Here is a 576716-nt window from a genome sequence, read left to right as displayed (position 1 = left end):
TTGAGATTGTGGATTTCACGTCGATTGACGTTATATTTCTACGTACTCATAAAAATTCCTCTATTACCGCAACTCTCGAATTCTTTTTTTAATTGCTTTATGATCCTTTTACAACCTCACACCTTTGCTAGCTTTTATTTTCAATAAATTTTACTGAAAAATTTTGGTCGCCAGGATAAATTTTTTTTTTTTATCAATTTTGATTGATTCGTAAATGTTTTAACTTCTTGTTAAAACAAAATTACTATGATTACGATGTAGCAAGTTGATACGAGAAATAAAATGTAACAAGAAGTAGGAGGAGCAACGATATTGGTTTTATTTCATAAAAAATTGCTCTGCTATATGTATGCAAAATTGCGGTATTACTGATAGCGGTTTGAAACGATACTCGCCATGTCGAGAGATCAATAAGCAAACCCACGAGCGCGACAATTCTTCCGGAAGCCGATGAAATTACCAAAGAGGATAGATGAAAATGTTCAGGAATTGGCAGAATTTTTGAATTCCACCGCGGAGCCGGACGAGATATCAGGCATCAACGACAAGGGATAATGAAATTCCGGAACGAAGGCTATTTCCGGCGGCCAACTGCAGCGGCCGGCTGCAGGATATTCATCGAAGACGGCGCTAAACTGCGAGTCGTGCGAGTATCCAATATGCAAAGTGGTTGGTGGCCATTCAGTTCAGCCACTATCGACGTAAATTACCAGGATATCGTTGTTCCTTCCTCTACCCTTCCTTTTCCTCCCTTAACGACATGTGATGAGAGATCGGGTGCCATCGAAAAGATAAGGAACGACACGGATATGAGGGAGAAGAGAAAAATATTTATCCACACTAAAAAGTGGAATAGACTTCAAAGAAAACTTATTAAAGATGTAAGAAAAATTAATAGATTAATGTAAGAATAGGAAAAGAAAATTAATACACGTTAAGTGTTAAGTTAAACATAAATTAATCTGTTGTTTATAGATATTTTGCTTAAGATCGCATTTTTTATCATTAAATATGCAAATGCAATATTTCATTTCCATTTCTATTTAATACTGTTGTTCCAAAATATTTATTCAAAGTACGAAATTAAAATATTGTTCTTTAGTTCAATTTTTTTTGTCTTGCATCTTATTATGTTACAGCACTCCTAAATTTTATATTTGAATATCAAATAAAAACATTTTTGCGTGCAATTCAAAATTCGAGTAATATTTTTATATACCTACATTTCATTGTTCACGAATATAATTACGAATATACATCTCGTTTCTCCAATTCCTATAATCTGTGTTCATATTTGATGATAATACATGTATCTTTTCCCAGCTACAAACATAATATTACATGAATAAATTTAAATAATCCCATTTGAAATTACAACAGAAAAAGTAAATACGTATTACATTAACTCGATTAAAGATACAGCGAAAATAAAGGATATATCGCGAGTTACGTTCACGATGTTCTAAGTATAAATGAAGAGATATCTCGAGGATAATGAGAGATTCAAATTCAACGATACGACAAGCAAAGGGAGGCAGAGGAAAGGGGATCAGAGAAACATCGCCGAGAGGGAGCCGGCGAGCGGGACAGAGTGTATAGGGCTGATAGGAGTCGCCATTACCCATCCCCGTGTTAAACCAGCCCCCGCGACACGTAACCCCTGTGTACAATCTCTGTGTGTCCAACGGACCCGTTGAGGAGCCCCGGGCGTTGTCTACCGCAGAATCGCCATTCGATCGGTCCACTCGGAAGCATGCCGCAATCGTGGGTGTACATACGCACCGGATGTACTGTTCGGTTTAATACCAGTTCGGGGTGGTAGCCGGCTGACCGGCGAGCTAACAGAGGCCGACAAGCTCGTAATTTAGTCCTCTCCCGGGTGCAGGTAACGCGCGCGAACGAGCCCTTCCTTTCCATTTCGTAAACTACGCGCTTGCCATGATACGTAGGTAGGAACGGCAAATCATCAGATTTATCCGCGAGCGTGTACTAGTCGTAGCTGCTATCGGGCAACAATGCGGCAACAATACGAAATCCACGCACGCGAGTAGCATCCCGGGTTGAAAGGGATTCGCGTATCTATGCACGTGTACAGCAGGTATGCTTTTGATGTATCGATACTTTATCGCAATCACGGCTAATTAGTAACACGCGTCGAGGGAATGGGAAGATAAATAAATGATCCAGCCGACGCTTGGAACACATCCCTCTCGGACATCGCCTCTTCGGAATTATCACAGCGAAATGCATTTATCGTGCACGATGTATCTTCTTGTGCATACGAAGAAACGTCCTATACGATTCATGAATTGGAAAATTATTCAAACTTAATCCAGGTAGCACAGTTCGTTTTGACGTCAAGTGACCAAAAAATGACTGTAGGTTTTTATTCGACGATTGACGTCATTTTCGTAACGTTATTCCATGACGTCATAAGTCGCCAGTTGGATAGTATAATGATCAGTAAAGGGCCAAGATGTAACGTCAAAATGACGGCTCACTGATGATGTCCATCGTCTGTAACATTCGAACGTCAATTTGACTTCATTAAGAACCGGTTAGTTATTCCATCTTTAGATAAACTATGTGATAATTTACTTATTGAATAAACAAAAGAGTAAAAGAGTAAAACATAAGAGAGTAAGAGAGTAAGACAGTGAGCTGAAGTTTACTGAAAGGTGGAACAACCCACCCTAAGACGTCAATAGGTGCTTTCCATTTGATGACACAAGTCGACAAGTATCGTTCTATCTTTGTCACTTTCTGAATGTCAACAAGGATAGAACGACGCTTGTGTCATCAAATGGAAAGCACCCAATAATGGTCTGTAGAGGAGATATCAAAATGATAAACTTTGCAACACCTGGGAAATCTATAATTGCATAAGCGTTGTTGTAAGTGGTATAGTTGTAAGAGTTGATCTATCACAGCCGAATACGAGGAAAATATTTGAATATTGATAAATTCTTACAATTACAACTACTTACAACTACATTTGTAGAATGGCATTATATTTAATAAGACGCAATAATTATCATTTTTATATGAACCAAATATAGAAGAATTAAATAACAAGCAGTCTTCTCAGACAAAAGAAAACCTTTGTCATATCATTTGATATAGCATTTATTCACGTTGATACAAATGTATCATTTCTAATAATACAATCGTGTATTCGAATTTCAAATCGCTATTATGATCATTAAATTCTCAATAGTCTGGTATTCTGAGTCTGGTTTCTTCTGAAACGCACTGTGACTGTGCACGCGTGAATAGATGCGTGCATAATGCACATGCATGTATTCAAACAATCCAATGAAATGCATATTCAAGCGAAATTTAAATCTCATCTTGATTTTTCATGGTACGTTTCGAAACGGTGTTCCATTCTCCCCCTGCGCTTCCTCTTTCTCTCTTTCTCTCTCAGTCTCTCCTATATCGTTTTACTTCGGCGCAATCTCCCTCTCTATCTCTCCTTTTTCCTTCGATCGTCCACGCCCGCCACCTCTTGATCACTCTCTGTCTCTCTCTCTCTCTCTCTCTCTCTCTCTCTCTCTCTCTCTCTCTCTCTCTCTCTCTCTCTCTTTCTTTCATCTCTCTTTCACTCTTGAGGTGGCTTTCCTTCTGGGACGTGCCACCTCTTCTTCACTTCTCCCAGCCGCGTCGCGGAATCATTCTCGATGGAACCGTGGATAATGTTTATGGGACGTAATGATAAGGAATACTACCTGCAGCCGATAGTCACGATTGTACTAGCGCAGAAGGCGAAGTTGTGTTCCTCGGAACTATTATTTAGTCACGGAAAGGGAGCGCAATTTTGCATCGCTGTAGTACCGCCGCATCTCCACTTTAACAGACCCGCCGCAGTCATCGATTCTCGTTTGCCAGTCGTATTCATTAATAGTTTATCGGACCATTTATTATGGTTTTGTCATATTCCATAAACGATTTATCGCTGAACTTGTGAATTTATCTTCAACGCCTACTGCATTCTAATAAACTGCAACAATTGTATTGTATACTAATTTCATCAAATGACTACAAATATAGTATATAAGTATGTACATATATAGTACATACAAATTCACATGGAATTATTTAAGCGTTAAAGATCTAGCTTTGACTTTTATAGACCTTCATTTCAATTAGTTGTGTTTTCATAAGTATGATCTAATAGAATTCTTATTCTAATTTCACCAGCGATAACACAATCGATAAATTTTATTTTGTCGAATTTTATTATTGAGATTACAATATCGCTTCATATCTTACATTATCTTAAATTAATAATAGATAAATATCACACATATCTTATCACATCGTTTATCAATTTTCATCTATTTTAGTCGCTACAAGACTGACAAAGAAATATGTACTCGCGCGTGATGCACCGGAGTGCGATTCTTGCTGCCAGAGGCAGACAAGGGCGACCTTGGCGAAGTAGCGAATCCACGTTTCTATTCATTCGTTCCCTTGGGGAGGCACCGTTCCACATCACGGAGAGATGAGGATGATAACCTTGACTGCAATGCAGCCTGTTAAAGGGCCGTTCAAGGACTACCAGACGGTTCCCGGGTCTATCGTCTGGTCGCCGCTATGCTTCGCCAAATGGAGAGACTCCGACAGGACGAAGCCCTTTTCCAATTTCACGCGAACGCGGATCTACGCGCCGAGCGTTCTACACTCGGAAAATTACATGACCTGGCACTGAAATACCAGACTACGCGGCGTGTCTCAAATGCGCCGCGTGCAGCACTTCATCCGCAATGGTCTGTAAAACGGGGAGAAGAGGCGCGGCGCGACGCATTAATAGAGATTCCTGAACGATGCTGCGCACGGCAATTGAAATGGTATTTAAAGAGAGTCGAGTTTAAATAAGCGGATCCGTACTACTCATTACGTATCCATACTACTTACTTACCCGCGGTTACTTCGAAGAGGTAATCTTGACGGAAGATGAAATTCACGAGATTCTAAAGCAGTAAGATGTTCCGGTCACAAAGTAAACCGACCGTATTTTTTTATGAAACTGATGTATTAACCTTTGGATGCATAAAAAAAACTTTTCAAGATCTCTCTTACAATATTTGCTTTCTTATACCTCTGTGATAGAGTGTTTCTTTTTTGAAAGTAGAATTTCTAAAGAGATTTTAAGGCTATCTTTCTACAGTAAGTCAATTTAAAATTATCGAGATTATTCTCGTATTTACATTTTTGCAAAATTTATTAGGAAATCATAAGAATTAAGAGCGTTTATAAAAAAAAGATATTATTTAATTAATAGAGCAAAAATCTAAGAAGATATCTTCGATAATCGCTTTGCTTTTTAGTCATCACAATTTAAGGAAAAAAGATTTGTAATTAAAAAATTTTTCGAAAATCTTTCTAATCATAAAATAAATAAAAAGTAACGAAAACTATGAATTATTATGATATATAACAAAGATTTTGCTGAATTTTCGCATCGCATATATTTCACATTGATTATTGATATCGCTTGCTCTCAGGCAGTTCTTTCTAAATTTCGTACCTAATAATATATATCGCTGACTGTGCAAACTAAGACGAATACGCGTCACGTATAAGAAATGTCGACTCCAACGGCGTCTTACTCCGAAGTTAACTCTCTCGTATAATATTCGCGCGTCTCATTCGACCTTAACCCTCGGTGTGGTGAATTTTTTATGCGATTTGCCATTTCCATCTGCGCGCGAGACGGCCGTGCTTTCGTTGCTATCTCGGCATTTTCAAATGCCTCCTCGAAGCTTTTCTTAGCTGACACGAGTGCGAGTGACGTCTACTCGAGCTGATGGCAGAGCATTTTTTTTTCCTTTTCCTTCTTCCTTTCCAAAATTGGGTTGCGCACCTTCTCTTAGGTTTCTTTCTTGCCAAAGTGGCCCACGTATGTCGCCTTGAAAGAAATTATGTCAAACCGTCATTGTCGGTGCCATTACTGATCAACACTTCGTCGCGACAGCTCTCTCTCTCTCTCCTCCTCTTTTTCTTCTTTCTTAAGTTTAAGAAGTCCTCTTAAGAAGACTGGCATTTCGCTGTTCAACCAAACTGCATATCGCATCACGGTGAATCATCATCCTTCAAAAATGTACAAGCAAAAATAACGCTTATGTATCCCACGAAATCGACGGCCGCAAAAAGAAAATGACGTTCTGTCGGCGATGCCGAAGATAACGTTCCAATTAGAATATCTCAGATATCTTCGTCGTGGAATTCTCATTACCTCGAACGCCCCGCTGACACGTGTAATTTCAGAATAGCAGGAGAACGCGATCTCGTTGACGCAGCGTCCAGATGCAACATCTCTCTATAGCTTAGCGCAATTAGAGGATACAGAGTCATATATGAGGGCTGTATCATGAAGATATTTCGTAGTATTAAGCAATTTAAATGACATAATTATTACGATTATAATTACTATAGTAAAATTATTTTCATACAGTTGTAGCATTTAAATGTAGCTCGTTCTTTTTAAAGTTCTTTTTAACTTAATTAGTTTTTACGACAATTCGAAATCCATGGCAATGAAATTATGGGAGTTTCATGAGATTGTGCACAGAAATTATTATCCGTAAAATGTTAATAGTATGGATTTTATACGGTTCACTATCATGTAGCGTTTTACGATTTGCGCAGATAAAAATGTAATCGTTAGAAGAGTTTCCTAGATACTTTCGTGGCAGACTTTGAAAGCATTGCCATGAAATAACGTTTGGTCCGCGTCCCGTTAATGGCATGCGTTTCTTGCGACTTGACACCTTTAACCCTTTCGCCAGTAAATTATTCATGATATTTATGCTTAGGATTTCTCACATTTGTGTTTTTTTTTTTACAGACGTATCTTAAAATCACATATTTAATTTCGCATGTTACGCAGTTAATTACACGGTTAGGCATGCATTCTATCGTATCTCAAGAACGGAATAAATCCCGGCGGAAGAGATGCACGAGCCTCAAAGTCACGGTTATTCTATCCGAATAGACATAACGCAACGTAATAGCTTGCCCATCCTGCTGTATATTATGCATCGCACTATTAGATCGCAATCTCTTTCTCTATATATTCAGTGATATTCTCTTGCAATTCGTCAGTAGAAAATATGTACTTCGTGGACCTACATAAATCTCACGAAACGTTCATAATGTGATTAAAGTGGAATACGCAATCGGAAAGGAACCGAGAGTAAGAAATGTGCGATAATTACTTACGAAAATTAATTTATCATCAAAACATGAGCAGCGATGCTTCGGCGCCTTCATGCGAGCCAATATTTTTCGCCATTTACAGCTGAGCAAACCGAGACACGCGATGCGGTTCATGGGACCGAGGCCAGTTCTCGTGGCATCGCCGCATTCGCCATGGCAACCACAGTCGTGCTCTTCGTGTTACATAACCGGGAGCCTGTGCAGCCGTGACCTCGATCCGAGTCGGTGACTTCGTCTTCGACCACGACCGGTCTTGTGTCGGGGCACGTAAGTGCCCCCTTACCAGCACGTTTCTCCCCTCCCATCCATCGCTGCCGCTGCCGCAGACACCACCACTGCCACCATCATCGCGAGGACCAGAACCAGACGCCTCTTGGCTCGAACCACCTACAGACAAAACAACCACCTTCCACAATGGCCACGACCTTTTCGCCGGCTCCTGCACAGCCCGTCGTTCGACTCGGTACGGTGTTCTTGGCTTTACGTAAGAGGCCCGAGGAGCGAAATTCATCTGAGAATTTTCATTTTGCGATGTTTACGTCATCATTTCTTGCTTATGACTTCGAATGCAAACCAGTGTTTGCACACCGATGAGATTCCAAGATATAATATTATTCGTCTGAAGAAAGTACGCTTAAAGAGAAGGTGAAGTCTTGTACGCGAAATGGACGGTGTAATCTTTACATTTGCAAGGTAAATGTCGCGTCGCGATCTCACTCCCACGATATCTACAATCATTCGGACAATGTAGCTTTCGTTGAATCCAGAAAGGATTATACACGGTCAATCGGTCTCGCCAATTTTTATGAAGATCCTTCCGCGAGAGAAGAATAACGACTCATCCGAATACAACTGTTTTTATAATAGAATCCTCGAGATGCATGACGTGCTTTGTGATCGTAAGTGTCCATATAGCAATCTTTTCTTCTTTGTTGGCCAGAGTAATATTCGACGTGGGTGCGTGTACGGGCAATCCCCTTGATGATGCGTGTCTAAGACGGAAATATCACGATCGCAATATCAATAATAGCATAGGCGCCAGCATCTGTAGAATTTCCTAATGATAAATTGAAATTCATAACTATAATACGTTTCACTAATGCTGCTATTTTTTACGTTATGTCTTTTGAGAAGAAAAAATTACATGAAAAATATTTGAATATATGAAACTATGTTTAGAATTCATCTCCTACAGCACGAAATATTGCAGCAATATTATCTTGAAGATATTAATAACAGATTATTTCATAAAATATTGCTGCAATATTTAGAAAAATATTGCGTTCTTCTTTTTATAAGACTCCTAGACATTTCCTCCCCTTATGAGAAGCATATCTCTCTTATGGCGCTGTATATTTATTTATTGAATTGTAATATTGCAATATTTTTTTAGAAAATATTGAAATTAGAATGTTTTGCAGTATTGTTGTAATATTTCCAAAATATTAAAATTTTAATATTGCAGCAATATTATAGGAGATATTATATTTTGCATTATTTTTTGTTGCGTATAATAAATGGTACAAGAGTGTTATATATTATATAGTATATACTTAAAATATAACTTGAACGTTTAATATAGTGTTTCTTTCAAAGAATTGTTGACGACGCTTTTGTGCCACTGACATCAAGTTAACATTTTAGCGTCAAATGTGCATTTCAATATAAATATAGATATCTTTTATCACGTTGTGACGTTAATAATATTAAGGAAACAGATTTTCTCTATATTTATGGACAAATCGATATTAATAATGCAAGTGTTCTTCTTCTGTTATTGTTTGGACGGCGGTTCTTATCTACCTTTTTATAGGTGGGACGGGTAATGGTTCTTCTACGAATCATCTCAATTCCCGTCTTTTCCAACGTTAATTGAACGTTTCAATCTTCTCGAAACATAAGCGACATTGTTCTTCAGGTTTTTACATTAAGCCGAATGCTTTGCTTTGTCGCGCAACGGAAACGTCGCTTGTCTTCTCTTCGACATTTCCCAAGTTTCTTCGACAACTGGAAAAACCAACCCTTGTCCGTAGACGTCTGGCGCGTATTGTAGATAATTCATCAATATAGGATGAACGACGTATACGATTTCCCAATATATATATTATTGAAATTTTATATATAATATATATTCCAATAGAGAGAGCTGCCAATTCTCAAATCTGTGATGCATTGATCCACAAAACTAACAACGCAGAGTAACCGTGCAAAATATATATAAAATTGTTTCGCATTGATGAATGTTAAATCAGAAATATGTTGTCATTCTTTGATACTATCATTTTGATAAAATTGGTTTTTGTAAATTTCATATTCGATAGAATTTAATGAACGTAAAGATATAAATGAAAGCAAAAAAAGGACTATTGCATTAAAAACGGGTGTATTAATACTAAAAATTGCAAAAAATAATATTCGATGTATAATTAAATACAATTAAATTTGTAATTTTGTGCAATTGAGATATCATGATTCAAAGGAATTAGCTGCGATTTGTTGAAGCTTTTCTCATAAAGCAGACAATCATTTTGAGAAATTGCTGATAATAAGAAGAACTTGAGTATAAACGAAAATGTATGATGGTCATATAAGCTACTCCCTATTTCGGAATCGTTTACCAGACTCGCGCAAATACTCATTCAGGCGCAGCCTCCTTTATGCGAGATACTCCGAGAATATTCGATGTATAGCGATACTGCTTATTGTCCCTGCATTATGCCATAATAGAATCACTTTGTTATAGCAGGGCGATTACGTTCTCCATGTGTCGGTTAACATACGTATACGCGTTGAATCGTTGTGTATTCTCGGACGCAATGGCTTCGCAACTTTGGCTACAGATATAATCAGTCCAAATAACGCTCTCCCATGATTTCACGACTAATCTGTAATCTACAATATTCTCGGCCACCAAGAAATGACACATATAATACAATATTCTTGCTACGATTAAGATTGGTTATATCGCGATTTTGTTTCGATCCTGTCTCTTTTTCTCTCTTAAAAAGTTTCAATAATTACAACAAATTTTTAAATATCTCTTTGCAATTTATGTTATTCCTGATAAAAGTCAAAATTATTGTCGTGTATAGCTGTGGCGTACGGAAAGTTCCACGAGATCATGAAATAAGAAATGCAAATTAATCCCTTAAATTGGCGCTTATTAAATTCATATTTAAACGTTATCTTGTCGCGTTTCACGGTACAAGAATTTAATTGCACACTCTTCACCGCGACAGTGCCGCAAATGAAATGATAAATAAGATATACGATAGTGGGACGAAAGTACCGAAGCGCGAATTGCACACCGGTTGCAGGTGCATCCGTACCAAAATGGCACCGAAGATCTTATCTCTATAGATCTCATCGCACAACGACAGGCAGCGACAGGCAGTAACAAAGAGGAGAAAGTCCGTCCACCAGGGGTGAACGAACGGAATACGAGCCGGTCGAATTCGAAACTGCATCACGGTATTTTTGAAAGCTCTTGGCCCTGTAATTAGTCACGCAACGAGCATAGTGTTTTTCATAACGCAAGTGCACATCAAGCAACGCCTACATAGCAATCATAAAAAATGATAACGTTATAATAAACGATCTCGCACTGTGATGACGCATCTTTCTCAAGCCTCCTCCTCATAAAGCATCCTTTATGAGTTCTTAAGCGATTTACCGATCGATATCTCCCGAGCCTTCTTAATTTTTAACGAGGTACATTCATTAAAAACGTTTCATATTCATTTTCAAGAGAAGACATTAAGAGAATGTTCGGAATATGCATCGTGAAATCTGCACGTATCGTGCAACTCATTGAATATTATTTCACACATTTCTTCTATTAGGCTCGTGATATTTGCTCACATAAAAGTGCATAATAATAATTTTGGCAGTCCGTTCCGTGCCTGCGGTTTCCCGCAACCGAAACTCGCCACATTGGTGGAATCTTTTTTCATTTTCGCCGGACAGCGGCGTCCACGCGAGTTTTATTCGAGGAATCAGACTGTGACGAGCGCAGGGAATTTCATCCGGTGGTACGTAGTAACGAGGATCGAACCGGTGCAGTGTATGGGAATAATACGTTGTGCCATTAGCGTAATTTAATATAGCGACGTCCCTCGTCCAGGAAATATGCGATACCGTTGCACGTCACCACAGGACACGATTATTGGACATTTTTTGGTGGGTGCGATCGTTATCTTTCCTGGCACAATAATCAGCGCGAAACCTTCCATCAATGGAAACAATTATAATTATATAAATTAATACGCCGTTTCTCACTGGAGAGGGTGCATAATGATTGCCTCATATTCGTGCGCGTTTGATAAAATCGCATTAAAATAAAATTGCAAATCTGACTAATTTATAAAGGAATTGTGGCTCAACGGCCGATTAATTGAAGAAATTGTGCGCGCGACACATAATTGATTTGCTTTCTACAGCAAGTTGCGAACGATCCGATGTTGCCAATGATGACCTGACATGTAGATATATGGGATTCATACAAATGCATGTATAAATCTACAACTGTCGATGTCACGAATGTCGACGGCTGTTGGATTTGTAAAGCAATCAGACGGACCTCGAGAGGGTGTAATTTGTTCCAATTTATTTGTTCCTCCTTAAAAATTATTATATCCTTCTGCGCAACGTTTTCTCGACAACGCTCAATTATGCAACGTTATATGCGAATTGCCTTGTATCTCAATGAATCGCATGCAAATCTATCGATTTTTATGCCACGAATTATTTCCGAAAGAAATATGTTTATGGAAAAATTATCAGATTCCAAAATTTATAGAATTTGTGATATAATTGATTAAACTTTTATAACTGTTCTGTTATGATAACGAATCATGTTGTATTCAAGTGCACAAAAAAATTTGGCAATAATCAAGCTTAGATGATTACTAAAGCTTTAGTGAAACAATTTTTATTAAATATTTTATAAATATAAATTAATTTTATTAATAAAATAAACTAAACACTGACTTTATTTTTTCAAATATTATCTCACTTTTCTAATGTTATCAAACGATTAGAAAAAATTGGTTATTGTTATTATGTAGAGAGAGTATATATATATATATATATATATATATATATATATAAAATTTACATTGAATTATTTAAATATAATTAATTATTATCTATATTAATGAATTATTTATATAGATCCAGCTTCGATCATTATAAGCTTTAATATTCTTATTATGTTTAGTAATTTGTTATATATTATTATATTTAGTATTTTTTGTTTAGTATAACATATCAGTATAACACTTTCTAAACATTGTACTAATATGTTAAACAAAATACATTTGATAGTTACCAAAGTTTTCTTTCAATATGTGAGTTACATCTCGGTTATCAAGGTGGCGGAAATAGCTCGCGCGGCCAATTGTACAAACCTACTGTCGTTAGAAGTTGATCGGAACAATAGAAACGTCGTTGCGCCTAGTTACACGTAGTACGTAAATCGCCGTAATATCATAAGTACCGGTGCTGATGATGCCTCGCATACATAATAAACTGGTGCAACATGCGCGCATGGCAGTATACTCTGCAGTGTACAACGAGCCGGCATTGTGACGATACGTGACGGTCGCGTTTATGCTATGGGGATGAGCCATTAATGTCGACCACATCCAGGGTCATCCCTTTTCCCCTCGACGACAGGGCGAGCTCGTAGCTCGCCCCGTCGCCGCTGCCCTTGCACAATATCACGGAATGCCGGACGCCCGACTCCTATAATGTAACATGGTCGGCCGTTTATTACGAGGCACGCCATACAGTCAAGAGCAGAGCGTATAATTGGCAGAGAAGCTATGAGACGCTGAAGAGCACGTATTACGCGAAACACGACCGTGTGGGTACGGATGTGTATGTGTGCACTTGTGTATGATTCGCGTAAAATACTTGCTCTGAGTTTGATGAAAAAATATTACGAGAGATGGGAATGCTTTTCATTTCGACTCGCATTTGTAAAAAAAAAAATAAAAAAAATTAAACAATAGAATAAATTAACAACAGATTAAAATTTTAAATTGAATTGACTACCGAGGAAACCTTATATAAGTCCGCCCGGGATTTTGTACAATTAATTCGTGATTAAATTTGGGTTGCAGACATAGATAGTTTTATGGTTATTTTTAACTAAACTGGAAAAAAATAATTCATTAGACTATTATTCTGATAAATAAACGTATTATGGAATGTCCGGACAGATTTGCTCGAGATTGTGAGCAATTGGATGATTTGCCGGAAAGTTTCTTTCTTGGTACCGCGGATATAAACTGAATCCGACTTGCGGCTTTAATCTCGAAATCGTTCTCACCGGATGTTCACGTATCGAAGAACGCGATGGAGGTGACCGATGAAGGCAGATTCGTCTTAATTCACGTGAAGAGCCCAGCGCTCTCGTGAAGTTTTCTCTGAGCTTAACCCCGGCGAGGGGATTACTCGAGGAAAAGCTCTGGTGAAATTTATCGTTGGGGACTTCGTTAACGTTTGCTGACCCGCAAATGAAAACTTATGCCTCGCATCGTTAATCCGACCACGAATATTACGGGGGAAAGGAGGGGACACAATAATCTTCCTATATCGAAATAGATTGATCCTTTCCCTCCTTCGCACACATTTTATTTGCAATTTACCACCTAACTCAATTAGATGTCGAACGTAAACAGCTACGTGTCCGATAGAATTAATTTGTAGACCAACCGCGGTAGATCAGATTACTATTCTCATTTCTCCATGTGCGGTATATGGAAGTTCGCAATGACGACGAGTAAACGAGGAGCTACAAATTAAAAACTGGTTCACACACTTCCAGTTTCGTATCTCGACTCGCGCATCTGAGCCGTAGAATTTATAATTTTGATATCGTTTATTTTCCAATCGCGTACGACTCCTTATAAATTCTTTGCGATCGATTGGGATACGATAAGTTGTTCTTTAAACGCGAACGAAACTTGTTTAATAAAAGCTATATCGGCAATCTGCCGTTTCTGGGGCGTGCTCGATGCATAATCGATGACTTCAATAGAGCGGCAAATGAAGCGAGAAATCGCGGTTAGTGAGACGCGGGCCAGTTATCTTGGCAACCATTCAATATTTTAGCGGTACTCGATGAATTTCCGATGGTTCTTTTGTCTGCAAGAAGAGAAATACGGGCTCGTTGCCATCATTGCGAGATCGTCTGTACCAATTAGCACCGGCCGCATTTACGCGCCCGTCTAACGGGACATCGCACATCGCCAATAAGCCCATCCCCATATAAAATACAAAACCGATGTCATTAATCTCAATGCGAAGTAGTGGGTTGTAATTAATGCGGCTACCAAGACCGAGGGCGGTACACTAGAGCCCAAAAGTACATTTCCAATGCGATAGATTGCGAACGCAGGTGCATATGACAGCGAACGAATCAAATATAAATTTATGCTAGTCCGCATGTCATACGTATTGTAATATGTTGAATTTGTTATTTATTACTGCGACCGCCGTCTCGTTTGTTGCGCGGGTATACCCGCGTACGTGCAAATAGTGCGTTATTTACGACAGCGACGTTAATTACTTAATGCTGTGTGTGCCGCAAAACACGCCCCGTCAAATTTTCTCATCCCTCACTCTCAGTCGTTATATGTAATTTTCGCATGATGCCATTTCCTTCCTTTTCTCTAGTTTACCATTAACTATCTTTCCTCTTCCTCCCTCGCAATCTACTTGAATATCCCGATCACTGTGGGTCCAATGTTAATTAACGTTTGTGTCATTACACCTATGCCAATCGGTCGGACAACACGTATGCAGAATCGTGAAAGCTCGATGAGGATCGTCTTTCCCATCTCCATAGGCGAATCACTCTAATTGCTCTGAATCGATTTGCCGCCGGCAAATAGACGAGCGCCGTAGCGTTAATTCGATACTATCGCGTCGGCAGAGCAAATGTAATGAAATTTGGCTCTCTGTTGGGATCGAAGGGCCGTACCCGCAGAATGAAACCGCAAAAAAGGAGACCGTATCGCAAAAGCGTCTCGCGGTCAAAGAAAAAAGAAAACTCATTCAAAGTGTTCATGGAACCATAGGTAGTGGTAATGGTGTCGCGTTACAAGCACTCTGCCAATCAGGATTATGTTGCGCGTCGTTATTGGGTCTTATCGAGGTACCAAGTATGTTTCCTGCGTGCACCTGTTTGCATTACCACGCACGATCGATTGAAATCTTATCTCGTCTTAGCTTTCCGCTGCCTTCACCATGAATTAATCTAGGTATCTTAAGGCTCGTTCGTCTCGATCAGGTAAACCCGATCAGACGATCCCCTGATTCCCTGAACGACGATTCCCTGAACAGGGAAAGAAAATGTTCTTAATTAAACTCTAACGAATAACGTTGGCCTAAATAAAACGACACATTGACATGAACTACGTTTAAAAAAATTCCTGCTTTTATCATTTGTAACAATTTATAAAATAAAATTGTGTTGTTCACGGTCCTTGATCGTGATCAAATAATTTTCTTCATTAATTTCAACTACAGCTATGAAAAAAACTAAATCTAAATTTTAAAGTATTCCGTTTGAAGTACAGAATACAAGTGAATTTCTGCTTCATGACAATTAATAGACGAAGGTTCAAAGTTTTTTTGTTTATATTTAGAATCTCATTACATCAATCGTATAGGTAAATTATACAATTATTCAAAAATTTTCACTTTGAGTTCAAATATTCCATTGTTTCATAGTCCAAAGTTAAATGTACAATGCTTGTCTGACTTAGTATCTGAATAGTACATCTTATATTCAATGTAAAACAAAATTTTACTTTTTGTATATTTTAGTTTTTGTAATATGATGTGTTATGTTTGGAATAGTTGATAATGATTTATGGAGGCGAAGGTTAGTCAAAACTTGACTAAACAACGAAAAGACAATTTTGACAATTCTCAATCAGAAAATAGGGAAATGCTCATCCTCAGTCTAATATAGAATCTATTAGGTGTTGGAATTAATTCGTAGCGTTTTACAAGTGATGGGAAGTACTTTCATTAATGTATTTTTTAATGCTCATGTGAAATAAATAACATTCTTTCATTAAAAAACGCTACGAATTAATTCCAACACCTAATATTTCCAACATTTGCGAACCATAAATATTGTAAAAAAGTGATAAATTATCCACACATTGCTGATAATGGAAACCGAAACGTTCAAGAAGTTTGTATACACATTATAGATTTATTGATAATATATTATATTAATTGTGCACCAATTATCGCACTATTAATGCTCTCACATCAATATTTTATTATTATTTTGAATTTTGAGAGCTCTATTATTTAAATTTTGTTTTTAAATATACAAACTGAAACATGAAAGAATCTAAATTCGGCATCTCTAAGAACTCTCAATTTTACAATCTAATTTAGATAACGTAATATCTCCTTTAGTCTTGGCAATCGTTCTAACTTGATCTAACCCTTCGTGATGGACGGTTCTCCAGTACGAGTGTCGGATTAGATTTAGCCATCGTTGGAGGTGAGCTCACTTCATAATGACCAAGAGGAAGGGAATCCATTGTCCATCTATGGAGGACCGAGGGTCGTGCAGCTAACTTTGCCCTGGAGGTGTCCGGAGATATTGGGAACTATGTAGGGACCGTGCGCACGTCCCGCACCATCCTGGACGAGTTAGAAAGTCATTGTTTGTGACATCGAGTGACGTTCCCGGGAGGTACAAAGATGTTATTCCGACGGTGGTTTCCCAAGGTTCCCTAAGGTGTAGCCGTGGGTTACAAGATCGATATCGAGGTCGCGGGAAGTACACACGAAACCATGAACAAACTTTGTTGGCGACGGTCATTTGCAAGTGGAATTAGATGACGCGTGGTAGCGTGGCACCAACTTTGCAGAAAGGCAGTAAAAAATAGCAGATATCAAAGAAAAAAAAAACAATTGTGCTTAATTTAAAAAAAAAACAATGATATACGAAATCACAAAGAATATTCTCTTGAGAGGAGTCTATTATCATTGCGTCATGTAGATTAAGCTAACGGTACAGAGAGCAGGATATGTTTGATTGCAGAGTGATTTTTTTCGATGTTATCAATTGAACAGTTCGTATTTCGAAAACAATGCAATACGTACCGTCTGCAACGCGGTACAGTATTTGTAGTTCGTCGACGTCGACAGGAGGGGAAATATCAAACGAAGCGCACATTCACGTAGGCAGTCAATAACGATCACAGATTGCTCTTTGTTGCTAAAAGCCCTTCATCCGTGTGTGCGATGCGAGTGTAATACGCGCACGCGAGGATACGGTTACTCCGTGAAGTTACGACCGTGCCCTTTGTGAGGCAAGATAATAACGCGGTTTTCGACGTAGCCGAAACCGACGGGTCGCTTCGAAAGGGAAACTAAGCGAATTACGCTTCGCGTCAGTGCTTAATTCGACGGCATGTACCTTACAGCAAGTGCGTGTCTCACACATCAAGATACGTACACGCATCTCACTTCGCATAGTTAAATTAACGTGCTTGGTGAAATTGTCTTTTGATACGACGCACCTGCATCTTAAGGTGCGTTCCATTTGGTGCTTCCAACACTCGCAAGCATTATTTGTCTTGTTTAACATTTGACAAGTAACAAGGATGAAATGGCGTTCCATTCCAGCATGGCGAGTGGAACGTACCTTTAAATAATAATGACAAGTATAATAGTTGTTCGTAAGTTACAATGAAATGTTAGATATTCTATTTCGAGATAGATGGAAAGAGAGAGAGAGAGAGAGAGAGAGAGAGAGAGAGAGAGAGAGAGAAAGGAGAGAAAATTTCATAATTTACAAAATATTATTAAAAACGTTATAATTATTAAAAAGTAAAAAAACATTTATTATATTATACACATTAATTATATTATCTAACAATAAATTAGATATTATATAAATTTCTAAAATATTAGTTAATTCTTTTTATATTACATTCATTTCTTCAAGATTTTAATAAAAAATGCTTGAGCTTATGACAAAATTAATTATTCTATTAGGTAATATGCCCAAAGAAATCTATTTGGTTTTATAAATAAAAAATAGATATGAAAGAAATAGACTGAAAAAATTCGGTTATCTTATTTCTGCGACAGCTCCGACACGTGTACTTTTGCGTTTAACGCGGTTTAATGTCCTCGTATCGCCATTTCGCCGAACGTGACAACATTGGGGTGACGAGTTGAAGTTTCGATTTCACCTATACAGTTCGGCCTTTTTTTCGCTGTGCTTCCCGCCATTGCTGGTAAAAACCCAGTCTGCCGAGTACGGTGAGTTTCGACAGTCGTAAAACTTTCGTATTGTCCCACCGGTCGTTTTACCAATACCAACGAACCGGCGCCCTTTGTTTCGCGAACCGCACCCCTGTAGAAGCGATTCGACCCGCTAGTTGTACTTTGGCTGGCTCGTACTCAAATTACCCGAAGGTACTGCATCGCAGCGGAGTGCGCATATACAGACACACACACACACACGCACGCACGCACACACACACACACACACACACACACACACACACACACACACACACACACGCACGCATTTTTTTTTTCATTGCCTGGCCGCCACAAATGCGTACTGGTGTATTCTCTTACTTTCAGTCGCTCGTTCATGCAAAATTTTACTGGCTACCCAAACCACCAAACTGGAAAATGAATAGCTGCGCTGTTTGTATTCAGTTACACTAATATTTATCATTCGTCCAATTTTTTTTCATCAAACAAAAATGACGAATAATTGAATATTATTTTATTTTTACTTTTATAACGTAATTTTTTTATGTCAAAAAATGTAATTTTCCATGGTGTCCTAATATCAAATTTTAATTTATATTAAAACAATTTATCCTTGTCATTTTTTTCTTTTCCCTTATTGTTTTCTCTTTCTCTCTTCTCTCTCTTTCTCTCCTTCTTGTGTTATTCAACAATGCTGCCGCACAAACTGCGTAATCCGAACCGAGTTATTCTCGAGCGTTGCGTAAATGTCAATTAAAATCAAATTATTACGCCGGGTAACCGAATCGTTTCGTGAAGCAAACAAGAGACAAAGAAGAATCTCAGATCGATTCAGAAACTCACAGTATACCTAGTCTTCCCTTCCCATTCCGAACTCTTCAGCGTCGACCCTCCGTACATCTCCATAAGTCGACGTGGGAATATTACCAGCTATACTAGCTCGTTACTAAAGTTTGATGATAGATATAACGATGGATTCTCTATGAAGACTTTACGTCGGTTAATCGAACCGAGTTTCCGTCTCTTATAAGGAAGTTCGTCTTATATGACATTCCATAGCGCGTAATACTTAATTGCAAGACGCAATAAACTCAATTTATTCCATCTTCTGCCTTTATCAATTAAGCTATTTCTATTTCTCCGGAAAATTTAGATATATTATAGATTCTCTCTCTCTCTCTCTCTCTCTCTCTCTCTCTCTCTCTCTCTCTCTCTCTCTCTCTCTCTCTCTCAGCTCTTTGAAATATTTTGAATTATCTTCGGCGAATTCGATTGGAAGCGCTAATGCGCACTGGTGCATATTAAAATTATTATACACTGATTTAATTTGAGAAGATAAAAATGAAATGCAAATATTTTGAATTATAAAATACATATTTTACCTAATGGTACAATAAAATATATTGAATATGTCACAATTTAATTGATTTCTATATTTATTAATAAACATATCTTTACGTTATTTTATATATTTATGGCTTTAATGTGCACTAGTGCGCATTAAATGCGTCCAATCGAATTCGCCGAAGATAATTAGTTAATTATTGATTATAATATTATAATATTATAATATTATAATATTAATTATTAATTATATTTTATATTAGAACCTAATTGATAAATGAAGATTCCTCCTTTTTCTAGAACAATTATGGTATGTCTCTATCAGAAAGACAGATTGATTGTGATTGATTACAAATTATGAAAATGATGAAATTGATGTATGAATGTACTGTAAGAAAAACTCAGATGTAACGTATATTCGCCAATTTGTCGTGACAGGAATGGGACGAGATCAGGGCAGTACAGGCAACAAAGGCTCGTCTGCTGCAGTCGCCTGATTAATTTCGCAAGACAGTGAGCTCTGCCCGCTGGGGTACTAGAAGATAAATGAGATCATTTCAAGACGATCGCGTGTCAGACTCACTGTCAGATATACCACTGTCTTACTACAATTGTAGTTAAATTTACGTAATTGCGATCAATTAAACAAATATTAAGGGCGACGCTGTTGAATTTAACGTCTCTATCATTTAATTATACACATGCACGCACACACAATACACATATGAATATACTGTATCAATTTAGACAATCGAAACTATTAATCTGAATTTATATTATTTTCCAGAAGAAATTCGTATACACAGTATATGTATATTATGAGTAGAGTCCCACTGAAACTTTTGCCGAAACTGAACCGAAATACTCGGCTACATGTCAATTTCAACCGAAATCGAAACTAAAATTTAAAAAAATAGGGATTCTATAAAGGCCATATGTATAGACATGCCTATATATCATATACCTTTTTTCATAAATATCATAATTTATTGAAATAATAATTATATTTCGACCGAAATCGAAATTTCGGTTGTGTCAAATTTTGGCGAAAGAGAATATAAGTACTTCTTCATAAACATCACAATTTAATTATTGAACAATAATTACACATATTAAAATTAATATTTATGAAAAAGAATTATATGATGGTTTTAATCAAAACTGACACGTAATGAGTGTTCGTTTTCAGTTTCGACAGAAGTTTCGGTCGAACTCTAATTGTGAGTCATAAGATAACCGGATTCTATATGGTTTAGGTACTCATTATGATCTAAATGTTTTTTCTTAAAATTTTTACACTCTTATGTAAATATTTGAAAATATTTCATATTCTTTTAATGTTCAAAAATGTTTCTTCTTTTGAATCTAACTATCAATTTTCAATTTTGGACTCAGCAAGAAATTAAAAAAAAGTCGTAAAGTTTAAATAAATCATATAGATCATAGGATCCGATTATCTCACATAAAATGTTTCTAATGATAAGCACCATCACTGATTATTATTATACTGTTTATAGTATAATAATATATTATATTATGCATGCGCATTTAATATATTATAAATCATTAGGCCAAACAATTGCAAATAATAGTATTTCCGAAAAATTGATTGATGAATTGATTGAAGAAAATACTTCCCATCCTCTTAAATGTTACTGCGATTAGTCACCTCATCGAGAATACTTAATTAAGAATTACAAGTTCTTATATCTGTGTGTAATTGTCATAGTGTCTGATTGTGTCAGGGACATTCTTACAAAATTGCGAGCATGTCTTTATGTGAATCAAGTAAGTACATGTTTCATTTCTGTCGCGACAAATTCATAAATATCGTTTAAGTAATCATGTGCTCATCAAATAATTTTATCATTTAAATAATTAGTATAATTTATATAATTAATTTATATATATACATATATATATATATGTATATCTATTGCGTAAACACAATTCTCAGCAATTTTACACAGATGAAAAATTTTGGAAATATTTGTTTTTCATATTATGCTATGTATATTACGTAAACAAAGTATCTTACAATCTAAACAACTTGCATTCCCCTCAAATCCACTTGCGTGATTCCGTTCTGCATTCGGGTATGAACGCCAAACACCCTGCGACGAGGGATGAGTTTCGAGACAAGCGTGTGCCTATGGCTAAAACATTCTGTGCACGTTTCCGAGAGACATCTCCGTATACGAGATTGGTACCGAATTCCCATTACGCCCAGACTGTCTCCTCTCTCGCCCACTACGCGAACGATCTAATGGTCGATCTAGACAGCGATCTAACGACCGATATGGCAACCGATCTGACGGTATCACAGGCATCCGCATAATTCCACCCGCGCCCGCGGCGGCGGGCCCGCACGCAGCAATGTGCGTGCTAAAGCACGCGTGTAGCAGAATCACGGATCATTCTCACTCGCCCCATGAATACGGATGTCGTGATTGCGCGAACGAACGTCTCTTGAATGCTTCGAAGTTCGTCTATCGTCTGCAAGATAAGATCGGATTGTCTCGTCGTTAAAACTTCAAGTATGAACGAAGTTGATTATGGGCGGTGTTCACAGTTCATTCTTATTTTAAGACCGTCTTAAATAATGTAATTTTTAAGTTAAGATAATACGGCTCTCTGATTGGTACATGACATCTTAAGACCATACTTAAGATGGTCTTAAATATAAGAACCGACTATAAAGCGGCTTAACTTTTATGAAATGATACATTTCTAATTTGAATATTCATTGATTTATTTAATTTATTTTGATAGAACTTAAAAAATGTTTTATTCAAGAAAGTTTTTCTGAAAAAACCAAGTTTTTGTGTTCTGAATTACGCTATCTTAAAACTATCGCGTTAATAATTTCTTTATTACATTTTTTCTTAGGATGATTTAATTAGATAGTATTAGATACTTTAATTGAAAGATGTATTTTAATTATTTTTTATTTTAAAATGTAAAAAATTTTACAACGATAGAAGTGTGAATTTAACATAGCTCAGCTATTGCTATTGCAGTCGAAGTTATAGCAATTTTATGGTCACGATTGTGACCATATAAAATTGAGAAAATGTGGCCAAAAAATGACGATGCAGAAGAAGTTAAGGCTAGTCTTCGGACTGTCTATGAATTATTAAATAGTGGAATATCGTAATGATCGATGGAGAATAACAAATGTATTAATTTTGCTCATGCAATGCTTTCAAGAAAAATTAAAATTGCGTAACAAAAATAAGTATTAAAATGTGCGTGCAGAAAAAGTCATATTTCATCGATTTAATGTAGCAAGGCATGTCCGAAGACAACCACTTTTCTATATTAAAAATGTCAGTTCATTATAAACTTCATTCCTTATGTGCAACTTGTATCACCAATTTTTGAGATTTCAAGCAAGGCAACATGTTAGCAAATTTCCAGGAGCAGCGACGTCACCGACGGACAGCAACTGAGAGCAATTTGTACAAATTAACTCACGCACCACGAAAACTTTCTGCCTCGTTGTCGAAACGGAGGCTGTAGAAATCCAATGGCGACGGTCGTACACGGAATTCTAGAAATTTCTGACTCAACCTGAGGCCAACCTCGCGTCGGGAACACCATTTCGCGCGAAGGCACAAAGGACAACTGCAGTTACGATTATGGGAGTTGTGCCCTCCCTTGGTATCTCTACTTATGGCATATTAGCGACTCCTAAGACAGCCATTAAACGGGCTCTTACAAGATAGACCGTAACATTGCACGACGCCACGATTGCCGACCTCTGACTCTTCTCTTCTGCCTCGCACTCGTTGCCTTCCGTAATGATCGCTTATACGTCACTAGTTTATAAGAGAAGTAAGACTTTCACGACCCGAGTCACCTGAAATGCTGCTCAGAAGGAAACGACGTCAATCTATCGCTGATAAGTTAGAGCGTCATAATGATACGTCTGGTGAATTAATCGAATTACTTAAAAGGAGATTATTTTATTCCCAACGTAAATCGTTCCTATAAATTTGACGAAAATTGTTCATATGAATTTTTTTGAAAAAAATAATTGTTAAAAATTATTACTAAACATTTTCGTTTAATATAATTGCTAAAGGCAATGTACAGTGCGACTCGAGGGAGAAAGAGAGTCAAATGAGATGCAGAAAACCGTAATAATGAAGCGTGTCCCAAGAAAGCGGAGCTCATTGACTTGCCAAAGGCAAAAGGTTGCATAATGACAGACCGTTACGGCGCGGCGAATTCATCGCAATTATACAGTCATTCTGGGATTTCGAACATATTTTTCTCGCGTAATTTTTCACGACGAGTCACAATAATGGCGAATTGGAAATTACGTTTTTCGAAATTTCGCCGGTCAAGGTGTGAATTATCATGAAATGTGGCAGACAAATGTAATGAAAATTTGGTCCAGCAGGAGAACTCGATCTGACAGAAATCACCGTAACTATTTTGCGGTTGCAGCAAATATCCTTCATAATAAAAAGTTGAAAGTCATTCCACGCAGAGATGGATTTATCGATTCGTTCAATATAATTTCACGTATGTTGAAATATATAAAAGTTTGTGTCACGATTCAGCTACGTCATCCAGTTTCTGCAATTCAATTATGTTAGATTGTAAACCTGAATTCTAACATAATTCACATTTGTTTCGATATCCTATGTATTAACTTCATTATGAGAACCGGCAATTTAACGCTAATAGTGCTTAATTGACCCTCGTCCAAGAGTGTCAATGAAATATGTGTTCTTGTCTCTTCTCTGTCGTAGTACGGATCGTTAGTTGCACATGGAATGAGGCAGAAATGCGAAAGGAATCTGTTAATGTTGATCTCAGTTGGATTTCAACGTAAATGCACGTTCTTTAAAAATTCTGAAACTCCACATTGACACGAAAGTTTGACACGAAATAATATAATTTACAATCCAGATGTTACGAAAGATAAAATTAATTACGTCGAAGAATGAAGACATTATATTTTTATAACTATATAAATTATATTGTGCGCGATATCTTAGAAAAAAATATCTTGAGATATTTAAAGTCATTTTCTAATTATTATTTAAGGTTTTCATATTTAATAAACGCTTAAAAGCTTTTCAGGCAACAATCCATCCTGACAATAAATAGAAACTTGGCGAAATATCTCAATGGCGGTACATAATTAATAGATCGTTAATGTTTTTGAAATGGAGGAAGAGGATCGGTTCATTTTTCGAGTATTCAATCAACTAGATATTAGAGTGTTTACTCAAGTTTTACGAAGCTACTCAGCGCATTGTCTGTTTGCACGAGAGAGCGGCACAGCTCCCGGAGGACACTATCTAACGACATTAGCTTGGGATTTGTCTTCGGGGCTGGATATGACTGCGAAAGGGAAAGCGAGGAGGTATACACTATTAATATTGCGTTAGTATCGCAGTTTCACCAGACTCGTCGTCCTTAAGGGAGATACGTGTATGGATAAGACGACGCTCGTTGGCACCGACAGCAACACGACGGGAAATGATGTTGTTCCTATCGTTCTTTATTGAAATCACGAACAGAACAGCCTATGCATTCATGCACATCATAAGATTCCTCGTGAGGTACGCTGCATGCATAATACACGTTCTTCTTTATACGTTCCTTCTGTGTACCTTCCTTAAAAGTAGGCGTGTACAAATTTTTACAATTGATACAAAAAGTCGTAAAATTACTTTGTTGTTAGAAAGGCAGTAGGACCTCGAATTCCTGCGTGGTAAATATACGCGTAATTGGTAACACAAATTCTAACTGAGAATTATTTTATCATTTCAAAGCCGATGCTTGGTGAGCACGACTCGTTAATTTGACGACAACGAATGGGGTTCATATCTGCCAAGGTCGGAATATAATTATATAAACAATAATGCCATTCTGTTTCGTAATAATGACAGGAACGGTACGCCTCTTCTCTCCCCTGAGAACGACCCACGTAAGAGGTGTTTCATTAAATACTTGGATCCTAAGAGACTTCTCCCTTCTTCATTGCGAATTGGCAAGGAGCAAAGGGAATGATTATAATAATAATTACAAGAATATTAATAATCGCGGGAGATATGCGGATAATGAGATCTATGCAAACTTTAATAAACTTCCAGCGACAAAATTGTGCGCCATTAAATCGAAGTATATGACAATCCTTGACACAAATTAAAATTTGCCTTAACTATTTATTTGTATATTTATCAAAATATGTATAACGTCCAATTTATCGAGGAATTATCTTGAAATATACTGTTTAGAATACGTTGTCGACATCAGACCATCCTTTGTTCATTCCCCAGTGACTGTTTTTTTCATTAAAAGAGATTAATAAAATTCATCAGCTAGTTCTTAAAAGTGCCAAACATTCTCGGTATCATAATCGCATCTACGTTGGTGCGAACGCGTATCCGGATGGAAAATATAAATGCAAATGAGATTTAAAGAAACTGCGAGTGGTGTGCAAAAATTTTCCAGTGAGTCAAGGACGACGTTATATCGAAACAACCCACGGAGCCCCGGGAGAAAACGTTATTAATAATGAGAGGGTGACAGCAGGGCGCTCTCCGTCCTTTGCTCGACAATGCAAGTCGCCCCTAAGTTGACACGAGATGCCTAATGACAATTAATTTAATGTCTTCGTTGGAAAACGCGCGCGGATGTCTCCGCATCGCGACGGGTCTTTGGAACGTTTCCATTTCAAGGCAGAATGGTGTATCAGAGTGGTCGTAGGCTACCGCACTTAGAATTTGCTTCGGGCGTTTCGAGTCGGCCGTTGGTCGATTCATTAATCATAAATGAGCACCGTGCGAATAATAATTGATCTCGAATCCTCAAGGCGGTTCCGAGCCAACCGGTATTCACCCTCATAATTATTCAGATTTAGCTACACGCTGAGAATGCGTTTCATACAACTCGAACATATTTCCGATACGTAAATTATTACAGATTTGGGCGGAGTGTCCTTGGGATACAAAAAAATCGACTATATTTAGAAAACCTGAGTAATTCAACCCCCTTTCCCCCATTTCGATTCCATTTAGAGCAGTAAAGCTTCAAGTATTTTTTTTTGTCATGCTCACCCGCTTGTTACGAACAAGTTTGAAATTGTCGTGATGCTACAATGGATCCATTAATCAAACGCTCGAACGCGTATCTTTTGAATGGCGATTGATCCCACGCCCCAAATGGATTTTTGTCCGAAGCGACTCGCCGTGCTACCACGTTTCGTTCGCCCTTCGAGGGCAATAACGACTTCACCACGGCGATATCGATGTATCGGCGATCTGATGTCTGATACGTGACGTGGTGAGTTTTCGGGCCCGAAGGTGTACTTAATATCATGTTCGTGAAAAATGTAACGCCACTGGATACAAAAATTTCTCTCGTTACATCAATTCTCGTGTACTAAACTTTTATTTTTTTCTAATTATATTAATTCTATGATAATAATGTAACTGAAATAACGCGGTATAAAACTTATCAATATCTAATTGCATACATAACCTGTTGTTTTACAATTCTGTAAAAATTTTCGTTATTTACATTATATTTCTTATATCATTTCTTGTATCGTATTACACGCAAGTCTCGTTGTTTTCGTTTTCTTTCTTTCAAATAAAACAGATGCATATTCAAATAAAAGATTAAATTTATACGTATAACTAGCAAAAACGAAAATAACCGAAAAGTACGATATTATAATTTAAACTCGTGCAATGAGAGAGGTATTGGGATAAAATTTGGATAAAATATCGCACACGTGTAATGAATTGTACCTCGAAGCACATTATCGTACATGAAATATTTCCTCGGAGGGTATGTACCACAAACAAAAATATCTGTCATTTGTAATGCAGCTTGTTGTGTTAGGAATTGCCAGCTATAAATTTAGTTGATTAATTATTATTAACGTGGTCATTAATCTGCAAGTGGTTGGGCTCCCATGAATATTACTGGTGTGTAATTGACATAATAGTTATATCTACCATACGTTCGTATTAATTTATCTATTTGAGGAATAAAATAAATATTAATAAAATTAGAAACAAGACTGTTTATGTGAGTACAATAAAAATATTTTTTCAATCTTGTATATGGTAGCATAATAATCAAATCGCGGTAAATCAAGTAAATCGGGGAAGTCTGCGAGATCCGATCGGTTCGCGATATAAGCACCCTGCAGAGTCAAGGTCATATTCCCTTTAAGGATTCCGACGCCCTATCTCACTGACCAATAGAGGAGTCTCCCTTTTCTAGGTCGTTAACGGCGATCGTTAAGGGCGAGAGCCCTCGATTGGCCGGTTCTCGTATATTTTTCCGATTTCGGTGCTCACTCCTTTGTCTGTATTCGGTGACATTATGCGCGATAAAACCTGCGAGAGGCGGGCGTCGCCCGTGATCTTACGCGAGAAGCACTCAGGGAACAAAGAGCCGTCGAGGATGGTTAAACGGGGGTGAATCCGGAGATGCGGGGGCCGGCAGATATTTCCCTTCTCCTGCGACTCCTCTCTATGCTAGTAGCAACCCCGATACCTACAACGTCTTATTCCGCGAATTAATCAAGCGCGAGACTTCGTAGGGATGAAAGGCATTTAATCGACTCTGAGATCTCTTCATAGCGAAACGAACCAGGGCGGTGCAACTAATTTCCAAGCGCCATGATAACTCTCCGACAACAGTTCTCGTCTAGCTGACAAGCCCGGAAGGAGATTGCGTTCTTGAGAACACCTCGTTAGAAGAACATATGTGCAGTAATAGCTCAAATAATTTGACGATAGCTAAAATTCTGTGATAAGAATATTGTAACTGATATCGGATCACGCGAAGAAGATAGACTAGCTCGGTGTGCACCTCGACATACAATTTGCAGGTGGTAATACGAGAGCATTACGAACATCACCGCCATAACTATACATCCCTTCCTTGTACCGATATCGCCGACAGAGAATCGTACAGACAGGTCGACGACGTGTCCGTAATGCATCGTATATATGCGTCGAGTGTACGAGCGACAAACGCATTCGGTTTCCTTTCCTTGATGTCGATATCCGTTGGCAGCTTTGCTTTCCTCGTCCACCTTGCAGACGCCGACGGTCGAGTTCGACGCCCATATCGGATCCATATATGTCTCGACGCGCGTTGCCGCAAACGACATCGGACGAAATTTCGCCACAATGTTGACGCCCGAAGCACCGACAAGCTTCTTCTTCTTTTTCAGGATTTTTCTTTACGGTTTCTACAACCCCTTCGCCGAAGATCCAAAATGCCGCCATCTAACGCTCGACGAGCGTTGGTGAAATCGGTGGTGGCTCGATAAATCCGACGAGGTCATCAGGTTGCCATTGGTGCGTATCTGTGTAAAATAGGGAAGATGGAAAACTGAAAATCCGGGTAAAATTATATCAGATATTATATATATATATATATATATATATATATATTTCCTTTGTATATTGAATTAGATGTATGTTAAGATAACTTCACAAATAAATACTATTTTTAAAATTAAAAATCTGTATTTAAATTGAAAATTTATAGATTAAAAATATTTCTCTCATTTAGAATATGTATTGTAGAAATTATAATATGTATAATGAACAAAAAATAACAAGTCTTGGTACAATAACATCAAAATAATCTAAATTAAGAAATATAATTGTATATTATCATAACAAATTAAACTCTGTTTTTACATATTTATTTAAAAACTAATATTTTATATTAAAATATCAGAATAAAATATGTAATAAATTAACTTGATTGTATATTTTGTTCTGTGATTAATTTAATTCTCTTCAATAGCAAATCTTATAGAACCGCATATGTGAGAAACACAACCTATAGAAATCAATGTCTTAAACAATCTAGCTGGATCTTGTTCTGTATAAATTTATATACTATGTAAGTAATCCTTTAAAAAAACGCGCCGAAATGATTTTTCGGTCTTGAAACGCAAACTTTACTAAACTATCGCAATATTAAATTGATTATAAATTGATTAGCAATTTAATATATTTTCTCCTTTATGTAATATATATCTATTTAAAACAAAATCTAAGGATTGTAAAAGAGTTTAGTGCGTATATGCGCAAATAGACAAAAGTTAATGACACTTCATGAAAAAATAAATTTTAAAAAGTTAAAAACGCGTTTCCCTGCGATCATCACTCTCGACTCTTTCAGCTTATGATCCAAAACAAGCGTGAGCGTAGGCTTAAATCTTAGGTTTCGCGTAAACGTCTATTGTATCGCTTGGTGTCGTCCCACGTCGTTTCGAAGTGACGTAAAAACTTGCGAGCTCCCATTGTCGCGTCGAGATCGTCGAGCATCATTTCGAGGAGGCTTCCACGCCGGGGAATGAGAGGAAAGAGGAACGCCACGTTCTGTGCGGGGGATGAAATATTTCCGAAAGCCTCTCGTAAAGCTGGACGTCATAAAAGCGCGTATCTTCGTTCCATGACGTAGAGCTGATAGGGGGGAAGCGAGAAAAGAAGAACTACCGTTCTCGACGACAAGCGGAAGGTGCGTGTAAGATGAGGAACGGCTGGTGCACATCGTCAAACGAAATGGTCTGTGCGTAGCGCGGGAGGAACGCCGTAAGTATTTACATGTTTTTGCGCGGGGACGACGCGCGACCGTAAAAATACGTCGTTTGAATGGCGGATGAAAGGATCGCAGAGGGAATATGGTATTTCGTTGCGGAATTTATAATCGAAGCTCAGGAGTCGCGAGGGAGAGATCGCTGGGCCGGAAATTACGCGCGAGTTTCACCGGAAAAAAGAGAGGCAGTCGGGTTTGTGAATTTTAGCAGAACGCCCGGATCTCGTAGATTCACCGTACAAAATGCTATGCGAAAATATCATTTATACGATCATCCCATAAGTTTCCGTAATGGTATCTCATTTTCTATTTTCATATCTCTCTGAAGACTAAATTTTCAACAAAATTCATGTGCTCGAATAAATATCATTTGAGAAATAATGCTGTACTTGGAGCTTTCGATTTATTTTAATAAAACATTTCAAATTTATGTAAATATGGTCCCGACCTTAACGCGCATCTTCAGACGAAGAAAGAAAATTATGTTACGTCTGTACTTTCAAGGTAACGCGATGCAATGCTGTAAAAGTGATATAACTGTACAGCCTGGAATGCATAAACAGCGTAAAAGGGAACGCGGATAAAAGGGACGACCGGGCAGAAGGGATTCTAACTTGCATTTACATGTTTCGGTAGGTAGCGGCCGATCGTAAAAGCGCGCCTTCCTTCTAGGTAAACCTCCCTCGCGACATGGCTAGGAGAAAGAAAGATCAAATGGATGGACATTGAAACTAAAAGAAGGGTCGACGGTCAGTATCGCGTCAGATATTCGTGCCTTTGATCTTAACGCAGGAAAAAAGATCCTGAGATCGCCGAATGATACAATGTTGTCGATTTGAACTCATTAAATCTAATAAAATCTTACAATCAATAAAAAAAAAACATAAAATGCTCTGAATAAATAAATGATTGAAATTAATAAGTTATTTCGAAGAACTGAAAAGGTTGATTTAAAAAATATACTTTAAATATAAAATCATATAGTTCCAAAATCAATTTGCCTCTCCTCAGTTATGATTTCATATTTAAAAGATTTTGTAAATTATGAACGTATCCCATTATTGCATTGAAGACTTTAAGTTAAAAATGTATTTGCAATAAAATATTTCTTATCACTTTCGAGTTCTCGTGGACGAAAACCTATCTTCGAAAACCTATTATATACGTACCAGGAACGCTTTTATCCTGCCCTTGTGTTCTCCATTTAAAGTTAATGCCGTATATCGGTGATGCTCGAGTAACAAATGTAATTTCCGAAAAACGTGACCCACTTCGAAAATCCTACTGTGGCTCCTACGAAATTTTCGATTCATCGAATCTACAAGATACGCTTCAATGATTCAAGCGGTACAAATTTGCAGAAGTTTTCCAATATAAAGCCATTACTGGGGATGGAGGATCTCGTCCCTTCCTCTGGTAAATAATCCAGGGCCCGACGACCCTTCGGACTATCACGCGGCTGTTTTCGCCAGTATGTCGTATTCGTGAACCGGCTGGCAGCCTTTCGGTCGTTTCCGGATGGTGGACACTTCAAACTAAGATAACGAGGTCCGGATGACTGCGAGCAGGAGAGATTCGAGAGTTTCGCAAAATCGAGCTCGCAGCATTCGCTCGAGTGGCCAGCAGCTTTGCTTCGAACATTTCAATACAAATAATTAAAACAAGATAAGATTGAGCTCTTGAGATAACAAATTAATATATTGATAAATTAATACAGGCGATTGAGAACGGTGAAATTGGAGAGGCTCGCTATGCTGCATTCTTGGATTCGAACATGAAGAAATAATTGCGAATGTTTGCGAACGAAATTAATACTTGAACATCGCTGATGATGACTCGAACTGAGCCGAAACGTTTGATATTGTACAAATATAAATATGAGATTTAAGAAATGTAATTTATATATAACGCTTGAATAACTGCGTCACAATTCTACTCTCAATCGCCTATATTAATTTATCAATATATTAATTTCAATATAACTCTGCAACTTTTTGACAGAAGATAGAAAACTCGATTCGTGTTTAATAAGACTAACGATAATTCCCTTAAGAAATCAATCCTGTGTATTCGCTAATTGATTGATAAAACCAAAATTTTCGAAATAACAAGTAAAAAATATTTTACGACTTTGAATTTGAAATTTAAACAATTCATTTGTTTATTGTAAATAATTTATTATAGATAATAATTTATTGTATAAGACATTTCAGATGATATTAATTTGAGAACATCATCAATTTTTTTTTATGATGTTTTTCATAATATAGGGACGCTAAAGATAAATTTCAACAATGGAATATTCCATATAAAATTCAAAATACCTGAAAGATGAGCTGAAAAAGAAAAACAGTGAAAGACAGAGTTTGAAAACGCTCGCTTCTCGGATCTGTAAGATAGAAAGGCCGCCTTCTCTTGAAATTGTACCCTGAAGACAGGCAGTCACAGGGTCGATAACCAATTAGCTAACCCCACGACAAGGAGTGGAATTACGCATAAACAACGTAGGCAGTAGCTAGGGCAACGAGTTTTAAGGATACCGTTCTTGAATTTTCATTTTCTCTTTAATTTGTCTCGCACATCACAATGTCACGTGGAAAAATTAGAAAAGGGAGAATCTATTCAGGAAACTTACATTAAACTCATAAAAGTAACTGAATTTTTGTTTAATACACACCTGAAAACGTTATGAAATAAAAAATTGTTATGCAGTTTTATATTTTTAAAAAGAATATATACTAATTAGTATTGACACAATTCAATGAGTTGAATTGAAATTGCTACTGACAAATTAACTAACAGAGAATATTATCAAATATAAAACCTTTCTAAATATAAAACCTTTCTTATTTTTATAGAGTCATCTAAGCGAAATGCACACGTCATGTCACGCATATGCGATAGAAGCTCAGCCGGAGTCCTGCATAGCCGATGGACCGAGCGAGGGATGCATATCAAGCAGCCTTTTTGCTCGCCAGCAAATTTGTCAATGGACCTGGGAATCCCGACGAATCCTCCCTTTTGGAAATGACTGGCTCGTTCCACACCCTTATCTTCTTAGGTCCCGTCGATCATTCTCGCCTATCGTGTAGACACGCTTCGTTGCACGAATATGCGAAGATATAATCTTTCAGCTTTGAAGAATAAGAAGTCACAAAGGTCAAGAAGCTTTGAGTTTCAGAAGCAACCGTTTCACGACAGCGATCCGTATGTAGTGTTTTTGTTCTCTATAGTATTTCAAGATATTATTATTATTATCATTATTACACTTACAATCAATGTAATATCTGTAAATTAGTTTCGTAGAGCTCCAAGAATAAATTAAATATAAATAAATTGCCTATATGAGAGCTTCCGCGGTTGTTAGTGCGTAAATAATATACTTAAACGACGTGTACTTATCAACGAATTTAACTACGAATTATCTTATCGTCTTATACATTGATAAAATATTTGGCATTTAATGTTATAATTATATTACACGACAATTATACAACAGCTTTTAAAAAGTGTTAAATTTAAACATACCATCATTATAAAAATTTTCTTGGCGAAAAAATTTCTACAAAATTTTACAAGAAATAGAGATATACTACTGAAAATGTCAAAAAAAAAACAGTGTCAAATATTGAATCTCATTCGATCGTACATGTGAAAACAAGCAATAGAGATAAATGCCTTTTATTGGCTTAGCTGAATCTTAAATGTATTTATTCTGTGTGAATTTATATACTGCGTATGTAGTAGTCCTTTGTACTGCGCGCTAAAGTGATTTTTCGGTTTTGAGACGTGAATCACTGACGAGATACTATTAAAAACCGACATCCTTACAGGAGTTCGCGTTCTTGAGAATATTGAAGTGATTAAGAGTTAAAAACTGATAGTATTGTATTAATTTTATGATTCATTAGTTTAGTAGACGTATTTATGCATTAGAACTCAATAATACTCAATTTTTCTTTAAAATTGTGATTTCAGTGTTATTGTCAAAGTTTGATTATCAACAGAGATGATAACTGCAGAGAAAAAATTGTAATATTTCTGCAATATATAGGATATTACAGTTTTACAAGTATGCACATTTATTTATGGAACATTTATATAATAAAAAATCATGAATTTAATAATGCATAAGCCATATATTTATGTTAATAATAACAAATTTATATCAATTGTCGATAATGTCAGCGTTCTTCAATTATCTCCGAGCCCTTTTTATACCGCCGAAAATTTGCCCGTTGTTGACGATTTTTAATAGTATCTCGTCGATGCATAAACTGTACTAAACTACTGCAATAATATTACGAATTAAGTTGACTAACAATTTATTATTGATTATATTTTAACAATTCGATGCTCTTTCGCATTTTAGAACGATCTTACAATAATGCTGAATAACATACTAAAATCTGTAAATTAAATGTTATTGCGAAAAATATTACCTTTATCCGATTCATTACATGCGAGCGTCCTAAGCCTTTAGATTTTTTTTCGCAGTAAGAATTAATTTATAGATTTTAATATATCATTCAGCATTGAGATTATTCTAAAATGCGAAAAAGCATGAAATTATTAAATTGCTAGATAATTATCTCGTAATATTACTGCGATAGTTTAGTAGAATTTGCGTTTCAAACATGGAAAGGATAATATGATGTGTGCAGTTGGAAAGTTTCTTTCTAAAAGAAACTCTACCCTCACCGTCTGTGGATCGTCATAAGGAGAAAGCTTCCAACTGAAACGTTAAAAAAACATAGAATGGTATACATAATCCGTTTTTATTTTAAAACTGTCTTAAATAATGTCTTGAGATGCTAATACAGTCCTCGGATTGATTTATGACATCTTAAGACTGTACTTACGACAGTCTTAAATGCGAGAATCGATTGAATACCGGCCTATTTCACATCGTGAAATTGGTATTGAATCTTTCCTTGTGCAAGGGATCTTAAAGTGAAGCCCAAACTCCGACGAGGTCACCAGAGGTGTTTTAGAGCACATCGACTTATCTTTATATACTACCACTTTAATATCTCACTTGTACTATGATACACGCATATTCGTGTCTATTTTTGTATAATAAATTCGTCGTGATAAAGTCGATTTGCAAGAACTCGACATTGATTATTTATGCAAACTACTGCCCACAATTTCGTAAGTACAGGTTGCAAAGTTTTTATATCAATCAAATGTTGTTACGATATTGACAGCTTTAACGCCATATTGGATTAAGAAAGATTTTAATTTAAACAATTTTTTTTCGTTCTCGACATAAACTCCATCTCACATACACATATTAACGCATATGCTTTAATCTTGAAATCTATTTTCAAATTTCTAAATGAAGAAAAAATTGTTATAAAAAATTATTGCGTTTAATCTATAATACAGACGACTTTAGATCATCTTAAGATCCAACTAAAACTATTAAAAACATTTATCTCCATTGATTATGTTTTTAAAAAATAATTCCTAAATTCTCTCTCTCTCTCTCTCTCTCTCTCTCTCTCTCTCTCTCTCTGACAGTATAATTTTATATATATATATATATATATATATATATATATATAAATTATTATTAGGTGTTGGAATTAATTCGTAGCGTTTTTAATGAAAGAATGTTATTTATTTCACATGAGCATTAAAAAATACATTAATGAAAGTACTTCCCATCACTTGTAAAACGCTACGAATTAATTCCAACACCTAATATATTGTCAAAATTTTGAAGGGATATCCTACATTTATATAAGAATTTTTAAAAAGTGATAAAAAAGTGCTGTAGCTCTATTATTCTCAATTATGCATACTAATTATTCCACTAAATGGAAATGACTATTAAAAATAGTCATTTTTTTTTAGAATCTCATTATTCGAACATTTAAAAATGATCAGGATTGTAGCAATCGAGTAGATTCAAATATTTTATAAATCTGCCCATTCCTCGATAAAAATTACAACTGTCAAATATTGCTGGTCTTTTTTACTTGATGATAATAAATTTTCTCGGGGATGGACTCTGTATTCAATAAAATTACAGAATACGTTTGTACATATAGTACAAATATAGAAGCGTTTTTATATCATATTTTTATATCAAGACACATGGAAAGCACGTTAAAAACATTTTTCAATGTATGATTACGCTTGTCTGCGTTATATTTATATATACTTAGCTAATATAGATTACTTTATTACAGTTAATTTGACATATTTCTCAGTGTGTTTATTATTTTTTTAACTTATGTACATGGACTATACTTTATTGTTTTAAGTGCTCTTTTAATATGCGAATTGTTCCACTATATCTAATTGTTACTTTACAATATTTGCATATTGTCTATATAAGTATAGGTTTTTGTGGTACAGTAATCCCAAATCCAATGGGATTTAACTTCTTTCTTCTCTTCTTCTGTTAATTTGTATGAATGGACCTCCACCAAATGCTTCAGTAAAAATACAAAGTTAGGGTTTTGCCTACTAATGAATTTTCCATTAGAATGATGACAAAAATTCATTATTTCCTAATAATTTTGTGTAATGTCCACGTATCCAGCGACAGATTGGGACCAAATTGTTTGCTGCTTTCCTGAAAGAAATAATTTCTGTAAAAGTATCGATTAAGTAAACCGAGCCCTAATGATCCTGATCTTGACATATGTTTTCAAAGTTATGATCCTGAATGATACCTCCAACAGGTATTAGCCATTGTTCGTTATTCATTAAAAAGTTATTAACAGTCAAAGTTAGTAATTATTTCCCTTCTTTACATGAAGAGTCAGATAACTTTAAACAGAGGGAGAGGTATGAGATGAACGAATTTAAGGAATACAACTTCGTGCGTCCCTAACACAGAGAAAGGGATGAAGTAAAAGTCGCTTCGCGTGGAAATCGTGCGTTCCTATATAGGCGTGAGGGGGAGGGGGGAGGAAAGGTGGGCTGAAAGTCGTTTCGTAGAAGTCTAGCACCCTTAAAGTAGAAAGGAGGGAAGGATAGGAGTCGTTTCGCATGGAATGCGTGCTTATACCGTCGAAAATCAATGCTGTCTATTTTAAAGCTCGGAAAAGGAATCAGATAACGTAAAATTCGGATACCCGCCCACTAGATCCGTTACTACTGCATATAGCTTGGGTTCCGCGAGTATCGTCTAATTCGAGTATCCGTAAAACCGCCTACAATACGAGTCTGCGTTATTTTGTCAATTTTAAAGGCGTTTTAGAACTGTTTAAATTAATTTTTATTTAATTTATTTAGTTAAACAGTTTGAATTAAAAATGTACCGGTCGTACAGTAAATTCCTACAAGGCAAATTAAATTTGAAAATGTGTAATATCCATAATCTCATAATAATGCAAAACCGAAAGTTTAGCTCCGGAATATTTAATTACAAACAGAATGAGAATCAATATCAATTGTAAAACACATACCTTTAAAATTGACAAAGTTATAGACAGATATTTGTAGCATATAGCGGATACTAGCATCGAAATACTCGTATCGCGCATGATTCCTCAGGTATCCGTATTACGATTTCCTGAACCGGCCTAAATCTGTATGAATGGACGGACAGATACTTGGTATTTCGAGAGTATTTCGAGTGTATTTCGAGCTAATAGTTTCTAATCTATTTAAATGTATTGTAGTTAATGCAAAGTGATTGTAATTACTCGTTGAGTGTCTCTGTTCCTTCTGTACATTCGTGCAAATGATGATTAGATAAGTTTGATGAGTTAGATGGAGTTTCTTGAGTTTTCCTTTTCTTAAAGTTGTATCACTGTTTGCAGTCCACTATGTGAACTGCTTTCGTTATTTATTGCACTATCTGGCCTTGGGAAAAATATTCTACAATTATATAAAAAATGATTTAAAAAACAATAAAAAATGCAGAGCTTTATTATTTTCAATTATGCGTCTTTATATCATATTTGCTGACACGCATATTTGATACACTTTTCGATAAATAAATACTCCAGTTTGCGTTACATTTTCTTTAGTTAATATTGATAGTTTTATTACAATCAGTTTTATATTATTCAGTACGTTTATCATAATATATAATTTTTTTTATATTTGGAATATTACTCCAACTTACTTGTGAGTGTTTTTTAAATTGATTAATTTCAAGGATCACTTTGAAAATAGGATTTTTTCTCTTATTTGAAGTATTATTGCATACAACAAGCGAAGTATTAGAAACAGAATTTTCTTGAGAGATTGGAATGATCCATTAACTTTTACAAATAACAATACGAGAGACAAACAAAGGTATTTTTCCTCGCGTTTTTTATCCTTATACGATGTGAAATCATCATTTGTCGATTTCCCGGCAATGTAATCCGTCGTTAAACGATCATCCGTATCAAAGAGGAACGATCTTAATGGAGAAGGACAACGTCCGGAAAAATGGGAAGAGGTGAGAAAGTGAGTATCAGGCTCGAAAAATAGATGGATGGTCGTTCACAATTTGGCCCTCCAATAACCACGACACAAAGTAGCCAATTTATAATCCCCTATTCCTCCCACCGCCCAGCATCCCTCTTCATTGGATACTTTTATCTACGTGCCTACGCCTTTGTCCCCCACGTCTCTGTCGCTCCTTCACGATCACTTTTTTTTCTTTTTTTTTTTACCTTTTACCTCACCGACCAGACGACGGTACACGATGATGATAGCATAACTGGCGGGCAATGACCCAAGAAATGAAGTTTCTCCATTAAACCTTAATCGTGATAAGCAAGCATCAGCACGCAAATAATTGCCTATCATTTTCGTTTGGGAAATTAGTGAAAAATGCATTTACTTAACTATTAATTCTTTGACGGAAATAAAATTGATATCATAAAGTCAACAGTCAAATAATGTTCACAGAGTTCAGTGTAATAACACTAAAGCAATTTATTTTAATTTAATATTGCGGCATCTTCGAGCATTCAGCATTGAATTCTCAGTTTCGTATTTATAATCTTCGTATTAGAAACACGCGACTTAGGATTTAGTCGGATATTACCATTAAATTACTATTTAGAATATATACTATTAACTTGATATGATCAACGTAAAAGTAAAAAAAAGAATACGGAACTGATGATACATAAGATTACGTATTCAAATTTATAATTTTCGCTGATCAGAATAGTATACATAAATGAATAGTACATAAATATCGAATAACGTCGTGTCCCATTACAACACTCTGTCAGAGATATTATATTCGAAACTTATTATCTCGATCGTATAGATAATATTCACGGTGGGGAGAGTATATTTACGATGCGATGTATTCTACGATGCGATGTATTCTACGATGCGATGTATTCTACGATGCGATGTATTCTGCGCTGTTCACAAAACGCATATATTTTCGTGGCTTTTCTCCTTTTCTCTCCCCAAAAGTTTCGAGAGTCGGGCGACACGTGCCAGACTCCCGTAATATTTATACGCGCATACCTATTTCTCGATAATAGTAACCTACTCTGTCTTTGACAGTATATAGGAGGGAGCCGATTTTCGCCCCTCACGTAGAACAGCAGGGAATTAATTGCTTTCCGCATCGAGATTCGAAGGGGAAATTTTTCGGCGAACAAAGAAAACAGTTCGGTGATCGAAGCTAAGGAAGAGCTCGCGAATTGTCACGCGATCGATCACTTCTGGCAGCGACAGACATCCGAAACATTATAATTCTCGTCAGACAGTTCTTATAGCGGATACAAATGGTCTGTTTTCTGTTCCTGCACTAGCACTCTCTATCGCACTTCAAGTTCCAAAAGTATACAGAAGTTTAGTCACAGAAACCTCAGGTCTCGTTGTCGAGGATTCTATCGATCCGCTAATTTAATCTTGGATTACCTCGGCGCGAAGCGCGTAAAGATTTATGAGGCTCGTCGAAATGAACTTCGTAAAGCAAAAAATTAAAAGCTATTAATCTGATCATACTGTCGAATGTGGTTGCAGGACGACTTTTTAATGAGATTAGTAAATATCACTGCAAAACTATGAAACACTTACGAGCGTCTGGTTGAACAGCAGAAATATCCTGAATATCATTTAGATATACTATATTCTTTAAATCTGAATCAGTAGATAATCACTGACATCAGTTTCAAGTCATTGATAATCAGTGAATTCACAGTGGGAAATTCAACAAAAAAAAATTGATAATGAAGCATAGAATCCCTAACTTAGCTAACCTTGCTTCAGTGTATAAATTCAATGCAGGTATGATGTGATATACTGGAAATGATGTGTAAACATCGATATTTTAATTATATTATATAATGCTCATTCTTTCTTTTTCAATTGAATTTCACTGATTCAAGGGACTACGCCCAGTTTGGGCTCTGGCTGCAACTTCGAGACATAGCTAGGATTTTAGGGCATGAAAAAAGGATTAAAAAGTTCCATATGCACAATTTTGTAAAGTGAGTCTCTTGGATATTACAACTGTTTAAAATTCGCTATTATGATCGTGCACGTCTATTATGTAATATGTATCATTGGTTTTATTCGATTTCTCGAATCGTATGTGTAGTATAATCTGGAATATGTCCAATATCTTGACAAAGACAACTAAAATCTTTTTTGGGCCCCGAACGAATAGTCATAAGTAATATACTAATCGATGTGGGTAGATACTCACAGAATATGAAACAAAAGATTTTAATTACTTGAAATGTGACAATATATGGGCCTTATCTCTCTTCAATTTCCTCATCGAAACTCTCTAAAAGTAAAAATACATCATTAACTGTTCTTGCTGGCACATGGATGTCTGTCAAAGTGTTGGGCATATCCCAGATACCATATAATCGTCATCAAGTGCACACAGCACCCAACTGTACGATAGCTATTTTTACAAAAACAGTAATATTCTGAAATGTATATTTCAAACATTACTTCATTATCTTTGGTACAATCCGTTACCGCCGTCATCAGACGAGATACCCGGGACGCAGAAATCGGAAAAGACTAGTGCTTATAATAGCGAACTTTGGATAGTTTTAGCACTTAGGAAACCTCTTCTATAAAGTTGGGCTTTCGAAATTTTTCGAGGAATTTTTTATTTCCTTTTGATATCTTAAAATTTTGAGCATATCTCAAAGTTGTTCATCCAAGGCTCAAATTTTTCTACAAAACTAGATATAGGGCCTATATATAAACGTTACAATATCTTTAGACTGTTTCTGTGATATATTTTGGATATTTCTGTTATATGAGAATATTAATCAATTATTTATATTGTTACTCTAATATAAAGTTTATTTTTATTTAGAACATTTTTGTCAAAAATAATAATTCTTCAGAGAAGAATTGTCCAGTATATTAATTTTTAAAATAGACTCTTAAGCATTTTTACGAGCATATTTGTCTATCCCTAAACAAATCTCATTCATGTTCCTAATAAGAAACAGTCAGTGACGATTGCGACTTCTTCACTTTTCTTAGGGGTTCCAACTGTCCGTGAACATGCTTAACGTACTACGAATTGGAGTTCCTCTTGTGCCTTTCTTCGTGATGTCCGCATTCAGTAGAGGAGTAAAACTGCTAGGGGGTTACTTTAACGACGACATTCCCAACGGGACGAATTCTAAAAGACCAGGGGAAGGCGTGGTCACGCATCACCGATTGACGGATGGATCTTCGATTACGATGGGCGACGTACCGTATAATTGACCAGGTGTCGCGAATCAACGAAAGCTGGCGGACTCTCGATTAATCAGCACAAAGCGCGCTTTTGTGGAAAAAGAGCGCCTAGGGGACTCGAATTCTCATCGTCGAATTTCCATTATATGATAAAAACAATTTATTTTCCGCTTATAATCCTTATTTTCCCTACTTGTAAACACGATAAAAGTCCATACATTTTTTTTCATCACAAACTCATGATAGATTTTTGAATTTGTTAAATCTATAGTATCAACTTTAATCTAGTATATCTCCATTGCTTCTACTAAATATAGTTATTTTATACTAAAATAATAATTAAATTTAATCGTGTCAATTTCACACTATATAGTGCCAAATTGACATTGTATAATGTCACATATATTTTAATATAAAATAACGATATAATTGAATAAGAGCAGTGTCGACTCACATTAGGTTAAATTTGATATTACAGATTTAGTATGAAAACGATTTTATTTGTTTGACTCAATTTTCAAAGAATTTTATGTTTCGTGATTCCAGGGATGAAAAAGAGCTCGATAGCGTAATCGATCATTAAGTTTGTTCAAAATTTTATCATTTCTCTATTAATTAATCTTATTTCTCGATATGTGTCGTTCATCGAGAAAATTTCTCATAAATGGACTTGATAAATTTGACATTTACCAATTTTTCTGAACGATGCAAAATGTGATAAATGAATTTATCATCTCGTCCGTAGTTACTAGACGAATGATAAATTGTGTTCGTCCCTTGAGAATATTTATTTCGAACAATTTCATTCAACGAGAAAAATTCCACAATCGTTTAATTATTGCGAGTAATACAAATATAGCGATCAAATATCGTACATTTTAATTTATTTAAAAAACAGTATGATTTATAATTAATGGGAGATTATATAAATAATTACATAAATTCAGCGATATATCAATGCTTTGCTTGTAGCAAACAGAATTCTTTTTTTTGGTATCTTATTTATTAACAGTATAGATAAAAATGTTTAAAATTTTTATTATTTAACATAAATTGAAACTACAATATGTAAAAAAATTATAGCTCTATTATTTAATATAATTCTTAATGTAATGCTTAATTTATTATACATACCTTATATAATTTCTTGTATTATAAATCAAGGAGATCGAAGAATAGATCAGGATGAGATACACTCTTTTCAATAACGGAGAAGGAATAAATAACTCAAAACACACATTTTTGCGTTTCATTTCATTTCACCAATATCTTTAGGATAATGGCATTAAAAAATGTTTATTAATATAATATGTATACTTTCCTTAAAATCATCATACTCGTATTCTCATAGCGTAATAATCATAATATATAATTATTGTAATATATATCTATATTTATTTATATATAATATATAATATATATTATGTTTATATGTCTTGCATATAGAGAATAGTCAATTAGATAGTAAGTTGTGTAGATTTTTGTTGTGTTTATTTATTCATCATTTTTTATTTGTTTAATATTTAATGTATAGGTATTCCATTACTAAACATACAAAAGCGGTATAAAGCTCGATCCTCACACGCTGTCTATTTATAGTAATATTCATCGCGTTCTTACAAGTTTCCTTAAAAATTGCGTTACGAAATACGTTTTTTTGTCCGTTTTTCTTTTTTTTTTCCTTTTTACCTTTTTTTTTCCACCACATTTTAAACCTAGGCGTAGCCGCGTAATGCGCTAATGCTTATAGTGTACTTCCTGTTCGTCCTTTCGCTTAAAATACCTCCCCGGCGGTGTCCCCGCGTCGTGCCCTGCAGGGACCAGAAGGAAGGATAAGGCCCCCCCGGCAACGAGAGAGGCCAGCCGGGAAGGAAGGACGCTTAAGCCCAAAACTGCCAGGACTCATATTGACCGTGTCCTCCGCTCTGAGAGCAGAGCATTGATTAATTAACGTAAACTCGTGTAGTGCAACGTGGACGACAGGACGGTCAACCTCCGCCTCGTTCGACGGACCTTGATCCCAAGTCGGACACGAGGAGAGGAGGTCGAACGACCGTCGACGGTCGTTTCCTGACTAAAGTATTAAATGTCTACTACATGTGTATATGTATAGTGTGTGTAGATGTATGCGTATGTATGTATGTCAAATCGCTTCTCCGAGATCCCCGTCTCCCACGCCGCGTGTTCGTTTCCCTTTCGCCTCGCGCTTTAGTCCTTAGGCCCGCGCGAAGGACTCGAAACGCGCGTTTGCGAGGCGCACTGCACCACGAGATCGATCACGATCGGATGACAGCTCGCAGCGTGGGGCACGAAACGCAGCTCGCGATCTCGCTCGGAGAAACGACCCGGGAGATGGTTGTGTTAAGCACTAGCTCTCGATCGAGACACAGCTTATCGATATTATAGTATATACTCTCTTTCTCTCAAACGCGATTCTCATCATTCGTTACTTTCCGCTTTGTGTGTTTCTTCTTTTTTTTTTCGTGCGTCTATCTTCCCCTCAAAGTCGCTGGCGGGTGCACCGCGCGCATCTCCCTCAACGATTCCATGATCTTTCCCTCCGTGATCTTTCGCACGCTCGACGGACGTGTTCTCGACTGTCCCGAGATCATGTCGGCTGTATCAACGCAACGTCGCGAATAAAAACGCCGTTTTATTCTCTACTGCGAATGCTGGCTCAACGAATCGCATCTCAGTAGACAACATCTCGTTTCTTATCGTCTCTGTCATTCGCGTGTACCGCCTAGTGGCATTTTCTTACCTCGAAACACGCACGAGCAATCGCTACGGGAACATTTACAACGGCCAGCGCTCGATGTTCGCCCTCATGAAGGAATTCCTCGCGATGTCTTCGTTTAATCGTTTAACTCGACGCTCGTTAGTCGAAAGCACGTCCGCGCAACGTATGAACTCGTCAACAATTCGACGCGTTGCAGCGTCATCGTCAATTATCACTCACTACAAGATGGAGCGACGCCAGTTTTTTTTTACAGCAAATATCTCTCGTTTTTTTTTTCACAACCAATATCTTAATACCAAATATATTCTTCTTAAATCCTACCTACCCACATCATAATTATATGTTCAACATGCAATATAAATAAGAGCTCGTAAAGGAACTTATACATTTGAACATTATACAATGCTTTCTCAATGAATTAATACATATATTATAATATATACGAATTATGTAAAACTCACAAACATGTACAACTTTCAGCACAAAGAAAGAAACAGCATATACTTTATACCTTTTATTTGGATTAACATTACGTCATACTTCGAGAATCTGGATGACAATACGTGTCGAAACTTAAACTATAACAATCTGAATAAACTCGTGATTATTACAGGAATCCCATTCTTCATTTTCTGTGGAGCAAAGATGACAATTACTGTCAGTGACCCGCCAGCTAAAGGTACAGCGTAGTATCTAATAACCCGAGTTAGACTCTCGCCCTCAAGCCAACCAAACAAATATAATCGCATACAATTACAATACGAATTATTAAATATCAACTCTTATACTCTAACGATAGAATGATCATAATAAGAGTTTGGCAAGCGCTAGGGAAATAGTGCCGATCGTACAATGTAGTGTATCTCGTGTGTGTATCTCCTGTGTGCACATTATACATTCCTCTGTGTGTTACTCTTTCGTTTTATTTGCGATACCAGTGATGTGTAGCAACATCCCGACAGCGAGACGATCGAACAAACGATCTTTCAATCTGTCGACATGCATTCTGTCCGTAAATGCTTTATAGAGCGGGAAATATTAAGCTTAAGATCTGTCTAGAACAATTTCGAAAACCGAAGCTCGACAATAGACAAATAACGTCCTTCGGTATTAACGATAATAACAATCGATTGAATTCGATTGTGGCAATATATCGAGGAATCTCAGTAGATCTCGTAGATATCGGTAGATTTCGGTAGAAAAAAGATGTATTTATTGATTCTCCAAATACACGTCGACGTTCTCAATTTATTGCATGCGTCTTCGAGGAGAATTTGACGAGGAAGGAGCGAGGTGGAGAGTTTTCGCTGTTTTCTCGGATTCATAAAATTTCATCGAAACGGCCGAAGACGACGATTTACGTTTTAATAAGCGCCCTATCCCGTCCCCTTTTTTTGCAAGTCACTTTCGAATAGATTTTTATCAAAAATATATATATATCTATATATCTGTGTATACATTTGTCTCACGCCTGTTCCTCTTCTTCCCATTTCTCACTTTTGGTCCACGGCGTCGATCGGCCGCCCAACGCTCGAGTCTTACGTACGGATATTCGAACGATCAAGGAATTCTTGATGGTTCGGATATGGAGTCGTTGGACCGCCGGTGTCCGCCGTCGGAGTCGATCATATCGATACTTTGTCCCCCGGCTCGACGTCTACGATCGCACGAAATTTTTCCGAGATTTTCTCAATCGTTGCGGGATCCATGCACTGATATCCGCACTTCCTCCTCTCCCCTCCTCGTTAATTTTCGCCTCGAATAGTCGACGCTGACGCGACTATTAAACGGAGATCAGTCTTGAACGATCTGCGTTCTTCTGTTATTATCTCGAATACTCAGCACGGACTTACGAAACTTGTGTCCTTCAAAAAACAGCATATAAAACGTTCTTGATAAAAAACTCCTAGACTGGAAAGATTATGTTTCTCGAGTCTTATCTTCGGCAGTTGCAAGTTACGTTTACGAGGCGATGTACACTTCCATCGATCGACGAACAAAAGACACTTACGGTAAAAAGTAACGTGCGGGATCGAACTTTCAATCATCATTCGTAATCAAAAATTAAGCAATAAATTCGTCGATAATTTTCAGGATTCGTTTCCCTCTCGCTTGACTCCGACTTGAGGAGAATTTGGTTTCAGGTTCGATCGAGCACAAGTTTTTTTTTTCTTCGTTTGATGTAATTTTTTGATAAATTCGTAGATGTCTGGCATTCGGATATCTATCTTGATTGCCGCGGTCGATTAAAGTGCAGAGCCTCGGTTATTATTTTCATTTATTGCTCCTAACAGATGTATGTGAATTGCATGTATGTGTGTTTATATGCATGGAGGTACACGGGAAGTTCAATTGATGCTGTCGAATCTGTGTAATGATGTAACGTGTATATGTGTCGATTATGTATACATATCTCATAGATAAAGGGGAAACAGCTAGAAAGAGATAATTTTTTTTTTTAAATAGATTACCGGTATTCCCTCGTCTATCCATAGGCGGGTGCATGCAATAAACACACCGAACTCTAACTACGATACTGATTTTTCGAAGCTTACATTTCTAACTGCCCGTGATTAACTCACGCGGCTCCCGTAATATACGTTCGTTCACTTCGTGGTTAAATTACCATGTCACTTAAGACCAGCTCGACAAAGATTCCGTAATACTGCGAGCGATTTTCACTCGCGCGATCACCCTACCGCAAGGGACGACTGTCAACAACGAGATTAGCATCGAGAAAGCGATCGAGTTAACTCTGAAATCGGCATTGAGGTAAAACTTGACGTGCGTATTGATATACGTCGATATGATAGCGAACGGAAATTATCTCTCTTTTAGTTTATATATATTTATAAAATCTATATACGCCGTATGTCGATGTATGTGGGGAGGAGAAGTTCAGGGGTGACACGCGTGAATCGTGAGATTCGACGTGCGTCGTTGCAACGCTTTCAAAGTTATCGCGAAGCCTCGATGAAAATGTTCCTGAGAATTTTAAGGGGGGGGGGGGATCAGTGGGGCCGCGCCTTAAGTGCTAATGGCAGTCCGGATTGTTAACACATAGCTACATGCGCGTATATTATATATCATACTTCGCTAATAATGTAACGTTCAGTGAACCTAGCGCTAGGTAAGTTTATGCGGTACGTTTATCATATAAACCATTTCATTTAATTTTCATATTCGTTATCGCAATAATTCCTACACCAGGGAAAACATCGTTAAACATTATCTCTCGCCTAATATTATTCTTTTTCTTTTCTTGTCACTCTCTTTCTTTCATTCTCTCGCGCTCAGTAATAATTAATAATCTTCTTTTTCATTTCTAATTTATTATTTCTTTCTCTCTCTCTTTCTCTCTCTCTCTCTCTCTCTCTCTCTCTCTCTCTCTTTCTTTCTTTCTCGCTTTATGTCTTTCCTTACGCCTTCGTCGTCTAATATTTTATTCAGCGCTCGATATAGTTATTCATATTAGAAAAATTTGTACTCTTATAGGGGAGGTATCGAGGGATACAGCTGCCTCGCTGTTGTTTTATATTTTCCATGTTTCAAGGGAACATCTTACCCAATCTCGCATGTGTCACTTTCTAAATCGAGTAACAGCCTCTCGCGATCTAACCGAGTCGTGCAATATCGCGCAGAACGTGCATCGCGTTCGCGCACTTTTTTCCGTCCTTGTAAAATGTCCCAATTCGTGTCAGATGTCAGCCAGGTAACCGAACGAAGCACACGACGTGTCCAATCGCAAGGATAGGACTGATAAAAGAAAATACATGGTAAATAAATCGTCAGATTCCTTAATCCCTATTTTCAGTCATTCTGATATTTGAAAAATAAGATCCAAGGGTTGTGATCGTATCTAAAAATTGCTAAATCTTTCCCTGAATCGCTTTTGGAATATGAAATAAGATAATAAACAAAAGTATACTTTTGCGCGCGATGATTTTTATGCGATAGAAAATGTCGACTTTTTTACCAATTTGCATACATCGCGATTGAACAGCCGCGGGCCACGTCGTCGTATTTTTATATCCTTGATAAAATTGATGTGGTCGAACGAAATGGAGAACTCAGTGGTTAACTGGCGAGAAATCGGGTGAAGAGCTCGGTAAGGGATGATCGGAAAACGAAGTAGGATGGGTCAATTTTTCAGGCGATGGTTAAAGATCCTTGCAAACCGCGCAATCACACTTCTCTCATTCACGACCGCTAAACTGAGTCACGATTGCGTTCACGTAGCCTTGCTTGGGAGTTCCATCTGCCAATCTGTATTCACCATTTTAGCGATGGAAGAATGCACGTGCGTACGCGAACTCTCTTTACGAAGTCGCAACGCGATCCCATCGTGACTCCGACTAAGCTACACGAGAATGGGAAATAGCTCCATTAATGCATAAGTATACGCGTGTGTATATATATGTTTACCACGTGCAAACGTACCTATAGATAGGACTTGATACGAACTACGACGTCTAAGGAGGAGTCCTCTTTTCTATTCGCGAAAAGGACTGATTAACCGTGAGCGATTCTAAACCCCGTCAAATCTCTTCGATCAAACCGTACACCGCTAGTGGTAATATGTAATATATATTTACCGTTATCGCTATCACGCTATTATATGTACGTGTACACGTATATATTCATTATGTGCGTATATATATATATGTATATATATATATATATGTATGTATAATATTACCCAAAACCGTCGTTACGACTGCCTTTTGTAGGTTTCCTTCGAAAAAAGCTCCGACCTCGCGCGACCTCAGCTTCAACGTTTCCCTCCCCCTCGTTGCCTTCCTATTTACGGTAAAAATTTGCATAGATCATCGGCATTCATCCGTCATGAATTCCAAACGCTCGCGCGAATCCGCGTTCATTGCTCAGTGTGATATCGCCAATTATTCGTTTTTCTGATTGTTTCATCCTCTTTTTTTCGTTTTTTTTTCCTCTTCTGGACCGAATATCGTAGGAAGGCGAACGAGAGTCACAGGGCAGGGCAGTAAGACATGGAAAGGCTATCGCAATTCAGTGTTCCCTCCGTTCCTTTCATCCTTTTTATCATTTGTAACCATCTCTTTTTCCTCTCCGTCCTTCCTCTCTTTTTTCTCTTCTCCTCTCACCGCCCTCGGGAAAAAAAGAAATAGATCTGAACGTCCGCGATGGGAGATAAAACAGGAAATCGGAAAGAAGTCTGGTGCGCGATGTTCCAGAAGACAGGGACGTTTACGTCGTTCGAAGTCTCGATTGCACGCGGAATGGAAAGAATTCACTCGTTAACCGGGACTCCAATGACGACGAAGTCGACAGCGATACGGTAAAGAAACGTTAGATTGTCCTTAAGTGTTCACTAGCTGTATATCCGTCAAACGCGTAGCCAATTACAGTTCGTCACAGTAACGACTTCGAGAAAACACGAACGAATCTGATTTCTGTGGACGACGTTCGTCGTAAAATACAACGCTTAAGAAGCAGATAATCGAATAACGAAAGGATAAATAAGAGAGAACAGCGCGATTAATTTAATTTAATTTTATCTCTCATTCCATTTCACGATTATGAAATTATATTACACAAAAGTCAATCGTTTATCATCGGCTTTCTTCAAAGCACGCAAAAACTTTTGCTATTTAGCTTCATGATAATTGACAATTTTTGGAATTATAAGCTTTCCTTGGTTCACATTTTAAAGAATCATGAAAATTTCGTTCGTTTCATAATCTTTGTTCGATATATGAAAAAAGAAATAAGACACAATGTAGTACCAAGTATGTGTACGTAAGAAAGAAAAAATAAAAAAATGTCTCGAAGTGCACGCGCAGTCGTCAGAAGTCCTCGCTATGCCTTAAACTCTATAAGTTTAATCTCACTACAAATGATATCGGACGTTGATCTCCGATGGAGAGCGGCAATTTCTTTTTACGCGTCCACTTCACTTCCCTCTCTCTTTTCATCCCTCTCTCTCCCTCTCTCTCTCTCTCTCTCTCTCTCTCTCTCTCTCTCTCGCTTCCTTCCGTAGAAAAACACCAGACTTTTCGTCACCTTTCACCCCTTTCCACAAACTTCCCGTTCGGTTGTCCCGTTTGGTCCGCACTACCAGCATGATTATTCGCTTTTGCATCGCAAAATGCTTGTGTCTACTATGATTTCTTTTTTTTTGTTTTTGGATCGCTTCCATGCCTGCCGTCCGATCGGTTTCTCTCCTCTCGATTCTCTTAATAACTAAGTAATACGGCTAAGTGTCTAAAACTACGCGCGGCCTCCGAATGAGGTGTTGCCGCATCCGTGTCCTCGTTCCGACACGAGGGCGGATCAAAGTGTGATTATAGAGGAGTATACTCTATATACCTATACGGGATTACTTATCAAGGTTACATCGACGACACATCCTGCAAACGGTTACGTTCGAGTGTCTCGCGTTCGCGATCGATCGTGCCCGAGCGGATCATCGGGCAGGGACTAGCTTTCTCAGAAGATCGTTTCGATGCGGCACGATCGTCGATCTCGTAGCGCTCTATTTTTTTCTTCGATTTTTATTCAGTTTACGTTTTTCGGTTCTTTATCCCTTGTTACGGAAGGTTTATCGATCTTCATCCGTATCAGAAGGGCTAAGCAGAGGCGAATCTTCGATTACTCCCGAACCCTTCTCGATATCTACTCGATACTATTATAACATAGCGTGCGCGTTTCCGAAATTGCCGACGAATTGCTTTTGCCTTAAACTAAACTTAACAATGTCTTAATTTTGATAAATACTACCGTGTCAATTTTCCACACGACCCTTCTTTCCGTCTTCGCGTGATCGACGTAGCGATCGCTTAAAAAAATAGGGTACAAAAATTATTCATCTAAATTTGTGAGATCTTACCGAATCTAAAATCGCTCCTTCGCGTATTATTAATTTTTTTTTTTATAACACAGCCGAATAAAAATGCCCGAATTACCTCTAAGAAACTTATATCGAGAATCTTAATTTTTAGCGTCCGATCCGCGTTCGCTCGAGGAACGCTCCGTTTTTTTTTTAATTTTCATTTTGTAAAAAAGAAGTCTACCCTTAAGATCCACCGTGAACTTAGCCCCCATTAAAAGCGCGACGACTACGAGAGCGTATGTCGATCAATTCGCGCGATCTTTCCTTCTCTTTCTCTCTCTCTCTCTCTCTCTCTCTCTCTCTCTCTCTCTTTCTCTCCCTCGGCCAAATTTCGTTTCTCGGTTTCTTTTTTTCTTTTTCCTTTTTCCCTTTATTTTCGCGTGTCCGCTAACTATACTAATTGTAAAGACGCAAATATTACGAAGTTCGCCGCAGTCGGATCGGCATTACTGTCGCGATTGGTGTTGATTTACAGTGACAACGCGAATCTTCCCTTCTTAAAGACGACAAGAAATGTACGTCGCAGTCTTACGCGGGTATCTCACGTACGTATACATTGAAGAACGTACATTCGTTACCGTCGACATTGTTTGCTTTATGCCATTATTTGCCTTGGGATCGGCATATTTATGAATCAATTGCGCTGCGCGCTTCGCGACAGCCCGCGAAGCGTATATCGGAGGATTAAACGTGAGTTACTTAAAATGATACCATTCGCGCAAGTCGCACGTAAAAGAGCGTCGACTATGCTAGAAAAATCCAGCACGTTGTTCCCGATCGTGGCGATCCATCCCACTTCGCATGCGGATGTCCGATTTAAGGCCGAAAGCGAAACTTTTCTGCATCGAGTCGAATAACGACCCGTCTACAGGAGAACTTGAAAAGTTGTCACCGGGCTTAATCAAAGATCCATCACGTGCACCTGTTAATTAGTGTGCCGGGGGATCCTTCATGATCAAGACGACGGGCGCGAATGATTCTCCAGCAATGACTACGCTTACAAATACAAATTCGACACGACGCTGTTTACACAGATGACGCTTTATATAAGTCTACTGACTTGGGGGTTACACAGGGTGGGCTTAAAGGGGTATACGTATATACGTGTATTTTATATGTGTATATATATGTACGCTACAAGTGCGATTAAATGCACGAATAGGGAGTAGCACATCCACACACCATTCAGACATCGGTTAACACCCTAAGGAAATTGCAAAGGTTGCAAACGGGTACTTTTGGTATAACGGGAGGGAAGGGGGAACCTACGAACTAGCGATTAATGTGTATCCCGTTAAATTCTTAATTACGCGTATTATTCGCGCGTCCTCGCAGCGAGCTTGTGCACCAAAGATAATGCGTGTACCGCCCACGCGTGATCTTTCGCGGCAAGCTGCATGAAGAATCCAATGATGTAAAAAAAAAAAAGAAGACTAAAAAGAAAAGGAAAAAAAAACCGATTCTGTCTTAGAAGTGCGCGACTATCCGTCGTTGATTACGAAGTTGCGATTTCGCAGTGCGCTCGTGCGTGATTTATCGTCGATCTGTTTCCTGAAATCTGTAAAGTTTCGATTGGCTCACGGCTCGCGAGAGAAAGATGGGAAGGGAAAAAAGAAGAAAAGGGATGTGGGAGGGTTGCGATCGAGAAATTGATTCTCCGGAAATGCGCCAATACGCCGAGCAGTGAACCAATTGTCTTTACACTTCCGTCAAATGTCGCAATCCTGCGTATCGATTTGCTTTTTATTCATGTTTTCGTCCTTCACGAATTCCATTCTCCCGTCTCCGCGTGTCCTCCATGTTTATTCCATCAGCGGATATATGTCAACGGGATCGTTTTAGGCCAAGCGCCGAGACATCGTGCGATACCAAAGCGATGAGTTCAGGCTCAGATCGCGAATCTTTGATAAATTGGACCGACTAAGACATCAGCATCGATTCAACCGATAGGACAACACCTCCGCCGCGAGTTATATTTCTCCCATCTACTGCATTCTAAATAATTCGTTGGCACATCATTATGCATTTTAACTTTTACTGTACTATTCCGAATATTTCGTATCCGATTCCTTTCACGTAAATTTTTCGCAAATTCAATAAATTGAATTATGTACTATATTTTATTATTTTCCAAAATGAAGTGTAAATATTTGTTTTAGAAAGTTGAAAGTATGTTTGTGAAGTTTTAGAGATTTTTTTGAAATATTTTATTAGGTGAAAGAAATAGACGGATACGACATACCTAAACTCCATCGTTTTGTTTCTAATACCATAAGGTAATTTAAACAAATTCTTTTGAGCAAAGAGAAATCTCTCTTAAATTCACCACAAATACTTCACAGACTTAAATAAAATGAAGTACACGAATGAAACGATCGGTTGTTTAGTCTTATATTTTGTAAAAGTTATAATACAGAATTTTCAGTATGGCGAAATTATATGCAGAAAAAGAGAAGAATACGAATATAAAAAAAATGTTACGTAACGTAGATTACTGAACTCATCGCTACAGTATAAAATAATAATGTCGCAAACGCTATTAATTAAGAGAATCCATCTTCCCCCATATTCAACTTTACGATATCTTTAAATTGTAGCTCAGAGAGACACGCAGAGGCGAGATGGTAGCGTTATACGTTAATAACAACATTATGCTCCTATGTACATTTGTACCTTGGCCAACGTATCCAATCGACTCGATTACGGCCGAGCCCCCAGCATTCGTTTGAAAAATCCCGCACAAAATTTCGGCCACTTCTTGATAGAGATCCACTTGAGCTAAGCGTTCTGCCTCCCACTTAAAAAACGCGTTACATTACCATCGTTCGCGTCTTAACAGCAGCGTTTCTTCGACCGCGTTATCGACAAAATTATCTTGCGATAATCGTTTGCGAAATCTCTCCTCGGGGGGATCGAGAGCTCGGCTTCTTCAATCGTAGAACGTGAAAGACAGCCGGTGTGTGTACTATTTATGACGTCGGCGAACGATACCCTTCCTTGTCTCGCGAACGCATCCCTTTCTCTCAGGGATGTTTCCGGACTCGCCGGAAAACACCCTTTTGGTCTCCCTAGTCGCGAGAATCTCTAAGCAAAACGGTTCTCGCGAAAGCAGTTGGCAGTGGAAAGACCAGTGCGATCGATGGACATGGTGTGCACGCCAGTCGCCGACGTGAGAAAAACAAAACCGCTCTCCAGTAGCGCACTCGATAAAATTTCTTCGTCGTTCTAACGTTTCAGTATAACAATCATTAGGCAACGTACATTAATTACATCACTTACAGGATTAGCGACGGAGGTGGGAACGGATGCGGGGGGAGGGGGAGGGGGAGGGGGAGGTAGGGTAGATGGGAAGAGGAAGATGGACAAAGATGGAATTCGATAAATCCATTGAATGTCGACGTTTATCGTCGGGGGACGAGGAGACACTACGAGATTTTTTTTTTGTATTCTGTGAAACTTAATCGGGAATTCGAGAGACGCGGAGTACGAATTCCATGGAATATCCCCCTTCGATACCGACGTTCGCTTCCGACGCGAATCCCTCCTCGCTCGCGTTTCATGTTCGCGAGCAGCGTCACTATACTTATCTCTTTCTCTCGTCTCTCGCATAAATCCGGCGTCTTTAAATAGAGCGCGAAATGAGCGCAACACGTATCGTCTCTATCCATTCTTCTCACTTTGTACGTCTTTCGATAAGAATGTAGCGTTTGTCGGGCAGGCTAGATGCCGCGATTCGATTCCCTAAATCCGCATTCCTACATATATAACTCCCTTTCCATCGTATATATTCCTCTCCCTCTATTTCTGTATCTTTCTCTTTCTGCGTCTGAAAGTATATATTTAACCTGTAAAACAGGAGAGAATTCGTGCTGTCGCACGGCACGGCCGACTTCGACTGCTCGGATTATCCGTAGAATCAGTGTAATCTCTGAGCATGAGCATATCCATGATGGAAGAAACCCAAGTCGTTCTCGAAACAAATTTCATACAATTTTGCGCCAATGCCAAACGCCATATTTAAATAGACGCATTTATAGACTATACCCTGACAAAAAGACGAACATTAAAATCTGATATAGTTCCCACGCAGAATTTAGATCTAATTAACAAAAGCACGCACATTTAAATAAAACCACAATATGTAAGTAAAAGAATAATGATGTGATGCCGATTCAATCACCGCAAGATGGTGGTATCTGGCATGCAATTCTCATTGCATTAAATAGATATGTGAACAAATATTTATTATTCTCATTGGCTAATTAGAAATGTGTATGCGCACTAGCACACCTGAACTTTCTTCCACCATGAGCGTGTCAAACTTCGTGCGAATGTCTCGTGCGAAAGCTATGAAGCTCTCATGCTAAGAAGCCAGCTCGTGCTCGCCCGACTAGCCGAGGTTCGAGAATATGGTATACACGAGTTAACGTTCATTAACGAATTAACATCACAATCAAGCTATTACAGGTGAAAAGGCGCGTTAACCACCACGGAGACCATCACCCTCGCCTGCCGGCGAGTCCTCTTTTTTGGCTTCGTCGACCCGTGACGGTTAACGTGCGCCGAACGTGGAATTTAACTCTGAAGATCAATGTTCTCCGATCTAAAACCGCACCCTCGACATCCTCTGATTGAGCGGTATGGTAACTGTAACACTCGGGTAAGTTCGGAGAGACGGTTTTCAGCGCGGAGCCATTGAAACGCCAGGGGGTTTAAATATAACTGTTTTTCAAATAGTACGTATATCTAATAATATAAATGAAACGGAAAAACTGCGATATTGTTCTCAACGCAATAAATGTTCGCGCGATCTTCCTCTAATACGGTACGTAGGTAATAGTTACACGGTTAACTATATGTGTACTTAACGTATTGCGCACTGATATAACATGCGCACGTATATGTCTATGTATCTAATGTATTTACGTGTTCGCTTATCAATCCTTACCACATTAGAAGCACAAAACAAAATCTCAAACATTGCTCTTGATCTACGCGAAGTGAAAGAAGAAAATATCTGATGAACTGAGGAACGAGCTACTAAATTGAAGAAAAGCGCAAGAATTCTAGAAGTCACTGAAGCGATTCAGTGCACTAAAAAAACTAACAAGTCTGCTCTTGGAGACATTTTGGACACCCCTTAATGAATTCGAATCCGGACGATTCGTTAATTAAATAACTAAAAAATATAACGCTAAATAGAAATGTCTCAAATAAAATATAAATGCTTGTATAGAAAGAAAATATATATGTTTATTTATTTTAGAAGAAATATGAATCAAGTTGTGTGAAAAAAATTTCATTTTAATCAATGTAAAAATAATTATCGTTTGATTTTAATATTAATTATTTGTTAAAAAAAAAATTAAACGTATCGTCTGGAATCAAATCTATGTGCCGAAACGGCAGAAGGAAGATCGCTTGTGCGATTCTACCACGGAGTGTTGGGCCTCCTTCTCATCGATCACAAAAAATTATCACCATTTCGCGTACCCTCGAGTACGCTCGCGTAAATAATGCTGTAAGAAACTGTAATAGAAAAAAGGAAGGTCGAATCAGAAGTTTCGTGCCCGAGCTTTCATCGCGAAGCGTTTAAGAGTCGAATATTATGGAAATAAAGAACTGCTCTCCGCTGCACGATTGTGACGACTGCTTATCATCCCGATTTGCTGCAATAATTGCGACTAATAAAGACGCTGTTAGAAACGTGTATTCGTGTACGTATATGTGTGTATATGTGTGTATTAACGCGTGCGTGACCACAGCGTATTGCATATGACTATGACGAGAGATCACGAAGCGATTTTCACAAGTTGTGTTGCTCTAAGATGATATAGCGCGTACAAAAATCAGTCAATAAAATGAATTTATTACGATTTGATCAAAGGTGTTAAGCCATACTTCACATAGATTTCGTTTCGAGTTCTGTATAATATACTTGGCCAATGAAGTACAACCTTCGAACTATTTTGTTCAGGCTGTCATCTTTTCTATCTCAACGTCTCAACGTAGCAAATCTCGGCTCTTATACGCTCACCGAATAAATATTTGAGATGAAATATCGGCGCCCATCATTATAAAGTAAACTTGCCTCGCCAATGGTTCCAGCCATTTGATATTTATAACGTCTGGGATTCTTGATATTTATCTTTTCCGTTATCATCTCGATAACAGCAGATATTATGATGTGCGATCTCTATGTGTTATCAGATGAGGTCTCTTACAATCCCACTGTTTTTACAACCCCACATACTTTTGCGATTTATGGTTTGAGAAAGTGAAACAAACTTGCCCCTCGTGTCTCATCGTCGATACCGTAGAACGCGCATTTGTGGTTTTCATGTGATTTATTTAACGCGTGCGGTTGCATATGTGTAATCAGAATGTGCGTGTGTGATTTCTTTCTCTCGGTATATTTCTAAGGAGCCCGTATACGTTGCTTCGCACATATTTGCGACGTACACGCTGAGAACGTACGTATATATAGATTTATATATACATATATTTCGATATATATATATACCTATAGTTGTCTAGCACAGCTGTAAAGACCCTTATTCGCTAAAGAGACAAAAATTGATGATTCTTAAACGTACGTATTATTCATTTTTCATATAATATATATATATCTATCTATATATATATTTTCACGTATATATATTTCTTCATCTATTCATTTATTTTATATATCGAATTATTTAAACGAACTTTGACCGACGAGAAAATAGTTCCCTCACGTCCTGTGGCCACGTCAAGGCCGCGTGAAAGGATTCCGATGAACAACCGATATAATTACTATGATTAGTACGTAATAAAATTTTCCCTCTCCCCCTCGTCTCAATCGTTCTCTGACATCCACAATATGACACAATAACTTATCACTAGGACGATTCGTCCGGTCGTCTACCCGATTTTGCTCGAAGACGTCGTTCGATTGCACCGGTGCGGCGCGATCTTCCCCGGATTCTAGAAATTTCTCTCTCGCCCACTTCCGGTATGGAGTTCCCGGAGGGAGGACGCACGCGTCGCCCTCGCAGCTCAGCGCGAAATGGCGCACGTTCCGATGTTCCTCCAAGATCGAATTTCTGTCTCAAGGCCGACGTCGATCTTGGCCGAGTTCCCAGTCACGCTCGATTCAAAGTTGACCGGCGTCGAGATGGAGGTCCATGGGGAGGGTTGTCGCACGTCTTCGCACCCCGAGGCGAAGCTCGAGGACAGAATCTCACCTTTACTTTTCCCTCCCTTTCCTCCTACTCTCCTCATCATCCTCCTCTCTTTGGAAGCCGGGTGAACGACCGGCGAAAACGAAAGGGCGAAATCTTAACTACAAGAAAACTGTCGTTCTATATATATAAACTTACTATTTATCGATGATTCAAACCTTTTCTTTTCAAGTAATGACTCTACACTAAACTCTATTCATAATTCAACCATTCGTAACCTTTCTACTCCATCACGGAGACTCAACCCTCTTTCCCTCCCTCTCTCCCATCAACCCTGTCCTCCTAGATCCATACAAACGTACCACGCGAACGCCATTCGGATTATATATAAAATTCACAAACGCGGGATATATCGATTATTTAGTAAAACCTTCGGGTAGTGAGGAAGGCAGGTGTCTGATCGATAATACCGCTTATCTTGAAAGAACGGTAAAGTCATCGACAGGATCGCTACCCCCCGCTGGTACCCCAGTCGTCCATATAAAAAACACTGATATACAAAACGTTCACTAGATCGACACTGAACGTTGGTGAACGGCGCGACGAGAAGAAATTTCCAACGGATAAATTCATGCGTACGAGAAACGCACGAAATGCTGCAATCGTGTCGGTTCGTGTAAAGCGTGAATAAGCTTTGTACTGCCTTATCGTTAGCCTGAATATCTGCGAATTTTTTAGAGTAACAGCGAAATTCCCAACGTTCGAGAAGACGCTTGAATTATTGGCGGATTATCTTTCGATTGTTGCGCACATACATAGGTTTCCGGAAGGCTAAACATTCGGAATCACTGGTATGCTTATGTGAGGTTCAGACTTGCGATTGTCGACGTTATGGAAGATACCATAACGTATCCATTTGCTGAATATGACTAGCTTCCTGAGATACAGAATATTCGTAATTCGTGAAGTTAAACTCGCCTTTAAAAAAAAAAAACACTGAAAGAACGATTTTGCTAAAATATCTAAAAATTTAAATAAATACAGATTTGGAAACGATTTTGTTGGATTTTTAAAATAATTATGTAGAAAATTCAAATATGAGCAATGCTACAGAAAGATAGACATTCTCGCAACCAGTTTGAACGTTCTACACAATTATTTTATGATGATCCAAGAAAATTATTTTTAAATCTGTATCTATTAGAGCTAAGTTTTTAGATGTTTCAGCAAAACCGTCCTTTGCGTGAAGTAACACGGAATTTTAACGAAGTTAAATCTTCCTCTCTTTTCATTTATGTAACGTTCACATCGCTCTTTCGTTTTTGAACTGAATGTCACAAATACATCTCATTCTTTCACTGCATTTCGACATCAATTAACATAATAACCGGTCAGTCTGATCAAGAAGATATCACAGTGCTGTGCTCTGCGTGGAGCATGTCTCGTATAAGAAACCCCGCGTCAAACTTCCCGACAATCTTCTGCGTGTATCGTCTTTCAAAGATTGTCGTTTCTATCAAAAGATATGACATCGAGAATCACCGGGGGATATATTTACTTGAATATCAAACCTTTCGGAAATCCCGCTCTTCCACGATAATCCTTGGAAAACAGCGCTTCCCAGCTTGTATCTTTGTACAATATATTTTTTATATCGGATCTTTGTGAATCGGGCTAACGTTGGCGGTTTTACAGCGCAATAGCAGCGAGATCTCGCCGATAGTTTCTCGTCGCGCGGTTCCACCCACGTTGTTGGTGAAAATAGCAAAAGTACAAAATCGCTATAGTAATTATCCGAATAAAAAAGATTAGCCTAATGTAACATTAACCTTATCAACTACGGAGCTAAGTGCGCCGTCGTGCGTCGACGCACGATCGATGATAAAGACACTTGCTGTCCTCTTAGAAAAAAAAGCAGCAGCTTGCTACGGCACCGTCAGTAGCGAAAAAGGTATCCTTTTTCCCCTCCCCTCTCGCGACGATTCTTCTTGTCTGCCGTAAGTTCATCGCTTTTCTACGTTCCGAGGATCCTCCGATACCAGTTCGACTCGAAATTCGAATCCGACTGGGATGTTTGTCTCCACATAATCGCGCACGAAATTATGGTAAAAGAAAAAACTAAAGGTGCTCCCCAAATCGCAATATTCTCGGCTTCGCCCCTAATCTACGCCTGCTGCTGACACGTCAACATGATCAGCCATTGCCAAAAATTATCTAAATTCTGTTGTAGAAAGGCTCCTACGGTCACTACTGTTTTTCCTCATTTTTTCAATGAAATACTTTAATTGTACTTATTAATATTGATACTTTATATATATATATATTTATTGGTTCTAAATTATTAATAAACTTACATATATATATACAGAATTATTATTCTGTATAATTATATATTTTGATTATTCTTTTCATTAACAATATAACAAAATCAAGTACATTAAAGTAGAAAAATGTAAGGTACGTTTTATATCTAAAAGGACGTTTCGTACTTTAATGTTCTCAAAATTTTCAAATTCGAAGATTCTTATATTTTCTATCATCGATGCATTTAATAAATGCGAGTAAAACTGAAAAATAGCCGAGAAAGTGCGTTTAGGAAAATTTCGTAAACACGAGGAGCCTTTTGTGATTCTGTTTATTACGAATCCACGCATTGAAATAATTCTCGTGATCGCGTCAATCCGTGCAAAGCCACGATAAATAATAACCGCGTGAATAACTTTGAAACTATATTGATCCTCTCAGTTCCTTTCTCGTTTTTGTTTATGACAGGAACTCACAGGAGCTGGTAATAGCACACATCGCTGATTCTTATTAAAAATTGAAAGCAGTAGGGAGTACAGGCGACACATGCATCTATTATACACGCGTCATAAGTCATTAAGAAAAATTTCTCGTACACGCTTCCGATCGTACGAGGAACTTGAAACGGCTCGAAAACTGGCTGTCGCGTTAATTTTGAAGAGAATGTTCCACTTACCTTGAAAAATGTATATATAAATGTGGTTTCTTTTATAAAGGCCAATTTTGTGTCTCACGTCTCGACAAACTTCGCACCAAAAGGCAAAGGAAATGTTTAAAACAGCGGTACTTCCATTTTCTAGATCCAGATTTCATCTCATTTCGAAAAGCGATAATTGAGCCCATTTTCGATGCTTCCAACGTCGCTCGAAATTTTTATCGCACGTGCTGGCGATAAAAAAAATTCAAGTTCCTTTCACCATCGATCAAGCTAGCCGTACTTGCGCTTTTTAATCAGCATTGTCAAAGGTGGCGAATTCGATAAAGGTCAGACAAAGATACGAATTGGAAAACGAAACTTGGAAAAGAAGGAAGAAAGACAGAGGAAATACTAAAATGCTGCTTTTGCTTGGCAATTGCTCATTTGGCACTCTGAGAAAACGTACGATCGAGACGAAACAATCGGAGAAGGACTCAAACGCGATCGTCCTTACTTCCGGTACTAAACGCGCGAGAAATTATTAATTAATGCGGGAGTTTAATTCATCGCGCACAGGAAATCGGCGTCAGGTGTCTGATTCGCCAATGTTGGTTGTCCAAGGAAGATTTTCTCAAACTGATACATCCTCAAAGCGCTGCCGCGCGTTTTCCTGTGCATTATTTTTTAATTTTTTTAATTTTTTTTATTTCTCACCCCCCTATTTTCTTATCTCATTTTTCTTCGATTCTTCAATGAGTGAACGGAACTGCGTGACTACTTCAAAAATTAATGAATGAATATCGTTTTATTCCTTGTATTATTTATTTCTTACAACGTAAAAAAAAAAAGAAATTGCGCCTATTAATCATATAAACGCTATATCCTTTTTTATCCCTCTAATCATGATATCTTTTTTCGCAAAAAATCATACAAATAACTGAAAATATTATGTATAAAAAGAAAATTTAAGTTTTTGAAAAAAATATTTAACAGATTACAATTAATGTTATTTATATGCGTATTTATTTTCGTGCATTTCGAATTGATAAATATAACACTGTGCAGCAAAATAAAATTTAAACAATTTTTCACGTGGCATATATTGTTAAAAAAAATATGCATCGCTTGTATAAAAAAAATGCATACTGTTGTCAATGTTACATGGAAATAAAACGATACTTTTTGGTTTTAACAGATGTATGGCCGATGGAGACGAACGAAAATAAAGCCACTACGCAAAAGCGTGAAGTAGTCACGCAGCTTCGCGATCCTCATCGCGTTACGCATCACACACATTGGGGCATTATATTATCTCCTAAATATACCTCCCGACATACGGATTAAGTATACTTTTTTAAATCGAAGTAACGTAAAAAAGGTACACGATCGACTATACTACCTTGAGAACGGTGGGCGGTCTGTTTGTGGGACGGCCGCTATTGGTGGACAGCAACGACCAGCATCGCCAGAAAAAAAGGAGGTTCTCTTCCTCTCCAAACACACTTGTTTCTCTCCCACTTAATATATTATATACACTGGCTACTTCGGACGATCACGACTTTCCGCAAGAATCGTCCTATATACTCGAATGAGCGATGACGGGACGATCGGAGAAACGAGAGAGCCGTGCACTTTCGTCTAGACGAAAAAACCGTGTGTACATAGCACGAGCAGTAGTATCAAACAATTGGTTTCTTCTTTCAATGAGTTTACTTTTATCTTTATGACCGGCGCGAATTTCGTCCGTCCCTTAGCAACGCTCCTGTCCCGAATCGCGGAAAGTCGCGACGCGCGCCCGATCGAATCAACGTTGAAAACCCATCGAATGAGTCGTAGATCCTTAAACAAAATCAACATGGCCGCCATAAACGTATAAACTAATAAAATGTAAAAAAAACAACGTGTTCTCGATTATCTAAGTAACAAACGATAGTTATTTCTTCTTTCTTTCCCTCCCAATCTTTCCTAGAAAGTAGCCTTTTTCTTTTTTTCTTTTTTCTTTATACACGTTTACAATAAAGAGAATCGACTTTTCCGTGTTCTAATATCGAATTTCTCTCCGCCTAAATTTATTTCATGTATTTATTTTTCTTTAAAGTAATTTCAACTATATTATAAAACGGGAGACGGCGAAGCTGTCACACTTGTCGCCCGAAGTTTCCGAAAGAAACCGTCCAAGAGATGTGATTCAGCTCGTAGTCCAAAACTTTTGTGCATAAATGATGGAACACACAGATTTCACCAACAAAAAAATTTTTACTAGTTAAAACTCACCTATATCAGAGAACTACGTCTGTGTAATGACACAAGTGTCAAAACGTAGTGTATACTAATAAAAAAATTACTTGCCATTTATTACAGCAAAACGCACGATAAATGCCTTAAGAAACTTAAAGAGCAACGTTATAGGGAAAATAAAGCATACTAATTTTGCAAAGTCTCGCCTCGCGCATCGTCAAACGAAACGTCAATAATTCGACGTCTCCCGCTTAAGATCAATCTAGACAAACAATTCTACAATTGACATTAAAAAGAAACATCTTAAATTTTAGTACTATGGGAATGCGCCAAGGGGCTCGCGCGTACCGTCATCGCATAGAATAGATTGCTACAAAAGGAAAAAAAAAAAAAAATATTATAATGCCTAAGAAATTACGAAGAAACATCAGCTGTCGACCGAAATAAAAGCGTTTGGCGAGCTAATAGGAATTAATACATCGGTGGATCCGGCCGACAACACGCGCCAGGAAAGATCGCGGCCCCCGTGCGCGTTCGCCATCGTCAAGTCTCCTAGAAGGTCGCGAGGGGAGGATTCTAGAGCACGGTCGTCCGGAACAGGGAGATCGACTTGTAAAAGAGAGGATACAAGTCAGCCGCAGTCGTGCGCATACGGCGGCGGTTCGCTAAGTTCTCTAATGGTTACGGCCACTGGCTGTAGAGCTGAAACTGCTCGCGGGTGAAGCAGGCCGAGAGCGGTTTCACAAAGTGGGCGTCGACCGTCCTGCAGTGTGGGCAGCCAAAGACGCGGCTGTAGTCCGAGTAGAAGTTCAGTCGCTGATGAGGGTGGATCAGGGGTTTCTGGCAGCTGTTGCACTGGAACGAAAATCGAACGACGGTGCGCTCATTTCGTGAACGTTGTTCCCTTTGTTGCGGGCGGGCATGACGAATCGGTGTGATAGAAGCGTACAGCTTGATCGTCCAATTCGCCACGTATTGTAAGTTCGTATTATATTATATTACATCACAACATTCACAAACTACGAAATAGTCTATCTCGAAAATCATCAATTTGAAAAAAAATAATAATAAGAAAGTGGTACTGTCGTAATTCACATTGATATTAAATTGAGAGAAGTAAATAAGTGTAAAACAAGCGAGAGATAATTTAAAGAGTCTTCTATTCCGATAATTATGACTGTGTAGATATTATGGCGTCAAAATAACAAAATCTTTTTTATACAAATAGTAGCGAGAGCACACTACTCGCGATGCTGTATTAACGCTCACGTGTTTAAAGGGTCAAAGTTCGACTGGGTCGACTAGTCACGAATTTAAAGCTTACCTTGAGTCGCTCGCTGCAGCAGGGCATTGCAGCGAAGATATCGTAGCTATACATGGTTCCGAGAACCAAGCTCGAGCCATCCCACGGCTGGGTACAGAAACGACAGCGTACGGGCTGCCCGCCGCTGCCCTCCAAACAACTCATGCACACAGCTGACAAAAATTGTGTGCGACCTTCGACCTTCACCTGGAATAAAATATCACAAAACCGGACGTGCTATTGAAATCTTGCACACGGAAGGAACGATTTTGCTGAAGTATCTAAAAATTTCGCTCGATAGACAGATCTGAAAATAATTTTGTTGAACCATCAAATTAATTATGTAGGAATTTCAAACCTCCCGAAAAATGCTGCAAAAATTTTGATATTACAGCAACGTTCTACCTAATTACTTGGTTCACAACGAAATTATTTTCAAATCTCAATCTAGTTAAATTTTTAGATACTTCAGCAAAATCGTTCCATGCAGAACCATAAGAATATTGCAGTTAAATCAAAGGAACAAAAAATGCGATAAAACATAAATTGTCATTTTAGCGTTTCGCACAGCGTTTGCTTGTAAATTTGTAATTAAATTGTTAATCAGTGTGCAGAAATAATATTTATACATGTCAGACAGATACTGCGTATCTACTATGTTTTATTAAGACATTATTGAAATGTTCTCCGAACATTTGACGTAAAAACAAAGTGTACTAAATTATCTATCGATTGATTCTTCTTAATTAAATTACTTTGTTTGAGATAGCTTCATCTGTGAATAAAGTACTAAACTCATTAACATTTTTATGTTACTTAATTAAATACTTGTCTTATTTTTTCGATAAGAAAATCGATACTTGTAAAATTTTCATGGGAAACATACCTCAGCGCAAGCAGGCGAATGTTGTCTGGGTGACAAGAAGAATGTGCCGTCCACCAATGGATACCTGTCGAAAACCAGCATGGCAGCGCGACAAAGGACACATGTAACTCGAGACCATTGCAGAGCGGCCAATGTCGATAGAATGAAGCATCTGGTGTCGTCGTTGCCGTGGTTGCCCTCGTCTTCCATCTGAAAACAAAAACCGTTAATGAACACATCGTTACATTGTATGCGCAATCGTGTTGAATAAACATATAATATAATATATAAAAATAAGAGAGACTGTTCGTACCGGTAATAACTCGTCAATTTATTTTTCTCTTCACAATTTACGAGGAAAATAAAAGAAATATCAGAAAAGAATGAATTTTTCTTTCAAACTTATTACAAGTTTATATTCGAAGATCCGATGGGAAATATCCCTGGTAGGTATCGTATCACGTCGGGCAGAAAACTCAAAGTTACTTTGAGCGGAAACGTTAGTCGATAACGACATCTTATCCCTTCGTTCGATCTCGTTTCCCGTTTACTTGTGAGAATGATAATAATTTGAATGCAGAATTCCCTTCCGGTAACTCTTACGCGCGAAGTAATAATGTCGGCATCAACAAAGCTCATGCCCGCCCTGCTCGTTAAACCAGTTTCCGTTAGCCTTTGAAAGAAGAAAAGTACACGGACCTCCATACTAACCACCGTCGTAAAAAGACCGAAGGCGACGGCGAGGGTGGAAGATTCGAAGGATGCAACGTGGCGTGGGTCTTGATAATAATGGATAAACTAAGAAGGCGGTGACTGAGAAACGCCATAAAGATTTTCGAGACAAGAGCGAGAGGGGAATAGATAGAGCAGGATGGAAAAAGGATGCAATGGCGAAACGCACTTCTGGATCAGGGCACTAACGGATGAAGAAGCATGGAAGCCTGGAAACCCTGCGATGAAAGTTTTAGAAAAACGCGCCCTAGAGTTCTCATAACCGGCGAAGGGAAAAGGGCAACGAGATACGCAACGAGGTACTTTCAAAAAATCCGTCAGTGAATCTTAATAGTCTTGAAAAAAGTCTGTTGAAACAGACTCCTTCCGAGCTGGAGATGGAGAAAGAGCCGGTGAGACAGTTGTATAGTAGTAAAGGAAGGTTTTAATAACAAACTGAAGAAGAGGACAAAAATGGCAGTGAAAGAAGCACAAGCCAGAGTAACTGTAATAGAAAGGAAAATTGAAAGGTAGCCGCTTTCGAAAGGGCCAGCGAAACGGCGACGAAGGAAGCGGAAACGAGTAACTCTGCTGCCGAGGAAAAACGTCAGCAGACGGTTTATAACCATAGTAAATAACCAGTCTTTCTACTTTGTGATTACAAAGAAAAAAATAGAATAAAGCAACGAAAGAATGTTCGCAACGTTGATAAGTAGAGACAAGAATGTTATTATACTATTAGATAACTTTTACAATTAATAAAGACAACCATTTTAAAGCTGATTTTTCATTTTCTGGTTAATTTATGATTTAAGTTTAAATTGATCCCACTTAAACTGATAGTAATATAAAAATTGTGTTTTTTGTAGTTATTATAATATTTTTTTAATTATAAACATTAAAAAATGTCACTATTAAACCATCAGTTTAATAACGAATCATAGCTAAAAATATTTTTACGATATTATTAGGTCTAATTATAGAGACTTTAATTGTAGAAAGTAAAAAATTGGATTTAAATAAATAGTGATAGCGGCAACAAAATCATTTATCAATGTTATAATAAATAATTTCTTAATCATTTATCAATATATCTTATTTATTTTCTATCTAAATATAGAGTGAGTATATAAGTATATAAGTATATAAGATTGAGATAAATTTTTCTTATCTCCCTATTTATTTCAGAGGTTCAGGAACAGGCTTTGTTCTCGTCGATACGTGACGTTCTGTTCATCCTCAAGATTCTTCGAAGATGAAAGTATATTTCCAGACTACGCGGAGAAGGTTTTCGAGTACTTGGAGTGACCGCTCGAGGAGCATAAGTGAAGAGCAGGGAAAGAGAATGCGAGAATAAGTGAAAGAGAAAAGAGACATGAGGGAGAAAGGAGAAAAAATATCGTGGCTCTTTCGACCAATATATTCGTGGATTTGAGTAAAGACAGAGAGAGAGAGAGAGAGAGAGAGAGAGAGAGAGAGAGAGAGAGAGAGAGAGAGAGAGAGAGAGAATGAGAGTCCTTGACGCATCCTCGGATACTCGAGAGACCCATACGAGCCACGTACATCCATTTATCCGTCCATCCATCTCGCCATGAAGACTCAACGCCAATGTCGAAGAAATAAATTGAATTGATATGTCGCGAGTGTACGAGTCGCTTGTATCGCATGACGTACGATCCGGGTCCATGATCGAAGAGAAATACTCGAAGTTTTTACAACTTCGATTAGAGGACCCAGGATTGCGCAACGCTGATATGACACAATAAACTTCCTGCAATTTTATTGCTACTTGTAAGCCTGTCGAGTGCTAGGAAAAGCACGAAATACTTTGTGCGAAACACTAGAAATGCCTCCAAATAATAATATGTTTGATGGAATATTTTGCTTATGGAAATTCGACTATATGTGCGAAGCATTTTATTAAATTATAATATAATCCATAATTATCACTGTTGACATAATCGCGCGTTGTATTTATATTTGTTCTCGTATTCTATACATTTTAGCTCTTTATTTAATAAAATTCATCAGCACATTTTGTCCGTAATCTATATGTTTCAAAACGTTTTCAGTCTTCATTCTAGAAAAATTCAATTCTAAAAATATTTAATTCTACAAGTCTAACAACAACGGCAAAAGGTGAGTGAACTCCGATAATTTCGACTAGCCTGCCTAAAAATCGAAGAGAGGAAAAGGTGCCGGGAATGGCGACAGGGATGGTAGATCGTAAATCGTGGTGTACTGTAAAAGGACTTACACCGGCGGCGTCGCGGATTATCGGAATTCAATAATGCGGGACGATACAAATAAATGGAAAAATCTACCTTAACGTCGCCGCACGCTCGACAGTGCAAAATAATAAAGAACTGATGTTTAGCAAGGCAGCGAAACCATATATTTCCCCTTATTACTTGGTCCAGCTTTCATCAATTGCGATATAATAAGATTCTTGAAGGAGGATTACTCGATGAAAGTAAACTGGGAAAAACATGAAATTTCAGCACTTTATATATAATTTTACATTTTGCAGTTCGTAAATTAAAATTTATCTTTTCCTCTAACTGATTAAAAATAAACGTGGAAATCAAGTAGCTACAGTGGAAGTTCATTAACTAGAATTTAAAAGTGTTTAAATAGAATTGCCAGAAGTTATATCGCTTAATGATGTAATCTGACGAAAGATATTTCATTCTTTTGACTTTGAAAATCAAATTAAAAGTCTTAAATAACTTCTGTCGATGTAGAAGATTGTGAATTCAATTTTATCTCTCTGGAGGTAAAAAAAGGGAAAGAAGGACATATTCGGTGCTAAAACCGCTTGACTTCATTTTATGTACATTGTGCCAAGGAGACGATTTTCTTTGAGGTAAAGGGAGTAAAACAGGGAAAAGGGGAGAAGGCATAGGGGATGCAGAAAAAAGGTACCGCTGGGGATTTTTTAGGGTTCCTAAGGATGCCCTTATTTAGAACCTTAGCATCAACGCGGACTTAGCCATAGGACGCAGAACGATAAAAAGCGGTATATAGGCGAACGTAAAATTCGTTACGATCGAACTTCCGCTACCATCCTAAAGAAGAAAGAGAAGTAATTACTTACAAAAGACGCGAAAAAAGATATGTGAGAGAAAAGATATTTGTGTGCAATTTTACAATTTCCATTTTATTTTATAGCATACTATAGGCTTATCCAATTCTAATGGAAAAAAAGCTCGTTCAAATTTTATACTATTTTCTAAAAAAAATTTGTTAAGTTGATGCTACACATACGAAAGATTTATACAAGAAAGAAAATGTTATATTAAAGTAATATATTTATAAAGTATTAAAATTTGCGATTACAAGTTTATTTTTATTTATTTTATATATTTATGCATTAATTACAAAATAAAATGAAAACAAAAAACGTTAAAAAATAATTTATATACAGGTCAAAATATATGGAGCCTCAAAAGATTCAATCTGATTACAACCGTTTGATAATTAACATCATTAAAATTGCTTTTTTATTAAGATATTTATTTTTTCAATAAAACTTTTCTCGCATTGATCGTTTATATATGTATATATGTATATATAACAGAGAGCCGCAAGTTCTTGCTGTCGAAGAAAACTTCATCCGACTACTAGTGCAGACAATTGACTCACGGAAGCATCGTAAATTCGTTGAAGAGTGGGTGCGCTCGTTGCATTCTCAGTTAACGCGAATACGAACCTGCGAGACGAGCCCTCTTACTTTCTTTAAAAGCATCGAGCAGAGTTCGAACAGTTAAACGGTCTACAAAACGTATTTACGAGTGGCGCGATAATGTATAATAGAAAGAAACAAGAAGGAGAAACGTTTCTATCTTTACATTTTCCAAACTCAACGAATCTTCTAATTCTTCATTAACTATATTTAGATAGTGTCAGCAGCATATTAGTATATTTTTAGGTAATAGTATTTTCCTCAAATGCTCAATATTTTTTATTCAGCGAGAACAATGTAAGCATTTTAGATTATAATTATAATTATAATTATAGTGATTAATAAGATAAAATTTATAATAAAAAAAAATAAAACAAAAAACAGAGTCTGAATATATTTTACAATCCAGATATTAATTTTGTTTTATTAAATGCTTACAAAGTCACAAATAATACAATATTGAAATTAATCCTGTCGTGCGAAATTAGTCGTAAGTTCCAGTTTCGAATGATAAAGGCCAATCCAAGGGCTCAGGAAAGTTAAATGGAAAATAGAAAGTCGGGGCTCAGGGACAAAGGGCTGGCTTACTTAGGACTGTCCATGTATTATAGCCGGCGGAACAAAGGATTCGCGAAGGATTTCCCCACGCATCCTCTTCAACGAGGAAGGGTGTGGCGGCCCAGAGCGATAACAACTTCTCGCTAAAAAGTTTCCCCGACGAGGGATATTCTCAGCTCCGTGTCGTTCTCCATGCAAGTGACCCACTGCCATTCCAGGAAAGATGTGCCAAACAAAGAGATTCTCGAGATCAGGGTGCTCCTTCTAGCGTAAAAATAATCAATGCCGTCTCCCAAGACTTCGTTTCCAGAAGTCTTGCGATGAAAATAGCTTTCTTTCCTTCGTGTCAGTTGTTATCGATCTGACGATCATCTGTGTTTTCTACTAACCGAGTTCTGACCTCCATTTCTAATCACGGAGCTCGATTACCAGACCACGCTCGAAACCGGTGGGCAGCTGATGGGAACCGCAACTGAAGTCACCCCAATGTCGGAAATTTGCTGATTCGACAACGTACGATTATTTCCGATACGCTCGTCCGTGCGTTTCCATGTGGTGTCCAGGCGAACGCTATCAGAGTAATATCGATAATACGACTTTTCTTCGAAACTTCCTAGTCTCACGAAACTTCCCTCTATTCCTCTGCCTTTTTCCCTCCCCAGGGAGAATCGTAGCGGCGTCTTCGTCGAATGCAAGTGACCCACTGGCATTCAAGAAAGGAGATCCGAACAAAGAGAATTTCCCTTCCAGCTCTTTCCGACTCGTGCTCCTTCTCGCGTGAAAATAATCGATGGTGCTCTATCCGTACATATCGCTGGGTCTCTCCTTGCTTTTCCTTTCTTCGGCTGACTCCATTTCCCCCTTTGAAGTAAGGGAAGGTCGCCATCACGAAGGAAACAGAAGGGAAACCGGACAGATATCGAACAACGCTCGATGGAACTTCCTGAGTGAAATTGCGGTCTCTAATATTATTGACAATTGATACGACACATGCCTCGTGGCAATCCTAGAATTTTATCGGGACCTTACTCGCGAAATTGCCTTTCTTCTCGGACAGCCGTCATTCGGTCGTAGAGATATTCAGGATGTTCAAATATCATAGATACCGCGCATACAACAATACATTCATCGCAGGAATGTGAACTGTCAATTCTAAAATGCCGACGCGAAATTACGGTCTGCAAATTCTGATGACAAAGTCACCTCTATTAGCTCTTTTTGCTTGCATTTTACATTCAAAATAGAATATTATATTTTTTTAGATTAAAAATTAATTAATAAATATATAGAATGCAGTTAAAGAGATATACGAAATCTCAATAGTCATCATGGAAAATTATTGTATTACAAAATTAAATTAAAAGCATGTATGTCTTGCTTTTTACAGATATTATTTACGATTATGTATATATTAAATAATTTTATTCCGACGACAAAGTAAGATAAAGGAAAAATATATGTCAAACGCAGCTGAAGCTCCACAAGATTTTTCTCGGTAAGCTCCTTCTATCTTTCTTCGGTTAAACCGCTTATTTCCTGTAGTCTGGCGCGGTAGGCCGATTAGGTATAATTGCGATCGAACGAAAAAGACCCACGATGAAAATTGGACGCACCAAGTGCGTACAATTTTAATCACGCACGCCGGCAAAGAGCGGTGTTGAATAATTCGCGAAAATCGAGGGGGAAAAGGTGCATTGCGGATGAACGCAACGTGTTTTTTTTTTTTAACATTCCGTCTTGTTGCCGCTCACGTCATTATCAGATTTGTGATGTAGCCATGTCACGTATTCACCCCTGACGCGTTAATTATTTACCGTACGGGGTGAATTCATTCGTTGGCACGGCGGTACAGTTATAATGCTGGTTGATGCATCGCGTGTTCGTCTGGATTCGTTTTAGCGACGGGATAACTACAATTTTGATCGAAATATAAAACGAGCATTTCTCGATTTTCGACAATCACAATGAGCAGAATGTTGGTAACTAAATATTTGCATGAAAGAGACTCCGCAAAATAAATTAATAATTTTTTATCAAATAAATACGGAAGATTTTTACGTTTTAAAGGAGTAACATTTACAGAAGTTGACGAAATAATTTGTAAAGTGAAAATAATATAAAACCAAAACTTAAATTTTATTATTTCTCTCGACAAATTAAATTTTTTTTTTCCATCTCGATTAGATTTCGGCAATCTTGTCGACGAGACTATTCTGTTATGATATTGTTGTCGATAAATTAAAAAGGGAGATAGCAGCTTTCAGCCGCCCTTTTGTTCGGAGCCGATAAGAATGGCGGGCGTACACACGTATTTCGTGCCCATGCGTGAAAGGTTTTCGTGCATATCGCAGGAGAATCAATAAGCGCGCTTGCGAGTTGCCTGTACCTTGTCGAAAAAAAAGCCCTTCGCGATTCGCAGAAGATAACTGCCGATGGGCAGGGAGGGTTCGCTCCCCTCGCGGATTATAGACGGAATTAAAATGGGAGATGGAGACCAGATGAAAAGTCCCTTTTTTCACATGCGGTGACTCTCGCTTGATTTATCCGCGAGCTGACGGAGTTCGCGGATTGGCATGAAAAAGAGTCAAATCCCGAGTGTGCACTGCGAACGCACACTTTGTCATTTCTGTATTAGCTACCTGCAATCGATAGTCATCTAAAACGTATCAACGTCGAGATGTAAGATTTCGAGATACAATCAAGTCACTTTGACGCCGCTGAGATTATTTAGGACGCTATTGTGATTCGTAACTTATAAAGTGTACGTAAATTTTTTAGATTCTGTTAATTTAGGTATAAAGATAATAAATTTTAGATAATAAATTATGCTCTTTTTTAGTGGGGCATTAAAATAATTTTGTGCAGAATTATTAAACTTAATTAAGAACAGAATTATTAAATTTAATTAAAACAATGTAAAAAAAAAACTTAATTAAAACAATGCAAAATTTAAAATTTTATATAAAATTAATATCACAGTGTAAAATTACTTTTGAGTTTTTTAAATATTCAAGCTTTGAAGTTTTCAAGCTGATTAAGAGTATAAAAATATATGCTTCAATGGAACTTTTTATTAAAGTAAGCATTAAAAGAACACTCGTTGACGAAGTAGAGGGTAATCAAAATTTTGGGGGAAAAAAGGCTGCCGTTATTTTGAATTTAATATTCAGAGAGAGGATCGTCGGGTCGATTTCCTGATCTGCGGAAGTGAGGAGATCTCGTGTTCTGTTTGATAATAAAAACGAAGTAGCATTCAAAGCACGTTCCTCTACCTCTCGAGTTTTAATTGTCAAATCGGAATTAATCTAAAAATGAAGAATATTTCTCTCCGTGAGACGAGCAAAATGAAAAACAACGAAACGTAAATATATTCAAGAACATTTATAATTTCCTTCTCTTCATATCTTTAATACATATCATAATTTTCTAATTTATAACAAGAAAAAAAGGAAGACTATTTTTACAGAGCTCTTTCAACTCTGTACCTTCACATACAGAATGTTTCATCGATTGGTGAATGGCTCTAAGTTATCGTTAATAAATTAGTACAGAAGCGCGTACATCGGCGGAAGACGTGCGCTATAAATCCTGTCGTTCTATCTCCGATTATCCGATTACATACCGCGATTGATATACACTCGCGCGAGGAACAAGAGATTAAAGCTAGCTGCTCTCTTCTTCTTCTTCTTCTTCTCTCCTGCCAAGGGCGACTGCTCTCCTGCGGGGGACGTACTAAAACAACGATCAACGTAAATTCATACGACGGATTCTCGCCCAAGGCGAACCACCCCAACCGTGACTATCCATAAAAATCTCTGTCCCTTCCACTAAAGGAGATTGCAACGACGTTCAGCGGTACCAGACACGACTATATATCACGCCGTCCCACTATACCCGTTCCGCTTCACTATACGTGCTCTCGGCACGCACGCACGCACGCACGCACGCATATACACACACGCATAGGCCGTCTCAAAACGAATCGACGACGCCTACAGCACGAGCATCAAAATTACTGCAGTTACGTGAAACAATTTCTACCCTTCAACTCAACAGAGAAACATGATTTCCAAACACAGCTACATTGAGCTGATCAGTTCGATAAAGCCAGCAATAAGTTCATTAGTCTTCTCTAGAATCTGTTTCCAGTTCATTTCCACAAGTTACTTTATAAATGTACAAAGCTTATAAGCCGAACCACTTGAGAGTAACTCGCGCTCTTTTGGCGCACCCTGTACAACCGCGCTGTAGAGGATCTACCGTAATGTAGAAGAGAGATACGGCTCTTCTAGTCCGTATAAATCAGCCATGCGTCGCTGAAGAGGTTGAGAGAGGCTGGGTTCTTACCCTGTACACCACACGTGTCTGGTCTGACAGAGAGAGCTAAAGGTCGAATCTACAGAACGCTAAGAAGAAACACGGGGTTGTTCCACCTCCGCCGCGCGTCTCACGGAAGGGTGGTCCTCTGGGGGGGAACAAGTATAGACGCCCCCCTCTTGAAATTTATCTCGCTGCGTTGTTGGCGTAGTTATGCGAACGTTCCTCGCGGCAGGAGGCGCTTGTCATCGACCGTTTCCATCATCGTCGGGTACTTTGTTTTAACATCCTGTCCTTTGTTCCTCCTTAAGAAGATTTGGAACCTCATCATCTTGATGGATATGACAGCGCCGTGGCTTCCCTTTGTTCGTTAAAGCCGATACAGGCAACGACGATTTTTCGATAAGAATGCTTCTAATTGTACAAATACATTCCCGAAATAATAATCGGATGTCACTGATTATACGAGAGTAATATTACATCGTTAGTTGAATACAGTCGTGCAAATAGAAATCAGCAAATTCGACTCTGCGTGCTTCACGATTAATGAAGTTCGCTACTATTACGATTTCAGCTCTGATGTAGTTACGTTAAATGGCTGAGCTATGCAAGATTGTTCTTGCGTTAACAAGATTGCGAACTGCAAGCGAAACTCACGCGAGCGTAACAGAATCTCTGTTTCTGACTGTTCACCGGCAATTGGTCTGCATTCTTTCTTTCTCACTCTAAGTCTGTTTAATGGCTCTTACTAACATAAAACACGAAGTATAAAAACTTTAACGATATATAAAAAAAATTCTAAAGCAAAATATAAAAAGATTAATTTACAAAGCAGTATACAGTTAGTGAGAGATAAAAGAAAATATGATCCTCTACTAAAAGTAAAAGACAAAAATAAGTATTATATAAAATATCATTAAAATTGAGTGATCATTAACATAATTTCAATTAATTTCATTTTGGGCAAAATCCAAGCGTCATCCTCAACGTGACGTGATAAACATGATGCGTGTTCGCCCGAAAACTACCGCGAGAAAGACGAGTATCATCTTCCAGATCCTCTAAACTCCTCTTCGTAAAGCCTAATGTGGCCCAGCCAGCTGGGAGGGAAAATGGAAGGCACAACTTAAGTGTCTCTTGGAGTGAATCCAGGCAGGACCGGTTTAAGACTTGTTGACTCAAAAACGGAGCACCTGAACCCAGACCTACGTATTGAAACCCGATACGTTCCTTCGTTTACCTAAATTAGCCAAACGATTAAGTTATCAAATTCGTCGGATGAAGAGAAGACATTTACTCGTGTCACAAATAAAAATTTTGAACGACCTCTTTTTACACGCGGGCCATTTTATTTGCGAGTTTCTGACCAAGCGAACATTCATGCGCGGCCCTGAAGGAGGACCGTCCTCCTGGGTAAAGGGCTTTCGAGGAAATTGTGGTCCGGGCCTCGCGCAGTAAACGCAGACTGCGAAGCAATCGTCCTAATTGCCGGCCAGCTACTCGAATGCGAAGTTAATCATTTCGGACGGACGCGTTGCTAGCAATTCGCCGAGTTACCACTATGAACGAACCGATTTAGATAATACGCTTGGATTAGTTCTGCTTTTCCCCAAAGATACCGCGCGATATGGCAGAGGTAGTTTACTCAAAATCGATTTTGTATTATTACACTTTGATCAATGAAGTTAATTTCTGATTGCATATCAAATTTGTCACGATAATTTTCTGTCAACAATCGTTATCTTCGTTTTTTTACAAAAAAAGCTCTTGCATTAAAAAGCTCATTAGAATCAACAGAAAGATTATAATCTTGGCATTTTTATTTAAATATTTTGAATATCTGGCTTACAACAATTAAATATAAAATAATAAGCATAATTGGTCTTATATTTAAAAAAAAAAAACCTCTCTGAATATAAAGAATCTCAGCGTGTGACAAAAATAAGGAATTCTTTAGCGGGATAAAATTGGTCCGTTCGTTAACAAGTTTAAGGATGTACGTAGAAGATATTCGCGGAATATCTCCTCTGTCGTTCCCGTAATTTCATGCGCTCGATGTTGGAGCTAATTACAGCGACACTTCACGCGCCGCGCGTCGCGCAAAATTAGGAGGAAAATTATAAATAACGACACAGCCCGCGCCATCGCGTGCATTCCGATAATGCAAAGAAGGCGTGGAAACGCGATTCCGACCCTTTCGCAGGGAGACCCCACGAGACTGCCTAATTACTTCGTTTAAGATAAGATTTTCATCAAACCTTTAGCGGGTGGTGTGATTAACGGCGCCCTTTAAGAGCCGAACGACACGGGGACGAAATCACTTTCACGATTTAGGGGTGCCACACTTAATTCGCTCGCTCGCTACGCCATCCAAATATCATCGTCGAAACAAGTGTCGATAAAATTCGCCATAGAGAAGAAACACGACCGGTCGAATGTCTCGTGCTATATACACGTAAATCTCGTGAAAAATTTACACGTTTCACAATAATATTACGAGCGCGGTCTCAATGCGATTGCACGTGAATAATAAATATTGATAAATGGAAATAAGAAATCTCTCCCCCGACGAGTAAAATGATCAACAATGTTTTCTCGAGCTTGGCCCCTTTTCGATTTACACTCTCGGCGTGCAGCAGTAAATTTAAATTGTAGCGTGTCATTTATAATTTAGGAGGAACAAATTACAGCTTCGCGCCATCTTTCCGATGTAAACGCGCTGCAAACCCGCGGCCTGTTTATTTCCGGTGGGATTCGCTCGCTCGCTCGCACGAGCACCCGTGGAACCCTCGTCTGTCAAAATTCTTATCGCGTGAATAAGTAAGAACGACACGCCAGAGCAGGGCGATTCTCCAACTTCGTCCTTCCATTAACGCACGTGAGGAGTTATGTCGCCTTCTTTCGCATTTTCGTTGTCAAAATGGCGTTATTTCGCGTTTGATTTCGTAAGAATACAACTTTTAAATTAACACAATGTCATGGCTTATTTCGAGCTACAATTAAATTAATCCAGTTTGTCACAGATTACAGTATTTTATATAAATTATCGTAAGTTATTATTTTTTCTATACCTCTTATTCACTAATAATATATTATTTTAATAAATCTATTTGTTCTACAGAATATCATAAAATACTCGTAACTAATAAATTCTCAAATCGTTTAATACGAGTCTGTAACAAACTGGATTCTCGACCTCAATCGAGAAATTTGGCAAAACTATTTTATCGATGAACATAATTAATCTATTGTTGATTAAAGTATCCAAATATTCATATCTTATTGTCATCTGTTATGATACTTATTGACGTTTAAATTTTTTTATATATTGACACTTCACTAGCGATGGTTTTTAAATTTGCATTGCATCCGTTATTCATTTGACTGGTTAATTTAAGATTGTATTTCTGTGTTTTAACACTGAGGAAGGTTTTGTAAGTCGAAATGTTTGTTGATTATATTAATTTAAAATTAATTTTAATTATAGCTCGAAATAAGCCATGACATTGTGTTAATTTTTAAGAAAATATACGAGCATTTTTTATTCTATTTTAGATAAAAATTATGTCGCAACCATTAAGCACCTTCACTCCAAAACACAAATTACTTAAAAAACGTATATCTTCTGCGATCCCCTGATAGTAGATTATATTTTTAATTTTGATTTTTCAGTATTAAAAATGCGGAACTTTTTTTTTTTATAAGTGTAGGACTATGAAAAGTGCTACTGGAACTATCGTTATTTTTTTATATTAATAGAATGTCGTGCTAATTTCACAAACATTTTAAGTACTTATTGTTGTCAAAATCATTATAAAATTCAGCTAAACGTAATAAATTAGAACATAATTTACGCTACGGTGCAAGGGTACAATAATCGCACATTTTTTTTGAAAGAAGAGGGGAAACGAAAGCAGATTCTCTTTGTCCGATTCTATGGAGAGAGGGAATTTTGTCGTCCACTTGAAACGGAATTTTCTAGGAGGGTTGCGCCCCTTCGGAAACGAAACGAGCGAATGTGGGCTAACGAGATTCACGTTCAGGTGCCCAAACACAGTTGGCAATTTCCTCGAGTGATCGGTTCCTGATTACGAGGCGTGTTCCACCCCCCACGACGAAAGTAACGTGTCGAGCTTGCCCCTCTTCATCCCTTCTATAAGATGCATTGCGGGAGGTGGCTGGTCCCAGCAGTTTCGGTATTCTCCGTCGCGATTTCCATGAAAGATTTTATCGAAACGTTTTCATCAAACTCTCTCACCCTAAGCATTGCTTATCGCGACGCGATTTCCTGGACATGCGACAGGTATTCGTGCCGGATTTGACAGCATCGTGAGAAGTACGATCGATAGAGATAATTTAGTTTCGCTGTAAAATTTAGTTTAACTGTAACGGGGTTGCCACAGAAAATGAACTTAAAAATTTCTTGAGGTTTTCTAGATAAAAAATGGAAAATTTGATTAATACAAAATATGTAAATTTTAATATTTAGACTCAAGTCAATTGTAAGAAAAAGTCTATATTATTAAAAACAATATTAAAAACAATATTAATACTCTCCCCTCCTCTAAAAGTCTTGTAGAGTTATCACCCATATTACTAATTTCTAAATTCCGAAACGAAAGAAATTCCACAATGATTCTAGGATCGCAGACGTGCAACTGAATTCATAATGCTGAGCATTATTTTTCATGGGAAAGAAAATCTTCCTCACATTGGTTTTCATCGAGTGTCTTTTAAACAAGCATGATCATCGATAGACAGGTTCAATGTACCGTCTAGCTCTATTTCGCGATTGAAATTCCACACGATTATTCGCGACTTCCTCCAATGAATATCGCGTCCGCAAGGTCATTGCACATTCTCCTCAAGGCGACTAAAGAATTCCTAGTTCCCGCCACGTAATTTCCACGACGGGCGAGAAAGCGTATCTAAAATTTCTTCCCTTCATTTGAATGCCGAACAAGATATGCAAAAAAAAATTGGGTGTTGAGAAAAGCCCACTAATTTAAGTTGCCTCGGATATTTTAAAAATGTATTTTGCAATTATATCTGTAATTTGTTACAAATCATATGATTTAAGATAAAAATCATCATATTAAGTAAAAATTAACTAAATAATTAATTCATTTCTTCCCATCATCTTATTTATGACAGCATCTTTTTAATTTTTTTCTTCATATGAATACTCCAAAATAGAGTATACCTTTTCAATTTTTTTAATACATTTATATTATTCTATATAATTATATATACATATAAAAAAAAAATTAAAATTAGTCTATAAATAGTGGGAAGAAATGAGTTAAGTAAATAAAAGTATTCTATTTATGATAATGCCGCTGATTATTTTTTTTAACATTATTCACACTTTTTTTATGAAAGATATATATCAACGGCGTCTTGTAGAACAGGTAGAGCAAATGGGTATATTTATCATGAGCACACGCGTTCGACAAAATAATGGCAAAAAATCAGACACGTTCGAGACAATCATCCATCGCCGTTTCTTCTGCACGGCGGCTACGTTAATTCGCAATAATTAACCTTAACATGGCGACAGAACCCGTTTCTTTTATTAGCTGGCAAAATGAACGTTCTCGACACATCGTTCCCATGCGTTTGCGTCGTGTCCTTGTCCCACTCAGATGAAGCTAAAGTATTATCTTCGTATCTTAAAGTATTTCTTATCACGGAAAACACGGAATATGACGAAGGAATTGGTTATCGTTATCTAGAGTCGCAACGCGCGAAATTGAAAAATGAGAATTCTTGTTATAATAATTACGAGAGAAGACGCGTGATTTCTGAAAAATTTAGCGTATCACGTTGACTAATAATTATGCAATATTTAATGCCGAGAAATTATACATCCTGGATTGGCAATTATTTATCCTCAATGTAACTAAGCAAGATAACCTACGATATATGATAATTACATTTCTAATAATCAGGTATCACAACCGAACTTATACTTCGAAACCGGTTTGCGTCCTTCGAGAGCCGTCAAAAAGTAGTTCGGCAAAACGAACAGGCTGCAAATGATATCGACGGTTGCTTGTAGATTTATCATTTAATCGCTATTTACAATCTTGATGATAAATAAGTTGGATTCTGGATGAATGTACCATCAGTGTCCTGAAAATGATATGATAATAACTACTGTACTGCCTGTTATCGCAGGATTTTCAATATTTATTTCGCCTCACATTAAAAAAATTAATTAACGCGATACAACTGTCCTTCAGATACGCTCAGACGAGCAACGTTTCTAATTAAAACCCACAAGGTGACGATTGTTTGTCCTCGTTGCAAGATATTGACATATGGATGACCTAAGACAGATCGAGGTTCCGCCCGTATGCAGCGGATATCAATATCCTGGTCATAAATATGAAATTCAGAGAAACCCACGCTCCGGCATGGACGTCGCGAATTATGGCGAGAACGATAAAGTTACGGAGTCGCTACGTGTACATATTGTGCGTGGTGCGAGGTAACCAGTAGTGATTCGCGATAATGCTAAATGGAACACTCGATACGTCTCAACACCGCGGGATGACGACACGCTATCGCAGGCGAGGTAAGGATATTAGCGATACCGTTAAATTGTCGGACTTTATTCGCCTACGGTTTTCATTATTTAGTTACACTCGACGTCGAAAGTGCAAATTGCGGCACGACAAACCGCAAGATAGTTACACCGCGAGTTTGTTGCATACGCGATCGTAAATCGTGGTGCATGTAACTGTAGTTTATGACACCTTGTAACCTGGCTACACTATGTAAAGCCTTCAGCTTACTCCTTACTGCTTAAACCGGAGTCAGACGGTGTGTGCATTCGCCAAATATTTGGCAAATGCAAACGTACTGCACTTTCATGGCAGAATATATCGTGTTATTACACTGCATTACTGTAGGCATTGTCACGCATCGCGTCCCTCACATTTACATGATACAACATTTGCCTTAGCTTAACGGAGAAATATTTGGCGAGTAAGCCAAGCCGTCTGAGGGCAGCTTAATCTTCCTCGAAATAATGTAACTTCAGAGCCACGTACTGCATATATTCGCCGCTTTTATTGTATATCGCAACAATGGAAGAAATATTGTCGCTAATAGCGGGATCGCTTCAATAATTGTGATGAAAAATAAAAAGAAAAATTCTTGATACAAAATGATGCTGTGTCTCTATTATTTCAGCAGATTGAATGTTAAATATATCGAAATAATACTTTTAACCTTTACATACTACTTGTATAATTTTCCAATTTACTACACGCGATGTAAATTCGACTGTGGATTTAATTTTCATCACTTTTACAGATAGGTATATAAAAATCATTAGTAATTCTTATATACATATATTTTTAAACATTTAGAAAGCTTGTAAGGTCTAAAGAAAAACGAAGAAAGATAATTATTTAGTCAGATGCTTCTAATATTTCAAAGAAATGTGTACATTGAAAAAAAAATTTACAAAATTTGAGTAAATATTTGTTTTAATAGACCAATGAGATCATTTGCTTACAGAAAATAAATATTTATTCGACTTAAACAAATGATACTTAAATTTAAGTTTTTAATTTTTTTGAGTTGAACACATTATTTATTTACTGTAAGTAAATGGTCTCATTGGTACACGAAGAGAATTTTCTTTTAAAATTTACTCTAAAAATATAGTTGTGCAATTGTTGTAAATTGTTGTGCAATACGATATTTTAAACATTTTTACCACGCACTTTAGTAAAATTGATCAAACTTATTTTATACTTGATTGTAGTTTAATTTATTAATGAATGTGAAAGAGATTTATATTAAAATTCTTCGAAATACAATGTTGTCCCACGACTGTCATATTTTCAGAATAAATTCTAAGAAAAAATTCTCTCCGTCTACTATCTAAACAAATATTTATTCTAATTTCGTGAATTTCTTTTCAATGTAGAACGTACACAAACGACTAAATTGTCAAGAGTCAATACAAAAGCACTGCTTTCCAAAGTTACATTTTTCACTGTAGTCTCGACATGAACCTTTTATCAATCTCGAATACGCGTGTCCGCAAGAAAGCGTTAAAGCCATAAGAATTCACGAGGGTAGACGCGCATTATCACGGTCACTACACGTTATCAAGTCCAGATAAAGAGAGTAAATTCGTCAATTATCGTGGCGACGATAGGCGAAGGCACGCGCTGATTACGAAGTCGTCGCTCGTATCCACCCGCCCTGTTACAAATATAGCAGTACCGACGACGATGCGTCGTATAGAGAACGCGGGAGGAAGAGAGAGAGAGAGAGAGAGAGAGAGAGAGAGAGAGAGAGAGAGAGAGAGAGAGAGAGAGAGAGACTGCATAGTGCATAGGCTGCCGCGAGACGCGAGGCTAACGCACTCTAATCTAGTCTCTATAGATAGAGGCTAGAGGCCCCCTCAATGCCATTCGCTGCACGTACGTATGCAACGCTTGCGACCGCGTGCAATGCACCGCAGCGCATCGCCGTGAACCGCGTGCGGACCTTCGACGACGCCGAGAGAGCAGAGTCTGGCCTGGCCTGCGTATGCAATTACTTGGGGCACGTGAGATGTGAGCGACGGCGGCAGCGACGGTGACGACGGTAGCGAGTTGCTACCGGGAGAGCTTTAATCGAGTGAAAACGTCGCGGCGGGTCTCTCCCTTAACGAGTATTGTAAATCGCGCCGGTATCTCGCAGTTGGTCTCTCACCGCCGATTGATTCGATCGCAATACCCTTATACAGTAAAAATGTGAGTTTCTATCTTCGAGAGAAGCAGTCGACGTTAATTAAAGCTAATGTTGTTACATTCCGTATAACGTCTCTGTATTACGAAAATTGTATTGAATATAATTAAAAATAACAGATGTATAATATATATATTACAATATGTATTAATACATCTATTATTTTTGTGTGTCTATAAATAAATGTATTATGTGAAATATTAGAGACGATTTCACGGTAATTATATACGTTTGTCTTATATGAGAGATCGTTTGTATAAGTAAAATATCCAAAGGAATTACGGTGTGCTAATAATTAATTTTAATGCACGCGCGTAGCGGGTCGCCTCGTTAAGAGAGAAAAGACTTACCTTTATTATGCATATCACCTGTTATTTAACTGACGCATAAAACCGCACGCGTATCAGCGGGAGCCATACATATAGATTAATGTTACGAATTAATTAACTGCTGCTCGTCCGAAATATCGTATCTCATAAACGTGACCGCGAATACGTAATAATTGCTAATTAGAAAGTATCGAGCCATTCATCAGTGGGCATTGATCTCGCAGACGTCGTAAATTGTGCAATCACGACCGGCCAGCCTCCTAACTTGACCTCAAATAATTCTAATTCCTTCCCCGAGAAAGGATGTGAGGTGCTGTGCAGTTTCTCTTTTCTGGCCAGAATAGGGTTGATTCGTGCCATCGAGTTCTCGTTCGATTCCCTAGAGTCTTTTTCATTATTTCCAATCGAAGGACGGTACGGTTGCTTCACTGGGAATCCAATCTCCAATCGCGCGAGATTGTTCCAGTAATGCGAGCCTGTAACGATCGTGCTTTAACGAGCCATGGCAACGCCAAGAAACATCATCAGCGAGACCCCGACATAAACCGAGTTGATATGCAAAGCACCCATAAGGATAAGGTCGGATATCATCGATTATCAATATTACAATAGTATGCATTTATTTCTGCTCTACACTACACAGCTTTGTTTTTAAATCGAGTCAAGAATCGATCAAATGAGACTTTTCACTTTTTTCTAGGTAACTCATAGTTAGGTTCAAACCAATAATAATGTATAATAAAAACTGTACTTTCCTAACTATGGTTAATCGTCTGAATTGATAGTTTTATAGTAACTTTTAAAGTTAACCATTAGTTTGGTGATTACCTAATTACGAAAGATTAAAGATATAAGTAACAGAGAAACTAAATTTTGCATTCCTTTAACAAGTATAATAATCTATGTCCGTTTTAATTTATCAAATTATGCTTAATACAGATTATCTTTAAGTTGATCTTGTATCTCGACTTCTCGCGATCCTAAACACTCCACACACAGCACCGACGAATATATCCATTACGCTGAAGTTAAAGTTATCTTCGCAAAGAGATTTCCTAAGAGAAGATTTCCTAATTTTCGAAAACGAGTTTCGCTATTCGCACTCTCGGACGGTCGAGAGTCTTCCGCCAAGTAAACACAGGCCGCGCCAAATCATGCAGAAAGCGACGGCGGTGGCGTTCGTGCGAGAGGCGAGAAAAGCGAGAAGAACGGGAGGCAGAGCGAGGTGGGAACGAGCACGAGCGCAGATGTCGTCTGCGGATTATCATTAAAATACATCTTGCTCGTGTCGGCAAGGTCCTACCTCTTTCCACCTCGACTTATTTATCCGCACTTATGCTGTTCGCCGTTGCGAAGGATAAGTAGGAATTAAATATTCATTCGTCGGGATACGCCCCATCGTCGAAGAAGAGTGAGAAGGAAAAAAGAAGAACGATAAGAGGAAAAGAAAGAAAAAAGTTAGAAAAAAGAACAAAGGAGAGTAGGAGGGCTAGCAATGGAGAGAAGAGAAAGACGGACCTCCAATCAATCGGATTACAAGAAGTAGTTCTGCGATTGTAAAGATGCCCAATAGCATGAACTAAGGTCTATTCCACCTTCTCCCTTCCTGTTTCTTCCACCTCAGGACGCCCTCCCCCCCTCTCACCTTCCTACCCCGTAAAGTTCGTGACGCTATGCGTCGCGGTGATGTCGTCGTGCATTATTCACGTCCGATCTGCGGCCGACCTCGTGGCTGCGCGAGAAGCTCAACGTCACCGCCTATAAAAGTGTCTCGAAGTTTGAATGAAGAAGGTGACGTCAAAGACTACATAGAAATTGGAAATCTCGTGTAAAAAAAGATCCTGCAAAATATTGTCTTGATATAAAACAGAAAATTTTGTTTTATTCGTTTGATTTCAGAAACGAATAGATTATAATTTATTATAATAATCAATAACAATTTTGTCTAAAATTTCTTCTAAATTATTAATTTTAAAAGTACGTACGAATGATAAACGAAAAAGATGCGTTCTTTGCAAATTGCTACGTAAATATTATTTATCATGAACTCGAACCGTCACTCTCCTAACATCAAATAAATAAATAATTATAAAGGAGAAAGATGACTCTCGATTCATTATAAAATATTCATTATAAAATACTGAGCTCTGAACATGACGATTTCTTTCATTTCTTTCCGCAAGAAAACGACTACGGGAAATAAAAAAAATATCGTGCAACTCGTAAGAACGTACGCTACGAATTCTCACGTACCGACGACGATTTCGTGGAATTGGAAAAAATATCTCCTTTTGTAGAGACGCAGTCGCAGAGAGAAGTTGCAACACAGTCCCAACCTCCGTTTTTCGGCTATGTACGATCCCGACAGCCGGTGCGCTCGCATTATTGCGCGTATAAAAGTCAATGTCGTACGTTCCGACGTGAAACGATCTGCTGGCTCTCCTTTTCGCCCGACTCGGCGTCCATCTTTATTCTGCGCATTTTCGCAGCTCGCTACACCTACGAGTACTTTATAGTAAATCCACCCACATTCCTCTTTGTCTGCAGCCACCTTTTTTAGAAAAAAAAGGGAACTTCCACCTTGCTGGGATGTACAAATTCGTATGTCATGGCGACCGTCGGACTTTATCTACTTTTATCCACGTTTCTTAGGAAGGATGTAGGAAAACAGTATTAAGGGCGACGCGAGGTCCGCGTTTACTCTCAATTTTCTCCCAGACATCTTGTCTCGGTTATTTCTGAATCTGCATTCTGCAGCAAGTCGCGTTATTTCGTAAGTGACTACACTCGTATATATATACGATCGCGACGGGTGTCGAGCAGTAGACTGAAGCTAAAGCAAAAGAGAAGATGGCGAACACAAGGTTGCAAAGACACGCATGCTTTGATTTGCGCGCTTTCTGACATCAATACCTTGAAAATGAGTTATTATCTTGACATGAAAAAAGCAAAGGGGCAGGAATGTCGCGCATTGAGAGAAGATCTGAAATTGCTTGAAATTCTCAAAAATATTTGCACTTAAAACGAGATAAATATATATTCGGACGTTAAAAAAAAAACTGAAAATGAAAATTAATGCAAAAAGTGCAAGTAACGCAAACAGACCTAAAAAGCATTTGTTTGCATTGCACACACACATAACGAGAGAGATTTATTCCATTTTCATTTACTATTAAATTATATGTATTAGATCATTTAAAAAGTATCCGCGGTTTTTCGTTCAATTTTTAAATGACCCAATATATAACGTTTTCCCCAAATTTTACCTTCCCTTGTTCCCCGAGCTATATTCAGAGTTCATTCTAGATTTATATCATTCGGCGAGTGCCTCAATTACAGACACCCTAATATAGACACTCTTATACTTTAAAATGCAAAAGCAGGAGCGCATTCGTTTTCTTTGAGGAAATTAAAGAGGGTGACTGCAAAAGGACATATGTCTTTCCTTGTTCTGCATTACAGTTGACTTCGTGTCGAAGAGTGAAAGACGCCGCGCATAAATATCTCTCTGGCGAAGAGACACGGGGCGAGTTTCCCCGTGAACCATCGGACGGGGATTACCATAATGGCCGCGTCCTTCCCCTTTAGCTCAAGCATAATAGATCCTCCCGCGTTCTCTGTGATCCGCAAACGAGTCACGATCGTTGAAGCTCGGTAACCAGAACGATCAGAGAATCTGTAATTTCGACAGGATGTATATATATGGCGATTTTATCTTGTAACTAAATACGTTCCTCTTCCACGACAAACAAGGATCTCTTACGGTTCTCTAGAAATATATTGTACATTATCCAACATATTACATGATCTCGATCTTATCTCATGTTTAGTAAATAAACGCTTAATTCTATTTAATTTTCTATCTTCGATATCCTTGAATTAATTTTTACAATGTTAGTATTATAAGCATTACTCTCTGTTCTTTTTATTCACAAAATTAATTCTAATTTTAATGAGATTCCTCCCAAGTTAAACTTTGAAATAACTCTCCCTTTCTTCTTTATTTCATTTATTTCATTTATTAATTTTTGCACTATTATTATCATATACTTTATTCTTCAAGATGTTAGCGACACACAATTCAGATTTATCGCGATATAAATTAATGCAAACGGTAGTGTCGCCGACACATTGACCGACTTTGTATTCTCGTAATTCCACTCGAGATGCATTTTTCAGCGAGCTGACACCGTCCTGGCACTGAGAAGCTATTTAGGGCAGAGCACGAAATGAAAAAGCCTCGTCAGCCGCCTTTGCTCCCGCGGGAGGGCCTCCAAGAATCCTTGAGAATATTTTTACGGCTTGTAATCTAAAGATAGAAGAACCAACGCGGTGTATCCCGACGTCGCAGCTTTCGCGGTGTTGTGGTCGGTGCAATGATAAAAACGCCGACCACAAAGGAAAAACGTAAAAGAGAAAGGGTGAAAAAGAGTCGGAGTCGTGGTTGCACTGACAAAAAAATACGCGCGATCGATTTCTTGGAGCAATTAATGAGCTTGTGTCGGGATTCATGTCGCAACCAAGTGAAAAAAATGAAGCTATTAAAAAGAAATGTCTTTCATATAAATCTAAGTAGTCCAAAAGCGGAGTAGATTTATATACAATATTCTTCTGCACGCACGAAATTTTTATATAACACAAAAAAGATAGTTTTACTGAAGTATCTAAAAATTTAACTAGACATAACTCTGAAAATAATTTCATTAGATAATAACAAAATAATGATAGGCTCAAACTGGTTGCTTTACATACAAACTTCTTGCAGCATTGCTTATAATATTTGAAATTCCTACGTAGTATTTTGATAGTCCACAACAAAATAATTTCCAGATTAGTATCTAGTTAAACTTTTAGATATTCGGCAAAATTGTTCTTTCTGTGTAAGATTTCAATTTATTTACCTATATTATGTATATTTCAAAAATAAATAATACCGTATGTACACTGAGAGAAAGAAATGATTAAGTACTATAATTTAATTATAATTTATAGTCATTTTTTGGGTCAATTATAAATTTATAATTGTTTTAACCACAAATATTGGAAAGCTTCAACATTGAAATGATCATTACAACTATGGCATGCATTAAATTTTTCCTTATCATATCTCTTGGTTATTATCATATGAACAGTTAGCGAATGAAGAAAACAGTTACATTCACTACAATGATGATTTCATTTACTATAATAATGATTTTATTACATAAAAATGATTATTTTTATTTACTATCCGTATCGTAACATTTGTATAACATCGATGTTATAACTTCGGTGTAAATCGAGTCATGTAAACGTAATCTATATTAATAGTTCAGATTATCACAATTCATAGTACAATTTTCTCACATTTGAGAGCGTTATAAATGTAAATAGTTATTATTATTAATATTATAGTGATAATAATAGACGTAAAAATAGACTTCCTAACCATAATTTTTTAATCATGCAATTATAGTCACGAATACTAAATACTTTTCTTTCTCTCTGTGTAGTTTTCTTAAAAATAAACAGCAAATATATACGAGTTTTGATATATGAAATACAAGATGCCCAGAGCGAAAGTTGAATTTGTAAAGTTAGTAAATATTGCGTGGAGATCTAAAGAAAATTTCTGAAACGAAATTACGTCGCTATATCGATATAACACGATGGAATAGCATCCGATTACATGTGTAGGAGGATACATGCGCCTGACTTATATCAACTTACCTTCGCCCGTCCCCGTTGTAGCCAATATAACTACGTCATGCGACGGGCGTATATGAAGTCGGAGACATTCGAGACACGAGACGCGCACAGAATTCATGTAAAAGATTTGTATGAAAAAAAAAAACTAATAAAAGAGAAGAAGGTGCGATCGAACGTAACGCGGCAAGAGCGTCGCGTGTAAACGCGACCATAAAGTCTAGGACGTTAAGTTTAGGCGTTAACTTTACTGCGTGTGCTAGATAGAAGACAGGAGTGGAGTTCGGCGAACGCACTAAAGAAGCTTGAATTACGACTCATATTACTGTCAGATACGAGCGCGAAATTGACGGTGCTTCTGAGGATGGGAGCGAGTCGACGAACTTATCCAGCTTTCGAGGATGAGCGAATGCAGGACGATTTATGTAAATTCTCGTTTATCTACAAACTGGTAAGGCCAAATTTCATCAAACTTTCGTAGGTCCATAAATCATTGGAGTTTAATAATCAACGTATTTAATATCGAAAATTGAAGGAGCAGAGAAGACGATGAAATTCTCACTGAGTAAAGATTATTAGTCTCCGAATGTGCGATGAAAGAACGTTTGCAAATTATTATGAAAGCAAGTCCTCGACGTTGAATCTTACACGGAAAGAATTTTGCTAAAGTAATCAAAAAATGTAACTGGATACATAAATATAAAAATAATTTTGTTGAATCATCAAAATAATTATATAGGAAATTCAAGCGTGATGAAGAAAGCAATACTGCAAAATATTTTGATATTTTAAAAACCAATTTGAGTGTCCTATATAATTATTTTAAATTCTTTTGACCTTTTAACAAAATTATTAATTTTCAGATCTGTATCTAGCAAAATTTTTAGATACTTCAGCAAAACTTCTTTTCGTATATCGTTAGTGAATGATAAATACTTAAGCTCGAATTCGTATTTTGCGATGTATAATACATCTTTTATAAAATATTAATTTCTTGAAACCGGCAAGGTGCACGCGCGGTAGCTCCGATAGTTGCGAAAACCGCATATTTATGACGTAACGGAAAAGGCCGGGTCGGCAACGATGTCACATCGGATGAAAACGGAATGGGCGACGGAGACGGGGAAACGTAATAGCCGAACGAGAGAAAAAGCCATTGTTCTCGCAATAATTGGCCCCTGGTGAGTTATGATGCGGGAAGGTCGTAAACTTTGCGGCGGTCGTCCTTAACGATTGTCTGCCTTTATGTATCACCCGCTCGAAATGTCGCCGCTGGTCCCGTCGAATCTTTCGCGCTATCATAAATTACGATTACGAGACAGGAGGATACAATGAAATGCAACGTTCCGATATATCATCGTTTAAAAAATTTTTTAATCTCTCGCTGCACAATTTCATGTAAAATCGACTCGCCATTAAACTTTATCTATTTAAGCTTTATCTATTTACGTACAAAGAGATTGAAAACAAAGTTCCTTTTTTTCAAGTTGTTATTTACAAAGTTTTTTTTTTCTGCGAAACTTTAATTGAAAAGTTGCAGCCTTCACGAACTCATTTACTTATACTTATTTAAAGAGAAAGATAAAGTCTTTGATCTATAAAATTAAGAGTAACAGATTTCGTAAAAATTCTATATTAAGTATTCTTAATGTTTACAGAATTTGTATTAATTAACAATGATTTCATCTTGAAACGTCAAAGGAGATTTAATAAATAAAAATAATCACAGTTTTCACTTTGCGGAAACGATGAATTGTATAATATACATGGCTTCGTAAAAAATTATTAATTTCATCGAGCAAACTTGTCGCAGTGGCCGCGTCGTCGCTTTCGCGAACAATATCGCCGCCTCGTAATAATTCCATAAGGGCTCGAGAGACGGCAGTCTCGGACTTTCGGAAAGTTTCGCAATTCGGCGCCGGCTGCCCTTGCACGTGGAATATGAGTCTCTCTCTCGGCTCTCTCTTAGATATGAAGTCGTCGGAGTGGAGAATGCAGGTAAGGATCGGACAGCGGCAGGCATAAACTGCTTTGCGATTTAACTTATTATTCGCCGCGGCGCGGCGGACGGGAGTGAAGGCGGAAGGTGCGATAAAGCGTAGGAATAGGCGCGGAGGTGCGCGACATTTTCACCCGGGATTTTCATATTCTCCGCAGTAACGGCGACGTGATATACGCGGCCGACAACCTTGGGGTTGTCGCGACAGACGCCGTCGCTAATCCCAGAATTTCTAGTCTGCGCGTCGCGACGCTTCGAAACGACGGGGGATGGGGAGAGACGGGGATTGAGCAGGTGATGAACCTTCACCCTGATATCTGAAGACGTCGAGTTAATTCGGAGAGACGAGATGAACGCGTATTACTGATGTCGGGTATTGTTGGGAAGAATCGAGGTAGAAACGCGTGACTAAATATTACAGTGAAATTTCGTACGTCGATACACCTATCTACATAAAATTCAGTCTGGAAAATCTGGTTAATTGAAAGTAACGGTAAACCATTTACAAAACATCCGTAGAGATAATCTCGCGCTAAACGATTCTTTCAAACTTTTAGGATACATAAATCACCCTTTCACAATGTGTTTAATCAGACGTGCCGGACATACGTTGAAAACGATATTCAAGGATTAATTATCCCTTATGAAGCAAGCGCTGCTATCGAGGAACAATAACGTCGATAAACTGCCGCTGCTTTCTCTTACACGCCCCCTCGAAGCGTCTTCTTTTCTTTTTTAGTACTCCACGATGCGAACATCAAGATCACTTGAAAGGTGGAACGATCGACGATTATTAACACGGCGCGGTACTCCCTAAGGTGGACAGATACCAGACGCTTTTCCGCAAGCCGGTCCGCGAGCGTTCCATTACTGGCGAGACGGGATCATAAATCAATCGGGGGGAGGAGGGGGAGGGGAGGGGGAGGGAGAGAGGCCTACGTACCTGCACAACCGGTACTTGATCGCCGACTCCCTGCCGTGCTCTCGTAGGTAGCTCAATTAAATGAATAGGCGTGCGCGTGCTACGCCGCTCGCAAAATCGTGGCGAATAGAAAATCGACCCGAGGAATTCTCGTCTCGTTCGATCCGGCCATTTCCGATCCGGCTGTTCGGCAAATACCAGATGCGATGCACGCGGTTATTCTTCCGCGACTCTCCGGGCACGTCCGATACTCGATATTCAATATCGAACGTACGCACATCCACGATTTCCCCTCTCGTGTTACAGCTTTCTCCCTCGCTCACACCCCCGGAATAAAATAGATTTTCTCAGTTTGGACGCGACGGACGCTAACCCAGACCGCATGGGTATTCGTTAATTATGTTAATACGCGATATATATGCTGTTTTACGACGATAATGCGGCGCGATACTCGATACGGGTCTGAAATCGCTGATATGCGAAATATTACGTTCGGAAATTTTATTTAGATATTACTCTTTTAGAACACGTATCGCATTACCTGTGGATTACGGCTTACTTTGCGGTTTTACGTCAGAAGATTATATCAGAAGTTGTAAAAGAAGAAAAAAAAAAAACAAATCAACAGCGAGACGCAAAGTTATTATTGTAACTCGGATAAGTCAATCCTTTTTAATCAACTCGCAACGCAAGATCTTTATATCTGCAATATGAGAAGACACGATGACGTAGCTACTTTATTTGAATTAACTGCAGTAATGAGTAAACTGACTATGTATTGTTTATAATCTCATACATATTCTTCAAAATAACATTCCATTTTACATTATAAATGCGTGTGAGAGTTCGTAGATTTTATCTCGTAAAGAAACGATGTAATTTATGCTCGAAAGAATAACTGCATAATGAAACGCATAAAAATACATGAAGTTTTTTTCCATTTGAATGACACAAGTCGACAAAAATATCGTTTAGTATTTTCTTAACATTCCGTGAATAGCAAAAGACAGAACGATACTGATGTCAATTCGTATCATCAAATGGAAGCAGTCATTGCGAACTCGGAATGTTCCGTGAATGAATTATTATCTGAAAGACAAGACTCATTCGATTGGCATTTCCTATTTGTTGTTTTCAGTACAAACGATACGACGGATAATTAAGGAATATTAAAAGAACAAGACACGAAGGAAATCAAGATAATCGGCCACACATTTTCGAGATAAGACGAGAAAGTGGGAGGAGGAAACGAGGAGGTGATGCGAGAGTTTCAAGCGATATCAGACGGAGGTAAAGCAAACGCACGAAACTGGTCTCTTCGCTCCTTTATTCCTGTTTTTCGTCTCGCTTCTCCTCGCGCGGATTCAGAAGCAAACCAGATTACGATCCATTTTGTTGATCGGCGCGACGCGACGGCAATCGATACGACTGTCCAGTTTGCAATCGAGAAAAGAGGAGGATCGAGATCGTCCAACCGGCACGAGACCGGCATTGGACAGAACGAGGAAGTGGAATAAATGTTTCTATCCTTAATTAAGCGAACGCGCGGTATAGTGGTTGCGCTTTATCGAATGTTCACCAGCGGAAAAAGCATTTTTAGCTCGTCGGCGCGGAAGTGGCGCATTTATCTTGTGATAGAGAGGAAACACCAGTATGCGGCTAATAATAATCGATGTTCGTGTAAAACGGGACTCACGAGTAAATATACATGAAATTTAATTTAAGACTCTCGAGCATCAGAATCTTTAGCTTGTAGATAATACAAGTAATACAATTAATATTTTATATATGGAAAAACGATAATCTACGATATGAAACAGATGTTTTTTTTTACTGAAATTGTATAAACTATTGGATAATTTATTTTTTTTTTTTTTTACGGGAATTAATAAGTAATACAACAAAGAGAAAGAGGAAGAGAAATATTTTAGCATTCAATAAGACAAATTAATTCATTTCAATAAGCTAATATTAGATAATAGCACAAGTATGATTTCTTTTTTGATATTTTTTTTAACTCTCCACCGGCCAAGTCAAAACTTTGAAAACATAGTCGATATTTTGATTGTAAATTCTAATAGATAAATTTAAATACATAAAGAATAAATGAAATGCTGTACGATTTCTATAGCGTTAAAAATTTCGTAATAAATTTAAGTAACATGTAATGGAAGCTTGTGATTATGAGGTAACTGAAAAATAATGAATGGTTTAACTGAAAATTAAGTTACAATCTTAAATGTAATGAATGTGTGCATTAAATTTCATAAAATTGTATGAAAAGTACATTAAATTTTATGTACATATACTTTTAAATATACTTTTAATTTAATGTGTGTGTGTGTATTTAAATTATAAATACATTAAATTTAATGTAATGTAATTACATTTAATGTAATGTCATGAAATGAAATTCAATTTGTGTTAACAATTTAAAAGTACATTAAATTTTATGATATTTTTAATACACCGTATGTTAGTAAAAAAAACCTCATTTTTATGCTTATATAAATATGCAGGAAATTTTTCAGGTTTTTATACAGTCCGCCGGAACAATATAAAAATCTGCATTGTAGCTGAAAGAGTTGGCGGAAAAGGGGAAATTCCACATGGCCGACGCACGACGGAGAGATAAAATTGTTAAACGCATAAAGTTTTCAAGAACTTGCAGCATATGTATAAATGTCAATATACAAGAGAATTAATAATCATCCACCGAAAGAAAAGATTGGTTGCTGTAACAATTTTTTCTTTCAGTTTTTCTTTCGATTTTGTGGAAAAGCAGTATCGATACAACTGGCTAGCAAGTATGACGTCTCTCTCTTATTTTCTGTATTCGCTCGACAAATCCATTGACACTGATCGACAAGACAGAACTCGAAAACTTACGCTCGTGATCATAAATTTATCCATAATACGCAGAACTGTAAATTATTATCGTAGTAAATTATTTTAACCGAGCAGTCAGGATACCAGCGACTTGCGATCGCGTGACGAGGAAGTCTGCAATATCATATCGCTGGATGCTCGCCCACGATTGTTCCAGCGCAGGTGGGCTCTAATAATGGCGAAAAAAGAAATCTATGGAATTTTATATACTCATGTGAGAACGCTTTCAACAGATTCATTAATCTTCCACCTATTGAATACCTGGCGATATATTGACGCCGTAATATTGACATTAAATCGGGTCCAGTCATTGATACAGCAAATTTTCTATGAGTATTTAAAAATTGCGTATATATTAATTAAATAAATGTTCAGTGAGAATGAATTTATTTTATTTGCAAATATCCTATTCAGTTAGAACTTAGGATATATTGTATCGATTAATCCCTCGGTTTAATTATTAAATCCTCGGGTCCAAATCAAAATACATATCATAATTTTAGATTACGTTTGTATCTACGTAAGCTCTTTCTCGACCTTTGTCTTTGATTACCAATTCTAAACTCTCTACCCGTATCTCACGACAAACCATTATAACTCTTCGTAATATGCACTTTACATAGCCATTGTGTACAAATAGAAACGCGTACCGATGATAAAAATTAATCAATCAGGGAACACTGACATGTCTCATAAATAATACTAACGTTATCTTGTTAGCCGTTACTAAACTTCGTTCGTCGCAAAAGTCACGCACGGATAAACTATAGGGATTACGAGATGCGTTCCCCACGGCATCCTAAAAGCAGCGTCGACAATTTTACGAGCTTCTGCTTGTAATTACATACTCGGTACTAAGTACAACTAGTGCGACTTCGTAAGCCATAAAATAGCACGATACAAGCGATAGTCATTGGTCCGGCAAATTAGCAACGCGACGTTTATTAACCGTTGATCCTACATCTCGTCTTGCAGTTTTTACGCGTCTCGGATGGAGACGGGTTGTCAATGTGACGTAAATTTCTCGAAGACATTGATGCGTCCTTCAAATATAAATTCACACTCCGCTACTGCGGCTTCTAAACTTGCCATTCGTTTTTGCAAATTGTATCGAGCCGTACACGACCGGCAAAAGAATGAGAAAGTCGGTAGCTTCGCGAAAAGTGGAACAACCGATTTAATATCCCAGAACGAGATACCAATATCAATCTCGATAAATCATAGATAATATATGTAGAACATTACCTTTACAATGGAACAGCTCTTTTGCAACTGCAACGAGCTAGCTTGCCACTTTTTGAAATGCCTGTAATCTCGACGTTATCACCGTGTCGCAAAGTCGACTCAACAGGCTTTGATACGAATGTCGTTCGCGTCACAAGTAATCAAGTACAAGAGATACGGAAGGTCGGATAAGGAGGAAGAGGTATTCGCGGAACCACCAGAGGCAGCGAAGTCTTCGTGCTCATCGCGAAACAGCGCGAGTGAAAGAGAAGCGAAAAATACCTGATGCGGTTTGTTCGGAGTGGCACTCCCTGTCTGTCGACCCACGCCGACTATCTCGCGGGCTGCCACGCGATATTATTATGTGCACATGCCCATGTATCACGGACTACCTGACAGATCGCGTCCGTACGGGAGAGCGAACAGCCGGCTAGGTGTGGTTGATACTCGCGCGGTTATACGTACGATAAAATAAACGAGCTTGTCTCTCTCTCTCTCTCTCTCCCCCCCCTCCCCTCTGTCTCGCTCTCTTTTTCGAACGCTCTCCCATCTCACACCGATCTATCATTCCCTCTCTTTCTTTGCTTCCTCGCTCCTCTCAGCACCGCAACGACGCCTGTACCGACAACTTTTAAGGTCACAGACCTCGGTGCCTGCCCCCCTTATATTCCCCGTCGTCGGGCGAAATGAGGGCGGACCGGAGAAAATTTCTTACGAGTCCTCTCTTCGCCACTGCACTTCAAAGACCAATTCGCGATGCGTCTTGCACTTCTTCGTATTACGTACGTGAATGTATCGGATTCGGTATAATGTATTTAAAGGATGTTGATTGAGCATCTATAATTTTTATTTTCGAGAGAAAGTCCAAGTTTTGATTCTTAAAAGTTATTTACAACTTCTTCCTGAGAACCATTAATCTGTACTCGTATAAGGATGGAGAATTACAAATTATATATATGTGTGTATGTGTGTGTGTGTGTATATATATATATATATATATAAAAGATAATAAAAAGGTAATATAATCACTGATCATAATCTTTCCACATCCCGCTCTCTATATTCAGTATGTGTAACAAAAAATAAGTTAGTATACTTTCAGAGTCACATTCTTTTACATTGCAGGTTTCTCGTTCAGCGCAAATAACGACACCGCCAACGTCAGCGAGTGTAAACTCGATATCTGGTTTCGCCAATAAACGCAAAAATTGGAAATGCAAATGCACGTCGGCGAGCTCGCGTAGGTCAACAACCGGCTGACGAGGTAGACTGATTAATCACGAAGTACGCCCACGTAACTAGAAATAAGATAGGCGTGACAACGTGTCAGGAAAATGCGACAAAATATCAAATAACGGAAAGTGAGTGCGACTTTGTTTGTTCCCGCACAAGTCGTGGTATTATTACGCACTCAACCAACGTTTCAACTCTACCGATTATCACGAATGTTGTATACGGGATGTCTTTTAGTTAATTCCACGAATATCTCTCGGAAATTCTAAAATTTGCTTCAATATTTCACGAATATTTTTCAGAACACTATTAAGTTACAATCCTCTTATTATCTAATTATTAAATACATATATCAATCGAATAAGTCATATAAACCAACAAACAACTTTGTATATATTTTCATGTTCTACATACTTTTTTTAAAAGTGTAAAGATACGTGTTGCATCCGGTGATACGGTGGCAGGGTCTCGATTATATTTTACACTGTCCCGCGGTTCCGCATTTATAGATCTCTCGTATTTAAAAAGAAGAAAAGAAGACAAACTCCCACTTCAAGTATCCCTCAATACTTTACGCACCGCAGCTTTATCTACGTTCGCGTCTCATAAATCTCAAATATCGATATTGGGCGAAGCATATCGAAAGCGGATTACGCGAAACGCAAACGCATGTAAACGGATAAGCGGTGAAGAAAGCACAGGATACGATACGAGAACGCTGGACCATCCTCGGCCACCCCCGACAGGCTCCTTCGAATGAAATCTAACAAAGGAAACGGGCTACCGACGTATATCCTCACATATTGCCGGACTAAGCGGATAAGGATATGGAACGCAGGATCCTCAAACGGCCCTCCGACAGCACAAAGGGAGCCTGATTGCCCGTGGATGATTTACCGCGACAGCGGCGCACGACACTCCGCGATATCCGTGGATGCACCCTATAATAAAAGCTAGTAGGATCGAGTATAACTCGAAACACGCAGACGCGGGAGAAGATGCGGATCGGGGCCGCCAAGCGGAGACGATGATGTCGAAAAGTACGATGGAGAAAAAGAGCAATGAGTGCAAGTGCGACCTTACGACAACGCGACAACAGCTGGATGATATACCGAGAATATATTTTGCGAATAAAACGTGCACGTGATGTTTCTTGAAGACTCAACATTCAATATGTTTAAGGTTTTCTGTGAAATAATTACATTTTTGGGAGGAAGATCCTTTTGAACTTATTATCGTTTACTTACTGTGCTATGACAAAGTCTAGATATCATTTCTATTAACCTGGACCCTCTAGATGTCCGTTGATTTTATCTCTTTGCAATCAAGAAACATTTCTCCAGGAGAGAGACTTACCTGAAAAAGATAAAAAATATTATAATTATTAAATCTTCAAATTATTAAATACATTAGGAATAATCAGATAATATAAGAATGATTTTTACTCAATCTTTCTTTTTTAGTACGTAACAAACGTCCTACGTTTTATTTTCTCCATAACTAACGCTCTGTAAAGTATATCCCGGTTAATTTTCTTCTTACGTACGTAACTCGTTGAAGGGTTAAATATGAAAGGGTTAGACTAAAAGCTTCTATCGCTGCTTTTCCGCTGGTAAGAACGCGAGGAAACATATTCGCTATTGCCTCTTGCCGAGAGTTTCTTTGTTCCCAAGATCTCTCGTTCGTTTGTACGCCCTCGCTTACTCGCCGAACTCATGATATAACAGAAGTAAATAGCAGGATAAACGCAGGTAAGCCATTCTCAGCCGTAAGAGCGTAAGAGCGGAATATATCTCTTACGTTTCCTGGGTTATTTACCCCCTCGCTTCATTCGTGAGACATCGAAGGGGCTAAAAGCGTGTAATGAAAATAGTCCCTCCTAATTCGGCGCGATCTCTGACCGTATGGCTCGTCTTCTACCATCTAAAAATAACCCCCGCTCGGACCTCCTCTCATCACGACTTCGTAATAACGTCTGTGTCGCCTACGATCCACGCCATTTCGTTTCTTCGATGACAATACTGATGCACGTGGGTCTTATTGTACGCGCGGACACGTAGGAAGAATTTTCTCCTTCGCGAAACATTCTCCGCTTGCAACCTTGAAATACCATGGAAAAAGAAAAAAAAATTCGCATAAAACGTAGTACGTTATCGACGGTATTTATTAGAAAGGATTTATTAGTGAAGGCAAAGATTGGTGATGTCAGTAGCGCTGAAAGCAATTCAGGAAGTAATAATTGTTGGACGATCCCCTCAACTATGATATAATCAAGGGGTGGATCGTAGCAAAACGATTTCAACGAGATCTCGTCGTAATATAATCTTGTAATAACCGTTCTCCACCCTCATGCGCGTGGTGCCTCGTAGATCGCGTAGCAAGATACAATTTTATCTATTAGACGTTCCGACGAACGTAGGCCAAGAAATGAAACAGAATGGACAAAAATGAAGCAGCATGCCTCGTCCTACCTCGTGCCATTTATCATAGATCTTGCTCCATAATCTAGACTACTAAAATGGCTAAGATGCACGTTTTCCTCGTTAGATTCCGTTCTATCCCCGCGGTACTAAAAATTAATGAGAAAACACGACCGCCCAGAGAGTTCTATCCCCGATTTGCAAGTTTCAAGTGTATTTGAACAAACAATGTGAAATATTCTTTAAATTATTCTATTCCTTTAAAATTAAATTAGCTTATAATTACATATTAAACAGGAAAAGAACAAAATAAAGTAATCATAAACAATTATAATAATTGTAAATTTGGAATAAATATGGAAATATTCGTAATATCAAAAAAATTTGATTGTAATAAGTATATTCGTGGGTGTTTTGTAAATTCTATTGATTTATATTTTTCATAAGAAATTTATAATTTACATGGTACTGTAATTCAAACTATGTCCACGCTAATCGTGTTTAGTGGTGCAATTTGTCTGTTATAATACGAACCCATCCAGAGAGCAGATGTGTGTCGATATATAGATCAGAAACAGGGAGAAGCAGCCGCAGCAATTTTGTCTCTCATCCTCGACTCTCTAATTCTCTCATAGAATCGTTAAGCTAGCATCGCCTACCCTTAGAGAAACCAGCGTTCGTTTCTCTCTGTCTCTATCTCTCTCTTTCTCTCTTCTGTGTGCCCCCTCATCCCATGGGAAAGCATCTCGATCTATCAGCAGTCCGCGCTTTTCGGCCGTCGGCAGTCAGCTACGACGATAGAGCGTAATTTCAAGCTCTTATCAGTCGGCACCTCCGACCTCAAGGGATGCCTTTGTCGTTGGAGGCAGTGAGCCAGGAAGAAGGATAATCTTCCTTGCTCTCTGACTACCAACGAGGGAAAGGAGGAGGCGTTTCGCGCTCCATGACTGCTCGTTACAAGGTCTTGGTTATCTGGTCAGGAAGGAGAGACTCGGAAGACACGGAGACAAATGTATCGCTTGAAGAGGTGTCAAAGTAGGTGAATCCTCCTAAAAATGGAGGCTCGAGTAATGGAGGGTTATAGGCAGGGAATTTAGATGAAGAGTAAATGGGGGAGAGATGAGGGAAAGAGCGGAGCAAATCGTGCAATCCCGTGGCTACCAATAATTGTCGAAATTTGCATATCTTCAATACTGCTCATTCGACTGAACAAGGTGAACTGAGGACGATTTCCTCATCTACTCACTCACGGGATTTTCTTTCTCTGCGACGCAAGAGACTTCTGCGCAGTTCTTTCATTATAGATGAAACAGCATAAACAGCGAATTGCTTCAACAACAAAGAACATGCGTAAGTTACTTTTTTGTGACAAATATTAACAATTAATATAACTTTGTAATACAAAATAGTAATGCATAAAGCATAAAGGTAGATTTAAACCAGCTTAAGCATAATGTTAAAAATATGTGAGCAACCTCAAATATATATTTCATTTTCTTATAGAATAATCCGTGAATATCGGATAAATTAACTTTCCATGTGATCGAGTGAATAATGCGGCATGTGTGATCGCTCGTAAATGGATATTCAAGCGAGAATGAGCGCGGGAACAAAGATAGGAGGCTCTCTCCTTCAATGAAGAAAAAGATGTGCAAAGGAGAGAGAAAGACGTCGTGTAATCCTGCCGCTACCAGTAATTAGCGACATTTGCATATCTCTCTCGCTGACTGTCTTGCGCCGCAGCGGCAGCAAGAGAAAACGATTTACATGCGAATAGCCCCACTTTGAATGCCGCAAAAATGACTGCGTTCTCGTAAATAAGAATAAGAACTATTTACGAATGCCAAGAAACCTCTGTGCATCGTGAGAGAAATTGCGGAGCCCGAGGTAAGAAGGGCTTGAAAGAAAAGCTTCACGGAACGATTATGAAGTGCGAAGCCTCAAAACCGGTGATCTTCGTGATATTAATGGAACCGAATAAATCTTAAGATTGAAATTAAATTTCTTTCTACGTAAATAAATCATATAAATTGCTTTAAAAAATTTCTTTGAAAGCAGTTAAAATTAATTGGATCGTGAGTGATTATCAATTATTCGCAATTAACTAGAATTTCTTCAGGCAATGTTTCTCTCGTCATATATTTCATATTGATGTAATTGTAAATTACAGATGTAATTTAAAAAGGAATAAAAAACATGCAGACAAGATTGAAAGCTGAAGAATCGAAGGATTCATTTATAATTATCTCGTAATTGCACTCGTTAAAAGCGCTGTAAATGTCAGTCACCTGCTTTCGAGTTTGTTGCTCGCATGAAGTTTCGCCGGAAAGTTTCGCGAAAAAGCTTTAACGACCGAAGCAAATGTTGGTCGTTGCCACAGTATTTCGCTTTGCATAATTGCGACATAATTCGCGCGCTTTATCGTTCCTTCGTGTCCTTAATGTCTCGGAAAGTTTCGGAGCCCGGTCTTAGAATTGTAGTAGGGCGACAATGGCTCGTTATAGAGCCTAATACCACCGTGAAAGAACTAGGATTAAGAGTTGTAAACCACCTTGCAAATTGCCGACTGTCCTTGAAAGTGCAAAATCCAATGACGTTAATGTCATGATAAGAAAATATAATCTGCGGGAGAAAAAAATATAGAGAAATATTAATCCGACAACAAATATAAAAAAAGCGTGTTAACGGATACAAAAATAGCACGAACAAAAATGAAAGTAATCGTCACGCTGACAGGAATAACAAACTAAACTACAATAATAAAGTAAAAAATATATATACATGTATTTCTTTCTCGTATTTAGTTTTTATATATATATATATATATATATATATATATATACACAGTATTTCAATATAATCAGTTTTAATAAAATATCGCGTCTTTCAATGGATGATACAGAGAAAATTGATTCCGTGACAAACTTTGAAAAAAGAGGAAGTGCACTGATGAAAATTAGAAATACGTGGAGAAATAAGACAGGAGATTCGCGAGGATGCGAGGAATCTCATCTACGAGAGACACGGATGAATCGGAGTGAGACAACTACGCAGTGGCACGCTTTATTGCTAATAGGATGTTGCCCGGTTAATTCCCAGCAGAGAAGCTGAGTCGAACGAACGGAGAGTTCGTAAAGTTTCGGAAGGGAAGTGGCTCCTACTAGAGAAAGTGGTGGTAATACAGGAAGGGGAGGAAGGGAGTAGAAGGGAGTAGAAGGGAGTAAAAGGGTCGGTTGCGCGACGGGGGCAACCCTTGAAATTTTACTGCGAAACGCCCGTCCCGATGAATTTGCATGGAAATTTGCTGTCAAGGTGAGACGTACATCTCATGAGAGAATTAACTCGGTTACGTCTAATGAGCACCGAAGATGTCGAGAGGAACTTGGTAGAAGGCACCACTACCGAAAGGGTAGCCCCTATTCGATCGATCTGCTGAAGTTTGCGGTGCACATTGATTACGATCAAGTTTAACGTGAGTACATTAAAGTCGACTGTTAGTTACCCTTTCACATCGATATTGATCCTAATAATAAATTACATCGACAAAGGAGTAATTACATCAATAATTTATCCTGTATCCAACTACAGTGACTACTCACAGCTATTTTATTCGTATATATTTTACTGTTATAAATATGACAATATGGAAAATAAATTGTAATTGATATGATTGCGTCTGTAATATTAATTATATTAAACTCGTAAATATTATTTTTCATTACTGCGCAATCAAAACTTATAGATGCCGCAGGGAGTTTCTCTGTCGAGAAATAAAAGCAATTTTCAGTTCATCGACTAGTAGACGCAAGCTTTTATCATGCCAAACTGGATGGAGATACCGAATGCTAAAACGACGAAACGCCTAAAGCTACTCGTCGTAAATCTTGAACGAGATTTGCGAAAGAATCAGGGCAAAAGAGGAAACTTGTATTAGGGATACAAGAAAATAGGGAATAATGACAGTCGTCGGAAACAAAGAAAAGCACTCACAAGACGAAACTCGAGCACGACCACAAAGAATTCTCGTTTAAATTATAAAATTACTAAGTTCGTATATAAGCCTGTCCGTAAGCTTCTTACGGGAGTTAACTAACCTCATAAAATTAGTGGGTAGGTGTAAACTTACTCCTCCTTGCCGAGACACCAGACATTCTCTGCTTGCTTGGTCCCTCCTTCGTCACCCTTTTCTTAATGCCGGCCTCCATGCCACGGTTTCCGTCACCTCGTAAAACCCAGTCGAGACAATGCGAGAATGTAGTAAGCAACACGATGAAATCCTTCCTTTCTCCGCACACAAACTCTCAAAAAGCAAAACCCTTCCTCGAGTATCCCTGGCGATATTCCTCGTGTACGTATTCTGTGTATCACCCCTCGGTGCGGTTTACCTTCCTGTTAAAATGTCGAGAACATGCGAGAGCATTCTCGACATTTCATTCCAGAATGGTGAAAACAAAGCCGAAGAGCTTTTGATATTTATTACACAAAAGTAGAAATGTTATTAATGACAAATAATGATGAAAGACGAAAAGTTCTCTTTCACAATCGAAAGATACCATACAATTACATTATATCCTTTAAGAAAATATTTGATACATATCTTCCGTTATATATATGGATAACATGAAATTGTCTATTCACTTGGGAAACGAATTTTCAGTCTGCTCTTCAACTACGAGCCGTATCGTTCTCTTGAAACAATAACGAGGTGCTTGCCTTTAACGAAGAAAGTTTCGGTGCGGCGCGGCGCGGTTACTGGCTATTCATACCGTCGTCTCTACCAGCTGGATGGGCATGTCTGTTATATGTATGTAAGCACCTCTAAGTACCGGTCTGCTCCGTATAAATTAAGTGAACCGCGTGTTTAAATGCAAAGTAAGGTTCGTGAATAAAATGGACGACTTGCAAGGAAAGAAGAGACAAAAGACGAAGAAAACAGCAAAAGGCTCAGAAAAGCGCGTCTCGATGCTTCATTCAGTAATTGTTTGATCTAAATATGCATAGAATATGACGAAAAAGATATCTTCATACACACACGCATATATATATATATATTCACATATAAAATATTGTACGTACATCTTCGTCCTCGCAGAAAATTGAGTCACGTAATGTGGAGATAGGAATAATGACAAGATTGTTCCTTCCCCACAATTAAATCAACAGAAATAATGGTGCGGCAAATCTATACTAGACGAACTATTTCCTTTTATTAATAAAATAAAAAGGATTGCGTTGTATTGTTGAGTCGCTGTTTACACAGAACTTTTTACATATAATTAGTATGCTTTATTAATATTAAATAATAATTACGTATTACACTCGTCTTTTACAAATATTTAATTAGCCAATCTAAGCTGTACTCACGTAGAAATTATTTATATTGCGCAACAAAATTTTCGCCCAATGTTAAGTAGTTAAAATGAAAAGACAATCGATAGAATTTTATGATATCGGTCGAATATTGTATGATTAACATATCCATTTTATATCCAGATTTCTATATAGACTCTGGCATACTTTACATTTATTTTTATATTTATCCTTTTAACCTATTACGATCTGTGGGAATAGAAATGTGCGTTTATGTCGGCTAGGGGTAATAAAATTAATTAGCAAAGTGTCTCGTAGGAGACGATGGACTTCTTAAACGAGGAATCTGCATTTTAAATTTCTTTCGGCATGAAGAAACAAACTCCAACGCTTGAAAAATACTGTTATTTTCAGACGATTATCGCTATTGCCAAAGATTTAATCGTTCTCACAAAGAATTAAGTACGCCTAAATATTCAAATGCGAATAACACGAAAAATACATAATACTGTAGACATGATAAATTTATAAATGTTTAAAGATTTATGAGAAAGAGAGAGAGGAGGGGAGGGAGGGGGTATTAGAAAGAGAAAATCACCGACATCAAAAGTTTGTTTAAATAGTGTCAATAATAAAGCAATGGTGTCGGCATTATCTTACAGGAATTATTTATTCAACAGTATTTAATAGGATCTATAAAGAATATCAAAAATACATTTCTTAAAACAGTGAAAGTAATCGTTATCTCTCACTATACATATAATCTCTATTCGAATTACGTAAAATTATTTAACATATATGCAGCAATAATTCTGAGTATCACTACAATTAAAATGACAACAAATAAAATTTACGTAAATTATAATTTTAATACAAAATCCTTATACGAATCACAAGACTATCGAATATAAAATAATCAATAATTGAAAATGTAATCAGAAAGATTCAACAAACCATAGAGCATGTAAATGATGATAAAAGTGGATCGACATGAAATTGGGATGATTGGGACGGACGTCACCTGATAGCTTCACAAAAACGACCTGCCAAATCGAGAACCCAACGTACCACACCTAGCCATTGTTAACGAGGACACAATGTCACGCTGTATAATGCACAATGCACTACTCTTGCCAGTGTATTAATGCACAATGATGCGCATATTGCGGAACCTTTTTGTTTCATCGCCCCTAATTATACTAAAAAAAAAAAAATAGTATATATTGTGAAACCTTATTATCGGTTTAAGCAATCACTTCGATTTTATAGATTAAAAGTGTGTTTCACTTGAACTGCTACTCAATTTCTTATACACTCTAAATTTTTGAGAGTGAAATTTCACTCTCTGAAAGCAAAGACTGAAGATAAATGTTAAGTTTAACCCCCCCTACATCCAATCTTGACGAAATTAAGCTCATTTGACGTGTTTTTGCACAAAACAAACGAATAAAGCGTCGCTGTTGCGAAGCGAGATACTAATCATTAAAGTTGATCTTTTAGGAAATTCACTCCTTGAAGGAATGAAGTGAAATTCACTTTTGCCGGACTGACGCAACTATCACTTTCCTTGGAGTGAAATTTCACTCCCAAAAATTTAGAATGTAGATTTCTGATGATATATAAAATTATTTTATAAATCACAAATCCTTATTTGACAAACTATTAGGTGAAATTTTGCTGTCGAGTAAGTACTGAGTGTCGCAGAAATTTTATTAGCAATTTTTAATATTTAAACTACTACTACTTCTACTAAAAATGTTGTCTAATTGCTGACATCTCACCTTTTACTGCTTCTTTATCTACTTTTGCGTCTTGCTTTACATATTCAATTTTGTTTGTACCGCAATGTCAATGAAGCTATTATTATTATATTATTCTCTGCTCACCAATTTTTTTCTAAAATATTAGAAATTTTCAGTTACTAACGACACTTTGATCATTCAAATGTTATTAAACTCGCGCATTTCGATCGAGTATCCGATGTGGCTAAAATCAGGCGGCTCTATCGCGATCCACCGTCGCCATCCTATCTCTTTTTTTTTTTTCGTCGGAAACAATGTTACCGGACAGCATTTAATTTCCTGACCGCCGTACACGGCCGGCGCCAATCTCCTCCGGTAATTTCAACCGCGCGACAGTTTCGCGCCGGTGCGACAGAGAATCGAATGTGCGAGAGAGCTGAGCCGGCGCCCGAATGTGACATTATCTCGCGACGCCGACGCCGGTCGTCGTCGTCCCCTCGTCGAGACTCCAGACGCGGTAACGTGCAGACCAGAGAGCGATGCGCGTGTTCGCCTGATAGGAACATTGTCGGAGAACTTCCTGGCGACGATAACGCGCGTGCGACATGTCTCGATTTCGCATCTGTTCGCGCCAGCCAAGACTTGCACTCCCATAACCGGAAATTTAATGCTAGATATGGCACGTTAACGCATAATCAAATTTACAATTAAGAAATTCAATATTGATAAAATCAAAATTGAAGCAACTAAAAAGTTTATAAAATATTTTATACGTTTTTTAATTGGGAATAAAATTGAAGATATATAAACTGTCTATCTATATTATAGTATTTGAATTCTTCAAAAAAAAAAAAAAAAAAAAAATTATGTTCTTTTTATTTCCTTTTTTATGGGTAGCTATTATTTTATAAGAATAATCGAAGGGCTTAATATGATGGAGAAGAAAGAAATTGTTAGCGGCAAGAAAAGCTCGCATCAAGCTCCATTTACCGTCGAGAGTCCTTAATCATGACGAAACATTCGAAGTTAAGAAACGAAGGGAGGTGCGCCTGGCAGCACAAAAATGAGAACGGACTTGTATTTCCTGTCGTATTTATACCGGCAAGAAACGGGCAAGAAAACCGCGTCACGGGGCGTTTCGTGCAACGGAACAATGCGGTCTGAAATGCAGGCACCGTGACGCCGAAAACGCATCGCGTTTCGTACGCCTCCATCTTGTCCGATTAATCACGGACCTGGAGGTACGGAGTTTCCGGCATCCTTCTTCAAGAAGGTAGGACAAAAGGGACTCGAGATAGCGGGAGAAACTAGCGTGTGGTAGCACGTTACTGTTTCTCGTCAAAGCTGAGAACGATATGTGACTATACTTGTGCCATAAACGCGTGCCTGTGAAATCTTAAAGAAAAAGTCGCTCACACGCGATATACCTGAAAGGCGCAAATTGAAACTCTGTCATCCTCTCGTCCTTTTTAACTTACGGATTTTGATATGCGATATTTAATACGGTTATTTTTACGGTACGTAAAGGAGAATTAACAGGGGGAAAAAATGCGCCCGTCACGCCGCGTTTAATATTTTATAAAGCCCATCGCCCGGCGAAATAAAAACGGAAGACACGCGAGAATGTACGAGCGCACCAGAAAAATGGACAATGAAGAAAGAGCAGGGGAAGGAATGCAGACACGTAAAAAGTGGCGATTGTTAATTAAATCCGGTAAGCCGCGGGGGAACCTGGTTCCAACCACCCGCCATCATCATCCGTTCTATTTTCGTATTTGTCTTGCGGCTCTCGTCTCGAAATGTTTATTCTACCGTCGGTGCACGGCGGTACGTAAGATGGATAAATCCCATTTAAAAAGCTCTTATTCGTTGCGTGCACACCAGGTGAGTTACAATTTCATTCAAATTGTAATTTAACCAAAATGTAGTCTCTCTCTCTTTCTTCAAAAAGATCTGTATGAAATTAATTGGATTATAGAAGCTAATATTTAATATCACTTTTCTTTTATATAAAAGTGATACGAAAAAAGACAGCTCCTTTGCAATACGGTGCTGAGAACAAAACATAAATGAAACATAACTGAATACAACAAATATTCTTCACCATACATACTTTCAGTGAAAGTATTAAAATACAAAATCTTTACTTTTATTTATTTTCGTTTCTGTTTTATTCTTATAGAAATTTGAAAGTTAAATTATTGCTAGATCTAGCTTTAAGGCCATTACTTTCTATTCCTTATTATTAAATTATTGCATTTATTCGAAAGTATCATATTAAATAAATTGCTTAGTCTCAACTGAGCATAGACAAAACGAAATTAATACGTGTCATTAATATCTCGGGTCGTTGCATTATACTACTCGTAAACATACAGTCTCTTTTACATTCTGTTAATCGACCCTTCCTAAGATAACAAACTCGCCGCTTCAAAGAAGGTCTTCGATAAAAGTTCCGTGTGATTGTCTATCTAGATGTGCCCCATAGCAGATCCCCATAGGTGTAGAAACACAAGATGGTGAGAATGAGAGAAATAAGGAGGTCCCCTTTAGTTCTACGGATTGAGTTACTGTTGTATTTCTCGTTGGTTTCGCGAAGTGGAAGTAGGAACAGGATTGGAATAAAGCTGGGAAGCCAACGGAGAAGGGCCTAGCAAAAGGCCGGCCGCTGGGCCACGTTAATTGGACGGATGATTCCACTAAATCCTGAAAAGCCTGGGAAGGCCGAGGGTGGAGATTTGGAGGCGCTTTGTCAGAAATTAGAGGAAAAGCGCGGGGAAAAATGTGGACGAAACCGTGACTGCAACGCGGGTCTGAAAAGGCGTGGATAAGCGCAGAGGATTGGGGCATCTTCGAAAGAGAAATGACACAGAAGAAAAATGGACAGTTAATCGCTTCGAGAGAAGCAATATGTATCTAACTATATAATTTATATTTGTGTACTGTTAAATACAACTGTATGATTTATCTCATGATTTATATAATACTCTCTCATTCTTTGAATTTTTTATGTAATATTATTCATTTAATTTTTAAATATCAGATTACACACATCAAGATTTTATATATCTGACTGGGAAATGTACAAACAAGTATACGTAAAATGTTTATTAATTATTTTTACATGTCATATATATATATGAGACATGTAAAAATAATTAATAAACATTTTAATGAGTGAGGCCGACGCTCGTATTTTAATTATTTCCTAGATATTAACAAAATCAAGAATTAAATATATATTAATAGCAAATACAATATATAATATTCAATTATACATATACAATATGTATAATTTATTTTTGTTCATCAATACAGATATGAATATTATATCCATATCTGTAGTGGTGAACAAAACTGTGTGAATAATGAATATCAAGAATGGGGAAGCTTTTTATTACCAGCATTGCGATGATAAAACGAAAATAGTCATAATCATATCACTGTATATTATGCTGAAACAGCTTTCACGTTCGCAGATATAAGCCATTCCACAGAAATCGAGATAATTTACAATACGGGTCATACCATGGCGTACTCTCTTAAACTACACGATGTAATACATAGCGAGGGGTTAACAGTGTTTTGCGCGCTTTCGTATCTCGACCGATAAATTACTGTATTACGACTGACATGTAATTGAAGTGAGCGCATATGTGTGAGTGCCAGTAAATCTCCTTTGTGTGAATTCGTGGGTGGCTGGCTTGTTAATGTATCGCGATACTTTTAAATTACCGCCGATTATTTTTTCCGCTTACTCCCCTATCTATAAATGCTATCTCTGTCGGGTGCTTTTGATAGATTTATTAAAATTGCAGCTCTGTCGAATGTCCCAAATGTACTAATGTCTTTGCAAATCGTATGAATTATCGCCGAGTTAATAATTAATATAAGTACCTACTACAATACGCATTTAATTAAAAGTCATATTGATATTAGCTTAAAGTACAGAAAAAGATGAGTTTATTATGTTTTTAAGAGCACTCACTTTTTGCGAACTTACTTCAATCGTATAGAAAATCGTTCCTATCGTGGTTTTTATAAAATTTTCATTATTGTTAATGGATAACGTTATTGTGAAATCAACTTTCTCGTTGAAATAAAATTATATTCGTAGCTATTGTTAAAAGTAAAGAGGTACACTGTTACTTATCTTTTTATTATATTCTTTTTCATCGTGCTTATCAAGACTATTCCGACACTTAGTGCGATAACCCTTCGACTGTTGCGAAATAGGCGAACAGTAAACATTTTGTCGTTACACCAATCGGTGTGATAAGAAACCAATAAAGTTCCCTCCAAAGTAATACTCTCATAAAAGCAGCGGCAATGACCTCATCTCAGATCTGGACTTTTGAAAATCGCATTGTTATAAAAAAATTAAAATACGAAATACAAGCCATATTTTTATCAATATATTATTTCTATAAAATAGCAAATTATATATATTATTTATATTTTTTCTAATAAAAGCATTTTAATTATTAAATTAATAATAGAATAAATATATATTTACACGAACAGCTGAATTAAATTGCTGAATTAAATTTCTTATATTTTATTTTCACATTTTATCTTAATATATTATTTTTATCACCTACTTCGTTAAATAAAGTTTTATAATTTACGTTTCTATTATTATAAACGTTCTATTTCTGTATTATTATTAAAGACAATATTTGTGTAGACGATGCTCTTATTTTAGTATACTTCAAGTTTAAAAGTAAATCTTTTTTCCGCAAAGAAGAAAATTCCTCGGGTTTGTCGTCAAGACGGAGATACCGGCCGCTCCGACATCAATTTGAATGTCGCGTCCAACTTGAAATCATCTAGTCGCTGTCGCCGCGTTTTCCTAATTACCCAAAACGATAACGGTTCAACTTTGTCAGGCGCATTCCAACGACTGAGGAAGCCGCTGCTGTAAATCTAAAGAGAAGCGACGAAACCACGGAGCATACATCGCGTTTACGACGCCTATGAATAATTCTATTTCTTCATTTTGCGACGAAATACCATTTAAAATAACCGAAGTATTTCTCCTTCTTCCCCCGCGCCTTTCATCCGTCTATGTTACTACGATGAACTACGGCGTTGTTACAGAAAGATTTTCCGGACGATTCTCACGAGACGTTATTCCATCTTCGCGCACATCTAATTGCTCATAAAACGAATGCAGCGAAAAGGCTTCTTCGAGGATGACGATGGTCGTCGTCGCTGTTGCCATTGGAATTCCAAGAGGAGATCTTCCCTTTGAAGCCACTTCACGTCTTCTCCTTTACTACCGTGTGCCACTCTATGGACCACACGCGTGGCGCGTAAGTTGCATGTTCGAACGCGCGCGAAAACGCCACACAGCGCTTTCCCGAGGAAGCGAGGCGTTTCCTCCCGCCGATGCGAGGCGCGCGTCGCAACGCGTCGAGAGAAAACAGAGGAAAAAAAAAAGAGATAAAAGCGGAAGGCAGCAGCAGGAGGATCTGACCGAGCGCCAACCGCACCGAAAATAGCCACGCCGTCGAGGTACCCGGGCTAAATTTTCACCGGACACCACCAGTGCGGCAGTTAAATTTTCGTTTTGGGCCCCTCGCATGCCTTGCACGCGGAATGTGCAAATTAGCAAATTGAAATAGCAAATAATGCGATAAGCACCCGTAAAAGTGCCTTTTAAACACACACGTCTAAATATCTTCGGACCTCCTTCAAATAGTTGCCGGTCAAATTATCGAGAAATATTCTATAAATGTTTCGTTCGAAAATTTCTGGAATAAATGTAAATTCTAGTTTTAGTTTAGCTTCTGATAAATGAAGGGAATCCAGTAATTAAGATTTCGGTAATTGAATTTCGGAAGAGAGAAGATCAATCGACAGAACCTCACGTGAATCAAATTAACAGCAGTTTCTACGAGACTAATTTAACTTATCTAAAACATCCAAATATGATTCAATTAAGTCAATTAATTGAAGTAAAAATAACACATTCTTTTTAAAATAATATAAAGTTATTCTATACTTACGTAAAATGTGTTTTATAAATAATATCTATTAGAAACAGAATCGCTTGTATGAATACATCATCAAGGCGGTAATCAGAACTACGCATTTTTTTTTTAAGATTGAGATTGAAGATTAAAATATTGAAATTTGACCAATCAAAACAATAGGAGCTAAAATTCCTTTGTCCTCATTGGTCAAATTTCAATCTTCCATCTCAATGCGTAGTCTCTGATTCCGAGACTAAAGAGAAGCGCCTTATTACAATCAAAGTTTATAAAAGGTTTTCCAACAAGAGATAGTATTTTGAATTATTAAAAAAACGCATTTTTTTTTTTAAGAAAATATTAAGAGTGATATTTTTATTCTAATCTCAAATACAGACTGTGAGGTGTTCTATTTTAAAAACGATATCCGCCAATGTCGTCAAAAGAATGGCCATTTGTAAGAAAAGCCAAGGCGGATATCGTTTTTAGAACATAATCTCACAGTTTGTATTTGGGATTTTTTTAATAATTCAAAATACTACCTCTTGTTGGAAAACTCTTTACATGTGTGTTAAAATACTACATTTCTACGTAGATATACTTAAAATAATCTTATCTCAGATATATAATTGCTACTTTCAGATTTTCAACACAATCAAACCAAAATAATATCCCAGCAAATTTAAATTACATCTTTCTTAATTTCATTAAAAGCAATCTCCAATCTCTTTACAAAGCCAAATTATTGCTCTTTCAATAATCCTGGTGCGTTAATCGTGTTAATCGCACATCTCAACTTTCGACTCGTGCAAGAAGCTAGAAGATAGATTGGAAAATAACGTACCTTTCTTGCAAACTCCTCCTGCTTGCATCGTGTAAGTGGCGATAAACCATCGGCTACTTTCCGGCATTCCAGATAGCGGCCCATTCCGGCGATAATAGCGGTGTCTCAGCGATAACTCAACGTGAGGTGAAAACTGATCATAAATTTTTCCGTGCGAGGCGCAATTAGTTTCTTCGAGACTCGTAAAACGCTGGGATCGCGTCAAAGTCCAACGCAACCCCGCGACGATTTTTCGCAGACACGATGACGACGAAAACGGAGACTATGGAACGAAGAAGGAAATGTGATAACGTTTCCATGCGACTCGGCAGTTTCCCTGACGAGCGAGAACGGAGATGAAAGATTGGGGCTTAACGATCGACATTTAAAGTCTCGCGTAGATAAAACTAACGATACTGCATTAAGTAAACTGAAAACATAATAGCCGTCATAAGATAAAGAAAGAACAAAAGTTAACCGGAAAGTGAGTATTTATACATCACACGAATGTATAAGTTGTAAACAGATAAAAAGTATTTTTTTATTCAATCCCGAATGGATTTTAATGTGACTTTGATTCGAAGCTTACACTCTAAATTTCTTGCAGTAAAATCTCACTCCGAAAGAGCGAAAATACCACTCTTGAAAAAAATTGAAATATTTCACTTCTTGAAAAAGAGTGACAATTTTCACTCCTTTTGGAGTGAATTTTCACTTCATAAGAGTGAAATCATATTCCAAAAAAAAAGTGAAAAGTGAAAATTTACAATTGTCACTCTTTTTCAAGAAGTGAAGGGTAGTTGTTCACTTTCTCAAAGTGAGATTTCACTGCAAGAAACGTAGAGTTCAGTTAATAGTAATTGGAACTCAAAAATTCGTCGGAGAGATTTTTTCCTGACAGAAATCGGAGAAAAACATGTTGCATGACATCCGCCAAGTCCCGTGGAACCGCCTTCTCTCTCTCCACTTCCTACACCGCTCAACATCTCTTCGCTATGCGCTCGAGTGTTGTCCTAGCTGCGCAAATATGTATATTCCGTCGCTAAGCAAACGGCGATCATGCGTCTTCTTATCGGAGACTTTTTCTCCGCCACGCGAATTATGCTGAGAAAATTACAAGTCGCGAAAGCGCCCTATGCACACAACGCTGATGGGGTGCATTATTAAAGCGGGAAAAAGAAGAGGCAATCTCTTTCGCAGTCGAAGCGACTGATGCGTAAAGCGAGGTTTATGCCCGCCCGTTTATGATAGCAGGCCCCAAGGTCAGAGTAAAGTAGCGCAATAAATTAACGCGCATGTCGCACAATTGCGGGGGTGTTGCGAGTAGTTGACTCGATTGATTGGTAGAACGAGCTTCAGCCTAGTTGGCCGAACTCTCATCGACGCCGTTGATGGTCGCCTCGGATAAGGAGAAAAGAGAGGAGAGGAGAGGAGAGGAGAGGAGAGGAGAGGAGAGAGACAAAAAGAGATAGGGAGGGAAGGTAGAAGAGTGCAGGCTGGAAACAACCGACATGGTTATTGCAAGATTTATTGCCTCTCTTCATTTCATCTCATCGTCATGCTGGACGAGAAGCGTACGATTCGCGAGGCCTATGGACGAGGAGGAGCTCGCTCGTTTTCCACCGGAGTTAACGAGTGCACTTTCTTTTCCTTCTTCTCTCTTCTAGAGAGATCGTTATTGTCCGTCTAGACTCTTCAGTCTCTCCTTTTTGTCCTTTTCTCTTTCGCAATATCGTTGCCGATTTGATATTTTTAGCCAGCATGGCTGCTCGTACACGAATTACGTCTTCAGAAATGAAAGAACTAAATTGTAAACGAAAGAGTTGTAATGGTAAAGTTTAAAAATCGCTCAGCGACTTCTAAATTATATTTGATATTTTACGACTAAGGTCGGTGACGCAAAGTTAATCGTCGTTCGTCATACATCATTTGTTACAAAACTCCAAATTTCTTTAAAACTAGAAAGAAACATACCAAGTTTTCCCTCAACGCTGCAATTAAAGAAACTTCGAAAGTATACAAATTTATTTCATTGATTCTACCGCGAATTAAAAACAGTTCCCAGTCGTTTTGTTTAATTTGAGAAGTTGCGAACTTCTGTCGCGTAAACACATGAGACGGAGAACAAATGTTAATTGTAAGCGAGAAGTCCTCCCCAATCGAGAAATTGTGAAAAACATTTCTAAGGCAGGTTGATGGAGCCGACGTTAATTGGTAGACAAAGAATAGAAAAAAAAAAAGAAAGAAAAGAGAAGAAGGCAATTATGCTCTCTCGCTATCCGAAACGACGACAGATCTGTGTGTAGGTGACAGTCAATTACTCTTCGTGGAAAACAAACATGCGAAGCAGGCGGTTGTTGCAACCACTTGCGTAATCATCTCGTCAGGAACGGGACCGGTAACGAAGGCGAGGCAGTAATGCAGAATGAGACCAAATTAATATGCGCCATTGATTTCTCACAATTGCACGTCATTGTGTGCTTCTAAAAAAAGATCCACGGTAACACCCTGAACGTAATCCAAGGAACTTACTCGCGCAAATGGGCGTGATTATGCAGAGGATCAATTACCAATGCAAAGAAACATCCATTGTCCTCTAGATCGGGTTTTAGTATACGATTTTAATAGAATCAAATGCAGCATTAAACGCAAAGAAAAAAAAAAACAAACTAATAATTTGGAGATATTCTATCATAATTCATTCTATACTTTTAAATACCTTCTTATTTAGTGCTCAAAATTACTGCAACATAATTTGTAATAATTTCATCTTAATCGATAATTTAATTATCTTCTTTTATTGCACAAATGTTTTTCGAATCTGTACAGCGATATGTCCAGTTAACCAGCTAACGAAACGAGGTAACGAAAGAAAAAAACCTACAAGGAACAATGACTAGCGTAATAACGCAAGTTTTCTTCCTCGTGTTTTTATTGATTTCCGTGGAGAGTCGTTGGATTAATAAAGATCTCAAAGGAGCCGAAGTACAAAGATACCACCGAGGCGACATCCCTCGATGCGCTGGCAATCCATTCGAGATTATTGACACCGGCGAGACAGGTTCCGTACCTTGTCCTTCCTTCTCTTCCGCATCTAACTCCCTTCCATTCTCTCGTAGCGCACCTCCGATGATGCACGGCGTGCCTTCCGATCAATCACAAGGCTGTCTCGTCTTGTCCCATCGCTACAACGAATGCTATTGTGTATCGGTAACGCTCTTTCCGGCTCTCATCTCGCCGCTCTTATTCTATCACCTCTCGATTGCAGACACGTCGAATATCCGGACATGAAACATGTCAAAATCGATCCGACATTTAATTGAACGTTTGATTTTAACGCACTATCTTGTTTTATTTCGTATAAAATGTGAAATAATTTTCTTTCAAAAGAAAAAAAAACAAAAAACAAAACAAAACAGAAAAAAAAAATGAAGCACTAACTCAATAATGAATTCACGCCTTCTTATCAGAGGATGTAAATTTGACGTTACGATTAACATCTGCGGGATATAATGTCATCGAGATTGCATTGTGCGTCGAGTCTGCTAAAAATCTCACACTCCAGCGACAGAATTGTTATGCGTTACATGGTGGGACACACAGAACGATTCGATATGTATATGCGTGTCGACGGGGGACGCCGAGAAACACGATACAGTAATGACCCAGACGAGCTGCATCCTTGTGCCACATAAGAGCGATTCGTGTGCGTGGTGCGGCTTCATGGCCGGGCCATGCGTGATACACGCGTGAGCGTGTACACAAGCTCGAAGATCGCGCCGGAGATTGATTCTCTGCCTCTCGGCGTGAAATGAGAGGGACGACGAAAACGCCGACGCAAAGGTCTCCCCCCGCTGGTGTCGATTTTGTCGCTGGCATTGACGAAGATATCCTGCGGAACGTTCTAATGAACTTACGGCAAATGTTTTGACGGCTTTTATCCCTTTCGCAATTATCTCCGTCCGATGAAATAACGTTCGAACGATTTGCAGGACACGAGTTTGCAGACGTTAACTTGAGATTACGTTTGTAGAGACCAAAATTAAAATGATTTCGTCTGCATGATACTTGCGATTCTTTTTCGCGTAAAACAACTTTGTGAATCGTACAGATCACTTACTTTTTCAATATTTGTACAATATATAGCATCGCTATTCTAAAATTATAAAGTTTTGAATAAATAAAGGAAAAACAGAATAATTACTACATAGTTTATATAACTAATTTTATATAATTGACTTTTTTCCTATATTTAATTTATCATCGTACTTTAGAAGTTACCTACTTTAATCGTTCCAATTAAAATAGAGAAACGTGCAATTCTTTTCCAAAAATATTTAGATCTTATTTTTACATCGTAATTATTGTGTACATAAAAAAAAAAACAGAACGTTCTATTCAATTTTCCAATAATATACTAATAAATAAATGAATTTCCCAATAACGCCGATATTTAGTACACAATTTCGAATTATTAACGGTTTATTATCTCAAATACATTACTTAAAGCAAGAGTTCAAACAAAGAAAATGGATACATGTTTATCGTGTTTCCTACGAGACTTTCCACATGAAGAGTTTGAATTTTTTCGAGAGACACGTCAGGGAAGCGAAAATACCGGCGATTATAGACAAGCCACCGAAAACGCATCCTACTCGAACGAGAGATCAACGAATCTATCGAAAGAGAAGAGAAGCGAGGAGAATCTGATAAGTTGAGGCGAGCGGAGGGAATAAGACGGAAATACTTCGGTATACACATATATATAGCGCGAGTTGCTGTCTCCCACATTCATAAAAGCAGAGAGGCATAAATAATGCGTTCTTCGTTTCTTTCTACGAGCGCGTTGCTGACTGGATGCGAGATTATGTATACACGCATCGAGAAAAGAGGGCCGTCGCCTCTCGACGAGACACGACGTTTCTTCCTCTCTTCTTTTCCCGATGCCTTCCTCTTTGCTGCGACGAGGCGCCCGCCATTCGAATTGTGAGAGCGGCAATAAATCAATCCCAATATTGCAAGATACTCAAGAAGGCTGATCCAATCTTATTGCGATTTTTATCAAATTTCACTTGATGTGTATAATTACGTTTACTTTGGTACCAAAAGTTACATAATCTCCATTGTGCCGCTAGCTCGATCTAAAGCAGTTGGAATATATGAAATTTTTCATGAAAATGATAAATTCTAGATGAAAAAAAGAAGTGAAAACATTTTACACTCTCCTCAAATTAGATATTCTTTTCGCTCGCTTCCTGCGTTTGCGAAATTTTTATTTCCGTTTGCAAATATTACGCTTGATTATCATTTTTTCCGAGTCTAAATTTCAACGAGGCCACGAGAGTTACAACCACGATGCGAGAAGATTTATGATCGCGCAAATTAGCCACAACAGACTTTTCCACGGCGACGTTCCTTTACAAATACGGGCAAGAATCGCCGCGCTTCCCCCTCCTCTCCCCTCCCCTCCCTCTCCTTTGTTCCTCCTCACGCAACTCCGCAGCCAACACTCTTCTCGGGGAAAATCAGCAGAGGAGAGAGAGAGCATAAAGAAAAAGAGATATCGAGAAGGTTAAACTCACCGAGAGAGAGCTCACTCGTTCGCATCTCTCTCGCTCTCGCATCTCGTAAAACGAGGCAATTTGTCCTTCGACAAATTAATTTCTTAAAATATGCAGACCTGCCTGTTGTTGCAGGCAGTTTTATCGCACGAATGTTTTATGGCCACGTATTTTTTTTTTCCTCGCCCTTCACCGTACTTCAACATCCTCCTCCACTCCTCCCCCTACATCTTCCTTTTGTTCCGACACACCGTGGTGCGTAATTAAAAGCAGCCCCGACGACATCTGCAAGAATATTTTACCCGGCGACCAGGAAATGTACACCGGCGAGCGCGAGATACGTGAAGATTTTAGCTGCTAATTCCAAAAATGTCATACGCCAACTCACTACAAGAACCAACGTTAACAAATGTTCCATGTTAGGGCTAATCGGCGAACCGCCATTAATCACGCCACGATCGCGAGCAGCAGCCGGCTTTGATCACGATCATCCTGCATCGTCGGGCAATGAAATCGCTTTTGCCGCAATTCGCCGGCGACGCGTCGGGAATAATGCCGCAATGGTAATAGCGAAATAATTGAGATATGTCGAAACGCAGGGAGAGTAAAACGCATTTAATAGCGTGCGGTGCAATTGCCGCTACCGTACTTCGCAATGTTTCCTGCGTCCGAGCCTTATCTTCCACCGTTTCTAAGAGCGATATTGCCGTGCTGCACCATCAACTACCGGAAGGGAGCATCAAGCAGAAAAAAAGTAAATCGGAGGAAACAGCGTGATAAAGCGTCATTAAATATCGCTGTTCCACCTAGTCGTGCCGAAGTCGGCTCTGCGTACAGTTCCCATAAACAATATTTCCATACGTTACGTATGCAAACAAACGTATAATCTTCGTAGGGAAACAATCATGCTTCTCTCTCTCTCCCCTCCTAATTGCGACGAAAACTAATAACGCATCGTATTTTCCCTCGATATTCTTCTCAAATAATAAAGCGAATGTCGAAATAATAAAGGAATTGAATTCCCAACGTTTACGCGACAAGTCCGACAAATTGCATTGGTTGCACGTGAATACCTACTCGATACGTGTCTCTTCGTGTGCCGATCAATTTTCTCGAGTAAAAATCTGCTTCGATACGTTTTACTACCTCAGGGATCGGAAAGTTCCAGATCACTTGGACGGCGGACAAGACCGGTTTACATCGCGATTGGAATCAGGCGAACCAGATCATCACTGTCGTCGTCTCGTTGTCCTCGTAAAGGGATTCGAGGGAGAAAAAGGAGAGAGATAGAGAGAGAGAGAGAGAGAGAGAGAGAGAGAGAGAGAGAGAGAGAGAGAGAGAGAGAGAGAGAGAGAGAGCTCGTTCCACCGGATGGTGCGAATCACAGTCGTATCGACAACGGTACAAGTGTCCCGCAGAGGCTGCGCTTATGAAGCAGATGCATTCACGCTATATGCAACTGGGTCGCGCAGATATAACGCACCGTTGTCCGAACGGTAACGAAAACAAATTCGCGTGTCAAACGCAAGCCCGTTCTGCCATTTCGTCTCTCAAACGCTGTTTATCTCTTTTATGGAAGTTAGAAAATAATAATATAATACATTACGTAAATTGGCGGGGAATGGCCTTGCTTTGGAATGTACGTACGGATGTTACGGTCGTTGGCTTTGATAAATACTAATACGGACGTATCGAAACCCTAAAACGAACGGTATTAATAAAGAGTGTTAACTACACGTTACTACACGCATCAACGAACAATTTTATGAGCTTTACAAATAAAAAAGGTATCTATTCGCTCTATACTTATACCGTGGGCTTATAGTACACACGTGTGATACCACTACATTGATTGCCTTGATAAATAGCGCAGTAAGCACCCTCGTTGGAATATTAAAATCCATCATCATGATCGCGCGATACAAAGCGAGTATGTACGCACTTCACTGTCGTCGTTTGATTAATATTAATCGTTCTAGATGTATTTGTCACTGCTAACATAAATTGCGTTACTCTCGCAAATTCAACGAGCTATTATGCCAATTGATTAAATGCAGACTTTTTACAAGAAGGTATAGGAGATAAACGCAATAAATTGCGTGTAAGAATGTGTCATGAATTTCTACATTTAGCACAGCAAGAGTCACGCAATAATCTGAATAAATAAATCTTGCTTGTTAACGAGACGTCAAGTAGGATGCATTCACGATGCTGGGAGTGAGAGAGAAAAATCCAAAGAGTTCGTGAAAACAAAGATACCCATCGACGATGGGGAATAACACAATGACATTGCACGCTGAGTAACGTTTGCAGCTCTCGGAGATGAAAAGATTTTGAAGATGCAAATTTTGATGACGTTCTTCCTCCTCATTCATCATCCCACCGTAAGAAACTTTACGTCGATTTACAGTTACTCGTGAATACAATCCACATTATGAATTTTATCATGACATCAAGTATCTGTACTTGGATGGCAAAATATAGCCTCGTCATATTAAATGAGACAATTTGCAAATTAGGAATACGAATACAAATATCCACACTGAGAAATCACAAAGAAATCACAATAATTAAATAAATATTTACTTACATACTCAAAATAAATACATAATAAATACATACTCAATAAAAAAAAATACTTGAATCAAATTAATGATTTTTGTATCAAATAAATAAAGAGTTTCTCAACAAGAGATAGTATTTTGAATTATTAAAAAATCGCATTACTACCTCTTGTTGGAAATCCTTTATATGTTAACATTTAATAAATATTTGATTATATTTATTCTAACAAATATTTATAAAAATTTAGTTTTTTTCAGTGCCTGTTCCCATACGATACGACTATATATTGTAAACCTGAAAAACGGAAATGGCTGAATAATAAGGACTCTCGATCTCCTCTTACGATTTCCTTTTAGATTTTGATGATTTCTTCTGTCTTTCAACATTTCCTAATTTAAAGAGCAAAATAAATCGCTGATAGTAAGTAGCCTTTGTTTCTTGAGATCACAGTTCCATGAAGTCGCAAGCGACATTAAGCGGACTAAGTACATAATATTCCTTACACAGGCGAGCTTCGGCAAACGATTCCGCGACGCGTCGCGCAATTCAACAAGATTCAACAAGATTCGAGAGAAGGCAAAGGAGGCCGAACTCCCGATCGGAAAAGGGAAAAGAAAAAAGAAGGAAAGGAGGAAAAAAAAGAGTACATGAGAAGAATGCGAGACGATAACGCACGCAACGCCCATTGAATTCGCGTAGAGTGGCTTCTTTTTATTCCATCGGCGCGACGATAAAGGGATCGACGCGAGGAGGAGAGTCGAACAGCGGGCTCCATTGACGTCGCCCTCTCCTCTCCGAGAGAGAGAGAGAGAGTGTGGAGCAGCGAGATAGCAGCTGCGCGATACGCATACGTGCGCGCATGGCATAAATGCGTAACGCTAATATATCGGCGAGCGGCGATACGCGCTTATTTCTGCGGTCAATTTATTTATGGGGCCTCCCTCGATACCGGACGGATACGACGGTATCGGTCAGATATTGCCGATGAACGAGAAAGCGAAGTTCCTACGGAAATACACGGACGCGCGAATACAATACGGGCGGATTCATTACGTTCACGGGTGCTGCGGACACGATACTTTCAACGCGCAATCAATATCCTGTTTAAACGGTAGAGCTCCGTAGAACCGGATAAAAAAAAAACTGATAAAACCGCCGTACGTATTCGTACCGTATTAGCGAGTGACGAGGTGCGCGATGATAGCAGAGTGAGCGTATCTCACGTGATGCCACGTTTTCGACAATATGTAACTGTTTGTATTACCAAGTTATTATACATACAGTGCCAGCGCGAAAAGCCAGCTGGGTAAAACGAGATAACAATTATACTTCCCGAGCATTCCCTCCTTTTACTGTAATATCTCATGCATAATTCGTATTTACTAGGTCGCTTTCGCAAAGTTAACGGAGATGCAACAGCGTACGATTCTGTTAACATAGTCTTACCGTAATCAAGCACATGTCATTCATAAAGCTTATTGTAATTAGATTTATGTCGTCCACAACGTTTCATATAATCAACAAAACGATTATTAATTTCGATTCGAGAGCAGCGCTCATAATGATTGGTAGTTAGTTAACGGTAAGGCTAGTAGAAAGAGTCTCGTGGGTCTTTTCGGCTCTCGCCGGGGTCGCGCGAGCTGTCGCTACGAGCGAGCGAGGCGAGGCGAGGCGAGGCGAAGAGAGGAGAGAAGAGGAGAGGAGAGGAGAGGAGAGGAGAGAACCGGCGCGGCGATACCACGCGGAGAGAGGCCGTTGGCCCCACGGTCGACCGTGCAATGGTGCAGTGTGCAACTTCTCTGTTGCTGAGGGAAGGGGGGGGAGGGCGCGAACGCACGCACGTATGCACGCATGTACGTACGTGAGAGTGCTCACGCGAGCTCTACGCGAACGTGTATCGTCCGCCAAGTCATCCGCGTGCGGGGGCACGAGAACGTACGAGAGCCTTGAAGTGCGGATTGCGTGTGGGTCGCTCGTGACGAGAGAGAGAGAGAGAGAGAGAGAGAAAATATATATATATATATATATACATATTTATATATGCGTGTGCATGAATTCGTGTCCGAAGAGTATTTACAAAACCGGAGTTTAAGTTGTCATGACGTTCGAGCGCCATAAATGCAGTAAACCGACGTAAATGGATGTGCGCGAATTAAGGAAATATCGGCGAATTTAACTTGTCGCGTCTACAAATGCTTTCGCGTCGGCTTTTTCAATGACAAAATAAAAAGAGAAATCCGAAATAAGGTGTGTGTTAACGGCGTGCGCGTTTCTCTTAAAGATTTCTCATTTTTATAAATATTTATGGAAAAGTATAATTTTTTTTTATGTTTGTTAATTTAAAAAAGTTTCTTGAGAGTTGTTTCACTTACAAAAAAATTCAATTAGATAAGTATTCTCTTAAAAATCGAAAAGCTCCAATTTTGTGGTTCTAGATTAATTATTAGTCATTGATTAATACATAATGCTATATACAAAATATTACGCAATACCACTAATGTATATTACATTACTAAATGTATATTACAATATAACATGTGATGATTGATGAACAGATCAACTTGCATTATGTACTGTAACTAGATATCAAGAGGATTAAAGCTTGAATTAATAAACGTGCACACAAAGCACATGTACATATATAGTCGCGAAACAGTGATTATAACATCGCCCATTCCTAAATCAAATGCACATTTTCCTATAAACAATAAACAGCACTGAAGCCGTATTCCAAATTCATGAAATAGGAGAAATGTATAGACGAAATGAGTGAGAGGAGAGATGGAGCGGTCGCTCATCTCTCGGTCAAAGAGCCATTATCGGTCGTAGATACTGAATATTGGATTCAAGAAGACGACGACGCGGAAAGTACCTGGGTACCCCGAGGTATGAAGAATACGTCGTCGTCCTCCGTGTTCCTGGGGAACCAGATATACGTGAGAAACACAAAGCCGATGTTCCGGCTGATGTCAATTTCCTACAAGTCAGTCAATCGGGAGATCAGCTCGCGCGAAGCTGACATGTTTTCTATTTATTTCCCGTCTGGCGACAACCTACCTCACCGAGAAATGCCGCTGGGGGTTCAAGTACTGAGGCCAGATGGGAACCACGTCCCGATATCACTTATTGCTCGTTAGAGCCGCTCGACGACATCACGGCTTTCTTTCTTCTTCTGGACACGGAAAAGAAAATCTCGCCGTGGCGCGATTTTTCTCGTTCCTTAACGGCGACACATGGATACTTGGAAGCCATATACGAGTTCTCGCTGCGAGCGAAGTACTCATGTCGGGAACTTATCTGCTCTCTAGTCAATAAAGCAATGAAATGTTATCTAGTAAACAACTTTATCTACGTTAACCTTCATTCAGAACTTTTCTTTGCGACCTAAAGACGTATGATAGTCTATAATGAATGCTTGCTTTCTATTCAGTGACATAAGTAGACATAAATATCGTTCTATCTTTCTCGACACATTCAGAGAGTAACATCACTTGTGTCACCAAATGGAAAGCACCCAATGTGAACGAGCGGAGATTAAGAACAAGATACTCGTGGATGATTCAAGATAAGAGATATCGTATAACGTCAGAGACAGGGAAAGAAAAGCCGCGTGCTGTTCATTATTGTCGTTGCCTCCAACGTACTGTCATATCGAATCTCGTGTATGAAATTAAATTATGCGTCGTTGGTGTTCATTCCGCCGCACGTAATTTGCTGAAGATGACGGTAATCAAACCCGCGGCTATTGTACTCAACAAATTAATGCATCAGGAATGAATGGGGGATCATCTTGGCGAGTCCGGTCTGTTCGATATACCGCCCTGTCGGACCGATGATGATACAGTAATGATGCACTCGATAACCGAGAGATTGGCCGAGGAAGCGTGTCGAATCCGGACTTCACGCCTCTCGATCGCGCTAACGTCCGCGATTTTTTTCCAGGATTATTTATCACGACGGTTCATCGGCAACGACGGGGAGAGAGCACGCCAGAAGTCTTGCTTCTTCCCACGGATAAAGAACCATGTCTGCTCGCGCGAAAAACTCGTCTGATGTCCGCCCCCGCCTGCTCCGCGTCATACATTGCTTTTCTTGTTGCCCTGTCCTTCTCACGCGCACGCAGTTTCGGTTCTATTGGCGAAATTTATTCGGCGATGGAACGGCCAGGCCCTGCACAAGATGTCACATATGTTGACTCCATGTTCAGACAGCATCGTCCTCGTCACTCTTCATGCACAGCATGCAGTGAGCTAACATATAACATACTGGAACGTGTCAAGAGTGAGGGGTGTCTTAATTCCTAAACAAGGACACTCTGATGATATTTTCTTTATAAGGATTTGCTAATTGACTAACGTTGTTACTGCCATAAGTATAAAGGAGTCAGAAAGTCACGTTTTATACGTTTGTAGGTATATAGATGTGCAACACACAAGAAGGAATTATAGATAGATTTGCAAGAAACAGTATAACACTTTTTGATACACATCTATATATCTACAGACATATAAAGTGACTACAGTAATACACAAAAATAAAAGTAAAACGTGTTAAAATAACACTTTTTATTTTTACAGTGCTTACCCTTCCTTTGCTCCTTTGGATCGCAGTTTTCTTTAGTATAGGGAAAATTCGATTCAGTATATTGACATCGATAACGCAAATATACGTCATAAGATACACCAAGCACCGATTGAACACAGTGTTGCTTTATCGAGATAGATACCTTGATATCATGCATAATCACAGTAAAAATTATTTTTCATCTGTAAAGAGACAAAATCTTCAAAAATCTTTGTAATCCCTCATTGGGATGCAAAAGACTGGCGACTAGTATTTGTTAATCTCGATTGGAGGGTTTGCGACCGAATTTCGTGCCAGAGGTAAAAACGCGAGAAAACCGCGCATCCGGTATCCGAGACTAGATAATACCGATCCGAGGGCGTATCATCAGTCTGTCGCCCACGAAAAATCCACGAAACGTGCAATCGCATAATACAGAAAATCTTGAGTAGGCGGCGACGACCTCCGATGTCTGCGTGCCGGCAGGAATGTAACGTGGAGTCGCTGCGTCCGACGCTCGAGAGGTTTATAGCGGCATTATTAGTACGACGACACTCAGCGTGCGACGCTCTGGCACGACGCTTCATAAATATAAATTCGAATGCATAATCGATGAAAGCGAGCGTCTTATACCGAGCGATGGCAGCTGCATGCGTCCACAAATGGACGCGTCGGAGTCATCATCATCATCATATCGTCGTTGACATCGATCGGGAGAGGAATACGCGATATTTTAAAGCAGAAAAATTCCATTACAACGAAAGTCGTAGCTATTCAATCTATATGACATTTCGAATTATGAGTATAAGATCCGCGGGCATAAATATTCGAATATTTTTTACTTCTAATGCATCATGAAAAATTGATGGACTATTTTGGATGGATTTTGTGCTCTTTAAATAGAAAATAGGGATGGTTCTGTAAAATCGATAATAATTCCACTAAAATAATTATTTTCTTTCGATTTGTCGGCAATATTCATCGTCACGTTCATTTCCCCTCCGATGAAAACAATGATAATTCGCGAACAATGAAATATAATGTTAAATTGGATTTTTTTCGTTTGAATTAAATAAACAGTATGTAGAATGACGGTTAGGTATTGTCATTAATTCAAAACGATTCGGCCAAGGTCATACTCGTGCAATGACTGCTCACAATGCGTATCGCTGCACGTAGCACTGCATATAATATCGCGGTTCAAGTTTAGCTACCGCATCCTCCTCCGCGCATACATTGACGATCTCGTTCGCCGTTTATCGCGCGTCCCACTTCCCGTCAGGAATTCATTTATCTGCAAATTATTTTAGACGGCACTACGCCCACGTCCTCGGCAGAGTTATTTAAACCATAAGTAGCGAGTAGTCAAATTACTGTGCGATAAAAATATACAGTTTATCGAAAATATGTAATTATATGTAATTATTAAGAACTTAGGAGTGTATGGCGCTATGCGTGTGTCGTATTTTTCTCGAATAAATCTAAACGAAGAGCCTTTGAAATTGTTAAAATTAATTACAAAATTATTTAAAAAATAATTTTAAAGCATCGACATCATGCATACCCTTTCAAGTACAGTCTCGCAATCTGAATATTATTAGCGCGAAATTATTAGTGCTGCCATAAAGATAAAAGATCATTTTAATAAGCTTTTTCATTTTTGTAATATTGAGAATAATATACATCGCCGACAAACGATAATTTCAAAATATGTCAATGTCGATGCATCAAACTATATGATCAAATAAAAGTGACAAATCCCACGTCTTCTTCTCTCTATTCGTCTTCCATGGAATCTTTCCTGTCTGTTTGACGGGTAGTTGTTTCATAGGAAATTCTTTGCTTCACTGCACATTCAAATTAGCACGCTCTTCTGCGTTCAGCGCAAGCACATGAGTTCCAAATGCTCGTTCAATTTCCGCAAATGTCTTGCCTTTAGTCTCCACCATGCAGAAGAATACGAAAAATATGGACGCGCCACACAATACGGCGAAGAAGGCAAACACCACGGAATAATCTAGTACTGCAGCGGCGCTTGGAAAGGCCATCGTAACCGTAAACGCCAGTAGCCAATTGAAGAGAGCCGCGCTAGACGACGCTGCGCTCTTCAAGCGCGTAGGAAAAATCTCACCCATGTAAGCCCATGGAATTGGACCTGAGAAATTGAAATTGCTTTGATGAGAACTTTTGCTAATAATTGCACTTACCGTACCTGTCATCAAAAACCCAATTGTCAAGAACACAATTTTGTAATACCTACATTAATGACAAACGAAGAACAAATATAGATTTGTTTAGATTTTGATCACGGAATATCAGTTGTATAATGTATAAAAGAAAAAATTTAAAGCTCTAAAAGAGTTGTAAGAGCAAATATGTGATATAAGAATTCTTAGTTTCTTCTTCGTAAGAAGAATCTAATGTATTTTCTAATAGCTCGATCAATAGAATTGCATTGTCAATTCAAGCGCACTCGTTATTACTAACCAACTCCAAAGCAGAAGGCGAGTATGTAGACGCATATCGATGTGAGTGGAATCCAGTATATTTTAGCCCCTAATTGTGGTTGATAGCTTGTCAGGACGAAGAAAGCCGCCAAGGCCGCCAAGCAGACACACATCATCCCCAAGGAGATCACCATAAGTAATTTGCGTCCCAACTGCGAATGTTCGATCGCATCCATAATGCTAGCCGACCGTTAGATACATTATAGATCGCGAAATCTGTGGAATATGTTCGACAGCACAATAAACCTATTAAAATATAACCTTGTCGACCAAGAGTGTCGCTGCCACGCAAGCTACCACCTGGACGGTGCCGAAAATGACCAGTTCCACCTGCGACGCCATGCCGACGCTTGTCGCTTCGAAGATCGTCAAACCGTAGAATATTATGGCGTTAATGCCGCTAAATTGCTGGACAAACATTAGACCGTAGGCCACGCACAGAGTCTTCAACATGGGCATTCTCATGAAGATCGCGAGGTTTCGTTTTTGAAGTTTGCCTCTCTCCACTTGTTCCTATTTTCTCCCATTTATAGACACATGTATTAATAAAATCCGCGCGAAAGTTATTATTAAATATTCTTATCGATTCTATTATTAACAAAATTAGAAACGTTTTATAAAAAAAAAATTAAAAATTCGAATTTTAGGAAAAGATGAATATTAATTATTAGTTAAACTATATTTTAATAAGATTAAAATTAAATTATATTAGCAAAAATGAATATAAGTGAAGTTAAGTCTAAATCACAAGTTTAATCAAATACTAAAAAAAATCAGACCTTTAAGAAATGTGTGAATTGATCAATAAATTTATAACAATGCAATCGCGATGTTTAACCAACCTTAAATAAATTTATCTCCGGCTCGATATCAAAACTAGGCCCGCGAAAGAACCGCATAGACTTTCGCGCTTCTTCTTCCTTATTTTTGATTAGATAGAACAATGGGCTCTCCGGCATGAAGAACATTGTCACGCCGAACAGGATGGGTATGACGCAACAGAGGCTGGATATCATGATCACATTTTCTGTGAAACCGGTGAGGTACACGTATAGTATACCAATCACGAGCAGCAACTGGAAGAAGACGCCCGTCATCCCTGTTACGAGAAAGGAAGAACCGCATAATGAAGCTGCTACTCTTCTTCTTTGCCTCTCGTCGCTCGGCTAAGCGACGGTAAATCGCACGCGCATTAGCAATGCAAGGAGAACAAGCTCGTGAGCTGAACGATGATAGGCACTAATAACATCGCTCCGCAAGCCGTCTTATTCTGTTATCCACATTATACCACGTGTCATTATTACGCATTGAATCATACGCATTTCAAATTGTTTTCATCTCACGACAATGGTGTCCGGTTTCAGATTCTTTATATAATATCACATGTACTTCTATTGTATAACACCACATAATGTACTTTTATTAAATACCATTTAAATAGCATTTAATTAGATAATATGACAATGGCTGCATTTTTAGCAATTATTGTAAAATTCTTTAATACAATTGCCCTTAGTTCTTCATTGAATCTATATAAATCGTATGAAATATTTTACATCCGATACAAAGTTTTTTTCTGCTAAACATAGCCATGTCACAAAATTATGTTACACGAAAAAAAAAAATTTGGTTGGAAAACTAACTGGAAAAGCGTTTCTGGTGGAAAATTAATGATGATTCAGAATTCTGGTTAAATCTACTGAATGTTGGTTATCTCAACTAGAATTTTAATAATAGATTTAATCAGAAAATAGATCTTGTAGATTTAACCAGAGAATTCTGGATTGTTCATTTTCCATCAGGATTCTACGTAATCATTTCTTTCTGTGTAGCAATTTCTTTTTCACATACACGAGCTGTGAATAAATGACTCAAGCCTATAAATTATCTACAAGAATGGTTAATTGCAAAAAGACGATATACCTCTGATTTGTTTCTCGGAGATTTCTGCGGAGTACATAGGCGAAAGGACGCAGCACATGCCGCCACAAGCACCAGTCATGATTCTGCCGAGCACATAGAGTGGTACCAGCGTACCCGCGAAAATAATCAAGATCCAGCCAGTGATCATGATCGGCACCAGGACCAACATTGTCCACTTCCGACCGATCGTGTCGACTAGAAAGGGCACGGCGATAGTGCCTAACGCCGCGCCTATCGGGAACACCGATGCGATCACATTTATCGCCATGTCGCCTAACGGGCCCCTCAATATTTCGACGCACGGAGCGCTCCAACCGAGGCCGCATCCCAACGCGAATGCACCCATGCCGGCTACGCGAAAGAAGGAAAAAGAGTTCGTTGACCACCGCAAACACGACCACCAGGATTTACATTACACCTATGGCGATTTGTTCGCCCCGGCGCGTCCCGTAACGATGGCCGTTTCTTTAAGCCGCGATGTACTTGAACTGCTCCCTCCGCCCTGCCCCTTGTCCGATGTTTTTTTTCTCACCGGATGTTCATTATGATGCTACGGCGGCATTTAATAATTCCGACATGTTCACCGACATGTGCCCTCCGCGTTTTCTCCCAGCCATCCGTCGTCGCCGTCATTGTCGTCGCGACGGTGCGATTGCTCATAGTCATTAACCCTTTGACTCTCTACATCGCGCACATCGTTTGATGTACCGCAATTTAGCACGCAAACATGTCACAAAAATGTCACACGAATGTATTACAAAGTTTCAAGGTTTCAAAGGTAATCCCGAAAAATTTACCAGCTCCCCTGAAATCGACTATCTTACGCAAAAGAGGGAACCTGCAGCAGAGGCGCCGTATTGAGGAATCCTCCTACGAAACAGCTCGAAGTTAGTACTCGGTACTTCCTGCTCTGTCATTCTTATTTAGGATCGTTCAAAACGATTAAACGTTGATTTTCGGTATACCATCAAGAAACGACTGCACCCTCCTTCGTCTCATTTCCTTAGCGATATTCATTTTTCTTTCATTCTTTCAGCTATATTCGTACACGATAACAGAAATACATACAGTGTATCATTATTACGATTTTTGTAGCGGCGTGATTTTGAAATGGTAACACAATAACGAGTCAAATTACGTATATAATGTATAAATGTGCAAATTTGGTATTGTATTACTATGAGAAAACAATATGAAACAATTTTCAAGCGTACAATCCAGGAATCATCGCGCAGCTCGACTTCTTAATCCTCTATGTATTCATTTTTAATAATCGAGTCACACATGCGGTACTTCATTATCCCAACGTTGCAGTTATGCGCATTGCACAATGGAAAATCGGTTAATCGTAAAGCAGTCGTAAGGTGCTCGCGACTCAGTATACGACGGGAAGCCTTTTCCTCCATTCTCTTCATTTTTATCTTCATCGCGTTGCGTGCAAATTCTATTCAAGTGCTACTTCGAAGTACTTTATACGGTCGTTTTATAAGATTGCTGTGAATTACTCCAAATTGGTGTCATATAATTTGCCAAACGATCGTCTGCATGATAGAACTTTCGCTTCTAGGCGACATGAGAACGCACAAAAAACAATCGAACTCTTCTAAATTTTCACATATTATGTAATATAAATAATGGAGAAAAGACTAGATGCGTAACAGAAATCAATAATTTTCAAAAATAAAAGGCGAGCGTTTTCCTTGACATTATACATATATATATATATAGAACTATTTTCCTATTCGGATGTTAATTTCAGACATTTAGTACTTCGCCCTTTGAACTACGTAAATGACCGTCCTCGTGTCCTGCAACTACAAGACAAGAGTTTCGTTAATGGCGAAACAACATAACGGATACGCTAATTATAGCGCCAATTATGTTTTCGCGAACTCGCAAGCAAGGGTCAGACGATCCCAAACTATCAAAGGACACGATCGACGAAGCTGGCGCATTTTCGTGCTCCAATAAACTTGGCGACTCTCTCGAGTACCGTACAGAGCGACGGAGGTAATAGGGATAACGTCCCTTCCTTACGCCCGGTTACTTCGGCTAACGACATTCAAATTCCATTAAGGCGCCGCGACAACGTGCGCTTGACAACTTTCGGATTGCAGATCAACTCCTAAGAGCGAAGGATTTTCTTTCGGCAATAAAACGGTCGATACGAACAAGAGTGGAAACAGGATATTTATTTGTTACGTGACAGCGTATGACAATCATCTACAACTATACTCGAAACTGCCCAGATAGATTACGAGATTTAATGAGAGTCACGAACGTCGTAACATATCACCCAAACACGCAATTCCGATACGTAACGTAATTAAATCCGCGGCAGCGTCCATTTACCAGATATTCGATTAACACGTTGAATGCTGCGATCGGTCATCGATAACTAGCACTGCGATATTCGTGCGTTTCCCTGACATGCAATGTATTGCATCAAATTGTATACGCATCAATAAATAGAAAATAGATTAAACAAGATAACGAGTATATTTGCAAGAAGATAACATTTGCTTATTGCAGTATTTATCCATAATTACAGTTTTGTAACTGTAGTTATTCGACCTGTTCTTGAAACAATATGAAAAAGACAACCTTATACGGTCAATAATATTGATCAGTAATATTGAATTAGCAGATAATACTGACAGAGTATGCATTAATATGTTTATTTCTACAATGTTACCCGATCAGAAATATTGACAATATATTTCACTTTAGGTTTACGTACAATATCAATTGCAAACAAAACTGATGCTCAAGATTCAAAATCTAGATCATCGTCAATATTAACCACACACGATCAGTATTAACAAATACTGACAGTATTATTGATTGTGTAGAGTCGCTTCAATATACAGTTTCAAATCCTTTGATATTGTTTCATGTAAGTCATATATTATGTGATTGTGTGAACGAATACATCAATGTTATTCTACTAATAATAGAAAAAAACTTTCAAATTGCGTAAATATCGATCTCATAGAATAAAGAACTATTTTCATACAAAATTCAATTTGCAACCAATTCAAGGTTACCGCGTTATTCTTGTAAACTCTTCAATTACGACGACCATTTACATATGTCTTCGATTAATTAAATTACCGCGCGTCAATAGGCATTATATAATCTTATACATTGTATAATCACGCACCGCGATTGTTTGACAAATGATCACGTTGAATGAAGATAGCTGGTAAATATGTTATATAATGCCACAAATTCTCAATTAGATTGTTTTTTTTTCTAGAATTTAATAACGATGATATTTGATCGCTTCCACGGTTTCTACTCGCTCAATTTGTATGAAAATTAGATGATGATGCTCAGAATCAAGTCTGATCAAATAATCCTATTCTGGCAGACAATAGCAACGAGCGAAGAGAATTAGATCTATATAACCGATAACAATAAAAGAATATTGTGTATATATGAATCTTGATCGGCTAGCTCGTACAATGAACGTATCGTAACGCAAGAAAGAAAAAAAGCAAGATCTCTCCAAATGGAATTCCCCTAACGTGAAACGATAAGAGCCCCGTCGCAATATGTGTGTCTGGAGAAAAATTCTCTGTTACTTGAAAGCATATTGTTCCCCCGACATATGAAGAATTTACCCGGTTACTACACGTCGCCCTCGCGAATTTATTTATAATGGAGCGATAGTCGTTCAAAAAACTCATACCGTTACTTTACTTACTGCTTTCCAAGCAAGCGAATCTACTTTTTAAAGAACACGCGTTATCATAAATCATCGTACGCTATCATTTAGATAACTTTACTCAGAATACAACATTGGAATTATCCTGCAATAATCTACATAAGTCACTCCCAGTTATTAATAAGTTCTAATGATATCAACGATAAGAAAATAATAAGTCATACGTCGCGATCTAATTGTCATCGAGGTTGGCCTTCGCGAATGCGACAGTCGTAATTGTTGCCAATGATTAAAGTTCTTGAAATTGCGACGCATTTCGCGCAGACGATGCAATAATTGTCTTCCGGCATTGCGTGCCAAGCTGCTTTTTACCGAACGGACGAACGAACCGGAGAGGATGTCTCTCGAGCACGCTGCGTTCACCGACACAGCACCGGGTCCTCCTCTCTCACCATGAGAAAAGCTCATTTGCATATAAATATAAGTAAAAAGTGCATTTGCATTTAAATGTGCGACCTGGGGCCGTGATACTCCCGCTCTCGCCGACTTCGGCATCGTACTCTCGATCGAAAGTTAACGGCGGATAGACCGCATGATAATGACACACGAGGTTTAATAAAGGTTTAATAAAGGGGAATGAAAATGAATGGCTCTATCGGTTCTCCGATAGAAACGATTACTTTTCATCGAAGTGTACCAATATCATGAAGGAGAACAAATACAATATTTTATTATTCGGATGTTTTCATAAATATCCTCATCCTGTTTATAAGTCTAAATTTAAAAGCTCATATATTTTCATGGAAAAAAATAATTGCTGGTTGAATAGATTGCTAGATATATGATCTAAATACATGATCCAGATTCAGATCAAAACAAGTGAGCATGATAAATAAATAATTTCGATGAATAATATTTCTAGTAATAATACCATCCGGAATTATTGCACTCGTCTGTCTTCATTATCTATATAATTTTTTATTTTATTTTAGCCATTCAATTAATTTCGTTTATTTATATTTATTCACGCTCGCTCGTTTAATCTAAATCTAGTTTAAAATTCAGCAACTATAGATAATTGCGCTCCAAATTTCGAGAGACGCAAGAAACTATGTATCAGTCGCGGCAAGTTGCGAATAGAACTAGCACGTGTTGGTGCTAACCGCGAAGTCGGTCGGCAAGTTCTTGAAAGCGGATTTCCCTGCGAGCTACTACCATCGCGTCCAGCCATATGAGGAAAGAAGAGAACAGGTCGGTAACCACGAAGCTATGCAGTTGCACGAATCGAGAAGCTGTAAGACGAGAAACGTTTAACCGCAAGTTGTAAGATATAAAGTAGCCTGCCGGCACGAGAAGCGCGATAACGTTTCAATTAGTTGCAAATGCAACTCGATCCGCAATACTCGGCCACAATACAAAGTACCCAAGTCGTAATCTAGAAGACCTCGACCTCGCTTAAATTGTTACGCTTGACAGCGAGTAATTAGTCTGGCAAATTAGCGGCCGGCACTTATTCCCAATCCCGACGATAAACGGAAATTTACGAAGGTATTTGCGCGGCGTGAATTCAACCTACGAATTACCCGCTGGTGAAAATAGCGCAAAATATCGATTATAAATAACTACGTTCACTTATGGCGAGTAAAAACCCGATACGGAATGCCGAGGCATCCAGTCAGAATCGATTATCACGTTACCTCAAGCCGAAACTTTAGAAACATGCGTGCTCGATTATCCGCGGCACCAACAGTCACGAAAGCCCAGTCGAGAATTATAATTAAATATAATCGTGCGTACGTGTTAATGAGATTTCTAGAAAGAAAAAAAAAAGAGCGCATATTAAATATTCAGGCTTCTCTCGAATTTCTCTCGTTCTCCAGTTTCTAGCAAGCTTATGCGACTTCTAAACAACAACTTACATAAGTCGCCTCGTTCAGCTACCTTGAAGTCGGTCGTTGCCGCTGACTCCCGCAACAACATCGACGTATAAGTCGATGGTTTGCAACTCGCGACTGCCAATCAGCACGCGACGTTTGCGTTGTACGAGTGCGAATTAAGAAATTGGAATTATTTACTGGAATTAATTTCAGTTCGATAAAATATCGATTTTTTTCGACGACCTGCCTGCTCCCCCTCCCGCCGTCGTTCGGAATATAATTTTCTGCTCACGACACGTACAATCAAAACACGTTTTTATGTCAATAGAAACGAATCGAACTTACTCGATATATCAAAATCTTGATATTAAAGTTTCGATCGGAATTCTGATGTTAGTCGATACTACTATATACTCGCTGTGACTACTGAACCAGCATTTGAACAGGAATTAAAGTCTTAAATTGTTATGACATTAAAATTGCTGTAGTCCATTTGGTCCGCAGTTTATTACTTTAATGGATACGAGTGTAAACAACCGAGATGCGAAAATGTCAAGGAATTTACTAAAGAACGAACTTAGCATATGTATACTTACATTCTGCTATAGCACTGCTCATATAATTTTCAGCTATATAAACAAAGACGTTTCCTTACCTGCAAATAAGAGAAAAGAAATATTAATGATAAAGTAACGGAAAAAGCAAAATAGTTTATCGTTCAGATAAATTGAATATTATATAGTAGTTATATAATATTCACTATATAATTTAATATATAGATTCAATACATGCATTACAATGTATATATATGTATATATTTTTTTTAATTTGCTCTATAATTATATTATCGGTATATTAATATTTTGAATAATTAAATTCGAATAATTACTTTTTTCTTTCTGACAAATTTATCTCTGAAAACAAGTGTCACGAAATTTGTGAATATTGCTTCTAAAGCGTCTAACACGTCAAAACAGCGTGCACGATATGAATGCAACAAAGCTGAGCGGTATTAAGTTCAATTCGAATGTTGCAGTTGATTTGCTTTTCACAGCTGAATGAACATTGCAGAATCTAAAAATAAAATCGCGTACTAGTCGTTGGTATGTTTCATTTATCGGAACGAAAAGCTTGTATAATCGATCATAGCGAGCAACAAAAAGAAGGTAAAGAAATGTCCTTCGATTTATTGTGAATAATTACGCTATAAAGTAAACAAAATAATATAAAGGAACTGCAATTTATTCGCTTTTATAATAATAAAATATTTTCAGTATAATACGTGACAGAGGTAAAAAACATCTTTTATAAAATCAGAAAATAGAATATTTTTTTCGGAACGTATAAAATGTTATTATAAATATGAAAAGTGTTCTTAGAAAAAAAATTTGCCGTGTTACTCTCTCGGAGAGAGAGAGAGAGAGAGAGAGATAAAAAAGATTTTTTAACTCTCACAAGTACTCCTAAAATAAAAAAAAACTTTTGTAAGAATAATCTCTGCGAATCGATCTATTTGAACTCGTAAAATCTCCCGACAGTGGCGTAAATCTAAAGTTTAAAAAACTCTGAATTGAAAGGTACTAAGTCGCTTTCGCGAATTGTCAAAGAGTATTCGAGCGTATTGGTCGATCGATCATTTAAATCTCTCCCTTTTGTCGAGCTCTGTACCAGGTAGAACGATCCTGTTATCTTTTATAACACCTGTCCCTCCCATTAGGGATTTGCCCTTCCTTCAAAAGAAAATGCTGTCACTGATCCATGCAGCTGCTCGTTTTTCGACCCACGAATAGAGTAACCTTTAATTATTATGCTCCGATCATAACATAGGGTGTTGAACCAGTTTTTTTTTCTATAAACTTCTTGCTTTGGTGCATAGGGGATTATTTATCGCCTCTTACCTTCGTAATCGTTACATCATCTCGTTACGACTATCATGAACCCAAACAGGCTCGATTATATCACAGCTCGATTATATCACAATTGTAATTAACTAGATTATTTTTTATTAATATTATAGTTATTTTAAATCATCTATGATAATTTAAAAAGAAATTATTTATATAGCATTTTGTGTATAACTGTTATAAATTCTTACAATTCGACTTCATTCAAATTTCTCAAAGTAGCTAATTAAATTTTTGATAATTTTAAATAATTTAAATGCAATTTTCTTCTTTTACCAACGTCAAGAAATTATTAAACTATTTCTTTTTTGTTTTTTAAATTTGCATTTAATATTCATTTATAATAAATTAAAAAAAAAATTTATCATTATATAAATTATTATTTACACTTCTTGCTACTTTCTATCGTCAATAAAATAATAAAGTTTAAAATATTGTTTAATAATATTATTATGAAATTGTTGAGTATATTAAAAAAAAAGTCAAGATAACAAAATGTAAATTAAAATAGAATTTATGCTTATTTTACATCTTTTGATTGCTCACCTTGGCCCTCTTTCTGTTCTTTAATATTGCTCTGCAAAAACTAGCCTGGATCTACATTCATAGTATTAATAAAATCTTATTTTAGTATCTATATAGTAATAAAACAGAAAAATGTTTCAATACTGCAATTCCTTGATATTTAAATAGAATATTTTGATGGGCACATTTTTCTCGCTTCAAAGAGGACGAACGAATATTAAATAGCCAAGGGCAAATAGAAAAAAACCATTAGATCCATTTTAAAATGTCTTAACAATCTTCGTCGTACAAGAAACCGTGGGAAATTAGAAGAGCCAGAAGCCACACGGAAAATCATCCTCACGGAATCCGTCAAAGAAGCGCGGAAGCGAAGCGAGAGATTTCGTTTCCGGTCGATCGAATATTTTTTTTCCTTTGTTCTGTGCCTTAGAGCGAATGCAGCAAGGATGCCGGAAGTACCGAGCGCAGATTTTCGACAGAAACGCCTCGAGGTGCGGAAATGGAGAGCGCAAAGGGACGACATAAAAGAAGGGAAACAAGAATGACGGAAGAGGAGAAAACGAAGATGCCTCGTGAGACAGCTGTCGGAGTATTTCGCGAGTTTGGCTCCCAGGCATGAAAGAAAGAATGGAAGATCGTGCGTGCACAAATTTTCTCTAAACATTTCTATCCTTTTTTCTAGATTTACATATACGTTGTATCTTATTGTAACGTCTAAATAAATTAAAAATTCATCTATTTTTTCCAGCCTTGTAAAATTATTCAAATTGCTTAATTGAAATAAATAATCTCTTATATAAATATCTCCTAAAATAATAGCTCTTTCTCACATTTCTGTAGACAATAAAAAGATATCCATATTTTCATAACTTGAGTAAAATCAGCTTCATTTTCATTTTTCCATCATCTAATTGTAAGATACGTCAGCTGGTACGATATATACATGCATTAGCAAATCTGTTTCCTCGTTCTGCTAACCTTGCTCCCCATTTTTGTTTCCATCTATGTTGTCTCCCTTATCTTTCCTGTTCGATCACTTCGTGTTGACTCTCGAATTTCCATTCTCGCGTGCCACGAGATACATTAGCAATCGTCCAGAGACCACGTTGCTTTCCCTGTGCCTTTCCAATTTCACGAAACGAAGGGAACGTTCAACGTACAGGAAAAGCATTTTCCAAGTCCCAGCAGAAACTCGTTTCGAATTACTTTTCGAAAGAAGGGAGAAAGGTGACACATTCGAAGGGTCTAGGGTAGGTCGGAGGAAAGAAAATGAGGGTATCCTCTCCTCTTTGAAATTTGCCTAGTCCTGTTTTTTCGTCATAAGAATTCACAAAAAGCAACGGCTGATTTAAAAATGGAATATTATCGACGCGTAGACTTTCATACAATTTAAAACGCGTTTAAACTCGTATATCGAGGACCACTAATTCTCACGTCAAAAACGAGGAGTACTTGTCTCTATCCACGTAATATTAATAATAATAAGATATTATGTACACCAAACTTGCTAGACGCAGTTCAACAGAAAAAAAATTTGTTATAAATGATACATTATTAATAGCGTTTTTCATTGGCAGAACTGGTGCGTACTTAATGCAAATTAAAGCTGTTGTACACTAACCTAATTTCAATGTAAAAATGAGATACTTCAATTAATAAAATACCCAATGTATATTTCATCAAATACCACTAAAACAAATACCAATAAAATGTATTGAGGATTCCGCGGTTTCGTTTCTATATTTTTATTAAACGTACATCTTTACGTCGATTTGTGTACAACAGCTTTAAAGTGCACTGAGTGCGTATCAGTTCTGCCAATGAAAAATGCTATAAATTCCAAAGAAAGAATGATTTATCATTATTAATTAAAAATATCTTTATATATATTATCTCGTCAAATTATTAATTTTATTTCGTTATCTTATCATTACTAACCCAAGCGTACTGTAATTATAAACATTTACAAGAACTTCAATCAACTGATAATAATCATAATTTACATTATAGATAACAATAACTGGAATTTACATTGTCTGCACATTATCTCATAATACAATGTAAGAAATAAGATTGCTTTATATATATTTAACATTTTCTTTTGCAATATAAAATTCTATTCAAAATAAGATGACCTGATAATCTCGAAAATGATTCGACCGTACACACATAATTGAAATAATCAGTTACGTTTCACCGAAATAGCTTTGTTTCTCAAGACTCCAAGCTGGCGAAATAACAGAAGCATTTGGAGAACAAAGAGCACGGCGCGGATAACGGAGTTAGAGAAAGGATGACGACCGTCGGGGAAGTTTCACAGTTCCCAAAGTGAATGGAGAGAAGCTAGAGTTCTCTTTCAATCGTGTCTCTGATCGGTTTCGGATCCTCTTCGTCGTTCTCATCGTCGACGCGAGTCGTCCACTCGTCTTGGTACAACTCTCGAGAAAACTTTGCTATTAATCGAATACTCATCCGATGTGCTTCTCTCTCTTCTATCTAGCTCCCATTTTATCGCTCGTCGCGATAGATTGTACAAAAATGAGATTAGTGTGTGAAAAATATCGTATGCTTTAACTTAAAAAAAAAAAATACGTACTTCAAAAATACGTAACATTTCACGCAACGGATCTATTCAATTACCTATTGCATACAATAAAATAACTATCCAGAAAAGCAATCAGAAAATTACAATTACAATTACTAGCTGCCAATTCTGAATTGAAGTTTTATATTTATAATATTCTATGTAAACCGTGTACTTCGAATTTTTATGAAAGTAAATTTTAATTAAGGTTCATCGAACACACGTAACGTATGTTTTACTTCACACAAAACGCAACAACTAAATAATGAAAAATAAGTAATTTTCGAATAATTCGTACGACTTTGAGAAATGCGTAGACTTCTTCCTGCATCCAAATTGCCAGAAGGCGAGGGGCGCGATTGTGACAAGAGAGATATAGCTATCGATATCACACACCACTTTCATTCCTCGAGGACAAAGGGACGTCCCATGAAGGGAGGATTATGACCGATGAAATACCACATTAAGGGTCCCAATACTCTGGATTCTAGAAACAGGCGCGCACCTGCCACTCGTCCATCCTCAATCCGGACTCTTTTGGCTCCTGAACGCTGGACGGAATGGGATTGTTTCTCTCGTACACTTATTTCGCCTATTCCCCTCACCTCGCGACGCACAACAGTCACGAATTTCATCTCTCGAGAGAGTAGACAAGCGTATCCGATAGCCGCTTATTGGATTTAGCAAGAAAGTAGTATTTCGCCGCATGACGCGGAGGGGTGGATTCTTCGTTAAGAAGATTACCAGGACGAAATGGAACGGTGTTCGATGAACGTTAATGTACATTAGAGATGTACATCAAATCAAATGCAGAATTTAATTAAGTAATATCAAATGCGAGAGAGCGAGGGTCCCAATCGGAATTATTCAACGGCGCGCGATCAAAGCGATTAAAGGTCTCTATTGGGAAAACGAAAATATAATAATATACGTACATATATACGCACATTTTACTGTCATAAATTAAAATTGTTTATTAATTTTATTTAATGACGCGCACATAAATGTGTAAGCAGACATCACTTCGTAGAAAATTATCTTCACCTCTTTTTGTTGCATTTAGAAAAGATACTATTATTTTCTGTTCTTGTATCGAAGATGTCTACGTTTCGAAAAAAAAAAAAGTGATCTTCGTTTCTTGTTTTTCCGCATTATCGTTGTTTTTCATCTTCGAACGCTGTTATTTTATAAACTTTTAAAAATCTCATAGGAGTTGATAGGAGTTTACGCATCGATTATGTTAATTTCAAAAGGCATTCCTTTGGCTCCTTTGATTTTTGGTCCTGTGGCACGTGTCCCATTGTTGTCAACAACGAAAGGATCAGCGGACCAGCTGCGTCCCCAAAATACTAGGGTAGTAAGAGACTGCATCCAGAGGATATTTATCAGCAAGAACACAATGTAACACAGTGACTCGTAACATCTTTGTTGTTTACTAACGTCAAACAAGAATGATCACTGTGTTACGCACTGTCCTTGTCAGAAAATGCTCAAAATTGCAAATACGTTAACAGGATGAAAAAGCAAACTGTCACAAAACTATTTTCGTGTATATTATACAGCTCGTAATACATTTTTACAAGTTAAACGAAAATCTTCAATTGAGAAATAAAAACAATAATCGTAACAAAAAGTTATTGGGATCTTGTGTGAAGAAAGGAAAATAATTAGAATGTCAAATAGTAATAAAAATAATAATAGTCATAAATAATTAAAAGTGCAGCACAACCAAATAAATTTAAAATAAATTTTCGAAAGACGTTTTCAAGATGAATTAATTTTCGAAAAAAAAAAGAGATTTATCGTCTACTAATTTATCTAAATTTCTATTCTTGCTAATGTGATGTATGAGAAATTAATGTACTGGTGAACATATCTATAAACATATCTATAAACTGTAAATAGATTTGCATAAAGAACATCATAACTCATTCAGTCTCATATTTCATATCTTGCGGTTATTTTAATGTAAAAATATGACCATAAAACATACACAGGTGTAAATTTAGCATCATAATCATATTTTTCAGCAAAAAATAGTACGATGTCTTGTAACAGCTTACAAAATAGAAAATCAATTTTATTTGTGTTCACAATTGCTATAAATTTCCAGTCAGTTCCAAAAAAAATGACATAAATGACATAAATGCGTATATGTATACTTGTGTATAGATTAACTAAATATAGAAACACCCAAATAGCTTATTCAATAGCTTTTATATCTGTCGAAAAAAACAACAATCGATATACGGCGACATCGGCTTTCAAAGCAAGAAAATACATGTGATATAATAATTTCAAGCAATTTATCAAATTTCAAGAAATTTTCTATCACGTACACCAGAGATAATATAACTACTATATCAGAATCGAATATAAATACACTAATGAGTTTATTTAAATCAGAAGTTAATTAAACCACATTATCGATGATTATATTTCATTCTTGATTATAAATAAAAGTCATCATTAATGGCAATAACCTTATTTAAATCACAAATAAATGTGCAAGATAAAAAAGGTCATCGTAACTATATATTCATCCGGTTGTTTGAATGGAAAAATACTTGTGAACAACAAATGTTTAGGAATATAAAAGTACTTCAGTAAAAAAAAAATAGCAATTCTATCATAACTGAATTCAAAACAGAAAACATCGTTTTGTAATAGTTGTGATTATTGTAAACTAAAAATGCAAGAAATTGAAAAGTGAGATGTAATAATTCATATTCCCGATTTATCCACGATTTATATATTCGCATGGACTATTATTCCCGTAAATATTTCCTATTTAATATACAAATTTGTAGATGTATCATGTAGATATTACTATGATGATAAAGAATGTAAATTTTTTTTTTAAGTAACTGTTGGTTATTCCCAAAAAAATATCTGCGCCTTCGCCCAACTTATATAACGACCCTAAAAAATTCGAAACTGTCACTCGGACATCGTATCCATTAAAATCTGCCCTTTACAGGATAGGATCTATCATATACCATGACCATCCTACGGATATCGAAGGGTAAAATCAGCGCGGTCGTGTGCTGACGTATTCGCTCGCGTTATACCGACGTGACCCGCACACGCTTGAGAAATTGTCTGAAAGCTCACGTCGCACGCTACTCAAACGAGAAAATCCGGCCCTTCTAGAATCCCTTTGAACCTGTCGATCTTGCCATGAGGCAGGAGCGAGCGAATGAGCACCGAGCTTCCTATTCTGGCACCCTCGTCGTACCTCCTCGACACGTCGACGACTGCCAATGCTCTCGGTCTTCTGCTGCTTTCCTCTCCCCTTTCTCTCTCTCTCTCTCTCTCTCTCGCTTCTTTCACGACGAAACCCATGAAATCGCGTCACATTCGTAGGCAATCAAGCAGTAGTTTCTACCCAGGGATCTACTCCTGGGAGACCCGGCCTTAACTCTCCATCTCTCTTTCGCTCTCGCTCCGTTACCCTCCGATCGTCAAATCGAATTCATCGTGGCGCATTAACAGCTGTCGTGGCTGATCATGGATCGTTACCGTTTCGTTGGCCGTTCCGAAATCTGAACAGCCCAGTAAAAGAGCGGGTGTCACCAGGGACACGTTAGCACAAGAGAGAAACAGAAATATGTACCTACGAACGGTGCACGTCCTGCTCTTTATCCGGTAACAATACGACGAAATGGCAGAGGCGGTGGGGTAGTATTTGATCTGTCCGAGGAACAAGATAGAAAAACGGTGAGCGATGGCGGATAATAGTCGGTTGATTTGACAACCGTCAAACGCGCGTCAGTTACCGCAGAGGTGGGGGATGTTAGCGAGAAAAAAGGGATGACGTCAATTGAAAATTAATCACCATTGTAAAATAATCCAGAGGGATCCTATTAAAAACGATAGGATCTACGCCGAAGGCTCGTAACTACAAACCGTTCCGTTAACCGGAGAAGCATAAGTGTGCGTTTCATACCGCGACGACTCGTACTGCCTAAAGCGATGTCAATCAGTCAACGGATTAAGATTTCGCAAGCGAAAGTCGGGACAATCTTATTTAGTCACTTTTGTGATGAAACGCATTTGCCTGTGAACGCGAATCGGTTTGAAGCTCGGCTCATCTCCTTCCACGATCTTACTTATATCGAGTTTAATACCGGGAATCGTGCGAAAGAAATCACAGTCGTGTTTTGCGAGAAGACGTTTAGATATTACCTGATTTATATAACAAAATATTATTTTTCTTATTTACCACTATCCCTTTGTTACCACTATCTCCAATTGGAATAATAAAAAGACATTGCCGGGACCCGCCAAACAGAGCTCACTCAATTATTACGCATCGCAATAATTGCACGGTATAAGCCGGTCGTCGCATTTCGTACGCCGGCTCTCCTCGTTTCTTGGCTTGCAAACAACTTACATAATACCGTATATTTATCCGGTGACATGAGTTTACTGCTCTACCGACACCGTTTTTGCCGCGTGCGACGTGTATTGCCACTTGTGTCCGCTCGTCAGTGAAAAACGTATTCATTATGCGCACTTACAACTCGGAATCTCATTAAGAAAACGTCTGACTGATACCCGCAAGTCTTAACGCCTCGTTGAGAACGTAATAATAAAATTGTTAGTAACCTAGGTCACAACGAGCAGTCCATTTATCGATGTATATAGTTACTCTGTTTCTTTTTTTTTTTCCCGAATACATAATTCCTTTAATTTCGCAATCAAACTTTGGAACGGCCTTAATCGTGCGAGATCTCAATCGCGTTACGCGTACTTGAGAATTATTTATAAGAATTCTCACGACACATTTATTACAAATGTTGTAAACAGAAACATAAAGAATATCATATCGCGCTTTTTGACTACAAATAACTTAAAAGTAATTTTCTTTCCCCTTCAAGTGCAAATTGCAAATTATTCAGTAACAAGAAACTGCTTATCCGATAAAACGTATCATGAATTATCATTTACAATAATTAAAATTCTTTTATTCTGCCGCCTTAATGCAAGACGTCTTACGTGTACACTAAGCTATTACTATGTATTTTTTCCACGCAAATTTAAAAATACAACGTATACAGCTTGTACGATAAACATATCTTGATTCAACAAGACAATATTAAATCTGGGATAAAATCGCTTTCGAAACAAAGTTAATTCGTCGTAAGAGATAATCGCGTTTGGTGTTGCCTTGTACTTAATACGTTGCTTTTCGATAGGTAATACGATGACACAGAGAGGCACGCATCATTTTACCTGCCGACTCGAATCTTGCTGGGCGAATGACAACATAACACACAACGGCCTTGCATATGTCGAAACATGCCGCTATCAAAACAAACGCCAAGGCCGAACGCTCGCAGTCTCTCTGAAGAAATATTTAAATTTCTACAAACTACGCATATTCTGTTCCTTGTATTTAAATTTAAATTTGTAAGTAAATTGTTATTGCACGTTTTAAACGTTCCATTTCTAATAACAAATTTTAACTATTACACGAATTATTTCTTTCCTTTAATAATATTTTAAGTGATGATTTATTTGTTCCATTTTTTTTAATTATTCAGTCATCTTGTTTAAAAACTAAAATGTATTTCCGTTTAATGAAACAAAGTAAGCAAATTACTTTATTATTATTACCTCCAAACTTTTATTCAAAGCAGGAATATAATTACAATTTTATTAAATCAAAAATTGTAATTATGATATAATCGAAAAGATCAAATTAGGCGTGATCATTACAAGAAATATCTATTTATCATATTCTTTTTTCATAATTTATTAAAAACACAATTTTACCATCTTCAAAATGTAAGAAAATTAGAATCGAAATGATAAAATAATTCTGATAAATTCTTTTCTAATTAAAATAAATTTGATTTTTAAAAAATCTTTAATGAATATTAATTTCAATACCGTAACGTGTACATATACAATGTTGACATGTGCATGTCGATAAATTTTATTCGAGCTTCTCAACTGAATTGTAATTGCAAATACAATTATATCGAATATCAAATTGCCTCTCAAGATGTATTTATTAGATATTATGCCTCTTTAGTTTCAGTCGAGTTCTTCAGCAGGCTATAAATATGAACCTGAGAGCGTTTTCAATCGTGCACGATTGTTTCTTCTGCTACAAGCTACATATGTCGCATATCATGATGACGATGTGCTAAGTACGGCAAGGGAGTGTATAAGAATAGAATCAGCGGCGCCAACAAACTATATTACTAACCTAGGCCAACGGAAAAGCGGCTGTCACTTCCCGTCGTCGTAGTCGTCATCTTGTACGCATCAGAGGGCAAGGCCCGCTACTCAACCGAAAGGTCCATGCGATTGGTCGACCTCCTTGTGCCACGAGATCGATTTGTCTTACGTTAAAGACGTGAGGTGTCATGACTTCTAGGACGAATCAATTACTTCGCGCCAGAAACTCGTTATCCAATTCAAGCGCGCATCGGAGGTCATAATACGACCTGCTATTCAAGATAAATTCAATTTTCTCACTTACAGCCTCTCTCACTCAACATAGCTTTTATGAGATAAGGTCCGGTTAAATATCCCGCTTTATTTTTTCAAGGTAATATCCGTGCTCGAAAGAAAAACTGAAGTCCGTTTTCATAATGATATATGGTTATTTAAAAATTAAAAGTTGACAAGAAATTTATCAGTGAAGTTTATTCATAAATTTCGTGGTAACCTTTAACCTTTAGGTAATCATATTGAAAATAATTTTTCTACGTTATTTTCTACGCTGTTTTAATATTTGCATGAATTGCCATTTATATTATTTATTAATATTATAATAATTATTTTGTTATAGTAATTATTTATTCGTATTACATTTTAAATATTTATAAAAGTACACTAAGAAAAAAATGTTTGGTATTTGTAATTTATGGTTGCCTCAAAATGCAACTGCGAAATTATAGTCAATTACCATAAAAATAATTCAACTGACTTGAATGATTTTTATGGTAATTTCAACTATTTTATGGCTATAACAACTACAATTATAATCATTTTAGATTGTCAACTATATATACATATTTGTTGCTAGAACTATACATAGTTACTATTATTATTATAGCAGTAATAATCACAATTATAGTATATATAATTATAGTTACAAATACCAAACATTTTTCTCTCAGTATACTTTTAGAATAAAAATGTTCAATGTAAAAACATAATAATAATAATAATAATAATAATAACAATAATAATAATAATAATTCTGACAATCTACGAGACCATTTTAATATCATTTTATTCTAGAACAATAAAAATTCTTAGCAGTATCACTTTTTTAGCTTTGCGAGAGAAATATCGTGTTAAATTCGTATAAATACATGAATTGTCTTGCAATTAAAGACAATAGCAGTAACATTCTACTGGATGTCGGACGTTACTCACTCAAAGTGAATATATGTTTACTAATAAAATTAAATTTAGATACAAATTAGAACGAGCATTAAGTTTGATCGTAGCAGAGTCGCTATAACTATTATGTTGAGTTACTCCCGACACCGATCGGGATGTGCTAGTTGGCAACCGTCATCGTTAACAAGACGAATCGTCGGCTGGTGCGTCAACCACGTCTAAATCTCGCAGCGTTGGACATCACGACTTGGATTACCGTCGTCGAGCCTTAAATGCGATCACGTTTCATCCACATCGTCACCGACGCATATTGTTACACGTCCCCGATAATGTACGGTGAAAATCTCATCGCTGGTCCAGCCGTGTCGGTTGCAACTTACGGAGGCATTCGCGTGGGTTCGTAGCGTGAAGAGAATACATAACGCCATAATTACTAACCTACCGCAAAAACGTTTGCCAGCGTGCCGTTTGCGGCGCTTGGTAACAGGACTCAGCGACTCCTTAACGAAAGATAACATTTTACTCTGCCCAGTGATTACAACATGCACACGAGATACAGACAGCTGCTAGTTGAATCTTCACATAGATCGAGGTGACAAGACGGAGTTTAATCGACGTGGAAGGATCGTTCGGTTCAGTCGCATAGGATAATCATAGTCATCATGCTTTATCAAATTAAATCGCTAAGCTAACTACACTTTAAAGATCCTATCAGAAATATTTTCCAACTAATCGTGATAATTACGATTAATTTCAATAATTGAAACTTTAAAGAAAATAAATACTTTTCACACAAACTCTCTTGTATTTGTAAAAATTCATTTTATGCATTTAATAAGTGCATAAATAAATTTTTAAAAAAATACAATCTTTTATAATCTATTCATTATTTTATTATTTATTTACCATCTATTAAATTTTCAGATTAAATAAATTGCAAAACGTTAATCATTCACACGTTTGTAAAATTCTATTTATAGTCACGGTTAGATAAGCACCGCAAGTGACACGTATACTTGCAACGTATCTGCACTTTACATATCCAGCGACTTCCTTTCCGGCATCAACAGTTAATAATACGGCAACGGATGAAAGATACTCGATATTAAAAATAAAGTATCGTGAGAAAGCGTGCTTAGTCACACGCACACACGGGACGCCTATTCTCGTCGGGGGTATGCTGACATGTGTAAGAATAGAGCCGGTAAATAAACTGCAGTGTAGAGAGCGCCGATATTACTCACCTAGCTCAACGTTACGGCACATTGCCGAGCCGACCCTGACGCAAAAGTAACCGCGCGTGCGTTTAGCGTAGCGCGGTCGTTGACTGATTATGCGCGTTCGGTGCAAGTGCAAGTGCACGCGAACCCGGCCGAAGCCGCCATTTATCGGCCAACCAATACTTTACCGGACTTTACGCACGTTGAGGATCGCGTAGTCGCATTCGATGAACGACGATATGTCAAGCGCCTTGAAAAGATTTGCCGGGGGAAACTGGAAGTTAAATTTTTCTAAGATTTCCCAAGATTTTCAATGAAAACATTGTTGGACTGGGTTGGACTTGGTTGCCGAGATGAATGTGCAATTCGCAATCGACATGAAAGAAACGCAACCGAGATAACTTCGTAGAAGCTTCACGAATGTGCGGGTGTCTCTTTTGCGCGTATAATGAAAAATTAGACGCGATATACTTAGCTGTATCACGTGTCTCCCGTAACGAGATATTCTGCGTCGTACGGTGGAACGTTGCGTCATGAGGAGATCAAACTTGCTTTCAATGTAAGCGTTTATTATCGCACCCGTGACGCGCAGTTCGATGTTGACGTGATTTATATTATTCTTTATTACTTTCCGAAACGCAATGCGAGTTCCCGCTATCATAAATTTCGCAAATGTCGCGCGGTTGTATTTGGTCACGCGACTGTCCCACGGTAGTAGCTTTACGAGGAGAGCAATGGATCCTATTAGATTTCGCTGGCCTTACGACAACTGTCATTAACATCCAATTGTGATCCCCTCGGAAACCTCGGGGTCGAGGAGAGAGAGAGAGAGAGAGAGAGAATAGAATCAACTCGAACAGTTGCTTCTTTCCAGACACGATTCTCAAGGATTTCCTTCGCGCTATATATATAATGCACTCTCATGCTCCGATACGTGCAAGGAACGTACAACAAGGTCGCAGCAGCTTCAGTCATGATGCTGTTCTTATCGCGATCACCTCGGTCGGCATTATCACATCGACGACGTGTGAAGATCAGTGCGCGATGAAGAGCGTTCCCCTGCGGTAAGGTCTTCCCATTTCTGAAGTTACCTGTTGCTTATATAAATAAAAGATAATAACCGCGCGCGCGAGCGTGTTATTATTCGCTTCGAGGTCACGCGTCAAGCGTGTAATTAAATTAATCGGCCTAGAAGGCTACCTCATAGTCGCAATTGCACGATGACGGACCTAATTGATTTTACTGACTGACCGACATTTATCGAAACCGTTTTTATCATTTCACGTGATTATCGTACCTTTTTTTTTCTATCGCAGCGAATGTTTATTTAAAATGTACGTAAAAAAAAAACCGTAATTTATCCGCTTAGAAGTAAGAATTTACAATTCAACAAGTTTCGTCTTAAAGCGCGATTTTTCCAATCGAACACAGGCCGGTATTCATAGTCTTATATTTGAGATTATCTTAAGCGTACAGTCTTAAGATGATAAACCAAACCCTAGAAGGTTGTATTAACATCTTAAGACATTGAAACGACTTTAAGAAGGGATAATGAATACTGCCCACAGTATTCATCTACGTTGCTGGAAAGTATCCTATAAAAATAAAATCCATTGGCTATTAGAGATATTCCATTAAGAAATTCAATCATTTGAATTATTCTGCATTAAAGTAAGGTACTTGATCTCTTCGTAATGCTTGAAATCCCCCAAAATTTCTACGTCTAAAGCTGATTCTACAATGAGTCGGTAGTCGGTAATCCTAAGTCTTATCGGTGAAGTTGGCCAACAGCCAACTTGTAGGACTAAGACTACCGATTTTCAAGACTGACCAAATTCGACTTTATTCCATTAATCGAGCTAAACGACTCGCTGTTTAACAATTAACAACTAGTAGATGCAAAAAATCATAGTCACCTATTTAAGTTAAAACTGGTTAAGACTTAAGATTTCCGACTACCGACTCATTGTAGAATCAGCGTAAAAGTCGACAGCTAGGAGACACTGTGCGATGAAATAGAAACGGAATTCTAATTCGGGAGCATCGCGATATTAGGAGGAGCCACTATCCTCATGATAATTTATCGAGATTGTAGCACTCACGGGACTCCGTCCACGTTTTCCTTCGCGCGAATAATCGCCACCCACTTTGTCCGTCGGGTATAGTCGAGTAATTAACAGGGAGAGAACTCGGTCATTTTCACATGTGTGAACGTGCATTCAAGACAGTAATAACACTCACGTCGTTTCATTATCGTACACCGTGACATCAAAAGCCAACTATTATGATATTACTTTAATGAAATGATAAATGCTTCTCTTTCGCAAATATATACTAATTTGTATGCTCGGCAAATAAGAATTTTATCTGGATGTAGGGTTTTGTCGTATAATACATTATGCAATAGAAAACAAATTGAAAACAATTGAATGCCGTTAAACGAGGCGAGATGTATCATTTTAATGATACGCACTGTAGGCTATTTAGTTTTACAAGAGTCGACTCTAATTAACTCGGCAAAATTAACGAGACTAGGCATCTCCGCTTAAAAGTATTAGACATCTTCGCAGATTAGACTCTACCGCGTTTCATGAATTACAGTTTGCGGTACAGTTTCGCGTAGTAAATCCTTTAAGCCGGCGATAAGCATCGCCGTCGACTACTCGCTCGGCGATTTATAGCTCGCGAGGGTGCGTAGAGCTCGATAATTAACGAAACCTCGGAACTTTCGACGAGGTATAACTTTTCAATAGTGAATCAATAGGAGAATAGTGGGGCCGCGTGAATTCATGCAAGACCAGGAGAGAGAAGGCTGCTGCGCAGGAAAATTTTCGTCGGCTATTGTCAAGATCTTCACAAATCCGGCGGATGTACCGAAAGTTTGGAATTACCATGGCGGATGTGCTGCGCGTGATTCGACCCCGAGCCACTATCATCCGCCGCAAGGGAGATTGTTGTAACATAGTATAACGCACGCTGCTCTTATGGCTGGACACAGACGCACACTAAAGTCGAAATAAATTTCGGCTAAGTACGCGAAAAGTTTTAATGGCCCCGCGAAATGGTATTTACGCGAAAGCGCAAAAGTCCTTTCTCTCTCTCTCTCTCTCTCTCTCTCTCTCTCTCTCTCTCTCCTTTATTCGTGGGGGGATTTACGAGTCGTGTTGCAACTTTTGCCTCGTGCATCGTATCCCCAAGCACAAATCTGCGTCCGAAAATACCCGGAGTTCCGTACTTTATGGCCACGATGTTTTTGCAATTGTATCGCCGATTAAAGAATGCAAAGTGAGAAATGTGTCGTTTCGAAAGACGTTCCGGCGAAACGATTATTTTTGTAGCTGTGATAGAAGAAACCAAGTATTTTACACGAAACATTTTTACTTCTTCCATAGCTGCATTTCGTTATGTAATTTTTACAGTTTCTGACTTTCTCATATGCTTTCTAAAAATAAATATTGAGACCATATATATATATATATATATATATATCGGTGCGAACTGTAACATGGCAAACATTTTTACAGGTATCGATGAAAGATAGCAGGGAAATGTGGCACTTGGAAAATATTTCTTGCGCGTTTGCTTTCGTCTTATAAACAGGTTCTCCCGCATGTACAGTGCTATGTGTGCGAAACACGGTATTTCGCGAGCTTGGCGAGGCCCGATAAAGAGGCGGCCTATCGGCGACCGACATGCGGGAGAACCGTATGTCTCGTCTCGTAATTCTCGTCTGTAAAGGAAGCAAAGCCGTCGGTTAGCTGTAATTGAATAGCCCCCGCAGGCCCTAGGAAGCACGTTCCTTCCGTCTGTCGTATCGCGATTGTCCCAGGCAATATGCTCGCAACTCATGAGAGACAGTTTATCGTGTAAGTAAGAAATATAGGGTATGAAAATCTAGATAAATATCTCTCGATACCTGCCGCACCTGAGGATCAGCCATACCTATACTTTTTATTGTGTAATTATATAGAACGACTCGGACCAACCATGTCGCTTCCTGTTCACAATGGGCATTAATAATGAGCGTAAGAATCGTACTTGCAAGAAAAGAAATAAATAATAAATCAATATTATCGAGATGGAAGATATTATGACACAATAAATGTTTCCGTCCATTACAAATATATGACATTATGACTACTTTATCTGTTCTGAAGTGATAAAATTATTGTTGGAGGAAATAGAATGGTGTTCATACGTATGATGTATTTGTTTCTATTCTTTATTCCCAGCGGTACACTTTATAGTCTGTTATCGATTATATTTGCATGTCACGTGGCAAAAAAAAAAACAAATTTTACAGACATTTTATAGTGACAATTTAAGAATTTTATTACATTTATATGATATCGTTAAAAATAAACCGTAAACAAAATCCTCTAAAAGAAAAAAGACCCTTAAATAAAATTCTAATACGAGTAATACAGCGATATAAAAGATACATTAAAAAAAACTGCTACAGATATTTATATGACATAAAGTAAAAAATAAAAAGAATTTATTTTCAATACTTGTATTTTTTTACATCGCTCTAAAATCTAACTCTAAAATATAAACTGAAATAATCTTTTTTTCGTACTTCTCTGCATGCGCTCTACCTTTGAGACTATTTACGGAAAGAAACATTAAACGGAGGATAAAGTTTCCATGTTATGTTATGCTAATTATACTCGGTAATGCCCCGTGTGTAGTAACAGTATCTCACACGAAACCTAAGGCGAAGTATTTGTACGTGTCTGGCGGGCAACCGAACAATTCCTTGGCAGTGAATGTGCCCGACGTGATTCATGTCGCGTCTGACTGACCTGCGACAATGTTTCCGGGCACGCGACTCTAAAATACACTCCGTCGATATATGGTGTGGTAGATGCGTGAGAGCAGATTGCATTAAATGTCAGTAGTGATCGCGACCTGCTCGCATTAAATATGACTCATCGAGAAACTAACATATCTGAACGAAGGAAACCTTGGGCGCCAATGCAAATTTCTTTAGTCTCAATTCTCTTATATATCCGGCGCTTATTTTTCTAGTGCGTATATCGGTATAAATTCTTACGATAAAATCGTTGTTTTTTTTAATTAACACTGAGCTAAAGAGGTCATATTAATAGACAGTGTTGTGACAATTTCAAATGATGCAATCAAAAGCAATATTTCGTCTTCCGTTCTTCGTATACATAATTTCACGGGGAAAAAAATGCTACTATGGCTATGAAATTTGTTAATACGTACACGGAGAGAATTTTTTCTTAGTTTAAATGAAAATATGATAGTCATGGGACAACATTGTATTTCCACAAATTTTAATATAAATCTCCTTCATTCATTAATAAAATTACAATAAAGTATAAAACAAGTTTGATTAATTTTACTGAAGTGCATAGTAAAAATCTTTAAAATATTGTATTGTACCACAACTACCATATTTTCGGGGTAAATTTTGAAACAAAATTCTCTCCGTGTATAAAGGATTTGCTGCTGTAGCTAATATAAGGACGTGATAGCAAAGTATGCAATTTATTTATTATAGTTATCATATATGTCCGTGTAAAAGAAAATTGTCTCTACCACAGCTAAATATGGTTTGCTGAAATTATACTTGCTACCAAATCGTCTGCTACACAGAAAACGTTTGCTGCAATGATAAATACATCGACATAATAAAGCAAAATGCTTATCTGTTGTAATGATAATATTTAGACCTCACAGCTAATAGAAATTAGATCTCGCAGACACAACGTTAGATGTCAGTATAATGCTACTGAATTAGCTGCCAAACCTAATTTTTAACTGTGGCAACTAATCGTTTTTTCCCGCGTTGATTTAATAATATCAGATATAGATGAATAATTTGCATATTTGTTTGCATGATATTCTCATGATTATCTACGTTGTGTAACTAAATAAATAAAATCTACAAATCTTTATTTAAGCAGAAAGAAAACTTTGCAGCACGCTCGTTTATTACGCATGCGTCACAATATGGTAACCCCTCTGATAGTAACCACGGTCTTCCACCTTTGTATGAGCTTCTTTGAGCCACTCGTTTCTCGTTTCACGACGTAAAAGTGACAAAACGCCACGATTACCAGGAGACTATCCCACGGGAGTGTGCCATGGATAGCTGACGACACGACCGGGACCTTTTTGGGATTAACTACCGTAGTGAGGGCCGTTTTTCAACCTGACCGTAGAGCCCGTTACATCCTCGTACTCTTTAATATCCATCTTTTTCCTCAACGTAAACGCGGAGAATTTTGCCCCGAGACCCGTTTATTCCATAGAAAAAGCGTACCCTTGAACCCAAGTTAAATGCAGAGAGATAACGAAATCTTATTCGTCATTTAACTTCAAGTGGATCAAGGATTTCGCTAATGAAATTTCTGTTTGCGCCTCGTTCATAAAAACATCTAGATAAATATTAAAATAACGTGCAAAGAATTGTCCATTTAAATTTTCGCTAAAGACAACTTATACGTTAGATATTTAATGTACATTACAAATATAAATAGATATTAATAATTAATATATATTATAAATGAAATGAATATAAATGTATAGAAGTAATTAATACATATTAACATACGCTACATATATATATTTGCATGTTTTGTGCAATAGTTCTAAATAAGTGTTCCTAATTCGCATTCAAAATAGCATTCCGTTACGTTGACATCCGTTACGTGAAATGTAATTTCACCAGATTATCCGATTTATCGTCTTTTAATCTTTTAATAGCATAGCGGTAAATATATTCGCAATCGCAATCGTCGGCAAGATTAAATACACGTAACGGATTGCCCGAATCGTATATTTTCTACAAAACTATCAACGCTCCCCCTTTAGAGATTTATGATTACGTTTGAAAGGATCAAGGCGTAACACCGGCGATTTTGCTGATAACGATAACCCATATCCGGGATTACTCCGCGCAATTACTTAACGTCTTAAGACCCGGGAAGCGACGCCGTCGTTCCCGTCGTTTGCATATAAAGCAGAAATACGCAACCTCCTCCAGCCAGATCGGCCAGAAAACCTACGTGCTACGTGCCGTGGCATTCCCCCTTCGACTTACATGGCATGAGAACTCGATTAAAGCGACTTAAGGTTCGACTTACGCCTGTGAAAGGTGGTCGAGCCGACCGTATCCTGAGATTATCTCCCGCGAGATATCCGCGCGTCTCTCACTCAAGTTCGCTGGACAAAAGGGGTGATTATTATCGAGATATCGAACCCCGAAGAAACGGAGCTCCGCAAGCAGATAAGTCGTTTCGATCTTTGATGGATCTTCTAAGATTCAACTTGCAGACATAGCTTCCCGTGGGTTTATTCGTTTCATCGTTGTTTTTATTCCCCGATTGAATTTATTCCAGAGTTTATTCGTTCACAAAGTGTAAAAATTAACTAACGTCCCGACATAATTTCTTTATACATATCTAACTTTCTCTGAGATCTTGCAAATACAAATGTACAAATAAAAAATAGATTTAGCGCAAAAGAATTTGTTTAAATTTATCTCGGAACAGATTCGTCTAACGGTCGCACTACGAACGGCAATAATTCTTGCGCGAACGAGATAAATGTGTAGGAAAGATGTATGTAGATGCAGCTGCGCGATCCATTCTCAAGAAGTTCAGAACCGAGGTGCCGTAGAAACTTAACGCGGACAATAACCGCGTCTAGGCCGGATACAAGCCCGTCCGATAATGGAAATTTATGTCGTCCGTGTTGGAAGGGCACGGAGATCCTTCGAGAGAATCCACGACGTGATCGTGAAATTCAATGGCCAGCGAGATCTAATCGTTATAGACGAAAACATCAACGTTGTCGCTTGATTCGCGATTTGCCTGTGTAATGCCATAATCGTAACGATAAATGTCATAAAATCATATCGGGATATCGATTTGCGTTTCAGACGATTTTATATTGAAAATTTCTTGATACCCTGATTATAATTGCTACATATGTGTTACCTTTCTTGTTCATCTAACCTTCAATTAACAACTATAAAAAGTACACCAAGTTATAAATTCAAGCAGGAACACCTGAGTTCTTGTTTGAAGTATACAGAATGCAAGTGTAACTTTCGCCTTACGTCGATTAATAAAGAAAGGGAGGGGAGGTTTAAAGATTTTTTTATCTACACTTTAGAATCTCATAGTAGGAATCACACAGATTGTATAATTTAAAATTTTCGATTCGAATCTATTACTGTAGTCGAAGGTTAGATATATGTTTAAAAAGAAACATTTAATAAAAATGTTTGTTGAAATATGAATTTATAAAAATCTACAAAAATACATCGTGCAGAGTTCATAAAGTTCGTAAAATTGCTTAAAGTTCATGTAACAAGTTTCACTTTCCAACAATTTATCATAACAATATTATTACAATGCGATTATTACAGTCATAAAATAACAAAAATCAAATGAAAAAGGAAACTATAGACGGTAATCTGATAATCTCATTAAACACAGTGCTTAAAAGAAAATTATCAGATGATATAATTGTACTACATTTACTCTAACAAGACCTATCGCTCCTATTAATCGCCAAGAATGCAGTGCTGTCAAGTGATAACTTACAGTAACATCTTTTCTCTGGCGATAGAACAGTCTACCAATTACGATCGAGGAGATGTCTCACATAGTAGATACACCAGTTATTTACTGCAAAGCCATACGATATCTCATGTACAACGTCCGCATCCCGCCGAGATGTACTCCAAAACGCCGGCGGTTAAGAAATAAAAAAGATATGCATTGTTAGAAATGTTTTTAAATTTTATTAACTTTTAAGTTACACAATTTGAATTTAATTTCATGACATTACAATAAATTTAATGTATTTATAGCTAAAAAAATATATTCATGTACATAAAATTTAATGTATTTTTCATGAGAATTTATGAAATTTAATGTAGACGTTTCATTTCATTTAAGTAACTACTGTAACTTAATTTTCAGTTAAATCATTCATTACTTTTAATTTCGTTCATAACCACGAGCTTCATTTACATGTAAAGAAAGCTCGTTACATTTCTAACAGTGTGTAGGTAGAAGATAATTCCTTCATCGTGAAAGGTGAACAGCAGACACACAACGCACGGACGAAACATTTTAATATTAGCGCCGAGAAGACACTATCATGTCTCCTGATGACACAATCCTTCTTACTAAGCTTTACAAAAAGTTTAATATACTGGGCGATGTCCTGCGGTCTTTCCCGCCTCCCGTTTCCCACAGGACGTCGGGTGAAGATGGTGAAAAGAAGACAGTGATAACCTAGGAAACTTTTCGAGAACGGCAATAAGCCATCTCGATGATCCGCCGCGCGTTCTCTTCCCTCCCCCTAAACCTTCTATAAATCTTCATTACGGTATGCCAAGAAAACGCGATAGAGACGTAGAGAACGGGTGGATCGGATAAAGTCAACGGGGCTCGCCCGATGATAGATCGACGAATTTGAGGGAGGAGACCGTTCCGCGTCGCATAGTAGATGGTGGAGTTCAACGACGGTGGATCGAAACGTCGAGACGAAAAGCAGGGCAACGTCTCGCTACTTTCGACACAAAGCCGTTGGGAACGAGATTTCAGAGAGAAGCCGTAGGCTGGCGAAAATAAGTGGCTCGACGAAAAGTAGCGAAAACGCATCGTTCTTCGCGTGCCTAGTCTTGCGCTATCTTTCGCTTCCTATCAACTTGAAGCTTGTCAATAGCCATAGCGCTGGAACGTTGAAACGTAAAAGATTCGTACTAACATTTACTTTCAATTATACATGGTAGGACTCTATTATATATCTTAAAACTATAATATAAAAAGATACATTCCGGGCAAAAATTTAATTTGACCGGTCGTATTATTGGGCCGCCATTATGCGTAATGTTACACCAGGTTTTCTTACATCATCATGATTAAGATTAGGGATTGTCTTTGGGTGCTTTCCGGCAAGGATACAGTCAGACACAGTGTAACACAGTGAATAATTACATCCTTATTGTTTGCCTATGTTAAGCAAGGATGAAACGATTTACTGTGTTACACAGCGTCTGGCTGTGTTCTTGCTGGAACGCATTCATTCATTATTAAGTTAAGACATTTGTATTAATAATTTACAAAAATGTAATTATCCTTCACTGTATTAATATAAATTTTTTCCCTTCCAATAATATAAATGTCTATTTATTATCTTCTTCTCTATCTTCAGCCTGTGATCATTATAGCAGCCACAGATGGAAGGAAGAAGGTAATTTTTCGATTCAATTATTCAGTTTGGCTGGATTACTAGCAAGCATGCGAGACGAAAATTGAATACCTATCCCGAGTCGGATCGCCGGATGCGTGTGATGCTATCTGCTCGGACTTTATTTAAGAGATGCCGCAGTTGTCCAGGGAAAGAACTTCTCGGTGCGTCGCGTGTGTGATCGGCCCCGGGAAGCCACCGAAATCCCGAGACAATCCTTCTACTCGTCCAGTCGGCCGGACGTGACGCTTCTTTCCAGTCCATTCGAAACGGCCGGCTCGCTCGCTCGTGCAACGATAAAACACGCGGAGAATCCGAAACGAGAACGAGCGGCGAGGGCGATTTACCTCCACTCCGACTTTACGAGGAACGAAAATCCGATTTCTCGTATATGCCAACGGCAACCCCCCAAACGGCCCTCCGTGTGGACCGCCGTCACGCATTTCCCTAGACAGTAATTTTAAGGGAGACTTTACGATCCTCTTCATCGAAGAAAGAGAAAGAGAGCACGCGCAGTTTATCAACGTTTTCGTTATGAAATCACAATGCAAATCACTGCGAGGTCTATCGAAGCATATTATCCGTTTAATCTTGATTTTTTACTCAACATGCTCTCTAAATCTAAATCAGTGGATAATCACTGATATCAGTGTCAAGTATGCCACTGGTAATCAGAGAATTAAATATGAGATCTCTGACCTAGCTAATTTTTATTACATGATCTAACTGATCTTGTTTTAGTGCTTAAATTCAATGAATATGGTATTGGAAGATTGAAATTAATGTGCAAATGTCAGTACTTTTAGCTATACAATGCTCAAACATTCTTCCTTTTTTAGTTGAACTTCACTGATTATCAGTGCAAGTATGCCACTGGGTAATTAGTGACTATCCACTGATTCAGATTTAGAGAGTGTTTTATTTAGCATTATTGTAAATTATATTCGTTTGCTATTTTACAAAATTTTAATATTTCCATAATAAGCGACAAGGTTCCTTCATTCGTTCCTTCAGCGCGATATTTGTGCTGATTCCAGTACTACGCAGCACATATATGTACAGCAGTCTATCTTCCATCAAACATCGTCGTACATCAAGGGACGTGACCATCCCCCGTTCGTCGCTTTCCCCGCTGCTCTCTCACACGACGAGAGCGTCGCTGATGAGCTGGGAAAGATTAGCTCCGGCCTCTGTTTGGGGAGCTGATTAGCCGGCGGCCCTTTGACGCGGATCCCGGTCGTAACTCTTGCAAATGACGATTCTCACTGACGGGACTCTCATTTTTACAAGACGCATATGTGACGTACAAGTCCGCTGCGGAAACCCTCTTTGCGGATGTTCTTGACAGGAAGAGCTACGCATAAACGATTAAAAAGTCCATTCTTTTTCTCTCTTTCTCGCCGCGAGAGAAAATAACGTTCGTGTAATTTCTAATGACCCCTATATTAAATGAAATTAACTTTCTATAGCTGAGAAATCTTCGAAAGCAATGTTCAGGAAGTAACGATAATATAAATGTTTCATGATCAATTACATGGTTGCTTCCTATTTCCTATCTTTAGGGAAGATAATAATTCGTCTTTTAAATGTTACTGAGTTATACGCGTATAACTTTTTAATTAATCATTTTAAAAAAACTGACTGCAATAGATATAAATTACACGGAAAAAAAAGATTAGTTGCAGCAGCAAAAATTTGCGTGTGATAACTAAATTTCAGTCGTAACACATGGATACCTAAACGTATCTGCGAGATCTAATTTTCATTATTTGTGAGGCCTAAATATTATCATTGTAACAGACAAGCATTTTGCTATTATGTCGATCATTATATTGAATATTGCAGCAAATATTTTCTGCGTAGCAGACAATTTGGTAACAAGTACAGTTTCAGCAGACCACATTCAGCTGTGACAGAGACAATTTTCTTTTACACTGACATATTTTACACTGACATATAATATATTTACTGACATATCTCACTGATAACTATGACAACTAACTTCATGCTGCTAAATAAATTGATCTGTAACAGACATACATACTTTGCTATCACGTCCTTATATTAGCTACATCAGCAAATTCTTTGTATGTATTAACAAATTTCATAGCTATAGTAGCTAATGCAATTTCAGCTAAAAAGAATTAGCTGTAGCCAGCAACATTTGTTTTCCGTGTAATCATAGCAAATAGAGGACATTTTTTGTGATAAAGTACAGAAACATTTAGAAATTAAAAACATGTTTTCCAGGCGATAGGTATTAAAATTCCGACAACATCGTTAATTAGTTTCGAAAGACTCGTCTCTCTCATGCTTTAAACGCTTATCAATTATCGACAACTCGCGCATCGACAGGAGAGAAGCACCGGATGTCCGAGGTAGAAAAAAAAAAGATAGGTGTGAATTTTCTCGGGGCTTTCCCCTTGGTCGAGTACCGTAAAGGGAGGAGGCCATCAGCCAGACAGTGTCTCGGGTCCGGAGCTCATACATCAACTTAATGCGCGGTTGACGGTCTCGCGCGTCACAATACTCTCCTCTTGCCCACTATAAACCGCGGTAACAAACCGAGACAGAGACCAGCCGTGCAATGGCTTCCGGTACTCTACGAAGGAGAACGACGTCATTGAAATGCAGGAGGAGACAGCACCGCGTTGCCTCTACGCACACCGGGATACAAGAGTGCATGCGTACCCGTTTAAGTGTGTCGGTAGATGCATGCGAGGTGGAGGTTCTCCGGTCCCCGTGGAGGAGCAACGTGCGGCAATCGAGGGAGAGTGCGGGGAAGAAAGATGAGAGAACATTGTGCCCTAATCACTCTATTGTCTGCTCGATGATAGCGACAGTCGTTGGCGGTCCGCGACGAGAACGACGAGGAGAGCGAGTCGTCGTTAGTCGGTGCGAAAGACGAAACAAAAATGACAACGGTGACGATTAACGTTGGCTGTCTGATTTTCACGTATACGGAACGTTTACCTACAAAGAGTTAAAATTGCTGGGAGGGCAGCCCGTTGATTACAACGCACATCACGCTACGAAGTTGTCGTCGACAGTAACAAGTAACAAAGAGTAGAAAAATGTTCTTGTCATGTCTGTAGACATGACTGTCAATGAATCCTACAAGAAACTAAAAATAAAAAGATTCTTATTCCTTTTATGTTATATACAATCAATAGATTGCAATCAATCCTATGCGCTGTCTATGTAAGCACAGTAAAGCGATGGTAGATTTTTGTAGAGAACAATAGTAGAGAAAAGATGAAAGGAATACGCACGAATACTATTTAATTACTTATTTCACTATTTAAAATTTATAAAATGTATGTTATTAAATGTATGTTAGAAAAATATAAGATATAGAATATATATAACGTGTACAATGTGTGTGTATTATTCCCAATATCAGTTCAGCAGTTTTATTCTGCTTTGCCAAATGTTAATACTGATTGTCTCCGCGCAGATATCAGAGTTAGAGTTTCGTCGCGTATAAAACTCAATGTTAAAATGATAGATCGTTACGCCCGAAGAAACCGGAATAAAGCAAAGACGAGCGCGGAAAGGAGTCGTTATTTCTCTTTCCGCAAGATTGCGTAACGATGATACAGGGAGAAAAGATCTGTGCCTCTGAGAAGCAGCCTCGTGTAAAACGCGATAGGACACCCCTTCCCATTCCTCGCTCTCGCTATCGCCAAGTTTACTTAAAATGCGCGCGTGTCGAGAAAGATCTGTCGTAAAAATCCACCTTTTCCCGACAGCCACGTCGTCCTCCCCCAGTTTCCCATCCTTTGCTCCATGTTACATCTCTCGATTACGGTTGTCGCGTGCGTTGAAAATGTTCGAGCGCACAAAGCGCGTAGATGATATTGCGAGCGTGTTGAAAAGAGGGAGACAAGAGATCTTAAGTCGAACCATCACCGCATCGAAGAGCTTTAGGTTTCGCTGTTTCCCGGTGAAACTCTGCGTCTTTCCTTTCTCTCCCCTTTTATTCCTCTTAGTTCGGTCCAAGTTCAAAGACTGTGTTTCAGCGTCTCTCTCGGGAAAATACCTCATCATAATCCGGTATATTTCGCCGTTCCAAAGGTTACGACTCGCCCTTTCTCGCCGCGCCGCCGCGTACCATTTTTCCGACTTTCATTTTCCTTCTGTGCCATCCACGCAGCCGCCAGACGAGACGCCACGAGATAGATAAAGCGATTTATCATGTTACAGACGTGCAAGAAACTGCGCCGGGTTGAAAGGGACTGAAGAGAGTACTACAGCTACTACCCGTGTAAAGTTAATATAACAACGTAGACGGCAACTATTAATCTTTTATCGCGACGGACGTGAACTGGAAATCAATTTCGTGTGAGAATTAATTATGAGAGTAGGTACGGTTCGGTTCGTTCACTTTCCTTCTCAGGGTCAATTCTACCGAGATTTTTCACCTGCCTTCGTGCAACGTGTATTCCCACCCCTCTTTCTGTACTAACTATCAGGACTAGGAAAAATGGACTTTGAAGTAATCAATTCCCCTTTTTCAAATTTATTTTTCACTATTTGACGCATAGTAAATATTTTAGCATGATATTATTAGAAAGCTCTAGTTACAAAAATTGAGAAAAATATCATCCTCATAAACGTATCATTCGAAAACTGCCACTTTTATCGATATCTTACTTGTACCGATGGGACTATGGGGCGTCATATACTATATGCGTCCCTTCGATAGGACATTTCTTCTTCAAGTGTAAAATGGGTTATGAGTATCACAGGCGATTCCACGGCACTAGGGTGCTAAGTCCCTGGCGAAAGAATCCGGGGTATAGAGACGAAGAAGGAAAACGGGAAACGAGGAAGACAAGAGGGAGAGAGAGGCCGTCGAGTTATCTGGCGGTGTCGCCAGGGTGTCTACCGTGGATCATCGGGGAAAGTTGGCGAGCGCAGAGTCAAGGCCGCAGAATGCTGCAGCGCCACCAGCTGCCGTCGCCGCCGTCGCCGCCGTCGGTACCGCATCCACCCTCTTATTGCCCCTTGCGTCCCTCAGCTGCCACCGCCCGTACAACCCGTCGAGAGCCGAGCCACCCCCGCGTCCTGGTATAGAGATCAGCCTGGCCTCGGTGGGGTTGGAAGGGGTAGACCGTGTCTATGCTGCAGCGACGGTCGATAGAATTGTCTGCGCGCACGCGCAACCGAACACTCGTCAGCTGCGCCATTGATCCCACCCACCCCCTGCCGCCCGTCCCTTCTCGGCAGACTTAAAGAGAAGAGGACCGTATAAAGGTCGCTAATTTGTGTAACGTCGACTATGAGGAGCGAGCGTCTTGATGGGACCAAAAGAACATCCTAAGGAGAAAAAAAGCAAAGGGTGGCAAAGAAATGGCAATGGGGGGTCATACGGCACACTGATCGAGGGTTCGTCGACAATTGTGTTGGGAGACCCTCGAGACGGGTGAGAGGATGACCAGGTTCGTCGTCTCCCACGAAAGGGTACTTGTAGGCTCAACAGAGATCTCTTCGAGTCTCAGGAAAGTAATAAGAACAAAAGAATGACCAACAACGATTTTGATAAAAATACTATCCTTTTATTCGAGTTTATGACGCAACTTGAACATTTATTCGGAAGAGAACGAGCGTATTTAATTCGAATTTATGTATGTGCGAATTTTAAGCAGGATCAGAGTTCTCCGGTCCGTAGACTTTAGAGCTTCCAGAATGGTCCCTAGAGAAGTTTTATGGCCGTCGAAGACACAAGTGTCATAAAGTTGGATCGAAGCGAACGAATAAGTATTCTGAGAGAACGAGATAGATGAAGAGAAAGAAATAAGTGTTAACTGATTGTATCTATTAAATGTTACAACATCAACCTCAAGTCAGTAAGGATAAAAATGAAAAAAAGTAACTAGGTCACTTCCTTAATTTTTGTACAAAAAAGCTGAACTGCTGAACTGACTTCGACGAAGATTATAACGCTCGGAAATGATTGTCGAATGGAGTAAAGAAAGAATAGTTGGCGAACAGATCTTGGAATGTCCAAAACAGCGGATCCAGCAGAATCGAAGAAACTTTCGATAGAAGAATCATTGTATACGTCGATTGAAGATCGATCGAATGATGAACCGACAGACCACTAAGGTCTGACTAAGGGTGAGACACCGGATATGGTCAATGATTTCATGACCGTTGCCGGGAACTACGCGGTATTGATCCTGAGTTGCAAACATCCCACCCCCGTCGCGCACTATGGTTCCTCCTCTTTCATGTAACTGTAGAATCCAGACCTTTCGAATTCCTATTACATAGCGCGTCCCTACTTTTACTGTGCCTCGCCTTTGAACTCCACTGACCATTTCTGGGGGAGATTATTCGAAAACTACTGCGAATCTAGCGACATAAATATCACTCGGATACGACTCTGGAGAAAAAGTGCCGAAAGGAAACGGCGCCGATGGCTTCCCGGAACGTTGAATGCTCGCCATCGACGTTATTTCGCAAGAAATAAATCAGCTTTTATTGCCACCTCTGTAACTATGTATCACCCAACGTTCACCAAGTGTACGTGTATTCTTTTAAGTGCGACGAATGCGAAAGTTTTCTCAAAGTTACGCGCGCAACGTCTGGACCTGTCTGAAATGAATGACGGACGTGCGAAAGACGTGCGTGTCTAGAAGAGCAGCGACGTGAAACAAACTCGGTGAACTTAAGCTAACGAGCGAGTCACTCACTTCGTGCGGCATCTCTCTACATTTATCCTTTGCAGCAGTCACTTCACACTTGTTGTCGGGTCCCACGAAAGCAAGCGTCGCGTATAATATATATATATATAATATATATATATATATAGCGAATAAACGATCCATCTACTTCACCTTAAAACCCGAAAGTTCGCTTCACGGATACGTTCGTTCAAACTTCTCACGGAACTTCTGATCCTGACGCAGCAAGAATTTACTAGTCACGAATGCTAAAAGTACCTGAAAGAGTGAAAATGATTGTTGATGTTATTCGTTAAAAATTAACGAAATTATTATCAAAACATCTTCGCGATATTCGAAACTGCTTTTTTTTGGTCAACTGGTAATCAATAATTTAACTAATACGTATAATATAGTTATAAAAATTTGCAAAATAATCGTAAATTCTTATAACTACGCTGTATAATTAGGTTAAAAAAATTTTATCATATTGAATTTTATTACAATTTACGCGAATATATGTATAGGAGTAAAGTCCCCTATTATGAGATAGACGTCTAATATGAGATAGCGGCGTTTCTGCTAAACTAATAGACGCTATCTATTAATTCCATCATGAATTTATTACAATATTAATATATTTTACGTTTTATTATCGATTTCTCGGGGCATCTCATATTAAGAGCATAATTTTCTGACTTTGCTCACTTTTTACATTTCTTTAATTAAAAAAAAAATGGAATTTGAAAATTTTTATATAACATCATCTTAAAGCTTATTAAATTTCCTTCAAAATGATCTATTATTTTTTTTAATTCTGCTCATAGATTTCTAGCATTTATCCAAAATGAATTCGATATCTCATAATAGGAGCCTTTCCTCTATTTTCACCCTCGACATAATCGCAAATTTATATTTCTCTTTTTTTATCATCTCCCATTTCGATTGTCGTTACCGATACAAATGATCACAGACTTATAATAAAGTAGACTTATAGAAGTCTGCAAATAACTACTGATTTCGACGCGATACAATCAATCGTATTTTTACTATTGTATCAATGACGACGGAATACTAGGACGAATAGCTAAAGCCGCAATTTTGACATTCCGCTGCTGTCCCGGGCCATCAACCTGCCAGGGGTTGTGGCTAATGTCGTTGATATTCAGGACTCAAAGTGCGAGGGTCGCGTTAATGTCGCAGGAGAGGGTTCGGTGTCCAAGAGGGCTATGTGCGGTATCCATCCCGTGCGGTGAACATCTCGGTCTACCAAGGGACGAGGCAAAGCGCCGAGGATTGGCCCGGGGATCGGCCGGGTACGAGCTCATGCAAACCGCACAAATAACCGAAAGGGTTGCTGTACGGACGTCGCTTGAACATAGTTTTGCGACGGTAGAGCCGTTGTCCCAGACATCCGTGCTGCATATAAAAAAGAAAAGAGGCGAATCTCGCCTCTTGTCGCGAATTTATCTCGCTTTCAGCCTTCAAGATAAAACGAGACTGATATCACTGGCTGTTAAACGGAGCGAGAGAAGGCTCGGCGCGAGAGAGATTTGGCCGTACTAAAGTTCGCACGAGTGCCTGACCCCTTTTTTTGCGATTCTCAAGCAGTCGATATAATCTATCGAGGAATGTGTGAAAATTAGGAATGTGTGAGGAAATATATGTGAAAAGAAAACGAGAGCATTCTAGATATGGATGTAACGTTCTTTTCACTGAGTGGTCTTTTCAGGATTATGAAAGAAATTGGACAAAATGATTATAGTCTCTTAAAATCGGAATATTTCCGATTATCTTTACTAAAATAGCAGTAAAGGAAATAAAAGATATTTCAAATAAAATTTTATTAATAAATTAAGGAATTCATACTAAAAATTATCCCATCAAATATCATTAAAATCACAATAAAAGTAATCTCGAATAAAATAATAGTTGTTTGAAGTTGATATTAAATTAAATTAACAATAAGTGAATTTTTCAACGGGATCGACGGGACGTTTAATTACGGCAATTTTAACAGATATAATCGAAAATGTACAGAAACGTACTATAACAATAAAATATTTGATATTATTTCCAATCAAATATTTCTGATTTAATATTAAACCTGATCTCTGTAAGAAATAGCCACAGCAGTTCTCAATCAATGACGAAAACTAGTTTTTCTTCTTTGAAAAACCGGTTCAATACAAAGGCGATGCGGTGTATCATTGTGCGAGAAGAATTCGTTCAGTACTGAAATCGCCCCCGGCCACAATCGTAAATTTGGCCGATCCTGGATGCTTCGAATATCGACCATCGCCATCGCACCACCCGTGCCCGTTTGCTCACAACCACAAACCCAGCCACTACCCCTTGCCCTTGACATTCAATGCTACGAACGATTACAAGGCCGAACTTTCATCCCTTGTAACGACCTCGTCTAAAGTTTAAATTGTAGCCCTGCCAGAACACATCATCGTATCGCAAGCGTGAAAAATTTCCCATTCGATTGCGCCGTAAATACATTATAATTATTTTATATTACAATCAAACAGATTGTACAAATTAAAAAACAAAACGTACATATCTGCCAAAATGACTTCAAAGCCCAACCAAGTTATCTTTACGTACAAAAATATCTAATAATCTTTAAATTACAAATAAAATTTCTTTATTTATTTTATTTGTAAAAAATATAAATGAGAGAAAAAAAACAGAAACAAAAGTTATCATATTAAATAATAATATATCTCTCATCACGTATAAAAAAAAGATGAACAAAAAGAATCCGGAATTTGTCGAAGCGTTTGACGTATCCGGAATGCAGAATTGATTAACGACTAAAACTTAACGCGATGTAAAAAAAAAAGTACTTAATAATTCACGGTTTACCAAGGAACGTCTCATCTACTTCGCGTGCGTCTCGGTAGAATGCCCACGGTATTCTACGGACGGGAAATATCGGTGCCCAGAAATACGAGTCACGCAGGTTATACGACGTACATACCTGAGACATCGTGCTTCCTACCCTCCAACTATCTCTGGCACTTCGGCCAGGAGAGAACCGGACGGTTCCATCTTGGTGACTTTAATAGGATGCCATTCCGTCGGTCCGGACAATGCGCAGTACCACCCGGCAGAACTTTTAGGTCCACTATCGCTGTCGCGAACGCCCCACCGTGTGAAAGTAATGAAAATTCGGTGATAATCTCTAGCCGTCACGTGATCAATATACAGACCGTACTCGAACTACCGCGCGCTGGCTTTCGATTATAAATGTTAAGTGTCTACGACGAGATTTTAAGGCGTAAAATTTAAGCTTTAAATCTTGAACCATACTCCCTAAAACTTTGGAAATAAATTGTCACTCTAAAGAGTAAAATCTCTCTCTTAAAGATTGAAAATTGAACCACTCTTTTTCAAGACTGGCTCGGTGTCTTCACTCTTTGTAGTGAGATTCCACTCCAAAGAATTTAGAGAGTAAGAAATTGACTAATCATAGTCTATTGCTCTTCTCACTTTCGACTGTAATTGATCAATTTCTTACGACTTCAGGCTCAAGTTACACACTTAAAAATTTTATGTTGAACAAAAAATTTTTTAGCAGATTACAAGTACCGACGGCTTTTTCAAAGGGATCGATAGTCACATGCGAAATTGTTATTTCAATTAACGATAAAATGAGAAGAGAATCGATAAATATCTTATCAATGTACTCAATACATTAGACTGCTGATAATAGCTAACGATAAGCTATCGACTATGAATAGCACATAGTTAATACTTGACAATATCGCACATATACGATTAAAGTTTCTCACGATTATCCGCCGCCGACAATTAACTATAATACTTTGGCCTTTTCTCTTAGATCTCAAAGACTTAGATATCAAAGACACCTCGCTCTCCGAATCGCGCGACTTACAGTCGCAGTTTCAGCAAATTGCGCGGTTTTAAATGCTAAATCCGATGATCTACAGCGACTTTTACGACTGAAGCTAAAGCTAAAATCTCTCTTCGAGTCCACGTATAGATCACCACACGATGCTCGCGGCGATGTGACCCTACATATTACGGAAAATTGCGTTCGCCCGTATTTCACGTTCAACAATATTTCATCAGACGGCGCCCATTTGCGCAATAAATAGGTTCACCATCGAGACGACTCCGTTCACTTGTCACGGGGGGGGGGGGAGGAGGGCGAGCGATTTTCATCGACCGATATCTCATAGTTTCCCGCGCGATTATGTGCAAATACGCGCGTTTAGTTCGTCCGACGATTGGCCAAGTTGAGCCGCTCACGCAAAATCGAAAGGTCGACGTGCATGCGTGCGCACGCGCCTTCTCGTGGGAACGGGAATTTGTCAGGAATGATTTTCTCTCGCGGACAGTACGTAGTGCCTGAAAGGGAAAGCCACCGTTGCTCTCGCCACTCCCGGCCGAAACACGTTATATTGACCTCCCGCAGGCAAATTTCGACGTTCGCGCCCAAAAGCGTTCCTTTCCCGGTCGGATCCCTAACCCCTGGTAATAGCATAATAAATCTACCAACTTTTCGCAGAATTCCCCACGTAGCCGCAGCCGATGCTCAGAGGTCGTTTCACGCGAGCGACTTTCCGTGCCGCGCCTCACCGCTTCGACTAGAGTATTTCAGGGACACTATTTCACTATAGGAGAATTTATATCTTAATTACCGGTACACGCTAAAGATACTCTGGACTTTAATCAGTTACGCCTAACGATGGTGAACTTTCTCTATCAATCATCCCACGCCTCTCTTCAATTATCAGTTGTTAAAGACTTCCCCTGTTAGCCTGCGGGGATGTTGGATAAAGAAGAATCATTATATATGATTATTATTCGCATATTTGTAGTGTGCGCAGGTTTATTAATACCTCGCAACTCGCAAGGGAAATTTTCTCGAGTACCTTCCCTGATATGCGAATAATATGGACAAGTTTGGAATAACGTTGAAATATTCCTATACGCGTTGCTGGAGGTTCACGTTCGGCACGAAGAACGCAGACAGATCGATCCATTGTGCACAAGAACCAAATCAGCGCGCGTAACGCCTCGTATTCCAACTATTTCTCTATCAGGGTCTCCCCTTGCTCAGACTCCCTGTGGGAGACAACGGGGGGATAAAGCCAACGTGCGCAGACGTCTGCTTGAACAAAGACGCGTTCGAGCCGTGGTAAACTGAGAGAAGAAATGTGAGAGAAAGAGGAAAAGTGTTATCAACCACGAGGGGAAAAAAATGTCCGTCGTAATAAGTTTCTGCTCACCTCGCGCGCCATTCTGCATTAATTACTTGGGGATACCAATGCCAACAAAAATCTGCGGATACCTAGCAGCCGCACAGCGCAATTATGTTGTACACGACCAGAGAATTCCATGCGCGAAGGAGATTAATCTCCTGTTCTAATTACAAAAAAATGCAATGTTAGAACTGTACTCTCCCGACTAATGTCCTACGTTTTTAAAAGACCAAATGACATAGAATGCAATCCTTATCTGAATATTTAATTAATTTTTTCGTACATATTCTGTTCGCATGTTATGTTGTAGGTCCGTTCTTGTAATCTAAACTAGTGTACGCGTTATACGTAAAGTGAGATATATTTGGAGTTTGGCGAAAGCGAGAAAGAAAATTTTGATGCGATTCAACGCGGCGACAAAAAACAGACCTCATACTTTCCGTTTATTTACATAATTCGCTATTTATTCAAAAAAAAAAAAAAAAAAAAAAAAAACTTCCGAGAAAAAAATAATCGCTCGCAATTTCCTCCAGTTAATTACTTCTTGCATACGCTTTCTTATTTTTGCGCTATTATTTTATCTCTTGGAAGCGCCTGACTTCATAATTTTGCACCACCGCGAGTAAAAAAGCGTCCACTAGGGTGGCGAGATTTCCTCGCGATATTGCAACACAGCGACGCTTCGTGAATTTTAATATTATTAGATACAGTAGTCTCCTGCGGTACTCGACATCGATTCGTTCAGACGAAAGTTTTTCTTATCCAACTTGAACGCGAGATTAGAGAAATTCGAAATTCGTACGAGCTTAAACATTCGCGTAATCGGTAACAAAAAATACCGGTCCCGGGCGATTCTCGAGAAAGGAAAACACGGACGCGAAGCGTTTTCTCGTATAAGGAAAGTACAAAAACCAGTTACCGACTGAAGGAAAACCCATAAAAGGTACCCGAAGCGTTTGACGACGAAAACGGAAACGGCATCGCGTCCACCGTCATTACTTTTCGTCCACAGTCATGTCCGGGTGTCGAGAGACGTTGAGCTCTCCCTTGTGCCTTCCATCAAGCATACATGCTACTTCTCCTTTTTGCTTTCTAAGAGACGCGTCAGAACAACTACACGACCGCACGAGAAGGAATGACATTCGTCTCGCCGATTATGACTCGTTTCTTTCCATCATTCTTTCCCCGGTGTCGGTCCTCCCTATCTCCCCTTTTCCCGACGAATGTTTGACCGCTCATTGTTTCAGTCATGGCAAAGACGCTTTGTCTCGCGATATCACGATTTATCAGAATGCGAAGCACAGGAAGTGGGTTTCCAAAATATATGGCTAACCGCGACAATAAAATAAAAGAAACCGTGATGGTCTTGAGAAAAATATTAAATTCTATTCTCAATAATATTTATTTTTAGATAAGCCTCCGCGGTTGCATAAATAATATATTTATAAAGCGAGATATAATTAGAATATAATTGGAATGTACTTACTAATAAAGTTAATTGCGAACGTTAATTCAACTCTGAATTTGAGTCCTCTTCAGTATACGGAAGTCAAGTATAAATTGCTTGATAGCTTGTATTTGACTTCTGCACTCAAGAGAACTCAAATCCAGAGTCGAAACGTTGCAACTAATTTCGTTGGCAAGTACATTCTAACTGTTTGCGATTTGTATTCTACCACTTTATAAATATATTATTTATCCAACAATCGCGAAAATTTTACTTACGTTTGATTTATTCTTGGAATAACAAAACTATTTTTATTTTAATTTAGTCTTATATAGGATATTTCTTTTCTGAAATAACACCCATTAATCATACAGTGCTATTCCTAATAAAAAACTAAGTCAAAAAGTCCTCTACCATTTTGCAATTTTTACAATATTTTTTTTAATTACTCAATGAGCAAAATATCTAAAATCGACAACTTTAAGATATCTTTAAAAGTTCTTTAAAAAATATCTTCAAAATATTTCACAAAAAACACTAAAAGATATCTTAAAATTGTCTTGTACGATTTATTTGTTTATTCGGCAATGTTTAGAAATTTATTTTTATCTCGTTAACTATTGTAAAAATTACAAAATGAGGACTTTCGACTCAGTTTAGTCCATTCTGTCCCTAAGCAAAAGATTTATCATTATCATTTTCCAAACACCCTATATACAGTCAATATTATTTTTTAATATCACAAAAGGTATCAACTATTAGGTGTTGGAATTAATTCGTAGCGTTTTTTAATGAAAGAATGTTATTTATTTCACATGAGCATTAAAAAATACATTAATGAAAGTACTTCCCATCACTTGTAAAACTACGAATTAATTCCAACACCTAATAAATAAAATTGATCATAGAATTATAGATTTTTATGATACGCGAAGTAAAAATGTTTAGTAGATGGAAAATATCGTGGTATATTTTGAATACCTCGTAATAATTTAAGCGTGGAATAACACGCCTGACAATTGCCTTAATTTCCGTGACTCTTTAAGCTAATGAGTACGAGAAGGAAGGAGGAACCGTTGCTCATTATCATTCATAATCCTGGTCGTCAAAGAGAGGTCATCGGTTGTTTCTCTTCATAATGATGATGAAGATGAGGAGAAAACACGCATCTGCCATTTCTGATTTCCTTATTTCCTTTTCCATCGTTATTAAGAAAAATTTATGCGTACCTACTCATGAGAAAGTAAGCCTACTTTAAATTATTTCAAGTGGCTTTTAACTTTTGACAAACTGCTTTTTTATAGTCTACTGACAAATTCATGTGGCAATATAAGTATGGAAAAGAACAAAACTTTCCATTGTTCATTTTGCTTCTACTTTTTTTTTTATTTATTACAGAAGCATAATAATTTATTTCGCATATTACTTCATCGTGCGAATAAAACATGTATCAAGTCAGCTTACTTTTTCCTTCACTCTCAAAAAAAAAAAAAAATATAAAGATTACCCATGTATATCAAGTTCACGGATAAAATACTAGTGTGCGTGATGTGGGGCGAGAGAAGCATAGAGCTATCTTGCATCGATCCGATTGAGGTAGGTCGAGTTCTCAAGGGAACTACGACTCTTATCCCAGTTCAGGGATAAATTCAAGGACAGTCCAATCGACTACGACTCAAAGTTCACACTGACGAGAATCATGTACTATCTTGTGTTATCTCATAACTAAAAATAAAAAAAAACCATTTAATCTCTACATTAATAATTATAGTAATAAACGATAAATATTATTGAATATGTAAAGATTATTTAAATTATCTAATAATGTAGTATTTATATAAAACAAAAATAATATTCTTTTCTATGTATATTTTTAAATAAATTTTAATTAAAAAATAATTTAATTATTTAAAATAAAATTGAAAATCTTGCTAAATCACTCTTTTATAACAAAGAAATATTAAAGGCAATATAAAAAACATATAGATGACACATCGTTAAATTACTAATTAACGTAACTATTTTATATTCTCGAGTGCACTGTTTTTATCTCTTTCTTTCTCTCTCTGAGTCTCACGAATAACAGCACGTTGAATTGCACGAGTTGCGCAACAGGAAGGCGAACGTTTAAGCTAATGACCTTTAATGCAAACTTCCATTGTGCGCAGAGAGTCCACAATGAGGGTTAACACACAAAATGTACTCAGAAAACAAAAAAGGAGAGAGAGGAATTATGAAGGAACCTTGAAAGAATGAACAGAGAAAGTATGGAGATTAGGTACACATACACATGTATATATACACATGTATATACGCACATAATTTTTTGTAAATATCTTCTTTTCAAAATTTGACACAAAAAACTTTCTTCTGAATTTCTAATCTGAATAATTCTCTATAAATGCTATTTTAATTGCTGTTGCATTAGTGGAACATACACAATATTATATTTCCATGAAAATAGTCAATGAAATAATTTCATCTTGGCTTTCGAATGTAAAAATGTTTGAACTCCATAGTGATGAAAACTTTAAATTCAATCTAAATTTAACAAAGACAGATGGGAATACATAAACATTTCTTAATACTGCCTTCTCATTTATGTCGTGAAAAATTATTACAAAATTATTACAATACAGCCTGCTTGAAACGCGAGCGGCTAAACTTTCGTTTAGTATCGTACTGGTTTTGAATTTAATCAGCACCAGCAATGAGAAGCAGGAAGATTACGTTACTTGGAAACAACTGCCTGAAAATGGCGTGATTGTTCTTACGCTGGCTTGATCATGGAGGGTTAATGGGTCTTTTATGTTACTGCGGACGTGGCAAAAAACCTTGCTAATAGCAACGATCTAATCGGCAGTTCACATTTAGACAATCACATGAAATTAAAATTAAAAGAGGTAGCATAAAAACTAGAAATTAATATAATAGTAATATATACATATATATAATAAAAATAAAGAATATCTCGCACAAAAGATATCATTTCGATAAGATATTTACACATCATTAATATTTCATAGATCAAACGATGAATGTATAATAGAATGTATATACGTTGCATTTGCTTTTCATTAAAATACGTAGTAATTCGCTATTAAATATGTATTTATTAATGCACAAAAACAGAAATGTATCTCAACATATACTAAAGCTTTTATCTCGGAAATAGCGGGAAATGAAACACGACGAAAGGTACATATAAATGCCATTTTCCATTAATTCTCTCTCTCTCTCTCTCTCTCTCTCTCTCTCTCTCTCTCGAGCTGATCGAAAACGCTACTAATCGACGTCGGTTCATTAAAAATCAATGTCCATCGAGCAAGACGTATGAAAAGATACTCACGAAAGAAAGGTCTCGCTTTCCATCTCTTCTAAAGCAACTGAATTACGAGAAAAGCTTTTCGACGTCGTTCTTACGCGAGCGGTCCTTTTAATTAATCTCTGCTCCCTCGAACACGAGTATCATTCAGAGCTCTAGCGCCACTTCAGCATAGACCAACGAGGGTTCCGCACAATCCTCGAGAAAATTACGCGGTCCATCCTTTGCGAGGTAGATTGCTCTCGACTTACGATTTCGTACAGTTTGTTCGTCTCATGAATTCGTGAATATTATTTAAGAAAGAAATGTTACGTAAGATAACAATTTTATAAACGAGAATCAAAATTTCTGTAAAAAAAAAAGCGCCACAATTGATTAATTCAACTAAATTATATTAATAGTTAAGTAAATTCGGATAATTATGCATCCTTCCATTAAACAGTTTTATCTAGAAAAAACAGAATCACACTCGAAAGAGCTTATAAACAGATTATATCTCCTACAGCGTGGCCTTGTCAGAAAAAGCGTAGTTTGCGAATATTTGCTAACGGAACAATCTCTTATCAGAGTTGAGCTAAGTTGAGATAATGAGAGCGATGTAATACGTTCAACGGCGAAATATAACGCTCGGCATAAGCGTCGGTTTTCGATGAGGCACTTCAGTTCTCTCAAAACTCATTTCAAAGAAGAGAGACAATACTACCCCCTCTCACCTCTTATTTAAATTAATTTCACTGTAATTTCTTTCAAATAACTTTTTTACACAGCGTATAATAAGTCACTTTAATTAATTATTCTCATTGTTATTGTTAATTTTTGATTTTGAAATATTGCAGATTATTTATATATTATTCACCTCGTGCAACTTTAATTATGCAAGAACAGTAGGCGAAAGAAACGGAGTATTGTGCGCTTGACATTTTGCCGGTTCAGTATTTTCTGCAAGCTGGCGCCGCTGACATTCGATGCATTTATCTTCGTCACAGCGCCCAAGAAACAATATTTACCGAGTCGCGAGATAAAGAGCCGCGGTTCGTGCGACGGACTGCAATAATAAACTATCGCGCCGATGTAACGCTTAGCGTATCGAGTATTCGACGAAATGATAATATTCGGGTCGTTCAACCGTCTCGCGCACCTCGGAGAGAGAAATTCACGAAGCTGCGGGTGTTACGTAAAAATAAACGATACGCGCATTGCTGGGTACCGTACGTTTCCGCAACGTTTACAGTATAAAGCAGTAAAACGTTTTAATTGTCTGGAAAATCAAAACGGATAATGGGTGCGGATTTATGACATGAAATTGCATTGCCGATTAAAGCGGGGAGTACAGACTCTTGCATAACGCATAACATGAGGCATGAGAAATTCAACCGGAGTTCTTTCATTTCGTGGAAAGAAGGAAACGAAGGACTTTAATTGATACATTTTCTTATGCGTTACGGACAAAAATCTGTGCTCCCCGCTTTAAGGTCAGCCGGGGAAAAATAATACGTTTTGAAACAAAATACAGTGCGTCGTAAACATCGCTGTGTTAGCAGCAGACTTTGGATACGTGAGACATCGTGTCGTTATTAGGTACATATCTTACGAACATTGACCGCTTTTTTTGTGTACATAAGTGAATAATAACGTGACGAGACGAGTATAAATAAATGCTAGCGAAGGATGTTGATCTGTCGAAAAAATAGCAACCGTAACTCTATTTAAAAATTATTGTAGAATTCTGCTAGAACTAACGAGAAATGTCATTGGAATTGCAACAAATTATCATCATGACTTTTTTTCAAATACCTGATGTCTCTTATATTTAAAGTCTATTAATATTAGTAATTGTTGGAATTTATTTTCAAATTACACACATTGGTAGAACTGGAGCAATACTAACGGAAATATATCTATAGTAAGTGGAAATATTTTTCATGGAGTAAAAATTAAATTTTCATTTTATCCGTTATTCTTTGCACTTCGTATTAATTTAAGATCGTATTTCTGCGTTGTAGCACTGAGGAAGGCTTTGTAAGCCAAAACGTTTTACATTAATTCAAAGTTAATTTAATTAAAGCTCGAAATAAGCCATGACATTGTGTTAATTTTTAAGAAATATTTTTCTTTTTCTCGAACTTTAAAGAGAAAGTATCGTGCTAGATTCGCAAAGTTAGCAGGCTATATTTTCAATTGTGATTTTTTAATATTAGAAATCCTTTTTTTATTTTAATAAGGAACTGAAGAACTGTGAAGAGCATTACTGGAATTGTCAGTATTTTTTTTTTTTTCTATATTAATAGAATGTCGCGTTAACTTCATAAACACAACAGCCGAGCGAGTCAAATCGCGGACCACTCCTAGTTTTAGCATCTATATAAGCCACGTGTCGAGTTACTGCATCGTAGCACGCCACTTTCCTATTTCCACTACTCCTCCTGTCCGATTTATCGCTAGACACAGCCGCGAGGTCATTCACATGAAATTTGTAACGTCTGTCGCGATTGCACACATGAACGCGTCTCCGCTCTATTTCCTAAATAAGTTTCTTGTATTTCCGCAAATTCCAATATTCTCTGTAAGCGTATATTACTATTGCAAAGTTGCATTCGATTTGAACGCTCACATGCTGCAAGCTTCATTCTACACACGAAAAAAAAAACAATGATGGTTATATCCAGCATCGTTTTAAATAAAAAATTATTTTGTTAATCAAATAATACTGTTAATAAAACAAATATGTCATGTTCTTGTTTTAATGGAACAAATAAAATTTTATTTGTTCCATTAATACCGTTATTATATATAAATCAACATGATTATTTTAAATTAAAATAATACTATTGCTACATCATTTTTTTTCAGTGTACCTTTATTATTCATTATTTACGGAAAGAAGATAGAATGAAGCTTACAGCACATGAGAACCCAAAGCGAACGACGAGAATCACGAAAGAAATTCATCGAAACGATGCGACGATAGCAGAAACGTGGAGAACATTCGAAAGATTCTTTTTTTTCCCCCTTGCCTCAACAGCGTCTTAACGGAGAGTCTTAACGGAGAAGTTATCGCCATGACTTCCAATTCACAGTGGCAATCCTCGGGTCTTAAGTGACTCCGGGGAACGTTGTTGCTCGGTATTCAGCGCACTAAAGGCAAACCTTGCATTTTGTAATTCGCATCATAACGCGCAACGCAGAAAGGGGTAAACCCACCCTCGATACGCGGAAAGGGTTACGCGAGATAGAGAAAGAAGGGGGGGAGAGAGAGAGAGAGAGAGGAGGGCAATTGTTACAGGGACACGGTTGCCATGGGAGGACTCGGAGGGTGTTTCGAGAGCTCCCAGCGGTTTACAATGGTGCCCTGGTTCCTCCAGGCTCCCCTCTCCCCTCTCCCCTCTTCCATGCACCCTCCTCTGTTGCTGCACGGCAATACGTGCACACACGCTCACACGAGATCGATCTCCCTCGAGTTACCTAACGGCTCTCGTTAGGCCGGCCGGTCGGCCGGCCGGCAAAGCTGAGAGAACCGGTATTATTGAAAAACTGGAACCAGCAGCCGCCGCCAGTTCGTCGACGAAACACGCTCGAGAACGGCCACGGAGAGCCTTATTGCGCAACGACTTAAATCGATAAAAGAGTGCGACGCAAAAATATTATACGCCTTACATTTGTGCATTCTAATGTCGCTGCGTAAGGTGCGAAGGATATGAATGTATATAGCGTGTTAAAAAGCCTTCATTTAAATATTAATTCAATAATTCAATTGCATATTTAGATATTTAGATATGATCGACGATAACAGTATTATGTATCAAGCAAAGTTGTTCCTCAATCACAGTTACGACTGATTTTATGACCGCGACAAATGATCCCGCGCATAATAAGTCGAATGAATAATCGCTCGAATTTTTCTTGTCGATAATAACAGTAATAGTTACGAATAATGTAGTATACAGTGAATATAGTAACGTCATCGACTTTGTACCAAGAACGTATCGCAGACGCTAATTAGCCGCGTCATTAACTGCTTTAATTGTCGGTCAGGATCGTGCTGGTAGATTTTCTAACAAGACTACAGTCCGGATGGCTTTATCACAAGATAAGTTATTTTAAACTTGGCAAAAACACGTATCCTACTTCAGAGGGGAGAGCCGAATAGTTGCTTTACCATCCTTATCCTTTTTTTTTTTCGGTTCCCGCAAACAAGCATCAAAATGACAGGCAATTTGGAGGTCGAGGCCAGGTCTTAGGTCAAATTTTTGTTAGGCATTACGAAACGGAGGTTAAAACGTGCATCACTTATGGAGCCTTCTCCCTCAAGACAGCTTTCTGTTACATAATAGATCGAAGGCAGACACAATATTTTATCGACGGAAAATATATTGAAAGCTTGTTATTTGTCGTATTAACGTGTCAAAATTAGAAGCTACAAATTGATATCTCTTTTATAATTAACGCAAACTGCATAATTCTCTATAAAATTAATTTTTATAATTTATCAAATATTTGACAACAATGTTCGTTCATTGATACAAAAGTTACGTCTACATCAGCATTTAATATTTCAATTAAATATGATAATAATTAAATAATTAAAAAATTAAAATAACACAAATATAAAACTAGCTACATTTATATTTTATGTCTAAAAAAAAATGTTTTTCAATTCTATTTTTTTAGATATACAATTCGCGAGCAAATTGTGCATTAATGTTATATTTTTTTTAACAGAATTACGCCCTGTACAATCTCAAAATAATGATTCACTCTCTTTCAATCTCATTGTATCTTTGTAATAAAAAGGATAAGGAAAATCAGTTAAGCAAGATCAGAGCTAAATAAACGTTTGCATAAACAGATCGCGTCCATTGGATTAACTTATAATGTGACAACGTTAATGATATTCTTTACCTTTTTCCGGATTACTTGTGCATCTGTGATACAGGTGGACAAGTCGTTAACCAGAGTTGACGTTAATTGACGTTTGCAAGAAGATTTTACACGAGTAGCAGGTCAAGGGAAAAGCATAAGAGAGTAAAAGTATTCTTTAACGCCGGCATATATAAATATACACGTACGCAAGTACATACGTATGTCTGTATGTGCGTGCGTACGTGCGCGCGCAAAGAGACACATGCACGCTACTTGGACTGCTCAGGTATTGATTTCTCTGCGTATTTAGGGTAGGACGACAGTGTTACAGGACGGGATACGAAAGGATACGAAAGGATTCGCCAGGAGCGTAGCTCTTATGCCTGATTTATGCTTGGAAAGGACAGCCTCTCTCAGTTGAAATAAACGTAATGAATTCCTACGACGAGATTAAATCGTCGATACTAACTTAGTTCAGCTTTTTATATCTTATTCAAAACACATATATATATGCATTAATGATGAAAATATTAAAAGTATGTTTAATCCATTAATTATAATATATATGCTAAATTATTACGTTCCATCATTGCACGATAAAAAATAGTAATGATTTATTTTGTTCGCTTAAAGTAATTAAAAAGATTCCTGCTCTGTCAGTATAATGTTGCATGACAATTTTATCAATGTTGCAATCGTTAACGATTTATCACTTCCTGAAGATCCAGTCCATTTCACTTGCAAAGCAACACGTCGTAATTCAAACGCTCCGTAAGAGAAATTCTCAACGTATCAAAAATATATATATATAAAAACCATTAATTACTTACCTTAATATGATAGGAGTTAAGTTTGGTGCGAGGCAGACTGTTGAAAGCGCTGAAATCCAGACGACGCGAAAAGATGCCGTTGGCGCCGCAGCTTTGTCTGCAAATAGATAAAAACAGAGTTTTACGATAAAAACTAGGATACACTATACATATGTATTACGTTGAAAAAAATTACTAAACTTTAATGTACATTTCTTTGAATAGTGTTAAGTACACATTTACAGTAAATAAATATTTGTTCAATAACTATTCAAACCAATATTTATTCAAATATAGTATTTTTTTTAATATATCCATGTTTTGAAATGTATCTATGTAGTTTTGAATATACATTGCATGTAGTTTCATATTAAACCTGGGAGGCGCGTCCTGGTCATTTTGACCGAAATATTATTTTCGCACATATGCACGTTATATAACTAGAATACATATACATATGATTATAATTACTATAAGTAATAATTAATAAGCAAATGTTCTGATAATTAATAAATTAAAAACAAAAGAACGTAATAATTACTGGAAATAATTGTATTTATATAATATGATATATCTTTATTTTAATTTTCTTCTTTTTTTATTTGTTAAAATTATTGATATGAAACGAAATAATAAGAAAATTATAATAATTTTATTTTTTATTTATAAATACATAATAATGGCGGAGATGATAAACACTAACGTAAGTGCGCGCCTCGGTCTTTTAGACCGACCGTTACAAACATCAAATTTTATGTAGATATAAGCATGTTAATTTACGTCATCTATTTTCGTATACTATACGAAAAACCATTAACGAACATTTACATGAGTAAAAGTAAAAATAGTATCAATAAATTGAAAGATATAAGTAGAAAATGAAAGAGTACGACAAAATGACCAGTACGCGATCATAATTCCCGGGTTAATTATTTATGTACATTCAATGCATTCTAATATATTTACATCAACTTTCTCTACCGAAATAGGCGTTTAGTAGCGAAGTGATTGAAAGACATGGGTCGTCAGAGTCGTAACGAACCCTTTAAAGGGCTACAAACGGAAAAGTTAGTGTTCCAGTGAATTTTTCGTGATTCATAATAACTTCGGACCCTCGGTCTCTCACTTGACAACTCTCCCTTCAAGGACATCAACCATACGACCCTCGTCGTGCGAATCTCATTCTTCCTTTATGCATGTGCGACGATGAAAGCGAATACGAAATATTTCTAAGCGTATGTGTGCTGTTTTTTTATCCAGTCCTATATCACTCATAGAAAAAGCCAAAAGTTTCCCAAGCAAAGGGGCATAATTTACCTTCGGCGAAAACATGTTATAGACCGATTACACGACGGGATATATAAACAACATTGTTAGGTAGAATATTGGTTCAATTAAAAAAAATCTTAAGCGTAAGTCCTTTTTAAAACCTCGACGGTTATCGACGTCTTTAAATAAATAGAAACATTTTTGCAATAAATTATATTCAATAAGATCAATATTTTTCATTCATAATTTTTCAATCGTTCAGATTATAATTACAAAAATAACAATAAAATGTTCAATTTAATATATTTGTAGGACCGTATATATGTGACAAGACAAACTATAAAAATCAATGCTTTAAACGGCATTAGCTGGATTTTAAGTGTGTTAATTTATATACTGCGTACGTACGTAGACCTTTGAAACGCACGTCGAAATGATTTTTCAGTCTCGAGATGTTGTAACTCTACTGTATTAAACTACCGCATAAATGTTCCGCAACGGATTTAATTGCAGTTATAATAAGTAGACAATCATACTTCGATTATACGGGAAGATCAATCATTTTCTGACGATCGTATATTTCTGACACCTACGAGTAAACACACCGGCTTCTTCAGTTGCGTAATATTCAACACAACACGAATCAATGTCGGTCTCGGCTCAACTTGACTGGTAGAAGATTCCGCTACTAGAGGCACAGTAAATTAAAACGATAAAATAGAACGACAACAGGCGCCAGTGAGGTGGCCTCTCCAGGATACTCGGTGCGAGCGGGAGAATTACAACGACAAGACCATAATGGTCGGATCGAGCTGTGCAACATAGTTGCGTCACCAGGAAGACGAGCAAGCGAGCGAACGCGCGAATGCGCGAGCGATAGGCGTCAACACGGTGGAAACGGTAAAGTGGGGATCAGCTACGACCTTGGCCTCCACTCTAGCGAGACCGTCCCTCTATCGCCGCCTGTATTGGTTGTTTGGCAATGTCAGTCGAGGGTCACGAAAATATTGCGCACCGTCCAAGGCAGGCGACGACGGTTTTCTGTGGGAAGGGAAGGGAAGGGAAGGGAAGGGAAGGGAAACGTTCATTTGCATTATGCAATGCGCTATTCGACTTATAAGTCCGTTATCAGGCAACTACATATTGCTGTTTATCGAGATCGGTTTAATCCCCTCATTTTTCAAATGTGGAATCACGAGACAATTTTTGCAAAGATAAGTTCGGAATGTAATAAACAATTACAACTGATTCCGCGACTCTGAACGGCAATGGTGAAGAAACCGCTGTGGTTCCGATTTTTCATTCGTTGGTTAACTTGTGGGTTAGGTTTAACCCGATGATAACGTAAAAATTGTATTTTTCTATCTATGATTAATTACTACACTAATGGTTTTGTAGTAAATAACTTTTAAAGTTACTACTACAAAATCATTACAGTTTAGTGATTAATTGCAGCTAGAAAAACAATTTTTATATTATCATTAATGTTAAGTCTAAATCGCAAGTTGACCAGATAATGGAAAATCAGGTCTGTAAGTAATTTTAGAACAGAAAAAAAACTAACGTCTTCACGCGAAACTGTGTATATAAAGCTAAATTAATAATTGGCTGAGTTACGGCAAAATTGTATAATTATATTATACAATTATTAATTATATCTTACGTGTCCGAGTAAAGATTATATTATTTCAAAATACGATTACGATCTGGAAAATATATGTTATGAAAATATTAAGTTCATTCTTCATCGCTCACGTAACCGTTGGCGCCAGACGTTATATATGTAATTCTACCAACAGTCACAACAAAGTAGTAAATAGCACGTTTGAGTTTAAGTATAGTCTATTTTTACGTATCACGATAAATGTTCACATATACATTAAAAAGTCATCCAAATATACATATATTATTTACCACTCACGATTATTCGGTTATCGCGTTTCGCGATCAACCAACGAGTTTTTTTTTCTTCTTTTTTTTTTCGAAATACCGCATCGTCACGGTATTCGAGCTCCTCGTTAGATCCGATGATAGAATTTGCATCGGTTGGTCGCACGATGACTAACGCGCCGTTATGTAACGTGTTGTTACGAAAACTTCAGTTGCGACAGGCGCGTAGCTTCGCGCGCGGGCGCACATAACGTTTCGCACGAAGTAAATAGCGCTGTTTACACCGCGTTACCGAGATTAGTCCGACAACGTAGAGGAGGAATTCTTCGCCGATAAACGCGAAGAACGCGCCGCGGCGCCGCTCCTTTTTTGCGCCGCGCTTGGCAACTCGCAACACACGTTGAAAATACACGTGAGTTGGTCGCGCGAGCCGCTCGCGGAAATTATTATCACTGCATACCACGATCATCGGCATACCGCGCCTTTATCTGAAGTCAGGCTGAATAAAAGAAATTGTAAAAATTATTGGAAAGGAGAGAGAGAGAGAGAGAGAGAGAGGATTTTTTGTGACTGTTTCTCCATAATAAAAATGTTCCTTCCTGCATACTAATCGACGAACCGTGAACTACACATTCCGTGCCAACATTGAGCATGTACATCGAACTGAAGTCGGTATTCACAGTCGATTCTTATTTAAGACTGTTTTAAGTGTACTCTTAAGCTGTCATGAACGAATCAACCGTTCAAATCTGTTTCGACCTAAGACCGTCTTAGGTAATGTCTTAAAATGCTAATACGACTCTCCGATTCGTTCATAACGTCGTAAGACATCGCAGTCTTGAAATAAGAACCGACTATGAATACCAACCTAAGTAATCCTTAAAAAGATAGGCGTATAGGAAGTATTCGCGGAGTCAGTTAACTTTCGTTTTCGTCGGCGAAACATTCCTCGCATTCGGCCGTGGGGGACGTGGACAAAAAGCAAACGAAAAACGAGAAAGAGAGCGAGGGAGAGAGGAAGAATTCCGGAATAAAAATAAGAACGTGGTAGTATACACGTGAAAGCCATTAAGTCGGACGTAACGGCGAGGAAAAAAAAATAGTAGCCCGTAGTCCGATTTAGTGCGCACCAACCGGTTTGCCGTAGTTAACATACACGCGCGCACACATCCGCGCGGAGACACTATCCGAGAACGGTGTGCGCCGCTCTCTGATGCAAGAAAGTTATTATCTAACCTTGACGGGACGCTCGCAATCCATGCGGGTCCCCAAATTTCGTGAGCACGTGTCACAGATACCCCGGAATCTAGTTGTTATCGTTGTGCCGACAGCGCGCGCGGTGACGCACGGCTGCGCCGAGATGCCCCCGCAACCACTGCACTATTTTTAGTCGTGAACGCAATTACGCGGGAGATACACTTTCAGGTAATATCGCGGCGAGGCGAGAGCGCGATTAATCGTCCACTTGAGTACAATTCCATTATGTTATAGTTGTATCAAATTCTAGTGGATCGGTCTTCGTCTCTTAATCATCAGGTTAATTTAATTTTTTTTCTCTTCAAATCTAAGAAAGAAAAAGATAAATAAGGTTGTCATATATTTCTCATTCCTAAACTTTTCCCCGACTTTCAATAATATTTTGAAATGTTTGGTATTTTCGTGTCCTGATTTGGAAACCGTTAAATATTTTGTTGAAGGATGAAAGAATTTAATTAGCAATATAATTAATGTTACTGCTTGCTGGTGAATTGGTAGTATTCTAAAATTACGTAGGTGAGTGTAACATAAGAGATTCGTCACTTGTTTAATGTATCCGAAGAAATAAGTAAATACAGAATTTCAAAATTAGAAAGCTGAAAAGAAAATAAATTTAGGTATATATTCATGAATCCATTAATAAAAGTCGGCAAAAATTGCCAGGAATAATAATAAGTTTCTGCAATTTCGCGAAATCTTAAACTCGTCAAATTGACGGGTCCCGTAAATCTCTTAAAGCCAAGAATTTTAATTTTCCAGAAAATTTCGCAACTTTTCCCTTGACATTTCCTTGATTTCCAGTGGCAATCCTGATAAAGAGTAAATTAAACCGTGATTAACGTTAATCTACATTGATAGAAATGAACATTAATCAAACTGTGAAACTTTGCGTCCAAATCCCGAAATCCCGTTCGATTAACAGCGTACGCTAAATTATTCGCGTGCATGAATCAGTTTTTGTAATAAGAGCGCTCGGCAAACGATCGTATCAAATGTTATTTCATAGTATCAGTGTTTTGCATTCGCGTCAGGATTAACCGCGAAATAATTCTGAGAAAAAAATGTTAAGTAAACGTTATTAACCCTTCGTCAACTATAGAATTATTTTGCATCGTTCGCCAGCAACCTGGTCTTTGAGCTTCAATGCAGATTTTTATATTGATCCAGACTGCACTTAAAAAAAATGGAAAAAATTTTTGCACACTTTGAAAGCTCTGTGAAAGCTTTAACGAGTATTTTTTACTATCATAAAAGTCGAATTGTATTTTTTTACAAATTTAAATTTTCCAAAATCTACCAAAATTCAAACTATCAACTATGTCTTCAAAGTCCAACTTGGCTAACAAAGAATTAATAATAATAAACACTAAACAATTTGTGAATAATGAAGCATAGATTTATACGAATTGTATTTGGAGTGTTTTGATTTGGAGCAATGTAATAAGTATTACTAATTTAAACGTATCTATATCAGATTAATTACAAGAGAACACACTCAATACCGAGCAGTTTGGGGATCCGTAAACTCATATCAAGAAATTTAATTTCTAATTATATATAAGCCACGATTAAAAAACATCTGGTCCAGCTTAGGCACGTCGCGCAGCGCTGTCGAATTAATTGGCATCGTAAAATACACGATTTATGCGTTGCGGCGTTCAACGACGTGGGACCTGATCTAACATTGTTGCGTAAACAGCAGACGTCATATATGGCTCGGCGCCGGACGGAGCGGATAAGTTTTCGATAAGTAACCGAACACCGATACGAGTCCGGTCAGTCGCAAAGAGACGAGATTACGTTTCTAGGAAGTGTTCCACACTCCGACACCTTCCCTGCTTCTACGTGTCTGTATGTGTGTGTGACGCTGTCGAGGTGTAAAGAGTGGATCCTGGATAGCGCGTATCACCTCCTCAACCTGTCTTTTATTCTCCCTTCCAGCGCCACGGCGATGACTCGCTCGCGATTTATTACGTCGGTGACCGAGCCGATTACTCAGCGTTTCCGCGAATCGCGCTGCTGGTTCGCGGTAATATCATGTTGCGCCGATCAGAGGCAAGTGTAATTCCCGCTCTGCTGAAAATAGCAGCGAGCGAGAACGCGCGAGCGCGTTTGGTAATCGCCAACCAAACAACCATACATCTTTCACTCTATTTCTTTCGCGCACAGATGATAAACAATTATTATTGACGAACGACCAATTGGCCGCGCGTTCATGCGCACTGCTAGAAATCGTGCGGATATCTCTACTGTCCAAGAGACTCGACAGAGCACGTGGCAATGCGTGTTTTTGCACGCTCGTGAAGATATAGACGCTTCGAGTTCGCGCGCACTACCGCGATTATGCAAACCCGTCACGTTTATCGCCAACAACTCCACACATGCCTGACCTATCTTAATACATCGACCGATATCACTCTTCCGATTCGTTATCGCGGATAAATGAGCTCGATACGCAAGTGGCGCCGATAACTGATTAAAAGCGTGAGAAATTTGCCCTTCGGTTAAACGGCACAAATCCATAAATTTTCATTTTTTTATCTCTCACCGAGAGTCGACGCCGCTGCCGGAATATCGACACTGAGAGAAAAACTTTTTAATATTTGTACTAACTATAATTATGACTATATATACTCTATAGTTTAGTAATAATAACCACGTGTAATTTTATAAACTCTGATATAGTTGGCAATCGAAAATGATTATAATTATAATTATAATTATTATCGCGATAAAAATGGTTGAAATAATCGTAAAAAATGATTTAATTAACTATAATTGTAATCATTTTCAGTTGCCAACTATGTATATATTGTTTGATAGATTATTATTAATACTACATATATATTAATAGCAGTCGTAACCATAATTATATAAGTAACATAATCATAATTATATAAGTAATATATAGTTACAAATACAAAAATTTTCTCTCGGTGGATTATATCACCGGAAATGTATACAGCAATAGATGCAGGGGAAAACCGCGACAGTTTGTAATGAAATATCGTGTAAGATTATTTCAGGCGACTTACGTCAGCGCACTTTATCGAATGCCTGACCTAGGTCGTGATACCTACTACTCTATGAAGAGGAAAATTTTAACTTAGACACCGCATGGATGGCAACACAATCTATTTTAGGGTGATTCAAATTTAAAGGGACTTAAAACCTAATTTCTAATTTTGATTCTTCTTTATTATTTTGAAGAGGATGTTATAAAGTGTGAACTTGCATTGATAAATCTTTCAATTATATATAAAAATTATGTATAAAAAATATATTATATGTGTAGAAAATATTATACGTATTGAATATTAATTTACATTAAAGTTTGTAAATTGTAATCTTCAAATAATTTTTCTTTATAAATAAATATTATCTGCCTTTAAAGAATCAGTGCAACTTTTGACATCTCTATCAAGGGCATGAATTATATGTAAGTTCAAGGACACGTACACACACATATAAATTTGTAATTATAAAACATAAATACGGCTTGAGTCATCGATTTAGCGACGCATATTGAAACCCGATATCAGATTTTTATAGAAACAGGAAACTTCTATTAGATTATCGAATCATCTAGACTTACATGGATATATTACTCGTACGTTTCTATGTATTTATCTCATTGCTATGTTGTGACAGATTTGATCATATCGTGTGACAAATTTTTAACTTTTAAATGCAATTGCATTTGGATTGCGAATTTTCTTTGAAACACTCGGCATTAAAAACAGCATTGAAAAAAGTGTCAAATTTTTTTATTATAGTTGCTCCATTTATAAACATGACCAATTTGTATATTTGTGAAATCTGGAACGTATGCATATAATTCGCTAACTTTCGCATGTGCGATAACTAAAAATATTTTCAGATCCATAGTCATAATTTAGTAACAGATACGATCGCCTGCTATTACTTTTATTTTTATCTCGCACTATATGTATAAAAGAAATCTGTGTTATCGCTAACCAAGTGTCATATTCGAGGATAAGTGCAGAGTAGGAGTACGTGACTTTGTCTATAAACAAGATAGAGATTGGAATGTTATCATTTGAAGTGTTTATCAATAGATATTCGGGTAACTTTGTGTCAATTAGTCACTACACAATAAGAAACTATCGTTTTATACTTCATACACAAACATTTTTTCATGCAACAATACAATAAATGACTGTATATATATTAAATTCCAACTTTAATTTCCTTTTCAGCATCGATAATTTAACAGATAATTTAACGATAGTTTCGAGATAATCTGTACAGGCATTTTTCCAAGTGGCAGGCGTCATCTTGTTTACGACAGTTACTGGCCGCTATTTACGAGCGCAAAGTTCTAAAAAAAGGCCAAAACGACAGCAGAAGCGAAAGTGAAACTGAGCGAAGCGCGAGAGTTGTGTTGGCTCGACGGTATATTTTTTTTTGCCGGAGGCTTTATCGCGCATTTTTGCGCAGTTAGGCGATAACGTTTGTTCGCGAGAGATGCCCTTCCGTCATCGGTATCTCACACATACACGTGTCTCTGCACATTTTACGATACGCGACGTACACATCTATTATGTATCGGCCAATCTGGTATCGCGCGAAACTAAGCGCCACTACTAGGCGTGCCACAAATGACATACTCATTTCGCATCTATGTGTGTATGCGTGTGTGTGTGTGTGTGTGTGTGTGTGTGTGTGTGTGTGTGTGTGTGTGGTGTATTTTTTGTGTGGATATGAATGTATGTTTGCGTGTGTGTGAATCAGACTACGTTATTCGTGCCGGAATGCCGAGCCACGGTAAATAAAGACCTCGCGCGACCGCGAAGAAGCTAACCCGATAAGACTTCGCCGAAGATCTCCAAGGATGGAGATAAATTCTGCGAACTCGTTAATATTCAAGAGCCGAGTGGGATAAAATTAAACTTATTTTCCAGGCAAGTAAGGCGAGCATCGTTGATCCACGGCTGTATTAAGGCGAGAAAGATTAATGTATCATTTATGTTTGTTAAATAACATTTAATTGTAATAATGTAAAAGTATTTTAAATTCAGCTATGTAAATAATATGAATCGAAGCGCAAAAATGACTACTAAAAAATGTCCAGCAAAAAAGTTGAATACATAACCTTACTATCCTCTATTAAGTAGCAGCATGATTAATTCTCTGTTTATGAAACTTACATAACAAGCTGCTAAAAATAAAAAATCAAGAATGATTTCGAAAAATGAAATAAGTATACACGAGGTCAGTAATGTAATTCTGGGAATAACATAATATACATATAAAAAGCTCGAATACGCATTTATTAGTGTTGCATAGTATTTTAAATCAATCGATCTTATTTTCATTCATTAAAGAAGAAATTCCTTTTTTACATGTCTTTCATCAAAACGTTTTGACGTTGCTTTTGACTGTATCTAAAAGTTATATATACATCATATATATATATATATACACACACACACACGTCTCTTCTGCTATATAAAATCGCATTTTAAATAAAAAGTTGATTGTCCATCCATAATCCTTGAAAAATATCTGCGTCACGGAACGTACCGTTCAGGCACTCGTCTTTGTCAGCACAACAGAACAAATTCGTGCGCGGATTGACGAAGTGTTACGAATTAGAGAGATCAAAGCACGCGCAAACTTTGTTATTAACGCGCGAGGGAAGGATGGGAACGCGGATGGTTATCGGTACGCCGAAAGCGTATATAAGGGATTGCTGAGTAACGAGATAGCGTCAGCGAGGAGAGGATCGAACGTGTATAGATTCGGTTGTCTTACGTCCCCGTGATGTCCTTGAGCGGCGCGGATGAGACTCCTGAATTCGCTTCACGAATTACTTACGAAGCACGTGAGGATCTTGCTAAAGACGGAGCCAGCCAGCTGCCACGTACAATTTCTACGAACAACGACAACGACGATGACGGCGAAGACGACGAACATCGCGGCTCTTGTACGTGCCTCGTCTACGTGGTACGATGAAAAGGAATCTTCTGCAGCTCACGACTTAAATCCTCCTAAAGCGGGTCGCAGGTGTGCGTTAATGAGTCGGGCAACGATAATGGAAACGACGGTATGGCTAAGCACACACAATGGACCGACCGACCGACCCCGACCGACCCCGACCGACCGGTCCGTTGTGCTTCGATTCTCTCTCCAGCCATCGATGTCGCGTGAAAATTTGTACAGGCTGTGCTTCTTTAGCACTTAACCCGTCCTAAGAAACTTACTTTACGCGAACAAGGTAAACGCATTCGATGCCGCGAGTTTCTTTCCCACATATACGGTTTTCTACGATACGAAGAACGAGAAAAGAAATATATCGCGTATACGTACTATTTCTGAAATTATGTAAGTCAGACTTCAATTTAAAGATCCGTATCACCGTTCTTTTAACATTCTTTCTGAAAGATTCTACATCATTTATCATCATCGTTAAATATATTCAGAATATAATTTTGTTTTTGCAATCTTTTTATTTCTTCACTTGCGCTATTAGCCGAAACTGGATTTTAAATATGATTTTACATTACATAAACACGTCCAATCGTATTATTATTATTATTATAAGAAATATGTGACTTTTTTTTTCAAAGGACGTATAAAAAAATGTAATTCCTGCGCTGAAAAAAAGGCAGAGAGATACAAGATCAGAAAAGAATCGAGGACCGGTTCTTCCGGCGCGATGTGATTTCCATCTATTAATAGACAGCATAAACACAGTAGAATGACGATACGAGGCTCGCGCGGCGAAGAAAAACAAGCTTTACGGATGACAGCAACGAGAAGACATTGATGGCCGCCGGTTGTCGGTTACGTGCGTCGAATCACGATGCAGAATCCCTCTCGGTGCATTCGTTCGCGAAAGAGCGCCTGCATGTTCCCGATTTAATTGTATGCTAATGCCGCGCGTTCGATCCAAGCGTGAAAAGCAGTAGCCGTTGCCGAGCGTTCGTTAATTAAAACGAGGATGATCGAAAGGCGGAGACTCGATTTGCGAGTCGTTGTCGCGTCTAATCTAGGCGAGATATTCATTAATTCGCGTTACAAAGGTTTTCTGTCATCGTCAAAGATGCACGCAGAAATATACTTACTTAGGCAAGTAGTAATTACTCGTTTCGAATATTTCAACAGTTCGTAATGTCCGCAAATCTATCATGAGTTCGTTGTAAGTATGAAATTTATTCAAAATATATTCTTAATAAATTTAATATTTGAATCCTAATAAGTTTAATATTCCACTTAAGATCGTTAAATTAAAAATTCGATTTACTTATTACATCGCTTTTTCGATCAATTTTATAACATTCTTTAAAAGAAAATTAATTCTTTTTCTTTCAGTACATAATAATGAATTTTTCTAAAATTTATAACAAGTATTATATATTTTAAAATTCATTTATGAAGAAAATTTTTTGAAGATAATAAAAATAAATTGAGTAATCACTTTTCTTAACGATAGAATATTTTTCTGTGAGTACCTATACGAGAATAAATCTCGTCCGTCATCAAAACTACTCTTTGTGTAAATTACATCGAACGATATTAATTCCAATTAGAAACCTAACACGTTTCCTCGTCGGAAATGGACGTAAGATATTGGAACGATACTGAAATTTGTTACTTTTAGCTCGCTATTATTGTACGCTGTGGCAACAACACGTGCCTACAAGTTTCGAACAAGTTCGGAATCAACCGTAATATATTTTTACCTCCTCTCTTTCTCTCTTATCAAATCGTCCCGTCTTACTCTCACGATAAATCGTTGCGTGACCTTGCACATAAAACATCCCTCAGCTATCAAATTATCGAAGCGAGAATATCTCAACGGTATCAGAGGAACCGTCGTACAAAGTACCGGCTGGGACTCTTTATACATGACGGGGATGAGAGGGAGGGGAGGAGGGAGACGTCAAACGTGTGTCCGCAAACATGGCGAACCAACTGCTATCCAATCTCCCTTTCGTTCTGGCTGTGTGTTTCGTTAAATCCCGTCCGGGGCCGAAGCGAAGCTTTTGTCGCCAACACGAGTCGTCTTTGAGGGTCAATGTCAACGGCACACTATACACTCGTCGATAGCGAGAGCCCGATTGGACGATGCCTGGAAGGGTGCGATTTCGGGTGTCATGTTCAGGAACGCGCCCTCCCCCTCTTCCCCTCGTCCCTCGTCCCTCCCCCCTTGAGAGAGGCAGTCGCTGAATTGTTGCATTGCTTTGTGCGACGCGCACTCGTCAACGAAACCGTCACCGGCGAATCGGGAGAGAAAAGCGAACGACAATCGTGGGAGGATGCGTTTGTAGTAGTACAGCTAATAGTTACGCAGAGAAGAGATCGTCTCGTTTGTATACAAGGCTATCAACGAACAAAAGTGACATTTGATTACCGACCGAAATAAAAAATATTACTGCTCTCTGCACGTGACGGACACGTTAATAATGAATTTTATATAATGCATATATCTAACAATAAAATTTACAACTATATAAAGCTATGTGTTTTCATTGTGAATCGAATTTTGCAAATTTGATTTTACGGCATGCAAAATCGCAGGGAGCCGATCACTTAGATTCGTCGTCCAGACGAACGAAATGGTTTAAGGAAATACCTACCAGCCGAGTATCGACGATAGTTGCAGTTAGGAGGGAAATCGAGGTAATGTCGAGAATGGGAGCTATCCAATAAACCGAAATAGAGTCGGCGGATAAGGAGTTTTTTTTCCTCGTCGGAACACGTACGCGCGTGAGAAAAAGGAAGTCGAACGATCGTGTAAGGAGGTCCTTGTAAGCGGACTTATCCCCCGACGCGATAACGGAACCCCCGAATGAATCTCGCTAAAGAGAGAGGATTACCTGAGAACTCGTCTAAAGGTTAATCCCCCCCTCGACCGCATCTCGCAGTTATACAGGAAACTCCTTCGGATTATATGCTCACGTGTTCCAGAAAGCACGAATTCCCGCCAGATTTTCAAGCGGATTTTAAGCTCCGTCATTTCACTTCGAGTATATAATATTCTCTATTAGTAGTAGTAGTTAATATTATCTTTCCGAATAAACACCGAGAATAATATAAATCAATTATATCATATTCATTGTTGAGTCTTATATTTAAGAAGACTGTCTCTTAAGTTAGTTTTAGGATGTCGTGAATTAATCAGAGATATAATCAGAGATATAATCACTGATACAATCGGGTTATTTTAAAACTATCTTAAATAATGTCTTAATATGCTAATACAATCTTCTGATTGGCGTATGATATCTTAAGATTGCACTTAAGACGATTATTCGCTGTCAAAATTTTGAAATTTTGCTTCGAATTATTTTCTCGTTAATTTAATATGTAAATCTAAAGTATGCCGTGATAAGCAATTATTCTAGAGATATTTTTATAAAATATGTATTGAATACATCGAGTCTTATCAAATTCAAACGTCACACTCAATGTAATCTATTATTCGTCATACGACGAATATAACTGAGAGATATAATTACACACATTTATCTAATAATTATATAATATTAGACTTTAGAAAAATATGTAGCATGTTAGAGCACAATAATAGAAAGAAAAGCAAAAGATTTTATTGTGATAGTTAATTGTAGCTGGCACGACTTCTCTTGGCAAAAGTTTTTCTCGATGCGCGTACTAGATAAAATATATATATATATATATATATATACACACACAAGCACGGTAGGCTATAATTATTTAACAAATTATCACGAGATGTACTATCAAGTATCAAATATAAATACTGAAACACGCAAACCGTTTCATATCCATATATTACGGTACATACCGCAGACGAGAGGCAAAGAGATGAAGAGATAAAGAGATAAGAGGGAAGAGAAGAAGAGAAACGTTTTCGCTATAATTAAATGTGGCTGGTAAAAGTTTTCCCCATTTTCCGAGGCGCGTAGCCGCAAATTGCATGCGAGCACCAAACGAACAGTGTGTATCGTGCACGCGAGGAAAATGCGAGCTGCGTGTATCTATCTCTCTCTCTCTCTCTCTTTTTGGAGTGAAGAGAACACGACGTTAACAAACCAATTAGCAGTAAACCACCCCCAGGCCCGTAATAATTTACACACTCGTGCACAAAGTATACGTATACGAATGCGAAAGGAGGCGCGGCGGTGAATCTCTCGTCTGGTTCTCCTCGTCCTCCTTAACTCTCGCCTTCGAGGAATCCGATGAGACGAACGGCAGAGCGAGAGAAACGCGAGAGAGCAGAAGATGGGGGCGCGGGTGAAGATAACGGGATCGCGTAAATAAGGATCCGGGCGTTGCCAACGAGCGAGATGGTTGGCTGGCTGGCTGGCTGGCTGGCTGGCTGGCTGGCTGGCTGACTGGCTGACTGCCTGCTTGGCTGGCGTTTTAGGCCGGTGATTTAGCCGGCGGATCGTTGCAGGAACGCAATACAATCGACCGAACATGTTTGAGAGAACACCACCCGCCTCTTGTCGTAGCATCCGCTAGCATCGCGTCTCGAGAAAAAGGGGATGTAAAGAAGCCGCGAGGAAACACAGGTGAGGAGGGAAAAGGGAACGCAAGATTGAGATTTAACCGGAGTCGGGAGTGGCTCCTGCGGGAGAACTTCTTCGCGCCATCGAAGAAGCTTCGCAGTATACAAGATCGTCTGCTATCCTCCTGGGAAACGGAAGCGACATGTTTGTCGCTTGCGATGCGATACATTTCGCTGCAATTGTCAACGGTGACGACATTAAACATGTGGATCTGCATTCGCTTAGGGATTCCCTGATTTAATTAGTATGTATGAGATACTTGCGAGATTGATACGCTATCATTTTACGGCAATTTAACAATTCGAATGGGCTTCATCAAATGAATCCACATGCTGGGTTTTGTAAGCGACTTATGTCGCTTGTTACATCCAATGCATTTTAAGGATAATTTCGATATTATTCAATTGTACTCAATACAAGCTTGTAAAGCATAATGCAGACTAAGAGATCGATGACATTTTCGTACAATCAAATATATGAAACTATACAGATCGTCTGGACTATTCTACATCAATAGTGAAGATTGTTTCTATAACTTTTTATGTAGAGAGTTCAGAAAAATATCCTGTAATGTATTATATTATTAATTACTGCGACATCTCTGATAGACAAACAACGAAAAGTTCTGATATTCTTTTATTAAATATTAGATATTCTCTCTCTCTCTCTCTCATATAAGTTAAGAAAGATAATCATATCGACAATGTGAGGGAGGGCGACTGCCTTTTGACACATATTCAAAGTATCCGTACGAACTTATGCGAACAGGATATTCTGGTATCGAATTACGTATTCCGTAACACGCTCATGTAACGTTATAATACCACGAAGCCTCTCTCTGTTTCTGTCGAGACAATGAGAGGGTTCGGAGCAATCTTCCATGAGAAATTCGAGCCCGGATCGAGTCACGCGGATCGGTACGAATTATGATCATCGAAAAAAAGACCGTTATAACCGGTTGGGAAGCCTTGCCAAAGCGAAAACGATTTTTGTTATCGATCATAATGCATGAAATATCTACTTGGCTTTAATTTGTATTCATATTTCCCATTTATTACATTCAATATTTCATAATGATAGCCGCAAGATTACATTTGATGCGAAATATTAACTGTCGTTCTCATATCATCGTCAATATTAGATGTGATTTTTCTATTATATCCAGTATTAGATAAATAAGCATTGAATGTTTGTATTTAACTATTCTTACCGTAACTATATTTTATTTCATTAAGATTTTTAACATTTAAAATGCTAGCGGGCACATTAATATTTATTTTAATTAAAAATGTGCATTGCTAGAAATAATTAACTAAAAATAAGATCACGTAACGATATTTTCGATGAACCACAATTTAGCTTGCGTTAATATTGTAGTCCAATTGAAACGCTCTCAAATCTGACCCCCCTCCCCCCCCCCTCTCTCTCTCTCTCTCTCATTAATTGAGTCGAAGACGAAAAGTTGCGACAAGCGCATCTCACAAGAAGAGAACGTAATTTTCTTAATTACCGCAAATTCAGCAAACCGAAAACGCGACACCATCTCCGCTGTAATGTCGCCCGTCACACGTCGGACGAACTTAATGCAATTAAACTCACCTGAGGGATGTAATTTTTAAGTAATCACCATCCCCGTCGAAAGTCGAGAAACTCTTCCGCCAAGGGATTCACATGATAACTATTCGACTTAATATCTTGAGAAGCTTATCACCTCTGGGATTCCGACAGAAATTTTATCGATTTTTGCGGCCGAGTGTTAATTCTATCCGATTGGGAATACGTTTAACTTCGACGTCTGAGAAACTTTCAACGTGAGATTTTCAAATAGTGGCACAGCAATGCACACACATTGATGCTGGAATATATTTTGAAATTTAATTTTAATACATAAAAATTAATTTGATTTAATTAGATTTAATTTAACTAAATTAAACTAAATTTAACTACAACGTAAATAACATATTATTTCCATTAGTAATTATCGTATGTTTCAATGTCAATATGTAATCATGAAATTTAAATTTCTCATTAAAAAACATTCCTAAAAAGAAATAAACATGAATTAAAATTAATTTATATGGTATTTCAGACTTTCAATTGCCTTTTACCACCTATTTTACTGTATGCATTTGGAACTGGTTTCAGCGAGATCCGGTTGAACCGGATTACACGATAAAACAGGAAACTGTGTCGGAAACAATACTGTCTTCATTCACGCAACTACCAAACGACGAATCGCAACGTTCAAGAACTGCATCTATTGTGCCCAAACATAACTTGGATTTTTCTAACGCGATTTGTATTCATGACCTCTCTCATTGGGGGCTTTCAATATGCAGGCGAGCTCGTCGACGCGATAAAATTTCGCCTTCGCGAAAAACTGCGTCGAGACGGTAGGAAACCACGCGAAGAAACGAACGGAAGAAATACAAAGGAGAGGAAGGAGGACAGAACAGCTCGGTTGCAGTTCATGAATGTTAATGACGTACGCGAGTAGGCGAGGCGCGTCCTATCTTCTTCTCTTCATCCCTCCTCACCCGCTTCCTCTACGCCATCTTCTACGATCCATACATATTTGCATGAATTTGGCAAACAGCTCGTTACGAATACGACGAATACCATATGTATTTGCGTGCGTACAAACGTGTATGTTGGGTCAACGTGTGAAGGCCGTTCAGCGCCTTGCGCGAGTCCGCGAGCTGAATGTGAAACCAAATTCGTTTTTGACTCGTAATTACCATGCCTTGTCACGAGCTTCGTCCCGAGCATCGTTGACATCGTTCATTCGTTATTATCCCGACCTTCGCATCGATTATCTCGCACGTCGAAAAAACATCTTATACGCATGTATTATGTCGTTAACCGAACGCTCCGTTCACTCTACTTCTTCTAATAAGAAATCTCTGTTGACATCAAATGCTGAAGAATTTTCTGAAAGTTCCGAAACGAAACGTACAATGTTAAACTCATAATGTCAAATGTGAGTTATTTTTTATCATGCCTATATATAATTTGAAATTACTTTTAATCATTTCTATAATATAGGTCGCCACGGCTTCTATTCAATATGTCGTTAATTTAATTATAATAATGGAATTAAACAATTTGATTCAAGAAATTATATTAAATTTGACTCAAATTTACTTTATTATTTAAGTGCATTTTCGTTAATGTAAACGTTGTTTACTTTGAAACTAATCGAAATGGATTGGTTTACGTTTTAATACACATGAAAGTTAAAAATAACAAAATGTTATTTACTCAAGAAATTAGGTTACCACTGCTCTTTTGATATCCAACAGTCTGTATCACAGAAGGAAGAATTTTGACAAAATATCTAAAATTTAGATCGCTGCAGATTTAAAAATAATTTTGTTGGTCCATCAAAATAATTAATATGTAGAAAACTCAAACATGATGAACAATGTTAATATTCTAATCAATTTGAACACGTTGTACATAATTATTTTAATAACCAACAAAATTATTTTCAGATCTAGATTTTTAGAAACTTCAGAAGTACCATTTTTTCCGTGAAAGACGATTTGTTAAAAAAAAAAAAGTATCTTCTTTTAAATTTTATCTTAGTTTTTTATATAAACTTTCTTGTTGAGCTTATAAAGATTGTTTAACAAAACATACGCTTTTAATAAACTGACATTATTATTAACGCGATATACCGAAAGAGGGATAAAAGTTTCAACTTAGTGGCAGTCACCGCGGGTGTTGGATGTAATAAAGTCTAATCCCTTTATAAACTCTTGCGTCTTTCATATCTATGAGAGAATAGTGAAGAAGACAACGAGCCTTCGTTTAGCAAAAAGTAATTTAAACTCGCGCCATGCGGAAATTACTTTTTGCGCGTTATCTACAAGAATGAAGATAAGAAAGAAATGCCTTTTCCTCTCGCAGCTTTGTGAACAATTGTCACTTTGTACTTCGAGATGGCACAACCTTTTGTAATGTCGATATTTGAGTCTTATAAGTTACAAAAATTTTCTTTTATTGTTGAGAATTTGTAAGAAAATATCTCTAAAGATAAAAGAATATTTAATTATTTTTTGTTAATTGTTCTTCGTATTTATTACGCAAAATTGAATAAGATATAAAAGTTCAAGACATGACGGGAAAAAAAATATAGTAATATCTCTTAACCCTTTCAAGCACGGTGGGAATCCAGATTTCCATCTCTTTGTAATTCGTTTTTTGCATTTCTCAAGTAATTAAAATTTAATTTTTTGTTGCGAATTTTTGCGATTTTACTTCGATAAGATGTTCGTAAGTGCAGAGAAATGTTTTCCGTTAATTTTTTGTTTCATTGTTTATATTAACAAAGTGTAACAAAATAATGTATTGTAATAAGTGTTACAAAATAATGTATTTTCCAGAAAAAATTCATGTTGAAAGCAAAAAGTTACTTTATTAGGATGAAACTGAATACTCGGAGGTTTTCGGAGTCACTGATTACGAATCTGACCTCAGATTTTCAAAATTCAAAATGACGAATTCAATATGGCGGACAAATAATTAAAAAATTAGTTCTGAAGCTGTAAAATGGGGTCAAGTAGGTTTTTTGGGTCATTACGAATCTAAAGTCAAAATTAAAAAAATTCAAAATTGCTGATCTAGTATAATAAAGTGAACACTCAAAAGACAAACAATCTGTACAACAGTATATGTACTGCAGGTGGGAATTACTTTATGTTCGCTGCTTTTATTACTAATTTTTTGCTTTTCGGTCCGTCATCTTGGATCCGTCATTGAATCTCGAAAAAGTTAGATTCATAATCAGCGACCGCGAAAACTCCCGAATAACAATTTCAACCGAATTTCAACTGAATGGAAAAATGTATGCTTCAAAGGGTTAAAATAACTATATAACAATATTGAATATAATAACTATATTGACTATATTTTTCGACGAAATATCGATGCCGTCCATCGTTAATCGCACCGCTCTTCTATAATAATTAACATATCGACGACCGGAATGCTTTTTCAACAGAAAGGAAAAAAGCGCGACCGATAATAATGCGAGAATCCCAGTTGGATTTTGAGACAAGGAACGAGAGAAGTGTATCCCCTCGAAGGGAATTTAATTAAGAGCAGCTTCCACCTTTTCAAAAAGAAATGTGCGCGCGAGAGGGAGGAACATCTCGCCCCGTCATCTTTAAGGCATCCTTGGGGCGTTTCTCGGCCTCAGGGTCAATCCCCAAACTCGTTGCTCCTCTCGCAAGTCCCCTGCGCCCTGTCGACTTACTTCTACCATTACTTCACGATTCTTTACAGGTGTCTCCGCTGCAGGCGGATGTGATTACGAGCGCAAATGGCGCTTTTTCTTTGAAATATTCCACGTAATAGCAGTAGCGTCGTATCGAAAATTACATTAACTCGGTCATATTCATTGGCTCGTGAAAGCTAATTACGTCTTAATAACATTTAATTATGTAATTAGGTCGACTAATATATATATACATATATATATATCATAAATTAAATTCAATATCAAGACACGTTAAGATCACGTTCAGTTAAATATTAATTTATAGTTAGATGCGAAGTGTAGACTCACAAATTTAATTAAAATTTTTGTTAAGAATCCTTTATCTGTTTAACACAAGTGTTTTAATGGTCCTCATTGAAACCGATTCGTTTGATATATCGCTGCAAATTGCATAGACGTGATCGTACACAAACGATTATCAGTGTTCGCAACGTGTATAAGCGCAACGCAAGCAAGCAATTCGTTTGTGGAACGCAATCGGTGAGTGTTAATCCATACGCGTCAGTTCCAAGCTTGCAATTATAGACAGATTAATCACAATCACGCGCATGCGATCAACAGCTCTGCAATTTGACTACCTCTTCGTCTGCCACTCACTTTCGGATGATGCAAATGATATAAAGGAACTAATTGATCGAAAATTTGAAATGCAAATTTCGTCGCGTGAAGTATTTCGAATATATAAATTCCCGCAGATGTGACCGCAATTAACGCATATCTGTGTTAAATAAACAAATCTCTATTGTATAAAATAAAATCGGATGAATACGATGTCAAGATGTAAATGTAATTCTATTCTATTTATTAAAACAGGTTATTCAGCAAAATCTGGTTAGTCAATTCAAGGATAATTTCAGGACATGTCAGGTAATCGATGGGATAAATCCTGATTTTTCCAGAATTTATCCCATTGTGATTTACATAATATTATATGCTTTGTATTTAAATTAAAGTTCTATACGAATTAATTAAAATGCTAACAAATAATTTGGAACAATATTATTGATTGTTTTATAAATATAAAACGAACATTCCGTCAACACAAACAATTTTTCTATTGTTCTATTTTAGACATTAAATTCAAGTTCCTCATTTTCTATTGGCAACTTATTGCATCTTTAAGGGAGGACTTATTGACCTAAACTTTTCTTCTTACTTAACTTTTTTCTTTTCTCATGCTCTCACTTTTTTAGAAAAAATGATAAATTCCAGACAAACCCTCAAACAAATTTCAGAATTTTCCAGGAATTTTTTAGAATACATAAAAAATTCCAGTATAATATATATTCTAGGATCCAAAGATATTCAAGGACCGCTGAACATCATGCAAAGGATTTGTCTGAAAAATTATCGTATGCACTTTTCCAAAAAATACAATCCCTTACTCGCTTTACTAACCAGATTTAACTGCCACAGCCGTAATTTAAGACACCTTATCGTGATTCGTTATCATAAACCTAAACTCAAGACGTTCTTGAGAAAGATTATACGCTTAACGCTGCGATGAATGCACCGTAGGAGTTTACGATATTATTCTTGTCAATTTTTTCCGCGACGTTTCGTGCAACTTGCAAATTCAATGCGTGCTTTGTCGGAGAAACTTTATAGTACGTGGAACTTTATAGTACATGAATGCTCGTAATAGAAAACAAGTACACACAAGTAGACTAAAATACTCGTGAAAAATATTACAATTTTATCTTTGTATTCTTTTTTATTTTATTCTTCCTTTTTTGTTCAAGAAGAATCCTATTAAAACAATTTGTAAAAATTACTCCCCCCTTGCAATAATTTCTTTGTACTTTATAGCAATCCCAAGATTGTCACAAATTCCCCAATTCTGAAAACATATATATTCTGATTTTTCTTGACAGTTTCCCTGATATTTCTTTCATTTCCAATTTTGCGACAATCCTAAATTCGCTTTCAAAGTGGGACTACCAGATCAGAACCCCACGATTCTCTTAATAGTTATGCGAGCGTTCATGCGACTCAGTAACGTCTAAATCGGACGGCGGCAAAATAGGAGAGAAGCGAAATAAAGATAAAATTTATAAGCCCGCAAAAAAATTATTCGGTACGCCCTCCAATAAATATTTACGCATGAAAGATGTCGCACGAGAAAAACATTCGCGGGATGTTTTGCGAGGGTAGTGAATGTCTACGAATGGTCGTGAAACGTTCCCCGTCCTGCGATTTATTCCCAGTTAAAATCCGAGCCCTCGGTGAGTCTCGTTGTGCGCACCACAGCAACGGTGGAAATTTATAGATCCGCACGCCGGTCTTTCCAAAGATGTCCGTAATAGTCGCGGCAAAGAGAGGAGGAACGAAAGTCCGCAAAAAAAAAAAGAAAAGAAAAAAAAGGGGGGGAATCGCTATCGTATACCTACGATGGATATAAACGAGCGTAATGTTCCCGAGAATAGCGTACCCTATTGCGCTAGATTGCGCGATGAACGGAAGGGGCGTTGGTTTTTACGCCCCTCTCCTCTCAATACGCGTTGCGTTACACGCATCGTAACGATCCTCAGAATTTGTGATCAACATCCGCATCAATGCGATATCGTGGCTCTCGGAACGAGATTCATACGCTATAGTTATTACTACCAACAGGATTTAGAATAAAGATGAGCTCACACATAACTGCACGGAGGAGAATCTCAAACGTGTTATGTATGTACGTACATAGGTGTGAATTAATCCTTTGACTTCGTTCGCATCTCTTCCTTTTAATTGCGGGACGTAAAACGCGGTGAATGTGTCAGGAGGATAGGGGGACAGAGACCGGAACAAAGGAAATTCGTGCGGAAAATTTGCGACCTCGCTAAATTTTACGCCTTCCTGCTAACGACGTAATTATATTAGAAATAAGAGCGTTAAGAATAATGCCAGAATAGTATTATTGTATTATTTACTTCCCCATTTCAAAATGAATAAAGTTTTCAAAATATGCTACATTATTGTTTAAGATTTAACAAGGTAGTAAAATATTCTATTTAAAAATATCTATGACTCGTAACTCTAGTTTTAATTATTTCATTTATTATCATTCGTTATTGCTTATCTTGTTAATTTAAATATCCATTTTATATATATCATGATTATTAATTATTAAATATTAATTATAATCCATTTTTAATCCTTCTAAAATCGCTTTAAAATAAAATTACGATTTTAGAGGAATTAAAAATTGATTATAATTAATGTTAATTATTATTCTTCTAAAGAGAATCACCTGCAATGTCAAAATCAAAATCAAAAAATTCAAATATCAGAAAATAAAATAAATGCAAATCCTTGAAGTCGTAAAAAAGTAAGAGACACCGGTAAAGATATCGAGAGATCAACAAGGAATATATCCGATCTATTAACCGCAATACAGAAGTTAACAGAGATTTTTTCAGAGCTGACGAGCGAAAAGATACACAAGCAAAGCCGGGTGCGGGTTTTTAGCAGCATCTTCTCGACTTTAAATGCATCATGGTGGCGTGATTCCATGCCGTTGGCCTTGGGAGTTGCTAGAACGTTCAGGCTCCTCCTCGCTCGGTGGCCCTGAGAAGGTGGCCACGGTCAAGGTTACGAGCATCCTCCCTTCTCTCACTCTTTCGTATTCTTCTCCCTCTTTCCCAACGTTAGTAATCGCTTGTGCATATGTGCACGCATCACACACACACACACACGCATGCACAACAAACTACACAACGGGTCCCGACCGCTCTACTCGTACACAGAGGCAACCTAAACTCGCCGTTGCATCTTGGTACATGTGCACTCGCCTCCAGGTACCGGCCGATTGTGTTCGAAACGAAAACGAAACCGTGAATGCAAACCCGAAAATCTTGCTTAGCCGTCGTGTTGGAAAACGCTTGAATTAATTCGAATACGGAGCTTCTAATAATTATAATGTATTCAAAATATTATATTAATATATTATCAATAATGGGCTCTAAATAATGTAAGTTAAAAATATGTAAAGTGACAGGGTATTGAAAAGCCAACCGCAAAACTTGTTGCGTAAATTAATTTATAGTTTATTAATATAATCGCGTAGAGTTGTTTTTCAAATCTAATTTCGTCAAGATTTTCAATTTGCGTGATTATTGATAGAATATAAATTAATTTACGCGACTTGCTAGATTCTGCGGTTGGCTTTCAAAATACCCTGTCGTTTTATATATTTTTAATTTACAATGTATTTATTTATATGTTAATAATTCAAAGAATTCGAACAATATTCCAAACAAAAATATGTCAGAAGTAGTGTTAACTAACATTTATACTTACTGATATGTTTATAAATATCATAAATTCAATATTTAAACATATTACAAATAAAATTTAATTCCTTCCTCGACTTTTGTACCAACAATTTTTTTAACGAATAAATTTTTCAAAAACGAAATTTCTGAAATAACTAATAATTATAAAATTAAAAATTATTGATTAAAACACTTTTTAAAGAAATACTATTGACTAGAAGAAAAAGCGTTTTCCAACTTCATCATGCATTATTCGTCACGCTTGTTTATCCCAGGAATAGGCGCGTCTCGAAACTAATGTTAGAAAGTAGGCGCGTCCTAATCATTTTGATCAAAATATATTTTCGCACATATATGTATCACAACTAAAATACATATACATATGAATGTAATTACTATAAGTAATAATTAATAAGAAAACGTTCTGATAATGCTTTTATATTAATCAATTAAAAACAAAGGAACGTAATAATTACTGGAAATAATTGTATTTTTACGAAAAAAAAAAAAAACATTAACGAACATTCACAGTAAAGGTAAAAATATAATAGTATCAATAAATTGAAAAAGATATAAATAGAAAACGAAAGAGAGTACGACAAAAGAATTACCAATACGCGATTCCCAGGTTATCTGCAAACGGCGAGATATTATAAATCGAGTAAACTCTCAATCGAGCAGATAGACAGCGTAGGTTAGAAGAAATTTAGAAAAATTCCGGCGTTTTATAACGCGACGAAGAGCAGGCCCAAGAAAGAGAATTCCCGACCCGTCGAACTGGAGGAACATAAACAGAAATAGGACAGGTTTCCAAGGTTGCATCTATATATAGGACGCACACACGCATACGGCACGCATATATACGCGAGGAACAAGCGCGTACTATGAGTTGGAGCGCGTCGTAATCGTCGTGGGCGCTCTCTCTCTCTCTCTCTCTCTCGCTGCCCTTCGTCTTCTCGCTCTCTTACCGGAGGTCTAGAGCAACCTAACACGCGTACGCGCTGCACTACACATGTACGTAGTACGTACGCACATCGCACAACACACTACGTCCCGATGCCGCTCTATAGAGAGCGACCTACGCGCGACGAGAAAACAGACCAGCGGCGTTCATTCATGCCCTCTCGAACGCACGTCCCGAGAGGAGTTATTTTACAGCACACGGACGTGAACAACGACTCGCCTTCGTTTCCTCCGACGACGCAACACGGTTCTTTTATTTCCCTCATGCAAAATATACCGCCGAATATAAATCGTCGCGTCAAGGAAAACAAATGTATTACAATTTTGGATTGTGTTGCGTCTCGTGACGTTGGAGCCAGTCAAAATACAATCTATGTTTAAAATCTCGTGAACATTAGCTCGTAGATTGACCCAGAATTCGTACACGAGGGAAAGAAGAAAAATTGTAATGTAGTACTTTTTTTTTTCGAACGTAATGTGTCGATGCTATCTTTATGCAATGTCGTCAAGGTTAAGTAATTATTTACATTTTTAACGCGCCAACTCGAAATTGCCTGATAATTTTTTTTACGACACAATACAAAAATTAACTATGCTTGTAGAAAGACCTTGTCACATACAAATTCTTGCAAATTCAAGAAATGTAGCAGTGTGATACTTCAATTCTGATAATCTAATTTTACAATTGTTTATGAAACAATGTTGGTAATATTTTGAACAAAGAATATTTCAAACGTTTTAACAAAACTTCTACATTGTGAGTTAAAAAGGTATCGAATTTTATTCCACGCAAACTAATATTCTCTTTTAATATGAAAATTACGACGGTGAGTTGAACAAAGGAACTGCCGATGATCGCAGTACGCACAATATGAAACGTCGAAAAATTTTAACAAAGGCAATCGACCAAATAAAATTTACCGAGAGTTCCCAAAATTTGCCAATGCAACGTTTTAACAATTTCACAGTTTAAATGTTCAATTTAAAATTTTAGTGCAAAAAAAACCGCGCAAGATTCATATTAATGTAATACAGATGCAAGCTTTTTTTCGAAAAAGCAAAGTTCCGATTAGTTTTAAAACATTCTTTAAACTTTGATTTTTTTTAAAACTTCCTACCCGTAATAAGATCCTGTTTCTTTGAAACGCTCTTGAAAAGTGGTATGGAGCTGCGTGCATATTTCAGAACTTCAGTGCGCGAACCGGTTCCGCAAACTCTTTCGCAAAACCGGCGAGCAACGATTAATATTAAAAGTCAGTAGAGCGAATTAATCGACGGTTGGGACCGCTATCGAATTTGCACAAACTTTCTGCCTCTTCTCCTTCCTCGAGAATTCTTAGTGTCGAATTTCATGAAGCGACGAATCGAAATCTATTCGTCTTTCCGTGACGGTCAAATGACATTGCTACTTCGAGATCTTGACGTTTATTCGAATACTCGTAATGCGCAATACAATTGTTATACAACTTCAATAGGAAGTCCTTTTTAGGAGCTCTAGACAATCTAGATGTAGCATAATAATGTAGCAAACTTTTTATCTGAGCCGAATGCCGACAACTTTCCTATTGACTATTTCGACTAGTTCGATCATTTTTTATCTGATGGCCTTACATGATCTAAGAATATAAAATGTTGAACAATTTGGAGAGTTGTCACAAATATAAAAAATGATACGGCTCTTATGATCTGTGACACATTAAGGCTACGGTCTCACTACAAGTCTCACTACAAATGCTTTGAAGCGTTTGATTGCCTAATTGGAAGAATTTTGAACAAATTGACCAATCAAAAAACGCTTTAAAGCATCGCATTGACCGTACCCTAAGTTACATCATGTTACTACAAGGTTAAATTTCGATGATTGCACTGAAAAAAAATATAGTCAATTTTAATAAATATTTAGATGAATACTGCCGACTAAATATCTATTAAATATAAAGATATATTTATTTAATACAAGAAATGTTGATTTGATTTAACAATCTTTTTTTTTTTATTGAACAAATATTTATTTGGCTACTGTAAGTAAATATTTAGTTGGCAGTATTGAACTAAATATTTATTAAAATTAACTATATCTTTTTCTCAGTGCGACTGTTTCAAATTTGACTCTATCATCAATGCGCAACTTCTTAACTTCTTACATTATGGACTATAATCGTTCAATAAGCGGTTAGTGATTCTTTAATATTGTATAATGTAATTATCAGAGCAAACATGGTAGACTTTTGCGCTCCTCTGATACAACTGAAGCTCTAGAGCTCTTTCAACCCTCCCTTTTTTTGTCTCGTTAAAAGCTTCCGCCTTATCCCTATTTTCAAGAACCAACAGCATATCTTCCGAGAATCTTCGCCATCATTTGGACACCATCTGCCGCGATAGAAATCGCGCGCGGTACGTTTTTATCTAAATATTTGGAGATCATAAAATCGTGGCGAGCGACAAACTCGTAAAAGAAACGACTGGATTAACTACGGTCCGGTGGAACGCGGTTACGTAACGAGGAACCAAGTAGCAAGTCGAAACCGAATCCAATTTTGCTGCTATGTGTTTGCGTAAGGCGAGATTTATTCTCGTGTGGCCAGCGTTTGACACATTTAAAAATAGAAAATATTGTGTTGTTGAATTTCATGATTTACATACGAGTTGTCGTAACAAACTTGCTTTTGTAAAAAAGAATGTTCAATATTCAAAAGCGGAACTACTTATTAATGCTCGAGTCTTTCTTAACCACACCCAGTCTTTACATCATAAATTGCATCATTAATATTGTAAGCAATCTCTACTTTTTATATACATTCTTTAAATTCCACTCTATCTATAAGCGATTTTCCAGTTTTTGTGAATTACATTGAAAGACTTCGCCAGCGTCTTTCATTCTCACGCGTCTGCTTTAAGGTGTCGTCTTTCCCGGAAGACACACCCGCACTAAGACAAAGGTTTCGACGGGAAAATGACTCCCGACGCGTTCCTTCTCATCTATCATTCTTATCCGAAGATTTGGCTTTTCTCTTTCTTTAGCGAAATCTCATTTGAGAGTTGCGTCAAACTAAAGATATCTTTCTATCTCACAATGTGCAAAAGTTTTATCCGAAACATCTCAAAATATCCTTTACTAAATATTTGAATAATACTAACTTATCATTTACTTATGGTAAACAAAAAAAAAGTTAATAATTCTTAAATAAAGAAATATATGTTTACATTTAGTAAATTTTCAATTAGTACTATTGAAACAAATACTTATTAAAGTTTGATATGTTTTTCTTAATGTATTAACAATCTTTCATAATGGACGAGTCAAGTTGAAGTATCAAATTACATTTCCTGTACAAAAAAAATACTTCTTAAATCAACCATAATATACTCATATATAAAAATATTGTAACTGCTTCAAAGATATTAGTCTTGATTGAATTTGTTTTGATGCAAGTATTACTTTGCACTCAATTCAAGACTTGCTCAATCAAAAATCTTACATAATACAAAGTCAATCAAATCAAGACTAAAATCTTGAAAGCAAAATTACAATATTTTTGCTTACGTATATTATGGTTGATTGAAGAACAGTCTTCCTTTCTGTATATATTTACAAAAATTCGTATATTTCAGTATAAAGTTCCTTCTATAAAAATAATTTAGCTTTGCTTGTTATAAAACAAATTATCAGGCAATTTTCAGCTGCATTAAGAATGTGAATAATTACATAATACCATTAATGTGCACTGTTAATATTAAAAAGAAATGTAATACATTTTTTAGAAAAAAAAAATATAAATATATAGACAGAAGAATGTTGAATAAAAGGGAAGATTCCTTTCCTCTTTTATACATACATACACATATATACAATGTACCTATACATATATATATATATATACACACACATATAAATGTATATGTATGTATATATGACCACGCGCGCACTTGTCGATCTTCCTTCGGTTCCACAAAGAAATCGTCCGCAGAGAAAGGTGAAATGCGGTGATGTTTTTTGTTCTAGAGACCAATAAGAGAAGAGTACTCACCTCGCGCGATCGCTGAAAAAGTCGACCTTGCTCTTCTTCTTCATGATAGCCTGCGGCTGATGAAGAGGGCTGACGCTGGGCTCACTGGTGGCCGGTGGGGAGCTGGAACCGGTGCTGGACGACAAGGAGCCGGCTCTGCCGCGGCCAGCCTCGATCATCTGCGCCTCGCTGGTGCCACGGCCGTTCGCGGCGACGACGTGGTTGCCGTGATTCGGCGGGCCAGCCGACACGGCCAGGCTCGGCCTGGTGTTCTGACGGTTGCGCCGCTTCTTCTTCTTCGCCTCGTTTTCATCGGGACGATTCCCGGGAACGTTGCCGAGACCGGGCGGCATCCAGTCGAGGTCCTTTTTAAGGTGGCCGCGGCCGCAGCGGCAGCCGCACGCCTTGAACGCGAGATCGTAGCCCTTCTTCGTCCAGAGATTCTGATGACGTTGACGCTCGGACCAGCTGCGAGCGCGGCCGCAGCTCTTCAAATACGTGAGTACCGTCTGCTCCCAGGCGTCGAAGCACTCACGGTGCATGAACTGGCCGATCGGGCAATTGTCGTTATTGCAGGTGACCTTGACCGCATCGTGCAGGGCATTGAGGCGGATGAGGGTGTCGCCGCGCAGACACTCGCCGGTCGGCGTGCAGCAGCGCGTCGTCTGACTCGGGCCCAGCAGATTATCCATGGGATCGTTAGTGCCAACGCCACCGCCCCCGTTCTCCAGGAGGCCGCCGCCACCGCCACCGCCGTGGCCGCCGTTGGCGTGACGCCGCGGTGCCATATAGGTGCTCTGCACTTTAAGATCAGGTGTTGTCTTCCGTTGCTTCTCGAACGTCGTTTTTTCGATGACAGATGACGTCTCGCGATAGATTGGAACGCACGCTTCGTTGTAACCACGAAGATCAGGCTTGCTTTTTTTCTACTTGTTCATCTCCAGGTGACGCACCACTTCGTACGGTAGAGAAACGCGACGAGAAGGCGTGGACCGGTTCGCTCGATATCCAAGGCGATATCCAAGGCGCCGCCTCGCCGAAGAATCAAGGTCATTCGCGTGTCACAACAAGACCGCCCGCGCGAGTCGCGCGATCGGCACACCGCGAGGAAACACCGCTCGAGACACGACGTGACGACGTTCCTTGGTGTTTCTATCGACGCGCTGGTGCATCGGAGTCAAGGTCAGGGTGAGACTAGACCGCGACACAACGCGCCACGGAAGGAAAAGAAAAAGTCTGAAATCGTAAGGTACGCTGCTACCGTCCTTCGCTTCGTTGATTCGTCCACAGAGTCCCGACACTCGGGATGCTCGTACGAGCGCGATCACAGCGATGTCGCTCCTGCGCGCGCGAGACGACGAGTGTCTCTCGCCCGCCCGGCCCGGCTTCTCGAATGTCAGGGTCAACCGGCGCCGGAGTACGCTGTACGCGCCGCCCCGGCGTGCAACGCAATTTCCAACGGTGAGCGCGCGCGCGCGCCCGCGCGTCGCGTTTCACGACGGACCGCCGCGACGATTTAAATCGGCACACTTTAACGGTATACGCGAGCGTGAGGTATAATCTGGGATGAAAGGGCGCACACGTAGCGCTTGTCGACACCGAGGCTGCCACACTCTTCCTCCTCCTCCTCCTCCTTCTTCTTCTTCTTCCTCCTCACCGCCGCCCTTTTCCGTTCGTCTTCTTTCTCTTTCTGCCGCTAGCCGCTCCCGAGACGAGACGGACGAGCACACGGACGCACGAAAAACGCTCGCTCGCACGTAGGGTGCACCAGTCACTGAGAGAAGCCGGCGACGACAGCGTGCCGGCTGCCGCGGCGCCGAACGCGGGCGAGCGCGAAAGTGAGGCCCCATTGGGTGAAAGCGAAAGCAGCATGGTGGGGGTCACGGCTAGAGCGCCAATCGATGCGCGCCGTTGTCGCGTACCTCCGCGGGCGCACCGCGGCCGCGATGTAGTCCCGTCTCCCTCGCGCTCGCGATCTAGTCCCCGCATCCCTCACCCCTCATCGCTGCTACGCCCGTTTCCCTTCTCTCTCTCTCTCTCTCTCCCTCTCTCTCTCTCTCTCTCTCTCTCTCTCTCCCTCTCCTGCCGGTGCGGCGTCTCTCTGTCCGTCGCGCGCGAACGCCGACCGCCGCGCCGGGTACCTCGTTCCTATCGTCTCGCTCGTTTCCTCGCCGCGTCTCGCTTGCTCTCACCTCTCGCTGCGTACCACACGTACACAACGTACACACGCCTCGCGCCGTTTTACTTTTCGAACCCGGCCGGCCGGTCGGCTAGCCGAACGCAGCCCCGCGAATATAATTTGGTACTACGCACTTCGCGTGATGTGTGTGTGTGTGTGTGTGTGTATGTGTGTATGCGCGCATACGTTTTCACGTTACGAAGCGCTCTGGATGAATTCAACGAGGAATTTGTACCTACGCAGCTACGAGGGTAATGCCTCAAACCCGTACGTTTCATATTCGTGCCATACCCGAAATCCCGTACGCGATCTAATATTTAGTAAATATGAGGCAATTGCGAAGTTACGTTTCTCGTTCACGATGGAAGTCATACTCGACGTTACTGGATACTGACGGTGCATTAATGAAATGAATGCAAGTATATATATATTATATTAACCTATAATTGGAACCTATGGATGGCTGATTCTAGGACATTTCCCTAATTTTTAAATAATGATTTTTACATTTATTTTATTTTTTACAATTTTATTCCTATCGTGTGAACAATCTATTGTATTATATTTATGGCCAAGTTTAGGTGCTGCAATTTTTTATAATTGCAAATTTTGGAACTAATAATGAAAACTTTAATTGGCCCTAAAGGTTCATATATTCCTTCAGCGTCACAAAAATATGTTCTTGTTATGAATTAAATATCTTGTAAATTAATAAGCATTATATTGAATATCTTATAAATCTATAAACCTATATTATTGTTTCTAACAATTAAGATAGGTTAGCTACAACTCTTGAAATTCAAAGTGAATTTTTGTCAAGTTAAAAATTTATAATCGAGCGAATTACGTACATTACGTTTAAATGAGCACAAAAAATATATATAACGTTATAAAAGATCTACATAAATATCGTTTCATTTTGTGAGGTCTCGGAATATTTTAATTTGAGATAAGCTGACATTTTAATACACCTTAATATCAAAATCTGCAATCTTCTGCTTCTACATCTCTTTGTCATTTTTTGACAAACTAGCTTTATGGCGATGTGTTATGCAAGTTCCAGCCGCCTGTTTCTCCTATCTTGTTCGTGTCCTTTTGACATTGGCTTACCTTCCTGTTTCGTTGCATATCGCGCAAACAATACTCGCGTAAGAGCTTTAAAGCCCGAATAAAGTGAAAACGGAGTCGTGACGTGTGCAAAAGGATTCAAACGACGTTTCATCCGTACGTAACCATGCAACACACAACTGGAATATGAAATTCGGTATTCTAGTGAAATTTCACATATTCTCATGAAGAAAGCTTATTCCTCGTTTTAAATGTAAAAGTAGTACTAGATACGATGAAGAATCTCATATTAAAATGTTGCTTCTCTGAAAAGAAAATATATGTATTTCGCATTCTTCGCCATATCATTATTTATTCAAGGTAAACATAACTGCGTTACATTTGTTTACACATGAATTTGAACAAATGTACGTACTTAAATGATCTCATGTTAGATTTCTCTGTATCGAAGAAAAGAAAGAAACTGAATGGATGATCCACATTTAAAGAAAAGATACAAATAATACTTTTCACCTAAGCGTCTAAAAATGTAGAGTAGCTAGCGTTGAAAAAGAATAAAATCAATCGAATTTTATAAGAAATGTACCGCATCAACATATTGACGTCGGTTATTTTATAAATGTAATGCCTGGGAAGATATTATATTTATAAAATATATAATAATTAATCGATCAATTTTACAAATGTAATAAATCGATTAATTTTTTAAGAGTAATACTGCTAGGTAAGATATTATATTTATAAAATATTCTGGCCAATATATTGATGTAACATGCAATACACTGGAAAAAGTGTTTGGTAATTGTTTAATATAATTGCATGATAAAATTATTATGACTAAAAACTCCATTTTTTATTATTGTTAATAATAATAATGTATGTAATTCTTTCAAACATGAAAAATTATACTACAAGTTATGAGTATTTCAAATATAAATATAATAAAATATCAAGATACAAGTGATAAATAAAATAAAAATTTTTATTCAATAAATTGAATAAATGCAATCGCAGTTGAATAAAATTATTGTATTTTCTTAAATTCACTTGCTATTTATATTAATAAAAAATATGTTGAGAAAAAACTAAAGATTTTCGAGCAGTGTGCGTGACTATTGTTAATAGTACAATTTACTATATTTGTATTATATAATTAGAATAACTATAAATATATAATTACCCTAAAAGTGATTATAAATTAAATAGTGAAATTATGGTAATTACGATCATTTTTTTTTTCTCACAGTCATGAAAACATCTTTTCGCACTGTTGCTATTTATATTAACTTTTAGAAGGCGAAGGTCTGTTTTTAAGATCTTACAATTTTCTTTTTAACTAAATTTGTTAATTCATTATTTCATTGTATGCTTCAAAATATGACAATTTCAGCGTCACTATAATTTTTCCATTCTGTAAAAGTTAAAAATGTTAAGCCCCTCTAATGAACTTTGCTCTATAATTATGTATCAAACTCATACACTCTAATTTTTGCTCCCATCATTTATAAAGTAAAATATTTTTTGCAGATTTCCTTGGAAATCTATCCAAACTTGTACGAAAATTGAATACACAATTTCGATGCTTGTGGTTATTATCGACATAATTACACGCAGAAAAATTCTCGCAAATAAGTACCGACGAAACGTGCCGTTCCACAAGTTTATCGCGATATCTCAATTTATGCTAATTGCATATTATGAACATTCATATAAGACGAACGGAATGCGATTAGTCAGATAGGCCAGGTCTTTCAATGTAAATTTTAAGATCAGGGCGTCGATCGCGTCACCGTAAACTCGTCTTTCCAAATAATATTTTCGTCCTCGAGAAAGAGAGAATCTGATATTTTTATTCGATAGAAATTTTGCTACAGCTGACAAAACAAAATACGAAGATAGAAACTAAATAAATAACCGTGTATCGAGTTTATTGATAAAATACAGTTGTATTCGAGATACTGATGTTATATCTGGTATTTGTCAAGAAATTTATATCTACAAATATGCTGTTAAAACAATTTATCGATGATAAATCGGAGAAACGTTGTCATCTGTCATTTCTTGATTTATTCTCGCGAACTCGTGTTATCGCAAGTGTCAGCGAGAGAATTGCACAAACAACGTTTTGATTTAACATTAAACGTTATGTTTATCGTGTAATCGTTTAACTTATCTGTAAAAAAAAAGCGACAGAAATTCTTTTTTCTTTATATGTATTGTGCCGAATGAAATATTTCTAATCACATGCAGAACGGATGTATCAAAGATTTTTAATGGATATTTTGCAAAGCTTGTCGATATTTCTATTAACGTTCAAATGCTTACATGCCAAATGATTCTTTCATGAAATATTCTTGCTTTCTAAATTATTTTATAAATAAATAATATATCTGTCGATTGAAAATAATAAAAACGCAACTAAAATTGATATCTAAACGAGATGTTCTAAAAAAATAATTGTTTAAATCATGAATAAATCATACTTGTTTTATCATATACATATATGATAGGATCGTATTAATTTAATACTCACTAACAAAACAAATTATCGCGATATTTTACCATCATCAATTAAACTTTGCATAACTTATAAGCTTAAAATATTTTACTTGTTAAAAATTGACCGTTTTATTTATTGATTCTTCGCTTACGAACATATATAACTTTTTATATTTCTACCTATATATTTACATTACTATAAACTAATTGAATCACACAAAATTCATTTAAACACAACATGAAATATCTTTATAAGCATATGTTTCCACGTGTTTCAATCGTACGAAAATATAATCGTAAAGAATCGATTTTGTTTACCACAAACCGAGATTATAAACCTCATGTTTTGGACCGAAACTACGCACCAAGTCGACTTCGCAATGACTGCAATGCGAAACGAGATACGTGTTAGATTACATTTCATAACATTATAGTGATCGTAAAGCTATTAGAAAACTTGAGACCGCCCAATTCGCATGTGACATTGATCCATAATTACGGATGTTGATACAAATAAAATATGTGCATAATATATACATAGATGAAGATTCTTTAATGCAAAATATCGCAAGCATTTTCAAAAATACATACATGAGTGATTGAAAATTAGATTGAGCTATCGGAAACCCCAAAGCCGATATTCATAATCGATTTTTATATTTGAGGCTGTCTTAAGTACAGTCTTAAGATGTTATAAACCCATAAGAAGACCGTATTAGCATCTTAAGACATTATCTAAGACAGTCTTAAAATAAGAGTTCACTATCGACCTAAAAGGATCCTTATCATCAAATCTTACACTCATTCTTTCAGTAATTATTCATATTTTTTTGATTAATGAATTGATATTCTGAAAACGATGCGTTAAATGTTATCGTTCAACAAGCTTAGACAAAACCTTGAACTTCACACGGAAAAAAAATTTTTTCTAGTTGTACAACTAGAAAACTGAATAAAAATAGCAATTATAGGTAATTACATTTGTTGTAATGCAGCAAATTTATTAATACAACAGAGATAACTTTTTATGAAAATAATCCAATATATAGATCAAAATTTTTAACAAAACATGTTGACTAAGATGACATATAATGTGTTGGTGCTATATAATGAAGAAAATTTACATTAGCAATTTCATTCTAGCACAAAATCAGCTGAATTAGTATACTGATAATTATTTACATAATTTCTTTGTTGAATCATCAAATTTTCTTATAAATGGACTCTCGTTAGCTTAGTAGTTTCGCTAAATCACCTAATCGATTTTTTTCCATGCGCGTTTCACGAATCTATTTAACTCGTAGAGATTTTTCAATCGTGAGCGCAGACAAACAATTGGAATGAATAAATCGATTGAATCTCGATAGCGCGTATTTCAATCAAGTGCGACTCTTTCCTTCCGATAAATATCTAACGATAAATAACAAGACCCGTAGTAGATGTCCGTATATCACACTCAAGCATATTGTACGTAATGTCAGAGAGACGAATTTGATTCGCCAGCATGGTGAAGCCTCGCCATTTGTATCGGCTCGTGTAAATATTGTATAATACAAGAACGAGCCGTCGCGGCGTTCGAGCGGCAAGAATTCAGGTCAGTCGGTTCCCGAATTTTGCCGATGGTTAAACGCAAGGGAACCGACTATAGAACGATGCCTACGGGGTATCCCGGGAAAGGATAATCCAGCATTCTCGAGAGGGCTCCCTATGAAAAAGCTGTTTTGATCGGTTCAGGTTTCTAGGACGGTGATCGTGAATGAGGCTTTAAGCCGGCACATACGACGCTGCACGTTTTGGGGAAGAGCGGAACCAGAGGATGAGGTGCAGGCAGACAAGTTTTCGGATATATAAAGACGAGTTCGGATATACAAAGAACCAGATGTGTCACTGAAAAGAATCACATACCCCATCCCCGTTCGCGCATTAAGAAGTATCCGGAGCGCACTATTAGAAATCCGCCCTTCAAGGGCGAATCGAAAAAAGTGGGATGATGCTCGAGAAAAAAATCGAGACAATTGTACGGAAGAAAATCTCCCGGCTTCATCGTCGTTCTCTTCCGCGTATTTGCGCGATGGCGTTCGAGTGACACAGCGAAAACGGCAGACGTGTAACACCTTGCATTCAGAATTTTACATTGCTGTGTTGCAAAGCCATAAAACGGAGGGATAAACCGTTAATCAAAAAAAAAAATTGTGTATACCAATGCCTACTAGTGCCCAGTAATGCCCATTAATGCCTTAATATATAATGTATAACTTCATATCGCTTATAATACACAATTTGTGTACCTAATGAATACAAAAAAATTGTAATTGAGTTTCCAAATTATATAATATTTATTCAAAATTTTCACACAAAAATTTTCTTGACAAATAAAAAAGAATATATTCGAATGAGTATATTCGAAGTATATTCGAATATTTTCATTTATTTTTTATTCATTTATTCGAATATTAGGTGTATTCACTGGACACATTATACACAATTCTTCCAAGTAATACTCAGTAATGCCTCAAATCTGTACATCGCAATGTCCTCCGCGGTTTATCCCTCGCATAAAACACAATAGCAATGTTTATATCTCGCTTTCGTTGCAATCGATGAAAGTTGCTAGTCATTTGCGATGCGCGAGAAAATAGCATATATATATATATATATATATACGACGTTAAATGTTGCGACGTGTCGCAATTAGGTAAATTATATGTGCATATTAGGTATTTGCTGTGTACGTGTAAATAGTAACGGAAATCTCGAGCACGACTAAGATGGCCAATTCTTGATTAGTCAATTTTTCAGGATATTAATCTTAAAATCGGATTTTTTTTTATTATGTGTTGGATTAGAAAAACATCTTATAATATTAATAAAATTAAGTTAATTAGATATACATAGCTAGATAAAGAAAATATTTATTAATAAAAATTAGGCAATAATCTATTACTGCGAGTTAATCGTTTAATTTAACCAAAGCTTGACAAAAAGCTTTTTAATATATTGATAAAAATTTGTATTAATTTATGTTACGTGATAAATCATGATAAATGATATTCCTATAGTTCTTTTGGAATCCCTTTAAAGAACGCTTTTCGGAGAGCCGAAAATCGGGATGTATTTCGCAAAATTAAGTACGATGGTCATTCTAGCCTCAACCTTCGCAAGCTTTCGAATTCTCACGAGCAGAATTGGACCACATAGTACCACGAGACGTGAGAGAGAAGGTGAAGAAAGAACGAAGGTCGGCTCCTATTATCGAATCCACGGCATTGCATTAACATCCATTCTCGTCAGAAACGCAATAAAGCGCGTAATCCAAGTCGTCATTGTTACGCCGCCGGTGCCGCGCGGCACGGCACTCGTTTTTCACCCTCGGGCGGTACATGCGCGTCCTTAGGGTGCAAAGGGAATTTTCCTGGGAGCCTCGCTTGTGCAACGACAGAACGAGCGGCGCTCGGTCGACGGGGTGGTTGAAGGAGGGTGGGAGAGCGACGCGACGCGGCGCGGCGCGGCGCCCGGTTAGAGGTTGGAGTTTGAAGGTTAGGGGCACCGGGTTGATCGGGTTGATGGGGCGCCGGAGAGAGAGCGGGGGTGTAGGTCTAGGTTCAGGGGCGGCATTGCCCCGGGTGGGCGTGCACTTTCGGTTTCAGGCTGCGCATGCCCGCTGCAATCGCAGGCCACCAGGGTTTCTCCCCCCTCGATCGCTGGCACCGGCGTCAGGGGTCGCGTATGCGCCCCCTCGTCAAGTTTCTACCCCGCGTAAGACCACCACCACTACCCCCGTTTCCATTGCCGGCGGCAAACGGGCTTCACCACCACCATCACTCGTCGATCACCACCACTGCCGTTTCCCGGGCCACCATCGCGTTCTATACCGCGTTCCGACGCGACGTGTCCTCTCAGCCACGCTTGTACCAACGCCGGAATTGGAAATTACAGGGCGCGTCACTCGCGGGAGAAACTCGACGCGAGAACCCATCCTTTTCAATGTCGCGCTTTGACCCTAAAACTCGCCGCTTTCGCGTCTCCACGCGAACGTTCTACTTAAATTTCCGCGCTCGACGAGAGCGGACGAGCCCCTTGAAAGCCACCCGCCCTGTTATCCCACCCTCGAGCTCCCATTCTACGATCGATACCTGCTATCCACTCCATACCTAAATAAGACGTCATAATTGTTCTCATGTGATGTTACCATGATGATGCGTCATGATGTACTTACATCGAGTGGTCTTTAAACATACCAGTCGATAGCCACGCCCTCCGAAAATAACGTGGATCCTCTAACATCTCGCTCGGCCATCTTTAAAGAGCTTTAGATTATAAAATGGCTTCGATAAAAGAGTCTCGATAACGAGTTATCACGTGAAATAAAATAATTCTATTGATTTTTATACCAAACGTAATACTGTCCGTATCTATTAATTTTAAGTATATCTAACTCTTGATTTTTTAAATTCAACTTCCAATATAAAATACGAGCGAATGATAATAGATGTACGCGAAGTACAACATTATTATTTCCTTCGAATAAGAAAAGCAACTTAGTCAACGTATTTTCATACTCTGACAATTCCTTTTAAAGCACATTAAGTTATAATCCGATGTGTGTCACGATGACAAAAGAGTGTCGAGCAAGCCGTGAAAATATCTACTTCTGCAAAGTATTATCAGCTTAACAGGGAATTAAACGGTTTGTAGAATTATGTAAATGGCACGCGCAAAAACTCACGTACTCCTTATTGCAAAATAGATTTAATTGTCATTTTATGAGCAAACTGCGTGCAACATCAAGATCCTGCAAAGAAATATGTTTCATACTGATAACCGCAGCGCAATTTACATCCAATCATATATCTATCCGCGGAATTATTTGCATTAATATTCTGTATTCTCAAGAAGATACATCATAAAGATAAATAGCGGCATTTATCTATATAAATATTTAACACATGCAGCAACCGAATAAAAAAAAATGGAAAGCTGAAATGCAAAAGTTACAAAACTAGATAAAAGAAAAAAAATACTCTTATTTGACTTTAGATTGATAAGAAGTACATTTATAATATTGTACATATATTGTATATATAATTATACGTAGCGATGGAAATCGTAATGTTTACCGTAGATATCATCGTGCTTTGTGCAATCGGCGATCTATCGACGAACGACGTTATACAAGCAATGCTATTGCCACGACGCAAAAATAGAATTTTCTTAAGCATCTATCTATATGAAGCCGAGTGCGTCGACTTGTTCGCGGTAAAGTTAGTTTACGGCCGTCGCTGGCTGGGCGAAGCTATTCATAGCATACCGACATGCAATTGCATAAAGCCAGTGGAAACGTTGACCCTAAAGTGTTACGTAACTCGCGTCTAGTGCCAGCTATCAGTGAAACGATAACGCCGCAGCTCCGATAGCTGGTCTACCGCTGTATATCTATGAGAACGTTTGCGCACAGATCGTCGTATTATTCGCAATCATCCCCCTCGTGTCTTATCTCTCGGCAAACCGTCCACCGACTTTCGGAATAGACATTTGGCCAGGTGGAAGTTATTGTGAATAAACCTCAGGCCTCGGTACATATATCGTGGTATACGTGTGACAATTGTGTTCTCTAAATCTGAATCGGTGAAATTTAACTGAAAAAGAAAGGGGATTTAAGCATTATATAATTAAACCTATCAAAATACTGATTATTTGTACGTTCAATATCATATACTTTGAATTTATATACTAAAACAAAGTTAGCTAGATTAGATGCCACTTTTTTTGATTTTTTTTAGTTGAAATTCACTATGAATTCATTGATTATCCAATGGTATATTTAAGACTGATATCAGTGATTATCCAAGAAAGTGCCTAACAATAGAAATGATATTTGCAATGGCAGGGATCGTTTCCATTTGTCTGATATCACAAATTTAAGATAAAAAATTACGAATGTGATAAATTTGATAAGGAATCATATAGTAGATTAGGGAGTTCAAGATTTAAGTTTTTATTATGTTTGATATCTCTTATGTGTCTTCTATAATCTGGTGATGGTAATCCTTGCAGTTAATCTTTCCAAACACTGGTGACGTCAACCGATACGACTACGATATGGAACATAAAATTTTGTTTAAGAGATATCTCTGTGCAAAAATGAAAAAGCTTTGAAATAATATTATTCTTTAATCTACTTGCGTATATCTCGAAATTATTTGTTAAATGATAATACCATGTACTCTCTCGCCAAGAAAACGATTATAAATATCAAATTTTATTTGAACTTTATATTGACCGCAAAAGAAAGGAAGGAAAATCACAATTTAAAAAGTTATCTACATTTACATAAAACGATAACTTTACGTCATTCGACATATTCCTGTTTACGCCAATATACTGACCTAGAAGAAATTATCGGTACGTGATAATTTCAAAGTTTGTATCAGTTAGCACAAGCGGATACATTATAATTTCTCGTTCGCACTGTCATCCCCGAAGGTACTCGACGTGCTGCGTGGTAACGAGCAAACGCTATCGCGGGTTTGTCTAGTTGTGGGATAATCTTGTTTGCATTTAACAATATGTTACGCAAAGTTAGACGGATGATCCTCGAGGACGAGCGAGTTCGCCTCACGATCGCAGTTTCCGACCAAAAGCCCTTCGTCGTCGGTTCGACGCCTCCGGCATTCGTCAACGGATGAAACTGGGTTACCACGTCGAAGTGCTTTACGAGATGAACTAAGATTGTCGCGACAAAGACGGCACGCCCGAGGAAAATTTTCATTGTGTATCGTCGACATCGTCGTGTGCGCGCCGGTCGGAAGTTGCTCGCATAAAAGAAACGTGTCCAATCTCTGAGCCCTTTTTAGGACGCACATCTGCGAGATCGCGAGGCGTCTCCTCCTCGTCATTCACGCACCGAAAAACGTGCGGAGGGTAAGTGAATCAGGAGGCGCGTCGCACTTCAATGGGGTAAGTCCTTAAACTGATCTGACGTAAGGATTATTGGTTGTGACGATTTCACCGAGTACAATACTTTCCGCTACGCTGAAGAGTCGTTTCTGCGTTTGTCTCGTAGCACGTGCGAAAACATTTACGGGTCGCCGTCTTCAAATAATTCACGCTGCTTTGAGAATGCAATTTATCAGCATGAGACATCCACTGCAGTATTTCGAATCCACTAAAAGGAAACTAGTCACTTGAGTTAGATAACATACAATGTAAATATAACGACGAGATTATTTGTGAGATTATTTGTCTCTATGTACTGTAAATTCATGTCAAATTATACTCGCAGAAATTAAACTCTTTGAGTTATTTTTAATCGTTTCTGTAAGGCGTCACTGTTCTTACTTAATATATCGTTAATTAAGTCAATGGAGTCAAACAATTTAACTCAAGAAAGTATATTAAAGACTTATATTTTTACTGAGTACGTACATGGATGTTGTTTACTTTGATACTAACCATAAAAATGGATTGTTACATTTTTACATACATGTAAATTAAAAATAAAATATTTAACTTTTAGAATTGGGTTACCATTGTTCCTATTTAACATATAAACTAGCGTTTTTAATATAAATTATTTTAATATAAATATTTTTAATAAAAAAGGAATGACTTTAGATTTTCGATTATCATTGATTCTCCTCTTTATATTTTTACTGTATACTTTTAAAACATTTTAATAGGAAACTCTAGTTATCCAACTACAGAGAGTAACCACTTTAATGGCTTAGTTCCCTCTTTAATTAAGTACTTAACTGACGCCGACAGTTCAGCGAAAATGGCTACTAGTTTTTGTTCCGACTATTAAACGATTTCGTTGGTGTTTATCGCATATCCATGTGGTGCAACGCCCATGCAACATGCCACGACCGCGTTGTTACATGCATTAAACGCACAACGGCTTCACGCTTGCACTCTCGCTCTGTTGGATCGCGCCAGCGCGAAGAAAACGGCGCGCGCTTTAATTACAAAGCGAACGGATTTATGTACGCTAATGTCCGTGTATCCCGCCGTGATGCGGATTTAATTACAGCCGCAACTCCGTGGCGTACGCGCGCGTACTATTAATTAAGAAATTCGGTCACCAGCCGATTTAATCGCACCGAGCTCGTCTCGCAATCTTCCAGAATTCTGATGCTCGTTGTGTCGTCACGGTAATGATGGCTACCCTCCATTTAGTCACACAAGTATCGTTTTGTTTTTCTTACTCATGGAATGCAAAGAACGACATTTGTGTCGACTCGTGCCTGTAGTCATTAAAACAAGATTTTAGAATTTGGAGTTCTGGTCTTCAAGTTTCATTGAGATGAACATTTAAACCTTGTTTATTATTTAATAAATAAATATTTGACAATAAATTCTTCATGTAGTGATAGAGTCGTACTAATAGAAAAATATGTTGAATTGTTTCAATTTTGTGAAAAATATGTAGAAAGATATGTTGAATTGTTTAATTACAGGAGTTAGATTTGATGATCGTAAAATCATAAGGGGTGAAAATCGTAATATGAGATACCCAGGGTATTAATATGAAATAATCCATGCTCCTATGTTATAAATCAAATGCATATGATAATCGTTGCTAAAGTATAAATGTTATTGTACAATAATAAAAAAGACAACCGGACTTTGTTCACATTTCTTTAATTTTCAAAAAAAAATTGGAATTTGAATTAAATTTTATGTAACGTTATCTTAAAACTTATTATTTAAATTCCCTTCAAAATGACCTATTATTTTTTAAATTCTAGATTTCTAGCATTTATCCAAAATGAACTCGCTTTCTTATAATAGGGGCCTGTCCTCTATATGTATGTGTAAACATTATGTCACTAGTCGTTGCATTATTGTTTCGTTAAAATCGTTATGTCAAAACTTGCAAATGCACTGCTCGAAATAATTAATCCTTAAACTCTTCACTACTTCAAAATTACCAAAGTTTCGCCGTATCCCACTTACTTCTACTAAAGATTATTAAGGAACCAATAGGTCTTTACTCACAATAAGAAAACGAACATGAGTTTGTTATGTGCTTTAAAACTATTTTTACCAATCAAGCTATAAAGAAGCCTTTGTTCCAGCACTATCAAAATTTGGATAGGGATATATTGCTTCCATCTGCTTTCGATCTTTTTCGGACGTATCAGCGTGCGTAGTCGAAGACCCGACTGCTTCCTATATCGTGTTTGTATCGCGTGTTCCACGTTCTTTCCGATTTGCCATCTATATCCGTATTTCATTGCCCACATTCATCTTGAGTGAAGTACAAGCCCGTCGCGTTTCTCGGATTTTTCAAAGAAAGACACCGCGCCGCGATTGCGAGAGAAAAATATATCTATCAACTTTTTTTTCTCGTCTGCGACCGGATGTATAAAGAATGAAAGATAAAGGGTGATCTAAGTGATCTTGTGATCTGAATGTAACAGATATGGACGTTTTATTTTAGCTTTCTCATATTGATGTGACTTTTACCATGTTACATTTGTAATATTGACCAAGCAAAATATAATATTTGTGTAAAATAATATCGCTTTTTTACTTCAAAAATGACATAACACAAAAAGTTAGGTTTCCCAAAGAAGGGGGAAAAACTTTTTTAACTTGACAGAAAATTATTGATTAATCAAATAATGTCGGCAAAAGGAATGTATTCTTAACAAGATGAAATATCACTTTTGTTATTTCACCTTTGTTAGTTTTACCTTTACAATACTATCTTTTTTTAATTATGACAAATTTTCTTTCTAACCATTCTTTTAATTGTGACATTTATTGATTTTTTGAAGTTAAATTAGTTCATTTTTTTTACTTGAGACAGGATAATGTTTACTTAATCATGTTTTTTTATCATCATGTCACTTTTGAAGTAAAGAAGTGACAATAAGTTCATATTCCATTGGACTTCATTGTATTGTTTAATTTTTGTACAGCTACATTTATCGATATATGCTTGTCTTATATTATCACACTGTGCATAATTATCGCAAAATGCTACTGCATCTTTTGATCTGCAGTAACGTTTGTCTCGATAAAGACCTCTTAGGCGAGGCTTGTAATTATTGTCGGCGCAGCCGTATCGATCCATGCAAAATTCATGAAAACGTGATCGAGGATTTTATCTGTGAACAGCGATGATTTACGATATATATTCGAATATATCTCAGGCGTTAACCAGCCAGCCACAGCACGAGTTTCGTGCCACGAAAGAACCAAGTGTCAACTGATCAGCGATAACGGCGATCATCAAAGAGCTTTCTAAGATCGCTCGGAAGAGGTCAAAGAGTAAGAACTATCATGATGTTTTACAGCGCGTCATGGATAAAACGATTCGGTATGGAAGAGGAGAGGAGTACCAGCGGCGGAAACGAAAGGAAAGACATCCCGTCCCTTATTGCGCGAGATTGGATTTGCCGAAATCTCATTTATCGTGTTATAGCCGTTGCCGTGGAATTCCTCGAACGGACACCCCGGACAGGCCCACAGCCCAGAAAATCGTCTCAATGACTCCTAATTAGGGGATTCGATTCCTCGAACGGTTTACCGGTCCTCGACAAAGTTAAATCATCTTCCGGCCGGTTGTTGCGTCCATCGCGCGTCGAGTATATTTATTTCCTCGTACATTCAATACTACGACGTAAAAATATTTATTCTACACGCACGCGTAGCTTACTCGCTTTCGTGATTTTAAGCACGTTCGCACGCCTAGCGAGCATAAATATCGGCAGGCGCGTGAGTCATGAGAATAGTTGTATATGAAACTATCATCCTCACATAATATTTGTAGTGGTGGTTCGCGTGTACATGTCCATGATTTTAATTAATCATATCGAAGCTTTTTATTCGAGAGATTGAAATCATACATCTATTTAACATTTTAATAATATCCATGATTGCAGGTGCGTTCTTCTTCTTTTATTGCACGTTGACATTGTTCTTTATTTTTTCTTACTCATCCATTATACCGTGACTTTTATCCTTTTCATTACTCGTATGCATTATTAATAGATTGCTTCTTGTTTCGTAATCTCTTGTCATAATAAAAAAGAAGTCGAAGTAGAAACCTTAACAAGCGTGGACCGCTTCGAATGGGAATCGCTGCAATCGCTTCTCCCACGTATGCTAACTTTTACGATTAGATATCGAGAAACGCTCAACGAGAAACTTGCTCCTAGCTACTAGTGGCGATTAGATAGGACAATAATTGCGGAACAATGACCGCCCGTCGGCCGTTAGCACCGTCGTATTGTATTGCCGTCAAGAGGTCATTGCAAATTGCCTTTGCGAATCGATACTCTGTTTTCATAATGACATCGTAACATGTCGATAATCCCGCTATCAAATAGATACTTGCGTATCCCATTGGCACGCGTGCATTACGTTACAACGCAAAGTGATAAACAAATCAATCAGTCGGAAGTAAAAAAAAAATGAAAGTCGTTTAAATATGGAGAATTGGCTGTAAATATTGTTTTAAACGAGGAAACATGTCTTTGATCAAATCAGAGACTTTTTCTTGAATAAGAACCGATCTCTTCCTTGATGAAGTATTTCCATATCTGAAGTATTGCAATATACTGCATTGGCTTAAGAAATTTAAAAGCCATCATGCCTGTAACGAAGGATTGATGGATTAGTGATTAATAGTGATGTAAAATGGGTTTGATTGTATAAAGACAGAAAAAGAAAAGTACACAAATTGCCTTTCGCGTTAACGTTTTATAAACAAACGAGTTTTGATCGTAAACGAGTACTCGCTTCCATTTCGCGCACGAGATGTACTATCGATCAATATCGACCATCGTCGATAGTAACTGATAATGGATAGAAAACTGAAGCAGACAGTTACGCTGAAATGACGCGTAACAGTTGTTACGTTAATGACTGACTGCAGAAGAAAAAGTGAGTGAAATAAATAGAAATAGAGAGAGGAAGGGAGGAGGAGAAGGATAAATAATCAACCTAATAAATGATGTTGTGTTTTATACGACTGGATAATCGGGTGAACTTTATCACACGGAAGAATTTATTTTTTTCGTCTTGTCTGCCTCCGCGATACCGTTTATTCCATCATGAAAAAAATATTTAGCCCAAACGCCTTATCAGTGTAGTTCATATCTACATACTTTTTGTGCCATATTTTTTTAATTGAGAAATATCGTACAAGAAAGATAACATTTAGTATATCAATACGCTACTTTCAATTAATGTACAATTTAATTATAATTTTTTTATCCAATTTCTGTTAATGATAAAAATAACGTGGAAGATATCAACTTCAGTTCGTATATACAATAAATCTAAAATTATCTTTCTTTTCCTCAATGAACGTCTTAAAAAAAGTACCTAATTTTTATAATGTTATAATTACAAAATAATATAAAAGGGAGAGAGATGTCAAATACATGATTTATCCCCATCAAAAATAATCGATTAGCTTCCGTTAATTTATATAATGAAAAACGATTTGGCTTTAATTAACCGCGCGAATACGTACAATCCGTCGATTCGCGAATGCAATTAAACCGTCGAAATCCACGTCATCTCGCAAATTAATATAAGCTGTCTATGGCCGCCGAAGGCTTTAGCTCTGTTTATTTCTGGACATATCAAATGGGGATCCTTTGGAGGACTATTCGCTTTAATGAAGTAATCCAACATGCAAATGAAGGATAACGCGCGACAGGAGAACTGTTCGCCGAGTCGGCATGGTCGTTGGAGAATTTATCGAAATAACGTCAAGATCGTCGAATGGCACGGTGACGTCGTTTACATTTCTCGCGATGGCACATAATTCCACATCACCGGTACCTACCTAGGTACTTATCGATCGTATAACGGCCCTATGTAGTATTCTGGCCCCATCGGGGCGGAAATCCGAGTTGCTGGAGCGCCGCTCGGGAACGTTCCACGCCGTCATGAAATTATAAGTGGACGTCACGCCACGGCATTCTTCGAACATTGAATTAGTAAAAAGCAGATTCCTGGGAACGACGCGGAGATACCTACGTATGTGCAACGATCCCGCGGCATGGTGTCTGGCGATTTCGTGCTGCGATTCGTGAAACACGAACGGCGGGAATGCACTTGGGAACCAAGGAGAGAGGAGGATACCAACGGAACCAATAATTTCCTCAGGAGAGGAGGGAAGAAACTCGTCTCATCAATTTGAAAATGTTAGGGTTTTTGCAAATTTATCGTGAGTCTTGATATCACGTTTTCTTGGATCGACATATATATGTACATTCGATGAATCGATAGAAATGTATTAAAGATGAACGCATGTGCCGGACGTATGATAATACGTGTTTCCGGTTTTCTTGTTAGAGAAGACGATAGTGTTATAAATTACAACATTATTTTTAGATCTTTATAACGGACGGCTGGTTAGAAGAAAATGTATCGCATCGGTGTCGTCGCATCGACTGCAAAATGACACATTTGGTCACAGTGTTAACGTAAAATTTACACAGCTGGTTTAATGAGTTCCTAGACATTATTTGAACGCTCACAGTAGTCGTCTCTACCGACTTAACTTTTTAAATGATTGTAATTTTTTTTGTCGCGGAATGTAGGAATTCGAGATCCAGGTTGATTATTTTTATTCGTAAACAATTATTTATAGCTTTTCGAGATGCTCATTAGCATCATTGAATTGCTTGTCAATTTAAAAATAATAGTACACATTATGAATCTCTTCTAGAACTAACGAGAAATATCACTAAAATTACGATAAATTATCAACACTTTTTTTCCGTGTCGTGCTATCTTTTATATTCAAAGTGTAATAAAATTGGTAATTGTTAGAATTTTTTTTCAAATTACAAAATTAAAAGTGGGAATATTTATCTTTTTCTTGTACTTTAAAGAGAAAGTGTCATGCTAGATGTCATGCGAAGTTAACACACATTTTCAATTTTGGTTTTTTTAAGGTAAAGGTCTCACTTTTGGATATCCATAAAATTAGCACAATATTTTATTAATATAAAAAAAATAATGACAGTTCCAATAGTTTTTCATAATTCTACAATTCCTTATAAAAATAAAAGAGTTTCGTATTTTTTATATTAAAAAACTAAAATTGAAAAAAATCGCAACCGAAACTCTGTTTAATTTATGATATTACTGTCCAGTTTCAATTAAAAATTGCGTTTCAGACCAAAATTATTTTGCACTTTACAAAATTGCACTGAGAAAAATATTCTGATTAAACAAACAAAATGCCATTTTTATTGAATTCTTCGTTAATTTTATCACATTTTTTTCAATGTATACTAATTGACGAAATATTAATTGAGTTCATCGAGCTCATACTAATAAAGTCTTATTACTTAACTGTGTGTATTCACGTGCTATCTAATGTCATTTATTGTCATAAATTTTAAATTCTTTCTAATCATCAATTGATTCATAGTAAACTGATGGTAAAATTAATTGATGGTAAATGATGTAAAATTGATGGCAACCGTATGTACAATTTATCGTAATAATTTTTCTCGCGATAAAGCGTGCTCTAATTTCTAATCGTCGTTTCTAATCCACGCGCACATACAATCTTCAGCCTGCAATACCTTTCGCGCACATTCACGCTAAACAGACACTCCTTCAGGAAACCTCCAGCGAAACGGCTCTTCCATAAACGAGCGGTTATAAAATTTCCGGGACGAGAAATAGTGACACGGCGTAGTATCTCGTGCGAAAATCGTTCTCGCATCCCTGCGGAGCCCGAGCTCGTTAAATCGCGCACCGGGCGATTTTTCAATCGCGCGCGCGTGTCACCACCTCGGTCTCACGTAGATAAAGGAAACGCGTTTTACGGGCCGTAAAAACGGCTGCTCGTGAGGGTCGCTCTGTGCCGCGAGGGTTGGCGAAAGCCATTCTCGGGGGCGAGTTGCAGTTACCTTGAGGAAGTGAAGCTTCCTCCTCACGACATTCGCCGTTGGCTGGCTTACTCTACTTCGCGCAGTGTCTTGGCCGGTTCGATGGACCCGCAGCTCGACACAGCTTGGCGACCAGTCGCGGGGCCCAAGTTTGTTTTGGATATAAAACTAGGCCGACGGGTCGATGGCCTCGGATGAATTCCCCACTCCTTTCCCTCCCCCAGACTCTTCGACTGCCTTTTCTGCCACATTTCCCCCCCCCCTCCCCCCGTTCACGTCGCAGCTCCTCCTTACCTCTTGCCTATGGTTTGAGTTGCGCGAACCCATATCAACTAACTTATGTTACGAAGCTGATCTCGCACGCGTTGCGTGACCCACACGATCCCATATAAAAAAGAAAAGAGAAAGAGAAAGAGAGAGAGAAAGACAGCGCACACTCTTTTGAGACACACACGTTGGGACGTTGGTAGTTTCGAGGACAAAGGCGGTCGGTATTTCGGTACGTTTGATGTTTCTTTCGAGTAGTGGCCTGTGTTTCGCCAGGGGCTACGGATGAACTATTTCCTTTACGGAGAATTGGTTTACGAAAGAAAATAGTTATGGGTACACAGTTACGTATTAATTGCTCACAATGAATGTATGTTTAAAATCATCAAAACATGTTAAGGATACATTCATAACAATAACACTGAAATGATACCCGGGATAGCAAGACGTTACAAATAATTATTGATTTTTAATGTTGCTTCTTGATTATGCAAATATGCGTGTATTATATTATCGTAGAATTAATTTAGTCGCGCGAATTTGCTGTTCGTCTCGTAAAAAAATCTTTAAAAAATGGCGATAATATGTTTATTATTTTTAGACAAATTCTAAAGGATAAAGTGTCTATCTAGAATTAAAATAATCAAAATGTATAAACAATTATATGTATAAATAATGTAACAAAATCTATCACTCTCCGATGGTTTGTGATTAATGGTTTGGGATTATTTATACGTAACTCGTGATCGAACTTGAAACTTAACGGTACAGATAAGGGACGGAAAGCAAATTCACAGCGCGTCGCAACTCAACAGCGTATTATTCATTAAGAACCGAAGTTCTCGGGGACAGAGAGAACTCGGGTCCCTCGGGCCCTTCGCGTCTTTGTCGGCCAAGCGTGTATTGCCGATTTAACGAAACAATTTAGGTCGTTTCGACAGCCCCGTGTGCTACGTCTTTGTTGTACCAACAGAACTGTGTTTCTCTGAGCCCCTAACGTGGGGCGGCTTTGGCATGCTTGTATGCTATCGTGCTATACACACGCACGCGTGTACATGACGTACACGCAGAAATACACACTGCGCGTTGGCACACATCGCTTGGAGCTGACATTTATAAACACTGTGTCGTAGCGAGATACACACAGAGGCTTTCATTCAACCGGAGCCTGATTACACGAGCTGTGCGAGTTATCGGTGAGATGGGGATTGCAAAATCGGACGCGTAGATTTCTCGAGAGAAAAAAGTAGGAGAACGACAGATGGCGAGGGGGGAGGATTTTGAGGTTCCGAAAAAGGGGGGTGCAAGTAAATTATAAACGGGCCACTTGAGCACGATCGCTACTAACAAGAGATAAATTAGAGACATTTATAAATTTTAATATATTGAAATATGTTTCGAGGAGAAATATGTTTAACTAACTTGAAATATGAATTTAGGACTTTAAAAGAAAGCGAGAGATATTTCTGTAAATAATTTTATAAAATCTTGTATTCAAAATTTTCAGATGTTCATACGTCTTAAATAAAAATATATTTCTAGAAAATTTGCTTACTTTTGTTAAAGTCTAAATTCATATTTTAATCTTAAAGTTAAGTTTAACTCTGAAACATCTTATACATTCATTATTTCTTCCGAAATAAACCAAATTTTTCCGGAGAAATAATTTCTTTCGGAAATAATAAAAATATTAAGTATAAAAAAATATTAAAAGAAAAAATATTTTCAAGATGTAACTTAATTCGAACCGGTGTTAACACCAGCTGACGAAAAACACCGATCATCTCAAGATAGCTTTTGAAATTTCGAATGCGGGTAACGGAAATCATCAAAAAGTACAAGCGAAAGTATCCGGTTCGGAAAAATAACGATAGAGATCTTCCGACCGACATTCTTATGGAGTATAAACGCCAGCGGAAATCTATTCCCTGTTGAATTTAGATGCGCATGCGGGTATAATTTTGCCGATTACGCGGGTCTGCTTGCGCATCGAGGCATGTAGACCGGCGTCACTGTTTTTACTGCCTTTTCATGATCAGCGTAATCGAGCTCTTTCCGCGCGAGACACATTCGACGACTCGAAGAAAATCAGGCTAAAGAATTGCGCGCGTAGGTGTTTAACACTTTTATCGTTCTCGCACATACCTCGCACATCCGGCCGCACAAAAAGGTCAATAGCGACGTTAAAATACTGATATCGATCTGTAAATTATCCTCGATAAACTATAATTACGCTCGAGACCGGGAATAATTAACACATGTGTTCATTCTCACGCGGAGAAAGACATTGGGAGTACCTCTAATAACGCCGGTTAAGTCATTATTGCTGTTACGCGCAACTTTATTTCTTTCCATTCTGATTACAGCGCTAGTATTTAATCGCCTTTATAGTATTATATCGCCTCGAGTCTATTTTTACCTTGTTGACATTTATAACGCTTCGTTAAATTCATTGCATGCAGGTTCTGCAGGTGCGGAAGTTACGGTCAAAGTAGCGTCACGTCGCGACGTCGCGTCAGCTCGACGGCCGACGTGGTGTCGCGCTATTTATCGTGATGGAGGATTTCTTTGTTAAATTAAAAAGGAAATCCTGATATTCTTTATAAAGACTGTCTCTCGCAAAAAAAAAAAACAGACGCTATAAGTCGAGGCACGCTAAAGCCGAAGGTTAACGGAAGTCGACAGCTTCTCTCTCTGTGCCGAAGAGAAAATATCTCTACGACTGTTGCGAGAAAGGGACGCAGTTTTCCTGCGGTTCTCCCAATGTTTTCTTTGTTCCGGTGAACATTTCTCGCGCCGTTACGAGGGCCTGTCGCACGAGCGCCCGACGATAAAAGCGCGCTAATCGTATTAGCGGTTGCGAGGTGCAGCGAACTGTATACGCCGTCCTTGGAAAAAGTACTCCAGAGTCTGCTCTCCCGATGGAAGGAGGAGACGTATCTTCACGCATGAGACGCGATGGATGCTACACGAGACCGTGTAAGTCCCATCTCATTCCTTTTTTTTTTCGTAGAGGTGACGTCATTGAGGCCGCAATGCAAATAACCACCTACCGGGCTCCTCTGTTAAAATCGCTGAGCTGCGTCTCAGTGTGTCAAAGGTTACGCGATGCATTCACGTTTTGTAAACGTAGTTACAGAAGAGTCATTTATACCCTCTTCAGAATCTTCCGATCCAGAAGGACGTTCCGGAATATGATCTATTTTCATAATTGGCACGATGGCATTCTCTCATGATGGATGATCGCACTTTAGAGTAGTCGGCAGATGATAGGATCCAGTCGAAGCACCATGAAAACCAGTCATTGGCGTTGAATCGAAGCCAAGGTCTAGCCCCATCACTCAAACTGGATCCGTAAGCCGTGCAGCAGGCAGTTCATTCGCGTCACTCGCGTGAAAAAAAAAAAAAGAAATCAGGCCATTTGATTTGCACTTACCGTTAGTCAATGTTAAATCACACTCGTTGATGATCGTAACGAAGTATTCGTGTTTTAACCTTCTTCTTTTTTATTTCCTCTGCAATCGATTTCTTTAAGTATCGTATACGTTGTAAAACGTTCAAAGGAAATGAAATGACAGCTAATTTAGCCGGGTCTTTCGCGGCGTCATTACTTTTCGAGTTAACGTGCGAGCTAACAAACACTATAATTTTTTTCTTCTTCCTTTTGCGGCATCCTCCTGCTCGCTTCACTTCCACCGAGATCGGCAATACAAGAACGCAGAAGAAAGTTAAGTCTCGTGTGGCTACTTAAACGTATGATTTAGCAGTAAATGTTAACGATATCGATGAAACGATCGTATCGCCCTGAACAAGTAAAATAAATCCATTCACAAATTCCAAATTCGGTCTTACAGTAAGATGTTGTGTAATTGTATGGTAATGTCGCCGCAAGTTTCCTTCTACGGATTGCTTTTATAAGTATGATTCGAGAACAGAATCGTACATTATGTTTCTTTAACGTGAGAGATGAGATAAGGGAGAGGGAGAACTAAAAGAATAGCTTTGGTAATTATTGATCAATTGCTTTTTCCGACCCTTTACCTTTTTCCGATCCGAAATATGCATTAAAAAATGAGACAATATTATCGGAAAATTAAACGCAATTATTGTATAAAGCAATATTTATAAAACTGTTTCTACCCTCTTTCCCCAGGAAATGCATTTCAGTGAACTTCAAGGACTCTGGTTCAAAAGGGTGCGCGTCTCATCTTTGCCTTAACATGGTGAGAATCTCGTCATCTGTTTCTAAAATATTATCTAATCGGATTACAGCGGTTCGCGTAATTCGAACGATTCGGAGGTTTTACGCAGAGCATTAAATTTTTTGTTGTAACTTGATTTGTGGGCAGCAAAACCTTTTGTAACGATTGTTCTATTTTTATAAATTATAAATTATATATACGAAGGGGGGGGGGGAGGATCTATTTTGATACTTTCATCAGATAACCGCAGATTTTTCAGAAATGTTTTATTTTTTATCGAAACTCTGACTTTTTTAACCGTTGATTAAATGTTGTATAAATATAAAATGAACGTACGCGAGAAACGAAAAAAGAATGATCCGTTTCCGTAAGAAATATATCTCATTTGTGCCATCTGTTCTCGCAGAAGCCAAGCACAAATCCTCTGTAAAGCCTGCGTCTGTCTGTCGTCCAGTTCTTGTCACGAACGCCTTGCGTCTGACATATTTACGATAGAGAATGCGAAGCTGTGTTTAAAAATACAGATAACAGCTCTTATTATCCATATGCTCGAGTAACTCAGTATACAACTATAAAGAGATCATTACCAACAATATATATTCAACATCTTCTGTTTCATCATCAACATTGCTCGAATGCTGATGATGAAACTTCGTTATGAGAACGATACCCTAATAATAATTTCATTTTATTTCAAAATTATTTTATTACGTTGATAAAAAGTTTTTAAGACTATACTCTTCTTACCTTTCTACTTTTCATTTGTTAAGTAACTATATAGCATTATTCATTGCATTGATTTATAATAAACGGATATATAAAGTAATTATTTATATTTGAATAACTGTAAAGAGATTATTATGAACATAATAAATGATATTCGACATCTGTTTCAACACCATTTGTATGTTGATGGACGAAACCTAATTATGATGACGGTACTCTAATAACTAATTTCATTTTAACTTTCCTTTTTTTTTTAAATTATTTACGTTTATGATGAAAAGTTACGTTGAAGAAAAGTTAATAGATAAGATCGTGTATATAGATATGTAAGCTGAAATGACACACACACACACACACACACACACACATACACACACACACACACACACACACACACACACATACACATACGCACTCAAAAAATGTAAATTGCTCGAAATCCATCGCGCTCACGGCGCTCTTTGTTCTCGGCTGCTTCGAGTTATCGATCGGAGGGAATCGCGTCGTCGCATATAGACGAGATCCGAAGACTGCTGCGAGCGACGTCTAAATGGTTTCCTTCTTCTTAGTAAGAGGGGACTTGCGACAGTCGATACCTAGCGCAAACACTATAATTTCTTCCGGTCGCGTTCTTATCTTTTGACATTTGTGCGCTGAAACGCGAGTGTCACACGCCCGCCGGGGCAAGAACGTGTTCGAGATTCTGTCACTCGCGATTAGGACACCCGCTATTAAAGCTCGCTTTCCGATCTAGGGAAGAAAAACGAGTGGATTTGCTCGTATCACTTATACCAGCAATGTTCCGTATTTCTAAGAGATTTTATCTAGATTATTTCTATACAGTTTTTCTCTCCCCGGTTTATATCTAAGTAATTTTTATAGATCACGTTTGACTCTTTGTTTTTAATAATGAAAGAGTCATAATTTAATATTTCTTGAACAGGCTGAATTTCGAGTTGGATGAGTAACAATTTATCTGAACCCTCAACGTCTCTTCTTTCTCTTTTATCTCCTTCCACGTGCAATCTCTCTTTCTGCACGTTGCATTTTGTCTCGTTTTATGCCGCAGACAAGCCGGCTTTTTTACCATCTTCTTTCCTTTCTTTTAATTCTCTCTCACCAACTCTCAGGCATCGTTGCAGCTGCATCATCGAGACGCAATTCAAGTTTGACCTTCATTGTGTGTTCCCTACCATTGGGGCTCTACCGCTCTCACCCACAAGCAAAATGATTATTATGGTTCAGGTTCGACGTGCAAACATGCTCTTCGAGTTATTTTCTTCGAGACCGACGAGATGATACTGTTCCTTTACTTTAAAGATGATATAACTTCAAAAATTAAATTTAAAAAAAAAAAGGAGAAAACTGTTTTCCAATTTAACAGAAAATTATTAATTAATTAAATAAAAAGAAAGCATAAAGAATATAATTCTTAGAAACATGATTAAATGTTACTTTTGTCATTTTGTTGCACAATCTTTAAAAAATCATTCTTTTTGAATTGTGACGATTTTAATATTAGTTGTATTATGTAGTAAAAAGAAATCCATTATTTTTCCATATTTTTTAATATCTTACAAAATTATAACAAATCCGGAATAATTCATCAAAAGAGATGTAACTCGAAACATCACTAACAGCTAAACTTACTTTGATCAGCTAAATTAAAAATAAAATAATTTCTTCTTCGATTACCAAATCTGACTTAACTCTAAATATTCTCTGTAAAAGACTCTGCTTTCTATTTACAAAACGACACAATTCAAAATACATCACCTTTGTAGAAGGTATTATGACATTTTTGAAAATCTCAAGAACGAATGTTCTATTTTACAAATTGAAGTCGAGTTGATTTACTTTTGACGATCGATAGAGTAATCTTTACCTTAATTCAATGTAATAGTAATTCGAAAATCGTATTTTTAATTTGTATCCTTTTAAAATAAGAAAATAATATTTAGAATCTCATTCTCTCATTTAATGAGCGAAAAAAATTTTATTTACATATTTCAAGATTTTGTTAGCGTCGACGTAATTTTGTGTAAAATTATCATGCATTCTATTTTAATAATGTAATGCACGTTCCATCATAAATCGATGCTTGCAATTAGAGATACGCAATCTCGTCGACGTCTAAAGACAAACGATCGAGAGTAACGGTTTTGCTCATGCGAATCTAATACCAAGGCGCAATCGTTTGTTTGCGTACGACTAATTACCGAGATATCGCAGACATGGCCATCATCGTTAGCTGGTCTAACGGCAAGCACATATATATATATACATATACGCGATGTGTTGCACATGCACAATGTTCGACATCCGACTTGTAATGCGTAGAGCATTAGCAACTGAGATAAGCTATGGAGGAGGCCTGATGTTACATCGTACGCTAAGTATCGCGTCGTAGATTCGATTCGATTGACCATGAAGACGCTTGTTTCTTAGCTTCGCAAAGAGACGTGGGCGTTGAAGATAGATGCGGCGACACCGCCCGAACGAAGCAAATGAGTTGCAAAGAGGGCAAAAAAATTAACGCAGTCGACACATTTATCAGTCACGATAGCGGAACGACGACGGGAGGTCTATGCGTGCATCGTCGTTTATAATCCATCGTTCATACATCGTTCACGTCGAAACGAGCCTGATCGAACACGTGCCACTACTGTCCGCTTATGGCGAGGTTTAAATAAGCGATTAGAAAGTGTTATTCTCATGACAGTGCTCGTTAAGGATTCATTGTTGCTCCTCGTTCTGCGCGCAGCTCATAACTCGTAACTCTTCCCGAAACGAATTCCTGTGGAATGTACTGCGAACATTCATGGTCGTATCCAGTATACGAAATAGTATACGCAAATGCAGACGTACGTCGCGTAGTAGATCTTGTGCAACATTTCTTATGGGTGCAATGCGTGACGAGAAAGACATGGATCATAAGAGGAAAATCGCGTATTATGAGATAAGCGCCTAATATGAGATAGCGGCGTTTCTGCTAAATTAATAAATGCTATCTATTGTTCCATTATGAATTTATTACTCTTGGATTGAAAACTATTTAGTAGAAAATTTATTATTATTATAGATTATGCCTGTAGTCATTGTGAAACAAGATTTTAGAACTTGGATGTTTTCAAGTTTCATTGAGATGAGCCTTTAAACCTTGTTTATTATTTGATAAATAACTATTTGGCAACAAATCCTTTATGTAATGATAGAGTAAGGTCGTATTAATAGAAAAATACGGGATATGTTGAATTGTTTAATTATAGAAGTTAGATTTGATGATCGTAAAATCATAAGGCATGGAAATCGTGTGTAATATAAGATATCCAGTATTTCTAATATGAAATAGTACATGCTCCTAAGTTATAGTGAAAATCGTTGCTAAAGTATAAATGTTATTATACAATAATAAAAAAGACAACCGGAATAACGTCGAATGTCGAGATAAATATGTCGAGATAAATTTCTATGATGTTTGATTCCAATTATCTGAGTTCTGGGTATAATCTATCGCATGCTCACTTTTCGCACACGCTGGCTGTGTTTGTTTTGTATTCTAGAAACATTAAATAAAATTTTTTAATTACAATACTTTGCGTTTTACTATCGATTTCTCATATTAGGCATCTCATATTAGGAGCACAATTTTTTTACTTCGATTTGTTTACTTTTTACATTTCTTTAATTTAAAAAATAATGGAATTTGAATTAAATTTTATATAATGTTATCTTAAAGCTTATTAAATTCCCTTCAAAATATTTTTTTTTATTCTGCCTTCTAGCACTTACCCAAAGTGAACTCGGTATCTCATAATAGGGGCCTTTCCTCTATAGATTACGCGAAATATATAATAACGTACGTCCGTAGCAAATAAGAAATATATAATTATGTACGTCCTTATCAATCTGATACAATCTGATAGATACCTGCTGCGGATAAAATCATCGTGGTGTTCGGTAACGGCGCAGAAAATACACGAAACAAATATGAGATTCAATAAAAATGAAAGAAAGCGATAAAATGTGCGGTTAAATATCGCTATTTTTAAATTCTATTTGAGTTTTATTCTTCGAACTAGTTAGAAGAACCGTTATATAATATTATGGTTTCTTTATCAACCCAATAAAAATGAGAAGAAAAATATCGAGACTAATTTAGAATTCATGATATCATTTTTGTATTTTTTTTTCTTTTTTTTTTGTATATTTATTTTGCTTCTGCGAAAAGTGATAAAAGCATGACATTCTTTTCCACTTACTAATTATATGAGAATTGAGAACAGCGGCAATGTTTGTGGCTCCTGATTAACGTACTTCCGGTAGTTCGTTCATGTTAATTGTCTCTGACGCGTTTCGCGATATTTAGCAGTTATCGCCGAAAAGTGTAACGATACATGCGTGTGTGCGCGAATGTAAACGGGATAAAGTGTAAATGAAACGTGGATACAATGGAAGCCACTTTCGACGATTATTTTTTTGACGGGAGAAACGAGTACCGAACTGTCTATTGGATCGTTCGCCTGTTAACGGACACGGGATATGCAAGCTGCTGTTGACGGACGAGCTATTTTTGCACAATGGAATTTACGGGATTTGCATTGAAATCACGTCAAGACGAGAGAGCCGTATCGCGTCGCGTGTCAAACAAACGAGACATACAAATATCGACCGGTGATTTTGTGAGATTTCGTAGCAATTAAATATGTACACGAAGGTTTGAAAAGTTATGACTAATTTACAAAAATATATAAGCGCAATGTTATTGAAGATGATTTTTCATCTAATTCGAAATATGAACTATTTGAACTTCTTTTTTCACATTTCGTAAAATTAGTAACATATTTTACGACATTTAAATAAAACAGAATCCATTATATGTAATGAATGCATTATTCAGAAGAAACACGTTATAAACATCGTAAAAAACTTATCTGAGAAACAGATAAGTTTATTTCGTTACACTCTCGGGTTATCAATCGTTTCCACCCAAGATTTCTAAGAATGACTCACTGTTTCTCCTGTGATTTCACCGTAGCAAATGAGAGTGCTTCTTGAATCATAATGAAACACTGATTAATCATGACTGATCATCACCGTTAGTTTTTTTACATCACTTTCACAAGATTCCTTTTTTTTTTATTTTATAATTTTACGTAAAGATGCGTTAAATAGGAAATAAAATCTGTTTGAAGGAAAATCAGAATTGCTGAAATAAAAATACATGTAAAATATTTTTATTTATAATTAATTAATTGCGAAAGATTACAATTAAGTGTAGAAGCATCGATAAAGGAATATGTGACTTGTAGATATTTGCTTTGTATAATGCCACTAAAAGTACAGACATAAAAACAGGTATAAACACAGAACGAAGGGTCAGATAAGCCTTATTAACTGTCTGGAACAAAGAGTCTCTCAGGAGTTAATTACGATGCGAAGAACGACTGTCAGAATAAAGAAAATGCCACGCGAAACAAAAGCACATAATCAGAAAAAACGTAACGACAAAAATCGTGTAAAGCAATATTATATATGATAATTATTCCAAAATTATAGCTATCGTTCACCATTTCACAATTGCTAAATAGTTATATTTGCATAAAAAACCACTATAAAGTCGCGATAATATTTTATCCGTATAAAGAAAATAAAAAAAAATCATATAATTGAGTTAAAAATACAATAAATTAAAAACGAATTGCTTCTTTCTTTATTTCGTAAAATATTTGCAACAATTGCAGTTAGATTTAACTCACTATAGTAATTGAGGAAAAATCAATCATTAAATAGTGTATCAAAAGTTATTGTCAAAATAACCATTCAAAAATTCGTAAAAATAATAGCAATAATATAACTAATATTACATATATCATAAAAGAAAACATGCATAACTAGTTTATTTTAACAGATTTATTCGAAATACGAGGTTTTTAACATTATCTTCGCGCGACACATTGATGAAACTGACAGACAATGAGTGCAACATTCTCGATTGCTCGATTTTTTGCATTAATTCGCGCACAGTTTGTTTGAATATCACTCGCGCTAACGACGAACCAGACACGACCGTTCGATGAAAATCGCAATTTTCGTGAAAATGACATCGTACAAAATGTGGTATCGTTGCTGCCGCAACCCGTGCAGCGGAGCTATCCAACAAATCGCAGATGGCTGCCGGAGACCCACTGGCCCAGTTCCACCCAGTTTCGCTTCATCCCCCTGCATCGCTGCACCCTGCTGCATCTTGCGTGACGTCACCAGCCACCCTCGACCACCCACGCTTGTGCACAGGCCACCCCTTCTGCACCGGCAACGCTCCCACTCTCGCTGAGGCTCTGCCCCCTCCCTTTCAGAGAGGAAAAGAGGTAGGAGACTGCAATTCCTTGTATCTCCAGACGCTCTCCATTTTCTTCAGGCGCATCTTTTTTTTACTTTATTCTTCGCTGTACTTTATTCCTTATCTTCTTCATATTTTCATCCCTTAAAATCGCACGCGAATACTTAAAGAGATGATACCGCGCGGATCGATGCATTGTTTAGAATCCGAACTTCTTCGACGAGCGAACTTCTTCAGAGTTTTGTCCCACTCCTCTCCCTCTCTTTTTCCTGCCCTTCCACCTCCGCTACCTCGTTTAAAAAGAAACTGTTTCGAGAAATCACCCCTGCTTTATACTCAGCAAAGAAATTGCATTTTTACTGCTGCTTTTTATTGCCGACGCATAAAAAGGATTATGTCGTCCCCAGCGCGCAATCTGCCATATCGCGTTATACTGTTTGGGATAATTCGACGCAGTCGTGCATATGTCAAACTATTCTCCTACATATGACACGAAAGTTTCATTTCGATATAGGTCGCAATACGTTTCTCGAAGTGCTTTGCGCAATAAAAAAAAGGTTTGAAGGGCTATCGCGCTTATATGCACCGATTTTATCGTAATTTATGATAATGATTTAACTTGTTGACCTTCCTTTGACTTTTATTCGAATCCAGACGACAACTCGTTACCCCATATTGGAACTTATTTTAGACTCGTGCCTACTCGAGCGTTATTGACAGTGCAGATACGATATCTCGACTTGCATATTTTCTTGATCATGTAAGGCATGACACGCCATGGGCACGGCCGTGTAAATGAAGAATTAGTGCAGATCAAAGATACATATAATACAATCTGGAGTAGAAAAATGTAAGTACATTGATAAGCTTCTCACTTTGTGACTTCCCATTCTTATCGTGCGAAGGCGCCACCATCCAGGAATGTTCAGGAGTTCAGTTTACTCCTTCTCGTTTTCAAACACGATTTAAATAAATTATTTCAAACAAGTCATTTTTGTTGTAAGGCAAAAAAATACTTTACTGAGCTCCCCTATCGCTGATAATCGAAAGTGCTTAACAAACACGCATAACGTTCTCCCTGCTGGAATCCATAGACAGAAAAAAGTGTAGAAATCCTTTCTATATATATCGATTTGAATAGAAAAAAAAAATAAAATAAAAATGTTCTAATAGATGACTTCCTCTTTTGCCGCAGTCATTTATAGTTCCTCGCTGCCATTTGCGATTTTCGACGTTCTTCCCACAGTAACTCAGACCGCGATCAATGATGATGTCGTGCACCAGGGTGGCCATTAAACGCACTCCGTCGATTCTCACACATTCGACGTCGTAGATCGTCTCGCATGCTTTTTCTCTTCTCCCTCCTCCTTCCTTCCGTCCCCCCCCCCTCTCTCTCTCTCTCTCTCTCTCTTCCTTTTTCCCTTTTTCTCGAGTTTCCGATTTCCAAAGTTAATTGTGAATCGCCGAAGGTGAACGTTCGTGCGTGCCTGTAAGTCACACTCATGAACGGCTCGCGTTCACGCTTTTATGGGACGCGCCGTCAGCAATTGCATGCACGAATGTAGAAGAAGGAAAGGGCGACAAAGAGGGGTCGGTACATATGTGCGTGCAATGCGTAGCTCGTAATGAAACTGGCGAACGTTGGTGTTACAAAGAGCGAGAAGGAGAGAGGAATCTAGAGAAATGAAGCACGGAGAACGCGAATCGCGGAGTAAGGGAGGCTGATTTACGATGGGACGCGTGTGTTTTAAGTCGGTTGCATACGGGAGCGTGGAATGTGCGCTTTTTATGGTTGAGAAGAATGGCCGAGGTATATAAAGGCGCACGGGGCATTGAAATTCGGCGCTCTTTTATGCGTACACGCCAGTGGTCGACCGACTGACTGGGTTGGTTGTACTATTTCTCTCTCTCTCCCCCCCCCCCTCCTTCCCTTTCTCGCTCACCTGCTTGCTCGCGTAGGTACACCTTTTAAGGGATCAACATCATTGCGCATCACCAGTAACGCCGTTGAACAACGGAAACCGGTACGCTACCAAATACAAGATACGCATGCATCGGTGCAAGGACGCTGCAGAACCAGGCAAAGTGCAGAGCTCCGAATGCATAAGATCAAACTGTGAAAAACACGAGGGGAACGTTCCCAGGAAACCTGGAACCACCGATTGTCAAAGTTCGTTTTCGAATGAGCGACCCTCGGGATTTAAATTGTACGATTAGAATAAATAATTTTTGAATAGGAGACTTAAGAGAAAGTCAAGGTACTTTTAAGACGATCTGCGGAAAAAAAAAGCGTATGGCACTGTAAAACCTTTTACCTCCCATAAAGTGACTTGGGTATAACATAAAACAGTGTTATTATTGCTGGATTAATACTTTACTTTAAGTTGAAATAACGTATATACAAGTATACAGAATTTGAAGAATATAAATTTTAAAGGTATTCGTTTAAAGAACCATTCAATATTATTGCCCGTTTCCTCTTTTTTTTCCGTTATTTCAAATTTCAATAAAATTGCGATTGAGATTTTTATCGGTTATACGGAGCTACGTTCTTCAAATAATTTATGCAACTCGATATATCATAAAGATCACGCACCAGAAAGTGGTTTACAACTATCTTGGGGCGAACTCCTCATATTTCATTTATCACTCAAGGGAGGTCGTTTTGTTTCCCCTTCATATCGCTAATGTAACCATTGCAAAAAGCTGCGCAGATGCAGTCCGCATGTCACGATGACACGTGTGGAGGAGAACCTCATTACAATCAGGCTGGGATGACACGGCGTACCGCGTAGGCGATAAGTAAGGAAGGGTGGCAACGAAAATCAGCATGGTGCGCACCGTCTGTGTGCATGACATGGAGTTAGGTATTAACCACCGGACGACGGTGGTGATGCAACGTGTGTGTCACTAGGTCACTATATTTCACGGCCATGAATGGTTAAGATCCTTTCAGTGAGAGACGCAGAGACGCCGTTCACCGTTCGCCTCGCGCGTTCATCTCGTTCTCCATGAGCCGGGCTATAAAAGAGGCGGGGCAATTTCGCGAATCCCATGAGCCCCGACTTCGACACGATGCGCACATCTGCGCCCATGGAGGAGAGAGAAAGAGAGGAAGCAAGCGAGCAAACGAGTGCTCGCCAAGCGGATTATAGAGGGTCGTATGTCCTCCACGTACGTTTACATCCGCGCTTCTACCGTATCCGGTTCACTCATCTACGCGCGCGAAACTACAATATCTAATGCGAGTGCGAAGGAAACCTTCGTCTTCCTTATCAAGACGAGGATTTCGTTCCCGCAGATGGTGCACCTCGCGGCGTCACGTCGATTCGAGAAACATATAAACTATGTCGGCCATCAAACGGCTGTATTGGCGCATCGGATGTTCTCTATCCAATTGTAGGGTGCCGGAAATAATCTATTATTATTTACGACTCTTCTCTGCCGTGCACCTTCGATGCAAAAAGGATGTTTTATGTTGCCTTGAGGGACACGAAATGCATCAGGAGATCAAAGATATTTAGCAAATCATTCGTAGATTTCTATAATGTCAAACCAGAGAATAAGGTGCAATATATTTAAGTAATATCTATGTATTCTTTTTTTTTTTTAGAAACATTCAATAGCGTTTTATAGACGGAAAGAACGGTTTTGCTGAAGTCTCTAAAAATTTGACTTGAATTTTGTTGAACTATCGAAATATTTATGTGGAACGTTCAAGCTGATTGTTACAAGTTCTTTTACAGCATTGTTCATTGTGCTTGAGTTTCCTATATAATTACTCTTTGAAATTTTTAGAGTGAATCTCATTTTTAAACATTGAAAATTGAGTTTTTTCGCTTTTTTTTTAAAGAATGATTCAATTTTCATTCTTTAAAGATTTCATTCCGGAGAATTGAGAGAGTATTTTGATGATGCAACAAAATTATTTTTAAATCTCCTTAGACTTGTGGTATTTCAACAAAATCGTTCTTTGCAGTTGATTCTTAATACAGTATTAGACATATTTAACTTACCTATTATTAGCGTCTTGAAGTTTTAAAATTTTATTCAATGTTAATGCATTTCGTTTGTTCTTACCACGATTAGCGTAAAACATGCGGGGATAATTATGCAACATAATTTACGTGGACATTATACAGGTACGGGTAACAAAGTGCAAAATCGAGACCCGGAGATATGCTGGTGCGTCGGCAATACCTTCCAACGTATAATAAATATCGTATGTATTGTAATTGCGAGTTGGATCCGAAACGACGCGCAGCAGACCGGAATCGCAAGGCGAGGTGACCTACATAGATTGGCTGCAGATGCGCTCGTTTTGCACGCAATTAATTCAAATTTATTTAAAGACTGTTGTTTTATTAAAAGCCGCACATTGCTTTTCACCGCATCATCCATAGCGAATAAGGTTCAGCGAACCGAACGAATAAGCCTTTGTTTCATCTGCACGCGCCCGCGCTTTTGACTGGCTTTAAATATTTTCTCGTCGAAACGCCCTTATATGAGCTTATCATCATAAGCATTTCTCAAAATCGCAAGTAGTGCACTTCGATGCATTGTGCATCGCTTCCCAGCGGAATTCATGCGAGATTGACAAAGGAATAGTCTTACAACGTTCCGTTATATCGTCAATCGAAAGTGCGTCGTCTAGTATTCTTATATATGATATCATCAGCGATATCTTTTTATCTCTCTTTCTCGTCTCCCTTCCTTTCTTCATCTCCCTTTACGCCCTACGAGAGTACACACGCATACCAACGGGACCATACTACGGTCGAACAAAGAAGAGGCATAAATAATCCGGAGTTTCCAGCGGGCGTACCGATAATTAGATTCCAAGGACCGCCTATTTTGGCCGAAAGTTACGTTAGAAGAAGAATCTACGACATCATCTCGAGCCCCCTCCTCACCAGATTCACTCCTCTTTTCCCCGTCGTCCCTTTCCCTTCCAACGTCCTCCCGACCCACTTTTGTCTCCTGATGCTTCTCTCTCTCTCTCTCTCTCTCTCTCTCTCTCTCTCTCTCTCTCTTTCTGCCTTCCCTCCTCACTGTCTCTTCTCCTTTCTTCTTCGCACCCACTCTGAATCCTGCATTGCAAACTTTGCCAGTGGGAGCAAACAAAGAACGGCTTCCACCGCTTCCACCGCTTCCACCCTTACAAATGCGCTCAGCATATTTATGGCACCAAAAACTGTCGTACACTTACCGCCAAAAACGCGTAGTGTGGAGGGTCGAAAGCGAGAGCAAAAACACGAAGGATGACCGAGACTCTCAACGAGATTGACCATTCTCTGGACCGAGAAAGAATAGAATGGCGTAACCGTCAGATTTGTGATACTCGGACTGAGGTTTGTATACAAAGACAAAATTATTGATTCTTGCCTCTGCTTGTCCTGTGTACCTGTTCTAAAATAAAATAGTAATTAGTTTGTATCACATTTTGCATCTAATATTATGCGTAATTATTTATATAAAGTTTTTGTTTACAATTTATTTACAATTTAAATGTGCCTTATGGAAATGAAATCGTTAAGGAATTAAAGTACTTTGAAAAACATTTGCAGAAAATTGCAAAAGTGCTCCTCGTTTTACTCCTCGTTTTTTTTTTTGCTCTTCAAAAATACTGAAAGATTTGTATATGAATACAAGTTCCAATTTAGCATGAAAAGGGGAGGGATGACGATTGTTACCATTCTTTTTTTATTTCCTTTTTTCGACATAAGAGATCCGAGACGAATGCGAGTACGCCGCAATTTGATGCGACAACTAAGTCGGAAGGAAAAACCAGGCAGGCTCTATGAACTTGATAGCGTCGTTCCGCGATCCTATATAAAGTTCCATAGAATGAGACTTTGCGGTACTTTATTCAGAGGGAGCGTGGAATAAAGTGGTGGAACTTGAGATCTGCTCCATTTTTCAGACAATGAGAGCAGGTAGTCGAAGTGTTCTATCTCTTTCGCATTCCCGCTGCTTCGGACCTTTTCTCTCGTTCGCGCGTTTTTTCAAACTGCAAAAAGATTCATTTATAAAAATAGTTACGGCATAATGGGGTGTAACGAAGATGGTGGTTGTTACCGTCATACCGGTTGTGGCACTAGGGCGCAATCGTCATAAATTCAACGTGCGAACAGTGTTACAATGCACGTTAAATCATCCTCGATCGCACCTAAAAAGGGCTCTGAATTATTGCAACGGACGAACGGAATACGTCTGCGTATTGGTGCATCCCGTTCATTCATTTTCAAAGGGCTATGAGAAATTCTACTGACAATGAAAGAGAAAGAAGGGAGAGCAGGGAGGATAAAAATGCGTAGTTGCAAGCACGTGTATGTTTATAGAACGCGATTTACACTTGTGATTTCATCATAATTTACTATATATGGCACTTGCATTTTTGTAAGTGCGAAATAACCTACTCTTATAAATGTACTTATTGAGATAGTCCAGACAATTATATTCGCCTCATTTCGTGCGTATAAATTTATTTTATGCTTATTAGCATGCTTATTAATATTAATATTGTTAAATTGCTTGATAATTTTCTCTAGTTCGGTTTAAGATTGCGTCTCAAAGTTGAAAATGACGAAATGGCGCGTAGTTGTAAACCCGAATGTGTATAACATTTATACACCGAAATATTTTAATATTATGTATGTTAAGAGATCCAGCTCAGATCGATAAGTTACTTTTTGTTACTTATTGTACATTAAAATGATAAATAACAATAAAATTAAGGCTACTGAGAGTCAACGCGAAAATCGTGGCTTATTTCGAGCTTATAATTAGACTGACTTTAAATTAATACAATTAACATAACAATGTAAATACTATATAATACTTTATACAGTAAAGAAAGCTTTGTAAGTCGAAACGTTGGTAATTTTATATTTTTTATATTATTTTATTAATTGTATTTAGATTATCATATATAGTATTTACATTGTTATATTAATTGTATTAATTTAAAGTCAGTCTAATTATAAGCTCAAAATAGGCCACGACTTTGTTTAATTTGTTTCGAAAATATATGAACATTTTCACTCTAATCTTAATTTTATTGTTATTTTAAAATTTGAGAGTCCGATTTAATTATTATATTTTTAATAAATTATATTTTTTGTTATTGTATACATTTATATTGCAGTCTTATAACACTTTGTTTAAAATTATTTTCTTGTAACTATTGTTGATGAATTAAATTCGAGACTAACACATCTAAACGAACTTAACGAAGGATTTTAAATGGGCACCTTTTCAAGACGAGGCAGGTACGGTATTGATTTTTCTTTTCCATGCCGCGAACAGACGCAGCTTTAACAAAGGACCATTAAAATCAGCGATTCTTCACTCTCTCGGAAACGTCCTTTTTCCTTCTTCTCCTCTTTTTCTTTCCGTATCTCGATCACAAATCTTCCCCTGCCGTCTAGGCCTATTGTTATCCGGTAATAGAAAAACTTTGCAACTCCCAGGATGCTGCACGTTTTTCTTCCATATATATGCACGCGCAATATATGCGAGTCGTTTTGGATCAGATTCGAACTCCTAGAAAAGTATAAACGTATTCAATGGTTTCAATTTATCAATCTCTATGCGTTATGCATTTTCCAGCGTTTTTCAATTGTCGTAGAAAGATATTGATAAGAATTGTCTAAGAACGATATCGTGAATAAAAGTGATGGAACGTTCTTAGCGTAAATAGTAAAAAAATATTCGTTTTAAAAAATAAAATAAAACATTCTACAATCTTTGGTTTCACTACAAAGTTACATTTGTTTCGTCTTTTAAAGAACCTACTTTATCATTTAGGCCATTCATTGTTATCAAAGAGGATAGGATAATTAAAAATATACAAATATAAAAGTTTATAATATATAATTATTTTTTATCACCAAATTTTTTTCATTCTGTAATGTCATTGACTTAATGAAATTACTCTTTTTATCTTTTTAAAATGAGATATTTTTGTTAATACTGCAAAATGTCAAGTTTTTGGTGAAATTATAAAACCGAAACGATAGATAAGATCGTCAATTAACATGTTTCTCATGATGATGACTTTTATGAATATATTAATATATTAACGAGATGTGAAACTTATGGCATCTTTTCAAAATTTTCTTCAAATATTCGTATATTTCGCATATTTTTCGGGAGGGTATCAAGACAGATCAAATAGAGAGAGTTGAAAATATGTGCGTTGTTAAAAGAACGACATCCGACGAGTACAAAAGTGATTCAGTCGTAAACACACGCACTTTCTACCCTCCCTTTAAGAACGCGGAGGGATGGAGGTTTACATGTCTATGGGGATGCTGCACGATATTTCGCTGCTGAAATTCACCGGGGCCACATTTCTCTTGATTTAGCGGAACAATCCGAGCATCTAAATTTCAAATATGGCGTCTATGTTCTCACTAGAATGTTGATCGTGCAGGAGGTTTCGCCCATATCACGTTTCGGTTGACCCGCGAGAAGATCTTTCACGAATTAGTTCACGAAAGATTTTCGTATCCTCCACCGAACCCTGTTCTCTTTCTTCGAAGAAAAGCGCGTATTTTACAAAAAAAGTAAGAATAATCAGAATGTTCTTGATGTCGAAAAATTCATATATTATATGATCAGCTTGATTACATCATTAGTTTGAATAATGAAATTTATACGGAGATATCATAAATTGAAATCTTATTTTTTGCTTACAAGATTTTTTTGACAGACTATTTTAATTTTTAAATCTATTTCTTGATTTTTAAAAATATAAAATTTGAAAACGGACTCTCAATCTATAAAATAAAAATAAACAATCAATTCAAGGCTAATGAAAGTCAAAGCAGAAGGTGTCCAACGATTAAATTACAAAACTTTAATTACTTTCAGTAGCATAAAATCTTCTTTATTTTTAAACGTTTTGACTCTCTTTGGAGTCAATAAAATTACATATCCCAACTCATTTTCGTTGAATCATCCGTCAAGAATGAGTCATCACTATCAGGTTTCCAACTGCAGTGAATTCTAATTTGCAAGATATGAAGTTAAAGACAATTTAAACTAAAAAAACCAAAAGCAATTCACCTTAAACGGAAAGCCCAACATGTCACGAAGCTTTGAAAGTTTAGATTAACAAATAATTGATATCTAATTTGTTCTAACTAATTTTTAATGTTTTAACCACATTAAAAAAGACTAAATATTTCCGACTAGATTCCGACTATTGTTTAGATTCTAAATAGTTAAGTCTTGATTTTAAATACTACTTGATTTTTAATTTTAATCGATTTTTAAACGAATTGTAAACATTGAGAATGACCCAAGAGATTGAAACGTTTGTTTTTATATGTAGTATATGAGATTTAAGAAAGCATTAACATCTAGCTTGGCTCGTGGCCCTTTCTTGTTTATTTATTAATTTGTTCGAAGGAACAAAATTCTTATTATATTAATGGAAGTATTGTTTTAATCATTTTGATTTCAATCACAAAATGACCTGGAAAACATTACATTTATAAAATTTAAGAATTTATAAAATATAGAATATATTTCAATGAACCCTGTTCCTATTAAAGACGAATTATATTGTCGATCTCTGTATGAGGGATTGCGGACCATTGAGCAACCACTTCCCGTGAAAATAATGATCCAATGCCATCGAGGTTCTTTTGTTGGAGACTATTCGTTGCGCTATAATTTTGATACTCCCGATATCTTATACCATCTTCGACGATCGTCTGAAGTCAAGGACTGCACGAGAGACAACCGAACAACAATTCTTTGAATATCTAAGAACTTCGTTAAGACTTTTCTTAAAATTAAGATTCTTTATATATTTCTCTTAATTAATAGAAAGTTTTCCATATTTTATTTTGAGGGATCTTTGTTTTTGTGATGACTATATATGTAAATAAATATTTTTTTTTGTGTTTGCTGAATAAAAAAAAAAGAGTGACCAAGATAACCGGTTAATGCTATTAAAAGCTCGCAGGTAGAATCATATTTTATTAAAAGGCCATCATTAGTAAATCTCTATTCAATCGTTTATATCTAATAGCAAAAAGAATTATAAAAATAGATAATGATGCATTGGGCTGATAGTCAGAATGATTGGAATGGAATTCCACATGTTTTGAACAGACGGAATTCTCTTTGCGTACTGAGATCTTTATCAACCGAGCGAGATGTTGACCTTGCGGATTGGTAAGAAAGTAATGACGACACGACATGTATTACGCGTTTAGAATTCACGTGCGGTGAACGCGTTAAGATTGACAGTCAAGGACTTAAAAGAAGCGATCCGTGCTGTGTGTACGGAACAATGTTAGTTATTTGCGTGACTGACTTCTTTCTAAAGTGAATGACCGACGCAAGACGAATCCTCTTTATATAGTATTTTACAGGAAAAAATTTCTTGCATTGCATATAAACACCCCTAATCTTTGCGAGGAAAGATTTCTAAAAATAAAGGAAAATGCATCGAACAAATAAGAGTAATATTTGGAGTGTAAATTAATTATTTAATATAGTCTTCTTAATCTATGAGTCTATGAGTCAAACGTTTCGGCTTCATTTCGGAGCTATATTTTTAATATGGAGAGAATTTTTTTTTATAGTTTACTCTGAAAATGTGATAGTCCTGGGACAACATTGTATTTCGAAGAATTTTGTATAAATTTGTCTTGGTCATTAATAAAATTACAATAAAATATAAAATAATTTTGATCAATTTTACTGAAGTGTATGATAAAAATTTTTTAAATATTGTATTGTACCACAATTACCTTATTTTCAGGGTAAATTTTAAGAAAAAATTCTTTTCACACAGAAAAAAATGTTTTGTTGAATTAATGAGAATTCTAGTGAAAAATGAACGATCAGAATTCTAATTATAAATCTACAAGATTTCTTAAATCTATTAAAATTCTAATTGAAATAATCAACATTTAATAGATTTAATCAAAAATCTAGTAAACTTAACAAAAATTCTGAATCGTTCATTTTCCACCAGAATTCCAATTAATTCAACCAAACATTTTTTTCCAGGCATGAATAAAAATATAACTGTAAGGCCCAATTTCACAACTCACGATTAACTCTTAAAGGTTTAACTTATTCATTATTTCTTTTCAATTCTAGAATTGGAAAGAGATAAGAAACAAGTTAAATTTCAGTTAAGAGTTAACAGTGGTTGTGAAACTGGACCTAAGTGTTATTTCTCAAGTTCCAAATGAAGATAATGTATCATTCACATTAAGTGCAAGACCAAGTGGCTTAATTGCATTCAGCAGAAATGTTTATTTTGCAACTGTTGAAACTTTTCTCCATCTTGAATGAATTACATTTTCAGATCTGAACATATAATCCAATCAGCGCGAAAAAAACTTCAAACAGTTGCAATAAACATTCTGCTAAACGCAACCATTGCAATCAATGAAAAATTTAAATAATTTAAATAATTCCAGAAAATAAATTTAAAAATTCCTTGACTTTTCCAGATTTTCTAGATGAGAATGGAAAACTTTCCAATATAAGATATGTAAATTTTAACACATTTAAAGAATTGTAGGAAATCTAGCCTATATTATTAAAAACAACACAAAAAAGTGACATAAAATTTTGAGTGCAAATTCGAACGAATAAAAAATAAATTAGTATTGGAAATAAGAATGCAGTTACGAAAAAGGGTAATCAAATAAAAACACCGAATAAAATATAAATTTTAATTATTTTATTAAAATCGTTTAAAGTGTGCAGTTTTTAACATATTTTACTATAAACATCAGATATATTAAAAAATTATAATAATTATCTGGAATAGGAGCAGTTTAAGGAAATTGTGAACAAATTTCAAAATTCCAGACTTTTACATTTTCCCCTGACTTTTCCCGGTTTTCCAGATCTGTGGCAACCCTGACAATCCTTATAAAATAAAAGAAGAACTAATGTAAAGTTGACTATACAATAGTGTTTGAGTCAGAAAGATTTGTAATTATCAAGATCAAGAACACGCGGATGAATGTAGAATTTTGATGAATTGCGAATTGTATGTAAATATGTGAAAGTTCTTCGCCTCAAGGCGTTTTCCTGTATAGATATAACTCTTTTTATTATACGCATAATTTTAACTTTATGAACACTCGACTCTACAACTCCTACGCGTTTCATCCCTTCTTATCTCGCATTTAAAATGTCCACATCTTGCATCTGTGGACCAAGCGTTAATCGCGCCATGGACGTGGTGCGTCCTTCGTAAGTCCGCACGTGCCGTTTCTGGCGGCTTCAAGGTCGCGATAATTCGCAAGGGGGAACGCAGAAACACAGGATCCTCTTGTGCACGAGCGACAGCTGGGAAGCAGGCAGTCAGGCATGCGGGGCCCCAAGGTCTCTCTTCCTCAGGGCCCCTATTACGCTCCGACACGCATACTCACATACGCACGCACACGGTCATTTACATGACGATCCTGTTGCTGGACAAAGAACGAGATGGTACCCCGTTCAACCTTCCGGCAAATTCGCACACGTGCACGTATATAGGTCAAACTACGCAGCGGAACTAGCTCCACTTCCCCGTTCCCGGGTTTAAATAAAAGACCGCCGCTGCGACTGGATCATTATAGCATCTATTTTGTTTTTTTATATTGGAACACGTTGAAAGGAACTTAGCGGTGGCGAGGACTGATTCCACTAGTGGCACCAAGTTGTAATACGAACCATCACGTGTTTGACTACTTGTGTTTTTGCTACCAAGTAGAGCGATAGTACTTAATAGGAGTTTAATAGGAGGTTTTATTGGTCAAAACTATTTATCGAGTACCATCTTCGTTTATTAACTCGCACACATTAATTATAGTAACTATTTATTTAACATTTTCGATGGTTCTTTATGTCGTTTAGTTTCTCGACTGTTTTTGAGGCCTCAGCGTACAGCTTTAACAAGTCCGTATCGTAAGAGCGATACCACCAGCTCTTTCTATTCCTCTTGACAAATGCGAGGATACGCCTACGTATACGGGGCGGACGCCTAATTTACCATCCGTGATTTTTGCTCGCGCCCCCACGAGAAATGTTCCATCGAAGGGTGAAGCGGAATACAGAAAGAGACTCGTCGATGAATCTATATACACGCGTATATAAGCTCTTTCCGTATGACGTATAGCCGTGATTACCCTGATGTAGATCCGTCCGTCCATTCTGGCCCCGATAACGCATCGGGAATGTACAGGCCCTTTTCTTCTCTCTCCTCTCTTTCTCTTTCTTTTTCCATCGGTGAACGCATCGATCATCGTTGCGCCCACGATTTTTCATTCGGAGTTCCTTTACCAGAAAAAAGCCCATCGAGATTGAAAAGCCATTCCGCCGTCTGGGAATGCAAAACGAGGCTTTTTGTCGGGTGCAGCAATGGCCGTTGTTATGGACGGGATTCTTTTCGACGTAAACAATCTGAACAATTAATCTGACACGAAAAAGAAAAACATTTATATCAATAGAGTTCCAATCGTAACGTGACTTGCGTGAAACGAACGAATTATGCTTGTAACAAGTCTAAAAATATATACTTTTATAGCTTCGTGAAAGTAAAAGTTATTTAATGCTCGTGTAAGTAAAAGTAACTTTTAACGGATGCTTTTGTAATTTTCCAGCAGTTAAGAATATTAAAACTGTGTAACGAACACTTAGCTTAACGACGGTTATTAAAAAGATTTACAAGGAATCTCGAGATTCTATATTAGTTTACTTTCTGTCCTCTCGAGTTCCATTATCACTTTATTATATTGCTTTATTATTATGCGTGAGAAAATCATTTCACCAAAGCACGCAGATGTTCCTTATATTTTCGTACAATGTACGATGAAATAAAGTCAGAAAGCAGCATCAATCTCCCTCGTAATAAAATAATATACCTACTTGAAGCACGAAATTCACGGATTATGGCAGACGTCCTTTATCGGTTTCACAGAAAAAAATGAATTCCTGATTCACGTATATTTTTATTCTTGCATGCTATTTACTTTCATTTAAGTATAAAATGTTCTCTTCAATTATAAATATTCACTGGCATCAATAATAAATAGATTTATGCAAAGTATATTTTATTCTTAAAATTGTATTCTTCTTTCTAAAATTATTATACGATTCTAACAAACTCAATCGCATTATTTACAAACTATTTATTCTTGGATTAAGAATTCCAAATTTGAAAATTCACCGACAAGCGGCAACAGTATGTATATATAAGGGTCCCTCAGTAATATCAAGATGTCGGAAGTGCATGGGTGTAGCGAATGACGATTGATGGTGGTTTTATGAGTGAACTGTTGCATTCGTGGAACATACTTCTAAATGTGATTCAATCTTTAAGAGTGGATGAAATATTCAGCTCGTCCCGTTTGCATCCTTATTTGCAATACGGCTAACGGAGGTTGATAGAACAGTCTCAGCATTTCACTTGCCTTTGAGCTACATTAATAGAGGATATAATCCAAGTTTGATTCAGTTTTTCCTTGGGAACTTGTATCCCGTGCATGCTCTATAAACGTGACACTTCACTTACAAAGCTATACTGCAGTATTGGTTTCTGTCATCTTGATGTTAGTAAAAAACATTCTGAGAGTTTGAAATAAGTTTACAAAAGGTATCATTGAAGAAAAAAATAATGCTAATGTGATTCAATATTTAGTATTGAACGAGTGCAACTTTATTCTTTTATTGAATAAAATTTGTTTTGAATAAGAATAAAATTTATTTTGTTTTACGATAATAATTTATTGTTAATCGGAAATTGTTTATTCTTGGCGCTATTCTAAGCATAAAATATTCCTGGGTTAAAGCGTTTATGCATTTTTTAAATTCATTTTTTTGTGTGGTATCGCGGTCGATTTCTCGGCGATAATTTAGCCGATCGATTGAATTTTATAGGTGGTTCCTTTTTCTCGTGATGTCCCCGCTCGCTGCGGAGTCGATCATGATGATACTCGGTGTTGGTACACCGGTGAATTGAGGAAGATTCGACCATCCGGAAGCACGCGCCGATTCGCCTCAAATCGTCCGTGGCCAGAAATTATTGCCCGAAATTATACGTTTCGCGTGCTGGCTACATCAATTCCAACGTGCTGTTTTATGGTTCCACGAGGGTTCTGCATCACCCCCCGCAATCTCAATCACAACGCTGGGCCGCTCCTATGTGACGGCTCTTTCGTTCGAACGAATCCTCCAATCTAACACAATCGGGCACGTGACTCGATACGGACCTCATGAAAAATGTCTCGTAGAAAATTGAAGCGTCCTTCTTCTCCCTTGTGGTGCGCAGTTTGTAGGAAGCTCTTGTCGAGACCACCAAGCATCTGCCTTTGCCGTTTGGAGAACGCGCATGATTTTCTTCCAGCATTCGTTACCTGTTTTTGAATGAAATATAAATTTTGGCAGGCGTCTATTATTATCGTTTATCCTAATGTAAGTATATATATTTAAAAATTCACGACTTGATCACCTTAATGTCATTGTGCTATTCTTAGGGGCTATCTCGGCATTATATACATAAAAAAGGAAGGAAGAAAAGGCAATACAGCACGAGCGCGATAGCAGATATGAAAGAGCATGACTTACAGGACGTCTCCTAGTTCCAAGATGAAGAGCCATAAGCCGCTCGTTTCCTTGCGAGAAAGATTCGAGGTGGAATCACCGTCAAAGGCGATGCCGCGGAAGCCGTCGACGTCCCCCCGAGATTGATGCCCGTAGGCGAATTTAAAAGTGACAGGGTGAAGAATCGAGGATACTTTCGAAACATCGAGGTAACATATTATATATAGGGTGATCCGCATTACGATGAGAGCCTCAGAATATCAGAAGGTAGATAAATGTAGGACGGTGTTTAAAATTGAAAATGATTAGAAGAGAAATTTTTCTCCCCCGCGAATAAAAAAAGCAAATCTGTTATTCGTATTTTTTTTAAATAATATAAAATAGTCAAGGACTCTTACAAATTCAATAACAATATAACGATAAACGGGCAAATAAGAGTCGATTTTTTTAAAAATGTGAACGTATAAACATTATTAATAAGAGTTAAATACATACATAATAGAATCTAGAAATATTATTACATGTTTCAGCTCTTATATTGAGCCATCTTCAGATATTATCCTCCTTTCGCTTTACATTAGATACTATCTTCTTAGATACTATCTTCTAAGAGATAAAAAACATGATGTAATGTGTTCCACTTTATGTAGTGATCTTGACTGTTACATGGCAGATGTCTGATACAAACACGAACTATTAGATGGTCGATTGTTACGGAATTTCATGATGTTGTGATCAGAAAGACAAAATTCACTCGCCAATAAATAGATAAATAATTTGATAATTCTTTAGAAAAATTGTCTTTTTTATATTCAGTAAAAAGTAAGTAAACAACATCATCTCGATGAAACATTCATGATCGCAGTTATTGTTTCGTGGGATGAACACTTTGTCAAAATCATTATTTAAAAATGTATAAAATATAATGACAAAACGTCAGCCAGATAGTGACGATAAATATACTCCACAGTTCGTATGAGAAACAAATTAATTTTATGCAAAGAATGAATCCTCCAGGGATATTATTTTGATGTTATGTTAATACGATAGACGATACGGCAGACCGTCACTATCTAAAGAACGACTAATAGATTGACAAAACGATTCAATAAGAACAAAGTCAAATTTTGTTTATAATAAATGTATAGGTTTTATGAAGACACCTTCAGTGTCGGTTTGTTAGATTGAGACTGTTTTTTTATTTTTTAATATTCAACATCTTAGAAATTAAGCGTTTATTATAACATGGTTCTTCATCTAATATCTAGATGTTATTAAAAACATATAATAATATTTCTAAATTCCATTATGTATTTACCTCTTATTAATAATATTTAAAGGTTCACATTTTTTAAAAATCGACTCTTATTTGCCCGTTACATTGTTATTTTTTTAAATAGCTGTGCCAAAGAATTCTATTTTGATAGTTATATGTAGTAGTAGAAAAACTCTCACACATTTTCCATTAGCAAATTAATTAAATTGCACATATGAAACGTGCACGTGCTAGTAATTGAATCGCGTGCTGATAAAAAGAAATGGTCGAATATAACTGGTTATCCAAATTTATTTAAATGAATATTAAGATGATTGAATTTTAAATTGTATATTTTTTTAATATTATGTATTTTGCTCAATACATATTCATTAATAATTTCGAATGGAAATTGAATTAACAAAATATAGTGCATTATCATATATCATAGTTTGATCATTTAACTTTGACATTTGTTTAACCAATAACGAAAGACCACTGAGTTGCTCGCACTCGTTTTTTCAAAGCCTACGATTAGATACACGAATGAAATACACCGGAAGACGCTTAGTTTTACCACGAAATTGAGACAGCTGGGTCCCATCGACCTGCTTTTTCTCAGATCCCTAAATTCAAGTTTTTCGAGTAATCTATACTTTGCATCCCCTAATTTCTGTTTGTTACCACTAGGCTACAACTCGATCACCCTAGCAGGATCACCACTATGATATATAGATAACTCATAATTACAAGCCATTCGCGTGCCGACAAATTTTTATTGGCTTGCCATGGCGCCGTTAGATCATTCGCTAGACGAATCCTTCGTACATAAAAACGACGCGCATTCTCGTGACGAGGTGCCATACATTTCACGATGCCGTATTCTCGGATATCGCAGGTACGATATTTTACCCCTGTTCTATTTGATTTCTTCCGCGATTAATCTCCTTGTTCGACGAAACCACCTCATTGCCGGGTGAGATACTTTCCGTTATGTCGGGCGTTTAACCCGAATTGGATTTTAATCGTTTCTCCAAACGCAAGTTTGTCCGGTGGCGAAATACGGCCGAATTCGTTCAATTGCTCATTTTCGTGCTTCACGTATTTCCGCGGGAGGAGAAAAATCATGTTATATCGTATTATGGAACGTTTCGTCGCGTGTCGTTTCGATCGATCGCTTAAACATTGTAATACACAAAGGGGAAAGTCAGGTATGAGATCGACAATTGCATAATGAGGCGCAAGCAAGAAATATTAGCGTGACGTGTACTTATATCATTAGCGTAATGTATCGTATCTCGCGAATTGCCTCGACCTGGCACGAAAACACGTTGTTACGCATACCTACGCATGTATTGGAAATGGTTACACTACTGTTACAATGTGGAAAGCAGTTCATTTTCACGGTATTAATGCGATTTTCACGCGATCATGATCCATGCGACAACACGAATTGATACGGATGATTAAATACCGGGTGTGTGACCGTTGAAGTCAGGTAATTTTTGTTGGCCCGAGGATCCCGGAAGAGAAATTAGCGTAATTGTTCAGTGAGGACCCCGTCAACTGGTGCCATATATTGGCTCAGCGGGGAAGAAAGCTCTCCCGAAAATGTATGCAAATGGGGGGGTCGCCTTTTTGGGGTCGGCAATTTTAGTTTTTGGCGTCGCCGAGCAGATCGGACGCTTTGCCTCCCACCGACCATGATTGACAGTACTGTATGGAACACGCGTGTCGTCCAACCCTACTGTCAAAGGAAGAAGCGAGGGGAAGCGAGTTGCCGAGGAGACATGGAGACATGGAGAGCAAGAGAGGGAGAGAAAGAGAAGAGAAGAAGGATAGAGAGAGGGAGGCAGTGCCGGCAATGGCGGATTGTCGAGGGTCCTTCAACATTGCCACCCCAGTCATTACTTTGGCATTAACGGGGGATGATTCTCTTTCCCTCTTTCGCGGATTCACCGGTTCATCGAGTGCTCGAGAGGGCCCACGAGAGGCGGACACGCAGCAGGGGAAGGTGATTCCTCTCTCCGAGGCACGAATGTCGTGCAAAGTTAAATCGGCGGATTTACGAGCGTCGCTCTCTTCTACCTATCGCTGCTGATATTTCGTTATTTTGCGTTTCTCTGCCTGCGGGCTTGTTTTTTCGCAGTGACTTTAATAACGCAACGGAATTTAATAATGACAGAAAGTTTTGCGAAAAACGCTCGGGGACAAATGTATGATTGAAGGAACATATAAAGGAACGTTTCTCAAAAATTCTAAATTTATTATCGCTACAGGTTTACGTTCAGAGGGTATATTTTATTTGTATCGAAAGCAATTCAGTAGATCTCTTCTAAACACATAGTTATAAAACGTATAATTAAAGTTATTTGTTAAATTTAACCTTGCTTGATAAGCGCTTTTCAGTTTCTATCATGTAATGTTTCAGAGAACTGTGAGACTATCGACTTTGACTTTGGGAAGATTTGGCTGTGCATATTGCGCACCGGATTGCCGCAGCTGCTGCGGTTTCCGGGCCTGATGGCCAGTTGGCCGAATTATTGCTAAATTGCGTTCTTCCTTCCATCAAAAATGCACGTGGTAACGCTTATGAGATTTGCATGTAAAATATATTTTCATTCTCCAAATATTAACCCGTTCTCAATGCATTATTAATTGTTAATTTTCATCGATGATACTTTTCCGATAATGTCTATTTAGAATTAATAAAGCATTTTATTTTTTAAATTTTAGTTTGATATTAGCATATATTTTATTTTTATACTAATATTTTATATACATGTTATATTTTTATTATAATATTTTTTTTTAATATTTCGAAGTCATTAATACGAAGCTATTATGAAGTGATGAATATTTATTTTTAAAGTTTTATATTTTATATTTAAATATTATTTTATATTCTATACAACAAAAATATCTTTTAATGAAATGAGGAAAAAGTATATATAAAAGTATGTACAAAAAGTATATATAAAAAATTAATTAACTCTTGCATTTTATTGGAAAATATCGCTTTGAAATTAATAAAAATGCTGGAATTCTATGAAATACTTTTATTTTAAAATTTATCTTTTTAATTTAAATTTTAATTATTTTTAATAGTGAGAGAGCAAAAAGTATTTGTACAAGGAAATTTGTTATAAAAAAAGTCTTATTTGTAGAAAATAAACATTAATTAGCAATTTTATACAATTGAATACATTTTGTTCTAACAAACGAGCTTCCTGATTTTGACGCATGATTCCTGATTTTAGAAGCTAAATTTCTCATCTGTACGAATACTTTTTGAGCATTCAAACAATACAATTTTTAATTTTCATTTATTTTTCAGATGATATATTTTGTATAATTAATACACATCTTTTTGGTATATATAATTTTAAGAAACATACAATCTATTGAATGAATTTCTTTATGAATAAATTGTTAATTATTCAACAAGAAATGATCATCAATTAAACGTCGAATCAACGTCAAATTGAGTTGAACTCATCGTATTTATATCGATTCGACATCAATTCGATAACTCATTTCTCGCTGGATAATATTTATTTTTTAAAAATAAAGTTTTTTTTTAAAAACATTTTCTCTGAATGAATACTTTTTGCACTCACTGTATCTTTTTAACCTTTAGAGAATGGATGTCTTTTTAAATTTTACAGCTCTTCCTTGAGTAAGATTTATAATTCATTGTTTTAGTGTCTTCCTTGTTTCAAAACATGACACTGTTTCAGCGCGACTAATAGTGGCTTTCCCGTCCCCTCAATAAAAGATAATTATTTAATAAAATTAATTATTTAAATTTTAACTATTAAAATTAATTTTTCCATTCTCATTATATCAATTTAAAAAACATTCTCGTTTGGTAAGTGACGTTAAAGACAAAATTATAAAATCCTTCATCAGTTTTTTTGCAGTCTATTCGCATCGTTCATCAATCTACGCAGTTACAAGAGCGCTGTTACTCGCGTAATTTTAAACGTCGACGATTTCGATACGTTTGGTTCGTTCTCCTTTCACAGAGTCTTCTCATTCTCTCCTGACATGTATGTAACGAAAGGGGCACGATTAGTAACGCCACTGCGAAGACGATGGATTATTGACTGGTGCAGTAAAACGACGCCAGATACGCGAATATTTCGCAAGTAGACGTCAGGCAAGATCCTTGGACTCCATTCTGGATATGCGTTTCTGTTCCTTCGGTGGTAGCTGTACGCGGGCTTATAATGTTCACAGGTGAAAGGCTGCGAAAATGTCAAATTGCAAACACGATCTGCAATAACTTCCTTGTTTAGCGCTAAATCGATCGCGGGCGATCAAGCGTGCATAAATAAAATATTTTGCGATAACCATGGCGATTGCATCTCATATTGCGAAACTAATCAGTGATTGATCGTCAGTCGAACCGATCGTGCAATATAAATATTTTAAATTGAAACGTCAGTTTCTGATATTTACTAGTATAATTTATAATTTACAATTTTATAAATAGATACTTGTTTATTTATTTTTTACGAACTCCGTAAAATTAGGTAATACATTTTTTAATATAATTATCTCTATATATTTTAAAGAATAAAAAAGTACATGTAGAGAATTCACCGAGGAATTCTCTTAGTTTATAAATTGAATTTATATTAAAAAAGTTTATCTATAATTAAGTATAGATATGTATATCTTCTAAGTATGTTTCAGTTTAAAACGAACAATTCTATAATGTGGAAAATAGAAGATATGACACTGTATGTGTACATAACAATATACATATATTTAGATAACATTTAAAGATAACAAGAGTGTTTTTAAATTGAAGGAGAAATAGAGTTAACAAATGATGCTATAAATAAGCATTTCCGTAAATTACGATTGCGTAATTATTATTGCGTGAAAAATGAAGTGAATTGCGTAGAAAAATTCTCAGAAGTGACCATATAAATATTACTATTGGCCTTCATCGCAACTTCGTTAACCCACGTTATCCTGCATGTGATAGTATCCATTTGATTACACAACCATATACCCAAGCGATTTCGTTGATAGTATCGCCTACGCATCGGTCGATAAGAACTACATTATATAAACTCATACGAGTAGCTAACAATTTGGTTTCTCCATGCTTGATGAAATACCAATCACGCGAAGATCAAAGGTATACGAAGAGATTTCCAGAATTTTTTTTAAATATATCATACGTAATATTAATAAAATTCCAGTACACTGGACATTTTCAAAGAACAAATACCTGAGATTAACATTATGGAAAAGAAAAACTTTATCGTGATTAGACTCCCGTTATGAATCTGTTTCGAGTCTGAATGAATCGATTTCGATATTTAATACTGTGTCGAAAATTTGCAAGAAACGTTGAGCACGTGCGAGGCATAGAATAACATTTACCTGCGTTATATCGCTGATGGCGTTTAATACCGCCGGATCGGTGCAACGTCCGCAGGCGGCCACCAACTAGTTCAAGGAGAAAGAACATTGGCTTCGGAGCCAAGAGTTTTCACGCTCCGTAGCCGTTTATAGCCATCCTGCATACGCTACTGCCACGATAAACTTCTCGTTTTTTTTTTCTTCAACGGGTATTACCGTTCTGTAATAACACCTTGCTAAAATCAGGCGTTCATTTCGCTGTTTTACGAGATCGTAACGTGTGCGACTTTGCGTTTTTGTTCGGCAAAATCCAAATATATTTTAGTAGTTCTGTACCCTCCAAAAAATGGACTTTGGCTCGGGATAAGAGACTTGTAGTATCTTTATGTCTTTTACTTTTTTTTTTTTAACATGGCCGGAGACACTGTCGCGTCTCCTGATTGAGATCAGACTCGAAACATTTGCAGAACCAGGAAGACTAAAATATAGGAGCCTAAAAGATTTTACGTTGTCAGGCGTTATTATTTTTCCGACAAAAGGTAGAGACTCGATAGACGGAAGACGTTAATTAAGGAACTAATTTACAGGGCTGCTGTATGCATCGCGCTGATTAACTGTCAATTATTCACCGGCGTAGTCCTGGCAGCCGGAGACGCCGTCGAACATGTACACGAATATGTACCGGTTAGACTGCCAACCAACAACCACCCCTCGGCATGTATCGCCGCAGGTGGAACCGCGGAGGAGCGGTCGTGTTTCCCTGGCAACTAGAGAGCCGCATGCTTGGACACTCCGATCCGCTCAATGCAAAATCGAGCTCGTAAACCGCGTATGATCGGCTTTAATGGAACGTCAATGTGTAATCGAACACCGTTGGATTCGAAAAAACTGGCTAATCCTCGCTTCTCGATCATTCGATCCCTCTCGAGGCGACGACCAACGATCGTCACGCCGACTGAAAACTTCGTCGTACATTCTAATCTGTCATTTTATAACGTGTATGAAAAAAAAACATTCGATACCTTACTGTGTTAATTTAAATAGTCGTATTTAAATAGTCGTTCGTTTTCTCTTCAATTCGATGTTCGTCGTATTCGATCGCGAAGGGACGAGGCAAGATTCACCGTCGTGAACGATACACGATGATGTGCACGTAGCGCCGTGGGAGGAATCCTTCGTGCTCGCGTGTTTCCGTGGCAACCATAAACAGGGGCCTCGAAATTTTATTGGCGACCACTGTTGTGTCATAGGCAGGTGGATTACCCCTTTTACGATCCGCATGTGGATATACATTCTCGCTACAGTCCTCGCAGCCCTACCCTTTATCCGACTCTCTCATCTCTTCAGCTTCAGGTTTCGTCACGGACGTGCTCACATTTAGCTATTGGCCTCGATTAATTTCCAATGGACGCTCGTAAAGCGTTTTACTGGCTATCGTACGTGCCGATACGTTCTGCGAAAAGATACATTCGTAGGACGCACTTCCGCCGTGATACGGTCGCAGATCTCGGAGAGAACTTCCTCGTTTTCTCCGATAGAAATGACCGCAATCTCCGTAATGGAGAGGAATTCGTCGGCATCCGAGGCGTCCTACGCTAGTAAATTGTCTCGTAAGACCGTTTGTTGTGTTCGTTTTTTTTTCGAGACTAGAACGAAGAGATAAACTTTTCATCTCTTTTGAGTACGCTTTGTTTATATCTCTGTGTTATGATTGTAACTTTTGTCTGATTCATTTATCACAATTTTTTTTATTTCATCTTCTTATATTTGAGATACTATGAATGGCTTTATTTATACGGAAATGAGATTGTACGAAAGGATAAAAAACATCAATCATAAAATTAATTTCAGATTTGTATTATAAAAATTTTTGATTGATTTATCAGTTGATTGATTTTTCTTTTATTTTTCTTCCTCTTTCAATTACTCATACTGTTTAAATTTTTCATCGGACATTCTTTGGAAAAGAATCTATCTTATAGTTCCTGTATTGGTTTTGGCGGAGTAGAAAGAATGCATTTATCGTCGGATGTATTTACAGCTTTGAAATTCTTGCATGGAATAAATAATTAGGGTTTCTCACAATAAAGAGACAATCCGATGTATGACGCATCGATATTCATAGAACGTTATATAATATTGGCGTTTTCGCGATAAAGATAATGCACACAGGGCGATAAACTATCATAGGGATAAAACTGATGAATTTGAAAATCGCCGACAATTCAGGAATAATAGAATGAAATAGTAGAGGAAAACACGAATGTGAAATAGAAAGCTAAAAATTACAGCGAAGATAATATTATAAAATAATGAAAATTTTTGACGCAAAGTTATGATAATTTTTCATTATATACAATAAATCAATATCTGCGATATGCAATACATCGTTTTATAAGTGGAAGCGCCTTCCCCTTTTTTCTGTCTAATTTTCTGTTTAATTCTCTTTATTTTTCTACCTCATTATCTCTATTTGTTTTGTAATCCTTTTTTTATACGCCGCTAATATTTTTATAATTTTTTATATACACAGAAAAATTTTATCTTAAAATTTACCTTGAAAATAGTTGTGGAATAACATTCCACTTCGAAAAAATTTATGTAAATCTCTCTTATTCATTAATAAAACTACAATAAAATATAAAATAAGTTTGATTAATTTTACTAGAGTGCATAGTACAAATCTTTAAAATATTATATTGTACCACAACTACTATATTTTCAGAGTAAATTTTAAGATAAAGTTCTTTCCGCACACCTGCACGTGTGTTATTATGTATAATTATCAAAATTAATCAATAACGATATGTCTATATCTTGAAACACTTAACATTATTAATTGATATTTTGTCAATGATTAAATGAATCAAAGCACTTTAAAGAATATACTCTTTTTTTTTTCATATAAATTAGAAACGCACTATCTAACAACTGTGCCTTTTTTCTACGAATCTCTGTTCCTAAAAGAGCTTGACGCAATCGGGGCGAGATCCACGACGGGAGTATGAGAATGGAGAAAAGAGCATGAGAATGGCGAAATTCACGATTTGATTTATACATGTCGCGAACGGGCCGTATTTTAATTGCTATATAAATTTCTGGGCGTGAATATCCACAATCATAGTCACGGTCCAATTTCATTATGGAATTTAATGCCCGAGGTGTGTCGGCGGTATCTACCCAACGATTCGCCATTTTCGCTTATTTTTAGCTTAACTAACTCTTGAATAACATTGTAAAACAGGTTTCAGGACATGCAAAATTGCTAAACTAAAGATAATATATGTGCCATAATAAGCACGATAGTGCCATAAGTTTCAGAGCTAAGCTTAAATACTGTACTTTATATATTATAACTTACGATGCAAATTTTAACTGTTGAGAGAGAAAGAGAGAGAGAGAGAGAGAGAGAGAGAGAGAGAGAGAGAGAGACGAATATCATTTTTAATTTAGTTATTTTGCTGAATAAATTGCCGTTAATTTAAGTCTCTATTTATTTGTAGATAAATATTTGTAGTCTATTTTTATAGTCTATTTTTTGGGTGACAAAAAGTTTTTGACAATTTTAGCTCCATAATTCTATCTAATTAAATTTTATCAGTATTTGTCGATAAAAATAATATCTCATTAATATGTTTCTATCGACATAATTTGTCAAGTTCCACATTTCAAGAATATTAATGGCGTTATTATGTAATTGGTATACCTACCTACTGGTTTGCCACTTCACGTTGGTGCTTTCCTGGTTGTCTCTGTTAAGGCGTAATTATTTTGCCGTGATGTTCTCCAATCAAATACAACTGTAGACAATTATGACAATAATTAAGGAAAATGTAAGGAAATTGTGCCTTGCGACACAATTAGAGTTCTTTAGTGGCATAATTTCTATTTTTGCTATCTAATCTTTCGATAGAAATTAACAAATGAAATTTTTATTATAAATGCTAAATTTAAATTTAATAAAAATGTTTATGTCATGTTTACATTCCATGTCAAATGTTAAAAACTGCACGACGTTTGTGCGTATTTCTGACTATTTATTTTGTTATATATCATTTTTAATAGTTTCGTAGTTCTATCTTGAGGTTGAAAATCAATGATTTAATTTAATGATTTTAAAATATGTTATCTTGTTTTTAATATATATTATAGATAATTTTGTCATAACTCTTGTTACAATCTGTACACATGAAACTTTCCATTTACTTGATCAGATATCCCGATTACTCAGCTGTTATCTTTTTAAAAAAATGTGAGAATACAGATTGCGCTTATCTGATATTCTGAATATTCTTGAAATTATTGATTTTCGGGTTCATATATGGTACATGTCGGGACAGTCATCTCTTCCCAGACGATTGTCTGGGTATAAGACACACGATCAAATCGCGGAGATTTGTGAGTTCCATTATGAAACTTTTCGATTTACGTAAATTCTGATCCATGGTAGACCTCGATTGGGTTGCAATGTTCGGAATAGATTAAATCTTCGTAGAGAAATGGGACGATCGGATGCAATGAATCAAGTCCCCCAGGCTTTTCATCTCGGAAAAGACGCGTCTTTTTATCTTTAAATCATTTTCCCATGTTACACATCAGTGGGGATTAAAATTTCATTCGAACTTGTAATTTCATTTAATGTTTGTGTTTCAAGTGTTTGACTGTGTTTCAGCTGCATGGGCTGATATAAAAGAGATCATGGTATTTTATTTTTTCTGTATGCAATTTTTTGCTCAAAATTAACAGAAACTGTGCAAACGTTGCGTATACAAATGAAATATGATATTGCAATTTAAAAAGTCATTCATTTCAAGTCATAAATACATATAACATATTACAATGGCAGATAATACTACAACATTTCTCATCTTATATAAGATTTTTCACTTTTTGTCACATTAGTTATTATATATTATCAATTATATTTTACAAATTATAAAACATAATTAAATAAAAATGTGATTATTGTTGTTTTTTTTTCAAGTCTTATACAGTTGTGGAAAATAATTGATCCTATAAGTTAGTGAATGGTTTGGAAATTATCTTCCTTTCGCAGCAAATATTCTATATTAAAGTCTCATTCGCATATCCCCGGCGAGTTGTACGCCGACAACAGACCAGCTATGCGAAACGTTTTCCCTTCACCATCCTCATCTCGAACGTCGTATTGTCTCTGCCCGGTCGACATTCGGCTTTATCGGTCCGGCATATTGAATCGACCGACCGGAAACGCGGTAGCCGAATATGCTTCGAATTTCCTCTTCTCTCCCTTCATTCTTGTTGATCACCATCGCATGCTTCCCTCTAAAACTGACGATTCAGATCTCTCCGAGGGTTCTCGACTACGATTTGAGACGTTAGCAATGGGATGATGGCCACGTGCGTCGTTCATGGTATTTGCCGAATGTCAAATATCTGGCTCTGAAGGAATAAACTGGATATTGCACCATTCTTCATCATATCTCGGATGTTTGTTCTCTTCGGGATAGCGAAACATGCAATATTCCTTAAAGAAAATAATCGTATATTATTGTATCATGTTATGACGTAATATGATTCGGTATAACTGATACAGCTTTCAAAGCAAGATTCATTGACGTTAACCCTATAATGCTATCGCTATTAAATATAGTATTGCTATTGATATGTAAATGTCACGTACAAGAAAATAGGCCATTCTTAATTAATGTAATATAAGTTTTTTATACCTTTCACATTTTTAATGACAACATATTTATAAGATCTTTAAGACAACATATTTATAAGATCTAAACGCAAATAACCTAATTATTAACTTAAAAGGAAAGAAAGAATACAAACATACGATCAACTTTAATTTAGAAATGATATGAAATATGTAGTTCAATTTGGTGTGTGTATGTGTGTGTGTGTGTGTGTATCTTCATATACTTAAATAAAACACAAAATTAAAAAATTAAAACTTCACATTGGTCTATGTTAGTGGATCATAATAAAGGACAGAATTTTTAAAAGCTTGTCTCTGCTTGTCCTATATAAGTTTTAGCATGATGGATTGGATCTCTTGATCACTGAAGTGATAGCTTAGCATTTAATGACCTCACTTATCTGTGCGTAAGATTTATATTGGTAAAATTTGTAAAATTTATATTCTAAAATTAGCGTGAGACTTATTAATATCTCTGTGACGATCACTGAATTTTTGAAACGTCATTCAACTTTTTAAAAAATTATTGTTCCATCGATCATATTCCACTACACCTATGACTTTTCTCAGTGATACGTGCCACTGCAAAACTGATAGTGAATCAGTCTCTCAATAATAGAAATCAATTCCTAGATTATTTACTAACATTAGCACGAATAGTTAATTCACGAAATTCTCATCTGCCTGTGAATCGCATAATAACGCGCTGCTTAATTCCATTAATGATAAATTGCTTTACGACGGGATTCAGTTTTCTGAACTGTCGGTTGAGGAATAGAGGATATGACGAGGGTACAGAGATACCTAATAAGATATTAACTACGTCTTTAATTAATAAAGACAACCGGTCATGCGACTAATCCGATTTTAGGATTGGAATTCATATTAAATTAAAGGATGTCTATGTGACATTGCCCCGATATATTTTTTTATTAATTTTTTATTACTAATGCATTAAATGTCTTTAATTTGACATTTAATCTTCATTTATTATTTTTATTTAACTTTTATTTTAAAATCAATAAGAATGTTAAAATGACTTATAAAATCGCATTCCTTTGCAAATATTATATACTTGCCATTTCAGCGTAATATGATTAATATTAAATTGTTATCATTATCATACATACAAGTATGTGTAAACTGTGCATGATTAAATCTGCGATTATCGCATCAGATGTGACGAGAAAGACATATTAACAATTTCAACAATACATAAACATAAAAAAAATGAAGCCTTTTTAAGTGGAACAATATTTCATTGATATCAAAATCTTATTCTACGCAATGCATTAATATCTGAAATATGCGATTACTCTTCAGATATATATCGTTTGTATAACTTTTGTGATATTGTTACGTAAAGCATATTGTCACGGTATCAATAATGAAATGTAATTTTTGTATCGCTTTCGTGAGTCACGTTTTTTTTAGGAAATCTTTTTATACTGCGGCGAATATATCGCCACTATCACAGCTGCAATCCGAGTAAAACGATATTTTAAGTAAAAGTATTCGGAGGAGATAACATATACGTGATCCACGAAAAATATTGTATTATATAAATTGAATTCCGCGCGAAGCTGTTCGAATGTTAAAAAAAAGATAACACACGAATTGTGTCGCGGACGGTAGACTAAGAGATTAACGTTTGCTAAGAAGTTTAAATGATATATAATTAGATTGCTTTAGGAATTGCTTTAGGAAACGGTGCCTCACAGCATATTATTTTTTGTTGCAGCCGAATTGTTAACGCGACTATAAGCTTGACCGTGGCGAGTGTAGACACAAACAGCATATGCTGTGTAAGTTGATTTGATAGGAAGAGAATTACGTCAATTTTAAATGGAAACAACGAAATTGTCTCAAGCGATCGAGAGATAAACAGATTCCTAGGAGAGGTCATGCGATTGCTCGCGGAAAGTATATTGAGAGAAATGATTTTGTTATAGAAACAAATCAAGGGAAAGCAAATGTGATATTTGTTAAAAAAAACGATCGATTTGTTACGATTGCAAATTAATTCGTCAATGTAATAAATAAATATGTAATAAATAAATATGTGATAAATAATCAATAGTATCGCTAGCAAATAAGAGGTTCATATATATATATAAAAGTAAACTGTCGTATATATATATATATATATATAAAAGTAGACTGTCGTTGCAGAGTCTCAAATCGTAAGAAATTGACCAATTCTAGTCAAGTATTCTCTCTATATTAGACGTCCTTGATCGATTTCTTTCTACGACTTAAAACTCCACAATCATCTACGAATTCTATGTAAACGAGTCTAAAGTTTATCCAATAAATAAGTTAGATTCTATATAGTTTACTTCTGTTACTAATAATTGGTTGATATAGCAGACTAGCAGCAATCACAACAAAATTTGTTGTTACATATTTACCGATTACCGGTTAAAGGTACTGGTGGCTGTTAAATTAACAAAATCCTTTGTCTCAGTGCAGAGCATTGGCATCTTTCGAATCGTGCGGACGCAAAATCAGATTGATAATAAAATAAAGATAGACGCTCCCACCCAATGGAAGTTTCATTTCTATTCTTTAACCATCCGATCTTTGTACAAGCGATAATAAAACACTAATACGCATTCACTTTTTATTATTGTCTCTTGGAAATTATCTCAATGCGGCAAAAATGTGTTAACCCAGATTATAGAGTTTTAGTTATCTAGAAGACACTTTTATCTCATACGTTATTCCGTTATCTTCACTTTGTAGGAATTGCGGATATAGAAATATAATATATTTTTGTAAATTTATGAGAAATATTAAAATTAAATATCGAAATTATTGATATTAAATATAATTTGATAATATCTGATTAGAAATAACAAAACACCTTTTCGAATATTATTATAATCTGATTCTTTTTATTAATTTTTTGATTATTAAGAACAATAACTTAATAATTTTTTTATTTAATATAATAACAGAAAGAGATGTATATAAACTTTCATATTGCTATATGTCATATAGAATACATGTAGCATAAACTAAAAATGTTTTGCTATTGTATAAGAAAACAGATTATAATTCTTAATAATGTTTTGTCCGATGTCTGATAATTAACTAAAATGACCGGAAGCCTTATAATTATCAAAAGTATAATCTACATCTATTTTTTCTACATACTCTTTATTATCTAGATGCTACTTAAATGTTTCATTCACAGATTTCTTATCAAATATAAGATCTATTTTTTTAAAAGATACATTAAAAGGCACATTTAAAAATGCACATACATCTTTTTTTATCTTTTCCGGTGACGAATATTAATATTATGCAGAATATGATCTGATATACATGTATATACGTATCAGATTATCTGATATACATGTACAGGGTGGGCCATCTATTGGTACGTTTTTGAATTTCGTCGTATGGCAACACCGAACGAGCTACAGACCCGAAATTTTGACAGTTTATTAGTCATACCGTCCGCGGCACGAAACAACATGTTTTCTCTTGAAGAGCGTTTTGAAATTTTAAAAACTTATTTTCAAAGTCAGTGCTGTGTCGCCGAAACTGTACGAATTTTGAAAAGAAATATGGGTCGTGATAGAGCACCCACCGAAGGAGCTATACGCAAATTGGTGAGGAAAGTTCGTGAGAAAGGGATGTTAGTGGATGACATTATATTACGACTGTTTTGAGTGAAATTGGCGCCGAGGTAGTCCAAAATGTCATTAATAATTGGGGTGACCGAATGGCATACTGTAAGGCCAGTAGAGGGAGCCACATGAACGAAATCGTTTTTCATTCTTGACGCGGATACTTTTAGCTTCACAACAAAAAAAAAATTAATAAAAAATATCAATGTATGCTCATTTGATCGCATTTTTAAAAACGTACCAATAGATGGCCCACCCTGTATATACATATCAGAATTATTACAGTATATATTTATATTCTCCATAAGAGAAAATTATTTATGATTATTTTATTGAGAATTATGAAAAAAATTGTCATTTATCTTTACTGTTTAATTTCCTATTTATTTCTTTTCTCGTGTATATATTATTTTTGTTTTTTAAATTTAAAATGTACAATTGCTACATGTTTATGATATTAATAAAATTCGTAGTCATGGATACGTATAGGATTCTAGACTGTGATAAAGTTTTTTTATGTTTTCAATTTTTTATTAAAAACATGAAACTCAATGTTAACTTTACAAAATTAAACAATTCAGTACACTTATTTAATACACTACAATTGTTCAGATTAATGAGTACAATTACAAATCTATAATATAATAAGCTAATTTGTGAGAAGGTTTTTATGCCTGTTATATTTGTATGTTTTATGTAATGCGAAATATACTCGTCGGAAAATCATATTTTCTGAATGATTAACAATTGTATGCAGGTATACACCGATTTTCCGCATTTCTTACATATCCGTCCGTGCATTCGCATCCAGCAACACATGCCTATAAAACAAAATAAAACAAATAGTAATAATGTATTCTTCTTATGAACTCTCCCAAATTCAACAACAAAAAAATTTAGAAAACCAGGGCGAATAAGAATCAGCGTGGTAGTTAGTACGCAAATGTAATTTTAGAACTTTATTCCAAAAAATATCTAGTACGTTTCGGTTCACTTTGGAATCATCCTCAGCAATTAAATCTCAAAATATAACTCCTTTCATGTCCAAGGAAAAAAATCATCATCATCATATTTACAGATTTGATGTTGTAAAATTCCAAAACATAAAAAGAATTCGTTTCAAACATTGGATCCAAAATCATACTTGAACAATTAAAATTTATAATCTCTATTGTAAATATGATGATTTTTTTCCTTGGACATGAAAGGAGTTATATTTTGAGATTATACTGCTGAGATTTCAAAGTAAACCGAAACGTACTAGATATTTTTTGGAATAAAGTTCTAAGATTACATTTGCCTATTAACTACCACGCTGACTCTCATTCGTCCTGGTTTTTGAATTTTTTGTTGTTAAAATAAAACAAATATAAATATATCAAAGAATGCATTTAAACAAAATTAAAGTTTTAAATATAGTTATAAATTCTATTTACTAAAAATATACATAAATTAAACTTATTATTTATAAAAATTCAACATAAAAAAATTTTATAAAATATTTAACAAGATTGTTTAACAAATTTTTTTAAACGTATGTTTTTCTTTAGAGAATGCAAACTGAAATACTAACCAGGGTACAGATTTGTGGTGTTGGATTTTGACAGGTGGGTTGACACGATGAACCACAGCTATTGAAATATTCGTTTTGACCGCAATTAGGCGCAGCATCTACACAAACATAGTTAAAGGTTAATTATATATCCTATATTAAAGACAAATATTATCATTATGTAAAATATTCTTTAATTCCGCACTTTCTCTACTTTATAAACGTATCTTCTGCAATGAGTTCTGTATAAAATAGCTGTTATCAAGTTATACATGCTTGTTATCAGCAGAAAACTTATTCTACGTTTACAGTGTATACAATTCTATCTGTTAATGATCGGTTAATCGATCAAGTAGGTTATCTTGTAAGATTCGTTCTTTTTCTTTAGATTTTGTATTATAAATAAATTTTTTCGAATTTTTTTTTTTTTTGATAAATGTAAATTGTTTGAATAAAAGATTCAAAAATTCCTTTTTAAATAAAAGAAGTAAGGCTAGAGATTATAATCATACTTTAACGTTATTGGAACTTTAACGTTATCTGTATCTTTATTTAACAGATTCGATTATTTATGATCTTGCGCATCAATCTAACGTTTGTACAATCTTATGAATTATAAATTATGATAGTATCAAGATAAAATCAATCGTAGTAAAATTAAATAATGAGTAAATTGGGTAATTAGGAATCGACGCTGTGAGTGCGCTTAAATGACCAAAATCATTATAGTCTAATAATATATTTCTACAATTCAATAATGTTTTGACTAAATTCTAGCCTTTTTTAGCGAATAAATTTCCAAAGTTATGTTTCATTGATTGATATGTGCGTAGATTCCGTTAATTAATCTTCCATATATTTTCCCATGGCCAGTTGGTGAGCTGGTCTAAAAAAATTAAGACCTTGAATATACATCTACGCACACATCAGTCAATGAAACACACTTTGGAAATTTATTCGCTAAAGAAGGCTAGAATTTAATCGAAATGTACGTTATTGAATTGTAGAAATATATTATTAGACTATAACGATTTTAATCATTTAAGTATACCATACGTACCACTTATAGCGCTGATCCTAATTGCCCAACTTACTCATTATTTAATTATTATTGTCATAAGGAATCTTACTTTTGTAATTATAATTGTAGTAAATTTTCTATTAATTTATCTATTTCTATTATTAATAATTTATATTTAATAATTTTGATTATTATTATGTTAGACTTACCGATGGTGGCGACTGCCACAATGAGCAAGAGGAAAACTACGGCACGGACCATGGCTGTGTCTTCGAATAAGTGTTGCTTGCACTCTTACAACTCGAACTAAACTGATGATAACTTTCCGTTCCACTGAACTTATATACATATACGATAGTGGGTGGCCTTCGACCGCGACACGTCTCCCGAGAGAGATATTTTTTGGACATACTTCCTTCTTTCTTTCAATAGACTCTCTCACATTCAGTTTTATACGTGACTACTGACAGAAGTTCGGTCCGTTATCAAAACGCACGATATGAATTTTAAACTGTTGCCTACCGGTAAGTTCATAATCCAATACCAATTTAAAAGTCTTGGATTTATTAAACCAGATGTCTTTGGATAAAATCAGATGTTTGTTAATCTAAAATAACATCAATGTTAAATTTAGACTTAATAGTTTCTTCATGATTGCGAATATGAATAGAAGTCTTTTACTTCCAACGTAATTTTTAACGTAATTTTTAATTGCGTTTATGTCTATGATTAGGTCAATTATTATTTGTAATTATGGACTTTTAACTATTAATCATTTATTAATGATTGTCAATTCTCTTTAGTTTGAAGAGTGCACATTTAGACATAAAAAAAGTTTTGTGAATATCAAAATATTAAATAAATACTTAAATTTAAATATCAGTTAATTTAATAACCAATAGAAATGTAACATATATAAAAACAATTTCACTTATTTTCGAAAAATAAGATAGAAGCATTCTCACTGATACTGTATATATGTATATGTCTTTGAGTAGGTTTATATTCTTTTCATGTAGATAAGTATGATTATATGTAGGATAACATCAAAATTACTTTCTTTAATTTTACATATTTGCAAAAAAATTGATCCTCGCACTTTCTTTATAAAGAAAAATTTATTTTAAACAATAATTATACATCTATGTATAATAAATATGTAGATAATTAATTATATTATTGCTGCATACTAATTATATTTGTATGCGGCATCTCTCTTAATGTATGTTCAATATTTGCTAATATTTTATTTCGTGAAGTCTGTCCATGAAATCTTTTTTTATTATTTAAACAGCAATGACGTACGAATCGTCCACTTCTTAGAAATCTGACAAGAAGTGAAAAAAAGTAAATGTCGTCTTCTACGTCATTCTTTTCTTTATTCTCCAAATAAAAAAAATTATTCTAAAATTTATATTATAATATTTTCGTATAATCTATCTATAAATAAGCTTTATGAAGTTGAAAATATATAGATTATAATGATTTCATTATATACACAAGACATTATATAATTTTACATTATATAAATATAATTTTTGATATATTATGTAATAAGAAAAAAAACAGCAAGACATGTTGATATGATTTCGATACTACATGTTAGACTTTGCTCCATACTTTAAATCGATACTGGCTTTTGTACTATAATTAATTTTGATACAAGTGTTTGATAACTTTTAAAAAAAGTTAATAAAATGCCAAGATTTTAACACTATTTTAGCACTTAATAAAATGCCAAGATTTATTCTATACACTATTCTCTCTCAATAGTTTCGAAAGATTATTGGAAATTCATTAATACAAAATATTATTACAAAAAAGTGAATGTAAAAATAAAGTATTGAGTATACTCATAAAAAGTTTTATCATATTGACTTCTCGCGTTTCTCTCGTTTTTTATACTGGATGAAAATACAATAGTTTTATTCGAGACTAATTTATAGAGTTTATTTATTGTTTGTACAGACTTAATATAACATTTACATAATATTATTAATTATCTGTAAAAAAAAAACAATTTATTGTGTTCTTTTTGTTGTAAAGAAAATTCATAAGACACACGCATGCAACTTAATCATTTGCTATTTATATTTAAAAAAATTATTATCATGCAATTTTTATTTTTAGTTATTTTAAATTTACACAAAAATATAGATATCTAATATTAATAGAGAGATAAATATTTATAATAAAATCTTAATTTGTTATTTTTTTATCATTAATTAATAATTATACAAGCAACAATAATTATATCGCATTACATCTAATACATGTAATACTTATTGGCATATCGATTTTTAGTTAAAAATGCTTAGTAAAAATCTCATTGACGTTAAAGAAAAAGTTATCAACTCTTTAGTAAGTATACACAATTAATTTCTAACATTGTGAAGGACGCACACATTCTCCTGAAGAATTTAACACATATCCCCTTTTACAATGGCATCCTACCACGCATTGCTAAAACAAGAATAGTATTGTAAAATATCGAAATCTTTATCGAAAATTTTATTGCAATGTACATATATAATTAGGATAATATTCTACAGTTAATCTTGAAAAGAAGTAAAGCTTTCAATGGAATTAGCGTATTTAGTACAATTAAATAATACATACTAATGTGCAGAATTGATTAGGTGATGAATCACAAGATGGTGGACATGCCGATCCACAAGTGTTCCACTCTTGATTTCTCCCACACCGCGGCTGTGCGATAGTCGTGCCTGTGTATATACAGTATTACATAAGACAAGTTCAATTATAACATTAAAGTTATACAATTAAAAAAGAGAATTAAGATACAATAATTGTTTATGAAAGATCGAATTAGTCGTGGACTGAGGAAACTCAATGAATTCATGCGAAAACTTACTGTAAAGCACTCCGATCATCACAAACAATACGAAACTAGCGCGAGACATGGTTAATAATTCTTACACTTTATTTCATGAACTGATCTTACCGGCGAAACATTCTGCGCTTTTATATCCACTTCTTTATTACCAGACCTTGTCAGTAATTTGTTTTAAAAAATAATATTTATTGTCTCTCTCTAATTCTATTGCGTCAGATCTTCATGCGGTTATGCATACATACACATAAAAACTACATTCATTATCATTAACAACATTACTCAGAATTTTAATATAGTGTGAGAAAATTAATGGAACTTCTTCTTGACAGCATGTAATTACTTTTTATTGCATGAAAAGAATGATTTCGCTATAGGATCTAAAAATTTAGCTAGATATAGATCCGAAAATAATTTTATTAAATCATCACAATAATTATTAGGTGTATGACTTTGCTCATTCGGTTTTCGTATAGATGGCTTTAGCGGTAAGTGGTGATCGAAATAAATAGATCATAGACGTTACACAATAAACTTGGGAATCTGTCAACATAATCCAAAAAGAAACATTAGTCGATTTGTGTCTGCATCATAAAGTTATTCTCGATTGAAAATGTCAGTTTACGAGCCAAATTCTTGTCATTTGCGGGAGGTTTTAATTTTTTGCTTCAATATGAAGAAATCTACGGCTGAGGCTCATCGAATGCTTTCAAATATTTATGGTGAAGCCGCTATTAGTGAAAGAACGTGTCATAAGTGGTTTCAACACTTCAAGAACGGTGATTTTCACGTCGAAGACCAGCATAGAGGTGGAAGAGAGAAGGTTTTCGAAGATGCAGAATTGAAGGCATTACTTGATCAAGACTCTTGTCAAAATCAAAAAGAATTGGCACGATCATTAGGAGTGACTCAATCAGCCATTTCAAAACGTCTCAAAGCCATGGGAATGATTCAGAAGCAAGGAAATTGGGTGCCGTACGAGTTGAAGCCGAGAGATGTTGAACGACGTTTGTTTGCTTGTGAACAGCTGCTTGAAAGGCAAAGGCGGAAGGGCTTTCTGCATCGCATTGTGATTGGGGACGAAAAAATGGGTTCATAATCCCAAGCGCAGAAAATCATGGAGAATTCCCAGCCATGCTTCCACGTCGACGGCCAAACCGAATATTCACAGCTCCAAGATCATGCTCTGTATTTGGTGGGACCAGCTCGGCGTAGTATATTATGAGCTGTTAAAACCGACTGAAACAATCACAGGCGATCAGTATCGAACGCAATTGATGCGTTTGAGCCGAGCATTGAAAGACAAACGATCGCAATACAACGAGAGACACGATAAAGTGATTTTGCAGCATGACAATGTTCGACCCCATGTTGCGAAAGTGGTCAAGACATACTTGGAAACATTGAAATGGGAAGTCCTACCCCGCCGTATTCTCCAGACGTTGCTCCCTCTGACTATCACTTGTTTCGATCAATGGCACACGACCTGGCTGACCAGCACTTCCGGTCTTATGAAGAAGTAAAAAATTGGATCGATTCGTGGATCGCCTCAAAAGATGACCAGTTTTTTCGACGCGGGATTCGTATGCTGCCCGAAAGATGGGAAAAAGTAGTGGCCAGCGATGGACAATACTTTGAATCATAAATGTATAACCAGTTTTTTACAATAATGCCTCGAATTTCGGAAAAAAACCGCATGAGCAAAGTCATACGCCTTATACGTAAGAATCTCGAGCATGAGGAGCAATGCTGCAAAAATTTTTGATATTCTAACAATTAGTTTGAATGTCCTATATAATTATTTTTTGATGGTCAACAAAATTATTTAGATCTGTATCTAGCTAAATTTTTATATCCTACGATAAAATCTTTTTTATGTATGTTATCTTTATATTATCTTTATTTTACTTTTTTTTTGTAATTTCTAAGTGCAATTGGAAAATTGTTTTATAATTAAATTCATTAGTGCATGAATTAGCTATAGAAATTGCAAATAGTTAATAATTGCTATTTCTTATTAATATTGCAGAAATCTCTGTATAAATCTGCTGTCTACTTTAACACTCAGATGTCTGCAGCAACTCATTAGATGCCTCATTTGTAATAATTCTTTATTTCTCGGATGGTATTCCCCATTTGATATTGCCTTTGTGTAATCACATGTTTTTTTTTCTATTCATTATATGCGATAAAAATCAATAGTCAGAAAAAGCAAGATCTCACGTAAATACATCGTTACAACTTTTAAAACAGCGAATTAAATTCTGAGATTCAGCAATTAGAGTCGAGATGACAGGTAGGACACAACTCTTGTTCAATCAGTCGGGAAATTTCAGACTTGCAAAACGTGTACGTTGTGTTCACTTTGTTGGCGTAAGCTCGACGGCCGCTCAATCTGACCGCCCCCCGAATACGCTTTTATCCTAAATGCTATTTTGCCATCGGCGAGATGGCCCAAGTGAATCAGTCTGACCTTTCTGCTCCTCCCTTCATTCTCTTGGTACATAGTTTTTTTTATTTCGCGTAAAGAGCGCACAGATTCGAGTATTCGACGATTCGAACCGAATTTATTAGAATGGGAAATTAAATTATTGTATTTAATAACTAAGAACGGCATATACAACTAAAATAATTAAAGCTGTAAAGAACATGTAAGTTTACACTGGATGTCAATGTGAAAAACATTAGTTTTTAAAAAACTAATGTTTTTAATAATAAAATAAAATAAACATAATGTTAAACGTTTCGATCTTTCATTAGATTATCCTCAATATATATATATATATAAAACTTTAAATAATTAAATTACAACTTAATAAACATGTGTTCGGTAAATTGTTACAATTAAACTAATTGCAATTAATCACAATATCTTTTTAAATATATTATACAATTTTAATTATATGACGTGACACGTCATATAATTATATACAATAATAGTGGATATATTAAAGAAAACAATATCTGTAAATCTATGTACCATAATATACCATCTTCTCCTCTATAAATATGATTTTTCAAATTTGAATTATTGTAAAACTCATTCGGAACGTTATTTTCTTTCTTGAATTAAAGCAATTAAAATAATTTATTTCAAGATAATGCACTCACCCGTAAGATCATAAAATACAGCCTATCTGCGATGTCGAAAAAATTTAGTCTATCGATTTATTTACATTGCTATCTGCGATATAAATAATAACTTCTTTATTCGTATTAAACGCGCATGACTCTTGCGAAAGAACTTCCTTATCTTTATTCTAAGAGGCGAGAACTGTAGTTGTGTGTGATTACCAACCCATCTTCCCAGTATCACAAGGATTTGAAGATGCGCTAGACGAATGCACGAACGAAAACTGCTTTCGCATAACGGCGGGCCGACGACTTAATTACTTGGAAAACTCGGCGTGTAATTGTCCCACGTACTATTCCCATTGTCTCGGTTGTCCTATTCAGCATTTCACGACGCACCACCACCCGGTTCTGACAGCGGAAAACTCGATCGAGAATTCTCGAGTCTCCCCTTGTTCGCCTACCTTCGCTTTCCCGGTCAATCTTCGTACTTTCTCTCACCCTACGTCCTACCTCGTTCTCGTTATGCTGCTTTCACCGTCCTTTGTATTGAGCAGCAAGTAGATGATAACTATTGTGACTTTGTCCCACTGACCCTATCGCGACTTTACTGACCGCCATCCGACACGTGATATGCACAAATATCTGGAATATTTTTACTCAACTTTCTCCGCAATTTATATTGATTTTTTATTACACGATTGGGTGCGCAAAACAAATCCAAATATAATAATATATATTATACAAAAATATAATTACTAAAGAACTATCAAAATATTTATATGAAAAGATGAAAAGAAAAGATTCAGAAGTTCAATGACCAAATATAAATGTAACAAACAGATACCATACAATATTGGAGATTAGAGAAGATGGACTATGTAGAGAGATTATAATTATATAGGAATTATTAATAATTATTTTTTATGTTTTAGGATGTATTATTATCGTCTGCGTTAATAATATTAAATATATCGTAAGTCACAACAAGTCATTTACAAATTTTATTATTGTATTTTATTATTGTTACGTTTCATTTTCTCATGTTATAAAATCATGTTTATTTATTATTCAGCAGCACACGATACTATAAAATGCCTTTATTTGTATAATTTTTGTCAATTAATAAATGTTATATACAAGTATAAATAAACATTATACAGAAAATATATAAAGCATTAAACGCAATACACACGTAATGCAGATAAAATATCCTCTTTTATAAAATTCCATTTGCAAATATAAACTATGTTATACATACATGTTATATATGTATAACGTCAAACAATGTAACGCATACCTAATTTTCCAGTGAAAATAACTAATAGCGACTCGTTTTTCCGATGCAACGCGCGTATAAAAATAGAGGCACAAGAAGACAATAGATCGTATGACATAATCCAGTATAATACCTGTACACCGGTTTTACGAGATTTACGATAGTCTGTACCGTTATAAGATAGAGAATAACACATTGCCAGACAGACAATATCTCTATTATTCCACGGCCTTCCCCGTGCACGTATCCTATAGTATGAAGGTGACTGAATGACTTTAAAAAAGAAAAAAAAGACATCCCAGATGTATTATCATTACCGCTTATCCATTAGCAGACACGAAATTAAATAACTTGCCTTCGCAATCGCAAATGCGAAGAAAAAAGAAGCATTTACGAACGATGAATTTATCTGTCAGAAGAGTTACAATTCCGTGCGCATATTCCATGCTCATTAACATTCACGAAGATATAAGTTGTATTGTGTAATTTTTTGTAGGAATTTTCAAAAATCTCTATGCATATGTATACAGGGTTTGGACGAATAACATGTAAAAGTAGGCACGACGTGATTCTTTATAAAAAAGTAAAAAATATATATAGAATAAAATTGTTCGATTTATCTGCTTAGTTTTCGAGAAAATCGAGCTTGAAAATCCGCTGCGTACGTATGCTGTTACAGCTAAGCTACGATTCGTCGAGCGATACGTGTATAATCTCAAATTTGCTCCATTATCCACAATTCTTTTACAATAAAAAATTAACTCTTAGAATATATTTTAAATATATTTAAAATAATTTACAAAAAAAATTACAAGAATTATAATTACAATTCGATTACATTTAAATTTTAAAAGTCTTAGTAATAATCCTTTTTTTTTGCCAGAGAAATTGCGTCTGTAGCTTTTCTTTGCTTTTCGATTTTTATGGTGCAATATCCAGTAATAATGTTCCATTCTCATAGGAGAATATATAAATTTTTTCATCATGCAGTGTTAAAACCACATTTATATTTTGTGGAGCATGAGAAAATTAAACGTTATAAAATAACTGTGTGACAAACATTTTTATTGTTTTTTAAATTTAACATTTAAAAATGCGTCAAAAATGTCAGAACATGCTAAATTATAAAGCAATATAAAATTGATAAAATAAAATATAATAAAAAAATTATAGTCTTAAAAATATACTACCGGTTTTTGTATACTACCTCTTTAATATCATTTTTCTCAAAATTGTGACGTAATAGTCAAATTTGGACAGCGTATTTGTATGCAGCAAGCAAGAATACATTAGAAACCTAAAATGGTTAAAACAATTTTTTTCATATTATCCTATGTTATATATGATAAATGTTGTGTCGGATATTTTAAGTATTTCTGTTTATAATTAATATCATTAGTTTTGTTAATTTTTTTCAGGCATGTGGTTGTTACTGCAAAGAGGGATACGTGCGAGCCAAAAATCCTTGGGATGCATGTATCAAAACAGAGGACTGTAACTAAGGGGCAAGTCCAGTGGATAAATAAATTACGTAACTTTAATATTGATTGTTTACTTCTATTTTTGTTCGCGTCATTACCAATTTTTGTATCTAGCATTGTATTATAATGCCAATATGTTTTTAATTAAATATAAAAACTTATACTTGTAAAATCTTAATTTTATGATACACGTATATCTAAATAAAATATATTTTAATAAATATATTCTACTTAAAAATATTTAAAAATCTGATAATTTCTTTTCTAAATATCTATTATTTTTTAATCTTTAATATGAAAGAAAATAGTGTTACACAATTTACGAAAAATTAATTTAATATAAATATTATGGTACATCTTTTATTACATCACATTTCTTTAAGAAATGTTATTTTTTATATTTAAAACAACATTTTAGATAAATTGCATTGTACAAGTGGATAAAACAACCATCGCTATAATACAAATAATTAGACTTCCTAAGACACCATAAGATAATAGGTTCAGTCAACATCATATACATGCTAATAAAATGCTAATAGCACTTTCAGAATTGCGAAAATGCTCGTCACTCTACCAACAAGGATACGTAAATTAATGACGAGAACATACGCATTTTTACCACAATGGCCTCAAAAATCCGGATTATACTGGAAGAGCAGTTTATGCATAAAAGACTAATCTTTTTATCTCAAAGATCAAATTATTTTTATATTTTTTATTTGCTGCAACTTATGAATTTTAAGAAAGGATATTTTTTATAAATATACAGTAAATATAAGTATATTAAAAATATTTACATCATATTGTTATTATCTTTTCACTTACAAAATCAGGAAAGAAGTTAAAAAACAAGAAATCACTTTTTTACTTTTTCTTATTTTACTATATCTCATACTTTTTTGTTATATAAAAGATTATTATCTTCTTAGTACATTATACTTTTAATGATTGTATGGGATGACGACCTTGCACCATAATCTAAGTACAGCAGGCAAGCTGAATATATTTTCCGCACATCTTCCTCGGTGCACCGAGCGCAGATTCGAATGAAGCCATTCTTCCGGAATATTGTTCGCTAACAAGATAATAATGCTCGACTCAGAGTACACACGACGGAAGTCGGAAACCCCCGCCTTTCGGGATCGGCTTCGCGTTTGCTTTAATCCGCTTTTCGGATTAGCAAAGCTACTCTATAGTCGTCGTCCGGTTACTGACAGTTCTGTACGTCGAACGAAGTAACCGGCTCGATGTTCGAACGCACAATCGCGTAAGTCAAACAGTTTGACCGGTGTTCTGAAGAGGTGCTCCAATATTTGGTCCCGTAATGTAATCCAGAAGTGGAGAGAGGACGACGTACAGAATGTCCCGTATCTCTTCCACACCTAGGCGAATTCTCGTCGAATATTGTAGCTTCAAAATTTCCGACGCAGTTCTTTGTAGATTCGCCGACATATTTAACAATGTGGAAGATTAAAATGCGCTGGACAGCGTACGATTACAAACCGTTGCTCACGCGAACGCGATTCATACGCTCTGTCGATCGCATTAACGCCGCGAGCGATCGGTGAACGTTGCACGATACAAGGAAATGCGAAGGTACACTTGGTCTAAAAATTGTGTACATTCAATATCAGTAATCAAAGAAAAAAGGACATAAATATCTAAAATATCCTATTATATCCTCAATATTTTTTAACATTTCTGTATTTATTTAAAATTACTTTATGATACTCAAAATCTTACATTTTACGAAATTTCGATTTTTTTCTTATGTATGCATTTTTAAATTCGTATATTACATTCTTACGCTAATTATATTCATACGCTAATGTAATAATAAATGATTTCAATCTGCTGTTTATAGGCTCTCAATATTTACTTTCAACAATTGATAAAAAAACTGTTATTTAATAAATTCTCGTGTTACAGACTTACAAAAATTAAAAATAATATAGAATTTTTTGCACATTTTTTATCATTTTGCATCGAACAAGTGTAGTCCAGTGTAACTTTTGTGAGTAAGTGTAGCTCGAATGAAACACATACGTGGTGAATCCAGCTCGAGTTTCGCATGCCGCACGTGCGACGTTCGAAACCCTCTCGTGCCAGGAGAGCAATAGACAAAGAAGAGTATATTCGTTGACGTCCGCCAAGAGAGCAAGAAGAGATGGACGCCGGTGCCTGAGGGGTTGCTCGAGTTCCTGCCGGCATTTGTTTAATTGGGAACCGACATGGTCGCCATGGCACCCTTCTCGATCGACCATTTTATACCCGTCCACATGAAATCTCTTTGAAATTCACAAACGACGCACGAAACCTGCTCGCAGAATGCAAACAATTTGTTCATATTTTCCTCGCATGGGATTGTAAGAAATATATGTGTATATATATATATATATATATATATATATATATGTGTGTATGTATGTATGTATGTGTATAAATAAGAAGAATATTGAAAAAATATCATATATAAAATACAATTTATTTTATTTTTTTTTTTATTTAAGATACATAAATATAACATTGTTTAAATTTTCAACGTCGTAGTTTGCAAAGTTTTAGAGAAGTACAGTGCGCGCGCTTCATGCAATATTACGAGCTTATAGCCCTTTGTTAGTTTACGTGTCGTGCAAGCTGCTATCGTGAGGGCCGACCACGAGGGGTGGGATTGTAAAATTTTCTCTAACCAAACATGGCCGCCAGATCAACCCTCCACAAAGCGACGTCAATGCGAAATTCCCGCTGCTCTGCCGGAGGTCCCACTGCAAGGAAACGAGGGTTGAATTCGAAATAGTGCTTACGGTACACGTTTTGTACTGACACGTATACCATTATCGTGAATTTATTTCTGCTTGATTATACTACTGATTCTCGTTATGAAACTAACAATATGACGCGAGAGTAAACGAATTGATATCTTAATAAACTTGCCCGATGCAAGACATAAAATTTTCTTTAAATGTCGATATTTAAAAAATACGGTATATTGAATACAATACACTGAGAAACAGAATTGCGACTCTTCGAAATTTTTTCTAGAATCGTCTTTTTATTATGATCTTCTCGAAGTATTGGAATGTAACATTTTCCTCAGGTTCAGTCGGTGCGATAATCCGACAAAATGTAGATACTGTGTTCTGTATGAATATTCAATTAACGGATAATGCCTGTGCAAAACAGTATATTTGTTATACTAGCTACTAAGGATTATTTGCAATTATCAATGATATTCTAATGATTTTCTTGAAGCAGGAAAAATCTTTTCTGACGAGATTATATCGCAGAGTAAATATGTTTATAGTTTTATATCATGTTTCTTTATAATTTATAATCGAGTTAATAAGAATTATTAAATGATAATAAACTATAATTAATAAAACTGTATATCCGGTTATTATATATCCGGTTATTATTTTGACAACAGAAGGATTCAGCGATATGACTCACGAAGCGTTTATTTAGACATTGTGTTTTATAATATAATTAAAGCAATATCAGATTTCTAAGATGGCTATTTTCCATTTATGTAATAGTACAAATTTTGCAATATTAATCCAGACACAAAAAAATGACCGAAAAAAAGGAAGAAATTTATATTTTAACAAGTGGCTCGTTATCGTAATTTCCTTTTTTCCATGATTCTCTGCTCTGTTGTTGGCGTCTTTCTGAAATAAGCGTTTATTCTCTATACCGACAAATTGATTGGAAAAATGATTGGATTCCTCAAGTATCCTGAATAGACAGACGATTATTACGATATTCGCACAGTGGAACGGATATTTTTTACCAGGAGGACCTTGCATTCATTCTGATAAAAAAAAAGAACTTGTTCTGATTTAATTGCAGAAATAAATTATAATAAATATTACAGAATTAAGCATTAAATAGCATCGATAGGAGATGGGTTTACATTTCAGCGGAGACAAACATTTCTAAAAACGAATTCGCTAATGCAGTTAGATTTATTTTAGATTCAAATTTCTTTTTTGCTTTTAATTACAAAATTTATAAACAAGTATTTGGTACTCCAATGGGTTCACTGTTATCACCAATAATCGCCAACATTATAATACAAGATCTAAAAGAAATAGCAATCAATAAATTATCAGTACAATCATTGTTTTATTTTAGATATGTTGATAATGTCATTCTTGCACTTCCATCTGATACTATCAATGACGCTTTAAATACCTTTAATTCTTTACATATGAGATTGCAGTTTACTTTGGAGGTTGGCAGATTGATTTTCTTGATACAATGCTCGTTATAGATGATCAGAGAATTATATTTGACATTTATTATAAAAAGACGTTTTCAGGAAGATTCTTTAATTTCCATTCAAATCATTCTCTTTGCCACAAAAAAGGTACTATTATCAGCTTCATAGACAAAATTATCCTCTTATCACATCTATGGTTCCAACCAAAAAATTTGATAGATGCTATTCATATTTTCTTAAATAACTATTATCCTCTCTCATTTATCTTCTCTACAATTAAACAAAGATTAAAGTTCCATATACATAATAAACATATTACACATAATTTACAAGTTAAAGACAAATATTTTACGATTCCTTACGTCAAATCTATTTCCGAAAGTTTTCTTCTTATTTCCAATATGTTCCATTGTAAACTAGCCTTTTCTATCTCTAACACATTAAAAAGTCTTATTAAAAGAGGAAAAGATAAGTTAGATTTTCTATCTAACCAGAATGTAGTTTATAAGATTTCCTGTGACGATTATGAGGCCAGCTATGTTGGTCAGACAAAAAGAAAATTTAGTACGAGATTACACGAACATATCTCTGACATTAAGAAGAATACTGATTCTCCTATTATAACTGATCATCATATCAATTTTGACCACAATTTTGGAACAAAGTGAAAATTTTGAGTTGCGAATCTTCGTATAACAAGAGATGTCTGAAATGATTCACATCAAAAGACAGAAAGGTCTTAATAAAAAGAATGATACTGAATCGTTACCTGAAACTTTTTCTCACAGATTATTCAATCTCTTTTTTCTTCTTAACTACATTCTTTCTCTTTTTACTTTTTCTCTTCTCATTTTCTCTTTCCTCTACTTTATTTTCTCCTTCTTATGTTCCCCTTCCTTTTCAGTTTACGACTTCAACCTTCGTATCTTGATATGTGGATTTTATATTGTCTCTATCTTAGAAAAATGATTATATTTTTCAATCTCATCGCATTGCCTAAAAATAGACGACATTTATATTATATTGACACACAATTAGAAGGTATTTATTCTCATTTGATTTATCTGTTACAAAATTAAATATATATAATTTATAATTGTACAATTTTAATTCATATTAATAACTTTAAGTTACATTTTTCATAATATTAGATTACTTTTTTACTTTTTTATTTTTATTTTTATTCCTTGTTTCTTAGTTTGTATTTCTCTTATTAGATTTGTATTGCTTGCTCCTATTACAACTTTACATTATATTTATACTTTTTAACAGAAACAAGTATGTTTGTTTATAATCTACATACGCAATCCAGAGGAATATATAATTATCAATTACAACATTCTTATAACATTTACTTTATATTACTTTAATTGATAATTAATATTGCGATCGAGAGCGAATTTTAATTTTTATATATCTTATCTATGTAATATTTCCAAAGTTAGTTTTATTCACATTGATAATGATCCAACAGGAATCGAAACGTTTGTTTTGTTTTGTTTGTTACCGGCAAATTAAAGTGTTTATATTTTAACTAGATGACATGTTTATTTATTAACGGTTGCAAATTTTAATTTATAACGATTAATCTTAGGCTCGTAGCCCTTTGTCTTTCTGTTTGTTAATAATAATATATTATCAATTTTTATATACATAATTTTATTCTTTTTTTCTTGTTTTTCTTTTTTTAATAATGTCATTGAATAAATCCTGTTGCATCGCGATCTTCGGAATGGCAGCACATGACATTTACACCACGCCTGTATTATCGCGATACACGCGGTGCATAGAGTCACACGTGCGACGAATAATTCACCGTAGCCCTCGTACATCTTTGCGACTTTATCTTGGAAAAAGGGTGAGCACATTCCGGACGTTGTTCTAGTTGGCAACGTGAATACCAAATAGCAGACTGCATGTAACTCAGTAAATGCGGAGTTGCGAAACAGCGTTCTAGTGCAATGGATAATAAAGAAAGCAAGCAGCGTGGAACAGTTGGAAAAATGGAAGGAGACGGCAATTCAAACGGAGTTATTATTATCGATGGCAGAAGTCGTCGAGAATCTGGACCTACAGGGATACTTGAAGCCGCGCGCTACATCACGGGATGACGCACGTCTAAGGCAGGCGAAGTTGAAATCCTCATCGAGCTTGACGTAATCCTGACATTATTGTCTCGATGTCGGTTCAGACTGTTCGAATAATCCCGGGATCCCGGAGGCATCCTTGTCTCCCGGTACGACGCGATAACACCCGAGAATAGTGTGCAGGATGGTAGGGTTAACGATGCCCGATCCGATTTTCAATGAACGATCGATGGAATTTAAAATCGTCCGTCGTCCGCTTGCACAGTTGTACGCATAAATCCGCGATATTTCGATCGAAGCAAAAACAGCGGAGATTAAAAAACGTACTGCCGAGAATGTCTCTTCACCCTTGTTCATCTTAATCTGCGCAAACGCAAACAGGTGCGATGAAACTCGTCTGGATTGTTTCATGTATATGTAGACTAAATTATTAACGTATACATGTATTGTTAAATTTATGTCAAATTAATGTCGAATTATACTCAATTTCAATTATTTTTAATCATTTCTGTAGATCGCCACTGCTCTTACTCAATATATCGTTAGTTAACTAAAACAATGGAGTTAAACAATTTAACTCGAGAAATTAAATCTTTAGTTTATTCTATTATATGCATAAGAGTACATTGATATACGTTGTTTATTTTGAAACTACAACCACAGATTGATTTATATTTTGATACATATGGAAGTCAAAAATAACAAAATATTATTTAATTCAAGAGATTGGGTTATTACTGCTTATTTTGATATCTAACAGTGTCGATAGAAATAAAGAAATACATGGAAAGGAGATTTTGCTAAAGTCATCAGATTTGAAAATAATTTTGTTAGACCATCAAAATAATTAAATATGTACATTGTTATATATCAAAGCAGCAATGGTTACTTAATTCTTGCGTTAAAAATAACATTTTTAACTTCCGTGGCAAAATATAAATTGATATAAATCAATTAATTTCTATGATTAGTTTCCAAATAAATAACGTCCATATTAATTCTCTATGAAATACTTGGCAAGATAAAATAACTCGTATTTAGCAAATATCTAATATATCATAATATAAAAATTTATTTTCATACAGAAAATATTCGAACTTCTCGTTAAAAAATATATTGATGTTAGTACGATTTAAAATTAGTTCGATGAAGCCTTTATGAAGTAGAATATACAATATTATACTGCACAAAATAATCCACTGAAAATATTGATCACCTAACATAAATCATAATACAAAAAAGATTTATTTCCATGGAGAAAGAATTCAAACTTCTCGTTAGAAGATACGTAGATCGTATCTTCGTGTGACCGAAAACGAATTAGTTTAATGAAGTCTCTATGCAATGGAATGCTGTACTGATGAAATGGACAAGTTGATTATCTAACATAAATCATAATCCAAAAAAGATTTATTTCCATGAAGAAGGGATACGAATTTCTCATTAGAAATCACGTTCCCGTCGATGTGTTTGAACGCGCAAATTAGACGAAGTTCTATGTGCTCGTCGCAAAGTTACATACTGCACAATGAAATGACGTGCCGGAAGAGCGTTAATTATCTAGACGTGTATCTCACGATGGCGATTCTTCGAAGAGACGGGTGTGAAAGAAATTCAAGTGACGTTTGGAAGATGGATCGGCCAGCCGGTTAGCCTCGCGAAGCTGATAACGCATGCCTTTCCTTACGGCGTTATTAGAACCCGGCGCAGAATGAATCATGCATCGACTTAATCGCATTAACGATAAACGCTTCCAAGGACCCCCTCGGGCTGTGGTCTCAGACCTAGTCAACGCGCAAATATTAACTAACGATATTTTCTCTGCGCAATTGCCGGAGCGGCGCAACGAAATTCAACGGGACTCACAAGGTGTTCACGACGACGAAGACGCAATTATCGTGTTGATTATCACGCGACGGGTTACACTCGCGAAAAGGCGTGTCGGGAATATTTAACACCTCGCCAGCGTGATTCATCTTCAGTTATTGTCGCAATACGCTTCGCTTCAGTAGCGCGGCATAATTTTGCTGCTACATTCAAAATACGACACGACCCGAATATGTATAGGTAGCTTTAAATTGCAAATTATTTCACAAATTTAGAATCAATTGTTCTGTAATGTATAACTCTTGTCCTTGACATGTATGCCGACATAAATTTACACACATAACGTGTGAGAAACGTTTCTGACGCACGTTTAGATAACTGTCATTCTTTTTTAGGATTATTAAAAAAGAACTCGGTTTCAAAATATCCCACATAAAAGGCATGTCAATGTGACTTTAAAAAAAATTGATCCTTCTCAAATGCTATTAAATCTTCGTGAGACGAGAATAGATATTCGCGTCATTAGTCGAATATATAAAGAGGAAGAGATAGCAGAAACGACCTCGGGATGCGTGCCAAATTGTCTCTTAAAAGCTCGGTATGCATGGTATTTGCATGCCTAGGAAGCAGCGAATTCAAAATTTCCGACGTTAGCATTAATGGAGTTGAGAGAGAAAGAGAGAGAGAGAGAGAGAAAAGGGGAGGGGGAGAAGGAGAGGGAGATAGAAGGGAGAGAGAGAGAGAGAGAGAGAGAGAGAGCATCGATAAACACATCAAAGATTCAAATTTCCACTTATACAGATACAGCCGAAAATGGGAAACATTCGTGACAATACGAAATGAAAATAATGACTATATATGAGCGCAAAATTAAAACGTCGACTATGAAAAGACTATTGGAGAACGCGCTATTGGAAATTTGTTCTGGCATATGTGAACAATAATGCAGACGTATAACAAATTAAATATATTAATAAATGATTTTTTTCATTATTCGAAGAACACACTTCCTAAACAAATCGCGATCAATGCACACCATGCTGTGTAGTTTGAATAACATTATTAATATAATTAAGCTACCACTTTTAATTAGGGCAATACCAAAATACACTCCCGAATACAGGAAGGAAAAAGAACGATGAGAAAAAGTCAAAGTATACAAACCATTGTTTGATAAGGCTCAAACCTATCGAATAACTTGCCTCCCGAGTGTATTTCAACAAAAGGGAGAAAAAGTATCTTCTGTAGATTTACGCAGCACAACTACCCCTGCAGTCACCTCATATTATTTCTATTGCGTTTGTGAGAGAAATATGTAAATAAATCTGTTGTTGATTTTTATAAATTTTATACAAACAGAAATTTGCATCGTATAATTTACACACTCTATATATACGTATAGCTTCAATACGAAGATAGCGTATACAAGAGCCAACCGCAATTGTCGCGCTGCGCAAATATACTTATCACGTTGTTTGAGAAAAAGTAATTTTTGAATTTAATAGGGCAATGATAACGAGCATTCCCGCGTAGGGTGCAGAAAAAAAGTATCTTGCACGAATGTACACGTAGTTCAAATTTAGGTAGCAGCTTCGTGTATGCTATCTTCCCCCGCGTTTTTGTTGTAATCTCCCAAGGGATGCATGAACGCACGTACGACTCGAAGCTCGGCGTATATCGAGTGACCCCTCGTCGGGATACGTTCGCAATATGTATATATCCAGAGTTTACAATTTCCGGAATTTATAAGTTCTCCCCTATATTTTTATTATTATGCCACATTCTGTAATGTATTCTGCGCGACTTAATAAAAAGATATTTACAAAGTAAGAATGTGTAAACAATTTTGCTCTCCTACTCTGCCTTTTCCATTTTTTATGCCATTTTTTATTAGTACAAAAATTTTTACGGCACAAATATTTCATGTAGTTTGCGTGATGAAATCTTTATCCGTTTTCCTCATTTGAATCTGAATAATTCAAATGAACAAATTGATCTAAATAATTATTTTACGAAATTAAAACACAATTTTTTGTTAATCCAGCCTGACTTCCCATAACGTGAATTATACCGAACCAAGCGAAAATATCGTGGCGACGTGACTAAGAGAATCGTTTCGCTCCATAAAATTGCCTTTTCGACATTAGTGACAGCCGAAGTGTTCCCAAGTACCAAAAATTGGCGGATCTTTACGTGATCGGAATTTAAGGGTATCACCTGTGGTCGACAGGCGATTATAGTGACGCTAACTAACGTCATATAATCAAGTAAGCAGTTTAACCGAACTATCCAGTTAGGACGACTTAGCCCTCCGTATCGACGAGGCGTCACTAATTGGTTTACAGATCTCTCAAGCCGAAGTCGGTACTCAAAGGTCTCTCTAGTTAGCTACGTTGATCGTCTCTACATCCGCCTACCGTTCAAACCCACCTTTCGCAAATGCTTAATTAATACTTCCATCTCGCCGTCATATCTATATCTCCGATCAATAATCTTTGTGAACACGCAGGAATAAAATTATGCAAATTTTAGGATCTGCCCTAAAATTGCTTTTTTTTTGCTGCATTTTTTTATGGTCTACTATCGTAAAATTTAGAAAAGGCGAGATTCGAAAAGAGAAACATGTGATATTGTATATTTGAACGAGATATTTTCATATACATCCTATAATGAGATATACAGAGACTGAAACGAAAAATTATATCTGAGACATGCTGTTCTTTTAGCATCCAGTACTTCAATATTTAAATTTTTATCGCGGTTTAATTATCATGATGTCCATTCCGGCGAAAACGTGACGAATATATGTACACTATTCAACAAAATTAAAGCATCACCTGTTCCATCTTGCAAAAATAGGCAAATTTCGAGATAGAATAACTTCGTAAAAAATCATCATATCGAGATTTTTAAAAAAGCATTTTAAAGCTTGAAATCTTTACTTTTCAGACTGGTAGTTTAAAAAAACTTACAATTTAAACTACCAAAAAAATTTACAATTTAAAAATTGTAAATTTTACAAAATTACTGATATTTTATAAAGTTACATAATAAATGAAGATGTATTAGATCTCAGAATTTTTTATTTTGTGAAATTGCACGGTGTGAATTAAAAATTATGCATAAATGCGGTTTACAGCTTTCAAAAGAGTGAATCTTTTATCTTTAATTTGTTTTTTATAGATCTCTGATTTTTTTTCACCGAGTTATTCAACGTTGAAGCAAAAACGATCCTTTTTGTTCAATGTTGAATAACTCGATGAAAAAAAAAATTGTACAGAGGTTTATAAAAAAGCGCAAATTAAAGGTAAAGATTCACTCTTTCGATTGGTGTAAACCGCATTTTTGCGCGAATTTTACTTCACGCCATAGACTTTTGTAAAATTTGTACAAAATTTTTACATTTGACGGGTCCATTTGTGTCCGTATAGCTCCATAAAGGATCAATCAGTTGAAATATCAATTACCGATTTCGAAAGTAGAGATTTCAAGTTTTAAAATGCTTCTTTAAAGATCTCGATATGATGATTTTTAACGAAGTTACTTTATTTTAAAATTTGCCTGCTGCTTCTCAACAAAATTAAAGTTATTTACAATCAACGTTAAAATGATCAAATTCAAATTTCACATGTCTCCGTGAAAAATGGTCGCGAAACGATATTTGAAAAAGCATTTTAAAGCCATAACAAATTTCTGTAATTGTAAATTAAATTTAACACTTTCTCTTTAAAATAGTTTTTAATCATTGCTATAATCATAAATCATATGCTATAATTTTTTTCACTAAGTGACTAAGGTAAATAGTACATTTTCTAGTCTTTTTTTTTTAAATTTCTCAAAATTGCCGTATGTAACTTCACAAAATATCAATAAGACCGATTTTTTTCAGTACCAATCTGAAAAGTAGAGATTTCAAGCTTTAAAATGCTTTTTTAAAAATCTCGATACGATGATTCTTGAGAAAGTTATTCTATCTCGAAATTTGCCTATTTTGCAAGGTGGAACAGGTGATGCTTTAATTTTGTTGAGTAGTGTAATATTCGTTATTAATTATATAATTATTATTTTAACAATTATGGGATATATGTTATATATATTATATTTATAGGTTGATCATCTAATTCTTTATATTTTTTTAATATTGATAATTTTTTTAATATTGATAATTTTAAGAGAAAGATATTCTTTTATTGATTTTGTAAAAAGATGAGGTAGAAAGATGTGTGGTATATTTTTACAGTTATATCTTTATTTTTAGTATTTTCAATAAAGATTTTATCTGAATTAAATCGAAGGCCTATAGATTCGTGGAGGAAGAGTCAGAATTAGTTTCTGGGTTTAATGAGTATTTTAGAGTATTTTAGGAGTTTTTGTTTTTATGGCTTAGTATGGAATAATTATTTTTTTTTTAATATTTAATAGTAGTTATATTTACTGATTTAGTTAGTTCATTGTGAATATAAATATATATTAATTTGATAGTTTTTTTCAATTATTTTGATACGTGGAGTTTTATCGCGAATATATCATTAATGACTATAAGTAACTATAGTCGTAAAAATGACACATGAAAATAATTTTAGACTTTATGTCGCAACAAGATATGAGATAAGACCATTTTATTTGTTGTGTGTCATGAATATCTGCTGCGGATATACTATCGAATCGTATTTCGGATTTGCTGGAATCTCTGTTAGGATTAAGGAGCGGAACTCAGACATTCGAGAGATACTTTAGAACTAAACGTCAAGCCATTCTTCCGCGAAGTGAAAAATGTCATCCGTATGCAAAACAAATTGCGCGGCAGCTCTCTCTGGCGTTTCATTATCCCTCTGCAACCGGGGTGACTGTCTAAACTCAGGCTTTTCCCCGCTCAAGAAATTTAATTCTAGACGGGAATGCCTAACGTCCTTTAATATCATGATCACGACGAGTATGACGCACCGTCACCTGCGGTCGGTCCTTCAAAAATGATTAACTCACTAAAGAAGTGATGGTCCCAGCCGCACCGATGCCGATGAAAAATGGAAGTCGCCTGCTCTCAGGACGAAACAAAGGAGCCATTAACTCCCCTCGTGCTAACGATGACCATGAACCTTTTCCCTAAACAATACTATAGCACAAATTCCTTGTATCGAATAAACAACTTTTCAACATTCAAATTACATTTGTGTAACACAATATACCAAGTTAATTCACACGTATCCCTGGTTACGTTAAAAGTTACGTGAAAAGAAATTTATTATTTTTTTATGAATCCTTTTTGTTGTCTAAATAATAATTTAAAATAAGATTCATTAAAAAATAAGATAATTCATCAATATTTTTATCTTATATTTAGATACTTTATATTCAAAAAGGTCATGTACAATTAAAAACTTAGGCTTATTCACACAAACACATCAATACATTTTTTATGAAATAAACCTCACTCCGTCATGATCAAAGCGGCACGAAAACATATTGACAACCGATTTATCATATTAACAAGTGCCTATTAATATCCTCGTTTATCGCGGCTAATGAGCATGGCTAATGAGGTGCGCAAGATCAATGTGTCATTACCCTCACATCAAACGTGCTCATTAACGATGAGATTTCGCTGAATGAAACTGGTAGTTACGAAGATTGAAGTTAAAAGGAGAAGACTACCTGTTGGCGCTGATTCTTCGCCAATGCAAATTTCAATTCCTTTCGAAGACTCTTATTTCATTATTTAGTTCTTACCGAGAACTTAAGCTTATGTAAGTTTTCTCCAGAAAATATACTAATAATTTCAGTATGTGGAAAACAAATATTGAATATACTTTTGGAATTTATTACTCCATTTTTTTAATTATATTTTACGATTATAACGAAATACAATTAACATGCTAACTTGTAAATAAATTGCGTTATTTTTATTATACAATTTGTTGCGTACAATATATATGTAAATACCGACATTACCTTCATATGTATTGTGATTATGACAACATTAAAAGCTGATGTATAAATTGAACTCATTTTCCGTAATACCGAAATGTATTCTTTATGAACAAAATTTTAGAAGATTTTTCGGCTCTCTCTTTCTGTTTTTTGTTTCCCTCTTCTTTATTTGGCAACAAATCCGACGCAATTTTCGAGATATTCCCTAACGAGTGGCTGATGCCCAATTAGACGTTAAAGTTTCTTGCGAAGTCCGTGCCAGAAGCGCAAGTTCTGAAACTAGAAGCTTTCTCTCGTTCAGTCTGACACGCGAAACATCAGATATTCGAGATATTCTTACCCTCCACTGTCCAGTGTGGCTTAATGAAAACCGTGATTGAAGCCAGTGCACGAATGCCGCTCGATTCACCACGTATCATGAAGAGGGTGTCCAAGAGCCAATCACTGGGAGCCATCAAAGGGACGATAATTTTTTTCTTTGTCCCCCTTCTGTCCGATGGGATTCATGAGTTGACTCTGTGCAGATTTCGTACTATTAGTCGAGCTACTGTACGTTTGCTGTGTGCCCGAACTAAATTAGGGTGACCAGAATGTAATAATAATAATGCTATTCTACGGGAAGAAAAAAATTCTCTTTTTTTTTTATTATTGAATTGATATATATATAGATGTTAGGATCGAATTTTTCTGTTTGCTCCAATTTATTAAAGTTTATTAAAGTAGGAACGCATGAAATTCAATTGAGATATCATACAATCTTTTTTTACAAAATTAATTTATTGACATAATTCATTGAAACAGTACAAACAGAGAATTTGGAAATTGCGTGGGTTTCTTTCAATTTTGATCTTTTTCAGAGTTTTTTCAACTTGCATATCTATATGTTAACATCAATTGTAAGATCATTAAATATTTTATTAGTTCGTAAAAAGAAATCAACAATAAAAAGATCAGACGTCTTTCGCGTTTCTCGCGTACAATAAAATTGTTATTTTACGAGAACTGTATTTCAAAGGTTGTAGCACACGTTGTGTCGAAATTTTATTTATTTCGCTAACACGATGCAATTTTGATATCGCGTGCGGCGATATGGAGACCTTTGTGTTCTCCAACGGATATATCGTCCTCCCTTCTTTCCTTGTATCCCTATATCGGGACTCGGTACTAAATTAAATTGACCGACACTTTGTAGCTGGATAGGCATCGGCTTTTGTTTACTCCGAGGTACCGGTATTGATTTCCGTTGTCTTCAGGGAGGGCTCCGGTTTCGACGAATGACGGATAATTTCTTCTTTTTCCCTGTCGCGGAAAACTGAACGCTGGTTCGTGAAACGGACCGGATATTCCTCAGAGACCTCGCGTCGTTTCTCTTCCTACATTTTATTAACTCTCAGTCGATTAGTCGACCTCGAAGCACCCCACCTTCGATCGACCGTCTGGGATTTACCGTCGAATCGTTCTCTTCTTTATAAGTCGTAATTGCGAATCTATGTCGCGCGAAAAATTACCTCGCAAAAGCAAATTTATTTTAGATTGTATATAATATTTAAACGATTATATCTTATACATAATATAAAATATTAGCGGTGTATTTACATTGTATCTTTTTTAGAACCTTTTTTAGAATATAAAAATATAATAAGGAGCATTTATATGTATATTATATCTATAAATAAATATGAACAATTGGATATAAACTTAATTAACTCCGGTTAACATTTTTTATACAACAAAGAAAATACTGCCTTATCTACATAACGAAGATTACCTGCAAAAATATCTAAGAAAGAAATTATATTTATATAGATACTTATTTCCTTGAGCAGGTACAATCACGATGTCAATACATCCATATAGTGATTTATTAAAGCGATCAACAATGACTAACGACAATTATTAATTTTATCTAAGTTTGTAGCAAGAGAGCAACACCGGCCAATGTCCATTTAGCCGGTTTGTCCTTGGTTTTTAAATTAAACGTCCATACATATGTCGGACCACGCGTGCGTGTTTTGTACACCGGGCACTCGTACATGTTCCTCAAATCCTGTTTGTCCTGCGTGATAGCGCGTACATTAATCACCGGCATCCCCGGGTATAATTCCTTCGGTCTGGAATCGACGATGATTCCTGTTTGGATATCCCATCGTGCGCCTTCCATAAATATTCCGTGGACGTAGGCACCGTCCCTCGGTGCTGACCTAACGCGAACGAATTGGGAAGGAAATCACTCTTCGATATACAAGAATCGAGTTAACAGATGATAACTATTCTGCCCTCACTATCACGTAGATTGTACCTACGAAACTTTCGTCCAATTATCGTTCTTACTCACGTGAATTCCTCCTTGTTTTTCTTGGTCACGTCGCACTGGAGGCACATTTTGTCAAGCGGTAATTCGTGCCTTCTAGCTGTCGATTGCATGATGGCGGTGAGTAGTGATTGGGGATTGAAAAACCCGGCGAGCCACACCGATGCCGGTAACTGGAAGAGAATTATATGTTATGTTAGCTCTGTCATAAGAACGTGTCGTCGTTATATACTTTTTGTGTGTACATACAACAAAATCTGTGGACCAAGTTTCCAGCTCTCTAATCCTTAACAGCAGATCGACGAACCAACCGGTCAGACCTAATAAAGACGGATAAGCTCTGCTAGCCCATACCGGTGGAACTTGATCGAAGAACAACGCGTTTTCTAAGTCCTCCATGTCCGACGTTATAGTGAGCTCGCCCTTGAGACCCAGATCTAACTCTCGAAGTGATCGTTTAATCTCCGTTGTCAGAAAATTCATCCTCTCGCATTCTTGAAAGGCAACGATCACGTACGGTGTTCGTTCCTCCACTTTTCCCATAATCTCCATCATGTTGAACTCCTCGGGTAACTTCTCTATTATTTCATCCAATACTTGTTTCACCTACAAGATAAATATGGTACGTGACATTTATCATAATATATCTACAAAAATATATACAGAATGTCTCGTAATTCATCCGACAACGTTTATGGGCAGGTAGAGCGGACTAACTAAGTCGTCTACCATTTTGCAATTTTTGTAATAGTTAACAAGATATTAATTACTAAAAATTGCCGAATATCATTTCAATAATTTTTTTCTCAAACTATTATCAACTTTAAAAAAATAGCAAGAGAAAAATTGTTTATTTTCTTCTCATAGAACTCTAAGAATTTGTTTAGAATTTTTTATCAACTTTTTAGTACTGCATTCTTTTATTTTTCCCAACATGAGAAAATATAGTATTAAAAAATTCTAAAAAAATTCTGAAAAAATTTTCAGAACTTTATGAGAAGAAAATAAACAATTTTTGTCTCTTACTGTTTTTCTGTTAAGTTGATAGTATTTGAATAAAAAATTATTAAAAATCAATGTTCAGCGATTTTTTGTAAATAATATCTTGTTAACTGTTGCGAAAATTGTAAAATGGTATAGGGCTTTTCGACTCAATTTAGAGAACCTTCCGCTTTACTTGCCTACGAGCGTTGAATGAATTACGGGACACTCTGTGTGTGTGTGTGTGTATGTATGTATGTGTATATCTAAAATAACACCTTTTCTTCTCTGGTAACAGTTTGTCCTCCCGAGCTACCAGTGTCACGTGGTTGCATCTCAAAGACTGTTCGAAATAAATTCTCAGCCGTCATTGTTAGAAAGCCGATTTCCGCGTTTGGATGTAGTCCATATAAATATGGCGATTCCGGTGGTATAGCTTCGTCAATATATGTATGATAACCGATTAGATCTGTATTAGGAGGTGCAGGAAAACCTGAAATGCGTAAGATGAGAGATTTGAGATATTCACGACTCATAAAAAATTAATATTAAATAGTCGATCGCCTGTTAGTTTACCTGGTGCCAATTGCAGTTCTCCATCGATCAGGTCAGGTTGCATTAATTCTTCAAGATAGGATACACAAAGCCTTCTGTCCCAGTCATCTGTTATGTGGCCACCATACATAATTTCTCCAAAGAGATACCTTTTTAAGAATATTAATTATTAAATTCTTTCGAGAGATAGTTTCGTTTTGAATTAAATTATTTATATACATAACTTCGTTTATTCTACGTAACTTTTAATATAAATTATACTGTATGTTTAGCTTATCTTATTTATTATTGATCTTAATTAAAAATTTAAGTATATATTAACCTTAAATCTTCCCAAGGTACTTTCGGACTTGCTTCTAAATAATTATAAAGTACACTGACACTAATGTTCAGATCTCCCACATTGAAGGGATATATTTTATTCCAACCCTGGGGTCCAAATTTACGACGTTCCGCGACGACTGCGTGAAAGTAACATAAAGAGAATAAAATCGCTTTGAACTCGGCTTCTTTAGAACACATTTCTAAAGTTTCTTGAGTAAAATTGTCCAGAGCTTTATGCAAATTAGCTTGCATGCCGGTGGGTGGTTCGTTTGTAATTTTAATTGATGATTCTAAAATACCCTAAAAATAATCATAAATATCGATAATAAAATATTATCGAACTAAATTTTCTTTCATTATATTTCGACAATTAATTAAGATTTGCAGATTTCATAAAATACAAATAAAATTTTTTAATTGATTATCATCTTTATTTAAAAAATATAAAATAGAAATATAAAAATATTCTTACTTGAGGTATTATATGTCCGGCTGGCGTACTAGCTGGTTCTGCGCTCATGAACATTCTGTAATCAGGATGAGAACCTTCCGCAGCTGTTTCCAATTTCTTCTCCAGTAGCGGAAGCCATTTCTTTACTAAGTGTATATTTTGCAACACCACCCAGTGACCATTTGTGGCTGCTACGTCTATAGCCTGTTCGGCCACTGTTTCTTGTCCTTGACCAAGGGACACATTATGGAAGTTTTGATTATCTGACATAAAACCAAGGCGACGACCTAGGTCTTCTACATCCTAAACACAAAATAACACATTTTCTGTCTTATCATCTCTATTTTTTGATATTTCATAAAATGAATTTAATAGTCTGATTTTTATTTATTTGAACGAATTCTAAAAATTAATTATTAAAAATGAATTATTTATAAGAAAAGCAATAAAGAAATATTTCGTAATCACCTTCAATGGATTTACTCCGGGCGACAGAATAAAGAAAATGGGAGTGCCCGGACTAGTCTCTTCATAAGATTTCGCAAACTCCACCGTTCTTGCCTCGACGTATCTCGCACCGAGCTTCTCCTCAATAAACGCTGCGATGGCATACGTCATCCTGTCCGACCTCAGAGCTCTCAGCATGCACAAACGTTGTATTGCCGTCTTGTTTTTCCACTCTTGGGGAAACTTCTCGCGCTCCGGGCATTCGCACTCTACAAACTTTTTCCAGCGTTTGGCGGAACTCTCGATGTCCCGGTCCAAATTCCTTCGAACAAGCGGAACAAGTGAGTGGCTAAAGCGACAACGGGACAACAGTTTCTCATCGTGCATACCGAAACTCTTCCCTCGTAGACAGACTTCTTATGCCACCCCAACTAGTGTTGGTGAGGAAATCGACCGGTGAGGTGACGTGTGGCGTTATAGGGAATCTCAGAAGGAAGTCCAACTCGCTAGTCGTGACTTCGTTTCTTACCAATAATATTTGAAAAGCCATTTGCGAGGCGAAGATCAACTTGTCGCACTCAAAAAGTCCTCTGCTGGTGTACATAAAAACTGAATATGTGATGCACTCGATCAGATTCTGTACTCTTGCCGCAACATCAGGCGCAGGATCAGCCTTTAAGATCGCCTTCTGAAAGACTACGCTGAAAGCCTTTAGCGAAAATTGATAAATAGGATTAATCGTATTCAAGTCGTTTAAAATGAAATACAGTAATGAGGCTCTTGCTGCTGCTGGCCGATATAATTCTCGAGCCGCATCGATCTGTCGGCTGGTACCACGAGCTTCCGTAACCTTGGACTCGATCTCCGCAGCAGTACGCTTAGTAGTTTCCAAGTTCTCCACGAGAGACGTGTCTTCAAGGACATTGCTGCCGGCTGATGATAGTCTAAGATAATATTTAAATTAATAATTGTACTTATTTTTACCGCTTGACAAGGGCAATAATTTATTACAAATTCTTGTGTATTATCAACTAGTATCAATAAGTTAAAAAAAATATAAGGAGAAAATTGTATAATATCGTAGATTGTTAGAATATTAATTATTATATGTATAGAAAATTTTTTAAAGGAGTAAGCTTCTTTCTCGTGTGATATTTGTATAATTTATATGCAAAATTTTGCTTATCAAATAATTTATTAATTCTAAATTATTTAATGATGATTTTGTACCTGGAGAGAAGCGAATCTTCGAGACTGTTGAGAGTAATCTTAAAATCATTCTGCTGCCTAGTAAGTTCCGCCTTCAATTCCTCCAAATCTGGTCTCTCCGCCTTAACCACTTCCGCGAGCAATTGATCTTCCAAGCCGTCTCTCGTCACCGTGAAATTAATCAGCGTAGTTTGCGCTTGCATTTCCGGTTTATAATGGGGATTAGCTAGCTTCGTGTGCAGTAGCAATCTGAACATGGAATTATATTCCACTTCCTTATCGCCGATCTTAATAGCTCGACCCTTCTTGATTAAATTTCGACCGAGCAAAGGATCCAAAACAGGATCTACAGTCTCCCCGATATTCTCCAGCAGGACTATAGATCCATTTGCTAATGCTAACTCAATCACTTCCAAATAACCACGTTGACCTAATCTGATTACTTTCAGCTCGTCTCCGTACTTCTCCTTGATCCACTTTATACCCTGAAGCTGTAAAAGATTCTTATAGTTTTCTTATCGAGTTGAATTCGGCTTTGCATGATTTCTTGATTCTGTACCTGTGGATCTATCATCAGCGGCCAACGATCGGAGTTGGACAATATCGTAGCATTTTCTGTCGACATTCGATCGTTCGGCAATCCTTCGTTGTTCCATTTGGCAATTTGCGTGTCGTCCGTTAGCAACGAGAGAGGATCTAAGCCTTCCGTAATCGGGATTGTCGGTTCTATGCTACGTATGAATTGCAACCATTGCTTGTTTAGTAAATCCTGTCGGAATTGTTTTGTGAAACAACCCACATAAGATATGAAAGCCGTCACCAGTAGTACATCGCCAGGTAACGTCGATGCTTGCTGCATGAAGCTATAAATATTTGCAATTTTTATTTTGTTCATTGTAAATTATAATAAAATATTAGATATCATAAAAAATGCTCACTTGGCTACCGAATCGGCCCAACGAACGTTCTCGGACGCTAAACCACCGACTAATCTGTTCGCTAACGCAATCGTTGAATTAGTGGCATCGGCTTCCTGTTGGCACTTCAATTTTTCGGATGTCGCTTTCTCAAAGTCCGCCGTTAATTTCGCCAACTGTTCTTCTAAGGACTGAGAAAAGAAGTCGATTATTTAAACTATTTTAATAATAACTAAACATAACATTGCACGTGAAATAATATGCATATATGTTCACGCAATGAATTTTTTATAAAACTTTGAGATATTGAAGATACAGAAAATAACCTTTGATATTGATGTTCACTTACAGCTACTTTTCGTTTGATACCACTAAGCTTATCCTGAGCTGCAGCCAGCTCTGCGTTTGCATGTGCAAGTGCCTTCCGTTTCGGTTCCACGTCGCAAAAGACTTCGTAGAACTTGATAATATTAATTACCCAGGCACATAAACCCGCCGCGGCGGCTGACTTGGATCTTACAAACTCAGGCTCGAATTCGGAATCCTTGAGATACGGCTGTATCGCTTTAATCACCTCAGGATGTATGTTCTCTTTATCATAATTGATCAGGGAATCCAGAAAAGTGTCCACTTTCGCCATCATGATCTTTAGGAGAAAATGAAAAATATAATTTCTGACGCTTCTTGCTTAGATGGAATCATGACAAGAGAGAACTTCTCTCTCGAGAATCGATTTGATAATACCTTGGCTGCCTTCCAACTGCGATCTTTAGCTACTTTGCCAGCTGGTGCCAAAAGGACCATGACTGCAGCAGTAACGTTTGTTACAGCACCAGGAGGTGAACCGAATGATTTTAATTCCGTTAGATTCGCTTTGTTCAAAGTGTTTAAAGCTTCTTGCGCGGCCAGCAAAGCAGGCTCGGCTTTCATTAAATCCGCCTCGCAATCTTTTTGCTTCTTTGAAACTTCCTCGGCAATCACGGCCACTTTGGATTCCTCTTCATCCGCTAAATTAAATAATATTTTTAATTAAATTATGTTTAAATATATATATATACATATAAAATTGTGTAATTTATTATATATCACTAATGATACAAACCTATCGCCTTTTCTTTTTGGACTTTCTCTGTTTCAACACCAACTATGGCAATTAAAGCATCTGCAGCATCGTTCTTTTGCTGTAATTCTACTTCTTGTACAGCCAACTTCTTTTTTAACTTGTCTACTTGTACTGCTGTTGATCTCAATTTGTCCAAGCCGTTTTCCAATCTAGCCACTCTAGCACGTAGTTCAGAAGTTTTTGTTTTTAACAACCTAGTATATAAACTTATTTGCTCCAGAAAAGACTTTGGAGTCGTGTAATTGTAACGACGTTCGCTGCTCAGATAATGACGGCTAGCTATATTTACGCTGGTATGTGCATGAGCCATAAATTTGGCAGCAGATTCTCTGTTAGAAAGAATGCGTCCCTTATTTTTTTTTTTTTAGCTGAATGTACCTGTAGCTATCTTTATTCAAGTTTCAATATTATTTTGTACCTATAAATTTCTGGCAGTTCCTCCAATTCCTGCAAAAATCTTTTCGACACAGACATTAATGCCTCCTGAGGCCACTCGTGAAACCAGTTTATCATTGTGCAGTTTATAATTGCCGGAAATTTTCTGGATCTGACTCGCAATGTCGAACCGACGGGAGAAAAACATAATACTACTCTGAGTTGTCGACGAACGCGATCGATAAAGAATTTCCAGCAATTTTCGCGTGTGTCCAACATACCGGCGCCTTTTACTTCATTACGAACTCCTGTTAAATTTTAATAAGACGTGCCAAACGCTAATCTACCTTTATGTTAAGCTTAACAATTTTAGCAAATAATAAAATAATAAAAAATAGTAATACTAATAAAAAGATTGGAAAGATATGATACAAATTTTGTTATAAAAATAATACAAACTTATTGTAAAAATATTGTTGCAAATAATATATATAAATATTATTTCATTTATTTATATTTTAATTAAAATTATTTTTCAAACCTGCTATTATATTCTCCATCTCGTCCTCGGCGAATAAATCAGGAACCTCTCCAGACGCGAGCATGTCATTGATAAGTACTAGGAATTGCTCGTTTGGAACTTGTGCGTCTGTCATCAGAAACATGATGCCCAAATTTTTCAAGCCAGCTTTTGAATACAAAGCGGCGAGTTCCAACTTGAGATCAGTTACGCCGTAACCTTTCTTCAGCTGAACTTGGAAAACTTCTAATGAACTTATAAAAGCTGCTAATCGTGAAAGACTCTGTTTGCCGGATCCACCCACACCCACTAAGAGCGCACTACCTCTGGGCGATTCTAAGATCCTATTTACGCGACATACGTGCATCATAGCATCCTCGAAAAGCACTAAATTCATGGCCGCTACTAAATCATTATAGCTGACCATTGCCTCTGACAACAAACGATGTAAAGTTGTCCAGTCCTTGACAGGCATGTATTTTGGCTCTCCAACGCCTCCTAAACATTATGCAATCTTTTTAGTAATTCCGAAAAGATATACATTTTCATACTTCTTAAAACAAAACGTTGAGCTAATTGTTAGCTAATTAAATTTGGAAGAATTAATTAATCAAGTATTAGTAATTTTGTAAAAATATTTTAACAGAGAATGAAAACAGAATCAGAAAAACGAACCTGCTACGAACCTGCAAAATGGCAATAGATGTTGGGCTTTTCCAGGATCGCACCCTCGTCGACCTCCTCCACATTTTTTTTCAGGATATCGAGTTGTAGTTTCAAAAAACTTTCAATGTCTTTTTCGTCCGTTAGCTTATCTCCGTATACGCGTTGAGTCTCGTGCATCCAGAGTCTGATTAGATCCACCGAGGATTGTAAGCACTCGTTGCCGCTGAACAATAAACCTTGAAAGCAATTGGAAAGTTCACGGAGATTGAAGATGTAATGGAACTTCACGGCCGTCGGTAAAAACATTTGAGCACAACGATGATGTAGTTGAATGCTTGCTTGCACGATGTTGGGACATAACTCGGTGACGCTTACAGGAAACCTGATTATTATTAATTAATATTAATTAATAATTGAATTTTTGAGAATTAGAATTTGGGCGATTTAATTATTAGTACAAATTTGATGTGCAGAGAATTTTATTATTCATGTTAATATTAACCTGTGTTCTACATTTGCGAGGTGCTGCGACAAAATGGAGGAGTATATTGTCGTCAAAGAATCCACATTTGGAAAACTGACAGCAAATACAGCAAAATGTCTTTGCAATCTTGGATTAATGGTAAACGATCCGGCGGTCGGATTCATGCAGCTGATGTATTGGCAATTGTGGATGTCCTTCAGGGTTAATTTGGTTCGATCGTACCAATGACCGTAATCTAAATGTTGTCTAATTAATGTGTGAGGCTGAACCGTACCATATGCGTCCACTTCTGGCATGTTCATATCATCGATGAAATATATTAAGGTCTTATTTCCTGGCGGACCGTAATTTCTACCCGCTTTCTTTTCTAGTGATTTCTCTAAGATTTTTTGCAGCATTTCAGATGAGGTGTAGAAATTGAACGGTACGTTAGAGACCGCGTAATTTTCAGAAAGCTGAAGAAGTTTCTCAGCAACCAGAACGGTCTTACCGCAACCAGCTGTGCCGACTAACATTATCGGGTGTTTCTCCGGCATCAACAAATCGAGAAAGTATTTTATTCTGATAGATTCCGACGTGTAGACTAAAACGGCTTGCAATGGTATCTCTGGATCCAATTCAAATTTCGGTAGACGTTCCGTCCAGGGAAGAAAACTTTTTGTCTCGTTATCAATGTAATAGTCGAAAACCGTTCCTTGTGACGGAAATTTTATCTGCTTGAATTCATTGGTCCACCATTTAGTAAATTCTACTCGGTAATCCACAGTTTGATCCTGAAACATCGAGGAGCCGAAAGCCCAGACGGCGGCGAACACGAAATAAAGTTCGTAATGATCTTTGTGAAAGTCGCCGGTCGTCAATTCTGGTTTTAAGAGACAATGGAGAAGATGGCATAGCATCTCGACGTGTGCCATGTCGGCTATGGGTGTTATCTTCTTAAATCTCGTTCGTAAAGTTTCGAGACAAGTGGGGATGTATTTGTCGAAGAGCATAACGAGATTCGATTTCTCGGACGGCAAGGATCGTTTCTCGACCCAGCTGGTTACGTATGGATTCCATCCTAAATCCTGCGGATTTATATATAGAATACCGGCACGAGAGACTGTGGCGGGTGTGGCGGTTCTTAGATTCGAGATTTCAAAAAGTAATCTCATAGCTGGCGTAAGGGCGATTCGTTCATTGCTAGCCAATGTCAGAACTTTATTGTCGTCCATAACGGTATTCAGCGACTCAATCCACATCGGATCGATATCGCCATCCAAGACAATCCACTTTGGATTTTCGCCGCCTAGGTTGGCTTGTTCTCTCATTATTACCGAGAAGAGACCGTCCTTCCATTCGCGCGTCGCTGGATTGATGATACCGAAGAGCTCGTCATTGGTCACAGCTTTAGGATTGAGATCGTTGTACACAGGCTTTCTCTTCATATTATGATAAGTTTTGAACAGCGTCTTCCAAACTTGAGTCTTTCCAGAACCAGTTATACCTACGATAAAGACGGAGTGTCTCACTTCTAACAACTCCTCAAGCTGTACAACCTTGAGAATAAAACCGTCTTCTGGTTGTAGACTTAGATCGGCGGCCGCTTGCTTCACCATCTTCTCAAATTCAATGTCTCTTTTTCTAGGAACGTCCAATGCTGGGAATAAATCGGCTATCAGTCCCATAAAAACCGGTAGATCGTCCGATACCACTTTGGGAATATTGAAATCTCTCAGTGCTCTCATTAGTACTTGTTCTTCTGGTCTGCCGGGATCGCCTCTTTTCAAGCTACCGGCGACCACTAAAACCGATTTTATTGCTCTCAAACCCCAGTCATAGTGATCCTGTTTAGATAGCAATTCTTTACATAACGTGTACAACGTAATAAACTTTCTCGCGAGTACTCTTGCGTCCTGAAATCCTTCCGCTACTAACATTATTTCGCATATCAATTCGAAATCGGGCACTACCATGGCGCAGGGACGGAAAAGCGCCTTCAGATTTTCCGGCAATTCTGTCCGGCCGGCGTAACCCGGATTCATGGTGATGAATATGCCAACAGTTGGCTCGAGAGCTATTGTCTCGCCCATGAAGTTGAAATGTTCCTTCTTATCTCTGATAGCGTCTTGAATCGATTTCACTTGCACGGCGACCACCGAGAGCACCTCAACGGTGATCCTATTGAATTCATCAAAGCAGCCCCATGCGCCGGTCTGCGCCAGACCCTTGTATATGTTACCGCAGGATTTGTAGTCCATCTGCTCAGAACAATTGAACACATACACCATTATGCCAAGAGCTCTGCCGAGATCTTTCGTGGTCTCTGTCTTTCCAGTCCCGGCCGGTCCGGCTGGACCACCACCCATGATGAGATGCAGAGATTGCGTCAGAGTTATGTAGCACCTATCCGTTAGCGGCGTTATGACCAATCTGGAAGCAAACAAATGTATATTGTGTCGGTAATCGACAAAAATAAATAAATATTAAGTGTAACATAGTGCATATTCTAACCTGGGAGTATTACCCAGGTATTCATGAGAATATTTGAACTGTGCGTCGCAAATATTTGCGAAGCAATCCTTTTCCTTCTCATCCCATCTGTGTCGCAACTGACTTTGCCATTGAAAAGCTTGCGCGCTCTCCACTTTCGATTGCACCAGCTTCGTCACGACGTCTCTAGAATGAACGTCGATTGTACAGATGGTCATGACCTTTTGTCTCTCCTGTTTGGTCAGTTCTCCTATCAGTAGCGTGATCAAAATACTTAGCTGCGAAATTTGCTTTTTCAAATAGTCCTTCAGTGAGTTATCGTAACCTTCTTCGAGACGTGCGAAGGCTAAATTGACTTCGGTGGTCCACCAAATCTGCGTTCCGCAAAGAGATACTTGGGCCGGATAATCGAATAGCCATTGCTCTCGCGGTTTTTCCTCGTATGTTACAACCGCTTCACTGAAATAATGCCGAATGGACACGCGCATGGCTTTCTGAAGACGATTCAACCATCCTTCCACAGCTCCTTCACAAATCATCTCGTAATTTGCGAAGTCCACGTATTCGCCGTCCTTAGCAAACATGCCTGAAATATAATGAAAAATTAAATAACTAATATTTAACGCGAAATGTCACTCATGATTAATTATTTACCTAGGATACGCTTTAACGAAGTATTCTTAGTGTCGAAGTTTAGTCGCGCCATAGAATCGAATAACTTCGTCAAGTGTTTCGCTACTATTTCTGGTTGGTTTCCATTCGAAAGTATGTCCAATAAATCACTGGAAGAAACGAAATAGAATCGCGGGAAAGCGAGACGCTTCGTTTCGAGATATTCTGCCAAAGCCTTTTCGCATAATACGAGCCCTTTTTGCAGAACGTCCAAAGCGGACACGAGACCGTCCTTATTCGTAGCCTCGACGACGTTCGGCGTTTTCGCCATTTCCTCCGTCATTTCCTTAAATTCCTTGTCAATGCGATCAAACCGCTCAGCATCCACTGGTAATTGCCGTCGAATATCTTCGGATGACATAAAGATACTCTCGAGATGCATCCAAGTACGTTGAACTTCGAACCAGATCGTCGTCACCTGATCGGCGATACTCAGTTTCTTTTGCCACGACGATACTTCCTCCAAGAAGTGCGCGATAAATTTTGAGGTAATCAGATTTTGCAATTGTACCTACAATTTTAGGAAGTGATCCTTAAATATCATAATTGTAATACAATAATATTTTTATTGTTGATTATGAATTAATCAAAAATATGTTTAAAGTTGTAGGTATTAATTAAATAACCTGGTTTTCCTCTAAAGTCTCAATCAATTCTTCACTAGCTCTTATTAAAGTAGCTCCCGTACGAGTATGAACTTCTCGCTCGAATTCCATTTTAGACCACGTAACATTCAACTCTTTCATATATTTCTCCATGGACATTTCCTTAACCGCTTTGTCCACTATATTTTTAACTTCCTCCTCACAATCGTGGAGATTTAACTCGAGCAGATCAGCTAAAGTCGTCGATTCGTCCATTACGAAACGAACCTACGTGCAAAAAAATCGTCTGACGACGTAGCTATATACTCTCGATAAAAAGCAGGTCGTGTGATTTACTTTAGCTAATACAATAATTTAGAGCGATATAGGAAATTGCTAAATAATATAAAATATGGCAGTGATGTTTTGTGTTTATTAGCAAATTTATTAAAGAATTGTACAGTGATTTATACAATGAATGAAGAACTTACATAATAAAAGAATGATAGTGAATTATAAATATGATTATCTGAATTCTAATATTTAATGCTAAATATGGCTATTCTTACCATCATTTTATTATTAAACTGAATGCGAATTTTATATCAAAATCATTAGAAACATTTAGCATTGAGTAAGCCTGTAAGTATGAATCTTGCGAATAATCAAATTCTAAAATCTTAACATTATATTGACCAGCGTGTTCCATGCTATGGTGTAGCCGTGCGTATAAAATATACAATGTTATAACGTACATGTAAGTGTCAGATATGATATGTAATAGTGCGCATTTGCGAAGAACTATCATGCCGAGATTGATTTTATCAAAATTTACAATTTTAGCTATTGAAAATATAATGAGAATGAGATATTTAAAATAAGTGTTCACGTGGTATGTACAGCATATGTACAGCGGACTTACGGTCATTTCTGGAGTCATGTTGCCCAATTTCTGTAACACCGATAGCGTATATATACAGCGGTGCAACTAAGTCTAGTATGATCTGATGTGATTACGCAGACACGCATTATTATTATGTACAGAATGTTATTTCGCAGAATCACTTCAAATGTAATGATCGTAGCAAAATCTTAGAATATAAATGGGTAGGGCGCGTTGAGTTTGTACGAATTTATATCTTCTTTCAGCTAATTATAAGCTGGATATCAAGTATATCTTCTAATTTATGAGTTTATAAAGAAATGAATTAAATATCTGCTCTGCGATTTCCAGCGATACCTTAGTACTATTCATCAGCTGTCGCCAGTGTCTCTCCCGAATAGCTGGATTTTGCAATTCTCCTACGGCACGCAGCGACGTAAGCATATTCTTCACCGTCGCTTCCAACGATACGTAAGTGCCCCAAGGTCTCATTTCTTTATCCAGTGCTACTAAATGAAATACATTCATGATGAGATTAAAATTGTATCGTCTAATCGAGGGAAATATTTTCTTGTGATTTTGCGGATAATAAAACACAGCTGCACATATTTTGCATAACATTAATTTCAGTTATGCGAAAGTGTAAGAGGGTGTGTGTAAGAGGGCGCGAGAAATAGTAATATTTTGTAAAGATATATTCGCGCAATTTGAGGGAATCCTTCGGGACCGTGGACAATTTCTTAGCTACTAACCACGTATCTCCTTCGCAAACTTTTTGCACTCGATGTCCATATTCTCCACGTCGATTTTTCTCCAGGGCGTCGTCTTCCAGCCCTCGATACTACTCTGCACTATATTTACATAATCCCAAAGTTGCTTAAGCATCTTCAGCTCCCTTCTGCACTGTCTCAGCTGTTTAAATTCGGGTACCGTCACTTCAAACAACGAGGCAGATTCTTGTATATCCTTCATTTGGCGCTCCAGCATGAGGATCTCCTTGTGGGCTTCGTCTAATAGCTCGTACGGATTCTTGCAGTCGTACTTAAAGAATGTGTATCGCCTAAATGCCTCTCGATACTGATTTATTGTAATATCGAACGCGGAAATCCGACCACGAATTCGTGATACTTCGCCTATTATTTTCATATGTCGTTATTGAATATAATAATTTTTTACGAATAACATTATATTACAATAATATTATAGAACATTTAAACATAAAACTAAATTTTAAAAAATTTTGTTTTTATAACAAATAAAGATTATTGCGCATTATTACTAATTTCAAAAAAAATAATTATTTTTATCCGTATAATATTCTCATAACTAAATAAAATATTTAATTGGCTGACTCTCATAACTTTATCAACTTAATAGTATTGATTGCTTCTCATTTTACAGACCTGCCTGTAATGGCGCAACTTGCTGCTTCACCATAAGAGCGAGTTTTTTCGTGTTTGCCCATTGCTCCGGCAACTCTTGCAACAGCACGTTTACTTCTTCGGGTATATCTTGATCGTAGAACTTGAGCAATTCAATGGTTTCCTCTAATGGATGGAACATCTCGTCCGTAGTTGGCTGACGTTCTTTCACCTGCAGTAGGAAGCCCATTACGCTAACTAAAGCCGCATAATCACCCGGTTGTACTTGTTGTAACAATCCTTCGTCCGCTAATCTAGAAATCGAGTACAATATTTATAAAAGTAAAATCATATTATCAATTAAAAAATATACATGTAGACTTTTTATATGAGTTAAGAAACAATACTCTAAATAAGTATTGTATTAAAAGTGATATTTTATTTGAAATTTTGAAATATTTAAATATTACACTCTCTCTATTACCATGTCATATGTTATATACATTTTGTACGAGAGTACCTTATAAACGCTCCCAGATTAGAAAGACTGCTTGTTACACGATCGACCAAATGTTTTTTGAACATGCTCGACCATTTGCACACCGTATTTAATACTGACTGTCTGAAGGGTCTTAGATCTACCTTGAACCACCCACAAAATACTTTGGACAGATTCATTTCCTCGATCTCGACATAGAGGCTCTCGTAAAGATCAATTTGTTCGCGAAATTGCTCCATTTTCGGCGGTGATTTTGTCGGACCTTTAGGGTCCTGAGTTGCCACCATGTCTATTTCTTCCACTGACAGTTGTCGGCTATACTCGAGAAATTGTTGCATCACAACATCTCTATCATCTAGCCATAAATAGGCGTAACCTAATAGAACATTGTTTGCATTGAGATTTAAATATAATAATATTTTACAATTTATATTTTGAAATGAGAAAATTAGAGAATCTCTCTCTCTCTCTCTCTCTCTCTCTCTCTCTCAGAATCCACAATTGTTGCATTTTTTAATTTTAATTTTAATTTCTTTCTTTTGCTATGTTATATTATTTAATTATTTACATGTTAAAATGATTTGTTGACATTTATATTATTAGATAAAATTTTTTATAAATTATTCGAAAAAATACTGAAAATTAACAACTTAATTTAAATAGGAACTATTTTGTAACTAGATACTTGTAATCATACCTTCAAAATTACTACAAAAGTCAGTAGCCTCCTCTACGGCAGTAGCTACACTTGTCAATATCTCATCTTTCATTCCCTTCATGTCTGCATCGGACGCTAATTCTTCAGCGTATCCTTCAGAATCATTTTTTAATCGCGGTACCAAGGCAGCCATACCTATAATATCATTTAATAAGCCAAGAATCAGCTGGTCAAGTCCGTCTGGATCATCGGGTTCCAGTGATGGCATGTAATACAAATCTGGTTCCCTGAGCTCTAATTTTGCTTCAAGTAATGGCTCGCACTGACCGATTGGCTCCATGCTTTCCGCCAAATAACCTAAACGTAACGATCATAAAAAGAGAGATATTAGATTTTATTAAATTTTCATCACCATATATTTATCGTGTAAATTAAAAATTAATTAAAGAAAAAAAAATGTTAATTAAACTTTTCATGCCATTAAGTGTGACGTTTTTTTTAATTTTAAGATGAATATAGACCTAAAGAGCATCCAACTGCTTTTCGAAGAGACTCGATCACAATGTCATCGATATACTTTATGTATTCTTGCCAAACTTCCTGTTCGATCTCATTAATTTGGAAAAGCGTTTTATTTTCCTCCAATATCGAGTGTATCTGCTCAGCGGCTTTCGTAATCTCCGCGTAACGTTTCGATACTTTCTCCGAACGATCTTCTAAGGCCAGTAATGTCTCCTTACGACGGTCTTTCCGTTCTATGAGGGGCGTTTTTGTCCAAGGTTCCAAAATGTTTCTGATCTTCCCCACGTTCGATTGAGCGGACTTCATGCGCTTCCACAGCCCTTCTACGAGATCGCCCAACTCCGTTATATATTCCAAAAGACCGTCTGATCTCCACCACAGCTCATCTTCTCCGCGGGATATTAGAGAATCGATTCGCGCTATTTCCAACTCGATTAGGTCAAACTCAACTCGCTTGGTTGTTTTACGTATGTTATTATATGAATCAACTGTGCTGCTTAGCATTGTGCGAAATTTTCTGAACGTCTCCGCGCTCTCAGATACCTGATGGTACGGTATAAAGTAAAAATAATTAAACACACGTGATAGTGAAACTTCCATAACATAAAAATCTAATCTAATTTTCTAAGCGCGAAGACATAATTTTGCTCGTTTTATTTAAATCTATGTACCTTAATTGCTTCTTGAGGAATATCAGAACGCGACATTTGTTTCAAATAACTCACTTCTTTCAATATTGAGAGAAGATCGAGATCAAAGTTCAATAGCAAATTATCGTCAGTGTTTCTACAAAGCAAATGACGTCTGAGACCAACATCGACAGTTTGCGGTACAGTTTGTGCCCACTCAGTGAAAAGATCATTCTCCTTATCAGCGAATATTTTTATCAATCTTTCGTAACGTGACATTATATTATTACCTTCATCGCTATGAACGATTCTGCAAATGAAAGAAGCTATAAATGTATTAACAGAGACCAATTGAGGAGATAATTAAAAATATTATTTATCTTTCTCTTCAAATTTTATAGCTTTCTTCATAAAAATACGAAACACTTTTTTATCTATCTAGAAAGGGAACTCTATCTTTAAAGAAGAACTTTGATGTATCGTAATACGTACGGATGCGGCATAGCTTTGAACGATTGTACAGGCAAGTCTATACGCTGCTGCAGCATGTTGGTGAACGTTAAAGCAGCGGCCAAAGGAGGTAGATTAATCAGAGCATCCCTGCTACCACGATTGAACAAAACTTCCACCACCGAAAGTTCCATGTTTAAAAGTTCGAGAATTCTAGTGTATCTATTACTGAATTGCTTTCGTATGACGGGACGTTCCAGTACCGATCCAGCGATATTTATCAACTGATAAATAAAAACGAGAGTTTTTTACGTTTCGGATAATTGACGAAATACATTGTACTAAAAAAAAAATGAAATACAAACCTTGAAAACACTTTCAAGATTGCCACAGTCGTCGAAAGCCTGACATAGAATCGCTGACAGTTTACTATCGAGATCGGTGATAGATTCAGCGAACTTAGTGCAATCGATGACGAAAGATTCGTCATCCGGCTCGAGAACGTCACTTGCCCTCACGGTGAACGAAACGAAAAGCTGTTGAAATTCTTTGAACACGCTTATGATTCTTGTACTTAAAGACCGTCCGAGAATGCCGCCTATTTCAATCTTTTCCAACTTGAAAAATTCGAGAACGGTATCAAAGAGCCACTCAATATCCGCCAGTCGTTTCAAGAAAGCATCGAGACGAGTGAAGACGGCGGTCGAATTAAATGTCCAAGGTGGAGCTTCCGGTTTTAAACCAGGCATGTGTTTTCTCAATTCGAACTGTCTTTTGAATTCTTCCAATACTCCTGATTGAAAATATATTTGATATTTCAGAAATCCGGAAGAATAAATCAGATTGTATACATTATATATCAAAATTGTTATTTTTAGGATATTATATAAAGCACAACTTTTAAATAATATAAAAGAACAATGCCAAAATATAATATTTAATATTTAAAATGATATATATTATTATTCTGATAAAACGTAGCATTTGTTAACAGAATAATAATTATTCAAGTTTCGACTGCGACGTAGAATAAGACTATTCTAATTAATAATTATATAATAATAAAAAATTATAATTCTATTGCGCATGTTAATTTCCTAGGAAAGCATTAATAACAGGTTTAATAGCTAAATTTAACAGATGGCCACTACCTCTCGATATTTTAACTCGCTGGAGAGCTTCGTCGACGTCGCTCTGAAATATTGATGTCGGGTCGAGAAACCGACGTGCCTCCTGTATCAATAAATTGCATATCTGCCGAAGCATGATGATGAGTTTGCTAGAGCTTTGATAACTCTTGCACTTTGCCCACGCTAATCCGAGCGAATGTATCAGAGTTGCCATCAGCGGCTTAGCTTCGGCAAAGTCAATCTCTTCTACGGTCTTGAAGCATTTCGCCAAAGGCGTCAGATACAACGATATATCCTTCGCTTCGGCCAACGAGGATACAACATTGTCAAACAACGTACGAAAACAAGGAAAATACGCACTGTCAGTTTTCTCAAGAATTGTCGCCATCTTTTTCACACGATCCTCTTGCAATTGATCGTAGATGTATCTGCAAAAAATGTGCGCAACAATAAATATATTTTTATGTGATATATACCGTAAAAAGAAAATGTTTATTTGATTGATCTTATAAAAGTGCCGTATGAAAAATACATTATCTATTATTTGATACCTTAAATTTGCCAATCTGGTAGACCAATATTCTAGCTCAACATTGGGTGTCGGATTTTGTCCGTTATCAAACGCGACGCTGGATTCATGAGTGACCACATCGTTCACTAAATAAGCCCACTTTATCACCACACCTTCTATAGCACTTTTTAGATATAAATCAACTGCTTGCGGTCCTTCTACAGAAACCAATCTTTCGACTTCCGTCACCTTTTCGAGACCAGCTGGCATCGGCAGTACCGTTCGTCCATTTACCTGACCTTTTACCTATCCATTCAAATATAACATATTTTCTATTATTTTTATTTTATTTTTAAAAAAATTAAAAAGATTTAACTATTGATTTGCTTATTACCTGATACAATGTGCCACGAAGAGCATGCACATGTTTACATATATCATGAATCGCTACTTCCGGCAAATCTTTATGATTTTCCGGCTTGGTGAGAAGAGGAGCGACGATATTATCCACTAACGTAGCCAATTGATCGACAATCCGATGGGATAGATCTCCTACGATTAACATGGCCGAACATGCTTCCTTATCTTTCGGTAGTGGCGCTTGTGTTACTTTGACTGCGTAAACTCCTGTAACAATAATATAAATTTTCTTTATTTTTTTAATATAAATGCTTATTTAATATATTTAATATATTTGCGTCACATAAATGGGCATTGAAATGGAATAAAACAAATTCTTAGTATTTAACCCGGGAGTAGGCATATCTCGAAATTAACGTTAGAGTAGACGCGTCCTAATTATTTTGACCGAAATATATTTTCGCACATATATGTGTTATAATTAGAGAATACATATATGATTATAATTACTATAAGTAATAATTAGAAAGAAAATGAAACTACAAACATTAATTACACTAACGTAAGTAAGTTTACATACTATTGTGTACCGGGACGGACGTATTCCGTCTCGACTTGGGTATTGCATTATCCTTAATTTTTGTCAAGCTGCTGAGCTTTTTCATATTTGTTTCCTTTTTTTGATTTGTTACTTGCATTTTCGAACTAATTTATGGCCAGATCGCCGGACTGACTGCGAGATTTAATAAAAGAAGAAAAAAAGACTAACGTAACGCAACTAACGGCTTTTAGACCAACCGTTACAAATTAACTTAATTATATCAAATTTTATATAGATATAAGCGTGTTTACGTCATTTATTTTCGCATACTATACGAAAAAACATTAACAAACATTTATGTAAAGGTAAAAATATAATAGTGTCAATAAAGAAAGATATAAAGAGAAAACGGAAGAGTACAGCAAAATGACCATAACGCGACCAAAGGGTTAAAATATAATATAATTTCTAACTATTATAAGCCTTGATATAATAAATTATAGTCATAAAAAACTCACCCTTTGTTCTCTGACACGGTATGGGAAAACTGGAAGATGCCACTAATTGCGCATTTGGTGTTAAAACGACAAAAAGAGCGATTGGTAACGACTTGTCCAAAAAATCCAACACCACGTTCCGATATTCTTCTGTTAGTAATAATCTTCCCCATTTTTCTGGCTTTAATTTCAAACTCTTCTGCACGAAACCGCCGATATATTCAAGTCGGAAGTCAGCTGGTGCTTCCGGAGTAGTCATTTCTGTTCACAATATCAAAAGACATTTGAATATTTTCTTTTATTATATAGAAAGTTTAATATAATTTTTAAATAATAATATTTATTTATATATATAAGTAAATATATCATTACATCTTGATAGATGTATATATGTGTGTTTATCTGTCAATTATATTTATCGATTATAAATGGAATAAAAAGAATTAAATTTCTGAAAACGGATTATTAACAATTTATCAATTATGCAATAGCAACTCGAAGAAGGAATGACCAAACGACGTTCTGCGTCGAAAACTCTAGCGACGCTTCTTACAAATTCACGAGGACGAGCGATCGTAAATCCGAAATTTTGCTGACGCAGAGTATTATGCTTAGTAAATGGCTGTCGTGTAAACGGGTCAGGAAACCAGGTACGGACTGAACCAGCGAAAAGCAGTTTAGTATTGGACTATCGTGTCTCTCCCAAGTTGGAACCTCGCTCGCTCGTTGGCCCCCTGTTGTCGCGGAACGCACGTAATATGCTGAAAACAACTGACATTGCACGCGATGTCCGCCTTCCGCGCAGCGGCAGGTACGATCTCATTCCTTTCGCGAAGTTTCCTCAGACTCGTGCAGCCTTCCGGTCTTCCGGTCGCTAGCGTGACGTTATTTCGGCTCCTTCTACCCACGGCCTTGCAACGATGCGAATCTTCGTTACAACCGTAAGTTTCCAAACATGTTCATGAATATTAGCACGTTGTAAAACGTAGTTAACAACTTTGCTCGTAGTTAACAACCTTCAGCGAAGTCTTTTACATGGAAGACGACTTTGGTATCATATTGAAAGAGCAATTTTGCTGAAGAATCTTAGGAAATTTAGCTACAAATCTGATAAGTAATTTTGTTCCAGTACTAAAATAATTAGACAAGATGACAAAATTGTTAGAATATCAAACATTTTGCAGTACTGCTCATCATGCTTAAAATTTCCTGCAAAATTCTGTTGATGTTCCAACAAAATTATTTTTAGATCTTTATCTAGCCAAATTTTTAGATTATTCAGTAAAATTACTCTTTTAGTGCAGACAATTTTTTTCGTGGCCTGTTCATTTGAATATTCACACAGTTTTATAAAAACCAAATACCATCAAATTTAAACTGCAATGTTGTAACATAAGATTTCTGTATATTGTAGAAAATATAAACTAGATTGCTTCGATTGACGTCTATTGTCTTCCAAAGAAAGTTTTATATGACAGTTATAGTGAAGGTGTGCAGAGTATGTGACGAGAAAAATGAAGAATAATTATGTTTTACAAAGTTAGTTTTATCTTCGGCCACAAACATGAATATAAATTTTAATCAATATCATGAATCTAAGACGCACGTCACGGAAAGTTCTACTTAATGCAAAATAGAGATTTGAAATATCACTCTGTACCGTGCACCATTTTCGTGCACAAAGGAAAGAATAGACTTGAATATTTCAATCGATTAATCGTAAAATTTCCATGTTAAAAAAAGAGTAACTTTTGCTTTATCTCGTGCTTTATTTAGTTACATTTGTTCTACAATTACTCTATTAATTAATTCGCGACTTCGGTCTTCTTTTTCTTTTTATTTACTATAAAATTCGCTTCCACATTTTCGACAAACGCAAGATAGGAATTTTTCCAAAAGATACATACATGACATTTTTAAACTTTTAAAATATTTTTCGCGCGCCTTTTCTCCAGCGTTAAGAAATTAAATGAACGATGCTAAACGTAAACATTTTTTATTTTACAGACATTAAATAAATTTGCATCAAAAGGGCGTAAAATGTTGTTGCACATATTGAATCTCTCAAAATTTAGTTGAATAATCCCAGCGTCGTTCTAACATTCAAAATGAGCGTATTAAAAATGGCTCCGGTTGTGTCCGATCGAGCACGCCGCTCGCGTTATGAGGATGAAGAGAGTTTCTCTTTCATCGCTTTAATCCTAGTACACGCACGTGCACGCACACGAGTTACCCTACGGAGAACGTATACGCGCGCATCTACAAAGGACCCCGGTGCTTTTCATTTCGCAGATACTCGCCCTTCTTCAAATTAGGAAAAAAAAGGGACGAGCACATCCCCCCCGTACTCTGGCCCACCATATCAAATTACTCCGCCTCCTTTCCACCTTTTTATCCACCGCTCGTGCGTTCCGCTTGCACCCTTCGCCTCGCGCACGGGGGTGCGCGAGAAAAAAATTCGTCCTCGCTGGATGGCCACGGAAATTGGAACAGCACGGACCAGCATCCGGAACGAAGATGGTAAATACGCTGTAACAACATGTAAAAGCTTTCTCATATAGTCTTTGTACGGAGTCACCATTTATGAGATCTATACATAAAGAGGGTGCGAACAAAGTTCTGCAAAATTCAAGATGATGTGACATTATATGATATTCGAAAGTGATTTAATTGTCTCTTCAAAATTCATTTCGTTTATACCTCAACTATGCGAGTCAACGACAGATTCAAACATGTCTCTAAATTTCAAGCAATATATCGCTGCGTAAAATCTAAAAAAAATAATAAAACGAAGTATTTTATATATAATATTTTTTATATAATATTTTATATAATATTAAATTATAATAAAATTAATTTAAGAAAAAAAAAGGAAACCTTCGTAGTAAATAGTAATACATTTTTGCGAGCAGACATTTATATATAGGCATATATCTGTCAAGATATTTATACGAAAGAAAAAAATATCCGCACAATTGCGTAGTTAAAACGTTACGTAGTTTTTTAATACGTTATATAATTACGATAACGTAATTATGTAACGTACAATAGCTTTCAACTTCACCTGTGAAGTGCTATTGTAAGATACGTTTTGCATACCCTTGTCTTCGTATCATGCTTTCATATATGCCTCTTTATAGAGATCCGCGTCATTTTCTTTTTTACGTTAATTACGTAACGAGGCTATGAAAATTCATGTCACATTACAGCAAAAATAGCTATACTACAATGGTAAATATAAAAAAATCTACGATGTTTGATTGGTATATCAGAAACGTAACGGTAGTTCGAGCTCATCTTTTACAGACTTATGTAAATATCTAAATTGAGACGAGAATTTCAAGACATTCTTGAATAATGCATTTTGCATAACTATCTTAAATGTCTTCTTTATTTCTTTGTTATCTTAGGGTAAAGTAGACAGTATATAGATTTTCGAAATCGACATAAAACAATTTGCGCTCGACAAAGAAACGACTCTCAACGTTATCTACCCTTCGAGAAATTTGTCTTGCCAACCATTCGTCATTCCCCGTGCGATTTCCGTCGCACCGTCTAACAAACCGGCTATGGATTATCGCATGTCTTCGCGAAACAGATCATCCAACGGCATCGCCTCCTCTTCGCCGTTATCATCATCGCCATGGGATATTCCGCGTTTTTGTCTGGCACGACATTGAAATTGATGATCGAGAATCCTATGAGCCAAGTCGGGTATTTCACTTTAAGAGTTTTCGGATGAGTGAATAATGTGATCGCGGGGATAAAAATGTATGCGCGCGCATGCCTCCAAGAAAATGATTTCTTATTTAGGGAGCTTTTGAACTTGATGTCATTTTTCACACGCGCGTCTTTCTCGACTGTAAGGATACAACGAGTGTATTGCCTTTGAAACTTCCACGGCTTTCCCTCCTGCTATCACGAGGAATAAAGGAATATTCCTCGCCTCCATGGGTAGCGTGCGTTTTCCAATTTTCTTCACGCACGACTCAGTAATGGTTGCGCCCGCGAAAAATGAGATTCTGATGATATGTGTACGTCGTTTCGATACGTCCGGAAATATCGAGAGACATGAATCCGACATTTCGCACGCTCTTTTGAGAAATCGTTTTTTTTTTGTTTAACGGTATTTAGCATCGATTATAAACTGTCCACTATTTCTGTAAAAATGATAACAAAATGGATGTATGAAGAAAAGTAATATATCATGCTCTCGTCAAGCGTGTTTTGATGAAAAAGCATTTCTCACTGCACGCTTTCGCTCGATGGTTGACAGAAAATTTTTTACAATGGTCAATATGCTTTAATTCAAACTGTCCGCGTATTATAAGTACATATTTTTTAGAATATACATTTATAAAAATGTTACAATATATATAATATTCAAATTCTCCATTGCGTATCTTATAAAAATATTTAATTCTTGAATAATATAATATCTATGTGCATAACAAGAAATAGGATTTAAATTACCTTTTTCCTTGATAATAAAAAAGAAATTACAATATAAGAAAATTACAATAATACGTTATCACGGATAATTATTAAGTGTTGGAATTAATTCGTAGCGTTTTACAAGTGATGGGAAGTACTTTCATTAATGTATTTTTTAATGCTCATGTGAAATAAATAACATTCTTTCATTAAAAAACGCTACGAATTAATTCCAACACCTAATACATTTTGCATATTGTAATTATACGTAATGTTATACATTCATGTGGCTTACATAAAAAGAACAGTTTTTTGCGAGGTAACTAAAAATTTAGTTAGATATAGATCTGAAAATAATTTTATTGAACTATCAAAATAATTACGTAGATAGATTGGTTGTTAGAATATAAAAATTGTTTCCAGCATTACGCTTAAGTTTTCTGCATAATTACTTTGATAGCCAACAAACTTATTTTTAGAATGTATCTAGTTAAATTTTTAGAAATTTTTTTAGTAAATGTCCTTTTCGTGTGTAATAGTCAAATGAAATGGCATGCAACGGAATCCTCGTAACACGTCGCTATAATTTGAAAAATAATTCAATGACGTCAGATAAATCAAAGGCAAATCAAAATTCGGGTCAACAAATTCACTCCGTAATCGAGAGAGTACTTTTTCGGTGAGAAAGTGTAATGTGTGACGTTGGCGAAATCCGTTCGGTCCGAGATTTCTTAGCAAACGAGAGGGAGGCTTTAAAGCACGTCAAATGGAAGGGAGAAGGATGTCAAGTGCTCCCAGGAAGGCTCATACAAGCTTAACAGCCAGTATTATGATAATCCGGAATCGCGGTGCTGCGTTCTACGTGCCAATTCTCTCAGCCGGGAAAGCTGAAAGGGGAGGAAGCGTGAAAGCCTCGAAAAACACATTTTATTCGTCGATGAAACTACATCCAGAGTTGATATCCAAAAAACAACGCGTGAAACGTGTAAATAAAGAACGTAGCGAGACTCACAATGTTATTTGCATAGCGATATGACGTCACATATATATAAAACGTTTCTCTATTTGATTATACATTTACGCCTTGAAATGTAATAAATGCAAGAACATATTCCCGTATTAATGGATAATCCTTACATTAATAATATGTAATACCGCAGAATTTGATTTCTTATTCTAGCTCTTCTTATTCGGAAATTTAATTTATGAATGGATCGACCTTCTGCTGACGATGTTCAAGAATATTCGGAAAATGTTGAAAAATCTCTTACTCAACTTGTCCTTCGGCTGTTTAATGTATGCCTACAGTCTACGGGGATGAAACGGACCGTGAGATCGAATTGGAAGGTTGCCCAAAGACACGCCTAACGAACGTTACCCTAATAAAATCTCGCTCTCTTACCCCCTCGAAGAGGGAAAAGAGGGGTCTCCTTACTCAAATGGCATATGCCGGCGCTCTCGCGCGTTCAGCCTGACATTTATAATTCAAGACACCGTCCTTTGCAGCTCAGGAAACGCCGCACCGTCGCGTAATGCGGTGCCGTGCACGATGCAATACTAATTTAAGCCAAAATGTTTCTACTCCGTATTTCCGGAATTTATTATTTTAATCATGGCTCCCGTGCACGACCGTGCGTGTCTCGATGTACGTGGAAGGATATAGCACTGCAAAATGTCTCTGCGACCAGCAAGGCAAAGTAACAGGGTACATTCACAGCAAGACATTTAAAGACGCTGCTCGTATGATTGTATGCCATTTCGAACGGTTAGAACAGAATTATTATCAGTGTACGCATGATGGCAATTGATCTGTTGCTCGAAATCTCCAAAATTTTTGGCACCCTGAGAAAAAAATGCTGAGAAAAAATGTACCTATGTTTTTATTGATATAAAGGGCTTGATTATTGAAATAATAATTTATGCCTTTATGTCAATAAAAATATACATGAATTAATCTTATGTTATAAGTGTCAGCCCGTAATATAGACTTTAATTGAATCAACAGCATTTTTTCCTCAGTGCATTTAAAAAGAAATAAATATATTCGAACGTTGAAGAGAGAAAGTAAAGGTACTGAATGAACAACAAATCTAACTATTTCAAATAATCTCTTCCTGGACAGGAAAGAGATTTTTCTTTTTAACACAAAGGATCTCCTCGATCTTCGCGTAAGTTAAAGATAAATCTCTCACTTAACTTTCTTTCAAAGAAATAGCATTGTAATTATTTTTAAAGTGATAAGAGATTACACTCATGAGATTACACACAACCGTGCGATACGGATGAGTCGATTTTAATACGCTGACGTCGTTATTTTTTTCTTTTAAACGTAGATAGCACGATCTTAATCTATCCTTGTGGATCTACCTTTAAACGACTGCGGGCATTGCGGGCGTTTTATGAGTTCAATTTGGGACACAGACGATTTCTCTCTGTCGTACGGGTTTCGGTTCTCACGAAATTTACCAAGACGTTAAAACCACCTCGTGTAAGGTCGAAACGATTGTAGAGCATTCGCGGAATCAGTAACAGCTTGCCAATTCCGCGATTCTGGTTATTGGATTACGCGTAAGCGCGTAAATCCGCTCAGCCCCGGTCGCAATTAAAATAATTGCCGATTTCACACATGGTCCACTATTAAAGGGAACAACGGTATCGCTTCCCTTTGTCTCTCGAATCCCACTTGCGCACGTAATGGATTCTTTTCTCGCGTTTGAAGTATCGTCAAACGAAGCTGCACGTTGCGGCGCTATCGGGAAATAAAGCGAAGCACGTGCGAAATTACGGGGAAGAATAGCTAATTTATTCGAGACCGAGGGACAGTAGGAGCGCCGAACTTTCAGCCGGCATCCGTGCTCTCGCAGGTTCTTCACGAGAGTGGAATAAAAATGAAAGCCATTGGGGAATGAGAGGAGGACAAGGAGAAAAAGAGTGAGACGTTTCGAGAAGGGAGGGATGGGTGGAACTTAATCCCCGAGGCCAGAGACATTTCCTTCGCGCCGTCTATCGCTGTTCAGCCACTTTCTCGCTGGTAATACCCCTGGCGAGCGTCTGGGAAATTCTCCAAGTTAAGCTGCAGCAAGCTCTCCATTTTCGCCCACTCCAGAGTCTCTCAACAGGTTACCTCTTGAGTTTCAGTGCAACTTCATCCCCGTTTCGCGTCCTCGGCTTTGTCGTCTCGAATCGGCCGCCGAAGCGGGCGAGGAAACGGATGAGAAGGAAATGTTTTATCTGTACCTTCTCATGTTTACTTAATACGTAAACTAATCGATTAGATACACAATTTGGTTCTATTCTTTTAAAACTTTTTGTTATTTTTGTAAAGAGAGCAACTTTCTTTATAATATAATATTAAGTAAATTATATATGTTTTTATTTCGGTCAATATATTTAATTTTCCAGAAATTCCTCAAAATATTTTATTTTATTTAAATACAATAGAATCTTTTATCTGCATTACATTTATGCGAACAAGTGCTCAATTCCAAATTGAACTCATAGTTGAACTCATAGTTTTAATATTAATTGAACTATGGTGTCGTAGGATAATAGGAGTTTGGCTTATTCGATTTCAATTTTTTAACGTCAGCTCTTATTATCAGAAATTATAAATACTAGCACAGGAGAGAATTAGTGTATCTCTATTATCCAAACCATTTGATTATCGGAATTGTTTTATTCTTCGATATGTTCAGATAAACGAAGTTCTATTGTAATGCTAATTTAGAAAAAATTTTTTTATTAATTACTAACATTAATCAATAAGCTTTGTTTACTGATTCATTATTAACGTACAAATACACAAAATTAATAAATCTCAATTTTATTAAATGCGATAAATTATTACTTTTACAGCACGAAATATTGTAGCAATATTTCAATAGTGCAATATTATAAAAATTGCATCAATATTGCTGCAACATTGAAATTTTTATGGAAATATGCAACAATATTGCAAAATATTGTAATATTTTAATATTTTGTAGAAAATATTGCAATATATTATTGCAATATAAATACAATTCAATAATAAGTATGCGGCCTATTTTATACTTTGTAATACATTTTCCAATGATTACAAACAAACTTTTATACAAGTACGTAGTCGATGAATATCGACCTACCTATAATCTTCTTTTCATTCACGTTATCTTCCTCCCTCACCTGCTCCTCTTCTTCAGACACGCTATGGGCGACTACCATTGATTGAAGCAGTTTCTCGAATTCCTCAGGCTTGTCGCCATTATGATTTTCTTTACTCGGCATCGTCTCAGCGATTTCGTCGTGTGTTACCGATTTTTCCGAGCCGTTTGCACTCGCTACACTACCCTCGGAATCAGACATTCTATCCTATAACGGCGTTTCTCGATAACGACGTTCCTAAAAAAACATATCATGTAAAGGCATGTGTGTGTTGTTAAGCTTTATTTAATAATTATAAAGCTACAATAGGCTCGTTACGAAATGAGCAGGGATTTCAGTTTTCATTCATTTTCAAAATGAAAGGATTTCCTAATATAAATATAACATTCGATATATAATCATGCAATTCATTATAACATTTTGTATACACCAAAATTATTATCATATTTTTGTAATAGTAGCCAAAATTTTCACATATATTCGCGCACGATGCAAAATTCAATCGATAAGTTGAAAGACGCGACACGCGTGAAAATAGCTTCGTGCCCTTTTACGTCACAATGAGATAGATGTGATCAATGGGAATGATGCATGACGGACGATGAGAGAGGATGAGGAAAGCGAAGGGTGACAGGAAAAGAAAGAAGCAGGAGCTTGCTTCGGGTGTGCGTAAGCGTGTAAAATTGAGCTATCCGCATTCATATCAGTCTTGCTTTACGACCGCGACAGTCCTCGCACAGTGCCTCAATATTCGAATATTACTCGTAGGCGGACTTCTCGCCACTATCTCTTAAAACGCGCCAATATCGTCGTTTGCGGCGGAAGTTGCGACGGAAATATCTCCCGATTATGCTGACCTAGTTTGTCGCTCCGTAGTTACCGTGCCTCTTTCGCGTTATCTTCTTCTTACCGTTTACACTTAGCTTTTCCTAGGTAATCTTCTACTCTTTTTTTTTGTAGTAAAATGATCGCGTCATCATTTTCTACGTCGGCTATCTGCTAAGAATAAGACTGCTGATTCTTTTACATAATGTAATTTCAAAAATTTAGCTCATTCATCTAGCTCAGCGAAATGGAAAATTTATTATTACCGAAAGTTTAATTTCAATTGCATTTAATTGATGCCTTTTGATTTTTTTATATTCTGAATTTTTGAACGTTATTTTATATCTATAAAGTGTAAATTTTTTGTATCGCTTTAGTTTTATTAATTGATACTAAGAGAACAAAAAAACATAAGTTAAAAGAAATAAAATTCATTGGGATTTAAAATTTTCTATGTTACCATTCTATTTATTTACATTTAGAATTTCTCGATATTTTTTCTGCTATTTTAACATTTTCCGCGTCACTTTGAGTTCCTTTTAAGCTTATCGTCTTATTCCAAATAGATTTTCTCCCACGGAATGCTTCTACCACGATGAAATCTTATGACTTCCGATAGCGTTACAATGTCTGTCGTGTGTGTTCTTCCTCTACTTTTTCCTACACTTGTTGTGTCTTTCTTCAATATCTACTGCTCCATCAAGCGACATTTTATCTTCCCATTCTCCTGTCATCGTGAATTCCCGTCATGTCGTGCGATAACGCAGGAAAAAGGAAGAAAAGAAAGGGGCAGAAATGCCTTTACACTTCGATTGAATGGAAGGCTGTGAAAATTGCGTTTCTTGTGCCTTTAACTAATATATAATATCGCGCGAAGGACGAAATCACGATTGCGTCTAAAGAAGTTTCCATGTTCAGAAATAGCATCGCACTTCGCGAAGTATTATTGATTCCCAGAATGTCTATTAGCTTCTACATGAATTATTCATTAAAATTTGTTATTACATTGATATATAACTACGATGACCATACATCCTTTATTGTAAAGGACAATTCTTTATTTTAGGTTGCTGTCCTTCAGATTTATTTGTTTTTTTCAAAACTCAATTTATCCTTTATTTTCCAATAGTATCCTTTACTCTCTTTTATTTTGACATTACGAGAAATTCTTTTCTAATAAAATATGTTACAATTTCGTGCATATAAATACAATTTTTTTTTGTTATATTGCTCAATTTTTTAAATTAAATTTATTCAAATTGAAGTTGTTTTGTTTTTTTATTGTTTCGACCCTTTATTATTTCAGATCAAAGGTTTATTTCAATAGTCGAACCAGTTTCAAACTATCGATAATTATGCTTATCTTAATTTAGTTATACATTATGCAATATATATTGCATAATTTTATAACGCACAGATTCTTGAGAGTCACAAATTGATTCGAAAACATGTAGGAACAAAGCCCTAAAATTTTCAGATTTGTCCTTTATTTTCTACAAGAAAATATGGTCACCGTACGCAGAAGTGGGCAATATTTGAAATACTTGTATTTAAAATACGTATTTAAATACATTTTTGTATTTAGTATTCCGTATTTGAATACTTTTTTAAAGAGTATTTTGTATTTTGCATTTAAATACATTTTTTTAGTATTTTAAATTTGCAAATATTAAATACATTTAAATTATGTAAAAATTTTTTTGATGAAAGTTAAATTCGCACCATTGTTGGCTCAACCTAAAGTGCGTTCTAGTTCACGCATGACGTGCATAATACATCATTTATCCTTGTTTACATTTGATTGATGATAAGGATAAATGATGCATCATACACATTATGCACGGTGTAAAACGGAACACTTCTAGCATTGTGTCTCAGGGGTTCTGGACAGTGTTTGAAATACATGTATTTAAAATACATTTTTATTTAAAATACATTTTATTGAGAGTATTTTGTATTTTGTATATAAATACAATGTTTTAAGTATTTTGCCCAACTCTGAGTTATAACAGTGCAAATACATATTATTAACAATAAAAAATACGTGCGCAGATTAATAATGAAAGTAATAAAAAATAGTTCTATGACAATTAATCGAAGAATAAGTGACTAAGTTCCATTTATTGAGATTGAACGAAGTGAAAAGTCAACGTTGCATAATGAGAATTTGTGATATTTAACATAGCTTTAGTATTGTTGAATTTTTTATCATGAAGTAATTTTTGCAAAATTGCAACTTGTTAATAAATAAGTAGATCTGTAATAAATTTAATTATATATTTTAATTTTTTATATATTCAACTGATTTTACACTTCATTAAAATGTCTATATTTGTTAGTAAACATATAAATGGAAAATTTACAAAATAAATTTTCAAAAAAATGACAATATCGCCCAAAATGAGAAATAAATTTCGTTCGCAGTAGGCATGACCTTAACTATTATCGTACAAACATTACCTAGCAACGGTTGTACCATGACAACGTAAGGGTTGCGCTTGTTCGAATTTTCACAGTTCAGTGGTGTGTTATATGTTATACACTCTCCGATTATTTTGTTTGCCAATTCGAATGCACTTTCTATTCAATTCAGCTTTAAATTTTTATTTTCGATTGTCATGTAAATCATATGTTATTATTCGTGTATAGATGCTCTCTCTGCATTTCGATAGAAATTATTTTACAAGTCAACAGCAAAGTGACGTATAGATTATATAGATTAGTACAGACAATGGTTTCTCTCCAACGCGTTTCTTCGAAGAGCATGACGTGTAAACTTTATTCGTTGCAGATTCAGTCAGTTCACTACTTTTTCATACACATTTCAAGATCATAATTGAGTAAAGAAATGAATCTTCACTCAATTATGGTCTTGAAATATTTGAAGAAGTAGCGAACTGATTGAATCGTCATGAAGTGATAAATAAACGATACACAATGAGTATTCAGAGAGACATCGACAGCTTTAGTTTTCTCTAATATCTACAGTTTCATCGACGAAGGCCCGGTTGTACCAACGTTACTTTAACTTTGAGCAAGACTTAAAACTCTCTGTCTCGTTTTAAAACGAAAGAGAGAGACAGAGACGGAGAAAGTTTTAAGTTTTGCTTAAAGTCAAAGTAACGTTGATTGAATTGCAACCGCGGGCCTAAGCACTTTCCATAAAACACGACTATGGCGACGGAGAATCGTTCACCAACGCTCAAAAAGGTCGACCATTTCCCTACGTAACTATTCCATCTCGATCATTTTGCGGTCTACTCACCCCGTCTCGGTTTTCTTCCCACGTTCACCTTAACACGTTGTTTTGCACCTGGCCAGGTTATACGGATACTAATCGGGAGCGTCGCGGCGGAGGTGTCGGGGCGCCACTTGCCAATAATGCTTTTTACATGCAGGAAACTACAGTGCAGTTGAATCTTTCAGACTTCTTTCTTAAATGTATAAATTATTCAAAAAAATATTTGACAAAGGTACTTAAAAGATACATAACAAAATTCAAATCTTTTTCGAACCATAGTAATATCCATTTGTTTTCAAAGTGAATTTCCTTGTCATTATATTTTTCAGATGTTTTTTACAGTATTTTATTATAACGTTACATAATTATAAAAATATATAAAGAAATATACGATTTTCTTTCATTTCATGCTTTATGTTTCGTTTCTATTCTTCTCCCCCCCGATAAGAGGCTTTCCTCGTCGAATGGCGCGAAGAAGGTCCTTATCAGAATATACCAGATCTCATCCGTCAGATTCGGCAGCGTCTAATTAAAAAGCGTATAATAGATTTGTGGATATCTGCGTGACGTTTTACGCGAGCCTTATATATACGTCATAAAGTTTTACATTTTCCCTCATGCATAATTCATATTCAGAGTGTACCCGCTTTTCAAGAAAGAGAGAGAGAGACAAGTAAGATCGAAGGGGGAAAAGAGAGAAAGAAAGAGAAAGAAGAAAATTTTTTTTCCACGCAGCACTGCGTGACACGCTCGAGATAACGCGAAGATTTCTTCGTTTCCTTTCTTCTTCTCCCACTCCCGGCATTTCCTTTCCCACTCCATTTCTCTCCTTTTTTTCTCCTCCCGCAAAATCACGATGTCCGCCATCCTCTTGTCCGTTCACCCGCAAACCTCCGGCGGTGCCGATCTCGGCGTTACACGCCGAGTAATTTTGCCAGAAACTTGCATTATCAGCGAAACATTCGGGTACTTCGGTCTTATAGTGGCTGCTGCTGGTAGTGGCGGTTCTACTACCCCAGAGGGAAGAGGAGCTTCAAGATATGCCAGGGTAATAACTCAACTACGACCGCACTCATACGAGGGTAACGGAAGAGGGCTAATTCTCACTCCGATATACCCACGGCGTGGGATAATAGATCGCGCAGATTAAGGGATTCTCGGCCTGCGGAGTCAGACTCGGGTCCAAGCCGCTGCTCTCGTATTAGTCTTTAATAAAGAGCCACCAGCAATAATTCATCTTAAGCGTCGCGCTCGCGGAAAGCACCCGAGGCGATTGCTGAAGTTAATAGATATCCCATAATACACTGACCCACAGTTCTCCGTGGACCGTCGATTTTGGCACAAAGGAATCGTCGGAAGTTCAACGTTAAGCGACTTAACGATGTGAATCCCGACAGTAGAGTATACATAAGACAGTACATAATCGGCGTATTTCATTGTCGTTGATGAGAAGCGTACATTGAGAAAAATGTTTTGGTACATGCAACCATAAATTTTGTTGATATGTGACTAACTTCTACTTTTTTGTATTTGAAATTTGCGTTGTTCTAATTAAAGAGATGTTCTAATCAAAATTTAGAATAACTAAATTTATGTTGTTCTGATTCAAGTTTTTCTAACCAAATTTTGCTTAGGACAACAAAATTGTATTGTTCTGTCTAATGAAAATTTGATTACAATAATTAATTAAATTATAAATTTGGATCACCTCTCACATAAGTACATATTATAAGTTAAATGATAGTTATTTAAATAAAAAACCGTGAATTCAGTATGATGCAAAATTTATAATTACATTTTGCAAATATGTCGGTTTAGTCTTCTTATAATGAAAAAAAATGTTTTATTTTCTTTTCATGTGCGCGATTACATCAACACCATGATAACAGGAACGACGAAACTACGTTAAAATTGCAACGGTGATAAAAATAAAAATTTATCGCCGGCATAAAGCCAACAAAGAAGAGAGAAAAAGAGAGATAGCTTCCAGTTTCTGTCGCTGCTTTATCGTGCACTTTCACGCGAGCTTTTATTATGAAGCGACTACGTCAGCGCAACTATACGACGAGCGATTGCATTAAAAATCGTAACGATGAGAAAAATAAAAATCGGAAAGATTAGTGTGCATTTTTTCAAAGCGACGCCCGAAAGAGTTCAGTATTTCGTTCTCTTCTTTAAAATAGCTGCGAGTTCTGTGCGCGCCTGTACAATAATAACAGTAACAATAACGCAGCAGTCTCGTCCGGATATGAATATGTATCAGATACATCTGTTGCCTCGTAACCCCCGGTATTACCGGAGGCCCGGGAAAGGGTGCAGAAACAATTCAATATCAGACCTGAGTTCCTTCTTCGCGACGTGCCAGGAGTTACCGGGCGCGAGGTTAATTTCCAGGCTGTCAGAGATACCGAAGAATTTTATCAAGATTCATGTCAGCCGCAGTTGAATGCTGCTCCTCTTATATTTATAGTGCGGTCAAATTGCTCAGCACGGTAAAGTGGCTGTCGAAGCGATGATAAAGTCTTCTTATTAAAAAGATAATCGAGAAATTCAACCTCGGAATCAACTAACTTGCGTAAAAGTCGACTAATTATTAATCGGAGTTTTATCTAATGCAGAATCAATTTTTTCAAAACCGGTTTTTTTCTCTTTCCGTCATGTCTTCTCAGAAGACATTGATATTGTAGCCTTATATGTTTTTACAATGAAAATGACATTAGACTACTCTGTCAGATAATTATATTTTACTCATGGTGAAAGAAAACATGTTTTCTTCCATCAAGGTTTTATTAGCAATAAACTTGACTTTTAATTTATTCGAACGTGTTCGGTTTGTCTAATAATACATGGAAAGAACGATTTTACTGAAATTTTGTCTAAAAATTTAACTGGACACGGATTTGAAAATAATTTTGTTGAACTATTGCAATATTTACGTAAAAAGTTCAAGTATGATGAGCAATGCTGCGAGAAATTTTAATATTCTATCAACCAGAGTCCAAGTTTGAGCGTCCTTATATAATTATTTTGAATCGTTCTTTCCGCATATTAATATTAGACAAACTGAACACGTTTCGAATAAAATTTATTTTCACAGATCTCTTCTCTCTCTCTCTCTCTCTCTCTCTCTCTCTCTCTCTCTCTCACATGTCTGGTTAAATTTTCAAATACTTCAACAAAACCGTTCCTTCCATACAACATAATATACTATTTACTATCTAGATTTTTAAACCTCTAGTTCTTTTACCTGTGCTTTTTTTACTTGCGGTTCCTAATGGATCTGGGAACCAATTATCGTCTTGAGCAACATTTACTGTGCACACTAGACAAAGAAAGACTTCATCGTGGAGGGACAGTCTTTCCTGACAACGGCCTTTCAGCAACGAATTAAGGATTTTAAGCCGAAAGTAATTAGTTCGGAAGGACGAGGTGTCACTTTATGAAAGCGGGAAGACAGAGAGTCAGTCTTCATTGTTCTCGGCATTAATCCTTTGGGGACGTTTATAAGTTTTTGACTCGCCGTCTCGTCACGTTAAAAGCTTCTGGCGTAAATTCTAAAAAGAATAATTTACATTTTTAAGCAATCTTAAATGTAATCTGGGTTTATTACAAATACATTTTTAAAGGCGTAATAATTGCAACAGAAATTTTAAAAAATTGCGACAACAAAAATAGGAATTATAATATATTATATTTATATAATCACGTTTTTACTTTTAAAAAGAAAATAATCTTACTTTATTATATTTTTCTCATTAATACCTGTGATTTAGGAACAATAAAGAAAATGGAGTTTCATCATTCTGTCCAAATTGTAATCTTTTCCGAGTCTCCGTTGGTGATTTATCTTAGCCGCATTTTTCGGTAGAAAAATATCGTTTCGAGGAAACGGGATTTAAAGTTTGGAGTTTATCTAAGACAGTGGCGCAAGCAGTCGTAACTTTTCCATCTTTCAAGCTTTAAAATACGTAACAAAAATAGCTACAATATTACGGAAAATAATAAATATGTTTCCTAAATTTCAAATAGATTTTTATAGACATTATTTTCTAGACATTATAGATATGATAATTATTTTTTTTGCAATAGACAATATTTACAATATAATTTATTGCAATTTATTATTTTTATAATGTATATTATAAGTATTTATAATATAAAATATTAATTTTTATAATTTATATTATAATTTTAGTGCATAAAAGTCTAATAATTTGAGAAATACTTTAACCTTCAAGATCTGCTCATAAATCGACTAATTGCATTAAATAACCCATCAAACTCAAAGGATTTAGCAGACGAGATCTTTTAGCAATCTCATCGCCGGAACTGACTCGATAATCTTATTCAACCTACCACGGGAAGATAGATTATTCGATCGCTTGTGAAAATCTCCAGAGTTAGACACCCTCTTTAAGCTACTACATAGGCACAGTTAGTTAATTAAAAGGTAAAGAGACAATACAGGGCGAAGGAAGAGGAAAAGACGAGATGAAAGGACAGATACTGAGAACATAGAACAGAGAAAAAAAAAGAAAAAGAAAGTAAGATACGAAGGAAAATAGGGGAGAGAAATGATGAAAGACTTGGTTTCTCAGCTCCATCGGAGAGCAACCATTTCTTGCTTCGTCAAGAATATTTGAGTTTCGATCGGGTAAACGTTTAGGTCGCTTTAACAACAATATGTAAACATAAACCCTTCTTTTCTTTTATTATATATTTTACCGTTTTATTCATTCAATCATTTTATTGTGCGAGCATTATTTCGCAACGATACATGTATACATTACAAAATACAACATCAAGTTCGACGTGATGTATAAAATGGTATCTTGTGACTATCTGCATCTGTGTGCTTTTAAAAGTGCACAATCGGGAATCATGATGCCATCGCGGCGGCTTTATATTCAATTTTGCAGGCAAAGCTAAATACATAAATCCGCATCGAGAAAAAGAGCGCAAGATTTCAGTCATACTCCGCGGAGCAAGTAATCAAATCAAAGGGTGTCTCGCAATCAGATCTCTCCCGCAGATCTCCGCCTCGTAAGATCGAACGGGAAGTAAGAAAATATAAATCAGTAGGGTGGATTTAATAATTCACCGAGACGAACATTGCGCCCCTTTCCTGAAAGCACAATCGAACCATTTAACCGTGAAACATTGTACATTTTGCGCCACCCCCGCCTCCCGCCCGGAAAAGGGTGCTCCAGTGTTCGCCATCCCCATGGATACTCGACCATCCGATTATCTCGTTACAACGAAAAACTTTCCCTTAAGCGTTTCAATTAAGCTCCACACAGCACAGGAGATTTAATAATTTTAGAGAAAAGAAGATATACGAAACATGATGTTCTCTTGAAGAAAACAAATATATCTTCTCCTTAGTGAAACAAGTATCGCAAAATCAATGTACGCCAATGTTGTTGCGTAAAGAAATACACGGAGAGAATTTTTTTCTTAGAATTTACCCTGAAAATATGACAATCACGGAACAACATTATATTTCGAAGAATTTTAATGTAAATCTTTTTCATTCAATAAAACTACAATAAGGTATAAAATAAGTTTGATCAATTTTACTGAAATGCATGATAAAAGTCTTTAAAATATTGTATTGTAGTATTGCACCACAGCTATCATATTTTCAGGTCAACTATCAAATTCTTTAAAAAATTTCGTGTATTTACGCGGATTTTTGTTTTAATTACAATTTTACCCTTAATAATTCCCTATATAATTCTTCTGAGTTTGCCTTTAGTTAAATAACAATATATCGCGACGCCTCATACGAATGAAGATAGAACCGATCATCAATACGTTTTTCCATAATAATAATAATTCCCTTTTCACCACAGCCGCCTGTTATGGAATTCCTAACGACGATGGGGCAACGTTAGAAGCCGCTGTAATAACAGCCGCCGGCTGCTGGAGCTCGATAGATAACGCAAGAAAATATTCAGCGATAAAACATGCATCACTCATACAGCGGGTCGATAAAAGAAAAATAACAGTTCTTTTTACATTCTGGTCTCCCCTGCTGTGTAACATTATTAATGCGTCCAGTTAAGATGACTTTATCCAATAGATACTAGAGAATTGATAGTGAAGGTGACGAAACAACTTCATTAATTCTAAACAAGAAAAAAGAATGAATATTATCAGAACCAATTGTGAGCAAACGTTGAGAGGTTGCTTCGATAACATTTACATAATCGCATTTCCGATCTTCCAGATCTTTTCGCAGGATCATTTAATTATCTCGTCGATGACTCGCTTCCGGCCGGAATTATGCCGGATGAGCGCAAGAAGTCAAACGAAAGAATCGATTCCATACGCAGTTGTAATTTATGAAATATGTTTGTATATTCGTATAGAAAATCGAGAATCGATCTTTAGTGTTCCGACAAAATACGGAGCGATGATGATATCATCCATGTTCTGTAGCTCGCATAAAATTACGTCAACGGTTAAGATGCTAATATTATATAAGAAAACATAATTTTGAATCAAATCGCTCGGATATATTGAAACGCAATTCATCATAAAGACATCTTGTATGTATTTATAAAAAAGTGACTCGATCCTCTTAGTGACTCGATACAATCGGAGATATGAGAGTATTAAAAAACATATAAGAGATGGTTAAATGAAAAAATGTATCCTTGAAATTAAATCCTGGTGAAAGTTTTTCTCATAATTTTTATGCGAATTGGAACATTTTTCAGAAATACTCAGAAATATTCGGAAAGTTTAATCTTCTTTCAGAACTTCTCATGCAAGTGAATTCTGAAATATTCTGAAATTTCTCATCCCAGAATTTTTTAAAAATATTTTTAAATTTTTTAGATTTTATAACATTTCATCAGAAATTATACAAAAAATCTTAAAAATCTTACGATATTTTAGAATTAACATATATATGAGAAATTCTAAGAAAAGATATAGATTTTTCTGAAAAATGTTCCAATTCATATAAAAAATGTGAGAAAGTTATAAAATTATAGAGAAATTCTGAAAAATTATATAGAAATTCTAAAAAATTATATGAAAAATACTGAAAAAAACTTTCACCAGGGAAAACAATTCAATAATTAAAAATAAAGATTCACATAACTATAATTCATACAATATCGTAGTCCATATATTATAATTGTAATACATGTATAATTTTAGCATGTCGCAAAAATCTTTTCAACTGATTGAGCGTCTATCGTGAAAATCTAACTTCGTTCTCCGCTCTTGCGAAATTTTGAATATTGCATGACAAGGAGAAGAGACGCTCGCTTTTTAGAATATCAAACGAACGGGAGCGTGCGTACGGTATTATCTCTCTTTCTCTATACTAGAGAGCGGATAAGCCGGTTTCCCTAGATGCAGGATCGATCTGCATGCAGATGCACCCTTCGTGAGCGACACAAAGGTGGCGGACCAAAGAGTGGTCACCAGTTAACATTAGAGCCACTTTGAATATTTCATACGTGGCCATGACCGCGCGTAGATTGCACGCACGTGAAGTGCAAACACAACAAAGGCGAGGCAATGATATTTTTTACGCGGAGACGCGGTGACGTTTTTATGTGCGTAGACCTCCGCATAATTGCCGATAGAGACTTTTTGTCTCGCACGACCGGGGCTTTGACCAACGTTGGATTTTAACGCTCGTTGGATTGAGAATAGAGCTAGTAGATTGAAAACTTTCGCAATATCGACTACAGCTGCTCGTCGCTTTCTTCTTCTTGGAACAAAACGCGCCGTTCGAACTATATTCTTTTGTAGATGAATGATCATTAATTCGTTTACTGTAAAATGGCGCTGATAAGATCCTATTGTTAAGATTTCATTTTTATATGTACATATTGTAATTATATCCTTTTATTTCTGCACTTAAACTCCGTATATAATATGAATTTATCCTCTTTCCAAGATAATTAAGTGATAAAGTAAAAAATTTAAACGGAAATTAGATAAACATCAAAATTAATTATAGAAAAATATATTTCGATATGAAGTAACACAAACTATCTTTTTTATATAAATGTAGATGGTGTCTTAAAAATGTACTAGTTTTACACTTGAATAAATATATATAACACATAGAGTAAATTAATGATTTTCAATAATCTAGCGAAATCTTGTGCCTAATAATAATTTTTTTGAGTAATTATAATACATTTATTTAATTTATACGTTGCACCTCTGTGTTTTTCAATCATGCACTAATTTTAATTTTGAAATGTAATTTTATGTCAAAATTGCAAATATAATTTTATATTATCAAATTGATAATTTAAAATTGATGCTAGCATCTTGTAAATATTTATTTTTAAGAAATTTATTGCGAAAAATATCTTTTTCTATCTATTTTACACAAGACTTGTTAATCTCTGCGTATAAAAAAGTCATTTTTTTATAAAAAGTATTTTCGATTTCAAAATCTTTTCAACACTAATCTCCCAACTTACGAATGTCAAAATAAAAAATAATTCAATTTAAAAATAGTGATAAAATAGCAAGTATTATTTTTTTCAGTTTAATGAAAGATTAAAGATTGGCGATAAATGTTATTTTTGACTATGAAGATTGACTTCTTGAGATATCGATCGACATAACAAAGAAACCTTGGTAAGCTGAATAAAAAGCGATACCCCTCTGACGAGAGCTGTGAATATATTTGACTTACTTACAATCTATCAAAGGTATTTCGACCCTTTACAGCTGGAAAGGAGAGAGGATTTGAAAATTTAATAGTATATTTTATTATGTTTCATAACTTAAATCCCAGCGTCGCTTTTTTCATTGCCGAAAATTAATATTTTCTAAGCTCAATATGTTTCACAATTCAAAGAAATTATAAGAAAATTTATTTAAAAGTGGCTATAATAAAATAATCTAAATATATATGTTTATTCCTTTATTACAAACGATCGCACATGCGAGCAATAATTATAATTAATTCTATTTTGTAAGTGAAAATGATAATATATATAATTAATAATATATTATGATGCTTGTTTCAAAGTTTATTTCTCTTGATTGCGACATTTATTTTAATAATGCTCACATAATTGAGCAAAAAACTATTTTAGTCAGAATATTTGAAAACAAGCACCAACATGAAAGTGTTTGTTAAAATTAGAAAATATCGCTCTACAATTTTTAATATATTAGTATATTACACAAAAATAACGCATTAATATTAATTTTGTCAGTCATTAGATCATGTATTGCAACATCAATATGTGTATAATTAAGCTGAATCCAGCTTGTACAGTGTAGCTTTCAAATAATTAGGCACCGGGTTTTCGAGAAAGCGATCTTTCTCGAGGATTTATAAAATTAGATACCTGTGTAACTCGACTATTATATGTTAAAAAATCTAACTGTACAAAATATATTGTGCATCGCACAGAGCACAAGCGATTTTCTCTTTTTACAATATTGCATGGAAAAGAAAAATTTTAATTTTTCCGTCATATAAAAATCCATATCTACAAAACTTGAACAAAGCCTGAAACTATTTGAATTCACGAATCAATGTAAAACTCTTATAAAAATTACGAAAAGCCTATTTACATAACGAAAACCGACACAAAAATATTCAATTGATATTTTGATATTGAGAAGATTTATATTACGTACAAATAAAATTTTCCTCTTTGAAAATCTAAGATTTCAACAGCGAATATTTCATATTATTCCATGTGAATGATATAACTACATGTAGGTACATATTTATTCTATTAATAAATATCTTTTCTTGTACTGGAACGATTTTTAGACACTATAAGGCACTATAAATAATTGTGTCCCTTATATTCGTAAAGACATTGGGAAAATTCGTTAAATAAACTATGTAACTGCCTATTACATTTATAATAATAAACAATTATTACATAAAATCATTACTTTTTAAAAGTACAAATCATTTCCAATCAAGATTTTCTAGTGACAGAGATCTTCTAGATTTATTTATTCAATAATGAATATATCTATATCTTGTAAAAATAGGATATTAATTGTATCAGTTTTATTATCAGCCATTGGAAGCATCTATTATTTCCGTTATAATAGAAGACATCATTAAACTATAGAATAAAATATAATATCAAATATATTACTGATAATTTATATTCATAATCTCTTTGTCATTTTTCGTTACTATTTTATTTTTTTAGATATAACTACTTTAATGTAAAAAACGATTCCTTTAAATTTGACCTGTTTTTCAAATGCCGAATTTAAAAATCAAAACTACAGAATTCTCTATAATAAGCAAATGTAATGTATAAGAATACATTCCATGCACAAATACTGGTTTCTCAAATTCTAATATCAACTTTGGCAAAGTAAATCAATTAAAATCTGTGATAAAACGCTAAGACAAAATACGTCTTATTAACATAAATCATTATACATGGATTTGTTATACAATTGCTCTGTAAAGAGTAATAACAATTTACATTAGGAACTATGAAATAAACCAGTAATATCATTATAACATTGTCTCACAGAGAAAACTTTCTCTCTCTTTATGGAAATTGATGTCTAATATAATATAGCATATACACGACTGAAATTTAGATTTAAATCATTATACTTTTATCTTATGGCAGCCTAAACAGATATTTTACTCTACTTTAAATTCCAGGTATTAGTGACATTTTATCACTAAAAATGATAGTAAAATATATAATTGTATTGTAATTTTTACAATTTAATTTCCATTATTTTCCCGATTTCTCAATATGGCTTGCCATATCCTGAGTTCAATTCCTCCCCTAGAATTATATATAAGATGTATAAGATGTATAGAGATTAGTTTATCTCTACACACATATGTTATTAAATAAAAGAAAATATTTTTACCTTAAGTTTAGTCTACGGAGATCTTCCCGTGTAACATGATGCAAAATATCTTCCAGTGTATATTCCTCATATAGAATCTAAGAATATTAAAAAATCGTTCATAAATATTACATGTAAAATAAATAACATGTAACTTATTTTTATTCTCATTCTCATTTCAGATATCCGTGATATACTTACTCTATCGATTGATGTTTCATCTATTTGAAGATTCTGTAACCAATCGACAAGGGCTGTATCCGGATGTGAAACCGTACTGTGCGTATCGATAGTAGATATTAAGGATTGTTGAGATATATTTCCAAAAATGCAAGAATTGTAACTATAATTATTTAAAAAATATTTTTATATAATGGGTGCATTCAGTATTACCGCTCAGTGAACTCTTGTATCTAATTGACATATTCTGTTAAATCTAAAAATATAGGCCAAACGGATATAAGAGCTCACTAAGCGCTCAATGAGCAGTCGTAGTACTGAATGCACCCAATGTTAATCAAATTTTTTATACATTGCAATACGTGAAAAGCAGCAATAAATAAATAATGATTATGCAGCAACATAAAAATAAAATGATAATGTTTCGCACCCTGATTCCTGTCTTATTGATCTTCTATTAATATTTTCACATAAATGTGTCAGTGTATTAACTTGGGCTCTCTGCTCTTCGAGAGCTTGTTGCAATAACGTTTGATATGATTTCTGACTTTCTACCAATTCCTGAAGTAGCTTCATATTTTCCATTTTTAATGCTCCCATTTGATCTCTATATTCTTTCCAATATTTATTATCAACAGAGTCAGCGGTTTTTTGAGATTTCACAGAGTTTACCGTTGATACCCCAGACGTTGATCCTTCCTCAGGACCCTGACCACCAGGTTGTACTCGTTCTTGTCCAAGTAAGTTGGCACCCAATTCTAAGTATACAAATTGTAACACAAAACGTATTCCATGTAATAACTTGTATACTACTTTTTGATCACATTTGAATATATCTAATTTTTTGATTTTTCAATAAAAACTGTTTAAATGATGATATGTATGAACTCGAGTAGAATGCGATAACTTTCTTACTGAACGCGACGTTCATAAATGATCCCATATTATTAGTGATGACTTTCCCTCGAGATATTTTTAGAGTTGACATGATAACATACTCAATCTCTTCACGTGTATTACACTTAAGATACATGCGTTACACATCTGGTTCATATTCTAAACGTGTGATAATCTGGCCAGTTGAATGAAACACTTTTTCTTTTACTGACAGGAATGAGTGTTCTCAATGACGTCTGTCAAATATGTGACAATTTATTCCCATTTTCATTAAGAAAAATAATACTTACCAGGAGATAAAACTGTGATAGCAGCTTGAACAGCATTTCTTACTAAATTGTCTAAAGCAAACATCCAATGTGGCTTTATACTGTGCATTCTGAGAACCTCATTTACTGCTGTTTGAAATAAATAAATAGCCAAATGTAGATGATTAATAGCGGTCGAATCGAAATCCAATTCCTCTTTCAACGTTCGAATAGCGGTTACTATTACTTCCTGATTTTGCTCTGCTATATAATCCCTCAAGCCACGCATGAGCAACACTAAATGACTCTAAAATAATAATAAATAATTAAGTATATACCGGTAGTTATTTGCAACACAACATGATACTTCAGTATATAAATACCATTTGTAACACAGTTTGTCCTTCCGCTTGATGTATACCTCTCATCCAAACCTCGCAAATTTTTGCCTCATCCTGGTTGAGAACTCTTGTTAATGTCATACGTCTTTGACTATCCTTCTTTAACAGATAAAAACCCTCTTGTTCTTCTCCAGATTTTTGTCCTGGTTGTCCTGTTTTACCCCAATTTCCCATAAATATAAATGAATATCATATCATAATAAATTCTGAACAGATGGACAATTCGCAATCTTTCATCTATCCATCTGTCCACGATTACAATATTTATTTATATTGTGATCTGAATAAATTCTTTTTGATATCTTTTTAAAATTATTTTTCGATACTAATTCTATGAAGTATCAATCCTACGAAGTGATAGATTAAATTTACCTCCTAATTCAACTTCTGGTGATAACAAGCCACCAGATGAACTTCTTCTAGTTATTGAGACACCAGCTGTATCAGTTTCACTAGTTTCTATCGATGGAGTATTCCCTATTGTACTAATAAGATATAAACAAATAATATCAATTTTTTTATATTATAAATTATCTATCTATATTAACATTTCAACTGTCTACAAAATGATAAAATTTTATTAATATTGTGTATCAAAGGATTATTAGCGTATCTTGCATATAAGTATAAAAGTGATAATTTTGTATTTTAAATATTTCAATATTCTGATATTATTTAATTATCTAATAATGTATACAAAATAAATAATGTATACAAAATAAAAATTCGATTAGTCTTGTATCATATAATATAGAGGAAAATAATACAGAAATATTATTACAAATAATATATTAAAAAAGAGAGAAAGAGATACACAATCTCTATATATTTAATATGATATATACAATAAAATTTATATAAACAATTCGAACGATCCACCTATTTTGAGGGTATATATTTATTATTGTTTAAAGGTAGAAAAAGCTGATTATAGGATAAGTCAAATGTTAAAAAGCTGCTTTATTTAAATTATGTTCTACTAAATTATATTCACATAAACTATAGTAATCACTTAGCAAAGCTATTATACGTTAATATGTTTATGTCAATACTTAAGAAGATAAATCCAGACTCCAAAATAAAAAATGTTATTATATTATTTTATTTCGAATAATATTTTAAAGTATCTAATAATAATGTTATATCTAATATGTAATATTACTGCTTGCATAAAACATAAAGGAAATTTGAAATTAATACAACTTACACAAAGCTGGGTTATATATCGAGATATTATATACTACTATTATATGAACGCATAAACATTTAATGTGATGTGCAAAAAGTGATGACTTCATAACTACGGATGTTTATTATACAAGATATAAGCAGTTTGAAGACACTGATTAAACATTTTGTACATTTAATATTCATGATAAATGATCATATAAAAAAATCTATATAATTAATGTTTACGAATAACTAAATAACAAAACAAAATATTCCTTTAGTTATATACTTTACTTGCATCTAAACAATTTACGAAGTTAGAACCATACCTGTTAAAAGAGAGGGTTGCAGTAGGCATGCTGATGGGGGACAATAGGTGAGCTGGACTGCGTTCCCTCAATGGGCTAGACTTCGTTAACCCTCCACTAAATTTAACATTTTATAATTACAATTTGCCACATGCATTCACATAAAGGAATATTATACTCATGTATCATATTCTTTATATGTAGAATGCAATTTCGATAAAGTACTTTTAATATATTCATTAAAGGATATGATGTGGATATTAAAAATTTGGAAATAAAGTAAAAATTACAATATATAGCATAACAATACACAACTTAAATTTGTTATTCCTTGGCAATACTATAAAAATAGTCAAGTTTTGTAAATGGCATTTCCTAACGTTTCAATATCAATCTAACAATTATCAAGCGACATAAAAAATAAGATTAGCAACAAAAATTACTTGATACAAATAAAATAAAAGTATAACATAGTAAAACAAAGGCGAGATGCCACAAATTACAAAAATACTTACACATAGTACATTATAACAAAGATAAAATATTTTATAATACCTATCATCGGATTGAGACATCTGCATAGGTGTGGCAGAGACAATGTGATTATTATTTGTTTTATCGCATTTCCCCAAACGTTCCACTCTGTCTGCAGGAACTGATATGCTTCTACTAAAATCTGGTGGTGCGACTAATCTGTTACTCTTCTTTTTCCTATAATAAATAAGCATTTTACTATACGATTGTAAAAAAATTATAAAACTCTACAGTACTATGCTTATTTATATACTCATTAAGAAATGGATCCTCTAACAACTCTGCCGCGGTTGCTCTTATATCAGGATTCGGCTCAAAACAACGTAATATAAAACTTTTTGCTCTTTCAGATAACTCTGACGGAATCTCAGGATGTATTTTGTAATATCCCACCTGTGTGCAAACAAACATATATACATCAGACTTTAAATAAATTAGTAATTCTCAATTTAAAATGTTAATAATTTAATATTCTCAATTTACTTTAAAAACAGCTGCTTGTGGAGAACCTAGCTCAATAAATGGAGGCTTTCCGGTGGCCATCTCAACTATCGTGCAACCTAAAGACCAAATATCCGCCTAAAGAAAAATTTAAATAATTGTTATTGTGATATATATGATACAAATATGTCTTTATCCTACGAACATTCTCAAAACAAAACATTTAATTAAACATAAACTTACAGGCGCGCCATAACCACGTTGACCTTTGTCAATAACTTCTGGTGCCATGTACTGTAATGTTCCAGTAAATGTTTCTGTACTCGGGCATAAGCCAGCCAAACGTTTGGACATACCAAAATCAGAAATCTTTACTACTCCACTGTATGTATTTACCAACACATTATCACCTAAATCATATATTTAAATTTACTTGTGTGGAAATAATTATATAAAGATAAAAATATTTTCTTAAACAAATAAACGTAAAATTTATTTACTCTACGAATTATATACCTTTTATATCTCTATGAACTATTTTTTGGTCATGGAGATATTTAAGGCCCTCCAACATCTGTTTAGTATAATATGAGATAGTTGATTCGTTTTCTTTCAAAGGGCCCCATTTCGATCTTAGCAACGCTGATAAACTTCCTGAAATTGTAACAATTGTGAATATTTATAAGTGCCATTTTTTTTATGTTATGCTTTTCTTCTTCCCTACCTCCAGGAACTTGCTCCATAAAGATTTTAAAATATCCATCCTCGCTTACAGAGCCCAAATATTGAACTATATTTCTGTGCCTCAATTGACTATGTAATTTAATTTCTTCATGAAGAGGTTGTACATCGCCCAAATTTCGTTCACGAATTTCTTTCACTGCAATCCTGACTTGCGTATTTAAATCACGCGCTGCGTACACCACGCCGTACGTACCTTTACCGAGAATTATGCGCTTGTTTTGATCATCCAATTCATATTCGAACTGAAAAAACACATCAAACAATTAAAAATTATATACAAAACGTATGTACAATATTATAAGTGATATTAAAAATTGATAGAAACCTTCATGCGATCATCAGTCATGTAAGCATCCAAATCTGTAACCATGCCTTCTTGATCTCTAGTCATTTCTAAGATCAAGTCGTAAAATCTTTGCCTACATTGTACTGATGGCAGATACATTTGAAAATCATCCGAGTTTTGGTGAACGTACAGAAAAAGACATCTTTCATCCCTCTTATACAAGCTTACACTACGGATCATATTTGCAGTAAACAACCAATCGTGAACTTGCTTGCAATTGTTTCTCATATTATCCAGACATAAATTCCATATTTGTATGGACTTCTCCTCCGCGCCGAGATTCACGTTTACATAACTCGGCATTAAAATTTTTGTTGGTTCCAACACTAAAATCTGATGAAAAAATATTGTGATGTATTAAGCGTTTTTGCTAGAAAAATTATTAAAGTGGGAAGTTGATTTTTAAGAGTGAATCCATAAATCTGCACTAAGAGCAGTTTTATATTATTCTTACTTTGACCCAAAATGTACAGAAGTAAGCTGGATTGGTAACACATAACTATAAGCCATAATCTCCCGAATTGGAAACTGGATCCTCAGTAGAACGATTCCATTTATCAACTTACTGGAAACCGTATACTATCGCCAACCTCCGGCTTTGTAGCTTCGACAAAGTAGTCCATCCAGAAACTAAATATTTGTTCCTCCGGTGCAATTTCAGCTTCCTCATTTTTTTTACGGAACCTATCTATCAGTGATATGTTGCCAATTGTTGATTTCAGATACCTTAAAAATTAAAATAATTAATTAAAATAAGTTCGAAAATATACTTTGCTTTACATTCTAAACATATTATGTCTTTTACGAAATAAACACCTAAACTTTATTTCTCGTATACTTACCAATTCGGTGGCTTCAATTTAAACATACATTCAGCTGCTTGTATAGCTTTTGAATAATCTTCCGCTAATACACTAATTTCAAAGAATGTTGCTACATCCCAATAATCTTTTAAGCTCGGTAAACTGCCTTTCTTGCCAATTAAGTTATTTAATACCATTCCTATATGTTGTAACTCTTCACTTTTAGAAAACTCATTTCCGGCTATGACCAATAAAGTAGCAAGATTTATACCAGCATATTCGTTAGGCTGAACCTACAAATATAATAATAACAAAACATTATACACTAATTGAGATAATTCCAATAAAAGAAAAATGATGTATACTGTACCTCAAAACCTTTTCTGTACCAGTGAATCGCATTCTTTAAACTCTCCTGATCTGTGTGTCTACTTTCGACAAATATATCTTTATATATTCTTCCACATAAACACAACATATCAGGAACATGATTTTCTTTTTTTTCCAGTGCTTTCTCGATAACCTTTAGTGCTCTTTCTCGATCACCCTCTTTGTTCCGACGATTTAGAGCAAACGCGTATAAATATCTTATAGCTGGAGTATTTATATAATTCTTATGAGTTGGTATAGTTCTCAAATCGTCAACCAATTGTACCATTGCATCATAATCCTAATAATATTAAAATAAATATAAATGTGTATATTTTTACATAACAGTACAATTTTCATTGGAAAGTAATATTAATCTATCATTATTTGACCTGTATTTCCCGGAATGAAATGAGAACATTTAAAACGACCTCTCCTGATAGAACATTTGGATCATCTAAACGTTTGCGCATGTTATTCAGAGCTCTGGAAAGTTCTTCTCCAGAGTATGTTTCACGCGCCTTTCGTAGATCTGCCAAAAATTTCTCCTTCATATGTGCTCTGGAAGTTTTAATAAAAGCATTTTTCATATTAATATATATTAAAAATGTTATATAATCTGTTTTCTGCACTTTGTAATAAAGGTAATGATTAAACATTTCTAATATAAATAAAGTTGGTTTGCGAAAAATTTTCATATATGCTTACTTGGATTGTATTTCCACATCCTGAAACAATTTCTTGAGTTTCAGAGTGAGATGCTGTTTGGGATCTATTGTTTCTTCGCCTGTGATTCTGCTGGTTGCTGGATTAGTAGCCACACATGATCCACACGATTCCACAACGCGATATGAAACAAATGTGTAACTGCCGCAGGATAACTGTACAAAAAAAAACATATTTCTGTGTAATTAATTTCATAAAAATAATGCATATCGCTGTAATTAAAAAAATATTAATTTTACATAAACGCTATCAAAAAAATAATAATTACGTTTAAAAAATTATACGGACAAATTATTTGCATTTCTACTATCTCGACATATTTTATGTATTACACATTATCAATAATCTATGTTTAATTAACAAATTGAACTTAATATTTGATTATTCATAATCTGTTATTTCATAATTATTCATATATTTTTACGTTAATTTTAACATACGTATGCACTTTAAATTCCTTCTCTCTCGAGTTCTCTTATAAATTGTTATAAATTGTTCAATATGATAATTTCGAATAAAATTAACAATCCAGGTGCAATGAAATGAAACGTATGTAAACAAATCAGTAATAAATCGTAGAGAACGATCGTGCACTGTTGCACAATATACCAGTATTATATTGAGTAACTGCTATATTGAGAGTATGAGCTCACGTTTTTCTATTCCATATTAAGCGGAATTACATATTTGGTGCTTGCCCAACAGGCAGAGACATCGTTTCATCTGATGGATCATGTTTAACCCGCGGCAGTCTGACGTCGAGTACCGTTCCGCGCGCAACACGTTCTAATTGCCGACCACAGTAAAAATATCAAGTCTTTTCGAAATTCTCGAAATAACAAGTCTCGCAGAAAATTACATCAACAAATAAAAAATAATTATGTTAATAAAAAGTGATTATAAAAAATTCAGACAACTGTTAAAGTGCCTACAACAAGATTAAACTACTCGTGAGAAATGCGTAATAGCAAGTGAAATGCATCGTAGAAGTAAATTCTTTTTTAATATTTTGCACTTTCTTTAATCTTTTTGTATAATTTAAATATGATATAATTTTCGGAAACAGTTATTAAAATAAAATCATTTACATATTATAATAATTCTTTCTATACTAAATGGATATTTCTTTTTAATATAAAGAATGAATACTGGAACTTTGATATGCTGTGCATACAGTGGGTCTCTTGCAATGTCCCTGAGCAATCTATTTATGAGAGCATTAATTGAGATCATAGCTATGAGTGCATAGGTCTAAAAAACGGTCAAGGTCACTTGTGTTTTACTGCTGCTACTGCTACTGCTGCTGCTGCTACTGCTGCTGCTGCTGCTGCTGCTGCTGCTACTACTACTACTATTACTACTACTAACTATTACTATACTACCACCACTACTACTACTACTACTACTACTACTACTACTACTACTACTACTACTATTACTACTACTACTACTACTACTACTACTACTACTACTACTACTACTACTACTACTACTACTACTACTACTATTACTACTACTACTACTACTATCACTACTATTACCATTATGTATAGTATTTTGCAATGAATGTACGAGACTTATTCGCATTCATATTCTAAAAGCAATGAAAACATATATGTGCTGTACAAAGTATATACATACCTTGAGTCTAATTGTAGCTTCTGTGTCTATGTCATTATATAGCAAAATGTTTTCCTTCATTCCAAAACTTTCCCTGACACCGAGATGATAAAACAGCGCAGATTGTTGCAATTGTATACTTAAATCCACAACTGCCACATCAGCGTTATAAAATGTGTCCAGCACATTAGTTTCGCCAAAATCAAGTTTCTCAAACTACAAAAAATGGAAAATCAAATAAAGATCAAAGTGTACTTCATGACTCTTGTATCTTTAGCTTATAAGTATGTAAAAAATATTCTTAAGATTATCTAGCATTCGACTTTTGATATAAAAAGTTTGTTTTGAAACTGATAAAATTGATGTGTTGCAATAATTTGGTTTTTACTTCTATCACATCTTTATTCAGTCTCATTGAAAATACATATTTTGCTATCCTGCTGTTATTTAAACAGCCAATTCATGTAAAAAGTATACCTGTATATGATGTATATTGGCATTGACCAAATTACAGGCCTGTCTAACTTCGTCTAGTGCTTTCTTTCGTTGAACAAGATGTTCTGATTGCTGCAAATCCAAGACACAAGCCACGTCCATTCTGGGCCTCCCTGGTACCGTTGTGTGCCCCGATATGTCACTCTGTGTTCCCACACTATCCGTACTAGAGATGCCTTCCATAACGCTTGATTGCGAGGCAGCTGTACAAGATTATTCTTATATGCCGAAAGTATTTACACAGCTACTATATTGAGAAAAAATCATGCATGGTACAACAACAGTGTTTATAAAGACTATTCTTTTTCAAAGAATGTTCTAAGTTGTATACTGGGACACTGATACAATAAACTGGAGTGAAATAGTTGATATTTATAGTTCATTCTTATATTCAAGACAGTTTTAAATAGTCTTAAGATGTCATAAGCCAATTACAATCATATTAGCATCTTAAGACATTACTTGAAACAGTCTTAAAATAAAAATAAACTTATAAATACTCGCTTATATTTATTCCATTCCAACTTATTATATCAAAGTTCAAAACATTCTTCAAAAAATAACAGACTTAGATCTGATTACATCGACTTACTTTACTTTAATTTTAAGCGTTGCTTAAACTCTCTCTCTTTCTGTCTTTCTATTGGTTTAAAAAAAAGAAAGAGAGATTTTAAACTTCGCTTAAAGTCAAAATAATGTTGATGCAATTGGATCTTAGAAATGTATGATTTACCAGCCGTATCGATCATATCGCCACAAACAGAAGGCATATTGTTTTGTACTCCACTTGATACACGACGTTCCCCTTGTACTCCTCTTTTATAGAACACCCCAAAGACTGAGTTGCTTATTAGCGTGTACCTGTTCATAAAACAGAATGTCAAACGCTACGTTCTAACTGACATGCCACCGAAAACGCTCGTAGTCGATTCACCTGCACGTATATAAAAACAAGTGCGTAATGTCATTTCCTCGCGGGACACCAATCTCTCATGCCGAAGATTAGCTCGAGATTAAACATGCGACGAACATCACTTTTCGAGCAACTCATTGCTCCCTGTCTCACGACAGGACCACCACGGGGAAGAGAAGTTGCGAAGCGCTCCAAGGAGGATACGCAACAAGAATGCTGTGCATTCACTGGTAGCGATAAATATACTAGTCTGGCTCTCCGTGGAACTCAATTAGAACCCGGAGTTAATCCGCACGACATAATGAACGGACACAGCGAAAGATACTTCTCGTCACGCGCGTCGTAGGAACCGTAGCATCCACTTCTTCCGGAACATGTAAATGCACGTAATCCGAAGGTCCGAAGTCAAGGAGGTGCTCGCGTAGCCGAGATCTTCGCTCCGCGAAGAAGCGTTTCATGCCATTTCACAGATGGCGGCGAGATCAGAGCCGCTCCGCCGGTATAAAAATAGACGTTCTCAAGATAGCGCGAATCATTCCGGCCGCACACACATATGAAACTCAAACGTTCTAGAAAGCGTGCCTGGACAATATAAATCATTCGGATAGAAGCGGATGCGATAGAGCGTCGCTTCACTTTATATATATATATATATATATATATATATATATATATATATATATATATATATACAGGTATAACGTAATATAGGCCTATATTTAGAACGTACGTGCTTTTATTCATAAATGCGCTTTTATTTTTAAAATTCTGTATGTACATATGTAATTTAAACTATATGCTAAATAAAATACTCGTGTTGTAACCACGTTCTGTATACATCAGTTATATAATAGTATTTGTAGTTTCCCATACAGCACAGAAGATTAAAGTAATATTGCAGATTGCAATGTAACATTGCAAAGATATTACAGAAATGTAGATTATAAATATGCCTGCAAAATGTTAGTAATATGCTTGTAATATTTCTATTTTTTGTATGATTAACTTACCAAGCGACTGTATTATTATAATGTGGATAATATTTGTAGTTTGTTCAGGATACACACATACATGCTTTATCCTTATGAATAAATTTATTGCTTCAGAATTAATACTATATTTATTGGAATATTTTATGATTTCAAAAAATTGCTTTTGAAAAGCACATATCAGTAGAAATGCGATTTGTTGAAAAATTAAAGTTATTGAGATATATGTATAGAAATAGTTTTCATTTTCAGTCTTCGTAAAATTTATCCAAATACATTACATTGCAATATTGCTGGAACATTTTGTTGCAATGTAATAAAAAGCGGACATCTTAAAATTGTTGGAATTTTGCAATAATGATTCAGCAATCACCATGCAATATTGCAACGTTTCAGTGAAATCATTCTGCAAAGTTTCTGCAATATTTCTGTGATGTATTGGTTATTATACATTAATTATACATTCTGATAATATGCATAATGCGCGCTATAATTATTGCACGTGTAAAAGATCGCGGCACGTGTCAAATTCTTAGTATTCCATCGATGCCATCGTCGATCGTCTTATTAGTGCAATCATTCGGGTCAATCGAAAGTCCTTGGCATATACGTAATCGAGAGACGTTGAATATGCTGCAAGCGACAAATTATTATAAATCCATGCTGTCATCAGCTCAATTATTATATATATGGAACCGTTCAGTATGCAAGTTTTGAAAAAAGAATAATACATTTTCAATCTCATTTCAGAAATACACTATGCATCATTAAATTCTATCTGCTGCTGAATATATTAGCCAGAAAAAATTGGGGGAGATATTTTTATTTAATCTAAAATATAAAAACCATGATGGTGATTTACAAATTAATTGTATATTTATTTGGCCCTGTCAATTATAACTTTTATATAACCAAGAGAAATGATTGTTTAAATATTAATCTTCCTCTTTAATTAATACTTTGATTAGCTATAATAATTTTAAACATTAGCCTTGGAAAACCTAAAACCAAAAAATGCCTCACAAGCATTGTATTTCCTTAGAATATCCTAATTTGATCAGATTGATTGGATATCCTATTCTGATCCGAAACATTAAATCGTCCATATGATTAGCTCAAGAAATTTGTAATTATCATTACTATATAAAATGTCTTTAGAATCCAAGCAGAATAATAAGTCACGATAACGTCAAAATGATATTAAAATGAATCGGAAATGATTGAAAAATTTTAGTGATCATTTTGGAGTCATTTTGACATCATTTTGATATCATAATGACTTGTTATTCTGCTTGGGAATATATTATTTTGATCCGAAAAAATTATCACTATATTGGTAATTGCATTTTTCAACGTATATATGTCATATACATTTACGTATTATATATATTATAGAGACATATCTTTGCAATTTAATTGTTTTTAAATTTAAAAGTTTTTAAATATATATATTATACATAAATATCCCACACAAACATATTGAAAACTATCCTTTATTTCGGGAAGAATTTAATCATATTTATTTTTATATTAATTAGTTATTAATTTGACAGTTGCAGCTATAGCTTATTTTGTTTTTTGTTGTGCATAATTTATTTTTAAATAGGTATATGGTTATTTATTAACACAGTCATGTCTCGCGCCATCATGCTTAGTGCCGAGACACTACCAGATTGACAAAGCAAAAGGAATTTTTGATATAATTTATATAATTTATAAAATTGATTTTATCGATTGTGAGCACTGTTTTAATGAAAATTTTTCATTTTTAATTAAACTAACTATGACTAATTCTATTTAAAAGAAGCACTTTCAGAGGCTCCATGAGCACATTTTGAGCAAGCTAAAGCCTATTGCTAATATAATTAACGTGCTTTTTGTTTCCTGTTTCTTGCTTTTTTACACCTTTTATTTTTTTTTCTCCTTTGCAATCATTTTATCAACAAGAACAATAAAAAGTCGGATAAGAAGCAAAAAGATAAGATGTAAAAAATGATAAAAAGCAAGAAAAAGGAAACAAAGAGCAAGTGACAAAGTTCCCTTTGCATACGCCTCTTTATAGGGATCCGTATCATTTTTTCCTTAAGAAAACAAGTTCATTCCGCGATACTGCGTACTACGTCGCTTGCCTGGCAGAGGAATATACGTACGCTATAGGCGTATGTATATACAAGGTGTTCTGAAAGTTTTTGTCAATTGCTTTTGTGTAGATAGATAAAAAATTATTCAAGACCGAATATTTAGCATTTTTAGTAATTAATATCTTGTTAACTATTGCGAAAATTGCAAAATAGTAGAGAATTTTTCGACTCAGTTTAGTCCGCTCTACACAAAAGTAATTGGCAAAAACTTTCAGGACACCCTGTATACTATGGGCGTCGCCAAGCAAGCGGCGTAATACGCAATATCGCTGCGAGATGGATTCGTTTTTCGTATAAAGGAGAAAACGACGTGGATTCCTATAAAGTAGGGTTGACGATTGTCCGAGTATCCGAGATAGAAATAGATCCGAGATAAAATATCCGATGAAGCGGATATTTCGGATCCGAATCTGTTTCAAACTGTTTAGAATTTAAATATCCGAACCGTGAAATCATTTATCTTTCAAATATGAATAATCAGACAATCATAGTAAATCTATAGTTTACAGATTCCCATTACTGATAGAATATATCGGGACCCACCCGGCCAAAGTATCGATTTTGTCTTCCGGTTTCTTTGTACAACCCACGACTTTATGTTACGCATGATATATGACTTCTCCAATCCCCGGGGTATTGTGGTTACCAAGACAACCACCGCAGCACTGGTTAGCAACCGCACAGTCACTTTGACAACGACTTCTAGAGTCGACCCTCCACCAGCTACTAGGAAGTTATAAACGCCGAGAAAGTCTCTCTCGACGTGATGGCTACGAAGGAAAAGGAGGATAATGCACGCGAGTTTGCGGGTCATTCGCATTCGGTCGAGTCGGGTGCTACAGCACGGAGCAGCGTGGAAACGTACCAATGAACTCCACGCGAATAGGTTGTCAGGAATATGAAAGAGTCTTACGTCTATCTCCGTAAGCGAACTGTCTCCTACACGATGATAGTGCGGTAGTCATTCGAATTCGTTTGTCTGCGAATTTGTGTTAAGTAGACGGCCACACATAATGCAGTTAATTCATTCGTCGCTTATTCAAACTGTCTCTATCATTCGTTCAAGCGTTGCCTCTTGGTGTCATCTTGGCGTGGAAGTAGTCCAGCTTCGAGGAAATAAAAGAGAAGAAACATACGACAGTATATAATGAATTGTTTCAGAATTTAGAAAAACATTGCAATATTGGTATTAAGAGCTCTTTCTTATTTCAGATTATCAAAATAATCGGAATAAATTACAATTAATCAGAGCAAACCTTTCCTGGGATTTCCGATTTGGTCTAATGACCCTTTCGCTCTCTATTTATAACGCGGTTCTGATCCACCGCAGCCGAGGTAGAAGAGAGATGGAAGGAACGGGACGGAACGGGTTGACCGCAGATTCGCAGGTGAGAGATCCGCGATTCGCGGCCCGCGGCGTGTTCGTACGCGCGCGGCTTGCGAGTGCGAGTGCGTGGAAGGATAGTGGGGCGCAGTGATGCGCGGAGCGGCCACTCCGCAGCGCTCCCCTTTCAAGAGGAGCACATAAGATGGTGGGAGGCAGGTCGACGAAAGTAGAAGCTGCGTTCGGACCACGAATGGCGCGAACGGTACGAACTGCTCCTCGGCCATGATACTATCCTATGCCAGGGGGTCCCCAAGAACTGGCCTGTCTTCCGATCAATATTGTGCTATTGCTAAGATAACCCGCGGTTAGTAGGTTAAGCCTGTACCGCTTCTCTAAGTTTTGTGATTTTTTTCTAATTTTTTGATGAATCCGAAATTGATATCACATTCCAAATAAAAGAAACATTTCTGAACATAAAAAAATAAAAATGAAATATTTTCTAATATTTACAGGAGTGTTATATAAGATAAACGTCCCAGTAATCGGACACGTACCTATGTCCGGACACTTACACAAAATTAATATTATTATTAATCTTAAATACTTTTTTTATTATAATTGTATTATAATTTAATTGCATTTAAAGGTTACAATTAAATTATAATATTACGTTTAAAAAAGCGTATTTGAGATTAACTAATATTAATTTACAAAGTGTTGTATAAATGTCCGGACATAAGAACATGTCCAATCATTGGGACTGGACAGTATCTATGTTCGAACACAAACTTTATTTATTTAAATTAATATTAGTCTCAAATGCTTTTTACCTTAAAGATCAATTTGAATTAGTTGTCTTTTGTTATTAAACAAAATATTAATATACATAGATTTCCCATCAGCATATCAATTTTCTAATTATAGAGAGAACATTAGGACAATTACGTTTCAATATCCGACCGGCTGTCCGGTCACTGATACATTGACGCATTCTATTACTTATTTAAATATTTTAATTAATAATTCTTATAAGTGGGTTCGGATAATTTTTCTTTACTTCAGAGAGTCTTGAGTTTTCAAATGAATGCAAATATTTATAAGATTAGAAATAAGATTATTTATGTTAAATATGAAGCGCCTACGGTCTGAATGTTAAGAGATGTTGAACTACTATTATATATATTCATTTTAAAATGAATTTAATTTCAGAAATAATAATTGCGTGTCAATATGGTTGTCGGACTTTCAACGCAAACAATCTGAAATATTAATAATCTAATTTTCCACAAATTTAATTTTAAAAAACTGTAATAAATATTTTTTAAATAAATATTTCTAATCTTAAAAAGACTATCAAATATTTATATTAAAAACCTTCTATAATAAAACCTTCTAATATATTATAAATTGTATTATTTATGACAATTTATGCTTAAATGTCCGATTATTGGGATATTTACCTTATCTAATATGTTTTCAATTTCTGCATAATATTGACGTGTCTATTATCTTTCTTTATAATCTCGATATTTTATGTTCAAAATAAGAGCATTTTTAAAGTTGACTTGTATTTTAACGTAATCAATTTTATGACAAACATCGCACTATGAATTATGTTAGAAGCTTTTAACATAAAAAATGGATCAGAATATATTGATTTTTCGAAATAATTATGATGTAATTATTCCTGTTGATATGAGAAAAATTCGAAATAAGTAAGTGGAATTATATCCATCATTTTTTATCCCTTTTTGATTCATTATAGATTTCTAATAAATAAATACCATGCTTCTTATGAAAAAAATGCTACTTTATTGATAAGAATACACTGATTTTATATATATATTATTTTGTCCAATAATTATACATAAAACAGAAAATCATATATTTAACCAAAATAAAATTAACATATTGTTTTATTAATAGTGTTCTTGAAATATTCTTATAATATAATAAATTAGTGTTACATAAGATTAGATTAAGTCACATAAGACAAAATAATAGATAGATATATAAAACTAGAAAATATTTGTGTTTAATTCATAAAATCACTTAATTTCTTATGTAAGAAATGTAAAAAGCGAGCTTGCTTGTCAGTATAAAATCAATTTTTTTCATTTATTCAAAATCATTTAAATCATTAAAGTGTGGTGTATACTTTATCTCCTTCTGTTATCAGAATCTGTTCATGGAAATTTATGTAACTGCTATTTGTTGAGCTGAAATTTCAATAACTCACAATTTTATGATTTATATAAAGTGATTAATAAAACAAGAAAATGTATCGAAATAATTAGTATTATTATAAACGTAATTCAAATCAAAAGCATTATTAAGTTATTACATAAAAACTATTTTTTCTAGGTTTTTATTTAAATAGAATAAAGCGAGAAATCAAATTTTTTGTTCAAATTTAAGCAAAATTCCTATTTGAATAAAAGAATCTTTGCCCATGTATTCAAATATTTAGAAATTTTAATTACTGATTATTTCAATATACAATGTTATTAAAATAAAGCGATAAATTTTCCCAAAGGAAAGGACTCAATAAAAGAAAAATAGTAAATTTTCCTTCTTCATTTTCTTTACTTTTTGAACATGAAACAATATGATAAATATTTGCATCTGCTACGTCTTCTTTAGTTTCTAATTATCTTATTATTGCTTTATATGTTATATTTTCTTTAGTATTTTCATCAATCTTTGACTGTGCATTTATGTTGTGGCATTTGCTCCAGTGTTTTTTTAAGTTTTGTGCTGATCCTGAAGATAATTTATATTTATAAATTTTCCAGTTATAAATTTTCTTTTTACTCATTGTATTATGTGAATATCATGAATGTTATCCTTTCCAAATGTTTACCGATATTACTTTTTGAAGCACAAATTTTATTACACAGCTTGCATTGTACTTTAAATTTGCTTAAATATCTGAAATATGGGTTCAAGTCATGTTCAGTAATTTTCTTTAGTGTGTGTTTATGTGCGTTTATTAAATTTATTATCTCTGGATGTTTCCTTTTCAAGTGATATATTAATCTATACGCCGCAGATATAATACTACCGCAAATAACGCATTTCGCACATCCTTCAAATTTATTAAAATATTGCCATATCGAGTTATGACTCACTTTATATGACGTTTTAATTGTTTTATGATTGTTCAAAAATGTAATGTTAAGCTGTTCCAATTTACCATGCAAATTTGTTTTTTACAAATTTTGTATTCTGCCTTAGAATTCTCTAATAAAGTATAATGTTGCATTAAAAATCTGCGTAAGCCATCACTCAGTGTTGCCATTATGTCCTCTTAACATCACAAACTCTGTATTACTAAATATGATACAAGAACTATTTCATGAAGAACTATCGAGAAACATACCCAAGGCCGAAAACAAATTCGTGACGTGCTTTACTAAAATGTAAATATTGATATCATACAGTTTAAATATTTGCTTGATAGCCAGATTGTATCGCTCCACTTATAATTATTTAGTCATTATAACGTTAAATAGAAATATTACCTATAGTGAATATATTCATACAAAGATATCTTTAAAAAATTTTTAATTTTTAAAAAGTAAAGATAATTTATTAATAAAATAAACTGCATACTTCTTAATATTTGACTTAAAAAGATACATAGTAATGGAATTATATATTATTTTAAAAATAAGCGAAAATGAAAAATTGTATTATTTGGATGCACAAAAAATATTCGTTCAGTCGAGAAATTTAGCTTCTATAATTAGGAATACGTACTTTTTTTTTATTAGGTGTTGGAATTAATTCGTAGCGTTTTTAATGAAAGAATGTTATTTATTTCACATGAGCATTAAAAAATACATTAATGAAAGTACTTCCCATCACTTGTAAAACGCTACGAATTAATTCCAACACCTAATATTAAAACAGAACTCACGGTATAAAATTGCTAATTAATGTTTATTTTCTTATTAACAAATAAGCGTTACAGTTATTATAAATAAAAATAGCATAAATTTTTATGAATAATGTACATAAATTTATGTTAATTTAAATTTGGTAATTCAAGCTCAATTTGATTCTGATAACTTATATAATATTCTTTTTCAAGACTGTATCAATTTTCACTCTTTCGAGTGAGATTCCATTCCAATGAATTTAGAAAGTAGGTATACCTACGCGCAAACGACAGCTCGTATGGACAAAGAGAGAGAGAGAGAGAGAGAGAGAGAGAGAGAGAGAGAGAGAGAGAAAGAGAGGAAAAAAACGATGTAATTTCGGATCGGCGGGAACCGGCACCGAGCACGTTCCATCTTAGGATGCTCGCCTGATCCTCGGGGAGCCTCGCGGTGTAGAAACCGGTCAAGGAATGCGTGTAACGCGTGTACGTACACGTCACGCCCACTCGTCGTCCCTGTCACGTACGAAGGCTCAACGTTCGCATACGCGCTCCGCTTGCGGTCTACGCACGTGTTGCGCGTATCGCCGACATCGCCGTGCCGTATACACATTGGCACGCACGTACATACGTCGCACGCAGTGATCCCGAGTCCTCGAGTGTATGCGGAGCGACAACGGTGTGCTGTGACGTGACGACGCGCGCGCGTCGGAGACGTGCACGTGCGTCTCCGCGTGCACCGACACGGAACACGCGGCTGAAGACGATTGTCGGGAGCCGAGCGAGCTGCCAGGAAACTAGCAAGAGCGACAAGACTCGTTCTAGGAATTTCGCGGTGGGAGAGAATAGTTTGCCTCGGGATCTCTACTTGACACGCATCAAGATAAAGTAAAAACTTTAGTACTCTCGATACACTGTCGTATATTGTGTCTATTGATTATATATTGATTACTTCATAAAATACATTTCAGATACACTCACGTTAGAAGTAAACGCGCTAAATAAAAATAAACGCAAAATAACAAAAAACACGTCTAACATTAAACAGATTTATGCGTCGATATTCATTCGCGTAATTTTAACAGATATACTGACGGCTCTTCTAATCGTAAAGAATTATACAATCTTTTTTGTTCTTTTTTTTTACGAAAGCAGAAAGTCCAACATTTAATTCAATGTTTCTAATAACTTTACGTTACGATACGTATATCTATTCAAAAGGTCGCGTTACGCAAACAGAATATTTCTAACGGCGATAAAAAAGTGTAAATTTTATTAAATTATTTTCCAAGAAGTATCTTTCTCGTAGCTCCGAAGCTTTGCCCGGCTTGTGTAGCGCCTTTATTGGTACCAGCTTGCAGGCCAATGAGTCCCTCGCCAGCCCTTAGCTGCTCCTCCGTAAAAGCCCTCTTGTTCTCCTCCGCCGGTTTCGGACCTAGCCAGGGTCCGCGCCATTCCGGATGCTTATACGTCTGTAAATTAATACAAAAAGTGTATTTTTCATTCTCTTCTTTACTTATTTAATATGATTAAGAAAGTAATACAATCGTAAAGTGCATGCTTATTTTACAAATGTTATCTAAATACTCCTTTAAATTTATAAAACAAAATGCATGAAATTTGACATATATTTATCAAAAAGACATTTATCAAAAGGCTTTCTTGAAGGAATCTTCAGATTTTAGTGAATAAAGCGTGAATAGTGTAAAAAATTTAGTACAAAAGTAATAGGACGATTATCGTTAATTAATTACCGTCCGTCCAATAGCGAAGATGGTGTTTGTCACTTGAGCGATATTTTTACGTTCAATCAGGTCGACAGCTTGGAAGAGATCAACATCGGGTACTCCGTATTTTACGCAGGCTTTCTGGAACCTGAAAAGGAAATTAAAAAATTACATCTCTTCAATTCAAATGTATGTTATATAAACTTATAATAGAGAGGTAAAAAAATTTGCGTAATTTTAGATGTTCAATTTAATCAATGAAATATTTTGGAAAATTAATGTCGAAGAGATATCGAAGAATCTCTTTGAAGAGGAATTGTGGGGCTCGTGGAATCACGTCGAAGATCGTAGCAAGTCAAAGGGGAGACAAAGGCGGGGAAGAAACAAAAGAGAAGCACACTACGTCCAACTCCTTTATACGGCTGCTCGCCTGGGTGTCGTCTTGAGCTAGTGACGCGCTTCTATTGTTCGGTCGTTAATTATCGCTTGGTAATTAACGGATTGTGATTTATGCAACCAACTGAGAGTGCGATAAGGCGATGGCCTTTGTTCTTCGTGCCGCAGAAATGACGTGTCGCGTGTGCCCGTATACCAGGATAGCAGAATCACCTTCCGTTTCCAACGTTGAAGATGGCGATGCCTCGTCAATTACGCCTATCGCTTATCGCGAATGCGTTATTCCCGCAAAACGTTCGCGAGAGCGTATAAAAAATATGAGAATTAATTAAGTAATTTTACTGCAAATTTATTGCAAGTATGTAAAAAGTGACTTTAATATATTATGTTTGATTAGTTTCCCGCGTAAAAATAACACACTATATTGCATACGATACTAAAATGGATATAAATGTGCAGTATAGTGTCATTTTTACACGGAAAATTAAAAAACACACATATTAAAATTTATTACTCCCTTGATGAAAATAAAAATTGGAGCGTAAATCCGGATATAATGGGAGAATAATAGAAGCGTAAACGAAACTTCTATACTGAAAAAAAAAAATTTTAATTTCAAAGAAATATTTCTTTGCAATTTATTGTACACTACCGTATTTTCAAAGAAATTTTCATTGAAATAATTCCAAAGAAATAATTTTTTTTAATATGAGCAAAGAAATAATCCTGCATTCGTTCACGCAGAAGTTATTTTATCCTTGTTGTTCACCGAGTGTTAAACAAAGTTTAAATGATACTCTTTGCGCTAACCGCTGTGTAAACGAATGCACTCATATTTCTTTGAAATTAAAATTATTTTTCAGTATAGAAGGAACAATGAAATGTAAAAGAAACATTTATTCATCATCAGGGCCTCACGTACAATCGCCTTTAATATCTAGTTTATTCTATTTTATTCTATTTTATGGAAGATTCAAATTTTTCAATCTATGTATCTCGCACTGGCAGAACGAAAGGAATCCTATTTGATTGTAAATGTGAAAGTATGGAATGTTTTGTGAGATGGTAAATGTATAAAGACGAATAGTAGTACGAGAAAACGTCTGACATATTGGAAGAATTTAGCATGTGCCAAATATATCACATATACCAGCCTACTCATTCTGATGTGTTCCTGACGCTCGATGTGTCTTCCGCATATGAGGTACTGAATAACGAAGCGATTCATCGTGTACGATAGATATTAAACCAATTCAAGGGACAAAAGAAACGTGTATCCTTCTTAAATGAGACTTTATTTTTCACAATCTAAACGCAACAATATCGCGAAAGAGTAGAAAAATCAAAATATGCCTTTGTAATATGTCCTCTGATATGCAGGGACAAAGTTCTCTATTTAATTATAAAAGAAAGAATCAGAGAGAGCCTAAGAGAGTGGAAAACATAGGATTTTACATAGCGAATTCAAATAAACATATATTGAATAATTACATATATATTTAATTATATATTTTAAAAATATGAAATATTTGTAGTATATAAATATAAACATATTATTATTTATATTTACATAATATAAAATAGATCAAAATATATAACCATATATGAATAACTTGTATATATACTAATTAAACAACTACTGGACAAATGACATAAAAATCGCGAGGTATCGTAGGTATCTCGTGTGAAATTCATGTCGGAGGAAGAGCGAGAGGGAAAAAGTGGGAATTAAAAAAAATAGACATTATTATGTCGCGTGTTCCCGCAAGGCTATTTCGCTAGAATCCATGACCTTGCATCGATCAAGCGCAGTCCGCAACCTGTTGCGCTCGCCGAGCTCGTCGAGCGTGAGGCAGGTCAGTGCTTACGAGCGATCCGTTTATCAGAGTTGCATGAGGGGACTTCGCGCTGCGCTGCCGGTTGCAAATCCCTCCTCGCCGCGCCGCGCAGCGGTACATACATGTGCAGATCTTACCGTGCGTTCCGCGAAGACGCGACGCACGGTACGTTTCGCGCGTCAGCGGCGGCAACGATGGTCCGGTGGTGGCGGTATATCCACCTTCACCGGGATCATACTGCTCGCGTAGAAAGGGAGTAACGCGGAGTGGCCGCGCTGCGCATCGTTCGCCCCACTACCTCCGAGACGCGCTCTTAAACATTCAAAACGCGCCAAACGCCGAAGAAGCGCGACATGCGCACGCCGCACGGCAATGCGCCTGACGTGACGACGAGAAGCGCGTGAGCAGTGCAGGAGCCGCAGGACGTGCGCGATGCGACCGAAACGCGTAAGTGGAAACGTTTCGTTTCGGCGAAGCCGCGGCGGTGGGATTATACTCCATATTCTTATCTTTGAAGATCTCGAGAGGTGGAGCTTTCTTCGCCTTTCCCCTTGGAAGGCTAAACAAGTGATTACGTTTACATGGCACGCTTAATCGGCTTTAATAACATCTGTAGTTGTAAAACTGGCCAATCACAGTCATTCTTCAGAGGAATAGCTATGATTGGTCAGTTTCGTAATTATATACTATGTAATTGATCATTAAATTCATCTTTTACGCATGATACTATGATCTCTCTAGATCGATTTTTCGTATATACAGCAAGGCTTTTTAAACTTGTTAATTGATTGCAAGAGAAGTTCTTGGATCTCTCTCTCTTGAGCAATCAGTAGACTTGAAAAGGCTTGCCGTACGACACAAAAAATATCGGCTTTAGGCGGATTGGAAATTCATAGAGAGGATCGAGAAGAAGAACGCGCGCATTTTCTAAGGAAGGAGATGATCTAGGTAGCCATGAGTATCCACGACCGGAAGAGAGAAGAACCGTCATGTTTGCGGGCATCAGACGCCAATATCTGGCAACCAAAGGGAGTGAATCCCTTTTATCTTGAGTGACAAAAGGGGAGAATGCGGAAAAGCGCAATTTTACGAGCTACCCGAGGGTGCGCTTCTTTTTGCGTTATCCTAAAATCACCTCCTCGCAGGCAAATACTTCATCAGGATTGTAGCAATGTGCTACAAGCGTTCGACTTGGATACCCTATTTTCGGGTTACGGCCACGTCGCAGATATACATATTATACATACATATGTATATTGTGCCAAGCTGTTACTTATATCATCAGTGAAAACTAGCAACGCAAAAAGCTTGAAGATAAAAGAACGTTTAAATCCCGGAAAAGAAAATGTACACACATTATAGAATTTACAAGATATGGGAAACTGCGATTGCGATGATAATTAAAAATTTCCTTTGATCCATTTTTAATGAACATTTTCCGAACTAATCATCACTTGATAATTTGCACTGCGCCGATTTTATATGCAAATATAATTCAAAGAATTATTAATATATATAAAAAAAACATGAACGTGATGTGACGTAAGAATTCATGGCTTTCTGTCTTCCGCGCGTTCGGTAACGGCTACTCTACGCGTCTCTACATATATCTATCGGTGTTTTCACTTTCATCGCGCTCCAATGTATAGTCGATGGTCCCGACCTCAGACTTTGTCGGTTCTCGGCTGCCAGGCGAGCAGGATGCACTAGGAGTCGAGGGGTCCATCATCGCCGGGGCGTTTCGCGCCTAATCGCTCCGGCTGGTGATATTGCGCGACTCTCGAAACGAGAGAGTCTCGCGAGAGGGTCAACAATCTCTCGACTCGCGACGACGGTCCGAACGGTCGTTGATCGGCGTTGTCGATATTCCGCAGTCGAGAAACTGACGCAAAACACTGTCGATTGCGTAAAGTCGACGGCGGATTAGGGGACTATAAACGAGCAGAAGGCGCGTCGCCGAAGCGGGATACATCGCCGCGTCATCCTTGAGAAAATTATCTGCGTCGAGACTCGCTGACGGAATATCTTTTGTTATATTGAAAAAAATCATTAAATCTTAATGCACATTTCTTTGAATAATACAAACATTTAATTAAAATAAATAAATATTTATTTAAGAAAAAATGATAGTTAAATGAAATTAATAGTTTTTATATCAAATAAATATGTGCTTGCATTTAATGAACATTTGTAATACTTCGAACTATTCAAACAAAATTATTAAAATTTATTTTTTGTTTTTTACAGTAAAAAAGCGAATATTGAATTTAACGAAGTATTATAAAGTCTAATAAATACTAACATAGAAGTTACTAATTAGAAATACGAGTAAATTAATTTGATAATTAAGATAGAGCATTTCTCTCTGTTAAAAGCAGCTCATTATTGACAAGAAATTTACAGCAAAACTGATACTACTTTAGTTAATCTTACTCAAATGAATGTTAATTATTCAGAGAATATTTAGTGGATATACAGTTTTATTTCGTTGTTATCACATTACAGTGTTGCTCATCTATACTCTATAAATAATTTCTGATATTTTTTTGATCATGTTTATTGTTCTTCAAATTTATAATATAATACTCACTGATTAAGATTATCCATCATCTTGTAATCTCCACCGGAAGTATTGACCTTCGAGATCAGACCGGGTTGCAATTTATTCATGAGCATGCAGAGCAGAACACCATCCCTCAAAGCATCTTCGTAACTCACGCCTATAAGAAGCACATATATATTACATTTTATCATTTAGAATAAATAGAATATAATCTTAGAACTAAAGAAAAATAAATGGCAGCAATTTAAAGTCTACAATTTAAATAGAAATTATTAGATATTCAATTTAGAAAATTGTTTTATCAAAGAATAATTAAATGAACTAAATTAAATGAATTAAATGATATACATATACCTCCCTCGATAAATTAAATTTTTTTATTTTATACTGTTACTTTTTTAATTCTTTGTGATAACATGAGTTCACTGCCAAAATCGAAAAGAGCAACGTTTGGCTCCTTAATATGCAGGATCGCTTTTCCAAGTGAGTGGAACTATATTTTTAAACTTAAATTAATTCAATTTCTTAACTTAACTTTTATTAAGTTAATCCTTTATTCCTTCAACTTTTAACTTAATTTTATAAATTTTATAAGCCATTAACTTTAACTTAATTTAATTTAAAAAACACATTAACTTGCCCAATTCTGAGAAGAATCCCCCCTTACCTCGCACGTCGAGACCGTAACGAGACCGAAAACGATGTAAACATGAACGAGGAAGACGAAAGTGGTCACAACACTGAGAACAAAGGCGACGACTAATAACAACAAAAACATGTTACGAGTAAGAGCGAATGACTCGTCACTTGATAGCGAGATGTCGACGAATACAGACGATTTCCTCGACGCGTTTAAAAAATTCCTCCAAGAGAAATACAATCCGACCAATCTGGGCAGGTCAAGCGGCTAAAACCAAAGTCTCCAAGTCCACAGAATCGCCAGCCACTTATTCATCGCTGCGGGAATACGTACCGACCATAGGCATGGTGCAACCCTTAGACTGGCAAGGAAGAGAAAAGCTGGCCTGGCTGACCACCCCGCCGCCTTCGCTACCATCCCCATCGATCCCTGTGGAAGTCGACCCTGGACACGTCGTCGACATCCCGCACTTGTCGCGCACGTCTCGCGTCAGTATAAAGCCCGCTCGAAGGAATCCGCTGGTATGTATATATATATATATATATAATACATGTTCGATTTAATGGAAATGGCACCGTAAGGTGCATTAAGAAAAAGTAAACGCGCCTTTAAATTCAGGTATTTGTAATGAACATGAATTTATGAAATTTAATGTACTTTTAATAAAATTTTATGAAAAAAACATAAAATTTCATAAATTTTCATGAAAAATACATTAAATTTTATGTATATGTACACAAATATATACTTGTTAGTTATAAATACATTAAATTTAATGTAATATCATGAAATTAAGTTCAAATTGTGTAACTTAAAATTTGATGAAATTTAAGAACATCTCTAACAGTGATAGTACACTCGCGATAATGACGTTTGCACGGCTTAATTTGCCAAAATTATAACACTGATGTTGTATGAAACTGGCCAATCATAACTGTTCTTCCGAAGAATGGAATAATTATTATTGTATAATTATTATATAGTTTTATAATATTGATAATGTTATAACTTTGACGTAAACTGAGCCGTGTAAACATAATCTATATCATCTAAAAACAAGTCCCATCGCATGCTCGATGACTCTCACTTTCGTCTCCCACCAGTGAGAGAAAACTTTTGATTACGCTTATCCATATCCGCACACACATGCAGAAAAAATAAACACAAAATAGACGCAGCCTAACACAAGTCATTACTGTATCCCTCCAATTCACTATGATAGATTGACAAATGTTTACGAAAGTTGAATTCTCATGACTGTATAGTCTATCTACCAAAACGGTAGAAAATTATATAACATTTTTTTCACAGTATTCGTTTATCTTCCTTTATCTAAAACACCTCATTGTCAGTGTACTTTATTTGCATGTTGTTCATTATAAAATAATATAAAAAGAATCGTCGCGCTTATCAGCCGCATTTACATGGAGAAAGCCTCGAGAGAAAAGGAGAGCGATTTCGCCTGCGAAAAGAATGTTGATGACCACGGCGGCACCAGGATCGCAGAAACGACATCCTTCCTTCCCACGACCATCGCCGAAAACCGCGCGCGGTCCCCGGGATGCCGGGTGAGAGGAGCAAAGGCTTGCGCGATAGAGCCGAACTTTGATTTTCGCGCGGTGCGGTGCATCCGGCGGCGTTTTATCAACTCGCCACGTGCTTTCCCTGCCATCGGCCATTTTTTCGCTCGATACACCACGCGCTAAGTGGAAATGCCCCTACCACCATCCATCGCGACCCGCCCAGTCGGGGGGATCGAACGGATTCACCGCGAAATAATAACCGCGAACGACCGGGTTGGATGTGCAACCAGCGTTCGCTCATGGCGCCCCATTATGCCAAGAGGCAAGCCAAGGGGGCATGGCATTTTTTGTCACATCGGACGAAGAATCAGGAAAGGCTGGCCGCGTCTTGCCAGTGCGCACACTTTTTGCTCGCTTTGATCGGCGAACGCGACGCCACCGCACGCCGCCGCCGCCGTCGGCGTCTTCCCCGTCGGTGGCCGGCGGCCTCCGGCGCGTCCGGGCGTCTCGCCGCGACGCGATGCGCGGCCCGTCGCCATTCGAAAGACACGACGCGTCTCGGACTCCTAGGGACGCAGCCCGCCGCAAGAGCTGTGCGTACCACGTCACTGTCATTGTGTTTTTTTGTCGTTACCTCCCGCCGCCGCCGCCACCGCCACCGCCCCCTCCCTCCCCCTACGTCAGCGATACAACTAGTGTATCGATGTATCCAATCTATCGGCGCGCGACGCTGCCGTCGGCCGCCACCTCTGCCTCCACCGTTCCCACCACCATCGCCACGGCAAATTGTATCGACGCATCCCGAAGCAACAGTTGGCATAACTCCTCCCTCCCCTCGTACGAATTTTCCAATAACCACGAGAACGGATTAATCACGTCAATGCGTTTCCCCAGTGTCTAATTTTCGTCTGTATTATATAAATTAGCTGAAGCCTTAGAAAGTACACTCTTGCGTAACGCATAATGCATAATGCATAATGCATAAGAAAATGGACCGATCAAAGTCTTTCATTTTCTCCCTTTTTATGAAGTAAAAGTTCTGATTGATTGATTTTCTTATGTCTCATAAAGATTAAGCGTTATATACTTATACAAAAAAAAAAGTCTGTGTTCCGTCTTTTATATGTGGACGGAATCGCTTTGTATTTGGAGGTCTTTCTGATTTATTGTGTCTTATCCGATAGAAACACAGAAATAATGTCGTCATGTTCGTCGCAATAATTTAGATAAGACACAATAACAAAACCTTGCAGATAACTTTGGATCTCGTGAATAACTTGCTTTAGTTTATTAAAATTTATTTACTTTAAAATATAACATAGCGAAAATTGCGAAGCAGAGACCAGAAGTAATCCGATAAAAGTACGAGCACTAGAATAAAAAGTTTCGTCATTACAGGAGTAGGTAATGTAAAATAGCGAGTAATGAGAAGAAAACTGCACGCAATTTACGATTTTGTTTTATTCCTCTGAATATGTTACGATCGCTGCATTTAGATTTACATGAGAATATCAACTAATTTCTCACATCTATGATTTCCTCTTAATGTTATGTATTTTCTATATATTACAGTTTTACATGTAACATTTACTTTCAAAGTACATTCTTGACTTTAAAGAACTCTTCAAAAAACTTGGACGAAATTTTTCTTTCTATTTATAATTCACAAAAGATTTATAAGAGAGAAGTGATTTTTACAAGACCGAATGATCATTGATTTCTTTTTATTTCCACAGAATTACAGAATCAGATTTTTACGGATTCTGTGATTCCAGCGATAAGAAAATTTCGCAAGAACGTATATTTTAATTCGAAAAATCTTGGGAATAAAAGAAACAATGACATTTTCAACGATATGCGAGAAGCAAGACATTTGCTGTTGTGACGCGATAATAGAATTTTACGTTAATTATGAAGTTTAGAGGATTTTCGGGCGCGGGAGGACACGTGCCAACTGTCTAAAAGACTACTAGCCTGATCCTGCAAGGACGACGCGTCACGTGGTTTTGGATTGGTGGGGATCGCGCTAAAACGCCTACCCCGAAATCTGCTCGCCTAGTAAGCGGCTGGTCGTACACTTGAATTCTCGATTGACGAGCTATCGACAGGCGATTGGTTCCGGATGGCCTATCACATCCTATCAATCCTGATCAACGCTAATTATTACGACGTGGAAAGCGACGTTCCACTGATTGTCGCTATCAAATTTCGATACGATCCAATTTAGTGTTTCCGAAGACGCACGTGTCATTTTTTTCTTCCCGGAGTGCTCTTTACGGCCATTTAATTAAAATTTACTTTTTCGAGATAATTTGGAAAGAGAATTGATCGGAGAGAAGAACGAGACCTGTTGCTTGTTTTGTGTAGCGCAGGCGGTTCTGTTGGTATCAGGGACATATTACGCGCTTCCGTTCGCGTTTCCGTTTTCTCCGAACCTCCCGTTTCACTTCTACACTCGAGTCTCACGTTCCTCAGGAACCTTAGGGACAACCATGGTCTCCTCATGAACGAGACGCGCACGAAGTGAACGCCAAAAAGCGAGAGACTAACTATAGTATAACATGAACAAAATGTAATTTCTATGATAAAGTCTATTTCTATGATAGAATAAAAGTTTCGCAAACGTTCTTTACAAATGTATAATACGCATCTAACGAAATTACATTCTTAGAAATCACGTATCAAATTTTATGCTTAGAGATAATTTTATTACTATAGTGACATTTTGTCTTCCATGAATTTAATTATTCAAGGCAGAATTCTAATCTGAGACATTTTTATTAAAACAGATTTGTATAAAATAGAATAGATTTCTATTAAAAGAATAGAAAAGAATAGATTTATGTAGATAGAATAGATCTATTTCTATTAAAAGATAAACTTTACACGGAGATAAACGTAAATGCATTAGAACTCTAATAAATTCTATGGAATTAACAGGTCCATATAATGATAGACGTCTATTTATATAAAATTTATTTTACTTTTCTGGTAAATGAATAATCGTCATATAAAGCCATACCATAAGATATCTTTTACATTTCGTAAAGCAAATTTTGAGAGTGTTCGGGCCTATTAATCTTGAAAATAATATAATTTATTTTACTGTAATAATTATTTAAATGAATATTTACTATAATTGTAATGTACTTTTCACCTTAAACTTCTCGTATTTTAATTTTCAAGCAAATAAAGTTTGTCATAAGAATACAAAAATATTTCAAAATAAATACTTTGATTAATCTTGCAAGGTAAAATAAATTATTTATTTTTCTCCGTGTACATTTTGCAAAAGCAAGTAATTTTAATTAACGAGAAATTTCTTTACGTTCATAGCAACAAGTATCTCACTTGTTACATGTTACCGAAGATGTGTTTCTTTTTAATCTTAAAAATTTTTCACATCCTCCAGAAATCTTCAAGAATTTCAGTTTCAGATCGAATTTAAATAATCTCAAGACACAAGGGAACTATGCAAAGTATTTCAATGCAGAGGCGATATGTATTTTTATTTCTCCACGGGTGCTGCGGGATAAATGCTGTTTGCATGCTGTACGCCTCCGCTTTTCCATGATATCCAGGCAGCATCCGGCCGGCGTCCTCTTCGACAAACAAATGCGCGGGCCGGTTGTCCCGTTGGGGGATAAACAAGCGTGACATGCTGATAGGTTCCTGGTAGTGTCGAAACGCGGTGAGATGTCGTAAACCCGAGAAGATGACAGAAAATCGATAGCAGGTCGCCTTCGCGGTCGTCCGTCGTCGCGGCATCGACGTCGTCTTTGCCAGTTTTTCTTCCCGCGAACGGTCCACACGTGATGGTGGCCTGATCGTTTTCAGACGCCGTGCGTCTTCCTGCTGTCTTCGGGAAAAAATCCCGGAACGCAACAAATATGTATCGGCGGATCGGGACTATTCCCGTGGGTGATACTATCCTGCTACGTTGACACGTCACGGTCGTCATGTTGGGAGGATTTGACGTGAAATCGATGATACGCCTCCGATGCGTCCTGTTGCCGTCCGCGGCTATCAAAAATTTTTTAACGCCATCGGTAATGAATCGTGTACCGAAAGATTTCGGTGTCTTCCCGGCCACGGGCACTGAGAGAGGTCTCACATTAGAGAAACACGTCAAACTGCGGATATACTATTATCCGAGCGACCGCGTCTTCTATAATAGGAAATATATTAGATATAACGATGACTTTTTTTAACATCGATAATATTAATCGTCAGCATTATCGTTTGATCATCGAAAACTTGCTCTTTGTGCTTTAAACGTCTAGCAATTATCTTTATTCTTAGTTCTTTATCTTAATTACCGGCAAGGAGAAAAATTAATGCTTGCGAGAATCTAACTTAATTTCTATAGAATATAGTCAGCTATATTGCTATTCTACGATAAGTCTCTCTTTCAAATCTGTTGTAGTGGCTGTAAAATGCATTTTCCGACGTTCCCTGCAACTTGTTAGTAATTATATTAGTTAGTAAATTTTTTGACAGCTTATTCCGAAGCGAAGACCCATTGGAGAAAAAGAGACGCGACGAGCGCGCTTGCGTCACCGTCGTATCGATTAAATGTCAGATTCATGTCATAAAGACGTCACAGGCACGGTTTTCACCAGGACAACATCCTGCGCTTGAATTTACGACCGCCAACGTGGCAACAGGTCTCGCGGGAACTCAACGCCGTTCTACGCAGAATCCGAGATTCCCGCCACACTTTCATGTCGTTTCTAACACACATCCCAAAACGAGAATTATCGATGACACATTAAGATGTATTCGCTCTTCATCTTCCATTTATCTATATGTCATCCATTAAAACCATTAGATCCATTTAAACCGGGGTTGGTTGAAGACTAATGTTTTTTTTAAGAATAAAATATTATGTTTCTTCTTAAATATGTTTTTAACGCTTTAAAGCCTGTTCTACAACGTGCATTTTGTTTCCTGTTTCTTGTTTTTTGCTATTTTTTACATCTTGTCTTTTTGCCTCTTTTCCCGTTTCTCGTTTTTTTATCGCCCGAGATAAAAGTTAACGAACTTCGGAAGAAACAAGAAATACATAGCAAGAAATATGATTGTCAATAAAACGGTCGCAAAGAGGGAAGAAAGCAAGAGATAAAGAGTAAGAAATGTCAAACAAAGAGAACATTGTAGAATAGGCTTAAATATGCTTTAGACAGTATTAAAAAAAAAAACATATGTATAAAACATATTAAAAACAACAATTAAGCATGTTTTAAAATGTTTTTTACCAATCCTGATTTAAACGTATTTCATAATTAAAGTTAATAGATGCTTTAGTTTCTATTAAAAATTTTTTATTTTTTTCTACTTTACGTTCACGTTAATTTCTTTAATTATTGTTAGAAAACGTTTTAAAAACTGTTGACATTGGACGCTTTAGTTTTTTCCTACTATTTATTATTTATTATTAAATTAACCCCCTTGCTCGCTTCCTATCACTTTTATCAATGTAAATTAGAAAAAAAATAATTATTATAATTTTTTTAATATATATATATATATATATATATATATATATATATAAGTGAATATATATATAAGTAAATATATATATAAAATGTAGATTCAAAAATTTATATTATTTATTGTCTTCGATGAAATATAATAATTAAACATATAAAGATGCTCGATAGCTTTTAGATATGCATTTTCCTTTCACATTAATATTTCACATTGATCGCCACCGCATTACGCCAACACGAAAGAAATCACGCAGGTAGCAATGCATGTCTCTGTCGCATTTCCTCCCTCCTTCTACCCCTTAATGCGCGCGTGCGCCTACATTACCTATAATTCGCGGCGAACCACCTGTTGATTGTGCGACGCTCGTAAATCTAGCTCGGGGCTGTAATCCTGGTAGGCTCGTCTCGGAATGACGTCATTGACGATCTCTTGACGGACAACTGACACTCGCGGGCCGTCCTCGAGTGATTGGCCGACCCTCATTGCTCGTCGCCCAGCGATTTCTTTTCATATTGAAGGAGTTTTCCTTACACCCCCTTTCCCTCCTCGGCCTCTCGCCAGGGGTCCTCGCGACGCGCTCGAGAGAAGCTTACCAGGATCCTCCGCGCGAAATGGAACAATGTATCCATCCCCATAAATTCATCTACTACTCGGCGTTGCTCCCCTAATAGGCACGAGCTTCCGTGACGTCACGCCGCGTTATATGACGAGAACGTACTCGATGATGCTCGATGATCGCGCCCGGAGGGTAACGTTCGCTCGGTCACCAGAGAGGAAACGAGTGAGGGAGGCAGAGAGGACGTAATGCGCGAACGTAGGGTTGTAATTTAGCGAATCGATCCGTCGGTGTCGGCGATGGGTGTTGGCGGGATACCCTATAAATCCCTCAAACGTCTGCTGATGCCCTGGTGCATCCGAGCGACTTACGCCACCGTGACGGACGGATGACTGACGTTTCTTCTGTTTTGGAAGTGTCGCGTAGACGTTATCGCGACGTTAAGTAGCATCCACATTGAGACAAATCGCTCTGAGATTATCCTGAGTTGAAGGGAAGCTGACACGTTAGAGCTTTGTACGAGAATGAGTTTTCAGTGCACAGTGTAATTCCGAGGGAATTAAATTTGAACAGCGCTCTGTGCTAAAACTCAATTTCACACGTTATCACATATTTAGTATAATCACAAGATATTAAACTTTAAAAGCAATTTTCTCTGTACGAGCTACCATCTCGTTTAGATGGACTGAATTCTGAAAACAGGATTTTACATCTCTTTCTGTGTTCCGAAAGAAAGAAGTTGTCGGTCAGAATTATCGGACGTCCATTGTGAACGCCATTCAAGTGAAGTACCTCGCAAACATAGGCGATAATTATACGCGAAAGAAGTAGGGTTAAGAGGCGAAAGAAGGAAAGGTGACACATAAACTAGTATAGAGCAAGGAACGACCATCCAGAGTGCTGTATGCGGTCCTGGTACGCCAGCGTCCCTACGACGTAACATGATGTACAGATGACGGTAAATCAATATGCATCGTCGACTATCAACTCTAATGTTCGAGGGTAATAACGTAAGACGTAAGAAAAATAGAATATTCAACGGGATCGGCGTGACGGAAACACGTGTCTACGAAAATACTCTATCAACGTATATACACAATGTAATATATATAAATGTAATATATAAATTCTGACATATTTGACTCTACTTAAATTAAAATCAGCGTAAAAACTTTTTCAGTAATTAATGTAAAAACAAATTTTGATAATATAAAAATATGAACGTTTCCAGCTGCTTATTTTCCCAATATTAATTTAATCAACGTATACTCCATCATTTGATTAATTGTTATCTTTGACTAATTTTTATCTTTGTGTCTTTACTACGTAAAAAGATATCGATGTCAAAATTATATCATTTTATCTGCGATTAACACGGAAGAATTTTAATTAGGTAAGTTCAATATATATATATATGCAAATACAGGACGCCTCTTATTATTTTTTTATTACTAAAATACGTAATATGGGCGTGATATTGCTAAATTAGCTTTCAAATATAACTCGAGTCAACGACACGTCGATTGTTATTATTCAAGACAAGTCGCGACTAAGTCGTTAGTATGATATTTTACAATCGAGAGCCGTCAGACAAGGATCGTGCCAAGCATGCCTGGCGAGCTTCCGGGAGCAGGCTATCATCCGTATTTGGAAGTCCCGTGGGATATCTTGAAATTCCCATTAAATTATTCCCCGCTGCGCGTGCATCAGGATTCCAATGTCTAGGACGGGTCAGGAATAGACGGGGCGCGGTGAGAGGGGTGTGATTGCATCGCGATCGTTTAAGTTCAATTTTAAACGAGTCAATAACATCAAAAGCTTCGACTATCCGGCTCGCATCCTGGCATAGAGCTAGAACGTAACATATATACCGTTCATTGTGATCCAAACCACCCCTAGACACGTTTCGCCGAAGATGGGGTTTGAAGGTGAATACTGAATATGCGTTCTCAAAGCACCAGAGCAGCAGGAAGAAGACGAAATAGCGTAAATGTTATTTCTCTAGGGATGGATAGATGGATGGAAATAATTGAGATTAATATCAATCGCCATTTTATATCGTGGATTACTTATAATCGACTTGTAATTAAAAGTGAAAATATTTTTCTTTTTCTTGTATTATACTTTAGAGAGAAAATGTACTAAATTCGCGAAGTTAGTACGTCATATTTTCAGTTTTGATTTTTTAGTATAAAAAACTTTTTTTTAAAATGGAAAGAAATAGAAAAGAGTTTTGCATTTGTGTTATACTTAAAAAATCAAAATTGAAAAAGTAATCGAAATTCTGTTCAAAAATGTAAAGCATAGAATTCTGTTGGAATTTCAAGTGTCATTATGTCTTATACATTTAAAGTCTTATACATATTAAAATTGATAATTCTTGGAATTTTGTTTTCAAATTACATGTATTGATACAACTGGAGCAATACTAATAGGAATTAACATTCGATAAATGAGACCTTCGTGGTAGAATAATTCTTCTTTAGTGAATAATTTTGCGTTACGGTTTATTATTTCATGATAATTCATCTCTTAATTTGCGATTGCCACCGCTTTCTCTTGTTAATTTATATTTATATAAATTAAATATTTAAATATTCATAATGCTTATTAATAACAGATTCTAAAAGTATAATTTTATAAATAATATCAAAAGAATAAAAATAAAAAAAAGAAATATATAAATAGAGTCACAGATCGATTATATAAACATATATTTGCAAGATTTAATAAGAAATTTATTCACGGAGAGAATTTTTTATGTTTTGCTGCAAAATTTAATGATAAACGTAGAACAATTTGGCAACCTATTAATTATTATTATTACTATAGGAATTTCTGAAAATATATACAAAATATACATTTTACAAACCACACTATATAATAAAAATTACCAAGCAAAAATTGTTTTACAAATATAAAATATTTAAAATGCATAACATTTACACATTATATTTAACACAGATTGCCATTATACTATGATGTTTTAACATATATAACATCTTGTAATTATCAAGATTCTCGAATTAATTTTTATATACAACTGTTACAACTAAAAACTGTATTGCTAAAGTACATCTCTTAATTATATTTGTCATCGAACTGAATTTTAGGATTAATGAATAACCTCGTAATGCGCCTTTTAGACCTCGTTTTAAAGTCAAAAAAGAAACAGAGACAGAAAAAGTTTTAAGCCTCAAAATCAAAGTAACATTGGTGCATTGAGCCTTATTCTATTTTAGGTGGTTTTTAAACACAAAAAATTGTATGCCATCACATCTATCGACGATACCATTTACTAATGAACTTTAATGATATTTTAATAAAGATATTATAAAAACATCATCAAACGTAGAGCTGATTAATTATCATACTGGATGGTAAAATTATCATAAGCGACCAAGCCAGATTGAATATATCATACTGTACTATAAAGTTTGTATAAGATATTTTATATGTTTATGACTATTTGGCATCTATTCTATTTGAAACAATGAAAAAAAATCATAAACTGTTTAACATTTTTTAAATTACTAAAATTTTATTATGTTTTTAAATAAAATAATACATTTTATATAATATATTTTATTATGAAATTAGTAATAAATCGGAAAGAGTTACATAAAATGTTTTGAAATATTATGTTATCTCACGATTACCACGAAATTCCAAAAGAAACTTCTCTCCGTGTTTATGTACTGTCACGGAAAATTAATTGTATCGCAAAATTATCTGCATTGTGATCGATATTAATCTGGAAATCGGATTGGATCTGGAAATTGGATTTCTTTTTTTTTTTACACTCATTGTCAGTGCCGTGTGTTTCCGACAGGTAGCTCAAGATTCACGAACATCAGGCTGTCACTCGTTCAAGAGAGCTTTCTTGCCGAGGAGACCCCCACTTATGGACTAAGTACTGAAGGTTCCCAGTGGGGATTAATCATGTACCCGAGTGGGGGTGGTTTCGTCGTTTGGCCACCTCCACCGCGTCCTCAGCACAACCAGGATGACAGTCATAGGTGGAGGCTCGTTAAATCTAAACACTCGATATAATCAGCATTATCGGATACATCTTAAATTCCTGTCCGCCCAAAGATTTTAGCGAACGTGATGGAAACGAATCCGCGTTTGGGGAATCCCAGCGGGATAGCCGATCGATGACGAGTTCTTGCGATAGTTTAAGAGCAATGAGAACCTCCGCTAAAAATTTATTGAGCTTGTCACAAAGAATCTTTCTTCCGATTCGCGCGATATTTAAATACGTCGGAAACACATTCCCTTTCTCTATCCAACAGCACAACGAAAAAGATTTTTTCAATCGATCCAACCAATTGGTGAGTCAATTTTTGTTTCCAATCAATTTTTGTTTCCTCTGATAGTATTGATTAGATTCAAGTATTTCATCCATTACGGATTTCACACTATATGATATTATGTATGACTTTTTGCGGTTGCGCTTCGTTTTACACATTGTATAATATATTTTTTATAGTATATTTCTGTTGTGTTCTGTACATCTGAGGAGAGCTCGAACTTGCAGTCGAAACATATAATGCGATTGCGATTAGATTATATTAGCGGATAATTATATTCTAACATTTGCTTTTCTATTTTTATTGTTATAACACGTTATTTTATTCTTGGATTCTTATTTGAGATCACATATATTATATTTACTATTTTAATATTGAGGGTTCTGTTTTTGTCTTATTCTTATATTTAAAATTGTATTGTTAAATATAAATATTAACCTAATTGAATTGTTTCATATATAATATTTATTTATTAATATTATATATATTTATTTTTAATATATTTTCAATTGCAGTCACTTTTTACAGAGAGTAGATTTATATACTTAACATACGTTTTTAAAAGAGAGACAAATATTATATATAGTAACAAATTATAAATTTTTTTACGAAATGCAGTATGCATATAGTATATATAATGTACATAATAAATATAATTGAATAATGAATAAATAATATTTTATGCTATTTATAAACTACAAATTATCAAATAATAATCAATTTAATCAATAAACAAACAAAGTTTTTCTAATAAACACAAAGAAAAATTCTCTCTTTTCTCTCTTCTTTCCCAATTTTTTTATTTTTCTCTCATATAATGTTTTATTTTAATTGTATTCACTTGTATATTTATTTCACTTATATTACATAATTTTACTATTATACGTTTCGAGACTAATATCGCTTAGGGACTATTAATTATAATTATTACTTTCGAATATAATAGAGAAGAATATAATTGTGAAGAATGATATGATTGAAGATATTGATTTTTCATATAATTTTGCAATGTATAATTTTTGATTCGCTTATCAAATTGCATCCATCTTAATACAGACTACTCGTAAGTGAGAAACTAATGAAGAGAGGAATAAAATAAAATTTATTTGCGGGCGCCGCGCAAACGTACGTGAAATAATCATCCCGATTGCGTCGACGCCTGGCGTGTTTGTCGCAACAGGGATGTATGTCGAATCGAGGGTTGTCTGCCGAGGTATGGTCGATAAGGGTCGTTCGCAATGACGTAACAAAGCGCGCGTTTTGCCAGGCGAACATAATGCAACAAGAGGGTGAAACTACCCCTAGCAGTTCGGCCAGAGTTCAGTAATCTCACAAAAATTGTTTACACAATTTCTATGTACATATATGTTTATATAGGCTCGTAATCATGCTGAATTTTTATTCATCAATGAGTAACAATTCATGAAGACTCGATCGTTGCACGTATATTCAACAAACCTTATACGAATTAAAAAATTCATAAACACAAATGAAAAGTCACAATTACCGTTGTAATTAAAAATATGGACATCTTTTTTTTCGAACATGAATATTAATGAAACATTATTGATTTTTACATTCCAAATTACATTTACACGTTCGTGTAAATTTATCTCTATACTTTTTCAAACACGATTTTGACGATTTCAAGGACTTACGACAATGGTTGCGTAACACGCGAGTTTGAACGTTCATATACTATATGTATATTGTATTATGACACGTTTTGCATCAGTTAGTACTCAAGGTTGTAGCTCCAACATTCCAAATCAGTATCGTGCTGCAGCGGGCAGTACCTTCACCGGTTGCATTTTCGATCACATGACGGACGTACTATACGGGGGAACTGACCTCGACGAAGCTTAACCTTTGCGACGTCACGCGACCTGACATTTGTATCCGGCAATTATGTGATTCTAGTTAGATAACAGTACACGCTTCCACCCTTTTAGTTAAATCGTCCCGACGGGGATGAAAACATCGAAAGGCTTTCGGATTCGCGTCACCTACACGGAACAGGAGTTCATATGTGTTTATAGAGCTATTATATATAAATACAGGACCTTTATATAAAACTGTCAACTACATTCACTTTTAGTAAAAAAAAAGCGCGTTAAAGTATATTAAAAAAATTATTAAACTTATTAAATTATTTAAATTATTAAAAATTATTATTATTAAACTATTCTATTATTAAAAGCGCCGTTTGTTTTTTTTTTTATAATATTACAAAAAAAAGCAACTTTTTGATTATTATTCAATAACTTATTACTTATTTACATAAATATAATTATGAGACTGTATTACATCGAATTTATAATAAATAATAAATTTATAATAAATAAATCTTAAGAATCATGTTGTTTATTCGTAAAATATGAAAAATAATAATTAGAGAATAATAATGTCAATAATAATAATTTATGTATTTGTTTTGTTTCTTCAAAAATTTATAAACTATACGCACAGCGTATAAATACGACGTGCAAATTGAACGAATATTTCTGTGTGAATTAAAATAAAATATAATATTATATTAATTAAATTATTATATACAAAGACTCACCTGGTGGAAATCTTCGACCGATTACAGTCTCCATCCATTGTTGGGCTTCAGCTTCCTGGCTTGCTTCGCGCTTGCCAGCAACCTGCAATTAGAAAGAAATTTATGAATAGAAAGAATAGGTTTCTATAAATTTATTTTTAAAAAGGAATATGTTATATTTAATATAACAATTTTTATTTCTATAATATCGATCTCAAGCTGACACATGCTATTTAATTCGTCTAAATTTAAAAAGAACTTAGCCAGAGAAATAATGGCTTTATGACATTTGGTAACATCGAGATAAAAAAGATAATTTATTTCATGTTGTTTTATATATAATTTTAGTGAGAAAATACGTTTTTATTTTAAAGATACTTTTAGTAGAAAGAAAGACTTGATATTTATTATGTTTCTCCTACAAAAGCGCAAATTATTTATTTACAATAATGGTATTATTATTATTATAATTTTATCTTTTGTTACTAAAAATAGAACTAGAAATAATAAAAATTCATATTTAAGTATCAGGATAAAAATAATTATTTAATATTTATTAACAAATAATTAATAAAGGAGCTATGATCAAGCTAGGTGTTCGTTGCTTACTATATTATATTTATATTATATTTAATATTTAAAAACACACAAATAGTTTCAACCAACAACAAACATTATCGGGTCATTCTCAATGTGAAACAATTTCTTAAGTAAAGTCTGTATTGCGAAGTTAACTCTGATATAATTTAAAAAATATTTATTATTAATTTATTATTAATTATATATAAAATTAATTTATTATTACACACTATGTTGTAACGTTAAATTTATATTGAAACATTATATCATTGTATTCTCAGTATTCTTTCGTAATAATCCAGTTATAAAGATATTAATATTCGAGATATTTTTATTAAAACTTAATGAAGAAAATTTTATTTTATTTGTATTTATAAAGAATTTCGCTCTCCCTAAATTATTATTAAATTATTTATGTTTCTATTTTGTTTCATATTTTATTTTTTGTGCTTAAAGGTACAACGAAGACTCTCATTTAAAGAATTTTTCATAAAACATCTGAGAAAAATACGTAATAAAATTAAACATGCATAAATAAAATTAGAATACATTATGTAGGAGTATGTATGTACGTCTCAATAAAGACAATCTACCGCCTATCAAATAAAATTTGTAGAGATAAAATCTATTTTTAAGGATATTTTATGTTTGAATCTTCGATTATCAGTTTCCGCAGAAACTTTCAAAAATTGCCGTAGCCGATGGTATTTCACATCGTCATGGCGGGGTATTGGTAAAAGTTTTCAACTAGCAATAATCGCACCTCGGTAGAACCTCATTGGTTACGATATCGCCACTGCGCAAAGCTGATGAGTTTACCTCCTGGCCTCGTATTTATAGTAGTGGTGAAGCAATTTTAATGACGAGAAAGTCGATCGAATACGCTCCACGTAGCGTACGTTTTTGAAACTAAGAGACCAGCTGCCTAAATAACGTACCGAGATGGTCTAACACACTGCACAGTGGACTCACCCGTCCATAGCGTCCATTCTACGTGTATAAAATTTGCCATTGTTAACAGATAAGGTAGCTGGGTATTTGCAAGAAAATATATTTGAACAGGATCGCATGACGGCAGGAGGTATCGCGAGCTCGAGAACGCGCGTGTTCGAACGGCGTGAGTTTCGTCATCTTTATCTTTCATTATGTTCTACTCACTTTCTTTCTCTTTCTCTCCTCCGTGTTATTATGATATAATTTTTCAATTGTCTCTTCTGCAAATTTATATTTAAGAAGACTTTCAAGGACATAAAACACATATTAATTTTTACGCTTTAAACAAACTACATACGTGTGAAAGTTGTGTTTATAACATTCTGTTTTTATTGAGCAACACATTTTTATAAATTATTTATTTTATATTAGTTTTATTGTTGTAAATAAAAATTTTAAAAATAATAATAAAAATCTAAATTTTTTTATATAAATATTTTAAGTAAACTAAAAAAACGACTTGTGCAAAGTTTTATTGAGAATCATTAATTAATTTTTATAACAAATAAATATTTTGTTTATTTACTGAACAATTAATATCTGCATCTCAATGTAACTTTACATAAATATTTTTGAATTCATAAAGCACTTATAAAAAAATTGAAATTTGTATCATTACTTTGTAATACATTTTCACATATTTCATATATTTCATATATTTTCATATATTTTTATTAGAGTTTAAAAAATATTACTTTTTATTGAAATAATTTTTGATCCAGATGATCAACTGTCTCTAATTTTTTTGTATTATTTTTAAATGCAATTTAGATAAACTATAATTTTTTTCAAGTAATTCTTAACATATTGCATTTGCCTTACAATCTCCTTAATATTTTATAGAATAAAATATTGAGATAAATAAAAATTTTTAGAGTAACAATAGTGAGTAGATAAAATTATGTCTTTTAATTCTTAATAAACTTGTTAGAAATTATAATAACGTTAACGATTATATATAAGATATCGATGATTAAAATTTTAATTAATTACATGTATAGTTCGATAATTATATCGGACTATATACGTAATTAATTAAAATTTTAATACTATTGTACTCTCAGCACAGATTAGTACTCTTAGCACACATTATATATATATATATATTAATAAATATATTTTAATATAAAGTGAAATATAACTCTGGCAAAAATATTTTATATATATTGTAATTATATGAAATTATATATGTATAATTTTATATATTTGTATATAAATGGACATTTTATATATAATTATGTATATTTCTATATCATTTATATATAATTTAATATAATATAATTATATATATTTTTATATAATTTTATATAATTATATATAAAACATTTTTCTCGAGACTTCAATGCAATATGTTCTATTGTAGTTACCGCAAAATAATTTGAGAATAATAATTAATTTGTGAAAAATAAAAAATAATTCTACTTTATATTTATAAGTTTCTTTTCAAACGTCTATTGTACATTTATTATCGCAGTATCCAAAGATATACCTGTATGTATTTCTAAAGTGTCTCATGATATACACAAATCATTTATTTTGAAAGAAACTATTGACGACGTGCCATTTGTTATCGCATTTATATAATATTTCGAACAGACACATCAGTAAATCGCTCCAGACGTTTACGCAGATCCGTTACGTTACTTAGAAACAGCGATGATTAACGAAATCTAAACTCGGCGGTGGCATCACTTCGATGTGGATGAAGTCCAGAAATTATTAGACGCTCACATATCGGCATTTCCATCTGGCGAATGTCCACGTATGTTAAACATACGCGGCAAATTGCACCCACTTGGTCGAATTTTTCCGTTTCGCGGAAATATATTCCATAAGATGACTAACTCGTTAAAAGTCGCAAGTGATATTTTCGTAATGCGCAGCTTCGAGTTTGCTTTCAGTTATATCTCGCTATTTGTTTATCTATTTAGACAAATCGAAAATAAATGTCTTATTGAAAGTAAATATTCTATTTTTATCTATTTTTATCTATTTCAATATTAAGCGATAAACTAATGTCTGAAAATATTTTAACTCACTTTTTAAAGTGAAAAATAAAGTTCAAATATTTTTAAAACTATATGTATTTTTCGTCCTCTTTCTGTCGCTCTTTAAACATGTTATATTGATTGTAACGCAAGAATAAGTCTCACAGCTAATGTGCGACCTAAATTGAATACCATAATACAAGTTGTACATATAAGCGAGTCGCTGAATTGGACCTTTTTATGCATTTTAAATTATTTATCAATTAACGCTAAAGCGCGTTTGAAAATTTAAGATTAGGATTCATAGAATATACGCTGTATATATATATATGTGTGTGTGTGTGTGTGTGTGTGTGTGTGTGTGTGTGTGTGTGTGTGTGTGTGTTAAAAATAGAATGCGACATCAGATGTCATGCAGCTGTCAGTAAAAAAAATTTCTAACTTGTTAAATCACGAAATTCTGCTAAAAATAATCTTCATAATTTAATTGGAAAAAGATACACTTATACATATATTGGTCTCTTAATTAATTTTATAGGTACGTTAAAAAAATTTATTAAATTTTAATAAATATTTGTTTAAATAATATTAACTATTGAATATTTACAATTAATAAATTTATTTAATAAAAGAAATGATCAAATTAATCATCTTAAATCAAATTAATAGTTCTTCTCTACCAAATAAATATGTTTACATTTAATAAATATTTAGTTAGTACTGTATACAAATATTTATTAAAATTTAGAACATTCTTTTAGTGTAAACTTATTCATATTTCTAACAAATCTCACACATGAAATTTATATTATCTGGAAGTTATGAATAAAATAATTTATTATACTTTTTATTTTTTCCTTCTTACCAGAATTTTTGTCTGCCACTGTTTTGTTCGTCGCTTTTAGTGCCTGTTATAAAATATATTGTAATATAAGATACGATGCGTCTGCAATGCCAAGATAACTTTCCCGCGGATCTGTCCAAACGAATCCTAATTTAATTTAGGGTCATACCGTGTCCTGTAAATAGGGCCGCGGTGTCACAATCTGGTTACAAGCGGGGGTGTGGGAATACCCACCCAAAAACTAGGCAACAAGCCAAAAGCACTTAAGTATCGGCGGAGGGGATGATGCCATATAGCGTCGCGACGCGCGGCGTCCGATTTAGTTTCTACTCGACATCATCGAAGTTTCAAAGTCACACGCAATCCGGAAAAGTCACCGTCGCCGAGGAAACAACGCAACAACAGAATGCCGGTACGTTTCCTTATAGGCAAGAGAGACGCTACCTCTTTTTTTTTTACACTCCGGTGACGATTAATCGTGATTCGATTCTCGCGTGACATTTTTAGTAAAAAACTCACATTTTAATATACATCTATTTTTTTTATAGTAAGTAGATAAAAGTAAAATAATATGAAGTTTATGACTTGACATCGATGAAACGTGCAAAAATCACGATCAGAACTTTCATATATTTTTTTAAATAAAGGAACAATTAAAGTAATATTCTGTAATGTTGTTACGAATATATCTTGTAATGGACATGGATTATAAAAATACATTTTTTATTGTTTAATTATAGCAATCCGATATTATCCATTCAAAAGCTTTTAACATATGACTCTTACAGTATTTATAGTTGCGATTCAATCCATCATTCTGATACATCGTTTTACGTCAGTGTTCTTCTTTGATGTATGTCTTTCTCGTCTACATCCGGTGTATTTATATCCTAACATAAATAACGTTATGCAACGCATACTCTTCGATGTGATCTCAAAAAGCTATAGAACCAAAACAAATATATAATGAATCAATGGATAGCTTAACGAGAAGCTTCAATAAATTTGGGCGTGGTTTGCTACAGGGAGGCTTAATAACTATTTCTGTCTTTCTTACACAAGAAGAAAATTTGCAATATAATTATTTAATCCTTATTTAAATTATCATTATTGCCAAAAATTATTATTTTTAAAAGATTAATATTATTCGTTAACTGTTAATACGTTAAATGTAGACAAGCTGTTTAATTAAAAAGTTAAAGAATGTTGCATTTATAAAGATCTGAAATAACCGATTTATTAAAATAATAGATTTAGCCCAAATAAAGCAACAAATTATAACGTCAAAATGATATTAAAATGAATCGGAAATGATTGAAAAATGATTTTTAATCATTTTGGGGTCATTTTGACATCATTTTGATATCATAATGATTTATTGTTTTGCTTGGGAGAAATTTACACATTTCCTTTAATTTTTTATTATTACATACATCCTAGCTTATTCATTTTATTCATTCATTCAACGGCCATCGTTTATTATCTCCGTGTTCGAATTAATCATTATATACGGCACAATTTCATATCGCAATTTATTACACAAGCGGCTCTGGATTTATGAAATCCCGCGTGTGCGGAATTTCTGGATTCTGCCCGCTACGTTACGCTCAATCGTAATATCCGATTCATGCGTCGAGGCAACACGCCGCGATGCGTCTCCGGCATTGGTTGGCGATAAATCAAGCCGGCACAGGTGCACCAATTCGCTAAAGTTGTGGATTTTACGAGGGCCCATCTAATTCAGCTTTAAATTTAGTGCGCGGCGTCCGCGTCACAAAACGCGTCGAAACGTCCTCGGAAACGACGAGGGCGCGCTCGCACGAACGGAAGCCGCTCCCCTTGAAAATGGATCTTAAAATATCATCCCGAGTGGATGCGACGGGGAACACGTTGCCTCGGCCGGTCTGACACTTTGCAGATAAGAAGTTGGAAATTCTGAGTCGACGCAGCTTCGCGGCGTACAAATTCGAAGACATTACTGCCAATCTTGTGGCCAACATCAGCGCAGCGAAAATTGCCAACTTTTTGCCAGAACATTGTGGATAATTCGTATTATCGTCTACTTTATTAATGTCTTAAAAAAAAAAAATTTGTTGCTCGACGTTTGCACAATTCCGATTTTATAAATTCAAGTTTTAGCTTTGCAATACTGTTAGCTTTGCTAGTAAATGTTACATTCGTAACAAATGTAATACATTATATTGCCGAACTAAAAATAATTACATTCATGCCCGTTTCTATCAATGTAGTGTTTAATTTTAATCTTGATTAATTAACTCATCATCTTTTTCTGATTCTTAAGAGTTAAAAGGAAAGAATAAGTTGAATCGAGATTAAAGTTAATCTATAATGAGCATAATTCAGAAACGGGCATAAATGACTAAAAATAACTAAACGTGCATTTACCGCGCACAATCATGAGCGAATTGTAATGTATCATGCACATCATCGCTCAATTAGGATCAATTAAAGTCGCCTTCATTGTATTCGGAAGAGTTTTGTCTAAAACCACATGGCCGAAAGTAGATTATAAACTTGTGCAACTGCGCTTCCCATCGCGATGTTATTACAAAATTGCATAAGTTCATTGTATCTATATCGTCGATATCTAAACAACACCTCTCCCAAAATATCGCATGGATGAGCGAATTGCGAGGCGCGAAACAATCACAACGGTGTTTATCGCGCGCCGAATTCGCTTTGAATCAACGGCTTTTCAGGGTTACCATTTAATTTTGCTATAAATACTGATTTACAGCTTCGACTGAGAGATGCCAGATTCCGTTTACGTCAGGCAGCTGCTCGAGTCATAAATTGTCTCCTGTGAACGTTAGAAATTCGGAACTCGTGAAAGCTATTAAAATGTTATATTCGTTTTTCAAAACATTTGCCGTGAAATTGTTGTGAAATTTATGCGTCTGATTAAAGCGAAACTAATTATACACTAAAAAAGAGTTTGGTAATAAGAGTTTGGTTGTTTGATGAAATAATGTCAATTAAATGTTGGATTAATATGTAACCAAAAATAATTTTATTTTTCCTAAATATTTAATAAATATTATCAAACGATTTGGTAATATTATTTACATATTACTAAATTCTTTTTTCAATGTACAAGCATATGGAAATATATATGTATATTGCTATTATTTTTTATGTGAAGATTTAATGTACATATAATATCATTATTTCTGGAAATAATAACATTAATAATAGTACATATTATAATAATTATACATTCTTAACATAAAAACTTTTGTACCAATTCATTCGCTGAATTCTCTATTGTATATCTGAATTAAAATTGCAATTTATTGTAAACTAAATGCACGCGGACGAGCCAGACAGATGTTCGACAGTTTAACACCGTTTTGCCAGTTTTCGTAAAAGCCAAGACATCAGTCGCCGTATTTTATTTTCGATGTTGGACTTTACGCGAGTAATCCTACACCGCCACTCACCGTGGTCTATTTCTGATACAGTCATTTTTAAGACATCCACTAAATACTTATGATGCTCACATGCACAGTCCACGTGGGAACTACGATAAATTTTATGTCCATTTCCAATGTATAGATTAATTTGGGGTTAACTCATTCTTTATTATTTTCTAATTTTTAGAAAGAAAATCTAGGAAAAAAATGAAAAATGAATTGAACAGAAATTAGAGTTAATCTTGGTAGAAATAAACATTAGACAGCAATGAGATAAAAAATAGTGTTAAAAATAATCGTGCTGACACGCGTTTGTATGAAAAGTTAATTTATATTAATATATATTATAGTTATATTACATTCTTTCACAGGCTCGTAATAAGGAACAGGAAGCCGAGGTCCTCGCCTGGATCGAAGCTGTGTTAGGCGAAAAGCTCCCACCAGGAAACTACGATGACATTTTAAAAGATGGTGTGATCCTTTGTAATTTAATCAACAAACTTGCGCCCGGATCGGTCAAAAAGATTCAAAGTAAGGGCACCAATTTCCAGCTTATGGAAAATATTCAAAGGTAAGCGAGAGCAAACTACCTTTCTTTATCTTACTTCATATAACGATTTTTATAAAACTTTATATATTTTTTATTACTGTCAATAGATTCCAAGCGGCGATCAAAAACTACGGTGTCCCACAAGAAGAAATTTTTCAAACAGCTGATCTCTTCGAGAAACGCAACATCCCTCAAGTCACCCTCTGCTTATATGCCTTAGGCAGACTCGTGAGTAGTTCGCAATAATAGTTTGATTGATTATTAAAATCATAATTAAAATTAAAATTAAAACAAAATATTTGTTATTCACAATATATTTTTAGTGATATAAAAAAAAATATAATAAAGAAACTTTCAATGAAACGGATATTTATATTTAAATTTTTAGAAAATATCGGGTTTTTTATTAACTTAAAAAAATAAACACTTTTTACATATCTTAAATATAGAAAATAGTAGAAGTTTTTATATACAAAGGAAAAAATTAAAACTTTCCATTTGATACATGTAAAATTAGCACAGCATAATTTGCCACAGTTCATTTATATCTCTAATTAATTAATAAGTATTTGTGAAATTTAATTGGAGTAAATGTTTTTGTAAATAGACGCAGAAACATGAGTGGACCGGGCCAAGTTTAGGACCGAAAATGGCGGAAGAGAACAAGAGAACCTTCTCTGATGATCAGCTTCGTGCTAGCGAGGGTCACCTGGGTCTTCAGATGGGATACAATAAGGGTGCCAGCCAGGCTGGTCACGGTGGCTTTGGAAACACTCGACATATGTAAATTTTTTTTTATAGAAATGAATTAACACACATCTGTATCATATACGTCTGCAATGACTGGTTAGACTACCGAACACGGGAAATATGATATAATAAAAATATTGAAATAAGTCGCATTTTTTAACCGCGCGTATTAAATGTGTGTGTGAAATAATAAGGATATTACGCTTTAAAGTATATTTGTCAAATTTATGAAGTCCGTAAAAAATTGCAAATAACCGATCTGTTTTTTATCACCGGTTATTATTGGCATAAATGAGATCGAATAATTTGTGTTGACACTACTTTCTTTATAAGAATAATCATTTCTTTCATACTGTCGCGAATATATACGCATCTCTACAGTATTTATTATTAACTTCACTTATCTTCTTTAGTCAATCTTTAGGTACCGATGTTTAACAATTAATTTATTCATTATTTTATTCTTTTTTCTATATCAAATATTAATAATGTATAGCAATATTAATTTTCTATCTAGTCATGGAAGAATATATTTTTTATACCAATTCGTAACAGTTGTAATTTGCATGTAAATGTAAGTCCGAACTCTATCCGTGTGTGTCATTTATGATATCGTACAAACGCGCTTTATATTTTATGAAAAATCCTAATTTCCATTACATATACATATACATTAGTATATATACACAAACAATATATCATTTACACAAACAACTTTTATACACAATCACACGCAATTTTTATATATTAAACATAATACAGTACATTATACAAATACAAGTAATTACATACATACGTATTCATTGTCGATTTTGAAATAAAATATTAATAATATTTATGTCTTGTTATATTATTAACGTTAATATAACAAGATGTGTCAAAGAAAATATGAATATTAAAGATATAAATTAAAAACTAAAAAAGATACAATTAAACAAACACATAAACACAAGCTACATGCACGTAAAGCTACAGACACATACACGTAACTCAACACACGTTATACTACACGTACTGACAGGCAAAAGATCCAACTAACATTTACAAATTTAGAATACTATTTAGAAATAGTTTTTAAGTTTTACAATATGATTACCAGCTTTATTTTTATAATCTTTCGCGATTTTAAATTATGTCACAAATGTGCATCTACCTTATATACCTTATATAAATTAAACTTTATAAATTTGTACTTTTTTTTATAAATTAGCAAGATTCTACAAATTTGTATCATTATTCGAATTATATACGTGTGTAATTTATGAATAAATAAATCCATATACATACATCTTTCAGAAAATTATATATTATTTTCTGTAACTTCCATCTTATCATTCTCGTTAATTTATGCAATCTATTCTGTAAGTAAAATTTATCACTATTTTAAAACGCGTCGCATGCGCATGGAAATATATATATATATATATATATATATATAGGCTAAATAAGTTTCGGAAAGTTATGCTAATGGTACGAACGATTAAGGCAAACGAATGTAATGATCGAGGAAACTGTTCTTAGAAATACTGACATTGCATTTGGAATTAAGCCAATTTCATGTAATATTCACTAGTAATTCTAGGGTAATAAAATTAAATGTGAAATACCATACATTGAGTCAAAACGTCGTTGAAGAAAGTTGCAATTATAAACGCAAATATAATAGTTTACAAAAGCTACGACACAAAGAATATTAATAAAATCTGACGTATCTTTCTATTTACATGTATATTTTTCTTTTACAACACAGTTGTCAATTATTAGAAAGAAATCTAGTCGAGCACTGTAAAAAGAAGTTAATTTAATTTTAAGATATTAAAATGTTTTATATTATATTCTTATTCTTATCTGCATTTTTGAAACATTTAAAGATGCTCTTTTAAATTTTTTCAATAAACCAAATACTATGCATTTTGTCATTATGTTTTGTTTTATGCGCTGCAGCGCGTATCGAACAAAGGATTTTTCTTGCATTTCTGTGTCTATCTTCCATCACGATTTATCTTCCCTCGCGTCGTGCTATTCTTTGCACCCACGCGGGGTATAAAAATATCCACTGTTTGTAAATAAATCAGGAACTCGCGATCACGTCATCTGTGACACACTTTTCTGAGTTTTTCGTGGAAGCTAATAAGCTCGTTTTGTGCCAACGTATATGTTTCTGGCGCGGTAAAATTTAATTCCTATGTAACTTTTGCTTTCCTTGGCAAATCCGAGTGCCTTTCAGTTTATTTCTGGATCACCGTGGCATACACGAAGATCGCTGCTGGACCCGAATCACAAAATATCACTTTATTCCGAAATGGAGTTGTCCTATCACGAGAAAAGAATCTCTTATGTGTTTCAGTTCTTCATCAGCAATTGCTGGCGTTTTAAAAGAATTTGTGTTAATATATATATATATATTAACACAATATATATATATATAATTAATTGATTATTATTATTATAGTATTTTTATTGGATCATTGATTACCGATCTATTAACGTGATTTACGTAGTATTGCATAAAGATTTGTTTACTCTGAAATTTGATATCAAAAGAAGATTCGGAAGAAGATTATTTGGGCGTATTTTAAATCATTCCGTGTTCGACAGTACGTTTGAAAATTATTTGCTTTCTTAAAGGAAGCACGAACGATGATAAATTTTGGTTAATGATTCATAATGTTGAAAGTGTTTCCTGAAAGGAGCGTCTTAGTACGTAGATCGACGAAAATCTTACAGATTGACGTAAGTATGAGTCATAGCTTTGAAATAGAAAAGTTTCTTCTTCAAACTTTCAGAGGTTTTTAAAAATATGTAAGAGCAATATATAGAGAAATCTATCTAAAATCTATCTTGTTTACGTGATATTTATACACGGAAAGAATTTGTTCTTAAAGTACTCTGAAAATATGATAATCGGGATGACATTGTATTTTGAAGAATTTTTAAATGTAAATCTCTCTCATTCATTAATAAAACTACAAAGTATAAAATAAGTTTGATCAATTTTACTGAAGTGCATAAAAATCTTTAAAATATTGTATTGTACAACTATTATTTTCACGGTAAATTTTAAAAGAAAATTTTCTCCATGTAAAATTTCTATCGCAAAATAAAATAGAAATTAACCATCATATTAATCAGTTTTAACGCATGTTTTTAAGTGCGCTTTGATTTGTTACGCACCAAATTTATAAAAATCAAAAGTTGAAAGGAAATAAATTTTTTTCAAACTTTCCTAATATTTCTTTATAATTTTCTCGTAATCTTAATCTCTTACTTATTGTTAGTGTTATTATTTTATAGAGGAATACTTTGTTATCATTTGCGTTATCATACGAAGTATAACCTTTCAACTAACAATAAGTAGCATAAAATAATTGAACAATTAAATGAAAAGCATTTAACGTTTTAGTCTGTAAATAGAGCTGTTTAATTTATAAAAATCCTTAATTTATCAAAAAAAAACAATTATCCTAGAATATCGTAGTAATTGCCAAATTTATTTATTCCTATTTGTAATTGCAAAACATTATTTCTTTCCGTAATATAATTTACGGTATGAAGTGTCTGTAATAAAATGCAATAAAATAATAATCGTCGGAGTCGAAAATGGACGACATTAAAGAAAAGAGAGATACGGCCTGAATCCCTATCGCGCTCCGATTTCCAAGAAATGGCGCGTCGCTTACCTGCCAAAGTGGGCGTCCAGGCATGGCGGATCTTCAGGTCTCGTCGGGTCTCCTCTCCGAAAAATTATTTTCCGCACTCCGTACACAGAGCCTCTCCACCGTAGCTCAAGCTCAAGCACAAAAAGTGCGCTCCACTGCGGTCGCGCTGCGTATATATGCGTGACAGGTGCGTATACGTGTTGGTGGAACGTGGGGGCGCGTCTATATATGGATCACTTACTCACCACTTACTCCAGACACGAGCGAGATTCATCGGGAATGCCTGCAGGGGGTAGGGAATATATATTGTGGATGGAACTTGCCGACCGAACGATGAAAATGATAATCGGAATCATATCAATGTATCATTTCCCAACATTTTATTGGGACTTAATCTTCCGAACTCGTTCAATTATATTTTTTTATGTTACATCTGCAAATTTGAATTATTGTTATTAATCCTCCGCCGGCAACATGAATTTTAATTCTTTCATTAGTAGTTTTTCAAAAAACATAATAATTTTTTTGTTCCGGATTATATAAAAATTAAACAAAAGTTTTATATATCTGTTAAAGCTTTAACATTGAATTTTTATTATTATAAAAGTCGAACTTGTACTTTAATTATTTTTTACAGATTGAAATTTGTCTATTAAAATTTACAATCAAAATATGGATGGTGCTTTTAAAAGTTTATTCAATTATAATACAATGTCATGTAATTTTAATTCTTTGAAATTAATTAATGCCTTTACGAAGAAAGGCGAAAAAAACGATTTTCTCGATGCATTTAAAAATTTAGCTAAATAAAATAATTTTATTTACTATTAAAATAACCAGATGGGAATCTCAAGCATGATAAGCAATGTTGCAAAATATTTTAACATTCTAGCAATTAATTTGAGCGTCTTACGTAATTATTTTGATAGTCCATATTGTTGTGCAAGTATTATATATGAAAAAAAATATAACAAGATAACAATATCTGATATTTAAGAGTTACTGAATTGGAATCTTGTATTTTCACAGAGAAATAAAACTATAAATTCTATAAAACACAGCACATGTTTCGGCGTGATGTATGAGAAAAGTGATATTTTTTTTTATAATTTTTGAAACTCGTTCATATACGCGACCTTCACGGGTGAAACATCAGATGACATCAGATTCTTTTTCAGAGGAATGACAAGGAGAGAAAAGCGGGCAAAGAGCGGAAGAATGAATAAGAAAGTAAACAGTGTTCACTAATGAAAACGCAAGAATGTAATTATCGTTAAGGTTACAAGTGCATAAGAAAATCAAGCAATAATCAGAGTCTTTTATTTTCTGGAAAGGAATATTCTTATGCGTTATATATTATAAAAATCTAAGTACTCCAACTCTTATTCCCAAAAAATATCAGTTTGGTCTACAATCTTGCTTTAAAAGGCCGTAAGCTGTAAGCTGTAAATTGTAAATGTGCGATATATTGGCCAGAAAACTTATGCTTTTAGGTCATAAGAATTTTTTTGCTCAATTCGCTTAAGTCTAACTAGGATCGGATAGTGCTAAGTTAAAAAGATAAAAGTTAAATTAAAAAGTTAATTAATTTTAACTTAACTTAGTTACACATTTTAGGCTCTTAACTTTTTAACTTTATTTAGTTACATTTTATTCGTAACTATTAATTTTTTTATTTAATTTTTTTGAAGTTAAGTCTCAGACACATAATACGCGGCAATAGCGATAGCTTAAAATAAAGTGAAAATTTCAAAAGTGAGCAAATTTATTAGGTGTTGACCAATGAAATTATAAATATTCTAGTAAATTTGTAAATTTCACTTTTGTAATTTTCATTTTATTTTAAATTACACAATCGACCTCCAGATTTCAATCTCAGAAACTGTATTTCGATGTATCTAATTTCTGATAGGTTGAAATCTATTATTACTTATTATTAAAATATAACACATCAATACCATCTTCAACTCACATTGAATGGCTGCAGGAGGGCACATTTTCGATAACTTGCGAGGAAAGATGTCCGACGAAAATTTCGAAATGACTGTATTACTTAAATTTAATAATATGTGAACAAAATATTCAAACAGTACATATGACAATCTATGTAAACAATATATATATAAACAAAACATGTAAATAAAATATAAAGTATTTTCTAAATGAAGTATATATTTGTCATTTCCGTTATTTGTAAAACTGAAACCATAAAATCATAAAATTAAAATAAAGAAAAACAAATTTAACTTTTAACTTTTTAATTACTTTTTTTATTAACTTAATTTTTAATTCAATTAATTTCATTATAAATTAACTTGTATTTTAACTTGTATTTTAAATTAAATTTTCAACGTTGTTAACTTGACTTAGTTAAAAAAAAAAGTTAACTTACTCAACCCTACGTCTAACAATTAAAGCCTAAAAATCGCGCAAAAACAGTTTAAAGACAGAAATAAGCTCGGTCCACCGTAAGCCACAGTAAGTCTTAAGAAATTGACTAAATCGCAATTGAATATGAGAAAAATAATCGACCGTAATTGGTCAATTTCTTACAGCCTACGACTTACGGCCTTTTAAAGCAAGATTGTGGCTCAAGACACGTACAAAAATATTATCACTATACGTTATATATATTACCGATTTTTCAGATACAATATAGATTCAGGAAATATGAGAGATCTGTTTTTCTTTCGCATTCCCCTCCATTTCCCGTCTTTCCACAATCGCGTCGAACGAGATTAAGGACGAGACGTGCTCTAATTTCCCTAAGAATGTTTCACGTGAGAACAGTCGAAAAACAGATCGACTTCTCATCAATGGTAGCGTGGCCGAGCGGTCTAAGGCGCTGGTTTAAGGCACCAGTCTCTTCGGAGGCGTGGGTTCGAATCCCACCGCTGCCATTTTTTTTTTCCCTCCCACCCGCGGATGGCACGCCGCGTCGCGTTGTATGGCGCGCCGTAGCCGCGGCCTCGCGGCCTCGCGCGTGGCGACCGCACGTCGTGTGCGATTAACGAGACGCAATGGTAGCGTCTCCTTCGAAGGTCCAATGGGTTGCGTCGGCACGCGGCGCCGTGGTTCACACCTATCAGGCTTACATGCGCTACGAGTAGGCTAACGTCTCGGTTGTTCAGTGCGCGCGACATCTGCGGAAGGAAAGGGCCACTTTAACGAGCTCGAGACCGAGTCGAACGAGCAGAGAGCTGCCCATCAAGAACAATCGGCATAAATATTAGCTCAAGAATTAAGTAGTCGTTATATAAATTAGATTTGCTCATCTCCTTCTGGGGATGGCAAATTTTCTTATAAGCTTCTTCTATAATACGTATCTACATGAGATGTTCCCAAGCAGAACGAGTCAAAATTACGTCAAAATTACGTTAATAAATGACTAACGTAAATGACTGAAAAATGATTTTTAATGATTATTTTGAAGTTACTTTGACATAATATTGATGTGAAGACTTATCGTTCTTCTTGGATATATCTTAAAATAAGCTCAAAATCGCGATAAGAAATTGTGTGCCATTCAGACGAAGAATAAGTCTGATTGATGAATGTCTCGTTTCATAATAATAATGCAAGCGAATTTATACAAATCTCAATTAAGGATTTTGACTCCGTTTTATTTCTTTTGTCGATATATTATTCACGCTTGTTTTTCATGTAACGTGATGAACAATTAAAAATATTATCTGCGATCTGGGAGTCGCTTTCGAGAGAACAAGACGGAATTCTAAAGCACGAGATATAATATGTACGGAGCAAAGGAACATATACATACATGCTCCTTACGGAAGCTCGTTTCACGGAGTCCCCATGCTCTTGCGAGCAGATGGGATCCTGTTGATGTTGTTGTCGTCGGGGGCTCGCCATTCCTGCTCGTTTCGGGGATCGTTATTGAACGCTTATGAAACGGCGAAGGGGAGAACGGAACGCACGACTGATATAGTAACAATAATAATAACGACGTCGTAGGAAAAAGGAGAACGGAAGTGTGCTCCGAGGCCACGTGGTATCCTGATACAGGTTTCATTCAAAAGATGCTACTACGGACCACGCCCAATTAACAGCTCCTTCTAGCTCGATACATCATAAATGGACATCAAGCTATGTCTACAAGCATATATTATTATTATTATATATGTATATTATATATATATTGTAACAAAAAAAAAATGAATTTATTATTACCCAAAACGGAAAAAGAAGTCATGTCAAAATGGTGTTAAAATGAGTCGTAATTGATTGGAAAGTGACTTTCAGTCATCATTTTAGAATCATCATGATGACTTATATACTTCTGCGTGGATACGCACATGTAAATATGTTGAATAAAATATTGCTGACAAATAAACTGAAGAAGAATACACACAATAACTGTATACATGTGTGGGATCACAAGTATATTAACGCATGAAGTTACGCACGTATCGGAGTATATTTGGCGCACATGTTTTCTGTCTATATGTTCGCATATTATGACTGTTGATTATTCGAAAAAATTATTCTTATTATTAATATATTATTCTTATTATTGTTAATGTATTATTCTTATTTATTGTTACATTATTAATTATTATTTATTATTGTTATTCGTTAAACTTAATACATTAAGCTACGAAACCTATTTTGCCATGAATTACAGTTGGACAATTGTGAAATGTATTTTCATAATTGTCCAATTGTAAATCATGGAAACTGCAGCCGAGAATTTAATTCTGTTTTGACATGTTAGATTTGACATGGAAATGTTAGAGGCTTATCTGTCCATCTCCGTATTCGTGTCGAGAGATGAAATATTCCCTCGATATTCATGTACGTCGTTATTCATAGTCATTTTTTAGACTTAAAATTATATTATAAGTAAATCTGAAGATGTTAAATCAATTACAGAACCGTATTCGCATCTTAAAACATTAATAATACAAGATATAATAATAATACAACGCTGTTAAAATACAAACAGACTATACTGACAGAGTTTATAGTAATAATTACAACGATGAGTGAATTCAATATTCGGTTAATATAATAAAAAATAATTTTATTTTTTTACATAATAAATACGATAAGTATTACTAAATATAATAACATAATCAACGATTTACTAATAATTACTAAATATTAAAAAAAATAAAATTATGTTTAGTTACATCAAGCGAACATTTGATTAACATTATTTTACTCAATATTTGGTAATTATTATTCTTTTCCCAGTGAATGAATATCGACCGTAAACGCACAACGGAGGAGCGCATTCGCATTTTTTTTATCTCGGGTGACGATTTTGCATCGCGTACACATCTATATGCACCTACATATTCTCTTCTTCTAGTTCTTTGACCGCAATGAAGTGCGGTGCGTGCTCACATCCCGTACGTAGGCCGTGCATTATCAGGGTAGCATAAATGCTATGGCTTTTCTCCTCTCTCGTACAGTTGAGCGTCATTCGCGCGGGTTGTCTCATTTGGCCCCTCCTCGCACCAGAATAGCATGCAGGGCGAGAAAGTCGTCCTGGCGTACGCGTTCTTGTATTACCTATGGTACCTACTTTCGTCCGAAATGTTTCCGCTCGATGGAAATTACCGACGTAGTCACGGCGACGATCCATGTCACAATGACTTACCACACGCACAATTAGCGCGTGTATATTTACATTTGATACATATACGTATACAATTTTGTGATTACAATTAATTATAATTTAATTAATACTACTGTTATAACCACTAATTAAGCTAATTCATAATTTTTGCGTGACGTCAACTATTTTCCTTTATTATCACAATGAAAAAAATTCTCGGAGCTTGATTAAGACTTTTATTTCAAGGTAATATAAAAATTTTACTGTACAGATTAAGTCTTGAAATTAACAAGAAGACTTATTAAATAAATAATATTTACGAAATATACATATAATATATTCGATAATATATAATGTAATAAAATATGTAATATTAAGTGTATACAGTATACATACATGTACAGAGTATTGTCAACTTGATTATCTAATATATTTTAATGCGTTATAGATGTTCGACAGTTTGAACGAGAACCTTACAAAACAATTCTTTCTATATACGAACGTCCATTGTTCTCGCTATATCTCGCTGCATAGTCTATTTGCCGCTACTTATCTTACATAACATATCCACCATACACTGCGTCGTAGTGTCAAGCCACTCCCTCTAAAACGACACCAAAAGCAGTCGATCAGTTCAAGTGTTCAGTTATACGCACGATGTTAAACGATTCGTCGACTTATCTTACGGTTACCCCAGCTCGTCCTCCACACGCTAATTTACACGTAGCCCATAAGAATAATCTGCAGTCAACGAGCAGAATGGACATAATCAACAATTTAACCGAGCGACGAGCAGGGACACAGCAATGCCGAGTAGGAGCGCTGAGAGCGTGGCCGCCGCCAGCTCGGTACTCGCAACTCCTGGCCGCTTCTGTTCGCCGTGGATCGGAAAGACACAATTTTGAGGAAGAGCGCGCGGGCCTCTAAGCATCGTCACGGCGCAACTATATCCCATTGGTCCACGGCGATCTCTTTCCACCGCTTATTGGTTCATTGACTCCGGCATGGACGGAAATTTCGGCAGGGCTACCGGGCCCGGCAAGCCGCCGCGCCAGCATGGCGCGAATCCCGCTGGGCCGCGCCCGCCCGCGCCAGAGAATCGCGCGCGGCGACGCGCGGCTGCGACCGACGCGCGGCCGTCTTTCGTCTACGTCTCGCGAGAGTCGGCGGATCGTCGTCCACGGGGACAGTGACACCGTTTTTCCCCAAAATCGGCATTAATAACGTACGATTCCCCGCCACCGTCGCCACCGCCGTTGCCACTGTTGTCGACTAGGACGACGTACGCGCGAATACCGACTTTAACTCCGGGTTTCTACGGTGTTGCTCAGACACCTCGTGTCTACGTCGACACTGGGATACTCGATACGCAAGTCGCGTACCTTCGCCACCATGGGAATAGCTCCCAAACGGATCGAACGTTATTACGTTTTCCCCTAAAATTAAACCTGCTACGCGAAGGAGTGGGGACTATTACCTGCAACGAGGCAGTGTGTATGTACATATACAGGGTGACTCACGCGACACATTGGAGTAAGGCGATGATGTTTTGCTGACATTTACGAGTGGCGACGACGCGGTAGAAAAATCAACTTTGCGTAATTTACGAATTATGAATAAGATAAATTGAATGCATATTGATCTCCTCGTACTTGATACAATAAATTTATCGTATAAATATGTATATCGTATCGTGAGGTGCTAAGTTTTATCGTGTAAAATTCAGATATATTAAAGTTCTTGGATAAAGCGTTTGTTATGGAGGATTTCACATAAATTGTTGAAAATCCTTATTACGATTATAGTTTTTTTAATGAATAATAATATTACCATATGAACAACAATTTAATAATACGTCCTGTATTCTTTTAGAGTTCATTTCTTAATACAAAAATTTTTTTTTGTACATCTTATTATCTTGCTTTATTGTAAATATGTATTATTCATCGGAATTTAAATGCAAACATATGAAAATGCATTAACTTATAAAAAGCCATTTTATATAATCGATATATAATATTATATATGTACACTCTATATAGTCTAAATTATCATATTACTGTATGGATGTATCTTATAGAAATTTAATAGTGAAGATAATTATAGTATAAGTTAATACTTACTTTGAATATTAAAATTATTGTTTGCTCAATGCTTTTAATATTTAAAATAAATAATTAATCACTACCGTCCTTTAAATTTCTGTAAGAGACAACCAATACTGTATATGGATACAGACTATATGTATATATATTAGGTATTGGAATTAATTCGTAGCGTTTTACAAGTGATGGGAAGTACTTTCATTAATGTGTTTTTTAATGCTCATGTGAAATAAATAACATTCTTTCATTAAAAAACGCTACGAATTAATTCCAACACCTAATATATTATTATATATTCTATATTGTTCAATGCTTTTAATATACAAATAATTTTTAATATTAAATTGACTAGAATCAATTTTGAATTTCTATAAGAACTAGAATAGAAACCTTAGAGAAAACTATAACTATAAACTACTTTATAAAGTATTAAATTGGTTAGTGATTAATTACTTATTTTAAATATAAAAAGTACTAACAACGGTGCTTTCAATACTCAAAATAAATGATATATCACTAATCAATTTATCACTTACAATATTAAATTTCTTTTGAGGGAGTACGTTATTTCTATATTCACAGACACATTGATACGAGATCAGCTGTGCCACTTTATTTCACGCATTCTTCCAATGTCCTTCAACTCTCCGGAAGAATCAATCGTCTACGCAACTCCACGATACACCCAGTACATAATCTCGTGCGTGCAGTCGTGCACACGTACATACATATGTATGTATATGTATGTATATGTACATACGTAGGCCGGCGTCGTTGACATCAGCGCTTCTATCGGTGGCGTCGCGAGATTGCGGGCGGCCGCATGCGTTCCTGTTGAAAAAATTCCTCACGGGCGAAAGTCAAGGTATGATGGAACATCGTCGGCGAGCCGGCCGTGCTTGATTGAGAGAATGGAGAGAGCTCGAGATCGCCTCCTTGCGCGATGTGTTTCCCTGGTAGCAGGAGGGGCTCGGCGAGACAACCCGCGCGAAACTCTGTTCAACGTAGGGAGAACAGCTGCGTCGTACGAGCTCCTATCACTGCGTGCCGTCCGGATAACGCGGTGCTCGCATGCGGGATGTGAGCACGCACCACGTGCTCGTCACCGGGCTGGCCCGGCCCGGCCGCGCTGGGGTGACGACGATCAACGATCGGCCGCGCACCAATTCCTCGCCTCGCCTCGCCTCGCCTCGGCGCGCTGCATGTGGCGATTGGCGATGTGGCTGATGTGCGCGTTCAATTTCTCACGGCGGCACGCACAGTCGCACACATGCGAAGAAGCGAGGAGGGGACATGCAGTAGCGCACGTCCATGCATCGATCGTCCATGTATAGCCCGTACATTCGGATACTCGGGACGCTCGGGTCGAGCTGGCAGGTGTTAGCGTCAAACGGATCCGACCGTGACTGGTGACACGGTAATCTTATGGCCATTCTGCAATAAACCATTAGTAATAAATCGGAAGTCAGAAGTTAAAAATTGATCAATCACAGTCAAAGAATAATTGACTATGATTGGTCAATGTTTAGCTTCTGATTTATTACTAATGGCTTATTGTAGAATGTGTGTTAAAGGAGGCACAGCACTTTGTATAATGCATAATGCACAAAGCGTAAGAAAGTCAACCAATATTCCAAGAACTTTCTGTTTTATGGAAAGAAAGAAAATGAAGAATTTTGATCCATTTTTTTATTTTACGTATTATATGTTATGTTTTATTATACAAGATTGTGCTCTCGCCCTTAATGTTTCTTTTGCATGCAGATCACGTTGCAAAGTGCCTCGAGTTTGAGGCTCGGATGATCAAATGCGAAACGTGAATGCGAGTCTGTAAAAATACGTTCTCATGCGTGTCATAAATACAGAGAAGCTTGAAAGATGTCCACAAGTGCCATCCTTTATTTTCCTTGCAGTATAAATATCATGCACATTATTAAAAAACAAAATAATTTAAATAATTTAAATAAGGAAATAAAGAATTTTTTTAGGTAATTGTATTTTGAATGCAAGAAAGAGCTACGATATTTGAAATTACTTTGTTCTTCATTTAAAAACTTTAGTGCCAGAATACGCCAGAAGTTTACAAGAATTATTCTTATTGTCGTTCGATATAAAATTCATGACACGTAAGATAAGAAATGAGATCATTTGTAATCCGATTTATCGAGATACGAATGTATTTCTTACTCGGAAGCGACTCACCGCCAAGACTCCGTGGCGCAACGGTAGCGCGTCTGACTCCAGATCAGAAGGTTGCGTGTTCAAATCACGTCGGGGTCAATCGTTAATTTTTGTCAACGCTTTCCGTGAGTTTTTACGTGATCGCCATTTTTATTACCTTTTGGTTTGCAACGGCGCCGTTTAATGACGCACATCCTTATATATACCCGTATCGCGAATACCGAATTGGATAATATTAAATATTTTGAATCTGAAAATACGATTAGTATCGAGTCAATTGCTGTGTATAATATATCACACATTCATATATATAATATTAATGAAATTAATATTTGATATATGTTGAAATATTTATACTACAAGGTATCTGAATTTCCAGCAGGTAGATACACGTAGCAGTCGTGGCCGAGTGGTTAAGGCGTCTGACTAGAAATCAGATTCCCTCTGGGAGCGTAGGTTCGAGTCCTACCGACTGCGTGAATAATGGGGAACACTATTTTTGTTACTGAATGTCCTTTTTTCTTGCAAAATGGAGGCCAGCGAAATTATTATTTTATTTTATTTTTTTTCATTAATGTAATTGTTAGTGCGGAATAATGATTCAATTTTTATTAGATTGATTTAAAATATCCATTATTATATGATGAATCATGATGACGTAATTGAATAAAAATTTTTAATTATTTTTATATGTTTTGCATAGTTACATAAATGTTTAATATGTCTATATTTACTATTATACAACTATTTATTGTAATTTAATAGATGTCACATATTTTGAAATCACAAATAAAAATTCCTCGATAGTATAGTGGTTAGTATCCCCGCCTGTCACGCGGGAGACCGGGGTTCGATTCCCCGTCGGGGAGATCTCTTTTTTAATTATTTTTTCTTTCATTCCTGATCCAAAGATGCAGTTGAAACGTTAATGTCTTATACCAAATATATTCAGCATAAGGATACTTTAAATATAAATAAACATACAGAAAAGAAAATGCAATGTTATTTTTAAGTTCAGATTACACGCGCTTATTATTGTGAAATTTTTAATTTGACTTCAATTATAATGCAATTCTTTATTTATAATGTAATTCTTTTCGTATCTTTTTAATATCTTTCAGAGACCTTATGCATTTATCAATCAAAATAAATTATACAGTTAACAGAATAAATAATTTGTGATCTGAACTATGTTTTGATTAATAATATAATATAATAAAGAGGCAATCGATGCAGTTATGAAGTTTAAACGTCACAATTGAACTTATGGAGTTGATAGGTCGAAAAAGAATTCGTAGGCGCCGTGGCTTAGTTGGTTAAAGCGCCTGTCTAGTAAACAGGAGATCGGGGGTTCGAATCCCCCCGGGGCCTTTGCAAAGTTAATTTTTTTCATTCGTGATAACAATATGTATAAGTGACTAATATATCCTAATAATGCGCTTAGAATGCCTAGAATACTATATTTATTTAAGAGCTTATTGAACGAGACATCTATTATAAATTTTATTTTAAACTGTAGCTGATTATTTATATAACAAAATAACTCTAATTATGATTTATATTATTATTTAATATAATTATTTAATATAATTTAATATACAAAGTACTGAAAATATATATGTAATTAACTTATTTATATGATTTTTTTATAATAAATAAATGCATGTGTTTCGTATTTGAGAAATTGTATGAGCAGAAATTGTTTTTGTTATAATAAGCGCTGTATTGTTGCTGTAATATTCGGGATCAGAAGTCGAACTTGTATCCATTTCCAGAGATCTTCACGCGCGCAACTGATGGGGCAGATGAATAAGCGATACCCAGCAAATTTTGCGATTGTTGTTCTGTTTGCTGTTTCTGCTGCAACTGAACCTGAGTCTCAGGCACCTGTGCACAATTACTATTAACAGAAATCATATTTAATAATCAAACGTTTAATAATCACCATATATGAGAATTATTATCTCTTACTATACTAAGAAAAAATGTACTAAATTTTAATAAATATTTAATTGAATAGTGCCAACTAAACATTTACTTACAGCAAATAAATATTTACTTAACAAAAAAAAATTATTAAATTAAATTAATGATTCTCGTATTAAATAAATATATCTATATTTAATAAATATTTAATTAATACTACTCAAACAAATGACTTATTATAATTTATTAGTATATTGTATTTCAGTTTAGATTTTAGATAATTCGACGAAATAAGATGCGATATATGATTGTTGTCGGCAAACGTGAACCGTATTGTCAAAAAATATCACATATAAAAATATACTATAAGATACTATTTTTTGGAAAATAATTAAGGCTTCTTATATCATAAATGCATCGTCTGAATTTTCACTTTTGTCTCCTAACAAAAGTGAACCTACCTGTTCCGATGGAATCGCATGCAGCTGTCCTTGTTGAGCCTGTGCCAATTGTGCCTGACGAAGGGCGAGTAGTTGCGCCAATTGCGATTGATAAATTGCTGCATTCGGCTGATACGCTTGCAGATACGCTTGTTGCGGCTGCTGCAATTGCTGGTACGTTAATGCGACCGCGGGATCCGTCTGGGTCTGATACATCAACGGTCCGGGCACAAAATTCGGAAGGATTCCGCTTGCAGCGGGACCGAGTGCGTAGTATCCTGCGCAATGATTGAAAGATATATTATTAAATTGAATTCACTCAATCTCTCTTTAAATGATATATTTTTCAGCTTTTGTGAGTGGCGCGTCTCACAGTATGCGTGAAAATATAGACAAGATAATTATGTAAGTCCATATGTACATGGACTTTATTTAATAACACTTTCTTTGTTAAACATCGGAAAAAAGAAATAAAGAAAAAAATTCAAGACTTTCCGATTTGTTTTTCACTAAGGAATCATTAATTAATATCGCTATGATTGGATGTGAATGATAAAATACTTAGTGTAATAAAAAAGGACTTTGAATATTGTTTATTAATTGTAAGCACAAACCTAAACCAGGGTTTCTTTGGGCGAGGGCTTGTGCAATACTCGGTTGAACCTTTTGAATTAGCTGAGGATTACCGATGTTGGAGGCGAATGATTGATGCGAGCTGGGCCCAGCGAATGCGAATGACGTTTGCGTTAATCCCGGTCGGACGAAACTGAAGGAGGTATGTTGCTCTGAACTGCCTATTACGTTTGTCGGCTTCACTCCAGCTTGAATTGGTGGCTCGGCCGTGATTAAACAATACATCGCACTTAAGACAACCGCGTATTTCTGCAATTTTTGACATCAGTTGAGACAAATGCGATATTTAATTAGTGTAATATAGTGAGTTTCTGAAAGATAATATCTATACTTAAGTAATAAATATCTTTAAAAAAAGGACATTATAACAAAGATATGCTGATAATTATAACAAAAATTAAATATTATTATTCTTATAATTTAATAATTGTAATAACAGTTAAGAGTAATTATCAAGTACTATTACAAAAAAATTATCGTTATCTCATTGTTATAATAATGTTATATTATAATTATTTTCTGCTTGTAAAAATTACCATATATCAATATTTATATAAAATATTTCTTAAAGATTTGGAATTTGGATCAGACATATACATTTTACTTATTTTTTTAATTCTTAGAGCACATTTTTTAAATTTGAGCTTCCAATGAAACGTTTCGTTACACTTGAAAAATGAGACACGAAAAGTATGTGTTCTGTTGTCTCACTCACCAACATTATGAAAAATCGCACGATCAATCTTGTAACGTACAATGAAGAGGAACAGTATTATCGCTGACAAAAATCACGACGATATTACGGCGCGATGAAACCTCATGGCGAGCTATATACTACGGAAACGGCTGGTGCGAAACGTGAGATGCATCCGATCGACATCATTTCATCGAGACACTTTCTCCGGGATGTAAAATGTCGAACAATCCATGAATCGTAATCAAACGACGCGTAATAGTTTACTTAAAATGTGACAGACGAAAGCCATAGGATGATAAGGTTCTCGCAACCAGTGTATCATCTATTTTTAACGGCAGAAAAAAATGAGTATTTTTTACATTAAGACTGTAAACAAAATAATTTCTTCTAAGATCAAGATCGCTGATAACGGAGAAAGTCACTTTCGAAATGCTTAATGCAACAATAGTGTGGGCGTATGGTGAGTATTAATTGCGATGTGATGAACGATTATAGAATTTCAAGTATCTAATCTCGGTAGTGATAATCGCATTTATATCATAGCGAATATTTATTTTATACTGCGAATTCTTTTAATAATATATTTTTGATTATAGTCTTCAATATATTTGATGGAAATAGCAAACAATTACAACAATATTCAACATTGTAATTTAATTCTATTTTATTTGTATATTACGTAAATACACGTTACTATACTATAATCATGTTTTTAACACGATTATAGTTTTTATTTAAGTCCCAGAATGTTTTTATTTACAATACAACTGTAGTACTACTTATTGCCATATGCATTAAAAAATCTTACGTTATCAATAGCCGTTATCTTAATTATTTGGCGATAGACGTTAAAATAGATAATCTGAAAATATGTATCTCAATGAACAATGTTATGCCTAATTAATGAATGGTTGATCTGTGAATTAATGAAAATTTGTGCGATGTGACGTCTGAATTTTTCCCCCAAATCATTTCACATGTTCGAGAAGTACGACTGATAAAACATGCCCATGGCACTGGTCGATAATAGTGCGAAGCAACTCCACCACGTCGCTAGCCCTAAGACGCCTCTGTACACATCTGTGGTAAATATCTGTAAACAAGACATTTTCTTTGTATCATTGAAACATTGCTTAAAAGCTTCTGTGATAAAATGTAATTTTTTTTAACGAATATCTTAAAATATTACTTGTTTCAATGAACCTAGCGCGAGTTGAACTTCTTCAGCAGTTTGTATAACAGTCTTGTCGATATTATCAATATTAACGATAGATGATAGTGATTTCGGTAATTCATCCGCTGGGCATTCTTCCTCCAACATTCCTTTTAAGATGCCTTCCCAGGTAAAACCACCTGATATAATTTAAAAAAAAATATATATATATTTAAAGTAAATAAACTATATATTTCACAATATTTTTCATACCAAGTGTTTTGTACAAAAACGTAAAAAATAAACATATAATTATGGGAACAACAAATTGAAGCGCCACTACACATAGATAATAATATACAGCTGCAATCTGCAACAATAAAGAAAACTTGTTTCATTATTTAGCAAAAAAACAAAGTTTTCAGTTAAAATAATTATGTAAATTCATAATATTATGACACAAACCTTTTTCTGCAAATCAACATTAGTTATTCGGCCAGCTTCTTTCTTTTGTATCTCTAATCTCTGAATGGCGAGATTTAAGTAAGATTGTAGATATATCGGCATGAGTACAATTTTTAATAAACTGGCAACAACAATAATAATCAATCTCAAACTTTCAAACCTTGCTACTGTCATTCTGTAATAAAATTTTTTCAATTTTTTACAATTTATTTAGATATTAATTTGTTATTTTCTCTCAATGTCAACTTACAATGGAGCAGTCATGCCACTGAATATTCGAACAGTCAAATAATCCCTACTTATAGGTGTAATCCATAGGCTTACCAACAAAAGTGGCGAGGCATAACTAATATTTGCTATTAGCACTAAAAACTTATTATCTTTATAATATCTGCAATTATTTCCATATATATTAATCAGCATTCAATATTTCAATTAAATTAATTGTGTTTATTTTACCTTAACGTATCCCAATGCATTTTTGACGCCCTTAATCCCGGGAAGGTAAACAAAGATCCCAATAAACCGCACCATATAGCAAGAAAAAACTTCAGAACGATTTTTGAGGCTGGTCCCCTATATTAAATATATTAGTAATGTCATTGTAACAAAAACAAAAACATTACTTACAATAATAGAAATAGTTATTATTTAATCTTTAATATTAGATAGGCTGTATTAAATTATTCTTAAAAAATGTATTTAAAGTTGATGAATGATAAAGATCTATTACTGAAATATTCTTTTACTAACAGTATTTTATATAATCAATGAAACATGCAACAGATTTAAAATTATTTATTCAAGTATTTAATTAAACTTACGTCGAAGAAAGCCCTTGAGTATCTAAAAAACGAGAAGCACTATGATTGAAACTCGTATATGCTTTTTCCAATCCAATTTCCAACTTATTTTCATCAATTATCAGTACCATCATAGCAATAAGAAGATATGCAAATCCAGTAACGATGCACGTGGACCTTTCACCAACACTCTCTTCACCCTTGAAATATTGTATCCAAAGGGAAAGTAGCACTTTACTATAAATTATATAAGGAAGCAATACCATAACATGATTTTCATCCCTTAGAAAATAGGAAGTTTTACATATTTTCTGTTAAAAATTTTAATTCAAAGGATACAATGCAAAGCCCAAAACCACCACACACCAAAGTATACTGAGATTAATTTCATCTTTGATTGGATACAAATAATTGTACACCTGTTGAGTGATAAAGGAGAAATTTTAGACAATATTATAATCTCTCTCTCAACTGTATAGAATATAAATACTAGTTAAAATTGCCATTAAAGATAAGTATTTTGTTCGTATAGACAAATATTCGTATTAATTAAAGAACGGCAATTAAAGAGTACTAACCTCTGTCAGTACATAAACAATGATAGCATATACAGAGAAGTCCAATAGCCACTGATATTCCGTATAATATTTTAAGTTCACTACATCGAGAATAGTTATTTTTGCACTTTCAAGTTTGATATCTAAATTTCTAGGGACGTGAAACACATCTCCCACTTTGCCGTTCTCGCTATGTTTTCCTCTCTTTGGTTTCTCTTTCGGCACACCGGCTAATGCTCTGAGTTGCTGATCTGTTGGATACAGATATCGTGTCAATCTGTGCAAACAGAAAAACAGAGATGATAGATCTTACCATGCTATTACTGTCCATTATTTCTATAATTATACATGAAGATACATACCCTGTGGAACATAAGATCCACCTAGCAAAGGAAAAATGTGGACTCAACTTTTGTATAACACTGACCATTACAAGGGTGATGACCAATTGCGCTCCTAGAAGAGCCTGAAAGAAATGTCATTAAATATAAAATTAAATACAAGACATAAACATAAAGAGATAAGTTCAAAAGATACATTTAAAGAAATAGAAAAAGTTTTAAACAATCAATATAAAACTAGAATGTGATTTCTGTAAGACACATGTTTTCATTGTTTTCATTGTTTTCATCCTTAAATTTACCATGCTTAATGTATCGGCAGGAGGAAGTCTCATAAACAGGACCGCTCCATTGGAGGCAACGAAGTATCCGAGATCTCAATTAATTCTGAAAGACGCAACAGCAAAATACGCCCGATTTGCCACGAATAATATTTGCTCTATCATCTTAAAGGAAGTACGCCAGTCGCGAGCTGGTTTTATAAATAGTTATAACTTGGCCACCGCATAATACATCAAGCACACGGAGTTGCCTCGCACGGGGCAACACGAGGTTATTTCAGGTTATTTCCAGTTATCCACAGTTATCATGTCGTCACAAGTTAACCGCTGCAACGAGGAACGCCGTCGACACCTAGTCAACAGGATAATCAACAGCATAATCGCGATAAAATGTGACGTATAACCGTGCGTCGATCATGTACTCGTATGATTATATTTGTAGATTTTTTATTATTATTTTATGCATGATTATTATTTTTATTATATGATCATTTTTTATTTTTAATGATTATTCGTTGATTTTTTGTTTTTCGATTTTTTTTTTAAATTCACATAAACGTTCAAATGTTTTGGGTCATCATCAGTGAACAATGTATCTGCAAATTAAATTGACTGATCGAATTGTTCTTCGAGTTCAAATTAGAAGTCAAAATATTTACTGAGGATGGTCCGAAGAGAACTTGAAATGTTTATTGAATGTTTATGTAAATTTTGAATAATATGATGTTTATTTAATTTGCATTTCACTATGCTTGATTTTTATTTATTCTTTATGTTTTCTTTTGAATTTTTAAATATTGAGTTCTTCGATTATTATATTTTTTATTATAATAATAATATAATAATATAATAAAATAATAATAAATTAATAATAATTACAATAATAATTACAATTTAATGATATATAATTATGCTGTGTATTTGAAAAAACAAAATTCTTCCCTCTTTCACATAAAAATAAATACACGAATGCAAAATCATATCTGGGCTGATCCATAATACTAACACTTTTAAATTACTTTAATGTATCGATAACTTGTCCGGCGCATTAATAAGTAATTTATTATATACTTGATACAATATATGTGTTAAATTTTTGCTATGTTTTTATACATATGTGAGTTTTAATTTATCATCAGCCGACACATGAATATATATATGCTCGTTTGTAATTATAATAATCTTTCATCTTCAGATATATATATAATTACGCAGATCGCAATAAACAAATCTGACGCTCGTGTAAGTGTTTTGTAATGTATGCACATATACCCTACGGCTAGTCTTTCTTCTATAATTATTATTGTCTGCAGATAGACAATAGTAGAAAACGATGTATTACGTAGTTGCACAGTTTTGCCAATGCTTGAACTATAAACCAAGAATTATATATAGAATCGAAGAAATGCTCGAAATATATATATAATTATAATTACAGTATGATAAATAAATTTTCGTTGTGGTAAATCGTACAAAAAGACAGCATGATTTGGAGATGCAGAAATTTTACGCACGATTAAGAAACTGATATTAAAAAGTCACATTATAAATATGTTAGATAATTTGTCTTGAATCTGAAGAAAAAAATGCGCAGATATCTTTGAAATTTCTCAGAAATCATTTTCCACATTGGCGAACTTATTAATTTGCATTCTGGAAACTCCGAATCCTCGATTGCGTAATGATACACACAATCAGCCTGTGACGCTAATGTCTTTGAGCATTTCAATTAGTTCATCTAATATATTGTTCATTGTCAGATACATCCAATCTATATTAAGAGTGTGATTCACATACAAATGAATGTAGGTACATAATAGAATTATAGAAGTCCGTGCTTACATTCTACAAACGAGAGAAAAAATATAAAGATTTATTTATTAACGGCATAATTATATTAATAATAAATTTATCAATTTTGTTTACCACGCAAACATGTGTCGTGTGTCTAACGTAACACAATTTTTTATTTTATAAAATAATAGATTTAAATAATAAATTTTACTACAATAAATATTGTATGATGTCTTCCACTTAGTGACACAAGTCACAAATGTCGTTTTATCTTTCTTTGCATTCGATGAATATCTAACAACGGCAAAACGATACTTGTGTCGACTTGTATCATTAAATAGAAGATATCTATTATAACTAAAACAATATAGTCATTACATAACTTCTAACAGTTTTTAAAAGTTATTACAAGTGAAAATAGAAAAAGTACATTATTCAACTCATCCTCAGTTAGGTTTGTTAAACAATTTTCTAAAAATGCAAATCATTTGAATAAATATGCGGTTAAATGCAGAAAGGATGCATAAAAAGAAATTTCTCACCCATAAAAAAAGTAAATATTAAATAATGATATTTCGTGTATATTTATATCTTCATTAATTTGTTTGACAAACAGCGGAGTTTCTAACAATCCCTAATAGGAAGAAAAGTAAAAAAAAAACATTAATTGATTAAGTAGCACTTAAGGAAGATTTATTTTACAAAAAGGATTAAATCTATTACTAACTCTTTACATATGTACATATACACACATATGTGTTTTATTATCTTCCTTATTTTTTTTCTTTCAATAAACTGTCTATCGCTATTTTATTAACGTGTATATATCTTGATTTAATCGTCAGAATAGTTATCATATGTATGGTTTTTCATAAAAAATAAAAATCTCTCAGGGACTATTAAAAATGCATTTTTCAAGCTTCCAAAAGTAAGAATAAGAAAAGTAAGCTTCTCAGTTGACAAGCGGTCGGTCTAAAAAAAAATCGCCGTTTCATTTGGTGATTATTCCTGAGCGGACACGGAAACACGTCCTTTTACGCCATCAGAACGCGGAGAGAATGCAGCGGTATAAAACGATGCGTTCATCAGTTCGCGCAATCATACGTCGAGCAGGCTGTGCGGCGAGCAGTGGACCACGATTCATAACGATAGGTTCGTAATATGTTCGTGTCTGTTGTTTTCGCGCAAGGAGATTCGTAGGCGGCGGCGGCGTGTCTTTTTACGCGCGATGACGCACACGGCGATCGAAAATTCACGACCGGCTTTCGCGAAAATTCCGCGAGGAAGTCCTACGGGAGAAATATTTCATTTAACACAGAACTAATTATAATTCTTATGACATTTCTGCCGTTGTTACGTTCATTAATAGCTTTTAATTGCACGTTTGTAGATTTACTACATGAATTGGTAATTCAACCAAGAATCTCTAAAGGTTTGTTCGTGTCGCATGCTCTTAACATGCTCTAAAATGATCCTACCATAACATTTACTCACTTTAACGCGGTCGTCGAAGTGAGTAGGAGCTACAACAGGAGTACATTGGAGCATGCTGGAGCATACAACGAGGAACAAACCTTAAGTAAAGATTATTAACTCTTGTTTTATTGTTTACACATATAACAAGTATCTCTTTTATTTAATAATAAATTAATTTTTTATAATAAATAATTATTATAAATAATGTATGCATAATAAGATAAAAAAGCGTCGAATGCTTCCCGATTTGGAATTATTTTACAGAATTATTTCGCCATGCAATTTTTTATTTTCCAGAGATTATTAAATCTAAACAAACAATTATGTCGCCGATGTTGAGTGTAGTTATACTCATCACTTCAATTGTGGTTTCTCTAAATATCGATCCTGTGACTTCTTCCTTTCCGGCCTTTCAAACGAACGACCAATGTGCAACCAATACGGAGTGCAAATCAAATTTCTGCTGCTTGCTAGGTTTGGCTCTCTTTTTTTTGTTTAAAATTTAAGTGCCCTGAAAAAAGTGCCTCTTTGCATAAAAAAATATCTTTTTAGATTAATACATATATATGTGTGTGTATACTTATAATTACATAAATCCTGATTGAAAATGGACAAATCAGAATTTTTTGGTTGAATCTATTATAATTCTAGTTAAGATAATCAGAATTTTGATTAATTTAATCAGAATCTTCTGGTTCATTCATTTTCAACCAGAAATTTTTCTCATGGTATAACATTCCTTCCTGTAATATTAATACATATATATATATATATATATTAGGTGTTGGAATTAATTCGTAGCGTTTTTTAATGAAAGAATGTTATTTATTTCACATGAGCATTAAAAAATACATTAATGAAAGTACTTCCCATCACTTGTAAAACGCTACGAATTAATTCCAACACCTAATATATATATATATATATATTTATATATGTATAAAATAGTAATATTTAAAACATTCTAATAACAAAGGAACATAAATATACTAGATATATATTTCCAGTTAAAAAAGTACATACATTTCGAACTCTAAGGTGCATTGACTATTATTGATTCCTTTTAGGGCCTATGAGGTACTCAATACCGACTTGCATGCCGTTTCAACAGAAAGATGAACAATGCCGAGTAAACGCTGAAACTATCACGACCATTTTGACTTACCCGGACACTTCACAAATCGAAGTTAAAGATATTCACTACATTCTGTGTCCTTGCGCTGACGGATTATCCTGTAAACATGGCATCTGCAAGTAGAATTTTCTGTCAATCAAAGTGACCGGAAACATCATAATCATTATGATTATACGGGGCCAAATATTTCGAGGAAAGAAACGAGTAACATTGAAGAAATATTTTCAATTGTGTGTTGACAGTAATAGTAGACCGAAAATATTCACGAAATATTCAAGAAATTAAAGTTTAAATTAAAGTGTTGTTAAGTGTTGTTCTATTCTATTTGTACATTATTCTATTTTTACATTATTCTATTTGTTATATTATTGTATATTGTTTTATTCTGTTATTATATTTTTACTACCTTTTTAAATTATTATTTAAATTAAAAATGCTAATTAGTAGTCATATATAAACAATAAATTGAAATAAAATAAAAAGTGTTTCATATGCTTAATTAATATTAATTTATAAAAGATAACAAATTGTGTACGATATTTTTAAAAACTTACTGTGTTAAAAACGTTATATAATTTCATAACAGATTTTTAAAAAATTGCTACAGTAGAACAACTTCGCATAAAATCAATTATTATTCAAACTTTGTAAAGGAAAGTCTTTTGTCTCAATATGGGAAATTAACAATCTAATTCGTAAAAAAAATTAGAAATAATATTAATCTTGTTAATGTAAAAAAAGATTCAAAAATTGTTTAAATTAAATACACAGAATTATATTTCGCAGTGATTCTCCTGATGATTGTTGATTGTTTATGTAAATTTAGAATAATACAGACTTTAACTCTCTATGGGCCCATGTAACTTTCAATTCACATACTAGTATATATCGATATTTTATTAATTTATTTAATTTAAGAAGATCACATGCAATATTTCCAGTGAAAGACATGCAAAAGATGAAATAGCACATTGGCCAATTTTTCCGGATAAGAGGGGACGTTGCAAAAAACAGGGGTGCACAATCAAAAAATAAAATGTTCGAAATGCAACGTATATCTTTGTTTAATGTCAAGTATAGATTGTTTTATGGAATTCCATACTTAAGCTTTTACAAGTGCAAACGTTGTAAGTTGTTACTTTAAAGTTACAAAACCATATTCGTTACAAAATCATTGAAATTGCTGAATTCATTGTTAATTTGTATTTTGATATTGATTTCACATTATATAATTTTTTTTATAGTCATGAAAAAATTCGATCCATAGAAGATTAACTAATTTTTGTTTTTAATTAAAAAAATCATATGTTTTAATTTGAATTAAAAATAATAGTAATTTGAATAATTAAAAATAAAGCGCCAACAAAAATGGATATCATATATATATATATATATATATATATATATATATATTACATATAAGAATACAAGTAATGTGTGAAATGAAATCGACACTTTAAAAAGATGATATATACAAATAAAAAAAACGTGCAAATAATTTATTTATCTGAAATAATGTTAATAAATAAATTAAAATTTTTTAAGTAAGAATTCAACCGTCATTCTTACACTATGGATTTTTCAAAACTTTTCAAAACACTGTGAAAAGCACACCAAAATATAGTATATTCCTCCAAATAACGTTGCGAAAGCTTGCTTTAACCTATGTTATCGGTTAAGAAATTTTATACATCTGATTTTAAGTTAGTACATAGTCATTGCATCCAACATGGTATAGATGGCGAGAACGGTTTAACAGCTGATGCTGATGCCACAAATATACATCTCGATAGTGTCAGTGACAACCGAATATCGGGTGTCCTTAAAGAGAGAGTATAATTTATAACTTTTTTAATTATACATAAATCAGAACGCTTAATAAAAAAAGAGAGAAATTACGGAAAAACTTGATCGACAACAATGTTTAGCACCAAGTCCTTCGACGTTGTGAGCTTCAATTCGGAATTGTCTACTGCGAGGTGAGCTGTAATTTTAATTATTGTTGTAAAATTTATATGTATATATAAATAATCCTTTAATCTAATTAATAACGCAACATATCATTCTCTACTAGATTGGAAACGTCCGCAAATGTTCAAACAACAGAGATAGTCTATACCGCTGATGAAACGCAGAGCACAGAGACAAGAAGTATTGGGGTATGTTATTAAGATTTTATTTGAATTCCAAAATTTTTAGAAGATTTTGTTTACGCTTAGCAAGACAAAGTAACTTCTTGAAAAAATGTGCAAAATGTTAATAAACTGTAATAGCTTCTTTATATCTACATCTTGTATTTAAATCTTATAGGTTTAGTTCCTTCACTTGACGCTTGCAATGTTCTTGGAATAATTTCATTTTTGTTTATATATAGTATAAAACAAAAATAAATGCTTGCAAGCATTGTGTAAGTGCCAAGTAGAACCAACCATAGATGTTTCAAATTAACACTGTACTTAAATAACTATCTTTGTTTTTTTTTTCATTATTTTATTTCAACACATTCATTTTTATTAATTTCAGATTCAAACAGTAAATGGACAAAAAACAGATGTACAAGTGGATTATGATAAACTGGCAAAGTTTCTGAAAAAAGTCACGCCGGGGATCCTGGAGGCCCTTGATGAAGCTTATGCTACTAATGCTTTTGACGACTATAATCCAAATGTAACCGAAGCATCATCCGCTAATATAGAACTATTAAAAAAAATAAGCACACCAAAGGAACCAGATACTCAGGTACATCTTTTTAATAAAATTATATAACTCATATACGAGATTAAATGATTAAATGCTTTTTAGATTAAAATAAGTGATTTATCTTGGAGCACCGTTGGTGGAACGTTAGCAGTAGGCTTCAGTCATACTTATCACGAAGCATGGTGCGATCATCTTTCTACAGTCCAGTTATACAATCTCACAACTGAAGATAATATTATAGACGTGCCTATTAGAACGTTAGAGACGAATGGATGTGTTACAACGCTGTGTTATCATCCAACAGAACCCTCTATCCTCGCAGCCGGATCTAATTGTAAATTTCTTTGATCTACTGACAGCAACATGATTTTTAACTCTTCTGTCAGCAATAGGGATCAAGAAACAGCAAATTTTTTGTATTCCGGATTTTATAAAATTCTGAAAAAATTCTTATATTCTTGGTTGTCAAGGCTTTAACGATCAAGGCTTTTACCATCGAAGAAGTTGGATTTTGAATTTACTTACTTTTTAATTTAAATTTACCAAGAAAATGTTGATAGTACTTTTCAGGATCCCAACTGTCGGTAGAAGATTAATTCCAATTAGCAGCAATATTAACAAAATTCACATCTCGCTATCGCATATATTTGATAAATGTTTGTATGATTTCTTAAGGGGATGTATTAATCTGGAATCTCAGGAACGACGATTCCGTCGTACCCATGCATGTATGCACGCATGGCGACTGCGTGTCCCAAGTATGCTGGAGACCAAGATCCGTGAACGACGTGACCTTGTTGTTGAGTTCCAGCAGAGATGGATACATATTGATTCACAAATTGACGGCTAACTTTACAACCGTTCAGTTGCATAAACGGTGCGTACTGCTGGCTATTTAATCGATTATTTCAATTATATGTGCAATCCCGTTTATGCAATCTCTGTTGTATTACAGATTCAAAATAGTCAAGGAACGTAATCCGGTGGAAAATGCTAGGCCACGCAGCGCCGGAGGTAGCGAACGCGCTGCAGAAGCAGGACTGTGTATCACAAGCTTCGATTTTTCACTGAAGCATCCCAGTATATTTATCGTTGGAACACTATGCGGTGGAATTTATAAATGTAGCTTGGACAGCATAACTCCTATCGAAGGTTCACATCTATTAATAACAGGATAATATAATGTACAATTTTTCATCGTAAACAAGACTTATATTAATTTCAGGAGATGCCACGCTTATAGATCCTGTAATCGATGAATATGAAAGACATGGAGGTAGCATTACCTGTATTAAGTGCTCACCGTTACGCAATTTGTTTGTCAGCAGTGCCACGGATAAGGAAATCCGTATATACAATCTTGACGAGGTAAACTTCCATATGTCATGTTTTAGCCTTACTAATTACGATTTTAATCTTATAAAAATAAAAAGGAACATTATTTGATATCTTTGTTTATTTCAATTGAGTTTTTCTGTAATATAGAGATTAAAAATGAATGATAATTATGTAAATTAAATTGTGTTAAAAGAAATTCTGGCATATAAATAGCATCTATGTAAAATAAAATTAGAGAAATAGAAAATTCTACAGAATTCTGTTGTATTTTACAATTACTTGCTACAAATATTATCTTTGAATATACAAGTATTTAAGCGAAACATGAGTCTGCTTTTTCATGCCTGATATTCACGTAAGAACTCGTCATTCTTGGCAAAACGTGACTATTCTGCGAACAATACTTATTCAAAAGATTAGAGATAAAAATACCAGAGATAAAACATTTTTTAAAATATCCTAATAATAAGTATAGAAGAGAAAAAAGTGAAATAATAGTCAAATTTTTACAAAAATGTTTATTATATATTAATTTTAATTTTTTAAATATAACTGACATCATATAATTGTGTTATATGAACGTAGCATGTCAGTCATCAAACCATTTCCGTGGATAATACAATTGTGGGATTAACATGGATGATTGGCAATCAAGACATATTCGCAGTTTACGGAGCAGGCGCGTGTGTAAAATTCTACAACGTCACAGATGGTAAACCCGTAGCGTATGTGAAAGTTGAGGTGACTGGCAAAGAAAGTATCAGCAGCTTATGTATAAATTCCAAGAGGTAAGATAATTAAGTTTGGATGATTCATCACTCACATTTCTCTTTTGTTAATTCTAAGTGAAACAAGACAGAGCTCAACAGAGCTCGTTTTCCTGACATATTCTTTTCTATAAAAAAAAAAAAAAATGTATCTATAATAAAAATTTAAAATATTTACATATTTGTACAATTATAATTTGCGTCATCACATCATAGTTGAAGGTCGAACAATTTTTTAAACAATCCTATAAGGCATTTACTAAAAATGTACATATGTTAAATTATTTATTTACAATACAAGAGATTAGTAAAAATTAAGGAAAAAATTATACATTCGAAAGATCATAAATATGTCCTATTTTTATAGAGATATGCTGGCTATTGGAGATGTTCGTGCGAATGTTGAAATATGGAAATTTCCACGTCACTTGTTTTGAACGTAGTTCTGATTGACGCAATTGCTTGCGCCATTTGCTGAATGGACTGACACATCGCTATGTATGTTTTATATGTTGCACATATGTATTGTATGTAAATGTTTATACTGAAATAAATTGGAACATTGAACTATCTTTATATCATAACATACTAAATTTTCCTTTATAGTTAAGAAATGATAACCAGTCTTGATAATATAAAACTATGTCATACTAAATTATTTTAAGATCGACAATATTTACAAATTCAAAGAGTCAAACAAAATTAAAGTTCAATTCGTATTTTTATACAAATTTTGTACAAAGGTACAATAAAGAATTTTCACAATTTTTTGCATGATGAAATTTATTATTAAAAAATGGATTTAATGTTAAATTTGGGTACCTATTAAATATACATATTAAATTCAATTAAAAAATATTGAGATTTATTTTGAAAACTTGTACAATTCATATAAATAATGTATTATTATTAAAAACTGTATAATACCTGTCTCCGTAATCGATCACAGCAATATCCTGAAAAGGGAATGTAATTTAACAGGAAGAACATTTTATTATTTTTCAGATATGTTGAAAATTTGTCCTGAAAAGGACAGTTTGCACGTCTCCTCCAAATGTTCGTTGCCTTTTCAAAAGGTCAGCTTACATATGATCCGTTTTCTGTTCCTGCTAGAACTCTCTTTCTCGCTTTCGACAAATATCAAACATATACCTCTATTTCACTTTAAGTTCCAAAAGTATACACTGGTTTTTCGGCCACAGAAAACAGACTTATAGCATCGTTTTCTTTTTTTTTTTTTGTTTTACGTAGGAGGGGGAAAATCTTCGCAAGACGCCCCGAGGCCCGTACCCCGAGGTGTGTGGGATTCGACATGTGTATCGCCTACCCACTAAAAACCCCCCCCACTGTCCAGGCTCATGTGAACGATAATGAAGATCTGAATGATAATGAAGGATTATGCGGAAGAATCTTCAAATAGAATACAACTGGACGTACAAGATGAGGAGGAAACAAAGAAAAAAGCGATTCTCCCGTGAAATATGTTGCAAATCTTGAAGACGGCCAAACGTTACGTGTTTAGAATTCTTAAATCGATTCAAAGAATTTTTTTTTCCTTTTAATAAGGGAATGGGATAATTGAAAAAAAATAATTGGAAATTTCTTCTACTCCATCCTGATGATTTCCTTCTTCGCTTCTTGCGTGAATAGCAAGATGTTGATTCCGTTTTCCTCTTGAATATGTAAATTCCAAGGATTCTTCGGTGTCTTCTTTTTAAAGCGGCAGCACACATCTATTTACACGGACTCGTCAAGCGAGTCCGCAACTTATTTTCTTCTATTTCTGTCTTATCTCCGTCATCAGAGATCCTTCTCTGATTTCGCTCGCAGTTTGTCTTCCTCACTCCTCTACTTTTTATTTTATCTCCTTTTCCTTCTTCGTTCAACAATGATGATATGAATATGTGCGCCTCTCGTAATATATAAGCGACTCACATAGACATTGAAATACATGAACTCCGTCCCCGTGTAAGTGGCTGTATAATTGCGCTGCGCTGAAATATACTCTGGAAGTCACGGAAACAGAAAGTTCTGTTAAAACTCCCCGGCTTTTCCCTTGCGTAAAGACTCTCCGCTTGGGGTTTTCCCACGACTTGTAGTCGAGGAACCGAAAACTCCGCCTGCTTTCTGTTCTCCTGGTTTACCACATCCCCGAAATTGATCGGACACTATTGCACGCCAAATCGTTCGATTCCTCTCGGTCTTCTCTTCCACTTCTTCTCTCTTAAGCTCTCTTCCTCTTTCTCTCTCTCTCTCTCTCTCCCTCGACAGTTTCTTGCCCTCGACACTTCTCGCCTCTTTCATACGTTCACGCATGCCCGCTTTCTCTCTCATTGGTTTCATCTGCACTTATAATTTTTTTTTTTGGCGCCTTTTCAAAAGACATTTTCTGGTTCGTTTCTTTTTCTTCTTGGAAATCCTGAGACCCACTACAATCATTCAGACTCAAGATACTGCTCTGCTAACGAACGGAGAGCTTTTTTCATATATACTTGCTGCTCCGCTCTTCGCTCCGTATCTTGATGATCACTCGCACCCGAGAAATTTGCGTTTCCTCAGTCTTCTTCCACTCTCGCTCCCTCTCCATACCGTTGCATTTCTTTTTCTTTTTTGAACCCCTTTAGTTTTGCTCCACAGCTCTTCCTTCGAAAAACTCATCGGTATTATAAATGTGCAAAGCAAAGTACGATACAAACAATTTACGCTCTAACACCTTTCAAGTATGACTCTTCTCTCTTTTTTTTTTCTTCTCGACAATAATATCGAGCGATTTAAGCGAACAGCTTCCAGGAAGCTTCCAACTTCACCTTATTCGTTACATTGTCTTCCCCGAGCGTCATAGTTTTCGTCCTTGGATCTTCCGCATCTTGGTCTCTTGACGATCCTCTTCTGTTTCTGCGGATATAAAAGACGAAGAAAAAAAGCTGCGATGATCCTTTGCGTCGAGTTTGTCATCCGTATCCCGATCTTCCGTCTTGCTCTTCTTTCTTGATTACTTCCAGTTCTTCTTCGAAATTTCCTCGTCGGACGCGCAAGCATGAGACGATTGTTTCGCGACGAAAACAACGGGATGCGCGTCGAAAGGTGGCCATTGCTGGTCATTTATGTGCCCCTCCTTCTTCCTCGTCTCTCGCGCGATCACAATGATGTCTCGCATTTCCTCCTCGAGTCGTCCTATCTCAATAACAGATAAGAAATGGCCACTCAGTTTACTTTCTCGACAGAATTGCTTATCCCGCATTTACGACGAATTATCTCGAATTATCTGATGTATTGTTGTTGAGGATAATTTTCCGTTGTTCAAAGATAGCGATTCTTGCAGCTCTTGATATTATCCCTCTCCTCCGAAGATCTTGGAAATGTTATCACAAATGCGAACTTGACATTGGATCGTCATTAGATGAATAGACGATCTATAGATCTCGTTTCTGCGCATAACGACGAGTCTTCCTCCCACCACCTTCCGTTCTTCTTGTGTCTTCTTTCTTCTTCGTTCTTTTCTCATTCTCGCGGTTTTAATCTCACGTTTGCGGAATCGGCAGTTTATCGACGTTCGGATCTGTAATCGCTCGAACGGGTCGTCAATGTGAACCGCACACAAAAACTCTCGGAAGTCTTCCCTCTTCTCGCGTAGCAAAATAATTCTCTGCCTCTCTGCCTGTTTTCGAGGGCATCCACCCTCCCTCCTACGCGTTTTTTGTCTGCTTATTTACAATTATTTAAATGTACCGCGTCGTCTATATTACTATCTTCATTATCGTCGACCGACGTGCTCCCTCCTTGTAAACAGTTAAATTCTTAATCGTGACATATATATAATATATATAATGCCTATTAACGCGCTCCAGTCAGAACCTTAAGTATTAGCTTTTTGTTTTTCTTTTACAATACTACATAATAGATTACAGTCGTTATCATCTATGCCTTATGTATTCTAAAAACCTCGACGGTTAATTGCATCTCGTCGTGCCCGTGACAGTAACCGTCAAAGGGACACGGAGGGAGGAAAAATCATCGCCACTGTCATCCTCAACGTTGTTATCATCATCACAGAGATCGCGACTCGCTATTCTTACAACTATTATTAACTTCCCCTATTAGATTCGCGGTTCTTTAACTATCGTTCTCTCTTTCATTCATTCTTTCTTACTTGTTTCTTTCACGCACATTCTCGACGAAAAAAGAAAAGGAAACCTCGCGCAAGTTTCTCTGGCGATTACTCTTGCCAATTCGTGCGATCGTACTACCAACAATGTTATCCGCTGTTCTTCGAGATCGCATCCTTGGATTGTCGTTTGCATCTCGATCCTTTAAATTTTCGCAAATACAAAATGAACACAGTCGCACACACGCACACACACAAACACACCACGAGTCGTTTATCTCGAGAACAATCGATTCTTTTAGACGTAAAACATTTATCTCAATTTGTTCCCGCGTCTTGTTTGTAATTATATAGCTTATCAAAGTCGCACTCGTGCTCTCAAAAGAAACGATTCGCGTTTATACCGCATATCTCTCTCTCTCTCTTTCTTTCTCTCCCTCATATTCTCGCGATAACGTATCTGTATCATTGTTCCATTAAAGTAGACCAGAAAAACAATGCTCAGTACGAAGTGTAAATTTATCGGACGAACGTATAAACGCGAAGAAATGGGAGGGTTGTGTGCTCGAACGGAGGGACGGGGGAAAGAACACGTGCACAGAAAAAGATAATTTCCTCGTCTTATCGTAAAATTCTATGATACATCGCAATGGCGATGCAGATTTAATTTTGAGAAACCGCATCGTGTCTGATGTTTCTCATCTAATGCTGTAGCACGAGATTCTTAATAATTTCGATTCCATAATCAAGATCGAAAACGTGCGAATTTGGCATTAATCGATTAAAAGAAACACGTTTTCTGGGTTCGCAATTTTTGTAAATACATTTTTAAATATACATTTTTTTTTAAATACACTTATCACTTCTTTTATGGAATCATATGATAAATACGAACTTAAAATTAATGTTTGGACAATTAATGTTTGCTGTTTTTGAACATTTTATATAATTTCTATAAATAAATATAAATCTCCATAAATAAATATAAACTTTTCATAAAATGTATTCATGTAATACTATTGATTTTTCTCATATATTTAACGGCAATAGCCTTTTAGAATAACTTCAATAAATGATCAGTCAATCTTCAGCAAGTGATTAGACAATTTACAAACGCATTATTTTACATACTTAATGTAACATAATGATAAAGGAAAAATCTTCAGAGTATAATATTATAATAATAATCATAATCATTATAATATTATCTCAAAAATTAAAAACTCTCTTGCTACAGATTGCAACTTTTATGATCAGTTCAAATCTTTCTAAAGCTATAACTTTTAAAATTGCGACTTAAAAGTTACATATATGTACATATCTTTTAAGTCTCATTGGTTTAATTCATACATTTCGTTTTCGATTATACAATTTCTTTCATAAACAAAAAAAAAAACCATCCGAGTTAACGAACGATTCTTTTTTTGGGGAACAATTCGAGACAACGCCTCCCTTCTTATAGATTTGCAATCAATCCGCATAGTGAGATCTTCCTCATCAATGATTGGATCTCAACACGCGGATATCTCCCCCCTGAGAAATTGCAAGAGAAAAAGGAGAATCTCTTACGCACTTATTTACCAAATAGGGAAAGTCGCTTTCACACGCACGCCGTTTTACTCGCGTTACTTGTAACGGCGATCGACCGATGTCCTACATTATGAATTTGTGGGCACGCGTGCAAAAACAATTCTGATCCAAAGCAACACGTTTTTCCGGCGACCTGTCGAACGGATTCCATGCGCTATTTTTCCAAACGTCATCACATTAAACGTCATCACATTGATTACGTATTCGTCGCGAGTCTCCGTAAAGCCGGGACTGCATTTCTTCATTTATCAAGAGATAAAGGCCAATACGAGCCGAACACGGATGATGACGCGTGAAGAATTATCTTTGACGAAATACGCATGTGTTGCCCTTCGGAATTATCATTGATCAATTTAAAAAAAAATCGACAGACCGTGGAAGGAAAAACGTGTTCTTGGAAGAGGAAGCTCTTCTGCTCGTACACGCTCAAACATTCTCTTCTTCCGTATGCATGTATATATATATTTCTATATATATTTCGTATTCTTTTTCACTCTCAATCTCTCTTTCTCACTCGTTCGACCCAGCTTACTTTGGCACACACACACACACACACGCATTCTACCACGCTCGTCACATTCACAGACATACATTCATTTGCCGGAAATATACTAAACTATATATACGTGTATATATATATATATATATATATGTATATATATATATCAAGGTACATGGTCTCGATTCGCTCAAATAGTCAATGCGTTCTCTCGCCATACTGGCGGACAATTCTCCTCGCTTTCGGCTGCGCATTCGCCACGGTGCGAGCGACGGGGAGCAGCTTCCATGTTTCAAGTAGAGAAAGACTCTTCAATAAGTCTGGACACGAACCGCAGTTTTGTATACGTAAAGTAATAGTTTTAACAAAAATCTGCAAGAAAGGAAGACATTTACTGTTTCTTTCTCTTTCTATTCCACCTTTTTCTTATTTATTTCTCTATCTTTCTCTCTTCCAGAAATTGTTAAAAACATAGCGGATCAATTCAAAGTTTCCCCATGTCCAGCCTCTTATTAAAGAGTCTCTAGTTTGAAGGAGAGGCAACTTTCCTCTCTCGCGAGGCGCACGAATTGCGTAAAATTAAATCCTCTCCCCTAACGAGTCTCTCGCATCGTCGCATCGCGCTGCTCCGTTTTACCGAATTGTTCACACGCGGTGGCGGGAGGAAGGATAAAAAGAATACATATATCGTGTATATATTGTCACGTCGACGGGTCTTCCCCGTCGATCCTCCGGCGGAGGACGCGCGCGAAACGCTCTGGCAAGCGGCGAACAGCTCCTTCCTCCTGCCACAAACGTGTTGACAAGCGTGTCACCAACCGCTTATAAACGAATTAATTAGCCCCTCGAGATGTCTTTTAATTAATCGAACGATTTCTAATTCACCGGCTCTGACGCACGGGCTCGCGTAAACGACCGGAAGCGACCGCGGCGCTCCAATAACCCGTTCATGAGAACGAAAGATTGAACGCTTTCCATTCATGCTCGTTTCTACCTAACAGTACCGATGTAGTTTAATTTTAATCATAGTTCAAGGTGACTCAATCTTCATCTTTTTCCAGTTCTAAGAATTCAAAGATGAAGAGTAAGTCGAAACGAGATTAAAATTAATCACTGGTAGAAACTGGACATTGCTGACACAAACGTCGTTCTATCTTTCTTTGTATTTCACGAGTATCGAGGATAGAACGATATTTGTGTTAATTACAAAGACAGAACAATGTTTGACGTCAAATGGAAAGTACCCATCAACAACACAGTCGTTAAAGAGTTGTAGAATCTGACGGGTTCGAAAACGAATATGTCGTAAATTCGCCAATTCGCAATTCTATGTCTTGTGACATTTTTAGCTTGCCCTTCCGGAAATGATTCCGGATGATGACGGATGCGTCGCGTCGCGTCCGCCCGCTTACTCGACCCTGAGAAGAATCGTGTCCGCGAGGTGAAAAACTCGCGGAACGATTGAGATCGTGAAGTTTGTGCCTCGAATTATATTCTTTTGCTCTCCGTAAAACGAAGTCTTAAAAACTAATTTAAAAAAAAAAAAAAAAGAAGAAGGAAAGCAGATTTTTAACGTCGGGCAAGACGGTGAGCGATGCGAAAAAGAGGCACGGGCGTAATTTAGTATCGAATGCGATAACGGCAAGAATTTGTGGAGAGAAGAAAAAGAAGATTGAAGGAATGTATAATACAACAATGCTGTCATCGCCGAGGAATGAATCGATCGAGTAATAATCGCGGAGAAAAAGAAAAACGAGAATTTCGCGCCGTTTTTCGCCTTTTTTGAAGCTGCGGATCGTTCGTAATGTTTGGACCATGAGTGCTTCGGTATGTATAAACAATGCTCTCTCATTCTCTTTCTTTTCCCTCTCTCTCCTTCTCTCCCCTCTCTCTCTCTCTCTCTCTCTCTCTCTCTCCTCTCTTTCTTTTCTCTTCTCTTCTCTTCTCTTTCGTTTCGCTCTGTCAACTCTTAATCCTAAATTTAAGGCTTATTTAATTAATAATCGACACAGTGTTTTCGTGTGTGGCTGTGTGTTTGTGTCCCTGTGCTCGGTATGATAAGACGTGAGCGTGTACGCGAGTCTTGTACAGTGACGGAAGGGTTGGTTTCCAGATCTTACGCGGATCGCCACTCGAGGTCCACTATTCTCGTTAACGGTGAACGAGAAACCGGATATCCACGAGTCGCGATTCCGCGGCAACTCTGATTCGGAACACGTTGGTCTCGTTCACGATGAGCTTCAATATCTCCGCTGCAATATCTCTTGTGCTCAAATAGTCCGCATTGTTTCTCTCTCCTCCGACGGCGGAGATTCGCGAAATTTTTCAAAGTTACCTTCGATCCTGCGTGCAGTAAGCTTTCGATGATGAACAAGAATGGACTCGATATCGTCGTGATAAATCTGTTCATTTCACTCTTCATAAAAAACATTCTTTCGCAGGTAATGCGAAACAAATTAGAAAAAAATTAGTTTTACGTCACGCGATGCTAAATGTTCGTCCTTATGTCTGCAAAATTTTCTTTAAAAAGCGTAGACTCCGCTAAATACAGATAAAAGATACGTTAAAAAAGGCGATTTATTCTTTCTTACATGAAAACGTTATCATTTGCTAAAAAGCTGTATATGCGTTCTAATCCATTCGCGAAGGATCATCGAGAGTTAAGTCCGTTCATCTCAAACACTTCGATGTTTGCTGCTCAAAGAGGAAACAAGTTTCCTCAGAAAGTCCACGAAGGAGCCTAATTTAAAATTAAAACGATCAACTCTGTTTCGACGGATTTTCCACGAAAGTTCCAAAGCGACTCCCTTCATCTTAAAACTGTATACTTTTGTAAGAAGTATTTGTACGAAAAGTTTTGGAAAGTCTGTAAGAAGCACCGTGAAATTTCAACTGCGTTTCTTCTTACTACTATTACTACTACTATATACTACTACTACTTATACTACTACTTCTACTACTGCTTGCTCCACCATGACCGAGAAAGAATAAACGAAATATCACCTATTTCTTTAATGTTTCAATAGAATACGAGCGAAAGATATAGCTATAAAGCCTGTTCGTTTTAGCTAAAATTCATACACGGTTTATCGTTTTCTTCCTTTTTTCTTAACATTGGAGAAAAAAAGATAAACTGTGCAAGAAGTTCAGGTAAGAAGCACAGGCATATAATCAACTGAATTAGTAATCTTTCAAAACATGAAAGTGAAGATACAGCAAAATATATGCACATACACACACACATACACACACATATATGCACAGCTATTAGAATTTTATATTATATCTCGTGTATATGCTCGAACGACGAATGTGCTGCGATTTTTAGATTCTTCACGAAATAGAACGAAAATTTCGTTATTCCCAGATAATGAAATTCTTAAATCCGTTATTGACGATAATAATTTCGTGTCGTTTATCAAAAAAATAATTATCGAAAAAAAAATGACTAGTCAATGTAGTGTCGTTATCGAGGCGAAATCTAATTTTCGTAAATAGGATTTCGCATTTTTGTACATGTATTGCCACGAAAAAATATTGCAAGCTTGTCAAGAAATTAATTAGCGAAACCAAGCGCAGTCTCTTCGATTTTTGCGCCAAGGGTCTCGCTTAATTCGTGACAGCAATGTGGTAAATATCAACCGCTGGAGAATGTTGCGGAGAAATGTCACGTATCGATGAAATATCCGGATCGCACGATCGCTCTTATCGATTCTCGTGTCGCGAGAAACACGCTTAGCGCGAACACGTTTGCGGAATTCGTCGTAAAAACGATTCTATATACTCTTTTTTTTTTTTTTTTTGGTTTGTCTTCATGATATAATCAACCCTCGGAAGTCTCTTGCCTGGCTTTATTATTAATTAAGCCCGAGCCTTTTGCGATTTTGTACGTTACAATATCACAATTAAATGTTGATCGATTAAATGGATCGTTTCGCGTCTACCGAATTTTCCTCGTACGAAAGAAACCTTCGCGTTTCTTTTGAAAACCCGGAGCTTTTCTCAGGGATCACGCACAACCGACCGCTCGATCGTTTTTTTTTTTCGTTTTTTTCTCTTTCTTTTCCGCAAAAAAACTAAAACTAAACACGTATTATACAAAATTATTCGAAATCCGATCGGAATTATTCCGTTTTCCCTAGAAAACACAACAGAAATCTAGGGAATAATCCGATTTGTTCCATGAGAGATGTCCTGGTCTAAGGATGCGTTCAGACTCCCACCCGATTGCTCCCTAAATCATGTTATCCTTAGGTCTGTTCGTTTTTTTATTCCTGCATTCTCTGAACTGGTGAACACGGTGCAATAAATTAAAGTAAAACAAATATACGTTTCACTTCAACTTATTGCACTGGTGCATTGTGTGCACCAATTCAAAGAGTGTACAGAAATAAAAAAACAAACCTCTTGTTTAATATTCGGAAAAAGGATAAAATGATATCTGAGAGGGACACTTTGAACATAGCCTGATGTGGTTCATCATTCTAGAGAGGGCACGTCAAAACGTTTTAACTCTCAAAACATACTACTCAGTCAGAAATGAAGTACCGAGACTACAAAGTGGATCAAGTCTAGTTTTCGGAAAAATTTGAATCAAGTAGAGTTTGCTTAAACAGTCTTAGACGCCTCGTTTTTCATAATCCAAGAGGACTATAAACTCTGGAAGGATCTTCTGCGATTTTGATTTGCTTTAATTTTATTCCCCCCGTTTGAACTTCCGACTCTCTTAAACGGATCGCGATATCCACGCGATAAATATGTGTGTTCGACCTCTTCGAGGAAGTCACGCTTTTATTCACTTTTAATATCAGACCTTAAAACCTTTGTATTATACTTTTCGCTACAAGCTTTAAAAACTTTTTACTATCTAAACTGCCCTGATTAATTCGTTACACATTGGAGCAATAAGTAAAGACACAGATGAAGTGATCATCGTAACTCGAGTGGACAAAGACCTCCTTTATAATTATTAATGCGGAAAACCACGTGAGGCGCAAATAGAATCAAATTCGGACCCGCGAATTATGAATCCACAGACCAAACACGGAGCTACTCAACGCCTCGTCTGCGATTAACTATTACTTCGCATTGGTCGCTTCATTTTTCTAATACGCCACTTGAAAAATTTTTACTCGGAATCAGTTTTGTTCCTCGAAACGAAACTCGTGTAGCTTGGTCTGTTCACTTTGTATTCTTAGCACTTCACATTAATCCGTCAAAAATCGATCCTCGTTTTTCCGGGACGACTTAACGCGCGTCAGTTACAAACTACGATTATTATCAGCTATATTTGTATGTATGTGTTTTATAGTCATGATATGACGAATCATGTTTTAAAGCCGTGAGATGAAAACGCTCGAGTCCTTTACGATCTACTTTCTTTATCTTTTCTTTTTCTATCTTTCCTCTCCTCAAATCTCCAAACGCGTCCCCGATTTATATCAACTATCAAAAATTTACATTTATTAATATCAAAGCGTAAAGAATACAGATATTGTATCCTTCTTTCTCTCTCTCATAGGAGGAAAGGAGAGCAATAAGAGAAAATGCAAAAAAGCGTTTCTCTTTCTCTCTCCCTCCCTTTTTGCTCGTTTTATCTACCGTAACGTTTTTTTTCTCTTTATCCATCTAATAAACATCATACTTCATACTTATCATACCTAAACTACTTTGTGGTTTTTCTCTAGTTTTTTAAATCTTATATAATATATGCGCGTATGCATGTGTGTGTACCCATATATACATTGAGAAATCTATTCGACTGAATCAAATAAAATTTTTTGGCTGACCGATTTTATTCATTGAATTTGTAATATATTTGTATCAACGAGAAATTATGTTATAAAAAACAAGTAAAATGTTACAATAACTAATTTGTTGATTGCATAGATCTGTTAATTTCAGCAAAATTTCATTTAGTAGCGTCAATAATGATGACAATTGTTTTGTTATAACAATCAAAGAATTTGCCCATATCCAGACAAAAGATTTAGTTAATTCAATCAAATTGTTTCATTCAATTAAATGATTTCTCAATGTATATACGTATATAGATATATGTACTTTATATCAATTAAATGTTAATACTATTGAGTCTCATCATCACAGCTAATTTCCCATCGACTCTTTGTTAAATGATTGATTTTCTGTCATTCGTAGCCTTTCCTCCTCCATTTTCTTACCCCTCTCTCTCTCTCTCTCTCTCTCTCTCTCTCTCTCTCTCTCTCTCTCTCTCTCTCTCTCTCATCGCGTATTCTTTTTTACCGGTTCTACGTTCGCGCTGTAAAAAGATCGATAAGAAAAAAAATCGAGTCTGGCGCTCATTACCGTCCTCCGAAACATCCCGATTACACGTGGCTCTCAACACGAGTATTCAAATTTTTGTTTAGCAACGCGTTCCTGAAATTTCAAGGAACAGGACGAGAACGTTTGTACTGTTCAACCCGATCGAACTTTACTCGGAAGATACTCCTTTTCTTCCCCTTATCGAAGCTACAATTTTCACGTTCACGCAGCTGATATTTACACATTGTTATTCTGGCGCAAGCGTCTTGTCTTCGCGACAACAGATACACACGTTTTCACTTGTTCCGTATATCCTTCTGTATCCCTTTCTTTCACCGGACGGCAGTGTTTAATTCGTTTTTCTCGCCCCAAAGATCTACCGCGAATTCTGAGACCATGACGATATATATCAACCCTGAATCGATCAAGATCTCTCCTTCTAATCACGCGTTGACTTAGCTATCGTGACTGATTCGAAGACTCTTACACACGTTCTACAATAAATCACTATTTAAGCTTTAAGTCTTAAGAAATTGAAAGTTATAATCGAAAGACTAATCGACTATGATCCAGTCCATTTTTGAGACTTAAGGAGCACAGACTTTTGCATAAAGCACAAGAGAATCACTAGTCTTTTATTTTGTAAAAAGAAAATAAAGGACTTTAATTCATTTCCTTCTGCATTATACGTTATGCAAGACTCTGCCCTTAAAGCTTAAAGTAAACAGTAAAAAGCCTATTATTGTAGAAAGCCTATTACGATTAAACGATTTTTCAAAATTGTTCATAGAAACAACTTGCCCGCTCTTACAATCACTATTGTTCGCGCGAACCGTATACGGAAAAAGCGTCTACGAAAAGCAACAATCAACATATATAAAAGATAAATGCTTAAAAAAAATATAACAGCACAAATTTTATATATGGCGTTTAAAATAATGCAATACGCTTCGTTAAAAAGCAATGCAAAAAATATACAAATAATGTGGTATAGACAATTCCATAGGATTCTATCCAAGGAACTGATTTGTCCGTCACAAATCAAGTCGGAAGCTGTGCAAATAAGTGCATACGCGGATACGTATTAGAATCGTTCCAATCTGATCGAGACTTTAAGTATTAGATTAACAAGCTCCCAGCTTGACAATTTCCGATAATTAGTCCGCCAAATTTTCAATTCAGATTGTGTAATACATACACATTTTATATATATATATATATGCATCATTTGAAGTGTTACGAACTCTCGTAACGTCACTCCAAAACCACTTCCTTAAAGATCCCTGTTTGTGTAGCACTAACACACTACACTATCCAACGTTTTCAAAAGACGATTTTGATTTACAATCGCAAGTTGGTCAACAACACGTGGAACAATACTGGAATGATATCTTGGCCTCCAAGACATTAATCGGTATCATTCAGTGCGTTGTTGTCCAACTCACGAAAGAATAAAAAAAAGAATCGAAAAATAGAACAAAAGAAAAGGGCAATGTAATGCAAAACAGATTTGCACTCACTCTACTCTACAATTTAATCGTTTTAGCTCTTTGTACGGTCACGTAGAATTAAATTCCGACACGATCAGTTCGTTCTCCTTCATCGATTCTCGTGTTAAGACACGTGCACGAATTCGTTATCGCCGCGAACGGCGAGCAAATTAAATTTTGAATGTGAAAGCTGTAAAAAAAAAAACGAAAAAGAAAAAAAACTGTACTGTGACGATTCGTAATTCTTGCGCATCTAAATCGAACTGCGAGGGCAAACGGAAAGCAAGTTGCCAAACTTTCTCCGCATATGTTAATCCTGAGGTTATCGATTTCCTCTCTCTTGAACCCGGTACGATGTTGAGAATGGACAAAAAAAAATGAAAGGGAACGTCTCGCGCACATCGATCGATTTACATCCGATAAACAATTTACATCCGTTGTCTCTCTGTCCGTGTAGAAACATGTCTTCCTTCGACAATTTTCGACGTCATGTGTAGATCAAATCAGCCGATCGTTACTTCAACGCACGATCGTGTGTTTGTTAGATACCGTTCGAGGATTTTTCACCTTACAAAACTATAAATACGGAGCGAGCAATCGAAAAAATCGAAATCGCGCGTTTTGATATCGGTCTCTATCGATTTTGCGTTTTTCTACTCATTCACGCTCATCCCACATTCACACCCGTCTCATAAACTTATTCTTACCTAAGACTAATCGCCTACCAAAGAAAGCAATTTGATGTAAGAAGAGAAAATAGGTGGATATAAATGTTGCAAAAGAATTATTGCATGTTATCAGAAAACTTAAAAAAAAAAAATAAACATTAATTAAAATACTACGTCAAAGAATTTTGCTCAGTCTGTGGCATGAAATAATTTTGCTTACAAAATAAGAAAAAAAAAAGATAAACGAAGATAACACACAAATTTTAAAGTTTGCAAATCTAAATCTAAACTGACGAAAACCACACTATCGATTTGATTGTGCAATGTCAAATCGATTGTATTCTCCACGCTATTATATCATTAAGGCCTTAGCTTACTACTATTGTTATTTATTTACCCTTAAATATTATTGTTATCGTTACCATATATATATTAAGTCCGTTTACTGTGTCCAGTATATAGATAGAAGTGTGGTGCGAGTTTGATATGACAATTGCGCCCGTAAAGCATTGTAAACAACGAAAAAGTTCAGACTACCCTTCTTCCTATACCTGTTAGCACAAAAAACGATCTCAAGAAACTCGCACGAAGGACAACTCTTCAAGGACGGGTTAAGTTACCATTAACGGCTGTTCCTGCTTTTAATTTACTTATTAATCTCGGTCCCTTAGGGACGCAACCGCGTACTGCCCTTTAAATATCGTCATCCTGTCTTTTACGGCTACGATTGCGTTCTAAGAAGAAACAATCCGGTGTTACTTAAATCATGACAGTCACGACGCTAATGTTCTTTGCCCTCTTAAAAGTCTTTGTCCTCGATATCCGCGTCTAAATAAAGCATTGGAATAGTTAGTACTTAAATTTTTCAAATGTAACAACAGTTATCGCGATGCTCAACGAGCATAGATTGAAATCTTATGAATCGAGATAAGAAAGATTATAAATTAGTGACTCCGTTTTCAACGGAAAAATCTGACAAATCTTCTCTCTTTCTTTCTCTATCTTTGTGTTATTGTAAAAATAACTCTTAAATTTACATTACATGCAATTAATTAATTTTGTTGAAACATGCCGAAAATCGAGAGCACGAGAAGAGTGGTCGAAATATGAATTTTCCGCAAATGTGTTATGATGATCATCATGATGCATTCGCGAAACGAACAAAGCATCCATTTGATCCTCGCCTCTCATTCAAATTTCTCCCGATCCCCTTCCTTTTTTATCATGTCGGTCACGTTCAATTAACCCACTCGCGTAACACGCACTAAGAAACTCAAAATCTTATACACCTATCTCACGTAAACAGTAACTATTGGCAGATAGTAGCAGAATAGCAAGAAAATAAAAAATATTCCCAATAAAAAAAATGAAAAAGAAAAGTAAACGGAAATTAAAAAAAAAAAAAAGCTGCCTGAAATAAATCTCTTATACGAAGCCATGTCTTTTTACAATCCATAATACCAAAATGATAAAGCTCGCGAAAGAAACTGTTAATAAAGAAGTATACTGATAACGATCATTAGTCGGGCGGCTATTAAATAATTGCTTGTCCAGCATTTCCGTGCTACGGATCTTTGTCTCTAGTGCCGACGATTAGAGCACGAGGGGATAATAAAAACGTGTATTCGAACACCGGGTGTCTCGAGAACGGCATGAAGCGCGAGCTTTCAAAAGTCGCTTTGGAAAAAGCGGTCACGAAAAAAATCATCGGACGCTTGTTCTTTTTTTTTTTTTTCAACGCGTCGATATTGAAGTCCATCGTTTGACAAAAAGTCGCGAAGCGTAACTTCGCTCGTCCGCGCTTGTCGTCTCGTCAGACTGAGGATGTACTCTTTCTTTCTGTGTGTGTCGGATGTTATAGATAATATATATATGTATGTACGTGAGGCTCTCCTTGTGTTCCTTTTTGTAAGTTTAGTGGTATACGATAATCTAAAATACAGTATTACTTACATTTTGTCACAATGATGGCGCGTGATGGGAGTTCCAGAACGCATATATATACATATATAATGTATCTCTCGCGCGCACACATCGATCGCGGCATCGGGATGCACCGATGCATCGCGTCGTCAGCCCTCCCCCCCGCGGTGCATAGTTTATATACGATTTGAAGTTTGTATGCTGGATGTATCTTAGAATAAAGAACGGATTACGAGTATCCACTCGCGCGATAAAATCGAAAACCCGTGTGTATATGAACCGCACACGGTGTCACCATCATCGTCGTCATCATAATCTTCACATTTTTTTCTCATCATCGTCGGTATCATCGTCTCTCTTATTCTCGCAGTCTTTTCGGCCGATGATTTTATCGACGATAATTCCCTATTGTACCTGATTCTTCCGGAGCTGTTGACGGTCGCCGCTTCTCCCCTCGCGCGTTGCTGGTATATACGTTGGTTTTTGGGTATCAGGCTTGGACGTTCAGCACTATACGCAATTGCCTCGTGTGTTCGCTTGCGCTGTCCGATTGACCGCAGCTGTCCATCAATCTGCTCGTCCAATGTCTTGGCGGCTTGGGCACACTCGCGGGCGACGGTGTTTCCGAGAACTTGGCGCCCGCGTAGAAGTTGTTGGTCGGGCTGCTGCTTGGACTGCGCTGTTCGCAACGTTGTTGTTGCTGCTGCTGCTGCGGTGTATGCTGCTGCGGTGTATGCTGCTGCTGTGTATGCTGCTGCTGCTGCTGCTGCTGCTGCTGCTGCTGCTGTTGCTGCTGCTGTTGCTGCTGTTGTTGCTGTGGCTGTTGCTGCTGCTGTTGTTGTGGCGAGTTTCTCGCGCTCTTGGACGACGGGCTGTACGGGCTGCAGCTCTGCCGTCCATCTTTAGCATTTCTAACCGTATGGCGACCGTTCTTGTATAGGAACGGCGAGGATTTACTGTTAGAACGATTATGATGATGGTTGTGTTGGTACTGATACCCGACCTTCGGCGAGGCTTGCCGATCCACCTTAGCGTTATCTAACTTGGGCGCGGAGTTCGTCATGGCTCGGATGTTTGTCTATCTATCTATTTCTCTCTGTTTCACTTTTCTAATATCCCCTCGTTATTCAGCCAACTCGTTGGCCTGCAACACAAAGCGGTATTTGTGCATTTTTAACTTTCTCCCTTTTTCTACGAAAAATATCGTAACATCGATTTGCATTTAAAGTATTATTTTTTTCATTCAAAAAGAAGAAACGCTGCTTTCTTTATGTTTGAAAATAAAGTAATATCTATTTTCTTTGTTTGGAAAGGAGGATGATAACATTATCTCTGACAAAGCTAATTAAACACTTATTGTAAGAATACTTTAGTAAATTATAACAAAAAAATTCTTCTCTATAGATTTCATTTAATTAACTAATCTTGCTTTAGTCAAAATGCTGGAAGTTATACGAGTAAAAAATGCTAAAGCTATATATAAAGATTTTACTGAAATTGATCTATATATATATATATATATATATATATATATATATATATATAGATCGAATAATTCGCTATATTAGATCATTTAGGCCCAGTTGCACCAACGTCACTTTGAACTCTATCTGTTTCGTTTTAAAGCTAAAAAGAGACAGAGACAAAGAGTTTTAAGTCTCGCTTAAAATCAAAGTAACGTTGGTGCAATCGGATCTTATTTCTACATATTCAAAAGAATGCAACTGTAGTGTAAATGATAACATTTGAATTTGTAATATTTATGTTTAATAACAAGTTACAGATATAAAATTCCTCGATAGTTACGCGGTTTTTAATCTTATCATAAAAAAAAATAAATTAATACTTCTTTAAATATTCAAATATAGTAAAACTTTTATATGTAAAAATTTTATCTTTATTGCACTATAATTTATAAATAATTTTATATAACGATAAAATGTTAGCGTAAAAGCATACATATACAACATCTAAAAATACTCTGGTTATAATACAAATCAGTTTCGTATACACCAACAAACAGACGTGAAATGTTCAATAAGAATCAATTCTATACTTTCTACAATACTTTCACCAATCAAATACCATTTCCGGAAGACAGAGTTGTTTGAGACACAGTAAAAAAGTTATTTAGCTTTTAGTTCATTAAGAATTAAAGGAATAAACACATTATATATATATTAATGTATATTTAAAAAAACGGAAATATAAACAAAATATGTAAGAAAAGAAAAATTTATAAAAATTTGATTTTATTTTTATGCTTTTGCTATCAGTAACTTAATCTTGTTTTTTTTTTACAATATAAAAGTTATTTTTATAATCACTAAAAGAGGTTTGAAGTTTTATGTATTATGACAAGCATTCTTGCAAAAATCAAAAGATGTGTGCATAAATTTTTTTGAAGTTTTAAAATTTCAACAGACATTTGTAAAATTTCATTCAAACAGCTGTCCAAGATAAATACAGAGACAAGATATGTGTGTATGTGTGTGTGTGTGTGTGTGTGTGTGTGTGTGTGTGTGTGTGTGTGTTAATTTGATAAAGGATTCATAAGCTCTCGCAATTACTTCGTTCTTGTTCTTTGTCTTTTCCAATCGACTCTCCCAATCCTTGAAAGCATTTTATCTTCCCAGTATCTGGTATAAGATATGCGCTTTTCCATAAGAAAATAAACGCATATTCTCAAACGATCTCGGACCGTCTAGAAAAATTCGAAAAAAAAAAAAAGAAAAAAAAACAAACACAAAGGCGTCTTTCTTACCGGTAAACGCTCACGAATTGCCTCTCGTGGACGACGTCCCGCGTCCCTGCTCAGCAATTTTTCCAACTGCGCAATAATCACAGTATCCAGGGCAGAGCGGTGGTGGGGACGACGACGGTGACGACGCGGTGGGATAAGTGCGGTGGGGCACCCCGGGGACCTGTTAGCGCGATGCTACCTCGCCTCAAGTTCCTCTTCTCTCGCGGTCCTCCCAGTGCGCGTTCCCCGCAAATTCGACCACATCCGGTGACCGTTAGCCACCTTAGCTCAGTATCCTTCTTCCTCCTACTTCCGCCTTCACCTCACGCGGCCTACTCTCTGATACGGAAACGGAAAAGCGGTACGTTCCACTCGCTCCCCAGCACGACAATAACGACTCCTCTCTATTCAAAATGGCGGACTTCGGGCCGTTGTTTATTTGTCTTCTCGCGGCTCCTCTTTACGGCACTGCCAGACCGAATTGGATTACCCTGGCCGAGTTTGTCTCGCCGTTGCGTTTCCCGCACGTCTCCACGCCAAAACTCTCAGGAACTCAAGTCCTCTCGCCGCGGGCGAGGTCCGTCTGAGGGACGTGTATGTATGTACAACACACCGCTACGTCTACGTGTCTCGGGAAGCACCGTATTCGTATACTTGCATTCCGCGTGCTCTCGATACTCTTCTTCCTTCTTTATCGTCGTGGTCGTTGCGTCAGTTTCCTTTTCCGTTTTCCCGTTCCAGCTTGATCCAATCTGATTTAACCACACAAACAACAGTCACTCCGCAATCGGAAATCAGGCTCGCGTTCTCTCCCGCATCTCTACGAGTTCTACGACACTCCTCAAATCACAAACACTGATTGGAGAATTCCGCTTGCGTCTTTATAACCTATCGCGAGGAGAGTCACTACCCCCTCTCCACACGTCACCGCGCGTTCGACCAATCCGCGCGAGCGTCTTTTACCCCATTCCACTTCGTACCTGCAGCGTCTGCGCCAACCTAAAGGTACAATTTCATGATGTCATTTGTCGCAGTGATAAAGACTTAGGGTGAAATCACATGGTGTGGAAAACGATTGTGAAATAAAGAATGCGACATAGAAGCAACCAATCAGTATTATTCTGCGTTATCCGAATAGCGCTAATTGGTTATTTCATTGACGCATTCTTTATTCCGCAGCCCTTTTCCGCACCGTGATTTCACCCTTAAACACAATAGGCACAAGTAATAGGCACAGGCAATAGGGAATAACAAGCCATCTAATCAGAGCTCTGGAATATATCAAACTTACACATCAGTTTAAGCCTTAATGGCTCCTACGCACAAAACGCGGCAATGCTTGCCGCGCGACGGAAGTTGGCGCGATAACCAATCAACGTCTCGCTTAGCTCGGAAATAATAAGGTTTATTCGCGTCGCACGCTCCAACATGCCCAATTCTTTCTGATACACCAGCGCGATGTCCAATGACAGTATATCTTTAGAATGAGAATATCGGTAAAGCTGTACATTCATTATGTATCTTTTTCCCTAGGATGAAAATGTAAAAAATGAAAATTTTTTGTATGTATATATGTATATATGCATACATATCAAAATTTTCACTTTTTGCGTCTTTGCTAGAGAAAAAGTTACATGATCAATACCTAACTTAGGCTGGATTCACACCTTGATGAAAAAAAAAACCGGAAAGTGGAAAAGCGGAAGCCAATCAGAATTCGCGGAAAGACAGAGAAGTAGACAAGCGAAATGTACCGCCTACTATTACTGCGAGTTCCGAGATTGGCTTCCACTTTTCCGCTTTCCGCTTTTCCGTCAAGGTGTAAACCTGGCCTTAAACACGTGCATTGGCGCCACTCTCTTTATACTTATGGCTTTTGCACACTGGATGCGGAAACGCTTGTCGCGCAGTAAAATTTGATGCGGTAGCCAATAAGCTTACAGCTCCTAATTTCATTGCCGTGTTTCATTTTATTGTACTTCGCGGCAAGCGTTTCTGCGTCGTGTGCAGAAGCCATTACTCTAGGGCTATGTTCGGAAATATCACCCGAGTGGCTCCGAGTACCATTCACATTTTATCCTTATCATTCATCCAATGACTGCGTTCAGCGAACTCAACAGTTGAGTGAGCGCTCGCTGCTATTGGTATATTCTTTTAGAATCCAATCAGAATTTTAGATTTTGAAGATTATTATCAATAGCAGCGAGCGGCGAGCGCTCACTCAACTGTTGAGTCCGCTAAACGCAGCCAATGTTAAACAAGGATAAGATGATGTTTTCGAACTCAGGAGAAGGATATTTCTATTGGCCTAGTTTACGGGTGCTTTCCATCAAAGCTTTTAGGTGATGACACACATCGATATAGTATCGGACGCGGTGTTTTCCAATAACGACACGCCACGGCATAATTGGACACAGCAGAAAAGCATAGTTGAACACTGGTTATAGTTGCTAATTTTCTGTTGGCGCTTCAGATTATTCTATTTTACACAGGGTACGAAATAAGAAGTACGTATATAAATCATCTGGATCATTTTAATGTAAAAAATTGTATCTACGCATAAAATTATTATCCAACAAGAAAGAAGACACGCTGTGACACGGCAAATCGGGGGGGAGGTGATCGCTGTGCCGTAGATGGAAAGCACCTTACATTGTGCACTTGATACTGATATTAACTAGTAACTTTCTATTGAATAATCTTAATTTCGGTGATACGTATAAACATATATACGATATGTATATTTAATTAATTATTTTGATGCATATTGTACCAATTTAGTACATTATTCTTTGAATATATCGTTGAAATGAAAATAATTTAATAGAAAGTTACTAGTTAGTATGTGTATCAAGTGCACGATGTAAACTAGGCAATTATCTCTTGATAATTCGAAAGGTGTACGTATTACATACTTAAATAGTTTCGTCACTCCATTTGTTGTACTTCCTGAAGTTAGTCGTTTGTGCAGTTGAAGTGTTGAGGTGCTTTAAATCTGTTGCAGTTGCAAACAAAACGTCAACAAATTATTAAGTAACCTTCATATTATCTCATCATCTTTTTGTCAATTTTCGTCTCGTTAGCTTTGTCGTACATGTTCGTAAAGTCTGATTTTTACATTACTCGTATTTATTACTAGATATGTACTTATTCTCTATAATTTGTAGGATATTTTCTAAAAATATTATTTGTACAACTTCAATTTTGTAATATTTATTCTTCAATCTTACAGAATTGTGCAAAGTTATGGACAAAGATGTTTTTGATAATTTGTTGATTCAAAGACAGCAACGTTTATCAATGGAAGAACAGACGCTTTTAAAAAACACGATATATAATACGGATGACTTCCATTCCATGCTGAACTTTATTTTGAATAAAGAAAACAATAATATTCAAAACTGTTTGAATATTAGGAACAATCCAGGACCGTCCACACAGGAAATTCCATTGGAGATGAATCATAGTACTGATTGTGTTTCTGAACGACTGGAAATGCCATATTCTTTTGTGAAGCATATAAATGCAGAAGTGTTTAACAATCCAGGATCATCCACCATGGAAATTCAATCGGAAATAGGCCATAATACTGATGAAGTTTCTGAACAACTTGAAACTCTGGATTGTCTTATGGAATGCATAAATTCAGAAATACTTGATAACTCAAAACTAGCCACCTCAGAAATTCAATCAAAGATATCTGTTAGTACTGATAACATTCCGTTCCAATCTGGAACGTCGAATTTTCCAGAATGTATAGATGCTGAAGTGGTTGGCAACCCAGGATCATCTACCATGAAAGTTCAATCGGAGATGTGCCATACTGCTAATAATCCAGTATCTTCCATGAAAATTCAATCAGAAATACGTAATACTAATGATCCAGAATCATCTGTGGAAATTCAGTCAGTGTACTATAGTAAATGCCACAGTGCTGATAAAATGTATAAACAGCTTGAAATGCCAACTTCCATGGACACAAATGTAGATCTACCACTATCACCAAAACCATCCACCTCCATGGAAGATCAACCAGAAGTACAACATAGTGCTAACAAAGTTTTTAAACAACCAAAAGCACTAAATTTTTCTAGGAAATACCCAAGTGAAGTAATTGATGTCTCATCTGATTCTGATACTTCTAATGATTTTTTTAAGAATTCTGAGAATTCTTCTGAGAATTCTTCTGAGAATTCTTCTGAGAATTGTTTTGAGAATTCTAATGATTCTTATGATGATATCTCAATTATCAATACTGTAAATAAAACGATTATTGATGAACCTATATTTTTATGTTCTACTTCCCAGCTGAATGGTAATAATGATAATATATCGTTGAAAAACGAAATTCATGTTCTAACTACTGGCAGTGACAGACAAGCTGCAAATGTTAACAATAAGATTCAAGATAGGCCTAAAGAAGACATTGAGGAAAATAATAATGATGTTTTATACATAAAGAGAAAACGATTAAATATTTCAAGACCAGGGTGCAGTAAAGATTCTGAAGATACATTCCTTGACGCAAAAGATTTCTACAGGTTGTCCAGTATGGATGAATTACAAAAAGATGCAAAATTAATACATGCCCTTCTACCTAGATATAATTATCATTCGATTCATAGGAAGCTTGTTATTCACCGATTTGCAAGGAATCGTATTGAGCTTACATTGTGGGAGTTATTACCAAAGAAAAGACCGCTACCACAATACTTAAAGAAACGAAAATGTTTAGATGAGATAAATTTTATAGAACATGAAGAGAATTCCAATTTTTTTCTACTAGAAGATCAGGTAGATATAAATACAGCTTTGGGAAAAAAAGAACAATTGTGTGCGAAAAACGAAGTAATTGCTAATAACAGAAAATCAAAAAATATAGAATTTGTATCATCACTAGATGAGAATGATGAAATGAAAAAGAATATGTCAGAAGTAGCAGCTTCAAATAATACGAATGATACCAACCAAAGCATAATACCTTTGAAAAAAACAAAGTTAAATCATAACTCGGATGAATCCACTACATTCGTTAAAGACAGTAGCAATACTAGCAATATTAACATTGTTCCGAATTCAAAGATATTCACGTCACCAGAAGTCTGTACAGAGAGCAAAGAATTGCATTCGATTAAGAATTCGGAAGTTAGAAAGATGTATGAATCTGATAGGCATTCAGAATTCTATAAAGTTCATAATGTTGTGGCACCAGCAAAGTTAACGTTTCCAAACACGCAAAAAGATTTGTTTCCAAACACACATGAAAAGTTTCATAAACCGACAACTCCTGTTTTATCACCGCCAAAATTAAAAGTTCTTAAAAATACATCTACAATGTTGCCAATAGCTGTTTCTATACCTATGTGCTCTATACCTAAAAAAATGGGACCTACTAATATAATGAAACAGAATAAACCAATAATTGTTCCAAATTCAAATTCATCTATAAGCCAATATCCAATAGGAGGAAGGTTTACTACCTGTAATCTAACGTATCCTAACGTAATAAAGCAGAATGAACCGATGTCTCATCTAAATTCAAGTTTATTTACATCGACTTCTATGTTACTAGGCACGTCATCAAATGACAAAAAAGCATCTGATATGTGTGTCGTACCTCTGCCACCCTCAATGTGTCAATCGATTAATCGGGTAAAAATAGAATCTCGAATAGAACCATATGTAAAAGTTATAGAAAAAGACGGCACTAAAGTAATTAATGTCCATACTACAAAGACAGTAATACCTGCAACAATAAATACTCCATCGACTTCAGTAGTTCCCGCTCAAAATACCTCACATCTCCAAAAAGCAAGCAGTAGCAATATGACTACATCTCAGGTTTACGATAAAGGAAGCTTACAGGTAAAAACGTGTATTCTACTGTAACTGCATTTAAAATATTTAAAGAACATCTCTCCCTCAATACATTTTGTATAGGTTAAATTTACTTAATGTTAGAAACCGGCTATATACTGTGCGTGCATTTCATTTCTATTATATTTTCAAGAAACGAGAATGCATATTGAGATTTTTTCAAAAAATATTTTAAATGCAGTTATAGTAAGATACTTTGCATTTGTTGTTACATTTTCAGGCACACTGCTCAGCCATGAGGATAATATTTATTTTCTTATATTATGATTTTTTTTTCATACATTTTTATCTAATCTTTATATATCATTTTCACAATCGTGAGTAATGTTCTGGTGGAGCTCGATAACTCTTCTGGCTGAGATTTTGGCTTCAAATTATTACAGTGCTCTTTTTTACAGTGCTCTTAAAAAAGTTATCGAAAACGATTAGCTTTAATCAAAACATTTTTTTTCTGCCGGAGAACTGGAGATTCTTCAAAAAGCCTGAGCTTTTCAGCTCTCCGGTTGAAAACCAGATAGGTGTTGACTGTAATTGTATTTATATTGATTTTCATAAAAATTTTTGTAAAAATTTTTCTACGTACGTATTAATCTTAACCTTTAACACCTCTGGGTCATTCGTGTCCGGCGCATTCTTTTCTTTTTATTTTTTAAATACAAAGAGCACCTGGTCAAGTACCGATCTCTTTTCTATTCCTAAAAAAAACGTTTGACATCTAGAGAACAAATTTCGTGCATTAGTGTCCTTGTGTCAATTGTGTCAATTTGTGCGTAATTTTTTTAACTGACATAACTTCGAAGTTCATCTCTGGGTCACAAATGATCCAATATGTATAGAGTATACATTTTTTTAACTAAAAAATCTTTATTTTCAACTAATTCTTGGTTGTATTGCGGGAATATTTCACGAATTATTAAAAAAAGAACTTAACCTTAAAACAACATATTAGCTCTTAATATATGCGATTTTTACCTTTGTTTTAAATGTTGTCAGTAATATTATATATTACGCTATCTGTAATGTTATAAAGAACATTTTCTTAATAAATTATAAGTTTTTTTTAACACAATAGTAACAATAAAATGGACTATATAACTAATCTGTGCTTCGCGGGTTTTCTCCATGTCTTGGTCCATTCTTGATGTGCCAACGTTTCGTGGGCCTTGCAGTCCACTTCATCAGGGCGAGGAGGCGCTGCTCCTCGCCCTGATGAAGTGGACTGCAAGGCCCACGAAACGTTGGCACATCAAGAATGGACCAAGACATGGAGAAAACCCGCGAAGCACAGATTAGTTATATAGAAAGCACCCATGGAAGCATCAAGAAGATTAATAAAATGGACTGTTTAAAATGTAAATGCAATATATCTTCAACGTGTAGTCATTCATGCATATTAAAAAAACATCATTTTCAGAATACTCAACTAAACTTTTTGGACAGTTGACACTTAAACTATTTTTTTTTGTAGTTTGGAATATCAATTTTAAGATATTGATATTTTTCGTTTAAACATTTTTGTTTCATTTAAGAATTTTATATTTTTACATGAAATGTATTTTTCTCATTTCGTTAATTATATTTAGTTATAACAATTTATCTACAATCTGTTACGAATGTATAGCTGCACAAATAATTTCTAAAGATGTCAAAATATATGTAAAAATTGTTTAATAATTTATATATATTTATAAAAGTGATGAAAATTAATCTCCAGGACACGAATGACCGAACGTGTGTAATTAAGGGTGCCAAAACTAAGGTGTGTACTAAGGATTAATCGATAGTCTCTTCCAATTTTATATTTTAAAATTATAAAAGCCAGGAATCAGATATTATAATGATTAGAAAGGTATAAAGGTTTGAATTTTCAGTTTTTTTTGCTTTCGCAAATTTCTTTCATAAAGTCCCATTTTATAAAGTCTTGCAAATTTGTAATATATTTCTTTATGTTTTAAGAGTTGTTCAGGACCGAGTACTTTTGGCTTGAAATTAAAATATGTTTGGTATTCGTATCTATTACCATTCTTGATCGTCACTTCATTGCAGGTTTGGCAAAGATTAATGTTTTTTTTTAAGAGTAAATTATTATGTTTTTTCTTAAATATGTTTTTAATGCTTCAAATATGCTTTAAACAGTATTATAAAAAAACATAAATTGAGCATATTTAAAACATAATTCTTACTAACCCAGCTTCATTGCTGTTTTAGCGTAGCTCGCGACGCTCGGTCTCAGGGATCACATTAGTCTGAAAAAGTTTTTGACCTATGTCATTCATTGTTCAAAAGAATTCTGTTACTCTAATATTATAAGATATTATTTTAATACTATTATTATAATATATTTAACTATAAAAATACATGAATTTTATATATACATTATATATAATATTAATAACTTTTAAACATAACGAACGAAATAAGTCAAACACTTTTTAACGATTTCAGACTACTCACTTCTGAGACCAAACGCCGAGCTTTACAATAATAATAATAATAATAAATAGTAATGAAGTAGGGGCGGTAATAGGCATGAATACTGACACATTTTAATTTCAAGCCAAAAGTATCCGATCCTGAATAAGGTACCTATCATGAAACATGTCGGAATGAATTCCGATCGGAATTATTCCGTTTTTCCTAGAAAAACAACAGAAATCTAGGAAATAATTCCGATCAGAATCCATTCCGACTTGTTCCATGATAGATGCCTAGCTCTGTTCTAAGTGAACAGATATAGAGGAAAAACTCCTTATTATAAGACAGACGTCTAATATGAGATAGCGGCGTTTCTGCTAAACTAATAAACGCTATCTATTCCATCATGAATTTATTGCTCTCGGATTGAAAATTATTTAATGCAGAGCTGTCCAAAGTCTTTTTTGGCTTGAAATTGAAATGTCGGTATTCACGCCCATTATCGCTCCTCACTTCATTGCTGTTTTGTCATAGCGCGTGATGTTTGGTCTCATGGACGACACTAGTCCGAAATTGTTAAAAGTTTTTGATCTGTGTTTTTCACTATGTTTACTTATGAAAATATTCTGTTATTCATATTTTTATAGTTAAATATATTATGAATAATAATATTCATTCATCTTATAATATTTCAATATAGTGAAAGACAGGTCAAAAATTGCATCAGTTTATCTTCTTCGTCTTTCCTCCTAAAGAGAAAAGGAAAAAAGATGAACTGGTGCAAAAATTCAGCTAAAAAGAATAGGTCTTCGTGCTTGTAATCAATGACGGATTATACAGGGTGATTTTAACTTATTTCGTCACCCATCATGAACAGGTAGAGTGAATCGAACTGAGTCGAAAAGTCCTCTATCATTTTGCAATTTTCGCAATAGTTAACAAAATATTAATTACTAAAAATTGTCAAATATTGGTCTTGAATAATTTTTTACTCAAATACTATCAACTTTATATAATAGAAAAGCTGCAAGAGATAAAAATCATTTATTTTCTTCTCATAAAGTTCTGAGAATTTTTTCAGAATTTTTTAATACTGTATTTTCTCATGACAAAAACAAGAAAATGCAGTACTAAAAAGTTGATAAAAAATTCTGAAAAAATTTTTAAAGTTCTATGAAAAGAAAATTAATGATTTTTACATAGTAAGCACTTGAGACTAAAAAGCCTCTAGGCTTATCCGCTGTGATTGGCGATCGTCGATTTTAAAAAAGTAACGGAAAAGTAACGAAAAGTTATTTTCTCAAGTAACGAGTAACTGTAACTTGTTACTTTTAAAAAGTAACTTTCCATTCCCTGATTATAACTGATATATCGTACTATAAGTCTGTTTTTTTATTGCTGCACTCTCTGAACTGATGCACATGATGCAATAAGAGTGAAACAAACGTTTTCTACACTAGATTGTTTTAGAATTCTCTTTCTCGCTTTAAAAAAAATATCAAACGTATATTTAAGTTCCAAAAATATACACTAGTTTAACCACAAAAAACAGACCTCTTATGATTGTGATTCATGTAACTCATATGAAGTTGAGCGTGTGTATTATATCAGAGTTAGAAACACAAAAGTAAGCATGCTATTAGGAGAGAGAAGCTATTAGTGTTTCCGAACTGAGTGGGTTTGCATCGACATAGTTTGGATTAATGATATCACATTCTGTACTATAACTGATTGAACACGTAACATCAATCAATAGTAAAACATGTGACGTCATTAATCTAACTCAGGTCGGTGCAAACTCGCTTAGTTCGAAAACACGCCTATATACATATAAAAGAGAAGGTTTCACTTTAATTGAAATTAATATCATTCGTTATTCCTTTTTATTATTTCTTATTTTAGATTTAGATAACATGAATTATAAACACGCTATTGATTCCAAAAAAAAAACGAAAATAATGAAAAATCTTATATTTAATTTATTAAATAAATTTATAAATGTTTATTTTTTAGTAGTTCGTATTTTTTTTAAGGATGTAAAGGATCTGAAAATTTTTAGCGCTTTAAGCCCAAAAGTTTTTTAATCCGGCAATGTTTGTAGTCATTGTAAAAAAAGATTTTAGAATTTGGATGTCTTAAAGCTTCATTGAGATGTGCCTTTAAACCTTGTTTATTATTTAATAAGTAAATATTTGGCAATAAATTATTCAGATAGTGACAGAGTAAGATCGTACTAATAGAAAAATATGTTGAATTGCTTAATTACAGAAGTTAGATTTGATGATCATAAAACGTGTCGTGGAAATCATAATGAGATACCTAGGATATTTCTAATATGAAATAATCTATGCTTCTATGTCAGTGAAAATCGTTACTAAAGTATAAATGTTACTGTACAATAATAAAAAAGACAATCGGAATAAACATGGAGCCTGTTTCTGCGATGCTTGGTTCCAACTATCTGAAGATGAGTTCTGGATACAATGCATCGTATGCTCCTTTTGTGCATATATTGACTGTATTTTAAAAACATTAAATACAGTTCTTTAATTGCAATATTGATGTACTTTGCATTTTATTATCGATTTCTCGGAGCATCTCATTAGGAGCACAATTTTTCGATTTGCTCACTTTTTACATTTCTTTAATTTAAAAAAAAAATTTGAATTAAATTTTACATAATATTATCTTAAATCTTATTAAATTCTCTTCAGAATGACTTATTATTTTTTTAAATTCTGCCCATAGACTGCTAGCATTTACCCAAAATGAACTCTGTGCTTCATAATAGGAGTCTTTCCTCTATAGTTTCAGTTTTATTATATTAATGATAAGATATAAGAGATAAGAACAAAGATAAACATTAATTAATTATTTTTTTTTAGCAACAGTCACCGATACTAACTCAAACAAAATTCATTACAATGTACGATCCAAATAAAATGAATTGTAAAGTAGAGCAATTGGAAAAAAAAGATCCAATAGGAATTAAAAAATTAAAAATACATACATACATGGACAAGACGGAAGAAGTAACAAATAATGCTGAACAAAAAGAAATAGTATTAAATGAGAAAGCTACTAAAATATTTGTCAAATTAATACCTATGTTTCCAACTGTAAAAACTAGTTTTATTAAGAAATTATGCTATGACGTGAAAGATGATGGGAGAGATGAAGTACCATTAATTGCTGCTTTAGTCGAAACGCTACTCAACTGTGATCAAAAAAATTTATCGGTTGAACAAGTGAAGCCATTAGAGCCACAGGCAACGACTTCGAAATCTTATGATATGAACGAACAATATGCGGATTTGCTGATGATATTTCCTGAAGCAGATCCCGTATATTTAAGAAAAATAGCTGAGGAAATATATAGTGATCCCGAACGGATAAAACAATTTGTTCAGTCAAAATTAGAAAACCCTGATTATCCAACGCGAGCGCAATATCTGGCTAAACAAAAGATTACTGAACAACAAAAGCAGTACACTACGGATTTCCAAGTAAAACAATTCTTAGAGATATTTCCAGATCCATTTGCGTACTTCGAGGATGATAAGAGGAAATGCGAATTCAATCCGCATGCAGTAGATTTTCTCAAATATTACTTCAGTAAAATGAGGGTATGCTTAATTTAAGATACAATTAAGATATTTTTTTAGTGCATATTTATAATTTTTTAAATGGATTTTCGACGATATTGGATTACAATATCTTGATTTAAAATTTTGAGTATATTATTGTATTTCTTTACGAAGCTCAATAGCTTGATATTATTAAGTTACTTTAAATTTATTTATATTTATGATTTTGATTATCTTTATTATAATTAAAATATAATAATTTTCCTTAAAAAAATTTTTATACATATATTTATATATGAAGTAGCAGACTAATAAACTTAAATTTTTTGCTTAGCGATACTGCATTATAGCTAAGCTATTCAATATTTAATAGTATTAAATAATGTACAGCTAAATATACAACGATGATATATTAGATATGTGTTATCTTTTTCGCAGGTAAACACTTTGGTGAAAGCATATAGTCAATATATGAATAATTTAAGTTTAACTGCGAAGGCTCTGGAGGCGTTAAACCCTGATATGAAAACTAAACGATATTGTAACAAGACGACTGTAACAGAAGATATACCGTTTCTTCAAGAGTGTGCTTTTATACAACATAAAGCAGAGCTTAAAAAATATCTAGATGAAGTGAAAACAAAAGAAGAGCAAGAATATAATGAACTTAAAGTACGAAATGCTTTAAAATAGAAACCAAAACTATATTTTAGATCCATTTTTATTTTTCGTTAATTTCTTTTTTTAGGCAAAAAATGAATTGCTTGAATGTCAATGTTGTTATGATGACGAATGCATGCCATCAAAGTGCTCCACGTGTGAGGATGGTCATATATTTTGCAATTCATGTATTATACGGAGTACAGACGTGGTATTAGGAGATGGCAATACGCGCGTTGATTGCTTGTTGCGCTGTGGTTCTGAATTTCCATTATCTGTACTTCAGCGAGTATTACCGCCAACTAAATTTAGTATTCTGCTTTGTAAGCGACAAGAAGCAGAGGTAATAGCTGCTGGAGTCGATGGTTTAGTATCTTGTCCCTTTTGTCATTTCGCATCTATACCACCACTCGAAGATAAGATTTTCAAATGCCTTAATCCAGAATGCATGAAAGAATCTTGCCGGTAAGTATAATTTTATTATTACTTCAATTTTGATGTTGTCATCGAATCTTATTATTATTAAAATTCGGTCTGGTTGAATTAAAACGATTTGGAATAGTTTAAAATATACAAAGTACTTCTTATATTTTGTCTAGAATGTTGTCTTTGTTTTAACATGAATTTGTGAAGAAATATTCCATGAGAGAGAGAGAGAGATACCATATATTGCATTTTAAAGTATTGATCTTTTTAAACAAAATATTTAGAAATAAATATGCGTGATTGTATTACTAAAATTGTTATATTAATAAATTGTTTTGATATTAGATTATGTAAGGAACTTAATCACATACCATTGAAATGCAACGAAAAGAAGTCAGAATCTGCACGGTTATATTTGGAAGAGAAAATGACTCAAGCTTTGGTACGGAAATGCTACAGGTGTAGTCGAATGTTCTTTAAAGAAGAAGGCTGTAACAAAATGACTTGTATCTGTGGCGCTCAAATGTGTTATATTTGCGATAAACCAGTTACTGATTATAAGCACTTTCAAGGTCAAGGAGCAAAATGTTCAAATCTGTGAGTTTTAATACTAGGCAGTTTAATGTTTAATTAAATCAAAATTATCTTACATTTTTCTTTAAACGTAGTTGTCCACTGTGGAGCGATGATCGTCGTCTGAATGCTGAAGGAGTAATCAAAGTATGTCAAGAAACTATGAAACAAATTAAAGAGAAAGATCCTCATATCGATATAAATGTGGATGCACTTTTACCAAAGCTACCGCCTAAAAGCAAAGGTCCTCATGAAGATATTCAAAATGCAATGGTACATGTATAGTAAAAAATGTGCATATCTGTTAATTTAAAATATGAATACGCTAGAAATTATGATGTTAAATGTGCAAAAGATTGTATATTGTTTAGTGAGCAGCCAAATAATGCAAATACAATTTAATTCTAGATTGATTATATCATATAAAATTTGAATAACGTAATATGTAGCTATTTTATTATAAGCAATCTGGAAAATGTAATAATTAAAAAATAATTCTAAATATGTACACATAATATTTATATTCTAAATCATGGATATATTAAAAGACAAGATATTTTAATAGTATATATTTAATATTTTTTAAAAGTATACATTTTGGTTTAATCATATATCAACATTTAAAAATTATTCTTTTTTAGGTGGGATTACGAGATAGGATTGCTAGACAACTGCAATAACAACTTTGCGTTACTGTTTACTATTAAGAAAACATATTTGTTAATTATACTGTTTTAAAATATTATTTACAGCATTATTATATATCATTAACAGCATTTATATTACATATATAATTTACAAATTTATTCTTAATACACGTAATTAATTAAAATAGTATTTTGTGCCAACAGTTGCTAGTCCTATTTAGTTATACGCAGCCATATGATCAATTATAAGAATGGAAGTACAAAATACAGATAAATAAAATACAGAAGTAAATATATAATTAAAAATTGAGGAATTGGATGATAATGATTTGATTTTGAAGAAAATGTGAGCAATGATATCATAAAGTTGCAATAAATGGAATGTATGTAGAAGCATAAAAAAAGCAAGATGTATGAATTTGCTCTTTGATAATTATAATATGATGTAACACATTAAAAAAGATTTAATTTACACTGTTATATTTTCAATTCCTCAATTTATTTTATAGTTATAAAGCATCATAAATATTAAGTAATTGATATTTTAATTTACATATTTAATGTTTTTATATGATATGAAACCACAACAATTTTTTATGAGTTCACTAATGAAAAATATATTTGTTCCTATTTTATAGCAATTATATTATAATCCTTTCTTTATTTTTTTAAGTTATTACTAGATTATTTACTAGAACAATGGTGTGCAACCTGTGACCCGCTTGTGATTTTTGGCAGCCTTCCATATCATAGTCGAAAATATAAAATCATTGAAAATAAAATAAATAATGCGGTCCACAAGATTTTACATTCCTGAAAATAGCATTTTAAACATGATTTTTATAGAAGGTTGAACATTACTGTACTAGAATAATTACTAAGTATTAATCATTATTACTATATAGCTTTACTTTCCATTTAATTCTTAATGTTTTAAATTTTTTTACCGTTTTCTTTCTTTGTCCAAAATAAGTTTATGCGCAGAAAGCAAAAATGCAGAGTACAAAAAAATACAGAGTGCTACAATTGAAAGCTTATTAAATAATAAAATGTAAATAATAAAATCTCTATGATGTATATGTATGCGGTGATATGAATATGCGCGCGTTTATACGTTTTACATGAATAAATTCCTTTATTTTTATCGAAATGATACATTTTCGATTTCATGTGAATGTCTATTTGCAAGGATTAGAATTGAATGTTAAAAATAATTGTTTTTTTTTTACAAAACAATTTTTTATGAAAGATTTTATTTATTCATTTAATTGATTAAATTATAATAAGGTATTTATGATAACAAAACGATAATCATGGAAATTTGAATTCGTTAAGGAGTAACAATTCGCTTGCGAAACAACTAGTAAAATAAATATAAGAAAAAGAAATGTATTTTATATACAAATATTGAAGAGTACTGTAGTTTTCTTATATGTTAATGCGAAATTTGATGACTTGAATATTATTCACATATGATTAATTACTTATAAATCTCTTACTCATAAATATATATACATATACTTACTCATAAATTTATATACATATTTTGTTAATTATACTGGTAATCTCGGTGACGCAGATTTTAGAATATGATGTATTAAATTGATGTATGTAGAAGAAGTATAAATATTAATTTTGAATGACAAATAATAATTACATTTAAAATAGCATTTAAGAAATCTTTTTAAAAATTTATAGCCTGTCGCTAGCAACCAGTAGTTTACAGCAGCTATTGACATTTAAATTAAAGCTTGGGACTCCAGTATATATGTGTGTCACTCTTTCATATTTAGATAATGGATCTCTGGAAGATAATGGATTGAAGAATATTGGCGTAAATGTTTACGGAAATAAACTTTATCTTTTGTGCTAAGGTTGTTTCTTACTATTCATAATAATGAGAACGAGAGATAAAGATGGATCTCAACATTGACAAACAATTTAGTGATGAGCGGCTTTATATCGCTGGATGATTTGAAGCTTAAGCGATAAGATAATCACAAATAAATAATACTCTCGGATACGATTTCCTCGACTCTGACGTATAAATTATAAGAAATTTTGTATAACATTGTATAAATGGAATTAATATTGGATCGCAGCAGAATCAAACGAAAAAGATAACTAAACTGTAGAATGTCTATCCATACATGGAAAGAATGATTTTATTTAAATATCTAAAAATTTAAGTAGATATAGGTTTGTGAAAATAACTTTGTTAGACCATATGAAAGTAATCATATAGGCTCAGATAATAATATTACAGAAATTTTTAACATTTTAATTTTGCACACTCAATAATTATTTAACAAAAATTATTTTCAGATCTAGCTAAATTTTTAGATTATAATTCAATCAAACCTTTCATTCTTTCCGTGTATGATACGATACATTTTTGCATATCATTTTATCAAAATTTTGATAGATAAGAATGAAACAGGTTTATATTAATATGCGCAATAATATTATACGCAAAGTAAATAAGCAACAATTTCATTCATCTATTTTTTCTGTTTTCAAAGAACAGGAAAGGGAAGAAGAGAAAAAGCACTAGCGATATGGCAGGATAAAAAGCTATAAAAGAAGAAAAGATCAAAAGAAGGAAAAAAAGAAAAAGAAAACGATCTGTATGTTAGTGTACATGAACATACGCTAGAACCGGTTTTCCTCGCATACGTGACGAAGTTGAACGTTCTGGCTGAAGTTCATTAGTTATTTTCTGAATTTCCATCTTGACTCGATAAAGAACGGAGCAAAAGTTCATTTCTCATGGCCGATCGATCGTCTTAATTTATCGAGGACGTCCAGACAAGGCATGATCGAATAACGTTGCCGACATCAGACTTTGAAGGAAGTTATATTTTTTTTTTAAACAACTATCCTGAACAAATCCGCCGAGTGTGGCTTAATTTATTTTCAGGCATGCTGAGCTAAGTCGCTTGTATAAAAAAATATGTGTTGAATTTAAAATTAGTAAGAGAAAAATAAAAATGAGTAAACAAATATGAGATGACAAATTTATTAATGAAACTTTTATGCGAATTTGAACTTTTCGAGTATACAAAATGCTCGGCATTTCCGAATAAGCCTGTTATGTGTGCGTGCAAAATATCTGTCGACATTAACATCGCTCGGGGCAAAATTATTGAACAAAATTATTTGCCATTAAAGAAGATAAAACGAAAATAAAATCGAATGCGGATAATTGGCATTCGTCTCCTGGTCTCTCTTTCCCAGCTGATAATGTGATTGTATCATATCCCAGCAAACTTAGATATACGAAGTCTGATAAAAAAATAAACAAATTTTTTGAATTCAGCAACGGAGCGTTCTAGCGACGTGCGATTTACAGCATTACACTGTTAGAAATGTAACCACGAGCTTTCTTTACATGTGAATGAAGCTCGTGGTTATGAACGAAATTAAAAGTAATGAATGATTTAACTGAAAATTAAGTTACAGTAATTACTTAATGTAACTGTACATTAAATTTATGAAAAATACATTAAATTTTTATGTATATGTACATAAATATATTTTAATAATATTTTTATAAATTTTAATATTTTTAATTATAAATACATTAAATTTTATGTAATATCATGAAATTAAGTTCAAATTGTGTAACTTAAAATTTAATGAAATTTAAGAACATTTCTAACAGTGTACAATTGTTATAATCTCCCGAGTATGTACTGGCTTTTTTTAAAATTGTTTACATCTCGTTTAGTTTCAGAGTTATTGCTATTTGAATGCAACGTATGTGTTTTAGTATTCGTGGCGATTTTTGCTTCAAAATCAAATAATCAACCGTCAATACTACGATGGCGTTTTGAAAAGATTGCGCGAAAAAATTTGCAAAAAGAGACCACAGTTATGGCGAGACAACTCATGGTTCCTTCACTATGATAATACGCCTGCCCACTCAGCCTTGACAATTCGCAAGTTTTGCTTCGAGTCTCTATTATTGGATCGAGTCTTAATTCTCATATAACGCGGATTCTTGACGTGATCAGAATACCTATCACGAAACATATCAGAATGAATTCGATCGGAATCTATTCCGATTTTTGTGCTAAAAATCAGATGACTGTTCTCCCTCAGACCTTACTCCCTACGAGGGGACACGTATTTTTTCTTGTTTCCAAAATTAAAATCAGTTCTCAAAATAAAAATTCAGTTCGAGGCGAAAAACACTAAAACACGTTACACTCAAAGTAATAACTCTGAAACTAAACGAGATGTAAACAATTTTAAAAAAGCCAATTACTCGGAAAATTATAATGATTGTGCTGCAAACTGCACGTCGCTAGAATGCTTCGTTGCCGAGTAATTCAAAAAGTTCGCTATTTTTTTATACTTTGTACATATGTATAATAACTAAAAGTATTATAACAGTATCATATAACATAAAAATATCATATAACATATACATGTTTTTTTTATATCTATTTATATGACAGTTACAGTAAGTCAAGTAAGATCGTGGTCGGCCTTACTCAAAACCTAATAAAAGATATCGCCCTAAATCTATCATGAATCCATAGAGAGCATCTTTGTCCTTAATGCACTATCAAGGAAGATTCAGTTGTCATTGAACTTTCTTAAGAGAATCACATTAAGCGCCGTGAGTACCAAATACGCATCACACATCACACTATGAAGCTGTGTTCCTCTGCTCACCCAAAAATGTCACAATTAGCGGCTGCTAAATATATGAAAAAGTCGAAATCATTCGTACAGAAGTGCAACGATATAATGTGGCAAAAAATGTCAGATTTACTGGAACGTGGCTCGATATGCAAAGTGGACAAAAAAGTCGATAAAAAAATAATGAATCTGTTTTCGTGGAATGCTGGCTTAACACTGCGTCAAGGACAAGCAAAATTGAAGTAGAAATGTTTAAATGTATCATACGAAACTATTCGAACCTATCTCGAGGCTAATAACATGAAATGGTGCAACACCATGCTGGTCGATCACGCTCTTATTTGACTTACTGTATATTCGATGTTTAGTGGGTACAATTAAAAATCTCTCGCATAATAAATCTATCTGTAATGCAGTGTAGATAGTGATAAACGTGTGATACTGGGCATCTATCATGGAAAAAATCGGAATAGATTCCGATCGAATTCATTCTGATATGTTTCATGATAGGTATTCTGATCACGTCAAAAATCCGCGTTATATGAGAATTAAGACTCGATCCAATAATAGAGACTCGTGTAGAGACGAGTTTGTTTTTATAAAAAAATAAAAAATAGTGTAACAAAAAGACTGTGATACGACTTATGACTGTGTACAATCAGCGTGCGCACCACAGGCATAAGGTAACCCTACACGGTCAATAATATTGATCAGTAATACTGAATCAGTAATATGCATCAATCTTTTTAGTATTTTTACAATCTATACGATCATTATTATGGACAATATATTTCACTTTAATTTTATATACAATATCTATTGCACTGTGACGTACTGTGACATGGATCTTAATAATACTGGATACTCGAGAATCCAAAATCCAGATCACCGTTAGTATGTCCTACCCTATGTCCTATGTCAATCCATCAATATTAACCACACATGATTAGTAATACTGTTAGTATATATATTTATTAATACTGACAGTATTATTGATGATGTAAGGTATGATATCACCTGTATGATAGAAATCACCATATTCTTTCGAAGAATTATGGACGGAGGAGGAGGAATAAAAAAAATCGAGATCAATTCGATCATGAGTAATGAGATTACTCATTCTGCATTATTTGAACAATCACCGTGTGTATATTTTATTTCTTACATTAATATCATTAAAGGAATTATCCTTTATGTTGAAGACAGAGCTGATGTATTTTAATTTATAATAAATTAATGATTTTCACGAATAAATTTTAATATTTTGAAATGAGGTGATTATTAAATTCCACAAAACTTATAGGGTATCCGATAAGTTTTAATAAAGGACTCGTGTGTAGATAGAGCGGACTAAATTGAATCGAAAAGTTCTCTATCTATTTTGCAATTTTCACAACTTTTTTTTTTTAGTTATCTAATGAATGCGGTAGAATGTCTAAAATCGCATAAAACAACTTTAAGATACCGTCTTTTAAGAGTTCTTTAAGAAACGTCTTTAAGAAATTTATAAAGAACTCTAAAAAAAATCTTAAAGTTAAATCTTACGCTTCTTTTGATTTTATTCTATCTGTTATGATCCGTTATTATTCGACAATCTTTAGAAATTAATATCTCATTGACTATTGTGAGAATTGCAAAATGATTTTTTGACTCAGTTTAGTTCACCTCCGGTAAACAATTTTTTATGCATGAATATGTATAAATATATATAAACATATATAAACACACATAAATATTCATGTATAATTATATATGAAATATGTCCATATATCTTCATACATCCTTTTCTCTTTCTTTTGTAAAATTACTTTTTAGTGTAATAAAAATAATAATAGTAATGTGAAAACATTAAAAACAATTAAAAAGGTAATTTTCACACTATTTACTTTAGGAAAAATCAAGTTTGAAGAAATATAAAAAATTATTTATGTATAATTATATATAAAATTATATCTATAATTATGTACAATATGAGCAATTTTTTTTACATTTTTTTAAACTTATTTTTTTTTTAAACAAACAATTATTAATTAAATTAAAAATTATCTCTTTAATTATTTTTTATGTTTTCACATTATTATCATTATTTCTATTACATTAAAAAGTAATTTTACAAAAGAGAGAAGGATGTACGAACATGTATTTCATATATAATTATACATTTATAAATAATTATGAGTGTTTATGTATATTTATACATATTTATACATATTCATGCATGAACAATTTTTTACCGGCTATCTAGACACGTGGGCGCTTTGTCAAATTGGACATCTTATATATATGCATTAATAATTGTGACATATATATATATATATATATATATATATATATATATATTGGGTCATTTAAAAAATATCCGCGGTTTTTTCATTCAAAAATTGAACAAAAAACCGCGGATACTTTTTAAATGACCTAATTGTAATATATATATATATATATATATATATATATGTTACAATTATTAATATTTAATACAATAATACAATAAAATTATAGCAAAATAAACACGATGTCTATGACAGAAAAAGTTCTATTGCAGAAATAGCTGTTCTTGTTGTATCGGTATTAGATAATTGTACTAATAATATATTAAAAAAAAAAACACCGTCGATGGGATTAATTTGCTGCGTAATACAAAGGTTTGCCGCGAACGTAACAGAAAATCACACTGAAGTCTACTCTATAATCGGGAAAACACTAGATTAATTAGGTTGATTTGGATGAAATTTTTAAGAGATAGAATTATTATTAATCTTGTATTGTTTGATATGAAAGATAAATTAAAGATTCAGCAGACATGTTTTATGAAGTTTAAAATTTTACTACGAGTCCTGCCGTTTCGGTTCAAGTTAAATTAGATTAAATTAATACTCGATCAAAATCATTCTTTAATTTATGAGGAACTTAATCGGTGTCGGTGAGGTCTAGTAGAATCGCTGTAATGCCCAGAGCGAGCCACGATGCAGGAATATCCGTTTCGCGGCTAGCAGCTCGACAGTGCGAAAGCGGAACGCCAGTTGTACGTGGACAGTCGTCGACGAGTTTTCGGCTACCATGGTCACGTTGTCCTCAGCTGCTGGTACAAACAGAATCACTTGGCCGGTGCATTGCCCCGGTCATAAAAGCCGCTTGCTTCAACGGCCGTGCTCGTATCAGTACGTAAATTAACGTAAATGCTATTTTCTGTCTATTTCCGGCCGCGCAGACAAATCGCATCGTATCGATCGTCCGCCGAGTGTCACGTCACTCGGAATAGTTCTTGTGTGTGCTCTGAAAAAAGATAGTGTGTCGATCGATGCTTTTTGAAACAGGATCAGCTTTGTGAACAAGAAAAAGAACAAAGAAAATATACATATATATATATATATATTCTATATATTATGTTCTATACTCGTAGCCCACAAATATGTATATATGTAGAAATTTTTCCTATATATATATATATATATATATATATATATATATATATGTATACATAGGTAAAGTTTGTGTGTGTGTGTATATATATATATATATATATTTATTTATTTATTTATTTATTTATTTATGTGCATATATATGACAATGAGTATAGAACATGTTTTATGCATATATATATATACATCGAGACATAAATACCTTGACACCCGAAATTACATACATATCAGGGAGACGAGAATGAATGAAAACACGAAAAAGCATGTTGAGACATTTATGTCCCCGTGTGTATAGTATTTATGAAAGTGTATATGTGCATATGTATATACTTGTATTCCACCCGGGAAATATTTTATAATGGATATATTATATATATAATTAATATGTAATAAATATATAATAAAATATGTTAATTTTATATATAATTATATATGAAACATTATTTCTCGGGTATATACACAACATGTATTTATAAAATATATTATAATCATATATATATATATATATATATATATATATATATATGTGTATATATAAATTTATATTATTTCTCGGTAAAAAATTTTTCATCCATGAATATATATAATATAATATGTATAAATATATATAAATATTCATAAACATGTATAATCATATATGAAATATGCTCATACATGTTTATACAGCCTTCTTTCTTTCATAAAATGACTTTTTGGGTAAGTTAACTTTTTGTTTTAACTAAGTTAAATTAAAGTTAATAACCTTGAAAATTTAATTTAGTTAAGATACAAGTTAATTTATAATGAAATTAATTGAATTAAAAGTTAAGTTAATAAAAAAAATAATTGAAAAGTTAAAAGTTAAATTTGTTACTTGTTATTTTTTTAAATTCATGATTCTAGAGTTCCAGTCTTGCAAATAACGGAAATGACAAATATATACTTCATTTAGAAAATACTCTATATTTTATTTACATGTTTTGTTTATATATACTTTAGTATATAAGATTCGACTATGAATACTGGCCTGTGGTATGACTAAAACTTCAAACACAATACGAGGAAGTAGCAATAGTAATAAAGAATAATAGATTTTAACCTATCAGAAACTAGATACATCGAAATATGATTCTTGACAGATTGAAATCTGGGAGTCGAATGAAGTGAAAATTACAAAAATGAATAAATTCACTAGAATATTTATAATTTCATTGGTCAATATTTAGTAAATTTGCCCATTTTTGCAATTTTCACTTCATTTTAAATTATCGCTATTGCCACATATTATATCTGAGACTTAACTTTAAAGAATTAAATAAAAAATTAATAGTTATGGATAAAATGTAACTAAAGTTAAAAAGTCTAAAATGTAACTAAATTGAGTTAAAATTAACTTTTTAATTTAACTTTAATCTTTTTAACTTAGCACTACCCAATCCTGCTGTTTAGTGTAATAGAAATAAAAATAATAATATGAAAATATTAAAAATAATTAAAAAAGTAATTTTCACATTATTTGATTAAAAAAAAATTAAGTTAGAAGAAATATAAAAAAATAACTTATGTACAATTATATATAAAATTATGCATAATTGTATAAGCAATTTTTTTTACATTTTTCCAAACTTGTTTTTTTTTTCTAAAACAAACAATGCGAAAATTTATTTTCAATGTTTTTACATTATTATTATTATTTGTATTACACTAAATAGTAATTACTCAAAAGAAAGAGAAGGATGCATATAACATATAAAGCGTGAACATATATAATTATACATATATGAAGATTTATATGTATGTTTATATATATATTTATGTATATTCATGCATGAAACATTTTTTATGTGATTTATATGGTGATTATATGTGATTTATATGTGTATATGTGTATATGTGTGTATATAAATGCATTTTATGTTTTATATATATATATATATATATATACTTTATAAATATACAAATGTATTGATATTTAAGAAATTTATTTCTGAAAATAATTTTTAATCTTTTTTAACGCGTCTTCATTACGCACTTGTCACGCACTTTACGCTGCGATCTTTTAACAGACACCTAATTCGTATTCGATACAGAAATGATTTTACGGAATTGCAATCGCCTGTGTTTTAATCGCGAAACAGACATTTCCATATAAACGAGCGATTTTAATGTAATGCCTTTTTTTAATCGCAGAAGTTTTATTTCTTACATGTTTTCAGTTCGTCGTAAAAGACTCGAATTTCTCGGTGAATAGACTCGAGTGAAACAACTCAAAGTAGGAAGCGTTGGAATTCATACCCAGCAATTTTCCAGATACCGTTAGAATGTCCGTAGCACAATTTCTAGTGAAACTACGACGGTGATAAATCGTACGTTTGCTATATATATATTTCTCGCGATGTTGATATGAGCAAGTAACTCGTGCGCGAGCGCCCATATAATTATCCCTCTCATTAAATCATCAAGGTTAGAACATGGCCGTGAAATCGATTAAAGATAAAATATCTTCGCGATGTACGTAAACTGGTTTACACAAAGGGAAAGAGAGAGCGCGCGAGAGAGAGAGAGAGAGAGAGAGAGAGAGAGAGGGGGAGAGGGGGAGGGAGCAGAGAGGGGATGAAGAAAATAAAAAATAAAAAAAAAAGTACAGGACTTCCGCCTTTCGATTCATATTTGATTTGCAAACAAACGAGTTTGAAACGCAATCATTGACATTTACTCTCTTATTTTATAAGATTTCGGAAATTTTTTTGAAGCAATATAAAAAGATCTATATTAATAATAACAAAGATATATAGAAATACAAGTATTTTTACATATATGTATACATACATGTATGCATACATTATACATGCATTATATATGTATATATGGATATATAAAATACATATATTCCCGAAATTAAAAAATTTTTTATACATGAATATGTATAAATATATATATATGTATAAATATACAAAATATTCATAAACATATATTATATTATATAATCATATATGAAATATGTTCATACATGTTCATACATCCGTCTTTCTTTTGTACAATTACTTTTTAGTATAATAGAAATAATAATAATGTAAAAACATTCAAAATAATTAAAGAAATAATTTTCGTATTGTTCATTTTAGAAAAAAAACATGTTTGTGAGATATAAAAAAAATTGCTCATAAATAATTGCATAATTTTGTATATAATTATATATAAGTAATTTTTTTTACATTTTTTCAAACTTGATTTTTTCTAAAACAAATAGTGCGAAAATTACCTTTTTCATTATTTTTAATGTTTTCACATTACTATTATTATTTCTATTACACTAAAAAGTAATTTTACAAAAGAAAGAGGGATGCATGAACATGTATGAACATATTTTATATGTATATGATACGCGTTGATAAATATTTATGTATGTTTATACATATTTATATATATATTCATGCATGAAAATTTTTTTATCAGGATGTGTATAGTGTTTCATGCATGAAAAATTTTTTACCGAAATGTGTATAGTGTTCAAAAACAAATTAGAATAAGAGAACATATATGGATCAGTAATTCACAAACAACAGTCATAAAAGTTAACGACTCGTTGTTGCTTTTGATATACGTTTGGAATACGCAATCGAAATTTATGTTTAAAAGAGCGTTCATACCTATGTATTATTTTGTGAAAGTAGGACAGTTTCTCGTTTATACGTACCTACTTCCACGTCTCTACGTGACTCACTTCCTCTTTCACTTATTTCATCTGGATCTACACGACGCTCTATATCATCTTTGAAACGGCGCAAAAAGTTCTTTCGAAGCGCAGAAACCTTTTGCATTGTTATATACTTTCTGTACAACGATATTGTTTTATACGAAACAAAAGGCTAAGAAGCTATAGAGTTGCCAATGGTTTTGACCTGGATATCTGATTTTCAGGAGTTTTGTCCGGTATCTGCTATTGACAAGTCAAGTTGCAGTTGTCCAGTTTTTAAATATATCCAATTAGTAAAATGAAATTATTATATTATAAAATTTATAATGAACAGACTTCGCGATTTTTAGTGACGTTTCTTCATTTTAAGCCCTCACTATTATGCTACAGTTATATATTGAAAATTTTATTTTTTGATAAAATACTTTTATTACTTATAATGTAATGTTTTCTTATATATGTTTAAAAATATATTTTTGCTTTAACAAATGTTAAACGGTTTTTATTTTAATATGTTTTATAAAAAAATGTTTATAACGAATGTTAAGGCTAATTCTGTTTGTCCCTTTTTGATCAATAAGACAAGAGACAAACAACAAGAAACAGAAAATAAAAAGTACATTGTAGAATTTGCTTAAATGTCATATGTGTAAAACATAGTTCAATTTTGTGTTTAATAATAACATATATTTTAGATTAAATAATAATTTATTTTATTTGAAACTAAATTCTGATTTTTTAATTGTTTGCAAAATAATATCGCGTAAAATAATTTTTTACTAAATTGTATATTTAATCTAATTTTATGATTTCATAAAATTAGATTAAATATAAAATTTAGTAAAAAATTATTTTACGCTATTATTTACATATTTCAGTTTTGTTCGATTAAATTTCGATTTCAAAGAGAAAATATTTGAGATTTTAAACTTTTACCCAGTGAAAGTTAATATCGATACGATGTCGAAATGATATCTTGGCTGTTAAAATTATTCAGTATCTCTAATTAGAGAGAATAAACAAACTCGATGTGTGTTCGAATTTTGATTTATTTTCGAGTTGCCTTAAATAAATAATAAATATTTAATCCTATTACTGTTTTGTTCAATTTTAATATCATAATTATTGCATATCTTTTTATGTAAAATCTCAAAACGAGATTGAAATGATATCAATATAATATTTTTGATTCATTGAAAAAACTCATCAATTTGACGTCAGTTTGATGAATCATTTTTTTATTGATAGAGAGAAAGAAAGAAATGATTAATCATTTCTTTCTTTCTCTCTATCAATAAAAAAATGATTCAGCAGACTGAATTATTGTTCAAATGTAATTGGTCACTTCTCTCTCCGAGATTTCGAATAGATTTTCAGCATCGTGAATACAATTAAAACTTTAAAAATGGTGAGCAATATTAATATATACCATATATGGTATGTATGAAAATCGATATTATATAATAATATATATATATATATATATATATATATATATAGAGTGTGCGTGCGTGTGTGTGTGTAGGATGTACGGACAAAACGCGTCTGTGTTTTTAAGACTATCTTAAGTACAATCTTAAGATATCGTAAACTGATCAAGAATCGCATCTTAATTACACATTACTGAAGACGATCTTAAAATGAGAAGATTAAGAAATAATTATCAATTCGATGTCGAACCGATAGTGATTATTAATACTAACCAAAAAATGTTTCAAAGCATTTGTAGCATCATGTGATCCTAACTTATTCTGTAGTTTATCAAATTCACTGTAGTTTATCAGATTTGACATTGGTCGCGTTCAGCAGACTTATCTATTGCGAAGCGGATTTATGAGTGCTCACTTATTTTTAGATAATTATAGTATTTTTTTTAGATAAACTAATAGCAACGAGCGTTCACGGATTCGTTTCCCAACAGTTGAGTCTGATGAACGCGACTATAGTTTCGACTTCAAAAATTATTCAAAATCGAATTGATTTCGATATAAAAAATTGTTCGAAATGAAGCTGATTTTGATGTCGAAATTTTCTTGAAACCGAGCCTGAATCTTTGAATTTCGAAATTATGTTGGATTTCTACTTCTTTTCGATGATTATTTTGATATCATTTCGATATCATTTTGATTTGTTATTTCTCACTGAGTAGATGTAGCAACTATATAAGAGGATTCTTGATCCATTTTTGCTATCGTTCATTAACATTAAAAATTGTAGAGACTAATTCCGTTTCATTAGTTGCTTTGTGCACGCGCATTTTTTTTTGAAGTATTTAACAATAATTACCATAGTAACAACATTACGATGTAAAATACGGTTGATATTATCGGCACATTTAATTTAAATGTTATGCACCGATAGACTTCGTATAATAGTTATAATCGCATGATGATAAGATTTGTGCGGTTTCCATTTTTTTCTTATTGAGAGTGAGTCGACTTTTTATATACTATAATTAACGATCATATAATTACTGATTATATTTTCTATAAAATAGATAATTCAATGTGTTTTCATTCATTCTTAATTGCTTGATAATTATTTCATGAGTAGGATGTTTTTCCTCTTATTGTAACAAACATTATTGAGTGATTGTGCCAAGCTTCATGTTTAAAATGTTCTCATAATAAATCATTTAAAAATTATTTCAATTTTTAAATTTTTTTATTAAAGATAAATCGCATAAATCTTATGGAAATTTAATTTCGGTCGAATTGGCTGAAAATTTAATATGTTGTAGATATCATCGTCCTGATAAAAAGTCTCTACAGGCATGATCCTCTATAATGAATCTATAATTCATTTTTAAGAGGCGTCATTTTTTAAAAAACGCTAATTTATTTCCTTCTCATAAAGTTCAAAGAATTTTTTCATAATTTTTTGCCAATTATTTAGCATTTCTTTCTTTTTCTTATTTGGGCAACATGAGAAAAAAATTCTGAAAAAACTCTCTTACTCTATAATTGAAAATAAGCAATTTTTGCTACTTACTGTTTTTCTGTAAAGTTGATAGTAAAAAATTTGAGTAAAAAATTATTAAAAATCAATATTCGGCGATTTTTAGTAATTAATATCTTGTTAATTATTGCGAAAATTATAAAATGATATAGGGCTTTTTGACACATGTCAGTTTAGTCCACTTTACCTGTGCGAGAATTTTATCGTTACTTATCAAACTCTGTTAGGTTCTTATTAATTTACAACAAAAACATAAATCTTATTAATTTATTTTATTACAATATTGGAGAATTAAAATTACATTTTTATTCAAACATGGAACCTATATACGATTTCTCTATTCAATTATCAAAAAATTTGTGCATTTAAAAAAATTCAAAATTCATTTGAGTGAAGACGCGTTATTGCGTCTTTTCACTCAAATGAATTTTTTTAAATGCACCTATTATACAAACACGCGCAATTGACAGCGTACACAAAAAATCATATTATTGTTATTATAAATAATAATGATGATGATTCAATGATTTGTACACAATGATGAAAATTGCAATAAATGTACACGGAAAAAAATCGTTACAGTTGGATAACTAAAAGTCACTCATAATATATTTTTCAGTTATAAGAGCTATATAAAAATTGATACGAATTTACAAAGGAAATATACTTATTTTTTGGTAAATTTATTGACTTTTTGTAATTTTTTATCTAAAATTTGTATTATCTCTCTTATTTTGGAAAATATTCAAATATTATGAAAAGTTAGTTGAACGTGGTATATTTATAAATCATTTATAAATTTATTTTTAGTATCGCTAAATTTATTCGTAATATTAAATATATGTATTTAAATTTCATTCTTATACAATAAATTTACAACTTGGCGTGGGATTTTACTAGTGGCATGATATCTTTACTTTATCAGTATTTTAGAAAAAAATATGCTTGCGCACTGGCAAATATACATATTCTGAGAATATACATATCTGGTATTTTCCGTTCTTCATAAGCGATGTCATAATAAGTAGTGTAGTTTCCGATTCTATCTTTTAATTAATAAAAGCATCTTGACATTAAAAAGTCAGTATTACAATTAAAAATAAGAATTATACTGTGAATTATATAGTGTATGTATATGTATTCAGATGTAAAACTTGCACCATCAACCTCCAAATTCATATTAAAACTTATAAAGGAAAGTCATCGATACTGACATAGCGATCTTCCTAAAGCGATACTCCCTTATTTCTCAGGAACTATTGCACTTTATTAATATTAATAAAATTATGATCTGTTTACCTAATTAAAGAAATACAAACTCATAATTTGTGTATTTGTGGCTTATTTCTATACCAAATCAGCTAAAAATGAATTCTACGAATGCGAAACTAAAATTCTTATTTTCTTTTGCAAATTGCGTAGTTTAAATAATAGATGACTGTATCATTTATAATATTACGTCGTTTTAAATGCTTGTAGTTTCTTAAATCAGTTTTATTTGTATAATATTATTTTTTCTCTTAGTTTTTTTATAGTACGATTTATAATTTAAAATTGGGATACAGTATAAACCGCCACACCTGTCTATAAAACAGACCATAAACTAACTTAATTCTTGTAATGTTTATACAAGTAGTATCAAATAGCTCTAATGGAGCTGAAGGCAATCGTGCATATGTGGAAAAAGTCTTGGAAAAGTATTATAAAAATTGCTTATCTATCTGATAAAAGACATTTTTTAGTTTGTACTTATGTTGTTAAAATTTTATTTTTACTTTTTGTTTAAAAAAATATTGTCTAAAGACAAAGTGATATGTCAGTATCGGTAACTTTTTTTCTAATATCAACGTATTATCTTTTGTCTTGATTAGATTAAATAACTATGACTTTGTTTAACATTAGTAAATAAGGATATATAGTAAATAATAATTTATTGTATGACACTGTGTCTTTTGTTAGAAAGTAGTCCAAAGTTTTTCAAATTTACTTTTTTTTAAGGAGACATATGAAGATTGGCATATTTTAATAATTGTTAAGATATGACCATCTTACGTTATCCCAACCAAATGTATTGATAAGCGGAAATTATCATTATTTCTAGTTGTAACAAGCATAGCGTTTTTGTATATTAAATTATGTGATAATGATTTCCTAAATTGTACGACTGATAGATAAGAAAAACCGGCACACAGTTCGTGTAGATTTTGCACAATTCTTTGATAAAACGAAATAGATATCTTTTTTTTACTCTTTGTGCTTAAAAACGCATGGAACAGATTATAAAACCTAGGCCTTTGATCATCAGTCGCGTATCGGATAATCGTGTCCAGGAATTTGTACTCATAGTCGAAGTAAAAGTAAAAGTCCTAGTAAAATTTGCAATATTGTTGAACGAAAATCAATGTGAATGTAATGCACGGTCGATACGAGCTGAAACATTCCAGTTTACGCGCCATGTCCGGGTTTTTTTCTTCGGGTGAATATAATTTGACGTCAAATCTTTTACATAATATTAAACATAGTTACTGATGCTGAATTGGTGAAATCTATTTAATTTATGATGAATAAAAGATTAATAACTTATAATTAATTTCAATTAAGGAATCAAAAATCTCATTCTGTCGTCATTATTTTTTAAAAACATGTCTATCTTTTAATGAAATAATTTTGAATTCTAAATCGCTGCTAAATTTTTTGTTTTATTGTATTAATTTTTTTATTTTGTTAAAAACTAGATCCTTAATACGTTTGTATGATATATCTTTATAAACTTCTTTCAATTTCTGTTAATTTCTCTGTGAAATCTTTAATAACAATTGACTAATTCGCGAAATAAAATTCCATTTTGAAAAAAACAACTATTTGCTTTGAAAATTATTAATGGTGAATTAATTTATGTTATGACATTGATATGTAATTTTATTATATTACGCGATAGATCTATGTATAACATAAAATTTATTGCTATACATATAGCAAAAACTTATAGAACGTAGTTCTTCTGTTTTTTTTTTCAACAAAAAAAAAGGTGACTATAATTTTCCGATAAAATATATTCATTACCTTGACGCAAAATACGCGTGAGAATCATTGAATCATGCTGTTTGAATGGAAGGAAGCACTCTTTTTATAAACTTAGTGCTCTGTAAAATTGTGATGCAATAATATATACAAATTTTATCTATTTGGACATGTTTGTTAATGATATATTAATCGTTACGCGTCGAAAGTAAAAAAAATAAATAAACTTTTATCGATTTTCCAATTTCGAAAAAATATATAGCGGAAAATTTTCTCGGAATATCAAAAAATAGCTATTTCTTTATTAATTCTTAAGCTTTCTAGGATTACAGTCTCGAAATCGTGCATCGGTGTAAAATTAGAATAGAATAGAATTTTATTACTTCAGCTTACTATTATCAAAAAGGGACTTGGTTTACAATAAATCTCTTAAATACACTCATCCTTCCAAACCGCAGATAAAAAAACCTAAACTATTTGACTCTCTTTTTATTTCTTATACACTACGCCACAAATATCTTGTTCCTAATTTTCTGTTGGTTCGTAAGTATCTTGGTAGCTACTTTAATCTATCTTATCACAGTTCCGACTATTACAGTATAGATTCTTATAATCTATAAATCCATGCATCACAGCGCCTCATTAAAATACATAATATATTATATAAATATAAAAATATATAAATACATAATGTAATACAATACAAACACATAAAAATATCTCCTAGCATTTCTAACAGTATACTTTACTATACAGTATACTTTAGCCAGTATACTGCAGCCAGACACAATCTTGTTCCACTATCTACAATATATTACTTCATGTCAGTTACCTTGATAATTCTCTCTTCATCAATTCTCTTTTTTCTAATCTCTTTTTCCCTTTCTCTCTTTAATTTACTTAAAACTTTACATTTTTCTGAATCTAATTCTTCGCTCCTATATTCCTTCCTATCTTCTCTTAAATCTCTGAACCAACTACACACTTTTTAACATTCCTCTACATAATGTTCCATGTAATCCTATTCCGCAGAATACGCAGCTTCTATATTCCTTATCTAATCAATATTTATTTCCTTCTTTTATATTTCCACATCTAAGTCTTGCATCATCGGTGTAAAATTTAATATAACGTCATTTACAAGTCATTTTTCAAGTCGATAAGCGAACTTGATGACCGATCGAAGCACTTTTTCTCAATTCGGAGAAATCCTTTCGATTTTTTTTAAACAAAATCATCCTCGGGGATGTATATATGTCTCATTCCTTTCAAAGTTCGTTCTTGAAGGTACTACTATTGTGCATTCAACATTAACATAATGAGTAACTCGACTTATTGTCGTGATGACCTCGAGAACGTGAGAGCCGTCCTCGCGTCTTTGTCAGAGCGTTTATTTAGAGCATACTCGCGAGATTATATCTACGAATTATACATACGAATGTACATCTGCAATTTTACTTCTCGATCTTTGTTTTTTGCAGTCAGTTATTACTGTGTAAATTGCATTAGAAGTTCTTTTGCATCGTATGTTATTACGATGAATAAATAAATTTACTTTGTTACAATTCCAACTGGATTCGCCGACTTTATATAAATTGCAAAAAATGAAACGCGGCTGAGAAAATTAAAAAATATATTTCATCATTTTATATTTTTTTGAAATTTATCTATGTAAACTGAAAAAAACTGAAAATACAGAATCGCGTTGTATGTGACAATTTTTATTAAAATGATTATAATGCCAAATATATTCCTCCGATTTCCTTCGATGTATAGTATTATTTATTACTTGTTGATCAATATTTTTATTATATTATGTTGAATTATTTATATAATATACATTTATACTTATATAATTTAAAATGGGTTCAAGGAAAACATCTTTTTATTATGTTAAAAAAGTAATTTGTAAACGAGTTTGTGATAAATTTATTTCTTCAATGTATCGACATGCATAAACATTAGTTGATCTAATCGATTTTATCAGTTTAACAAATTAGTATAGGTTTCCACATATACGTTTGAATCTGATCGATTTTATCAGTTTAACAAATTATTATATGTTTCCATTTTTCTTTTGCATTAAACTTTCAAAATCGCACTTCGTTTATTGAAAACTTGCATCACTTGCATTGTTCTTTCTTTTATTCGGATTTATTATTCGCATAGATATAAGTCATGCAAAATATCTGACTACAAATTCATTTGCGAAATTATGTGTATATTGATTATCGCAATTTTTACGCAATATCATTAATTTTTTAGTTAAAATTTACATAAACACTTATTTAGCGCATAATACAATAAATTTAACGCGATCCATCTACAATGCAAATATCATGTTAGTTCAAGCATAATTATTATATACCTTTCGCTTTTTAATTTATTCGATTATCCTGATTTATACAGAGTGTTAGTTAAGTATGTTACTCAACAGAGCGATTTTTTTATTTATTTCAAGTAAAAAAGTCCATATAAATATGTCCTAAATAACTTAGGATTAGATTCCGAATACAGGTGAATGTTAGCAAATGTTTGACGAAACAGTAAATTGCTTTGGAGATATCTTCCTGCATAAATATGCTTCACGTGAGTTACCATTCGCACAATAGTAAACGAAGTAACAAAGTCAAAGTCACAAAATCAAAAATAGATTTTTCCTAGATCACCAGACATAAATCTTTTGGATTATTTCCTTTCGAGGCATCTGAATTCATTGGTTTATACTAAATTGAGAATGAGAATGATTTGAGGAATCAATTATTTCATGCGAGGCAATACGTAACACACCTGGTATCTTTGAGCATATATGTCAATCTTTGAGAAGAAGGTTCGATGGATGTATCATAGCGCAAGGTGGACATTTTCAATAATTCACCTAATTGTTTTAGTTCATCAGAAGAACTGAAGCCTGTTTTTGTTTTTCTATTTTTGACTAATTTTTGACTACTAGTTCGAACTATTTCTTTCAAATAAACAGATTATTACTACACGTTTAAATTTTTTTATTTCGGAAACTAAGCCGTTTAGGACACATGTTTATATGGACTTTTTTATTTGAAATAAACCAAAAAATCTCTGTTGAGTATGGCAACATACTTAACTAACACCCTATAAATTAATTAATTTCATGTTCCAGATTTACAATCACATCGATTCTTGTTTTTTTATCTTGTATCATTTTATATAATTTTTTTTATATTTAATAAGGTTAAATCTTAATAGGTATAGAAAGCAAAGAATAAATATCAATCATAATTATTGAGGAATATTAAAAATATAATTTTAGGAATTAAAAACGCGAAATGTTAAATAGACTCTATTTAACATTCTGTGTTTCTAATTTCAAAAATTATAATTACTATTTAATAGAGCAAAAGATGTTGTGAGACAAGCAACAGTAAAAATTCATTGTTATACATCAATTTTATATTTTCTTGAAATGAATTAAAGAATGAAAAATGTTTTTAGAGATGCATTTGAATAAAATGTTTGCAAAAATATTTTCAGAAAAGCTCACAAAAAATTGTTCACATGATTAAAAAAAAAAAGAAATGTTAGAAAAACATTTTTTAAATTTTTTTTTCAAAAATCAATTATTTTTGTTTATGGTATGTTTATTTTTTTAGGATAAACAGATTAATTCTCACTATGCGATCAATTTGCAAAGTACAAAAATCGCTTTCTCAGCGCAACAAATGATTCTATTTTTGCTAATATCGAAGATCCAATAATTCGATGCTCGATCGTAATGTGGAGTAATGAAGTTAAAAATTTCAGAAAAATTCCGCTACGACTGTTCAATGACCAATACGGTCGTCTGCATAAAACACCAACAATTTGATATCTTCTCTTTGTTCTTTACAAGACAAATTTCTTTTGCACACGCGTATCTCACAATAATTCAGTCGAAGTAACGATTAAACAAACCGGTTTTTTATGTGATTATCCTTCGCCTTTGCATTTAATCAGTCTTTCTTAATTACTTACTCGTTAGAACGGCAACAAATTGACTCGTCATTTGCAAATGACAATGTAAAACTTTTATAAATATCGCAACGTCAGATTGTGTGTACAGATAGTCAGATATATGTACATATATATATTACAATTTATATATATTACAATTTATATCACAAATTTTTAATAAGAGGATAACGAAATCAATTTTTAATAAATAACGAATTTAATGAGAAGATAATGATTTATGTTTACATATGCGTGAGCATGATTCTTTCTCCGAAAAAGACTGTATTATGTTAATATGGAACGTAAAATAAACGTGACGTTTTTAATATAAGATAGGGTCAGTTAACAAGATAATTAGAAAAAAATTATTTGAGGACCTAAATTTATTTCGTAGTAATATATGTATAATATATGTAGGTATATCGCATAAACTTGTTTCTGATGACTTTGTGAAATAATTTCTTTGTAGTTATTGCATATTTTCTTGTAGCACTATCAGTAAGTCATTACATTTTATCGACTAACTTTTTTTTTAATTGGCTTTACTCTTTTCTTACGCACAGTATATTTATTCTTTTATTATTGCTTAAATGCTTATTCACACACTTATTGATTCGAATATCATTAATTACATATAAACAGTATACAATTAGCACATTTTAGCTATTATTAAATCCTAATTATAAATAATTTTGACACACATGGCTCTAATTTATCGTTTCAGATTAAACCAATAAGGCATGTAAGAGCAGGAGTTATCGAGAACGACGAAAGCGAACAAATTGACAAATTGTGATAAATTGTATCTGTGGTGAGCAAAGAGAGAATTGAAAGAAAGTACAGTGAATGTGCGCTCTCAAACGCGACCGAATGGTATCTGAGACATTGTGACGTTTCTCTTTATTTTTTATTGTGTGTATACGTGAGCGAGTTTGTTCCGAATTATCGTCTTATTTAAATTTGCCATGACCACTCCGACGCCTTGTTCGCCGTCGCGATCTTCTTTGAGCTGCTGCCAGTTCGACCACAGCAGTCAAGACGACATGCAAGACTCAGCTATTATACGCAACAACAATTACTTCCTACAGCAGGAGAAGCATTTTTTTCCAAAGAGGCCCGAACTTGACCTGACGTTCCGCGATATACGCTATCATATTAAGGAATGGAGCATACGCAACTTCTCAATCAGTAAGTATAAATAATATATTATTGTTTACAAATAGTATAATACATTAGTAAGTAAAAAAATAAAAGTTTTAATAATAATAATTAAAATATAAGTATTTAAAACTCGAACGGGCAAGTGAGAATAACTCCGCGATTTTTCTTTGCGTTTTCTTGAAACATTTATTTTTACAATTTTTTATATTAGTCTTGTACGTTTCAACTCACTTTGAGCCATCTTCAGCGAATAATGTTTGAATGTTCGTGATTAATTTTTTCGCATAGTGTTTATTATTAATTTGGGTATAATCTCGAATTTCCTAAGGGTTTTTATTCTGTCAAAATTAATTTTTGAAATAACACTGTGATTAATAATTTTATATGAATATTTAGTCTTTAATTGAAATTTCGAATAACTCACTCGTTGTTTGCCAGAATGAGAAGTACATTTTGTTTAATGATATTTTACTTACAACATTTTTCAGTGCTTATACAGTAAGTCAAGTAAGATCGTGATCGGCCTTACTCAAAGCTTATAAAAGATATCGCCCTAAATCTATCATGAATCCAACCAATCCAATGAATAGAACACCTTTGTCTTTGATGCACTATCAAGGAAGATTCAGTTGTCATTGAACTTTCTTAAGAGAATCACATTAAGCGCCATGAGTACTAAATACGCATCACACATCACACTATGAAGCTGTGTTCCTCTGCACTCACCCAAAAATGTCACAATTAGCGGCTGCTAAATGTATGAAAAAGTCGAAATCATTCGTACAGAAGTGCAACGATATAATAATGCCAAAAAATATATATAATAATGGCAAAAAATGTCGATAATTTACCGGAACGTGACTCGATATGCAAAGTGGACAAAAAAGTCGATAAAAAAAATGTAAATCTGTTTTCGTGGAATGCTGGCTTAACACTGCGTCAAGGACAAGCAAAATTGAAGTAGAAATGTTTAGATATATCGTACGAAACTATTCGATCTATCTCGAGGTTAATAACAGGTGAAATAATGCAACACCATGCTGGTCGACCTTGACTCGCTCTTACTTGACTTACTGTAATTGTCTTTAAGTCCTCTGTTGCTTAAGTAAAAATATTAGATATTGTTAACCAATGAGAAAGAATTAAGATTGACGAATGATCTTACGGGAATTAGAAATTCTTTATAATGCTCGTATATGCATATACAAAAATTCGATGTTGGTTTTTTAATTTATGCTGTTTTCTTACATCATCTCTGATATTAGTTTCCCAGATATCTTTTGTTGTCCAATATTTTTATGTCCTTCTACTCAAAGTCATAGTTATATTGCATTCTATGCTTCGTGATGATAGACAGTATTTCTTTTTGATTGATAGTATTTCTGTTACTATTGTTATAATGTTCATTGATCCTAGTTTTTAATTGTCCCACGTACGAAGCATTACAATCTTCGCACGATATTCTGTATAGGGTAACGCTGGGATTTATGCCCAAGAAGTTAGAAAAAAATAAAAGGACTGGGGTGGTGATAATTTTTCTGCAATTACTCTGTTACATATCTTCATTTTTAGCGGGCGGGATTTATGCCCAAAGCATACAAAGTGCGCAGATTGAATTCAGTGCAATAAATGCATTATAAATATGTACTTCATGTTACAACACTTGTAATATATGTAGGAAGAGTGTAATTATTATTTATTATTTCCTATACATATTTACTTTCTTATTCCTTAATAAAACTTCATAAACACATTTTACAAGTTATTGTGTCATTTTGCATTTTATTTATATGCATTAATTGTAAATTTTTCATGAGCCGTACTCCCCCTCCCCTCCTCCTATGAGTAACCATATATCCCACCCTTATGGGTTATATAGTAAATATATATAAATAATATTTAATAAATTAAGTTTTTGATATAATTATCCTATTATGTTTTTCTTGGATTCAAATGAGAAGATATCTTTTTGTGTTTTATTATCCTGTCCAGTTTATTAATGCTGAAATAGGCTAATTTTACATTGAGATCTTTCGTGATGTTTTTAAATTTGTTAGAAATTGTCGGTACAAATGGTATTGTGAACCAAATGGATTTTTCATTTTGGGTGTCTCTGTTATCCGATTGTACTTTTATTTTCCTCTTTCGCTGAGAGATTTTAGTCTAGTATTGATTGTATCAAATATAAACTGAACAGTATCAGTAATCATTTTCTAAAAATGTCTTTATAATAAAATCTAGATTTTCTTCATGATATCTGGGATGAGACAACAGGAAAACTTTATCTACGGCATTAATACTGCTCTTTTTTGTGAAAATGAGTGGAGAGACAAGAAGTTGAGGTATTTACCTCGAAGGTAGGTTTGTGAAACATATTAAATTTGATTATTCCTTTGTTATTAATGATACGTCTAGAAAATTTAATTTGTCTCCTCCAATTTACAGTGAATTGTAATCTTGAATATAATGAGTTAAATATATTCAATAATTCATTATTATCACAGGAACCGTCGCGATGTCATTAACGTATTTGACATAGAATCATATTTGATATAAATTAGCTTCTAGTCTTTCCATACTTTCGAGGTCTCGCATAACTATCAGCAATGATAGATGATAATGAAGAGTCTATGAGTGCACTGAACTCTTGTTTATATATTTTGTTGTTGAAGCCTCTAAAAATTCTTTCTTGAGGATGTTGCAAGACCGAGAAATATAATTCCATCTTTTTGACACACTTTGACACAATTGCTCATTCTATGGTGACATTTGTGAGTAGCGATACTACGTCTAACGAGACCAAGGAATATTTATTACTTAAATTAAATCTGTTTAGATTTTCTATAAATTTAAATCTGTTTTCTTATGTGGCTTTCGACATATTTTTGTGTATTAAGTTGTGTAAAAAAAGTAGTAGTGAATAAACTGGACAGACGAGAAAACAGCTAAAGACGCGAATCTCAGAACACTGAAATCACGCTAGAACACGTCTTCCCATTCTGAACCGAACATAAATTAGAATTAGAATATGATTTCAATTGGAATAATATTGAAATTCTTGAAGAATCATGTGTGATAACAAGCGGCTAATTTTAGAGATGTTTTTCTTTGATTCAAATGAGAAGATATCTTTTTGTGTTTTATTATCCTGTCCAGTTTATTAATGCTGAAATAGGCTAATTTTACATTGAGATCTTTCGTGATGTTTTTAAATTTGTTAGAAATTGTCGGTACTTCATATTAAAAAACAAAAAAATAGACATTCGATATTTAACTTTTGAAAGTTGAACTTGTGTGATAACAAAAAGTACAAGATAGAATTTCTACACAAGGCATCTCAAATTTACAGAAATAGTATGGATAACTCATTAAATAATTATTCAAGCGTTCAGTTTAAGCTACACTTCAAATAAATGAATTGCCACATTGACTTAATAGATGTAAAAAAATACATGGTGGTAACCGATTTAATTACTGACTCATTGCGATTTTTACCAAAAAAAAAAACGACATTTAAATGCTGCATGTACTATCAAGAGAGATACATTATGGTGACTGGATTGCAATTGACGATGCGAGAGATAGATTATACAGGCGTTAGATTAGGATACTATATCTAATTGTAATTAAAAATTAAAGAATTTAAAATGTAGATTTTAGAAATTCATTCTAGCATTATATTTTAAGTATTAACATTGAAAATGATCATTTAGATATGATTAGATGTATTGGTCGAAACGTATGTGCATAAAACTAAAAGTATTAGCATAGACTTCCTGTTTGCGCTCTTAATCCTTGACATTTTTATAACTGTTTTTATATTAGGAGTATGACTTTGCTCATGCGGTTTTTTTCCGAAATTCGAGGTTTTATTGTAAAAAACTGGTTATACATTTATGATTCAAAGTATTGTCCATCGCTGGCCACTACTTTTTCCCATCTTTCGGGCAGCATACGAATCCCGCGTCGAAAAAATGGTCATCTTTTGAGGCGATCCACGAATCGATCCAATTTTTTACTTCTTCATAAAACCGGAAGTGCTGGTCAGCCAGGTCGTATGCCATTAATCGAAACAAGTGATAGTCAGAGGAAGCAACGTCTGGAGAATACGGCGGGTGGGGTAGGACTTCTCATTTCAACGTTTCCAAGTATGTCTTAGCCACTTTCGCAACATGGGGTCGAGCATTGTCATGCTGCAAAATCACTTTATCGTGTCTCTCGTTGTATTGCGGCCGTTTGTCTTTCAATGCTCGGCTCAAACGCATCAATTGCGTTCGATACTGATCGCCTATGATTGTTTCAGTCGATTTTAACAGCTCATAATATACTACGCCGAGCTGGTCCCACCAAATACAGAGCATGATCTTGGAACCGTGAATATTCGGTTTGGCCGTCGACGTGGAAGCATGGCTGGGAATTCCCCATGATTTTCTGCGCTTGGGATTATCGTAATGAACCCATTTTTCGTCGCCAGTCACAATGTGATGCAGAAAGCCCTTCCGTCTTTGCCTTTCAAGCAGCTGTTCACAAGCAAACAAACGTCTCTCGGCTTCAACTCGTACGGCACCCAATTTCCTTGCTTCTGAATCATTCCTATGGCTTTGAGACATTTTGAAATGGCTGATTGAGTCACTCCTAATGATCGTGCCAATTCTTTTTGATTTTGACAAGAGTCTTAATCAAGTAATGCCTTCAATTCTGCATCTTCGAAAACCTTCTCTCTTCCACCGCTATGCTGGTCTTCGACATGAAAATCACCGTTCTTGAAGTGTTGAAACCACTTATGACACGTTCTTTCACTAATAGCGGCTTCAACATAAATATTTGAAAGCATTCGATGAGCCTCAGTCGCAGATTTCTTCATATTGAAGCAGAAAATTAAAACCTCCCGCAAATGACAAGAATTTGGCTCGTAAACTGACATTTTCAATCGAGAATAACTTTATGATGCAGACACAAATCGACTAATGTTTCTAATGGGATTATGTTGACAGATGCCCAAGTTTATTGTGTGACGTCTATGATCTATTTATTTCGATCACCACTTACCGCTAAAGCCATCTCTACGAAAACCGAATGAGCAAAGTACACCTAATAAAAAAAATAGCTTTAATCTTTAACTGATACTGAAGGCCTACGTAAAGTATACTTTCCAATTATAAACAAGGTATAACTTTGCTTTACTAAGATTACACTCGTTCTATTATTTTTTTTTTAGTCAGTGTTTGTTCATCGTAACAATTATATATTTTTATTCCTTGACTGATTTTACATCTTTATATATACTTTAATTTTTATTTATTGAATGAAAAATTAAATTTTTGTAACTTTGTTCTTATTTTCTGACTACGGCTACACATTATTTATTATCACACTCCTTGTTGGAATTTGACGAATATCGTTTTATCTAATTATAATAATACATCTGACAGATTGGTGAATGTTCTATTGAGGTGATACGTATTGTTTGTTTTTTATCGTAAGATAATTAATCTTTATAATTCTATTAGAACATCAAGAAATTCTTTTTAATCGGTCTTCCAATCTTTTGGTCAGCAATTTCAGTTCCTCTGTATAATTTTCAACTAATGTCATGACATACATATACAATGAGAAATTGCAAACTAACAAAAAACCAATAAGTTTTTTATAGACTCCTTTAATTGAAACAATTTAGAAAGAATATATGATAATAACATAAAGAACAGATAATAGGAGTCAAAGCTGATTATCAATTAACGCAATTTTTCTTAATATTAAATATATAAACCTTGATCTTGAACATTTCCACTCATGATTTGAGTTTTCATCAGCAATCTTTCCCTCTAACGCAATGGTAGGAATATTGCATCACAAAATAATATTTCCAACGTTTTTTTCCTCAAAAAATTGAACCGTTAACCGTTGTGAGATAAGTCAAAGTTAAAAAGCTGAGTGACAATGAGAACTCAAGCTAAAATTATATAAATGATTAAATTATCGTATGTATAAAATTGAAATTCAATAATCACCTCACACAATCGACGCTTCTACACCGAATAATAAATATATCATTGTATGTAACATTTTGTACATCGTTAATATGTTAAAAATTATTGTCAAAATTTTAAAATAATATCCGTTCTTTAGATAAGTTGTTATTTGATCTTTTAGTTGAACAAGAATTCAATTTATTTATTAATGTTTAACTCTTGCATTAATAGTATCGAATATAAAATCCAATGAATCGTTTTCTAAAAGTATCCTTATAACAAATTCAAGATTCTTTTTGTGAAATTGTAGATGTGAGATATAAAAAACTTTATCTACATATACAATGAATTCTATTAATGAAGTCTATTAATTTATTATTAATTATTTATTTTACTATTAATTATTTTATTATGGTAACATCATTGCATTTATTATATATCTAACGAGGGCCTAATCGAAAGGCCGAAACGTATTATAATGTAATTATAGTAATATAATTAGGATTTAATGATTTCTATTTTGTAATATCTTGATTTTTTTAACATAAAATTTCTATTTTTAAACTCTTATGACCTTTTATAATATTTATTTTTTATAAATAAACTGGGCTGTTGATTGGATGAGATAATAACACAGGCCTGCGATGATTAAGAAATAGAAACGAGAGTAATCATTTCTTACGTAATTTTTCACATTGAATCGAAATCTGGCAACAGAATTGTTCTATTACGTTAGGATTTCGAGATATTCTAACCTAAAGTTGCAAAAAAAACACTTTTTTTTAGTATATCCGAGTTCTGCGGTATTTCGAGTATATCTCTCTCAACATTAGCACTAATTTTACATGAAAGCACTAAATCTTATCTTTCAAACCCATATTGTTTTAACTCGATATCATTTTTTTTTGTTGTATGTATCATATTGAGATATGTTGCAAATTGTATTTTCGAAGTTTCAGTAACAACTGGATAAATGATACACATAAATATACTAGATGGGGTGAAAAGTAACCTCCTTGACCGCCAGAATGCGCCACTACTGCAAAAAAGTTTATGGTGCCTTGTAGTCCGTTCATATTTAGGCAGACATGCCAAGTGGCAGTGCGATACTGCCCTTAGTTTTGTTTTGAGAGCTGATTGTTGTTGACGTGTTTGCGAAAACGATTTTCGTTCTCTCATAAAACATTATTTTTTGAGAGGCAAAACGGCGAAGGAAACAAAAGAAAAGTTGGATAAATATTATGTGGCTAATACTCCGTCAGATTACACCGTCAAATATTGGTTTCGAGAGTTTCGTGGTGGCCGCAACTCCACTACCGATGAAGTCCGCAGCGGCAGGCCCTCCGATGCGGTTACCGAGGAAAATGTCAAAAAAATACATGAAATGGTGTTGGCTGACCGGAAAGTGAAGGTGCGCGAGCTAGCAGATGCTACAAAGATTAGTACTGAGCGAACACGCCATATTTTGGGCGAGATTCTGTATAAGAAAAAAATTTTTTTCATTCCCAAGGAGGTTACTTTTCACCCCACCTAGTATTGCTGTCAAGAAATGGAGATATATTTCTTATTCAGAAAATTGACATAAAATTGAGCTAAAGCTTTCAAATCCTAAGCCCTTAATGTCTAAACTCCTGAGCCATAAACTATCAACCCTTAAACTCTAAAATTAATTTTGATTTATAATTTTATAAGCAAAAAATCAGTTCTGAAAACTTTAAACGCGTTTTCCTCAAAACGAGGTTTTCAAAGTCGGTGTACACGATAACTTTTACAATTTTTAATTGATTCACTTGAAATTTGCACAGAGTACTCTCAGATATTTAATCTAGAGAAGTACATAGGACTTTTGCGATATATTGAAAACTTTTTGTTATTATTATTAAAAGATAAAATTTTTTAGTCGAAAATGTTACTTTTTTTTCAAACATTTACCATTTTTATAAAAATAAATATTTTGAAATAATCCTATGTACTTCTCTAACTTTAAGTATGTAGATAATAAAAATTTTTGGATTTTTATTCCACATCAAAAGGTGTAGAAAATTCCGCATATGCACTGGTCAAAAAAAGAGGCTCGATGCTGCTGATGTAGCATTGCCATTTTGTGTGATAAAAATTAAAAAAACTTTTTTGTACTCTCGAAAGTTCTTATAGTGAAGCATTTAAAAATGATGTTTGATTGACTTTATTAGTTAACTGCAAAAAATTGTCAAAATTTGGTATCATTTTTAGGTCTCAAGGGTGTTCCCCTTTAACATTTAGTCATTAACGTTTGTGACATCCATTTCAAATGCGATATTTCTTGTTGAAAATCGGGAAAAGTTTTTCTCAATAAAAAAAAAAAAGAAACGGAGATGTATAAATTATTTACCGCGATTGATTAAGAAAGCAGAACTTCATGTGTCAAAAATTTTCAAAGGACTTTAACTAAACTTTTTTTATTTTTTCTTAAATTTCTTTCTTTCTTTTAATTCTTTCCTATTATCGGGTATCCGGTTTATGTATTAATATAATAATTGCACTAAGAGAAAGTTCCGAATATTCCTGAAAATTTTTCTTATAATTTTTATACGAATTGGAACATTTTTCAGAAATACTCAAAAATATCGGAAAGTTTACATTTTTTCGTAAAATTTTTTATACATGTGAATTTTGAAATATTTTGAAATTTCTCATCCATAATGTAAAAAAAAAATATTTTTAAATTTTTTAAATTTTATAACATTCCATTAAAAATTATACTTACAAAAAATCTTAGAAATTTTACGATATTTCATAATTAACATACAATAGAAAAATTCTGAAAAAAGACGTAGATTTTCTGAGAAAAAATGTAGATTTTCTGAAAAGTGTGCCAATTCGTTTAAAAAATGTGAGAAAGTTATAAAATTATATAGAAATTCTGAAAAATTATATGAAAAATTTTGAGAAAAATTTTCACAGAAATATTTTCTTAAATTGTATGAAATAAAATTACAATACAATGTCATTCTCTTAACTTTTAACATCTTCTGTGATATATTTTTTTGTTTGATTATCATTCTTGGATTATGATCCTTGGATTATCAAAGATCATCACAAGATTAAAGCTTATACTTATTTCTTAGTTTTAATATTGAACAATTTTTTTGCAGTTTTATCTTTTATATGATCGTTTTAAAAATATTTTGTAGGTACAATTTACGAGATTTAATATTTTTAAAATAATCTTACTACACAAAAAGAGAGAGAGAGAATGATTTAAAATATGGTTCCTATATTTTTCAAAATATAATATTAATATATATATATAATTATTATTATTTTGTCACATTTATATATTTTCGCACATATTACGAATAAATATAAATGCATTAATATTATTGTAATATAGATTTCTATGTGTCTCGTAAAATAATAAATTTGGAATTTAACAAGACATTATTATAAGAAAATTCTTTTTAGATTCATAAAGATATAGTCGAACGTGAGTGAAAGCAGATTATTATATAATGCTCGCAAATTGTTCAACGATAATGAGAGGCTAAAGGTTAGATTATATTTTTAACCTTGAATAACTCACAAAAATTTCACAATGATCCAAGAAAACGTGAGTACATTAACGTGAGTTATTAAAGATTTTAATCAATTAAAAATATTATTTGAATATATGTCAATGTGCGTATCACATAAAAAGATATGTTGACTCTCGTGACGTTTAAAATAATTTGACGATTGCTTTAATTGCTTTAATAATCGTATATTGCGTGACGTACTTCAAGAGAAAGTATTTATATCGTGTAAATAAGTGTACGATAAATAAAGAAAGTTTTAAACGGAGAAAGTATTGTGCCACATGTTTTAAAAATATAACGTACAAAAATTATAATTAGCAATAAATTATCTTGGCTATTTCGAAATAGGATTAATATTATAAGAATATAATCGAAAGTAAAACAATTTAATGAATTTAATGAAAAGTCATTCTTAGCAGTTAGAAAGCGGAATGTTTTTTATTATTAAATTAAACATATTGAGAAAGAGAAGGAGAAGGAGAGAGAGAGAGAGAGAGAGAGAGAGAGAAAGAGAGAGGGACAGCATAAAAAATAAAGACTCACAATGCACATTTAAAACTAGAAACATTCACTGCATTATAAAAAAAATGTGTCTATTAATAAATACTAGAATTGTGTCAATACTAGAATTATGATGCGATTATCATTTTCTCCGTTGTTACACTGCTTATAAATTTAAATTGGAATGTCGATCTGGCGACGGAGCAGCAATCTTATTAATATGTAATATAATAAAATATAAAACAATTCAGATAAGAATATAAGATTGTATAAAATCAATAAAATGTGATACAATGTGTGCTTGCGCGTGTTGTCTACAAAATAAAACGAAAAATACTTCAGAAAACAGATAAACTACAACTTTTTTCAAACTACAATAGAAAAACTGCAAGAGACAAAAATAAAACTCTAAGGATTTTTTCAGAATTTTTTTCAGAACTTTTTAATATCGTATTTTCTCATGTTGCTAAAAATGAGAAAAAATGCTATGTTAAAAAATTGATAAAAAATTCTGAAAAAATTCGAGAGTTCTATGAGAAAAAAATAAATGACCGTCTTTTGCATTTCTGTAAAGTTGATAGTATTTGAGTAAAAAATTATTGAATACCAATTTTCGCCAATTTTTAGCAATTAATTTATTATTAACTATTGTAAAAATTGCATGGTAGAAGACTTTTCTTCTCAGTTTAGTCTATTCTGTCCCTGTGCGAAAGACTTATTACTAATTTCCAAACAACCTGTATATTTTAAAATTATTTCTTATTTTTATTCAATCAAAATTTTTCGAACACAATGTTATTTTTAAATAAGCTTAATAATAATGACAAATTATTTTGCTTTATGTTGAAAAATGAACACGATGCGATCATCGCAATTTGATTTGATTAATAATCAATGTCTTATATCCGTGTGTGCCAATTACATGTTTTTATGTACAAAAAGAGAGTGTGTCGACAGCACATCCGTTATAAAAATTGATTGTATTATTTATGTCCCAAGAAAGGAAGTTGTGCGTCACAGACGGTATCACATAGAACAATACGTACGTGCCTTCATTCAAATTACATGACCGATTATACGAAACATTGCTTTGTAATCATTTTGTATAACGTTAAAAAAAAATATGAGTAATATATCTGATAATTTAAAGAAAAATCTATTTACGTCGAAATTTTACATACATAATATTATATTGTATATTTATAATTATGCTTCCTTGATTTCTTTTTAAAACGACATGACAACTTTTGTCAATCTCACATGAAAGAAAATGATTAATGTACGTATAATTTATTATGCTGGTTTATTTGCGTAATAAATAAGTAAGTAGTGAATAAGTGTGCGTAAACTCGAGTGAACGTGAATAGAGATCTGTCTTCGAACGCGCTCAAGGAATTTCGTGATAGAACGAGAGAAAGTTTCAGCTGATTATTAATGTGTGCCATGACATTCACACGATTTATAAGTGAATAATTCAAGATACGAAGTGAATGCTCCCTAATGAGAACAAAAGATTAGTTATACAAAACGACAATATGTTTTTCTGGGCCTATTTTAAAATAAAGTAAAATATTCTTATAATAATAAGAGCGTGTCTTAAAGCGATCAGAAATTCTGAAGCAAGATTGAATTTGGTGGTTTTCCATTTTCTTTTCAAGTTCATGGAATATGTTGTCAAATTTGTTATCTCGCGCGTACAATGAAAAATTAGGTGAAGCAATTGTATTTATTATTACTTATTATAAAGAAATTTACAGTTTCTAAAGCAATTAACATTCCTCCAGAGGTATTTCATGAAATTCGGTTTTTTCTTCTTTGGCGGAAAAATTTTTCTTATTTATTTTGCTTCCATATTTCTTCGACCCAAGCATTTATAGCTTTATGTCATAGATATAATAATTGTTATCTCATGTTTATTGACCCAGCATTGATTGGGTATTAACTGCGCGTGACGCGTTATGTAAAATGTGATTAAGGAGAAACATAACTCATTATCACCCATCTTTCTCTTTCCCTTGCTTCTCTCGATGACATAAAGAAAAAACACTAGGTCATTGCTGGAACATCCGCGCGTCATGCGTCATTTATGCGTTTTGTATGCTCACAATAGTCCGTTCATCAATTTCTATGCGATTAGATTTAATGCAGTTGTTCTGTTATCAATTAAAGCAGTTCAAGGTTTGTTCGAACGAGCACATATAATGTTGTAAAATAATATATAATCGTATGATTGTATTCTAGAAATTCGATTCGTCCTGTATCTATTACCTTTGTGTTTTCACAAATGAAGAGATAAGTGTGATCTGGAATAACCAAAATTTTTTTCAAATCGTATTCGGCTTTCATTTCATCTTCCGTTCGAAGATTGAGAATAAAGCAAAATTGAATAAATGAATAAATGAATAATAATAATAAATGAACATAAAGTTCATACCTGAGCTAATTCAATTAGATATATTTAAGATTTGTTTTCTGTGGCTGAACCAGTTTTCACTTTTGGAACTTAAAGTGAAATAGATATATGTTTGATATTTGTCGAAAGCGAGAAAGAGATTCTAATGTTCCTGCAGTTTAGTGCAGGAACAGAAAACAGATCATTAAAGTATGCACAAAAGATACATTTTATATATCTTTATAAAAATCTTAGTAAAAATTCTGAAAACGAATATTAATAATATTAATAATGTTATTAATATAATTAATAATATAATTAATAATATTGTGTACACGTATTACTATTTTTGTAATATTAGTACTTAATATGTTACAGATAATTATCTTATCTATTAAACTCAGAAATAACTAGATATATTCCTTACTTATCTAATTTTAATAGTTTCATGTGCAATAAATGCATAATTAATAAAACTGGATTTCCTCGGAGAAGGTCACATGATATATATATGCGTGTATGTACACACACACATATATATATATATATATATATATATGTTATAATTACCATTTTGTATTTATATATAGGATAAAATAAAATTGCATTTTTCTTACTTGCAAGACTAACTCCAATGCAATATCTTATATTCTATTTCCTTTTACAAAGTATTTTTTCAATTTTTTTATATAATCCTTATATGTCTTTTACTTCCGCGTAATTAAGATGTCGTGATTCAAGTCAATGACTCTAAAAGCAGCCTTAAATAAAATGATGTTTCACATAAAACAAGTTCTAGTCCATTGAATAAATTTTGTGATCGATGCTCCAAGATCGTTACATATTTCGTAATACGTATTCACGTCGTACTTTACCTCTCGCACATTCTTTACCTCTCGTACAAATTGAGCTATAAAATTAAAGAGTATCATATCCGAAGCAAGTTAACAATGAATCATCGTGTGTTGAATGCGATGATGTAATCATATAATTGCGATCTCGTGTTGCAGGCGAGAAGGAAATTCTGCACGGCATAAGCGGTGAATTTAAGTCTGGCGAATTAGTGGCTATTCTAGGTCCGTCCGGAGCTGGAAAGTCGACGTTGCTGAATGCGCTTGCTGGTTTCACGTAAGTATCATAAAGACACGAGGATTGCTTCTTAAATATATGTTTTAAGCTTGACACATCCATAGATTGTCTATACATATTCTCTTATTATGTATTCCTTAGCATACTTAATGATGAATGATTCGATCATACGCTTTTATTTTTACTTTTCTTGTGAGTGAGTCAAGGGTTAAAACGTCTCATTAAGTGGGGGTACGCAGTATAGAAAGAACTTGACCTTTGGCACGATAATGATGAATTGGCCTTGACTCATAATCTCAATATTTATGCTTGTAAATGGTATCTGATAAATATCCATGGTTCTCTAAAGGACATCGTAAAAACTTTAGTCTTTAGGATGTAGAACGTTCTCTGAACAATCTTAGAACATCTCTTGGAGAACTATGTTGTGCGGATAAATTTCGATTACGAAAATTAAAAAAAGAAAGTTTTAGATAGCGCTGTATCTAGTATTTAATTCATTATTTTTCTGTTCCGTCGCGAAATCGAACGAGTATTAAAATAAAAAAACATTAGAAGACACACATCGTCGATTACAATGGCTGCATTCAGCAGAGAAAACTGCTCCTTGAGCACTGAACGATTTTTTTCTGCTGAACGCAGCCATTTAGTATCAAACTAAGAGTTTTTACAGACGGGCGACTTTGTAGTGCCACAAACGCCGACTCATTCATACGGAGTCACAGAAAAGAGTGTCGCGAATGTTCATTTTCTGCAGCGCTACAGAATAGCTTTGTATGAACGGATCGACGTTTCGATTGTGTCGCTACAAAAGGTTCGCGTCGCATACTCCAACATCCTCCAACATGTTCCTATCATAGCTTTTATTTACTTTAACGTCTAACAAACGCGTTTGAGTGAGTAGGAGCTACGGTTGGAGGAAGCAGGAGCATGTTGGAGCAACGTGACGCAAACAAATCTAAGTCGTTTGTCTATAGAAGTCCTAACTAATGCGAAAATCAACTTTGCTGTGAGCTGTTTGAAAACAACAAAAACAAATAACGTGCAACATTACATTAATTACACGCAATATTAAACTAAATGCGAAAACTTTGAACCGTATTCCATTAATTCCAAGCTATTCGCTGAAAACGATATCATTGGTGGTTCATAATTCATTGTGGAAACAGAATTTTTTTTTTAGAAATTATAGTTTTTTTACACTATTATGGCGTAATATCATCGTAAATAATTATATACCTGTAAGAGTGTGGCACAATGAGGTAATTTGTATTACTTATCGTAAAATCAAGTATTCAAGCTAAATTATTTAATAACGCTAAATTATTTAATAACGCTAGAACGCATCATGTGCGCGACGAGTGGTCGCTATTTTTTTTCTACAATCTCAATGTAAGTGATATTATATATTTGATGTGTGCACTGTTTTCACATTGACTCACAAGGAAATCATTTTGAAAATATATTCTAATCGCGCTTTTAAATGCATTAATTTAAATGTCACAGAAATCAGTTAGTGTTATGTGCATGAATATCATTTCAAAATAAATAATATATATCTTGTGTATAATATATATCATATGTATTTTGTATATCATATAAAAATTAATATTGTATTTATGATTATTTAAAAGCATGCTTCTTAATCGTAAATATTTTTTACGTTATAAATTTGATTTGACCCATTTTTTATAATCTCCGAATTCTTTTACATATCATTACAGAGATTTTTTTACGCTAGAATTAATTTACGGTATAGCAGAATATTATAAATATTAGGTGTTGGAATTAATTCGTAGCGTTTTACAAGTGATGGGAAGTACTTTCATTAATGTATTTTTTAATGCTCATGTGAAATAAATAACATTCTTTCATTAAAAACGCTACGAATTAATTCCAACACCTAATATTTATACTTGCTGGACTAAAAAATTTCCTATCTGAATATTTAATAAATTGATGAATTTTTGAATATTTCTACTAAATATTTTAACTAAAACGATAAGTAATATATAAGGTGGGATAAATCAATATAGGGTGTTCAAGTAAATTAAAACGACATTTATGTTACGAAAGTAAATACACGTAAATACACGTTTCGACTCTTGGATCCTCATCAGTATAATTAATCACAATATCAAATTATTCGGAAAAACGCATGAAAAAGAATGTTTTAATACATAGGTTAATGGTCAAACTATTTGGGCAATTTGATGACAAAAAAATTCGACAAGTGGACATCTAATAGTTTGATTATTAACCCATATATTACAGCATTCTCTTTCATGCGTTTTTCCGAATAATTTGGTATTGTGTGATTAATTGTATTGCTAAGAACCTGAACCGAGGATCGAAACGTATAATTATATACATGTATTTATTTTCTTAATAAATGGCGTTTCAAATTACACTCGACTTTACATTCTGTGTTGGCTTATAATTAGCATTGCTCATCGTTTTAAATTTAATCAGTTGAGCCTATTTCATTTATTAATTTAGATATTTTAACACAATTTTTTATGTGCAATTATTATAATAAACAATTACGATGAATAATATCTCTACAATTTAAGCAGTCACTCTTAAATAAAATCAATCAATTAATGTTATTTGTTTTAACGAAACTAATTTGAATATTGCTTTGTAATAATGGAGCTGCCTATTGTTATTTCTGCAATTATAAATCGCAAAAAATATTAGAAAATAAGTCGCAGAAAATAAGTCTTAATCGGATGATAAGATAATCGCCTGTTAGATAATTACTGGTAAACGCAATTAATACTAGAAAGATGTCTATTACGATTGAGATTGGATTGATAATAATTTGATTTTAATAATTTAATAATTTGATGTTAATATCAAGCATATTATAAATAAGCATATTATAAATAAATGTTAATATGTTGAAATTATTAATAATTATATATTGATTAATAATTATATATTGATTATGAATTATTTAAAACAATCCAGCTTCGATCGTAATAGGCATTTTTCTAGTATTGATTGTGTTTCTCACATATGCGGTCTAAAATAAAGATTCTTAATATTGTTTATAATTATTGGTAATTATGGACGATAATTCATATTTAATCGCTATCAATTTATTATATAAATATTCTTCACTTATTATATTAGGTGTTGGAATTAATTCGTAGCGTTTTACAAGAGATGGGAAGTACTTTCATTAATGTATTTTTTAATGCTCATGTGAAATAAATAACATTCTTTCATTAAAAAACGCTACGAATTAATTCCAATACCTAATATTATAAAGTATACATATATTATACAACACATATACAGAAGAGAGATTTGTGTTCATATATAATATAAGAATATTATAGAGCGTGTTGTTTTTTCTTGAATCATTATTTGTGTTTCCATAGAAATCTAGAAGAGTATTTTACATAAATAACATTAATAATAATCTCAATTATAAGTCATTCTATACGCGCGCGCGTGTATTGGAGATCTTTCTTTTTTAACAGATATCGTTTATTACTTAAAATATATTGTATATTATTTACACATATATTCTTACAATAATATGATATTGCAGAAAATTTATTATTTCGATCTTATGATTTTATATATAGGATGATATAATTAACATAAGAATATTAAAAAGTAAAAAAATGATTTGACGTGTTTTATCAGAATATATAATGAGAAAATATGTAATTTCATAATGTGTTTTCGCTTCTTCGTAACCTCATCTTAAAATTGTAAGAAAAAACGTGTTGTTTCATTTAAGAAAAGAGCGTAAAGTTTGAAGGCTTCATAGAATAAATTTAAAATGTTGTTCATAAGATGTCTCCCTTAAAACCAAACAATTATTGCGAACAACAAGTTGTTACTTGAATAAATTTATTTATATTTGAGATGTCTTTATTTAAAAAAAAATGTCTCTATTTAAAAAAAAATTAATTATGATTAAACATTTGCGACTGAATTGACATTAATTAACATTTCGAGTTAAATATCAATTCTCGGAAAAAAAAGTTACATATATATATGGACATATTTTATATATAATTGCATATAAAATATGTCAATTTTTTAAAATAATTTTATATAATTATATATGAAACATTTTTTCTCGGGTTCAAGTACATCAATCTAATTGTAAGTGCATGTCAAGATTATACATAGAATATCTTTAAAATATTATAATATTAATTAACATTTTGAATCAAACTTATTACATTAATATTAATTCGAGTACATTAATCTACAGGATGTCCAAACAGGATCCCGGATTTACTCGGGAGACCTTATATATTATACTGAAGTTATTTTTCATTAAATATTTTTTGAATTGAGACTTGAAGGTTACAGTATTGTTGACATTACACACACACACACACACACACACACACACACACACACACACACACACACACACACACACGTACGCACGCACGCACGCACGCACGCACGCACGCACGCACGCACGCACGCACGCACGCACGCACGCACGCACGCACGCACGCACGCACGCACGCACGCACGCACGCACACGCACACATAAAGAAAAGGCCCTTATTATATCGAGTTTATTTTGAGTAAATGCTAGAAATCTATGGGCAGAATTTAAAAAATAATAGGTCATTTTGAAGGGAATTTAATAAGCTTTAAGATGATGTTATGTAAAATTTAATTTAAATTTTATTTTTTTTATAAATTAAAGAAATGTAAAAAGTGAGCAAATTACAAAGTTAAAAAATTGTGCTCCCAATATGAGATGTTCCGAGAAATCGATAATAAAACGCAAAGTACATCAGTATTGCAATTAAAAAACTTTATTTAATGTTTCTAAAATACAAATAAACAGCCAGTGTACGTGCAAAATAAGTATGCATTGTATCTAACTGACTCGTATTTCAGGTAGTTGGAACCAAGCATCGCAGAAACAGGCACTAGATATTTATTTCGATTCCTTTTTATTATTATACAATAACATTTATATTTCAGCAACGATTTTCACTATGATATAGGAGTATAGGTTATTTCATATTAGAAATACCTTGGTATCTCATATAACTTTTATTGGAAACATTTTTTAAAAACTTCATCCTCCCGACTAAAAAAATTCGAGAATCTTTTTAGATATTCTATATATTATATGCTTACGAAAATGATGACATTAAATACTTTTAATTTTATTAGATGGAAAAAAGAGATCGTTTTTCTCATGATAATTGCTGCCTAAGTGCTTGTTTCAAAAAAATTTATGATAAAAAAATTTAAAAAAAGTTCCACAGCGTGCTTAAGTGTCTTAATAAATATTTTCTATTCTATATCTATTCGCTTTTCAGATCGATGCATACATATCGCATTATCATATTATTCATATTGAAAAACTGATGTTCACTTTCTGCTTTCATTTTACATTGTTGCATGATAAACGATTGCATGATTATAAGTCAATGTAGGATATTACATTGAAATTAAAAATTACATAAATAATTGATAATATGTGAGATTTCAATGTTACATCGTACTTTTTAAGACAAATCAGTCGGGTGAACATATTTATGGATACTTCACGTTCTCTTTGTATAACATTATCTCATATATATCTTTCAATATTTTTCGTTAGAAACCCAGATCAACAATTTTTTTATGATAACTGTGTGTGTAAATTATAATACTTTTTCTAAATAAATTATAATAAATAAGTAAATTATAATAAATTTAAATATAACGATGACAATGCATAGTGTATCAGGTGTAAGTGGCGAAGTTCTGATCAACGGTAAGATTCGAGTACCATATAGTGAACGATGGAAAAGGACGTCGTGTTACATACACCAAGACTCCATTATCAGAACATACATAACCGTGGGAGAAGCCATGACTTTAGCCGCTCATTTGAAGCTTGGTTACACAATCAGTTCTGCTTACAAGCATTCTCAGGTTTGTGATAATTAACTAGCAATTTTAATTGTTGCGTTATAAATTTTTCCTTGATTTGACCTCTCTTTAAAAGAAATGAATAAATATCTTGTGTTCAGTTTTGAAAGAAAAAACTTGAGAATCTGACTGTTTCTCATCAACTCTTCGTTTTTTCTTTATTCTTGTCACGATGTTCGATTTACGTTTCCCATTCCCATTCTCTAGACGTTCCTTATCGCATTTTGTAATCTTTTTTTACATTCGATGAATACGTATGTAGGTTTTAGAACTCTTGGAAATGCTAGGACTGAGCCATTGCTATGACACGTTATGCGGAAAATTATCGGGCGGACAAAAGAAACGACTCGATATCGCCTTGGAACTCTTAACTAATCCTTCAGTATTATTTCTTGATGAACCAACGACCGGTAAGTAATAAAAATACAAACTCATATTTATATTAATATTATATATTTAAAAAGCAATTAAAATACGAAATTTTAATCAATTCTTGAACGATTTCACAAGAACGAATGTATAGTGCTTTATGATTATATAAGATTTAATTATGAGTAGATAAAAATAAAATTAAGAAATGAAAAAAACGCTATAAAACTCAATATGTAAAATTGTCGGAAATTAAATTAATGGGTCAAGAATACTTAAATACTTCGAAGATAAAACATCTGATAATTTCAGTAAACAGACACCTGACTTGTTTGCTAAATGATATTGTGATTAAATTCAGTAGGAAATATATAATAGCTAATTAATGAAGAATGTTTCAAAATGAGAATATTTTATGCCAAGTCATAACTGACAAAGCATACATAAAAACAGTCATGATATCTTAATAAGTATCGTTCGTTAATATGCAAGCAAATGATTATAGCATTTCGCAAAAAGCGAAAGATAATTATTATTATTACGTAGATTTATGTTTGTCCAGACTTTTTCTTTTTATGACTTTTATTATCCTAATGAAAATAAAAAACCTAGCATAAATCGAATGTAATAGGAGAGTAACAGAAACATAAATAAAACTTCTAGGAGGCGTAAACGAAACTTCTTGTTAAAACGGGAAGTAATAAATTGAAACACGAAAATTGAAACATCAAAATGTAAAAGAAGCGTAAATGCTTCTTTTACATTTCATTGTTCCAATTTTCACCTTCTGGAAGTTTCGTTTATGCTTCTGTTACTTCCCGTTTTAACATATTAACATCTTTATAATATGATGCTTGATGGTAGCATCAAATTATTAAAATTGCTTGTCAATTTAATTCACGATTACTAGAGTAGTTTTAATTGCGTTTATAAACCGGAAAAACAATTCGGTGCGCAGTTGAAAAAGACTACAATATGATATATATATGCAAATACATATATAATAGTAATTCAATTAGTATATTAATAATTCAAGATTGAATTATTTAAAGCAATAATGATTCAGCTTCGACTGTAATAGGCATTTTAAATTTTTAGCATTGATTATATTTTTCACATATGCGGTCTAAAATAAAGATTGTTCTGTTATCTCGTTTGTTACTCTCCCATTACATCCGATTTACGTTTCGATTTTTACTTTCATCAGGGTAGCTCATATTTTTTATTAATTATTTGTTTCATTTAGATATCTCTAAAATTTTATACGTATAAATTTGCAGTATAATTTTGACGATCGCAAAATTGTATGTCTTGTTACAAGATAATAAACGCATTGTAACGCGATTATTCGATATTAGAAATCTCTATTTATATCAAATTACATCTGTAGCAAAATAACGATTATCTTGTCGTGTAAGTAATGTAGTTAATTGTACGCAATAAAACAAATTAATATTTTACATTGAGCATCATTGTACTCATGTCAGATTATGTCAGATTAAAAAAAGTTGTGACATGAGCATATTATGCCGTGATAGGCGAACCGGCAGAATTCTCGCAATAACCTGTCTCGCGATTCGCGATGTGTATTTCCGATTACCTCATTCTTAATTCCAGTCTCAATTACACTTGCTTAATAATATATATTACCGCATCTAAATAATAGATCTTAGATCGTCGAAATTGATCATCGTAGAAACATAATACTTGTTACACAGCGTCAATCTGTAAGTGTCCTCAAGATAACGCAAAGATGGAAATATGAGATATCAAGGGAATTGTACTCGAATCTCTCATTCCGTGCTTAATACATTGCGTGCAAGGCGATTGCGAAATGTATTTTCCACAGAATGTATATTACCGCTGTATGTCTTTTCTAAGACATTGTAGAGTTATTCACCTTTCAGGTCTGGATTCCTCTTCGTGCAGCCAATGCGTCGCTCTTATGAAGCGGTTGGCGGAATTAGAAAGGCGTACGGTAATCTGTACGATTCATCAGCCGAGTGCCTTGCTTCTGGAGATGTTTGATTCCCTGTACGTGGTGGCTAATGGTTACTGTATATACAGAGGCTCGGTTAATTCGTTGTTGCCGCACTTCACTTCTATCGGTGCTCATTGTCCGCCTTATCACAATCCAGCTGATTTCGGTACGTAGTTTCACTGAAACAAATAAGGTAATTTTAAACCCGAGCTATCTCTCGTTGATTCTGCTAGTTACGTGAATGTCATGCGTAGCTAATGGAATGCGAAATCAGGAATGGGGAAAAAAGGCATCAAAGCTATATTCCACAGTGGTCCGTTTCGCGAATAATTGTATTCTAAAAGAGACATCATAAATTTCATGATTCATACATTATGCAAGAGCGAGTTGACTCAGTATACAAGAGTGTAATAATAATCTCGAATAAATTAGGCAATCATTAATCTAGATTTAAGTTATTCAGATTAAAATCTAGAAAGCGTTTTATTACCGGTGCAATTAAATACAGCGGGGGATATATAATATGATTTATTTTTAAAAAGATCTCTCCTCTCTGATCTCTTTTTCTCTTTCGCCTGTTATTTATGGATCCGATCTGTCGTAAGCGCTTTTATATTTGCGAAGCATCAAAATAATACAAAAAGTAAAAACAATCGCGTGTCAACGTCCTATAATAACGTGTTCAATAAAAATTGATTGCAAGTACGCAGCGAATGTTGAAATGGTCAACATTCACTTAGAAAGCGCGTTTCCACACAACACCGAGTAATCATAGTTCTGGAAATAATGATTTTTAAATTCTTGAATTTTTTTCAGTCCTCGAGGTAGCGATCGGCGAATATGGTATTTCGCTCGACAAACTGGTGGCAGCTGCGGAAACTTTATCAACTGATCAGAAAACGATCACTCTTACCACGAGTTTGCCTGAAGAAAGTAAGGTCACTTTTTTCAGAAATTTTACCTCGATCATAAATCTAACTTATATTTTGAGTAGATGAAATATTTGGCAGATCATGTATGGAAGATGTCTTAGACTGTAATTAAACTGTACTAGTTTCTTGGAGTAAAAATATAAAAAATGTTATAATATTAGGTGTTGGAATTAATTCGTAGCGTTTTTTAATGAAAGAATGTTATTTATTTCACATGAGCATTAAAAAATACATTAATGAAAGTACTTCCCATCACTTGTAAAACGCTACGAATTAATTCCAACACCTAATAGATTTCATTAAGCTTTATAAAAAATTATGACAAAAAATATATAATCTAGCGAAATTAATTTTGTTAAATAATAAAATTAATCTTGTTAGAAATAAAAAATTACGCTGAATGATTACAATTTAATTATATCAACTTTTCTTATAAACCTTCTTAGCTGATCATAGAATTCTTTGTAACTCTACGTATTCCACGGAATTGATGTTATTCAGATAAAAGATAAGTTAACCGTTGAAAATAGCTGAAAATAGCCGACATAAATGACTAATATTTTGAAATATTAATAAGATCATATTGTATCCTATTATAACATTTCATTTTGTTGCTATTACAATTTTTATAGGTCTATATTTATTTCTTTCTTTTATCTTTACCTATAGAATACAGCGACATAATTATATAAATCAGCAAGATTTATCTATATGTTTAAGAGAATATTTTAGTATCTTTTTGTGAGTATAATAAATACTTGGTTATTTCTCATAAAAATTGTGTGAACATTTAATAGATAAAACTATAAATACTTTGATAATCTATAAATACCGTATTATCATATACTTATGCTTTCCTCATATAAACGAAGTTTTTATTTTATCTGCAAGAATAATAAAAACTTCGCTAAAAAATATATGCAAAGTGATTTCTTTCTATTTTTTTTCTTTTTCCTTCTCTGCTTGTTAATAGACATTATGAAATATCTGTTTTAACCTTAACATTCCCATGCATGTAAGACAGTAAATTATCGAAGAGCTTTGACAAAATTACGAAAAGATTAAATTAGTCTGCAATCATTATATTATAATCATTAAAAAATGCTGATTTATATTGTCTATGTATTCTAGCAAACAGTATCCAGGAACCGCCACCACCTGCCGGTTTTCTGACGCAGTGCTATCTTCTGTACAAAAGACAACTGTTAAGCTTAAAAAGAGACTATTCGTTATTGATGGCGCGATTGCTCTGTCATCTGCTGATTGGTGTGATCTTCGGATATTTGTACATGGGAAGTGGCTATCGAGCTAATATCTTAGCAAATTATGTTTATCTATACGGATCGTTGCTTCTTCTCGTCTACACCGGCAAAATGGCTGTTACTCTTGCTTGTAAGTAGCTATAAATTATATCTTGATTTAAATTAATATATTAAAAAATATGTTCATGCTTATTCTTTTATGAGTAACTAATAATAATATATTTATGTAAGCATTGTAAATGCTCAATAAATATTTTATCATGATTTTACAATAAAAATAATGATAAATGTAATTTACGTTCCTCGTCCTATACTTATTATTGAGATTTTCGATCCCCGATAACTTGAATAATTTGTAACATTGGATAAAGAAGAAGAACGTGTAATTTATCAAAACACGTGATACATTAACTGTATTAGCCGTATTAATCATCGCAATAATGGATCCTATTAGTCATATTGATATAATATTGTGGTGCGTCATTAAAGCAATTAGTATTTCCGTGTTTAGATCTGTTAGTTTTCAAAAATATTATGTAACTTAAACTCGATGATAACATTGAATTATCTATTGATATGGTGTTTAATTTATGGATTTTTACAAATTCAGTTAGTAAACGCGTCGCAAAGTGCATCATATACTAGAATTCATAACTAGTGCTGAAAATGTATAATATACATAACGTAAACTGATAGATTTTCAGCGCTGGCAGTGAATTTTGGAACACAGCCTAGATTGTATTTTTCATTTAATTTTTCAATTTTTTCAACTTCATTTGATTGTTTTTAATTTCTCATGATTTAACTTTATTTAATATTTACATTACGCGCGTAATCTATTACACGCTTCAATTGATCTTTATCAATTTTGCAGGATTATCATGACGAGATTTCACTTAATAAATAAGATGTTTATTTAAATTGAATATATCGACGAATATATTAATTGTCGTGTCACGTTCGTGAATTCTATCAGAGGAAATATTTAACTGCGGGTATCAATATGCTACAATTGCTGTAATTTTTATTTTCTAAAGCGTGCAACAACTTGACTTCATCGAACGAAAACTAGTCGCTTTTTTTGTGTTACTTTTGCAACGCCGTGCATGCTAGATCGAATAATATTAAAGACCAGATTTCACTTGTTTTTTTCATTACTTGAATATCATTTTATTATTTGCAATCTGCCATAATAGAAACAGATTTCACTTCGGATCTATTCGATTTCCAAAATTTTATATAATTGTATATAATTTTACATATTTTAACATAATTTTATGTATGTATATATACCTAGAGAATATAATTATATATATATATATATATATATATATATATATACATTATTTAATTTTACGTTTTTAAACATGTTAATGTTGGAAACATTAATCATTATATTTGTCAAGAACTGTTACTAATTTTACTTATCTTTCGAAATACTGTGAGTTGGTCAACCGTAATTATCTTCACTGTTGTTGCATCAAGCACTGTGCAATATTCGTGAACGCTTAGCATACTGTCATTATTCTGAGATGTAGGTCAAGGAAATGCGAATATCTCTGTCACAGTTGTTGTGATTAAATTTCATAGAGCGACCACCTGACTCGCCTTGGTGCATCTCTATAGTTTCGAGGAAAATTGATTTAAACAGAAAGTGATTAATAACATAATGTCTCTAATTTTGATGCGTGTGTTGACAATCTCAATAATTTATCGTGAATTTGTCCCGATGATCCTGAACAAATAATAACTATCTCAATGTACAGTTCGGATAAATCCTCATAACAATTCATCAAATCTTGCGTAATTCTGTCGGTGACACAATACATTTTATACAGAAGAAGGATGAATAAAACTAAATAGAAAAATGATAATTGATTGTTCATAGAAAAATTATAGACTATAAAAAATCAAACTATACGCAATTCATTTAAATATTTCACGTGGTGAATAATTTCTACGATTTTATTTTGTCCGTGTTTCGCGTATAAAATTTTTTCGTTTACGCAAATGCGAAATTATATTTCCCATTTCTATGCATTATATATAAACTAACTGTGTATTTTTAGAAGTGACTTCAATCGAACTTTGATTAATTAAGTCGTTAATTAGATCGTTATTAAGATCAGCTTAATACAGAATTTAAAAAAAAGACTTCAAAATTTCTAACTATATTATCTTTCTCTTTTTCCACTTATTAAACGACGAAAAAATTATTCTATTTACGGATTTAATAAATTACTACAGATTTTATTCAATGAATTATATTAATTATCGATCAAGTTAACCGCAGTTTGATCGTAGTTACCTAGTTTTTTTTATCAGGATTTCTGCTTCGGGGATCATTATCTTGATATTCAATGAATATTCAGTTTCCGTTTATACGCCTCTTTTCAGTCCCACTGGAGATGCAAATTCTCACGAGGGAGCATTTCAATCGTTGGTACCGGCTGGCGCCATATTATATCAGCATATTGTTAGTCGAGATACCTTTTCAAGCGGCATGTGCGGCGTCGTATCTGATAGTGAGCTACTGGTTGACAGCACAGCCCATAGAAACGAATCGTATAATATTCTTCAATACAGTTAGTATAGCTGCCAGCCTGACCGCGCAAGCATGGGGTTTCTTCATCGGCGTTACCACGCCAATTAAGGTAAATCTCTTTGGAATGTTTGCTTTTTTAAGTAACACTAAATAAAATTCTAAATTCATTTTGGATCTAAAATTGTGATAGATGTGCATATTAATTAAATTCTTGTAACTCGGATCCTAATTAAAATTTTAAATCGCTATTATTGATATTTAGGAGTAAAAAAAGTTACTCTTATTTCGAAAATCTAATCAACGACGAGGTGAGATATGTGAAAAAAAAAATATAAAGGTTAAAATTTTCTCGAAAAATATACTCTCACACGTAAACACATCTGCATATTTATATCTATATAATTCGGATTTATTGTGATGTGTTAAAAATATTCAATTTTAGATGTGATTCAATTTAGAAAAAAGATACTGAATTTTTCGTAATTTAATCTTTACAGATTGCCGTCTTCATTGGCCCGATAATCGCAGTATTGTTCTCCATCTTCGGCTTCTGCATACGTTACTTCGATACGCCGCTAGCGTTCCGCTGGATGTTTCATATATCATACTTCCGTGCTAGTTTCCATAGCCTGATATATACTGTATACGGATACGATAGAAAGGACTTATTGTGCGACGAATTTTATTGTCATTATAAGAAACCAAACACGTTTCTCAGAGAAATGGAAATCAATGATGTAAATGTGATCAATAATCTGATACTCATCCTCGGTATCGGAGTGCTGATGCATCTTCTAACGGCCAGCGCGCTTTGGTGCAAGCTCAATAGAAGATGAATTAAATATAATCCGATCAAATACAGTATTTGTGGTATTGCGGGCAGTCCCTTTGAGAAACGACATAAGAGTTCTGAAATGCTTTTCCCATGGGAAATACGAAAATACAAATAAATTCCACGAGAGAAATTTTGAAAATTAAACAAATTGAATGATATTAATAAAGTTATTATTTCTTTAGACCTTTTAATCTCGCTGGAAACGAATTCTGCGGCACTTTGAGAATGTTTTCTATCGAATCAAAGAAGACTGGATGTCATCATCGAATCTTGTAAAGCTACCAGTTGCAAACGGTCTTTTTAAAGTACTTTATTTAGCGAAATAAAGTACTAATCCGAATTATTTTGTATTAATCAAGACAAGACGCTATAATCATCAGCAATTTTGTTTATAAAAAGCGGTGATATAAAAATGGCAAGGTTTGTTTATATATAAACAAAGTATACGATTTATACAAAGCAGAATATCTGTATTAAGTCTAAGTGATAAGGATAGATATACATGATACAGCGCGCATTGGACATCATTATTATAGCTTAGAATTGTATCCTAAACTAAATTGTATTTAAAATCCTAAACAATTTGATATACTTTAATTTAATCTTTAGTGGTTATTTAATTTGCGTTTTTAGTATTATTCTATGGATATGCGAAATTGCCTAAATACATGTGAAGGTTTTGTTAATTAAATATTTTGCACATATCTCTATTTGCATATATCTTATCATAGAAAGTACGATGTTTTTTTCTGTAGCAACCGTATTTTACAGAGAAAAATATAAAATGAAAATAAATATATTGCGTCGTTTTTCTAAGAGAAATTGGTACTTTTTTCAGACTATTTTTTTATGAGTCATTCTTTAAGAGTTATTACAAATCATTGAATAAATTAATTTACTTTTATTTTCTTTATTTCACGTTGTCATTTTTACATAATTACATGTTTTCCAAATCCTTATACAAAACGATACAATCCAAAGTAATACAATCCCATCACCAATTAATAAGCCTACAAATTTATACAAAGTGTTTCAGAAATAATTGGCCAAACTCTAAGAGCATCTTCCACTCATTGTAAGGATGAAAAATGTAAACATGGGTTCGAAAACGCTTTCTTTCCATGTTATAAACATTTTTTTATTTTATACTTATACCTGTATTTTATTTTATACTTACATCTATATTTTATTTTATACTTGTATCTATTTTTTATTTTATATTTATATCTATATTTTCATTACAGAAATTGTTGGAAATGATTTCCTTCCGCATCGATGCATGCTTCGCATCATCGATGTCGCATGGATTGTCGAAGCTTCAACAATTCTCGGAATATTTCGTATTTTTTCGCAGCGATAATATGATTTCGGAATACTTCCACAGTAGCAACAGGAGTATTATACACTGCGTATGAAAAAATACGAAATATTTCGAGAATTTTTGAATGACAATCCATGCGACGTCGAGGCGAAGCATGCATCGATGCGGAAGAAAATCATTTCCAGCAATTTTTGTAAGGAAAATATAGATATAAGTATAAAATAAAAAATAGATACAAGTATAAAATAAAAAATAGATACAAGTATAAAATAAAAAATAGATACAAGTATAAAATAAAATATAGGTATAAGTATAAAATAAAAAAATGTTTATAACTTGGAAAGGAAGCATTTCCGATGACGATTGATATGACTTTTTTTCATTCTTACAATGAATGAAATGTGCTCTTAAAGTTTGGCCAACTATTTCTGGAATACCCTGTACATGAATACATATTTATTCGATTTATAATTCTAACATTAACTATTCTTTTACGTTTTGCAGTATTAATGAAGATATAAGCAAGAGAGAAAGATGAAGGATTATCTTATAATTATGAAGTTATTAATTACGAATAATTAAAAAAAATTTCAAGAGATGAAACATATGTATGAAGCGAGAAAAAACGTTTGGAAATAAAATTACAGTATTTAGCTTCATTTCTTCAATTCATCGATTTATCGCAGATAATATCTTATAAGATATTAGATATCTTATTTTAAAAAATATGATCTTGGAATCAGATATATTGCAACTTTTTAAAAAATAGTATTCAAGTATTGTCATTCTTCAATAAACACTGCAGAAAAAACATTACAATTTATTACGAAAATATTGTTATCCAAGATTACGGTTAATTTTCCAAGATTAATTACATTTTACACAGAGGAATGTACAATACATTTTGTATTAGAAGCTTCGCGTTTGCGTAGTGCAAGTTAATCAGTAAGAATAAACTTTTGCAATTGCAATTTGTTTTAAAATTTTTTATTTGCGACATTATATGATCTCTTCTTACAGTTTACAATAGAATTTATTTTCAGTATGAGAATTTGAACAGTTGATAACAAACTGACAAATTTATTTCCTTACAAATATTATAGTTTATACCTCATTTAAACTTAATCAAAATGGATTAATTAAAATACGAATACACTTATCATTTTAACTACATTTAGAAGAGCATACTTAAATAGCATCATCTACAGAAAGGTAATTATTTTTATGATAATAGTAACAGTGATAACAATAATTCCAGTCTTATTCTTGCATATTAATAATTCTTGAGAATATTTTCTATTGTTCGTTATACTTTCTTATACAAGTGCCATAAACATAGGTACCATACATAAAAATGATATTACCATCACAGTAATTTCTAAGAGGAAGGTAATACTGTACTTCTTAATTTACTCTTTCTCTCTTGTAACTTTAAGTATTAAAACAGAATAAAATTAACGACTAGAAATAAAATTAATGAAAGACTTAATAACATATATGATCTTTCATCTACTGATTACATGGAGATAAAGTAATTTACATTGAATTTATTCTATGGAATATTGCATGTATATGAAACTGCATGTTAATACCTCTATGTTTTATATATATAAATTATGTACATTTTTTATTTTTTTGTAAATCATCTATATTATTTGTGTGTGTGTGTGTATATATATATATATATATATATATATATATATATATATATATATATATATATAGTAATCCAAACAATATATCTTAGACGATATAAAATTGTCTCTATTTTTTTATCATAATTAACTATATCTGTGTATCATATCTCTTAATGTATCATATCTGTGTTTTAGTGGCTTGTATCATAAATTTTATGCACAATTTAATAAGATGATCTTTCTAAAGATTTTACTTTCTTTCTCAAAACTTAGCAAATTTCTGCTAAATTAAATAAATTTTAAATTATGATGTTAATAAAAATAAATATCCAATGGAGATTTTCAAGTAGCTCAAAAATATCTTAAAGTGTTCATGAGTAATTGATAATTTTTTTTACAATATTTTATAACGCTCTTAATAAACACAAAACTTGTAATAGTTATTACATTGACATCATAAAACTAATACACGCAGCTAAGCGACAAAATTACATAATTATCATTATGAAAAAGATTAAAATAAATCACTTTGAAAAATATGTATGATGATGTTTATTCCTTCTATCTTAGTTTATTTTTGTAAATAGCTCTTGAATCATACATTAATAAATATAAAATATTATCTATCTTTTGTATACGAAATGTAAAACGTTTCAATTTATAGATAATATATTTAATAAGATTTCAGTATAAATATTTGATAATGAAATATTGATGAGAAATACATCATCAACACATAATTACAATTTTCAACGGTATCAACGAAAAGTATCGTAACAAAACTTACATACACACACGCACGCACGCACGCACGCACGCACGCACGCACGCACGCACGCACACACACACACACACACACACACACACACACACACACACACACACACACACACACATATATATAATATATATATATATATATATATATATGTATAGTTCTTATAATTTTATAAGAAAAAATTCTCATTTAATTTAAGTAATTAGTTGAAATTTTCGCCTAGAATAGAGAAATAAAAAGAGATTACAAAAAGAAAATTATGAGAGCTCAGTTTAATATAAAATTAATTTAACATAGAAATGTCTTTATATTTTAATGAAATTTCTAATATTCTCTAATCAATTTTTAAAAATAATTATTTTAATATAAACATTTTTTACATTATTATTTTCTTTAAAAAAACAAAAAGAAAAGAGAAAATTAGGAAAGAAGGAATATAATTCTGAATTCAAATCATGTTTAAATGATCTTTTCTTTTTTCTTTTATATATTATACGATTTGATCTCGAATAAAGATCGTCATAAAACATTTGTTCACAACAGTAATATCAACAATACTTTCCATTGTTGCCGTTAAATACACACATGTGTATAATATATATTCTTATCCAATAAACACTAATAAAATAGCTATTATATTAAAATAGCTATTATATACGATATAGAATGTATTGGACAATTACACAAGCACAATACTGTAAACTAATAATTTAACATAAACGAAATTATATGTATTTATAATCTTCATCGTTGAAAACATCAGTTAACTAAAACAAAAATTATTGGACGTAAGGAGAAAGTAAAATTTTTAATCTGTTCGATCAGTCCGAAATTGAGTAATGATATAATGAAGCTGCGAGATGATAATCGAGATTATAAAATATAATTTCTACTACAACATTTCTATTTACAACAAGGGATTTCTATGCTCTCCTTTCTCTTAATAATTATTTACATCAATTTGTTACAACTCATTCAATCGTAATTTTTCAATTGTTTCACTTTTCTTTGCGCCTCTGTTTCATCTTCTGTGCCATAAAGATGAGATCGGTGCTTCATTTCAGTCGCAACAGACTTTAATAAACCAACAAGAAACAGAAAAGAAACGTAAGAACAACGTAAGTAATAAAGGGAAAAAAGAGATAATCAAATAAAAAGAACAAGCCACGTTCAAAACATTACATTATGATATTAATTTCTGACCAAACTCACCAGACGAGAACGCACTCTTTTTGGCATTTCTTCTTGTAAACTGTAGATGTCATTACGCTTTAAAATAAGTTGAGAACCATCCTCGAAAATCACCTAAATAAAAAAAATGTAAATCGCAATTAATAATTAAGTAATAATTAAGTAATCAATAAGGAATAAATTAATCTCTATATATTGAGATACTAAAAATTACTTACAGTGAACATTATTCGATGATTTGTACCTTCAAAGACGGCATTATATATTTGACCGTCTGTCCAGTTCACCGTCACTGCGGCTCCAGGTAGAGGTGTATTTCCAGGTTTATAGTTCTAAATAAGTATAAAATATATGTATAGAGCATGTCGCAAATAATTGTATGTTTTAAAACAAATTTTAATCTTTAAAGAAATTGAATTAAACTGATAAGAATGCAATATTAAAAGTGCAATGTTAAAACTTACGGTTACATCTATAGGGTACAAATCATCACTGAAGCTTTTATCATCAAATGTAACCATATAAAAAACAGTATCCTCGATAGCTGCTACTTTGGCTTGATAATATCGTTTGTTACGATGCTTTGCCCAAACTGTTTCTCCTTGACGTATCTGTGGGATCTTTTCTTTACCTTCATCGTGTTCATTACACGTTACCTAAATGCCATAACATTGACGTTAACATCTAGAAGCTTACTGATATAATATCGTGTATTACGATTTAGAAAATACTGTACCTGAAGTTCTTCTGAAGTATACACTGGTATGCTAAATGTAGCGCCTGCCGCGAGACCACAAGACGGATGAAATACATTATTGCACTGATTACATTTCAAGCACGCTCCACCGTCTTGGCTGCAGAAACAACATTTCTTGTGTAACGAGTCCACAACGATCGTTAATACATTGATAGGATCTTTGTTTATAGCATCTTTGAATGTGGCTCCTGGTACCATAAGCGTACATAAGATATGCGCCCATCTGCTATCACTGGTACGCTTCAGTGGACCACCAAACATTGGACACATACAACACATCTGTGTTTCGTAATAACAAAACAGAATTAGATAAAACATAATGTTTACGAGTGGCAAAAACAAAAAAAATAGATTCACTAACCGCATCGTTTCTGCCAGCTTTACACCTGTCGCAGGCCCAATTTTGGATATCCGTAGGTAATATAGTTATACCATAACAAGATGCATGAACAGTTACGTGACATTCTCTACATCGTAAAAGTTTGTTATTCTCTGATTCCATAGCCTGTTCTTTAGAGTTTGCTGCATAGATAGTAGCTGGCACCTAATGTAATATAAATTATTTTTCACAATAAATATCTTTGCAACTTTTGCTATATATTCAAAAGAAGATTGTTACTGAGAAGTTGATAGTTATTAAATGTTATTTTCTTACCCATATTGGTGTACTTTCAGGTAACGTAGTTGATGTGCAATATTTCCAATCAGGTGGCATCATTCTACTGCTTCCGCTTGTACACAAGGCAAAAGTAGCACATATTGCACAATGGGACACTTGAGCGCTCCAATAATCATTGAATGCTTTTAACAGATCATTGTTTGGTACATTCGGATAAATCATATCAGAAATATGCCCTGGGATTACCGATGTTGGTTGAGAACTACAGAATTGCGGCATATCGACAGATTGTGTTGATGTAGATTGATCTTTTGTAGGTTCTATCACCAAAGCAACAGTTGGAGTAGCAACAGGCATAGTAGTAACTGCAGGAGTATCGGTAATAGAAGCAACATTTGCAATAACTGGAGGAGCAACTGTTGCAACATTTGCAACAGCTGGAGGAACAACTGTTGCAATATTTGCAATAGTTGGAGAAGGAATTGTTGCAACATTTGCAATAGCTGGAGGAGCAGCAACTGTTGCAACATTTGCAATAGCTGGAGAAGCAACTGTTGCAACATTTGCAATAGTTGGAGGAGCAACTGTTGCGATATTTGCAACAGCTGAAGGAGCAGTGTTCACAGGAACAATGGCCGAAGGAGCCATATTCACGGGTATAATAGTCTTTGGAGCAATAGCCAATGGTTGTTTTCTTCTTGTTGTAGCTTTTTTCTCTTTGGGTTTCTTTCTTAAAATAGGTGCTTTATGTTTTGATTTAGATGAATTTAAATGTAAACAAAAATCTGTTTGCTTTTGTAAGTCTTGTACCTGTGTCTTATTATCAGATATATTTAAACGCTCATCTTCATGTAACATGTCTTTTTGCGTATTTGTAATTCGTGATAGCACGTTCGAATCGGTCATATTTATCCGCGTATCAGTAGAATTATTAATTTGAGTTTCAACGAAAGTATTCACAGTGTTAGCTTGAGAAGTATTCGGAGATGCATTATTATTTGATTTATTATTTTTTGCTGATGTTTTCCTACGTGACGTTTCTTTTTGCAGCCTATGACGCGTTGGTGCATTCTTAGTAATTTTTGGCATAGCTTGTTTTGAACTGTTTTGAACTGCAGTTGTAGGAAACAAAAATGTCGGTATATCAGTGTTTTTATTTTGCACACACGAACTTATAGGTATCAATATAGGCCGAGGACCTACCAAAGTAGACAACATTGGAAATTGCGATATTGTATTGGGTATTGCATTTGTCTGTGGTGCTATGGATGATGGACTTAGAAAAGGAATGATATTCGATTTATCTAATGCAACTGCTTGAGACGTTTTAGGAGCATTTGGATATATATTTTGCAAGGATGTCTCTGTTAATTTCTTAGAACTGTTGCTCGTATAGGGTAAATTTCCCAAATTTATTTTCATCTTTAAATTTGTGTTAGGCTGTTTAAATGGATTAACGTTTGGAAACGTGTGCTTGCAATTAATATTGGGCACCTGAGTAATAGCAGTATCAGATGGAAGCCTCTGAATAAGTGAAAATTCTAACGATGGTGGAGCATTTTGAATTGTGCTATCGTTTTTAATATATTGCATTTCCGTTTCATCTTGTAAAACTGGAGGTTTAGAGTAAGCTGGTCGTAAAATAAGAACATTATTTTTTTGTGAATGTTCAACATAAATCTTTGGTTGCATAGGTTGCTGCATCTGCTGATTTTCAGTTTGTAATTTGGGAGGCGTAATCGATGGTACATTCAAACGAGGTGCTTTTAGCAAGCTTTTATGAGTATTATTTTGTATTGTCCCGCTTTCTGTAAACACATCCATATTTTTGTCGTTTACATTTGTAAACTGTTCTATTTGAGCAACCATGGTTCTTGTACTTTCGTTCTGAGATTCAGAATTTATGTTCTGTTCATTAACAAAACAGTTCTTTTCGAAATTTCTGTTTGTAAATGTCATTTTTGAAGAATCACTGCTATCATTTGTCGGTGAAATAGTTATTCTGCTTTCTGTAACGCTCGTTAATTCTGTCATGTCTTTTTTGTCGTTGTTAAATGCAGAACTTTTTATCGGATTAATATTAGTTGTATTCGTAGTTTTCTTATTAAGCTCATTACTAAGCGAAACGCTTAGCTGCATTAAATTAAATTTTTCTTGGTTATTATACGTATTATTTATAGCATATATATTAAGATCATCTAATGCTTTAGCTTCAGTTTGCACAGTAGCATCTGAAACGTTTGAAGTTGATGCATCGAAAAACGGTATATTGTCGCGTTTGCGTTTACCTTTGGACACACGTTTTGGCTTCAATTTTTTCTGCTCGTTATGTTTTGTATGCTTCTTTTTCCTTTTGCCATCTTTTTCAATAACTGAAGAATTAAAATTATTTAAGGGATAATCTTCTATTTTTAGAGGATCTGTAGGTTCAGTTTTTATAATAATTTCGTCATTGTAATTTCCTTGAGGCACAGGAAATTCTTCCATATTTTCCTGGGATATGTATTCAAAAGTAGATATATCATCTTCAGTTTTAACTACATTCACATTCTGTGTATTAATTTTGCTGACTTCTTTCTTAGATTTTGATTCAATTTTTGGTTTTTTTTCTTTATCTCCATTTTGTTTTTTCTTTCTTTTCTTATTTTTCTTGCGATTGTAACCATCATCATAGACAGTTGCTTCATCAATTTCTAAAATAAAAGTATATGATTAATAAAAATTTGCAAATCGCTATACGTGAAATATGTAATAACAAAGATTACAATAACAAAAATAAAAATATAATTATTATATAAACATAAATTAAAATAAATTATTATATAAACAAAAATGTAATTATTTTACCCATTTCTCCTGCTTTTAACCAAATATCTTCTAGAACTTCTAACTGTTGTTCATCTGGTGGTTCTTCTAGTTCATCAAATTCAATGTCTTGTAAGGCCTTTTTAACATCAGGTGGAATATCCGCACGGTTCGCAAGTTCTTCCATGTTTATACCAGGATTCGTGCGTATAATATTCTTTTTCTTATGAATCATATGTCGCTTATTTTTTGGTGTTGCACTCAAATAGCCTTGTGGTAATTCACCATTGCTATTATTACTACATAATAGATCCATTTGTGACGGCATTGGTGCAGCAGTCTGCCTAGGATCTTCAGGATGAGAGCCAACATCTTCACCACGTAGCCACAATTCATACCTGTATAATCAGAGGGTTAATTATAGATAGTAAATATTTGAAATGTATTGAGTTTAGTAATATATATAAAATTAAATTATTTTTAAATAATTTAGATACATGCCTATCTGGTTGAAAACGTTTCACAAAGGTGTCCATAGATATTTTGACCATATCTTTACTGCAGGTACATTGCGTAGCTCTCTTTCCATATTCTACCCATCTAGGTGCTGCAAAATTAGTAGATTCGGCGCAATTGAATCCATGGTTAAAACCGGCATGATAACCATATGGAAATGTAATCATTATTTCTCCAGCTTCCTGCGTTATCTGCGAGAATAAAAATACGAAAGATACATAAAAAGCTGACAGAAATATAAAATTAAGTAGAAAACAAACTTACTTTGTTACATGGAATAGAATATTGCCTTAATATTTGAGGAGATATAAGAGACATTTTGTGGCGCAAGAAGGCTTGGCAATTTTGATAGCTGGTTGGGAAAAAGCCGCTAGCTAGTCTCTCTAATCTACGTCCATGTTCTGGAGGTATAGCGTACCACGTTTTCGGCGCACCAAAATGTAAATAATTTATGGAATATAGATCCATATCTTCTGTATGCCAGGCAAATGTAGTTTTCCACATTCCAAAATACAAATAAGCTGTATTAACGCCATCGATGGATATACCATAATCCTTATTAACGTAATCCAGAATTGTTCCTAAATGATTGATGTTCCATTCTTTCACATCTGGATCCGTTAAAGAACCAGATACGTCTGCGCCATATATCGGCGCCACATACGTTATATTCTTCCAATATTTCCTTTCCAAATCTTCATAGTCAAAATGACGAGGAGTAGCGTAACGATCAGAATTGGCTAATTTACTATATTCTTGTACAGTCATTGACTTCTTTTGAATATTAATTTGTTGATAAAGTCCTTGTTTTCCAGTGACAACTTGGCAGATTGGCGCTGGGATGGTAAGATCTAACTCATCTAGATTATAGCCTTTCTTCCTAGGAACCCATTCGGGTGGTGGTATTACTTTTGCCAAACCAGCTTTATGAGCTCCTCGACTTTCCATATATTCGACATATTTCGTAAAATCTTTAAATTCCTCATATGTTGGTCTAAAGACCAGTATACGGGGTATCCCTCTTGCATTACTAGCCATCGTTGAATTTATTATAACTGTGAATAAAAATTTTTTTAATATTTGATATGTAATAACACTATAAAAAATTATAATTATTAATATGATACTATAAATATTAATAAATATACATATTACTTTTAAGTTATTGTTAATTATACATAATTATTAATTGCCATTTAATTCAGGATTGGAAAGAACCTGGACTTTTAAAAAAAAAATTCAACTGGGTTTTATGGAGGTTTTATTGGGTTTTACTGGGATTTTTGAAGTTTTTTTTGATAAAATTAATTATTTGATATTTTTTTCACAATATTTAGTTTATGTTGTATTTATGATTATTTAATTACACATTCAGATAAAATTAATTATAAAAGAATTTTGTAAAAATATTATAATAGTAATTTTGTAAGAAGTTTTTGTTTCTGAAGAGAGCTCAATCATGTAGTCGAAACATGTAGAATATTATTAGTTTTATATAATCAACGATTAAAATATAATATATTTTACGTATCAAGATCCGCGGTTGGTTCTTATATACCCTTTATTTATCTAATTTATTATAAAAATATAATGATGAATTTTTCAAATATAAAAAAATATTTCTGTAAAAGATAAAGAAAGAATGATGACTTTACATATGTAAAATAATAAAAAGCATTCGGGTAGAATAAAAAAATCAGTCCAAAAATGGTGAATGTATATTATATATTTTATAGATGTTTAAATGTAATTTAGATTCAATTTCAAGTAAATTTTCACAGAAAGGAGACTTATAAAATCAAATATGTATTATAAAAATATTATATATATAGTATAAATATATATATATATATATATATATATATATATACACATCATATATACAATGTATATATATATATATATATATATATATATATACATACATATATACAATGTATATACAATAGATATACAAGGTGTATAAAAAGTCTCAGACCCCTTAAATATTTTGAAAGTAAGCATTTTTGAGAATAATATTTCAGACAAAAGTTGTAGGATTTAAAAAGATCTATGATCACACCCGTTTGATCTAGAGTGGCATCGCCAAGATCAAATGGATGTGATTAGTAGATTTTTTTAAATCCTATAACTTTTATCTAAAACATTTTTCTCACAAATGTTTTCAAAATATTTAAAGAGTCCGGGATTTTTTGTACATCCTGTATATATTAAAATTGATATAATATAATATGTTAAAATTATATCAGTCCAGTAGTTTAGTATACCTATATTTATTAAATATTTATAAATACATTCCTTTCATATATTCCCGATGAAAAAATTTATTTTATATAAAATCCCAATGAAATCCAAAAAAACCCACAAATTTCGGTTTTTTTTACCTCCCTAAATTTAGGGTGGGTAAAATAATGTCAACCCTGATTTAATTTTTTTGTTTTTATAATCTATCATCTCACATCATTTTTAATATATATATTTTATATTATTGTGAGGCAAGGAACAAAATCTTTTGAAAAAATATCATTCACAATATTTGTTTTCATAATTGAAATTAAGCGTAGCAATTTTACATGTATAATGTTGCATTTTATATTTAAAGATTACAAAAACATAATTTGATCTATGATAAGAAAGGGAGAATGGTTATCTCTCTTTAACCCTTAAATGCTTTTTCAATGGAATACCCAACTTTTTTCAATACTTTTTTCATTGCTTATAACTTTTTTAGTTAATAAAGATAAATATTTACTTATGCTTCTTAATGTGGCATTTTGATTGAAAAATAAATTGTTTACAAAATGTTAATTTCTAAAGTTATAAGCAATCGAATTGGATTCAATATGTCTTCAATATCTTCAAGCATTACATGAGATCTGAGAAGAACTGAGAAAAATATACTTCCCAGCAAGCTAATGTTATTTGTCATTCTCACATCAAAATGATGACAAATGACATCATTTTGCTATTTGGGAACTATATTGTTGTTCTCATAGTGTGGCGCTTAAAGATTTCAGCAAGCTGATGTTATTCGTCATTATTTTAACATTAAAATAACAAAATGACAAATAACATCATCTTGCAACCTGGAAAGTGGAAATTATATTATTCTCATAACGTGGCGCTTAAGGGTTAAGCATTAGAAAAACATTATACCCAGGTAGCACAAAACATTTTAGTAATAGTGCAGCATGTTGGAATTATTGTCACGCTAGTACTAATACATAGCAATAATTCTTGCAATTATTTACTGAATTTTATTGATGGAAAAAGACTTTAACGTTTTACAAATCCCAAAATAAAATATAATTGTACTTTCTATCTTTTCAATTAAATCATAATACATAAATAAACTAATAGCGATAAGACTGTGTAGCACAGATATGGTGAAGATATTAAAATTATCAAAATTTGTGGGACATGATTATAATGAAGTATAATGAGATGATAAAACACCTTCCTTCAATTATATAACTGAATTATATCAATGCAGAACAATCATTTCATTACGTTAAAACTTTGCATTTTATATTAACTGTGTTTATCATAAAAAATTTAATTAGTTAAGGAATCAATTATAATTACAAAAACACGAAATATGGATAAGCAAATGCATATGTTTCAAGCAATTTTTGCTTTTCGATTAAAAAAAACAGTGTTTAATAAAAAAAAACATAAGTGTTTAATAAAAAATAACATACAACGTATTTACTCCTTAATACATGCAACATACTTTTTGATTTATTAATTCCTCACAAAACTGTCTTAAAAATTTCAAAAATATATTTAAAAAGACATTATTCTACAGAAATAATAATACGTTTATATTTTTTTTTAATAAAAAATATGTAATATATGCATGGCTTAATAATTTTTACGTATTCTTCCTTCATTTCATTTTTTTAGTTATAAGACCGATATTTAAAGACATTTAATCAATTTCGTGAGTAATTTTCAGTAAAACAATTCATTATGTTTCTTAAGATTCGAGCATAAGAAGAAATGTCACGCTTTATTGATGGGTGACGTTTCATCGGGATAGTATTGAATCACGCTTGTATGCTAATTATATTTTTTGGCTAGATCGACACGATACTTCCGGCAAGTGTTAAAAACCAGCATTCGTATTACAGCATACAATATATAAATTAATATTACGCTGCTTCTCATTCAGTCTTCGACAGAAATATTCTACACGTGGATCCCGCGTTCAAGATCCAAGTAGGATGCCCATCAGCCCATGTGCGACTTGCGTAAATAAATAGCGGCTACATCCGATGCGTGAGAATGACATGAGGAAACAAGTTGAGGCAGCAATGAGGAAGGAAAACAAAAAATGTAAAAAAATCGAACATACATGGTCAATGAGATGCCAAATAGAAAGCGTAGTACGACAGAAATTCGAGAAGCTTTCGAAATTACAATCAAAAGGAGTGAGAGGGAGGGGTGTCGATGGTGATGGTGGTGGTGGTGGTAGTGTTAGTAGTGGTGGTGGCGGCGGTGGTGGTGGAAGGAGTCTATAAACAAAATGGTAGTTATCTATTGTTGCCAGGATTCCCTCGGGTGGATACTTTTTCGTAACGGACAATCCATCAGATACACTTTACATCCGCTCATTTCGTCGCGCGAAATGACTGTTTTTTTTTCAGCGATTATCCGATTAATCCGATACGTGCGTGAGTGACTGTGGCGGACGCGGGGGTATGTTTGCGTGAGGAGTTCAGCGATAGCATCGGAACGGCGAGAGAAATGGGTGAACAGGAGCGGCGTCGTCGCGCCTGGATCGCAAAAACGAGCGGTACTTACATTTGACAAGCTAGGGGATCACCTCTCCTGTATCAATACCATCGTCCGCGAAATGCTAACGTGAATATCACAATTTTCGAAGACACACACACGCGCACCGTCGTTGCTTAGTCGATGCTTTGAGCAGCTTTGAGTCGCGCGTCATCCGTATGTACGGCAAGGTGGCGTTCCAACTCAACTTCAGATTGGGTCGCGCGACCGGAGCGCCACCTGTCTGACGCGTGCGAGATTCGAATTTTCGGCGTTTGTCACGTACGCCAGCGGTGACTTCGGCGAGCTAGTGGCGTGCATCAGCGATGTAACTTACCTTAGGTGCCGTAAAGGCAAACTTGCGTAGCGACAAACTTGTGTAGCTGCATAAAGAAAATTATCCAATTGCATTTTAGGTGCGTCTTTATATAATAGAATGCGATTGGATAAGTTTGTTTATGCATAGCCGCATAAACGTATGCATAAAAAAATTATCCAATCACATTTCTTTTACATAATGACTCACGTAAAATCCGATTGAATAATTTATGCGACTATGCAAGTTTGTCACTGAATAGATCCTAAAGCGTAAATTGCGCGTGATTTTTATATTCTTGTTGTTCATCAAATGTTAAATAAGGATAAAATGTAGAGAAACTCAAGAGAAACGAATAGATCAAACTTCGATCAACTTCTTCGATCAATTTCTTCTTCTTAATTTATCTGGCAGAATTCTGCATAGTAAAATTTCTGTCTGTATCACTCGTTTCAAAATTATTTCTAATGTTCTTTTTCACTTATTACAATAATAACTTAATAATAATATATCTTAATAATGTGTTAACAAAATAGTAATTCCAGACAGCATCATAAAGAATTTAAAAAATGATTCTTTCAAATCCTCGATTTATAAATATAGTTCTTATATTTATGAAAAAGAAAACTCCATTCTCTCCATCTATCGGCAATGTCGCGTACTACTCAATTCTTTTTCAACTTATTTCGAACAAATTATGTTAATTTATTATAAAGAAATGTAAAAAAATGATGAATCTTTTCTCGAATTTGTAATAATCATTTCTGCTATCTGAGATATTGTTTGAGAAGTCAATTAATTTTGTTAAGAAAGAAATCATCTGTAGTTTTATTATAATATTATAATATTTAAAAGTTTTTAGGCTCGATTATACTAACTATAATAATGCTTCATTTATGCTTCGGTCTCAATTCTAAAATTTTAAAATTCAACCAATATGAAATACAGATTTCAGTTAAGATCAATCAGGACTGACAGCTCTATTGGTTGAATTTTAGAATATTAGGGTTAAGACCGAAGCATAAACTAAGCATTACTTTAAGAAGATCCTAAAGCCGTCTGTATTACCGATTCAGTAGGATTTATACATAGGACTTACATACATACGATTTACGATATCATTGACATATTACTACACAATATTATATCAATATCATACGCACGCATCCATATAAATTTTTTAACTACCTAATCTTTTATATTAAGTATCTAATATAATTCCAAGAACACTACATTATTGTTTGTTCATACAATTCTTAGTCCAAGTTAAGATTTTACTAAAGTATAAAATTTCCTAGACAGCACAGAATTTATGATAAATATTTATTACTAATCATTTTTTGAAATGTTATATAAATGTTTTATACATATTTTATATAAAGCTTTATTCGAAATATTAAAATATTAAATTATTTTATGTAATATTTAAATATAAATATAAATAAATATTTTTAATAAGTGTTTTTTATTTGGATTATAATGTCTCATTAAGTATTTTCATAGCATTTACTATAATATTTACAACAGATATTTTATTCATAAATATTTATAATAAATGTTTATGGTCTGTGCAATTCAAGAATATTTACAAAAATATTTTTAAAATATTAAAAATAAATCTTTTGAATATTTACAAATATTTTATAAATATTTTATAAATATTGTGCTGTCTGGGTTGTATATAAAGCAAATATTGTTACGAGTCAACGTGAGAAGCCGATAACAAAACTGTAATTATTTTTCAACTTTTTTTCGTTTTTTACATAAAATTAACCAGTTTGGATTTATATATTATCATTTAAGGCTACCACAGATAAAATTTCTGTAACAGTAACCTTAAGATGTGAACTTAAGCCGATGAGCCAATCAGGTTACTGCTTTAGATCTACGTACTCTAACGGAAATAGAAATTGCAAACTTATCCATAAAGCGAGTTTCAATCGATTGAAACTTATTTTATTGCGAAGTTATGGATAAGTTTACTATTATTTCCATTTACATTAGATTACGTAGACCTAAAACAGTATCCTAATTGACTCATCAGCTTAAGTTTATGTCTTACGGTCACTGTTGCAGAATTTTGTGTGCAGCAGTCCTTAGCCCAGATCCTTATACAAACAACAGCGTTTTGACACAGAGCGCTATTACCCATATGATGACCAATCAAGTCGAATGTGAGGAAAATATTGTGATTGGTCAATTCTTACAATTACAATTACTCTTACGACTATTGTAGAATAGGCTTTAAGCCTATTCTATATTAGACGCAAACTGATCGCAAGTTTGTTGCGACAGCCAATCTAAAGCTTGCATTTTGAAATCAACGCTTTATATTTAAATCGCAACTTGCGATCAGCTTGCAACTAATGAACCGACTTAATATAGAATGGGCTTTAAGATGCTAGAGTCCCTCTAGTAAGAGTGAAGACATGAGGGGTACCGATCTTCTGATTGGTCAGATTTGGAGTCCCTTTAAACGCCGCCATTTGCAGATACTTTCAAAGGATAGTGGATCTGTGAATTGGTGTGAGCAACTGTTTCATGTAGACTGTTAACCATGGTGGAATTACGTTTCCGACCAGTACACGACACCCGACGATGGCGTTCTTCTGATTTTATGTCTTAACTCTTACTAGAGGAATTCTATAAGATGCCATTCATACTGACGCACGACGCTTATTTTTCGGCGTTAAAAAACGTCACGTGGCTATTTTGCTTGATGCTAGCGTCAAAGAAGTGAAGTTGAATTTGTGTAATAGTTAGCGTCGCTGGATCTTCGTTAATCATCTTGATTTGAAATAAAAAATGGGCTTTGACGTACGTAATTGATTTTTACAAATTTTACATCTTATTTGATAGTCGTACAAATCAAATAATATATCTTAACAATTATTATATCTCAATTTTATAAGGACTGAAAGATTATAATTAGCTAAAATATGAAATAATAATACTAACAAATTAGAAATAATTTAAAAATATTTGTAGTATTAAATTTAATATATTTTTCAGGATGAATTCCTCAATCTCGTATAAACATAATATGGGTTATGTGAAACGATCTGCGAGCAAGCAGATATCGTGAATCATGCTTGTTTAAAAGCTTATACATAATACATTACTGAACCTGATATATTATATTTTTATTCTTTATTAAATTAGCTTCTATAACTGTTGTATATTAAAAGATAGACGTTTTATTATTATTTAATATATATTTTTATTACTTAATTTAATACATGTTATTATTTAATATCTTATAGATGATGGAATGACGTAATAAAAAGCAGAATGTGAAGCATAAAAAAATAAATAAAAAACAAATATTAACAATGCAATCAAGAAAAATATATGTAATAAACTTGATGATTGTATCAAAATAATGTGAAAACTTTTTTATTTTTTCTGATGTTTTATCTGATTTAAGTTTTGTATTTAGATTTTATTACACTCATACAAGAAATATTATCTGAATAAAATTCTTGTGAGAAACGAAGAAATTCAGATGAAGGCTTAAAATTAATCATAATGATGAAGAAACTCTCATTTTAGAAATCCAGTTACAAGAGCATCTTTGAAATTTCCATTATCACTACGCAACATAAAAATTACAAAAAATTTATGGCAAGAAGTAGCAAATATTTTAAATGGGAAAATTACAGCTAATGAAGCTAAGATTTAAAAGCTTACATGATATATATACCAATGAATAAATATTAAATAAATATATTAGGTGTTGGAATTAATTCGTAGCGTTTTTAATGAAAGAATGTTATTTATTTCACATGAGCATTAAAAAATACATTAATGAAAGTACTTCCCATCACTTGTAAAACGCTACGAATTAATTCCAACACTTAATAAATAAATATAATATTTAAAATAAATTATATTGTCACTCAAAATTCGACGTTGTAAACCTTTTCATGGATTTTAGTTGTCGCTGGCAATAATTATGGTCACGTGATTTTTTTTGATGCTAGAAAATGAGCGTTTCAGCATGAAAAGGCATCTTTAGAGTGCTGTCCCATGAAAATCGGAAAAGTAATAGAGTGGGGATCTATCAATCAGAACTATTGGGATGTATTACTATTCATCTGCACATATACATTAAATACAAGATTATCGAAATTGAATTTCTATACATATAAAAAGAAATTCATTATTAATAAATAATTGTTCGATAAGTATTTATTAATATATAAGTATTCATTTTTCCAACATATAAATATAACCATTTATATCTTTGGGGATAAAATTGGATAAGATAAAAAAACTCGGTCCGAAATTTTTGTGGCTGGGTTTTCAATGGACCAAATTGTGAAAAATCAGAAAATTTATTTTAAATATTTTATGAAAAAAGATAATTATTATATAGTAAGAGAATCCACAAGAAAATAAAATTTCGATATATTTTTTATTATAATAGAAGATAATGAAAGAATCTTTTAAATTAAAAGATCGTTTGAGATTACAATAACAGTCCGTTTTCTGAAAAAGTCGCTCTATGGGAAATTCAGCCACAAAAATTTCGAACCGACAAGCATGCAATTTTATCTTTTTTTCCAGCAATTTTATTTTTCCAGTATATAAATATAACTGTTTATTTGTTGAGTAAATAGTTATATTTATATGTTGGAAAAATGAATATTTATACATATATTAATGAATAGAGGAAAGTGATACCGACATATCACTTTGTTTTTAGACAATATTTCTTAAACAAAAGGTAAAAATAAAATTTTAAAAACATAAGTACAAACTGAAAAGTCTTCCATCAGTATAAGTAGGTTTTATAATACTGTTTGCAATTTTGCAATAATTAATTTTTTCGTAGGATAAGCAAAAATGAACGTCTGACGAAATAAGCTCCAAAACTGACACAGTAATGCTACGTAATCCTTCCTATTCTTTTTCTTTTACAAGAATTATCTGTATAAAGTACATAAATGAATGTATATAAGATATTCCAAAATCTTTTCGCTTCGTTATAAAACATTTTTACTAAATTATATGTATACTGATTTTATGCTCTTCTTCGTAAGATGAAAATATGTAACGCGATTTCTCAAGAGTTTTTCCATATATGCATGATTGTCTTCAGCTCCAATAAAGTTATTTGACACTATAAAGCAACATTATAAAGATTAAGTTGATTCATGATCTATATTTTACAGACAGGTGTGGCGATTTACACTACATCCTAATTTAAAATTTAAAATCGTATTATGAAAAAGCTAAGAGAAAAAATAATATAAATAAAACTGATTTAGGAAATCACAAGCATTTAAAATGACGTAATATTATCAATAATATAGTCACAATTATTAAACTATGCAATTTGCAAAAGAAAATCGTAAGAATTTTATTTTCACATTCGTAGAATTCGTTTTTAGCTGATTTAGTATAGAAACAAGTCACAAATACACGAGTTATGAGTTTGTACTTCTTTAATTAGCTAAACAGATCATTAGTATTAATAAAATGCAATAGTTAGTTTCTGAGAAATAAGGGGGTGTCACTTTAGAAGACCTCAGTATTGGCGATTTTCCTCTACTTATCAAATAATTATTTATTAATAAGTTAACCAAAATTTTGCTGTAAAAAATTTTTTTAAGCGCTTAAAATATGCTTTGTGAAATTGAAAAAAAATGCTCTAAAGAAAGGAATATATGCATTTAAAAATTATTTTTTGTCACACAAATTTTCAAATTATTAATTAAGTTTTTTACCTATAATAACAAAGTAAAATGAATAATATAATATATGATAGGACCGTATATGTGTGACAACACAAACTATAGAAATCAAAGCCTTAAACGGTCTCAAATAAAATGAATTTGTTTACATAAATTTGTTTACATTATTTAAAAACTTATCTTAGAGAGAAATCTTATTTATTATTATAGAGAAAAACTTATCATAAATTTAAATTAGAAAAAAACAATGTGAAATATACAAGAAAATAGATAAACAATACAATAAAGTAGATAAAATATATAAATATTGTGCACGTATAGGCGAAATATGCAAAAATATATTAGGTGTTGGAATTAATTCGTAGCGTTTTACAAGTGATGGGAAGTACTTTCATTAATGTATTTTTTAATGCTCATGTGAAATAAATAACATTCTTTCATTAAAAACGCTACGAATTAATTCCAACACCTAATACTTTTATGTGTGAAATATGCAAAAATATGCTCTTTTGTGTGAAATATGCAAAATATGCTGTAATAGGATTCAAAGTGTATAATTTCTTATGAAACAAATTTATATTTAATTTATTTCTTTATTAATCAAACAAAAAACCATGCCCTATGCATATTTTGGTTGCCCTATTTGTTAATAATGCATTTCTTTTTATACGTATAGAAATTTAATTTTAATAATCTTGTATTTAACGTGCAGACAAACAGTAATGCATTCCAATAATTCTGATTGGTTGATCTTCACTCTATTACTTCTCCGAGATTCTGTTTTCCGAAATTCCGACTGTCATGGAGCATTCTAATGTAATCATCAATCCGTATTCTGATATGGACATAAGATGTACCGTAAGAATTAAGCAATTACAATCAAGAATTTTCAAAAACTTTTGGCTTTGATTGGCTAACTTTTAGGACATACCCACACAACTTGCATAGCTGCATAAAGGAAATTATCCAATCGCATTCCCCTCATAAAGACGCACATAAAATGTGATTATTTTATTTTCTTTATGCAGTACGTTTATGCAGCTATGTAATTTTGTGTGGATATACCCTTACGGTACATCTTACGATTATTGTTGTTATGGAAAGTGCAGTGTGCAGACCCCCTGAGACCCAACAAACTAAAACTTTCTCTGTCTTTTTAAAGAGATTAGAGATAGAAAAGGAGATAATTTTAAAACTCACTTAAAGGAATCCTAAAATTATCTATTTTACTGATTATTTTTCAAATACATAAGTATTTTTCTAACTGTCTTTACATACATGAATTTAAAAATCCTTTTCCACAACTAAAGTATAAGGCTAGCGTCCCATGAGCGGAAATTTACAGCGGAACGGAACAATGAGACCAATCTCGATGGCAGAAAAGAAAACAAAGTAATGACTGCAGAGATTGGTCGGGCTGTTCCGTTCCGCTGTAAATTTCCGTTCTATTCTAATTAGAAATGATAATGGAATCGACATCGAAGTTTACGTTTTAAGGGGAGCACAGACTTTTGCATAACACATAAGACACATAAGAAATTCAACCAATCAGAGTTCTTTATTTCATGGAAAGGAAGGAAACGAAGAACTTTGATTGATTTATTTTCTTATGCATTACGTCTGTTGTGACAGATGAATCTATTTGACCATATTCCAACTCGATTTGCGCTGGTGGAAGGTCTAGATAATACAGATTTATCTTCGTAGGATAAGGTTCAACAAAAAAATATTCATATATTTAATAGTTTCAACAATTTGCTAGTTTTATCAATTTGACTTTGGGTCGCGTTGCTAAGATTAGGTCAAGATCGATTTTTTTAAACTCCTCATCTTTTTATTACATATTTTTGTAATTTATCACAACAGCTAAAATTATAAAATATAATAAAATATTTTTTTATTAAGTACTTTTTGAATTAGAAAACTTGAAAGTTACTGTGTTGTTGGTATTAGTATTATCTATAAAGTGTTCGATTGATAGTTAAAATCTTTTAAATGTTTCTCAGAGTTATGATTTTGATATAGAGATATGATATCATATATATATCAAGATCAAGGCCTTTCGAGATTGTTCCTCTTATTTTCATTTTTAGTGTAAACCTGAATAACATTTATAAGGATTTTAATCGAACACCAGATAATACTAATGTCAACGTTACTGTAACTTTCAAGCCTTATAACTTAGAAAATACTTAATAAAAAAATATTTTGTTATTTCCAGTCAGCATATAACGTTTAGGAAATATATTTTAAATATTAATTTAATATTTTTACATTTTTACAAAAACATTTTTAAAACACTGCTGATTAAGCAGTGTCTTAAAAAAGCTCTCAAGATAAGCTACAAGAATATGTAATAAAAGTTTGAGAAAAATCGATGTGACCTTGACTTAATTTCGATTACGCCACTCAAAATCAAATTAATAAGACTAGTAAATAAAGCTTTTTATTTATAGCTCCAGATATAATGGGAAGGAATAGCGATAATAGCGATAGAAATTACTTGATTTTAACTTATCAGAAATTACTCGATTTTAACTTATCAGAAATTATGTAATCGAATTCTAATAGATTGTTATTTCTATTGTTATCGCTATTCCTTCGCATTGCCTCTGGGACTTAAATCCTAAAATTATTATCTAAACATTTTTTTGATTGAATCTGTGAAAATAAAAGAGATGTACGGGTGGTCTGGGACACTCTATATATAGAAATGTCAAGGAAGAAAAGAGAAATTAATAAACAAAGAAAAATAAATTAAATTTACAAAACAGAGATACAATGCCATTGAGCGCTTTCTTAATTATTTTTTTTTTGTAAGATAATTTTTTCTTGCATTTTCATGCCACGTGACAAGTAAGCAATCAGTCAAATAAAAAAAATTGATCAGTAAGCGATTCTTTGATATAACTGGTTATTGCCTTTAGTTCTTTGTTGGATCCAAATATAGGAATATATTTAATTAAGAATTATTGTGTGGTGACTAATCAGGGCCTTTATTTTTGAAAAGAAATAACGTATATAAAAAATTAGAAAAATAGATTTCAACCATTTCACTTACTTTACGCCCTATTACATATCCAGTTAGTGATTGATCGATCAATATCGAATTAACGTCGATCAACGTTGAATTAACATCGATTTGACATCGAGTGACATTGAATCAGCATTGATTTAATGTTCATTGATCAACCATTTCTGGCTGAGCCGGAAAATTAACTTATTCCCGACGTGTCTACAGCCTCTATTGCTACTGTTCATTGTAGACGACGCTTAAAAGACGTTTATTTTAAAAACATTTTGAGCGTTTAAAAGATGTCTTCTTATGTCCCGATTTTAGACTTTGTATTATTAGAATTGAATTGATTATATTCAGCATTCTTCTTTATCTCCGAAACAAGGGCTATGTTCCAAACTTGACTGCTTATACTGTACATCTATAGTGTACATAAACTGTAGCATTTTCAGCGCTGGCAGTAAATTTGGATCACAGCCGAGGAGTATCATCGTTATTACGTGCATTGCTCTTCCTCCCAGTAATAATAAAATCTTATCTCTACAAAGCGCATCCTCTGCTAATGCAGATTCACACTGGCTTAGATAGACCTATATAGACGGACTTTGAACATTGATTTCACGATTGTCGTTCGGTAGACCGAGGACGCGAATACCAGTGGCTACGAGTGGTCTTTATTTTATCGCAACGTGACGTGAAGCGATACGATGCGACGACATGCGCCGACGCCGTGGCGTCCAGAGTTTACGCGCGTGTGGATAAAGGCGCGCGTAGAATCGAACGTTACGAAGTTGTTCGCCAGCAGTTGGGTAAAAGGAGTGCGCGTGTAGTGGATAAAGGCGCGTTTGCAGAATCGGATGACGTACAAGTTAGTGCCACTTGCGTGCCAGTCGATCGGGTAATAGGAAAGCGTGCGGAAGAAATGTAAAACGCACTTGTGCGCGTCGAAAACTTGACGCGAAGATCATCAGCGAGAGAGGTGTGACCCGTGCGACACTAATCTACACACACACACACACACACACACACACACATACAGAATGGATAGCTACGAAATGACGGTGAGGTCTGCAGAAAAGACGCGTGATCCGCAACAGTGGGCGGACTACGCGCAAGTCGATAGATCGCTCTATCTGCTTTTCGAAGATATATCGTACAGTGTACGGAAAAGGATTTTATCAAAGGGTAAAATGATATACGTTATAAAGTCATGTATTACTATTAAGAATAACAAAAATAATAATTAATAATAAATTATTATGATACGATATAATTCGATTAGAGATATGCATGTCAGATAAGAATTAAGATAAAAAACGTTAAGATAAGAAAAGAGACCAGAAAAGGAAGAATGTATTATATAATTATGTATAAATATAACAAATGTAACATTATAATTATAAAAATATTCTAAATTAACTTAATATTTTATTGCACATGCAGTTGAATCTAATTTTGTCAATACAACTTTTCTAAATAAAATATAATTGAAAAAATAATGATTGATTGATTATGAATATTTTATAGAGATGATGTAATTGAGTACAATGTAACTTCGGCATAATAAAAGTAATTTACACTAACAATTCCATTTAAATGAATCAATTAATTTCTTGTCTTTTTATTTAGATATGGACAAACAAGTCTTTGATGTCATAAAATAATTTAGTTATAAAGTAAACACTTGGTTATTATAACATTTTATTTAACAGAAACAAGTAAAATGTTGAAAAGGCTGTGTTCCAAAATTCACTGCCAGCTGAAAATCTATAGTTTACGTTACGTGTATTATACAGCACTGAGTACAGTGAATTTTGAAACACAACCAAAACGAACTTTTTGTGCTTCAACTAAATTATTTTATTGTATCAATCAAAGACTTGCCTATATCTAAATAAGAGATTAATTGATTTAACCAAATATGGAATTCTCAGTAGTATATTACGTACAGAAACAATAATAATTAAAAAATGATTATTGAAAATTCTGCTGTGATAGAAAAGTAATTTTTATTAAAAATTTATTAAAGTATACTAAGAGTTTATTAACATATTCTAAAGAATATTGCTTTTTAGCGAGTGAAAATATAGACAAAATAAAATAATATTGTTCGTTTTACAAATATGAAATCTAAGATAAGAGCTCTTGCTTAGAAAATGAATATATTTATTCTTAGAACAAAGATATATGTTGTTGAAAGTACTTTGAAATCGCGAGTTGCTGTTTGATTAAGTTTCAGAGTTTAGCGAGATTACATTATATTTCATTGCTCTTATGATATTCGATTCTTATTGGAATATCCACCACGCGCACATTCATTTAGTAAACAAATTGACAACAAATTAGCCAAAAAATCAAGTAGGCGTAAAAACTTAATGAGAATTGGTGACAAATCTAGTACCATTTATATCAATAATAAACTTGTGTTTTGCTAACAAAACCTGGATATATAATTAGACAAAATTAAAATTTAAAAATTGGCAGCAAAAACTGAAGAAAATTTTGGTCAGTTTATGTTTTTGCTATCAGTTTGCTATCAGATTTTTATCAAGCTTTGCAATTTTGCCGACAATTATAATTATTATATATATATATACATCAGCTGATTTTATTTACCTGACACCTGTAATTTGCTGACACTATTTAACATGATAGAATTTGCATCAAATTTGATGCCTTTTCGTTGACAAAATTTGTAGCAAGCATTTAATAAAATTTGTTTTCAACAGACTTAACTGACTAATCTATCTGTATAGAAGAAAATTAAAAATCTCTTAAATAAATTTCTATATTTTACATACATTATTAATTATTTTGAATATATAAATTGTGTTAATATATAAGATAGAAAAAAGAAGTATCTCAAAAGTCGTTACGAGATGATATTTTGAAATACATACAGCTGTGTATCGTGATCACGCGGTTTCTCTCTTTTCTCTTTTCCTTTCTTGGCCAATGCTAGGGAAATATTTATTATTTTCAAACGAAGCTTTATCTTTTCTGAAAGCTCCTCGCTTGATCTCAACAACGATCAGATTTTGTCTTATCCTTATCGTTTCCTGGTGAAAATAAAAGTTGGAATAAACGTAAGAGGACAAAGGTAAGAGGAGAGTAATAGAAGCGAAAATAATGCTTCTAGTAGGTGAATATGGAGACAAAAGAAGTGTAAAAGAAGTAAATACTTTTTTTACGTTTTAAATAACAATATATAGTTGACAACATATTCCAATCTAAGAAATTTCTTTCATTATGAATTATGAACAGTAAAGTACACGCATATAGACATTATTAGCCTCCACTTGGCTTTAAAATGTCATGCATCTCGGAAAAATATGCTCCTTTTCAATTTTGATGAATTTTGGATATGTAATACCAATTATAAAATAAGAAACATACTTCTATTTTTTATAACTACTCCTATATATACATATATATATATATATATATATATTAAGAAGATGAAACACTTTTTTTAAAAAAAATCAACTCGTACATTTTTAACCATATATTATCAAAATATATATGTAAAAATATTTTAAGTAAAACTTTTATAGTATCACAAAAGCATTTTAATACAGTATATTTAAATTTTTTTTAAATGTTCGGAAAATACTTTTCAAAATATTTTTCGAAATATCCCAATATTCACTATAATTTTTAAGAATTTTGAAATGTTTTAATTATCATTGTTTATTTGAAAAATATTTAGATATATTAAAAATTTGTTTATTATTACTCTTTATTTACATTTTTTATATATTTTTGATTTTTTTTTTATGAAGTCCTTATATAAAGTTAATTTTTATAAAACTTATAAAAAACTTAAAATTTTTTAAATTTTGCAAATATAATGGTTATTTTAATGTATAATTTTAATATTTAATATTGTACGTCGTATAAAATTAATTATTCTTCTTTATTTAAGTAAAAGATAACATATTATTAAATTTAAATAAAGATATTCTGTTTGAAACCCAATATATTTTATTTCGGTTATTTTATTTTACAATAAAATTTTTTTATTATTATTATTAATTAAAATAGAAATGTCCATTTTTTTGAGAGTATAAATTATATATATTAAATGGTGAAAAAATTACCAATAAATATAGCAAAGATACATAATGAATTATTTAAACTAAACATCAAAGAAAAAATAGAATCGATTACAAATCAAACAGCATATATTAAGTTAAAAAAACAGAAATATTCAATAAATTTCTAACATATTTCTTACAATTATTAAAGAGGATCTGTCATGTCGTTTTTTATGCATTTAAATTAAATTATAAAATATATTATTATACAACATGCGTTCATTCAATATATAACTGTTATCTCATGTTAAGCATGATTATTAATTCCATGTTGTGGAAGTGACAACATTCCTATTATCCGTCGAACTTTCACTTTGATGAATTTGGATACACGATAACTTGTTGAGATTCTAATTAGTAATTGCATTTCCTGCTTGTGAATGTCATGTCTCAGCATGCATAAATTATTAACCATTAAAAAAATTTTTTGCATAATTATCTACCGCTTTTTTTGTAAAGAACTATTATTTTATTTTATAGAGAGGAAAACATTGTTAAACAATCTTAATGGCGACTTTCGACCGGGCGAACTCACAGCTATTATGGGTCTTTCAGGTGCTGGAAAATCTACATTAATGGATATCTTAGCAGGTTTTACGTTAGTATAAAATTAATGTTACACTCTGATCAATTTTATCTTATAATGGATGAAGAAAAAACAATTACCAGTTTATTATAGATTTTATTTGACACTAAGCATGACGGAGGATAATAAATGTTTTAATGTTCACTATTATTATTTAGTTATTATAAAAGTCACTACAAAAAATCTACATTAAGATGATGATTAATACATAATTATAATTATAAATATAAAAGTTGTAGTATTTTTTTCTGGCCTCTTTTGTAATGTGAAGTATTTTTCATTCTAATTCAATAGCGCTTACATACACGCAATAAGAAGATTAAGTATTAGATTTAAAATTAAACAGATAGAAATATTCAACAAATATTAAGTGATTGAAATTAATATAAAAGATCTTATTTTATTAATAAAAATTATAGTATTAAAAATTTACGTTAAACTTAAATTATAATACATATATTTTATATTTATGATAGACTTTTTCTCTCTTTATATTAAGAATTATATTAAGAATTTCTCCATTTTTTAAAAAATATGTTATAAGCTGAAGATTTTATTCAAAGTATTCTAAATATTTACTAAAATATTAATCCGAACAAAAATATATTATCAATCTGATAATCGTTAAAAAAAAACAGAATGATAAAAATTTGAATTTAGATATTATATGAGTAATCTTGATCGATTTCGATTAGCAAAATTTTTTTATAAAATTTTTTCGTAGATTTTAAATTGTAAATTATAGATTGTACTTAAAATTCCATACGCACTAGAGCTGTATGTTAATTCAGTTGTTCCTTAGATAGAATTGTGCGCATATGAAGTCATGATAAACGTGTATGGACGCACTAAATTACATAATATCAATATCCGTTCACTTTTTAGATGCATTTTAGATATCATGATGCATTGCGATATCACAAGTATAAATGAGCTTTTAATCTTATCTTCTTCACACTTTTATTTTTTTACGCATTCTTATCTTCTTTTTTGAACGTTTCCCAATTATAAATGTGACTGACAATCGATTGGCAAATTATTCAAGGACATATACTAAATATTAACAGTTAATTGTTTATCAATTATAATTACTATATTAAGAAAAAACGGCAGACTAATATTGTGTGCCTTCTAACAAGCGACACAGTATAACACAGTGATCATCTCATCTTTGTTTAACATTGGCAAACAACAAGGATGTGATAATCCATTGTGTTATACCATGCCATTTGTCGCTTGTTGAAAGATACACATTAATTACAGTGACTGCAGCGTTCAGCAGAAAAAGTAGCTTTATAGCCATTGTAAAATTCTTTAATATGACTAATCTTGTTCTTAATTCCACTGAATCTAAATAAACCAATTATATTAGAGAATTTTATACTAGTTGCAAAGCTGTTTTTTCTGTTAAACGCAGCCAATTCTTGCTCCCAAATAAACATATTTCAACACATATTACACGTTGATCACGTATACATTAATAGAGAGAAGTTATGATATTACAAATTAGCGACATATTCCATTTCAGAACAACCTCAGTTACTGGTAGAATCATGATAAATGGACAGAAACGAAATATGTCACAGTTTCGTAAATTATCCGCCTACATAATGCAGGATGATAATCTGCAACCATTTTTAACAGTGCAGGAAGCTATGTTCATCGCTGCTGATCTCAAACTAGATTTGAATCATCATCAGAAATCGCAAAAGGTAGCATTATAAACGTTTTTTTTATTATATGAATATAAAATTCTTCAAGGATTAAATAAAATATTTACAATATGTACAATATGTAAATTAATTGCCGGAAAAAAAAATTTATTGTGTATAAAAACAATTTACGTTTTTATCTGTAAAAAGAATGTATTAAGTCAACTATATCTTTTTCCATTATTATTCTACAGTGTTGTTCCTAATTTTTCTTTAAGATGATAATTACAAATAGATTCTAAAATAATCTGCATTTTTATAAAACAATAATTAACATACTTTTTAGTATGAATAAGTTAAATCGAAATAATAAACGTGAACGTCAAGATGTAATAACTATCTTCATAATAATTTAATAACAGATAACTAATCGGTCGGAAATGCTAATTGAAATTTAATATCAAGAAGCTAATATGCGTATTATTTGAAAATTTATATTTAAAACTAAACATAACAACAAGTTTTGATCCATCCAGTTTATTAAAAATATTTGTAATATATTTGTATAAATAATGTTTAATAAAAATTTCTTAAGAGTTGCAAAAATTTACCACGAATTAAATTATAAGCGATACGCGCATTAGCTTTTATTTTATAATGATAAAGTAATTTAATTGATCTCGATAAGAGATTTTACTCATTGTCAGTATAATTATATAATTTTATTATATATATATATATATATATATATATATATATATATATATATATATATATATCGAAGTTCTCTCTCTCTAATGCACGAATTGACGGATAAAAGTTAATTGATGTAATAGATCGACAAAATATTAATAGCGATGGGTCTCGATGAGTCTCGTTACATGATTACTGGCGTACTTAGCGGAGGACAAAGAAAAAGACTCGGCATCGCACTTGAACTGATCAACAATCCACCAGTTATGTTTTTTGATGAACCTACAAGGTAGATATTACATGATTTTTTTAGCAAGATATATTTTTAATCACGTACATACTTTTTATATATGTATAACTGTCTCTATCTTTTTAGTGGTTTAGATAGCACTTCTTCAAAACAATGTCTAGCACTTTTGAAGCAATTAGCGCAAGAAGGACGAACTGTAATTTGTACGCTACATCAGCCGAGTGCAATCCTCTTCAACATGTTGGATCATCTTTATGTGATTGCTAATGGCAATTGCGTTTACACGGGCAGCACGCATAATTTGGTGCCATATCTAAATAGTATAGGATTTATCTGTCCGATGCATTATGATCCTGTTGATTTCTGTAAGCTGTACCTTTTTAAAGCCGACAAACTATTGCGCAAAAATCTTGGTAACATAAACTCAAAACTCTTCTTCCATGTATAGTAATGGAGATATGCAATGGCGATTATGGTCCCCACATATCCAAGCTAATGGAATTGATTGAGAATGGCAAAAGTAATAAATGGAGATCGACGAAAACCGTTTTGAACAAAAGCCAAGAAACTATTATTTCGCAACAGGTCGCAACAGGTCGTAAAAGATCATATTCCTTCGAAATGGAATTCAGACATACTCCACATTATACTGACAATTTTTGGAATCAACTCTGTATTCTTATCAAAAGAAACACAATTAGATTATTTCGCGATAAGGTAATATTGCTATACGTTCTGAATTTTATTCGTACAATACGTTTTACTATATGCTAAAGAGAAAATTACTTATTAAATATAAAAAGAAAAAGAATAAGAATTAATGTCATAAATGTCATGAATAAATGTTCAGTTGAATGAGAAATAAAGTTGTATAAATTCAATCAGTTAATTCCCCTACAGCACAAAATTGCACAAAAGTTATAGCATTACATGCTGCAGTAATATTGCGAAGATTTTGCAGTGATATTGCTGCAAATTCTGTGCTGGATTTACACATATTATAATATAATTTATCATATTACATCGAAAATATTAATGTTAACATTAATACGGAATTTTAAATTCTTTTTATTTTTTATTTACGTAGGTATTAATGCTAACACGGATATCAGTGCATTTGACAATTGCTTTGATTGTTGGTACATTATACTTTAAAATTGGTCAAGACGCTGCTTATGTTTTAGACAATTATAGTCTATCATATTATAATATTATGTTTCTCACGTATAGTGCATTTAGTGCTACAATGGTCACGAGTAAGTTTACTGTAATTAGTTTATAATTTTCAATCTAATTTTAATATTAATTTAATATAATATAGCAGAATAAAAATTTGCAATATAATTTATATAATTTATATATTGCAAATTTATATAATTTATGTATTGCAAATTTGTAAACATAATATAAATTAATATAAATGAATAGTATCTCGTTAAATATGATTTATATGAAAAATTACATAAATAGAAAAAAAATTCAATTTTATAAGTAAATAAAAAGTAAAATTAATATTAAAATTAATATTAAACTGAGTATATTACGTCATTGTATTTTATTAGTAACTTTGATATTTGATTTTATTAACCCATAACCGGGCAGAAAGTATTAGCTATATCAATTATACCTCAGTAGTCTCTATTATTTTTCAGACAAAATTTGAAATAAAATGTAAATTTCAATATCAGAAAACAATAATAAAATACTTGACAAAGTTTGTCGAATTGTTCGAACTTAACATTTGAACAGAACATTTGAAAAAAGAACAAAAAAGTTATCACAAAATGCTGTTTCTTTTGAAACCGCTCTTCCTTATCCGGTTAAGGTTTAATAATTTTATGATCCAATACGTGCAGTATTCTCTGAAATACAACGTCAAATTCACATATCTTTTTATCTGTTTTGCAGTTCCTTTGGAATTACCGATATTAAAACGTGAGCACTTCAATCGTTGGTACAAATTACGATCGTATTATTTAGCGGGCAAAGTGGCCGATTTTATGATCCAATTTATTTCTACGTTTATTTATACAGTCATAGTATATTACATGAGTGGTCAGGTTCCTGAAAGCAAAAGATTTGGATTGTACATGCTCATGTGTTTGGTTATCAGTCTGGTTGGTCAAACGATTGGATTCATTATAGGATGTTCGCTAAAGATCCAGGTTTGTAATCTATTTTATTCATTTAATTCCAATTATATCATTTATATTAACGATTATATGTATTTTTTGTATCTATTTTTATTTTAAGAAAATTGAAGGAAGGATACTGGAGAAAAGACTTAAGAAAATACAATTCATCTATTGTACAATTTGTAAATTGATATTTTATTTCAGAATAGCGTAATTTTTGGACCATTTGCAATTATGCCATTTGTTGTGCTCAGTGGTTTTTTTGTACATATTAAAGACGTGAATCCCTACTGTGTTTGGCTATTTGACATATCATTCTTTAAATATGGTTTTGAAGGAATATTAATGGTGATTTATGGGTAAGAACTTAATCTTTTACTTTGATATATGATAATAATTGATATTTGATGTATTTTTCGTAAGATAGTTAATCCTCAGTACCCACATCTCAAAAAAGTCCTTATCTACCCATCCGGGTATTTGTAACCCAGCGTTTTCTTTTGCTTGTATCTCAGATTGTAGTGCATTGATTTTAACTATTTTTTTTTAACCTATCGTTTGAAGATTGAAAAAAAGAATTTTTGAGTTAGAAAGTTTAAAATATCATAACACAAAAGATATTTTGCAATAAGTGAAAAGGAATCGGAAAAAAACGAACTATGAAAATCGGGGGGGTTACGCTAACCCTTTGTGGGTACTGAGGTTAATAACTAATGCATTTATTTAAAAATTTTCAAGTAAAAATATTTACCCGGAAAAAATATTTTATACATTTATATTTATACATAATTTTATATATTTGTATATAAATGGACATATTTTATATATAATTCTATATAATTATATATAATTTTATATATATATATATATATATATATATATATAAATTAAAATATATATAATTTTATATAATTATATATAAAATATTTTTTTCTCGAGTAATTAAAGATAATTATTCTTTAAAATAATTCAGGTAAATTTTCTTAATTTCATACTTAATTCATCATTTTTTCTATCACAAAATATAGAAATAATATTTATAATTACAGTTACGATCGGGCGAAATTGAAATGCTCAGCGGATTATTGCCACTTCATTACTCCTAAAAAATTCCTCATGGAATTAGGTATAGAGCATATAAATTACTGGTTTAATATGATAATATTGATATCGTTATGTATCGTTTTGGATATGATAGCATGTATTATATTAAATATGAGGATCAAGAAACGTATATAATACTTGCTTGAGATGAAACTTTGTACATATAATGTACAAATATTCTTATAATTAAATGTGGATAAATAAAATCTCCGCAGATCCACTTGTTAAGATTATTTCTTGTAAGCTAGCCACATGATGATGTGATATATATATATATATATAAAATGTATACTTGTAATATTGTAATATATTGTAATATTATAATATTATTAGATAATATTATTACAATATTAAGAAACAAAGAAATACGTACACTTTTAGTTTGAATCTGAACGCGATATGTTTCAGTCTTTATTATTTATTATTATTATAAATTTATTATTATTATTATTATTATTGTTATAAATTTAATTTAAACTTACCATGACATATTTTTTGTTATTCAAACTATGTGTGTACAAGTTCTTATTTTAGAATGGAAATAATTTTTTTCGTGCCATATATATCTACTGTTTTCTCTGTTATAATCAAAATATAACTATTTGTACTGTATAATAGTAAAATTGTTTAAATAAAGTAGTTACAAGTTAATAATAATAAAATTATCTAAATAAAGTAGTTAAAAGGTGTTGTTTTATAAAACAATATGTATTTTGTAATTGTCTAATAGAGAGAGAACTGATATTTAATTGTACATAATGTATTACAAATAATATAAAAATTTCATAAGTTGTTTTATTATGAATGAGTGAGTATCGGTGTAAAATTCGAGCACATTTCTTTTACTGATTTCAAAGTATTTAATTTCTTGCTTGCTTTAATTTTTATACAAAATTGCGTTTTATGATACTTATTTACAAAGCGTATAGCAGGATAAAGGGATTTTGTGCCTCGTAATTCATCACCACAGGGCAAAATGAATATCCAGATGAAAGAATATTTTGTACGAAGTTTTATCCTAAAAGAGCTACACCATTTCGAGATCTCGAAAAAAATGATTTTTCAAAAATATTTTTTTCTCCGCTAAATCTAAATGGATTGTTACAAAAAAATCATTGATATAGTATTAGAAAGATTAGAAAAAGAATTTTTTTGTCATTCTTAGCTCAAACTTCTGTTTTTAAAAAATTCAAGAATTTTAAAAATCGCATTTTATACGATTTGAATGTTTGTTTAAATGAAATGATTTCTAAATGTTATACACAATAAATTTATATTTTGTATCATATACTGATTATACTCATTATAATAATGATATTCGATGAAAAAAATGTTTTAAACATAATGACTTCTTGCATTATGAACATTTTACTACAGCTATATTATTGCAACTTTCGATATCATATGTTGTTAAACTTTTGTCAAAACTAGATTTTACTGGATTTTCAAATTCTTTTGATCTTTCGTTTGTATAACCACTTTTAAACCACGAATATATAAATAAGTTGTGATATCGCGGGGATGACAATTTGATTATGTATCAGAAATTGTAATTTTATTAATATAAATAATATAAATAAATTAAAGTAAAGGAATATACAAAATTTACAGACTCTTTAAATTATAATGAAAAAATAACGGCAAAATACAAATGGGCGTTAGGATAGCGCTGGATATTATAATGCGCAATGCTAACTAATACCTATTGATATATCACAAAATAAATTTTGTACGTTTCAGCTCACTATTTGAGCCATCCTCAGTAAAAAATACCGCTTATCGCACTATAAAATCTGTCGAACTGCGTTTCGCACAATCGTAGGTCCGACCTCCAATAATATAGTCACAGTGGAAATGTGATGAGAGATAACATAGTCTAATGTTGTGCCAACCAGTTGCTTAGTTGAGTGGAGCAGATAGTAGTACTCAAGCTAACAATTGCAACAAGATTTTTTGAATAGATGGATATTAATTTGCGTAATTAATGTATGCCAGCCAGAAACTCACCCCATCTCTAACAACGATTGCATGTGGATCCAAGCATCGTCAATCCATTACAACAAATTTAAAAATCATAATGTCAAAGTTATATTAAAAAATAATTTAAAGTAACATAAAAGAGAGTCATGTTCATTCTGATGTTAGTCACATAATAATCATTGAATACAAAAAGAGATGTGTCGCACGAATAAAGCATATTGGTCAATGATAAAAATAAACATATTACAACTTATTAAGAATTTCTATGTATCCATGAATTAAGCCTCAGTGTCAGTTTGTATATTAAGACTATTAGATTGACGATTTGTAGAGCATCTCCGACATTCGCTTATTATAATTTTTCTCAGAATCCAAAATTCTCACATTATCTCAATCAAAGTCATGATTGCAACTCCTATGATCTGCGATAACTGAACGAGTGGATGTAACTCTACATATATGATTGCGATGTTCTGCTAATTTTATTTTTAGTTTTCTTTCCCTAGTAGATAGTATCGCAATCATGACATTCGATCTGGTAAACCATATTCCTTTTGGCAAATTTCGGCAAAGGATCCTTGTATAGCCTAATGAATTTGTTTAATTTATTAATACTATAATGAGCAACCCTATAATACATTAATAAATTTACAAAACTTGTTGGAAATTCCATTAATAAAAGTAATTGTGAACTATCTGATACGTTCTTTTTCAATTATATTGATAGAAGTCTTATCTCCATACAGTTGAATTGTTTTATAAATTTTTTTATCCTGTCATTCAAAATTTCAAAAATAAATTTCAACGAATAGGCATTTTCTAATAAAATATTAATCACAAAATTTAAATTTCTTTTGTGGAATTCTGAATGTGAGAGATAAAACACTCTATTAATCAAATTCAAAATTATGTCCTTCAAAATAACATAGTTACCCTAAGTATAATTTTAGAAAGTGAGTTAGGAACTTATAAATATAAATAATAAGAATTTTATTAGACCGTATATTTGTAAACTTAACAAATAAGAAATAGGAAATAACCATAACGTTGAAGCTGAATCTTTTATAATGCTTAAATAATTCATTGTGAATTTATATACACATATATGTACGTGCATATATATCATATCTGTAGTCATTTGAACTGCATAAAATTTTATCGAATTTAAAAACGCTAAATTACTGAAATAATATATCATATTAAATTTTGATCAATAGGCATTTATTAAAGAGATCTTAATTGCAAAATAGTAGACGACTTTTCGACTCAAGGAATGCAGTTGCCTTTTATTAGGAATAGCACTATATGATCAGTGAGCGCTACTTAAGATACATCCTATATATGCTTATCTCCAACTTATAAATAATTCATTCTGCATAATTTAATGATACATACAAACGCGGCTTATACATATTTAATGCATTTCGTAGCAAGTAATGTCATCACGTTGATAGGTCAAGTTGTTTTTGTTTACTAAAAGATAATTCAACAATTAAAATACATTCATTGAAAATGATATAAATCTGATAAGAAACAACTAACAGTATTAATATATATTTCAAAATAGAAGTCATGTGGATTAATAGTTTTTATGAAAAAGAAGAGATTAAAAAAACATTTAAAATTTAGATATTTTTATTAATAGTTATAAGTAGACAAAAGTAATTTACGAGGATTAAAGATCTTTTCTTTTTTTGTTTTTCGGCGACACGGAAATTGTTTCTCAAAAGATGATGGCAGTGGCGTGTAGCAGGGACCCTCCCCTCCACAACGAACGATGATGAGCTGTAGCTGCTTTAGTCTAGTCCATAGTGGAAGAGATAACATGGTGCTTAGTTTCTAGCATCTCTCTTTAAGGGGCTCCGTACAATAAAAGGAACAGGGAACAGAGAACAGAGAATTTCAGCTCACCGCTCGTTGTGGAGGGGAGGATCCCCGCTACATGCCATTGCTGTCAACTTTTGAGAAACAATTTTTCATGTCGTCGAAAAATAATGAAGATTTTTAATTTTTGAATAATCTTCGTATTTTAATTTACCATATCTATTACATCTTCCAAATTGAAGAATACAGCGGATATATTATTCAAAAAGAATTTAAAATGGAAATAGTTTTACAGAGAAAAAAAAGAGAGTATCGATCATGTTAGATAGATTTTTTTTATTTACTCGCTCTTTAATATCGATTGTTAAAATATTGATAAAATTTTCTAATTTCATAAAATTATTTTGAGGACAATTTAAAAAATTATAGATATACAAAAAATGTAAGAAAAATAAATTTTTTTATATTCTATACTAAAAATTCTCTTTAATGAAATGTTAGCATTAACAATCGAGAAATGTGATTTTTTCGACTTCTAGCGTAATCCTCTATATACATATATGTATGTGTGTTATTCTTAAACATTTGTAATGCCATAAATAATACTTACATGTGTAAATTTTTTTATTCGTATTATATTAATAAAATATTATTTGAAATAATCTTTGCGTCTTTATCTTTTCAAAAATGTCATTTTTGTCTCTTCATAAATATTATTTATTAATTGAATCAATAGGAATTGCTATACCATTTTAAATTCAGTATTAGAGTGTTAACCCTTCATGATCATCATGGGTTAAAACGATCCGAGCATATGATAAAATATTTCAAGAGGATTAGACGAATATGCATTTGAAAATATTATAAATTTAAAAAGTTATAATTTTTTTCAGTAATAAAACTAATTTTTTCGAATTTTTAACATGTTTACAGTTTTTTTTTAAATTAAATTTTTCACTACAACTTTATTACTATCACTACAACGTTATTGCTCCATTTTCTTAAAGAATGAAATCATATACTGTAATTTTTTGAAGTCAATGGAACTAATACTATTGATTTGGTAACATTTCAAAAATGAATTATTTTAATCCAGAGTGTACCATCGTGTAGCTCTTTTGAAGTGTGATCATGAAGGATTAAATGAAAAGATACTTTGATATTAATACACGCAATAAAAATATCGAATATGAATTTTTCTCTACATCATTTGTCCAAATTCTATTATTTGGGACACACATTAGCGCTACTATTTATGCATAATAGAAAAATTTGATAACTGCTTTTTCGATTTCTTCAAGTTCTGCTTCCTTTTCTGAACTTTGTCATTTAATTGAATATCTTGTACATTTTATACAAAGCTACTTTGGAATCTTGGGAATTTAATTTAAAACGTAGCGCAATATGAATACAACAATTGAAAAAATAATACTATATAAATATATTATACTTACTTTGTAATTTACATTATTGTCTGATAGAATGTATATTTAATATTCTGCTAGAACTCCACGTTAACAAATTAAATATTTATATATTCACCTTAACCTTTTATAGGTAATCCATTCCGCGTAACTCATTGACATGTACAAATGCGGCATACTTATATTTAATGCATCTATAGCGGATAATGCTATCACCTTATAAGGCAAAATCCAAGAATAGTAATTCAATGATTCGATAAGACATCTCATTATGTGCTCTTATTCGAGAGTAATATCCTTAAAATTAGACAATACTGAGATATTGATTAAGGGTGTGATTCACTCAATACTGCAAATACTTCGTTGATCAATCAGAAGAACGAATTTTACAAATTTATCAAAGAATTCTTCAAAGCATTTGTAACGTGAAGTGGATCGCACTTTAAGATTCAAAGTGTTACTTTATTTCTTTGAAACTACTGCAACAAATGTATTTGAAAAAATCGTATAAGTACAGAAGTTTTAGATATCTAAAACATTATTAATTAATTTATATTAGCGCTAAGTACATACTCATACCTCTATCCCGAGATAATATCCATAATCTCCATATGTGACCAAAAATCTCGATCCCCATTGGTCGCGTGTACTCTTATTATTATTTTCTGGACAAAGCAAAAGAATAGAGTACATAATAATGCTTGATATCTCCATGTTATTCACGCCTTCGATTTTGTATGATGACTTGTCAATTATGATTTAAGGACGCGGTTGTCCGTTTTTTTCAAGTAGACACAACGCGACGAAATCTTTTAGAGACAACTTGCAATCCGGACATCATCAGCTTAGCGACTTTTAGTCTCGTTATCGATTTAATTAAATTATCGAGTATAAATGTTGTTTAGTATCATCAAATGCATTTTTTGCAAATTGCATATTCTTACAAGTCTTCGACTCAAGACTTTCCAGCTAATGGTCTGTTGTATGCCTGGGGGAGGGAGAGAGAGGGAGGGAGAGAGAGAAGTATAGTGAATTATGCTATTATATTATTAATAAATTCACAAAAAAGTATAATACATATATAATTAATCCCTAATGTAGATCTTTTCAACAGAATTTCGTGTATAATTTATTTTTCCTCTTTTTCTCTTCTCGTTGGAGAAAAAAGGTAAATGCAAGAAATTGAGTGAAAAAAATCAGTTTAAAAGACCTATAATATTATAAAATTAGCATATAGGGAAGACCGGAGACAAAAGTAACAAGGTACAATAGTAACATCGTTCATATTTCTTAAACTACGATAGATATATGTATGCGGCTATTAAAATTCTATAGACAGATCGGCATTGAATCGTTCGTACGCTGGTTCTTACGGAACATAGAGTATGAGTATAGAAACAAAAATTATTTTTTTATGCATCAAGTAAGTTTTATTGTTTGCACAAAATTTAAAATATTTTTTTTTCTTTATAATAAAGGTATAATGTATTATTATAATATGTTTTAATGATTATCTGCATTGATGGTTTGCACATTTGGATTGATTTTTATCTAGGTTTTTATTTAAAAAATTTACTATAAGTCATAAAATATCATTAGAGAACAATAGTAATATCAATGCCTGGGGTCAATTGTAACATTACAATTATCCCCAAACTTACTTGATTTTATTTTAGTATTATTTTGTACAATATTATTTATATTTTTCTTTAGAATCCCATTAACAAGAAAACATAAGACAGATAAGAAAAAACTTCAGGATTGGCAACGTTACCTTATAAAAATAACTCGTTACTGTTATCATTCTTTTTCCTAAAAATAACTAATTCTCGTTACTCATTATTGACTTGCAAAAGTAACTCGTTATCGTTATTGTTACTCAAAATATAACGAATCGTTACTTTTTCGTTATTTTTTTTCTTAAAGGAATGCTGGAGTATCCTGTTTTATCATTAATTATTAAAGACTTTTCTCTTAATTATTAAAGACTTTTCTCTTAATTATGTTTATGGCTTGAAAAATCCTTCTCCACAATTAAAGTATCGACAACAACGCAATTCGCCAGCTACAATTGAACACGAAAAACGAAAGAAAATTAAAGACTTACAGTTTAAAAATAAACCATTAATCCGTTTATATAATTTTAAATTATGATGTTCATGTTATTTATATGACGAATATTTTTCTTAAGTATTAAATATTTGTATTAAAAAGGATCCAAATTGATAACCGAAGCATCTACAATTTATATATAACGATTGTTAAATTAATTACACGTGACTAATTAGTATTGGCCCTTATAGATATCCTTATACTTTGATTTATTCTTCAGAGCCTTTATTATTCATAGTATGATAGTTATTATGTAGTTGTGTTATATCTCTGGCAAATGTGGTACATTTACCTATCTCTACTCTGTTATAATAATCGTTTCTATCGTCCTCAGGGATTGGGATGATTGTAACAAAATTTCCTCACAGTCTTTAAACAAACATAACTTTTTCCTAGTTACAGAAAAAAAATTAAATCGAAGAAAATTTTGTAGTTAAATAAATCCTACATCTAAAGATATATATTTTTTAAATGTAAATATTATATTTTAACTGTAACACTTTAAAGTTAAAATGTTATTAGGTGTTGGAATTAATTCGTAGCGTTTTTTAATGAAAGAATGTTATTTATTTCACATGAGCATTAAAAAATACATTAATGAAAGTACTTCCCATCACTTGTAAAACGCTACGAATTAATTCCAACACCTAATACTTTTATCCCCGATCTCCTCTAATATCGTCTAATAGTATGTAAAATGTACACAATGTAGATATAAATATAAAAATACTATTGTAAATAGTACATAACAGCTAGATATAATTTCACGGAAAATTTATTAATTGGATTCAATTTTTTATTGTTATTCAGCGTGCGCATCATCTGGAGTAGAAACATGCTCGATACATCATGAATTAATTGCAGAATAATATTAAGAGAATATGCCTTTGAATTATAAATATAGCGTATATGTGAGTACACTTTAATATGATAATTGATTTTAAAAGCTCCTCGAAAAAATATATGCATACATAATCATTGTAGAAAAATACTATTGCGCAGTAGTAGTTTTGAGGTACTACAGTATCGCTGTACTATAGTAGTAATGAAGATATATAAAATATGTCCATTTATATATACAATTATATAAAATTATATATAATTTTATATAATTACATATATATAATATTTTTTCGCGGGCTAGCAGTGCTCAGAAGTATTTTTCTACAAGAGAATATCCAATATTGTGATAAAGATAGATACTGCAAAATTTTCACTCATAAATTTCTGTCCTCTACAATACTTACGTTTTTGTTCAACTATTCGGGTTTTGTTCAACTACTAACTAACTACTTCTATCGGCAGAGGCGATTGCTTACCATAATCTTAGCGAAAAGAGGCTGTAATAAAGTCCAATAATGATTTTGATACATTCAGAAAAAACATAATGATGTTCTTGTTTAACCACAAGTACTGTTCCTGTACAATCCAAATATCAAAATTGTTTGGAAATAATGCTCGATCGAATATTTATCATTTTTATGTATCTACATTCATCTCGAACTTTTTGAATTGTTTTCAGAATCTTCAATAATTTCGAACATGTACTATTAAGAACCATCATATTGTGTAGAATAATTCTTCTTTATATAAATATGAATGCACAATTGCTTGCCTGATATCCTTCAAACTAAATTATTTTATCAATCTTATATAATATCCAAGCAATGACGTACGAATAATATAGCTGTTATTTGTAATCTATTCTTATTTTTCAAGACTGCCTTGAAGCTGCTGACTAATTGTCGTAGCCATTAAATAAGAATGATACGTTGAAATTTTTTGCATGCCAATTGTAAATAAAAAGAATTTGGAAAAACAAAATAATAAAATCAATGAATCTGTAACTCATATTTATCATATTTGGCACGTAATCCATACTACGAGTTTCAATATTATAAGGCAAGGAATCAAAGATGATTAGGTATAATCATAGCGTTATTATAAGATTATTTTTATTGGGATTAGAGTATATATGTCGCACCTATCAAAAACTTAATTTATTAAGTATTATTTACTATGTTTAAAGTAAACGAACTATATCAGTAAAAACTTTGTACTGTCTACTACTATGAAAAAAATATTAGAAATCCGAAATATTTATTTTTCATATTAAATAATAAACTTTTTGAAATCCTTGCATTTTTGCCGTATATCCCATAGGATGGGGTATGTGGCTACTTATAGGGAGAGGGAGGGTATACTGCTCATGAAAAATTTACAAATAATGCATATAAATAAGATACAATAACTTATAAATAAAATGCGTTTATAAAGTTTTATTAAAGATAAGAATGGTAAATATGTATATGAAGTAATAAATAATAATTACAATCTTCCTACACACATGTATTACAAGTGTTATGAGGTACATATATCATATAATGTGTTTATTGCATTTAGTGCACTGAATTCAATCTGCGCATTTTGTATGCTTTGGGCATAAATCGTTAAAAATGCCGTATATCCCAAACAGGTGAGATATACAAAACAACAAATTAAACAAAAAATACGAAAGCAAAGCACTTATATTTTGCTATACAACATGCTTTATTATTCCTACACATATGTATTATGAAATAACCATTAAGTCTTTTATACGCCCTATAATAATCATTTTATGTAGATTATAATTTATTTTGGCGTTACTTATTACAGTGACAAATCGAGATTCAACTCACAATCAAGGTTGGGAACGTATTATACCCTGTGTATCATATGTAAGTATTCTACGTATGATATTGATGTATGATGTCACTTCACTTTCACATGACTATGTCATGTATTATATATAAACTCATTTTTTAATCCGATGATTATATTTAGATGTTTTAGACTGGTAAAACAAATTTACATTTCACTGCGATATCAAAAATTCGAAATATGACAATATTAAATTATATTGAAAATTAATTTAAAAATTATGGCATAATCAGATTATATGTATTTACTTTCAAATTAAATACACGCTATAAGAGCAAAAATTACAACGAATTATTAATATTATTGTATACCAAATTTATGTATATACTGCACTTAGGCCCGACCGGGCCTCATATTCATAAGGTGCGTTCGGCATTGTAAATCGGAGGCATTCGTTTGCTCTTTCATCTCGAAAATTGTTTGGTAACTCGCATCTTTCTACATGTCATCTCATCTGCGTTCGGTATTAACATTTCTAGATCGAGCTGCTCGATCCACTCCAGATTCAAAGACCGCTCGCAGAGCTAATGTAGATTTTCGCGTTTAAATTAAATTCATAATATGTATATTTATGATAATGTATTCAACTGATTTGTTAATACATAACGTACATGCATCTCTTTTAATTTAATATATAAATTTGAACTAAAAATATAACATTACTTTCCTTGCGTAACCATTGCGGAATGCTTTTAAAGAAGAACAATAGTGTCACATTTTTAATTCAAATTTATATATTCTACATTTTAAAAATTAGCAATTACACCATATGATAGAATAAAGTTTTAACTTTAAAAATCTGTTTCTTTAATTACGATACGCTGATTTTTAATAGAGATATGAACAATCAAATTAGAATGTTCCTTTTTACTTAACTCGCGAATAATTTAAGAACCGAAGAAGTTCTTAGGAACAGAAAAAAAATGATTTTGAAAGGAAAACTTCAAGCTTCCACGATAAATAGACAAAAACTTTCGCAATTTTGGGGGGGTATATAACAAAATCTCAGAGTGAGAAAAAAATTTTTCTATTAGTTTCAATTCGTAGTTTTATAAATATAAAAATTATCAAACTTACAGAAACTCAAAAAAACAATAATCTTTTGAAAGTAAAGATTTGAGCTTTAAAATCTTTTTTTTAAATTTTAATTTCATTTATTTCTAACGAAGAAATTGTATATACTATTCTGAATTAAAAAAACAAGAACTTTTTGAACAATAAAAACGAAAAGTCAAGTATCTTAATGAAAAGTAGATATAAAAAAATTTTCAAAGATGTATTTCAAAGAAAAAAGATAGAGTAAACGTTTTTTTAATTTCTTTTTTACGGTATTATGTTTCTAAATTATGTCAAATAAAAAAATTGATATTTTTTAGATTCTTGTTTTATTTTGTAGCTAGTGACAGATTCGAACGCAGGGATTATCTTCGAAATAAATTCTCTGAAATTCTTCGTTAGGCCGTTTATTCAGACTAATTAATTAATTTGTTCAGACGAGTTATGACACCAAGTAATGAACATCAACAGGCAAAAGTTAACAAAAAATAGACTTTCTAAGCTATAATATATTTTTTAAGAAATTAATATAATAAGTTTTCGCAATAGTATTGATCGAATTTCTTGCGTAAAAACTCATTTTTAAAAATGTTTCTTAATTTCAAAATTGAAGATTCAGGAATAGACATTATTTATTTGTTAGATATTTGAAAATCATTCATTAATTCTCGAATTTATTCCTCTTTGGCTGGTATTCATAGTCCGTAAGAATAATTAACAATGTAAGAAAATAGGAATTGCTACAAAAAAGGAATATTGCAGTGCGCAAACAATTGTCATCTGACATGTACATAATATAATCATGTATACTAGATTTTATTGCGTTATTGTTATTTTTATAATATAACATAATATTATTTTATTTTTATTAGGTTAAAACTAACAGCTTATTTATTTAAATACTAATTATGCAATAAATGATTCATGTGTGGAAATTTTTCTCTGCTTTTATCATTCCTAATAACATCCTAATAACATTTAATAATAATCTTTGTGTAACTTTACTATTATATCATCATATTCTGCATTAGAACATTAAATAAAGGAAACTAATATGTGCTATAAAATTTTCCGAGACTTTTGAACGGCAGTATATGCAGTATATGCACTATATGCAGTACATGCGTGCGTGCGTGCGTGCGTGTGTGCGTGCGTGTGTGTGTGTGCGTGCGTGCGTGCGTGCGTGCGTGCGTGTGTGTGTGTGTGTGTGTGTGTGTGTGTGTGTGTGTGTGTGTGTGCGTGTGTGTGTGTGTGGTGTGTAATTGCATGCTACATTCAATGTATTAATTATAAGAGATGAATTGCTTGTGAGATCAAGATTATTCACGCAATTATTAAGACTTTTTTTTTTATTTGTATCATTCAAAAGCTGACTACTCAACAAGTGTGATTGTAGTAAACATCTGACATCAATAGCTGTAAATTGCGATACATCTCGCAAACACAAGAATCGCTCGTAAAAGGCAACTTTTTTTTACGTTTCTAGCAGTGAAATCAATGCATAAAATCGAAGTGTAATGCTGTAATTAGCTATATATAGCTATATATAATTGAAGCATTCAACAATCATTACATATATATTATTTACGTCCTCACGTATACAGTGTAAACATCGATATAGTGTATACATCTTTAATTAATTAAAGGTGGACTGTTAATTTTACAGTGTTCGGCAAAATGCTGAAAGCAAACGATAAAAATGACACAACAAGAATACTGGACGATGACTGCAAGATCCATATGCAGAAATCGAAAAAACTATTGAAACTCGACAAGCCGCAAAACTCGCAAATATGCATTGAATTTAATGATATCTGTTATTCAGTTCGTCATGGATTTAAAGGCAAGTTTATTTCATCATCTTATATTTATGACAATCGCGATTTTGTATTTTTGATACATATTAAGCAACATCTTAAATGATTTGCATATAAGAAATTGACCAATCATAATCGATTATTGTTCTCAAATTTGACTGTGACGGGATAATTTTTTACGGCTTAAGACTTAAAACTTAAGTTTTACGCATTAAAATCTCATAGATCTCACGCCGCTATAAAGGTCTGTTCTTCTTTGTGACTGAACTAGTATATTTGTACTTAAAATTAAAAATTTTCAAGTTTTTATAAAATTAACAAAAGTTTTCTAGAGCTATATTTCCAAATTCTTTCTTTATTTGATTAAATATATTATGTTTATATATATATATATATATATATATATATATATGTATATATATATAAAACATACCTATAAGTAATATATTTTATAAATAATATATCCGTCATTTCTTAGGAGATTTTTATGATTTAAGATACGCAATCTGGAGCTATTTAAAAATTAAATTTATTTACATTTGTAATTTATTGTACATATTAATTAATGTATATATTTTTTATATTTGTTTAAAATTGTTTAAAATTTATATAATACATCTTATTTTTGCAATTAATTTTATCCGGTACAAATCTTGTAATTATTGCATACGTAATACCATTATAGTATATGTAATACATAAAAAAACGTAACACTAATTGTATATGTGTAGATATATTAACATGTTATATAATTGCAAGAAAACATGAGAGAAATTAATAAAACTAAATCTATACAGGGTGTCTCATTTTAAATAATGCATTAAGATTTCTCGAAAACTATGGTAGATACGGAAAAATGTTTCAAACAAAAGTTGTACGGTTTAGAGGGAGACATAAGAAGGTACCATTGATTTGACTTTGGGTGGCATCGCCAAGATCAGATCAAGATAACATCGATTTTTTTAAATGGAACACCCCTTTTTTATGGCAAAATCTACTAGCTAATAGAGCTTTTCAAAATTATAAGAAAATATTTTTTATTAAATACTTTTTGAGTTAAAAAATTTGAAAGTTACAGTATCACTAACATTAGCATTACTCAAGGTGTCCGACTAACGGCTAAAATCTCTTGAATGCTGTTCAAAACATGTCCTGGATGTCGTTTACCAAAATCAAAGCCAATGGAGGTTGTACTTCTTATTTTTATTTTTACGTAAAAATAAATTTTTAGTGCAAAAATGAAAATAAGAGGAATAATCTCCAATGACCTTGATTCGACAAATGTTATCCAAGACATGATCCCGACCTTGACTTTAGCGACGTCACTCAAGATCAAATCAATGGTAGAATCATAGAACTTTTGTTTGAAATATTTTTTCATATCTACCAAGTACAGTTTTCGAGAAATCTTAATGCATTATTTCAAATGGGACACCCTGTATATATATATATATAATTTGTAAAAAAGCAATTTGAATTAGTTACAAAAATTATAAACGTTTTCATTTTCTTGGCAAATCTCTATGTAAATTCATAAAGCTTAATGCTGGATGCGTGTAAATATAAATATGTAATGTATATTGCGTTTTCTATTATGTATATTACCTACAAATAATTAAAGAAGAACATTTACTTTGTAGAAATTGAGAAAAAAATCCTACATGATGTAACAGGGCACTTTGAAACAAAAAAAATCACGATAATTATTGGTCCTTCTGGCGCGGGAAAATCCACCCTGCTAAAAATCATATCGGGCAAACGATTAAATAATGTTAAGGGTACCATCATCGTAAACGGTGTTGAACGAAATAGAGGAATGTTTCGCAAACAGATATGCTATGTGCCACAACAATACGATTTATTACCGTTCCTCACAACGAGAGAAACTCTTTATATAGCGGCACGATTGAAACTCAACATTAATCAGAGCGAACAAGCGATTCGATTTGTTGTAAGTAAAATATAAATATATGATAAATATTATTAAATATATATAATTGTATAAATATATATTAATTGTATATAAATATATAGGATGTCCCATAATAACCGCCAAATATTTTGTGTGCTGATAAAGCGGACTAAACTGAGTCGAACAATTCTCAACCATTTTGCAATTTTCGCAATAGTTAACAAGATATTAATTATTAAAAATTGCCAAATATTGGTCTCCAATAATTTTTTACTCAAATATTATCAACTTTGCAAAAAGACAGCAAGAGATAAATATTTTCTTATTTATTTCTTATTTATTTTCTTCTCATAGAGCTCTAAGAATTTTTTTAGAATTTTTTATAAAACTTTTTAGTACCGCATTTTCTTATTGGTAATTATTTTTACTAACATGAGAAAATACGGTACTAAAAAATTCTGAAAAAAAATTCTCAAAATTTTATAAGAAGAAACTAAACAATTCTTATCTTTTGCTGTTTTCCTGTAAAGTTGATAGTATTTGAGTAAAAAAATTATTGAAGATTAATATTCGGCGTTTATTATTAATTACTAACTTGTTAACTATTGTAAAAAGTGCAAAATAATAGACTTTTCGCGTCAGTTTAGCTCATTTTACCAGCACATGAAATATTTGGCGGTTATTCTGGAACACTATGTATATATAATTGTATATAAATATATATACAATTATTATAGATGTTTTTATATATGTATATTGTTAATATTCCACCATACTTTATAATATACTTTATAGCTTGCTACGCAAGTAAATTTATATAAATTGATGCATCTCCCACATCAGATATTATTTCTGTTAGGTGAACGATATTGCAAAGAGTCTCGGCTTGTCATCTTGTCTAAACACATTGGCGAATAAATTAAGCGGTGGCGAACGGAAGAGACTCTCCATCGGCGTAGAAATGCTCACCAAGCCATCTATTCTCTTATTAGACGAACCAACAAGCGGTCTCGACAGTGTGACTTCTAATCAAGTACAGTACAGATTACTAATATTCAACTACATAAATAATGATTATTTTATAAGTTATACGATATTAACTGATATAAATTGATATTTATTTTTTCATTATATTTTTACTAATAATTTTATACAAATGCAACACTTCAGTAATATTGCAGCTATGTTGCTAAATAGATGAAATGTTATAACGTTTCGTTTTGCAATATATTAAGTTTTAATGAGCTTTTAATATACTATTTGCATTTATCAGCTTATTAGCATGCTACATGATGTGATGAGAGCAAATTGCACTGTAGTTTGCGCGATACATCAGCCCAGTAGTCAGATGATTTCGCTCTTTGATAACATTATGGTACTCAACCGAGGCAGATGTATGTACTGCGGTCCCAAGAGTGAGATCTTAAACACATACAGCATTGCTGGATTCACGTGTCCCAGCTTTTATAATATAGCCGAATATGGTAATGTTTATTTTACATATTCAACTTGATAAAAGAATTGCGAGTAGACAGAAAGATTAGAAAAAGAGCACATTGAGAATAAAACTGTATGCATTTTTCTTATACCTATATTTTTTAACTTTATGACTAGTTTGTTTTTATTAATTTTGCAATTTAATTTTTTAAAAAGATACATTCTATAGTTAATTTTAAAAAACATATATAATAAATTATTATTAAAAGCTGCCTAATTTTTTTATTTTGTATTTTAGTTTAGAAATTAAAATGCTTTAAAGACGTCATAAGATTTATTTACGCTGTTTAAGAGAAAACGACAATTCTGAGTGCAAAAAGTGCAAGTAACGCGATTAAGCTTGTAATTAACTCTAGCTATAGGCGCTCTTTTTTCTTTGATATATACCTGTCCCTGGGCCTATATTCTGTAACTGTTTTATACGCCTACTGACAGTTATCGGTGTAGTTGCGCAGATATTTTACATGGTAAAAAAGTTGTGCAACAACACCGACAACTGTCAGTAGGCGTGTAAAGACAATTACAGAATCGCGCCTCTAGGATCCCATCCATATTTGTTACCATGACTTGCGTAAAAATGGATATATTTCAATTCATTTTCTTTTCAATCGATTAAAAGAATTGAATAAGGAACAATATTCCATAATGTGTAAAAGTCAATAGAATTAAAGAGTTTTGAGATATATAGGTTCAAAAAAAAGAAAAATTCAAAAAACACGAAAAAATCTCGATTTAGTAAATTGCTAGGATTTCTGGGACTCTAGTGTGTATAGTTAGGATAAAAAAAATAAAGAACTATTGATATTTTGATTCTTCTCATTGCAGTGCTTGAAGTAATAACCGAACAGAGGGGTGGAGATTTAGAGAATCTATACGAGATCTGTCGTGATGAATACGAAAAGTTCAAATCATGCAGCAAACGTAACAAAAATGGTAAATATATATTGTATATTTTATTATTTAAACGTTTTATTCTTAATTATATATATCTCGGTTATTTTGTCAATTCATATGATAATCTACTAATAATTTATTAATAATTCCATTAATTAATAATTACATTTCTAATTTAAACAATAATCTTTTATTTTACTTGACGAAGGGCTTGATGATTATTAAATAATGAAAGCGTTAATATTTTATTTATCGAATATTTATATTACATCCTCCACATAAATATAAATTTTAACACAAATGCAGATTCTTTGATATATGAGATCAGGCAATGAGTGCATTGCGTACAGTGAGCTCTATACATACTGGAGTGAGCCTTCTCTATGCTCGGTGATGGAGGGCGATCAACTGTACGAGAGTAATAACCATGCGTGTTGGGTAGAATCCCTATACCAGAGTTTAGTCCTTAGAACATACATATATGAGAAGGGCCATAAGTGATTGTCGATCAGTGATAGGAATTTGGCCCTGCACAACGCAGAGAATTAGCCCCTTCACTTTTGCACCACCAATTGACGTCGCGTTCGGCTGGTAGAGAGCGGCGTCAATTAGTGAAGCAAAAGTGGAGGGATTGATTCTCTGCGATCTTGCGCGGAGCCAAATTCCCATCACTGTTGTCGATGGCTCTAACGCCTCCAACATCTATCTGTCCTTATCTGAATGCTTCACCGTAATGCGCATGTGTCGATTATTATTATGTAGGATTAAGAGTATTGTACATACTCTTATCTTAGAACATACATTTAAAGCTCACATATGAATCACAGCAAGCTTTCAGACGAGGACAGATAGATGTTGGAGATACTTTTATTACATTGGTTAGATATGGTATGGCTCTTCCAGTATGTATGTCTAAGGCCTGACCAGTGAAGAATTAAATGGTGTCTATCACGTGACTTGTCACAGATATTTAAGGCACTATAATATGAGTATTCGTATTCGCCATTTTTAATCCTTTTCTCATTCTCTTTTCCTCAATCCCTTGCTCTCGCTCTCTTCATTCATCGTTAAACTAAGAAAATTGAAGATTATATATATATATATATATATATATATATATATAGGTGAATCAGTGTCTCGGGTGAACGTCGTTGAACTAATTTTTTACTCTATGACAAAATTATCGACTTCATATCTATTAGATTATAACGTGCATGTAGTCGAAAATTTTCTCATAAGCTAAAAAGCTGATTCAACGATTCTGGTTCACCCTGCACATTGCAGGAAAAAGTATAAAGCTTTTCTCAAAATCAGGCGATACCTCCAGTATGTATAGAGCTCACTTGCATATGATATCTATCTTCTACAGGAATATAAATCTTAACAGAATACAGATTTTTTGATATATGAGATTAGGCAATGCATATAACATAAAATTAATATTGTTCGAAAATTATAAAAATAAAAAAAAACAAGATAATTTGTATAAATATGTGACGAACAATAATTCTTAATAATTAATTAATTTTTTATACATAGAATTAGATTCACCAAATAATTTCAAGCAGAAATTTGAAATGCAAAACGATACAAGTATAAATAGCACAATACAAAAAAAGTCCACATGGCAACAACAAAAGATATTATTTTTACGAGCTTTAATCTGCATAAAACGAGATAGCGTGAGTACCAATTTTCGAAAGTAATAGGCAAACAATTCGCTTGTCAAAATTAAAAAATGTTATTGTTTTAATTAATCTTTCAGGTTTTGACAAAACTAAGATTGGCAGTGCACGTTGTAATGGCGTTATTATTAGGAGCACTGTTTTATAATTTTGGTAATGATGCGGGAAAAATATACAGTAACATCTCCTGCTTATTTTTTTATCCTTTTTTTTTATTCTTCGCAAATCTCATACCATTTATTCAGATATGTAAGTAAAATACATCTTTTACATATATAAATCTAATACACAATTTATGTAATTATGTCAACAAATAACTGAATTATACGTTACTATCTATAATCTTTCTGATAATTTTAAGAAATTGATAAGGTCTCTTTGACATTCTTGTTCTTAATTTATCTCTTTAAAATTATGATAAATACGTAAATATTTTGTGAATTTATAAATAATTACACCATTCCTCATTTCAATTTTTGAGATAAATTTTTTAAAAGAACTTAAAATTTTCTTTGAAACGTTTATCTTTCGATGTGTTTTTGAAAATTCAAAATGACGGACACAAAATGACAACTCGAATGAAAAAAGACATTGGAAAAATTAATGATTTTGTGAATAAACGTGCACAATGTGATGTAGAGGTCTGATCTGTGTATACGTGCATGTGTACGTGTGTACGTGCCGTGCCGTGTGTTGACTTTACAACTTCGATTGCTAATAATTATCGTTAGAACTTTTGAGGAGCTAAAAAGTATAAAGACACTCGCGTTAATGTAAAAACAATCATCAAATATTAACAAGGTCAATGATCGAGTCAAAAACGGTGTTGACACAAATTAAAATAATTATTAACAAAAATAAATCATCGTACAAAAATATATTGAATATAAAAAGAATTGAAGAAATATGAAAATTGATAATAAATACGTTCGGCTTGAATAGCTCTTGAACTATCCAGAACTGCCAATAGAATTGACAGAATTGCCAAGAATTTTTCACTCCTTGGATGTTAAGAATTTGTCATATAAAAATTGTTCTCATTACATGTACTCATTACATGTTCTTGTTTCTACACGGAAAAAACACTATGGTTATACCATAATAGAAAATAATTTTTGCTCGTTAATACATTTGATTGTGATAACCATAAAATGGACGTGAGCAGTCATAACTGTTATTAGTGCAAGGCGTGCGTTCCTTTTTGTGTTAAGTAGAATTTTATCTTTATAGACAGAGGTCTATGCCTCGTTGTGACGATACATGAAGATAGTGGACGTATACAATGAATGTCATAGTTTGTGCTAAAATGTGGTTCTTTCTAATGCTCTTTTGCACAATATTACACATTACACGGTAACTCATGCAACTGATTCTGACTGATTTTATTTGATGTTCAACCGAATCGACTGATATGCATTTTTCCGAGGTTAGTATTATCCAGGATAGACGTGATGGGACTTTATTCCTTTTTGTGCTTGATTTATGAATCCCTTAGCCTTTCGTTGTATTTGATTTACATGAGTCCTTTCTGCCTCTTACGTTGGAATGCTTGATTTACGTGAATTTCCTTTTACCTTTCACGTAAAGGGTGCTTAATTTACATGAGACCCTTGTTTTTCACGTTTGAAGTGCTTGTGCACGTTATTGATATCATTTTTTTCCAATGTCTTTTTTTCATTTCAGTTGTCATTTTAGGTTCAGCATTTTGAATTTTCAAAAACGCCATATATATAAAAAAATATACATTTTAAGGAAAATTTTAAGCTCTTTTAAAGAATTTTATTTCAAAAATTAAAATAGACAGGGGGTGATCGATTTGACAGAGAATGTCCCATATACAGGGTGATTCAAATCAACTGCAGGAGCATATACGTATTCCTCTTGAAAAACTGGGTCGAAAATGTTAATATCAAAGTGTTGAGATGTTGATAGTTTTTGAATGGTGAGCCTTTGAAACTGTTCAATCATAGCGTATAAAATTCGCGCCGTCGCACAATTAAACAGCCGGTCGCGATCGCGCTTTGACAAATATATCGCTAAATGTCACGATGCTGAATTATTATTGAAAAGGATCCGTAAAATCTCTATTAACGTCTACTGCCGTATTCTTAAACTAAATTTAATTGACGAATAATTTCAATTGCAAATTCGATAAAACATTAAAAAGTGTGTGTTTTTGAGATACGCATTTTAAATAATAAACAATTATTAATAAATTATTAATAAATCAATATTAATTTAATCATCCAAACAAATAATATTAAAAACATCAGTTAACAAACATTTCCAAAACTTCTTTTCAAATAGTTCTGTCATAAACGTTTCTATCGGCGCGCTCTCATTAGTACAATTGCAAACATTAATATCTCGATTGTTATTACGAATATCATTAAACGATAAAGGACTTTTATGTTTATTTCGATCCCATCTACCTTCATGTGGGCGGTTGGAGAAGTCTCGCGGGACACCCTGTATATTGGACTGGAGAAAAAGTTCTGTGATATTTTGTTAGCTCAAAATTATATATTAGGTGTTGGAATTAATTCGTAGCGTTTTACAAGTGATGGGAAGTACTTTCATTAATGTATTTTTTAATGCTCATGTGAAATAAATAACATTCTTTCATTAAAAAACGCTACGAATTAATTCCAACATCTAATATATATAATTATATTTATATATATATGTGTGTGTGTGTGTATACACACACACACACACACATTTAATTTATGTATCTGATTGTAGTTCCTATGGAAGCGGCAGTATTCTTACAAGAACATTTAAATAATTGGTACTCTTTAAAAGCTTATTATAGCGTAAAAGTATTAACCGATTTCCCGATTCAAGTATGTTTATCAATGCAGTGTTATAGTTTTATAATTACTAATTAAAAAAAGTATAAAATAAATAATAAAATATATATATATATATATATATATACTTCTTTTAAAAATAAAGTTTGGACTAAATATAAATGTAACTAAATATGTTGCTATTTGGTTTTTGTAAGTTAAAAAGTTAAAGATTGATCAAATTTTATAGATACTTTCCGCTTCATGTTTCCTGTTTATATCTTACTATATGACAGGACAACCAATGGAATATGAAAGAATTTTAAAGGTATGGAGCATTTGCCTGTTAATTACGATACTTGGACAAACAAGTGGGATATTTGGAGGCGTAGTTTTTGGTACTGAGGTATTTTACTGATGTATTTTTTTTTAATATTTACACTGTTAAAAAAGTTACAAGGGAAAAACTACACACGAAAGAAATGGTTGCGGTTGGCCGGTTGTCATGTCGAAAGCCATCTATCAATACATTTTTTGGTTATAAGAAGTAAATACGATTGTGATAACCGTATTTTTTCCGTGTAATATTTTAATAATTTAATATTACATATATTATTGATATAACATTATATTGGAAAATATTACAGACAATATTATTGCTATTATCAAATAACTATTTATAATAGCAATAAGAATCTTATTAGATCGTATATGTGAGAGGATAATCAATAGAAAATAAATAGGAATTAAAGACCCATAACGATCTCTAATGTCTAAATAATTCAATGTGAATTTTGGAGGGATTATTAATATTTCAGATTGATTGCGTTGAAAGTACCGACAACCATATCGGCACGCAATTATCATTTCTGAAATTAATTCATTTATATGAATATATATATTAGTTCAACATCTCAACATTCAGACCGTAGTGGCCCTTCGTATTTAAAGTAATGTTATTTAACATAAACGATCTTGTTTTCAATCTTATTGTCAATGTGAATTTGTATTCCTATACTATATACAGGATGTCTAGAATTTAAATGTCTGAACTTCGAGATCGAGTAGACTATAGAGAATCGATAAACTAAGAAAAAAATCTCCTATAGAGATATGCTCATTTTTGCTTTGTTTTGAAAACAAAATCGCAAAAAAGAAAACGTAGTTGTTTGGTCTTGCACTGCACTCTGAAGTATTATTACATTGCTAAAATCGTACACGAAAACAATAACAATAATTCCGTTTTCAGATGAAAACTTTTTTGTTTATTTACATTTCTGCTTTTTTTCTATAAATTTCCTATAAATTACTTACTCTTCAGAAGTTATCGAGTAAATTACTTCTATCACATGCCGCGTACATAATCTAACGTTGAATACAGGGTTGGCCATATTCGACGGAAAGATGTTTTTTTTTCAATCATGGGAAACGTCGTTACTCGATCTAACATCTCTTTCCCATGATTGAAAAAAAACATATTTCCGTCGAATATGGCCAACCCTGTATACTGACATGGTTTTCGTGTATGGTTTCTGCGACGATAATGCTTTTCTTCTCTCTATGGAGACGATGCGAGAGTATGTACGCCGATTTCCAAACAAAAGAGTGCCGATTGACGAGTCATTACAATGACTTTTAATACGCCGCAAGAGACCGGCTCATTTTCAATTCATCAAGATCCGTTAGGAGCAAATATGTAAGTAGAAGATCCTGCATCACTTTGATAACAATCCTAAGACTAGCGTCCGGAGAGCGTCAGCTGCATTACAATTGCCACGGCACAGAATCTGCCAAACTTTATGATATGATAATCGTCATATCGCCGTACCATATTCAAAAAGTACAGAATTTATTATCTCAGGATTATTTCAAGAAATTGAATTTTAGCAATTGGTTTCTTGAGCAATCTAACAATGATAATTCATTTACATTAAAAATAATCTGGATGGACGAAGCTACATTTACAAGAGGAGGAATTATTAATCAAAGAAATTATCATGTATAGGCTTATGAAAATCCTAGGGAAAGTAGATTCCAACATGAATTTGCAGTTAATGTTTGGCTCGGAATTTGGAACGACTCTCTAGTGGGATCATTTTTTTTTTACCCGACAGATTAAATGTAGCCGGATATATTGATTGTGAGTTTTTGGAGACTGATTTCTTTGATTATTTAGACATCCATGAAGACATCCATGAAGATATCTACCTACAACAACGGATGGAAATCTAGTTTCAACTCGATGGATGTCCACCTAATTATGAACTACTCAAGCTTAGCTAGACAGACATTATCCACGATGGATTGAACGTGGAGAAGTAGTACTTTGGCCACCCCGATCATCTGACACCACCGGACTTCTTTGTGTGGAGGGTCTTGAAATTGAAAGTTTATTTGTCATCAATCAACTTAAGAACAATTGAAAAATCGAATCGAGACTGCAGTGCACCAAATATTGTCAGATCAATGTTTGGCTGCAACACGAGCTGTCCATACTAGATGCAATGCTTGCATTGCTGCAAAAGGCCAACATTTGGAACAATATCTATATTAAGTATAAGTAAATAAATATAGCGTGAATAAGTAATAAAAAAGTACAAAAATGAAAACTACTACTTTTATCTTTTTTGCGATTTTTTTTCTAAAACAAAGTAAAAACGAATATATCTCTATAGGATCTTTTTTTTTTTAATTTATCGATTCTCTACACGCTCCCGAAGTTTAGACATTTAAATTCCGGACACCCTGTACATACATACAAACATATATGTATATCATATTTGATGATCATTTTGAACTGCACGCCGAAATTTTATCGAACTTGTAGAAAAGTGGTCATTTATCAATTTGTAAAAATTTCCGAAAAAAAGAATTGATATACTGGGTGTACATGGACTCGTACTCGTGTGTGTTACAGCGCCTCGCCACGATAAATGGCTGAACTTATAGGCGTGGAAAAGTGACATTTTGACGACGAAATTTGTGTTGCATGCCATCGTTGTTATTTGCTTAATTGTGAAAATGTGATTTGTATCATACTTATCGTAATTATCGACAAAAATTAAAGTTATCTTGAAATTTTATGTATAGAAGTATTTTTCATTTGTTCACTTTGTATAGACTCACTTTACGACCATTTATTGACTGTCAAGGGAGGAAAGGATAGTTTTCGTCGATTTTTACATGATTTAAATATTTTAAAGCGATCTCGTCATTTAAATTTATCCAAATTGTTTTTACTTACAAATGGCACGTAACATAAATTAACGTCATTTCTCGCTTCTGACGTCACGATTCTAACATGATTGACTCAGGAACCTTAAAAACGCAGCTAAATTACTGAAATAACATCACAATTAAATTTTGATGCTCAACAGACATCTATTAAAATATTAATAGCAATAAGTTATAAATTATTATATGACTGATTTATAATAATAAATTTTTCAGCTAATTAATTTTTTTTTTTAGCTTGTACCATATAAATTACAATTTGTTTGTTATTTAATATAAGAAGATTAAGCACAGTTTTTTTAATTGCAGTTAGGTATGTTTTTAATACCGATATGCAGTTTACCATTATTGCTATTCTCTGGATTTTTCTTGAAATTAAATGAAATGCCGACATATCTGCAGTCAATAAGCTTTTCAAGTTTTTTCAGGTAGAGACAATTTAACATATGCCAACTGTTAATTAAAAACTTTTCGCATTATATATATTTATATTTGTTATTATTTGGATATAATTTTTTTCGTATAAATTATTTTTTAATTTATTAAAAATTATTTCTGCTCTTGTGTAGAGACATGCTTTTATTTTATTTCCAATTTACTACATTTTTTTCAGTAAATTTGAAAAGCATAAAATTTTATTGTAGATTTGCATATGAAGGAATAATGCAGGCGATCTATCTTGACCGACCAAAACTGTTATGCTCTGAAGCCTATTGTCATTTGCGTTCTTCAAACAAAATTCTTTCATTAATGGGTATGCCAACAGTGCCATTTTACCTAACTCTGATAATACTTGGTTCTTGGATACTTTGTTTACACATGATCGTTTATGCAACACTTCTATGGAAAATTTATTATGCAAAAAAGTAATGTATTTAAAGTAATTAATTTTTATCTCAAATGAAAAAATATTCTTAAAATATTTTAAAGAAAAAATTACCATTAAATAAATTGAGAAAAAAAATACCGACTTTTTTCTGCTCATCCCTAACACCATTTATTGAAATATCATCTCTAATACCATTTATTGAAATATCATATAATAATATCATATATTATTAGAATTTTATAATGCAATTGACTCACTTTAAAGGAATTCTTAAAATTGTAAAGACATACAAAAATTTTTTAAATTAATTTTTTAATGTCCTAGAAACTAAAAATCCATCTTCAATGAAATGCTAGCATTAATAGAAGAGAAGTTCGTTTTTAACTGTTTGTGTAATTCTACAAATATATCAATATTATTCTTAAATATATACTTATATGTGTGTATTAATATGTGATATTAATATGTGTATTTTGTATAAAATTTTACTTTGTTTTTTGTTGTTTTTTTGTTTTTATTTTAAAAAATTGGTTCGAAGAGCGCGTAACTGAGAAGTATATTTGAACCGAAATATTTCCAAAATTTATACAATTGTGTTTCATTTTTAATGCAATTGCGTTTCATTTTTAATGATAGAAAAATATGATAATTGTTTTTCTGATTTTTCTTTAAGTTTTGCTTCGTTTTCTGGGCTGAAATTCATTGCTTGATTAAATGTCTTGCGTATCATTTTATTGATAATTGCACGGAAGATTGAAAATTTTAAAACGTAACGCAATACAAATCTGAAATAATTAAAAAAAATAATACTATAGAAAAATATACGTAATTTGTAGTACATAATTGTATGATACAATGTATATTTAATATTCTGCTATTTAGAACTATTAACTAATTAACTACGTTAATAAATTAAGTTTATTTACAGGCTCACCTATAGCTTTTATAAATAAGCCATTCCGTGTAATTCATTGACGTATATAAATGCGTCATGTTTATATTTAACATATCCATTGCTAATAATGCCATCACTTTATAAGGTATATAGACCCAAGGACAGTAATTCAGTGGTTCGATCAAACATCTCGTCATGTGCTCCCATTCGGGTGTAACATCCTTAAAATTAGATATCATCCAATATTGATAAAAATCTCGAGTGCGTTGCTTTATTTCATCGAGACTGCCACGACAGAAGTTGTACCTAAAGATAAATTATAAAATATGCAAATTTTAAAGAGTACCTAAAATATTATAATTTTTATTATTGTTAAGTATATATACTCATTCTCCATCCCGAGATAATGTCCGTAACATCTCCACATATGACAAAAGGCTTCCATATCTTCATTAGTTGCATTATGCACTCCGATCTTTTCTGGACAGAGCAAAATTAAACTTATAAAACTGCATTGTGTGCCTGCCATTTCTGCGTTATTCATGCCTTTCGGCTTGTATGGCGACTTGTACATTATGGTATAAGGATGTTGTCCGTGTTGTTCAAGTGGACATGCGGCGAAATCTTTTAGAAAAAGTTTGCGATCTGGACACCACGGCTCCGCGATTTTGGACTCGTTATTGATTTGCTCGTTATCGAGCTTGTGCAATTTTTCTTGAATCATTAAATGCATTCTGCGCGCAAATTGCATGTCTTTATAAGCTGGCGTTCCTTTAATCCAAGGCTCTCCGTCGTACCAATTAAAGAATCGTTGTATGGTCGAGAAATATCTTATGGAAATTAATTATAATCAATTAAAAAAGTATACATTAATTGATAATATCATATCATTAAAATTAGCGTATATGATATAATAAAGTTTAAAATAAACACGGGATAAATATTAGATAGTTTAAAAAACTAGCAGATAATTTCGGGAAAAATTGGTTTACAATTAGCAGTCAATTTCGCTGCTCAATTTAGTAAATCTTTCTCTCTCTATATAAATCAAAGTATATGTATCCAGTAACAATTCAGATTTAATTGCAAAGTACTAAATTAAAAAAAGTACCTTTTAAATCCTAAATATGGCGTATGAGAACGCTTTGATATGATTATTGGTTTTAAATTCTCCTCAAAAGAATACACGTGCATAATACCTAGTATTTTGGTAAAGATAAGTGAAGCGTAATTTTCACGCACAAATTTCTGTCCCCTGCGATATTTATCCATGTCCAACCATTCTGGTATTTCCACCAGTGATCGACTGTAATTTCCTTGGCTAAAAGAAGCTGGAATGAGGTTCAACAATGACTTTGGAACGTTTGGAAAGAATGTAGCGATGTTCTCATTTATCCACACACATTGCTTCTGTACAGTCCAGGTGTCGAAGTCGTTTGGAAATAATTCTCGATCGAACATGCTCTTCAACATCATTACGTATCTACAGTCATTTGAACTTTTCATACTTATAAAATCTTCCATATTCGTAGACATGCTATTAAAAACCGTTATATTTCACAGAAAGATTCGTTATATGCAAACGAAGGATTGATGACTGATACTGAGCGACTGATGGTCTTCGGAATGCAATGCATTGTTCTACTTGCCTCGAATCGGGCAAATAGAACAAAAAGATGATGTAATTAAAATTTGAAATGATGAGGTACTCCTTCAAGCACTGGGCGCCTGCGACATTTCTGCGCGTCTAGACAAATGAAGCAACTATGAGCAGTATGATGCAATTGCACAGTCGAACGGTCACGTTTTTCAAAAATATAATCGAAATGACCAGATATAAGAGGAGACGTCCGATCCGCTCGAGTGATCTCACAAGACTCTTCTGATTATCAGTAAAAAAAGTAATTCAACGTTGATTTAATGCCAATTCACTGTTGACGAATCTCACCCGGAAACCGTGAGGTCTCGCGGAAGGGGGCGGTGTTTATAGTTCCTTCTTATTTGAATACTGATGCTTGAAAAGCAAAATCCAAATCACTGTCAGTATGCTACGCTAATCAATATTAAATATTATATTAATATTAAATATTATAATCACTAAACTACGGATATCTATGCAAAATACTTAAATGAATATTTTGCATAAAATGCATATTTTGTATAAATTGCATATTTGCATAAATTGCATATTTGCATAAATCATATGCAATTTATATGCATGCATGTTATTTACATAAAATGCATATTTTGCATAAACTTTATCAATTTTATAAATTTTATCAATTTTCTTGAATTTTCTAGTCGGTAAACTATGTGAGAAGCTTGCTAAACCTCATCTACTTTTGTCTCAAGTCCTGGTCTGGAGAGAACCAATCATATCACTATTGCTCGCTTTGTAAATTTTAAAAATATAAAAATTTTGTGGCCAAGAGAATCCCATGAGTTTTATTACTTGTAACAGATACAGCTGCATATATGTTAAAAGCTGGAAGAGGTCTTAAAATCTTCTGTCCAAACATTATACACCTAACGTGCTTGGTGCATGGATTCAACAGAGTGGCTGAAGAAGTTCGCCTTCATTTTTCTCTTACTACTGTAACATCTCTCTTACTACTATAACATCTTCAGTAAAAAAATTCTGAAAGCTCCACTTCATATAGAAGAATATCGAGCAAAATTGATAAATATTCCATTACCATCTAAACTAATTTTGATGGAGACTATGGCTTGAAACTGCACTTTTTTATGCAGATAATTTAATATAGTATTCGAGAGGTATGCATTAATTAAATTTTTTTTTATTCAAAAATTAAAAATAAAATTAAACTTGATAAAATAAAATTGTGATTTGATCACAGATTGTTGAGTCTTTCAATTCGGAAGATGTTACATCGATTGTTTCAGCGAAGAGTGTGCTTCAAAATTTACAGCTTATCAGAGATTTATTTTGCATATCGTGCATATGCAGAGTGCATCACGAATCCGGACAATTCGAATAATTTCTTTAAATAAAATGTTTTTAATGAAAAATTAAATATTGCAAAAAATTCTTTACATGGCACTTGGAGAATCCCTGTAGAACAACACAATTATTCGATATATCCTCAATTAGCTTGAATAGGCCTCTATTCTTTGAAGCGTTCGCACGCATGCTATAATGTAGCGCTGTCCATGCCGACGAATGCTGTCTCAATAGCGATTCTTAATGACATCAAATTGGAATGCCGAGACTTGTTTGTGATCCTTTCAACTACGCTCCATATGTAGTAGTCCAAAGGATTTAAATCTGGGCTGTTGAGAAGCCATTCCTTGGACCAAAACATATCGACGTTGTCTGAGAGCCAATTTTGAATCAAATGACTCGTATGAGGTGCATACGTTCTGCTGAAAAACATATGATCGTCCGAACGCTACAGTTTCTATCCACGATTTCACTACATCCATCAGAACGCGTAAATACACTTCTTTTGTAATAGTTTCCCCTTTTTTAAAAAATGTGGTGGCATGACACCCTCACTAGACACAACATCTAGCATGTGAACATTGGCTGGAAATTTCATTTTGGCAACAATAGGAACATCTTCGGAGTTGTAGGCGAGCCATCGGTCATTCCTCCGTTTGATTTTGGCATCAACAGTAAACATTTTTTTTCGTCAGAAAAGAACCTGATTCATTCCGATGCTTCGTTTGTCAAAGAACATAATAGCAGATTGTAGTGAGCAACTCGGCTTGTCCTGGCAGCCTCAGAGAGCATTTGTCGTATCTTTAATGTGTACGAAGATCCTTTAATTTGTATCGAAGGTCCTCCTCGGCAATTCGACGCATTGTTGGTTCGCTTACACCAATAATCGACGCTAATTTTCGCAACGATTGCCCTAAATCATCCGAAAGCACTTGAACCTTTTCAAAGCGAGGGTCCTCATGGTGCGTTCTTTCAAGTGACTCTTCCTCGCTGGCATACTGGAATCTTCGTTGTTCTAAAGCCGTATATTTTGCCACAATGTCATAAACGGTTGATCTCGGGTATCCAAAGAAAAGAATTATTTCCATTGCTGAGCGCTCAGCGCGAAAGCCTTCGATGATTGCGGCTCTTCGATTATACTCCGCATTTTGTTTCAACATCGCCGCTATTTTGAGAATATGACTGTTTACTAGAAGCCAACAATAACCTCTGGCGGAGGCACAGTATAACGGAAAATTTAAATTGAAATTTCTCCGAATTTTGGTAACACATCCTGTATGCTGCATAAATAATATATTTTTTGTGCATATATTTTGCATATCTCGATATGTATCTATCAATAAAAAATTGTTAATTCCTAATCAAAAATTGTTAATTCCTGAACCTGATCCAACCATTATTGGGATCTAATAATCTCAATTCCCCGCAACTCGCGGTCTCGCGTAAAATAGCTACAGTAGTGTCGTTGCGCGTAGCTTAGCGTCGAGACACTACTAGTGTCTCTTGATATATTTCACGTGTTCCAAACGGTCGACTCAAATTTTTAATAACATAAGATGAATATGTTAGAAAATAACATAAATATCATGTAAAAAATTAACACAAAAAGCGTAATACTTTGGCACAATTTAAAAGCAAATTTTATGTTAAATGAACACATTTATAATGTCTATGTTGCTCCGGTTTCAGTTTTGGTTTTTTTTTACCAGTAAAGAAATGTAAAAATTATGGTTTTTTAATAGATTTTTTTTTCTATTCACTCGCTTTATTTTATTTATTTTTTAAATTTATTCTAATAAGGAAAGAGGGAGGAGAAAGAGAGAAAGAGGAGAGCGTATTCACATTCAATCTAGAGGAACTTAGTAGAAAAAAGGCGTCAATTTATGAATCACGTGACTCTAAACAAAAATTACGTAAACATTATTTTAAGCATTTCTTTCGGTCCTTTCTTACAACTTATTTTATCTTTATAGATAGATCTCACTTATTAAATAAAGTTTATATGTGTATTCTTTAATTTCATGACTTAGAATAAATTTTTGCAACATGTTGGTAAGAAAAATCCAAATGAAAAAAATGCTAGTATCTTAAAAAAAGTTTACATTAAATATGTCTTGCTGTCTCGCCAGATTCCTTATATCATATGAAGTGTTGGAGGTATTTGTATTTCGGTTGTTAAGAGAGCTGGCGACAACGATACTAGATTGAACATTAGTGGTTAGGCCGAAGAACCGGGCAAAACAAAAATTAAGAACAAGATCAAAGATTAATACGGGATTTACAATAGAAATTTTATGATCGTAGCGGTAGAGTTAATTCGTAGAAAATCGACCAATCATATAGTCGATTATTCTTCTCATATTAGATCATAATTGATTAATTTTTTTGTACGATTTAAGACTCTACGACCGCTACGACTTCTATTGTAGATT

General features: G+C 34.5%; 20 protein-coding genes, 10 long non-coding RNA genes, 6 other non-coding genes and 1 pseudogene across 54 annotated transcripts; 16 read left to right on the top strand and 21 right to left on the bottom strand.

Moving 5' to 3' along the window:
- Positions 1-48169: 48169 nt before the first annotated feature.
- Positions 48170-214906, bottom strand: LOC105143795 (headcase). Its single transcript, XM_011052293.2, has 5 exons — positions 213116-214906; positions 183664-183760; positions 66224-66412; positions 65359-65544; positions 48170-64889 (listed from the first exon to the last, which is right to left on the bottom strand). The coding sequence occupies exons 1-5, from the start codon at positions 213880-213882 to the stop codon at positions 64716-64718; spliced, it is 1413 nt and encodes a 470-aa protein (XP_011050595.1). The 5' UTR covers positions 213883-214906; the 3' UTR covers positions 48170-64715.
- LOC147909756 (facilitated trehalose transporter Tret1-2 homolog) lies at positions 110126-130269 on the bottom strand. The gene is made up of 2 exons (XM_087406457.1): positions 129958-130269; positions 110126-129625 (listed from the first exon to the last, which is right to left on the bottom strand). Exons 1-2 carry the CDS (start codon positions 130151-130153, stop codon positions 129315-129317), a joined length of 507 nt encoding a protein of 168 aa, XP_087262583.1. The 5' UTR covers positions 130154-130269; the 3' UTR covers positions 110126-129314.
- LOC147909755 (solute carrier family 2, facilitated glucose transporter member 8-like) lies at positions 131075-138076 on the bottom strand. The gene has a single exon (XM_087406458.1). The coding sequence runs from the start codon at positions 132244-132246 to the stop codon at positions 131878-131880; it is 369 nt and encodes a 122-aa protein (XP_087262584.1). The 5' UTR covers positions 132247-138076; the 3' UTR covers positions 131075-131877.
- Positions 214907-257563: 42657 nt separating the features above from the next.
- On the top strand, positions 257564-267263 carry LOC105143796 (uncharacterized). The gene is made up of 3 exons (XR_845796.2): positions 257564-260689; positions 260752-261027; positions 264505-267263. It is a non-coding gene; the product is annotated as an uncharacterized LOC105143796 (long non-coding RNA).
- Positions 267264-277288: 10025 nt separating this feature from the next.
- On the bottom strand, positions 277289-279693 carry LOC105143797 (chymotrypsin inhibitor-like). The gene is made up of 3 exons (XM_011052295.2): positions 279562-279693; positions 278353-278450; positions 277289-277600 (listed from the first exon to the last, which is right to left on the bottom strand). Exons 1-3 carry the CDS (start codon positions 279611-279613, stop codon positions 277520-277522), a joined length of 231 nt encoding a protein of 76 aa, XP_011050597.1. The 5' UTR covers positions 279614-279693; the 3' UTR covers positions 277289-277519.
- Positions 279694-281275: 1582 nt separating this feature from the next.
- LOC105143798 (chymotrypsin inhibitor) lies at positions 281276-282337 on the bottom strand. Its single transcript, XM_011052296.2, has 3 exons — positions 282228-282337; positions 281972-282078; positions 281276-281815 (listed from the first exon to the last, which is right to left on the bottom strand). Exons 1-3 carry the CDS (start codon positions 282274-282276, stop codon positions 281735-281737), a joined length of 237 nt encoding a protein of 78 aa, XP_011050598.1. The 5' UTR covers positions 282277-282337; the 3' UTR covers positions 281276-281734.
- Positions 282338-303445: 21108 nt separating this feature from the next.
- Dhc93AB (Dynein heavy chain at 93AB) lies at positions 303446-337123 on the bottom strand. Its single transcript, XM_087406559.1, has 38 exons — positions 336905-337123; positions 332796-333051; positions 324259-324498; positions 323234-323466; positions 322880-323145; positions 322350-322756; positions 321564-321991; positions 321241-321482; positions 320791-321058; positions 320119-320662; positions 319637-319954; positions 318961-319315; positions 318483-318754; positions 317832-318212; positions 317437-317585; positions 317119-317148; positions 316239-316484; positions 315595-316123; positions 314962-315526; positions 312487-314880; positions 312005-312366; positions 311340-311816; positions 310842-311106; positions 310403-310752; positions 310045-310307; positions 309650-309946; positions 309322-309491; positions 308943-309246; positions 308405-308874; positions 307564-308118; positions 307196-307496; positions 306749-307030; positions 306275-306576; positions 305974-306101; positions 305676-305890; positions 304666-305022; positions 304441-304589; positions 303446-304306 (listed from the first exon to the last, which is right to left on the bottom strand). The coding sequence occupies exons 2-38, from the start codon at positions 333013-333015 to the stop codon at positions 304012-304014; spliced, it is 13629 nt and encodes a 4542-aa protein (XP_087262685.1). The 5' UTR covers positions 333016-333051; positions 336905-337123; the 3' UTR covers positions 303446-304011.
- Positions 324616-347992, top strand: LOC147909754 (uncharacterized). The gene is made up of 3 exons (XR_015545210.1): positions 324616-325178; positions 326530-326757; positions 347908-347992. It is a non-coding gene; the product is annotated as an uncharacterized LOC147909754 (long non-coding RNA).
- Ask1 (apoptotic signal-regulating kinase 1) lies at positions 345777-358222 on the bottom strand. 3 transcript variants are annotated; one of them, XM_011052301.2, is made up of 24 exons: positions 357942-358222; positions 357741-357868; positions 356990-357210; positions 356534-356728; positions 354875-355047; positions 354559-354727; positions 354168-354467; positions 353837-354090; positions 353561-353720; positions 352974-353327; positions 352629-352890; positions 352421-352558; positions 352148-352314; positions 351947-352042; positions 351717-351856; positions 351485-351640; positions 350951-351046; positions 349824-349936; positions 349434-349603; positions 349093-349357; positions 348336-348663; positions 347927-348068; positions 347747-347823; positions 345777-347658 (listed from the first exon to the last, which is right to left on the bottom strand). In XM_011052301.2, the coding sequence occupies exons 2-24, from the start codon at positions 357775-357777 to the stop codon at positions 347595-347597; spliced, it is 4077 nt and encodes a 1358-aa protein (XP_011050603.1). In that variant the 5' UTR covers positions 357778-357868; positions 357942-358222; the 3' UTR covers positions 345777-347594. The 3 variants fall into 3 exon arrangements, with proteins under 3 accessions (XP_011050603.1, XP_087262683.1, XP_011050600.1); XM_087406557.1 differs by having other exon boundaries at positions 357741-358222; XM_011052298.2 differs by lacking the exon at positions 350951-351046 and having other exon boundaries at positions 357741-358222.
- Positions 355043-364957, top strand: LOC105143800 (uncharacterized). The gene is made up of 3 exons (XR_845797.2): positions 355043-355881; positions 361553-362190; positions 362263-364957. It is a non-coding gene; the product is annotated as an uncharacterized LOC105143800 (long non-coding RNA).
- LOC105143799 (uncharacterized) lies at positions 358655-361723 on the bottom strand. The gene is made up of 2 exons (XR_015545209.1): positions 361594-361723; positions 358655-359542 (listed from the first exon to the last, which is right to left on the bottom strand). It is a non-coding gene; the product is annotated as an uncharacterized LOC105143799 (long non-coding RNA).
- Positions 364958-367164: 2207 nt separating the features above from the next.
- LOC105143804 (muscle-specific protein 20) lies at positions 367165-400813 on the bottom strand. The gene is made up of 5 exons (XM_011052305.2): positions 400673-400813; positions 387876-387957; positions 372812-372941; positions 368015-368135; positions 367165-367732 (listed from the first exon to the last, which is right to left on the bottom strand). Exons 1-5 carry the CDS (start codon positions 400694-400696, stop codon positions 367541-367543), a joined length of 549 nt encoding a protein of 182 aa, XP_011050607.1. The 5' UTR covers positions 400697-400813; the 3' UTR covers positions 367165-367540.
- LOC147909753 (U4 spliceosomal RNA) lies at positions 389101-389241 on the bottom strand. The gene has a single exon (XR_015545276.1). It is a non-coding gene; the product is annotated as a U4 spliceosomal RNA (small nuclear RNA).
- LOC105143802 (myophilin) lies at positions 392524-398292 on the top strand. The gene is made up of 4 exons (XM_011052302.2): positions 392524-392670; positions 396064-396263; positions 396350-396470; positions 396850-398292. The coding sequence occupies exons 1-4, from the start codon at positions 392665-392667 to the stop codon at positions 397027-397029; spliced, it is 507 nt and encodes a 168-aa protein (XP_011050604.1). The 5' UTR covers positions 392524-392664; the 3' UTR covers positions 397030-398292.
- Positions 400814-401891: 1078 nt separating the features above from the next.
- On the bottom strand, positions 401892-407359 carry LOC147909751 (uncharacterized). Its single transcript, XR_015545211.1, has 2 exons — positions 404433-407359; positions 401892-403794 (listed from the first exon to the last, which is right to left on the bottom strand). It is a non-coding gene; the product is annotated as an uncharacterized LOC147909751 (long non-coding RNA).
- TRNAL-AAG (transfer RNA leucine (anticodon AAG)) lies at positions 403470-403551 on the top strand. Its single transcript has one exon. It is a non-coding gene; the product is annotated as a tRNA-Leu (tRNA).
- A 338-nt stretch (positions 407360-407697) lies between the features above and the next one.
- On the top strand, positions 407698-411403 carry LOC147909747 (uncharacterized). Of its 3 annotated transcripts, XR_015545206.1 has the most exons (3): positions 407698-407814; positions 408923-410646; positions 410901-411403. It is a non-coding gene; the product is annotated as an uncharacterized LOC147909747 (long non-coding RNA). The 3 variants fall into 3 exon arrangements; XR_015545207.1 differs by lacking the exon at positions 407698-407814 and having other exon boundaries at positions 408691-410646; positions 410904-411403; XR_015545205.1 differs by lacking the exon at positions 407698-407814 and having other exon boundaries at positions 408776-410646.
- TRNAW-CCA (transfer RNA tryptophan (anticodon CCA)) lies at positions 410549-410620 on the top strand. The gene has a single exon. It is a non-coding gene; the product is annotated as a tRNA-Trp (tRNA).
- TRNAS-AGA (transfer RNA serine (anticodon AGA)) lies at positions 410917-410998 on the top strand. Its single transcript has one exon. It is a non-coding gene; the product is annotated as a tRNA-Ser (tRNA).
- On the top strand, positions 411319-411390 carry TRNAD-GUC (transfer RNA aspartic acid (anticodon GUC)). The gene has a single exon. It is a non-coding gene; the product is annotated as a tRNA-Asp (tRNA).
- Positions 411404-411818: 415 nt separating the features above from the next.
- TRNAT-AGU (transfer RNA threonine (anticodon AGU)) lies at positions 411819-411892 on the top strand. The gene has a single exon. It is a non-coding gene; the product is annotated as a tRNA-Thr (tRNA).
- Positions 411893-411969: 77 nt separating this feature from the next.
- Positions 411970-414722, bottom strand: LOC105143806 (uncharacterized). 2 transcript variants are annotated; one of them, XM_011052306.2, is made up of 4 exons: positions 414236-414722; positions 413502-413769; positions 412909-413165; positions 411970-412408 (listed from the first exon to the last, which is right to left on the bottom strand). In XM_011052306.2, exons 1-4 carry the CDS (start codon positions 414239-414241, stop codon positions 412268-412270), a joined length of 672 nt encoding a protein of 223 aa, XP_011050608.2. In that variant the 5' UTR covers positions 414242-414722; the 3' UTR covers positions 411970-412267. The 2 variants fall into 2 exon arrangements, with proteins under 2 accessions (XP_011050608.2, XP_011050609.2); XM_011052307.2 differs by having other exon boundaries at positions 413574-413769.
- A 141-nt stretch (positions 414723-414863) lies between these two features.
- emei (transmembrane protein 161-like emei) lies at positions 414864-418146 on the bottom strand. 2 transcript variants are annotated; one of them, XM_087406558.1, is made up of 11 exons: positions 417839-418146; positions 417558-417661; positions 417217-417472; positions 416978-417057; positions 416660-416875; positions 416295-416411; positions 416086-416226; positions 415836-416010; positions 415644-415740; positions 415407-415570; positions 414864-415328 (listed from the first exon to the last, which is right to left on the bottom strand). In XM_087406558.1, exons 1-11 carry the CDS (start codon positions 417869-417871, stop codon positions 415191-415193), a joined length of 1521 nt encoding a protein of 506 aa, XP_087262684.1. In that variant the 5' UTR covers positions 417872-418146; the 3' UTR covers positions 414864-415190. The 2 variants fall into 2 exon arrangements, with proteins under 2 accessions (XP_087262684.1, XP_011050610.1); XM_011052308.2 differs by having other exon boundaries at positions 414864-415310; positions 417839-418145.
- Positions 418147-420637: 2491 nt separating this feature from the next.
- LOC105143810 (uncharacterized) lies at positions 420638-423021 on the top strand. Its single transcript, XM_011052309.2, has 3 exons — positions 420638-420763; positions 421385-421561; positions 422155-423021. Exons 1-3 carry the CDS (start codon positions 420670-420672, stop codon positions 422343-422345), a joined length of 462 nt encoding a protein of 153 aa, XP_011050611.1. The 5' UTR covers positions 420638-420669; the 3' UTR covers positions 422346-423021.
- On the bottom strand, positions 421427-422245 carry LOC105143809 (uncharacterized). The gene is made up of 2 exons (XR_845800.2): positions 422111-422245; positions 421427-421598 (listed from the first exon to the last, which is right to left on the bottom strand). It is a non-coding gene; the product is annotated as an uncharacterized LOC105143809 (long non-coding RNA).
- Positions 423022-423941: 920 nt separating the features above from the next.
- On the top strand, positions 423942-427603 carry LOC105143811 (cytoplasmic dynein 2 intermediate chain 2). Its single transcript, XM_011052311.2, has 9 exons — positions 423942-424201; positions 424297-424381; positions 424746-424961; positions 425025-425256; positions 425598-425799; positions 425878-426074; positions 426148-426290; positions 426846-427048; positions 427395-427603. The coding sequence occupies exons 1-9, from the start codon at positions 424143-424145 to the stop codon at positions 427462-427464; spliced, it is 1407 nt and encodes a 468-aa protein (XP_011050613.1). The 5' UTR covers positions 423942-424142; the 3' UTR covers positions 427465-427603.
- On the bottom strand, positions 424692-425604 carry LOC147909745 (uncharacterized). Its single transcript, XR_015545208.1, has 2 exons — positions 425448-425604; positions 424692-425360 (listed from the first exon to the last, which is right to left on the bottom strand). It is a non-coding gene; the product is annotated as an uncharacterized LOC147909745 (long non-coding RNA).
- A 2020-nt stretch (positions 427604-429623) lies between the features above and the next one.
- Positions 429624-447210, bottom strand: LOC105143812 (uncharacterized). Its single transcript, XM_011052313.2, has 2 exons — positions 446352-447210; positions 429624-444731 (listed from the first exon to the last, which is right to left on the bottom strand). Exon 2 carries the CDS (start codon positions 444648-444650, stop codon positions 444078-444080), a length of 573 nt encoding a protein of 190 aa, XP_011050615.2. The 5' UTR covers positions 444651-444731; positions 446352-447210; the 3' UTR covers positions 429624-444077.
- A 1463-nt stretch (positions 447211-448673) lies between these two features.
- Positions 448674-461665, top strand: LOC105143814 (uncharacterized). Of its 6 annotated transcripts, XM_087406512.1 has the most exons (9): positions 448674-448837; positions 448911-449363; positions 449563-452195; positions 457508-458248; positions 458648-458881; positions 458958-459334; positions 459641-459892; positions 459964-460141; positions 460510-461665. In XM_087406512.1, exons 3-9 carry the CDS (start codon positions 449577-449579, stop codon positions 460546-460548), a joined length of 4440 nt encoding a protein of 1479 aa, XP_087262638.1. In that variant the 5' UTR covers positions 448674-448837; positions 448911-449363; positions 449563-449576; the 3' UTR covers positions 460549-461665. The 6 variants fall into 6 exon arrangements, with proteins under 6 accessions (XP_087262638.1, XP_087262640.1, XP_011050617.1 ...); XM_087406514.1 differs by lacking the exon at positions 448911-449363; XM_011052315.2 differs by lacking the exon at positions 448674-448837 and having other exon boundaries at positions 448844-449230.
- Positions 452409-453453, bottom strand: LOC105143813 (uncharacterized). Of its 3 annotated transcripts, none has more exons than XR_015545189.1 (3): positions 453180-453403; positions 452791-452902; positions 452409-452732 (listed from the first exon to the last, which is right to left on the bottom strand). It is a non-coding gene; the product is annotated as an uncharacterized LOC105143813 (long non-coding RNA). The 3 variants fall into 3 exon arrangements; XR_015545188.1 differs by having other exon boundaries at positions 452805-452902; positions 453180-453395; XR_015545187.1 differs by having other exon boundaries at positions 452409-452902; positions 453180-453453.
- A 6514-nt stretch (positions 461666-468179) lies between the features above and the next one.
- Positions 468180-511542, top strand: LOC105143817 (ATP-binding cassette sub-family G member 1). Its single transcript, XM_011052322.2, has 10 exons — positions 468180-468323; positions 482933-483396; positions 496799-496916; positions 502604-502799; positions 503059-503206; positions 505073-505312; positions 505963-506079; positions 507210-507470; positions 509738-509994; positions 510383-511542. Exons 2-10 carry the CDS (start codon positions 483174-483176, stop codon positions 510719-510721), a joined length of 1899 nt encoding a protein of 632 aa, XP_011050624.1. The 5' UTR covers positions 468180-468323; positions 482933-483173; the 3' UTR covers positions 510722-511542.
- Positions 468348-471148, bottom strand: LOC147909744 (uncharacterized). Its single transcript, XR_015545190.1, has 2 exons — positions 470770-471148; positions 468348-468438 (listed from the first exon to the last, which is right to left on the bottom strand). It is a non-coding gene; the product is annotated as an uncharacterized LOC147909744 (long non-coding RNA).
- Positions 505187-525346, bottom strand: LOC105143816 (uncharacterized). 3 transcript variants are annotated; one of them, XM_011052321.2, is made up of 11 exons: positions 525151-525346; positions 520609-521399; positions 520330-520535; positions 519871-520226; positions 517060-519716; positions 516766-516948; positions 516384-516683; positions 516112-516303; positions 515866-515979; positions 515669-515761; positions 505187-505325 (listed from the first exon to the last, which is right to left on the bottom strand). In XM_011052321.2, exons 2-11 carry the CDS (start codon positions 521380-521382, stop codon positions 505323-505325), a joined length of 4878 nt encoding a protein of 1625 aa, XP_011050623.1. In that variant the 5' UTR covers positions 521383-521399; positions 525151-525346; the 3' UTR covers positions 505187-505322. The 3 variants fall into 3 exon arrangements, with proteins under 3 accessions (XP_011050623.1, XP_011050622.1, XP_087262637.1); XM_011052320.2 differs by lacking the exon at positions 505187-505325 and adding an exon at positions 513013-515530; XM_087406511.1 differs by lacking the exon at positions 505187-505325 and adding an exon at positions 513013-515223.
- Positions 524222-545457, top strand: LOC105143815 (ATP-binding cassette sub-family G member 1). Of its 2 annotated transcripts, XM_011052317.2 has the most exons (11): positions 524222-525142; positions 534700-535336; positions 538729-538846; positions 540363-540546; positions 541323-541468; positions 541556-541794; positions 541878-542146; positions 542517-542685; positions 543338-543594; positions 543769-543923; positions 544614-545457. In XM_011052317.2, the coding sequence occupies exons 2-11, from the start codon at positions 535192-535194 to the stop codon at positions 544801-544803; spliced, it is 1872 nt and encodes a 623-aa protein (XP_011050619.1). In that variant the 5' UTR covers positions 524222-525142; positions 534700-535191; the 3' UTR covers positions 544804-545457. The 2 variants fall into 2 exon arrangements, with proteins under 2 accessions (XP_011050619.1, XP_011050621.1); XM_011052319.2 differs by lacking the exons at positions 524222-525142; positions 538729-538846 and having other exon boundaries at positions 535203-535336.
- Positions 545458-549409: 3952 nt separating this feature from the next.
- On the bottom strand, positions 549410-553475 carry LOC147909743 (uncharacterized; annotated as a pseudogene).
- A 917-nt stretch (positions 553476-554392) lies between these two features.
- Positions 554393-570673, top strand: LOC105143822 (ATP-binding cassette sub-family G member 1-like). 3 transcript variants are annotated; one of them, XM_087406517.1, is made up of 13 exons: positions 554393-554484; positions 554667-554728; positions 557434-557610; positions 559225-559535; positions 560356-560529; positions 560770-560980; positions 561819-561926; positions 563427-563569; positions 563653-563821; positions 566318-566418; positions 566615-566762; positions 569908-570026; positions 570243-570403. In XM_087406517.1, the coding sequence occupies exons 1-12, from the start codon at positions 554465-554467 to the stop codon at positions 569979-569981; spliced, it is 1698 nt and encodes a 565-aa protein (XP_087262643.1). In that variant the 5' UTR covers positions 554393-554464; the 3' UTR covers positions 569982-570026; positions 570243-570403. The 3 variants fall into 3 exon arrangements, with proteins under 3 accessions (XP_087262643.1, XP_087262641.1, XP_087262642.1); XM_087406515.1 differs by having other exon boundaries at positions 554394-554484; positions 566615-566770; positions 570243-570673; XM_087406516.1 differs by lacking the exons at positions 554393-554484; positions 554667-554728 and adding an exon at positions 556900-557230 and having other exon boundaries at positions 566615-566770; positions 570243-570673.
- A 219-nt stretch (positions 570674-570892) lies between these two features.
- Positions 570893-573166, bottom strand: LOC105143819 (uncharacterized). Its single transcript, XM_011052325.2, has 4 exons — positions 572434-573166; positions 571709-572152; positions 571362-571628; positions 570893-571212 (listed from the first exon to the last, which is right to left on the bottom strand). Exons 1-4 carry the CDS (start codon positions 572856-572858, stop codon positions 571032-571034), a joined length of 1317 nt encoding a protein of 438 aa, XP_011050627.1. The 5' UTR covers positions 572859-573166; the 3' UTR covers positions 570893-571031.
- Positions 573167-576716: the final 3550 nt, after the last annotated feature.

This window comes from Acromyrmex echinatior, chromosome 5 (assembly GCF_024713525.1).
Source record: "Acromyrmex echinatior isolate Ae372 chromosome 5, ASM2471352v2, whole genome shotgun sequence".
Classification (NCBI taxonomy): domain Eukaryota; kingdom Metazoa; phylum Arthropoda; class Insecta; order Hymenoptera; family Formicidae; genus Acromyrmex; species Acromyrmex echinatior.
The sequence above is the reverse complement of the archived record's forward strand: the minus strand, read 5'-3'. Positions and strand labels throughout refer to the sequence as shown.

What these genes read in the sequence shown, in the direction of transcription:
- LOC147909756 (XM_087406457.1), bottom strand. Translation starts at nt 130,153, where the DNA reads ATGGATGCGATCGAACATTCGCAGTTGGGACGCAAATTACTTATGGTG. An exon ending in CGCCTTCTGCTTTGGAGTTG is followed by an intron (nt 129,626 to 129,957) that starts GTTAGTAATAAC and finishes TCAATTTCTCAG; the next exon opens with GTCCAATTCCATGGGCTTAC.
- LOC147909755 (XM_087406458.1), bottom strand. Translation starts at nt 132,246, where the DNA reads ATGGGTGCATTCGCGTTGGGATGCGGCCTCGGTTGGAGCGCTCCGTGC.
- LOC105143795 (XM_011052293.2), bottom strand. Translation starts at nt 213,882, where the DNA reads ATGGCACCGCGGCGTCACGCCAACGGCGGCCACGGCGGTGGCGGTGGC. An exon ending in TTAACTCCTATCATATTAAG is followed by an intron (nt 66,413 to 183,663) that starts GTAAGTAATTAA and finishes TTTTGTTTTCAG; the next exon opens with ATGGAAGACGAGGGCAACCA. An exon ending in GCTGCAGCGAGCGACTCAAG is followed by an intron (nt 64,890 to 65,358) that starts GTAAGCTTTAAA and finishes TTTTCGTTCCAG; the next exon opens with TGCAACAGCTGCCAGAAACC.
- LOC105143797 (XM_011052295.2), bottom strand. Translation starts at nt 279,613, where the DNA reads ATGGTCCGTGCCGTAGTTTTCCTCTTGCTCATTGTGGCAGTCGCCACC. An exon ending in TGTGGCAGTCGCCACCATCG is followed by an intron (nt 278,451 to 279,561) that starts GTAAGTCTAACA and finishes ATGTTTGTGTAG; the next exon opens with ATGCTGCGCCTAATTGCGGT. An exon ending in CACCACAAATCTGTACCCTG is followed by an intron (nt 277,601 to 278,352) that starts GTTAGTATTTCA and finishes TTTGTTTTATAG; the next exon opens with GCATGTGTTGCTGGATGCGA.
- LOC105143798 (XM_011052296.2), bottom strand. Translation starts at nt 282,276, where the DNA reads ATGTCTCGCGCTAGTTTCGTATTGTTTGTGATGATCGGAGTGCTTTAC. An exon ending in GATGATCGGAGTGCTTTACA is followed by an intron (nt 282,079 to 282,227) that starts GTAAGTTTTCGC and finishes GTATATACACAG; the next exon opens with GCACGACTATCGCACAGCCG. An exon ending in CTAATCAATTCTGCACATTA is followed by an intron (nt 281,816 to 281,971) that starts GTATGTATTATT and finishes TTCTTGTTTTAG; the next exon opens with CAATGCGTGGTAGGATGCCA.
- Dhc93AB (XM_087406559.1), bottom strand. Translation starts at nt 333,015, where the DNA reads ATGTCTGATTCCGAGGGTAGTGTAGCGAGTGCAAACGGCTCGGAAAAA. An exon ending in ACATGACTCCAGAAATGACC is followed by an intron (nt 316,485 to 317,118) that starts GTAAGTCCGCTG and finishes TTTTGCACGTAG; the next exon opens with GTTCGTTTCGTAATGGACGA. An exon ending in GCAGTTGGAAGGCAGCCAAG is followed by an intron (nt 309,947 to 310,044) that starts GTATTATCAAAT and finishes TTTCTCCTAAAG; the next exon opens with ATCATGATGGCGAAAGTGGA.
- Ask1 (XM_087406557.1), bottom strand. Translation starts at nt 357,876, where the DNA reads ATGAACAGGTACACGCTAATAAGCAACTCAGTCTTTGGGGTGTTCTAT. An exon ending in GGTACAGAAAAGGTTTTGAG is followed by an intron (nt 354,091 to 354,167) that starts GTACAGTATACA and finishes TTATATTTGTAG; the next exon opens with GTTCAGCCTAACGAATATGC. An exon ending in TCAATAAGACAGGAATCAGG is followed by an intron (nt 348,069 to 348,335) that starts GTGCGAAACATT and finishes AAATAATTATAG; the next exon opens with TTACAATTCTTGCATTTTTG.
- LOC105143802 (XM_011052302.2), top strand. An exon ending in CTTATGGAAAATATTCAAAG is followed by an intron (nt 396,264 to 396,349) that starts GTAAGCGAGAGC and finishes TACTGTCAATAG; the next exon opens with ATTCCAAGCGGCGATCAAAA. An exon ending in TATATGCCTTAGGCAGACTC is followed by an intron (nt 396,471 to 396,849) that starts GTGAGTAGTTCG and finishes TTTTGTAAATAG; the next exon opens with ACGCAGAAACATGAGTGGAC.
- LOC105143804 (XM_011052305.2), bottom strand. Translation starts at nt 400,696, where the DNA reads ATGCCTGGACGCCCACTTTGGCAG. An exon ending in CTGGACGCCCACTTTGGCAG is followed by an intron (nt 387,958 to 400,672) that starts GTAAGCGACGCG and finishes TTCTAATTGCAG; the next exon opens with GTTGCTGGCAAGCGCGAAGC. An exon ending in CGGTCGAAGATTTCCACCAG is followed by an intron (nt 372,942 to 387,875) that starts GTGAGTCTTTGT and finishes TGCTTCTTATAG; the next exon opens with GCGTGAGTTACGAAGATGCT.
- LOC105143806 (XM_011052306.2), bottom strand. An exon ending in CCAAAGAAACCCTGGTTTAG is followed by an intron (nt 413,166 to 413,501) that starts GTTTGTGCTTAC and finishes ATCATTGCGCAG; the next exon opens with GATACTACGCACTCGGTCCC. An exon ending in ATGCGATTCCATCGGAACAG is followed by an intron (nt 412,409 to 412,908) that starts GTAGGTTCACTT and finishes AATTGTGCACAG; the next exon opens with GTGCCTGAGACTCAGGTTCA.
- emei (XM_087406558.1), bottom strand. Translation starts at nt 417,871, where the DNA reads ATGAGACTTCCTCCTGCCGATACATTAAGCATG. An exon ending in TTGTTTATGTACTGACAGAG is followed by an intron (nt 417,058 to 417,216) that starts GTTAGTACTCTT and finishes ATCACTCAACAG; the next exon opens with GTGTACAATTATTTGTATCC. An exon ending in GTTTTTGTACAAAACACTTG is followed by an intron (nt 415,571 to 415,643) that starts GTATGAAAAATA and finishes AAATTATATCAG; the next exon opens with GTGGTTTTACCTGGGAAGGC.
- LOC105143810 (XM_011052309.2), top strand. Translation starts at nt 420,670, where the DNA reads ATGCAGCGGTATAAAACGATGCGTTCATCAGTTCGCGCAATCATACGT. An exon ending in ACCACGATTCATAACGATAG is followed by an intron (nt 420,764 to 421,384) that starts GTTCGTAATATG and finishes TTTATTTTCCAG; the next exon opens with AGATTATTAAATCTAAACAA. An exon ending in AAATTTCTGCTGCTTGCTAG is followed by an intron (nt 421,562 to 422,154) that starts GTTTGGCTCTCT and finishes GATTCCTTTTAG; the next exon opens with GGCCTATGAGGTACTCAATA.
- LOC105143811 (XM_011052311.2), top strand. Translation starts at nt 424,143, where the DNA reads ATGTTTAGCACCAAGTCCTTCGACGTTGTGAGCTTCAATTCGGAATTG. An exon ending in CAAAGGAACCAGATACTCAG is followed by an intron (nt 424,962 to 425,024) that starts GTACATCTTTTT and finishes AATGCTTTTTAG; the next exon opens with ATTAAAATAAGTGATTTATC. An exon ending in CCTCGCAGCCGGATCTAATT is followed by an intron (nt 425,257 to 425,597) that starts GTAAATTTCTTT and finishes TGATTTCTTAAG; the next exon opens with GGGATGTATTAATCTGGAAT.
- LOC105143812 (XM_011052313.2), bottom strand. Translation starts at nt 444,650, where the DNA reads ATGACGAACTCCGCGCCCAAGTTAGATAACGCTAAGGTGGATCGGCAA.
- LOC105143814 (XM_087406514.1), top strand. Translation starts at nt 449,577, where the DNA reads ATGGACAAAGATGTTTTTGATAATTTGTTGATTCAAAGACAGCAACGT. An exon ending in ATTACTTCAGTAAAATGAGG is followed by an intron (nt 458,249 to 458,647) that starts GTATGCTTAATT and finishes TCTTTTTCGCAG; the next exon opens with GTAAACACTTTGGTGAAAGC. An exon ending in AAGATATTCAAAATGCAATG is followed by an intron (nt 460,142 to 460,509) that starts GTACATGTATAG and finishes ATTCTTTTTTAG; the next exon opens with GTGGGATTACGAGATAGGAT.
- LOC105143817 (XM_011052322.2), top strand. Translation starts at nt 483,174, where the DNA reads ATGACCACTCCGACGCCTTGTTCGCCGTCGCGATCTTCTTTGAGCTGC. An exon ending in CTGCTTACAAGCATTCTCAG is followed by an intron (nt 502,800 to 503,058) that starts GTTTGTGATAAT and finishes ATACGTATGTAG; the next exon opens with GTTTTAGAACTCTTGGAAAT. An exon ending in AATGGCTGTTACTCTTGCTT is followed by an intron (nt 507,471 to 509,737) that starts GTAAGTAGCTAT and finishes GCCTCTTTTCAG; the next exon opens with TCCCACTGGAGATGCAAATT.
- LOC105143816 (XM_011052320.2), bottom strand. Translation starts at nt 521,382, where the DNA reads ATGGCTAGTAATGCAAGAGGGATACCCCGTATACTGGTCTTTAGACCA. An exon ending in CTGAAAGTACACCAATATGG is followed by an intron (nt 516,949 to 517,059) that starts GTAAGAAAATAA and finishes ATATTACATTAG; the next exon opens with GTGCCAGCTACTATCTATGC. An exon ending in TGTACCCTATAGATGTAACC is followed by an intron (nt 515,980 to 516,111) that starts GTAAGTTTTAAC and finishes ATACTTATTTAG; the next exon opens with AACTATAAACCTGGAAATAC.
- LOC105143815 (XM_011052317.2), top strand. Translation starts at nt 535,192, where the DNA reads ATGGATAGCTACGAAATGACGGTGAGGTCTGCAGAAAAGACGCGTGAT. An exon ending in GATATCTTAGCAGGTTTTAC is followed by an intron (nt 538,847 to 540,362) that starts GTTAGTATAAAA and finishes ATTCCATTTCAG; the next exon opens with AACAACCTCAGTTACTGGTA. An exon ending in TAGTGCTACAATGGTCACGA is followed by an intron (nt 542,686 to 543,337) that starts GTAAGTTTACTG and finishes TCTGTTTTGCAG; the next exon opens with TTCCTTTGGAATTACCGATA.
- LOC105143822 (XM_087406515.1), top strand. Translation starts at nt 554,465, where the DNA reads ATGCCGTATATCCCAAACAG. An exon ending in CAGCAAACGTAACAAAAATG is followed by an intron (nt 561,927 to 563,426) that starts GTAAATATATAT and finishes TTTTATACATAG; the next exon opens with AATTAGATTCACCAAATAAT. An exon ending in GCGTAGTTTTTGGTACTGAG is followed by an intron (nt 566,771 to 569,907) that starts GTATTTTACTGA and finishes TTTTAATTGCAG; the next exon opens with TTAGGTATGTTTTTAATACC.
- LOC105143819 (XM_011052325.2), bottom strand. Translation starts at nt 572,858, where the DNA reads ATGTCTACGAATATGGAAGATTTTATAAGTATGAAAAGTTCAAATGAC. An exon ending in CCATATTTAGGATTTAAAAG is followed by an intron (nt 572,153 to 572,433) that starts GTACTTTTTTTA and finishes AATTTCCATAAG; the next exon opens with ATATTTCTCGACCATACAAC. An exon ending in TATCTCGGGATGGAGAATGA is followed by an intron (nt 571,629 to 571,708) that starts GTATATATACTT and finishes ATTTATCTTTAG; the next exon opens with GTACAACTTCTGTCGTGGCA.